Source organism: Hippocampus guttulatus, chromosome 2 (genome assembly GCF_054856545.1).
Source record: "Hippocampus guttulatus isolate MCC_2025c chromosome 2, RoL_Hgut_1.0, whole genome shotgun sequence".
NCBI lineage: Eukaryota > Metazoa > Chordata > Actinopteri > Syngnathiformes > Syngnathidae > Hippocampus > Hippocampus guttulatus.
The window spans coordinates 13,197,835-13,763,339 of NC_141262.1; the positions used below are offsets into that span (position 1 = coordinate 13,197,835).

Here is a 565,505-nt window from a genome sequence, read left to right on the forward strand (position 1 = left end):
ATTTTTTATTCTGCCCAAAGGTGGCCAGGGCATGCACAACAGAAGGAACATCACAGCGCCCACTGAATTGAAGCATAAAGTACAATGTAAGAGTTTTTTTGTTGCTGTCAAATTCTGTTGGTAGGCTGGATCAGATTCCAGATTTTTCCTTCATTTCAACCGAACAATATCATTTAAAATACTAATTACTTGTTTTGAGGTACAAGTGTGGTCACGGAACACATTCAGCTCATATTTCAGCACTCCATCATCACTGTCGTGATCAATGTGGGCATTGGGAGTTGCTGCACATACAGCGAGCACGGTAACACAATCAATAAATCGGAAAGCAGACACCCAGGGTTTGCATCCATGCACAATGTGCATGTAATGTTTGACTTTGAGGAATTTTCATTCGATGCCGCCTGATCAGCCGAGCCGTATCGAGCAAGCATGATCCATTTGGATCATGCTGTTCGTGAAAAAGAAAACAAAAAACAAAACTATCTTCCATCTTCATCACTCTGCAGATGACGTACAAAAGTCTTTCCACAATCTGATTTTTCTTCATCTGGGAGAACACAATGTGCGAAATTGTCAAGTGTTTGGGCTGAAAAAAAATTCTTTGTTGTTGAATGTTAGAGAATATTGTATATATCTCAGTGGACACTTCAATCGGTATGCCTGCACAGTCCAATGAGATCAAATACAAGAGCTGCCTTTGTAAAAAATAATTTCAATCGTGTGATGATTCACACCAGGAGCAGTTTCAGGGCAAATGCAGCCATCTTTTTTTAAATTCTTTTTAGGGCACATTGAAGTTTGGTTGAGTCATCATTGACAGGTCTCTGTAACCCTGGAGAACCCACAGGGTCAAATGTGGCCCCTATAAATTCTGCTACTCAAATGCCACCCTTAAATCCCAAAGGGTCAAATTTGGCCCTAATCCTAAATTAGGATTAAAGCATTGAATTTTTGAAAAAACATATTTTGGTGTTCAGTGAACATATAACAGTCATTTAATATATAATTCATCATTTTCCGAAGAAGAAAAGGGTTCTTGGGTTCTCCGGGGTTGTTTCATAATGGTTATGTCCTGAGGAAGTATACATTCACCATAAACATTAATGGTCAAGGGAAAGACATCTGTCAGTGACCAAGTTGCTAAAATGTGTGTGGTTTTTTTTTTTTTAATGTCTGGTGTTTTCTGACAGCAAATATGATATGATGTAAAAATACATGAACACTAACAAAGCCGAAACATGGGGTAATCTTGTACAAAACATAAGACGGTGTAGTTACAGTTAATTCAGTGCCAGCCATTTTCAGACCTTTCTTCGCCCCACCATATGAAAAAATAATAAAGACGTACCTGGGGTTGAATGCCCGGATTCTTAAAACAAAAGAAAAGAAACTTCCTTGCCATTGAATGAGTTAACGTAACACTCTTAAAACATAATGGCTTGAAGGGAATATTGTTTCATTAAAATAATTAGATTTTGTGAGAATGGAGGGCAGAAATCAAGCATTTCTGCAAGTCCTGATTTGTCGTTCGTGTGTTTGTATTACTGCCACCAAGTGGTTTGGAGTAACTTTTCACTCATTCCCACGAGCGACCAGCCTTATATTGGTGCCGATGATTCAAGTGTCTGCATCGCTTCTCTTTGTTTCGTCTGACTCAAATGAGACTGCACTTTTCCAATATTCATCGCTTGCGGCTGCCAAGTCATTGTAATTACCTTCAGAGCTTGTTTCTGCTGCGCCACTTTGTGTACAGTGAGTGTGTGGGGGGGCCTCAAAGGGGCTTCTACTCATTCTCTTGCAGACCGTTCACAGTGGTCTGTGTTTTTACGTGATATTTACAGGAACAACTCCTGTCATGCAAATGCCACTCATGCAGACCCCCGCCCCCGCAGCCTCCACCTTTCCATCTTTTGATCGCCATGTGTGAAAGGATTATTGACGGAAAGTCCGGGATGGCTGCCGTCCATCTATACTCTGACTCATTGCCTCGGAGGGGCAGCAGCGGGGGCGTCATAGCATTCGCTGACAGTAGTTTACCTTAAACATCAATAGCCAGCGGGCTTAATGAGCCAGCCATTGGATTTCTGTTTTGATATCAGCGGTGTTTGCGATGACGCACTTCATCCACGGTGCCCAATTATGTCCATCATTTCACATTAGAAAAAAATAAATAAAAGATTTGTCATGCACCCACTGCTCACGTCATTAGATTTACCTGCACAGTCCATGAAGTATTAATTTTATTTGATTGGTTGTTATTATTTCTGTTGTGGTATACTGCACTGGATCCTGCGGAATCATAAGATTATTATTTTAGCAATTTTAGTTCGCCATTTGTCATCTTGTGAAATATTGGTGTTTTTATTTGAGTTAATTTATTGATAGGGTTTTGTCATATGGTTTTGCGATGTGGTCCTTGAATGCACCTCAGTCAACGTAAAACTGAAAATATGTTTTGGTTTCATTGACTAATAGCCGCTGTAGTCTATTTTGTCGAATTGTTTGATTGTGCGTAAATGCCAAAGATTCGTTTAATTGTGGCATTGTACTTTGTTTAAAGTGCTCAAGCACATTTTTGTTTGCACGTGTGAAAATGTCATGTCGGTTTGTGCTTGTGTTATTTAGGCCACTCTAATATTACTGATGAGGCTCATTTGAAGGTGGTTTCTTTGTGTTGAATACAGTAATTGAACTACGGAATATGGGTTTGATGTGATGTTTAAGTGGCTTGGAATGATAGTGTGTGGTATATTTAAAGTTAAACTTTTAATGTCGGAAATTCGAACCAATTTTAGGGTGTGCTGCCATTTACTTGAGGCAGGCAGACGTGTCACCAGGGCCCAGTTTTAAGGGGGTGACATGAGACGCATGAGTGGGCCCCTTGCTGACGGTCCGGGCGGAGTGCAGATCCTAACCTAGTGAATAGCGGTAGTTTACTCATATCACGACTCCGTAAGGTTGAGTTTTACGTACTAATCCATGTTACTTTGCTATTGGTGGGCAGTCGAGAGCAACAAATATGCAGCTCCACAACAATCTGATAAATGGGCTTGTAATTGCATGGCAATTTGTTGTGGGATTCCAAAGTATGAAAGCAAGAAAATCGGCCTCACACTTCTTTAGGATGATATATTATTTCTCTCAACTCAAACTTTTAGCCAATCAGAAATATTTGACTTTTATTACAGCTCAAAGTGTACTAATCAAAGAGTACTCAAAGCAATGACCTGCATTTTTTTCCTAAACAACACATAAGCCTAATCAATAATGAAAGGCCACCGTACACACACAGTTTGCATTCATGTATAATTAATTTTACTTACGATTGATCTTTTGTAGTTGGATGTCAACAAAAACATGCTAAATGCTAACCATTTCAAATCGGCTCGTGACAGTGTGGCCATTTGTTATGCGATTTTAACACAGTTAAGGATAAAATATTTGTGTCATTCAGAACAAGGACTTTTCTTATCTTGCTTTCTATTTATTTTATCAACAGAAATACAGTATTAGTCATGTAACAATGTCAACAAAAATATCCCAAGTGCTGCACATATGAGAGTATCATTTGTAGTTCAATTCCTATGCAAACTAAGAGAAAATCATTTCTTTCAGGAGGAAAACTGGCCAATTCAGGGTAGTGTGACATGCTCCAAAAAAAAAGTGAGCTTTTTCAGCAGAGCAAAATCGTGGCCAAACCACTCCATGACATCCACTAACAACCCCAGCTAAAATCATCTCTTCCCATATATAGGAGGTCTAAGATGCACACTTTCATAATACTTCCATGATACTAAACTTCCGAGTAGCAGTGAATTTGGTGCCTTCTTCTGATATTTTAGTGTTTAACAGAAAGAGCACCAAACTATGCCAATTTTTTATTTTCCAAGATGGCGCCCAAATAGGCAGCCTTTGGCAGGTGCTCTTCAAGAGCCTTGCTTTTTTGTTGTTTTTGTCTTTTTGTTTTGTCACATGCTGTTTGTTGCTTCGTCGTGTGGACCTGATGCAGACTGTTTTCAGTGTTTTTTTTGGCCACGACATTCGTCAAAGGAGAAGAATCTATTCTTGGTGGTTGCGCCTTCTCGGCAGCACGCCTGTACCAGCACAGATTTTGATTGGAAAGAATGTCGGTGCCATTGACTGTCGGTGCTGGACAGCCCCCGGGGTGCTTGTGTTTTTTGCGTCTGTAATGGGCAGCATTTTTCACAGCTCCGTTTTGTTCAGTGGAGATGTCGGCACTGTTGGACAGTCGGCGTTGGTGCGGCTGGATTGATGGCTACTGAAGTTGAGGATGAGGAGAGAGGAGCGTCGGCGCGGAGCGCAGATGCGTATTTGGAACTGAGAGTCGCCGCTTGAAATTGAAATGGATTTCCATGGGACAGGAGAAGTGAACCAATCTCTTTTTTCGTCAATGGATGCTACAGCTTCTTGTTGACTTTGAAACTTAGCTTGTGGCCGACATGTGCACATTTTGAGCATGACGTCTCTGATCCACTGGTGAAAAGGACAATGTGATTCTCTTCTCTTTCATCTCAAACTGCTTGAAATAACAACGCGTATGAGGGAAAAGTGATTAGGACTGCACGACTATCCATGTTTTATGTTATGTGTTGTGTTCATTATTTTAACTTATGTTAACTGTTTTGTGAAGCGCTTTGTTCCAGCTGCCGTTGTGAAAGCGCTATATAAATCAGCATGTACTGTATTGTATTGTATTGTAAATAAGCAAGCGCTTCAGCAAATGCCTCAAGGCTCCACAGAAAAAAGAACGGGAATTCACAAGAAGCAACTGTGAGTAGGTGGGGGTTTACTGTATTCATATTTTACATTATACACGTTCACATGGTCACAGTGTTTTTCAGAGCGCCGTTTTAAGAAAGTGAGGACGTAGGGACAGAACCCTGCTGAGAATAGTTCAAATATAATTGATGCGCCACCCAAAAATGGTTAGAAATGATTCAGTTAAGCTTGAATTGTAAATATACTATACCACACACAACACAAAACACTTTGATGTAATTTCAAACTCAGCAAACATATTCCTTATAAAAAAAAAACAACAACAACAACAAAAAGCCGACGGATCGTCTATGATGATGTGCGCATGTAGAATGTCAAGCAATAATGAGACCTCCGTCGTTTGTTTGCAGAGTGGCTATTATCAAGCGCAAGCTGAGTAAAAACATACAATGAAAGACTCTTTGTAACTTTCACTAACTAAACTTCTCCCCCACAATGTGCAAATATTTTATTCTACCAATCGAGATGTATCACGTCAACACGCCGTCGACACCAGTTGATAGGTTCCTGCTAGGCAGACTTTTGGCACCATTTCATGACATTGGACAAAAATAGACCACAAAAATACATTGAGGGCCACGAAAAGAAGAGCTTTTAAGTGACGAGCTGAGGATACGTTCCAGTAAAGAAAGGCATCTGAGTGAAGAGCAAACCACAAATAGTTGATTGTTTACTGTAAACATTTTGAAAGCTAAAAATGGCATGAGCGAGACTTTACAGAGAAAAAAAAAACCCGAAAAAACAACTGCGCCGGGAAGAAAAAAAGTTTTCAACTACGGCGATATCGAAAAGGATGTCAATAAGGGAGACATCTCGGCAGGTCTCAGCAGCCCCAATTAGGGCGCTCTCGTCCTCCTCAGCCTTACTTTGAAATTCAAGCTGATAAGAATGGCTGGCTGTTGCTCAGGACAGTCGCTGTGGCTACGGATTAATGGATTAAAGTGCCGACGCGGCAACGCAGAATGGCTTTTAAAAGTATCATCCAATGTCAAAGAGCAAGCTTACGAAAGGCTTTTAGCCCTGAAAAAAAGCTACAAACATACGTTTCTTTGTCAGAAAGTGTGAACAACAGTAATGTTGTTTTTTTCCACTTCAATTATCATACTCTATACGTGTCACGCAAAGATGCTCTTTTTTAGCTGTGAGTAGCGTAGGGCAGTAGTTCTCAAACTGGGGTCCCTTGACCACCCGTAGGGGTTACAAAACATAGCTCGGATGTCTGCAAAATAACTTGTAATAATTCTTATATCAAGTGGATAGCAGGTACCAGCAAAAGCCATTTTTTGGAAAATATATTTGCTTTGACATGATGTTCAAATATTTGAGATGCGAGCGCTGTATGGTCACGATGAACTCAATTGGCACATCCGGCAGTTTGGCAATTTTTCTTCTTTTTTTTTACCAAAGACTCATGCAAGAGTCCCACAGTTACTGCAATTAATCATTAATTGATCATTTTGATTGTATTGACACATTGCAAGATGTTTAAAGAAACATTGAAAGAAAGGAAAAGGTCATCAACACACGTCATAGTTCAGCACAGTTTACATATTTAGAAGTGCAAAAAATTATCTAGTTCTAACCCTGCTTCACAACAGCGGGAAACCAGCATTCACAGGGCTGGTTTAAATAAATAAATAAAAAGAAAAAACCTTAGTTATTTTCCAAAATTAAAGCTGATGTTTGCAAATTTCTTATTTTGATTAAATACAAAAGAAAACTAGTCTGTTTTCATGGACTACAGACCCCCAGAAAATAATTATTGTTGAGAGGCTGAAATCTGAGATTTTAAGTTAAACAATGGCTCTAAACGATTACTCGATCATTGAAATAGTTGACCATTAACATGATAATCAATTACTTGTTAATTACATTTAAATTGACACCTTTCGTACATTGCTCACATACCTTTGCAAATGGATGACTGAACATGTCGTGGATATTTTTTGACTATATAGCTCATTTCGAATCTTATTTTGTAACCCTAATTTTTATTTTACACGCAGTGGGTGGACAATAACAACTGGACAGAGAACTTTCAGGGGGCAGAGGGGGGGGGGACACTTTGAAGGCAGCGAGGCCTTGATGAAGGTCGAGTGCGTGCTATGTGAAGAGGTTTTGTATTGTTGTTGTTTGCCTTCATCTTAGTTCAAGTGTGAGCATCACCTGTGGCCTCTATCTTCCTCTTTCATACACACACACACAAGGATACTGGCGGCATTCTTGTTTGCTTTCTGTTGCGCATAATACAGTACTGGCCCGGGTCACGGAGAAGTCTCTCAGGTCGTTGTGAGGTTGGGAGGAAACGGGTGCGGGGTGGGGGGTGCGATAGGTGGTTCTTGCTGAACCATCAGGTGTTAATCCGCCCCCGATTGTTCCAAAGCCAAATGGTGCACTCAGTTGAACCGAAGCCAGCGGGGGGGGGGGGGGGGGGGGGTTCTTCTGAAAGTCGACGTTAAATGAATAAGTGGGGGGAGAGAGAAAGCGGCTCGTCCTCATTCGGCGCCTCGCCTCCAAGCCCGTCAGCATGCACGGCTGTCAGAAGACAGCCGACCATCTGCGGGTCGCGTGGTAGTCACTGACCTCCATCTGCCCATTTTGTCTCTTCATCTGTCTGTTTTCCCCATTTCTGCCCTCACTGTCTCTCTGTCGGTGTTCCTGCCGATTTCTATTGGGCAAGGCGGCAGTTGTCATGAATAAATGTTGACAGGAGCTTTCGCAGTTATGTGACCAAGTTAGTGTGTGTGTGTGTGTGTCTGTGTGTATTTTTACCTTATGCTGCGATAGGTGCTCAAGGGCGAGAGTTCATTTTTTTGACTGAAAAGATGGGCCAGTCGATTTTTTAGATATGTTCAACAAGTTGGACAAAATGTGTCCAAAACAGATGTAGAATTCGTTCTTTCAATTTCAATTAAAAAATATTCATATAAAAGTCATCACTTATAATTAATGTAATTAAAAACAATGAACCATTTATTCATTCAAATGTTACTTTTTTTGTTTTGTTTTGGACAATACATTGTCCAATTATTCAGTGAGATATAAAGTCATTACAAAAAGGAATAACTCCATTTAAATGAACCAATTATCGGAAACATCAGCTACATTCATGTCATATGTATTTCAGGATTCGAATGTTTGGTAATATAAATTGTAAATGGGCTATCTTTTGTATAGCGCTTTTCTCCCTTTGGTACTCAAAGCGCTTCACACTGTTACCTCATCCTCCGATTGATGACGCAGCATCAGGAGCAACTGGGGGTTCAGTATCTTGCTCAAGGACACCTCGACAGGGTTGCAAAAGGCCTTGGCTCAAAACCCCAACCTCAGCGTTGGAGGATGACTACGACCACGTAGCATGAGCCATGCCGCCCCATAATAATAATAATGGGCCAGATTAAATACCATACTTTGCCCGTTCATTATATTTTTATTTCTGTTGTCTAAGGTGGTGTTTGTCATAAGTCATGAGAAGAGTTGTTGCACGACTTGAACCATCTAACCAATCTTTTCTTTTTTTTTTAAAACCTTATACAGCAGGTGTGTCCAAACTTTTGGGACTGAAGATCAACTTTTTGATCAAACAACCTCCCGCGATCGACCTGTTACCGCGCACGCACATATGCACGCACACCATGATGAGCAACAGCCTGACGTGGAGGCATGCGACGCACTTTTGCAGCCTGTTAACTATTGTAGCTCTCACATACCGCTTTAAAGTGCTTGCCTCGGCACTCTAGATTCCTATTCTTTGCCCGTGCCCTCGGTGAATTGTACACGAAACAAACTGAATGAGAATAATGATACCGATAAAAGATATTGCGCAACAGCTCGGATCACATGCTGCAATTGCAGACTGCCGAGTGCAAACAATTTTCGGTGACGTAGGTCACACGCCACCATAGGTTAAAGATTTACCTGGTTTATTATTATTTTTTTTTTAATATAGAATAGAATAGAAAATGAGACTGATAGGATGATTAGGGTGCAGTGTACATTAACAGAAAATATATTACTAACATGCACAAAGACACACAAATGCTTGTTTGTTTGTTTTTTTCTCCTCTCCACCCCTCGCGATCGACTTGGGACCAGTCCGCGATCTACCAGTCGATCGCGATCGACGTAATGGGCACCCCTGTTATACATTATAATATTGTATTTATTTTGTTTATTTCTATTGTGCAAGGCAGTGGTTGCCATGACTAATTTGGGAGAGGAGCCACCTACTTAATGACATGACACAGGGCCCGTATGTACCTCAAGGTGCTGGTTACTGTGAATTACAGCCAAGAAATGTTGTCACATTTATTATATGACATTCGACAAACAGGATTTTTTTTTTAAGCCATGGATTATTTGTAGTGGGTCTATTCATTTATATTGTGCTTGCTTATTCATTATGACATACTGATAATGCGTGCATGTGCTAGTCTGTGCCCTTGATGTTTTTCTTTATTTCTAGTCGTACTATTTGTTTATGTCTATTGTGCAAGGAGATAAATGTCATGAATAACTGGTGAGATGAACCTTTTACCACCATATTTTCTACAGTAAACATACATAGCCGACAGAATGCATGTGCTTAACCGAGCATTCCATGGAGGTACTGTATGCATATCATTCCTAGTTATTTTTATTTTGTGTAAGGTGTCAGTTATTGAGAGCAACAGGCAAGAGGTCCATCGCATTGATTATATTTCATCTTGAAGCCACCTTTGTGCAGATACACACCTGAATTGTTTACTGGTTTTTGCTGCCTCATGAGGTTGAGGCATCATAACAAGGAAAACAATGGAAATCATCGGAGGTATTTACCATATCAAGAGATCAAAGAGCTGACACGGACCAGCATTTTCAGTTTCAGGAGGCGCCACTCGCAAGTCCCTTCTTTTCTATTATCTTCCAATAACAGGCCCGACAATACACATTTGCTATCCAACTTTTATCACAGCAGGAGGCGTTACCACGCTTCCTGCGGCAAGATTCCGCTCATGCTGCAGTCCAATGGTCACAAGCCCCTGATAAGCGATCAGGCTGTGAGCGTGGTTGCATTATTTCTGAAAAAAGTCATTCGGCAGCCATAACATGCCTGTGTGAGAGACAGACAGAGAGAGAGAGAGAGAGAGAGAGAGAGAGAGTTGAGTTCCTGCCCTTGCAGTGCAAGTGTACGAGTATGACTTTGGTGGTTTCATCAAGCCTCACAATCAAACACCAGTGAGGAGGCTCACATTTTGCGTGCCAACCATTACGAATTTGCGTGATTGTGCAGACCGACGGCTCCTTTGGGGAAAAATATAAGTGCAAGATTTGAGACCCGCTCTGGTCCCTGCAATATTGTCTTTAAATACAAGAAATGTTACGGAGGACGTTTGTCGTTGCCCTGCGATTGGCTGGCAACTAGTTCAGGGTGTACCCCGTCTACTGCTCAAGACAGCTGAGACCGGCTCCAACACACCTCCGACGCTTGTGAGCATAAAGCGGTTCAGCTAACGGATGGATGTTCGCCGTGTTAAAACTGCCAGCATGGGGCTCATTAGCCTCAGTTCACTAATCTCTCCCTCCCCTCCAGTCTCTGACCAAAGCCAAGCTCTGCTGAGGTCCGCCTTTATCAATGGGCATCCCTGGGCTGAAGAGTCCAAAATCCCGATTTGTTGATTTTCCTGTCACTCACTTTACAGGTGACCAACCCACAGGTTATTCTGTGCAGGGCTGTGACCACAATTATAGCGCCTTAAAAGTATGAATAGCTCCATATTATTTTGCCACTTGTTGAACTTTCTGTCAGTTATTTCGCCATTGCAAAACTTGACGAAGAAGTCCAGAGTGGGAATCACAGTCTCTCAGGACATGAATTGGGAGGCCAACATTAACTCCATCCTGAAAAAGGCCCAGCAGAGGATGTTCTTGCTGCTGAGGAAGCATGTCCTGCCACAGAGACAGTTCTACATCGCGGTCATCGAATCAATCCTGTGTACCTCCATCACAGTTTGGTTTGGGGCCGCCACAAAAAAGGACAAAATCCGACAGAGGGGACAATTAGGCCCTACCCGGACAAAATCCGACAGAGGGGACAGTTACGCCCTACCCGCTCTTTGAGGACTTGCATAAAGCAAGAACAAGACAAGGGCACAGAAAATCCTACTGGACGCCCCACACACTGCCCACCACCTTTTCCAGCTACTCCCCTCAGGTAAGCGCTACCGATCCATGCGCAACAAAACCAGCAGACATTTAAACAGCTTCTTCCCTCTCGCCATGAATTCAAATCTATAGTGGCTCTTGCATTTTTGCACACCCCTGTGGAACAGTAGTACCCCAATGATCATTGTAGCCCCAGCTTCGAACAACAATTGACATTGATCAATATTCCACAGCACCGTCGCTCAAGGACTTTCTGTGTAATTGCACACCTAAAGTTGTTCTACAATTACTGCTACCGGTCACTTAAAAAAATGGCGCAACGGTCTGCATCAAATGCACACCCGCCGTAGTATTGTACTACACCACTGATCACTTTATCTCTGCACACTGTTGCACAGCTGTCATTAAGTAGTGCCACTGCACAATGGTACCCTTACATTACGAAAAGCTTTTCGATACTGATATGTCATGTGATTGTTATTGCTATACAAGTGTAGCCTGTAATACCAGAGACTGTGTGTTCTACATTCCTGGCCAATAAAGATGATTCTGAAGAAGAAAAAAAAAAATTGTTTTTTTCGGGCAAGGGTAGTCGGGCTGGAATGGATTGGAAGCATTTCACTTAATTTAATTGAGTTACGAGTGTTGTCAGAGTACGAACTAAACTTGTAAGTTAAGGTGCCACTGTGTTTTGATTGTATAAATCCACCTAATGCTGTGTATCTCGAGATTTGTATGGGAACATAACCCATAGCCAATTTCGCAGCTCCATGGCAACACTGAGACGCAAATCTCCTTTGGTGTTGTTGTTTGAATGGCGTCCTAATAGAGCAAAACGCCTTATTATACCCCAAAGGACATGCTCTGCTTGTCGCCTGCAAACACACAGAATTATCCTTTCACACCAACAGCGTATGGAAGCGCATAGGAGCAACAGAGTGATAAGTGGAGAGTCTATTTTGGACTATAAAGTCCCCACTGGAGCCGAGACGTGCTGTTATTTGTGTCGAGGGTCTCTCAATGTAAATATGAGTCATTTACACTTCTACTTTTCCCATAGAAATGATACTTTAATGACACGGCACCCACTTTGGTACATATTGTGGGCTTAAGATATTTTTTAAAGCAGGGGTGCCCAAACTTTTTTGAGCTAAGAAGTATTTTTCGATCAACTAACCCCGCGCGATCCACTCGTTACTGTGCACGCGCGTATACGCACGCACTTGCACACGCATGCCATGATGACCAACAGCCATAATGGCCCCTATGATGACCGAAATAGGAAAATAAAGTTGACACAAGAGTTGATGAGTTTGTGAAAAGGATTTCCTGCCGACCTTAGCGGGAGACCTGACACGGACGCATGTGACGCACTTTTGCAGTCTGTTAACCATCGTGGCTCACGCGTACCATTTTAAAATGCTTTTCTTGGCGCTCCAGATTCCCATTCTTTGCCAGTGCCATCAGTGAAATGCAGATGAAACAAACTGCAATAAATCGTGACTAAAATATATATGGGTATCTCTACGTATGCCCACGTCCATCTCTGAAAATATCACAACGGTCACCCTAATACTTTGTATTTTGTGGACGAGCATTTTCCTCATGAAGCGACATAAGATAGTGTGCGCTTCTATGGAGAGGAAAATGACTATTGGCCATGAAATCTGAAATATTGGGGCGATATTTGCAACATTTAGGTCAATATATAAGTAGAGATGCCAACCAAATTTTTTGTGACTATTGATTGCAGTTTTCGGACCTTAAGCGACGTTTAGTTTCCTGCATTATGTGTTTATATGATCCTGGACACATCACAGTACCACAAGTAAGGAGGGACGTATTACATTGAGGTCGGCAATTAAATAGCAATTTGAACCCGTTTTAACAAAGAAGCCAGGGGAGCCACCAACTCTTTGGACATCTAACATAAAGAATCCTTTTCTTGTCCTACTTTTTTTTTTCATTTCTGCTGCGGACACCGCTTTGAGCCGGCCGGGTGGACCATTCGCAGAGGGGGCCCAATGACTTGTAAATGCAAGAGACACACGCCTCGACGGAATTAGCCCAGCTCAGCCTTTTCGTAATCCGGTGCCTGGATTCTTTTACAAATCCTGCATTTAATTAGGTTCCCCCCCATTTAGTCACTCGCAGTAACCAGTCTAATTTCTGTATTATTAGGAGCCCGGCGTGAATTTTGTGTTACTTCGCCTTTGTGTGTAATGGTCCATCGACTTCCATTCTGCCTGGCGTGTGTCCCTTTTGTGCCATGTTGGTTCTCTTCTTGCACCACTGGGCTAATTGGATGTTCTTCTGGAGTGCCTTTATCCACGGAAGAAAACGAAAAGACAAACTATATTGTTCAGTGAATACCAACTTGAACTGTGCATCAATAACCTAGCGCAGTGCTCTGATATAACTGTGCACATGTTTTGACTGTGGATTACTTCTATACTTGTTGGGTTTGTGTCAAGGGAGTGAATTACAGTAGAGAGAAAAATGATATATATATATACAGTATATATATATATATATATATATATATATATGAGAGAGAGAGATTTTTTTTTCTGTTGGGGAAGAACTACGGAAATGTAACCCGGGTTGTTAGTGCATGTTATCGACTGCTGGCCCGTGACATTCTCTGAGGTTGAATACATAAAAAAGAGATTGAAGTGTATGTGAGCACTCAAGACGTGTTACTTCAATCATTTGTTATTTTCCAACTTCTCGGTTTGACTTTGGGAGTCAGTTGGCTTTCATTCGGCAGTGGTGGGCGCGAATCACCTGCTCCTCAAAAGGGCAACTTGACTTTCAGCTAAAAGCGCAGTCACGCCATTTGTGATTCTGAAAAAGGGATAACCTTTAGAGAAACATGCCTGATGAAGAGGTGGGGCGTTTAGAACATTACTTCCACTGGGCTGTAATTGCGCTTGTGCTGCAGGCTTCAAAGCAACTGGATGTTGCAAGTCTTCACGCTGCCATGATGGATAGAATCCATGTGCAGATTTTTGTGCATGTGATTTATTTTCGATTGATCAGAGTTAATACATGGGCAAGAACACATGGATTAATCCAAGCAACAACAACTGGGTTTTTACCCTTTACTGCACTGAAAAAAAAATCCTTTGGATTTACTTCGTTTCAACATGTACAGTACAGGTACTGTAGGTTGCACATTATTAAAATGTGGTAAACTAATAGAATTTTCCCGTCTTTTCCGCTATAATGAATAAATGATATGTGTATAACCCATTTCAAACATATGCAAACAAAAATCAACTCCTGTTTTTTTTTCGGGTTTTATTGTGCGGTGGGGCAGAGGAGGGGGGGGGGGGGACTGTGGGCAATTGTTGAAACATGGAAAGACTTTTTGGGCACTTTGAGACTTCCCTGAAATGTAAACTGCATTACACATTGTTGTGATTATTATCTTTTTTTTTTTTTAATCGGACAAATTCTCTGAAATTAATATGTATTTAAGGAAGCATAGAAAACAATTTTTAAAATATTTTATATGTAGTGTACATTTTGAAAATACTTTTGCAATGTTTATTTCTTATAAGGTGTACAGTATCTTGAGAAATAGTATATTTCAATACTTTAATTGATATTGAATTCTATTATTTAAAACGAGGGGATTTTTTGAAAGTTGAGGATTTTGTGCTTGAACTAAGTTGTCCCTCATATATTTGTGAGCTGCAAAGCATCCTCGTTTTTCCAACGACAGTTTTCTGCTCTTTCCTCTGCCATTGCTCTTCATGTTTTTGCTGGACAATCGTGAGGTTTGTCACCTCTTGATGACATGATGCAGAGGTCAAATGAGCGCGACCTAAGTGGCCATTCTGCTGTCGTATTGGATCCATTTCTGATTTATAGTCACATACCGTCTTTCAGCACTGACCCCGCTAGTGACCTTCACACTGACAAATGAGTACACACTTCTGTAGTAGTCCATCTTCTTTCCGTCTTTTTTTTTTTTTAATAGTCCCATCACTTGTTATTAATCGGCAGCAAAACGCCTGTCCATCAGTGACGGCCCTTCCGTAAATACTGATGGAATGCTCACCTCTGTATCGTGCATATAGCTTTACAAAATACTGTATGTAAATTCTAAAACAAATATATGGTTGACACTCCATGGATTTTCATCTATACTGGAGGGTTCTGGAGCATAAAACCAGTGGGGCTACAGTATGCCTTTAAGAATTGTTATATTATGTGTCTACATGTGTTGCTCTGCTGTTTGTGTGAAAAATTCCACTATTGAAATGGTTAAGACAAAATGGTATTCATGAGCATAAATGGCCTTTTGCATTGTTTGTTCATATGAGCTAAGGAGGCTTGTCTAAGGCAAAGCGTGTGTATTTGTCTTTGTTTTATGTTTAGTTTGACAGTACACCTCAACTGTAATCGGTAATAATCAGCTTGAAGCCTCTGAACTGAGCCCCTGAAAAGCACTCATATCCAGAATATCTGCTTGCAACAAAATAATACTTTGAAAGATGGCTCCAACCTCAAAAAACCTAGAAGTCAGGTCACTCGTATCTCGAGGTCCCACTATAAACTGAACAACTACAAATACCGGTAATCTAGTCAAGTTCACATCGCTCTCAGTCCCCTATGCTCGCATATCCTATGCATTGTATTGAAAATGCAATCACAAACCGTGCCTTTTATTTAAAAAAGAAAAACACCTTGCATGGTAGAAATAAACAACAAAAAAAGTAAATGGTTAATCTCACCAGTTATTCACGATAACCAACCCTCCACATTATAAAATACTGTGAAACAAATGAGTGTGTTTTTGTGTCTTTTTGTTGTCCCAATTCTGAATGGACAGTTCTTACACCTTTTCTCCACACGCCACCTTGTCTCCTCTCCTTAGCTCACCAGGACTGCACAAGGGAAATGAATATCTCATCTGCATTTTTTTATTTTTTTTTACTGGCCAGCAACCAATATTACGAAGTTAGATTAATTGAATATTAAAAGCAGGTATTTTGTAATCTGCTCGCAGGGTGATCTAGTGGCTGTGCGGTTAAACACTACATTAATCCGAATGCGCCGCTTTTGCATTATGGTTGCATCCTCGCCCTATTTATAAACAGTAAGTGGCCCTGATTTCCCTAAAGTGTTACATGTCACGAGGATACATAAAAATGTCGCATAAATATGACTCCTCATTAGTTCATTGCAAGCCATCGCAATAGCATCTGGGGGAGAGATACTACGGAAGCATTGCCGCAGGAAATAATTGAACGTTACGGCTTCAAGATGGGCCGTCAATTCCCGCCAGCGTTTGTCGGAATTATGGCTTGCCAAGGTTCACTGGCTCTTTGGCAACATAGCAAAAGTGTGTTAATACGTATTTGTGAAGCAACCGTTCCATGCCAGTTATTCCTGGCAGCTGTAACCTTGAACAATAGACATAAACAGGTTGACTAGAAATAATCCACAGTCAAAAAGGTTCACATGAAGTTCGATCATGAGGGGGAATATTAACAAGGAATGTTCCATCGTAGAATGAATGAGATTGCTCCTCTCAAAGTTAGAAGGTACGTTGCACAGAAGAAATAAACAGAATCATTTGAATTAATCCATAGAGTTAAAAAAAAAGCAAATATAGTATACCCTCATTTATGATGGTTAATGGGGACCAAAACCACCCGCGATAAACGAAAATCCGCGAAGTAGCGACTAATTAACATATCCAGGTTAATTTTTATTTATTTATATATATTTTTTAAAGTCCGCAAACAGTCCGGGAGAAGCTGCAAAACAACAGCGAGTCACATAGAGTAACATATACAGTACTGTACTCCATGTATATGGAATATATATATATATATATATATAATATATATATATATATATATATATATATATATATATATATATATATATTTTTATGAATGTGTTTGAAAAAATCTGCGATGCACCGAATCCGCGATAAACGAACCGCGAAATAGCAAGGGATCACTGTATCACGTTTAGCCATGCACATGTGTAAGGAATACTATTATAAAATCATTGTAGTAAACCTGAACTGGGATTGCTGGTTATGCATTGTAACAGCCATTTAGAAAGAACTGGATAACTAGAAATTATCCACAGTCAAAAGAACTTAAAACCACATTCAATCAATTACGGGAATGTGAACAAGGATTGTACTATTTTAGAATGAATGCGATCAGTCCCATCGCAGGTTTTTCTAGACAACCACTTTACACGTAAATCAGAAATAAAAATAATCCAGTGTCAAAAAAAAAAAATCACATGAGATGCTGAGCCAATTTGCACAATAAAAATAAACAACACAACAATAAATAATCGGCTGACTTTTCATATAAAACTGGTGATTTTCGTCAACTTTCCTAGATGAATTTTTATACTGATTCTGAATCTGCCTTTGACTTTTCTCTGGTACATCCGATTTTCATAATAATAATCATCATCGTAATTCTACATGCATGTTTGTGGAATGTGAGAGGAAACCAGACTACCCGGAGAAAAGCCACACAGGCCCGGGGAGAAAACGCAAACTCCATATCGGGAGGCCAGAGCCAGGATCAAACCCGCGACCTCTGCACTGGGAGGTCAATGCACTAACCACTGGACCACCGGCCGCCACATAAGGTAACATATTTAGTAATATTTATGAATTAAGGTTTAGGTGTCAAAAATACATTTAGGCACTAATAATCATCTCTGATTGTAATTTTCCGTTGACCAATGTAACACGATGGCTCGTCTCGACAGTATTTTTCAGAATTGCCATTGTTTTGACACACGGTGCACTGCATTGCAAAAGTGCATCAATGTGCATTGGAGATGAGACGATGTTGATGTGCCGGTTCATTTATTTTGTCATTTCTAGACAACCAAAGTGTTGTGGCGGCAGTGCGAAAGCGAAGTAATGCAAATTTTACACTTGAGCCTCATGACAATGCCGGTTGTTGTTGTCATTACTGGAAGTGTTGACGATATGCTAATGAGCCATGACACTAAAAATAAGTTCCTAAATTCAAAGCTACTTGCTTGTGTTGATATTGAATTGCAGAGACATTGAAGGTGACAGCAAAAACACAAAATAATCAAGGTGAATCTGTCATAAGCATTAATCAAAGTGTACATGGATAGAGATAATTAATGAAGGCAAGTGATAACTTTCATTATGGAGCTTTCAGGGGACGCCTGACCAAGGCTTCAAACTCAAATTTGAAGCCTTCATTCTGGCTGTCTTTAAACCCAACTATTTAAACCTGACAGTAGCTTGAAACCGAGATTACAAAGCTTTACACTGTCGTAAAAGTATATTATAAAACCCTTTCACTGACTTGAAACCCCACTTTAAATCCCTAACCCGGACTTGAAAACCTGAACTTATCCTACCTAAAACCCCTGCTTGAAAACCTTAACCCACGTTTTAAATCTAACAAAATAATAACTGAAATAACTGACTGGCAACTTTTAAAAAGGCTTGACTCACCAATTTAAATCGGTCTTGAAACCCAACCCTGCCTTGAAACCCTACTTTGAAACCCCAAACCTTGCCTTGAAACCCTCATTTGAAACCCTGATAATTGTGTTAAACCCACCATCAAAGCGTAAATGTAATTTGAAGCCCCAGCCCTGATTTGGAGCCCTGCTATAAAAACCTAAAACAAACTCGGAGGCCTAATTTCAACCTCTAACTCTGATTTGAAATCTCAACTCTGGTTTGATAACTATCCATCCATTTTCTGAACCGCTTATCATCACGAGGGTTGCGAGCATGCTGGAGCCTATCGCAGCTGTCTTCGGGCAGTAGGCGGGGTACACTCTGAACTGGTCTCAAGCCAATTACAGGGTTATTTGAAACCCTTCTTTTAAAACCCAACCCTGCCTCGAAACCATGACCCAGGCTCCATACCTTGCTTTGAATCCCGACCCACTGCTTGAAACCCTAATTTCCAACCCTAACATGACCTAAAACCCTACGTTGAAAGCTGAACTCTGACATAAACCCCTTCTTTGACACACTAAACCTGGCTTGAAACCCTAACATGAGAAAAAAAAAAGACATGGATATGCTTTAACACGCAATTTGTGATGGAACAAAATTACAACTGAATCACTACTATGTCATGAATATCAAATATGTATTGGAAACACAGGATTCTTGTCATATTGGGGGTCTATAAGAGCGTAGTGAAGTTGATGTCTACGTCTCATCTTTTTACCCACAATGCATGAGGCTTTATCCCAGGCCGTTCCCAATTACAAAGCGGCTGCTAAGACTGCTAGAAACACACGGCCATCATTCTGCCTCAGTGATCTTGACAGCCCAATCCCACGTATTCCCCCCTCGCATGGGAGACGCAGAATGTATGGCGGCCTACAAAAAGCCCTGGTTTCAGCAATAAAAGCCTCGCCGACTTGACACGCCACTCGACGTCCACGGCGATGGGAAAGCGAGTCGCTTGGCTTTTTGTTCATCGCGCGACTCAATCAAAGTCACAGAAGCTGGCAGGGGAGAGTGGGGGGAAGATTGGGAGAGAGGGAGAATCAGCATTGATGATAGCTTGCTTGGTGTCAGCCTTCAGACAAACGCACAGGGTTAAATTACACACCAGGACAGACACTGACTGGGCGAGTGATTTCAAACCACTGCCCATTGGGAATATTGCATTCACTAGGAGCCTGCCTAATACCAGTGGGAGACTGTTTAACCTACAAAAAAAATAATACAGTAAAAGAAGGCGGTGGTGGTGGGAGGATTGACTCACTCAGCCTGACAACAGCCCGTCAGGTCAGCAGATGTCTTCATAAAATGCATCATTTCGTCTGAAGACCAGAAGCGATCATGCACATTACACACACGCAATAATTGACAATGTTCATGAATAACATCTGTCATCCACTCCACAGGAAACAAGTCGATTCGCTTCTAACGTCATTGGCCGCCGCCTAGTTTGTAAACGTTTTTACTGCATTTTGTTCACACTGAGAGCATAACATGACACATCTATTGTTGTACTGAGCCTAAACCAAATTTGAAACCCTAACCCTGACGTGAAACCCTTAACCTGACTTGAAATCCTACTTTGAAACCCTGAACCTGTCTGAAACACAAATTGCAAATTTCAAAGCCTAATCCTATCATGAATATCTCAATTTAATCCCTAAATCTTGCTTGCAGCACATACCCTGACATGAAACCCGAACCCTGGCTTTAAACACTATTTTGATACCTAACCCCACTTTAACAATAAAAAAGCGATTGGTCGTTGTGCATTTTGGTGGGTGGTCCATCTTAATTGTGGCGATAATAAGTGCAAGCGTACGTGCGCGCGTGTGTGTGAGAAGGAGAGAGAGAAAGAGAGAGAGAGAGAAGAACTGACATGTTTGGGTTCCGCATAACAAATCAGTGCTAAATTTATGGCTATGAATTCAAGCAAGGGGGGAAAAAAAAAGAACTTTAATCTCAACAGCCTTACTCGAGGCGTTTGACTTCCCGTTTTGTGCGCGGTTAAATCTTTTAATTCTTTCACAAAGACGTTTTCTGTTCGGCGGAATCTCCTTTGCCACACACACCTACGAGCAAGCTGAATAAATGGAACATTTATAAAAGTGGGATTGGAGATGGCCGCATAGTGTCAAAGCAACAACAGCCAGGCAGCGGATGACATGCGGGAGGATCACGCTCATCGTTTACCTCAGCAAGTCACCGAAAGAACTGCTTTCACACCCCACTTGGAAACGTAATCCAATATAACGTATTTATTAATGATCAATATGGTGTCACCTTTCATAATGTCACAAAGTTCAAATTTAGCTAACGCACACTGAGCAGTTGCAGGAACTCATCCAATCAAAAAGCCAGGCTTTTCTCATCCATCTACTACCACACTCCCTTATGTATTCATTCATGGAGTCATTCATTCAATTTTCATTCACCCATCCATCCAAGCTTAAATCAGTCCTTTCCTCCAAATCCATCACTTCTCATTAATCATTAAGGCTGGAGTCACACTTACAGACAAATGAGCTGTTTTTGTCCTGGGACATCAACCAATCTTGTACCTTGAAATGGTCTTCTGAAACTACACAACTTTTTTGTCGTTCACAATGGTCGCGCTGCAGTCATGTCGACCGACAGAGACATTATGTGCATGTGCGTTGTTTCCATGTTCAGAAAAGGCAAGGAAAAAAAAAAAGAGTGTAGACCCAGTCATGGATCGCATGGAGAGGACAGAATGGACGGTCTATTCACCCGAAAGAACTTGAGGTAAAGGATTTGTTTCATGACACGATGATTGCTAATCAACGACAAGCTTTGCAGTTAGCAAGCCTAGCATGAGTTGAAATGCTACGTATACTTTCCAATATTTCCCCTTTTGTTCAAATCACTTTTTAAATACTGTACACCACATTGTCATTGTTTATGCCACATCGTAGGACATGTCACGCTATGCAGCAAGACAAACAAAAAATCTGACATACCAGGCATTCTGCATCGTGATCGTCAAGCATCCCAAACGCCTCACATTTGTCATGATTCTGTTTGTGACCAACAGGTGGCACTGCAGGACTCTCCCTGCAGCTGCACACCTGTTGATCGTTATCTAATTATTGCTTTAAAAGGACTTAGCACGACCACTCAGTGTCAGGTCGTTGTTTCTTTGTTGGTGTCACGTCTGTTTGTTTGCTGTAGCCGTCATGTTCTCGATCATGTTTTGTTGGCTGTTAGTTTTAGCTAGAGCTTGGGTTTTGTTTAATACTTTGGATTCTTTTTGTTTTTAGGACTTTGTTTGTTTTGGATTCAGTTTTCTCTGTGTTTTATTAAATACAATTCGTCAAGTTCACCCTGCTCCTCCCTCCTGCCTGCTTTTTGGGGTCCACCACCACCTAGCAAACGTGACAACGTTCTTCTTTTTTAATTAACGGTGCAATGCAAGCATATATATCACAAATCTCCATTCGACCAGAAATCCATGCATTAATGTTGTCAATGTCCCTCCATCATTCATCCAACCAAAAATCGACGCACTAATCAATCCACCATCCATTCATGAATCCATGTATTCATTTATTATCCATAGAAAAATCATGAATTTATCCAACGAGCCCTCCCTTTCCATTCGTCCATGAAAATTGCATGCATGAATCCGTCCACCAATCAATTCATTGCCTATCCCCATTGTTCACCCAGAAATCCATGCACAAATCCCTCTACCATTCAGTCATTCATATTAACACAACCCCGTTCATTAATCCATTCATTCCCCCACCCTTCCCTCCATCTATCCATCAGCAAATAACTACACCATACTTTTTTTTTTTAATAAACCAATTCCCATTGCACTCATCCCTTACATCGGGTCAGGATGACACTGTGTCTACTCCTCAATGTAATAAGTAATTTCTCATCCCGGCTATTTTATTTCCACTGCAGCCATCATTTGTCTAAAAGTGACTTTTTGTGCAATTTTTGTGCAATTTCTCAACAAAGCTGATTGCTGCAGCAAACTAAGCACAGGGTTGTTGCCCAGGTTGTAAAATGATGCTGAGGGAAAAACCCCTCAACGCCATTCTTCACGTGTGAGGCCTGTGTACCGACCGACTCCTCAAGCCGAAATTGTCTCCCAGAGTCGGTCTGCGAATGCTGCCGTTAAGCAAATGATTGTGCTCATAGCTGCTGACACGTAGGCAACCTTCCTCCTTTTTTCCACCTGAGAGAGTGAGTGCAGTTAACTAGAAAGCATATTATCACTATAACCCCCCCCCCCCCCCCCTACACACACACACACACACAAAGGTCAGCTTTGAGGATGTGCAACAGTGGGCACAGTCCTTGAACCTCTCATGCACACACACACAACCGTTAGTTGGGAAAAATCAGAGAATCCCGCCAGTGTGAGGAAATGTAAATTCAAAGCACACATCAGTATTCAGGCCGGTGCAACATTAAAAGCAGACACATCCATGTAGATAATTGCTTTGAATTCTACTTACTTTCCTTTAAAAGCAAGGAAAAAAAACAACAAAGAGAGTGGTACTTTTTCATAAATTCCTTATTTCATATCTGAAGGCGGTCAGATCATCAAACACATGCTGAGGGTTCACTGCAGCACTCAAAGAGCCAAATAGAATCGGTGAAATCCCAAGCAAAAGCCACTCAAAAGTATTGGGACACACCTCTGTCACATTGGATTGAGGTGTGTTTCGATAAATCTCATTGTCACACACACACACACACACACACACACACACACACACGCACACACACTTCCCTCCCTCCAGCATGACTCCATTCATGGAATTAAGGTACAAAACCTGTCATCCCTCTTTCCACCATTCATTCAAAAGAAAGAATCCGAGCATCCATCCAGTGTTCCATCACCAAGCTACATTTATTCGCTCTCACCCATGGAATAACCGCTTCCACCATTCATTCATTCACTCATCCATTCATCCAACAATGCATGAATCATCCCACCTGTTCATTAAGTCATTCATCCGTCCATCCTACCAAAATCCACAAATGAATCCATTCATCCATCATCAAACCTCTAATCCATTTTCCATCTATCTGAATGGCACCCCTACCCCCCTAAAAAAAGAATGAATTTATTCACTTCATCCTGTTCATTCATTCATTCGACTGAAATCCAGCTTGTACACTGCCTGTTTACCACAGGAGCTTGCACTCAATCAAAGTATTGACAGTGTTCTCTCAGCATATTTATACTAGACGTGTTTTGGGCGAGCCGAATGGAACATGTGATGTGCTCTCCCATCTGCAAGTAAATGAGAAAGGCTTGGTCTGTTTCTCATTGAGCCTAATGACACTTTGAATTGCCCGTTGTGAAAGACAGAATTGGTCCCAATTCGGAGGAGCCGAGTACGAAAAGCACAAACAAAAACATAATATAGATGGGCAGTACTTGAGCATAATTGCTCCTTCTAAACAGCCATCGCCTCCACATTTTATAACCACACACACAAACACATGTAGAGACAAACCTGGCCATGCAAGAGCACATTTTTTGCATATCATACAGAGCTTCTGTATTGTTATAGTGATGGTTCACAAGGAATTATTTTCATCACTTCTCAGTTAGTTAGGTGGGTCCTCAAGTTAGTTGTTCGTTAGCAGGGTTGCACAATAACGAATGCAAAGGTCAGAGCTATTGTTTTGATTGATATTTGTTTTATGGTTGATTAGTTAGTCAATGAGTTTGTTTGTTCTTTCAGTTGTCAGTTTTTTTCCTAAAAAGATGATACAATTACTACCACTACTGTTAAGGTTTGGTCGTTGTTTTGGTCACCATTAGTGAGTTTTTTTGTTTGTTTGGTTGGTTAAATAGGTGGTTAATTTGGACACAAATTAGGACATGTTGGCCCTTTTGTTAGTCGTTGATCTCATTTTTGCAAATAATCTAACCTGAAAAATATGCGACTTTATCATTTGCTTCCAATCCACTATGTCAACTTGCAGTTGCACCTCTGGAAATATGGTGTGTTGTTTTTTTGAACACCATTAGTTCATTGGCTAGTTACAGCCTGATTTGCATGATACTTCAGCGAAAAGCCAGGATGAACTTAACCCTTGCCTTGTCAGACACGTAAGGAATATTAGCACAGTTCTCGCATGGAGTCCTCGTAAATCATCAGGAAGGAGGTTGGATAACGGATAGTGTGATTAGAAATGTAGCACTTTGCTAACAGTAAGAGGTGGCTCCGGTTGAGCAATAGCGAGAGCAATATTGCTGCAAACCAAGTCAGACTATAATTAATAGCATGTGAGTTCAACTTGTGACACGCCTCTCCTGCTAGCCGCCGCTATCTGATGCAAAGTGAAGAGGGGAAGATCAGGGTAGAGAGCAAGCATTGTGGGTGGGCTCTCGCGGTGGCAGCTTCCCCTGCGCTTTGCCAGGGTTCAGTATTGCTCTGTCTCTTCTTATTAGGAAGCTAATGTGACTGTCTGTTCTCATAGCAGAGAGCAGTTTCTTTCTCTCCCCCCCCCCCCACCCTCTTTCCAATCCTCCACCACCTTTTTTTCCCTATTGCACTAATCTGTGCAGTGGCAGCGCATGATAAGACGCCACACATTCACTTAGTCTGCTCTGTACCGCTAGAGGATGTGAGGGAAACTTTTCCAGGTGTTTCATATATTTATTTATTTTCCGCCTGCAGAGTTCCACTTGTACTTTCTTTGGGTGGAGGTGGATTCTGTCGAAGCCACAGCTGGAGGAAAAAAAGGCAGGATCCGCCTTCATTTGGAAAACATGAAGCAGCCCCACTTTTAAGGCCTTTGAAGGAGCACAAAGTGTCTGAGCTTATGGGGGTATTGTTCGGGTACGAGGGTCTGGAGAGAATGAATTTTCCGCCGAATCCACTGGCTAAAGTTTTATTCACACTTGTATTGTGAAGATCAAACATGTCAAACTGGACCTTGAAAACCAAATGAGAGGCCCCCTGATGGGCCGAATGGAGGAAACAAAGCGGATTCACCACAAACTCTGTTTGTAGATAAGTTGGGTGAAGGCCCTGCTGAATCTTCACTAGCTTCTGAAGACCACCTTAAGGCACCTTAAAGTGTTAAACATTGTTTTCAATACAAGCATTATACTGTTTGAGTTGGTCTCTGAAAAGGGATGGCTCGCTTTTCTAGGATTATTATTAGGGCCTAAAGGCCTTCTTGCAATTGCTGGGTGGATTATTATTTTTCTGACAAATCAATTGCCTTTTGGGGAGCCTCAACATGCCTGAAGTGTGTGTATCATGGTGAAAATGTATGTAATTAAGGGCTTCAGAATTCAACTGCCTAAACCTCATTAGGTAAAAAAATTAAAAATAAAAAAAGGTTGCAGTTTTTTTAACCCCTTTTTTTGAATATACAGTTGTACTCAGAGGTTTACATACCAAAGGTGTATGTGAACTTAAAACTGTATTTGTGTTTATATATTTATTGCATTTTTTTTCTCACAATTGTCCTTATTTTTATGTATTTATTTTTATTATTCGAGGGGCTCGGGGCCGCCAGTTGCCCAGCCTTGATCTGAAGAATTCACCCAAATGAGTCCCAATTGGAAGCTGCCATCCGTGACATATCACCATTGATAAAGTGTGAAGCCATTTTGTCTGTAACATAAATACGGGTGGAACACCAGAGTTTGCTGAACATTTTTTGAACCCCCCCAAAAAAAACCACCCCTGACACCAGTCTTATCTAAAGTTTTATTTTGGTCAGAATTTGGCTAAACATATAAGCAACACAGTCGTGGGCATTGATTGCAGTTATTTCTGACCTGGGCATGTATTTAAAAGGTAAATGCCGCCTGTGTTCACGTTACGGACATGGCATATTGTGTCACACGTCCGCCTCACAGTACAGGGGCCATGAGTTTCATTCTGCGCCCTGGCCTTCCTGTGTGGAGTTTTCTCTGGGTACTGCAGTTTCCTCCCATGTTTCAAAAACATGCATGGTATGTTGATGGAACACTCTTAATTGTCCCTAGGTGTGATTGTGGGCCTGAATAGTTGTTTGTCTTTCAGTGCCCTGTGATTGGCTGGCAAGTAGTTCAACGTGTACCCGCCCACTGCCCAAAGACAGCTGAGATAGGCTCCAGCACGCCCGCGACCCTTGTGAGGAAAAGCGGCTCAGATAACAGATGATTGATGGTTCTGTAAAGTGCTTTGCTGTGGCTGGAGCAGATGTTAACGAGCAATGTAAATAACGATGTATAGCACTGAATTGTACCGTTCGTTTGTCCTGCCGGGTGGGTTTTGCACCCGTGGAATTCTGCGTGAGCCGCCAGGTCGTCTCCCGCCAAGGTGGATTGATTCAACTTTTGGAGGGAGTCATCAGATTTACAGGCACTTTGGGGATTGAGCTGTTCTCAGTGAAATCCTTCCAGCAGACGCAAATCCATCTCTCTCCCCAACCCTCCCCATCGCCGCAGCCATTGTTATTTTGATACCCTGTAGACTCTATGTTTACCCAGGTAAATGTAATAGTCCTGACCTAAACCAGAAAAAAATGGGAATCTGAGTGCCCTGGAGCAAAGAACAGAGTCAACACGAGGTAACTGTGTAACAAAAAAGGTAGGTGTAGTGGATAAGAGAATTGGGTAATAGAACAGGAACTTAAATGCACAACACAAATTCGGCCAAGCGACTGGTGGAAGTATGCCAAACAAAGAACTTAATAAAACGTCTAAGAAAGAGAAAAAGCTAAATTCCCCAATTAAAAACCCCCAAAGGCCCAACCGCAGCAGGTCCCCAATTAACTAAACTATTCTAACCCAAAAAATACAAAAGGTGGCATACCCTCTCTAGCCTGGTGTGAATAATTATTTCCTACATATGAATAGAGGCCTGTGTCTGACCTGTCCCAGGACCTGGGCCTTATCAAATAACGGAACGTAATATTTTTTTATGTGAGGGATGTGGGGCGTGGGGGGGGAGTCAGGCGGAGTCAGGAGGTTGTGGGGTGACATCCACCAATGGCGTGGCAGCAGCAGGGCAGGAAGCTGAAGACTCAGGAGCTTTTCAGGGGAGAACCACGACTCGAGCGTCACAGAAACTGTTTGAAAAAGTCGGAATTATCATGCTATTGCATGATGCCGTTTTAAGTAAGTCTGATGTACTGCCTAAAAGCATGTTGTCAGTCTGAGCTACACTGTTTTTTGTTTAAATATATTTCCTGTTCCTTATTGCGAACCTCCCAGACCGGAAAACATCAATACTTAAATAATTAAACCCCTAATATTTAGTACATTCATTCATTCCTTTATGTATCCATCAACTCTTGGAGTTGAGCCTCGTGTTCCACACTTTTCCATCTTATATTTTTAAACGGATATCCCAAACATCATTAAATATTGCAGCAATTTAACATCCAGGCGAGACCAAAGGGGGGTAAACACTGCGCTTAATGAACCCTCCACTCGACTCAGCTGAAGCTTACAACACTCGACTTATCCGTTTATTTCATGCCAAGAACAAGTTCTTCAGATTTTTCCCCTTTTGCTTGGGGTTTGTTTGGGGAGCCGCAATCTCCATGATCGCTGAACTGGAATTTCAATGTTATTTCTGAGCTGAAGCAATTCAATCCCGAAGCGACTGTCTATCCGACTCGGGGCTCTTATTTCTGATGTGATGGGGAGCGAAAAGCCAGAGATGCTCGCTCGAGCACTCGACACAAACCTGTGGAGCGCTTACAAGTGGCGTGAGGTATTTCACACTGAAATGAGCTTCAATATATTGTGAGGCTGCATTGTCATTAATCGCTCAACCATCCGTTTAGGTAGCCTGAATCCAATTTGTGTCCAGTGAGGAAGGTTTTAAATCAAACGTGGATATACAATGAGACTTGTGCAGTACTTATGCCTGAAGTATGGCTCGGCTAACATTGTCTAACTTACCAGTACTCATTTTGTCATATATTGACTCTTGTTGAAACAGAAATATTCAGCAAAACCTATCCAAACGTGCTGATGTCTAAATCCTTCTTTTCCTGAGACAAACTGTGTTTCTTGAGACAAACCGTTCATGTACTTTCCTAGAAGAAAATCATTTGATGCTGCATGTTTCTAAAAAGTAGAATAGCTGTTTATTTTGCACTTTACTTAAAAAAAAAATCTGCTCTACCCCACACTGTATGTCAATTCAGTAATACCTCGCCACTTTGTGCTTCACATTTTGCGGCTTGTGGGGTTTTCCAAAGTACTGTATTCATTCCAAAAAAACTAAGTAAAAAATAAAAATGAAGACAAATACAACCATATCCCCAGCCAGCTCCAATACAAAGGTTAGTGTAAAGAAGTGTTGTTTCATGTTGATGCGGGAGTGGAAAGGTTGCCTGCATGCCGAACAAAGAGCTGAAATGGCTCAGAGGCTTTGTACATGCCCACTCAAAAAAGGCACGCGATTGGTTCCCGGCGCAAAATCGACCAATGAAAGCACGAGTAGATTTATCACGTGAGCTGATTGGCTGCTCATCCTCCCAGCCTCACCCAGCATTTTCCCTAGTCTCGCACACAGTATCATAGAGTTGTGTTCGCAATAACTTTTTTGTTTAAGCAATTGGGCTAAGTTAAGCTGTGCTCCCTTGCCACCGCCGAAGTGCTATGTCCCAGCTGTGTGCTCGTCCCTCCACGGATATGGCACCATCAACAGGGACACGTTTCTTCAACTGCTGCAGCATAACCATTTTCTCCCACATTCACCCCATCACATAGTAAGAACTAAACCCAAGCTGCCTAAATCAGACAGGCAAATGTTCCACTTCACCATGAGTGATCCGAATTAATTTCAAATAAGACACAAAAAGGACACCAACATACTGGTTTCAGTTTAAAAGCTCGGCCATGTGAGGTTAGCGCCGTGGCAGTGAAGAAGTCGTGTTTCATGTCTATGTTGAAGCACCAAATGTGGCATGGCCTCCAAAATGCAAGGTCGCCCCTTCGACTGTCCCACAGGGGAGTCGCTGACTGGCGGTAAGAGGCCATGGATCAACGTATCCAGACTGGATGAGCAGAATCAAAAAGACAGGTGCACCGCTTCCAACTCTCCAGGTTGTACACTTGTCTCTTGGACTTAGTGTGTGCGTTTGTGTGCTTGTGTGTGTGAATGTGTCACTGTTCTTTCTCTGTTTACGAAAAGAAGCTTCCCCAATGACAAGCTACAGTGCCGTGAAAAAGTATTTGCCCCCTTCCTGATTTCTGTGTTTGTTGCATATTTAGAACAATGGTTTTCAGTTCATCAAACAAATATTAATATCACACACAGACAACCCAAGGAAATACAAAATGCCGTTTCTAAATGCCAATTTCATTTATTTAAACACAGAAAAAATACAAACCGACCTGTCCCTATGTGAAAAAGTATTGCTCCTTGAACCTAATAATGGGTTGTGCCACCCTTGGCAGAAATAACTGAAATCGAGCGTTTGCGATAATTGAAGATTAGTCCTTCACACTGCTATGGAGAAATTTTGGCCCATTCTTCTTCGCAGAATTGCTTCAACTCCGCCGTATTGGAGGGTTTTCTAGCATGAACTGCCGACATAAGGTCATACCACAGCATCTCAATTCGATTCAAATCCGGACTTTGACTTGCCCACTCCAAAACCTTAGTGTTGTTTTTTTTTGCCATTCAGAGGTAGACTTGCTGGTGTGGTTCAGATCGTTGTCCTGCTGCATGATCAAAGAGCGTCACAGTTTGAGGGCGCAAACTGATTGTCGGACGTTCTCCTTCAGGGTTTTCTTGTAGACAGCAGAATTCATTGTCCCATCAATCACAACAAGTTGTCCTGGTTCTGAGGGAGCAAAGCAGCCACAGACCATCATACTGCCACCTCCATGCTTCACTGTTGGCATAATGTTTTTTTTTGGATCAAATGCTGTGCCATTGTTACCCCGACGTAACGGGCCACTCATCATTCATAGAGTTGTGCAGTAGAAGCCTGAAGCGATCATGATCTATTGAATCAGGTGGGTTGGATTAGGAAGAGCTCTAAAACAGGCAAGATATGGCTCTTGAGGAACCACAGTTCCCTCCCCCCTGTCTTAGATCAACGCTTCAGTGCAAACTGGTGCTGTGCACACATTGCCAGGGATTGAAATAGAAAATATGCACTAGCAACCTGCAGATTTACACTAAAGGCGCACAATGGACAAGGAACAGTGTCCCTTTGTACCAACAGCATTTGTCCCATAAACTAGCAGCAACGTAGCCACACATTCTGAATCTGAAAAGTCCCAACAGCTGTGTAAAAGTGCACTCAAACTCCAATGCACAAGTCCAACATAAATTGTAGCATTTGTACACTTTACACCACCAGGAACAACACTTCAGCTGAGCACTTTGTGATGGATTACCTCACAATTCTCTGATCAGTTTCTCGTTGACAAATGAACATGTTTGTCCAATAAATGAAACACGCTTGACAGATTAAACAGTAAGAGAAGGCAACATTTAATTGCTGCCTCGTCTCTGGCTAAGAGCTACAGGAACAACAACAAAACAAATAAAGTGAGAAATAATGTTCACAAGGGCTTGCTTGAATGTACTGAAGCCGAAGTTGTAAGTAAAGGATGGAAGCTACATCGGGGGGACAATGTGTCAGGGAAGACATCAATTCTCCTCGCTTGGTGACAGAAAGACCTCCCCCCCGGTTTCCCCACTCGCCCTCAGCATCGCTGAAAGTGGACTGAACGACTTTTTCCTATTTCCTGTACAGCAAGCAGGAAGCCAAGGACATGATGCAGGGGGTACTTTTATGCACGCACAACCTCTGCCTTTCTGACTGTGTCTATGCAAAGCTTGACAATGTGCAAGGCAAAGGAAATCGCAGCGTGAGAGCTTGCCATGGGCCCGGAAACTTCCGTGCAGCGCTGACCCACAACATGGATTGCTGACAGGGAATGCCATCACACACATTGGAGTTTATTTTTTCAAGAAATTTAAAAAAAGAGTCAATTCGGGTGACCTTTTGTGACATGTTACTGTGGTTGTGTGCTACACAAGTGCTGAGTAGAGGAAGGGAACACATATTCCCAACTAGAATATCCATGTAGGAACATGAAATATTCAGGAAAAACAATCTCAGATCTCACACAAAACTTTGAGCTGAAGTCAGGCACGGTATCATACTGTATCACGCGAGTGATGACTGCAACTGCAGCAAGAGATATGACAAAAGTCTGTTCGGGGAGCCCCCACTCGGTGAGCGCTCATGACCCACTCCTAATTTTGGCAATGGAGACTGCGCTCATGTCTAGTTTTAGAGGGACATGTGGAATTACAATGCTTGGTACTTTCCATATAAAATGCATGTATCTGCCCGGTTGAGTCTCCAACTATCAAGCGATTTCTATCTGAAAAGGCAGAAACGGATGTATGTGTGGCGGGCTGACCATTTGGATCACCCCTACCATGTAACGCAGATGCTTGCGACTATACAAATACAGTACCGCTCCAAAAATGGGTCAAAACAAAATCCTGTGCTGGTGCAACCAATTTGCACCAGTGCTACCAATACAAACGTTCGTGTAAAGTCCTGCTTCAGTACAATATATATGTATGTGGAGTCTCAAAACATTGTTTCCTGATTAAAAACACCAAGTGTCGAACTTTGTCCGTAGTTTGCAGTGACTTGCTAATACTGTATGAGTGAGAGTCAATAGCCAAGTGTGGATGTGTGAGCTGCTGACTATTCTTGGAGTCATAGTCAACCACCAACTTGGTTTGTTGGTGGGTCTTCCTCACGCCATCTCAAATAGTAACATGAGCATTAGTACTGTTCAGTTTAGGTTCATGTTCTTGGCAGACCTGCACTGATTTCTGAGAATTGATCGTAGGTAGTAGGTGCTGCTTAGTCAATCAGAGGTATGTTGCCGATGTTCCTCTTGAAAGAATCTGGAATGATGCCCCTTGCATCAGGCAGGTCCACAGTATCGTGCCAAGGAAGCTCATTAGCGCAGCTTTGTCATGCGGCTGTTTCATGTCCGTCATTCGGCTGACCTTTTCCTTGGAATGCCAGCGGGTCCTCTGCACTCAGAGTGAGTCCAATATTGTGTTCCTGTCGCTCCGATGTGCCACTTGGGCCGCAGATTGATGCTCTTTGACTCTGTCAGGCAGACGCCGCTGCTTTTTTTTGTGTGTGTGGTGGTGGTGGTGGTGTTACCGGAAAAAAAAAAACACCCTTCTTGTCTGTTGGTAATGACTGCTTTCTATTCAGCATTTGGTTGCTTTATTTACAGTCATCGGTTGGTCTCGGCACCCACATCAGTGGTGTGAAACTGAACTCTGAACTGGATTTTTCAGGTATTTAGTTGTCTTAATTTTTTTCAGACAACTTCTTGCCCTACTCTCCTATTGTAGGTTTGAAAACAGTACCTCTACTTTTTACTTTTACCAGAGTATTATGTTAAACAAGTGCAGTATATGTACTTCTACTTGAACATGGAATGTGAGTCTTTTGCCACCCCTGGCTCTCAGACAATGATTCAAGTCTATTTTTAGGACAGTGATAATATATATTTTTTCCTGTTCCCTTGGTCATCAAAGCCAAAGGAGGAGATTGGGGTAACTAACTCGAGCTCCCGCATCGAGATGTGACGCTGACTCGGACATCTTCACCCCAGAGTGACCCGAATGGGAGCCCCCCAGTCTTTCACTATGATGAAAGGAATGTATCTGAGCACACTTTTCTACATTTTTGCTCTCTCTTGTCTTGTACTTTTCCTCTTGTATGGAACATAAACTGATTCCAGGATGCATCTCCATCACTGAGGCCAACGTACTGTGTCTGTTACATAAATAATATGACTGCTCCTCCACCACTATGTGCAATAGAAATAAACAGGAAAACAATAAATAATCAATGGTTAAAATTGTCTGCAAGGGAATTAGGACAGCAAATGCTGGGATGTTTCATGTTGCTCAAAGTAGACCAAAAAAGGTGCCGTGACAGAACAATTACCGGTACTTTCCTATTTGTCTACAGAGCCTACCAGGGGACATCACAAGAATATTTAAGATATAATGCAAAACTATTGCATTATTACACAATACTAGTTGTGTTACAGTATAACACAATCGTATTAAGTTTTGCAAAAATATGGCAAAATAACGCATATTATTTTTGACGGAAAGAGAGATTCCACTTCCAGATCATTAGCAATAGCCTCCTACCGACTTACCTTACCTATAAACTAACCGAGAAAAAACTAATTTAACAATATTCCAAACTTGTGACCCAATGACATACGTACTGTAACCAGAGACCTACCAACGTACCAGCACCTAACTACTGACCTACCACCTTACTCATGTATTGTTGGGGGAAGAGTGGCCTCCTCTTCCCCGCGTGTTCGTTGAATTTCGGAGGAGGAGAATGTTGGTAAACCAAATAAAGTCTGGAGGCGATGAACAGTTCCTTCGAAGGGTTTACTTTATTTTTCTGCAGTTTACGAATCGATTCGGGCTCCTGAGGGGTCCAGATTTGAATCAGGAAGCGTAAAAGAAACACATTCATGAGATTATATAGAGACAATATGATAATGAGAGGCGGGGAGGTACCCCTCTGATGCAAATCCCAGAAACAAAGAAAGTAACATGTCATCTGACCCGGTGTGGCTGGAAGAAGTTGGGAGCGGTGAGGTGAGACCAGACCACCACTACCCACCATTTGGTGTGATGGCAGGAACACAGATACTTGAGATAACAGTTCCTCTTTTGATGTTAAACGTGTCCTGTGGAGGGGGGCCCTAAAAATGGTGGGGGTTGAGGGTCACTAAAGGTGATTGTAAACCCAGTGAGCAGGAAATACCTTCAACAGCATTCTACATTGTTTCTTTCAAGTGTCTGAACAAACACAACTAACAGAGAGGAATAACACCTTAACCATAAAACCTAACTAAGAAGAGAGGAATAATACAAGAGTATTCCAATTCTAGGAGATGATTGTGATGAGGACGCCAAGCTACGCTGTGGGCATGGGAAGGTTATACAGCATGACTAAATATGAGCAGAATACAGACTTCAGTATCTATTTAGCAACGTACTACACTAATGAGCTAAATGAGCTACTCACTTACTTACCTACCAGCTTCGTGATATACTGTATCTAAGTGATGCCCGCCCACTTAACTACCTATTAACCTACAGTACATCAAAACCGATCAACATATACACGTGACCTACCTATTTAATTACCTGCCTACTGAATTACCAACAACTTACCTACCTACATATTGGTATACAGTCAATATTCTCTAGTACAGACTCGTGTTTGCGCTGTCCAATTTGTCCTGATAACAGAAATTCCTCATTTGGGAAATGAGCATGGCACATGTCCTTTATGAACCTGCAAGTATGTTGACCAATACACGTGTAACAACAAAAATATACTGTCCAAAAACTGTTTATATAACAAAAACTGCAATACAAGTGTATCCCAAAAAAAATCACAACAGTAAAATACGTACAGTATTTTAATGTTTATTTTTTTCTGTCTTGGGAAAACAAAGTGTATTTTGGATTGTTTTGTTGGATGCATTCTTTGGTTCATGACAATGAACTGCCTGCGTGTCATACAGTTTTCTTGCTAGATGCAAGTAACTGTCCCGTTGATCACCGATGTCTGGTAATTCTTGTGCATACTGAAGCATTTTTGTTGCCATTTGCATTGCTTCCTTGCTGGATGGTGGCTTGTCATCAGGAGTTGAATCGATACCTTGTTTTTTAAAGTTTCGTAGATTTGCCTCTTTCCGACTCCAAGTGTCTGCTGGATCTTTTTAACTTTGTGTCCAGACTCGCTCAAACGGATGCATTTCACTCGCTCCGCTCCAGTCGTTACAGTTCTTCTACGTTTCGATGCGATGATCTACACGACGTAAGTGAATAAAGTTAAAATCTTTCGCAATTACAGTAAAACGCACGCCAATAAAAAGTCGCTTACACGTCTTCGTTTCGAATCTGATGAATGAAAACGGCGAAGCGAACACGTTTCTTTGGTCATGTCGAGTGGGTGCTGCTTTTAAGCTAGTGCCGCGTTCTCCAGGACGTAAGTGAATAAAGTTAAAATCATTCACAATTACAGTAAAACGCTCGGCAATAAAAACTCACTTACACGTCGTCGTTTAGAATCTGATGATCGAAAAACGCAAAGTGAAAACTTGTTTCAGCGTTGTGTCTTTTCCGTCGCATCGGGTGGGCGTTGCGTGTATTTAAGATCCCGCGGCATTACACCTCCATCTGGGTTACGGGTAGTGGAATTTCCGCTTACGCAAGTTCCGGTAACACGTAATATCGTAGTCAAAATGTTAATGCATAGGTTTTTATTCTGGGTGAAGGATATTCCTTTCCATAGAATTCCGGGGATGGGAATATTTACTGTCCTTAACAAACGACTTATTTACCTACTTACCAATATCGTAATCCACTGACATCTCCTTCCCTGTGAAGTTATCTACCTACCAACTTATCTACAGTATGTACCAGCAACCCACAGACTTGCCTGCCTATTTACCTACCAGCTTGCAGACATACCTAACTACTGATCTACCATTTTACCCCACTACCTAAAGACCAATTTACTGACTTGCTTCCTTACAGTAGCTACTAACCTATTGACCTAATGATTTATTAACCAATTTATGTACCTACCATCTTACAGACGTACCTAACGATCAACCTACCGACATACTTATCTCAGTATTGACTTACCAACCTACCAATATTTGGAGCTATACGAAAAAGTATAATGGCTTTGACATACATGAATGTCAATATTGTTTTTTTTATATAAGGGTACGTTATTATCCACAATGCTCTATGAACAATGCATTCTTATTGTGTTTCAAGTAGAAACAATCATTTTCGTGACATCATCTTGATTTGTGGTTTCATGTGAACCTGTGCGAGCGTGGCCAATAAATGTCTTCCTGCACACAGCTGCTGTGGATTGCACTGAGTGACTGAACAAGCAACAGTGTCTCCATGGGGTTTTTTTTCTTTTTTTGGTCAAATTTTTCTGTTGCTTCTTCTGACTTACATCTGTTAGTAAAGCAAGCCCTTCGAGCGATGTAGCCGCTCGAAGGGCTTGCTTTACTAACAGATGTAAGTCAGAAGAAGCAACAGAATCAACAATAACACCAAAACAATCTGTATTGTCTGAGTGAGGCCACACATCATTGTTGCACAACAGTACACAATGCCATTGTGTCAGAAACACAATAGAGAGAGGTAAGCTGCATGGATGTCGGCCAGAAATCTGGATGCCTGGAAAAAAATACAGCAGTGACAATGATGATGATCATCATGTTATAAAGCCAGTTGTATTCGATTCTATTTGACAACATGATAGAGTATCGACAAACTCAAAGTTATCATGTTTTAAGTTTCATTTTGTTGTATGCTTGAGATGAATGGAGCTGAGGCCTTGTGAACTGATAGTACAAACAGGAAGGTTCAACTTCAGGCAGGCAGCACAATAAGATGTCCTTGAGTTTTTTACAGTGTCTCAACTCATGCGGAATCTACCCATTGAATTAACAAGGTATCCATTGTTTGTACAGAGAGATGTTTTGGCCTCCAGGTGCCCACTGAGGGGCGTATCGGTGGGCTGGGCTAAGAGGCATGACATGTAAATGAAGAAGGGAGTGTTTTTCTGATATATCACTTGTAATTTGCATACACGATCAATAAAAAGCCGGCAGAGGCTGCAGGTCAGGTGTCAGTTGAGAAGCGCACATAGAGTGGCTTCATAGAAAGCTGCGCTTCCTGCCGGCAGTGAAAGTCGATCTGTTCCTGCGTTTGAGCCTTTGTTCAACTGTGCGAGCGAACATCTTTGACACAACATTTTCTGTGTATCGGTCGGTGAAGGCCCTCGTTATCGAGGAATGCGGCCCCCAGGACAAGGCGATGGCTCCTGGTGCTTATGTCTCCGATGACTGTGGAGGCCCAGTCTTCCCCGAAAGCCCCGCCCGCAGGATTGACAGAAGAGGGTTGGGGGGCCGGGCGGTTGCCGGGCCCTCTCCTTCCTCCGCGCTCGCCGGTCCTCCTCCGGGTGAGGATCTCATTATTAGTCACTCTCTCCTCCCAGGAAACGTTGAGGAGAGATCGGAGTCATCCTTGGTGGAACCTCTCGAGCCTCTTGATGCTGCTCCGATAGAGGGTCCAACATTCGGCGCCATAGAGAAGGGTCGGGAGGACGACAGACTTATACACCATGATCTTCGTGTTGGTGGAAATGGCGTGATTCCTGAAGACCCGACGACCGAGGCGTCCAAAGGCTGTGTGGGCTGCCTGGATATGGTAAGTGAGGTCCTCCATGAGGCCGGCGTCCTCCTGGATAATGCTGCCCAGGTAAGGGAACGCCGAGACCTGCTCGATGGGTTCATCGTCTATGGAGATTTGGGGTGGACGATGGTTCAGGTGGAGGGTCTTTGTCTTTTTGGTGTTGACGGAGAGGCCAAAGGTCCTGTACGCCGCGGCGAAGCCGTCCGCGATGAGCTGGAGGCCCCCGGAGGAGTTGCAAACCGCAGCATTGTCATCAGCGTACTGGAGTTCGCTGACGGTCGTGACCATGGTCCCCCGCCTGCTCCTCAATCGGCTAAGGTTGAAGAGCGACCCTTCAGTTTGGTAGCGTAGAGTGATTCCGTGCTCCTGGACAGGGGTGACGTGGTGGATGAGCGCGGCGATGTAGAGGCAGAACAACGTCGGCGCCACCGTGCAGCCCTGTTTGACTCCGGTCCGAACCGGGAATGGGGGAGTCATTTCGCCCTGAGTCAGGACGCAACCCTTCATGCCGTCGTGAAACATCCGGATGAGGGATATGAATTTGGGGGGGCAGCCTTGACGTTCCAGCACTTTCCAGAGTGCTGCTCGGGGCACAGAATCAAACGCTTTGGCCAGATCATAAAAGATGGCGTGGAACTCCCTCCGCTGCTCCCGGCACTTCTCCAGGAGCTGTCTGGCGCAGAACACCATGTCCGCGGTTCCCCTTCCTGGACGGAAGCCCGCCTGGGACTCCGGAAGAACCCGCTCAGCGAGACAGGTGAGTCGGTCGGCCAGTATACGACAGATGAGTTTTCCAGCAGTTGACAGCAGCGAAATTCCACGATAGTTTCCACAGTCGAGTTTGTCGCCCTTCTTGAATATCGTGACGATGACGGAGTCCTTCAGTTCCCCAGGCACCGTCTCCTCGACCCAGCATTGAAGAATGAAGGTGTGGAGGCGGGTGAGGAGATGTGCACCCCCAGCTTGTAAAAGTTCTACGGGGATGTCGTCGACTCCAGTTCTTCTTCATCCTCCTCAGGGCTCCGGAGATCTCCCGGAGAGTCGGCAGCTCCGTCATCCAGTGTTGCACGGGGAGCTGGGGGACAGGATCGAGGAAGCCGTCTATTGCGCATGTCGGACGGTTCAGGAGCTCCATGAAATGCTCCTTCCATCGCTGGTGAGTATCCTCCTTTTCCTGCAGGATGGTGCCGTCCTTTGCCTTCACAGCCATTGGAGGACTGTGAGCCGGACCGATGATCTTCTTCGTTGCTTCGAAGAAGGATCTGGTATCGTGACGGTCAGCGAAACTCTGCATTTGGTGGGCAAAGTTGACCCACCATTGATTTTGGATCCTCCGGATCTCTCTCTGTGCTTCACTCTTGGCCGCCCGGTAGGCTTCTTCAAGTCTCTTGGAGGAAACGCAGTTCTGCCATGCAATGCGAGCCTCTCTCTTTCTTGAAATCAGTGGCTCAATTTCTTCCAGGTGTTCGGCAAACCAGTCGGGATTTCTCCTCTCCTGGACACCGAGGACCTCTTCCGCGGATTTGGTGAGCGCAGTTTTCAAGTGCTCCCAGTCTGAGTGGACAGTGGCAGGAAGGGTCCGAGGTTGAGTGTCCAGTTTGTCCGCGAGGGACGTCTGGTACTGTTCGAGGACTTGGGGATTCCTCAGCAGCCCAACATTGAAACGTATCCTCTTGGGGATCTTCTTCCTTCTTTTCGCAGGCGCGATCTTCAGCCTAAGTCTTGAGGCTACCAGCCTGTGATCGGACCATCCGTCATCCATGGAGCGGATGGCCCTCGTGACCATGACGTCGGATCGGTCGCAGATTCGGGTAATCGATCAGGTGCCAGTGGCCGGATCTTGGATGGTGCCAGGTGGTCTTGTGCTTGTTGGCCATCCGAAACAGTGTGTTGGTTATTACCATCTCCGACTCTGCGCAGAGACCAAGGAACGGCTTCCTTCCCCAGAGTCCCTCCCCAAAGCTGATGGTCCCGGCCCACCCGCGCATTGAAATCCCCCAGAACCAAGAGCTTATCCCGGGGTTTGACGCGGAGGATCAGGCCACGCAGCGCGGCATAGAAGGACTCCTTCGCCTCCTCCGAGGCGTCCAGGGTAGGTGCGTAGGCGCTGATGATGACAAGGGATTGGGATTGACACAGAGGTAGGGTGATGGACATGAGTCTCTCAGAAGTTCTTACGGGGATGATGTTGTGATCCCTAACCAGACGTGACTTAACGCAGAACCCTACACCGTGAATTCTTCTCTCCTCCACAGCTCGTCCGCTCCAGAAGAAGGTGTACCCGTGCCGAGGCTCCTCGATCTGCCCGGCACCAGGGAGACGGGTCTCGGAGAGGGCCACAATGTCCAGGCCGAGCTTCTGAATCTCAAGGGCGATGAGGGCAGTCCTGCGCTCTGGTCTCTTTGCTCTTGCATTGTCCATCAGGGTTCGTACATTCCAAGCGCCGATTTCCAGAAAAGCAGTCCGGTTTTTGTATTTGTATTTGTTTCGCCCGCATAAAGGATGAATCTGCTGGAGGCGGGTCTCCAGCCGATCGATGGCGGTGATGGGCGTGTTTAGGCCGCCTTTTATTGGCCCTTCCTCGGATTGAGGGGAGCAGCGCTGCGACTAGAGAGTCCTGCTCCGCCACCGTGGTCGCTGCCTCTCCCCTGCACCATCACCAGTTCGCAAGGGGAGCGACCATCGTGCCACGGCCGCCGACGTGTGGTTGTGGAGCTAGGGACGTGGGCCCTCATCTGAGCCTGTCCCCGACGCCCCGCGCCATCGCCGCCGGACTTCTTGAGGTTGAAGGGATCGGGAGAGGGGGCAGGAGGGGGGGGGGGGGGGTGGAAGAGGGGGGGGGAGAATCGCCATCCTGGGGGCTATGTAGCGTGAGGGAGGGGGACGGGTCGCAACCCCGCCCCCGCACTTCGACCCCGTGGCCAGGGTCCACGGCAGCGCGGTGGCCGACGTGGTGGTCCAGGGGGTCTGCAGCGCCCGAGGTTGGACCGTGGGTGCGCCGGGCCCGGTGTTTTATTTTGAAGGGTGGGCATTCCTTCATAACCCATGGGGATGGCCGGCTTGGGGATCCGGTCCGCCACCTTGCTAGGCGCTTAACGCCAGGACTGCGGTGGATTTGTATACCGCCGGACGCGGTCCCGCGGGATTTTGCTGACCCGAAGGTCATTACCACTTTGCACCAACTCTCCAGTGATGGAAAGTCCCGTCAATTCGGCGTGGAGGCTCCCTTACGGACTTCACTGCGATCCACTAGGAATTGGCGACGGTTTGATCTGCACCTTTGAGCCTAGGGATCGCAGATCTTTTGTGAATTAATGTATAGACTAGGGTCCTCACTCTGTGTCAGGTTGTACTTTTCACACAAATATTTACAGCAAAAATTACTTTCCTAACATGAAATACGAATATGTTATGCCGGGATTGGGGTTGTTACTTTAAAAATGTATTCCAATACAGTTACTAGGTACCCAATGCAAGTAACACAATTCAAGTAATGTAACTTGAATGCTTTTAATTACTTTTGGAGAACTCCATAACAAACAAAAATCAATATGACATATTTGTCTGGTCTTTTCTGTCCTATGGTTGTTTACTATGCATGGTTTTGGAATGCCAAAGGAAGCCTGAGCACCCACAATTCAAACACACAAGAACCTATTGACAAGCTCATCTGTCGAATAATAAGCTGACCTACGTACAAACCTAAGTGTCTACCGGCTTAAGTAGCCACCTACCAAAGTCCATTTTCCGAGCGCCCTCGGTCATTTAATCAGAAAATAGCAACTGCACAGCAACGACAAATTGAGCCTCTCATCGGAGAGCAATCAGTCAAGCAGGACCATAATTGAGACGGCTTTCAAGGCAAGAGAACACGAGGGGCGTCGCCTTGACACCTTCCGCTCGCTGCTGTTTCTTGTCACGTAGCCAAACCCGCCACCGTGACACAACACTGACCCGTGATGCATGGCCCGCATTAAAGATGCTCTTGTGTCATCCAGCAGTCAGGGACAAAGGGAAGCCTGGCCAAACCGGATTAGCGGCAAACACAGTGGCTAATAAAATTAAGTGGTCTGCAAAGCTGTTAGATGGTCTGCTGTGATTGTATGATTGTATGCACACGTCGCCGCCAAAAGTCACGTTTAAGACAGTAGTGGTGCTGTGCCAGCCTTGTTTCCGTTCAAGCGCATTTTTGTTCTTTTATTTCATCAAAGTGCTGCAAATCTCTTACTCTCTCTCTCACTCTCTCTCCATCCATAGTTATAAAAGTAAAACAATTTTGGTGGACTCCAGCACGGCTTGGCTTATCTCCAAGCAGCTCTGATAAAATGACTGGAAAAGTCTTGTTGTCACCAGGCAGATAAAAATCAATTGAGTTTGTCTGCTTTCGTCTGCACACACTTTGCTTGCTGTGTAATATTAGCTGTGCCTGTCGGCACTTGAGTTCCACGTCTGCAGTCGGAGGTGATTTACCAGTAGTTCATTCTGTTGCCTAACTACTTCCTTTCATACTTACCTATTTAGTACTTACCGACATACCTACCAACTTACTGATGTACCCAAGCAGCCTTTTAGATTCCTACCCACGGGCTTACCAACATACCTAACTACCGATCTACCTACAATATCTCCTGAATTACCAACCTACCTACAAACATCCTGAAGTGCTCAACTACGAATAGTATACGTACAAACTGAACCACCTACAGACTTACCTGCCTACAGCCATACCTACTGATTAAACCAGGTCGGGGTGGACTCTGCCTACTGCCTAAAGACAGCTAGGATAGGCTCCAGCACGCCCGCGACCCTTGTGATGAGAATCGGTTCAGATAATGGATGAATGGATGCACTTACTGATGTACCGACCTACCGACCAATTTCTCTACATATCACCTTACTGAAGTATCTAACAAACAAGCTCCTGACTTACATACAGTACCTACCAACTTACCTACCTTCTGACTAACTACTTACTGATGGACAGAGGGCAAAACTCAGCTGTAACATCCCGCGTTAGGGTTGAGGCTGAAAGACTGTATCTAAGAAAGAGAAACCTGCCAGTGTGTTCACTTTCTTTCAGAGAAAACAACAAAGGAGACAAGCGAGGTTGAGCAGAAGGCTCGTGTGTGTGTGTGTGTGTGTATGTATGTGTGTGTTGGGGGGTTTGGAGGGTGATGGGGGTGCGACAGTGACTGTGCCGGTCTTGTCGCCAAGCTAATTAGCCGAAAGGAAAGTGGGCCGCCGTCCATATCAGTAAGCCCAGGGAAGGCAATCTCGTTGCAGGACCTGCCACGTGACGGACAAGTATCGCATATTAAGTGCGGTTGGGTGCTGCCTCTCAAGGGTGGTTTTTGTACGACCACATGTACTTAGTAGTAGTAGAGCACTTGGCATTAAAGGACACTGCTCATGTTCTGAGGAAAACGCAACACAAGCTGCAAATGAGCTAAGAGCCTGCCTGGGAATAAACACATGGCCACCGGGACTGCTTCTGTAATTATAGATTTCAATTGCATGTTTAAAAAAGAAAAGAAGAAAAAAAGGCAAGTGTCCATTTTGAAAAGTGTTTGAAATATAAAAAAACAAAACATCCTCGACTCTGAAGGTTTCCTTTGGCAAGCGATAAAGCCTGGGGGAGGGGTCAAAGTGGCAAGCGTCTTGATTGCTGAGATGTGTATAAATATTGTGGCCCACTTTTATCTTGTCAAAGAAGAGCTCCATGTCTTGTCTTTAAGCAGCTCCGAGAGCACTTTTTCCCCTTCTGGCAATTCAGCTAAATATGGACTGTGGCTGAGACGTTGCAGAGCAGATGTAACTCAGAGCTTCTTGGCACACAGGCGCCTCAGAAAAATGCTTGTTAAATTCTCTCATTTGAGGCAAAAAAGATGCTCAAATAAGGATTATGTCCCAACCAATAGGGATTATTTTTTAGGATGATAACAATTCCGATATTTGGCAGAAAAAAAAATCTGATTATAAATGAATCGGCAAACTATTTAAAAAAAAATACATACAACACAATAACTTGTTGTTTGGTCCCTAAACCTTAACTTTCCCTTGAGAGAGGAATGTTCCGCAAAGTAGAAAAATAATCACACAAAAAAAAAAAAAACCCAGCAGGAACTAATTCAAATAATGCAGCTTTGAATGTATCTAATACATAAGTAACACAATGAATGAAGTTACTGGGTAAAATATGATTGTGTTAAATCACATTTCTTCTGTTGAATTTTTGTCTTGCCAAGAAATGATGACTTCAAAATAAAAAACCTACATTTTATCTCATATACTGTATATCGGTCTTTTTATGAGAGTCTATATTTGATGGTGATGCATGTCCTTTAGTTTCTGCCCGTATACTCTAAACCAGGGGTTGCCAAACTTGTTGACCGAAGATCAACTTTTGAAGCAACCAACTTCTAATTTTGCATGCCCTACTTTTCAGTTTTGTATTTCTTAAAAAGGTTTAAAATATTTTATGAAAAAACCAAACAAACAAAAAAGAAACCCCCAGCAAAATGTAAAAACGGATTGTTCCTTTTCTGTGTGTTTTAGAATGCATGACTTGACGCGCGGGCTGGGAGGAGAGCATTTGGGAGAGCGGACATAATGCTCCTGAGAGAGAGGTCGGGGTCACTTTTGGCACAACTCCACCGCACGTGGTTTCCAAATTCTAGAAAAACCATTTGCAGGCTGGTTCCCTCCATGCCATCAAAGGCTGCTCCTTATGTAGGACTCCATGGACCGCATAAACGGTGGCAAATTTGGACAGGCTTAATGTGAATTTGGACACCACGTACGGGCAAGTCGCGTCCCAACATCATGCATCCGAAAATGCAGAGGACTCCGCCTGTGAATTTGTACAGTCTTAGTCCATTTGTTTTGCCGTCATCTACGACCCAATGTTGTAGGAGTAGACATGAAAGGGGAGAGGCAGGGTTTTAGTGAGCCAGGCGTCTTACTTTCAGTTTTTAAAAATAGCCACCAAAATATGTCATATTTTATCAGAAATGTACGATATTTTCTGCACCGTAAGGCGCTTCAGAGTGTAAGGTCCACTTTCAATGGATGACCAATTCTATTTCTTCATATATGGGGCGCATCGTATTATAAGGTGCACCGCATTATAAGGCGCTAGGAAGCTAGAATAATGGCTACAGTTGCCTTATGCATCCACTAGATGGAGCAATGCTAAAGGAAATACAAAACAGCTTTATTCATATAGAGCCATCACAACTGCTGCATCTGTAACAAAGCGCTTCACAGAACATTTAAAATGCTGCATCCAAGAAATCAGAATATTGATCCATATATAAGGCGCATCAGATTATTTTGGAAAAATTGAGTGCTTTTCGGTACGCCTTGTAGTGCGGAAAATACGGTAATCACCATTATGCCAAAGGTAATATAAAAATATGCCTATAGTCAACTGTGGAAATCTTAAATTAGCATGACACAGCCCTTTAAGAATCCATTGTAACTCATTACAGTGATTGCTACATGAAAAACATGGAAAATGTCACAAGTCAAATAGGATGAGTGTTCCTTTCTAACATGTCAGAGGGCATTTACAGACCAGAGCACAACTCATGTCAGGTATCAAGGTGTTTACATTTTACTACATTCCCCCCCAAGTGTGCAGAGGTAAAGACACATGGAAGTTCAGCTTGGCCCTTCACAAAGCCATGGCCCAGGAAAATTAATTGAAAGTCAGAGAGGAAACTGAGCTGATCCTTCGCAAAATACAAACGACTTAATTGGATTGTGACAAGCGAGCTGAGGTAATTCCTGCAAATCGCGTGACTCCCAGCTATTCTGAGTGTCACTTTCCCAGGCTCCACAACCCACATCAGCGCAGGCGGCGATTAGTGTCTCACTTCATAAACCAGCAATTAAATGCAAAAAATTAGCTATTCGTGTCATATATGATGCTATTTGGATGTTGCATGTTATGATATTCATGATTCAACAATGCCAAACATACCTTCGAGTGATTGATTAATATTCTCGAGGGGTCTCGAAATGCCCCCAAAAAACACCAATCCAGGTGAAAATGTATGTCCCGAACACGTCTAAAATCAAAATGTGCTCGGTTAAACCCACAGGGTGATTTGGCATGGACCACCCATATTTTACATGGCATAATGTTACAGTATATACTTATATTTGTTATTTTGTGTTGAATATCCTGTTACAGCTGCAGCTGTTGTATAAATTCTGCATAAAAAAAGATGACACAAGGGGACTTCAGTCAACATGTCAGACTGCATGAATGTAGCCTGTTTTGAAGGCGACAGACGTGTCATGGACAAAGGTAGAGTCTCACAGCTGATTTTGATCATTCGTAGCCCACCATACTCAACGACTGGTCATGAGGTGCCTGGGATGCCTCACAAAGACAGACAACAGTCTGGCAGAGTGGGGTGCGGGGGGAAGACATCTTGCCCCAGTCCAAGAGACAAAACAATTTTTGTCTGGTAGTCTGACAGACTACTGTTGTGAACAACAACAAAAATTCATGTAGTTTGAGGTGGCTATTTCATGCTGAAACTGAATCATTTATGGGCACAGGAGGGGTGGGGGTGGGGTGGCATTGGGTTCAGCCGTGATGTCCAGGATCGGCCCAGAAATACACCGGGTGTTGGGCAAAATAGCTGTTTTGTATTTTTGTTTCTTAACGACTACCCCGTCCAATCCCCAAATCAGCAGATCGCGCCTCATCAGCACAGGAAGCTCAAAACCTCTTCTGTCGAGGTGCCCGTGCTAAAACGTCCAAACCAATCAAGTTTCATTGAAGCACAACGTGTTTGGTTTAACTGTCTAACCCACTGGCATAATTCCGTTTACCCTGCATGAACCCTTACAAAACACTTTGAAAAGTGCGGCCAGTATACACCCTGTGCAGCATAACTTAAAGCCACTGGGAATTGTAAAGCTCGCTGGACCGAACCCCCGACTGTGAAAGTTGAAGCCTTCACCACTTTTTTTTTTCCGTCTGCAGACACAAAGAGGCGAAGAAAGGATTCCGCGTCACTGAGCGCGTCGTTTCCTGAGAAATACACCTTTGGTTTCAGTCGAGGAGAGAGACTCTCCCCTCATCGGTCTTCCTTTGTTTCTCCCACCAACACTTGTTTAAAAATTTAAACAAGGCCGACAATGCCTCAAAAGCTCAACCTAGCATGAAAGCAGAAGGAACACACACACACACAGTTTGAAAGAGGAAACCCTGGGAGAAATTGAGGGGAGAAAATTCTCTGTTCCAATGTGAGCACACATCAGCTGAGTGATGTGTGTGTGTGTGTGTGCGCGTGTGTACTGTATCCAGCTGAAGGATTATGTAATTTTCAGGTTCTAAACATGACACCCTGGGGAAAAAAAGACTCAGGAGAGCCCCGTCGAAGGTGAGAGATGAAATTAGCCCCCAACACCAGTTTCACTGATAAAACTTAAATTTGGTGGTAGCATGTATCATGAGAGGATGCATCAAAAGGTTTTAAGGACCCATGCCCAAATTTGAAAGGCAAAGTGTTCTATTTCGGCACAAATTCTAGGGCTCGCACTTTTACAGTCTTCCACTTGTGCATTTGCATAATTTGCAGGTCAAGTAGACAACGTTTTTTGGGGGGTTTGTTTTGGTTTGTTTTTTTGCATTTGATATCTATTGTGGGCTGAGCATCACTTTTAGCTTAAGAAAAAGCAGCAAAAAACCCCCCAACGTTTTTACAAATCAGCCCCCAACACCAGCTGGGTGAAGCTCTTTTGCCTCGGCCATTTCATGATGTAAAACGTATGATATGTATGAATCAAATTTATGAGCATTGGTTAGATATCAGGGAATGACAGAACAAGTTGGAATGCTTTCACCCCAAAAGACTTAAAAGTCATACTGCTCACATGCCAGGCGGCCTTCTCAGCCAGGGTGCTCTGCACCTCACACCTGAGGAGGCTGCCTGTCTGGCCCCTCCCTAACACACACGGCAGTGTTGGTCATTTTGACCACTCTCAAAGATCATGATCCTTCGGGTGTTTTCAACGATTCCGTGCACATTGACCTGCTGATTAATCAGGGGGCTTTTACCTACTCCCAGTGCATTGATTAAAGTCGTGTGCCAGACACATGATGAATTGGGTAATTTAGAAATCTACTTTGTACCTGGTGGCTGGAAATGAGAGCTGTGGCTTTGTGTGCCCCAATTGCTAGACGTGACTTTGGTCTTGGAGCTTTTGTCGGCACATCGAGTCTTATTACGCATGACGCCATGGCTAAGAAGTCAAGTTGAGCTCAAAAGCCAGTCAGCGCTTTCTGTGCAGGTTCAAGCTCTACCGGGGGCAGAGCTATGTGGTTGCTCTTGGTCGCCTCTTGTCAATCTGGCCACGCCGACAGCTAGGGGACAATGTTGATATCTGTATTTTTTCTGACATTTTCACATGGGGCGGAATGGTGCTTGACTGGTTCGTATGTTTTTGGTAGTTGTTTCCTGTTAGTCATATTCCACTTGGAATTGGGAGTAAATGGACGCCCGAATTATATACATGTTTTCTGCAGAATGATGTGAATAGTCAGTTTTGACCCTCTCCTGGATGCAAATTTTCCTCCGAAATGACTAAACTGTGTCACGTCAACTGGCAGCAGAAAGTTTCACAACCACTGAAAAAGTCTTTGGGGATAATAAAAAAAAAAAAACGACAAGCCTATGCACTCAGCCTCAATTAAACATCAGCACAGAGACAATGAATTCTGTGACTTGGCTTCAAGCAAAAGGCATTAAGCCAATGAAAGACTTCATAGCTACCAGCGAAGACCTTTGACGAAACCTCAGCAACTGACTTCAGAACGAGCCCAATCATTTCAAAGTGTGAAATGGGCATGGAGCTTTCCATATCAAGAGAGGCTCTGTTCTGTCCGTAAAACGTGGCGATTATTCGAGACGGCGGCGTAACACACATCTCATTCCTCCCTCTCAAATCACGTCTTTGGGGAATGTGAAATTACAATCATCTCCTGCAGCCAAAAAGACTTTTCTCTCAGCCATTAACCTTGGACACCCGAGCCTCTGCCGCTGTAATTTCACTCCGTTTATTAAGGTTAATTGTTTTGCTGACCACACATGCTCATTATCAGCATCAAGCTATTTCACTAACGTCAATTTAATGCTAACCGTGAGCTTCCGTCACGTGAGCCCTTGGCGATTGGTGCGTGATGAGCAACACCTTGCACTGGGAAGAGGAAAAATCTTTCGAGAGCATATGACTCACCCTAACCTCAACCCTAACCCTCAATCCAAACCCCAATCCTAAAAAGGCAATCATCAATCTATCCTTATCTTAAGCTTAATACTAACGAACCCTAAACCATAGCCCAGCCCCAGCACCAAATTTAATCCTGCACCTTCAAACACTAAAAAGACCTTTGTCAATCTGTTCAGATTCAGGGACGAATCAGGGCTCTGGTCCAAGCGCTGATTGATATAGTCATTGATTAAGCGCTGTGTCCCAGAGTTTAATGTTGCTTATGTGTGAGGCTTAGTACTGCCAATCGCTAATGTTGAGATCAGCACTTTCATCCATCCATCCTCTGTACCGCATCTCCTCACTTGGGTGGCAGGTATGCTTCTAGAGGCCGAACACAACCCGAAATGGTCGGCAAGTGATCCAGCTTGATGCCAGAGAAGGTAATGCAGCAGACATCTCCTGAATCAATTCATGAATGCAAGGAGGAAAAACCGATGTTTGAACAAGGTTTTTCAAAATGTCTGCCACACCGTTGAATGTCATAAATGCCAAAGCATGAACTCTACTGATTTAGTAGAACGAGGTACCTAATAATCCATCTTTTTTGAGTGCAAGGTAATATTTTACACTGCGAAACAGCATTGCTTCATTCGGCATGGGAACATGAAAACAAAGACAAGCCTCATCAAACACATCACCCTAAAAGTGACACGCGAACAAAACAACGAATGACTCCAAGGATTTCCATAATTACTTCTTGGCATTAGTCATTGTTGACTCATTGTATTCAAGAGGAGACTGAGGGCCACTGCAGCAAAGGTGAGAGTGTGGCGTTCTGGTGTGGAGCTGCTACTACAAGTCACGAAGGAGCAGAATTAAGAGGACATTTGGATGTTTGACATTTTGATGCAATGGTGCTTCCACCCACATTTCAAAAACACGCCTCTTTGAATTCAAAGGAACTTTTCCATAGATGGTTGTTTATATTTTAGTTCCATAAGTTATTTTTCATGGCCTCACCGTTCTCCTCCCACAGCCAACTTTTTGCCTCGCCAAACTCTTCCCACGCCCAAATTGTTGACTCGCTCTGCGCCTCTATCCGTGGGCAACTCCAGAGTGAGTGAAAGACAATTCAACACCTCTCAACAGGACTGGTACCAGAGCCCAAACGAGGTCGAAGTGTGCCCGACTAAGTGCAGTGGACACTTCTCAATCTCGAATACCAGCTCGGGCTCATCCTTTGCCAGACAGGTGACATTCCACGTCCCTAAAGCCAGCCAGCTTCTGTAGCCGAGGCCGAGGTCCCTGCTTCCTGCCGCCCCCCAGCTCATATTGCATTTGATCACTCCAGCCCCTCCCACAGGTGGTGAGCCCATGGGAAGGGGGACCCATGTTGTCTTTTTGGACCGGAGCACAGCCGGCCTCCATGGATGCAGGCCCGGCCACCAGGCACTTGCCATCAGGCTCCGCCACCAGGCCTGGCTCCAGAGTGGGGCCCCAGTGACTCATGTCCAGGAAATGTACCGGTAATCCAATATTTGTAGACATCAGATGAGTCTTTTGAGCCATGCTTTGTCTGGTCTCTCACCAATGATCTGTTTGCCATGGTGACCCTGACGCTCCTAAAACGGTGGTGACAAACTATAATTGAGCAAAGACGGAAGCACGGTTATAATAACGATGACGGATTGACCGGCTGACGGACTGGGCTGGCCTAAAATTGTGAGGGGCTGACAGAAATAATGACCAACTAACGACTGATGGCGTGGCGGGCCGGCCTCTGTCGAATGGCAAATCATCTGAACCACCACTGTTCCTATGACACTTGCTTGCTTCCTTTGTTTCCTAAAAAGAAAACAAACAACTGACGTTGAGCTTTCCTGAAAAGGAAATATTTAAGCAGCTTTGTTAATCAAACTGTGCTTTTTGGCATCCCGTTAACTCGAGTTAATTGAAGGTGTGTAACTTCGTTTACATCTAATTTCCGTGCAATAATTATTTCTTCCTCAATTTTTGTTTTATTTCACCCACTGCTGGGAGTTCATCACATCTATACGGCCGTTGCCCGCGGACGCAACAAGCAGCAAAATAAATAAGCAGGACAAAAGCGTGAACACCTTGTGTTCATTTCAGCACAAAGCCAAATGTTTGAAAGCACTAAAACAGTATTTAAATACAATACTTAGCCTGACGGCTAACATGCCCAGAGAATAATCTCCGCCTATCAATCCAAGGTGCTATCAGCCAATTCCAAGACTCATAGCTCCTCATCAGGCCAAGGTGAGAGGTCCATTTTGTGTCATTCCAAAAATGCTTCACATGTGCTGACATTTTTATGTAAAGGACTGAAGTGGGGGACCACAAGCCCCGCAAAACTGACAGGGTAATGTTCAAGCACTGGTGCCAAAAGCGTAATGAATTGAGAATAATTATTGCTTTTGTAGTCTGAATTACATTAGTGGTGAGTGATTTCAGACTCTGGTGGGAGCTTGGTTAAATTTAAATCCTTTTTCAGGCAAAAAATAAATAAAAAACTTGACTGGGAACACTTTAGGGCTGTTCACACAGCACACATTTGCTCCGGCGCTGCACCGATGTATTTTGTTGCGAGATATTTTGCACCGCAGCAAATTGTGTGGAGCGTTCACACGTACAAAGCCGCTGAGCGTGTCTGCATCGGCACAGCGTCGGTGCAGCCCCACCTGCGTTCACACGGCAGTTACTGCAGCGGAGCAAAACGACAGGAATGCGGAAGTAGAACATGCGCATGCCTAAAGTGTACTTCCTTTTCCCCGCCTTCTTCTTTGTGACAAAAATGGCTTCCTCTCCGGAGAAATCAACGATGTGATCGATTATCAGACGCCGCAGGAGAGAGAGAAAAGAAAGATTCCTGAAATACAGAAGAGCACGAAAACAACGTATCCTTCGATTTATTCAGCAACAAGTGGACGACTTCGCGGCGTTCGTGGCTATGTGGACGGTCGCCATGGCGTCACCAAACGCCGAGAAAACCACTTGGATGAAGACACGCAGTTCTGTTTGGTGGGACAGAGTTGTCAACGATTCGTTCACTCATTCAGACTGGATATCTAACTTCAGAATGAGCAAGGAAACATTCGGATATGTGTGCGAGAAGCTTCGCCCATCCCTCTCACGTGTAACGACTGCCATGCGAATGCCGATCAGCGTGGAAAAACGGGTCGCGATCACCCTCTGGAAACTGGCTACCAACGCGTGCTACAGAACAATAGGACATCTTTTCGGTGTTGCTAAAAGCACAGTCTGTGTCATCGTTCATCAGACTTGTTCTGCCATTGTTTCGGAAATGAGCCAAGACCTCATTAAATGGCCTGTTGGTGACCTGATGGTTGAAAATGTCCGAAATTTTGAACAGCGCTGGGGCTTACCTCAAGTTCTGGGTGCAGTCGATGGTACACACATTCCTATTATTCGACCACACGATTGTCATACTGACTACTACAACAGAAAAGGATTTTATTCTGTTATTATGCAAGCTGTTGTCGATAGCAGCTATCGATTTATAGACATTTTTATTGGCTGGCCAGGTAGTGTACATGACGCACGAGTATTTGCAAACTCTCCCTTATATCAAAACAGAACATCTGGCTCATTGTTTTGGGGAGATAAACGGGATATTGGTGGAGTGCCAGTACCATTGGTGCTGTTGGGTGATGCAGCATATCCCTTATCTACGTGGCTCATGAAGCCTTTTTCAGACAATGGTAGACTGACACAACCTCAAAAAGAATTCAACTATAAACATAGCAAGGCAAGAATGGTTGTGGAAAATGCATTTGGCAGGTTGAAAGGTCGATGGAGGATTCTGCTCAAAACACAGGAAACACACCTGGTGAACCTCAATAACATTGTTGCAGCATGTTGTACACTTCACAATTTGTGCAAAAAATGGGGAGAACATTTTGACAATGAATGGATGGTGGCAAGTTGTGAAAATGAAACGAGAGATGACCAAAGACCAACATGTGACAGTGCAGCAGCCATACGGCAGGCCCTACTAGTGCATTTAAATGCCTAAATTGTATTGACGTGATTACTTGTATGTATCCAATAAGCTAGACAAATGTATGTGTCACTGCTTTTACAAAAACAAAAAGTGTTGCTACACTAAATAAAACTTTTTGAAAAATGCACAAGATATTTCAATGTTTCTTTTATGCTTTAAACTTTTAATCTCTGTCTCTCTCTTATATATATATATAAGAATTGTGATTTGGCATTGGAGAACAAACTTTTATTTGGCACAGAAATCTTCAAAACATCTACACATTCTAATATGTAAATTCTAAGATTATCACTCAAATATGAACACGTACTATTGACTTGCAATCAGAAAAAGAATACTGCTATATACACATATATATACACAGAATATATACATACTGTATATATATATACAGTATACACATATACAAAATGGCAACAGGGTCTACAAATCGTGGTTCACAGAATGGTCTGAAATATCCAATGCACTCATTGGAAGATTATTTTGTGACTGTTCGTAGCCACCTGCACTGGTACCAGCATGACTGCCAGGATTTTGGAACTGCAGAAGCATGGACATCAGGCGAATCTGGTGTTCCTGATCTTCTCTCCTCCTCCGGTCATTCGCTTCCGTCTCTTCTCATCTGCCTCTCTCTCTCCGCTTTCCTTTTCTCTTCCTCCCATGCCATTTCTTCCCTCCATCTCTTCATTTCCATCTCTTTTTCCAGAGCCATCTTTTTATTTTCATTCTCAATGAAGAGCTGAAAGAAGATCATAAATGACAAATCATTTTATATCATTTTAAATCATTTATATACACATATATACACACACACACCGCTATTTGTGTGCGTGCGTGTCTGTATCTTCATATTTGTTCTCTGGCTCTCTGCAAACGTCTCGAACGTCTCCTCCATACATTTCTAGAACTGGTCAAACCTTGATTTTCTTTTTTTTCCTGGCTTTGAGGTAGACCTTTTCCCGAAGCTGACATCACTGCTTTCTTGATCCTCATTATTATCGTGAGCGCTGTCTTCACCACTTAAATCGTCTACACTCGTACTGGGAGCGGGGGTGCACGGGGTGCAAGGCCGGGCTTCGTCCGTGTCGCTGGCCCCCTCGTCACAGTCGACCGGGGTCGGATGCTGTGCATCTGGTCGCGTGCTCTGGCCGGGGGACGGAGAGCTGATGGAAGCGCCAATGGCCACGAGGTGGTGCGGCACACTGGATGGTCGATGCCCAAGGATGTCATTCAGTTGATCGTAAAATGTGCACGTTTTTCTTCCTCTACCGGACGTCTTGGTGTTATCAGTTATTTTTTTGTATTCTTGCCTGAGGCCTTTAATTTTCTGGCGGCACTGATCACCAGTGCGGTGAAAACCTTGGGAACGCATATTCTCACCTATATTGTTAAAAACTGCTTTATTCCTCCTGGTTCCTTCTAATTGGGCTTGGATGGTCCCGTCAGCCCAAATTGATATCAGGGCTGAAGTTTCATCGTCGCCCCAGTTTTACCCCCCTGTATTCGTTCTTTTCGCATGTGCTGTTATTGTTGTTATTCGCCATGTTTTCAAGCACAAAATACCCAGGATGCATGTTTGCAAGTACCCGTATGGACTCCTCTGACGCGTAGCGAGGCCACTCCCCCCGCAAGCGAGCATTTGCTCTGGAGCTAATTTAACCCAGTTGCGTTCACACGTGCAAATTTACATCGGTGCTGCTTTGCAAACGAGCATTTGCTCCGGAGCAAATTTTTAAACCACCTCCCTGAGGTGGATCAAATTTGGTCCGGTATAAGCCTTTTTCCGGGGCTACGCCGGAGCTAATTTGCACGTGTGAACGCTCTACTGGGGCAGCCCCGGCGTAGCACCGGACCAAATCTTGCCGTGTGAACAGCCCTTTTGTCACCCGCCTCGTGCCTGAACTCATACACTGACAGCAAAGGGGAGAAAAAACTCTCTCCTGCCTCTTGGCCATATCCTCCGCAAATTTAATATCCACTTTCACTGCTTTGCTGATGACACCCAGCTCTACCTCTCCTGCAAGCCAAACTCCATACTCCCACCCCCCTCCCTCACCTCTTGCCTCTCCGAACTCAAAACATGGTTCACAACAAACTTTCTTAAATTAAATGCTAATAAAACTGAAGTCCTCCTTCTTGGCACCAAATCCACTTTATCCAAAGTAAACAGTTTTTCCTTCAACATTGACAGCTCCCTAGTGTCCCCCTCCCCCCAGGTTAAGAGTCTAGGTGTCATCCTGGATAGCATGCTCACCTTCCACTCACATATCAACACCATCACCCGCACTGCTTATTTCCACCTCTGCAATATTACCAGACTTCGCCCTTCCCTCACCCCCCGCACCACTGCTATTCTTGTCCACAGTCTTGTCACATCCCGCCTTGATTACTGCAACGCTCTCCTCTTCGGCCTACCTCAAAAGTCCCTTCATAAAATCCAGCTGGTTCAAAACGCCTCTGCTCGCATCATCACAAAAACATCTTCCCAGCAGCACATCACCCCCGTTCTCCAACAGCTCCACTGGCTCCCTGTTCAACATCGCATCAATTACAAACTACTTCTATATACATATATGGCCATCCACAACCTGGCCCCTCCTTACCTATCCGACCTTCTCTAGGTGCATATCCCCTCTCGCTCCCTCAGATCCTGGTCCTCCCTCCGCCTGTCAGTGCCCCCTGCCCGACTGAGCACCATGGGAGCCAGAGCCTTCAGTCACGCTGCTCCAAAGCTCTGGAACAACCTACCTCCGGACCTCCAAAACTGCCCACCTCTTTCTACTTTCAAGTCCCGTCTAAAAACACACCTGTTCAGGATTGCCTACAACACATAGCTCTTCCATTTCCTATGTTTTTATGATTTTATGTCCTGTTTTTATATAATATCTCGTTTACTAATTTTTACATTGTATTTTCTTATTGTCTGTACAGTGTCCTTGGGTGGCATGAAAGGCGCTTTTAAATAAAATGCATTATTATTATATTATTATTAAAAGAGGACTTGATTCGTTATTCTGGAAAAACATAAATATGTATTAAACCTTTATTCCTTACTGTGCATTCTCGTTTTAAAGACAGATAAAGCCGATTAAATATTGATGTTGTCTGCATCTCCTGTGTGTATTCATCTATGAAACCTTTTTCATATTTCTGAGGACAACTGCGAGTTCATTTATCCAGGAGATTCACATGAGAGAAAGTCACTTTCCAAAGCCTAATAATTCCGACTGAAAACCGCTCCTTTTGCCCTGTTTTCTATCCTTCATTTTCCAAAGTCAATCTATTGATCAAAAAAGAGCATTTCGCTTAAAAAAAAGAAAAGGAGGCACTATTGATGCGGCACTTCCTTACAAAGAAAAAGGATCATACGGATGTTGCATCCTCCTAGAGAAGATAACTCTTGATGTTAAAAAGATGTGAAACTCTCTCATAATTATTAGCACCCCTGGTTAAGATGTTTTCTTTCGTTTCTAATATTTTTTTTCTTGAATCAATATAGAGACAAAACTAAAAATACAATAATAATTCAAGTGCATTTGTTCAGTGGGGGAAAATGACACATTAGGAAATATTTCTTTTCCTTTACATCATGTGTGCCATAATTATGAGCACCCTTTGATGATAATGCTTTTTACAACCCCCCCCCCCCAAAAAAAAAACAAAAAAGTGACCTGCATCATCTCCTCTCCAATCTGCTCTTTTGCCCCCTCCACAGGTTTTGACTAGGGTTGAGGTCTCAGGACTGAGTTGGACATGCGAGAAGTTTGATTCTGAGAGTACGGTATGCCGCTGCAAAAAAATAAAAAATAAAATTCATAAAAATAACAATAATTTGACATCTCTTTGTATGAGTGTTTACAAATTACTTACTACACAACCAAACAGAAACAAAACAATAACGCAAATATTGACCCGTTGCAGCTATGCCACGTGATCATGTGAGTGCACCATGACGGACGGCGAAAAGTTAATGACTGCCGAATTAAAGTGGATGGAACACGAAGAGATTGAGCCATTTAGAGGCTGTCGAAGTTGGGGGGTTTTGCCCATCTAGCCATGGCATCCACCACTTCAACTACTGCCTGCTAGGTTGACTGTTTTAATCAAATCGCCAACTTTATCGGAGTTCACAGACCTTTATCATGACTGTATTTTCAAAGCCATATCCCCTTGCAACGTGCAAAAGGTGAAGACAGCACCATTGGTGGAAGTAAGACACAGTTCAAGCTGTCTAGCTCTAGAGACTTTTTCAATGGCTCCAGCCCTTTTATGGCGTCACTGTGGACCACAGCTATCTTGACGGTGCATTTGCATTGTGTTGACTCTTTTCCGCTTGTGTATTTCACTCCTTGTGAAGATCGCAATCTTAATTGAGGTCGCGCCGTGTCTTGCCAGCCAGGGAGATGGACAAAATGGGAAAACAACAGTGGGTCAGTCTGCTGTTTTCTGTGTCTGAGTTTTTCGATAACCCCGAAGTCAAGCTGACCTTCATTTTTTTGGGGGCCACCTCTGCATTCCACTCAATGTGTTTTTATCGACAAAAAATAATCTATGAGTGCTGTTTGTCTGAACAATTTCCTGGTTGACACCCAAGGTGGGGGACTGGGAACACCACGAGAGTGGTCACCTGTCAATCACACAAATGACGCTGCTTTTACTTCATCCATAATTGCTTTGAAAATTAAGGTTCATGGTTGGAAAATAATATATATTGACGCTCTACTAGCGTGTGATCTCTTCCTGAAATGAAGACACAAAATTAATGGAAGAGGGAAGCCCGGTGAAGTCGTGCCCCACAATTGACAGGTGACCATCAGTAGTTTGTGACATTTAAGAAAGTGCAACATTTAACTATAGTCCCATTCCAGTTAGTAAACAAAGATGAGATAATCAGGGTTCTTAATGTATTCACAAGATAGGAACCTTTTTAATAAAAAGCATCATTCTTACAATTCAGAGCCCTTATTTCTTCGGTGGAAACAACACTTTGGCAAAGATTTGGAAGGGCATCACACACATTGGCAATTTCATCAAGAAGGTCAGCTTGTGACAGTGGAATCTTTGTTTGCAAAATTCCACAAAGTTCTTCAGTTTCCCTGTAACTCTTTTGACGTGTACTCTGACACGAGCCAGTTGCCTTGATAGGTCAACCTCCTGTGCAAAAAGCTGCCTTTTGCCGTGAGTAAAAGCTGGACTTTGCAGGGTAGCACCATGTGCTTCTGCAGGCTATCTATCTGCCAAAATCTCGTCAATAAATTCCCAAAGATCATAAAAGCCAGACTCCTTTGAAATAATTCTGTCAGAAACTCGTCCACCCTAACACTCAGAGATAAATGCAATAGCTCCAGCAGGAGTGATGCCAATCAAATATGTCATGGTATCATTGTGTTTTTGGAAAGTAACCCAATTTACAGCCAATACAGTTTGTTCCATTTGCATTTCATCCTGGCTGTAACATAAACAAAGCTGATATTATTAGTGTACCTAAAACATGCATGTTTGAGTTGTCGTCAAGAGAAATTTGCCAAGTCTGCAAAGGTGGGACTCATGGCTGTTTGAGTCAATGCAATGGTTACCCACCAAGCCTTAACAGTGGCGAAAGCAGGGCGACTTCTCCAGATGGCTCTCCCCGCTGCATCTCTCAGCACTCCCACGCCATGCAGGAGACTAGCCAGCGGCCCGCATCTCTGCACATTCAGATCAAATACTCTGCCATGGAATCACCTTGCGTACCAAAAGGGAGAACAAAAGGTAGGCTGAAGTGAGGAAGGATGTATCATTAAAACCTCAACTCTTCAAAAATAGTCTCAAAGCAGCAAAGGCTCTTGAATATGTTACTTTCTAAATGCAGGAATGACTTTCCAGTATATTCTTTGCAGAACCAAAAACACTCTACAGCAGGGGTGTCAAACTGATTTCACATTGTGGGCCACATATGGCCTCAGTAGGTGTCAAGTGGGCCGAGCCATTAAAATTATACCATACTCTGCTATAAATAACCAAAATAACATGTCTTTCCTTTGTTTTGGTCTAAAGAAGCACAATAACATTAGGAAAATTTACTGAGCATATCTTTTACAAAAACATTTCATGAAGCACCTTAGATTCCTTCGACAAATGTGCAATTGACTTTTATCATTCACATATATGCATTGCAACTGATCCCACTGATTGTACCAAGGCACAAAACTAGGAAAGTAATTGGTATTGAATAATATAGTAATGCAGTTTAAAATTAAACTAGATTTATAAAGAAAGGAATTTTTAAACCATTTATGTGCATATAAAATCTAAATTTAATCCCTGCCTACACCTTACAAACTACGCAGAGTGCGATTAAATGTCTAAAGAATAAAGTATTCACGTCCTTGATAGCATCTGAAAAATCCCCCCAAAATGGCTTCTTCAACAAAAATGGCTGACTTCCTGTTAATGTAGTTTGTGGGTCTTTGAGACTTTTTATGCATCCTATGACAACAGACACGGTGGCTGCCACAACACTCTCTCTTCTCGGCTTGTCAGTGTGCTTTGATTCAGTTCAGTTTGAATGTGTTTTAGCGTGTTTTTTCTTTCCTTTTTAACTCATTTACACCCTTTGACGTATAAATACGTCAATTTGCGCATAGCCGTTCCCTCCCCATGACGTATTAATACGTCAATCACGTGTTTTCATGGGGGAGGGTGCAAGAGAGTCCGATGCAACTTCTCACCACAGGATTAGGCTTGACGGCAATGTTAAATAGCAAAAAAATGGCCATCGGGTGGCAGTGGTGCAAAAATCAACCAGGATCACGCAGCAGAAGTAGTAGAAAGGGCGTACAGTGAAGGAGGGGCATATGTGGATAGTGGATTGGAACATTAGCAACTAGCAACGATGGAGAAAAGGAAATAACTAACTAAAAATGATTTTTTTTTTCGGTATAAAAGCGTCCTCGAAACAAAACAACAAAGGAGATGGTGTTTGTGTGGAAGAGAAAATGACGCTTCGGTCACTAATCGAAAGCGGCACCCGTCAAACGAACGTCGGCCTGCACAAACATGGCGTGCTACACGCGGCCCGCATAGCTCACGCCGAGTTTCGAGTTCATCTGATGAAGATGAACTTGCTCCACGTCAGCGATCATCGCTTGGCAGAGCATTTTGTGCCTCCCTGATGCCCCACGTCGCCCACAAATCGTCTCCCCGGCGACTTCCAGCGATGCCGGCAAAGAGGCTGCATTGTTTCGCATGGCCGACGCCGGGCACACGTCAGCGATTCGTTGGAATCGTCTCGTAAAGACGACGGCGAAAACAATGAATTCGAGAGCGATTTGGATCCCGATGTCGGACGAATGTGTGCCTTCGGACATAACGGAAAGCAGCTGAGAGTCCTCGCCAGAGCCGCTGGAACGAGGAGGTAACTGCTGACGAGCTTGCAAGTTCCCATTCAAAACTTCATCACTTCTTATGCCTCATCAGTCACTTTTATGTACCGCTACATTCCCCGCTATACTATGAAGTTGCCAGTAACACTAATCATTTATGTACAGTTGATGCGTCTCGTAGATGTGGATGAAAATATGCGCTGACTTGCATGTCGCCATAGGTTTAAAAAAAAAAACAGGACACATTTGGTCCGCTCAGCTCTGCTAAAACCACTAGTGTTAAATTCATATTCCATTTCATTTCAAATTGGATGCTGAGCAACGTGGAATGAATGGTGTAAATAGCAGTGTGCGAGCATGTATGTGTGTGTGTGAGAGATGTTGAAATGTAAGTGGAAAGCAACAATAAAAAAAATAGAAAAATAAAAGTGTGGTAATTGTACATACTTCTATACATTACAGATTGTCCAACCAGAAGCCAAAAGATGACGACTCCTCGCTTTGGTGGTGGAAAGAAAGGTAAATACAATTATTGTACCTCACTCTGCAGCAAGATATATTTGCAACTTTTTATGTTTCTATAATTTATAGGTCGTGCATCTGGACGTGGTGGAATGAATCGATGTGGTGACAAACTGGATGGAAGCCAAAAACCATCTTCTCCACAGCTGCACTTTTTTTCATAGTTCAATAGTTTTGTTGTGTGCAAATAAATTATTTTGCGACAAAAACATTATTTGTAATGTTCTTTTGTAGGAGGAACACATTATTGAGGTATTTGAGCTGCCACAAAAGCAAAAAATAGTGCAAAACTTGAAATGATGCTTGAAATGCATGCTTTTACAAAAAGCTCATTTTCTCTGGATTTCTGCAGAAAATCGGCATTTTCCATCAAACTTAGCAGTTTTCTAATGCTGATTGCCAACGAACGGAGAAAGCTAGAAAGAAACTTTTTTTTCTGCTGAAAGAAGAGAGTCTCACCTTTCTTTTGACAGGTTGCATGTATATATAGCCATAGGACAGAAAATTCTGTGGGCCTTGCAAATCAGTCGAAATTCAGTAAAATGTGAGGGATTGAGGGGGTTGCTCCAGTGAAAAGGGGTGGTATTCAATGAGTTAACAACAAAAAAAAAAAAGTTGACAGTGGAAGGCATACTCTCAAATTCTTCCAAAAAGAGCTTTGCTTTTATGGAGTTTAAATCCTATTGGCTCCCACCTTTTACAGCCTGAACCTACAGTATGTTAGCTTAGCCTGGCATTCCACCGGCTACAGAACTGGAGTCCTCGAGCGCCGTTATCATGCATGTTTTCCATCTCCCTGCTGCAACACACTTGTTTCAAATGATCAAGATCATTATCAGGCTCCTGCAGAGCTTGCTAATGAACTGATCATTTGAATCAGGTGTTTTGCAGCAGGGAGAGATGGAAGACATGCAGGATAATGGCCTGCGAGGACTGGAGTTTGACATGTATGGGCGATAGCCTGGACCTGTGCCAGCCTAGCCTGGCCTTCCATTGACAAGAGTTTGGACCTTTGTTAGCCTCAGCCTGGCCTTCCACCTGATACAGCCTGGATCTCTGTTCGCTTAGCCTGGCCTTTCAACGGTCACAGCGTGACCTCTGTGAGCCTCAGCTTTGCATTTCACCTGCTGCAGCCTGGGTTTCTGTTCGCGTCAGACTGACCTTCCCTCTGCTACAGCCTGGAACTCTGCTCGGCAGATTGTGTCACTATCCCAACATTATTCGACAGGTGAGTCTCAAGTGCAGTTGACAACTCTCCTTTTCTAGCTGTCAAATTTTAGATCAGCATCCAACGTGACACCTAGATGAGAGTGCATGAGGAACCGGGTTCTATTTTGGCATTCCTAGCGGTGCCCCAAAAAATCATCAACTTTGTCTTGTCATCACAACTGAAAAGGTTCAGAACAAGCTATACCTTTACGTCATCATTTAAGACAACTGTGGACAGCAGTGGGGTGAGATAATATCCATTACGCTGTTTTAGAGGCACATGCATTTAGGTAAAACTTCTTTAAATAAGTGTGTTGGGAAAGAATCTTTAGAACCTGAGTGCTTCAAGTGATCAAAGATCTCCTGTAAAGAGGATAGAGTCATCTGCTGAAGTTGGTTAAAAGCAGGAGGGCAGGTGATACGGACCGCAAGGCCAGAGCCTTTGTCGAAGATATCTCATTTAACAGGAAGTTAAGGAATTCTTCAACAAGGGACATACTAAAGTTGATGGCAGAAGCCAAAAAGTGTGCAGCAAGCAGCACACCTTTTCTGACTCAAGCACATGGGAGAATGTGTCACTTACCTTCATGAAATGTACTCTGGGTGGAGTGACCTTGAAATGAAGGTATTCCCTGACAAATCTCGTGGTACGTTTATTCTCTCAGAGACTTAAGCATCTGTTGTCTTCTGCGCTCTGGAAGCTTTACTAAAATCGAGCGCCTCTCGAAGGTGAAACATCATATTGCACCTTTTGAGTCATTTCACAACCATTGACAGCAGGTGATGACTGTCAGCAGCCGATTTGGCTGATTCATGCTGACATGCTGATGATGTGAGGGGGAACACCAAGCCCATATACACTCACCGACTGCTCCTGGTTTGTATCCCTAACACATAACAATGTTAGCCGAAAGTCGACCTTTTGTGATAATAATTGCGAAAAATAAGGATCGCGCCTGCAGACTTTTTTCTTCACATGTGAGGAGCCTTTCTATATGCTGATGGCACTTGGAGTTGAAGTATCAATCACATCCAATACAGTCATCGTCATAATGCGCTGTGTGCTCAAGATTCATTTTGCATTTGATGTGTCACGTGGGTATTGTGTTGCTTGGCAATCCGGTCAACTCTTAATTTGCACCGTCTACGAAGCGTTCAGTTATGAGTATGGTATTTTAATTAAATTGCTTTTATTGGATTCATTAAAAAGTGACTGGAACAATCCACGCTCTTGCAACGTATCCCGTTGATGAGCCGTGCACACGTCATTAGCGAAGACCAGTATGGCTTCCGTATCCATCACGCAAGTTACTTTCACCCTCAGGCTTCCCCAAATCATGCTTCTTTGGTGGTTGCGCACAAATTTCCAGCTTGCGCAAAGTGGATGGGAGAATTGCCACACCTTGAAAGTGAGCAAGACACACGCAAGCACAAAAATTGAGAATATGCCCCAATGAGAGTGCAAAGCCTCCAGACAAACAGACTGCTCGGCATTCAGGACAGAGTTCCATTTTTCAAAAGTTTTGTGGCGTTTTAGAAGGATGATCTAAGACAGATGCTTTGTTTTGGCCTCCTGCACAGTTGTATGATAATAATGTCAGCAACCCCGAAGCATTTGGAAAGACACGTGCAGTTTTTCCGAATTCCATTTTTGCTCAGTGCTGTGACACTTGCGTCTAAACCTGACAACGCCGCGCCACAGTGGCAGGTTTAACTTTCATTGGCAGCAGCAACCCCAGACAATCTCGGCGTCTGGTCAGAGAAAACCATATTATCAGCCATCTCGTTATCTCTGCATCCCGCGTCCTAGACGCGTAATTTTCCCGCGGGACACACAGTTCCAAATAATGTGCATTTTTGTGACGCAAGGAAATTTCTCAGTTAAAACAAACAAACAAACAAAAAATGACGGTACATCTTTTTTTTCCAGCAACGATTGCAGTTTGACAATCGCCACCATCGTTGTTTTGACCTCGCGTTAAGTAATCTCGCGTGACGAGATTTCCGTTCTCGCGAGACGAGATCGGCAGACGATTGCCAAGTTGTGTCACGTGTTGCGAACAAGTGTTGCGAGTTTATTGCGGAGATATCACAGAGGAAGCAGCTAAAGTTGGATATTTTTTTGCGATGATAAGTTGACTTTGAGAAAGCCTTGCAACATTGGAAGCAGAGTAAAGAGAGGAGAATTTATGAACTCAAAGACTGAACCATGGGATGAAATAAGAACCTAATTCTCGGCAAATCTTGTATGCCTGAATTATTTACATTTTTGCAGCATTTGTTGATGAGAAATAAACCTATAATCAATGTATATTTTTGTTGTTATCATATGCAATTGAATAAGTAGACCATTTCAGAATTCGGAATTTGGGACTCTCGAAATGCATAATGGGAATGCTTATTTTTCTGATAAGCGAGTCCCTGGGACTCGCAGGGCTCAAACTGTAAGATTATCACTGTATCATAAATCTCCAAGTTAATAACAGGTAAACTAAAAGATAAAACAAGATCCACATTCTGATGTGGGTCCGGGCAAAGACTGCACAAGATTAAGAGTAATTTGTCATTGATGTGTCAGGACTGGAGGAATCATGGTTATAACTCAACATGATTTAGGCCAGAATTTCAGAAAAGTCAGTGTTGAACATTTGTCGTATTTAGGCGGTAGATAGCCCACGGTGCAGAGTGCTGTGAGAGAGCGACAGAGCTCAAACAGAATTCGTTGAAAACTACTGAATGAAGGTGAGCGCTTCCGCGATATGGAGTGGATTTTAAAAACAGAGGCTATTCTCCATACGCGGCCTGACGCCAAACCAGCCTTCAGTCACATGAGCCATTGGTTTTGTTTACCCCGACGGCGTCACCGAAAAGTCAAAAATCGAGTAAAATTTGGCAATACCAGAAGAGAGTCGACAACTGGAGTGAAGTGACGCACACAGCACAAACTCACTCAGCGTGCCACGTCCACAAATAGCAATGTGAAAAACCATCCACATTACATGGCACAGACCAAAAAATGGCAGCAATATAGCACCGACCTCTCTTTAGGAGAATTGCTTGTCGTGTAAATTGACAAGTTTAAGGATATGAGGGCCTCAAAAAGTTTATTCAGTTGTCAGAAGTATGACGTATGCAACGCTACATTAAGCTTGCCCTTCGGTGCTGAGACCAACGCAGTCTTTCAAGCTGGCTGTGTCGCATGTACAAAAGGCATGTTTTAGGTCTTCAGCTATACTGGGATTGTGCTGCTCAAATATTGGAATTTACAAGTCGAGACAACAAAGCGAAAGATATCCTCCCCATTTGTGACTGATAATTAAGTTGCTTTAGACTTTCTTTGCATCTCCTTTGTGACCTTAGATTGTTTTTGGTGTTTGTTCTTTGCAAACGTTTCATCATCAGGTGCAAAATGCACCACATAAAGTAAAGCACTTTTTGGCCCCATGTGTGCGACTGACTCATTGCATCAAATGGAGTCGCCCCCCCCCCCCTCCCCCGTACACAGCGAATAAAATGCAGTGACTTTAGCTCCCTGTGGAATTGAACACCGTGTTAACATATGAGCTACACTGACTAATAAAGACAGAATCAATTTAGGCTTAACTCGTTTTTGTTCCAGGGGGCCAAGTCAGCATTATGGTTGCTCTCATAGGGCTGCTTGTAAATGTGAAACAATTGAATTGCATCTGCACTTCATCATATAATCACCAAACTGCACTACAAAATTTATATCAGTATAAAATGTATATCAGTATGCATTAGCAACAAGATGTGTCAAAAGGAGACTTTGAAATCATAAATGAATCTTAAATTTTCGGAAAGTTAAAAATGTGTCAAATGTGTTGGCATGTCGTTGTAACCGGCTTTCAGATATTCGCAATACGTATACAGTATTACGAGTCAAGTCAAGTCAAGTCAACTGTATTTATAGAGCACTTTCAAACAGCCATCGCTGCATACAAAGTGCTATACATGGAGCAATTTAACATGCGCAATAAACAGTAAGACAAATCGGTAATAAAGGCGGTAGAAAGCACCAAACAGTAAAACCAAGAACAAATCTAAGTCATGCTGAGTCGAATGCCAAAGAATACAAGTGAGTTTTGAGGAGGGTTTTGAAGATGGGCAGCGAGGAGGCTTGCCGAATGTTCAGTGGGAGGTCATTTCAGAGAGAGGGACCAGCAACAGAAAAGGCTCTATCCCCTCTGAGCCTGAGTTTAGTTCTTGCTACTTCTAATAATGTCTGGTCCACAGACCTGAGGTGCCGGGCAGGTGTGTAGGGGCGGATGAGCTCAGAGAGGTAAGGTGGCGCGAGATTATTCAGAGGTTTGAAAACAAATAGGAGGATCTTGAAAATAACTCTAAAATGTATGGGGAGCCAGTGAAGGGATGCCAGAGTAGGAGTTATGTGCTCCCTCTTACGAGTACCAGTCAAGAGGCGAGCAGCGGCATTCTGGACCAGCTGAAGGCGCTTAATGGAGGACTGGCGGACTCCAAAGTAAAGGGCATTGCAGTAATCGGGCCGGGATGTGACAAAGGCATGAATTACTGTCTCAAAGTGTTCATGTGAGAGGAGAGGTTTTATTTTGGCCAGCTGTCTAAGGTGAAAGAAGCTGGATTTAACAACGGCACCAATTTGCCGATCAAGTTTGAAATCACTGTCCAGTTTAAGTTTGAGACTGTTGACTTAAGATAAGGAGACAGGGGGCCCAAGTCTACAGGATGGGATGTACAAGGGCCACTGGGACCAAACAATATCACCTCTGTCTTCTTATCATTGAATTTCAAGAAATTGTTTGCCATCCACGTTTTGATTTCTTCCAGACAGGATAGGAGTGGCCTTAAGAAGGCGTCTTTCTTGCTCAGTGGGACATCGATCTGGCCGTCATCTGCATAGCAGTGTAAGGGAATACCATGTTTCCTTAAGATGGAACCCAATGGGAGCAGATACAGCGAGAACAGCAGAGGCCCCAGAATTGAGCCCTGTGGAACACCACATGACAGGGGAGCAGTGCGTGACTCAGAGCAGTAAAGGCTGACACAAAAGGTTCTGTCAGCTAAATAGGACCTAAACCACTCAAGAGCACTGCCGCCAATGCCCACCAAGTGCTGCAAACGAGTCAGCAGAATACTGTGATCCACTGTATCAAATGCTGCAGTGAAGTCCAATAAAACTAGACACACGTGGTCTCCAGCGTCATTTGCCAGGAGGATGTCATTCGAAACGCGTAACAGGGCTGACTCCGTGCTATGCATCGTCTTGAAACCTGACTGGAAGACCTCCAAGATGTTACGTTCATCCAAGAAAAATTTCAACTGTATGTGCACCACTTTTTCCAGAATTTTGGAAATGAAAGGCAGTTTGGAAATGGGCCTGAAACTTGACAGCACATCTGGATCAAGACCAGGTTTCTTGATCAAGGGTTGGACCACAGCATGTTTAAACTGTTGGGGAACTATACCAGAAGAGAGGCTGCTGTTGATGATATCCAAGACCGATGTGCCAACACTCGGGAGAACCTCCTGAAAGAAGTGCAGGGGAAGAGAGTCGCAAGGGGAGCCAGATGGCTTCGTCTGGCAAACTACATCCTCCAAAAGTGTCAAGGACACAGTTTCAAAAGAATTTAGCACAGCTGAACATGGACAGAGGGGTCAGATGCGGTATTTGAGACCGGAGTCCTAGCTGTAGAGACCTTATCAATGAAAAACTGAAGGAATCTGTTGCACATCTCGGGTGAAGAATTCGGATTCTTCAAGGGCAGAGGAGGGTTTGAGTACAGAATCTATCGTTTTAAATAGTGCGCCTGGGTTGTGACGGTTAGCTTGATTAAGGTCCGACAGATATTCTCTTTTGGCCTCTTTTACTGTGAGCTGGTAGTTACGCCAGCCGTCTTTCCAAATTTGATAAGAGACATGCATTTTGTCTTTTTTCCACTTGCGTTCGGCTTTGCGACACCCCTGCCTAGCTGCGCGGGTAATGTCGTTAAACCATGGCTCGGGTTTAGGTTTTGGGAGCACAGTTTTTGAAGGAGCCACCAAATCCAGGATGGCACGGCATGTTGAGTTCCTCTGTGTTAGACGAGGGTACGCAAAGGTTATTAAAGGCATCAGAGAAACGACTAGCAGTGCGAGGGTTAAAAATTTGGCGTTTACAACTAGGAGCGGCAGATTTCACAGCACCATGCGATAAGACTACGTCAAATAAAACTGCCATGTGATCAGAAATCCCATTTTCAAGGACTTCCAGATTTGACACCGGTAGACCATAAGCAAGGACAAGGTCTAAAATATGTCCTTGTTCATGTGTCGGGCTGGTCACATACTGCACGAAATTAAAAGAGTCGATAAGTCTTAAGAAGTCCTTTGTAGTGGTTTATCCGGACAGCACACATGGATATTAAAATCCCCCATTAGGAGGATATGATCATATCTCAGCCTTATTTCCGCAAGAAAGGTTGAAAAGTCGCTTAAAAAGTCTTTGTTGTATTTAGGAGGACGGTAAATGACAGCACAGAGCACCGGGAAAACACGACCGACTTCAAAGAAGGTTGCTTCAAAGCTGGTGGCCGATGTGGTGAATGTGCACCGTTTACATTTGAAATTGTTCTTAAAGATACTCACCGTTCCTCCACCGCGGCCTGATGTCCTCGGGGTATCGAGGAAACCACAGTCAGGTGGCAACAATTCAAGCAAAGCGTTGTACTCACCAGTACCTGCCCAAGTCTCCGTCAGACACAGGAAATCCAAGTCATTGGAAAGGAAATACTCCCTCAGAATATGGGTCTTGTTCATCAGCGACCGGGCGTTTAACAACGCGATCCTTGTGGGAGTAGCAACGGGAGGGATTGCCTCTTCCGATCACCGAGCCCGGGGGAATTCCCTCAAAAGCTTTCGCTGGATTCCTCCCAGAGAAAGGCGTGGAGGGTGGAAATGCCGTGGCGCGGTGGGAGAGCCAACGACTGTAAGCAAGCACGAGGCGACGGGGTCGAGGGCACACCACGCCGGAGCGATCGAAGTGTGTCTCAGATCCCGTTTTAGCTTCACGAGCTGACCGCTACGTTTGCCGCGGCGGCGGCGACGGCGGCGGCGCTTCTGTGAAGGGGGCGAGCGAACGCGGAAGAGATTAGCCGGCAGGTTAGCCAAAAACGGAGGTAGCGTCTTTTCACCACCGTCTTGCCAAAACGCGGCCGAATCTCCGACGTGTTGTTGAATCAATAACAACGATCGGCGATCATAAACCAACCGAGACGCTGTTAGGGAGGTAACAAGCATTGCGAAAAGTAAAAAAAACCCCGAAATGGCAGGAGCGTCGCCCAACACACTGGCGCACAGGCTTTTTTTTTTCAATGAAAAGTCATGAGAAGAGGAAACTTGCCATAATATCAATCTAAACCAGTGCTTCTCAATTATTTTCTTTCATGCCCCCCCAAGGAAGAAGAAAACATCTCGCCCCCGCCCCCCGCACAGCTATAAATAGTATCATTTGTCAATACAATTGTTATAAGTACACCTTTGCATAACACTGTATCCTTATTAACGTATAAAAAGAATAAAAAAAAGAAAGAAATATGGACCAACTTTATGGACCAACTTACAACAAAGAATAGCTTTAGTAACTGGAACAGAAAAGATTTAAAGTGCATCTGAAATTAAAAAATAACATTAAATCCTTATTTAACAAATATTTTTTGACTGACTAATCACCAACATTACCTCAGGAGCACAATATTAAAAAAAAACTTTAACCAGCCAAACAAAAATACAGTATATAAAAGAATTGGTGCTTTTTTTTTTTAATCAAAGATGATGTCTGGATTAATCAATGAGCATGTTTTGTAATGCATAGCTTTTCGAAGCGAGGTTTGAAGCAGGACACAGCAACTCTCGGCTCCTGCTCAATGGGACCTGTATTTTAGTTTCCTGAAGTAGCAGTCACAAAGCGGCATAATTGTTGGCAATATTCGGCACGTTTTCGCTGAAAAAAACCCCAAGCAGCTTATCAGCGTGATTGGGGTGTAATGTCTTTAAGTGACGCCTTAATTTATTTGGCTTCATGCTGTCCGCTACCAAAATCTTTAGACAAAGTAAGCACATCAATCTTACCTCGTCTGCCACCGCAGGCACATTGAAGCCAAGCTCTATATACGCCTCATATTTCCTTCCTGAGAATGCTCTGCGCAAACCCTGCCAATGAGAGCGCCAACGCCCCCTCACGTAGTGGAGGTGCAACTGCAAGTTATTTTAGGACAGTAAAAAAAATAAAAAGCATGTTCCTCGAGGTCAAACGCGCCCCCCCTGACGGAGCCTCGCGCCCCCCCCCCCCCGGGGGATGCGCCCCACTATTTGAGAAACACTGATCTAAACAAATACCGGGAGGCATTATATTCGGAGGCAATTGAAAGTGAAACTCGAACCCTGACTTGAAATAAATGAGAAGGCCCACATCTGGCTTGGAATACGACTTTGAAACCCGAAGCCACTGCTGTCAAACTCTGGTCCTCGAGGGCCCCTATCCTGCATTTCACACCTGTGCGCCTAACCTGTGTTTGATACCCTAATTGCATACCCTGGCCTTTTTTTTGGAAACCCTAAAATTGATTTGTAACCCTACTTTGTAACCCCAACCTATGTTTGAAACCCTAATTTAACTGGGAATACCCACTGTATATCTTAGCACACACTTCTGACACCAAATATACTTAGCATCTAATGCCTTAAATGTTTTTATGTGAGAACGCACTTCTAATTCCAATAGTTGTCATATAATGTCTTAACGTGGATAGGAGCAATCCTGAAACAACTGGTGCCTCGTCGTTACAAGCACAGGGTCCGTTTTGAGCCCACACTTCTATACCAATATAATTATTATTTGAATTCCTCAGTGGCCTCGTGAGTTAGCTGAATAACAGGATTAGACTGGGCTTTCATGGAGAAAATGTGATTGAAATAGGAAGCAATTCCCATGAGCGTGCGTCGTCGTCTTGAAGATCGCATTTGTCCAACACCCCCCACTGCCTCCACCATTGATTTTAGAAGATAATTATCTCGACGACAAGGCCAAGGTCATTCTACGAGCATATAGGAAGAAGCCAGGCCTGCTCCATTAGCAATTTTTGAGCTTTAAAATGGGTTTGCGTGTTCAAATCTGTTTAATCAACAAATCATTCAGATTTCATCCGTAGCGGGTACATTTAGCGATGGACGATGAGTAGTTCATAAATATTCACATTCAAAAGCGGCCCATTTTAAAACATCAAGCTATCATTTCCCTGATGACGCCTTCCATAGTCATTTTAGGTAGCATAATATACAACCTTTTCTTTTCGATGAGACATTGCTGGTGAATGAGACACTTTTTTCATAAACTCTGTCATGACCCTGAACCCCCCACCTTTCATAACCAGTTCCCACTTGTAAGGATAGACGGTTTTCAGCGCAGTTTTGATGGAGGCCGAGTCGTACGTCACCTCCAACCTCTTCTTAATTTGTCGAGATGTATCAATCATTTCATTTTCCCAAGGACCTTTGCTTGAAACCCTAATTCAAAACTGTAGCTTGAAACCTTGCTTTAAAAACTCATCTAAAACCGTATCCCTAATTTTAAAGCCAAAGTTTTTGTGATCATTTATAGACCAGATTAATTTCATCTTGCATAGAATTGACAGTAGATCGTGCAATACAGTATACATCACAATAAGTTACAACACCATTGTTTAAAACCGTAATCCTGACTTGAAACCTTAATTTAAAACCCTTCTTTAGAGCCCTTACATTTGCTCAACCAAGTCATGGTTGAAACCTTGGCTTGAAACCCAAATTTGAAACCCCACTTTCACAATGTAGCCCTGACTAGAAGCCCTATTTAAACCCATGAACCCAGAACTAAAAGCCTCAGACTTGTTACCAATCCTAAACTTGGCATAAATTCTCAATTCAAAGTTCGAGCTTGAAACTTTAATGCTGACTGGAAACCCTAATTTAATATATAAACTGTGGGTTGAAGCCCTAAACCCGGCTTGTAACCAAAACTTGTAATCCTATCTTTTGACCAGAACCAATGTTTGAACCCTTGTGTGAAAACGTAACAATGATTGAAACCCTAACCCTTGTTTGGAGCCCTAAGCCTGTTTTTGAAACCTACTTTTAAATCCTTACCCCGGTGTGAAACCATGTTTCCAAACCCCTTTTTTGAATTCCGGAATTTTGTTTGAGTGATACATTTAAATCCCTAATCCTGTTTGGAAACCGCAACTCCAACCACTATTTCGAAGCCATAATCATTGCTTGAAATCCTACTGTCAAACCCTACCTTTGTATGAAAGGTAAATCAGATCACTAACCTTTGTTTGACTCAAACATTGGCTTGAAAACCTTTGAAAACCTAACGTTATCTTGAAAGACAAATATGAACCACACCTACAAACCCTTAGCTTTGAAATTGAAATACGAAACCCTCTTTTGTTTATTTGTCTTGTTAAATCAACCCTGGTGTGAATCCGACTTTGAACTCAACCTTTATTTGAAACCTGAATTTGAAAGCTAACCTGTGGCTGGAACCCTGATGTTAAAACTCTTATCCTTGCTTGAAACATGATCCTGGATTGAAACCCAAATTTGATGCACAATTTCAACCTGCAATAACATGCATGACGCATCTCCAAAAGTGAAGCCACATATGCTGTCATCGGCCAGTGTCTCGGTTTGTTTGTTTGTTAGTTGTAGTTGTACTGAACAGTATTATTAGAGGTCAATATGAAAGAAAACCCCAAATGTCACTTCAAAGCCACCTGAAAATGAACAGCCCTATTGTTGTGGGGGAGGAAAATTGCTTTGTGATGTTCCATTCAACACTTCAAAGCGTTGTGTACGGGTGTGTATGTGTGTGTGTGCACATGTACATGCGTGCATTTGTGTGTGATGATGAATTTTATTGCACGCGAGGATAAACAGTCCCACGAGATGTCTTTGATAGCAAATAGAAAGGCAAATTCAAATCAGATATTTGTGGAAGCAAAACATTTTGAAAGTTTAACTTCAAGCACTGATTTGCAACCCCACATCAGACTTGAAGCCCTAATTTTAAACTGTAATTTAAAATTTGAACTTTCGTGGAAAATCCTACTTTGAAATCTTGACCCTTGTTTGAAACGCTACTTCAAAAGCTGACAAACCAGACTTGAAATCCTAAATTGACCCTATCACCAAGGCTTGAAGCCCTCTATTTTGTCCTGCCAATTTGAAGTCCTAACCTGTCTTAAATTGACACCCCAAGCCCAGCTTGACACTTTCCAATGAAACCATCCATCCATTTTCGAATCCGCTTATTCTCACAGGGGTCGCAGCCGTGCTAGGGCCTATCTGAGCTGTCGTTGGGCAGTAGGCGGGGTGCACCCTGAACTGGTTGCAATCCGCCCGCAGGGCACACATACATGAACAACCATTCCCACTCACAATCACACTTAGGGACAACTGAGAGTGTTCCCTTTGGTACCTTGCATGTTTTTGGAATGTGGGAGGTAACCGGTGGCAACATGCACACTCCAGCCAGGAAGGCCGAAGCCGGAATCAAACCCTGCACCTCGACACTGCAAGATTGATTTCCAAACCAGACCAATGAAACCTTTAAACCACATTTTCTCCATCAGACATGGCGGAAATGCGCATGACTCGAGCCCAGTGGTTTTTAACCTGGGTTCGATCGAACCCCAGAGGTTCGGTGAATCGTCTCAGGGGTTCAACGGAGCCTCTGCCATGGAGGGTAAGACACACGTGACTCAACATTTGCCCATCACTGGCTGCAGATGATCACATGACATTGCTTGTCCAATCAGTGCTGTGGGAAATTTAGTTCGCTCAGTAGTCAACGTGTGACTGAGATTGTACGTCGTACAATTAAAAAAACAAACCAGTGCAGTATACTCATCTCTTGAAATTGTATTTACTTTTTTCTGTTTTTAATAAATGTGTTTTTTTTATATCTTGAATTTATTAAAAACATATTTTTATTTATTTTCACCCATGAAGGGTTCGGTGGATGAGCATATTAACTGGTTGGGTTCGGTACCTCTAAAAAGGTTAAGAACCACTGCTCTAGCCAATCCAAGTCCCCCGTTATTTGTTTTGCAAGTTGAAGTAAACATGATTCGCCAATAAATGAAAGAAGAAGCAGTACGGAGAAAGCAGTAGCAACAAATTGACCGTTTTGCGAAACGTGCAGCTGATGCGCAGCCGTGACTTCTCGAAGATGACGCTAATTTGACAAGAGAAGTTCCTCCCCTCGCAGTTTCTTCAGACAGCAATGAGGAGGAAGCTAAGCAGCTAAATGAATCTTGTCATCTTTTAATCAGTCACATTTGCAAGTAGCAATGATGCTAACGCCATATGTAAGGTCATAACTTAAAAATTATTATGTTTGTATTATAAGGCGTATTTATTATCCCTGATTGGTCCATTTCTTTGTAGTTCATTGTGTTATTTTATATTTGTTGTACAGTAAAATAACGTTTGAAATTAATGGGAAAAATCAATTTTAATGAAATGTTTAATTACTGTATAATTATCTTTGTTGTCAGTCCCAGTGCTTCATAAGTGGCAATTTAAAAGCAATGAAAAAATGTTTGCTGGCCAGCAAACAGCATGTACTTGTCTCAACATGTTTCAACCCCAATCCAGGCTATACACAATGTCAATTTAATAAATATCAACTGTTGACTCTATTTTTAATAAAGATGAATATTGTCATATTTTTTATTGTTTGAACCCTTACTTCAGTTCCTTGAGATCTACTAGCGGGGTAAAGGGGGGGGGGGGGGGGGATGCTCCACAAAGTTAGCAAGTTGCGCCTCAACAAAGTCATTGATTCATTGATTTGCAAAACTGTACCCTGCAAGCCTTTGCACCCTGTTTTAGAACCCTGGTTTAAAACCCAACTTTGATACCATGTCCCTAGTTTGACACCCTACCTCAAAATCCCAATGCAGGCTTGAAATGCTATTTTCAAACCCTGGACTTAAATATCTGAATGCTTATGACCTGCAGATTAAGTATGTTGACACCCTCACCCTGGATCGAAATTCTAATTTGTAACCATTACCATGTTTTAAAACCCTACATTGATACATTATCCATAGTTTGGCACCATACATTGAAACCCTGACCCTAAATCCTAATTTAAAATCATAACACATAGCACCACAATTCTGAAAACAAACCTGATTTTAATATCCCAGCCCTGGCTTGAGACCTTACATTGAAAACCTAACTGGCTTAAAACCCTACTTTGGAGCCCTAACCCCTTATTACTGTTTTAAATTGGCCTATTGGTGATGCTGCCCGATACCTGTGTGAAGATCTACAAAAACAAGAGGAGCATGATACTAAGCCCAAACAAGCGACAACATGACCAAAGAAATTAACCTGCGGCAACAAGTTTTTGGCAGCCCTGGTATTTTGTTTTTTGTTTTTTTTTGGGGGGGGGGGGGCTTTCATCACGCTTTACTGCATCATGTGTTCTTCAAAGTGGGTCACTGAAAAGTCACGAAAAAGTCACAAAAAATGTTAGGAGCAAGGTAATTTTGGTCCAAGTTTCCGCAGCCTACCTGTCAGTTTGACTTTTGGCATTCTGTCTGTTGAATGGGATGCAGTCACATGTGGTTTATTTATTTGTCAGTTGGTGGAATAAAGTGTAATGATGCGATGATGCAAGACTCTCTCGATCCAACAATCATTATGGTTATTTTGTTGTTTTCCATGATAAATCAGAGTTGAGAGCGAACCTTTGACTGTGAACAAACCCAGACTTGATACTTTCGTTGCCTTGCAGCAAAGGCTAAAATGCCTTTGAAATCCTAACCCAGGATGAAAACCTTAATTTGGATTAACACCCTACCTATAACTGTACCTCTTGACTGAAACACTGTCCTTTGTTTGAAAGCCAAAACCAAGATTGAAACCTTAATTTGAGACTGTAATTCAGGTTTCAAATCCTAATTCTAAACCGTTAATGTTTGAAACCTGAACCCATGCCATGAGATCTTCATTCAAAATCCTAACCCTGGCTCAGACCGCTACTGTAAAAAAAAAAAAGAAAAAAAAAAACTAAAGCAGGTTTAAAATCATAATTTGAAACCCTGATGCTTGTTTGAAATCTCATCCCTGTCTTAAAACACCACTCTGACAGCCTAACCTTGGCTTGAAACCTCAATTTTGGACCCTAACCCAGGCTTGAAACCTTCATATAAATCCCCAATCCTGGCTTTAAACTCAACTTCGAAACACTAAACCTTTCAGCGAGAAAAAAATACTGAATTTGTTGTGAGGTGGTATCGTAACTGAGGCTGTCAATTTGCAGTTTCTCTCAAGGTGGAAACTTTAATGACGATGCAATGAATGGATGGACGACCCAAAGTATATCACTGTGTGAGATTCCACAGCATTGAGATCGTTTGGAAAAACAGAATCATCTTTATCTCTGGTAGGTGGAATGCCTCTCATACTATGCTGAAAAAAACCCCCGCTATAAGATACATCTGGGAGACACTATACTTGTATATTGCACATGAATAGTAAGTGTGCAATAGTGCAGTATTACTGATTGAATCCAGTTATGAAACTATTGAATAGTGACTACAACGATGAATCCAATAAAAATGGCACTGCAGAGAAGGTGAAGTATCACCATGAAATTATATCTACCGTAAATTCCGGATTACAAGCCGCTACTTTTTTTCCACACTTTCAACACTGCGGCGTGTAATATGAAGCGGCTTTTAAATTTTTTTTTCCATCGCGGGAAAAACATGGACCAATAAAATGAATGAGTCTTTCACTGAGGTCCAATGAGATTGTATGACTAATCACAACTTCCGCTCTTTTTGCCGTAGCGGGGGGAAAATGTGTTACCCGGCAACAGCCAACCAATAAAATGAATGAGTAGTACACAGGGGTCCAATGAAATTGTATGATTACCGGTAATCACAACTTCCTTATTTCAGTCTTTCTTCTAATCCTAATCAACATGGAGAATACCAGACGAAAAGCATATGATGCAGATTTTAAACTCATAACCATCACTCTGGCTGTTAAAGAAGGAAATCGAGCTGCTGCCCGTAATCTTGACATAGACGAGTCGATGGTGCGAAGGTGGAGGCTCCGGCAAGAAGAACTGAGCCAGTGTAAAAAGACAACCAAAGCTTTTAAAGGTGGGCCGTCGTGGTGTTATAGATTCATGAAACGGAAAAGCCTGTCTATTTGGGCACGCACGACATTGTGTCAGCAGCTCCCTCCCAATTACGAGGACAAACTTGCTTCGTTCCGCACATTATCTATCCCCACATTACATTACATTTAAAATACTGAAATTAAAAAAGGTGACTCCCTGTCATACTGAAAACAAGCGGCCATGAGAAAACACATTTTACCTGTGTTTTGAGCCGCGCAGCATCGGGCCTAAAGCTGCCAACGATGATCATTTTTAGAAATAATTTCATATATATTTTCCCATTTATATGATTTGCATTATTCTATTTAAAGCCTAGTGGGCTGCAGTATTTCTCCTCGTAATTACGCAAATGCACATCAAGCTCTCTCTTTGTCTGGCCTTTTATTATGTGTTTCAGCGTAATTTTGTTGTGCAAATGCATTTATCATGCTCATAAAAATATGGAGATTATTTTAACTTTAAGAAATTTTGCGGGGTTTTTCTGCGGGGGTTCAGCGGGGGACCGCGTCAGCCGCCTCACCCAGAGGCGGCTCCACGGCGGCAGGGACGCAGAAGCAAACCGCCGCCTACTCATTGGCCAGCGGTTTATAGTACTGTGCGGCGCATATAATTACAAAATTGATTTTTCTTCATAAATCTGAGCATGCGGCTCTTAATCAGGTGTGGTCTGTAGCCCGGAATGTATGGTACTTTGGAAATTTATGGCAAAGAGGCTGTTGGAGGTGTCCGCTTGAATTGAACCCTGGAGAACCCAAGAACCTTTTTCTTCTTTGGAAAATGATGAATTATACATTAAATGACTGCTATATGTTCACTGAACACCAAAATATATGTTTTTTTCAAATATTCAATGCTTTAATCCTAATTTAAGATTAGGGCCAAACATGGCCCTTTGGGATTTAAGGGTAGCATTTGAGTAGCAGAATTTATAGGGGCCAAATTTGACCCCGCGGGTTCTCCAGGGTTAAACGAGAATGGATTAAACAGCCGCATGAGGCACGCAACTTCATGTGTACTGTATGTCACCCTCTCATCACTTGACAAAGCAGCCATTTTGCATGATAAGGAGAAGTGGGGATACATCGAGCGTGATTAACATGTGGCGGACAATTTGTTGTGCTTGGCAGCGTCTCTTTTCTCTTGCTTTCTCATTACCATCGCATCCAAGAAAAAAAATGTGCGGGAGCCGCCTGGTAGCTAGTGTTGGAGGATGATCAAACAGGGGGAAGTGTGTTGTTGTCGACACGGCGGGACCCCTTGACCGTTCTCCACTTCCCCAAGTCCTCCGCGTGTTCGTTTGATTCGGGCTGAGTTGATGTGCAAAAGTCAGAGGCTGGAAATGGAGAAGTTCTTGCAAGATGTTTTACTGAACGTTCAGGGCACAACACGAATCGATTCGGGCTCCTGTGAGTCTCAGATTTCATCAGGAAGCCCCGAGCAACTACAGTCACACGTACATATAGGCATAGTATGTTAATTATATTAATTAGGGGCGGGCAGTCCTTCCCCTTATGTAAAAATCTGAAACAAAGAAAGTCAAGCAAAGTTCGATTTTGGCATTTTGACAAAGTACAGACCATATCTGTTGGTCCACAAATCTTGAGATTAGGGTTCCTCTTCGAAGGCACTTGACAGCCTTCAGGGACTTTCCCAAGGTGGGAGACGCAAAATAAAACACTTGGGGGGCTGTTAATCACTCAAGGGGAAATGGGACCCCAGCTTCACACTACATTCTTTGTTTTAAGTAGCGGATGTTCAGGACAGAGACCTAATAGTCAAAGTCGACCTGTCTATGATACAAAGTTTTAAGCTAAACATATAACATATATAGGTGATATCTTCACTAGGCAACCCCCGGAGAGTGGCTCTGGAAGTTTTCTCCCGTCACGCTGCCGGGTGAATAGGAGAAAAACATCAGTTGACGGAATTAATGGAGGTTGCGGGTTTGAAATAAAACATTTTCTGGTGAAGTCACATCAAACCTTGGACACCTGCTGATCAGACTGGGTCTACTCTATTTTTTTTAATGTATTTTTGTTGTTACCAACCACTTACCGAGTACATTTGACTGCTTGCCAATACCAAGTACCAGTCCTCCAAAATATCTTTTTTTCACAATTGTGAGAAACATGTTTATTTCTTTAATCATGTGTCACAAAAATGTAAACTGGCTTACAGCTGGCGGTTCACTCAAATGTCATCTGTGACAAAGCATTTTACTTCTGCTCTGTGTCAATGGTGGTCACCATAGTCGAGTGAGGTCACATTCAAACTCTGTGAACTCAGGGTAGGTCCCAAGTGTCCGGAATGCTCCAGACAGAATTGGATTCCACAAACGTACGCCCAGACAAGAGATTTGACAAAAATATATTTTTATTTCTAAAGAACGCAAGACCGACAAAGTACAAGGAAGGACACTGGTCACAAAGAACCAGGAAAAAGCAAACGCAAACCAAAAACGCTTTCAAAAGGAAATGAATGAGAAAAACGTGAAGTGCTTGTCAAACTCAAAGGATAAGGATATCAAATATCCGAGGATACAAACCGCAATATAAGAAGAACTACTTTGATGCAATGATATTTAGAAAGAAATGGCAATAATCTACGAGGCAAAATGTCAAGATCATCAAGAAAATTAAGCATTTGGAGAGGCGCGTCATGAGCAAGGCAAATAATCCAGTTGTTGACATGGCCTGGCTTTTAAAGCAGACGGGAAACGAGGCCAGATTCGAGAGAGGTGCGACTTGTGAGGGAACGCCCACTCTCCAGCTGGAGACTGAGGAAAACAAAGCAAATAAGACAGGATCATAACAGTAGGTACTTGGACCTCCCAGTTTGAGTGACGTTCCAGTACACTTTTCCTGGCCATAGGTCAGAAATCTCCTACTTCCCACTTTTTTTTTGTGCTGTCGAAGGGAGAGTGTTAAATTGAGGAGATGAAAGATGATCTAAAAATAAAAAGGCAAGACGAAAGACAGTGGCACATAAAATGGAAGTAGAATACAGTGTGAGGTTAAAGTACAGATAGAAATGTGAGGGGGCGTTGGCAGTGTCGGCAGATGGCTATGATGTTTCTCCAGTTGTGAGAGCGGCCGCAATGGAGTATATTTTCCAACATCAGGAGTGCGTTAAGAGGTGCGCTCATGTTGCCTCATCTTTGTCGTCCCTCCAAATGAGCCGTATATGAATGTCTTCTGGTTTTTCTTCTTTTCATTCTGATGCCAATTTCACTGCATTAACAAACACCTCGGAGACAAGCTGGCAAGCCAAGAACACTCTTTCACCGCACAGCTGCACAGAAAATTACATTCTGACACTAAACAATAATATCAAGGCAATGTTTTTTCCCCCCTTCCCATTTTTCACGCACTGAACTCAAAGATACATCACTTTCTACGTTCACAAAAGGCTTCTCTCAAATATTACTCATTAGATCGGTATAAATTTGGTATAAAGTGAGCACTTCTCCTTTGCCGAAATAATCCATTCACCTCTCAGGTGTGGTGCATCAAGTTGCTAGTTAAACAGCAATTTTGTACCTTAGATGAAAAGGCCACAGTACAATGTTCAGTTTTACTGCATTGGGGAAGTCCAGGGTGGTCAGAAAATTGGTCAGTATCTGGTGTTGCTACCAATTGTAGTCCAGATGTGAACTTTTATTTGGTTTGCAGTACCAGCATCAAGCTTCAGGGTATGAGCATCGATATGTGAGAGATGCAAGCAATAGACCTTTGGATTGAGTTTCTCCTGTGGCACAAGCTCGTGGCTGAGCTCAGCTGAACTGAGAAAGGAACAAATGTTAATTAAGTGATTCCATTAGGTGCATTCACTCAAACATATTTATTTGAATGAGTCCTTCACGAATGACAAAATTTGTAAATTGGAAGGCAAATTCAAACATGCAATAAATTGAAAACAAGGGAGTTACTAATGTTTTATCTTAACTTCTAGCTTACCTATTATCTTTTAGTACATCCAGTGCCGGGCGTTGAGTGTCGCACCAGTGCCTTCAGCATGTATTTAGGAACGTAAGTCACCTATTTTCATGCCATCATGTCAGAAAAAAATGTGCCCCCCCCCCCGCCCTTTCGCAATATACCTTTGGCTATGTTCACACTATAGGACGTGTTCCTAACCTGTTACGATCAGCGATCACATACATAACCGACTTGTATCCACAAACGAAAGATCCCAATGTGTGGCATTAGTGAGGAGACAGAGGCATTTTTACATATTTGAGGATGAAAACCATTATTACTAAATTTAAAAAAAAACAAAAAAAACCGGTTATGTTTATCTTCCAATATATCATCACCCAACTTCAACCCCCTACAGTACGATATACTAGTTCAATCAATATTTATCAATAGAAACATTTTAAATAAATCACACCGTGCTCACCAGAGATGTTAATGCAGAGCATCATGCCTGTCTGTGCAAGCCAGGGGTCTTCAATCCTGTTCCTTGAGGGCCTGCTTTCTGGATGTTTTATGTCACCCCTGTTGGAACTCATTTGATTTAAATGGAAAACCGTCAGGACGGCGGCCCTCGAAGAACAAGATTGAAGACTCTAAATGATTAACTTTTGCACAAATAATATAACTACCCTAAAAAATCCCGGATTGAAACAAGCCAGCCAAAAATGCAGTGTTAGTTTACCTCGGCTCATATAGTCCAGTTGTTCTTGAAAACGGTGCCTTGAAAATGAATTTTTAATCTTGGTCTGACATTGTCCTCTATCGTTGACATTAACAAAAGGATGCGCTGTATGCTGTTTGCCCAGTATAGTGAAAAGTGGGATTTATCCCTGAAGAGAGCACCTTCCAATAGTGCCAGACGTCAATGAATGTCAGTGTTTGCCTACTCAAGTCAGTTACGATGACACGTCGACACACTGCAGTCAGGCCACGACCCCAATGAGGATGACAATTATGCAGATGAGCTTTCCTGAGAAGGTTTCTGACAGTCTGTGCAGAAATTCTTTGGAAATGTAAACTAATAGTTGCAGCAGCTGTCCGAGTGATTGGTCTCATGCAAACGTGAGGCGATGATGCTGCAGGTGGAGGTCCTGGGTTGCCCTGGTTACCATGATTGAGGTGATTAGGTTGTTTTGCGTATTACCAAATTTTCTGAAATGCCTCTCCACTGACGCTATTGATCTGAACATTCCGTTTATTGGTGGACAGTCCTGCAGTCAGTGTGTCAGGTGGTTGCATAAAAAAGATGAGACGCCGTACCAACAAGTATTTAAAAACCACAGCAGTTTCTGCTTACACATCCTCGCACTGCAAAACCTCCTTCCTGACTGACACGGTCAACCGAAGTGTCTTCATTATCAGGCCCCGCAGCAGCACAGCTTGTTACTGAGCACCGGTCGGCCATTGATCCGCCTCTTGCGCTACAATGAACTCCGAACGAGTGACCATGATAGATTTCTCACAATAAGCAGGAAGGCGTAAACAACAATAAGGCGGAGGCGGCTGTGCTGGGTGAACAGCTCCTCCACCATTTTGCATCTTTCAAACCATGCAGTAGCGACATTTGGTCAGAAGGTTTTGCGAGTGACTGGGCATATAACTGAGACCATATCCAAGGCAAATAACACACATTTGGAAAAAGTTTACAAGGAACCATATTGATAAGGGGGGTTCAGCTGCTGATATGATACCAATCATCCGTGAGTGTGGTTGGTTGAAAGTGATACCTTTTATGAGGATTCAATGTAGAATTCTCAATATTACAGCTACAACTACCGATTTTTCTGATATAATCTATTAATCTATTGATTTTATTTTAAATTAATTAAATCCGTTTTTTTAAAAAATGTTAAATTGAGGCAATTAATTCAATCCATCCATCCATTTTCTGATCCGCTTTATCCTCACGGGTGGCCAGGGGTGCTAGAGCCTATCCCAGCCGTCTTTGGGTAGGAGGCCCTGAACTGCTTGCCAGCCAATCGCAGGGCACACATACAAGAACAATCATCCGCGTGCACAGTCACACCTAGGGACAATTTAGTGTTCCATCAACCTGCCATGCATGTTTTTGGAATGTGGGAGGAAACCGGAGTACCCAGAGAAAACCCACGCAGACACGGGGAGAACATGCAAAATCCACACAGGAAGGCTGGAGCTGGAATCGAACGCTGACCTCTGCGCTGTGAGGTCGACGCGCTAACCACTCGATCATCTATCCGCCTAATGAATTCAATTATTAACTTAATTAAATATAAGTGTAAAAAGGATGTACAAGGAAAGAAGAAACAATGGCAAAGAGCAGTGAATGGGCCAATCAACAATGCAGTATAATGGCTGACTGGCGACTCTGCATTCTGTAAATAGCGTCACTTGCCAGAGATTTCCGAACAAAAGCATTTTCATTGTTAAGTGCGTTGCTGTGGGTCTACCTATGAACTTGGGTGGGTTGCGTTAAAAAAAAAGCGCTTGAAATAGTTTTAGCCAAAGTATTACCGGTACTCAAAAGCTAGGTTTACGCCACACTTGACCATGAAAATAACAACACTTGCTCCTTTATAAGACTTGGGCAGACACTACGGGCTATTTCAAATCTGTTCACGATGCCGTTTCTTGACTAATGCGCGAATTATTTATGTCTTGTGACCTGTTGTAACTGTCATATGCTTGTGCAGGAGTTTTTTGCCTCACTCAAATTATCCTCAAATGAGGGTAGTTCGAGCGTGGTTTTTTTTTTCTCCCCCTCTGCCTCCCTTGTTTCTTTCTGACTTTCGGGTTGAGTGAACGCTGGCGCGTTTTGGCTGCCGCTGCTCAACCCGTATTGTTTTGTGTTTTTTGTTATTGTAAAGTGTCCTTGGGTGTCTTGAAAGGTGCTTATAAATAAAATCTATTATTATTATTATATCTTGCCTATGTGGAAAACATCAAGGTGAAGTTTTTTTATGTTGCAACACATCAGTACATGCGCAGCGTGGAGTCACCAAATGTAACTGGTTCACAGTTCAGTTCATTTGTGTTGCTTGGTGCATGTTAGCCCTGAGAAAGAACAGGTTGTTCCAGAAAATCACAAAAACAGGCTACGCGCTTGTTGACACCAGGAATTGAATTTGTTTGCAAATAGGCTACAGTGCCTTTATTTAGGGTCTGCAGAAAATATGGATTGGTGAGTTCTTGAGTACTTGAGACTTTCTGCTCATCAAGGCAATGCAGAAAATTCATTTGTAAAGAGGACATAAAATAAAAGCCAATTTGTTCATAAAAATTAATAACCTCGCTTTGGTTGTTTGCATCAAAGCTTGCGGGAGAGCGCTAACGTCTTCACTAATTACTATCCCAATGAGTCACAATGATGCAACAAACTTGCAAGAAGCCCAATTAAAAAGAAGCTAACAGCAATCATTACAAAGAATCTTCCGCATCGGTGTGTGTCAGTGGTATGTCCGCCCCTGCTCAGCGTTTCTCATGGTGGGCAACTCCAAACCCTCTCAAGAGGACTGGTACCAGAGCCCGAGCTGAATATCCGACTCTAGCTCGTTGGAACTTTTAACCTCTCACACCAGCTCAGCCTACTTCACTGCCAGAGCGGAGACACTCCATGTCCTTTGATCCAGCGCCTCCAATGGGTGCTCAACCCATGCAAAGGAGAACCCATGGTGCCTCTTTGGGCTAGCGACCAAGTGCTCGCCATCAAGACCCAAATGTGGGCCCCACTGGGCGAGAGAAATCAAGGTCCTTATACAATATGCTATGGCTCATCGGAGGTCAATGAACCATACTTTGTCTGGTCCCTTACCTCTGGCCTTTTTTGCCATGAGTGACTTTACCAGGGGGAGGGGATAAAGCCTCAGACAACTTGAATCATTGAGACACATGAGACAAACCCCTCCAGCACAATAAGGTGACGGTTCAGGGAGGGATAAAACCCCTTTTTTAAAAATGAATAATTAATCATTTGGATTCATAACCAGGCTTGAAACGTTAAATTGAAACCCCTATTCTTGACTTGAGACCCTATTTTGACACTCCCAACCCATTTTGAAAATCTAATTTAAAACCCTAACCGTGGCCACGAATCTGAAACCCTTGTTTGAAAACCAAAACTGGTTTCTCATCATTGAACAGTAAATAATACAAACAATAGTGATGAGATAAAAAAAAGAAGAAAAAAAAGGAAAGACGGTGAAGCAGTGACACGGTAATTGAAACAGAATCGGGTAGGAGGTGGGAGAGACGATAGAAGCGGGTGGGCGGTGGTGATGTTCATCCAGCTGTGAGAGCTTCAGCAGTGCAGTTGCTGAAGTTGAATATTTCTCCAGCATCAGGAGTCACTTAAGGCAGTGCTTCTCAAGATGGAAGCTCCAGAGACCAGGGGGTGTGCGAGCCATAACTTGGAGGTCCACAAAATAATTTGCCATAATCATACCTGTCAACCTTTTGGAGCGCCAACCTGTATAAACTACCAAAAAAATCCTTATGAAGAGCAAAAAATCCTTAGAACATACCAAAGGATGTTATATGTCAAAATAACGGCAGAAAAAAACCCCACGAAATTTTCAATGATATTTATTGTTGATCTCCATAATACAATGTCTGGTTAATGTCTAATCATCATTCTACTTAGTGGCATTACTGTGTTCAGAGTTGTATTCCTGCGTTACTTTTTTCACCAAATTTTCAGAATCCGTATGATTTGTGCGATACGGCCATATACGTAAGATTCACCACAAAATCCATATGAAGTATGGCTAAACCGTATGAGTTGACAGGTATGCATAATGTATGTCGTATAATTGTTTAAAAAAAGTCTATACTTGTGTATGGGGGTGAGGGGGTTGGAATACTCTTCCCTCTCTTACCTTATGTACTCAGGGCACGTTTGAGGCAAAATTATTGAATCTGAAGGGACAGCATTAAAAAATGTGGGCAATAGTTGGTGTCTTAAGTCCCTTCCTCTATCCAGAGATGGTTTCTCAACCTTGGCATCGATAGCCTGCCAAAGTCGTCGTTTAAAACATCTGTCTTCTCTTTCCAGCATATGTACATGTTTGTCCTGAAAAGAAGGGGACATTTCTCTCCGAGATGCAGGTAAATTTAAGGGGCATCGACCTGAAGAGTTAGCAGATCAGTGTTGTGACATGTACCTGTTCAGGGTCTGCTTGGTTTCCGTAATATATGCTGTACAACTGGTCCTCACTGCACTGGGCAGGTTGCATCAGATTGTTTTCATGGTGTATGTAGAGTGTCTTTGGGGGTGTACCAGCATTCTTGCGAAAATGATTCCGCTCATGTTGTCTGTTCAAAAAAAAAACTGTTGCAAGAGCAGTCTGAAAAGAAAAGTCACTAAACAGTGTGATTTTTGGCTTGGCTCAACAGTTGTTGGCACAGTTATTTGCATAATTTGTTTGGTACAGTTTTTAGGCTCCTGATTGATGCAACCTATCAGTTTTTTTGTGGTTGTTTTTTTAAAAATCTGAACCTGGGTATTGGGACAATGGTCGGTCATCGAACTTGCACTTTTTGCATGAACGGCACCAGTTTTTGTTACTACTGTACTCCACTTCTGTCAGTGCCAGGATAGTCGCTAAATTAAGGACTAAATGACAAAGTTGTGACTTGTAACTCCTTTGTCCATACCCATGTTGTTAGTGGAAGCAGTGCACATCAGTTTGTGATGATTGAATATTGAATTTCATTCAATTGAATTTGGTCATGTACAGTATATTTAGACTGGAAAAATACATTTAAAAAATGAATGATTCCCAACGTATTCCTGTGGTGCACATAGTTGGTATATTTAATTTGTGTGAAGATTATGGAGAAGGTTCTTGGAAAAATAAGGGGTCCAGGAACCCCAAAAGTTTGACAATTTCTGTATTCTGAGATGCACGCGCGTTGCCTCGTCTTCCATCCAAATAAGTGTCTTTGAGTGAGTGGACTCCTGAGGTTGACTGCTACCCGCCCTCTCCCTGTGTTACAAATAAACTCATTGAGCATAAAAGTTAACATCTGACGTTGGCGCTCCTCAGGTGTGACACCCTTATTAATGAAACACCGTTGACGTGTCCACATAGGCAAATAACATCGTGCATCTTAGAAATTATCGCTCGCACCGCCGCCTTGCAGCAAATTACCATCATGTGGGATATTTCAATATGTTTCGAAAAAAATTAAATCACCACACAAGCGTGGCGAATATGTGAGTCATATCTGGCGTGAACTAACCTTACAAACATTAACCAGAGATGGATCGCAATGTTCTCAAAGTTCGTCTGTTTGGATTTGAATTGAAGTCTCCAAATCATCAGAAGTTCAACTGCTCAACAGTCAATATTTTCAGATTCCTAATGTCCTCTATGAAAGCAGACAGATTATTTTATCAAAATAAAACATTTGCAAACATCTGCTTTTACTTTGGGAAACAACAAGCGATATTTTTCATTTTTTTCTTCTGACATGTTATAGACTTAACTCAGTCCGAAACATTTTTCTCAGTTTGAAATAATATTCTGTTTTTGAATAATGGGATGGATTTAATTCTTTTATATATACAGTATATATATCTATATATATATATAGATATATATATATATATAGAGAGAGAGAGAGAGAGAGACAGAGAGAGAGAGAGATTCTTTTTTTTTGGGGGGGGGCAGTATTTCCATTCATTTCGATGGGGAAAGATGAATTGAGACATGAGTGTTTCGAGTTACTAGTGTGGTCACGGGACGAATTGAACTCATATGTCAAGGCACTACTCTGACTTCAAATTGCTCTGATACAAACACTTGACTTTGCACAGCAGGATGTGAAATTGAAAAACAACACAAAGCTGCAGTGTTGCCCAGCTCCAGGTAACCAAAATATTAGGAAGGACTCTCACTGTGATACAGTGCAAACGGCAACCGCAAGAATAAAGTAGCCTCAAGAGGGGAGATTCACCGAATGAATGACCTTGTAAAACCACCTGTCAAACAAAGTGTAAACGTGCTGTCATCCATCCATCCATGATGTGAACCGCTGATCCTCACAAGGGTCACGAGCCATCATATTTGCACACATAATGGGAATAAATGTGCACGTTTAAATGTGTGCACTGAGACACATGGCCACACTTTCATTTATTTGTGATGTCTTTGGGTTCCCATCATTAATTTTCTCACTCAACTATGACCCGTCACTCATTTGTCACATGATCAATGTTAGTTCTCTATTGATGCCTTTAGCTTCTGTCAAACACACACGCACACACACACACACACTCATTATTTCCCTACAGGTGCGCACTCTCCTGCCGTGAGTTCCGCATTCAATTATCTGGAATAATAAGAAAAATTGGCCAGGCTGGTCCGCTCTGGCAGACAAAATAAGCTTGAATATTTATCACCTAGTGTTTGTCCTTATATAAAAATAGAATACTGGTGTATAGTTTCGATTGTGCTTTGTGGAAGTGACAATGGCGGGTGATTTAATCATAAACAATATCTAAATAATAAAAACTAAATATTGAAGTAGTTTCTCAGTTCCAAATTTGTGATGGTGAGAAGTAACCAATATAAAAAGAGCACAGCTTGTGAGGTCTCCAATTTCCAAACGGGCCAATCTGACTCTTCTGCCTTATGGGTTTTTTCCCAGATGAACTGAGCCAACGAGACAAATGGTGCTCCTGGCTCCGCGCCTGTACTATCACCTTGTGCTATCAGGTGACATTGTGAGACGCTTTTAGACCCAAAAGTGCCGGGAAGGCGATGCTGCCGTGGGTGAGTGTTGATGATGGTGACGATGGCGAGGATGATAGCGTCTGTGCCAACGGCAGGGTGTGTGTACTGTTTCCGCATGATGGATATACCCAGCCCAGATGGCGGACTGGCGAGACCAGTCATTCCCAGCCAGTGTGCATGGGCGCATTAGGGAATTTATCAACTTTCACTTAATTGGTGAGGAATTGTTTCATTAATAACAAATAATATATCTTTGTTCATCTATCTATGCCAGCAACTTATAGTGACATAAAGCACAAATGAATGTTTGATGAGAAACTATGAAATCAACATATGTATCCTGTTTTTCTGACAATTTTGTTGTGGTGTGGCATGGTGATTTTTCAAACTTAAAAAAGGTGCCTTGGCTCAATAAAGGTTGGGAATCACTAGGCTCGGCATGTGGTGCAAGCGATCTGGCTTCTGTCTTCTCACCAAGGTCACAGTCAGCGGGACGTCGGCAGAAAGAAGCCCCCACCCCCTGAACGAACAGACTCCACCACTGACAGTTATTTAATTGTTACCTCGCGGAACTGATAAGGCACTTCCACAGGAGAATGAGGTCCGGCTCTATCTTGATGGTTCTTTTGGCCCACCCGGCAATCCGAGCGAAAAGTCATTCTTTAAAAGTGGATGGGCATCTTTTAATTGACTTCTACAGGGACTGAGAAAACTCAAGTCAGTTGAGAGAGACCAAAAAAAAACTGAAGTATCGTCTTGAACCCGATGCATCTTTTTGGTCTAATAATATTTCTTTTTGTGTTCTTTTTCAATCTTTAATACATACTACGGTGGTAACTGGATTTATGCGTGATCAAACTTTGGTTTTCGAGATACAAGCACTCACTGGTTGCGGAAAACTTCACAACAAGGTGCAGATGGCAAACAAAACTTCAAAAAACAGGCCACCTGCTTGCTTCCACCTCCTTACTGTCATTTCCTGGTGAAATTTCAACACAACACAGAATTACACGTTGTGTATTTAACCAAACCATATAATTGACGAAAGTTGTCGAGTAAAAAAAACAATGCAAGAAACATAGACAGGCTTACAAAACTAGCACCGATGTTTGGCTGTTTCAAGCAACGGAAATATTGCAATAAAAACGGTCCAGCAACACATCGTCAGACAACAATTGTCAGAGGCATGTTTTTCCTCCGATGCAAAAATGGTGAATATTACTGCTGAGGTACCTGTGAAACTCTGTGTATTATGTATGTCTGCGTCATAATGTCCCCTAGTGGCCAAGGCGCACACACCAGAGGGAGCACAAGACAAATTGTTGATTTTTTTCCCCCACATTCTATTTAATTACATAATGTCTTGTTTTTAATGAACTACAATACTGTAGAGTGCTGTTTTTCGTATTAAAAACACTGCAAATTTGTGGGACAGAAAAGGAGTTTTGAGTTACAAGTGTGATCACGGAACAAATTAAAGTCAAGGCTCCACTGTATATTTTTTACGATTGAATATGATATCGATTTCATTTCATGAAGGGAAACTGACTCAAACTTTTGTTTTCAGGAAAGGCCAAAAAGTCCCAACAATGGTCATTTCAAACAAAAATGCAAGGGTTAACCTGTGTCTTTTCAGGCAAAGCTTTTAATTTTTCTTTTTTTTTTTGTGGCACCGCTCATAAAGGACATACCCACCAAATTTCATGTTGTGCAGGCAAATGGCATTCAGAGGCTAAAAAATTTCAAACATTTCTGCAAGGCGCATCTGAGATGGGTGCGCCTGCAAGCTCTACCAGACGGACAAATGTACATACTGTACATATATACATTTTCAACAGGATGGGCACACATCCAAATTTGAATACTTGAAAACCCTTAAGAAGATAATGCACTTGGTCACAATTGCAACAAAGAAGCCAAGCAATTTCAAGAGGGCCCTAGCTATACATCCTGCTCGTTGATTTGATTGTGAAGTCCACAAGTGAAAAATCACCCTCCGACCCGCACATCCACCCAGCTCATTTTAACTGAAGCCGATGTGTTCAGAGTGACAGCACCTCGTCACCCGTGAGGTCAAGATAGACATCAGGAACCTTTTATAGAAGAATCATTACCATTTAGCCTTTTGCCATCCATTCCCACACCAGCTGGAGAGAGCTACAGATAGAGAAAATCGCCTTCCATTATTCGTGCGAGACCTTTTGAGTTCTAATTGTGACATAGATCATAAATGGCGTGTCATGCACACCCTTAGGGATTATGGCGGGTGGGGGTTGATCAGAACATCGTGGCTCTACAAATGTGAGATGATTTTATTTGCCCGGGGTTTCACGTGATAAAAATCTGTGACATTTGAAGTTTCCATAGCCAACCCACCCCAACCAACATACAATGCAGTACGCTTACCCAAAGCTACCTACCTACCTACCTACTTCCCGTATTTATGGTACCTACCTTCAGTATCACTATCTATTTACCTAGACTACCTCGTTACCCACAAAACCTACCAGCCTACTAGGTACCAACTGCTACCAAATTGTCAGAATCTAAATCAGAATCACTATATTATGGTGTTACAATCACAGCTCAAAAATATCTTACTTTAAAATGTTTGTGTTAATATATACCATGTTTGTGTTAATATATACAATACCATTTTTTTTTCATTGAACGTGCTGCAAAGATAAATTGGTGCATGTAAAAACAAAATACATCATTTAAAATCTAAATGTGATGCAACAGTCAGATTTCTTATTTCTCATGAGTCGCTATTTCGGTTACCTTCCCCGGGTTGCTAAGTAACATCGGAGTGAAAATGAACTGATGTTGGCCATGCTCGCTAGCTCGTCATCTGCCTCTTTAGCAAGTCTATAGTATTTATTTCACCAACTGTAGACACTGTAACTCTTGTAGCTTGTTGCAAACACCCATTTGAAGACAGTGTTTCAGTCATATTTTGATGCATTTTTATGCTTTAGAAAACATTTATGTATGAATTTGGGGGGGGGGGGTAGAACAGAATACCACTGTAAATAAATACTTCTCTGATTTTTAAACAAGCAAGAGTGAAAGCTGCTTGGCTCTTTGCCCTTTTGCTAATGAGCTATCGAGCGTGCTTTGGCATCCAAATGACTGCTTGCATCGATCAACTGCCCCATTTGAATTGCATGTTGATTAAATAGGGAAAAATATTCCACAAAGGGGAGAAAGTATCATAAATAAATAAGCACTGAGGTTGACACATGGTTAAAAACATCGACTTTGATTCATTATTAAACAATCCGTTTATTATTGTGGTTTTAGTTGCATTCTACCAACCGTCCAAACAATGGGCAACCAACCGTTGAACCTTATTTCCTGCCTATTGCACCTGCTGACTTACCTGCAGACTTATCGATCAAATTTCTACGCTACTGCCCTACCTGTGAAATATTCCAGTGGGGAGGGAGGGAGAAAGTATTTGCAAAATAAAAGTACTGACAGTGCAACACAGTTAAAATTCTCAAGGGACATACTGTACATTATCAACTGTAATCCCTAACTACCTACCAACCTACCTAACTACTTTGCTGCAGAAATAACCTGCCGACAGTACCAACCTGTACTTGGAGGTATTGAAAAACGAAAGGTGGTTGCCTTTTTAAAACTGAGGCCTGTATACATTATTTTTGGCTGTACTCCACAAGGCTGTACCACTTCCAGGCGCAAAGGTCGAGTGCACTCAGCCTCACTGGGACACGTAAATGGAACACAGCCATTACTGATGCTGCACTGCCACCTGTGTCGCTGTGTTGTGCCGTGTTGAAGGTTATCTAGATATAAGCATGTAACTTACTCATGTATTGCCACAAGCTAAGGAGGAAGAGGGTGGTCGCCATGGAAACAAGCAGGCATAAACCACAAGGCCGACTAATTGCCTTGGAAGCCAATCAGAGTAGAGCGAAGTTTTTGCACTACAAAGCCCCAAACGAGTGTTAACATGATACTGTAGTGTCTGTTTTATATTAATACTGTGTTAAACCACATTAATAACTCATAGCTGATAGAAAAAAAACAGGCATACGGTTGTCGAACAGAGAAATTAATAGGTCAAACAAATGTGGAACCCAGAAGCTAATTGTACATTAACGAAGCGTATTAGCTATCAACTTTTGCTTTCTGCTAATAGGTTTCATTCGGACAAAAACACTCAATGCGTTTCTATATCATTTCATCAACGGCTTGACCCACGCAGCAAAGAGAGTACTGAAGTGCGAGTGCATAAGGGTATCTGTTCTATGTCAAATTGCACATTCCACTATAGCGAGCGGGAAATTAGTAATGGTTGCCATAGCTACACAAGGTGGTCGCCCTCAGATGGTCTTTGGTAAGAAAGGCGGAACATAGCAAAGCAAGGTGGCCACCCTTAGATAAGATGTCCGTTACTTGTCCCTCACTGGGGAAATTGACAGCCTCCAACTGCAAAAGACAAACGGAACATGACAAAGCAAGTTAACTGACCGTTGTCTGCTCAGGAAAGATCATTACTAGGTAGCCACGCATACAGATATGGTGAAAGCCACAAGCAATCATACAAAGGCCCAGTAGGGGCCCCTATTATATTTTTATAAACAGAACAACTGTGATACTATTATAATCCACAAACTAAGTTATGAAGTAATTATAGATACCATTAAAATCTAGCTAACAAAGAAAGCCACAGCGAATCAGAATTACACAACGCAGTATGACACCATTAAGTTAACAAACGATCTTAGAAACTGACCAATGAAATGAGAGGGGTTGCCCCTCATATCGCTATAAAACCTGTGTATTCCGGGGAGTTTTTCAGAGTTTCCTGATGTGCACATCTGTACCTCTCCGGGTTTGATTGAATAAACTCGTTTGTGACCAGCTTGCACCTCGGCCTCTGGACTTAGTTTGTTTTTGGACTTTAAACGATCTCGGCTTCAAGCTCTTAGAAACTTCTGGTGTGTCCCCTGATCTGCGGCTCGACTAAGAAACCTTGGATTTTTCCCTTCTTTTGTGTCGGCCCACCGGATCCTTCAGCTGATGCCCGGGAAGAGACGGAACGCCTCGGCGCGCCGCTAGTCCCCGGGAGAAGGCGTGGGGTCTGGCTCCGGGCCGACACATCATTACCTGGCAGCTTCATGGTCACAGAGGTGGATAGCCTCGAAGAAGTGCTTGTCGCCATGGTAACCGAGCAGCACACCTCTACGAAGATGTATATAAACCAACACAGCGAAACACTGTATACTGGCCAATCGTGGGTCTGTGTGGACAGGTCTGAAGGAACCCTGAATTGTGCACATAATGATCGCTTTTTTTAATTTTCACAATTAGAAGGGACAGGTTTGCTGATGCATACAGATCATAAAACAAAGATGGAACCACTGCTTGGCAGCCCATTTATGCCGAAAATACTTGGGTCTTAATTTATAGCATCCAATGTTCATTTCTGTGGGGGAAAAACAAATGAATAGTTGGATGTCGTATAGTTCAAAAGGCTCCAGTACCCTACCGCGCTCTCTCTTCTACAGTACTTCCTTGACAACCCGTATAGGCGGCAATTGCTCTGGTTCAAATTTAATGGAGAATGTAGAAAATGGATGGATGTTTTCAATCTAATGGTTCCCCCATCCTACTTTGCTCTCTTCGTATTTATAAAGTACTTGGCTGCCTGTTGAGGCAGCAAATACACACATCTTAATGTATTGTGCCTTTTGATGGTTGTTTATGGTCGAAGGTAAATGGTCGAATCTAAAGGGTTGTTTAACTCAACATGCTCCCATATGCAACCTCTCCCCTTCTTATGAACTTGGAAGCTTTCTTATTCAGCAAATACTTACAATAGCTCTCTTCATTTCTGGGATAGATAATGGATGTATATTTTACTTTCAGGGGCTGGCTAACTTTGCGATATTCCTCCTTACTTGGCAGTATATTGAAGAAGCAAGTGTTTGCGTCTGAATTCATACCGTCTGTTGATATGGTAGAAATTTGGTGAATTGATGCTTGAGTTCAAAAGCCACTTGCTCCCTACTACCTTGTTATTCTTGTTACTTGGCAGCCCATTTAGGCAACAAACACTCATCAATTACAATGTTTGTGGATGGATGGATCAATGGATGCATGGATAGATGGATGCATGAAGAGATGTGTAAAAGTCTGGATTTAGTCCATTTATTAATGCAGCAGTAGGGGTGGCGGAGCAATGTTGCTGGCACGTGAAAGGCCTATTTACATGAAGGCACGAAAAACGCAGACCACTGATGCACTTCTCAAGGTGATCCATCACGCTTTTTATCAGGCTCGTCAAATCTGCTGAACTCGCTGTTTGTGTTCCCCAATGCATTTTTTTTCTTCTTCCAAATGAGGCTAAAGCCAGAGGCTATTTTTAGTCTGAGGCTGCATTACACGCTGTTAAAACATGGATTTTTTTTCAGCGTAAATCCGGTGAACAATATAATCTTAGCAGAAAATCCGAGAGCTTTTGCCATTACTTTATCTGCAATTTGTTCAGATGAAATGACAAATTGTATGACGTTGGTGAAGGGCTGCAAGGTCACTCCTCAAAGTCTACATCCGCTGCTGCCAGAGCCTCTTTTGTCTGCCATTTCCCCTCGGAGGCATTGTGTTGTACCAAGATTTTGTGCCCTGTGGCCTTCACACCGACAATCACACTGAGGAGTAAACCGCACAAGCTGAACCTCCATGCACACAAGCATGAATCATTAAGTGTGGAGAAATAAAACATTAATTTTGTTTGGGCTAATTTGTACAACGCTGATCAATTAGCAAGAGTGGCTAAGTAGTACAGTAGAAAATAAATGGATGGAAAAATAGATGTTTTTAGTCAAACTGCTCCTGTATCTGACTTTTCTCTCAACCGATTTTCATGGCAGGCTGTCTAGGCAGCAACCTTTTGGGCCAAAGTTGATGTGTCCTCTGTTGCTAATAGAGTAAATATTCCCATCCCTGGAATTCTATGGAAAGGAATATCCTTCACCCGGAATAAAAACCTATGCATTAACATTTTGACTACGATATTACGTGTTACCGGAACTTGCGGAAGCGGAAATTCCACTACCCGTAACCCGGATGGAGGTGTCATGCCGCGGGAGCTTAAATACACGCAACGCCCACCCGATGCGATGGAAAAGACACAACGCTGAAAGAAGTTTTCACTTCGCGTTTTTCGATCATCAGATTCTAAACGACGACGTCTAAGTGAGTTTTTATTGCCGTGCGTTTTACTGTAATTGTGAATGATTTTAACTTTATTCACTTACGTCCTAGGCGGCCCGGTAGTCCAGTGGTTAGCACGTCGGCCTCGCAGTGCAGAGGTACCGGGTTCGTTTCCAGCTCCGGCCTCCCTGTGTGGAGTTTGCATGTTCTCCCCGGGCCTGTGTGGGTTTTCTCTGGGTGCTCCGGTTTCCTCCCACATTCCAAAAACGTGCTTGGCAGGCCGATTGAACACTCTGAATTGTCCCTAGGTGTGAGTGTGGGCGTGGATGGTTGTTCGTCTCTGTGTGCCCTGCGATTGGCTGGCAACTGATTCAGGGTGTCCCCCGCCTACTGCCCGGAGATGGCTGGGATAGGCTCCAGCAACCCCCGCGACCCTAGTGAGGATCAAGCGGTTCGGAAAATGGATGGATGGACTTACGTCCTGTAGAACGCGGCACTAGCTTAAAAGCAGCACCCACTCGACACGACCAAAGAAACGTGTTCGCTTCGCCGTTTTCATTCATCAGATTCGAAACGAAGACGTGTAAGCGACTTTTTATTGGCGTGCGTTTTACTGTAATTGCGAAAGATTTTAACTTTATTCACGTACGTCGTGTAGATCATCGCATCGAAACGTAGAAGAACTGTAACGACTGGAGCGGAGCGAGTGAAATGCATCCGTTTGAGCGAGGCTAGACACAAAGTTAAAAAGATCCAGCAGACACTTCGAGTCGGAAAGACGCAAATCTACGAAACTTTAAAAAACAAGGTATCGATTCAACTCCTGATGACAAGCCACCATCCAACAAGGAAGCAATGCAAATGGCAACAAAAATCCTTCAGTATGCACAAGAATTACCAGACATCGGTGATCAACGGGACAGTTACTTGCAACTAGCAAGAAAACTGTATGACACGCAGGCAAACATTGTCATAAATCAAAGAATGCATCCAACAAAACAATCCAAAATACACATTTTTTTCCCAAGACAGAAAAAAAATAAACATTAAAATACTGTACGTATTTTACTGTTGTGATTTTTTTTTGGGATACACCTGTATTGCAGTTTTTGTTATATAAACAGTTTTTGGACAGTATATTTTTGTATTTTATTGATTGTGTTGTTACACGTGCATTTTGTCAACATACTTGCAGGTTCATAAAGGACATGTACCATGCTCATTTCCCAAATGAGGAATTTCTGTTATCAGGACAAATTGGACAGCGCAAACACGAGTCCGTACTAGAGAATATTTACTGTATACTAATTTATCTTCGTTCATCAGCTACCTTCCCTGCCGTACTCTCTGCTGTCGAGCTGTCAGCCCTCCAGAACAACTTGGTTTGGTTTCTTTGACTGCCGTCGCTTCCCGCCTCCTTGACCTAGCCCTCTGCCCTAACAATAAACCTGTACTGAGTTCATTGTGTCTGCCTGTGGGTCCCGTGCTCGTCTTAAGATAAGCTTAACAGCACAAACTGGCAACGGGTGGCTCTTCAGACAGGCTTTTATGCTGCAGAGGAGAGTGTGGCTGACGAGACTGGCAGGTGTGTAGGTGAGACTGGTGCAATGATGGGAAGACACCCAGCCCACACTGAAGGGCAACAAAAAACAGAACAGAGGGAGGGGCCACACAGTGGAACACTGTGGACAGACACAATGGATTCTAACAGGGTCTAGCGTTATTGCACCCTCTGTCAGTAGTTCCCATAGTGTCCAGTACTGTATCTGACTTTTCTTGCTAAGGTACTTATTTACGTGGCAGACCATTTAGGCAGCTGAAATTATTACACCCTCCCTTTGTTGCTGCAGTAGTAAATAGTAATAGTCAATAGTTGGATGGATGAATGTATCAGTTCAAAATGCTTCCGTTCCAGACTTTGATCTCTTCGTATTCACTTGGCACCCCGTCAGACACACTCACGCTGAAGTCATAAAACAAAAGCAGAAACCATAAAACATTCAGTGTGGATATAAACATTTTGTCTGGCTGGGTTTAAACACCATCTCATGTTCAAAATTAGAACGAAATTATCTATGGTTTGACAAGTACCAGAGTGATTTGGTGTGTCTTATTTTGGGAGGGGTCTATTCAATCTTCTTGGTCTGGAATTTCTGCCTTTTTTTTAAGTGCTACTTAATCTCCATTTACATTCGGCTCCTTAAGAGTCGTGGAATATGGAAACCCAAAGATGAAAATATTCCTCATAAAAGAAGAAGAGTAAGGCTCACGGTCAAAGTATTTACCCTTGTCGACACATCACATCTTTCTTTCCACCACCAAAGCGAGGAGTTGTCATCTTTTGGTTTCTGGTTGGACAATCTGTAATGTGTAGAGGTATGTACATTTACCACATTTATTTTTCTATTTTTTTTTTATTGTTGCTTTCCATTTACATTTCAACATCTCTCTCACACACACATACATGCTCGCACACTGCTATTTACACCATTCATTCCACGTTGCTCAGCATCCAATTTGAAATGAAATGGAATATGAATTTAACACTTGTGGTTTTAGCAGAGCTGAGCGGACCAAATGAGTCCTGTTTTTTTTTTTTTTTAAACCTATGGCTACATGCAAGTCAGCGCATATTTTCATCCACATCTACGAGACGCATCAACCGTACATAAATGATTAGTGTTACTGGCAACTTCATAGTATAGCGGGGAATGTAGCGGTACATAAAAGTGACTGAGGAGGCATAAGAAGTGATGAGGTTTTGAATGGGAACTTGCAAGCTAGTCAGCAGTTACCTCCTCGTTCCAGCGGCTCTGGCGAGGACACTCAGCTGCTTTCCGTAATGTCCGAAGGCACATATTTGTCCGACATATCGGGATCTAAATCGCTCTCCAATTCATCGTTTTCGCCGTCGTCTTTACGAGACGATTCCAACGAATCGCTGACGTGTGCCCGGCGTCGGCCATGCGAAGCCATGCAGCCTCTTTGCCGTCATCGCTGGAAGTCGCCGGGGAGACGATTTGTGGGCGACGTGGGGCATCGGGAGGCACAAAATGCTCTGCCAAGCGATGATCGCTGACGTGGAGCAAGTTCATCTTCATCAGATGAACTTGAAACTCGGGGTGTGCTATGCGGGCCGCTTGTAGCACGTCATGTTTGTGCAGGCCGGCGTTCGTTTGACGGGTGCCGCTTTCGATTAGTGACCGAAGCGTCATTTTCTCTTCCACACAAACACCATCTCCTTGGTTGTTTTGTTTCGAGGACCCTTTTATACCGAAAAAAAATCATTTTTAGTTAGTTATTTCCTTTTCTCCATCGTTGCTAGTTGCTAATGTTCCAATCCACTATCCGCATACGCCCCTCCTTCACTGTACGCCCTTTCTACTACTTCTGCGGCGTGATCCTAGTTGATTTTTGCACCACTGCCACCCGATGGCCATTTTTTTTGCTATTTGACATTGCCGTCAAGCCTAATCCTGTGGTGAGAAGTTGCATCGGACTCTCTTGCACCCTCCCCCATGAAAACATGTGATTGACGTATTAATACGTCATGGGGAGGGAACGGCTATGCGCTAATTGACGTATTTATACGTCAAAGGGTGTAAATGAGTTAAAGGCAATTACTGTATATTGTGCAGTCTACAAGGAAGCAGCAGTGAGTGGGTGGTGCGGGGGGCGGGGGGCTATTGGCGCTTGGGCGGCTTTAGGTCTGACCCTGGCTCACATTTCAGCAGGGTGTTTGTTCAGGCTAAAATGTTTGCACGATGTTCCCGGCGGCCACGGCAGCCTTGTTTCAGGCCACCATGATCAAAACGGGATGACCGTGAGTCAGCGCCGGGGAACAGGATGGGCAAACGTGACAGGCTACGATTGCAGTCACACTGCAGATGAGTGAACAAAAATGAACTTGACAGTATAGGGTGTATCAAAACTTGGAGGTGGGCCACAGTGGGACGAGATGCAAATGTATTATCCAACCCTTCCCACTTACAACTGTTCTAGAGCAAAGCCGTGTATTTTTCTTTTCCTTCAAATGCCGTCCATGACATACAGTACCTGTTCATAAAGCTTCATGGTTGATCGGTGTGTGTGTGTGAGGGAGTGGGGGTTAGCGTATTGTGCAGTGTGTATGTGAACGCAGTGCATATGTGAACAAGGGCTCTTTTGCGTGTTTTGATACAACTACTTAATTGATGCTTGATTAGTTGTTGACAGAAAATGAATATCATCAAACATTTTTTGGTTGGCAGTCTGGCCACAAGCATGGTTCAAAACTGCGGGGTGTCATATTCCATCCATAGATGTCACGTTGCGAGGTGGTGGTGGACCCCAAAAAGCAGGCAGGAGGGAGGAGCAGGGTGTATTTGAAGAATTGTATTTAAAACAAAGAAAACTAAATCCAAAACAAAGTCCAAAGTATCAAACAAAACCCATGACTAAAGCTAAAACATAACAATGAACTAAACATAACAGAAGCCAAGAGCAAACAGCAACACACATGACAGTAGCAACAAGCAAACAATGACCCGACGCCGAGTGTTCGGGCAGGAGTCCTTTTATACAACTAATTACCAAATGACCAACAGGTGTGCAGCTGCCGGGGGAGCCCTACAGTGCCACCTGTTGGTCCCTAAACTGAATCATGACAATAGAAAGCTATGTCAGAACGAGGGAATGTTGGTAGAATATTCTGCGTGCTGACCTGGAATTGCTCTAGAAATCAATGAAATGTATAATTAGTTTTTCAGTTAGAATTTTACAAATTGGTTGAGAAATGTCCCAGAATGACGTGAATTAATCATAACGTCTACATTCTTTTGGGAAATAGGGAATTACATCGAAAAGATTGAATTCTCGGAAGATCACAAATACTGAATGAGCTGATTGCCATCGTGTCGGTTTGAGTACCTTACAAAGTATGGAAGCATGAGATTAACACATTACCACTAATAAATTCTACCTTAAAAGTGAGGAGTTATGTGATGGAAAATGTGGAAGACTGAAAATGAGTGATTTTTCAGGAATGTGGACAGTTCCTGAGATATTGTAAAGGCGCCCAACATTTTGAATTAGGATATGGTTTGAATGGGCTGAAAATGTGGAAAGACAACCTATTTCAAATCATCTTCATCAATTTTGGAATCTTGACATAGAACATTTCAATTTCTGTTGGAATTGAACATTTTTGAAGGGTGGAAAATATTTCCTCAAACATGAATGACCTCAACATTTGCAAAATGTATCAACGAGGTTAGGTTTTCAATTTCCGGCTTTAAGATTTAGGTTTCAAACCAGAATGAAGATTCCAAGGTGAGGTTGGGGATTAAAATTGGGGCAAGGTTAAATTTAGTTTAAAATGTTAAATTTCAAACAGACTAGCAATGTCTTCTCTGATACTTAAAAAAAAAAATTAATCTGTCTCTGGCCTAAACAATGCAGGTTAACCCCAGAAGAATTCAGCATTTATGACAGTGCGACTTTTTATTTGTGATGACAACGACGTTTTGGAAGCAGTTGCCTGTCCATGAGAGTCCACCTGAAACACTTTTGATGGGAAATAATGATTTTTATATCGCCTCTTACTGGCAACCCTCCTTCTTTTTATGTTATGTTGCCCGTAGAAGCGTTTTACAGCTCTGTAAAAAAATGCAATCAAGCGTCCAATCCAATTACTGTCATCATCGTGATGTATTAAAGTCAATTCTGTGGAGCTGGGCTTATTAAAGTAGATTCCGAGGGTCATTTGCTGCTTAATTGACTCACCAGAGAACAGCAAAGCGTACCGCTGAGAGGGTTTTCTCGCAGTCGAGGTGTCCCGCGTGGCCACAGGTGTATATCGCCAAGCTTGCTTTCCAGGCGTTAAGGGCAGCCTCGGGAAAACGGCGCATGGAACAAGCCAGCGAGGGAACGAGTGACTCAATTCAACGCAGAGAGGTCAAGTAGAAAATACTGTAATACTGTAGCTAAGTGACAGTGGGCAAATATCTGAGTGCCAGCAGGAAAATTGTATTGGGGAGTGTGTGTGTGGATTTGACATGCTATTGCAGGTAACGGTGTTAGCGCACATGCAGTATTTTTTAATTCAAAATCATATTTGTTCAAGACAGTCCAGTAGTATTTAACCTCGATGTACATTCACATTCAGTCTTTTAGAACTATTGTTTAGAAATGTAGATTTAAAGTCCAATTTTTGTTTAACTTTACTGTACAGTACATTTTAATGTAACTTTTTTTGTACATTTAGGCACAGAGAAAACATTTCAATTGTGCATCCTGTTATAGTTGCCTACATTAAACAATAAATGGGCTTGTGAATTTTATATTTTTGTTGGTCATTATGTTGGTATTTGGAGCTAGCGTTTTTTGAGGTGTTACTACCACTGAAATAATAACAAATAATAATAAATAATAAAATTAAAAATTTTTTGAACAAAAGCTGACTTGACTTGAAATCGAAGGATAATTCAAAATAGCAGGTGCAGTTTGGAGGAATACATGTGTAGTGGGCACGAGGAATGAAACATGTTAGGGTTGATCAAATTTCAGACATTTTTTTTCTAATTTCTGTTGCGACTGTGTTTCATCTTTCAAAGGGTAGTAATTGTCATCCTGATAAGCAGCGACGGAAAAACAAAAATGTCACGTAATATTCTGCCCTCCAACTTGATGTAATATTGACATGTAGTAATGACTGTATGGCAAGGAGAATTGTGTTTCATGCATTTGTTGGAGTTGGGACTATCAAGTAGGCCTTGTTAATTAAGATCGGTAGACAAGTAATACAGTCATGAGTTTTTAAATCAGTCATTTTGATGAATGCTTTACATGCTGACGAAATAGCTACACGTTTGTCCTCCATCCTTTTTGGTTGCTCATCAGGAACCGCATCTGGCATTTGTTATGTTTATGTCTGAAAAACAAACTCCTACCGCGTTTCTCACTCAACTACATCCTTACATATTTGTTTCACCTTTGTAAAAATATCTATCTTTGTTTTTATGTCTTTGAGACTGTTTTGATTTATAGACAGACAAACAGACTGAGACTATTTTGATTGAGCGGTTGAGACAGATGTTTTTTTCCAAGTCTGTAAATCGTGAGCGATGTACAAAGTGTGGCACTGTTTTGTTAAAGAAGACAAAGTCCAAAGACCAAATGCAGCACAAAGACTGTTTTTCTCTCACATCTTGTGGTTCAATGTGCCCTCAGTTAGCAATGGAAGCCAACAAAGGCTAGATTTTTGACCAAATGTCTGAGGCTAAAATATCCAGAGAGTCACTCAGAGAGGCAGCATAGCAAAGAAGCTCGCTATCTCCAGTGTCGTCCTGTTTGTGACCCAGAAATGGATCCTGGCACACCATCTGGACGGATCTCTCAATTCCCAAAATGTGTTGAGAGAAAGGAGAAGGAGGGTGTCGGGGTGATGGGTTGGGGGTGGAGGTGGAGTGTGGATGAAGCGCAGATGTGCTTTGTGGAAGTCATTTTGGCACCGCGGCATGTATATAACAAGGCCACCGCACAGCTGGAAAATAGACTGCACAGCAGAGCAGCTTGGCTAAAGTTGCTGTTCTGTCCCAAGTTGAGTTGAGGTCGTCGCTATTTCGTGAGGAAAATGAAGAAAACTCCATTGCGATAAACCCCTGTGATGATTAAGAGTGACTCAGCGCAGCAGGTAGCAAAAGGTGGCATTAAATATGCAATGGGAGAAAACTAAACATCAGGCCGAACAGAAACGTAGAAAATCAGACAATCACGCAAAGTGAACAATACACATTGTCATCAATCAGTCCATTATTTCTGCACCAAAAATAGAGGAAAGTAGAAAATTGATGCCAATACAGCAGAGGTGCACAAAAGCACAGAGACTTGTTTTAAGAAAGACTGGTAAAAGTCGACATCTGGCATCTCTGAAATGTACTTGTGTATAAAAAAGTAATGACTACCGGTAGTCATGAGCATCAGTTATATTCAAAAGCAGTAACAATAACTTCGCACAACCCTCCAAAAACTTCAGCCTGTACAAAATAGTTCTCCTCTTTTATCAACTTGTGGCCATCGTACTCAGACTAAAAACAGTCACGTTACCTGTTCCCTGTTGGGGGTGTTTTCAAGCCACAAGACAGCTAGTGTGGCGTGGTTAAAACAGGGTCCAGTGTCCCACTTGGGCCGTGGCATGATATAGAGAGAGGCAAACGATCACAGAGGCTTGAATTTTTGTTTTTAAGCAGTCGGACTTTACAGCCAGCGTGTGAACGGGGTTTTCCAGCTGGCGTAGCGACTCTAAAGGTCCTTGTTGTAGGCAGTGAGTGCACACTTGTCACAGAGAGGTGGAAAGGAGAGGGGAACAAAAAAGTAGTCAGATGTGACAGCCAGTGTGGGCAGCAAGGCTTCGAGCTGGCGTGGTCGCTTTCGAGTGCCTCGTTATCATGGAGTCGAAAAGCGTCGCGACGACCCGGTGAGAAATATTCCAGCCACTGGAGGCTTTAGGCGGCTCAAACTTGTAGTTACAGAATGTGTTTGCATCAGTAAAATGCTAGTCTAAGTATAACCCAGGTTGTAGTGATATTTGATTGACAGGTGAGAGGGGTGGTGTTTCAGCCCACAACATTTCAGAGTGTCCAGAATGGCTTGATTTCGAAGCCTTATTTGATATATTTGGTGATTTTTTTTTTTTATCATTTCTTTTTTACCAGAATTGTTAGAAACACTCTTACCTATAGTTTGTCAAATTTCGAAGACATTGACATATACAGTATGTTCACAAGGACTTTCATAAATGTTAGAAAACAAATGGTGGGCTCGTTAGTCCATCATTCATCATTCCCATTATTTCTGGCTGGTCCAGTGCGTCGTCGTCAGCGACATATAATCGTCGCCTGGAACGTACTTCGTACATTGCACGCACATGCACGCAAAAACAAACAACAACAGACACACATCCACACATCTCAAACGGACGTTTATGAAGCCCTTGGCATCCCTCGAGAGCAACGTCCAGTAATGTTGGGCTACAAACCTGAAGTCGACGAGAGGTACGGCTGCAAATGGGAGCTCCATGAATTATAAAACAACCTGCTACAACTGTTTTCAATTAGCAACTGCTGATTACATTACAGGCTGCATAAAAAGCATCCCGTGACCTGGTGAGCTGTGGCAACACTTACCTTTAATTTGCTCACTCATAGCACGGACATCTTGTCAGGGAAAACAAAACAACCCTGGTAACAACTTGAACATAACTCGGCTGTAAAAAGATTGGGGTGGGTATGGGAGAAAGTTGCTTAAGGGAGACAGGATGGATCGCAGCATAGGTAACATTTGTTTTCAAAATTTGTCTGGGCCTGTTTCACACCAAAATAGAAAAAAAAAATCTTCATGTTTTTTCTCAAGACAAATTGCACTGAAAAAAACCCACTAACACATGCTCTCTGTATAGGCTGCAAGCACAAGAAGATGCAAGCACACAACTGTACTTAATGTATTCTTTTTTTTTTTTGTGGTCAACCTTAATGGGATGTCCGCGTCATTTTAAGAAATGACAAAAATGAACCTACGTGTTTTTCACAGGACAGTGAATGTGATGGTGGTGGGATCTTGAAAAAAGTTATTCGACAAGGCACTCGCATCTCATTGTATTTTGTTGTATCATTAAAAAAAGTACATATTTAGCCAGTAAGGCAAAACTAATGAACCAATTATTGTTTTCTACCGTAGTTTTGGGGCATTTAAATGCTATGATATGATTGTGACGTATCATCAAAAACATGTAATCCCTTCATGAATAAAGGCATTTTTTTTTTGTCTAGAACAAGAGGTGTGTTTATTTATTTATTTAGAGCAACGGTTTATTTGACAGAATAAAAAGTGAACTTTGACTTTTAATATACAATTGTGACTCAAAATATGAGTTCATTTTGTTAAGATGTCAGAGAGGAAAGTCCTCCGGATTTTCCCCGAATTCCGGGTTTTTCAAATTTTTACGAAAATCTCTCTGGAGAATTGAGGAAAATTTGTCTAAAATTAATCCGGATATGAGTTGACAACATTGAAGTTAGAAGACGCGTTTGAGTTCGTTGTTTTGCTTTCACGAGCGTAGCCATGTTGAGACACTAACACTAGTAACAGTAAAGAGATTTTCGTCCCTTTATAAACACACTTGCTAAACCCCAGTGGAACGAATAAAAGGCACCGTGGACAAGACAGTTGTCATAAAAAATATATTTGGACAAAAAGGGAAACACAGATTGGCAGAAAAACGCGTCCGCCCGACTTCGAGTGTCGTCTTGGCTAATTTAGCTTAGCTGTTGTCGTGTGTGACGTCGGGTGTGGGTCGTCGTTACGTCGCCGCTGATTGGTTGAAATCAAAAGACGCGCTTGCGTACATGTTCGCGCTGAAGCACGCACAGCAGGGAGCAGCGGATTATCTACTGCTGAGGCTCGCTGACCTTGAGTGGCCACAACAGTAATACCCTCGCCTCGCATTCTCATGGCATCACCATTTCTCTGAGATTTCGAAATTTCGTCAAGAACGGAAGCCACAAAGGTTGCACGTGTGCACACAAAAGGAAGATTAGTCATTGAATGTCGAGTATTTGAATAGCGTTTTGTGTAAACTGATTCATGTGTGATCGGCCAAGTGTGTGTGCGCGCGCGCGTGCGTGTGTGCGTGTGCGTGTGTATTTATTTATTTATTTTTACGGGATTTTCAGAGGGCGGCCCGGTAGACCAGTGGTTAGCACGTCAGCTTCACAGTGCAGAGGTACCGGGTCCGATTCCAACTCCGGCCTCCCTGTGTGGAGTTTGCGTGTTCTCCCCGGGCCTGCGTGGGTTTTCTCTCTCTTATTTGTCAATAATAGGCAACATTATTATTTTTTTTATTCCCATTGCATTTGGGGTACAACTCAACTCAACTGTATTTATAGAGCACTTTCAAACAGCCATCACTGCATACAAAGTGCTGTACATGGAACAACGAACAACAACTAACATGTACATAACAACTGGCTCTTACTTTTAATGTCTCATCATTAAGGAACAAATTAAATTGGCTTCACTCTTTCTGCTGAAGTGGGTCAAGAAAAAATTCCTTCTACCCAACAACACCCAGGACTAAAATCTGACTGGTTCGAAACTACAGTACTCTAATGTGAAGAAAAAAAAAATGTACAAATGAACCACAAAGGACTCAGTACTGCTTTTTTTTTTCTCCGCTTGCTCTCACATCGCCTTCAGGAAACCGGGTGATGAATCTCAAATTTTAAATCCACCTATTTAATTATATTCAAATATTTCTGCTCTTTGAAAAGTTATAAATAGTGCTGCACGCCTCACTGATGCTTATGCAAAACACAGAAGTGGGGAGAATTCAAAAGAAAACTGCTTAAATAATGAATGTCCACAATGGGGTAGGGGGGGACTTAAAAAAAAGAGAGGACTGCATCAGCAAATCTGGGACAAACAAGTAGGACAAGCTGGGCTTCTTCACATTGCCTGCACATTTTTGACTCGTCACCCTGTTTTCCTAAAGGCAATACAAGAGCAAGTGGGGGGAAACTAAGAACAGCTCAGAGTCCTTTGCAACTCATTTGCGCCTCTTTACATGTTCTGTCGTCTCACTTTCACTTCCCCAAGTTGTGTCCCGCTAGCACGATATCGACTTGCATTAAATTATTCACAGTCGTCCTTATTTGATAATGCTCCCTTTGGTTGCACTGCTTCGTGGTTATGAAATCAGATTTCAACCCCGGGTGTTCCTGCTGTCAACAGTGTAGGTGAAATCATAATTTGATGGACAGCCATTGTAAAAAAATCATTTTGATTTGCTCATGTCAGGGTCAATTAGTAGGTGTGGTTTATTTTTCTTGTTGAAAATTCAGCCACTGAAGCCAGTTTCAATGAGTAACATCAAATTTGATGGGTATGGACAATGACCGGTATGTTAGCAAAACTCAACATAGCACTCCACACAGCCCTAACAAATATGGACAATGCTAACCCCTATGTGAGGATGCAGAATGATGATTTCAGCTCTGAACTTAACACGGCTGTACACCATACAAAGCTGAGCAACCTGGGCAGTGGCAGCTCACTGTGAACCTGGATATTGCACTTCCTCAGTAACAGGCCTTAGAATATCAGGAAGGGAAAACACCATTCTCATCCTGAACATTGGGACACCTCAGGGAAATGTCATCAGTCCTCTCTCCTACTCCGTCTTCACACATGGCATCACCCTTGTAGGACTGATCAGGGACGAGTCAGCCTACAGGGAGGAGGTTGGTGTGAAATCAACCAAATGGATATACACGTAGAGTAAAAATTTAAGATGATGATCATTGTCTTATAGACATCCAAAAGCAAGGAGCTCTTCACACGCTATATCTATGGACATATATCTACAGGAGGTGAATCGTGTGGAAAGCTTCATGTTCCTGAAGGTCCGCATCTTGAAAGACCTCACCTAATAAAGAGAACACTTGGAGTTGCATTGCGCTGTAAGGTGTTCCCTTTATTTATTTATTTTGGAGCAGTTTATTTCCCCAGGAAACTGCGCCAAGCCCGGCTCCCCCCAACACTTGCTGATAAACATCTACAAATCCACCATGAAGAGTCTCCTGGTCTACTTTTGCACAATTCAGTTCAGGAGCTACTTTGAAGGACAAGCGCGGCCTTCAGCGTGTGGTGAAGCAGAGTGAGTGACCAGATGTACACCACCCACTTTCAGAGACACCCACACTGGAAGACGACTGCGGAAAGCCAGTGGAATCATAAGGACACCCTGGACACTCACTTTTGACGGCTTCTGATCATTCAAGGAGCGGAAGCTCCCCATTAAACACAAAATTCTAGTAATTCAAACCACCGAGTTCTGAGCTTGAATAAAGTTTTTGTGTGTGATAAACATGCAATCTTGAAGAGATTCATATCAAAAATGTCACCTCAGACATTTGCAAAATACGAGATGAGTTAAACATCTGCCAAACATCTTCCTTATCAAACGGGAGGATTTTAAAGGTTGAGGCTGCATGACTAAAATCATGACTCACAAGGATTACTTTTCGTTTTTGGCGACATGCCATAATAAAACCACTAAACCTATTCCCATTTGTCCGGAGACCACTCAGCACACGAATGCTTCTTGTCGTGGTATATCACAAGAATGAATCTAGTTCCTTAACATACAAATTCCTTGCCAGTTTAAGAGATTTGCTTGCATTCCGCCTGTGAATAGTGGCTTGAAAAATGTTTTCCTTATTTCTACCTCATACACAAAGGGAGTGATTTACAAATCCCAACAGCTGCTTGCCCAAAACGACAGCAACCAAAAAAAACAATGTTTACAGCGACGCTTCAGAATGTGGTGGAAGATAATTGCCATGACCATATGAAAAGGTTTCAGGGGATGATTTCTCTCGGCTCCACTCCACTTTTACACATGGGATTAGTAACTGTTGAGTACCGGTACTTCTATTTAAGACCGTTTGACTGACATGAGAAGAGCACTCAAACTGATTGGCCTTCCAAAGAGACAACCGTGTCAAGTCATGCTGCTTCAATCAGATTAATCAAGGGACAGAGTTTGACTTTGCACTAAAATAAAGGTTGGAGCATCAACATCTCCCTTAACACATGGCCCAATAAAGAGATTTTGTCCAAGTGGTTTTGTCTGATCGCCACCATTAGAACACACATGGGCAAAGCTAATTTCATTGAAAATGAAATGAATAATTCAACCCCACAAGGTCAGTCAGTTTCACAAAGCAACATGGCGTTTAGAAGGCATGCCTGTCATGAGCGGACCCACAAAAGTCTCAAGGAGGTACTTGCGAACAGACATTGGAAGTCTGCAATTTTAGTTCAAAGCAGCTTTTATTGGGGTTGATTGCACCCATTCAGGTTTTAAAAGTGTGTGATGAAGTGTAACTGCATCATTCTCGAACATACAGTGCGCCTACCAACAACAAAGACAATGCAGCTCGGCCTCTGAGTAGTAGATGTCTTGGCTCGCTTATGCTTTTGGCAGTATACTTCTTAAGGTCCTTGGCAGTGCTATTGCTCTTGAGATCACCTCAACATGCCTGAAAATGACCTCCCAACATTCAGTACTTCTCCTTGGAAAAATATGCTTCAGTCATCAGTTGCAATGATTGGTACAGAATTAGATAGACATGCCTGTCATAAAATAGTCACCCCGCTACAAATTTGTCAAGGACTCATGCCAAAACCTGAACACAAATTTGTTCATTTTATTTTGAAGCATTCAGTCAATTTGGGCAACTTCCATTGTTTGTACTTTGACAAAGTCTTCTGAGAATTTGCCCAAATGAGTCCCAATCGGGATAGAATACCCACGGCAGACACTAATTTGCCAATCTTTTTATGAGTTTATTTGGTGTCACTTATAGTGTAGTGCAGGAGTGCCCATTACGTCGATCCTGATCGACCGGTAGCTCTAGGACTCATCCCAATTAGATCCAAAAGGTGTAGAGGAGAAAAAAAACCCCAAAACATTTGTGTGTCTTTGTGCATGTTAGTAATATATATATATATATATATACAGTATATTTGTGTTAAAATACACTGCACCCTAATCATCCTATCAGTCTCATTTTCACAAAAAGTATTTAAAAAATAAAATAAAGCAGGTAAATCTTTAACCTACATGGCGCGTGACCTACGTCAGCGGAAGTTGTTAGCGCTCAGCAGTCTGCAATTGCAGCTTGTGAGCAGAGCTGCTGCGCTATATCTTTGATCGTCATTATTCTCATTCAGAGTTTGCTTTGTGTACAATTTACCCAGGGCACGGGCAAAGAATAGGAATCTAGAGGGCTGAGGGAAGCACTTTAAAACGGTACGTGTGAGCTACGATACTCAACGGGCTGCAAAAGTGGATCGCTTGGTTCCGTTTTTGGCTTCTCAGCATGGCGCGCGTGTGTGTGTGTGTGTGTGTGTGTGTGCGCGCGCGCGTGGGGAGATCCCGAGAGGTTGGTTGAACGAAAAGTCGATCTTGGGTCCAAAAAGTTTGGGCACCCCTGGTGTAGTGGAACACTCACCGGGCTTGTGATCAGGGAGCGTGGGATCGGTTCCCATTCAGTGACGTTGTGGATGTGGGCGTGAATATTTGTTTGTGTCTATATGTGCCCTGCGACTGACTGGCGAGCAGTTCAGGATGTAATCTGCCCTCCGCCCGAAATTAGCTTGGGATAGTCTCCAGCACCCCTGCGACCTTCTGCAGCAGTGGTTCTTTACCTTTTAGAGGTACCGAACCCAACCAGTTAATATGCACATTCACCAAACCCTTCATGAGTGAAAAAAAAAGTAAATATATATATACTGTATATGAATATGTACACTGTAGATGATCTTTTACATGTAATAATCACACAAAATACACAGCATTTGGGAATGTAAGTAACTATTTTTTAAATTGTGGCTTCCAGGGAAAATGCATTTTACGGGATATAGGCATAGCTAGCTAACTAGCTACAAATGAACACCGTAGTAGTAGAAATTTTATAGTGGGGGAGTGGAGACTCATGGTGGTTGCCCAGCTCCATAGATGGACAGCTCAGGTTCTTTTGTTTTGAAACATGCTCCCTCACCATACCAAATGTGCACAGAACTATGACTTTATAACCAATGTCCATACATAAATAAAATAATACCATCCATTATTTTATTCAAGCTATTTTGATTCTTCAGGGATAATTGTGTTGCTTAGCTGTTCAAGCCAGAAACGAGATTGCTGCTTATCAAAAGCAAAGAAGACCGCTCACTAATGACTCATTTGTCTCAATGATTAATTTTTTTCCCCAAAACATCAAGGACACTTGAGTGTATGACCGGCCTGACGTCACGTCACCGCCATTCTATTATTTTCTTATGGTCACCTTCGATAACTCTATTGTGTGACGAGCAAAACAAGATCCACTTTGTCCACATAATATTTCCCAAAATGAGTGATGGACTGAAATATCTTCATGTGCGGGATTATACACGTCATTATGTACCTTCTGCCTGTGCCACTGACTCATCAAGTGTGGTGATTTTAATTATTATATACTCCATCTCCAAACAACAGCAGGTTTACTGTATATATGCAGGACATTCATACATGCAAAGGGGCTAGAGGTGTGCGGGATATTGCTCGCTGATGTGTGAAAAGTGACATTTTGAGAAAGCCTATTTAAAGAAGCAATCTGCAGCGACAAGATAGTGAGGTCACCTGCTTGTTGCTCATCGCTATAACTGTAATGCTCATCGCGAGTGTTCTGAAGGTCATGCTGTGTATTAAAACACATAAGCATGCAAACAGGACTGTTGAAACTGAAACCCTGAGCGCAACATCAGTGTTTTTTTTTGGGGGGGGGGTCTTCATGATTCAGACAGATCTAACAATAACAGATTGAGTTTCCTTACAATCCCTCTTACTTAGGCGATTCTCCTCATCTTCCCCCTACCTGTCAGTCAGCATTCCAATGGCAGGAGTGGGTTGAGGTACACAGGTGTTGGGCCGCCGGCTGCCAGTCATCTTCAATCTTCTCTACATTAAACGGCGGAACTCCGCCGCCACACCACCTCACTCCCCTGCTGCATGTGTCGCTTTGTTGCGAAGTCTCCGCTTCCTCGCAGCTGTTCTCATTCCAAACTCTCTCTGCTGCTGCGTTTCTAACCTCCAAAACAACAACAAAGAAAGCCTTCAAAACTGCTCAAGAAGACGTCGAGGGCCACTCACCTGTCAATCACAAGAAATTACAGGCGAGTGTTCTTGTCTACAATTAAGAGTCCATTTCACTTTTCTTGCAGCCAAACAAGTATCTCGTGTATTTGTTCATTCAGTTAAAAAAAAACAAAAAACGAATTCTCGGGTTGTTAGAGTGGCAGGGCATGTGGTATCTGGGTTTTCATGAAAAGTGATTAAAAGAAACACACAAACTGGAGTTGCCCTTCACAAATGAGATCACAGTTTGACTCATTAATTCATTTTTTCTTCAAACAGTCTTTGAACAACAGTCAACTGTTGCTGCTACAGTCAAGGCTCATTTCAGGAGAAATTAAAAGTAGGCGGGACAGAATGTGTGATCCCTGAGTTATCGGTGGTAACCTGATGCACAACGTCAATCTTGTCTAACACCAATTCATTTCCAGGCTAGTGATGTGGACTTGTTATTAAATAACGTCACAGAGAAAGAACACGTATCCATATTTGAAACAATGTTGTGTTCCCTCAGCAGCGATGCCCCACTTCCTCCTACTTTGCAGCCAATCAATGGTATTTGAGATAGTATTAATACTCAAAATTGTAAAATTGCGCATCGCCAGAGGCACTAAAGATACTATTGACGTCAATGTCACCCACCACTCACCCCAATTATCTACCAAGTATTTTTTGCTGAGTCAAGCTAACGCTTCTGTTAGCATTCGTGTAGGTAGCTCCCATAGTTAGGCTTACGTCACCGGAGCCACGAGCAAATTGCAGCCACAACAAATTTCAAATCTCACGTTTTAAAATTGTGTTAATCGTCTCACAAGCACAAACAGAAATAAAATGTTGTTTCACGACATCAACTTGATCTTTCGGTTAAGTTTGTTGGAAGCATATTTGCACATGTTGGATAAAAGAGTGCTGGAATGCACTCGAAAGAGATATTAAATGAAACGTGTAATGAATTTTCACTTCAGCCAACACAAATTTGTTTTGTGTCGTGACGAGGAACATGTGCAAAACTGCATCTCAACAAGTGTTAAAGCAAGTCATCGCCCCAAAAACAGCAGTCAGGAAAGTGAATCTGTGTTCCCCTTATAATTCATGAGTTCTTGTTCTCAAGGAACATCCAACTCACTCACTCCCCATTCTACACCTCCTCCCCCTGCTGAGTATTTCATCCATTGTGCACAGCGGCAAATCTCTGCCCCACTTGTCTACAAGTAATTCTGCTTACAAGGACTTTGCAGCTCTGGCTCTGGCGGTGCTGCTCGCTGTGCTGAGTGGGAGTCGAGCTGGTGTAGCCAAAGAGTGTTTCCTCCGAGAGTCATAAGGTAGCTCTGCCACCATATCGCTCGGTTACAAAACACACCATGACTGCTCTTCAGGTGAAATAATTTACCTTTTGGGGGTAGTCTTAGCATGCCCTGGAAATCTCTTTTGTGAAATTTACTGTTTTTTTTTGTTTTTTTTTTAATTATAAATTGATCATTTATTAGGGCAGTGCACACATCGGTAGTGATTTGAATGGGGATTCGAGTGGGCGTTGAAAAGCAAGTATCGAATGTTAATTTTTGCACTCAGATCTCACAATACTGTAGCGCAGGGATCAGGAGCCTATGGCTCGCGAGCCATATATGGCTCTTTTGATGATTGCATCTGGCTCGCAGATAAAACAATCTTTTTGCTTGTTTAATGCATCCATCCATCGATTTTTCACTGCTCATTTCGTGTTCGGGCTGCAATTGGCTGCAGGAGCAATTTTGATTGGATGATACTGGCCTATGTTGCCGTTGCTGTGGAAACAGGTGACCACCCCCTTTTGAATCAGCCCGCTTGGTCACTAGCTCAAAGAAAATTTTTTGACGAATAAGATGGCGAAAAGATCAAAAGATGACGAATATGGTACACTTCAGGACGAATGGACCGAAGGAATCGCCTTTCCGGAGAGAACGGGTTCCACGGTGTGTCTAATTTGCAATGGCAAAATGCCATCGATGAAACGGTTAGAATACAAAGCGGCACTTTGACACGCCCCATGCTACGTTCGCATCAAAATACTCTGCGAGAGATAGCAGAAAGAAGCCTGCAAGCTACTGAGCAGGGTGCAAGCTAGCCAGCAGCAACTTTGCGTGTGGACCCGGCAAGCTGACTTTCATTCCTATAGTTTCGCTTGATTTTTAGCAATTGTAAGGAACAGAAAACCATTCACATTAATGGTGAGTATTATCACAAAATTATTTGAAAGAATACATTTAGAGGCTTATTATACTGACATTTTGTTGAAATCCCTTTTAAAAGACAGTTTATATAATAATATTTATATATACAGTATATATTACACATACAGCACATTTGACAATAAAGTTGTATCAAATCCAATCCAATGTAGCTCTCACTGAAATACATTTCCAAATATTTTCCTTTTATGGCTTTACTGTCCCTTTAAAAGATGAATATGTGTGACGCACCTATGTGAGGAGTCATGTGGAGACAAGCAGGTTTGTCAGATCCTTCACCCAGAAGGAGGTTCCTTCACCCGAAAGTAGAAGTATGTGAATAGTGAGTAAACCAACGAATGAGCTTTAAATCAAATGTTCAGCAGTACGATCAATGAAGCCCTTTTCGACAGAGTATCTCTCTCTCACTCTCTCTCGCTCTCTCTCTCTCTCTCTCACACGTTGGACACAATCCCGCATGACAAAAAAAAAACAAACAAGTTATTTAAACCAGGGGTAGGGTGGCCCGGTGTGCCAGTGGTTAGCGGGTCGACCTCACAGTGCAGAGGTCGTGGGTTTGATCCCAGCTCCAGCCTTGCTGAGTGGAGTTTGTATGTTCTCCCTGGGCCTGCATGGGTTTTCTCTGGGTACTCCGGTTTCCTCCCACATTCCAAAAACATACATGGCAGACTGATTGAACACTCTAAATTGTCCCTGGGTGTGAGCGCGGATGGTTGTTTGTCTCTTTGTGCCCTGCGATTGGCTGGCAACCGGTTCAGGGTGTCCCCCGCCTACTGCCCAAAGACGGCTGGTATAGGCTCCAGCACCCCCACGACCCTTGTGAGGATAAAGCGGATCGGGAAATTGATGGATGGATACACCAGAGGTATTGTCTCCTCAGCTAGTTAGCTTAGCTTGTTTCCGCTGATCCCCGCTGGTGTAGAGGATTTATTTTGTATGACACCAATGAGTGCAACCACCAACCTGGATTCTACCTTTGGCTACAATGTTAAAGACAGTCAAGAAAGCAATTATATGTTGTTTGTATTTTTTAGTTTCTTTCGTCAGCTTTCTGTTAAAGGTGTAAAGGAAAATAGTTGAGGAGTTTTCCAAGTTTTGAGGTGGCCCAGAGCCCTATATCTCACAGAAAAGATCCACTAAATACTTAACAGCAGCCAAATCCCAGCTCGGCGTTTAGAACCAAATAAACAGAAAAACTAGTAAGGCGACTATTTTTCAGTTACTTGCGGATCATTAATGTGATTTCTTCAGAAATTACCCATAGAAGACGAAGTGGAAGAAAGTATTGTTGCCTCTAAAATTGAATTACCTTTATTCACTGGAGTGTTTAGAAGATACATTATGTTATTCTTTTCATCATAAATAGATTATTTGTATCTTTAAATACGGAGAATAATTCTATAGTACACATTTCCTTCTCATTCTGCCGAACTTCACCATGTTGTAGGCAGAGCACGGCGTCAATTTTTGATCATTTCGGGGATTCCTCGTGAATATGAGGGTCCGAGGGCCTGTTGATCTCTTTTAGCAGCTTCAATTGTTATTTTAATTTAGGTCAACCAAACAACAGGTTATCATCACTCTGACTCTTCATTTTCAAATATTCAAATCATTGCTTCCTCAAAGCTCTTAGATCTGTCACGTTGACCGCAGTCATCTCATCCCTTTAGGGTCGGATGTCAATTAAAAATCCATTGGGCTATCGCTGAACAAAAGAACAATAACCCCCACAGAATTTGCAGCTCAGTGGTGATAAGCGCCGAGACGGTGCATAACCTGAGGTTGAACACAATCCTTTCTGGAACACATTTTGACCTTCAATTTGCTTGGATTTGAAAAATCATTCCCGTCAGAATCTATGGGAAGTATCTACTTCAGGTTCAAACTGAAAGGACATACAAAAGTCACATTTGAAATTAAAATATGTTCAGTGTTAGCTAAAATTAAAGTCAACATAAGGTGAATGGGGCAGTTTGGTGGTCGACTGGTTCGTACATCGGCCTCACAGTACTGAGGTCATGAGTTCAATTCAACTCCTACGTTCCAAAAACATGAATGGCAGTTTAATGGAACACTCTCAATTGTCCCAAGGTGTGAGTGTGAGTGTGGGTGGTTGTTGTTTTATGTGTGCCCTGCAATTGGCTGGTAACCAGTTCAGGGTGTACCCCGCTTCCTGCCCGAAGACAGCTGGGATAGGCTTCACCGTGCCCGCAACCCTCGTGAGGATAAGCAGATTAGAAATTTGATGGATAAAGTGAGTTTATTAATGTGTTTCGAGATACATAATATAGTTTCAGTGGTTAATGTGAAACTGAGTCTAAAACAACCCCCAATATATAAGAACTGAGGACTGGTGATAATCCATCGCAAGAGCAATTTGTTAGCTAATTTACAGAGCAGCTCAGATTTGTTATTTAAATTCCCACAAGTTAGGTTTTTTCTGTTCTTCAGGCTATCATATCTTGTAACACAAGGCATTGTGGGTCTACAGTATAACTCTTCGGAAGTATGTACTCAAATTTCTGTCATGTCGTCTGAACCAGAGGCTGAAAGAGTTGGTGTGTTGAGATTTGTTGCCGTGTTTTATTAAATGCAATGTTGGAAAGAGCGGCTTACTTTTTTGAGATCGTGGCAGGTTGGTGAACATTATTCTTTGTGGTATGTCGAAATTACAAATCAGTTTCACTTTCACCTGAACTTTAAACAACATCCAACCAACCAAAGTTAGCTATGAAACTGATTTGACTGTCATAATGTTTTATCGAAAGCAGTTCCAAATGCTGGTTAAAAATTCCTTACTGACTGCCATTAAATTCACATTTCTCAGCCATTTCTCTTTGTCATTTGTCGGTGCGCTTTTCTGAAAGTAAATCTTTTTGCCATCGCAGTTTGTCTGAGCCTTTCAGTTCTGGGATCCTAAAACATGATTACGGTTTCAAACCTAGCATTGCAATTACATTCTATAAGCATGCATTCTGCTGTGTCAGCATTTCCAAAAAATATTTAGATTTGGCATGCTTCAAAATTTCATATGTAGGCAAACCTTGTGCACCCTGCGGGACAGGGATGACTCATTTGAATTACAGCCAACTTTGCAGAGAGGCCTGGAGGTCTGCAGGATATATAGCATGGCGCGCGGGGTGATTTAATTGCCCGTTGTACCTGGTGAATCCTCAGTAAGTATTATTACATTCATAATACTATGTAATGATCGTATTACTGTCAGAGAAATGTGCTATGACGTCTATTTTTTTTTCTTTCTTACTTTTTTTTTTTTTTTACCTCCCCTGGATGACCCACCTCAGTTGAATTAAAGAGGAGAGGCTACAGGCTGCACGTCTCGCACACCATCTGTCAGATTCAAGGTGCAGCACGGTGGCAGGGATGACATGCTAACTGCTATGTGAGCCGAGTCGTGCGATTATCCAGGCCGGTTCACATAATAGTCTTAACACATCATGACTGTTCTTTTTAATTGCTGCCATACTTGGAATGTACTGATTAGTAAACACAAGCAAAACAAAGGACCATATGCAGATCCAGTAGTAGAGGAAAGAGATTACTTATGAATTTGATCATCTTAGTCTTTTAATTCAACCCGAATGAAATGAAACCCGTTTTGACATAGTCATTCACGGCGCTCGTTACATTGTTACACATCTCCTTCACTGTCTGATTCCGCTAGAAGCGAACATAAAATGGAAATTACTGCAGCGTTTTTTAATCTTTGGAGTGCCACTGATCCTCACGGACCAAGCATATATTGGAAAAAAAAAGTGATATGAAACACCAGATACGTTTGTCAAAGACATTATTGCTCTTGACTAAATATTCCATATTCTGTTTTAAGACTTTCTTCTCATTCAACTCATGGCGGCTTGGGTCATGGGTTCATATCCGGCTCTGGCCTCATTGTGTGGACTTGTATGTTCTTCCTGTGCCTACATGGGGGTTTCGCCGTGGACTGAACTCTGCTTTCCTCTCACATTCCTGAAAAATGCATGGCAGGTTCAAGGAACACTCTAAATTGTCCCGAGGTGTGATTGTGAACACGACTGGTTGTTTGTCTATGTGTGCCCTGCGATTGGCTGGCAACCAGTTGAGGGTGTCCCCCTCCTACTGCCCGATGAGTGCAGGGATGGGCTCCAGCACGCCCGCGACCCTCGGGAGGATAAGCGGCTCGGATAGCGGATGAATGGATTATTATCCACAAATGCGTCTCTTGGATATCATCCTGTGATTGCAAGTGTATGCAATGTTTTGATTTGTCACTAAAAGTACTGCATGTCTTGTCCCACGCTACCAAAGACTGGGACATTTTGCTGGGCAGACGTTGGGCGGTCATGGGAGGACACATGAAGATGTACCACACAGAGGCTTGCTTCCTTAAAAAAACAAAAACAAACAACAACAACATTGGAGGAAGCAACATGTCATAGAAGGAGTCATCTGGGGACTGTGTGGGTAGTTACTGTGATAAGACTTATTTTGGCACCATTCCCGACAAAAATTGTAAACACCAAACCGGTGATACATAATGACGGGCAGACTGCAAGCCTGTATGTTTGTGTGCCGTTTCCATGTAATTTAAGCCGACAAGTGACAGTGATGCTTTGCAACTCCCAGAGCCTGCCATGGTGATTGAATAATACATTTTGAAAGGGTTTTACAGGCATTTGCCACGTCTTTAGCACTCATCTCCCGCCCCGTCCCAACCTGCCATCTGGCTCTTTGACTGCTACTTAAAACAAGGGTGTGTGTGTGTTTTGAGGAGGTTTAGTCGGGACTTTAATTCAAGAGTCGTTGATTTCGGAAATGATCGGCTTGGGGGGGCGCTCATGATGTGTCTATCAAGCTCGTCTGCTCGATTGAGTAGAGTGAGAGTGCACTAAATTTCACAGCAAAGCTAGCTATTGAATTAAGTTTGAAATTCTTGATTACACTTCAAAATTCAGGCAGCAGTGTTGTAAAGGATAGCGAATCTGCTTCACAGTCAGAAGACTGCGGGACAAGGATATGGTGGAATGGGATACGTTTCACCCTAAGAAAAATGGATGGATGATTAAAGTGCCCATCCGAGTGAATGTGATTATGTGTGTCGTGCGATTGACTGGCAACCAGTCCAGGGTGCATCCGAATTCTCTTAGGAAAAGTCATCTGGGATGAGCTCAAGCTGGGATGCATGGACATTAAATATGGTAAAATGTGGACAACTTACTAAAATTGAAACAGTCGGGATTAAAACACTTTTTAATGCTGGTCAAAATGGGGCCTTTGTAAGGCTAAATGACAAAATAATGAAGCTATTTCAAAAGAAATATGGTAAAAGCATATTAAAGCCTTATGCCACTTGAAGTTGAGCCAGCTTCATGGATTTTAGCAACGCAAATTGTAGTTTTTGTCCGTAGTTTCTCACTGTGTCTTTAGAGGCAATTTGCGTAGATGAAGATGCCACTGCGTCACCAAGCCAGCGTCGGTGTTGAAGTCTGTCTTCTGCCCATATTTACTTATGCGTGTAGAGCTTTCCCATGCCCGCAACGAAACGTTCTGTCGCTGAAACAATCATCAGTTAATTCTGGTACACTCCTTACTGGAGACGTACAGAGCATAGGAATGCGCCAGTTGATACAACCTAAGAAACTAAAGTCCCCAGCCTGTATTTGGATAGTTAACATCCTCACCATCCGAAATTAACAAACACGCGGAGGAAGAGAAAGGCCATCTCTCCCCCAACAGTGTCAAGCTTAATTGTGAGCTTGACTCGTTTGCTCTTCACTGTGATATTATTAACAGCTCAGGGAAACAAATAGCTTGACAACATCTTGTAAGATATTAACGTGTGTGCAGAGGTCTGCCGCTGACCTTGGCCTCTTTTTGCATGAAATCTATGATCTCTCCTACAGCAACATCACACCGACCTCAGCCGCAGCACGTCTCATTAAAAAAAAGCCACGCTGAAGAGGTCAGATCCAGCGCCCCAATTTCCCTCGGCCATCAGCTTTTGCGTCTAAAACATGTAGTCTCGCCTCGTCAAGGGAGCTCACCACTGAGAAGCTTTCTGATCATGAGTAGTACTTTACACGCTCTGATAAATTTGCAAGGAAGACTATTTCAACACCGTCTTCAATCTCTGGGGTTTAACAATCAAAAGAGTTCTTTCTTCTTACATGTTAGGATGGAATTGAAGTTTGAACCGTTCCCTTGCTGTCAAAGTCCAAAATTACTGCAACAAATGTAAAATGGCACTTCTAAAATCCAGTACAACCTCCAGTTTCACAATATGTTTTCCTATTTCTTTTTTCTTTTTTTTTTGCTATTTTCCTATATTTTTATAAAATAAAATAAATAAAACTATTTCCTATATTTTGTTGTTCTACTTCTTCCTTTCATAACTTTGCTGCTGTGAATTGGGAATTTCTCCATTGTGAGACTAATAAAGGTTTTCTTATCTTATCTTATCTTATTTCCTAGTGGTAAATAATGGAATGAATAACCTTAATTGGAACTCTCTCAGCATCACCCACACATGGCCAATAGCCCACCAATGGAAATTTCACCCCCCCCCCCCCCCCCAGATCTCACTCAACTGAGGCCCCTTCAAGGTAGCCTCCAACACCAGCTTCACCCATCAACATGAATTCAATGAGCACGCGAAAAAGTGTCAATAGCCCATGCCCGATACTAAACAGGAAGTAGGGTATTCTGGGCAAATTCCTGGGCATGTATGAGGGAATTCACCAGAACGAGTTCCCGTGGGATGTCATGTAACCCATAGACCAATGTGAGCAGGAAGTCGGTCATTTAGGGTTAAATCCAAAGACGTGTACTTTGACGACCTAATCAGAGGGAATCAGCGTGAATCGGAACCAGGTATAGCTGCCACTAAATTGTCAACCTTTTCTGTGCTTAAACCGTTGTTAAGGAATCTATTCCTGACTGTGATTTTTTTTAGCCCCTCTCTGTTGTTGGTTCTGTTCAAACACTTGAAACAAAGAATGTAGAATGTTGTTGAAGGTATTTCCTGCTTACTGTGATTACAATCACCTTAAGTGCCCCTTGACTCCCACCTCGGGAGAGTCGCTGAAGGCCGTCAAGTTCCCCCGGGGAGGTACTCTTATCTCAAGATTTACCCACAGCGGGGGAGATCTGGACTTTCCCAACATGCCAAGATCAAATTGCATTGACCTTTCTTTGTTTCCGGAATTTGCATGGCGGCGTAACTCCCCGCCTCTCATTATCATATTGTCTCTATATATTCTCATGACTTTATTTTTTCTGGGCTTCCTGACAAAATCTGAAACTCTCAGGAGCCCGAATCGATTCGTAAACTGCAGAAAAGAAAAATAAAACCTTCGAAGGTACTGTTCATCGTCTCCAGCCTGTATTTGGATAACCAACATCCTCATCATCTGAAATTAATGAACACGCGGAGGAAGAGAAAGGCCGACTCTCCCCCAACAATGCAGAGCATTGTGTTGGTGGATCCAAGGACATTTGGAACCCAGAAATGGGCATTCCGTCAGTACTGATGGAAGGTCCCTCACTCTGTCGAGAACATTAAACCGAAAATATTATTTGGGTGAAGTAATAAAGCCAATGAAATGATTTCAGTTTCAGATCACTTGAAATAATTGGTTTAGAAATTAGTTTCCGCAAAGTTCAAAATTTCAGTTTGCTCTCAATGGATTATGTACCGTACATCAGATAAAGATACATTAATAAATCTGATTGATTACTTCAATGTTTTATAGTGGTGTTCCATTTTTTTTTCTCAGTGGAGGGTTCGCCATCATAAATCAGGAGTACTGTATTGTATTCCGAACTCTGGGAAAGGATCCTATTTGATAATATTTTTATTCAGATGAAGGTGAGGGCAATCAATGAAAAATATTCTCAGTTGGAATTGCCCCACAGATCACAGAATAAAGGCATCATATTTTATGCTCGGGAAAACTATTTGATGCTAGTATTCTTCTCTTTTGCTGTCAAACGTCATTGACGACATCGCCCCTTAGGCTGTCACAGATTTTTCTGTAACATCGGCACTTTCGATTAAATCAATCTGGACAGATCTTTCCAAATGCTACGGTCCTGCCTGGGTTATTCCCAATTTCATACATGCAAAGAAAAACGTGTTGAAAGTCATCGCAAGGTTTGCGCGATCAAAAGTGTAAAACGACAGCTTTCGGAAAACTTTTTCGAGTTAAGCCAGTCTCATCGGAGCTGCGTATGATTGGCTGCTTCCTGTGTTTGTTTGTTCTTCACCACAGAGACATGCTTTGATGTGACGAGCGTCCCCGATTTGAAACGGGAGCTGGACGATGGCAGAGGGTTCCCGGATGAATTCCCAACCCTCTGTTATTGCTGGCTCATCCTATCAAACAGTTGAGAAACAAATCATAATTAATAGCGTCTGTAGCGGGGATAGAAACAACTCTGGAAAGCTGCACCCCACCTCCTCCCTCACCACCTCTGAAGCCCAATGCATGCTCTGCCAACAATGTCACGGAAGACAATATGGCCGCTGTAAGGTCCTCCGTGACAAGAGCGGGCAAACATAATCAGCTTTACGAGTCGTGTCGACACGAGATGAGCGTTAAGGCATATTGCACTTTGATGCCACTCACACAAAGCTGCTTTTTGAAGGATGCAGCATGAAAACACAGGAGGGGGAGCACATTGCGCCTGACTGACATCTCCATTCAGCGACGATTAACCAGGCGGCAGTGGCGTGTGGCACCTGCTCCTTTATAAAAAAAAATATTAATTGTGTGAAGTTTACAAAACACGCAGGTTAAAAATATTGTCTAAATTGTCTTTGATTTTTACGAAAACATCCGTATCGTGTCTCAAGAGTAAGTTTGTTTACAAAAACATGTATCAGAGGTTTCATGTCTTCTCATCAAGATTCACCTACGTCCCAAGTTACTGTGACAAAAAAAGAAAGTCAAGGCAAGTCATTACTTGTGTCACGCAATTTATGAGTCAAGTCAGACATACACTTTTGATCAGTCATGACACACAGTACATGTATACACTATTTACACATTAGCCACTTGATTCCAAAACCAGACTGTGTCTTGTCTGCTGTCTTCTTAATTAAAGACATAAACATGAAGCTTAGTTTAAAGGGAGCGTTGACTGTGCTGATGATTACCACTTTTGTATGGTCTGTATGTAAAAGTTATGTCATCATTAAAATTCACGGCCATGAAAACCTCATTTTTTGGGGGAGGGGGGACTCTGGAGACAATTGGATATTATTAATTTATTAAAATAATTACTCAAGTACTTAACATATTCATCCGTCATCTGAACCACTTAGTCCTTACAAGGGTCGCGGGTGTGCTGGAGCCTATCCCAGCTCTCTTAGGGCAGCAGGCGGGGTACACCCTGAACTGGTTGCCAGCCAATTCCAGGGCACAGATAGACAAACAACCGTCTATGCTCACAATCACTCCTAAGGGACAATTTAGAGCAGTGGTTCTTAACCTTGTTAAAGGTGTCGAACCCAAGCAGTTCATATGCACATTCACTGAACCCTTCTTTCGTGAAAAATTAAAATATGATTTTTTTTTCATTCAAGACAAAATAACACATTTATTAAAAACAGAAAAAAGTAAACACAATTAGTAGAAGTATAAAGCGTAAGTTTTTAAACTGTGCAGAAAATGAACCAGCCAGTGATGGCCAAGTGGTCGTGTCATCACAAATTGACATGTTGAGTCGGGTTTGTCTTAACCTCCATGACAGAGGCTCTGTCGAATCCCCGAGACTGATTCACCGAACCCCTAGGGTTCGATCGAATCCAGCTTAAGAACCACTGATTTAGACGAATCAATTAACCTACCATGCATGTTTTTAGAATGTTGGAGGAAACCAGACTACCCAGAGAAAACACATGGCAGGCACGGGGAGATCATGCAAACTCCATTCATGAAGGCCAGGACGCGGAATCAAACCCATGACCTCTGTACTGTGAGGCGGATGTGCTCGCCAGTCGTCCACTGTGCCGCCCACTAATAACTAAAAAATGGTCAACATGCTTTCACTTGTACACACTTGAACACTGCTCTTCCCTGACATGATCACACTGGTTAAGAATTGTACTCACAGCCTTCAGGTTGGCAAATGACCACTATATCCATCTGAGCCATGTTATCCTTACTCACTCACTTCGGATATATCGCTGGTGTCAGGAGGAATCCTCGTACCTCCAAAAAGCAGCAAAACAACACATTTGTACAACCATTAACTGCTTCGTCAAAAAAAGCACGCCATTTTTACCACTTACGATTGGTCAATAAATTGTCCCAAAAAAATAACAATAATAAGAAAACAGGGGTCAGTTTGAACCAGCCATGGGTTAAGCATTTTTAAGTGCCAATTTTCACCGGTGGTAGAGGCTAAATCCCACGCTGCAGAGGATTTGTTTTGTTTTAATCCACCTTGTCAGGAGCACACGGAGATGTCACAAGAGCCTCAGCTGGAGAATCGTTTTGCTCAAGACAAAAAAAACTCAAGCAAACAAACAAACACAAATGTTGCATTATTTTTTACCCCTTTCCCAGTTAAAAATGACAAAGCCACCTCATATTCATCTATTCTATTCCATCCACATCTTGTATTATACAAGATATATTTGAACTTCTGTCTTCAAAGCAGTGTCACCAAATGAAGAAGAAAAAAAAAATGCCTGAACCACCCTTGACTGCATTGCTTATTCTGGAGCCGTAAAAGAAACCGAGACAACACTGTATTAATATTTTATGTGCACATGGACCCTGCAAACCCAGTGCAAATCGATATCCACACCAGCTTTCTTAATCTGTGCAGTCACTTGACAAACGAGGGGAACTAAGGTTGCCTCAAATATGAATCACAGGAATTGAGGCGAATTTGCAAATGACCTAGGAGTCGCCAACCGGATCGTTAAATTATCTTCCAGCGTAAATAGTGAATGTTGCAAGCAGGCGGACTTGTAAAATGGATTATCATCTTTATCATTTATCTCCGTACCCCGACGCACACCTCAGATGATGAATTAACAAGCGACAAGGGCCACTTTATTCACACACTGATAAATGGACAATCGCGCAAAAACATGGCAGCATCGTGTGTTCTTTACAGGCCCAAGTGGAGCCAAGACAAGAGGTCTCAATCGTTTAAAACTATAATCTTGACCACCAGTAGCAATGTAGGCTAATGTAAGGAAAAGTGTCGCAGAGTAGTCAAAGAAAATAATTAAAAAAAAAAAGAAAATATATATATACAGTATATACAGTATATATATGAGAATATCCTTACATCACTGAGTCAAAAACAAGAAAATTGGTTAATAGGAGTCGTAATTGATGTTTTTAAAGATTGATCGAAGCAGATACATACACACAATTCCTGTAGAAATAATCTGTAACCCATTTAATATGTGTCAGGGTAATGTAAAGTGAGTTTGAACGAACAACTAAGTGTTTGGGGAATAATTATGATTTAAATTATGAATAAAAGCAATTGTTACAATAACAGGGGTGGTGTATTTCACAAATGTTTGCTCTGAATATGAATGGCTAGGGTGCACTGTGACAAAAAACATGTCACAGACATGTTATTCAGACACTTTGGAACTAGTTTTGATTATCATTAAAAGCATAATATGTCACCCATATAGCCATCTTGGGCTCTGTGCACACTCAAGGCAGGGGTTCAATTTGTTCAGCTGGAATTGAGTAATGAGGAGGGAAATGGATCATCTGCATATTCTTGATGGTGGCTCTAATTCTATTAACTGAGGCACTGCTTTTACCACCACAGTTCAACCCCAACTGCTATGACAGCGGCGTATGGGGTGGGAGGACAGGATGTGTTCTTTTTAATGAAGTCCTCTCCAGTGACTCTTGCTGTGTGGTAAAGTACACACACACACACACACGCACACACACAGTCATTATTGCATTGACACTGGCAGTTCATTAGTTAGAGCAACTTCCGTTGTACGGACTATACAGGCCCTCTTCCCCTTTAAGGAGACTTTCTCTTATCTAATTGCCTGTCAGTCTCACCTGGTCTGATCAGCTCACCCCACCCACCGCCCCCTTCATGTCAGCCAATCAGCATTTGAGTCTGCACAGCCAACTAGGTGTGGCTTGGTATTTGATCTCCATCTTGTAAAATGCTCTGTAACACCAGCTGTTTCTCAATTGGTGTTCTTGTCAGTTCTTCCTGTTCTTGTCAGTTGTTCTTGGGATTTCGTGAAATGTCATCAGCCGGGGCCCAATGTCCTGCTCCAGTTAAAAGTACGCATAATACCATCAACCTAGTATGCATTGGTTGGTTATTTGTGAAGCCTTGGCTGGGAGAATATCTTCAGATGCATTTGGTACTGCCCTCATAATGGCTGAGGAGAGGACTCACGTTTGTAAGTAGTTTAAAAAAATGTTTTGCTGTGATCTTTTCCCCTTGCTTGGCCTTCCTTATTTATTCACTCTTGGCACACATTATTTTAATCTAGTTCAGACTGTGGAGTCACACATTGTCACATGGGCTAGGCCAGAGATGGACAAACTATGGCCCGCGGGCCGAATCCGGCCCGTTGGTCTTTTTAATTTGGCCCGCCGAAGGTTGGTCCACAATTAAGGTTCGATGTGAATGATTGCATTCATTTCAATTGGACTTGAATGACAGACATTTCACCGCCAGGTGGCGCATTGACTTGAAGTTGCAGAACACGGGGGGGATCTTTTCGACCACCTAGGACCTCTGTATCGCTCTACTGCTACTGGTCTGATCACAACCCATCTGCAGCAATGCACAGGCTAAAATAGGTCATCAACAACACTGTTGTCATTTTAAAAAGTATATGAATACAGTACTTTCATGCTTTTGTTCTGTGTTTGTTTTGGACTGTCAACAAATGCAGTTTCTATATATATTTTTTAATGTACCATAGCTCGTGCTGACCTGGCCCTTCTGTCAAATTTTAAAAGTCAATGCGGCCCCCGAACCAAAAAGTTTGCCCACCCCTGGGCTAAGCAAAGACTCTCCCTTACATGGGCGCAGCTAAGAAAAGGATCAAAACAACACCATTTTGGATAGAATGGACCTTCTTCCCCAACAATTAAAAGGCAGTCATTTTCATGAATTTATAAAACTCCATCGGACAGGGTATAAAAAAGTTGACATGTCCGGGCAAGAGAGGTCGTTTGGTTACCCTAATACGACAGCCAAGGTTTTGTGCTACAAAAGCTGTCGCTAATCAAGTCAAGTGAGGTACAACTTTATTGTCAAATGTGCTGCAACATACAGCACAGATGACATTTCTTCCCTCTCAAGACAACATAAAACAAGAGGAACCGCTGCGGGTGCCCGTGCCGCCATCAAAAGAGAAGTTAATACAAAATGAGAAAATAATACAAGACACAGACAATCGTGCAATCTTGAACCACTTTCCTGGATACACTTTGTTGTCTGAAGCAGTTATAGATTAAAGAGGAGTGAACCAAGTGTCCTTTTCACCAGTGGAACAAAGATGTCATGCTGAAATGTGCACACGTCTGCTACAAGCTAAGCTTGAAAGCAACAAGAAGCTGTAGCATCCATTAATGGAAAAGAGATTGGCTCTTTTCTCCAGTCCCATGTAAAGCCACTTCAATTCCAAGCCGCGACTCCCAGTTCCACATACGCATCGGCGCTCTGCGCTGACGCTCCTTTCTTCTCATCGTTAGCTCCTCAAGCCATGCAGACTGTCCATCAACACCGACCTTTCCGCTGAACGAATTGGGGGTTTGGGAAAATGCTGCCTATTTCAGGCTGTCCAGCAACAACAGTTAAATGGCGCCGTCATTCCTTCCAATCAAAATCAGTTCTGGTACGCGCATGCCGCCAAGAAGGCGCAACCACTAAGCACAGATTCTTCTTCTTTGACAAATGTCGTGGCCAAAAATGCTGACAACAAACAGTCCACATCAGGTCCACACGACGTAACAACAACACCATGTGACAAAACAAAAGACAAAAACAACAAAAAACGCATGGCTCTTGATGAGCACTTGCCTACGGCTGCCTACTTGGGGCACCATCTTGGGAAAAAAATGCTAATGCTGTTAATACTACAGTAAATTAATTAATACTGATTGCCTTTACTGTGTATCAAGTACTGTGAATGCTAACACAGTGAGTCATCCTATTGTTACTGCTAATGCTACGGTATAAATGTTAGCTAGAGGGAATAACGTCACGTGTTTATCCGTTTGATAAATTCTGACCTAGGCCCGATTTAACATCTCCAACCCTGCAGTCCAAATGAAAGCTGTCCTTTTCTTATCGGCACGCATAAAAGATGGAATCAAGGCTGAAGGTGAATCTGATTCAAATGCAATATCTGTGCTTGGATTCACCAAGCGCAGAGAGAGACGTTTTGTCTTCAAAACGAACACTGACACCTTTATTATCAAGCTCCTCTTCAATTTGATGGGGCAGATTCAAACCTGCCTCTGATTGAAATTGGTTGTGATTAGGGTTAAGTAGGAAAGTAAGAGATTTGCAAATTAATCATTCATTACAACTGTTCTAAATCTGTTTCTAAAACCTTACTTTGAAATTCCTATTTTGAAACCCACACCCTGGGTTGAAACTGATAGCTTTGGCATGAAAACTTAATCTGAACTACCGGTACTTTGAAATCCTTGTGCCTGACTTGAAAACTCATATTGAAACTGGCATCCTTGTTAGAAACCCAAACCCCATCATGAAACCTTACTTTGACATTTTATCTGTGGCTTGAAACATTAATTTGAAATCCGAGTCCTGGTTTGAAACCTGAGTCGAAAACTTTTAACCTGTTTTAAAATTCCAGCCCTGGCTTGAAACCCCACATTGAAACGATAGCCTTGGCTGGGAACCCTACTTTGAATCCCTATCATGACTTGAAATTCCACTTTGAAACCTCCATCCTGCCTTGGACCCCCCCCCCCCCTTTTTTTTTTTAATCCCGTAATCCTCATTTAAACCACTACTTTGAAAAAAAATAACCTTCTCTTGACACCAAATTGTGGTTTGAAACCCTACTTTGAAACAATAACTGTATCTTGACACTAGTTGAGAGAATCTGTTTTCCTTTTGGAAACTTCATTTAATCCTCATTTAAACCACTACTTTGAAAAAAATAACCTTCTCTTGACACCAAATTGTGGTTTGAAACCCTACTTTGAAACAATAACTGTATCTTGACACTAGTTGAGAGAATCTGTTTTCCTTTTGGAAACTTAAAAAAAAATTCTAGATACAAAGTACTTGCTTAAATGTGCATGTGCCGTCAACCAACAGAAAAATTCTTCAGTAGTATCTCTGCTGCATTGTTTTACTAGACAGGTATGTTTGCACTTATGTGATCCTCTGGAAATGCCATTTCTGCATGTTGCCTGCATAACTGATGTGCTTGTGCTCAAATGACAATAGAGTTCGATTTAATTTTAATAAAACTTTTATGATGTCAGATTGTTTTACCTGTGAAAAGGCAAATTCAATTTCCATTATTTCTTTTGAGGAACATAGGTTTGGGGTTCAACCTTTTAGAGGTTCAACAACATTAATATCCGAGTGAGTATATTAATAAAAGCACGCAATCTCACTCGCGCCGTTTGTCACATTTTTCCCACCAATGTGCGGACATAACGGCATATTGTCTGCACCATGAAATTGATCATCTCTGAGCCTATGTGAAAAACAATGACCACCGCTTGCTTGTTTTAGCGGGTGATCCTACGCTTGGATGCACAAACATTGTCCAACTATTCCATTTAGCCACTCGGCAATAATAAAGCCGATGAGTAATAGATGGCTTCTTTTTTTAATGCCACTTTAGCTCCAGTTATTGTGCTCATGACTTATTGCTGAGTGATTGTCATCCCACGCATTGCGAGCTACCTGATGCCGCTTAACTTTCACGCTCGGCTTAATGTGCCTATTGTTTTTGTGTGGTTTAAAATGAAAACCGGTGATATTATTCTCCCGTTCATTTTCACATCTTCACTATCAACATGAACAATGACAAAAAGTCAGGCATGCCTAGTAGTGCCTCTCTGTAATGTTTGCAAAATTTAAATGAGCAAACCCAGAAAAATGTTTCAAGATGCCATAAAATAATACTGACTAGATTGACGAGACAAGAGAAAGAGTATTCTTATTTTTTTGAATTGTGCGTCTTCACAAGATGGTTTGATGTTTGATGAGGTTGGCATTCCGTCAGTACTGATAGATCTATCATAACAGGGGAAAAAGTCTCATTTTGGTTTGAAGCAGCCATTCCAGGCGAATTCGAGGGCTTGAATGGACTATTAGGTAATTTGCTTGAATGGTCCCCAATGAGAGGCAGGCAAATTAGATGGATAGCTGATGCAAAATTTTGCATGTGGGTGGAGCATGCCATCAATGTTTGATCAGTTGCAGGATTTGTCATGAAAAAGGACCCAGCATCACTGCTTTCAGCTTTATCATTAATTAATACACTACCGCTCCTCTGATGTCTTCCGAGTAGTCTTTGTCCTTATTTGCTTTTTGAGATTGCACCATTCTTGCTGTTTGAAATTTTTCCATTCCTGCTGGGGTCACTGGTCAGGCCAGATGTCTCCAACTCGAAAAACCTCAAACACAAAAAGGCGGACGATACGACAAAACGTTTTTGTCGTCAAAGATAAAATCTCAGCCACTGTCAAAGGTATTTGTCCTCATTCAAATTGTTTTTCCCCTCTTTCCGTTTGCTTTTCATTTCCTGTGACGCTCTTCAACACACACACACACACACACACACACACACACACACACACACACACACACACACACACACACACACACACACACACACACACACACACACGCGCGCGCGCGAGTCAGTCTCTTTTATTTCTCCATTAGACCCCCTCCCAACATCAATGTATGCAGTATATTACAACTCAGCCTTCCTATCATGACTCTGATCTTCAGCAGCTTTAAGTCATTGCAATGTAACTGTTCAGACATATTGGTTCATCTGATTGTTTTTTTTTGTTTTTGTTTTTTTTTAGTAAATTACCTCTGACTGAAGTATATTTCCTCCAGGATCAATGAAGTCTCTAAATCTTCTGAAGAAGAATCCTAATGATCCTAATGATTTGTAAGATCACTCTTCACGAATATGATTCAGCTGTTAGCACTCACAGATTTTTTCTGAAGTGACTTCTTTTCATCAGAAAATCACCCGATTGATGTCACGTTGCGAGGTGGTGGTGGACCCCAAAAAGCAGGCAGGAGGGAGGAGCAGGGTGAACTTGACGAATTGTATTTAAAACAAAGAAAACTAAATCCAAAACAAAGTCCAAAGTAATGTCCCAAAGCTGTCCAAAAGGCTTGCCTTGCCGGGGAACAGGAACCAAAAGCGACGTCAACCCTTGCCTCGCCGGAGAACAGGAACAGAAGTGACGGCGACCTTCGCCTCGCCGAAATACAGGAACAAGAAGTGACGGCAACCCTTGCCTCGCCAGAGAACAGGAACAAAAGCGACGGTGACCTTCACCTCGCCAGGGAACAGGAACAAAAGCGACGGCAATCCTTTGGCTGGGCGTGACCTGACGTGGACGGAGCTCGACATAACGGGGGACATGGAACAGCCGGACGCGAACAGGAGCTCGGCCTGACATGGGCGTGGATGTGGCACGGCTCGTCGTCGACGTGAATGTGACTCAGCTCGAACAGACACATGACGAGCCTCGGCTCAACGTGGACGTGGACGGGGCTCGGCCCACCGTAGACGCGGCTTGACGAGACGAAAACAGGACAGCCGCATCACCAGCGCTGCCTGAAAGGGAAAGGGGTGTCGGCCGCAGACGCGCTCCGCCAGACACATGGTGGAATAGGGACCAGTCCTTAGTACCTGCGGGGTCCAGGTGGTCGGGTCATTCTGTCACGTTGCGTGGTGGTGGTGGACCCCAAAAAGCAGGCAGGAGAGAGGAGCAGGGCGTATTTGAAGAAGTGTATTTAAAACAAAGAAAACTAAATCCAAAACAAAGTCCAAAGTAACAAACAAAAACCATGACTTAAACAAAAACTATCAATAACCAAAACACTACTTGAACAAACATGACAGCAGCAAATAGTCATGGGTCCAGCGACACCGATGCGTTGAGGCATGCGCCGAGCTCACAGAGCAAACCACGTGTCGGTGCTTGCGCTGCTTCATTACGTCACGTGATTGACATGTGAACTGTACCGGCGCAGTTTAGACTGCATCGGCTGCGTCTACACAGTCCAGGCTGCTTGGCACAGTCCACAGTGTAGCAGGATTCTTCAGGCGGCATCTTTGCGAGTGAGGGCAGGAGAAGCTCGTTCAAGGTTTGTGAGATAATTATATATTATTACAGAAAAAGCCAGGATGAGGCCGGGTCGTACCAAACACTGTCAGGTGGTTAATTCAGGGGATCGAGGAGAGGTCATGTTGACTGAGCGATGAGGTGGGAGGATGACTTGAATATCGCACAATTTGAATAAGTCACTTTGCTGCACAGTGCACAACTGTACTTCTCTTCCACTCCAGTCCTCTGGGCTGCGTGGAATAGTGGGTGTCAACTGCCACTTTCATCATATTCAAATTTCACCCCAACTCAAAACATGACCCATGGTATAATTTGGGGCGTATTTGTACATGTTTTCTCATCGTCAATTGGTCACTGGTAGGATTCAAAACAACAGTTTGCAGCTTTGCTTATTGGGTTTCATTTGGAAGAAAATGAGGTGAAAATTGGCTCTTTACCGCCCAGAGGAAATATATGCTCCCGAAGCCAGTTTTACTTTGGAACATGAAATCCATTGGGATTGTCTATTATGAAGAGACCCACAAAAAAAATAAATAAATAAAAATCTCAGGAAGCCATGGCTGAGAATATACAAAAACTCTACCATTTTAATTCAAAGGCTCACTTTTACAAAGGTGGGCATTATACAAAATGTTACAAAATTTGTCCGAGGCCTTGGCACGCATCATTATTTCAAGCGGAACCAAACTGTAATTGTCAGTCATTCATATTATTTACTGTGAATCTGTCACCACTTCCATCTGTAAATTTCACCTGTCTGCCTATCATCAATCTGTCCCCCCCCCCCAAAAAAATAAAATAATAAAAACATCCAACAGATGAAAAAGCTAATGTGATTTACATGATGAATGGAGTGCACTATACAGTATATCAATTCTGTGCTCATTTTGGACATTTCCAGTCAGTTTTCCTTAGCCACAGGAAATTAGATAAGCATGACCATCAAGACTAGACCTACAAAAAATTTCCCAAGAATCCATGCCTGAAAAGACACGGGAAGTCTTTTTCTTTTTTTCAAAGCAGCCATTTAGGGTTTATTATGTCCATTTCGAAGGTACCTTAAAAGGCAAACTTTTCCAAGCTAGTTTTCCTTCGCAACATTAAATTTGGTTGGCAACTCAGTTTTGACTAGCCCCACAAAAAGTCCCAAGAAGCCATGCCTGAAAAGCCACATAGGGCCCTATGTTTATGCCCATGTGTAATTCTCGTGCAAAGCATGATGTGACTGTGCACATGGGTGGAGTTTTCTTTCTTTTAGTATTTTCGAAAGTGCACCATTGTGAGAGTGAATATAATTGACAAACTTCCCGGCCAATGGAAGTGGCTCCTCTCATTCAGAAGTGCACAGTGTACATGGCATGGCGGAAGCATCCAGGGATTTAATGGAGTCCATGGAGGAGATCAAAACACAAAAAGTTTGTTTATAAGGAACCGCAAGATGTCTATTTGCAGATGATTTAAAATTAGCCGCTGGAGACCGCTTTCCACAAACACTCCCTGCATTCCAAAAATGTGCTGCTGGGATAATTTCAAAAAATATACTGTATGAAAGGTGATAGTAATAACGTATTCAATGAATTGATTTCTACTATGATTCAGAGGATTGATGAATGCTGTTGTCATACTTCTGAATGAAATATGATTATGTCCACCACACAATCCCACTGCCTGCATGTTCGAGGAATCTACGAACAGAATGATATCAGGTTTAAAGTTTCATTTAATTTGGGCCTATCTAGACGTGTTTGTGTATTTAGCGCCCCCAAATGTCTGTGCGCAAGGGTGTCGGGCCCGAGCGCTCTTTGAAGCCCTACAGCTTGGGAGTAAACAGTTTAGGAAAGAAATGTTTTTGAACATCAAAAGACGGTCTGGAAACTGGTCGCGGCCCAGGCGAACATTTGTCATCTGCGAAGTCTGTGACTTGTTTATTCATTGGGGACCAGACATAAAGGTGTTAGAGTAACTGTGGTTCAAAGCTTGACAAAAGTTAATCACATCTACAACCGAGGGGCGGGACTGGGGGTGTGGTATGCAAATATTGGGGGCAGTGTTTTTCTTGTATTTTGCATATGTAAACGATAAAAGACCAACGAGGAGCACGAGGAACTTTGAGTGTGATCGCGGAGCAACTGCCTGTCGTTCGCCCTAGGAAATCCGCTCCCATCAGCTGCACCAACAACCTTCCCTGAGTTGAGTTCTTTTGTTTAAACTTGTCCCGGTATAACTCTGACACTGCATCTTGATCAAATCCACCAAAATCGCGTTACGCCACCTACGCCTACACTCTAGGTCAGATGTCCAGATTTTGTTGTTCTTCATTGGTTTCTAGTCTTCCTATCATCGTGTGAGCTTCTCTCCCTGCTTCCATTCCACTTGTGTGCTGTATCTTTTGTCAGTGTTGACAATATATCGTTCCGTCTTTTGCATCCAAGAAGCAACACAACAAATGAGCCCAAGAAGAATGACGGGATTGTTTATGAATGCAAGTGCCCCCAAAAGGACTCGTATTTACTTTGCAAATAAGAGACGTCCTCTGCCGGGAGCCAAGGAGGGAGTGGAGGTGGGGGTCACGGATGATGTCCGTGTGTAGTGAAAATGTCCACACAGGGATGCTTGACAGACAGCTCGGTAAGAATGTGGGACCTTGCCACAGGGGCCGGCGCTGTTAGACGCATCCTAAAAGCTCTTCTTTTTGTAATGTCTTTCGAAGGCCCTTACGACGGATCATTCTAATGAGTGTTTGGGGGACTTGTATTAGGGAGACAGAAAATATATGTGGCATTTTGCTCTTGCCAGGGGGCTCCTTGGATGCAAACGCTCCTCTGGGTCAGGGTTTGAATAAGCTACGTTTTTTGGGGGGGGGGTTTTGCATGGCATCTTCACGGCAGTATACCGTGTAGTGTTCCGAAATACGTCGTGAGCCCTCCTCATAGGTGATTCTTGCCAATAAATTGTGCTTACCTTTGTGGACCAGATTGAAAAATATATATACAGTATTTGTCCAACAGATAATTAGAAAAAAATCAAGTGGCTGCTGTCAAAAGTAAAGAGGACAAAGGTAACCACAGTAGGGGAACAACATCTTTTGTATTAGGTTATTAAAAGTGACAATGTGTATAATGTCACAGAGATTTAGTGGCTTTAACTGCCTAAACAAGGTGCTGTGGACATTGAAAGTATAAACATATGAGAATGTAGTACTGTATATCATCCATCCATCCATTTTCCAATCCGTTTTATCCTCCCATGGGGGGGGGGGGTGCTGGTCTTCGGGCAGCAGGCGGGGGACACCCTGAACCAGTTGCCAGCCAATCGCAGGGCACCCCCGCCCAAATAGATAAATAAATCAACTAATTGATGGCATGAATGTTTTGCGGTCTTTTTTTTTTTTTTGCAATTGATCATATCAACATAGCACATTTGGCAGTAATTAAGTACAATGAGCTAATCAAACCCGAGAAGGGGAAGCTAGAAACTCTGCCTGAAGCTCAGATTTATTTGCTTCAACTGCCAAACATGATTGCCACACTCTGACTGTAGACTTAGCGTATTTACATAATTTTTCTTAAGTTACAAATAATAATCCGCCACATTTTTGGTGAAAAACGTGGGCAGGAAATGCCACTCTGGAACTTGAGCTTATCTTAAAGAGAGCCTACTTTTTAAAAAAATTGCCATTGGAATTTGTTAAAGAAACCCAATTTCCTCCTTTAGCCAAATGTGTCCTCGATGCCTCTGGGTTAACATTGAGAATGTGTTGGGTGTCATCCTGATCTTTATTTTAATGAGGCATAATGAGTTGCGTACTTCTAATTAGTTCTTCCTTAACGTGAAAGGATGTCAATTGAGCTGTTGATCGATGGGGGTGGCGATACATCATTTCACTTACCTACAGGGGGCTGGTTGTGTCTTTGGGTTTGATTCAGTTAGTGCTTCAAATTTTGAAGTAAACAATTCAATTGCGTGGCTTTGTATGAGTTTATGGTGTGCAAAAGGGATGTGGCTGTTACTGACAAGAAGAAATAGCATGAATTTTTTGATCGATCGTAGGCTTTTTGTACAATCTCATGCATATAATGTGTGGCCTGTGTTAGCTGCTGAAGCAGGCTGCTATTGGAATTGAAAGTAAACAGGACAAAAAAATAAACAAAAAAAAGAGCAGGACTGAGCTAATTGCAATTGGCAAACAAAATTATCTTTGAGACTTGGAGGAATCGTACTGCTTTTCACTGCTTAAATGAGGTGGTGTAGAAAGTAAAAAACGACAAATCTAACACAGGTTCAACAAAACTATCTTCGATAGCAAGTGACGTGGCATAAGGTATCACAATAATATCGCTGGTTTTAGCTCCCTAAAGTGACTGCTGTAATAACTGATGGTAAACTGGACAAAGCGAACAATAAAATGTGAACAAAACAATCTGATAAAAGATCAGTGAGGAATAGTGTCACGGGAATCTTCTTTTATCCACTTAAAGGGGCTGCTGAAAGTGTTTAGGGCACAGCACACAATTAAAAGTAAACGGGACGAAGGTAACAGTATGAATAAACCGGTCTTTGCTGACAATCAGATGAATAATGACACGTACAGTAACTCAAGAATATCGCTGCTTTCATCCACCTAAAAGGGCTGCTGTAGAGACAGAAAATGAACACAACAATGCTGACGGGACTGAAAAACAAAAACAAAACAGTCTTTGATAACAAGATGAGTGACAGTAGGTGTCATGTCGCAGGAACCAGGTTTTATTATTATTATTATTTTTTTTTTACCAATTTTTAGCTGCAGTACAAACCAATAGTAAACACGATAAAGCTAACAGAGAATCAACATTCTGGACTAGTGATGACATGTTTCATGTCACGAGTACCTTGGCGCTTGTAACTGCTTAAATGGGCTGGTATAGAAATCAACAAGTCAACAGCACAATGTAACAGCAAACAGTAATAAGGTTTTATGCAAAGACAATGAGCCAAAGAGGTTTGATTAATATTCTGTTTATTTGATGATCAGCAGCTATTTAAAAAAAAAACACAGGCACCATGTTGTATTTGGACCCTTTCCAGAACAAACAAGTACAGCAACACTTCCCCGCGGCCGACGAGCTGTGGCGATCAGGTCTGTGTACAGCTAGCTGTGGGTCAGCAGCATCTTACCCCCTCCTTCCCCGCTCCCTGAATATTAATAATAACATGAGGCTGGGATTCCTTCAATCAAGGTATTACCATTGAATAAATGAATGCTTCGCTCATTTACATTTGAATGGAGCACTTTTGCAGTTACATGCTTGTACTTATATAAGGGTTACTGTTACTACTCCTCCTATCAACATAACCACAATGTTTGATTCAATTAAGTGAATGGGGCGGTGGGGGCGGCACTCTTATACATCGGCAACATTTTGCATGGAAGCGGTGTTGGCAATTTCTGCAGCACGTTTAGGCGGTGCAGCGCACTGACATTCCCGAGACACTTCAGACTGATCTTATCTAAGATTCTTTCTGGTTGACTTTCAGTTTCGATGGTACCTTATTTAGGCAGCAAAAAAACAAAACAAAATGGTACTGTGATATGATAGGCGTCATTACTTTTCTCATCAAGACTGCTTTCTTTGTTGACTTTGTCCAGTCAACTTTTAATTTCAACAGCTGTCCATTTAGGCAGCCCCTCCAAAAGAATGCAAGTTTTCCTGTGAGGATATTCGATATGAGTGCTGACTGATATTATCAAAAGCTGTTTTCTTCACCCATTGCTGTTAGAATTTGTCTTGTCCTCTTTCAATTTCACCGCAGCCTCTTTAAGCAACTAAAAGCGTTCGGATCCCTTTGACAATGTGCATGCGGTCACCAACCTTGTTGTCGACTGTTTGGCTCGCCTGCGTTTCTTTAGGTTGACTTTCCATTTTCACAGCATCCCATACTAGCTAGAAGTACTAAGATATGTGTTCAATTATAAACATGAGTACATCTTACCTCCTTGCCAGGATCATTTTGTTTCACCATTATTTGCTTTGTCCCATTCAACTACTATCATCCATTCATTAATACTGTTGTGCTTACCAATTTTAGCACTGTCCATGTTTAATTTTTAAAATGGCCCATTTCAGCAGCACAAAGCAATAAGACTATGCATCCTCTTTTCTTACTCACTGTGTTTAGCTTTGTCCTGTTCACTCTCAACTCCTACCGCCGCCTGTTTTGGCAGCTAAAAGCAATACTACTGCATTTCCTGCAAAGTGTTGTCATTTATTCTGTTTTGTTCAGCCATTGCTGTTCGCTTTGTCCTCTTCACTTTCGAAAGCAGCTCATTTCGGCAGCCCAAAAAACAAAACAAAAATAACATGTAGGCTTTTCTGTAAATCTGTCTATACATGTCCATTTTGGAGAAATTGTAACACTTTTAATGGTGCCTTTTGGTCATGAAAATACGGTAAACAAACGCTTATCTATAAAAAGAAGTACAAGCCCAAGAAGGTTTCCGTGCAAGTTGGACATGCATATTCATCAAACCTCCATTGAAATGTGCACCGTACTGATGATTGCATTGGGTTGGACAAGCTGTGGCACCCGGTGGCACCATGCTGCCGACAACACAGGGCCAGCCGGGCCCGTTGACTTGATGACTGGCAGCTGAATGTTGCTGTGTGATTAACCTCCGCGCTTGAATGCTTCGACGCAGGTGAATCTGGCGGAGGGATTCGACGTCGTTATTGTTGTATGTGTTTTGGGTCGGAAAATACGCGACACACATCAGCTTTGCAGAACCAGCGCAAATGTGCCAATGCCTCAGTTATGATCAGAAGCAGTGATTTTCTCCCGTGTAATTTTTTTCACTGGCATTTTAGCTGTTTTTAGATAGATGAAGCTGAGAATGGCTGGCAGCCACTACAGTACAGACATTATTCTTTTAGAGTTCACCAAGAGGATTGGACTCTTCCTTTGAATCCTTTAACTGCTTGGGAGAATACATGTAACGGTGTGTTTTCCGAAAAAATACAATTATGAGTCAGGACATCCTTGGCACTACAAAGTAATTTGCTGTTGATAAAGAAATTAGTAATGACATAATTAAATAGAGGTTTGTTTGTTTTTTGCCCATTGTTTTGCTTGAATTCAATGAACATTGTTCAGCTCCTTGTCCCGTGCACGCCTTTGCCACTTTGAGGCAGTATCCATCCATGTTCCGAACTGCTTATCTTCACGAGGGTCGTGAATGTGCTTGAGCCTGTCCCAGCTCTTTTCAAGCAGTAGATGGGGTACACCCCAAAGCCAGTCAAAACGTATTTTTAAGCCACAGTGATGTTCATTCTTGACATAGTGTAAACAATATATATTGTTATTACCCATGTTTGTTGGTAGTTTTGGAAAGTTTTTTTTAATGTGTAGTTGTGTATGTATTTCCATGTGTGCTTATGTAGTTGTTTGCATTTATGTAGTCGAGTTGTGTATTTTGATTGTGGTGTCTTTGTGTTGCATTTTTGGAGTGTTTGAATGTGTTTTCATAGTTGTGTGTGTATTTGTGTGATCATTTGTGTGTGGGTGGCTGTGTTTCTTTGTAGTTGATTTTTTTTTTTGTGGTTGTGCCTTATAGTTGTGTGTATGCATGTGCATGTGTTTTTTGTTTTGTTTCTACGTGGTTGGTTTCTATACCGATTGTCACATGTGTTTGGTGCATTTTTGTTTGGTGTGTGTTGTACTGAATTTTTTGTGCTTGTCGCAAATTATTTTGTATTTCTATTTTGTGTGTGTGTGCGTGCGTGCTCGCTCGCACATGTGTGTGTACGAGTGTTGTGTGAGACGTTCAACATTCTAAGTCAGGGGTGCCCAAACTTTTTGGACCGAAGATCTAATTTTCGATCAACTAACCTCCCGGGATCTACCCTTACCGGCACACACGCGCGCGCACACACACACACTATAATGAGAAACAGCCTGAAACTGAGGCATGCGATGCACTTTTGCAGCCTGTTAACTATCGTAGCTCACACTTTCCGTTTTAAAGTGCTGCCCTGGGCCCTCCTAGATTCCTATTCTTTGCCCGTGCCCTCGGTGAATTTTACACAAAGCAAACTCTGAATGAGAATAATGACGATAAAAGACAGAGCGCAACAGCTCTGATCACAAGCTGCAATTGCAGACTGCTGAGCGCTAACAACTTCCGGTGACATCATCACGTGCCATCATAAATTCAAGATTTACCTGCTTTATTTTATTTTTTAAATATTTTTTTGATGAAAATGAGACTGATATGATGATAAGGGTGCAGCGTACATTAACACAAAAAATATATATTACTAACATGTACAAAGACACACAAACGGTTATTTGTTTTTTTCTCCTCGACACTCCTCGGATCTACTTGGGACCTGTCTTAGATCTACCGGTAGATCAGGATCGACGTAATGGGCACCCCTGTTCTAAGTCTTAACTTTTACATTACATTGTAAAGTAATTAAATAATAAAGAGTAAAAATCCAGAAAATTCAACACTGCATTTCATCCAATGTGATTGGTAGCGTGAGGTCTGTGTTTGGTTACATGCAGTAATTGCGTGGCTTTTGCTGTGCTATTTATTTGCAGCAGGTGTGCGAAAATAGTGAGGCTTGCAGTGTGCAGTGTGCAGTCTTAATGGACTCTGTAAAAACAAATGAATGTAGCTTGCATAGCTTCGATGGGATGTCGCGTGGTGGGTGGGAGGCTAATTGAGCTTCACGTCTTTGAGTCACACTTCTGGGCAGGTTATCTGTGAAACAGTGGGGATTTAGGATACACTCAAGATGCTATGTTACTCTGAGATACAATTCAAGAGCTGGTGAAAAGGGAGGTTTGGTACCTCCATTATTTGGCTTGGTGGCAGGCATTCCCGTTTCCCTTCAGCCTTCAGCCCACTGAGTGTTTACGAGTGTTTGCGAAAATAGCGGATTTGGATTTATTTTTTATTTTTTGTCAAAGTCACAGATGTTTACCAGATGTTCAGCACCAATTTTGATGGTCGCAAACGATTTTTTTTTGTCGCCTACAAATTCCTTCTGTCAGCAAAATAAATCTTTTAGTTTTATTCTGTAAATCAACAACAACATAACTCCCAAATTCAAATATAAATATCATTAACTGGTTCCCAAACATTTTATACCAAGTACAGCCTAAAAAATTGCTTGGCTCTCAAAATAGGCCAACCACCATCATAACCAAAACAGGGTTGTCATTTTCGTAGTTATGGTTTTCCCCGGAGGGCCGTTATGACTGTGAATCTATATATTACATTGTATTATCACATACTGTATACACAAAACATTGATGGATAACTGGTTTCAAAATCAGGAATCAGTAAACAATTGTTTGTTCAGATGTATTTGAATCTATTCTAAAAGCAGGGATTGGGAACAAAGAAATACTTGCAATATCTATAATATCACTGTTTTTAGAAATTAAGGCAATTTGCAAGAATCATGTACTCCACACACATTATTTACCATTGTGGGCCACGGGAAATGATGCTGTTGGCCGGATCTGGTCCCCTAGGGCTTGAGTTGGACACCTGTCAACTAAACTGTGCTTTCAGCAGTGATTAATTTGCAAGCACATACGACTAGTACCCCACTTTGAGAATCAGTCTGATTTTAAGTGGGCCGGTACACGGTGGTACAGTGTACCAGAGTTTCTCAAATTTGTAGACGCATTTTATTAACCCTTAAAAATACAGTGTATATATGAGGAGAATTTATTGAAGAATTTTAGTATAGTTGGCAACTTATTTAAATGGCGGCCTTTGAAGCCATTAAGCTTGAGGCATACCTCGTGGTTGAGTGTGAATGTGTGAGAAAGTGCTGAAGTGAGAGGGAACTATGATGAAGATGGGGAGGAGCGAGGGAAGGAAAGGTGCAGGGAGGAGGAGGAGGAGGCATGTGGGAGGACGGAGAGAGAAAGCGAGAGAGAGAGCGAGTCTCCCAATTCCGCTGCTGGCTCAGCATCCATCCTGCATGAGACGATGTTCCGGAGAGCAGGTGGCGCCTAGTGGAGCGCGAGCGGCCAAAATCAATCGACGATGGGAGGACATCCGACCGAGAGGAATAGTCTGCCGTCCCTTCCTCTTGTCTGGGCTTGAGCTGCTTGAAAGTTTCCACTCCTGTGCACCACCACTACCCTGTGCAGTTTTTTTTCTCTTTCTTCTTTTTTTTTTCTCTCAGAGGGGTGCATCGCCCGAGCTGCAAAGAAGGCGACGAGGAGCCCTTGTGGAGATGTTCACCGTCCAGGTGGAGGAATTATAGACGTACACATTCCTCACAATCCTGCCTTTCACACGGATTAGGTGTGTGTCGCGCCAAGTACATTCAAATCGGATTCAGATTGAGTCGGGGTGAGAGAGACTTGAGGGAGGATAATTTTCCCCTGCTGTTGCGAGGTAAGCATTGAGCGCATCATTTGCGCAAAGTTAAAATACGTTGACATCCGAATGTCTGCTTAGCTCCCCACTCATCCATTTTGGGAGGTGACTTATCTGCATACTTGTGCACGTATAATTGGGTGCTAGTTTCCACCAAAGCGCATGGAATTGCCATCCACCACCACCCCCTAATGAGATGCTGCATGCATGTTCAAGCCCACCATCACAGACTACTCATTGTGACTTGCTTTCATGTCTCCACTTTCAGGCTTTTGCTGCCCCTTTTTTGAATGTTGTTTGACCCCCTTAAAAAGTTAAACGCTTCATATCTGTTTCCGTCACCACCAGACAAGCAGATGAAGGGTAAAAAAAAAACCCTCGAAAAAAAAAAAACCCTCTAAAATATTCATGTGAATCCTGTTGAGATGGGTGAACTCTTGTGAAATATTTAAAAAGACAGGATACTAACCTACCCAGTAACTATTGAATGCCCCCTTTTGTGGTAGAACGTGTAGCAAAAAAGGTGTATAAGAAGTATTACCCCTGTGCAGTGAATGCTGAGAAGTTGGTGACAAGCCGATAGGTGGCTCAAGTGACCACTGCAAAGCAGTCTGACTGCATAGATGCACTCAAATGTTCTATTCGCATAGCCCACGTATCAGCCCGTATTCGAGTGGAGGGCGAGTTTGGTGTAACTGGTGTCTGCGTGGGTGAGAGGCTGATCCCCTACCCACTGCTTTTAATGTTTTATTGAGTACCATGGTGCAATTAAATGCATGCACACAAAAAACATATGTGTTATATGTATTTCATTACAGAGATAAGACTGAATTGTGTGTGTGTGTGTGTGTGTGTGTGTGTGTGTGTGTGTGTGTGTTTATCCTCAATACCCACAGACAAAAGGCGGCCATTTTCCTGTATTTTTTTTTTTTGTAGAAGATAATTATGTAGCCACTGACTCACTGGATGGACGGATGGGCGGGGGTCCGTGCATTATTCACCGCTGTTGACGGCATCTTTTCATGCACATTAAATGACAGGATTTATTTTGTGTTTTACTAGTGATGAATCTTGCCATGGCAGCTGGTAAAATGTTGTTTTATAGGTGTCCCTTAGGTTACGGTCTCCAGGGGTGTCCTAAATTGTCGGGTACCCTCAGAGGTGTGTGAGATTTAAAAATGTAATGGTGGTCTATAACCAGTCCCTGTGGGGTTTTGCGATATTGCAGTCACTGGTAAAGAAGAATATACCTACACAGTATTTTGAACACTACGTACCGAGTAATGTTACTCATGAGGTGAGCTTTGTCTGCATCACCACAAGGTATCTTGAATTTGAGGACAGTGACATGACACCTCAAGATGTATCAAGACTTTCTGCGGTAAAATGTGCTCGCTAATGTCAGACAGGCCGATCTTGGTTATGTTGTAGGTCTGTCTGCATGTGGTGCCTTGAATTTGAGTAGGGTAAAATGAAACCGCTAAAATTTTCCATCAGCGGCATTCATTTATTAATATTTTTTAAAGTTAAGTCATCAGTGCAGGCGAAGTGACACAACATGACCCCTCCTAAGACTAATCCAAAATCACGTTAATATATCCAGTGGTATAACGTTTCTTGAAGTGAAAATTTACAACCAGCTGCGAGAGCTAGCATGTCTCGAGGGGTGAACTACCTACTGTTGACTTGCTAGCAAGACAGACATCACGGCGAATTAGCATTGGCAACACCCTCGCTGTTAACAAGTTATTTATCCCAAAACATACTAAATTTTTGCAATGTATTTGCAATCCTGTGATACTGAAACTGTAATATTTCTCCTGAAGGTTATCATACCATCAGAATCTGACACTAAGCCATGCCTAGGGTGTCTTGAATCTGCGCAGGATTTGATGGCACTGAAAAACCAGAAAGGCCATCTGGAGGGAAATGTGTTTCCCAGTGTAAGAAATTCTGGTCTCGGTAATATTGTGGGGCTTTGGCTGGCATGGGGAGTCTAAAATCTATAACAGGGTACAATGAAACCTGAAGACCAAAGCATTGTGGAATGAAATGTTGCTGCTCAGTGTCAGAAAGTTTGCCATTGGTTATGGGCTGGGCCTGCACTCAGCAAAGGACGTCTTGAGTCTGTGCAGGATGTAGTTTATATTCGGGCTGATTTATAATCCCAATTGGAAACTACCCGGAGGTGCTGGTGTCGATTCCCGATGGTGATGTAATTGCTCTGTTAAAATAAATAAATTAAATGTTGAATCTATCTGTGCAACCTGGTACAAATGGCCTGGAGACTGGTACCGGGTCATGGACCAGTGGTTGGGGACCACTGATTTACGTGTCATATCTCAATCACATTGGACTTTTTTGTACTTAGTAAGACACTTTAACTTGGGAACTTTGCTTTGTTGGTGCAGAGGTTCTTATACATAGTTTAGCATATTTTTATGTATTACTATAATTATTATTATTTTTTGTAGTATCTTAATGTATTGCAAATTATTTTGCAGACCCCTGAGAGTCCGGAGCATTTTTTTGAACATACTAGCCATTTGTAACTTTTTTAATTCTAGATTTGTTTGAGTGAACAAAATGTTTTGTTGAAAGGGGGCGGGGGGGTTGTGGGGATGCGCCAACTCTGTTGTGATTTTAATGGGTGAGGGCTAAAATATCGGGAAAGAGTCGTCTACACTAATGTACCCCATAGGACTATGTAACACGGGCTACGTCTGTTTTATAATTGCTAGAGATGATGAAACACTCTGGGGCAGACAACGGGTTTCTACTTGGACCAGTAAGGGGACACTAGGTTCGATTCACTGGAGCCAATGATGTCACCATTGAGGGGGTGGCATGGGCAAAGAAACAAGACAACAGTTGTAAAACAATTACCTTTTATATCAAACATAAACACATGACAACAAAATTATTATCACGACAAACACAGTGACAAAAAGGTAAATAAATCCAATTTAGTCTCAACCTCTTAGTTGACCTTTCCTTCAAGCAAAATAATTGGTGATCACCTTTCTCAACACCGGTGTGAGTTTCTTTTTTTTTCTTTCAATCTGAATGAAATAACTAAGCACAAAATGTTCTTGTCAACTCCTGTCGTACAAAATAAATTCTTCTAAACATCACCAACACAAATAAAATAAAATAAAGTGCATCAAATGTAATATACTGTATGTTCTTTGGTTGGCTCGCCACCACCACTGTACCCCCTTTTCCAGCACTTGGTAGAAGTCAGGGCACCGTAATGGAATCCACTCCACTGAAGGCACGCTAATCCCAGCGCTGTCCTCAATTAGAACTCCACAAAAGACCCGGCCTAATAGGGCCGAGAGCACACGAGCGCCGGCAATAAAATAACTACAGTAATTAATATTAAGTACTTAATTCCAAGTACGGTGAGACGTTAATTTTGACATTCATGTACACTCACCAGAAGAATGTCGAATGAGACTCCGACGACGTTATACGGTCGGCGATATCCCAGCGGTACGGAAAGCTAACGGCTACGTTAGCCAGGCACAGTGCTCGAGGTCTAAGGAAGGTGACTACATTTTAGCAACAAGTGATTTTAAACGAAATGCGCATAACACGTTCAAGCCTCTGAGCACACTCACTGCGTAGAATGACTCTCTCTTTCTTCCGAAACACTTATTTACAACAGTCGAAGAATACGTCCGTTCGCGTTCAGGTCCCGTCAGAAAAAAGAGCGAGATAGGTTGTGCCGCACGTTCGTGACGTCACGAAGGTGAAAAACGGCACCTCTCATTCGCTGACACCCCACTAGTATTCTGTGCCCTGGCAATATTCAGTTCTGTTTAATTAAGCAAATTTTAACGACGCTACTCTTTTAGTCAATATAGATTTTGGTTAAGTCCACTCCCCATTGCCTCATGCCATAATCCGGGTTACACCCTCCCCCCCAGAAGGTGTGCACGTCTCGGAACACCTACACGCATGGTTTTCCTTCAGCATTATATCATGAACAACGCAGCAGTGTGGCTGCAATGTTTCCGCAATAACCACGCTCAATTCATGAAGAAGAGCTTTCGCAGCAGTGAGCAATGGCACTCCTAACTGAGCGTACTGCAATCTCTCAGGCGGTTCTCTGTTTCTCTGTGAGCGTCGGACTTGATGACATTCCTTAGCATCATCAAAAAGTGCAACAGGAACTTCTCCGAGGGGAGGGCCGTTGTTCTGGGATTCTCTATTACTGCCAATTGATTCATCTAGCATAGGTGGGGTTTCGATCAGGGCTCCAGCACTCTCAGACGGGTGGTCGTCCTCTACGTGAATCTGCGGGACTTCTGGCTGAACAATTTCTGGCCCTATCTCAAAACTTGGAAGGTCACTCAGCTCAAGGGGTTCGCCCGTTGATTTCTCCATTGTGGGGGGGTCTGCTTTCATGTGATGATCAACCATATCTTTTGAGCAAGTCTCGACAGTCTCATTCCTCTCTTCGTCCTGCATCATCTCAGCCACATACTCTCTTGCAGCCTCAGCAACCATGGGAGCAATCCGCTCTTTCAACGGAAAATTCTCTGGAACCCTGCCGCTGCTTGGCTGTTGCCACACTCCTGACTGTGTAGGGTTGGTGCTGATAGTTGAAGAACAACCAGGCAATTGAGGCAAATAATAGTGGCAGTACTCCTGATCTTCTGAGGGGGCATCATCATCATCATCATCTGGTACCTCATCATTGTCTGAAGTGTCCCTTTTGGTTTGGCTTCTCGTCAGCGGCCTCCTGACAGTCTGCCTCTCACATCTTTCACCAGTGCTGGCAGGTAAGAATCCACAGGGCAACAGCAAATCCCTATGTAAAGTCCTCTTTGGACCCTCCTTGCCTTCAGGACGCACTATGTAGACAGGAAGGCCAGCCACTCTTTGAACCACCACCCACACATCGGGCTCCCATCTGTCAGCCAGTTTGTGCTTACCCCTAATTTTCACATTCTTCACTAGAACACGATCATTTGACACTAGTGTAGATTCTACAACACGTCTATCGAACCGAAGTTTGTTCCGCTTGGCGGTCTTCGAAGCATTCGCCATGGCCAGTTTATAGCTCTCCTCCAACCGACCTTTCAGGTCCTGCACATACTGGGAGTGTGATTTCCGAGAAGTACAAGCAGGGAGGTTGAAGGCTAAGTCGACTGGCAGTCTCGGCCGTCTGCCGAACATGAGTTCATAAGGGCTGAACCCAGTCACATCATTCCGAGTGCAATTGTAAGCGTGCACTAGGGGTTTGACAAAATCTCTCCAATGAGTTTTGTCCTGGTTCTTGAGAGTGCCCAACATCTGCAGAAGAGTGCGATTGAATCTCTCCACAGGATTGCCCCTCGGATGGTAAGGTGTGGTTCTCACCTTTTTGATGCCTGCTATTTGACACAATTCCTGGATAGTGCGTGATTCAAAATCTGGACCCTGGTCACTCAACAGTTTTTCTGGAAAGCCATAATGCACCAGGAAATCCTCCCATAAATACTTAGCCACAGTTAGAGCTTTCTGGTTTCGAGTGGGGATGGCCACAGAATATTTTGTGAAATGATCAGTCAACACCAAGATGTCTTTGATACCGCTTCTGTCAGGATCGACAGATAGGAAATCCATGCAGACCAGTTCCAAGGGCCTTGTCGTCTCGATGTTGACCAATGGTGCAGCTCTCTCAGGCTGGGCTTTGCGACGCACACAGCGTTCACATGTCTTAATCTTCTGTTCCACATCTACAACCATCCTAGGCCAATAAAAGCGGGATCTTACCAGATCAAGGGTTCGCTCTAGGCCAAGGTGGCCAATGTCATCATGCAGGCTCCGTAACACTACGTGCCTCAACTCAGTTGGCAAGGCTAACTGATGGACAGTCTGTCCCTGCTCCTGTCGGGTTCTGTAGAGCACACCCTCTCTCAGTGCGAGGCGATTCCACTCTCGTAGCCACAACGCCAAAATCGGAAGCTCTTGTCTTAACCTAGGAGAGGGTTGGCTTCCAGACTCCAGATGCTCAATCACTGTTCTCAAAACAGTGTCATCCCTCTGTTTTCCTGCCAATTCACGCATGGTAAAGTGAGGGACAACAGGAAGCCCGTGCGCACACTCCCGTTGGAAACTCTCGGGCATGACATGAGCATCAGTAGTGAGAGACTCCACTAGGGCGGTTGATGGACCAAAACTTCTCTCCTCTCCATGACACCATTGCACTTCATGTCTTTGACATATGGCTCGTATTGCCTCAGGCAAAACTTTGCCGAATCCGTCCTGTTCGCCCATGTGATTCAAAGTGAATTGTTGGATCCTTTCGGCCTCCTTTCTTGACACAGGGTCATCGTCAAGCTCCGCGGAGGGTAGTCTTGAAAGTCCATCTGCATCTTTGTTCTGACTTCCTGCACGATACTGAATTTTAAACGAGAAAGTGGACAAAGATGACAGCCATCGGTAACCTGCAGCATCTAATTTTGCAGAGGTTAGTATGTAGGTCAAGGGGTTACTATCTGTGATCACGACAAACTCGGCTCCATAAAGATAGTCACTGAATTTAGTGGTGACTGCCCATTTCAAAGCCAAGAATTCCAATTTATGTGCTGGATATCTTGACTCACTTCTTGTCAATCCTCGGCTTGCAAAGGCAATTACTCTCATCTGCCCATCTTGCTCCTGGTACAAAGCCGCACCCAGTCCTGTGGTACTTGCGTCAGTGTGGAGGAGGTATGGAAGTTTGGGGTTGGCAAAACCCAAAACAGGGGCACTTGTGAGCTTGCTTATGATGTCGTCAAAAGCTTTTTGACAGGCTGCTGTCCACCTTGTTCCAAAATCATCTTTTAATCGAAAATATGGCATGTCGGCTCTTTGTGGTTTTTCCTTTCCCTGCTTCCTGACTGGTCGGTACCCCGCTGTGAGCTCGTTAAGAGGTTTCACCACCTGTGAATAGTCCTTCACGAACCGCCGATAATAGCCAGCGAATCCCAGGAAGGACTGCAGCTCCTTTAAGTTTTTTGGCACTGGCCAGGTCTTGAGCGCGCTTATCTTGTCGGGATCGGTCTCAACACCATGTTGCGAGACAATATGCCCAAGGTATTTGACAGATGTCTGGAAGAATTTGCACTTCTCGGGGGACAATTTCAAGCCATATTCTCGCACCCTTTCCAGGACTTTTAATAGCCGCGTCTCATGTTCTTCAAGCGTGTCAGAAAATACAATAAGGTCATCAATGAAAACAAGCACCTCTTTCCTGTTCAAGTCAGCCAGGCATCGTTCCATGAGTCGTTGAAAGGTACTGGGGGCATTTGTCACTCCCTGTGGCATTCTGTTAAACTCCCAAAATCCAAGGGGACAAACAAACGCCGTTTTCTCCTTGTCCGCCTCATCCATCTCGATCTGATAATATCCGGATTTCAAGTCCAGAACTGAGAACCATTTTGATCCAGTTAACAAAGAAAAAACCTCTTCCAGATTTGGTAGAGCATAAGCATCTTTGATGGTCTGGGAGTTCAACTTCCTGAAATCAATGCAAAGCCTCACCGCACCATTCTTCTTCCGCACGACGACTATGGGCGACGCAAATGGAGAGACTGACTCACGAATAATGCCCGAGTCCAATAATTCCTGCAGATGTTTCCGGACGGCATCCACATCCTGTGGATGGATGGGCCTTGCGCGATGCTTGAATGGAGTATCATCACTCAGTCGAATACGATGCTTCACTTTATTGGTGCAGCCATAATCTGAGTCATGCAGAGCGAAGACTTCGGGCATAGAACTCAATAATTTCACGACTCTGTCTTTCCAACTGAGCGGCAAAGGGGAATTACCAAAATCGAGGTCAAGCTTCGCACTGGGGCAAGAGGCGTTCCTCACAGCCTTCTCAGGGCCCACAACCTGCTGAACTGAGTGGATCTCAGCCAAAACAGTTCTGGGGGAGAGTCTGATATCGGTCTCGGTTTCATTTTTCACCACAACTGGCACGTGGTATGGTTGCTTGGTTGCTAGCGTGCAAAGGGAATTGGCAACTCGTAACCCCTTTGGGAGGGCGGACTCCTTAGGAGCCTCCACCGTGGCCCATTTCCCATGGTGAACACTGCTTGTGTGGAAAAGACCATTGACAACAACAGTGTGACCAGCCGGTATCACATTGAGATTATTCATGGGGGCCCTAACCTGCCCCAAGGTATCGATGCTTGCTCCCACTCGTCTGACTTCCAGAACTTTGAGCACCACCCCATATCTAGGGACAGAAGACGATGGCTGCTGCCCATGGCATGTGATATAGTCAGTGTAAAGGACGTCCAGAGTATTGGTACCGATGAGGATCTGAGGCGAGGCACTCATCGCGGGAACCACCAATGCTAGGGTTGGGACTTCAATGATATTTCCAACGAATTCTTCAGGAAATGTCAAGTCCAATTCTATATACCCTAAATAGGGCACGGCTTGGCCATTTGCCCCCTCCACTTCTAGTTTGATGTCTACTAACTCGTTCAAAGACCTCAGATGATGGTGGGATAGATCACGCTCATAAATAGACTGGGGAATGGTCGTCACTTGCGACCCAGTATCGAGAAGGCACTGATATTCTTTTTGATGAATGATAACTCTTGCAGTGCATTTAGCACCCACCAATCCAGGGGGTAACCTGGAAAAAGACCTCTGTATGGAGGTGCACTTCTTGTCAACTTTCATGGATTCATTAGGGCTTCTCATCGGAGTTGATTCGGCAGCCTCTGTTCGCCCTGACACAGAGGCCCCCATTAGTTTAAATTTCTTGAGCAGGGTGCACCATTCTGCTGATCCCATTCCTGCTGACTTTTTCTTAAAGCACGTCTCTTCTCTTCAACTAGAGAGGGCTTTGGCTCATCTTCGCAGGTTCTTGCCACATGACCGTCTTCGCCACAGCGAAAGCAATACCAGGGTCGAGGTCGGTCCACAATCTCATTCCGGGATTTCAATGTTACATTTCCTCTTCCATGTCTTAAGGGCTGCTTGGACTGCGTTAGCAGTGCATTAACTTGGGTCTGTAATGTGGCAATCTGTTCTTTTAATACCCTCAACTCAGTTGCTCCCGAGTAGTCACTCTTAGTCGGCAAATACGACGGCTTCACTTTTGTGAAATGAGCTTGAACGTCAGCGAGTTGCGTCTTCACTCGTTTGAGTTCATCCGCTTCAGGCAGTGAGGATCTGACGAGTGGGGGGTTTGCAACATGCAGTGCGGCTATTTGAGCCCGCATGTCCTCCACTTGAGTTCTTAGCGATGCGGTGTCGGACATGTCCTCTTTGGGTACGGCACAGGTAGCCATCTGACTCAATACAGTCTTTGACTTTGCTGAGTGAGAACAAGGTTTTTGCAGTCCCAAATGCACCTTCTTGCGAATTTCTTTTGCCTTTACTTTCTCTTCTTCTGTTCGAATTAGCACCACAAGTTCGGCAAAAGTGGGGGGTGAGTGTTTCCGTCGTTCCAGCTGGAGGTCAGCAATTAACCCATCCTCCCAACACCCCCTGCAGAACTGTTTCAAAAGGTAATGTTTTTTTTTGGTGTCAGGTAATCCACCGCGCCGAATAACTGCACTTAGGACACTCTGCAGTCGGTGAAGGTATTGCGAGGGCGTTTCATCACTATTCTGCAGGGTTCCCATGAATTTAGCCAACAGCTCTTCTCCATCTTCCACTGAACCATAAACAGAATCTAATAACAGGAGGTACTGTGCTGGGGAAGCTTGAGGGCCGACCTGCTGAGCGACTTCAGTGGCAGGAGGCAGTAAACTGTCCAAAATTTTACGGGCTCTATGCAGATCAGATAGGGACGGATCAGTCAACAATAAGTCCACATTCACTCTCCAAGTTTCATAGTCTAGCTCATTGTTGGGACGGGGGGTTCTACCTGAGAAGGGTCGAAATCGAAATGAGGATGATGTGGCATCGCTGGATCGCACAACATGCTCAACCACCATTCGTTGCACAGCATGAGGATACACATCTTCTTCGGAGAGAGGAATGTGAGTCGTCGGCGACTTGCCTCTGTCGCCCCGTTCAAAGGGTGGTTGGAGAGGTGAGGGGGAAGGTGGGAACACAGTTGGCAGGCTCTTGAATAGTTCGGTCGGGACCGAACCCAGCACCGAAAGCGGGGCTTTTGTCAGACTCATAATAGGCTGGCCCTCTTCATGCCGAGAGCAACTTGGATTTTTCTGGCTATTAGGCTGGGGGTTGCGACTACTACCAATCTCTCTGTGAGCTGGAGACGGTACTCCCTCTTCCCTTCCAACCCTATTCAACTCATCCTGCAGCACCTCTCGGAGCGGTTTTCCACTTCGACCCGCAATTGATCTCAATTCTTCAAGATAACTTCGCTCTGTGTCCCCAACTGTGGATGTGCACACAGCATCGAGGGCACGTACCTGCAAGTTGACATCTTCGAGGTGCGGACTTGAATGTTCAAGAGGCAGTAAAGGCCTGATAGATTGCATCGCGGCACGATTTTCAAATTCTACCACGAAGTGTTGATGGAATTCTGAATTTGTATCGTCGATAAAGATCACTCGCTGAATGGGACCATGACTGGCCAACAACTTCTCGAGGTCCGGATCTAATTCAGTTTGGGTTAGCCCACGAATAATGACAGAATTTGAAATGTTTACACCAGCATCAATGATTATGTCCATTTTCTTGTTTCAATGCTTTTACCACCCCTTCAGTCGCTTGGCTCCTGGCTGGCTCGCCAAATTTGTAACACGGGCTACGTCTGTTTTATAATTGCTAGAGATGATGAAACACTCTGGGGCAGACAACGGGTTTCTACTTGGACCAGTAAGGGGACACTAGGTTCGATTCACTGGAGCCAATGATGTCACCATTGAGGGGGTGGCATGGGCAAAGAAACAAGACAACAGTTGTAAAACAATTACCTTTTATATCAAACATAAACACATGACAACAAAATTATTATCACGACAAACACAGTGACAAAAAGGTAAATAAATCCAATTTAGTCTCAACCTCTTAGTTGACCTTTCCTTCAAGCAAAATAATTGGTGATCACCTTTCTCAACACCGGTGTGAGTTTCTTTTTTTTTCTTTCAATCTGAATGAAATAACTAAGCACAAAATGTTCTTGTCAACTCCTGTCGTACAAAATAAATTCTTCTAAACATCACCAACACAAATAAAATAAAATAAAGTGCATCAAATGTAATATACTGTATGTTCTTTGGTTGGCTCGCCACCACCACTGTACCCCCTTTTCCAGCACTTGGTAGAAGTCAGGGCACCGTAATGGAATCCACTCCACTGAAGGCACGCTAATCCCAGCGCTGTCCTCAATTAGAACTCCACAAAAGACCCGGCCTAATAGGGCCGAGAGCACACGAGCGCCGGCAATAAAATAACTACAGTAATTAATATTAAGTACTTAATTCCAAGTACGGTGAGACGTTAATTTTGACATTCATGTACACTCACCAGAAGAATGTCGAATGAGACTCCGACGACGTTATACGGTCGGCGATATCCCAGCGGTACGGAAAGCTAACGGCTACGTTAGCCAGGCACAGTGCTCGAGGTCTAAGGAAGGTGACTACATTTTAGCAACAAGTGATTTTAAACGAAATGCGCATAACACGTTCAAGCCTCTGAGCACACTCACTGCGTAGAATGACTCTCTCTTTCTTCCGAAACACTTATTTACAACAGTCGAAGAATACGTCCGTTCGCGTTCAGGTCCCGTCAGAAAAAAGAGCGAGATAGGTTGCGCCGCACGTTCGTGACGTCACGAAGGTGAAAAACGGCACCTCTCATTCGCTGACACCCCACTAGTATTCTGTGCCCTGATTCGTTCGGGCCACGGCAATATTCAGTTCTGTTTAATTAAGCAAATTTTAACGACGCTACTCTTTTAGTCAATATAGATTTTGGTTAAGTCCACTCCCCATTGCCTCATGCCATAATCCGGGTTACACCTACAATGTACTGGTTGAAACCCTTTCTATGTACCAAAAGGTCAAGGTCAATGCCAAGTGTTGTAGCAGAACCTTTCAAGTTTGTTTTCGTTTTCAAGTGACAATTTACAGTACAGAAATTTCCAACTTTTTTGTTACAATGAAATTCTGGGTACCATTTCAACATTCATAAAAACATGAACATCTCCCACATTAAATCTGTCTTTGTTAAATAGAGAAGCCACAAAAGTATACAGGAAGTACTTTACTGCACAGTTGGAACTCTGCAGCAAAATAGATCAGTTGAATTCACCACCAATGCAATTTAACCTGCCACCTATTTGTCACTTGAATCGCAGGTACTGTATGTGCTATTAATATATTGATGCTATTCAACTTGGAGGGCACTGTCAAAAACAAGTCACTCCACTTCACTCCAAAGGACAACACTATTTTTAACTTGTCCAAGGACATGGGGAGAGGGAAAAAAAATCAGAGACGACAGAAACAAAGACTGGGTTTCAAACTCCTGTTTTTTTTGGAGGGGGGCACGGGGGGGGGTCTCCCTTTGAAGACCTTTAGCTACAGTTAGGACTGATAACGTATCACGTCAAACCTCAACAGGGGTCTTACACATGTGATCTCAGCATATGTAGCATCATTGCTTCCAATCATTCCACCATATTTGAGACAGCGGTGTGTTTAATTGCAATTGACTCTGTTGGGTCGGCTGGAAACGGATGCGGAAAAATTTGCACGCAGTCTCACCACTTTTGAACGGGCCCCCACGAGACCACCACCGCAATATGCTCTAACAGATGTGTCGTTTATGAGACGTGCTCACTCACTCATCACAGGCTGTTCATTAGTATTAGCAATATAGAAACATGCCAATATGGGTTTGCTTGGTGCTGGATTTAGTCAAATTAGCAGGAATGGCCGTTTGCCTGGGTAATGGTAATATCGGACAAAGCACAATGGAAGATCCAGCACCAATGGTGATGCCAATGGACACTCTACAGTGAAACTCCTCTACAACGAAATCATGTTTTCAGCAAGAAATTTTTCACAACAGGAGACTTTTCACTTCAGCAAATTTGATCTCAGACATAAACACGAACACACACAAAAAATGTATATGTGTACTTTTAAATTGTATTCCAATAGTGGCTAAGTATGAACATACACTTATTTGACACTTCATATAGCCAGCGTAGAAAGAAAAAGAGGGAAAGAAATTGTGAAATTTACAATCAGCATTTACTTTCACTTCCATCAATTTCTTGCATAATGTATTTTATTTTGCTTCCTCCATCATTCATTTTTATTACCTTTATCCTGTCTTCAAGAGGTAAAGATTTTATTTTCTTAACTCCTTGGTATGCAAAGTTCCGTTTTGTCGCCATTTTAGCAATGCAACGTTCATGCTGCGTCTCAAACAAATACTTCCTGTACTACTGCGCATGTGTAAGCGAGTGTGGTGGTTGCTGTTGCCGTTTCCGAACGAAAGAGGTCGCTGTGGCTGAGGTTGGATTAGACTTTTGCGGAAGGCTTTTTTCGTTGTAGTGAATCTCGTTGCAAGGCAAGAGCAGAGAAAAAGATTTTGTATAACGGAACAGGGGACTTTTCGTTGTAGGGGGAACAGAAAAGTGGGAATGGCTTTCATGCATGAACATTTTTTCACACTAGGAGGTATTTTCACCCAAGTACGTTTCAACGTAGAGGAGTTTCACTGCATTTGAATGTATTGGTAATATCAAAGCAGCTAACTGTTTAACATACAATACATTTTAATACATTGAAATTGGGTATTCACATCATTCAATCCAAGCTAAAGTAGTAGACAGTACAAGTTTAGGTTCCTTTATTCATGTTCAGGTCCGAGCTAGAGGTATCAAATTTCCCAGCGCTATTGAATGCATATTCTTTTCTTTTTCCACCACATCAACTCTACATTATTTTAAAAATGATAACAATGTACATTTATTTATTTCAGATGATAGTATAAAATCATAAAAATATCAAATCCATGTCTTGAAAAATATAAATGCCATACATTTTTTATCATCCTAAAATGGTGGGATCTCCTGTTTTTCAGCCAAACATATAATGTTCTGACCAAAAAAAACAAACTATTTATTTCTACGTTGACTCACACCAAACATGGCTTTATATGGCATAAGCACTTTGGACTTCCGGCTCTGAGCCCAGCTGCAATGAACTACAGTAGATGGGGCCTGCATTGCTAAGTACCCACCATGCATCCAGTGGAAGTGCGCTCACTGCTCCAAGTAGCAACGTTTTTTTTGTCGGTGGGTGGGCTGGAGGGTCTGCTGTGAGGAATGAAAAGGGGCGCGTGGGCCACCAGGCTGGCTCTGTGAGACATGGGCCTGGTGGCTGGTATTGCGATGAAGCATGACCTTCCCGGGCGGTTCCGCTGAGGGCAACGAGCGCTGCGGCACCTTGGCAAAATGTCTCCTTTGTGCGAATGTGGACATGAAGCATTAGTGGAGGTCAAGGGGGTGATGCCGCTGCAAAAAAAACAAACAAAAAATTAAGGTTCTATTCAAGGTGGTTTTAGGTGTGAAGCAGTGGTTTGGGTTTCAATTTAGAGTTAACATTATAAATTGGAGTTTTGAGCATGGGTTAGGGCAGTGGTCCTCAACTAGAAATGCTGTCGGTCCACTTCTTTTTTTTTTTATAAGACCAAGGTCCGGTCCCATGCACGGCGGTCATGGGGAGCAGGGCTATATGCCAATTTAGTATGGTCAAGCCAAGCTTATACAAATCAACACTCCTCACAACCAACCAATAATGGGGTGCATGAAAATAACAATTATTCACTTTGCCAGTACACAGCAAATAATGAGAGGTATTGTGTTGAGGCACAGGAACTCTTTTATTTTGTTAAGTTGTGCCTGCTTAATAATAGAAATAGCCCTTTTAGGGCAATAAGACATTTTTACTTTAACTTTGTTAAACAGTAGTCGTCTTTTTTTCCCTTAATTTAACAAAAGCAAAACAAAATACTCATTTTACCAAAATAAATACTAAACATGAAAACAAAAATATTATTTTCATTTGTACAATTCCCCTTTTCACATCCCCTCTGAAATCACTGAAAAATATATCAGAAGAGGAGTTAAGAACCATTTTAAATACTGACACAAGGGAGCACAGGAATGTGCGGTGCTGTTCTTCCACTAAAGGTGAATGCAATGTCTGAGGCATGCAAATATTATTTGAGGACGCCATTGGGATGTTCATTTACCATGTTGCGGTGTTCTGCTGTTAAACAGCTGCAAAGATCCCCGGGTAGACGGGAGCAAAACTGCACACGATCGAAACCTCCCGCGATTCGTCCTGTCTAATTGTCTGTGTGCGGCTCTCCTGTGCTGAAGCTGTGAGCACACTGAGGCGTCGCGCATGCGTCTGTTTCCTGACACAATCATCCATTTTGAATGCGTGACGCTTATGTATGGGCACACCTTAAATTCAGAGGAGCCAAACAGCGCATCGTATATGCTGACGCTTATGTATGGGCACACCTTAAGTTCAGAGGAGCCAATCAGCGCATCGTTATCGCCGACATGCCCTGCTCAGCCTGCTCGTCTCCAGTTCGTCAAACATTATACACACACAGTCGCGCTGCTGCGTCCTCTGCAATACATCTGTTTGTGCACGCAAATAATACAACGGATAATTTTAACAAGCGATCGCGGTAATGCGCAGATTATAGCCCAAAAATAGAAAATGTATAACGTAAAAATCACTTTATAATTTATTATTTTATACAATTTGCCGAGGAGGTCCGGACAGAGGAGGTCGGCGGTCCGGTCGTGGATCGCGGTCCGCCAGTTGATGAAGACGGGGTTAGGGTTTCAAACAATGGCTTGGGTCAGCGTTTACAGTTAGGATTTCAAGCCTAGGTGAAGTTTTCCATCATATTAAGCTTTCAAGTTAGGGTTACGATTTGACATTAGGGTTGGAAATTAGGGTTGCTATTTCAAATTAGGGTATCAAGTTTGGGTTTCAGGTAATGCATACCTGTCAACTTTTCGGAGCGCCAACCTGTATAAACTACCAAAAAAATCCTTATAAAGAGCAAAAAATCCTTATAACATACCAAAGCATTTTATATGTCAAAATAACGGCAGAAAAAAAACACGAAATTTTCAATGATATTTATTGTAGATCTTCATAATACAATGTCTGGTTAATGTCTAATCATCATTCTACTTAGTAGCATTACTGTGTTACTGCTGCGTTACTTTTTTCACCAACTCCAAATGCTGACCCATCGGCTGGAAGTTACAGCATCCATTCATATTTACTTTGGAAATGAAAGCATTCGAGTAGACTAGCACCATTCTGGGCAAAAGCAAACAGAACTACCTGTTAGGGGGAAAAAAAACAAAAAACTGAAATATTCAGAATCCGTATGATTTGTACGATACGGCCATATACGTAAGATTCACCACAAAATCCGTATGAACTATGGCTTAACCGTATGAGTTGACAGGTATGGGTAATGGTTAACATTTAAAATTGGAGTTTTGAGCTCGGGTTAGGTTTACAAACAGTTGTGAGGGTCAGCATTTCAAATTAGGATTTCAAGACCGGGTAGGGGTTTCACTCATGGTTAAGAGTTCAAGTTAGACTTACTCAAATTAGGACTTAAAATTGGGGTTGCGACTTTCTTGCTCAGTTGTACCTAATGAATGGACCAGCACATTCACACAGAAGTTATTGTTGCAAGTAGCAGAATGAGAACAAGGACATAGAGCTCCCGTTGGCTGCCTGACTCATTGATCTTGCATCTAATTGACGCTTTGGATCCATGACTCCCCTTCATGAGGCTGACCGATTACTGAAGCCCAACTCCACTCGCTATTGATGAAGACGTGGCGCTGTCCTTGGTAGCAAACATAGTCATCATTGGATTTTGTCTCACTCGCATCTTCTGTCACCTTCGGTACCACTCCAATGCAATGTGACTTACTTTTCTGGCTAAGTAGATGAAGACAATATTTTTTTTCACACGGGGAGTCACTACTTCAACATGCGTTGGAATGCCCAGAGAGGGGCCACTCGGCCAGACATCAGACTAGACTCACGCCAGCACGAAAGTGAAGTTCCGCTTATTTTTTACACCAAGCTAACAGGCATAAGTCTACCACAAGACGGGCCCAGGGTCTGGGTTTCAAATTACGGTTTCGGGCTGGGTTCAGGTTTTAAACCAGAATTAGGGTTTTAATTTATTTTTCAGGCTTGGGTTATTATTTAAAGCTAGTTCAAGGTTGTAAATTCGGGGCTTCAGCGTGAGTTAGAGTTTCAAATTCTGCTTCAGAGCCACATTTATGCTTTCAAAGTAGGGGTTTGAAACTGGAGTAGGCTTTCGAACCAGGGGTTGCTTTTCAAAATGCTTAAAAAGGTTTCAGGCTTGGGTTAGGGTTTCAAAAAGGGATAGGGTTTGCAGTTCAAATTTTGCATGACAGTTCCAAATGATAGTCTTGAGCCAGGGTTACTGTTTCAAATGAGGCTCCTAATGACATCCACATATACAAACATAGTCACAATACACCACACCGCTCATTGACCTTCATCACAAGTAAACACGAGCCTCTGCTCTTGTCAACGCGTGTTGTCGTCACGCCAGCTGAATGCAATATCAATGCGCTTTAATTAGCTTCTGTGTTAGCTCCTCAATTCCTCAGGCACTAGGAGCTATTTTCTAGATGGATGAAAGCGTTTGGGGAAGGTGGGGGGCAGCGGTCTGAGGATCACCTCGGGGGGAGGTCAACTTGTCCAGCTCCATCTTCTGGTCAAAGCCTGCAGGGTGCTTGGTGTATAGCTACTGTCGAGAGATTAAATATAGTTTTGGTGTGTGTGTGTGTGTATAGCTCCAGGGAATATGAATTGTAGTTTGCATAATGTACATCAAGACGAAATTGCATTAGATGCATTCCAGGAAAATAATACATTTCAAACCTCAGACTGGTAAAAATACATTGTAGGGAATTAGACAACATTGGCGCCATCTATTCACACACAGAAATATAAGAACCAATGCTGTTGTGCCTTGAGATATGAGTTTAATTTGTTCCATGACCATACTAGTATCTCAAAACACCTTTCCCCATTTAAATGAATGGAAATATAATTAATCCATTCCATCTTCAGGATCCATATGTTACTTTTGGAAATTAGGGATGAAACAAGGATTATAATTTTTTTGTGAAAATGTAGAAAGTAAAAAAAGGATGCTCCATGCTTTGAAATGGACATAAAAAGTGTACATCTGAAAGCCAATTTAAATCTTAAAGATATTTCAGTCGCGAGTCACCCTTTTGGAAAACAGTGGAACATGTTGTTCACTTACCATAGTATTATAAACTATCTTTATTATGATTATTAATGAATAATTAACTCTGTATAGTATGAAGTGATGTTTCTTTAAAATTGTTGGCATGTTTCAGTGTGACTTGAACCAGTGAAATTGTGAGCAGAGCAGATGAAAGATCATGCATTTGGGTGACGTTGAATCAACCCAGTTTGAGCGTGACTGACTCAAGTGGCACGTCAACATTCGTGACACCAAATTGCCATGTCTGTGTGTGCGTGCTCTTGTTTGTATAGAATGATGGCAATATTTGTTTAACATTAAAAAAAACCCATCAGGAATAGAAGGAGTGAATAAACAGCTTTGTGCAAGTAGAAAATGGAGTTTCCCCTTGAGGGACATTAAAGCCTTGCTGTTGTTCTGAAGTAGTTAGTGTTCACAGTGTTTCCAGACGTAGTGAACACAAGCGTAGGCATACACAGAAACAACACACACATACGCACAACACACATACATATGTACAGAACTCCACAATCTCCTTTTGAATGAAATTTGCCTCGAACATCCCTTGTTCTCAAGTACTGAAAATGAAGTTAAGCTGGTTTCAACAATAAAAACACAAGGCTCATGTTAGGTAGTCCAGCTGTTTGTACCCGAGCTCTGCACACTGTGAATTTGTTCTCCCCATTCTCTGCTTGGCTGCCACGTGCCATTTTCTCAGTGCCCTCAGCCTTCTATCAAATAAAATGTGTCTCCCGGCCATGACAGTTTGAACTTTTTAAGGTTTAACCCATCGCGACTGAACTTAACGTGCCCGCAACAAGAGCGCGTTGTGTTCCGTGAGGTCGAGGACTTCAGATAAAAAGCTGCAGTCCATCATACTTAACCCTCCTCCTCGTGGCCCTAGTGTCTTTTTTTAACCGCGACGACACTCCTCTGATCCCATTACCTTTCAGAGACTCACTACTTTCTGCTGTTGACAGGATAGGGAACAGGAAGAAAAAAAGAAAAGCAGAAGCGCATAAAAAATGTATTCCTCGGGTGTATCCGCCTCCGGATCAATGGCAACACAAAGACCATCTACAAAGGCGCTTGGCTCAAGGCCACATTTGATCACTTCCTCTGTATGCCGCCCCCTCGCCCCACCATGCTCTTCTCCGCCGCCGGCCCGCTGAGACTCAATTATTTCCATGTGTTGGTAAGCTCTTGTTTGAAAGAGTGTAAAGTGAATATTTGAACTCAGCGAGGCGAGGAGTAAGATCTTTGGTGACGCAGAAACAGCAGATGGATTGAGGACCGGCGACGAGGAAACGGCGCATTGGTGAGAATAGCTTGGGACGAGAGCGGGGCAGCAGCGTTCCCACCGAACAGCGTCGGACATAAACGAACGATTCAACAACACTTGAGTGTTTGAGAGCAGCTGACGGAGCAGCTCGTAGCATTTAAGCGAATAGTGGAAGCCCTAACGGCTGCTCCAATTGAGGAACATTAACAGATGTTTCTTCTTGAATCAACTCAGTCCACCATATTGTGTATGATCCCATTCAAAATCAACACGATTCTTTGCTCAGGCAACAGAAATTGGATGGCATTTTTAAAGGTAGTCAAATGAGGTTTGGGTCTCGGAGTCCACTCGCATGGAAGTTGGAAGGTTTCAAATTTGGCAATGAATTCGAACTGGTTTCATATTCCACCTCAACTACCCCGTCCATCTTTTGTCAGATACCTCACAAAATTCACTGACAGTTTGAAAGGTATTGTCATTGTTAGGCTTCTGAAAAGGATGTTGAACCTGTTCCAAGTGAATTTTACTGCTTTCATACGCCAGCTACCTTGTGTCGGATAGCATCAACAGGATTCTTGCACCGGATTTTTACAATTTTCTTGGATAGTTTAAAGCAAATCATCTCAAGACTGAGCCTGGTGCTGAAAAGCATGTTGAACTGCTTTCATATTTGAACTTCCCGAACATCTTGAGTCGTATGCCATTCAAAGTCAACACGGTTCTTGCTCTTGCGATGACAGAGTAAAGGCAATTTTATTGACACTGGAATAGTTCGGGTCCTGAAAAGGAAGTTGCCCCTTGTTTCATATTTGACTCAAATATCATCATGCAGTGGTCCCTCCTTTATTGCTGGGATTACATTCCGAAAATAACCAGCGATAGGTGAAATCCGCAAAGTTGGAAACTTGTTATACTATATGTAGCTGTAAACCTCACGATTGACACTTTCTCACATTTCTCTCTTAGTCTGCTGCCCTGTTTTTTCATATTCAGTTTTCATATAAAAAAAAGCCTAATGAAAAAAAAACTAATTGGCAATATAGCAAGTCTGTGAAAGGCAAACCATAAAACAGCGAAGCGACATTGTACAGTATTACCATTTTATCAAGGAATAAAATATCACTTCAACTTTTAGCCCTGACAAAATGTCCGTGTGCTTTTAAATATTCGTTATTTATTTAAAAAAAGATATAAAATTATATTTGTTCTAAAATAAATGAATGAAAGAATACATTCCTATTGTAACATGTTTTTTTTCTATGGCATTTAGGGGTGCACGTGGTAGATAATTGCATTAAGAGGAGTAATCGAAAAATTGTATCCTTTGTAGGGGGTGCCTGGGTCCAAAAGATTCCAAAACCCGTGGTGTAACCGCACTGTGCGATGAGTTAAAATGTACCTTTATTCGTAGTTGTTGCTGGGACTGTAAATCAACATTACAGTACCTTCAATGCCTGCGGTCCTCACCACCCCTCCCAGCGCAAACTGCCGATTTTCCGCCTTGCTGCTGTGGATGTGCAAGTGTTATCGAGCATTTGAGCCTTGGGTGAGTCGCTCCGCTAAAATTAGATCAAAAGGTCGGCACTCCTCATGCATCAAAACGGGCAGCGTGGAGTGGCGCTCCGATGTGGTCGCTGCGCTCCTGCTGGGCCGACTCAGATGTTGTGGCGCCGGTAATCAATGGAGACAGCGTTTCATGTGCACTTCTAAAACTAGCGTAGCGTTGCAAAAACTGTGCAGTTTAGTTGCAACCCGGTCTTTGCTTTTCAAATTCGAGGCACATAATATTTTTTACTGATATATTATAAATGTGGGGTTTAAATATGCATGTGTATGCAGCTCCATACATTATGCATTAACTTGTACATATTGTACAGAATATGACATCACCCCGTGGCCTTTTTTTAATATTACATTTTTGACTGTACGTCATAGAGCATTAACTTCCAGCTGATGCCTCTGCCACCAAGGCTCGGTGTTATGAAAGCTGAAATGAAAAATAAATATTCCAGTTGCTCATGGGATTTTAGTCCAAACAAAAGTGGCAGCTTTTGTTGTTCCTGCTGGGACGAAACAAATGTTGACTCACCACTGACGTCATTGGTGGGTCCGGTTGGCTTCTGTCTTCTCCGTCATTGTAAATCATTGGCCAATGCCTATTAAACTTATTTAAGGGCTACCCGAAACAATGAAAATAGTGATGACGCATGAAAGTTGTGCTTTATTTGTCCATTTGTCCTTTATTTTGTCCACATCATTTTGAAAGAGTAGTGAAGGGCACTCTTGTTATTACGTTTGTCTCCGGTTCGTCAGTCCACTCATGTGCTGTGTCCACTCAGAGTTGGCGTGGTTTAGTAGGGTGCTGAGAGGTGATGCACAGCCTCACCCATGTCGCATGGCTGACGCATGCAGAACGAGCGTGACTCACCTTCATACCTGCGGGCGGCTTTAACCTGCATGTTTGCAGATTATTTTCCTTCTTTTTTTTTTCGGGAACCATTTAAAAATAAATAAATAACATGACTGGAAGTGCAAAAAGCAAAAAAAAAAAAGTGCTCGCTTCCTCGTCACCACACGCACCGTTTCGCATTCCCGACATCATGTCCTCTGATCTCGCCGAGCTGTGATAAGAAGCATCATTGCTTCTATCTCGTAGGCATTCTCTGCATTATTAAATATAAACATAGAGGAGGTTGTCTCTGCTCTAAATGCACACATACAGATGCAGTGTTCTATTATGCTCGCTTTTGTTGTGATGACATCAAGAGGTCTCACCCTATTTATGTTTTCCAAACAAAGACAATGGAGACTTGATGGCCTCTTTACCAAGACAACTGCCAGTAGATCTGCGAGGCACGTTGTACGTGTTATGATGAATAAGACCTCTTGTCTTGCCAGTTATTAGGCACCTTGCACAGAATACTGAAAAGAATGGCCTGTTGAAGTTACTTGACTTGACTAAATTTGGGGGTTATTTGCACAGGAGATATGTGTTCCTTTACTGATTATTCCTTGTTTGATAAATCAATCCGTCCCAAATGAAGATTAGTCCACCTCCTTTCTGATCTTCTCCATTTTAGAGTAACTAAATGTGTGAGTAAATTAAGAGAAGATTTTGATTATGTCTGCATGTAGCGATACTTTTTGAGACATGTTGTAGTGGAAAAATATGTCCCTTGTTTTACGCAGCACCAGACCTGACGGGGGAAAAATAACATGCCTTTATAGCTAAGGGGCACTCAATTTACTTACCCAGGTGTCCCAGAGAATATTCATGTGAATTATTTCAATCCAACAAATTACAAATTTTTGCCACAAATCAGGTTTTAATTTGTGCACAAAATACTCATTTATGGCCTTCAAATTGGTACACAAAATACCCACAACCAACAAATGAGCAGTTTTTTGCAGAACTTGTGCACCAAAAATGAAGGAGATTGTGCGAAAACAGTATTTTGTGGCCACAACTTTGCATTTCGTGCACATTTTTTCTCTTTTGTGGCCATAGTTTAACCGATCCCCTCCCCCAAACACACACGCAGCCACCTACACTTCCCTCCTGATACCATGTCTGGGATTATGTGCTGCCTCAATATTGGTTGAGAAACACTGCAAGGATGTTAATACACTAAATCCATGGCAGGACCCCAGGGGTTTATTTAATGTCACCAGTCAGCGGGTGATACAACAAGAGCGGACATTTTGGCAGAGACAAGAGAGAAAACGGTGGTTTAAAGCTGTTGAGTAGACTTGAGAGGAAGCTATGTGATGCGTCGTACCCGTCTTGCGGCGGCAGTGGCGGCGGCAGCCATTCTATCTCCTGACGTCTTGTAGCGCGTCACAAGCCATCACTGTTTGTCAGCGTTAGGCTGTCAGTGCTGTTTGGGTACCGCACAGATCTCATGATCCCCTAAAGCTGCAATGGCGGCAAGAACATTCACTTTTTTCCATTTTATACCATCAACATCCAGTGTAGAACTACCCTCTCATACTATCATGCTCCAGGGGTTGTGGTTTAGGATAACGTTTCGGGGGTTAAGAGTTGGTGATGGGTTCAGGGAGTTTCTATGACTGTTGAGGAAGTGTTGTTGGATTTAGCAGATTGAGTTTAAAGCTAGGAGTTGTGGTTAGGTCTTCGTCTTGTTGTTAATTCCTGTGAAATGGAACAACTTGAAAATCACAAAGCATCACTGAAGGGATTTTTAAACTTCAGAGTTTCTACTCCAGTAACAGCACAAACAAGTTGAAAAGTAATATCTGTACCCCCTTCTTGAGGCTGTTGCTTCTGTTGTTAAAAAACAAAAAACAAAAAAAATGTCAATTTCAGTATGCAATGCCCTCTGCAGCTACACTGAGATCATTTCCTTTCTTCTGTGCAAGAAATTCACTGGAAGCGGATAATGTGAATGAAAGGATGATGATACTTGCAGGGTCGTGGTGAGAGTGGCTTTTATTGTTCTGCCTGACAGCTCTTGCGGTCATTTAGCAGTGATCCATCAGCTGTAAAATCAGCCATTTCTGTCTTTGTCACAAATGGCATCAGGAAGCTTTTGAGAGCCCACTGAGTGGAACAACAACTTTGCGGTGGCTTTATTGTTTTGGTCGCCGAGCTGGTGCGGGTGTTACAAAATAAACCTTGGCAGCTTGCCACGAAGAAATAAATGGAACGAAAGAATATGCTGAACTAAAAAACATTACTACATTTAAAAAAGCCGACCGCAAGTTTAGTCACACTCGGGGCCATCATCTTATCAACACCATTGCTCCTCTTGCCAGTTATTATTATGATAACCACCGTCTTGTCCAATAATAATAAACACAACCGGAACATTGTCATTGCTGAAGTGATGAGTGAGTTCGCTGTGCATTCTTTCCAGCACAGTGCTGCTGAGGACATGACTGCGGTGTGAGAGCGTGTCAATAAAAGATGAACACGACATCCGTGAATGAAAACAAAGTCGACACATGAAGAAGAGGAAAGACACCTCAGAATGCAAATGCAAAACCTCATGCAGCTGACGAAAAGCAAAGGCACTTGTGTTTACACGACAAGGCCAGGAGACGATGTTTCCATTTTTTTTTTCTTCATTTCAATATTTTTTGTTGTTTCTGACACACCGGCTTCCTCCCTTTTGGCTTACATAAACTACTCTGAGCCACCATTTTATACCAGCTGAGCTGATAGCGTTCTCATAGATCTCAGAACATTAGGAAAACTTACTTGAAGAAATAAATGCCTTCATTTTCAAATGAGGGGTTCTATCTTTTGTCTTCAAGCAAGAGTTTCAAGTTAGAGTTTCAAATTTGGCTTTATCTATCTATGTCCATCCATTATCTGATCACGAGGGTCGCGGGCATGCTGAAGCCGATGCCAGCTGTCTTTGGGCAGTAGGCGAACTGGTTGCCAGCCAATCACAGGTCTATTTACTCGCATGTTAGTTTTTCAAATTAGAGTCTCAACTCTGCGCTATGTTTTCAAAGTACAGTTTCAAGCCAGAGTATGGTTTCAAAGTAGCCTTTAAGCAACTTTTGAAACCTCAGAAAAGATGTTTCATCAGTACAAAATTGTTTCAAAGATAATATATCAGGATGAAAGCTGTATAGAGAGCCTTTGCTTAAACAACAGTGGAGTGTGTGTGTGTGTGTGTGCGTGTGCATACAGCGGGTATCCATAATTCATGGTACTCAGTGGAAGAAGCTAGGGTCAAATTTGACCTTATACTGCCTGTTTTATTTTTTTTTTCTTGGCAGCATCACAGTTACCTGCTGTTTCTGTTTAGTCTTAATCGACTGTACGTTGCACCATTTCTCATGTCTATTAGGTGGAGCGCCACAAAAAGTATCAAGAAGTCATGCCCAACAAGACACAGATCCTCACATTTCCTTTATAATTTACACACACGTACTGTTTGTGCTGTATTGGATGGATCTGGCACTAGACGCTCAAGTATTGACAGACGAATGTGCGTCATAAAGCTAAGAGGATTTACAGAGCTTCCAATGTGAATGAACTCTAAATAAACAAATAACATTCATGCAGAATGATGTCAACACTGCCATACGGGCGACCCAAATTTACTCCAAATGAGCAGTCTTTTGCTGTCCTTTATTTTGTGTGAAGTGCATTGAAAGCCATGCAGGTGTCCAATCAGTCCTCCTGGTTTTGATTTATTGCACACGTACAGCTGTTCAAGGTTGCTTGAAAATGAACGAATGAGATTGAAACGACATGAACATGCATGTGCAAGGTGGACTAAAAGAAAGCCTCACACAGACTCCCTCACTAAAAATGTATATTATGCAACATCAACAGTGGAACATGTTTCAAGTGATTACAAGGCGAGAGGTTTATTTTTTTTCTCTCAGATCAGCAATATTATCAATGACAGTTCTTTTCTCATCAAAGTTTCATGATTTCAACTTCATTAATTCTAGCTTTAAATAATATTCTTTTTAAAATGACCCTGCACATTTCTCTGTTATTGGAATGGTAACTCTGGAACTGATGTGGGCTTGACCTTTAGCGGACCAACATGGCTCACCACTGATGTTTTGTGTTTAAAGAATTATCGCTATATTGGTGGAGGGGAAAAAGTTGATTAGATACCTAAGTGACTTGGCAAATTTTTGTCATTTTTTTTTAATTTAATGGTGTTTATGTGGGTGTGTATGTATGTATGTGCGTATATATAAGATAAGATATCCTTTATTTGTCCCACACGGGAAATTTACAGTCGACAGCAGCAAGATTGTGGGTAGAAAGAAGAAAGAAGAAAAACAAAGTGTTTGCATTCACAAAATAAATGTTACAGTCTCCATGTACACCGTTCAATTAAGTGCAATATAAATAAATATATATATATATATATATATACACAAACAGATTTCAGCAAGAATCATAATAGTTGATACACATGATTTGCTCCTGCGGGCCACATAAAATGACATGGGCCGGATCTGGCCCCCGGGCCTTGACTTTGACACCTGTGGTTTAGACCATCATATGCATTTTAGGCCATATCAGCCGTTGTGTTTGATTTAGGTTACATGGTTAGAGTTGGGTATTAGATGTCTGTTATAATTTGTTATGTTTTTTTTATGGTTGGGGTTAGATTCAGATGAGTAAGTTTGGATGGGGTTAGTTTTAGCTTAGGGGGTTAGGCTTAGGTGATGAGTTATTGGGTTTTTCAGCAATATACCGGTAGTTTGATGGGTTACTCAGGGGATGAGGTCTTGGTTCGTGGGTTTAGTTCTTGATTTTTCGAACCTCCGGCTGACTTTTTATTGACCTTGCACAGTCATCTTGCTACAGCTGAAGGTACTATTGAACTTCTGCTCAGCACCCTCGGGATGGTCAGGTGAACATCTGAGAAGGTGCCTAGAGCATGCATGCAAAACAAGCTAGAAAAATGTTGAGAGTGCAACAACAACAAGGCTCGTCTAATTAGCCATACAGCCGCTCGATATACATTTGTGGACCTGTGTTCAAACCCCAAGACCCCGTGTTATCTAATGGGCCGTTGCCAGTGAAAGATTGCTCCTCTGAGAGTCTTGTTGGAATGTTTATCGCAGAGTCTTCAGTTTCTTTGCGTCGGATTTTTACCACGGTAGCATAGAATAGCTCGTTTTTAAGCTAGTGCATTGATTTCTGCTGAGGACTGCGTTTTCCATTAATCTCGTCCAGCGTTGCAAAGCTGTGGCTAAAGTTCTGTGTGGTATCCCAGATGACTTCCATTTTCAACCCCAGCACATACCTACAGGCTATGTTTTCTTTCTTTTTTTTTAATGCCATCTTCCTCTGGTTTACACTGGACATCACCAACAACATCGCATCAATTACAAACTGCTTCTATATACATATATGGCCATCCACAACCTGGCCCCTCCTTACCTATCCGACCTTCTCCAGGTGCTTATCCCCTCTCGCTCCCTCAGATCCTCGTCCTCCCTCCAGTGCCTCCTGCCCGACTGAGCACCATGGGAGCCAGAGCCTTCAGTCACGCTGCTCCAAAGCTCTGGAACAACCTACCTCCGGACCTCCAAAACTGCCCACCTCTTTCTACTTTCAAGTCCCGTCTAAAAACACACCTGTTCAGGATTGCCTACAACACATAGCTCTTCCATTTCCTATGTTTTTATGATTTTATGATTTTGTGTCCTGTTTTTATATAACATCTCATTTACTAATTTTTACATTGTATTTTCTTATTGTCTGTACAGTGTCCTTGGGTGGCATGAAAGGCGCTTTTAAATAAAATGCATTATTATTATTATTATTACCACATTTTTCCCTTGCGGTTATTTTGGCCGCTCTTGACTTTGAAGAGAACATCAAGAAATTGACCACTTCAGCACTAATCTGGCACTTGAAGTGAATCAAGGTGTGAAACTGTACTGCCTTTGGCGGTGGAGGGAAACCCTATGTGCTTGTTCCAATAAGTGGATACTCTGCTGGCAGGCTGACACAAGGGAAACGAATACATTTACATTGTCTTATCTCTTGGGGGACATTTTGGGGAGGGGGTGGCTGAGGGTATTACCTAGTAGAGAAATGAGACTGGCCTCTGAATATGCCTTGTGTCCAATGAAACACACCAAGCAAGGGGGGAAACCAACCACTCTTCCATTAAAGTCCAGTCCGTGAGCTACCGGCTATCGCGATCGACGTAATGGGCACCCCAGCTGTCGTATATCGGGTGTCCAGATATCTACCCCCTTGTTTGACATTTCCCCCTCAAACCACCATAAAGTTTGGAGAACATTGGAAAAAAGTAGCATTTGTGTGCTGAAACAATGAATCATGTCTGAAAACTTCACCGGACTCATACTTGGGGCAGCAACATAAGGCTTCATGTCTTGCCAGTGAAACCCTTCCCCGTAATCTCTTGGCTGCGATCGTCTCACTCTGGCTTTTCGGCTCAGTCTACCTCCTGGAGTATTCTGTGCAATTCAATAACAGCGAGTGGGGCCAGATGGAGACAATGAGCAGGAGAGAGGGACAATGTGGTGAGCAAAGCTGCGAGCCTGAATATGAAAAAACAGACAGTTGGTTGTCCTGAAGACAAAAAGAGCCAAATGGTGATATTTTGCCATGAACAGATTGGGGCTGAATAGTAGCGTGACAGTGGGAGAACAAAACGGCGGGAGAACTGCGTCGCGGGGATAAGGCTTTTCGTGTGAAGGTATGAGGATCACGACGAGATGCTGTTTCTTGCACTAAACAGGCTTTTTTTTTCTTGTGCTGGTGAGCGAGATGGGAAAAAATACTGGGAAAATCGCTTCCATTGTTTACCTGTTTGTTTCTTTGGTACACCAACAACGTTGAAGGGTCAATGTGCCCAGCTGCACATTTAACTATCAAAAATGATAAATTATTCCATCTTAAAAATGTTTATTCAGTATGTGTGTCAATACTAAAAAAAAAAAACCATCCATCCTTTTTTTTTTAACACCGCTTGTGCTGTAAGGGTTGCCGGGAGTTGCTGGAGCCTGTCCCAGCTGATTTTGGGCGGAAGGCACACTACACTCTTAACTGGTCGCCAGTCAGTCGCAGAGCACATTCGAGACAACGGACCATTCACACCCACATCCACACTGAGTGGGAACCGGGGCATGGGGAGAAGATGCAAACTCCACACACGAAGGCCAAAGCCTGGATTCAAACCTCTGAACTGTGAGGCGGCCACTGTGCCATCCACATTTATATGCGTAAATATGCTATTCTGCTCCCAAGGGGCCAAGGGGGGAAATACCAGATGAAGCAGCACAATGTCCATTGAATTGATGCAAAAATGTGACAAAAACCGTGCTGGTGCTGTTTGTTTTTATCGAGAACTTTTTTTTTGTTTGTTTTGTAGAGGGGTGTAATTGACTTCCTGTATGTGTTAAACCATTAAATATGAATCAATTTCAAGGATATACCTTGCATATAAAAAATAAACTCTGAATTCTCCATACAAACGCTGCCCTGCCCCACTATGGGGAAAATGTACAGTATGTTTTGCTAAACTGCCCAAAGAGCTGCAGGCCCGTTAACTTCCCGCATCTTAACAGATCTGTTGAAGTTTTAAATTATACATGAATAGTCTTAAAACACACAATAACTGTACAAATAAGCAAGACGGTGTTCCATCCGGGCGGCCCGGTAGTCCAGTGGTTAGCACGTCGGCTTCACAGTGCAGAGGTACCGGGTTCGATTCCAGCTCCGGCCTCCCTGTGTGGAGTTTGCATGTTCTCCCCGGGCCTGCGTGGGTTTTCTCCGGGTGCTCCGGTTTCCTCCCACATTCCAAAAACATGCATGGCAGGCTGATTGGATGCTCTAAATTGTCCCTAGGTGTGAGTGTGGGCGTGGATGGTTGTTCGTCTCTGTGTGCCCTGCGATTGGCTGGCAACTGATTCAGGGTGTCCCCCGCCTACTGCCCGGAGACGGCTGGGATAGGCTCCAGCACCCCCCGCGACCCTAGTGAGGATCAAGCGGTTCGGAAAATGGATGGATGGATGGATGGATGGTGTTCCATCCCAGTGGCCACATTTGCAACGTTGAAACGCTCTCAATTCATGACTATTTAATTTGTTTACTTTTCTCGCACAGATCTTGCATCAATTGGCCTTGGAGTGCTTTAAAAAAACTGTGCTAGGTGTATAAAATAATGGAATGAAGCCTTTTTGCAGAACATTAACAGCCACCTCAGCCATCACCAGCTGTGCTCGGGTCAATGAATGTGTCGGTCTTGGCAGTCGTAACATTTGCGGGCAACAAAGCGTGAATGTGACACTGCTGCCGTCTTGTAAAGACATTTATTTTCGTTGTTACTTTTAAGAAACTGAAGTGGATGCATTTGTAGCTCGGTGGACTGGATTGTCTTGGAGGGATTCATTTTAATGGACAGTTAGGACCTTTCCATAGACATCACATAACTGATTATCCGTTTTATTAGCTGAGAATCTTTGGTCATGCATTTTGAAATAAGTAGGGTTCTTCAGTGGTTAATTTACCGTATTTTCCGCACTATAAGGCGCATCTAAAAGTCTTCCATTTTCTCAAAAGCTCACGGCACGCCTGAAAATCTGGTGCGCTTTGTATATTTTCATTCCGGTAATATGTCGAACCCAAGATGGCTCCTTGCTGGAGACATGCTTACAATGTTACAACTTGCTGTTGGTTCAGTGAACTGTGTCGCTGCTTTATTAAATAAGTTTTTGTTGCAGCTCCGAATAAAGGAGCGCTGTGGTGGTGTTGTTGTTTTTTAAAACGCACACTTTATTAATGGTTTGCACATGCCTTCTCTTCTTCCGTTGGACTCGAGAGGCGTTCACGACCGCCTCGGAAAAAACGTAAATGAACGATTCCTCCAATGTAAAGACGAAAATTGAAAATAATGCATCAAAACAGAAAATCAAGCAAGGAAATAACTAAATGAATTCTATTGCCCCACTACAGAATTTATTTTGTGATTTCCTCCTTTTTGAATACAGTACACAACAAAGAAATGTATAACAAACACTTATGAGACATCCCAGCCCCCCCCCCCACTTTACTGACATCTGCTCGTTCTGTTGCATCTACGCTCAAGGGAATGTCAAAATAAATTCTGTCGGGGGGCTATAGAATTAATTTTACGATTTTCTGTTATGATGCATGACTGTATTTTCAATTTTTGTAGTTTTATTGAAGTAATTGTTAATTTACGTTTTTTGGAGGCGGTCATGAACACCTCTGGAGTCTAACGGAAGAAGAGAAGAACATTGTTGTTTGAAGCAGTTTGAGATGAAAGAGGAGAGAATCAAAGTGTCCTTTAACCAGTGGATCAGAGACGTCATGCTCAAAATGTGCACATGTCGGCTACAAGCTAAGTTTCAAAGTCAACAAGAAGCTGTAGCATCCATTGACGAAAAAAGAGATTGGTTCACTTCTCCTGTCCCATGGAAATCCATTTCAATTCCAAGCGGCGACTCTCGGTTCCAAATACGCATCGGCGCTCTGCGCCAACGCTCCTCTCTCCTCATCCTCAACTTCAGCAGCCATCCATCCAGGCGCACCGACGCCGACTGTCCAACAGCGCCGACATATCCACTGAACAAAACGGGGTTGTGAAAAATGCTGCCCATTACAGGCGCAAAAAACACAAGCGCCCCAGGTCTGTCCAGCACCGACAGTCAACGGCGCCGACATTCCTCCCAATCAAAATCTGTGCTGGTACAGGCGTGCTGCCGAGAAGGCGCAACCACCAAGCACAGATACTTCTCCTTTGACGAATGTCGTGGCCAAAAAACGCTGAAAACAGTCCATATCAAGTCCACACGATGAAACAAAAAACAACATGTGACAAAACAAAAGACAAAAAAGCAAGGCTCTTGAAGAGCACTTGCCGAAGGCTCTCTACTTGGGCGCCATCTTGGAAAAAAAAAAAGACAAAATAGACCATTCATTGAAGGTGCGCCTAATAATCCAGTGTGCCTTTTAGCGCGGAAATATTTTTTTTTTCCAAAAACTGAACAATATTTCAATGAATTATTTGTTTACATTCTTTTTGAACTTACAGTACATCATCTCATTCATGGTAAATTAATAGCCTATATAGGAGGTGGCAGTGTTATAACACTTCAAGCAATGGATGTTTGAAAACAAATAATGCATCAACACATGTAGACTGACATCTCAATGAGTCACAGCAGTTGTGAAACTCTCTGTGTCAAAATCAACGTATTATACTGCCTCACGTGGCAAAGTCACACAATCAGAGTGATTCTTTATGAATGTTATGTTATGTTTATTTATATTGGTACCTTATATGTTTTCAAAAGTAAAATGTTACATAGTATGATATTGCACTGATTAAAAAAAAACACAATTTTTTTTTTGTTGGCTTTTTCTGTGGAACAGATTAATGGCATGTCAATGTCATTTCAATGGCGAAAGCTGATTTGAGATACGGGTGTGCTGAGTTATGAAATTGGTCAAAGAACAAATTTAAATTGTATCCCATGGCATCGCTGGGAAAGCTTTTACTAGATGTGGAGCAAAAATCCAAATGTTGTTGCCAATTTGGTAGTTGAAATGGTACACTCATAAAGGGGGTAAAAACCAAAACTAAATAAAGCCTTATCTTTGACTTTCAGCGCTCTGGCAAAGATATGTTTATATCGGGAATATTAATCTCTAAAATTTTAATCCCAATAAATCCCTTGAAACCTTTATTTTTGGGATGGGTTGGGGGGGCTGTTTTTTTTTTTGGTGTTTGTTTTCTTTTTTTAAGGGCACTCTTGTTGTTTTCAAGGCAGCCTGTTGTCGTCATTGGAGTTCTAATGCAATATTAGAGTGGCTGTGCTGACACATGGTACCTCCAGAAGATTTTCCATTTGCAGATTTACCTCAACGTCTAATTACTTTCGACTCCCTCCTACACTTGCGAATTGCCTTGCAAAAATTTGACCTGCACTTGCTTCTGTCAGGTTGTAGTATCGTTTATTCATGAGTTACGAGTACTTGGAGGTGGTTTGTGATTCTTGCTGCTGATTATGCAAAAATCACCCACACTGGCAGGATGTGGTGGCGTGTATGTTGTCAAGCAGTTACAAAGACACCGCAAAGCCCAATTAAAGGAGACATATTTAGCTTTTTTCATCATTTAAAATGGTTCCCAAGTGTCTTCGAGATCAAGAATCAAATCAGTTTTCACTTTCTCTCTTTTTAGCCTCTTGAAAAGCAACCTGTTTTGAGGAGGTGGTCTCGCTTCCAGTCTCCCTTCCCACCCTCTACTGTAGCATGTGCCATCGCGAGAGACAAAAATATATGCATTCAACAACACCGCAGCTCTACTTAGATTTTGTGTCCTTTGGTTTTCATGTTGTCCTTATATCGCCCTAGTCTATAAGTCATGGATGGTGAAACTTGCTGTTTGTACAGTACATTTGCTAAATTGTGAGCCAATACAGGGGAAAATTTGGAAGAACTTGATCTTAGATGACATGGGTTGAGTGCACATTGTGACACAAATGTGAATGCGTATTAAAAAAAAAGGAAAAGCATGGATTGTATTTTCACTGTTGTGTTGCAGCACGTGATCAGCAAGTCCAATTACAAGTCTCATTGGTGTGGCAGACTGATACAATCAATAACACTGCAGCTCTGCTTCGATTAAATTTTGGACATCACACTGTGCCCGTGTTGTCTGGTCGTCATTTGTAAGTGGCGGAGCTGATCTTACCCTAACTGCAAAGAGAGAGAGAGAGAAAGAAAATGTGGTTTGGAGAGCGAATTGGAACATCACAATCCTGCAACCGTATGACCACCTTATTCGTGGAGGATGTAAAGTGAGTGTAAGTTCAGGATAACAGGAACACCAGCCCCCCATGAAACAGCAAAAAGCACAAATTGTGTTTTCACTGGCAGAGGCAGCACTAGACCATTCGCCTCCAAATTCAACTAGTGTTTGTGGTGCATGCAGCGGTCCCATCACCAAACGTGAGCCCGTGTCATCCAACAGTTGTTTGGAAATTAAGGATCATAGTCCAGCCTAGCCACGTCTGATTCAGAAAATCTTTGGGGGCGGTAATTATGTTAATTAGTCCAACTGTGGCAACACAGAAACATTTTTGGAAATAGGCAACTCCAAAATATTTATTTGGTTGTTTAATCTCACACTTGATGGGTGGTCAGGCACAAGAGCAAATTTGTATACAACTCGGTTTCCTTAATACAGTAAATATTCCCATCCCTGGAATTCTATGGAAAGTAATATCCTTCACCCGGAATAAAAACCTATGCATTAACATTTTGACTACGATATTACGTGCTACCGGAACTTGCGTAAGCGGAAATTCCACTACCCGTAACCCGGATGGAGGTGTCATGCCGCGGGAGCTTAAATACACGCAACGCCCACCCGATGCGACGGAAAAGACACAACGCTGAAACAAGTTTTCACTTCGCGTTTTTCGATCATCAGATTCTAAACGACGACATGTAAGCGAAACTTTAAAAAACAAGGCATCGATTCAACTCCTGATGACAAGCCACCATCCAGCAAGGAAGCAATGCAAATGGCAACAAAAATCCTTCAGTATGCACAAGAATTACCAGACATCGGTGATCAACGGGACAGTTACTTGCAACTAGCAAGGAAACTGTATGACACGCACGCAAACATTGTCATGAACCAAATAATGCATCCAACAAAACAATCCAAAATACACATTTTTTTTCCCAAGACAGAAAAAAATAAACATTAAAATACTGTACGTATTTTACTGTTGTGATTCTTTTTGGGATACACCTGTATTGCAGTTTTTGTTATATAAACAGTTTTTGGACAGTATATTTTTGTATTTTATCGATTGTGTTGTTACACGTGCATTTTGTCAACATACTTGCAGGTTCATAAAGGACATGTACCATGCTCATTTCCCAAATGAGGAATTTCTGTTATCAGGACAAATTGGACAGCGCAAACACGAGTCCGTACTAGAGAATATTTACTGTATACGGTACCACCTTGCTTAATAAACTGATCTGGTGTGCCTATAATATTGGTGTGCCTTGCTGAGTTTCGCAAGGAAATGAAGAAATTGACACAGTGTGAAAACATGACCTAGCATGAAAAATGCCCAGGTCAAATAGTAAGACAGCTGGCTTTGGTCGTTGCTTTTTGTGGGCTAATAAAACACCAGTGCTCCTTTAAGAAGAACAGTCGTTTCTGACGGGAGCGGAGCCATCACCGCCGGAGTTTTGTGAACACATTAATGAATAAAACATGCTTGCTCAGCAACATTAACCAGTGTGGAGGAGGAGGAAGACAACGAGGGGTAACTTTTAAAAGCACATCATTCTCATAATGCATGCTCCATCACTCATTAGTACCCTATTGACTCTCCAACCACATCCTCTGGATTACACACCCATTTGGAAAGAGGATATAACAATAATGGCTGATCATTTTCGCTCGTCACATTCTCGCTCTCGAGCAGGCTTGATCAAGCGACCACACCCTGTGAATTACCACCGAATGTCCTTCCGGTGTGAATTGCTTGACATTCTGTGTGTCCAGTTCACCGCTCAAGCATCCATCTTATTAGCGCGGATACAAAAAAGGATCAGCATTTTCTGTAAAGCTTATCCCCATAAGGGTCGCAGGAGTGCCACAAGATGAACTGGTCGGCAACCGATCAAAAAGCGCATATATACTACCATTCACATTGATGGAAAATGTAGAGTCTTCAGTTGACCTACTTCACTACCCTATGGTTTTGGCAGTGGTAGGCAGTCTGTCAGTACCCAAAGAAGTTCCCTCAATCCATCACTGGCAGATTCCCGTTTCGCTGGCGGACTGATGGATGATGAAAACTTTAAAACACTAATGGAATAAGCGGTAACGGAAGCGATTTTCGGATGTCACCCAAACCGTCTCTAACCCAAAAAAACAAATAAGACCGTGGCCAAATAACCAACCGCAATTTTGTCATCACGGAAGCCCAGTTAAAATAATGATGACAGAGTGACACAGCCTGAAATGGTGACGGACTGATGATGAACTAACGGGCCAACCGCTGGCGAATAATGGATGACGGTGCGATAAAATTTAATGATGTGCCCTCCACTATTTTTTGTAATGTGGGAGGAAACCAGAGTACCCAGGAGAAAACCCTCACAAGTAACAGGAAGAGCACAATGCAAACTCCACGCAGGAAAGTTGGAGACAGAATTATTTTGTTTTGATTTCTATGGACCGATTAGAGTTGCAAACTATTGAGACCGGAATTCATTGCAATTTCTAGTGCCAGGTAATGAAATCCCTCCTGCTTCCTTTGTTTTGGCATGCGAGCAAAGCATGAGAAATGGCACAAACACTAACAAAAACCGAAAAGAGCGCAAGCCCTCACGAAAACCTAAGATTGACACGTAGAAAACAAAAACAAATGCTGACAAAAGCCTATAAATAGCACAGATGCTATCAAAAACTTAATAAGAGACAAACACAAACCAAATGTGGCACAAACGCTAAGAAAAACCTGAAGCGGCAAAAACACTAAAAATGGTGCAAATGCTAACAAAACCTAAAGTAGCACAAATGTAAACTAAAACTTAAAATGGAACAAACAAAACAAAACTGCCAAAATGATAATAAAATAAGAAAATGGCACAGTGCTAAGAAAAACCTAAAAGCCAGACAAAAAATACAAATGATAAAAAAAACGCTAACAATCACCTAAATTGGCACGAATGCTAACAAAAACCTAAAAATGGCACAGGCACAACCAAAACGCCAAAACAGTGAAAAGTTTAACAACAACCTAAAACTTCACAAATGCTAACTAAAATCTAAGATTGCATAAATGTGAAAACTAAAGAGCACAAATAAAACAGCACAAAAATGAACTTGGTCCAAACGCTCACAAAAATGAGAAACCAATTTGGAGCCAAACTGCAAAAAGGCTGGGGAAAAAGGGATCACGTGTCAGATTTCAATTTCGTCTGCTTTTCCCCACATTTTGTGGGTGAGGCAGGATGTCTCTCTGATCATAACCCTTGTGGTCATCAAAGGCTACTATGCGGGGGGCTACGGAAGCCAGGTGACCTATGACCACCAACCCGCCGGCATTCTGTATATGCTTTCTCGATGATGATTGATAATGGCTGTCTAATGGCTGAGATGTTCTTTTCCAGCCCTGATTCCTTGCCTTCTTGTTCTGGTAAACGGAGCTGGATGCTGGCAATGGGGTGGGGTAGGAGGCTTTGACTGTCACTTTCTCATCAACTTCCGAGAGGAGGCATCCATTTTCTCTGTTGTGAGTGTCACGAGGCCTTCTCGAGCCTCCCTCACATTATGAGGATGCGTAAGTTGCTACTTGCAGATGTCATAGGTGGACTCGGTCACACCTCGCTTGCACCTCTCAGAAGCTCAATTATATGTTGTGAAAATGCAATCTTGCAGTATGCGTCCCCCGCCCCCTCACCAATGATATTAAGAGCCCATGATATCGAATCTGCAGGGAGACACGATGACCCGGGCCATTTTTAAAGTATATTTGACATTGCCTATGTTCAGAGGTTGGAAAATAAATATGCAAGTCTGACCTAATCACGGTTTTTGTGCTTTTCTGAAAGGTTCCCAATATGTCACAAGATGGCACCAAAGCCCTGGCTAAAAGGAAAGCTGTAAATGGTGTCCAGGAAGTATGTTGAAGTGATTTATACTTTTTAACAAATTTTCTCCTTTTTAAGTCTCATCCAAAAATAATTTAAAAATCTACATTTGATAGGCATTGGGGATGAAACCACTAAAAACGGTCTCAGAAGTGCCCTCCTGAATTTTCTGAAATTCAGCCCCTAAAGCCCATTCCACGTGCATTTTAGGAGCAATGTCTATTATGAGATGACACACAAACAGTCTTAAGAAGCCATGCCTGAAAATGCACATCAAGTCTGCCGTTTTGGCGCGAAGCTGACATTTTAGAGTTGTTTCACATTATTGTCTGAAGAAGCCAAGACCAAAAAGATATAGAAAGTCTGCCACTTTAGTTTCATGCAGGCAATTTCCAAGCATCCTCCAAAGATGGACCAGTCGAAAGATTTGTCCAATTGCTCCCAAATTTGCACTTCATATAACAGGCAAATGGGTCACAAAATTGTCGAAAAAAGTTGCTTTTTAATTGCATGAGGCAAGAGCTTGAAATGCAAGTTTGATGACTCAGCATAAAATCACAAAACTGTACACATGGTGGCCTCTGTTCCAGTCCATAATCAATGTGTCCTTCAATTCACGTTAGTTCGCTCTATTTTGTTAGTTGGGAGACTAATGCACGGCCCTTAAATAAACCAATTAGTAAGCACGCTTGGCTTTGGTTTTTACGTTTCTTTCCAAAGTAATGTCTCATGAACCTGTCAGCCAATCGTCCAATCCAATCATCAGCCAGTCGTGTGTTTTCCTCTATAATGTGATGAAATTGTCACTTGGGCTAGGCAGCCTTGTGTCGCAGTGAGTCTGACGAAATCTAGTCGGAACGTCTTAATCTAACACACCAGCTCGAGTTCATTCCCTGCCAAAGAGGTGACGTTCCAGGTACCTAGTGAAGTCTGTATTCTGCTCATATTTAGTCATGCTGTATAACCTTCCCATGCCCACAGCATAGCTTCGCGTCCTTGTAACAATCATCTCCTAGAAATGGAATACTCTTGTATTATTCCTCTCTTCTTAGTTAGGTTTGATGGTTAAGGTGTTATTCCTCTCTGTTCAGAATCAGAATCAGAATCAGAATCATCTTTATTGGCCAAGTATGTAGAACACACAAGGAATTTGTCTCCGGTATAACACGCTGCATTAGTATCATCGTAAACAACAGATCATTGAACCATTTTAGAGTAACCAGTAGCAGTATTTGTAGTACAAGAAGAGTGACTACGTCAGTGACTGTTTAAGGAGTTAATGGCTAGAGGGAAGAAGCTGTTTAAGTGTCTACTGGATTTGGTGCGCATGGATCTGTAGCGTCTGCCTGAGGGGAGTAGCTGGAAAAGGTGGTGGGCAGGGTGCGGGGGATCCAGGAGGATTTTCCGTGCCCTTGTCTTGATTCTTGCAGTGTGCAAGTCCTCAAGAGTGGGTAGGGCGGTGCCAACGATTTTTTCCGCCGTCCTAACTGTCCGTTGAAGTCGGATTTTGTCCTTTTTTGTGGCGGCCCCAAACCAAACCGTGATGGAAGAACACAGGATTGATTCGATGACTGCCGTGTAGAACTGTCGTAGCACCTCCTGTGGCAGGCCATGCTTCCTCAGCAGCCTCAGGAAGTACATCCTCTGCCGGGCCCTTTTCAGGATGGAGATGGTGTTGACTTCCCACTTCATCGTTAGTTGTGTTTGTTCAGACACTTGAAAGAAACAATGTAGAATGCTGTTGAAGGTATTTCCTGCTCACTGTTTTTACAATCACCTTTAGTGCCCCTCGACCCCCACCACCTTTAGGGCCCCCCTCCACAGGACATGTTTAACATCAAAAGAGGAACTGTTATCTCAAGTATCTGTGTTCCTGCCATCACACCAAATGGTGGGTAGTGGTGGTCTGGTCTCACCTCACCGCTCCCAACTTCTTCCAGCCACACCGGGTCAGATGACATGATACTTTCTTTGTTTCTGGGATTTGCATGAGAGGCGTACCTCCCCGCCTCTCATTATCATATGGTCTCTATATAATCTCATGAATGTGTTTCTTTTACGCTTCCTGATTCAAATCTGGACCCCTCAGGAGCCCGAATCGATTCGTAAACTGCAGAAAAATAAAGTAAACCCTTCGAAGGAACTGTTCATCGCCTCCAGCCTTTATTTGGTTTACCAACATTCTCCTCGTCCGAAATTCAACGAACACGCGGGGAAGAGGAGGCCACTCTTCCCCCAACACTAGAAACAGTTTCTGTGGCCGAGGATCGGACCGCCAAGGCCTTTGGTTGCCACAGAGCTCTCGTCGTACCGTGTACCATGTTACTTCTGCAGGTTGTGCCAGGCCAGGCCCCATGGGTGCAGGCCCGGCCACCAGGCGCTTGCCACCAAATTTCACCTCCAGCACATTGTGGGAGCATCTATTTTACATTAGCATATGCATATTTTACATTCGGTCTATCTCCTTGCTTATCGAGTAGCTATTTCCATGCTGTGTGACTCATAGGTTTCTTGTGCTTACTGCACATTCCTATTGTCAAAACAGCTGAATTATTTGAGTAACCTCCTTTGCATTTAGCCTTTGAAATTAGCAACAAAAGGACTGAATGCACCAAAGAACCTGTGAGATCAAAGAAGTAATTAAATAGGCGCTGATGTCTTTATTTGCTTTTACAGCGTCGCATTAATTGTGTCGCTTTGAATGTCACTATTGTCTGATTATGCTCTGTGAACTTTTGCCACGATAAACACCCGCATTTCTCGGGGCGTTATGTTTACACTTTATTTGCACTAAAGTTGAACAAATCTCATTAAAGTGAAATATCTTCACCAACGCAATCATTTACAGTGTGTCGGCTGCAGCGCCGGGATTCTGATTAGAGTTATTATTACAAACAACCCATTATTAGCATTTCAATGCGGACTTTATTTTCCTGCAGACATTAACTCGCCGAATGATCTCCCACTGCACGGAGAGGCGCTTTAATGCAAATATTCCAATTTCTTTCATTTCTTGCTTCATTTGCTGGCACCTCAACGAGGATGGGATTGTGACTGGAACTACTGAGACGGAAAGTAAACAGTGATTTTTTTTTTCCTTCCAGCTGTGTTGTGGACAGCGTGGCTGCTTGAGTATCTGAGCTTATGATTCCCGATGAGACATGATTTGGTTTCATTTGTGTCAAAATCTTCATTAAATGTTAACATCTGATTTAAACATCGATGTTTTTGTCATTTGCCAACATACGACAAACATAAAACTAAACAGTGTGTCATCCTTGAATTAGCATAAACTGGCTGTTGCTGAAAAGTCAATTTAATCATGAAGAAAAATGGAAACGCTTCAATTTCTTACAAATTTGACTTTTCTACTCTTGGCCAAGTTCTTGATTTCTTCTTTAAATCGATTGCGTTGCTTCGAGAGAGAAATATCGCCACAGGTATGACAAGATGTGAGCCACTTCTTCATGGTCATTTTCCATAATTTCACAATGCGATACAAACAACAAATGTCAACACTGGACCATCCCTTAACCATCATAAATGAAATGTTTTTTTTTAATTAAAACTTTTAAATATAAACATTAAGAAAAATTGAAATAGCAATACTCTGCTTGCGGATATTGCCGTTCATCCAGGTCAGGTGCTTTCTCGGGGCAGTGAATCGATCGCAACTGCGCTGCTGTTTGTTTTTGAAAAATGTCCCCTTTCATCCGAGAAAGTTTCATCAGTTTATGCAACAAGGCTTGGTTACGACTGACCCACCTAACAAATACTATCCCCTATTCTGGGCCATTTTCTGGATTTGTCATAATGGAAAAAAAAAGAAAGAAATCGCATTAAACGTAAGAAAAAAAAACACTTCTATAAAACTTGTGAGCAGTTTTTCATAGCAAGTCCGAGAACTGATGATCAAACTTTCATCATACCACGCATGGGCAAAAAGTGTCTCAATTTAGTATCACCCATCTGTCAATGTGTTTAATTGTGGTTCATTTGGGCAAATTCCCTAGTGGATGGCAGTTAAGGCTGCGGCCCTGAAATTTGTTCAAGAGCTGCTTCAATATGGAAAAAGTCAACATCCTGTTCAATTTGATGCATGGCTCCTTGAGAATTTTTTTTGTCAGTCCTGTTGTGCTAGATGCAAGGAAAAAAAAAAAGAAAAACATGATTTCAAGAGGGCTGTTTTAAATTGTGCTCTAATTCTTGATCCTTCATTGAAGCATGCATGTAAACATTTGTTCAGACATGTGGGACTTGTTTTAATTTGTGTGGAAATGGCACCTGTCTGCTTTGGGATTTCGGAATTCTATTTGCGGCACAAGTATAGTTTCTTTGTAGTTTCACTTCCACCTCTAAAATAAGTTTCCAGAACACTTTGTGGCCTGTATTGAGAAAAAAAAAATCCTCTTCTCGGCTACACCGGCTTGTTTCTTAAGGCTTTGACGCTCCGAGGGTGCTTGGACCACCCGCTTGGCTGCACTGAATCAGAAATTCCCCCATTGCTATTCCCTTGATACGGGCTGTATGCCGCCTTGTACCACATCTTCCCCAGAAGCATCTCAATCCTTTCTGCCGTGACATTCTTTAAAAAAAAAAAAGTCACACATTAATCATATGTTTTCGTTGTGCGCCAGAAATCCATTTTAGCTTGGCCTACATACGGACTCTTTTCAGCGTCCCCCGAAAAAAGCAAGCTGCAAAGATCCCAGTGGGAAATGTGACACTGTTTACAAGAATGATGTTGTAGTGAAGGACGATTATTCCAATCAGGCTTGTCGACATTTTGGAGCAAAGTCGCTGGAAGGAACTAGCTGTGCTTCCTTTAGAAGGAAAAAAAATCAAAGAGAAAAGAAAACAGTGTTAATGTCCACCATCACAGAAGTAAAATGAGAAATGTGTAATCGTCACGGAGATAAAGGGGGGGGGCAGCCATCTCGTTACCTCTGCGTCCCGCGTCCTAGACGCATAACTATCCCGCGGGACGCACAGTTCCAAATAATATGCGTTTTTGGGACGCAAGGAAATTTCTCAGTCAAAAAAAAACAACTACAGAATCAGAATCAGAATCATCTTTATTGGCCAAGTATGTAGAACACACAAGGAATTTGTCTCCGGTATAACACGCTGCATTAGTATCATATACAGCAGGCCTGAGGATTTCACGGTAACTGTCGTTAGCTGTAGCGTGTCGTTTCCGTGGCGTCATTGTGATGGTACCGAAAAATCGGGGGGGGGCGGCGTAACATAACGTTATGTGCGCATGCGGGTTGCTATTTTAGTCCGCAAACTGAGGAATCGCGCGGATGAAAGTTTGAGATGGTGGCGAAAAAAAGTCACAAAGGTCTACTAATTACGACATTTAAGAAATGGGAATGCCAGTCTGATTTTTCGTATGAATCGTCCGAAGGGTGTATCACTAATCTCACCTGTGATGTATGCACGAGAGCGAGATACGACGCGAGGCACGATTACGAGGCAAGTCGGTCATTAGATCTCTAGGCTAATCGCTATGAAAAATATGATGAAACAGTATTGGGTATTCTATAATTTACTGGCTGTAGCATGGTAACTTTATGAATAAAACATTCGTCACAAGGTGTAGTAATGCTAATGTTAACTGTTGGTAGAACTCATGATGACATGTGGTAGATTCTTTCGTCAAATTGATAGTCGATTACACATGCATCGTTTTGGGAAGAGGATGTCAAGCCACATCAATACTTACCTGTATTAATGATTACCAGTAAATTATTCTTTGCAGTGTGAGACTGGAAAAAATACTCAGATTTTGTGGTATGCTGTATTCATGATGCCATATGAGTACATCCATTGATTTTTTTGAATAAACCTGGAATACACAGCTGCTGATCAATGTTCATTGTTAATGCATAGTTTTCAAACATTTACCCTTGAAACATTATACTTTTGAGTTTCAGAATTCTTGATTATGAATATCAGTCAAAATAGAACAATGGGTTCCCATGATGAATGTTTATGGAACCCAAAATTAGTTACCGTGGTTTCCCATTGGGTAATCCGACGGAACCCAAAAACGGTTACTGTGAATTTCCGAAATCCTCAGGCCTGCTACTGAATTATTTAAAATTTTGCAGCATTTGTTTATAATTGTATGTATATGTTGTTGTTTGGAGGGCGGCCCGGTAGTCCAGTGGTTAGCACGTCGACTTCACAGTGCAGAGGTACCGGGTTCAATTCCAGCTCCGGCCTCCCTGTGTGGAGTTTGCATGTTCTCCCCGGGCCTGCGTGGGTTTTCTCCGGGTACGCCGGTTTCCTCCCACATTCCAAAAACATGCATGGCAGGCTGATTGAACGCTCTAAATTGTCCCTAGGTGTGAATGTGAGCGTGGATGGTTGTTCGTCTCTGTGTGCCCTGCGATTGGCTGGCAACCGATTCAGGGTGTCCCCCGCCTACTGCCCGAAGACAGCTGGGATAGGCTCCAGCACCCCCCGTGACCCTAGTGAGGATCAGGCGGTTCGGAAAATGGATGGAGGGATGGATGTTGTTGTTTGTGTTATTATCATTTGCAAGTAGACCATTTCAGAATTCAAAATTTGGGACTATCAAAATGCATAATAGGACTCATACTTTTCTGTTCAGCGATTCCCTGGGACTCACTGGCGGTAAACTGTAAAATGATCACTGTGGGGGTGGGGGGGGGGACTGTCCATCACAAAAGTAAAATGAAGAAATAAATTCATTTGAAGGTTCATCATCACAAAAGTAAGACATGGAATGAAAAGGAAATGTCGTAACTGTCCATCATCACAGAATTAACATCGAACAATACTGCAGCAGTCCAATATTCACAGCACTAAAATGAGAAATAATCATAACTGTCCACAAAGAAAACAAAAAAAATACAACAACAAAAAAAACCCCACAAAACAATACTGTATGTGGTAAAAGTCCATCACAGAAGTAAAAAGATGTAATTTGTCCCAATTATGAGAAAAAACGTTTTAACTGTCCATCACCCAAGAAATAAAACAGCAATATCTTTTTTAAAATTTTACATCTTAATAAGTAAAATAAAAAAATCTTGACATGAGCAAACCGAGTCGATGTTAGGGTCGATCCAGACACAAATGAAACAAAATAAACAAGAAACTCTCTCTCATCATCGATATTAAAGGAAAAAGGAGAGCTGTCCTTGCTGCCCATTATACAGTGCCGTGAAAAAGTGTTCCACCTCGTCTCAGATTCTTATTTGCTGAGAAAAGTCAGCCATCAGTCCATGACCTCAAGCTGTAGCGCACTTCTGCAGCAGGACAATGATCCAAAACACATGACCAAGTAAACTTTTGAATGACTGAAAAGAAAAAAAGAATTTTGTAGAATGTCAATTGTCACAGAAACGTTACAAGAATGTATAATAATCCATCAAAATGAGAACACACAAAAACAAAGATAGAAAATATTGTAACTCCTAACTGTTTATCATCCCAGAAATAAAACTAAAAGGTGACATGTGTCCGCCTACATTACATTGAAAAAATATCACTCTCATTACAAAAGTGAATTGAGAAGACAAATGTCTGTCAAACAACAAAAGTGAGAAAAACATGTCAGAACAGTTGGTCACAGAAATGAAATTAAGACAATATATATTACTGTCCTTGATCACAGGAATTATACAAAAGAATGTAACTGTCAACCACAGAAAGGTAAAACGGAAAAATAATAAGGCAAGAACATGTTGCACCAGCTCAATAATTTCAGATGTAAAACGAAAGGAGACAATGTCACAACTTATCACCTAAATACAAAAAAAATAAAAACGGTCCCATGTTATATATGGATACGAGCATACCAGAAGTAAAATGCTGCAAATAACACAAACACACACACACAAAAAAGAGAGAAACCATAGCTGTCAAGCAGCCTAGAAATAAAACGAAAAACGAAAATGAAAATGTCCATCACAGAGGTCAAATGAGCAAATATCACGTCTGATTCAACCATGACTGTAAATCAGTTCTCTGATTTCTAAACCAGTTTCCAGAACACTTTGTGGCCTCGACATTGCGTGGACAGTGGATGGAAGAAGCCCGCGCGTTCGTGCGGATCCGGGTACATGTGCACATGCTGGAATTCAGCAATGGAAATGTCCCTATCACGCTCGAAAGAAAATATGATAGAGGAGACGACCGATGGGACGGCAAACAATGTCATTCCGTCACTATTATTTTACCAAATCAATACTGAATGACTTGGGGGTCTAGCGACAAATGATGGATGATGTTTTATTGTAAAAGACACAAAGCTCTCCCCCCCCCCCTCCGCCAGAAGGTTTGCGACATTTCGTTTTTCATGGTCTGTGCCTCGTGTTCGCTCCCAGTCAAACAATCTGTAATTGACATTGAAATAAGAGTGCATGATGCATCTGCATTGCGCCCTCCCGTTTGATGTTTACGCCCGCCGGGCTGCTGCGTTCTCTAATCAAACTGTCGCCCGCTAAATGTTTTGGCGCGCTGAAGACAATAGTCGTTTTCAAGTGAGGTTCGCCCGCCTTTCCGAAGCTGCCGCTTTGAGCGGTCCTGCCAGAGGCTGTGGGCGCTCTTGAGTTTGCTCGCTTGCTTTTCACACAGCCACACGCAGCCTTTCGAGACCATCAATTATTGAGGCTGCCAGTCGCCTTCAGGGACCTCTGGAGAAATCAGCATGATGAATGAAATCAGCAGGCAGTGGTGAAAAAAACAAAACAAATGCAGAAATGGCTACTTCCAAAGCTGGAGTCCCTGAATTAGGTCTGAATGATTAATGGAATATGCAATAATATAGAAAAATAATAAAACATGATTTGTTTAAATCATATTGAAAAAAATCGGAATAGATACAATACACTGGACAGCTGGGATAGGCTCCAGCACCCCCCGCGACCCTAATGAGGATGAAGCGGTTCGGAAGATGATTGATGATTGATGATTTTTCGCTATTGCTGGTGATATGGATACAGAAGTCTGAGTGATAATTACAGGGTCGTAAAATTGATATAAAATGCTGCTGGACCTGCGCTGTACTGATGCAGTATTGATGTCTAATGCTGGGGGTGTCGATACTGTCACCTGAGAGACAATCCACTGTGAGATCGAGGTCTTATTCTGATGGGTCACAATATCATGTCGAGAGAGATACATCCCCGTATCATTACCAGGGCCGATGGTGTCCTTGCTGCATCTAAAAGCCGCTTTTCCATTGTACAGGTTCTACCGCGAAACAACCTGATCCCACCCTGTGTGGTCACTTTTCCATCACGTGGAGTAACAAAGGAACCGCTTTTGAGAACCTTCTCCGAGGTGGTTCAAAAAAAACAAGCCGAACAAGACTGTGGCATCACTTTTATCTGATTGTGAAACAGATGTAGACGTTTCTTTAAGCGATAAGGTTTCATATCATTCTATCACATGATCTCGCAACATTTGATTTGTGCTTGTTTGTAACGGAGATTCAATGAAGGCCAGACCGGGCCAATTGGCCGAAGTTGAGGGGCTGCAAGGCAAGCCATATTCCGGAACCTTGAATGGAAAAGATGTACAACACAATATTGATATTTATTGCTGATGGCTTGTATTTTGGTCTGTTGTATCCTGATAAAACCCTTGCGATATTGATATATAATGCTGTTGTATTGCTATTGCAAGAGATACCATGTTGTGATCTCAAGAGCTAATTGGCAGGTTGTATTGACACTACACCCTGAGAGATAATGACACGTCCAAAAATCCATATCTGAAGCTGGTGTATCAATGCTGGACTCTGCAGATAATGATACGTCACGATTTCTATCTAATGCCAGTGATAATGATACTATACCCAAAAAGATCACGCACGGTACACCACAAAATCTATATAAATTGTTGGTGTATCGATAGTGTACCGTTAATGATGATATGGGGAGAGCTCTGTCTTTTGCTGGTGTATTGATACCGTACCCAAGTCACAAGAATAGATCGCAAAATCTTTATCGTAGGCTGGTGGTATTGATAGCGTGCCTTGAAAGAATGATATGTCACAAGATTGATAACAGTTGCTGCTGTATCAATACTGTACCCTGAAAAATAATCATACAACACATCATTGTTTCCACGCAGACACCGTGTCCTTCTATACTGAAGAAACATCAACAATTTAGCATTGATAACTACTTCAATACACAGACAAGCGTCTGTCTTCTCATTCTTATCATCTTGCTGAAGGACAACATTCAAAACACTACAGTTCAGTTTGTTTAAAACCCCTTTTTGGACATTTCACGGGGAAGTAGTGGCACATTCCTAATTTTTCTTGGCATATTGAAGGATTCACATTAGTTGTGCAAGCTTCCTGTTTTTAAGATGAAAGGACTTCACCAAGGAAGAGAGCAAAGATGTTGCCACAGTGGAGCTGGACACAGTTACTCTGATTGGCCAATTGAGGACCATGTGTCGCATTTTTTCCAAACACTTTCTTTTGACTGAAACAAAAACATCAGTCTGGTGTGATAGGTTAACACCTGACACAAGAACACAAATAAATGATGGCTGGGTGCATTCTTCTAATGGTAAGCTTTGTTACAATACATTGTGCACTTTAAAAATCAAAAAACATTTCTTGTGTGATGCTAACCACAAGTGGGTTAAGGATAGTTGCCTTCCAATGCAAAAGTTTGCAAGAGGTCTAATATAACTTTTCTTTGGGAAAGTGTGAAAATAAATCCATATTTTGATGAAAACAGTGTAAAGGAAGTAGGTATGAAAACAATGTAACCCTTTGTCTTAAATGCTGAAAAAGTGTATTTTTATTGAGCCTAAAATCAAATAGGTGTGTCTGGAGCCCTGCCCTCATGTCTGTTGTGTAATTTAACAACCAGTTAAGTCTTATTTGAGCTGCTTGTTTCCCAAAAGATGTCTGTCAGCAAGTCTTTCTGACTTCTGCCAAATTGTGATGCAACAGTGGGGCTAATTTACCTAATAATGCTCCCGGATTTTCTCTGCACATGACTTAGCAGGTATCGTAGGTATTGTAGCAGGTGTCTGCCAATTTGAAGCGACAACCGAACAAAACTGATCTGACACACTATCATGAGCTAAAAAAGTAAGCCCAGCTGCAGCGATTGACATTAGCTTACGTTTATCAGTGTTTGCTTCTTGCGAGCAGGATTTAATTAGTCAGCGAAGTTGGCGATGTGGCGGGGAGTCGGCTGCATTTGGCGCACACGCGGATCAGACAAGTAACTGGTTGGTGATGAAGTGCTGTCTCTAAGAATGAAAATCAATGCATGCTTTCTGTCTTTCGGGGGTTAACATTTTGGGCTCTCATTAGCTCTGCCCCCTAGATGTCATGGGAACACTGTTCTCTTGTTGAGTAACTGCTCATTTGCATGAGGCAGGACCTCCCCCTAAAAACAGGCTGATTTAATTGACACTTATCATACAAGTTTAATAAAGGAAGTTAACGACTGTTTACAGTAAAAGTTACAAGTCTTATCTTTGTGGATGTGTGTGAATAATCTTTCGAATAAGCCTACATAAATAAACGCTTCCCTCATGGGCTTTGCCGGTAATAGAATGTGACAAAGAGCGAGCCTGTGTGCCTTTTTAATAAGATGCCAGGTGACATCATTAACTCACATTATCCTCCAAACACCACCAACCAACCAAGACATGCAAGTTTAAACACCATGGACACCTTTTCGCAGCGTTAGCGCCTTGTTTGGCTAATCCTAACGGACTGGTGCCTGTTCCCAAATGAGCGAGAGTACATTGGAGCTATAGGCTATGGGTATGGTTTTAAATAAGGACCAGACTGTCATGAACAGTGTAGGTGTGTAAGAACATATAGCCAGTTGCTTCATTTAGCTGCTCGCAGCACCTTGTCTTGAGGCAGCAGCTTGTTTGTACTGTATGTATGTGTGTGTGCAATGTGTGGATTTCCGCCCACCCATCCGTATGTCTGTGTATTTCCTTAACTCTTTATGACTGTCTCCTCAGTTCATGTTCACAGACCTGTAGTGAAAAGACATCATACAGCTACAAAACAGTTAACACGTTTGAGGTACTACATAAAAGCATATCGCTCACCACAACGACCCCGCTCACCAGAGGCTGAACTGGGCTGTGTTTGTTTACGGACTTGATGTGTGGCTAAAGCGCAACGCAGTTACATTCCTGCCCATTAATAAATAGTTTCTGGAGCCTGCTATTCTTATGTACTGTACCACAAAATCTGAATACAGATGTGCCGTATCATCTGTTTCACACCAAAAAACTTGTAAGGCAATAATAGTATGCCTTGAAAAGGCAGGCCCAACCTGTTGAGTGGTGTGGAAGTGAGCATGGGAGCGTTGACAGATGGTCGGCTATTTACTGGCTTTAGAGTGACGGCATCAGTTGAGGCTGTCGGCGGGCCGTGTTGACTCTGTTTTGTTACTGTGTGTTTGATAAAGCTATCAAAAACCACCTGTAGCTGTTTTCATCCTCCCTCTATCCTAACCAGCTGTTACACATGCTGTTTTTGAGGGATTACCAGTACAGTATACACTTCATGAACACTTACTGCTTGTTTCATAGTCAAGGTTTTCTAAAGACAGAGCCTTTAAATTTACCTCAAAGTTGCAGCTTCAAATTAAAATGGCCAACTTTCTGTTCAATTTCATGCAACGGTCCTTGAGACATTTTCACGTGTCCCGTTATGACAAACACGTCGAACAAATGTCATGTTAATTGGTGAAACCGGGGTATTTTTAACTTATTTTCACAGAACAATCCTCAAATTGATCATCAAACGCAACAAATTTGTTGGCTTTGGTAAAAAGAAAAGCGTTTTATGTTTGACCGTTCCGAGCGTCCTTCAAATGATCATTGCATTGTGATGCCAAACTCACACCCCCAACCACCCGACCCCGTCATAGTTTAAGGAAGACATTCTATCGAGGGCACCTGATTGGGCCCATTTCGATGAATTCCTAAGTCGGAGTTTGTCATGACACGAGTCCTCGCAATTTCCAAATAATGACTGCTTCGAGCCAAATCGGCCAACGTCCTTTTCAATTTTGAGTAAGGGTATTTGAGACTCTTTGGTGTGTCAGCTACGAGTGACATATCCACCGAATTTCATGTTAATGGGTTAAACTGGTGTACCTTTTTTTTCCATTCCAGAGAGAAATAAGGAGTTTTTTTTTTTTTGGTGCAGGTGCGGATATGTTCTGAACCCCTAAACACCCAAGATAGATTAAAAAAAAAAACCTCTCTCAGTAGCTCCCTGGGCCTAACATCGTACAAAATACCATTCATACTATAAATTTCTGAGTAGCGTCTCTCCAGTGATGATCATTCATGTTGCTATCCGATGTGACACAGCATACATTGAGAGAATGATGGCACGCATTGCCAGATACTGTGTATGTGCATGGCGTTTGTGTCCCTAAAGCATCGCTATTGCTAACGGATGTGTCTCTGTTTGCCTTTCAGACTTGTTCAGGGCGGCAGCCGTCACGTTGATGTTCCTCTTCCTCTAAGGTAAGTTTATCTCTGGATAAAAATGCTATGCTGCTGTAACACATGAATTTGTGTTTGGTATTTTTCGGTACAGTCCTGAGTTCCCATGTGGAACATCCTGTATTCGGTAAGGAATGGGAAGTGAAATTGTCTTGCACTCGAGATGTACTCTGTAAACAAACAGCCTCTGACAAGCAAATGCAAATATCAAACACCATTCGCGTTATTAGAGCTAAATTGTGACAGTCCAAATTGCATGTGTGAACGCTCTACTGGGGCAGCCCCGGCGTAGCAATGGACCAAATCTTGCCGTGTGAACACCCCTTAATTCATTTGCAGTGCGTTCACTGCGCTGGATAGGGTTTCTTGTGCGCTGAGAGTGTGCGACCAGTGCGCAGTTGCGCAGCTTAGAGGGAACATTGGTTCCGTTGCATCTCCAGTAAAGGTAAATCTAAATGAAAGATACCTTTCATTGTATTGCCTCGCGTCGGAAACTTCGCTTGTCTCGAAGCATAAGCCAATTTCCTAGCTGCTACTGCTCCCAACCGGTATGGAAGAGTACTACATGATTACTCTTTCAGGCGATAGACCGCAAAGGCATGCTATATTGTATAATATCCCACAGCACGCCTGGTGTGCCGCGGCACAGGGTTTGAAAAACACTGAATTACACAATAAAAAAATTAAAAACATTCTTAAATATATTGTGGGGGGGAATCTTAAAATTACTAATATGCCTGGAAGTATATAAAGAGAGTAGAGCAAAAATTAACTTTTTATTTTAACTTTTAACTCATTTACACCCTTTGACGTATAAATACGTCAATTAGCGCAATGCCGCTCCCTCCCCATGACATATTAATACGTCAATCACGTTTTTTCATGGGGGAGGGTGCAAGAGTCTGATGCAACTTCTCACCACAGGATTAGGCTTGACGGCAATGTTAAATAGCAAAAAAATGGCCATCGGGTGGCAGTGATGCAAAAATCAACCAGGATCACACCGCTGAAGTAGTAGAAAGGGCGTACAGTGAAGGAGGGGCGTATGTGGATAGTGGATTGGAACATTAGCAACTAGCAACGATGGAGAAAAGGAAATAACTAACTAAAAATTATTTTTTTTCGATATAAAAGCGTCCTCGAAACAAAACAACAAAGGAGATGGTGTTTGTGTGGAAGAGAAAATGACGCTTCGGTCACGTAATCGAAAGCGCCACCCGTCAAACGAACGTCGGCCTGCACAAACATGGCGTGCTACACGCGGCCGGCATAGCTCACGCCGAGTTTCGAGTTCATCTGATGAAGATGAACATGCTCCACGTCAGCGACCATCGCTTGGCAGAGCATTTTGTGCCTCCCGATGCCCCACATCGCCCACAAATCGTCTCCCCGGCGACTTCCAGCGATGACGGCAAAGAGGCTGCATTGCTTCGCATGGCCGACACCGGGCACACGTCAGCGATTCATTGGAATCGTCTCGTAAAGACGACGGCGAAAACGATGAATTCGAGAGCGATTTGGATCCCGATGTCGGACGAATGTGTGCCTTCGGACATAACGGAAAGCAGCTGAGAGTCCTCGCCAGAGCCGTTGGAACGAGGAGGTAACTGCTGACTAGCTTGCAAGTTCCCATTCAGAACTTCATCACTTCTTATGCCTCCTCAGTCACTTTTATGTACCGCTACATTCCCCGCTATACTATGAAGTTGCCTGTAACACTAATCATTTATGTACGGTTGATTCCTCTCGTAGATGTGGATGAAAATATGCGCTGACTTGCATGTCGCCACAGGTTTAAAAAAAAAAAAACAGGACTCATTTGGTCCGCTCAGCTCTGCTAAAACCACTAGTGTTAAATTCATATTCCATTTCATTTCAAATTGGATGCTGAGCAACGTGGAATGAATGGTGTAAATAGCAGTGTGTGAGCATGTATGTGTGTGTGTGAGAGATGTTGAAATGTACAGTAAGTGGAAAGCAACAATAAAAAAATAGAAAAATAAAAGTGTGGTAATTGTACATAGTTCTATAAATTACAGATTGTCCAACCAGAAGCCAAAAGATGACGACTCCTCGCTTTGGTGGTGGAAAGAAAGGTAAATAAAATTATTGTACCTCACTCTGCAGCAAGATATATTTGCAACTTTTTTTGTTTCTATAATTTATAGCTCATGCATCTGGACGTGGTGGGATGAATCGATGTGGTGACAAACTGGATGGAAGCCAAAAACCATCTTCTCCACAGCTGCACTTTTGTTCATAGTTCAATAGTTTTGTTGTGTGCAAATAAATTATTTTGCTACAAAAACATTATTTGTAATGTTCTTTTGTAGGAGGAACACATTATTGAGGTATTTGAGCTGTCACAAAAGCAAAAAATAGTGTAAAACTTGAAATGATGCTTGAATTGCATGCTTTTACAAAAAGCTCATTTTTTTCTGGATTTCTGCAGAAAATCGGCCTTTTCCATAAAACTTAGCAGTTTTCTAATGCTGATTGCCAACGAACGGAGAAAGATAGAAACAAACTTTTTTTCTGCTGAAAGAAGAGAGTCACCTTTCTTTTGACAGGTTGCATGTATGTATAGCCATAGAACAGAAAATTCTGTGGGCCTTGCAAATCAGTCAAAATTCAGTAAAATGTGAGGGATTGAGGGGGTTGCTCCAGTGAAAAGGGGTGGTATTCAATGAGTTAATTTTCACTTTTCTAATTGCCCATTTGAGCTTGGGCTCTAATTTGGAATCAGTCCATTTCTAGACCGAAAACTCGAAACCCATTTCTCCAGTATGTTTTTGCATTCGTCAATCGCTTAAAATAATTTAAAAATTAAAACGAATTTCCACTCTCTTTGTCAATGTGTTTTTGCAAGTGTAAATTTACGACTTCAATCCTGAACAATCTCATTTTGTAGCACTGCACTCTCCTCTCGCTACAAAGGTTTTATACCAGGGTCCGATAATGGCAGCCTGAGGACACAATTCCAAAAGCCTCTTTTTAAGATATTCTGTTCTTGTCACCCTATGTACCAAACGACATGAAACGTGCAGATTGGTGTTGACCGATAGGCTCAGTGAGCGGTGTTATTTAAAAATGTCTGTGTTAATTACCAACTACCTTTCCTTACATCTTGGAACGTGTACTCAAGGTGTTTGATCCATTTTTTATCACAGAAAGTCGACGCAATCAATCACAGAAACGGCGAATACGCTGCCTGAGGTTTACGAGATGCGAGTAAAAGCTGATGGCTGTGGGGGAGAAAGTGTGTGCGCTCGTTGATGGTGTACCAGCCTGCAGTTACTGGCACCAAGATATATTTCTACAGTAAATTTCCAGATGGCTTGTGAGCCTTCAATGTTGTCTCGAGATGGAAAAATACATCTTTCGCTTTTGGGGGGTGGGCTGAGAAGGTATGCGGAGGAGTAAAAGCAGTTCTGCCGTTGTCAAGATGCTCAGTTGGGAGTTTGAGGTGAAAGCTTGTTCATCACACACATTCCTGCCTTGTTCCATCCCAAAGACAGAAGCACGAAAAAAATGTACCATACTTGTAAACGGCCCAAAGAAAAAAAAACTCACTCAGTAAATGTTGACACCATGCTCTCTACATTATGATGGCTCAGGCAAAAACAATTCACAATTTAGTATCTCTTTTGGGTGCCATTTGTTCTTTGGAGTTTGCCATGATGTAAAAGCCTATCATTTCACAAATAATGGCTTGTATAAACTAAAATATTAATTCCTGTTCAATTTTGGGCATGGCTCATTGAGAGTGTTTTGTGTATAGATGTGCAACCAAAATTATTTTATTTTTACTTTCTGAGAGTTCTCAAAAAAAAAGGAACTTTGTGTCATCCATCTGTCTAGGACACCTGCCCCTGATTGGGGATTAATTGCATGAATTTCTGTGTTTGGGTTTTGTGAAAAAGTACAAGCCCTTTGATTTTGCCCAAATGGTTGCGACAAACCAAAACCGTCCACTCCTTGTTCATTTTCCTGTTATGATAGACACATGTAAACAATTTTGTGTTGATGGTGAGAAAGGTTTTGGGAACCCTTTTTTGGGTTGTTTCCATTTTCCAACAATCCTCAAAATGATCATCAAGTAATGCCACGCTCCATCCACAGTGGATGGAGTATGAAAAAATGCTTTCCAATTTAGTGTCACTTCTCTGTCACAGATAACCATTTCCTATTGGTGCTTATTTGGACAAATTCCCTCGGATGAGTTCAACGATGGCGGGCCAGTGGGCCAGTTGGTAGTGCGTTGACCTCACAGTGCAGAGGTACTGGGTTTAATTCCAGCTCCGGCCTCCCTGAGTGGAGTTTGCATGTTCTCCCTTGCCGGGCCTGCGTGGGTTTTCTCCGGGTACTCCACTTTACTCCTACATTCCAAAAACATGCATGGCAGGCTGATTGAACACTCTAAATTGTCCCTAGGTGTGAGTGTGAGCGCGGATGTGTGCCCTGCGATTGGCTGGCAGCCGGTTCAGGGTGTCCCCCGCCTACTGCCCGAAGACGGCTGGGAGAGGCTCCAGCACACCCCGCGACCCTAGTGAGGATAAAGCGGATCAGAAAATGGATGGATGGATGGAGTTCATTGGTGAATTTCTTGTTCAATTCCAGGTACGGGTTTTAGAGAGTTTTTTCAGGCTTCCTTTTGTGATGGACATGTCCAATCAATGTCAGTATTATCAACATTGCATTTAAGCCATTAATCTCGATTGATAGAATTTGGATACCCTGTTCCTCTTGCTACTGTGTCGACTTTGTTTATTGGTTGTGAGTCTCTCCGTGACGTGACGGTGGTGTTAATGCACGTAGCAGGAAGTATGCTAAGAGCCAGCGTTAGAGTCACTGATGAGAGTTCCCAGCAGTAAGTTAGGAGTGAACATGCACGGGGGAGAAGCGATCGATCTCATTGATCGAACACGCTGGAATTACAGCTCATGTTCTTCTCTTTTTTTCCCGTTTCTCTCTCTTGACTCTTAAACGGTGACTCCCCCTTACCAATGACTCAGATACTGCTGTTGTTGCTTGCAAACTTTGTGCTGCGTGACAAAATGGTACACCCATTGTGTTGGCTTGTAGAAATTTGCAAGAGACAAAAGAGAGTTGCAACAAGAACAAAACCACGACTATGTCATACTTTGCAAATGCAAAGTGTTTTATAAGCATGCAATTGATCACAACAAGTATACTTTCAATTCCAACAATGCTATATGCCTAACACAATGACATATGTGGCCACAAAAATGCCGACACACTCCAAAATCGTGCAGAAAGTCGTCCAACAATGCTACTTACCATAAAAAGATTGATTAACGCACAACAATGCACTTTTTGTGAATAAAATTGAATGATTCAAGAGAAAAACTAGACTTTTTTCAAACAGGAATGTTACATTTTTTCCGATAATTGCCAAATCGTGTGACAAAAATTATACTTGGTACATTTTATTGGGGATGGGGGAGTGTGCAACATTGTACCGTTATGACAATGTAGTTTGCTCACAAAGGACCTGTTATGAAAAAGTAGTTTTGCCCTCAAGACAAAAAGAGGACATATATTATTATCAAAACACTAAAAAGTCTTCCAACAATGCAAATGCCCCACAACAATACATTCAGCACTGCAATGTTTATGCTCAGAATCCAGTAGTTGACTACAATAAGTTGGCAATTAAAAAGCTACGACTATACATTGTCCGAGAAATGCTATCCAACCTTTCCAACCCCTCCTCCCTCAAAAAAACAAAACAAAACAAAATAAAAACATGTTTTTTTATTGATTGAGGAAAATATCACTCGATTATATGTTGTACAATTCTTATAGTAAAAATTAAATAGAATGTAAAAAATGAAAAGTTTGTGCAGCATGATTAAATCATTGCAGGTCCTTCTGATGTAAACAAAATAGCCATGGGGAGGGGGGGGGGCAGCATTGAACGTGCAGACACAAACAAGCGAATTTCACACCTGCTGTATGTGACCGGATAAACTGCAGTAATCTTAGTACATTTTTGCAGAGGATGACTAATATATGTATTCAGTATTCCCATTATTTCTCGCATTTTGTGTTAAAATGTTCTTTGTTTTGTGTTTACTTTGACAGTAAACCCAAACTGGGAGAGGCATTAATCATCTTAAAGCCCAAGAGAACTCAAAGAGTTCTTTGAGTTCTGCCAAACTACTGCTCATGGTGTCATGAATTCACTTGAGCTCACTCCAATTGATTAGTGCTCTTATCTCTTTTTGCCCTTAAGTCAAGGCAAAAAGAAATGATGGCACGTACAGTATCTTTTGAAATTCTGAATTTGTGGTGCTCATATTCGAGGGCACCACTGTATTTGGTTGGGGACGGGCAAAGAATGGGAATCTGGAGGGGCGAGAGAAGCATTTTTAAATGGGACACGTGAGGTACGATCATTAACAGGCTGCCTAAGTACGTCGCAAGCCTCAGTGTCAGGCTGTTGCTCAGCGTGTGTACATGCGTGCGTGGTAACGGGTCGATCGCGGAAGGTTGGTTGATTGAAAAGTAGATCTTCGGTCAAAAAAGTTCGGGCACCCCTGCTATAAAGGGTTGTCGTTAGAAGTCTGTGACTTCCTCTGCGTCTTTTCCCAGCAAAGCCCTCCAATCACTTGACATGTATTCCCACCGTAGAAAAGAGCGGTGTTTGACAGCGAGGACGGGATAGTTTGACAACTGAATGACACGCGAATGAGGTGGGGAGATTATCAAAAGGATTTTAATCCAGATATTTCTGAAGACTCAGTTTTGAGGGGCGCAGGACGGTACTGCTTGGGGGAAATGATTGTCAAGTGATGGGAAGACTGCAAGTTACCCCAATATTTGCAATAATGTAGGCACAGTACAACATCTACGTTGTCTTTGATAAATATAAAAACAAAAGCCAAAGAAAAAGCAGACAGTCCATTGATTGACATACAAAAATTCTCAAACTTGGATCCCACAAAAGTACCAGAATTTCCAGACGACAAAGCACACCTGATTGAAAGCCGTTACAGATAAATTTAGCCCCCCAAAAATATGTCCATATATCAGCCACTTCACTTTATGTGCCGCGGGTCTCCACGTGCTAAAATGAGACATTTGCAAAGAAAGAGAGCAAGATGGATTTTTTAAAAACGATTAATTAGATTAAACGAGGAATACTCTGATCAATCGGTGGCCGACAATTATGAGTCGATATTTGTGAAAAAGTGCGTGATCGATGAATCCGATCAAAGCCTTTGAAGGCCGATTGATCACCCGATGTATATATTTGTTTTGAGAAGGGAGTGACATATTTTGCCCCAAGTGTTGTTCAAATCATCAACTCATCAGCAAGCTCTAAAGGCACCTGACAATGATCCTGATCACTTGAATCAGGTATGTTGCAGCAAGGAGACATGGAAATCATGCAGGACACCGGCCCTCGAGGACCGGACTTTGACACCTGTGCTCTAGGTGATGCTTGAAACGTGAAGCCGCACTCCAGTTAGTATAGTTTGACCAAATTTGAAAGACAAAAACTGGCCAAATTCAAATGTCCGTGACATTTCAGTGTACTGATGATTTTGTCAGTGTTAATTGATCTTCTTTTTGCCAAGCAATTGCCTAAAAATCTAAGGACTTGGAACAAAAACTGTCAAGGTTCGAACAAACCGAATACATTTTTTGGATCCCGGAATAGTAGCCTCCAGACAAAACTCCGCAACAAAAATATTTATTAATACAAAAACGCACCAACAAAATAGGAACGAAAAGCATTGGTCAAATAAGGACCAGGAAAAGACAAACAATACAATAACCAAAAGCGCTTGCAAAAAAGGCAAGGAAGAAATTAACCAGAGACTACAAAACAAAATGCCAAGAATTCGCATAAGCAAGAACAAATAACGAAAACAAAACCTATGTTTACAAATTATAGAACCCAGGGAACAAGAGCAAACACGACGAGAGTGAGAGGTCTAGAAAAATGATCACTTGAGCCACAGCAGTAGCAAGGTCAAACAATACTCCGACAACCAGCAGAAAATTTCTTGGTCCTTAAATACCTGGTTCACGAACGACAGAATTGGCAGCAGGTGTGCACACAGCAAGTTTGCGCAGTCTGCCACCTGCTGGTAAAACCAAGAACAGGAACATGACAAAAACACTGAGTCACGTGTCTTTGTTTGCCAAAACGTACTGATTGGATTGAGTGCAGTGACAATCATTTGATTTTTAAATCAACATTAAGCACTTCCCAGATATCTGGGATCTCGCAAGTCATCACTCTGTGCCTCATTTCCTCTCGTATCGATGTCCTTAAGTGAGCTTCCCCAAGCGCCTGCAGGGGCGGGGTCCTTTCATATGGATCACTGTCAATGTGTCGGCGCACAGCTGATGGGCAGACCTCAGCATTAGCACTAATTGTGCTCCTGGTAGTAAAATACACTGGACAGACAAATAGTCTATACCAGGAGTCACCTACCTTTTTGAGAGTGAGAGCGACTTCATGTATCCTGATTGTGTGAAGGGCTGCCAAATTGATACACGTCTGAAAATAACATTTGTACAAATTACATTTAATAATATTAGAATGTGTTGTTTTTCATACTTAATGATTTTAAATTTCAGGCTCTGATCATCTTAAAGATGTCTCACAATGCTGCCAGTGTTTGCATTTTTTTTCCCCGGGTGCTCCGGTTTCCTCCCACATTCCAAAAACATGCGTGGTTAGGCTGTTTGAACACTCTAAATTGTCCCTAGGTGTGAGTGTGAGCGCGGATGGTTGTTCGTCTCTGTGTGCCCTGTGATTGGCTGGCAACCGATTCAGGGTGTCCCCCGCCTACTGCCCGGAGACAGCTGGGATAGGCTCCAGCACCCCCCGCGACCCTCGTGAGGATCAAGCGGTACGGAAGATGAATGAATGAATGAATTTCTACTAGCAAATCACAATCCTAGCACTGGCGGGCTATTGGTGTGGTTCTCATGGGCTACCTGGTGCCCGCGGGCACCACGTTGGTGACCCATGGTCTATACAGTGGACGCTTTGTAACAGAAATGGTGTTTGTACTTGAGCGTGAAATATTATTTATATATACAAACCAAAAATGTTATGCCGCTTTAAGCACAACCCCCCCCCCCCCAAAAAAAATGCTAGTAATCTACTGTAAAAAATAAAATAAAAAAATTGTATATGGAGAAAGTATTTTGGACATAAAAATGCCATGCTCAATTACCCACCGAAGTGTGCTTGAAAATACAATTGTTCACCACAAAAGGGAGTATTTTGAAGCCACAAAACACAAAGTAAATATTGACAACACGGTAGATTTGGTCAGGACTGTGGTCTCCCATGTGGATGTAATATGTTGCTTTCAAAGAATTGAATTTGAGCAACAAAATGGTTCTATGAGAAAAATGTTTTATTCCCAATATTTGTCACAAAAGTAAAAGATTTGTATGCAAAATGCAAAAGATTTTGGCACAAAAATGGTTTACTTTTTCTCCAAGATGCTATACGTCTGTCACAGTTCCGGAAGAATCCAGAATAGAATCGGATCCCACAAACGCAGACAAGCTCTGCAGAAGCACGATAACGATCCTGATCATTTGAATCGGGTGTGTTGGAGGAGGGAGACATCGAAAACATGCTGGATGGGGGCCCTCCAGTCCCGGTGTTGGTGATTCCTGCTATAAATATGTTGCCCTAAAAATCATATACTTGGCTTGGAAAGTAAAAATGGAGTCTTCTGCCGATAACTATTTACACACTTCCTCCACCAAAGGCTTTGCACTTTTGTTCCAAAAACAGAAATGCAATATTTTGCCAGTAAAAAAAATATATTAGTCACAAAATTACAGGACAGAAGAAAAATGAATGACAGGTTGAAAGTGACACACTGTGATTATTTAACGTCTTATGACAACTTCTCAAAGATGGATCCTCACTCTCAATTGACGAGCTGGATCCCAGTTAAAATATCCTTCATTGATTTTTGGCTCTCGGAAACACCAGTCACCATTAAACACAAATCTTCCCGGCTGGGAGTGTTAAGATTGGTCGCTCTCTGTACAGTTTGATGAGCAGTGGCGGAGCTCCAGCTTCAATGGCATTCAATATTGCCATTCAAAGCACATACTTTAGATTTTGCGCACAATAGACAGGGTGGGGAGGATAGATGACAAGAAGGAAGGATGAGAGAGGAAGGGAGTGAGGGAGGTTTGAAGGAGCGTAGGGAATGAAGGAAGGAGAGAAGACTGAGAGGGAGGATAGTTGGAAGGAAGAAAGGAAAGAATGAAAGGAGGAAGATAGGATGGAACAAAGCAAAAAAACAACAAAGAGAGAGTAGATGAAAATAGGGAAAGCAGGATAGAAAGAATGGAGGGAGAGAGTGAGGGGGGTAGAAGGAAAAAAGAATGATGGAAGTAACCCAAGAAAACCCTATTTTGAAACCCTACTTTGAATTTTTGATTCAGTTATCTTTATGGCATTTAACTGTATGATATGCGGTAAGTGTGCATTTAATGAAATCCAAGATGTGTTCCTACTTTTGGCCCCACCCTGTACAGTATACCAAAATACAATCCACTATATTTAGCCTCAAAATTGTAATGTTTGTACATGAAAATGCATCACAGCAACAAGAAAATGTATAGTAACACTTCTAACAATTGTTTAACACTGTTGAATGGGCATAGATGTTTGTTCCTGTAGTTGTTTAATGGACTGTGCCAGAGTCTTCAATAAATATGCAAAGAGCACCCTGGTTCGCGAAGGCCAAGGGTATCCTGTCCGAGCATTGCAGAAGATGCTCTTACGAGTGTGCTGCAACATGGAGGCAGCTGGACCGCAGTCATTACTCAGAAAAACGACTCAGGGGGGCGTAAAGGGTGGGGTGGTGGGGTAAAACCCATTCGCTGGCGTGCTGCTCTCACTTGTTTATTTATTTTTACAATTACTGGCCGAGAGGCTTTATTTCATCGGACACATAGAACAGACATTCTAATGGAGCACACGTCACGTGTAGTCAGGCAGAATAGAATGCAAGGCCATTTAAGGGACCAAACACTGGGAATTGCTCCAAAAAGAGCACTCATAAGTCCGTTAAAACTGTATACCCCCTTTGTGCGCCATTGTGGGACGGGAATAGTCTTTTTTTCCCGGCCAGTCCTAGTGGCATTCCTCATTTGTATTAAAATCAGGGCAGTCGGAGTGCAGTGCGCATGAGTATGCGGTCATTGTGGAAACATTGGCAATTAAACTACAAGCTGTCCCCCTTGCCGATGATGTAGTTGGCCGTGCATGTGACATGGGCAATTGCACCTCCGATCGTGCGTTTGGGTGGATATTAGCCCCTACTAGTCAGGACTCCCAAATATCGAGATATTTGGGAGATAAGTGATTACTGTATGTGTGTCTCTTTTTGAGAAAATAGTTGCAGGAGGTGTGGGAAATCACTAAATCTAGTGAACACGTCACTAAGTTGGCAGCACCGCAAACACAAATAGAGGTTCTTACATGCAGCACATCAAATAAAAAGCATATCTTTTGAGAAAAAAAAAAGCAAGGCATATTTTATACTGTATTTTCACTTCATGGTCACAGTCAAAAATTGTGGTTGGGCCAATTGTGCCCCCCCCCCCCCTCAGGCCAGACTTTGCCCAGTTCTGCTGAAAACATCTCAATAAGCCATGCCCAAAAAGACACAGGAGGTATGCCATTTTGGTTTGAAGTGGCCATTTTAGGGACATTTAGACCATTTGTAGGTGTCCTTGAGAGACAAACTCATCCTAGTGAGTCTGATGGATATCATATGTAAATCAAGCTCATGTACTAAAAAAAAAAGACACTAAATTTCGAGGCATTTAAGTTTTCATCATTGTGGGCAAAGCCACCAAGTTTGGTGACTTGACATATTTTTTATTACTGTGAAAATTTTACAACTGGCTGTGACTTTGCTTTAAATAGAAAAATCCATATTACGAAAAATAAAATGCTGTACTTGTTTATGTGGATTTAATGTGTGTGACTCATTGCACACACCACACTGTGCATCCATGAAAACAAGAAGTGGGAAAATAAATGTGCGGCCATGAAGTTGAAATAATTAAAAAAGAAAGAACAAGAATAAAAATAAGATACTCCATAGCTCAGGATGAAGTTGCCCCCCCCCCCCCCCCGCCGTGAGGTCAGAGCACCCTTCAGAATTATTTCATTAAGATGAAAGCGCGTCAGAAGTCAATGAATCATCCTAACGATGCGTCGCTGTTGTGCTCTGGGAACACACACACACACAAATGAAATTAATAAATGGGAGATAACAGGGCAGTGGCGAGGAAAAACAATCCACTCAATGTTTTTTTTCACCTAACTTTTCACAGCTGTTATAAATCAAGGACCTTAACTTGCACCAATGTATATTTTACATACTCTTCTACAAAATACATTTCCAATAGCCTTCACCACGGCATACAGCCCCATCGTATTTGGTCTACCCACATCGAATGTACGGTACCATATTTAGATCATACTTGATGTACTGTACAGGTATATGCTCCTCAAATGTACTATACATAATTACATCACAATGTATGGATTGTATGTACTGCTAATTGACCATATTTACATTCTATTGAGAGGTCTATATACACATTATGAACCATGTTTAAAACATATCAAATATACCATATTTGCATGCTATTTAATTGCTGTGTATCATTGTACATTATATTTCATGTCTACAGATTTCATGTTCCATATTTCATCGGGCATGTACCTTTAATGTACCACGTTAATATTTTCAGTGGTCAACTACAAACTGCCATGCTGTGTTTAATGTTCATGGCTCCACAGTGCGCCCAATAGGCTTGCAAATGCGGCCAACTTTTCTATGCTGGTTAAAAATTTCATCCGGTCGCACTAGCTTGAGCGCATGTTTTCATGATCCTACCCATACTTTGGGGGGAAAAAATACAGCGAAGGCCCGCCAACTCTGTGTCTGTCTGTCAGACTGCGCGCACGAGGCGAAGCCCATGTGTGACATGTGTCATGTTCAATCATTCCTGTATTATTAAAATAATAAATATCCAAGTCTGGATGTGTAATTTGCCACGTTGATGGATGCCTGACTTAACTAGCATTGTCAAAAGCAATCTAAGTAGTACCCTTACAGCATTTTGTTGGACTAAGTGACAAGTGAAATACATTTTAAGTACTGTAATGTAATTTAATGTAACACTGCCATGGTGTTTCTAACACCGTCCCCAAATGTTTAACAGTGGTCTGTTTGAATGTATGTAACCCTAACGTAGCATATTGTGTATACACAATACAGATAAGAGATAGACTAATGAGATAGTTATTGGTTTCTACATATTTACGTACGTTGTATTTAACGGTCAATGCCTATCTTCCCGGTAGGCACGTGACACCAATTTTACATCAATTTGATGTTGAAGATTGGATTTGGATGTCACATTGATGTTGAATTGACAATTTAGATGCCCACTGGGTCAACATCATATTTAAGGGAATGTACACAAAAAATGGTACATATCCAAAGTGGGCCACATTGGGAAGTGCATAACTTGAAGCATGAAGTGCCCTCCGAAGATGAAATGAGCAGATCTTTTCAAATGAAATGAGCCCATTAAGAGCATGTTTGTTTGTTTTAACTCTTTCCAAATCACTTAGAAAGAACTGGCCAATACAATCGATGACTCTGATCGCGTAGCAAGAGAGGAATCAATGCCATTCCTATTATAATGAGAAGTGGAGCAAAAGCCCACGTTGGCTTCCAGTCACGTCCCCACTATCGATTGTTGTGTGGGAAGTGTGTGTGTGTGTGTTGGGGTTTGGGGGTAGTTTTGTTCCAAAGCAAGCTTTTCAGCCCATTACGCTCCATTCACCCCCCCCACACACACACTTCTTAGTTTGAAGATGGAGATCAGGTGTTCAGTTCAGTTTAGGTTTGGGCAACTTCATTCTCAAATTTCTCTTCTTATCTCGGACTGATGAGCTTCTATAGTGAAAATAAACAAGACCCATTTTGCACAAAATGGATGAAGTGAGGGACTGTAAATGACCCCATACTGTAAACAAGTGATGCAATTGGACGCCTTTTAAAGTACAGTACAGTGCGTTCTTCTCAAACATGTCTTCACCTAAAGATGGAGTTTGAAAGTTTTTGTGAGTTTGCATGTTTTCCCCATGCCTGCGTGGGTTTTCTCTGGGGACTCCTCCCACAAAAACATGCATGGCAGGCTTATGGAACACACTAAATTGTCCATAGGTGTGATTGTGAGTGCAAATGGTAGTTCGTCTGTGTGTGCCCGGCGAGTGGCTGGCAATATCCTGCCTGTTTTAGATCCCACCCTACTCCAACACACCTGATTTAAATCACCAGCTCATCAGCAAGCCCTGTAGAGGCCTGAAACAATCATGAACAGTTGAATCAGGTGTGTGGAGTAGGGAGTGATCTAAAACAGGCAGGATATGGCTCTTGAGGAACCGGAGTTCCCTACCGCTGACCTCTTAAAATGGTAAATGGCATCAGTCGTGCCCTTTGGTCACAAATCACCTCCAGTATGTTTGACTTCAACTTCTTTCATAAACCGAACGGTGCAGAATAGAATCTTGGTTCACTTACAAAACAAGTGATGGACACCTCATAACAACCTTTTTATGTACAGTGTTTTTCCCAAACATTTCATAAGTTAAGGATGGAGTTAGGTGTTGTTGGGGGAGAGAGTCGTCCTTACTCTTCCTTCGCGTGTTCGTTCATTTCGGACGACGAGGATGTTGGTTATATAAATATAGGTTGGAGCCGATGAACAGTACCTTCAAAGGTTTTATTTGCAGAATATTCTGGGCACCCGCGGTGTACAGACAATGGCTGTGGATCACGAGTGCGCAGGTGTAAGAGATTCACAACACATTTATATCGTCAGAGGGGCAGTTCCGAAACTTATGACATGGCATCTGACTCTGTTTCTCTTAAACTAATGAGCTTGTATTAAGTGGTGTTTTCCGAAGGTCTGTGTGTCTCCACATTGTCTCCACTAAGGGAGTACTGATATCATCAAGTGATTGATGATTCAAGGGTGCAAGGTCTACTTGCAGGCATGATGATGTGTGTGTTCTCATGCTGACCTGGGATCGTTGTAAAACATGGGCAGAATACACACTTCAGTGTTGAGTTTCCTTGTGTTCAGATCTGACGCCTTGTGTGTAGACCGATCTTAAAACAGGATGCAACGAATGGTAGCGTGAGTAGAGTAGCTGTTCACACAGCTGCCTCGTTCCCTATTGCCCTACAAGTGAGTAGCGACCAGTCTGAGGTGAGGTCAGCCTTTCGTCGCAAGTCAACTCGGTTAGCAAGGAGATGATAAACTTTCAAGAGAATGGAGCGATGAAATAAAACACCTACATTCAGCACTCATTTCCTATAAAATAACAAAAAAAGAAATGAATACAAGTTTAAGTTAACGTGTTTATTTTTCGTGTTCTCTTTAATGACCTAAAACACTAAGTGCTTCTTGGAAAAGCAGCATGACACATCAGCAGGGTAACATCAGAATAAATGAGTGCAACCTTAAAAATAAATCCAAGCAACCACATCATACATCTTATTACAACATTTCTATATCATTACACAACTATGAGCCTATTAAATTAAGCAATTTGCCGCCAGCTTTCCCTTTGGCTAAGGGTGGGGTGAGGGGACTCCACTGCAGCTTCTACATTACCGTAAGACTGTCATCATTAATTTAGACCTTTCTTTGTTTGAAGAGAAACTTTTTTCACATCGATAGTCTCCAAGTGGGGATTGTAGTTTTTTTGTTGTCTGTAAAAAATAAATTAATTAATAATGATGCATTCATCTGCCAGGTCATCGGTGGAGAAATTATTCAAATAGGCCTGCAGGCAACTCGCAAAAAAAAGAAAAAAATGAATTTGGTCATGTCATGTGATCTCACACTTGACGTGTAGTCAGGCACTCGTCAAGTCAAGTCCAATTTATTAATATAGCCCTTAGTCACCAAAGATTCCCAAAGGGCTTCACCAGCCCACAGTTGACAAATATTATCAACATCCCCTGATCTTAACCCCACAGGAGGCCAAGGAGAAACTTAAAAAAAGCGACCCAAATATTGAGGTTCAGAGTGCACCATACACGGTTACAGGTACCTGAATTTCAGAGAAAGTCACAAAGCGCTACAGTCTGTCACGAACCTATGCTAATGCAGAAGAAGTCAGAGTACATGTAAACATGCACAAGCATATATACAGTATCGCACTATTGATTGACAAACAAGAAGTACGGCAGTAATTGAGTGTGTCTTCCTGTGCCCTGTGACCTTGCATTATAAAACCCCTGCGCAAACGACAGTATCGCACACAGTTTGAAACCTCAAAATGGTGCCAATACTGGGGCCATCAGAAACACTTGTGGTTCTTGAAGAGAAAACGAATGCAAAACAAAAAGCAGGGGAGTATTCTTGACCAAGTGATTCGGATGATTCATACAGTGAGAGGGTGTACCACTATCCCACAATTTACACTTTATTTCAGTAGTGACGTTATCATTTCAGTTGTGAGACACACAAGAAGAAAACAGTGCAAAGGTGTGTAATTTGGCCACATACTAGGGTAGAGAAGGAAAAAAAGGCTGCATCATCTACTTGACAAACCTCAAAGCCAGTACAGGATATATTCCATTTCCAGTGAACTACTGTTCCTGCTGTCTCCTTTGTCTATGTTGTTGCATCACCATTCTATGGTGTTTCTTACATAGGGCGTCATGAAATTTCTCAAAACCTCACACGTTTGGGTTGTGGTAAACTGAGGATTCCGTGTCCAGTATGTCTAAATAATCAATCAAAAAGTCACTTTCCCATAATATCTCCCCTTTAATTGTAGTCAATGTGACTTTACGGGAGGGGTTGACTAAATGGACCAAATGTAAAAAAAAAAAAAAATTAGTGGCTGATCTATGCAAACAATGAATGGAAATAGTGTACTGGTCTTTGTTGGGGGGCCCTATATTGATTTTCAGGCTGCTAAATCACAGAACCTTGACTGTGCTGTGATCGATTCCTTCCTCGTCTGTAAAGGGTCCCTGCCAAAATGGCAACTGATAGTGCTGAAGAGAAGAACAGCAGACATGTCAGGAAATGAATTAGGGTCCTCTTCCACGCTGACTTTTTTTGCTCCACTATATCATTCTACAGTCGGTTGGAGTCGCTTAAGATTGTCCATGAGGAAAGGTCAAGCTTAAGAGATTGCATTTGTCACAGCTGGGATCCCCCGCTAAACGATGACCGCATCTCGTCGACGTGTGGCCAATTGAATGAAGGAGCTGACATTTTGATGTGTGTTTATCCTCAACTGACAGAAGTTTGGGGATCATGTTAAATATCAAACATCATCACCCTAGCAGCTGGTGCTTGCATACTTGCTTGCATACAACCAGCCAGGTTGCAGGTGAATGGTGAATTCAAACCACTGAACAAATTGGTGGCAGAAGTGGGATTCAGTTAAAACTACAGTGAAACTCATCTAGAAAGAAACCTACATGGGTGAAAATGCCCCCTAATGTGAAAAATTCTTCATGCATTAACACCATTCCCATTCTACTGCCCCCCATACGACGAAAAACCCCCTGTTGCGTTATACGAAATCATTTTCTCTGCTCCAGCCTCGCGACGACATTCACTACAACGAAGTCTAATCCAACAGCGACCTCTAATGCTTTGTTCGGAAACGGCAGCAGCAACCAACACACTGGTTTACATCGTGAACGATGTTTATTTCGGTCACAGCTGCGAGTTTCCTGAATGCAACATACTCATAGCTGCTCTGCCATTGGCTTACCGAGCATCATCCTGGCCTCCGATTGGCCAAGAGGGACCTCACTGTCTATGTGTGTAGATACTGAAGCTAGATCCGGAGAAGATAGAGTGGAATGCATCCGATTAGCTGCTCAGAGTAAATTGCTTATGGCTCGATGGACATTCAAATAAACGAACGTTTCCTCGTATTACAAGTAAAGCATTTTCCCCGAAAATGCTTTACTTGTAATACGAGTAATACACACAAAAGAAATACTTGTAATACGAATAACAAGTAAAGCATTTTCCCCGAAAATGCTTTACTTGTTATCATGCTAAAAACCTTACGCTAACTGGAGCGCGAATGAGAGAGAAGCGCTCCAGTTAGCGTAAGGTTTTTAGCCTTCGAGAGCTAACTATGGCCATTGAGGACTATGAAGCGTCTCGTGGCTGGCTAAAAAGTTCATTGCATGACGTTATCTGAGCAACGCTGTCTTGGGTGGCGATTGAGGGGAGGTCGAGTTAGAGACAGTGAGATGGTAGAAAGAAAAGCCACCGGGTCCAAGAAGTATTTGTTATTGATAGATTCAGACGAGCATGGATGTTGCATTGCTAAAATGGCTACAAAACGGACCTTTGTCAAGCAGCTAAGACAAGAAGAGCGCTGATGCTGGAAGAGAGGGTAAAAGTGATCAAAATGAAAGACGGAGCAAGCAAAATAAAAGACATTATCCAAGAAATAGATGTAAGTGAAAGTGAATGCTGATCGTAAATTTCGCAATTTCTTTCCCTTTTTTTCTTTCTACACTGACAATATGAAGTGTCAAATAAGTGTGTGCTCATACTTATGCACTATTGAAATAAAAATAAAGAGTACACATACGATTGTGTGTGCATGTACACATACGTTTGTGTATGTGTGTGTGTGTGTGTTTACATCTGAGATCAAATTTGCTACAGTGAAAAACCCCCTGTTGTGAAAAATTTCTTGCTGCAAACATGATTTTGTTGTAGAGTTTCACTGTACAACCGGAACGTAGCACCTTAAATAAAGTACATGCGTACTGATCTTCATCACCTTTACCATTTTTTAACTGTGAGCGAATCCACACATGATTGGGAAAAAAAAAAAAGCACTCCTTACACACCCCTGCTCATAATCGTATTTAAGAGACATCCAACACTCAGGCCTTGGCTGGACTTTAATCACAAGGGAGAACATGCTCAAATTTGACCAGGAGCCCGCTTCAGATCACTCGACCGTTCATGCAAGTCATCCATCATATGGGTAAAGTGATTTGTGGTTTTCCTGCTCTTTCAAAAAGCTTAATAATTCTGTAATGACTTGGTATTTGGAATTACAAAAGATGTCCAGTTCTCAAGGGAGGTTACAGTATGTTTTTTTTCCCTTGTATGTGTGATTATAATTGCTTGTTGAAATTGGTAAATTTTTAGCGTTTAGCCGGAGGCATTCCGATAAAAGCATTGTTACCCAGCAAGGACAAAAGGCAATTGAACATATGCGAACACCTCCTGTGTCATAATGATCAAGCCCTTTATCCTAAGTGACAATAAGCGCATCCGACAGAATTGAACAAACCCAATTCACTTATTTTCCCTGTCAACCGACAGTTATAACCTTGAGTCACACCGGCTGTTGTCAATATAAAAGTAGTATTGGGTCAAAGAGGTTTATTAGTGGCTATTCTCTTATTTTCTTCTTTTTTTTATTGTTAATAAATCAGTACAAACCGTCACATTAAATTCCATTGGCAAAGATGTAATCCTCACATCGAATCAAACATTAGACATTCTTTGTCATATTTCATTATTTCCGACAAAGTGCTGCTCAAGCGAAGAAAAAAAAAGAAAAAAACCCTTTTTAATAGATGTCAACTAGTGATGGGTCCATCAGGCCTCATGAGGCGTGTCGGCACAATGACACACTGTGTTGATACTGTACTGATACTGTGTCGCTGACCACTGCCACCTGCTGGACCTTCAAAATCCCTGCAGCCAACCCACTTGACAGACTGAACAAACTGATTTGATGATGACGTGTATACAATGCACTACCTCACTCTACCCACAATAGCCACAAGCGCCATTGTTTATGTTGTTGTTTATGCTGTTTATATTGTCTATACTGTTCAGATTACATGTCTTTTTTATACAGTGTAGCTGCTATCCTTTCTTAGCTGTGTGTGTTTAATGCACAGCATGTTTGCATGCATGTATGCACTGAGGATTGAGAGGAAGAAATTTCATCTATGCTGCATGTCATACATAAAGCATATTTGACAATAAAGATGACATTGACCCTTGACAATATCATTCACATCCATGCATTCATATTGTATCATTCAATGTGTTTCAATAATGTGAAAATCATGTGAATGAGGATGCTTGTGGGCTTTGTCTTCACAAATTTTGATTTAGAAAAATAAGATGCTCCAGTGTTTTAAATTTCAGTCTGTTGCGTTTAATGCATGCTATTTCCCCTGTTGTGGAGAACACACACACACAATGGAATAAGACATGTCAAAAATCCGAGAGGCACTTGGTGAGACAAGGAGATTTTAATAAATACCTTATTCTCCAAAAGGAGATCAAAATGGCTCTACACGGCGGACAATTTGTATTTGTCCGGAAGCTGCTCCATAATATGCACGTACTGTAGCAACGTCACTCGAGTGAAGCGCGTCTCAGCAGTCGATAGTCTGCTGCTCTCTGCTGTGAGCGCGTGAGCGCGAGCACGTACTCGCGGCGCCGACCCAACCCACACCACATATTAAGCTTTGAACTACGACAACAGCTAAACTAGCCTAGCCGATGTAATGATGGTCAGCAGACAAAGTTTATGTTTTATGTGACTTTTAATAGCAACGTGGCAGAGTCATCAAACATGCGGTGTGCTCACTCGCAGTCACTTTCTGGAACTCCCCCTTATAGGCAGGACCTCTCAATCAACTGGAGTATGACGTACACTACAAACGTTCATAAAGCACTTCTCATATAATAATAGCCTATTATATGACAGCCGACATGACGCTCGAAGTCAGACGGACACATTTTTTCTGATAATCAGTGTGTTTTCCGTATTGCCCAAACATATATTTTTATTTGAGTGAGGGTGAGGTCTGGCTTGTTTCGGCAATCGGCATCGTGTCGCCAGACGCACTTCCTTAGGATACACTGTGCGGGCTTTTGCTGCGTCAACGCCCCCTGCACTGAGTCGACGCCCCCTGGACTAAGTGGCGCAGCTTGCACTGTGCCAAGCAGCCGATGCAGTCTAAACTGCACCGGTGCAGTTCACGTGTCAATTAGCAGCCTGGACTGTGTCAACGCAGCCGATGTGTCAATTAGCAGCCTGGACTGTGTCAACGCAGCCGATGCAGTCTAAACTGCGCCGGTGCAGTTCACGTGTCAATCACGTGACGTAATGAAGCACCACATGCACCGACACGTGGTTTGCTCTGTGAGCCCGCTGCATGCGTCAACGCATCGGTGTCGCTGGACCCATCACTAATGTCAACATTCATCAAGTTAAATACCAGAGAAGAAAAATCATGTGTTCATGCGCCACACAAATAAACATTTACAGAGGCGCTAAGCTCAAGAATAATTCATTATGTCATACGGACACATTACACTGTGACACACATGCAACTCATACCATTTTTTTGTTACTTTGGCTATTAAGTACAGGTACCATGCGCTGTATAACACGTTGCGGATTTATCAGACTGATTCTTATTGTCTGGAAACCAGTATCCCATTAGCACCATCGCCAGCACCCATGAAATTGAAGTTTCATTAGACTGACTCTGAAGAGGCGATTAAAAAAAAAGAAAAGAAAATTGTGAGGTGTGAACATGTTTGCACAGTGGTCATTTTGCTCAGTTCTTCAGATGAGGGGCCCTGATAAGTGAGGACAAAGCAAAATTCACGGCCTGTTTGTCAACGTACAGGGTTGTGCATGACCATTTAATGGCAGTCTTCCCCCTCCTTCCGGGAGAGCATGCATATAGTGAAGTGCAGAGGCAGATGACAATGGTTAGATCAAACCTACATCAGACTAAAGACCGAAGTCAAATATCGACTTGTACAACTACTATTACGGCACACAAGTGGTGGGACTCCCCAAGTGAGCCTTGTACATCCATTCCACTTTGCTTTCACATATCTATGATCACCTGGAACAACCATTAAACTTTTTCTTGTTGAATATCCAGTGCAGGTCTCAACTTGTTTTTGTTTTTTTTGTGTTTGTTTTGTTCAATTTGAAGTCAAAGCAAGACAAGCAGCCTGTTCTGGTAAAGGTACTACACACAAATGCAACTTAACTCCAAGGCCATTACGATCAATATTATTTTTATCAAGGGTCGCGGGACGTTTTGGAGCCTACCCAAGCTGTCTTCGGGCAGTAGGGCAAGTACACCCTGAACTGGTTGCCAGCCAATTGTAGATTATGATGATTATGGTTATGATGATGATGATGATTATTATTAATATTATTATATGATATCCTCGCATGGTGGGATGCCTCCGAGTGGTGCGAGGTGGGAAACGCCGGGGCTCTTGGGCCCCAGAGCGGCTGAATGCCCACCGGCCGACGGGGAAGGAGGTGGGGTCTTACCGCAAGGTGAGACGTCCAGCGCTTGCCCTGCCGGAACGGAGGGGAGTGGGAGCAGCCGCCCCACAACCCTCCTTAAACAATAATCAGGCGAGGGCCCTTCCGGGGCTCGCACTGGGTGTGAACCTTGCGAGGCACCAGCGAGAGTCGTACCGGGTGTGGGATCCGGGAGGGGGGGCGAGTCCCTGACGGGGGCCGATTGCCCAGGAGGAGGATTATTATTATTATTATTGTTTTTATTATCACCAATAGTCGTGTTGATGTTGACCGTAGTAATGGTAAGAATGGTAGTGGTTGTTGTGCTGTTGGGTGACTACTAGTAGTAGTAGTAGATTTGGTTGTGGTTTTAGTAGCACTTGTAGCACAATATTCATGGTATTAGGAGTATAAGTGGTTACTCATAGTGGGTATGGTGGTCAAAGTAGTCATAGTAGAATTGATAATAGTTGTATTAGTAGTAATAGAGGTGACAGTCATAATGCTAGTAGTGATAGTGGGGTGCTAGTCGTCGTAGTGGGGGCTCCACAAGAGAGAGCACGAGTGTGCTGCCCTCCTGACCTCTGAGTCACATTGAAAGGGACAAAATGAAATCATGAAAATTAATTATTATCTTAAAAATACCTCAAAATATATCTGTTATTTAGATGACTAGGACGGATATACCAAAAGAGTTATCTCTGAGGTGTCTCAAAAGATCACATGCTTCAGGTTGGGACGCACAGAAAATCGCTGATAGTCTCCTGTTAAAAGTGTGACAATTTTTTTTTTTAATAGAATAACTGAAAATATATCGTGGCATAAATTCATACAGTAGAGTGATATATTACTTTTGTATATTGCCCGGCACTGAGTAGTAGTTGCAAGGGGCGTGCAGAGGCCAACGAGGCGAACGTCCTTGGGGGAAGGGCTTTATCCCTAGTGCAGTAATAGTTGGAGTGGTGGTGGTAGTGGTTAAATCACAGTTTAAAGCAGGGTGCCCATTACGTCGATCGTGATCGACCGGTAGATCGCGGACTGGTCCCAAGAGGATCGCGAAGGGTGTTGAGGAGGAAAAAAAACAAACAAAACAACCATTTGTGTGTATTTGTGCATGTTAGTAATATGTATATATTTTTTGTGTACATGTACACTGCACCCTAATCATCCTATCAGTCTTATTTTCACAAAAAGTATTTTAAAAATAAAATAAAGCCGGTAAATCTTTAACCTATGGTGGCGTGTGACCTGCATGACCGGAAGTCGTTAGCGCTCAGCAGTCTGCAATTGCAGATTGTGATCAGAGCTGTTGCACAATATATTTTATCGTTATCATTATTCTCATTCAAAGCTTGTTTCGTGTACAATTCACCGATGGCATGGACAAAGAATAGGAATCTAGAGGGCCGAGGAAAGCACTTTAAAACGGTACGTGTGAGCTACGATAGTTAACTGGCTGCAAAAATGTGTCGCATGCCTCCGTGTCAGGCTGTTGCTCATCATGGCGTGCGTGTGTATGTGCGTGCGCGGTAACGGGTCGATCGCGAGAGGTTGGTTGATCGAAAAGTCGCTCTTCGGTCCAAAATGTTTGGGCACCCCTGGTTTAATTAAAGAATTTAATCTTTCATAGCTTCTCATTATTTCCTTCTTCATAAGCTTACATAACATTAAGTGGATTCAAAAGTGCTGTAATAGGCATATTTTTAGGAGACTGTTTGTTATTCAATTGATTTTCTATTTTGTTGCATTATTTTTGCTTTTCTGAGTGTCAGTGATCATTACTTTGTTTTTTCGGAGGCGGGACTTGAACACCTCTCGAGTTAGATGGCAGTTGAGAAGGCGCATAGTCCAACATCGACGTGTCTGTATTAGCTTCAGTGTGAAACATATTAATAAAGTGTATGTTTTTAAAATAAAACAACATGACAGCTCTCTTTGTTTCCGAGCTGCAACATACTCTTTTCTTCCAGAGCATTCCAATCGCTGTGAAGTTGTCTCAGGAGCTCGTCATACAACAGTCAGTGTTTCACTTAGCCCTGCAATCACTTGTGAGCTTGGCCAGGCTCTCCAAAGCTACCCCGTGATGCGGCCGCACTATTTCCAGAAAGCTGACTCAACACAATCCCCTTTTTGAGAGCACGCAATCCCTCCTTAGCACCTGGCCACTGACCATCTCCTGCCAACAGCTCATCCTGTTGGTTTGGAGAAGCCACGAGCCGCTCCACATTTCCAAGAGATGGACAAATTGGGCGAAGACGTGGGCTGTTGAGCGCAGAGGGAAAGCTAATCACTTTAGCCCAATGCTGAGGATTATGCAGTCAAAGAAGAAATGTTGTTGTTGTTCCCAAAACACGCGATTGTGCCTTTCATTCTTTCTTTTTCATTTTTTGCATTATTGCAGATATTTTCCCAAGCTTATTTTAGCCCTATTTGCCCGTCTCTTTTTACTGCAGGGGCCCCTTTGCAAAATAAGTGTCCAATTAAATCTAGGTTTGTTGCCATATGCTATCACATTGGGATTGTCAGTATCAATCTTAATCTGTTCCTTGCTTGCGTGGCAGGGTGTTTCAGCTTCGGGGCCAGATTTTTTTTAAATTTTTTAAATCACTTCCCTCAGCTATATATAGTGCATGTGTGCATAGAATAAAAAAAAAAGATATTGACAGAGAACCACGGCCTATGAAAAAAGTGTAGTCACTATGTCTTAATGAAAACTGATAAAATACTGAATAATAATAAATATTATTTATCTTAATGTAGTAATATATACCAAGATAGCAACTTGAGGAGAGAAACTGGCAAGGCAGATCAATGAGGATTTTTATATCTCATTCTGTAGTCTGGGACTATGCCTAAAAAGAATAATAAAATGCTAAGATTTGCTATCCTGGTAACCAGGGTAGCAACATGAGTACAGAGAAGTATGAAGGCAAATTAATAAGGATGTTACATGTTGCCCTGTTGTCTGATACTTTGCCTCTTAGAACTGATACAATGCTAACATGCTAACATTGGGTATGCTAACATGTAAACAGATAGCAACAGGATGTGACAAAGTGGTAAAGCAGTTTAATGAGGATTTTACATCTTGCCATGTAGTTGGGCATTAAGTTCATCAAATAAAATCATGCTAACAATTGGTATGCGGTACAATTTCGCAACAGAGCAACATGCTTAGGTAAAGTGTGGGGCAAATTTTGACCTGTATTTGAGTGCTATCTCAAAAGAGAATTATTGTAATGCTAACATGGTTACAGTGTGTACTGTATAAGAAATCAAAATGGTGGTCTAGGGCGTGTGACTTAGAGCCCATTAATGCAGTCTTAACAGGTCCTTGAGCAAAACATTAGCCATGCTAAATGTTCTGGACAAGATACTTGAGGAGCGTATCTTCATGTCTTTTATTAAAAGCAATCAGATGCGACCCCCAAGGCTAACAATGTGATGGTGTTTAATCAGCCATCTAGCTCACTCTGATATTGCTCTATTGATCGCTGATGTGAGTTATAACATTGAATCTCCTCTCTGCATTTACGAAACATTATTTTCCTGCACATGCTGCAGAGTCACTCCGAAGTCAGTAATCATTGCCTTGGTGGGAGCAAATAAGATACATTTGTGACAAGTATCAGACTTCCAAAGGGATGCTGAGCAAGCCATACTAAATGCTAAGTTAACCTAAAATTGGCACCGTGTATGTCAGCCAAGAGGAGTGGCCTATTAGGTTAAAAGTATTGTAATGCCCTTCAGTGTGGATAAGGATGCACACAGTCGCTGATGCAATCTGTTCGCTTTTTAATAAACAAAATAGGCAGCGGTTAAGACATGTTCACAGGAGCTGCTGACGACCACAACTCACACCCTTGCGCTCCACACTCAGACTGACTGCCGGAGCCGATATTTCCCCAACCTGGCTCGTCCCCTCACTATGACGTCACCCCTGACTCAACTAACCCAGCCCTCAAATAAACAAATAACAAGAAACAGATATTACAGTATGTTAGTACTCTCGTATTGTTTGTTTTTACAATAGATTCCTGAGTTTTTACTTTTATTCCGATTTTTTTAGATCTGAGCAATAAATGTTATATACAATGTGATTTTACGGAACAAAAGCTATCGATTCTATAAAAAAAGAAAACAACCAATTGTTCATTGGTTATATTGTAATATTTGTTATCGTTTCATGAAACCCTTGCTTGACGTCCATGGTATTTACTTTAAAAATTGCTCCACAAAATTAGAAAGTTACTCCTGAATTGAAGTAATTGATTTGCAAAACTGTGCCACAAGGAATTTTGAATTTGAGCCTTGAACTACGACTATTACCAACACGACTCTATCATTACTACTAGTGCCATTTACATATCATCAACACGAGCACTATTACTACTTGTAATACTCTCACCAACACCACCAACACCATCATCACTACTACTACTACTACTACTACTACAAGTGCTCCTACTGTTCCCATCAAAAACACTGTAACTAGCATCGATAGCACAATTACTACTGCCACTACCTCTTCTATAGCATTATCAGAAAAACAAAATCATTACTTCATATTGCTAATTTGCTGAAACAGCTTATTACAGTGATTCAAATGTAACTGTGATATTACATTTTTAGACTGGTTGCAGGCAGGGGGAAAACAACACAATGCTGATTCTGCTGATCTATCTATCTATCTATCTATCTATTGTTGGAGGATGATCAAACAGGGGGAAGTGTGTTGTTGTCGACACGGCGGGATCCCTTGACCGTTCTCCACTTCCCCAGGTCCTCCGCGTGTTCGTTTGATTCGGGCTGAGTTGATGTGCAAAAGTCAGAGGCTGGAAATGGAGAAGTTCTTGCAAGATGTTTTACTGAACGTTCAGGGCACAACACGAATCGATTCGGGCTCCTGTGAGTCTCAGATTTCATCAGGAAGCCCCGAGCAACTACAGTCACACGTACATATAGGCATAGTATGTTAATTATATTAATTTAGGGGCGGGCAGTCCTTCCCCTTATGTAAAAATCGGAAACAAAGAAAGTCAAGCAAAGTTCGATTTTGGCATTTTGACAAAGTACAGACCATATCTGTTGGTCCACAAATCTTGAGATTAGGGTTCCTCTTCGAAGGCACTTGACAGCCTTCAGGGACTTTCCCAAGGTGGGAGACGCAAAAGAAAACACTTGGGGGGCTGTTAATCACTCAAGGGGAAATAGGAGCCCAGCTTCACACTACATTCTTTGTTTTAAGTAGCGGATGTTCAGGACAGAGACCTAATAGTCAAAGTCGACCTGTCTATGATACAAAGTTTTAAGCTAAACATATAACATAGGTGATATCTTCAATATCTATCGATATTACTCTCCATTGTGTTATAAGGAGGAAAAGGTCAGGTCAGAGAGCCCCAGGGGAACTCAGTTAGGGCCACTCCTGGTGCCACAATTACACTCTATGCCTTATTTATTTATTTTCCTTCTCCCTACCCAGCGTTTTTCCTTTCTGAATTCTGATTGTAATTTCCCCATTGCGGGACAAATAAAGGATATCTTATTTATTCTCACAAGAGTTCTTCTACTTCTGGTCTAGACTGGACTCAGAGCAAAAGCTATATTTCTGGAGGACTGGGTCAGAAAGTAGACTTGCTCGTGGATATAGTCTGCGTATCATGTCATTCTACTCTTTATGATCTGTTTTCCCTATTTTTAAGTTCAAATGCTTTTCACTTTATTGTTGTTTCCATTATTGTTGCATTTATTCTCATTGATTTTAATCACTGTAAAGGACATGCGGTTTGCCTTGTGTGTGAAATGTGCTTTATAAATCAAACTGAGTTGATTGGTTGATTGATACTGACAGTATCAATGCAGGTATACCGAATGAAGTGACCAACGTGGCTTTGAGCAATGGCAATAAAGTGCCGGAGTTTGTTGATTTGCTTTGAGCTTCAAAGTCGAGCTAATATTATTCTTACCCTGGTTCTTTCACTTTGTCATTATTTCTGTAGCTCTGATTTAGAAGGGTGAATTTCTTTTCTTGTCTGGCTTCACTTTCTGTGTCGCCTTCTTTAACCTTTTTTCCCCCCTTCCCCTTACTGTTTTATTCAAAGTTTACGCTACCGCCTGCGAGGAAAAGTTTGTCCCGACTCGTGTCTGACATTTATGTGACCTTTTGAACAGACTCTCCTTACCCTGTCTGTTGTCTTCTCTTTTTTCATTCTTCATGTGCATATGAAACACACACGGCCAAGTGTTGAATTAGCTTCTTGTCTCGTCTATTTGAAGAGACACAGATAAAGAAAGGAAATCACTGAGGGCTCTTTAGTTCTTTTTATGAAGCCTCGCTCACATTCGAGGCTTAGTTCCAATCATGCTAAGTTCATGTAGGAGTGCATGTCTGTTGTCCTTGGCAACCATCTGAAACGAATTGCATGTTGCGGTGTAATCACTCTCGTGATGCTGTGGTAATTCCTGCATCCTGAGTTTTACGTGATAAAATCTATGGAGTTATTGCACTGCAGCCATTTTTTTAACCATATCATCTGAAAGCGTTTCCAATTGAATTCAAAGCACACAAGACCTACTCTGGCTGCCTTCCATTGTTAGCTTCCTGTTGCTTGTTTGCGGGGACGACAGTTTTTACTCTGTCAATCTTTTGTGGAGGCTAATGGTACCAGTGGCAGACCTAGATTATTTTCCTTGCAGTGGCCATGGGATCTGTAAACAAAAACTTGGAAACACTTATGCATTTTTTTTAGAAGGTAACCAACATAGAAAAGCTTTGTTGTTTCAAACGAGACCGCAAATTTCATGCTAACATTCATCAGAGGCCAAATTGCGCCATGTTTACGGCATCAGCAGGTGGTTGGCGTGCAAGGCAGTTCCATACCAAAATACAATTCACAATTGCACTGGAGCACGTTATGGACTCTTGGCATAGTAGATACAGAACTGGACCTTATATCACACCACAGCATGCAAATAAATTAACTCATTCACTCCCAAAGACGTTTTTAAACGTCTTTTCAGACTTGGTCCAGAATTGGCTGATACTGAATGAGTTAAATGCAAAAGGCTGAAAGCACCTAAGCCCCCTACCAAAATCCACAGTATTCTCTCAGCGTGACACAAATCAAGCAAACCTCTTTGTAAACCACCACCGCGGTGACACTTGTTTTAAAATAAATAAATTAATTAAACTCAGCATGTTCCCTTTGAAGGACTCGTTGAAGTGACTTGAGGGTTTTTCGACAGCCGTGGTCTTTTGTTTCCCCAGCGAGGAACCTCGCTAGATGGAATTGATCCGACTTCTATGTCTCTGCCATTTATCTCTGCCCACTCCTGTTTGATGTGTGGCTGTCAGATGGAGAAATGGTGGGCTCGCAAACCTTGTGGATGGCCAACTTTTGGCCACCCCAAAAATCAATTTTGGACATACGAGCAGGAGACAAAACTATAAATCACATGAAACACAAGTGCAAACATTACCATTACACATTATTCTGACTTCACAGTGTAATACTTTGACTCTGTTGATGTAACACTGTTAAATCTTGTATGGGATAATGAATATTATTGCGATCACTTTTTCTCTGACCATTTCTGCTTTTTATTAGAAGTTTATCCGAGGTGGTCATTATCGGTCTGGTGAAACTGTCAGTGTGTTGCCATCCGTATTTCAGAGTGACAGACCTTACTTACATCAATGTCTGCCTCTGCGATTTATGTCTACAAAACTGCAAGGTTTTCTTGTTAATATGAGAACATCTACAGTATGATATTCAAACAATCATTGAAACACTGTACATTGGAAGCAAAAACCATGGTATCAGTTTGTCAAGGCAAGGACTGGTTCAATATTCCAATGAATTAAATCTCACTTTACACTTATTGAATGTGTTCAATAAGTGTGTGTAATATTTTAGTAAATCAAATATGAAGAAAAAAACGCTTAAAAACAAATGAAAGATAAATTCATTGATCATTGTAGCTCCAGCTCTGTCGATACTTGAACAATTGTCCTTGATCTATATTCCACAGCACCAGAGACTTTCAAGCGCCCAAGGACTTTTGGTATACTTGCACACCTAAAATTGTACTACAATTACTGCCACTGGTGTGACGGTTATCTGCACCGACTGCACAACCACCATAGTATTGTATCGCACCACCAATCACGTTATCTCTGCTCAAGGATCTGCACATTGTCACACAGCTGTCATTGGGTGGTATTACTGCACAATGGTACCCTAACATTCCATAACGTCTTTCGATACTTATTTGTCATGTCCTTTTTTTATCGTAGTTGCTTGTTATGAATAAAATTAAAAGAAAGCACACCTCCCCCAATATTTAACTTGAACATTTTATGGGCTAAATACGGCATGTCGCAGCTAAGCCCTCTCATGGCAATTTCACAGGCCTTTACCCTGATCCTGTTGACCGTGTCTTTCCCTACCTGAGCCATTTAGGAGGCCTACATTCCAATCCTCTGGGGAGCCTCATTAAGCCTTTTCTTCAATTAAGCGGCCTTGCAAATTGCCGCGTGGCACCACACTCAAATCACTCTTGGAGGCGGATCAGCAGCTGCCCTTGTAAAGAACCACATCGAAGAAGATTCTGTCGATGATGTGGAATTCGTTAATTAATTATGACTTAAAGCAATGGAGGAAGAATGGTGAGCACTCATCAGTCTTAACCAAATATTTAATTACAACCCAAATCTTTTCCTTTTGTGTTCGAGCATTATCAATACTTGGTCTTCTTTTTAGGAAAGAGACCAGATCGTCATAGTATTCAATACTTATCACAACATTGACTTTGACATATTGACCCATGAGCATTTCTGTGGGGCTTTTTTTTCCCCGCTCCTTTTTCCATCTAATCACATTTTCTGACACTTGCCGTAACCCAGTTTTTGACAACTTGTGGCTAAGTCCCCCAGACATAATCAATAAGGGCATTGACAGGTTTGCAGATGATAATCTCTGAGACATCAAATGAACAGCTAAAGCGGCAGGGACGCGTCAAATGTTATTTTCTCTGAGTGTTGACAACCTTCATCAATCGTGTAAATATGTCGCCGTCTTGGACTTTTTGACTCTTTTCTACTCCTTTCTAATCATCCTGTTTGTCAAAGTTCAAAATGGCCTGCTTTAAAAAAATGGATGCTGTATTTATTTCATATTTTTATGGCTAATATATATATATTAGCATTTGCTGCTTCAAATGGCCTTTTTTTTAAAATGTGAAAACATCCAGACAAGAACAATGTTTAAGCATGCAGGGGGTCATTTTGACCCATGAACACTCGGTGTACTGAAGAAACAAATGAACAATTAAGAGCAGTCGTCATTTCAGGAGCTTTTCAAGCTAAACCTCGAATGGTTATGGTGAAAACAAATCAATTTTACCCACACAATAACAGGAGGGTTAAGTGTGTGACGGTCAATTTGACCCATGACCTTTGTTGTACCAAAGAAGCAAATGGGGGGGGGGGGGGGGGAGAAAGCATCAACAGTGGAAAACAAAACAAAACATTACTATCAATTCTATTTGTGAAAAGGACAACATTGTTAAAATATGTAGTGGGTCAATTTGATCTATGACTGACTATTTTTAGGGTACTTGAGAAACAACATTAACAGCTGGAATAAGAGCAAAGTTCAGCAGTTATAGTTTTCAGGAGCTTGCCAAGTTAAACGTTGAAAAGGGGCTCGTCATACAGCCGGTCAATTTATTCATGAACGTTTTTGGGTCTAGCATAGAAAATAAATGTAACAGGCGGGTGAGCAAAGACGGCACTGTTTCGGGGGCTCTCCCAAGTTAAACCAAAAAAAAAAAAAAAAGCATCCCCGCTTGCTTGTCTTTCCACATTGCAACGGCAGCACAACGAGCCGACGCGGTTTTGCCGTTTAGGCGTAAAAATGAACAAGTCGACCATGCGAGGACTGCGCATTTTTCTCCCGCTCTCGCTCGGACTGACATTTCTTCCAGGATTGTTTTATTCCGGATGGCGGCACATTTGCAGCGGCTCAGTTGGTTCAAGTGGGCGAGCTCACTCGCCACGTCGCCTTTCATTTGTTTCTTCTGCTTTTCAGCCCGCGGGCAGGAACCTGCGAGGAGCGTCCCACGCAAGCCCAGGTCTCGGATCGACGTCTTCAGTGGTCAACGAGAATTCCGACGTCGGGTAGCCTCGCAGGTATGAGAAGACGCTGTTGCCATTTTGTGGTTTCTAGTTGTATGACTCATTTATAGGAGGCGAGAGTTCAATTTATTGATATGATGACAATTTAAATATGCACATCCAAGACTAATTTGTCAAATTAGCAAAAGGGTTTCAGGGCTGTGGTAGGGTTTCAGTGTAGTATTAGGGTTTCAAACCACAGCGTGTGTTTCAAATTAGGGTTTCAATACAAGTTTAGGGCTTCAACATGGCATCGTGATTTCAAAGAAATATTTCAAGTTTGTTCAGGGTTTGAAAATTGGGGTTCAAAACGAGGAACGACGGGCAGCCTCATTGTTTCAAATTAGGCTTTCAGGCTTCGGATTATCAAATGAGGTTAGGGTTTTAGAGAAGGGTTTCAGAGTAGGTTTATGATTTCAAAACTGGCTTAGTTTCAAAGTAAATTTTCCAAACAATTGTCATGGTTTAAAATTTGGGTTATCTGTCATGGTTTTTAACTCGGGTTTCAAATGACGTTTTCGAGCTTATGCTAAGGTTTCATCCATCCATCCATTTTACGATCCGCTTATCCTTACAAGGGTCGCTGGGGGTGCTGGAGCCGACCACAGCCGTCTTCGGGCAGTAGGCGGGGGACACCCCGAATCGGTTGCCAGCCATTCACAGGGCAGACACAGACAAACAACCTCACTCTCGCTCACACTCTCATCTAGGGGCATTTTAGAGTGTTTAATCAGCCTGCCATGCATGTTTTTGGAATGTGGGAGGAAACCGGAGTACCTGAAGAAAACCCACACAGGCCCGGGGAGAACATGCAAATTCCACACAGGGAGCCCGGAGTTGGAATTGAACCCAGTACCTCTGCACTGTGAGATCAATGCGCTAACCACTGGGCCACTGTGCCGTGCTAAGGTTTCAAAGGTGTATTTTTACAAATTAGGGTTTCAGGCAAGTGTTAAGGTTTCAAACTAGGGATCGGCTTTCTCGCCTTGTGGAGGATTTCCAATTAGCGTTTCATGCCAGGGTTGAGTTTGGGTTTCAGACAAGGGTTAAGTCAGGTTTCAAACCAAGTTTAAAGTTTGAACGTTGAGTGCAGTGGCAGTTGCAAGTGCTGTGCGATACGGCATAGTTTGGTCTCGAGCCGATACCAAGTAAATATAGGGCCAAGAATTAAGGTTGCTACATCGGCAAATTGCTAAATCGCAATTATGTTTCATGAACTTTAAGTGTTTTTGTGATTTTTTTTTTTAATAAGCAAACAGTTAAAAGTTAATACACAAAGTTTTGTGGTAAATGGAAAATACTGCTTTTTCACCACACGTCAGTGTTCGGATTATTTTTCTTCAACAAACAAGGTACACTGTGTGAGCACTGGAAAATAAAGACTATCTTTAGTTAGCTTTCACTTTCTACCGTAGGAAAAAAATTATAAAACATTTTTTTTCTGGATTATTATTATTATTAATCAGTAATGACTGATGCTCAACTTTAAGACGAGACTCATGCATATCGATGGAAGAATCTTTGAAAACAAATTTCCACTGCTTTATCGTTGCACCAGTAAAACCAGTACAAACAGAGTCCCCATGAGTTGTAACTGGACATTTCAAATCACTTTAATCTTTGCTAATAGCTTTTTTATTCCCCACAAATCCCTCATGAGATTTTTCTTTCTTTTCTTTTCTTTTTTTTCCCCCTCTAATGTCGCCTTTGGCATAAACAGTGCGACTGGAAATAGGACTCAGTGACTCACAGATTAGTTTGATGCTCAGAAAGCTAACTTGGAACGCTCGAACTGGGACAGAAAGGAAGGGAATAACAGCAGCGACATCCACAATCTGCGCTCGACAGACAAAAATGTGAGGTACGTCTGCACAATTGAATGTCATAAAAAAACTTAAATGGTTTTGGATTCCTCCTGGAGTAGAAATTGACTCCCATTCATTCTGGATTTTATCATTTTATAGTGTGCATTTTGGTCAGTTTGTGTGTGCGTAAAAAGATCATTTGGATGAGAATTAGCATTTCGGTTTTAAACATAAGTTAGTGTTTTAAATTTGGGTTTCAAGCCAGGAAAAGGGTTTCATACAAAACTGAGAGTTTCAAGATAGACTTAGGGTTTCAAGTAAATGTTATAAAATTAGGGTTTCAAGAAAAGGTTTTGGATTAAAGTCAAGGTTGGGTTTTCACATGATGGTTTCAAGCAAATTTTAATGGTTTCAAATCTGATAGAGGTTTCAAGTGAAGGTTTCGAGCAAAGCATTTCAAATTTGGGCTTCAAACCAGAGTTAGGCTTTCAAGTCGAGAGTATGGTTTTAGATTAGGGTTTCAAGCAGGGCTGAGGGTTTGTGTTTCTAATTTAGGATTTAAACAAATGTTTTGGGTTCCAGTAAGAATTTCAGGTCGGTAATAGGATTTCCCGCTTGAGCTTAAAGCTGACGTTAGAGTTTGCAGAAAGTTAAGGGCTTGAAACTAGGATTCAGTTGTGGTGCATTAATATGACTCAGAAAGGATCAATAAACACACATTTGTTGAAAGTCATGCAACCACACGCACGTGCACTCGCGCACACGCACACACACACACACACACGCAAGAGGTGCACATAAATTTCATCCAAAGGCCTTCGTCACCCTACTCACCGCCGTGATCGTCACGCCATGGGATGTTCGCTCACCTGGCAAAGCCGGCCCCTTCTGTCAAGGCCACACTTTGAGTCAGACACACAAACCGTGTCCAGGTTGCTCGCGCATGTCTGAAGGCAAACTTTTTCATCAACAACTGTGTTGTTTTTTTTTTTTCACACGGATGACCTCATTTGGATGATCATGACGATCCCATTTTACACAGGCTGAAATATTTGCTTTTCTTCACTGTTTCCAGCATTTTGGGCTGTGACATTTACAGAATCTCGACGCTTGATGGTCGTGTCTTTACGGCCGAGTGTTTGCAACGGCAACGTCTTTGCTGAAGAGAATGTCGGCGCTATTGACTATCGCCACTTGACTGCAATGATGTTGTCGTAGGGTACTTGTCGTTTTACTCCTTAACAGGCAGCCTTTTTGCAACCTCCCAACCTTTATTGAGCCAAGGCACATATTTCACATTGGAAAACATAAAAAAAATAAATGAATGAGCAAAATGACCCCCCCCCCCCCCAAAAAAAAATTGATATACAGGTTGCAGAACCTCAGATGCAATTTAAGCGGTTTTGGTGCTGAGCAAACTTTCTACATATTCATGTACTTTCCACCGGGGATGGTGGGGTGAATGCTTAATGAATGCCCAAGTGAAGCGATCACTTTACAGGGTCTTTAAACTGTCTGTGAAAAAGGCTTTTACTATCTAAATAACTTTGCCTGCAGGTAAAGTAGGCGACATTTGAATCACGCTTTTATCCACGTGCATGTTTGACATGCTGTATTATCTTTCACCACCACAACTCTTTTTGATATTGTGCCTTTCCGGCTGTATTTGTATCGTGGGAGCAAAAAGGCTCTTATCTGGAGCACAGGGAGGAGATTAAGAGCAAGGTGAAGAGAGATTTGTGTCATTTTTCACAAGAAGTGTCCAGGAAAACACCGGACGGACTCACACTGTCAGATGCCTTCTTTGGGCAAGCGGGAGTGGGTGGGTGGGGGGGGGGGGGGGTGCATTTCTGTGGAGACGAACATGAACATGTCTCCCAGCTTGCGGTGAAAGTTTTATTGATAGCTGTGACTCAAAATGGACACGGACTAATGGAGCGCTTATGAAAACAGAGTGCATCTACCTTATGATGCATCGATTCCAGATGATCTGTTGCCGTAAAATACAAGACGGGAAAAAATTCCAAAGGTTTAGATTATTGGATTTAGAGCAATTGTGTGTTTTATTATGTTAAAATACACAATTTAGAAATTAAAACAAGATGCTGTTTCAGCAGTTTTAGCTAGAGACAAAATAAATTGTCGTTTTTTTTTTGCCCAGAATATTTAACTATTTTTTACATTATTGATTGAACGATATGTATTTGGCCTTGTAATTGGCATCCAGTTTAAAGTCATAAAAGTACAAAACTGATCTTTTATTCAATAAATTAATAGAGGTAAGGAAAAGATGCAAGTTAAGCACCTTAAAGTCTACATGATTTGAAATAGATAATAATCCATCCTATCCATTATCCGAAATGCGTGATATTCACAAATTATCCGAAATGCGTGATATTCACAAGTGTCCAGAATACATTTTCTCTATTTTGATACCAAATCATCCACCTGACTACAACACTGAAGTTGATTAAGAACTATTGATTTGATGTTTCAAACAAAATATAATCATTTTTTATTTTATAAAAACACAACAACACAGATTATTTTGTCAATTATGTCTTTTTGGGGGGAAGGGGGGATCAATTGGACTCATTGGCCTACCACATTAATGAATTAAAAACACTGTTTCCTGTTTAATAAATGTTTTTGTTTGCCCTCAGAAAAGCGTATAATTGCTTTGTACTCCCATTCAATCTAAACACTTTAGTGCCAGATGCTCATTTGATGTGCAACAAAAACAACACCACCGATTCATGACACGTGGACTTGAAATGCTAAGATGTCAGTGATCAAAAATCTGCTGCCAATTCACTGCTCTGTGACATCTAAAAACATGATTTCCCAAGAAATAAAGAATTGGATCAGCAGCTCAATGCAGAGACCAGAAAACTATGACAGATTTTAATGGGGGGAGGGGGGTGCTCGAGGCAAAGCTCGACTAATGATGTCTGTAATTAAAAAGGATTGTCATTGAACGCACCACGGCCTGCTCTTCCATCTGTTCATTCCTGAATGAGTAGCTCTTGGAGATATTTTTTACGAATAGATTGTTTTGATGGAATCTTGTGCTACGAGAGCTAGTCTAGCCCACGTGACAAGATTCAAAGTAGCTTATCAATTGGGTCTCAAAAAAGGCTTTCAATAAGGTTTGGGGTATGAGTGTTTAAAAAAAGAAGTTGCAGTGTCAATTGCTTCAAGGCCAACTTTGGGTTTCAAAATTATGTTTCAGCCCTGGCTGACAAAATAAAGTTTATACTTGAAAATGTGGCTTTGAAATTGTGGTTCCAAGTGAGCCTTATTTTTTTTCCAAGGGTTTCAAGTCAGAGTTAGAGTTTCAAAGTTTGGTTTCAAACCAAGGTTAGGGTTGCAAAATAGGGCGAGTGTTTCAAATTACAGGTCAGATGCCCAATTACGGCGGCCCGGTAGTCCAGTGGTTAGCGCGTCAACTTCACAGTGCAGAGGTACTGGATTCGATCCCGGCTCCGGCCTTCCTTTGTGGAGTTTGCATGTTGTCCCCGTGCCTGCGTGGGTTTTCTCCGGGTACTCCGGTTTCCTCCCACATTCCAAAAACATGCATGGCAGTCTTATTGAAGACTCTAAATTGTCCCTAGGTGTGATTGTTAGCGCGGATGGTTGTTCGTCTCTGTGTGCCCCGTGATTGGCTGGCAACCGGTTCAGGCTGTCCCCCGCCTACTGCCCGAAGACGGCTGTGGTCGGCTGGGATCAACTCCAGCACCCCCCCAGCACCCCCCGTGACCCTTGTGAGGATAAGCGGATTCGGAAAATGAATGAATGATTGTCCAATTACAGTTTCAAAGTTGGGTTTCAGGTCAGGTTTAGGGTTTCAAAGTGGGGTTTCAAGCCATATTTGAGATTTTTGATTGGCTATCAAATTAGGGTTTTAACCCAGATTTAGGAATAAGGTTTCAAATGAGGGTTCTCTTACCTGGGTTAATGTTTCATGTTCGGTTTTCATGCCAGGTGAAGTTGAGGTTTTATTGCGAGGTAGTAGTTGCAGTTTAAAACTACGAGGGTTTCCACTAAGAGTGGGGTTCGAGTCAGCCTTGGGGTTTGAAAGCAGGGTTTCAAGACAGATTAGTGAATATTTGGCCAGCAGGCAAAACCTGCTGCTCCGGTGGGAGGACAACAAGGACAGGTTTTCCAGTTAGGCCAAGATGTGAAAACTGTCCCTGGCTGTCCCAGTGAGAGGATTTATTTTCGTAGCTGGAAATACTATCACACCACTGCTCTCCCTACCTTCTTCTGAGATATAATAAATAAATAAATTATACCACTGTACAATATTTAAAAAGCATCAATAACATAATCAGGAACTAGTTGATGTTGGGATTAAAAATAAAAAATAGAAGACGCACACCTCGATTCCTTTCTCCTTTCCTTCTGGAGGCAAATTGAGGTCAGCTGTCTGAAGCTCACCTTCCTGGGCAGGCGTCTTATTTTTATGCATTTCAATAATTGAGCGGGGAAAAAAAGTGCAAGAAGGGTCTTTATGCACCTCAGTTCTGACCTTTGGCACCAATGCAGTTGTTGGCCTACTTGGCCTGTCACATGATGGTGTCACTGTGTCGTCACGTCTCACCTGACTGCACTTTGACGTCTGCCACACTGGAGAGTCAGGTGCATGTCGATATACAAAACAGTCAAAGCCAAATTTTGGGTTTAAAAACAGGGTTACGGTTTCAATGTTTGAAATCTTCATGGGGTTTGGTTTGAAACTCTAGATTGAATCCCTAACCGTGCTTTGAAAGCGATGTTTGAAATCCTAAATCTTGTTTGAAATTGCAAAGTTGTCATGAAACCACACTTTGCAACCCTAATCCCTGCTTGAAACCCCCAACTATTACTTTGAAACCATGAACCTAATTTGAAACCCTATCTTGACACCCGACTTTCAAGCCCCAAACTTTATTTTAAACTATAAACCAGGCATTAAATCATCATTTGAAACCCTGACCCTGGCTAGAAGATTAATTTGAGGCCCTATTTTTGAACCGTAACCCTGGTTTGAAATCGGAATTTAAAACCCTAACACTAGCTTGAAATCTTAACCCATTTTTGAAACCCTCATTAGCTTGTTTTTAAACCCTTTTTTGTATCCCTAACACTGTCTTGAAACCTTTTTTTGACATACTACTTCAGAACCCGAATCATGGTTTGAAATCTTAATTTGAAACCCTAACTGTGTTTTTAAAACCTCAACTAAAATCCTACTTTTAACCCCGGCTTGAAACCTGAACATACCATACCTTGAATCCGTAACTCTGGCTTGAAACCGAAACCTGAAACAGACCCAAGCCCTCGTTTGAAATCCTAATGGGAATCGTTTTGCCTCGACAAACCTGATAGATGTTACACCATCCTAGTCACACGCTATATTTCTTTCCTCGATGTTCCATCATATGTTTCCATGGAAACACAGCGCTAACACAGCACATTGCAAAATGAACACAGCTCCTTAACGCGATGATATACATGACAGGGGGGAGTTGAATGGTCTTTCTTCCGTTATGATGGATGCAATTGAGTGTGAGCATCCTCCTCCGCCATTTAATGGTTTGTAATCAACAGACGGGGCAGGGCCCTCACCTTTTCTACTTTGCTCTCATTACTCTGGCAAATGAAATGCCACACTGGAACCTCCCACTTGATTGGACAGAGCAGCCAGACCTTTATGTACTATCACGGACCTTTATGGCCTCGCTGGTTAGAGAGGTCCTGAAACATTGTATGTGCACAAAATGGTGGATGTTTCGGAGCATCGTGAGTTGCTTCTGTTCCCTCATTTGAAACCCTTCTTTTCAAATCCTAATCCTGGTTTTGCAATTCTAACTAAAAAGGCTTAACCTTGGCTTGAAAACCTAACTGTGGCTTGAAACCTTAACGTGGTACCTGAGCCTCATTTGAAATCATAACCCTGTCACAGAACCTTATTTTCAGAAGTCTAGCCTAAAATTAAGACCTGCTTTGGAATATTAACTTAAAACCCCAATTCCTTCAAACCTTACTTTTAGACCCAAGGCTGTCTCGAAACCCTACTGTGACACCCTAACCCAGGCCTGAAATCCAATATTACTCCGATAACTTAATTTGATGCCTGACCCTTGTTTGAAAGCATAATACAGTTTTGAAACCCAAACTTGAGACCCAATTTGAGAGTCCAATCTCTCGGAATTTAAACCCCAACCATGATTAAAACCCCCACTTTGAAACCCTGAACCTCGCTTGAACCTCAATGTTGAAACACTAACCCTGGCTTCACACCCTAATATTTTTTTTCAAACGTGCCGGCGTTTCAAATTTATTTATTTCTGTTTTTATTTCAAGCTTAAGTTAGAGTTTTAAATGACGGTAGGGATTTCCAGTTAGGCTTAGTTAACATGTTAGGGTTTCAAGCCGTGTACTGATAGTGTTGTTTCAAGTTAGGATTCCAAAGTTGTGTCACAATTTTGGGTTTTCGGCAAGAGTTAAGGTTACCACGTCCGCTTTAAACCCCCAAATAAGGTTTCAATAGGGATTAGGCGTCAAATCAAGGATTCATGACTAGTCGCATTCCGATTCCGAACAAACAATGATCCTAGAAAAATGTCAAAAGAAAAATGACTTGTTTGGGAATCCTTCGTTGGACTACATGGAGGCAAATGGCAGTTCAGTAGCAGAATCCAATGAAATAAACGTTTGATTCAACCATGCGAGAAATTGCTTCGAAATGAGCCCCAAAAGAGGTCAAGTGTACCATAAACACGTGCGCTTGTGAGGCGGGTGGGTTTCCTTAAGTGGAAACATCCATCAAGAGCCAGATGTTGCCTCGCCGCGTTACCCTGACGGCTAACAGTTGCTTTCGCTCGCCGCTAAATGGATCGCGTCGTGCCCATCCAGGCGTTCGTCTTTAACGGCCAATTCCAAGCGACTGTGTCCAGATGTTGCCGCTGTCTTGTAGCAATATGAGAATGAAGTCATGTGTGCAAATATAATAAAAAATATCACCAATATAAATGTGTAGTATTACAAGAATAATGTTGTAACCAAAAAAAAAAAGTGCTGTTCCACAAGTATGAAGTCAAAATAGTGCCGGAAAACATTTCTTTTTGGAAACACTGAAACCAGTTGCAGAAATGTATTTCCTTAGATTTGAAAGATAATTATATATATATTAGAGCTGTCAGTTTAACGCGTTTTTATTGGCATTCATTTAAATGAATTTTAACGGGATTAATTTTTTTCTCGCGAGATTAACGCGGCACACGTCACAGCAGATGTTACGTTGCTCTATAAATAAACCAGAAACAAAACAACAAACGCGCTGCAAAAGTCCACGCACGTTTGTTTTGCCAGCCACGGCAGCACGAGACACCGAAAACGGATACTTAAAGAGTTTATGAATGGAAAGTTTACTTTTAAAAAGTTGCCAGATTGCTCCACTGACAAGACCAAAGTTACCTGTATCATACAGGTATACGATGTATGCCACTGACGCGATTGTGACTTGTTTGGAACTATTTTGTGTGGAAGGTTACAGTGTTCCGTGTCAATATAAATAGAGCGGTGGAGCTTCTCTGTGTTCGTCTGACAGTGACGGTGAAGTTCAGCGGTGCAGTGGTAGCGACCTAGCGACAGTAAAACGTCTCCAGTGTTGTCATCGAACCAAGTGTAGTCATCCGAAATGATGTCTACACAAAACCGTAGAGACTTGCGCGCAAGAAGGACCAAGAGAATCAACATAGCCTGACTGCTGTGTTCAAAGCAAACTTGAGAAAAACGAAGTATGCAACCATGGCTTGAATCCACTAGAGCAGGGGTGGGCAATTATTTTCCCGGGGGGGCAAATGAGAAGCAGAAAATATTGTGGAGGGCCGGGCCAAAAGTTAGAAATCTACTCCTGATTTCGATTTTATTTCTACGTTGAAATAAGTTAATGACATTGTTTACAGAAGCTGATAAGAGTATGTATTATTTCTAGATAATGAAAGTGCAGTTATTTTACAGAAAAATAATTTCTTCTGTGAAATTATGCAAAACAATTCTAATTGTGCAACACTTGTAACTCTTTTTCAGTAAGATGAACACTACAATGCTTTCTGATTTTAAATTTCCCATGAAGATAGCACGGTGTCTTTGTATGCCAGTAATAATGTAACAGAACTCACATTTTTTTGTCCCAACTGCCAAACAATGTAGAAAAAATATAAGCAAGCATGTTTCAGTGTTTTGATTTTTTTTCTTGTTCAGGAGAGATCAATCTAGCCCAGGGGTGGGCAAACCTTTTGGCTCGGGTGACACATTGATTTCTAAATTTGTCAGGTGGACCTCTCAGCACAAGATACGGTACATATAAAAAAATGTATATGTTGACAGTCCATACCAAACATCAACAGAACAAAAGTATTACCATACTTTTTTTTTTTTTAATGAGAACAGTGAAACAACTGTGATGAACGTCCAAGTATGTTAACAACATACACTGTACATATGTGACAACACAAGCAACAAAGTGCAACAATATATTGCCCATAAACTGCAGCATACGGTACAGGTATATGACAATATATAACAAAATTAGGACTATTTTCTCCAAAATGAGACAAGTAAAAGACCTGGTGGCTTCTTTCCACTCACTGTCTCGAACTTGACCTCCCCTCGATCACCACACAAGACAGCGTTGCTCAGCTGATGTCGTGCATCGAACTTTTGAAGCCAGCCACGGGACGCTTCGAAGTCTTGCCCATACCGCTATGGAAATCGATTGCTCTCTTATTAGCGGTCCAGTTTGCGGAAAGTTTTTAGCACGATAACAGTCAAACCATTTCAGGAAACGTTTATTTACTCGACTGTCCGTCGAGCCGCATACAATTCACCCTGAGCATGGAAACACCCAGAATCGGACTGAGCAAGAATCGCTTCCTTGTTTTTCAAAGTCTCGTAGATTTGAGTCTTTCAGACTCCAAGCGTCTCTTCAATGTTTCGTACTTTGTAACCCGCTTCGTTTAATCAGATGCACTTCACTTACTGTTCCTCTTCGTTTGGATGCCATGATCTACAGGACGTAAAAATGTTCGCAATTCCAGTAAAACTCACTGCAATGAAGAGTCACTTGCATGTCGTCGTTTTGGAATCAGTGATTGAAAATAGCGGCGCGGACACACTTATTCCGTCGTATCGAGCGGAGTTACTTGATTTAGCGCTACTACTGCGGGCTTCCGTATCGTCTCCCCCTCCCTCCCTGTGCTCTGCAACTTCAAGTAACTGCACCACCTGGCGTTGAAATGCCTGTCATTACAAGTCCAAATGAAATGAATACAATCATTTACATCGAACCTTAATTGTGTACTGTGCCAACCATCGGCGGGGTGGATTAAAAAGACCAGCGGGCCGTATCGCGGGCCGTAATTTGCCCAGGTTTGCACTAGAGGCTGAGTACTAGTTTACCTTAGATGTGCACTTTATAATGTTATATTGCTCTGTATTGATTCCATATAAAGCAGCTGTTGTGTGACAAAATATTTTTTTCACTGTTGTTGATGGACAGTAATATTGTGTGAGAGATTGTGTGAAGAACTGCTCCAAGTGAAAAATGTCCATGTAAAATTGAAAATCGAAACTGTTATTTCAGTAAATATTTGCATTTTGCACATAGAAAACTGATTCATGATTCCATGTTGATGAGAGCATTAAAATGGGGAAAAATAGGACAAAAAATATGAAGGGAAATTCAGAAACGATCAAAAATGCGTGAGTATTCACAATAATTTTTTTGTGAATTTGAGTTAATTATGACAGTTGCATTTTTTATTCGATTAAATATTTTAATCGTTTGACAGCTCTATATATATATATATAAAAGCTTCCTGGCCTCTGGTAGAGGACCCAAGCTGAATGGGGGACGGACACCATCCGAGGGATGAGACGAGGATTTTATATGTGTGCGTTTGTGTGTGTGCGTGTGTTTCCTGGCTTGATTTAGAGTATATTTTACAAAAATGGTGTTGAAATAATTCCATTAGAATATCTGTAAATTTATGAAACTTAAGTAACATTGTATTCATTCCTTCCTCTGTTTCCAAATCAGTCCTTCTCCGCATTCTAACATCGGGGAAAACGGAATCACCGATGTGTTTGATTGAAAATGACGGTGCCACATTTTTGTAAGAGATGTCTGAAAGATGCCAAGCGGCAGGGAAGGGTATGACTACTTTGCGACCCGTCTGGTGACAGTCCCGTTTAGAGGAAAGGCACAAGTGACTGATGACACAGTGGGACATATGCACGTGCCCTAAGGGGCCTCGAATGGGGAAATAACAACAGGGAGATTGTCACGAGAAGACTCACTTGAAATCATTTATAAAATAAAGTCAAAATATTACCATTGGAAAAGGTGTTAAAATTCAAAAAGATAAATATTATCCATTATTTTTTGTGATGATGATGAATATTATTGTTGTTATGTTGTAGAGGATAGGTAAAAGAATTCAATTTAAAATGTGTACTATTGAAATAAAAATCAGACGAGAAAGAAATGTGTAATTTAATGAAAATACTAAATTCAAATCGAATCAAAAGCCTTTATTGTCATTGTGTTATATGCATACAATGAAATTATGATTTTTTGGGGGGTTCTTTTTTCCTTTAACATATTACCTTGAAAAAATATGAATTTATTACCATAAAATAATCTGAAATAAAACAAGAGTGAAGTTAAACTACCAACAGAAAAAAGGAAGAACAGTCAAAATATTCCTATGGTAAAATGTTTATTATTCTGAGAATAAAGGGAACATATTATCACTTATGTAAAAATATTACCAGATTTATTTATTTTTTCTTCAGAGGAATAATATGTAATATTACAAGACGATTGTCAAACTACAAACTAAAATTTCAAAAAATATATCGGAAATATATGTGACGAACAGTCCTTTGGGATGTATAGACATTCTGTAAATGGGCCTTTAAAGAGTAATTAGCAGCACGGAGAACATTGTTCAAAAGGCTCACTTGAAATCAAATGTAAAACACGTATTCCCACCACCATCTGCCTGAAAGTAGTCATTATATCAAGGTCACTGCGTCAATGCTGTTTCCAATATGAATATCAATGTGCACCGTGTGTCAAGAGCTGGAATGCGGAATTATGCACTTATGCCAACATAGGATACATTGAAATATGCTCCCTAATAAGGTCAGTTATCCGTCAAAGGTGGCGATGTCCAAAGGTCTAAGGTGGGTGACGCTGTTGTGACTCAAGTGTTGATGACACTTTCGTCCTCGATTTGAGATTGTATTTTTCATTCAGATGTCAGTGTTCCAAAAAGGAATCCTACTGGAATCTATTTTGTCTTCCCCAGTGCAAGTCTGGCACTAAGCATGGTGAAAATCTGCGGAGGGGCGGGCTCGACAAAGTTTGGGGATTTTCGCAGACCAGTGCAAATGGGCGCAGCTTGGCAAATTTAAAAACGGACGTTTTGGACTATTGTGACTTGCTTGCCGCCAATCAAAGCTCTTCTCCTTATTCCATTTAAAGGCAGAGCGTGAGAGGCCCGCTAATAGTCCTTGACGTGGTGGAAGAAGTCATTGATTTGTATCAGTCCTGCGGCAGGTTGAGGAGCGCAAGGTGTATTCAGAAGAAACTGCAAGCAGACCTTCATGGGTGGATGATGGAAAGTTGGCAAAAGAGATCACAGATCTGTGAAGTGGGCACTTTGAGACAACCTTCCATCCGGATCCTACGTGTCCAAATTCCCAAACAAACACACCGAGGCTTCCGTCAGCAGTAAAATCAGGATACACCAGTTTTTATGCTTGAGGGCACCTGCGCTGTCTCTGGATACGGAGCACGTTAAGTAGTGTGATGTCCGAACAATTGGTGTCTCACTTTTTAAACTCAAACCAACACTGACATTGAAGCCATGAATTATAATATGTACATTTTAAAGAATACTCTGTACTCAAAATTGTACCAGGGCATAATGTTCGTTATTTTTATATATACTGTATATATATATATATATATATATATATATATTTTAGGGGGAACTCAAAATACTACCACTAAAACAGTAATACGAGAATAAAGTAAGTTTCGAGAAAAAGAAATACTTAAATCAACACTGACATTGAAGTTTGGCTCTTGTGTTATAAAATAAAATAGATGTCTGTAAAAATAATTCACATTAATACTATGAGTGAAATCAAAATATTACAAAAAAATAATAATTTACAGTAGTTATTTCCAATATTTTCATCTCAATATAACAAGAATAAAGTCAACGTATCAGCAGAAAATATGTGACATTCTACATGATTAAAGTCTACAATACTATGAAGAAATAAGGTCCAATTTTACAATAATCCTCATATCACAAGAATAAAAATATTACTGGTAAAATATGTTGTTTTTTTCCCACAAAAGTAAAAAATACTAGTATATATGAAATGAATAAAGTAGAAAAATTACCAGAAAAAACATTTGATAATAATTGCGAAATTACTTGATTAAGATTAAGATATCCTTTATTTGTCCCACACTGGGGAAATTTACAGTCACCATTCACCAAAAAACACCATTCAATTAAGTGCAATATAAATACAAATATGGATAAGGTCGCAGTGCTATTTACAATTGTTTTTCACATCATATAATTAATTTTTTTATTCAGCAGCATGACAGCAGTCGGTAGGAACGAGTGGCGGTATCTCTCCTTCTTGCAGCGCGGGTGTAACAGTCTCTGGCTGAAGGAGCTACCTAGCCAAATTATTTAAAATTATTAAAGCCAAATTATCTCTAAAAAAAACCAAAAACATAGTATTACAGGAATTAAATAAAAAATATGACTCACCCTCACCCCAAAGAGGTACAGTATTCATTAAGATAAGATAAGAAAACCTTTATTAGTCTCGCAATGGAGAAATTCCAGATTCACAGCAGCAAAGTTATGAAAGGAAGAAGTAGAACAACAAAATATAGGAGCTGCTGGAAGGCAGCCACTCACGCGGCGCCATTTTGAAGTCAAAATAACAAAAACAACACAACACATAGGACACAGACAGTCGTGCAATCTTTATCACTTTTCTGCATACACTTTGTTGTCTGAAGCAGCTATAGATGAAAGAGGAGAGGATCAAAGTGTCCTTTCACCAGTGGGCCAGAGACGTCATGCTGAAAATGTGCACACGTCTGCTACAAGCTCAGATTTGAAAGCAAACACGAAGCTGTAGCGTCCATTGACGAAAAGAGATGAGTTCACTTCTCCTGTCCCACGTAATCCGCTTCAAACTCCAAGCCGCGACTCCCAGTTCCAAATCCGCATCGGCGCTCCGCGCTAACGCTCCTTTCTTCTCATCGTCGGCTCCTCAAGCCTTACATCCATCCAGCCGCAGACCGTTCAACAGCACCGATCTCTCCGCTGAACAAAGCGGGGCTGTGAAAAATGCTGCCCATAACCGGCGCAAGACACAAGCGCCCCGGGACTGTCCAGCAACAACAGTCAAATGGCGCCGACATTCCTCCCAGGCAAAAACAGTGCTGGTATACCCATGCTGCCGACAAGGCGCAACCACCAAGCACAGAGTTTCCTCCTTGATGAATGTCGTGGCCAAAAAATGCTGAAAAAACTCCACATCAGGTCCACACGACGTAACAACAAACACAAAGTGACAAAACAAACACAAAAACAACAAAAAAAGCAAGGCTCATGAGAGCACATGCCGACGGCTGCCTACTCGGGCGCCATCATGACTTCCTTAAGTCAAATTAAGCCGTCAATAAAACATCTCTCCTGACCTTTTCTTCGAGCTCAATTCAGAACTTGTGCGTGTTCAAGTAAAAATGTGGCTCATTTTCAAGTCGAAAGTGCGATGTTTTCACAGGAGCGTGATCTCGACCTCTCCTCGTGAAATATTGACGGGCCAGCCGAGTGCAACCCACAAAAGTAGAGCGCCTCCGCCAGTTAACACGTCCGGGTTGAATTATTGACGACCGAAGCATGAGGAGCTCCTTTGGAGGACACTGTTGTCTGCAAACACAAAATGTTGCTTGACCGAAGATGAAGAAGCAGCACAAGACTAACAGAGACTGCTTGGAGGCTTGTGCTGTAAGCTGTGACTGCAAAAAATGTTCCAGAACAGCTTATGACTCCCGTTTAACCTGAGTTTGAAGGTGATTGTTTATTCTGAACACAGCCGCATCCTGAATTTGTACCAAAGTCATTGTAACAGTAACCAAGGATCCATAGCTGCAACTAAATAACCACCACCGTCTTAGCAATGTAGCGAAGTCATTTTGCTTGTTACCAAGTAAGCGTAACTGGATATAAGTAGAAGTAACCAAGCAACATGTTGGCAGCCGTCTGTAAGAGCTCTGCTTCTTTTTTTTTTTTTTTGTCTTTTGTTTGTCATATGCTATTTCTTGTCCTTCGTGCGGACCCGTTGTGGACTTTTTTTTCAGCGTTTTGACCACGACATTCGTGGAAAGGAGACAAATCTGTCAAGACTGGCTGCTCGCACTTTTCTTTGTAAATATTGATAAATACTCCTTCAACGTCCTTGTCCCAATGAATAGCAGTCACCACTGCAAAGGTAAAATGAGTTGAGGCGTTTATCAACTGTAGCACGAAGGAAGTTTTATTCAGTTCTCTTCAATTCCACCTTAATTTCCCAAACTAATGAAAATATCCTTTCTTTCGTTTTTTTTTAAAGGACTGAGCCATCCACGTGTGCCCACGCGCAAGCTCCACTAAAGTGCTCTGCCGATGAAGGAGAGATTAAAAGCATAAAAGATCAACTTTAATAAGCGCAGGAAATTAAAATAGCCTTCCCGGAGTGAGGCAAAAGACGGTGTAGCGGCAACTTAGTATCCTTTTGTCGCTACGTCAGCAGGGCATGTAGGTTTTTGACTCGTGCTTTTCTTCGACGGGCTTTTCCTTTCCACGACGACGACAAGGAATACACGAGGCCGCCATCGTTGATCCAAAAAAAAATGATTCGCTTTATTTTCTTGAACACAAATTAAGGCTTTATCAAAATGAAAAAATAAAACTTCTACAATACACTTAAACGAAATACGAAATCAGTTCATATGAAGTACGAAATAAGCAAACACGAAGTACGGTCAAAAAAAGGTGTTGCTCCATGCCCTACTGTCTTCCTAACCATGCTTACATAAATCTAGCCTCTTAACAGACTAAAAACAGGACAACCAATGGAGCCCAGATACTTCGATATTCTTTATAAATGTGTTCTAAATAAAATATCAAATATAAACCAAACTACTTGCATCTATTAAATTCTAATTATTCAAAAAGCTACATCTATAATTTAACCAAATTTTCCTTATGGCTCTAACAGATGGAATAAAAACAAGTTAAAACACATGACGCCGTACCAAACTAAAGACAAGCGAAAACCCTACTCGAGTGAGATGCGTGAATTTCTATATCAGTCAGAGATTGAAGGGAATGTTTTTCAGTATTTTACAGATTGTCTGTCAAACTAGTGAGTAGCGTTGGGGTTTCAAAGTAGAGGCTCACGCCAGGGTCAGAGTAAATTAGAAAATATTGCACAAAACAAAAAAAAAAACTAACATGGAAAAGAATATGATGTAATCGTTATTTGTTTCTTTTTCTCATCAAATGCAGGTGATACTCTGCCTTACCTGACCACAGGTCCCATGTTTATTGTGTGTGCTTCCTGACAATAATGCCTCCTCTTGACGTCATTTCTGTTGGTGAAACAATCATGTGTATTTTTGTCCACCCCTCTATCCACCCAATTGCATTGTTAAAGCCCCTTGATAGCCAGCGCTCACAACTGATCTCACTTGATTGTTTGCATCATTTGAAAGTGAAAAACGCAGTAATTATGTTTTTTCGATTTTCATGAGTGACACTATTATCTGCTCAACCCGGATTGTGTTTTATTGTTTTTGTTATTGTAAAGTGTCCTTGGGTTTCTTGAAAGTCGCTTATAAATAAAATGCATTATTATTATTATTATTATCACAGCAGCTGTTCAAAATTTCGATTGCGGAGTGTGTGCATCTTTGTGTGTGTGTGTGTGCTATTACTTTCATGAGCCAGGGTGATTTTAGTCCCCACAGATCTGTTCTATATATATACTGTATGAAGGGTGTATGTAAAATAGAGGTGCATTGTCGACATTCTTGCGGGTTAAAGCGAACATGCCCTGTTCACTTACTAGCTGGTTAAAGCTGGCATGTGTGTAAAACAGGTGCATTGTGGTCATATTTGTTGGCTCATATCGCTGAGTATTATTTCGAACCTCATGATCTGATTCAAATTTGATTCCTTATGTTGTGATTCAAACAGCCATCCATTATTGATACCGCTTTATCCTCGCAATAGTCGTGGGCGTGCTTGTCTATCCCATTAGGCAGAAGACACCCTGAACCAGTCACCAGTCAGTCGCAGGGCACATATAGAGACGAACAGCCATTCACATCCACACCATAACAACGTCACTGAGTGGAAACCGATCCCACGCTGCCAGCACACAAGTCAGGCGAGTATACCACCACACCATCAGTAACACAGTTGGACATCTGAATCTTGTGTACTTTCCCAATTTATGATCATCAAAAAATATGACAATTCTAACCATTTAAATAAAAAGAAGGCATCCTTTTGGTTTCTTAAGTCTTAACTAGCAAGCCTATTTAGCCAGACTTTCCATCAACTTCACTAGTGAACTATTACTGGTATTTAAATCCTTTGCCAAAAGACAAAGTGCTTATTAAATCAGCGTTAACCTTACGACATCATTTGCTACCACGTAAAAACAGCCTAGTGCATACAGGACATTTATGGACGCTTTGCTCGGTGGTCTTTAGCGTAAATAAAGAAGGTGTGTGTGTTTTATTACATGTTGACTGACGGCGTAATGCTCTGTCTATTGATTTGATTACTGTGAAATTAATTGCTTTGTCAATTTTCATTTCGATAGCATTGGATTGTTCCAGTCAATTTGATTTGCTGTCGTAAGAATCAGAGGGAGTGTTTCTTTGGAAATTGAACAGGACCGGTGAGGGTTGAGGTAGAGATTCGGGTTGGAGCTAAGAGTACTCAGGTTAAAGGTTAAGAGTTTTTGTTTGAATGGTTATGGGGCTCGTCATAGGTTTTTATAAGCTGGCAAGGGGTGGCAGCTACCACTCTTACGCAGTGCTTTGATACCTGCCTCCGCTAGCTGTTGACAATGAATCTATCAATAAATTAAAAATGTTGTTGTAAATGTCCCTTACAGTATATTGTCCTCATTCTGTGTACAAAAAGTGTGTGTGGAAAGTGCTCCCAATCCGACCCCCTCTTCTTTCAAAAAGAAATGGTTGAGTCCTACGTGCTCCCAATTGAGCTCCTGACATGATGTGATTGATCCCCAGATGCATTGTTTACGCTGGCTTGATAGTCGTGGCGGCAGGCAAAGGATTTACAATAGAGAGGTGGTTTTATGTGTGTGCCTATTTTGTGTTCGTGTATGCTACAGCTCTCAAATCAAACCATTTTTTAAAAAGAAAAACATAGGTCAACTTTGTATGTCAGTAAAACCTCACTTCCGCTTCCTTCAAACAAGGTGCTGAGTTGATGAGCACCATATTTGATGTGTGTCTGTTTCGTAGTCGCCATTCTTCATGGGACCATTGATTGGGACATTCTGTGATTGGTCAACATGTTCAAAAATTATGTCAGCAAAAAAATTCACCCCATTGGAAAACTCAGTAGTTATTTAACATGTTATTAATGCATTAAGGCATTATTTAACGGCAGAGATTGCTTTTTTCACATCAGCATTGTAATATGATATCCTGGCTTGCATGTCACGTTTTGTTATCACCTAGTGTCTGAGAACAGTGACTAATCATTAGCTCTGCTCATGTCCAAATATAAAAGTGACAATATTTTGGATTTTATTGACATTAAATGTGAGCTTCTATGAGGAAAAGCCATTATCACCTCTGCAAAATTGAAATGTTTTTATAGGGTAATGTGAACAACAGTAGGGATCGTTTTAAGAGAATTCAAAACTTTTTTTTTTTTAGAATCCATTTACAGGCAGCCAGCTCTGGCAGCTCAGCCCCCGCAGCTTACTGGCTAACACCACTGCAGCTGTCAGGGCAGCGGTCAGCGTTCGGCAGTTGAGGTTAGCAGAATGAAATTGGCTTCTGACTAGCCAGACATGGACTCCACGTCCTGGACAGCCACCACTTATGCTGACGAAGTTAGCGGGGCGAACCCTGGCTTCTGTCCAGCAAGAAATGGAGCTTTACAACACGGTGTCGCATGTACTGACGAAGTGGCTCCTTCGAGTTTGTCAATGTCGGATTGGCAGCTGCCGGACAATTCTCAGAGGTTGGCTTGGTGAAAGTTGACTTAGAAAAATCCAGCACACCTGTGACCCTTGTGAGGATAAATGAATTTTGGTGTGTGATGGTTCGATGGATAGATGGACTTAAAAAGAATTTGGAGCATCCATGGTTCAGCCACGGGGCCGACCCTGCAGTCAAGTCTGGTAGCCGAGGGTGCCGATCCGGCATGAGAGAAAATACACATAAGCTGTTCATTTCCTCATTCTGAGATGTGGAGAGGCTAGCTGTTGTGGTATTTTCAGAGGTTGGTGATCTTAAATAGAGATGACATCGGTTTTGGTGTTGATTATTCACTATTTTTTGAGATTATTATCAATGTATGTATAATAATTTTGAGTGGCCAAATTGTGTCTGGGAAGAGGGTGGGGTGTGGGGCTATAACGCTGAGCAGAAAGAAGCGTTTTGAGAGTGGTTAATGATTTAGTGATTTTTCCAAAAGACAATAAAATTGAATTGCAAGTGGATATCATTTCTCTGATCAAAATATAAGATATAGGAGAGATTTTGAATGAAAACTGGTCCATCCACATTCCTTTGACTGATCTTCAATCTTCTCGTTTGTTTTTTTTTTAATGTTAGAACAAGACCCTTGTTCAATTTCAATCGTCACATTATACTCCATTGCTCGTCTAGCTATTATTATTGGCACATCTTATTCGCACACTCATGGTTGAAACTGTCAGCCCTTTTTCTATTTTCATTTCTATTTTTGTACTGGTCAAAGAATTGAATTAGCTGTCACTCAGTCTCGATGTGTCAGTGCTATGACTGACAACTGGGTCGATGGCGGGTGTAAATTGACAAGCGGCAGACGTCCCTGCCCGTGTTTGTCTTCATTACTGATAAAGCCAGCCAAGACTGTGTAGTCAAGCAAACGTATCACTTTGTTGCTACGCGGTATTGATCACGTGAGGTGTCTTCTTCAACAATTCAGACAGAACCTTTCATTTTCTGCCCAGACGTGAAGACATTAAAGCAAAATTTCTAAAATGTTTTGAATCAAGGGAAACATTTTTCAAAGGATCCCTCCCCCCTCACAATCCTAACGCAAATTATACGTAAGAATCCGGTGCTACCCGAAATAGCGTTTTTGAAAAACGCAAGTCTTACTGCTACAATGACAAATTCATATGTTGGGTGGAAAAGCCTATAATGTCTTGGGAATTCAGGTGTTTTGAGAAATAAAATTAATCATCTTTAAAAAAAGAAAGACTTATTTTGTCGCGATAAAAAGTCGTAATCTTATGAGAAAAAGATGTTGTAGATTTCTTCTCCCGGATGATCAGTCTTCTCAACTTATTTCTAAGGGTGAGGCCGCACATCCAGTGGAGAAAACTCATTTTGGGCATATGAAGCTGGAAAGCCATAGCTCGTGACTTTAGGTTAGAGTAGGAATGTAGCTTGACTGGTAAATTGAGAGCTTTACCCATTGATTCAGCTCCTTCTTCAATCATGACTGACTGATTCAGATTCCACATCACTCCAGATGCTGTGACGATCTGCCTGTCGATCTGCAGCTCTGTTCTTCCCCCCACTCATGATCAAGACCCCATGATACTTGAACCATGTGGGGAGGATATTATCCCTGACCTGGAGAGGGCACTCCACCCTTTCCTGACTGAGGAGCATGGTCTCAGATTTAGAAATGTGGATTCTCATCACAACTGCTTCACCTTTGACTGTGAACTGCTCCAGTGAGAGTTGAAGATCGCGGCTTGATGAAGTCAACAGAAACACACCGTCAATGCCTTAGCCACACTATAGAAATTGGCGTGGTCTAACAATTACTGGGAATGAATCTGACTTATTGTAGTGCGGACCAAACTCAACAACAGTTTTTCAAACTGTAGATAAAATTGCAATATGATAGTAAAGTCAACATTTCATTTGGGAAGAAAGTCATCATTTAACAGATGAATTGTTCCTAAGGAATAAAGTTTCCTGTAATCTGAAGTAAATTTGAAAAAAAAGATGGTTTTACGGTGATAAAGAAACCTTTATTCTTTAGAAAAGGTCATTCATTCATTCATTATCCGAACCGCTTTATCCTGACTAGGGTCGCGGGGGGTGCTGGAGCCTATCCCAGCTGTCTTTGGGCAGTAGGCAGGGGACACCCTGAATCGGTTGCCAGCCAATCGCAGGGCACACAGAAACAAACAACCATCCGCGCTCCCATTCACACCTAGGGACAATTTAGACTAGAGTGTTCAATCAGCCTGCCATGCATGTTTTTGGAATGTGGGAGGAAACCAGAGTACCCGGAGAAAACCCACGCAGGCCCGGGGAGAATATGCAAACTCCACACAGGGAGGCCGGAGCTGGAATTGAAACCGGTACCTCTGCACTGTGAAGTCGACGTGCTAACCACTGGACTACCGGGCTGCTCAGAAAAGGTAATACACTCTTGAAAAAATGTTCTAAAAAGAAAATTAATGATTGCACTCGTGTCAGATGTAAGTAATGTGACAATCAGTGTCGTTGATGGTGTAGTGGTATATTCGCCTGACTTGTGTGTGGGCAGTGTGGGATCGGTTCCCTCTCAGTAATAGTATGCATGTGGGTGTGAATGGTTGCTTGTCCCTGCGACTGACTGGAGACCACTTCGGAGTGTTGTTGGCCTTATGACAAAAGTCAGCTGGAATAGGCTCCGGCACACCGCTCTGTTCAGGATACGCAGTGTTGAAAATGGATGGATGGATGTCCCAATCATGTCAAAAGTTTTTTTTTTTAAATACCCCAAAGCTGAAGTAGGGAAGAGTAATTGGTATATTAAGTTTATTTTACGGTATTGTGTCACCAATCCACATTAACAGGTATGCACTTTTTTTTTTTTTTTAAAGACATAATAATCTGATTTCTGATCCCCAAGCCGTGGCTTGTGGACCACCCCAGTTTGAAAACGACTGCATTAAGGCACAAAGAGCTGGAACTGTTATGGTATGTTCGCCTGACTTCCCACTAAGACAGGGTTGAATATGAGTGTGAATGATTGCCTGTCACGATACGACGTGTCTTGCGAAAGAAACCAAACCAAACCAGGCTGTAGACCCTCTTTTGCCAAAACTCCAGCTTTCCATGACCCTGAAGAGGATTCGTAGGAAAGAAAATGGATAGACAGATGGAGCTCTGGGAGAGGCTTGTATTTATATCTGAATAGAGAGCATTTTTGGAGCCACACTCTATTCTATCAACCTCCCACCACAGCCATCTCCATACAGTGACCTTTTTAAGCTCCTTGGGGCTTGCTGTGATCCCGCAGAAGTCATTTGAGCATGAGCGAGACATTCAAGAGAGAGTAGCGTAATGTTTGGCTTTGGTTTATGGTTACAGTGCAGTGCGGTAAGACACTCTAAGACACCAGTGTTCCATCAAAGCGAAGCAAGCAAACAGATATGGTGAAACGCATCAAATTGTGTGTGTTCATCCGAGTCAGTATTTCAGGACACTAAACCACAAATATGAATTTGGTTGGACTCCCCTGGAATTTTGTAAAGATTCAGCTTCTTCAGCACATTTGTCTTAGCAACATGAAATTTGGTAGACATGTCTCTCATGAGTTGACCCGCAAAGACGTCTCAAGAATCAGAATCGCCTTTATTGTCATTGTATAGAATACAACGAAGAAATCATGTGCGAAAAGACTTTTGCCATTTTGGTTTGAAGTGGCCATTTTTGGTTCATTCTACGCGTTTCCAGGTTTTCTGTCTTTCGAGATTTTGTCCACTTGCGACTTAATTTGAACCACAAAGAACAGACTCTCAGATCAGAACGAAACTTTGATTACTTGATCCATTCACCCATCCATCCCATCCATTCATCCAGCGTGAATGGTTGTTCGTCTCTGTGTGCCCTGCGATTGGCTGGCAACCATCTCACGGTGTTTCTCGCCTGCTGCCCGAAGATGGCTGGGATCAGCTCCAGCTCGCATGCGACCCTTGTGAGGAAAAGCAGATCAGAAAATGGATGGATGGATGGAAAAATGATCATTATAATGTTTTCAATAAATTGTTTTCTGTAATGATTCAGATGGTTCTATGCACACTGTTGTTATATTTATGAATGATATGCGATGACATCCGCCACACACCTCCGAGTATTTCAGAATCCATCTGCCGCACCTTGATCAAATACACTAAAAATGTGTTGCATACATATGCCATTACTTCGATGTGGTTCGAGCAGATGTAAAGTTTAGTCCTCTGTCAGCCACCAAATTGTCAGGCAGGCGCATGTCAAAGCAAACACCATCAGGAGGCGGAAACATCCAGCATGGCATAGCGAGTTAATCCGAATTCCCAAACAAGTGCATTGAGGCTTACGTCGGCAGGAAAATCATTATATGCCCGTTTTTATACTTTAGCGTAGCTGCGCTTTGTACGAATATGTTGTTCTCGGTTTCAAGCGGGCCCCAGCACAGCACTGATTGCCTCGCGTTGAGTACACCCTTAGTAGTCATTTAAAAAGCAATGTCACAAGGTGTGTGCACAAAGTAAATGGTGCATTGCTTTTATCGACTGTTTCTTCATTGCATGATGCCTTTTGGAATGCGGAAGAGTGGGTAGGTGCAGGCTAACGCTTGTGCGCATGTGCATGCCTGTCACAGCTCATTGCTCAGGGTGGACTCATAAAGAGCTTTACTGGTGCCATTATGCATTTTTGATGGCGAGCAAGGCGACTGATGAAAAGCCATTTTGCATTTAAACAAGAACAGATGCACAATTGCAGGGGTTGACGTCAAAACACATGTTGTTTTACCGCACATATCTGGCACGTGTTTAGCTTCATTTCTTTGGCTAACAAACCAGCAGCAAGCACACGTCTCTCATCCCATGAGACAAGAGTGCTGGCTCTGAGCGTGACATTAATCTTTGGAATGTTTGCTTGATTAAATCAGCTCTTATTGTGCGCCGGCTTCAATTATTTAACATAAAAGGAAAATGGTAACTCAAAATCTCTCTTCAGACTTGAGCCGACAGTATATCGCAATTCTTCATCGCTTTTGTGATATTAGTCGGGGCAGTCAGATGTTTGCATTGTAATCTTAGATTAATAAACCAAAATATTAAAAACGGTTCTCAGTAGGATAAAGTGCAATTCCACACTGATATACATGACTTTGTTGAATATGCAGCCGTGGCCAAAGGTTTACATTCAATTATCTGGAAAACTGCATTTGCTTTTTAATCTTTGGATCTTGGGCACTGGTAAAGAATGATTTTCCCTGAAAAAATCTGAGAATAGAAATAGTACCGGTAATTATAATAAAAACCCAACTGATAAAATTGAAATCCTTTTTTTTTTTTTTTATAATTTGTAGTTTACTTTTAGTTTATTCTTTTGGAAAGAAAAGTACACATGCTAAATTGAACTGGAGCTGGAAAGGAATTCATTTCCGTCGTGGATGCAGATGAATGGCCCATCAGTATTGTTTTGTTTGTTTTGACGACAGAGTCCTAAATTTTGACTTTTTTGCATGATAAATATGCTTAAAATTACATTTCCAGCAAAGTTTTTTCATCAATTTATTTGCTTCTAGACAAGAAAATTAAATTTTCTGCACAATATAAATGTAAGAACTAAAAATGTTGATTCTGTATAAAAAAGGGGGGAAAACCCATTGTTCATTCATTATATCGACATATTTTTATGGTTTAATAAAACCCTTGCTTCAAAAAAAAAAAAATCTCCACAATGTCACAAAGTCGCTCCAAAGATGAATTCATTGAATTGCAAAACTGCTTCACAAAGAAAAACATATTTTGATTAGTGGATCCAAATATCAATTATTGTATTTTTATCCAAATTTCACATCTTGCAATGCAAGCCTGAATTTCATAATCCATGCAATATAACGTGTTCTGACAGCTATTGCTTCCACATTTCATCACATCATGTTACCCTTTGTGGTGTGTGTGTGTGCTTATGGTAAATCATATTACACTTTTGAGTTCCCTTTGCTGCCTTGGTAGAAATTTAGGATCAAACACCGCCTCCTTTAAGTCTTGGTAGAGGTATTGGCACTGTCTGTAGAAGAATTTCAGAATCCTTAGTTGGCTTTTGCCATTATGATTACGCAGGTGTTCCTTTTGTCATTCCAATCTGAATGAAAAATATTTAAAGTTCATGAGAATATATTTTCAAACAACATTCTTAAGTGGACGAGAAAGACTTAGGAGGGAAAAACACACAGTTGATAAACTGTCTCCTGTGAATTTGATAAGAAGAGGTAACTTGAAGGACAGGCGGCATTCCTCCCCCCCCCCCCCCCCACTTTCATTTTCACAAGTGATTCTCAATCCCAGCATGCCTCAACCCGCCCGCCGCCGCCATGACAGATGCTGTAGAATTGAATATAGATTTCAGTCAGCGAGGAAGGCGTTGCCTGATGAATCTCAATTTGTTGCCGTCTATATTTCATAGTCACCTCGATGGGTGGCGGGTATGGGGAGCAGGGGGGGTGGACGAGTGAGCCAGCCTGTCATTTGCCTGGATGATTGGAATGATGATCATTTCACTTATATTTCATTCTTTTTATCACCACAATTGTGTGTGGGTATTTAAAAAAAGAAAGCATGTGTCATGTTATTCCTATTCCACATGATGCGCAAGGAGCGACAGTAGCCCAGTGTAGAAATATAGTAGCTGGAGGGTGGGGGCAACAAATCGAGTGTCTTTCTCCTCGGTAGGGGTGGATACGGTCTATTTATAGCACCATCTGAAGTATGCATAATGGTAAACTGCAGAACAGACGATGTTTCGTTAAAATGGAATGCCATTGGATCCGAGGGAAATTCTTTTTTTTTTTTTTGCATTAAATGGAGTGTGTTGGAAAACCAACGACAAAGTATTTTTGTATGGACAACGGTAAAAAAAACACTCAGGCACGGGCAGAACATGCAAACTCCACACAGGAAGGCCATAGATGGATTCAAACCCACGACCACTGCACTGTGAGGTGGACGTGCTCACCAGTGGTTAACTGTTCCACCATGGAACTTGTTTGAATGGTCAAAATGACCACAAACAGGACACTTTTTCTTCCAACAAAAAATGGCAGACTTGTGTCTTTTTAGGTATGGATTCTTAAGGCTTTTTGTGGGTCTATGAATTGGGGCTTTCAAAATGCTATGTTTTGCGTACCACAGAGGTATTCCACGGTGCAATTGTTTATTCTGTAGAGTACCGGTAATGTAGACTGTCACACATCAAGTCTTCTGTCAGGATGTATGAACAGTAGTTTAATCAGTCTTTTAGGCTGTTTCAAAGTGAAGCACATCATCTCAATAGCAGCATGTGTAGACCATAATAAGAGGCTTAATGTGTTTATTAGACACGGAAAAGGTTAAGAGACAGGAGGCGGTATGCTTCAGTGCTGACACGTGACACTTACTGGATGTGGAGGAGTGATGAATGTGATTTCATTGCACACATTAACTTCCCAAAGACCCTTTTTATTTTTTTTTCCATAATGTGATCTGGCATTTGCCTGTCCTCAGGCCCAATGACTTTATTTACTGTAAAGATGTATTCATGTGGATTTATTCATAATCTTCAAAACAAGACAAAAACATCCAGTGGGGCGCTTGAACTGGTTGTCATCATAATTCATAGATGGTTTGAACTGATTGGACTGTAAATAAATGCATGAGTAAACATCTTTTTTGGGGCTGTATTTGTACGATGATATACTGTACATGTGATATTCCAGTTCAAGTATTTTTCTTTGAACAATAGCACGTTTACCCACTGGTGGGTCGATCTGGTCTGGTTTAGACGCCAGGGCCTCATTGTCAAGAATGTGTACGTGCCATCCATGTTTTTGGTTTTACTGGGAGGCACCAAGTGGGTGCAGGGTTCGATTCCGGCTCCGGCCTCCCAATGTGGAGTTTGCATGTTCTCCCCGGGCCTGCGTGGGTTTTCTCCGGGTACTCCAATTTCCTCGCACATTCCAAAATAGGATAGGCTCCAGCACCCCCCCCCCCCCCCCCGCGACCTTTGTGAGTATAAAGCGTATTGGAAAATGCATGGATGGACTTCAAGGCTGAATTTCTTGATCACTTTCGAGCAGAGGTGTGAAAACTCTGATTTGTCAACGGTCCTCCCCAGAGTTATGACTGTGAACCCTTAAATGTGAGAACACCTCATATATTATTTCATGTGCACAACAAATTGCTGAATAACTAGTTTATAAATCAAAAGCCAAGAAAAAAATATTCAACTAAAATAAAATGTATTTTAACTCATTGAATACCACCCCTTTTCACTGGAGCAACCCCCTCAATCCCTCACATTTTACTGAATTTTGACTGATTTGCAAGGCCCACAGAATTTTCTGTTCTATGGCTATATATACATGCAACCTGTCAAAAGAAAGGTGAGACTCTCTTCTTTCAGCAGAAAAAAAAGTTTGTTTCTGTCTTTCTCCGTTCGTTGGCAATCAGCATTAGAAAACTGCTAAGTTTTATGGAAAAGGCCGATTTTCTGCAGAAATCCAGAAAAAAATGAGCTTTTTGTAAAAGCATGCATTTCAAGCATCATTTCAAGTTTTACACTATTTTTTGCTTTTGTGGCAGCTCAAATACCTCAATAATGTGTTCCTCCTACAAAAGAACATTACAAATAATGTTTTTGTAGCAAAATAATTGATTTGCACACAACAAAACTATTGAACTATGAACAAAAGTGCAGCTGTGGAGAAGATGGTTTTTGGCTTCCATCCAGTTTGTCACCACATCGATTCATCCCACCACGTCCAGATGCACGACCTATAAATTATAGAAACATAAAAAGTTACAAATATATCTTGCTGCAGAGTGAGGTACAATAATTTTATTTACCTTTCTTTCCACCACCAAAGCGACTTTCGGTCATCTTTTGGCTTCTGGTTGGACAATCTGTAATGTATAGAAGTATGTACAATTACCACACTTTTAATTTTCTATTTTTTTATTGTTGCTTTCCACTTACATTTCAACATCTCTCACACACACACACACATACATGCTGGCACACTGCTATTTACACCATTCATTCCACGTTGCTCAGCATCCAATTTGAAATGAAATGGAATATGAATTTAACACTACTGGTTTTAGCAGAGCTGAGCGGACCAAATGTGTCCTGTTTTTTTTTTTTTTAAACCTATGGCGACATGCAAGTCAGCGCATATTTTCATCCACATCTACGAGACGCATCAACTGTACATAAATGATTAGTGTTACTGGCAACTTCATAGTATAGCGGGGAATGTAGCGGTACATAAAAGTGACTGATGAGGCATAAGAAGTGATGAAGTTTTGAATGGGAACTTGCAAGCTAGTCAGCAGTTACCTCCTCATTCCAGCGGCTCTGGCGAGGACTCTCAGCTAGCAGCTGAGAGTCCTCGTTATGTCCGAAGGCACATATTCGTCCGATATATCGGGATCCAAATCGCTCTCCAATTCATCGTTTTCGTGGTCGTCTTTACGAGACGATTCCAACGAATCGCTGACGTGCGCCCGGCGTCGGCCATGCGAAGCAATGTAGCCTCTTTGCCGTCATCCCTGGAAGTCGCCGGGGAGACGATTTGTAGGCGACGTGGGGCATCGGGAGGCACAAAATGCTCTGCCAAGCGATGATCGCTGACGTGGAGCAAGTTCATCTTCATCAGATGAACTCGAAACTCGGCGTGAGCTATGCGGGCTGCGTGTAGCACGCCATGTTTGTGCAGGCCGACGTTCATTTGACGGGTGCCGCTTTCGATTACGTGACCGAAGCATCATTTTCTCTTCCACACAAACACCATCTCATTTGTTGTTTTGTTTCGAGGACGCTTTTATACCGAAAAAAAAATCATTTTTAGTTAGTTAATTCCTTTTCTCCATCGTTGCTAGTTGCTAATGTTCCAATCCACTATCCACATACGCCCCTCCTTCACTATAAACCCTTTCTACTACTTCTGCTGCGTGATCCTGGTTGATTTTTGCACCACTGCCACCCGATGGCCATTTTTTTTGCTATTTAACATTGCCGTCAAGCCTAATCCTGTGGTGAGAAGTTGCATCGGACTCTCTTGCACCCTCCCCCATGAAAACACGTGATTGACGTAATAATACGTCATGGGGAGGGAACGGCTATGCGCTAATTGACGTATTTATACGTCAAAGGGTGTAAATGAGTTAAAATTACTCTTGACATGGCTTGCTATTAGCACACCGTTAAGAGTTCAAGGACAATGGCAGGCCATTTTTTTTTCCCTTCTCATTTGTCGGCCAGAACCCTTCGTTAAAGGCTGGAGCCGACTCCCTACAATGACCGCAGAATATTAATGGGATGCATTTGAAAGAGTCATTTAGCTCATAATTCCCCCTTTTTGTGCGCCTTGGATATTCATGGGCAGCGGAAAGCCATTTGACAATCCAAATTGAAAAATAACCTCTTTCTGTTTCTGCACACACCTTGTTGGATTGTACTCAGAAAGCACTCAGTCTTAAAGGATATGTACTGTACCATTCTTGCCTCCATTTAAAGTGGTTCCCATACCTCTCAATAAAACCTTTCTGACACCTTTTAGTCAAACTACTCTACTAAAAAGCCCAAGTATTACAGAACGCTTAAAAGTGACTTGTCATGCATTGGTTGAAATCACTCACTTTTGGGGGTGCTGTTCTCTGTCACACAAATGCAGTGGATGGCTTAGGTTACCATGATGCAACAGAGCAAGGGATACTGATTGTAGTGACCAAATACCCCGACTGCCCGTTCCCACCTGCTGATAACTTGGCAAAATATGTAATTCGAGGATTCAAGGATTTTTATTTTCATAGCGGCACACATTTGACATGGCACAGAACATGACACCCGATGTCTCAGGACAGCCCAGCAAGTCCTTGTAAAAATAAAAAGAGAACAAGGTCATTTTATACTTGACAATAAGATATAATATGTGGAGAGCTGAAGTGTTCAACATGAAGGGAGCATGCGGGTGCTTGCGAAATGAAGCCCCTTCTCAAATTGAAGTGCTGCTGTCGATGCTCCATAGCCTTCTGCCTGAGGGGAGATGTTGGAAGAGGGTGTGTGCGGGGTGGGTTGGGTCCTTGGTGATGCAGGGAGTCCTCTTTCTGCAAAGTATACTGAAGATGTCTGTGATTGTGGCAAGGCTGTTGATGCTGGTGCTGAGGACGCTCTCCACCACACATATGTAGAAGCTCCTCAAGACACGCCTCGTCCCTATGACACATCACAGCTTCTGGGGGAAGTAGAGACGCTGGTGAGCGTCCTGTAGCAGACAGGAAGGGTTGCGGCGAAGAATGGCACATTTGGTGAAATTCATAAGAGCTGGCTTACAGAAACATTTTTTGAAAATGGATAGCCACAAAAGATTGACTATGACATTTAATTTCACACTCACGCACACTCCAGAGACCAAACGATTTGTATACAAGCTATTATGTAGTCACTTTTCCGTAATATGCCGCCTTTAAATGATGGCCACCATTTAAAAGTGTTCCTAATTCCGCCATTATTGCATATGATTCGACTTCATCAGAGCTCAGCGAGAATCCGCTCCATCCTGTCCTTGTGAAAAATGGCAAATGACTCCCGTGCCAATACCACAAGTCTGGCCTTGATTCCCGAGGATGCATTAGTGCATCAATTGCCACCTGCCATCAAGATGTGACACTTCCGTTACAACAATGCTCTGCGGTCTATAAAATAAAGAAATAAATAAATATCACAATGCACTCAGGCCACCTGGAGGCCCTAACAGATGCCACATCAGCAATAACGGCCAACACACTGGGCGAACAGATTGCGGCTCGGTCTTCTTCAGCGTCACTTCAGCAGTGTTCCAAAGAAAATGACCACCCTGTGAACTGGCAATGTTACTCTCAAATTGGCAGTAGCTCAACCCCACTTAACACGTGAAAGGAGACATTTTACGTCCACCCCACTGAATTTAAAGAGAATTACAATGAGCCCCATCCAGCATGGGTAACTCTCATATGGGCATTTTTTTTTTCCTGGGGCGCCCATCCAAGCTGTTCAAAAATATTGAAAAAGTCACCTTTTTGTGTCTGTGTGTGTGTGTTTTGTGCACTTTCTGTTACAGTCTAAGATGGCACCAAATTCCCTCTGGACCAGCAAAAATTGGGGTGGTCTGTTGCCAGATTTGCTGGCTCCAGGCAACTGCATTTGCCGTATAAATTCAAAGAACGAGTGCTAATTTCTACTCGAGCTTTCAACCAGCACTGGAAGGAACTCAGTCTAAAGCTTGATTCATGACTGGCTTTCTTCACTTAGGACCAGCGAAAGCTCATTTCTCTCTTGAGTTGTGCAGGTGCGTTAGTTTGTGCGCATGCAGCGAATATTGTTTTTTAGGCAGTGTTGGTTCAAAGTCGCAAAAAGTTGCAAGGTCGTTCACCAACAGATTTAACAATTTTTCGACAAAACCTGTTCCTCGACCATTAAAACTGTTGGCGCACGTCTGGTGATCATTTTTGCAACCTTGAACGAACACTGACAAGAAATCAACATTCGGGCCGTGCGCCAACCCTCTCCACCGAGTGAGATACGGGGCTTAAGAGTTTTTGCTCGGCACCATACAATAACATATGGCTCCGTAGATAAAATTTAGAAAATCAGGCCCAAAGAGCCAGTTCATCTTAGCCACATGACATTTGGTAATCTTGTTTTATTTAACAAGTAGAGCAACCCAAAAACAAACAAGCAAACAAACAAAAACATGCTGCAAAATTCTAAGAAAATCTGCCATTTCCGGTTCAAAGCAATTAAAGGTAATTTTGGCCATTTCAAGTTTTACTGTACATCAAAGACAAACTCGTCCTTCAGATATTGTCCTCTTGCTAACAAATTTCTACCTTATATACTCGACAGATGGTCAGCACTAAAATGAATACAAATTGAGTTTTTCGTTATCGTGTGTAGGTGGAGCCTGGTGGGAAAGTTTGATGACTCGTCATAAAACCGATGCAATAACTGCTTCTTGGTTCGGAATATTTGCTATAAAAATGTAGCCATCAGATGTCCAACCAGTGAGCTTCTTTGTAAACACTATTGATTGTCATGATGGCTTAAAAGCCTTGCTTTCATTTTCTCTGTCATCTTGCAGATCAAGACTGACAATCGGAGTGACTGCAGTAAAGGAGGTGAGAAGAGCGGACCATGGCTGAGGGGATGATTGCTTCCCAAAGTGGTAAGCAGAAGTTAGATGCTATAATAATAATAAAATCCACCCTCCTGGTCGTTTAAGGTGATATAATGCTGCCCCCCCCCCCCCCCACACACACACACAACTTGTGGAGCCTTTTAAGCGAACCAGAAAATGACAAAGTACCACAAGTGTTAAACTGAGGTCAGACTGACTTGCTTCTTCTTTATTCACTTGCCACATATTGAACTTCAGCTTACCAAAGATGCTCCCCCCCCCCCCCCCCCTCCCTTTTCATACATTTGCCACACCAGCACTCAGTATAAAATTACTGCTAGTGCCTTTTTTGGACCCGCAGCACTTCGCCATGAAATCATGAGATGATGGGATTTCTTGTAAACAGTCTGACTTCTGATAATGGTGTTTTAGAATGTTACAACTGCAGCATGTGGCACTAACATTTTGTTCCATGATGCAAACCCAATTCCAATGAAGTTGGGATGTTGTGTTACACATAGATAAAAACGGAATGTAACGGTATTCAAGTCATATTCATCCTTATTATATTTATATTTAATTGAATACACTACAAAGATATTTAATGTTAAAACTGATAAACTATTGGTTTTAGCAAATAATGTCAAACTTAGAATTTTATGGCTGCAACATATCCAAAAAAAGCCGGGACAGGTGGCAAAAATGAGAGAATTGACGAATGCTCATCAAACACCTGTTGGCAACGTCCCGCAGGTGAACAGGCTACATAGTTAAAACTCGACTATGCAAAAAAGCAAAAGCCATTTATCACCCACACCTCAAAATGCCATCGGCTTCTCTGTGCCCGAGTTCATCTCAGAAGGACTGATGCAAAGTGGAAATGTGTTATGTGGTCTGACAAGTCCACATTTCAAATTGTTTTTGGAAATTATGGACATTGTGTCCTCTGGGGCAAAGATGAACGTGTTGCAGCCATGAAAGTTGATGATTATTTGATAAAAAAAACAATGATGTTTGTCAGTTTGAATAATAATGATCTTGTCTTTGGAGTGTATTCAATTAAATATAGTTTGAACATGATTTGCCTATCAATGTATTGTGTTTTTATTGATGTTTAACCGAAAGTCCCAACTTCATTGGATTTGGCTTTGTTTGGTGGACCTTGTGGTAGTGTCTCAAAGTCAACGCCCCGAGACACTCTCAACTAGCTTAGTGGGCATGTGAAGCCCATTGAAACCCTTTGTGAATAAGGGGACCTGACCTCAACAGAGTTGTATTGGCACCAAGATCGCACAAATGGCAACAAAGTAATAATTATATTGCTTTGTCCTGAGAACAAAGCAGCAATTATGTGTTTTTCAGTGGAAAATGGAAGATAGATTTGAGAAACAAATGTGCAAAGGTGACTTTGCGAATGCTGAATTATGACTATGTGGTGGTTCTCGACTCGGATCACACTTTTAGGTGAACGCCTTGGCATTGGCTCACTAAACGTTGAGCTGCAACCATGATGTAGACATGTGCATCGAGCATGAAGCAGTTACCCTTTCTGTCCCTGACCTAATATAGTGTATGAACAGAACCACAACAAAATCTCAAAAATGCCTGACTGAATCGATACAGAACATATTCTAATCATTTTAAATGGTCAAGTGAACTAAAATAAATAAAAAAGTAAATCACCCCCCAAAAGTAGCAACATGGCATTAGGTGGTTGCATCTAACACGAGAAGAACCACTCCAACATTCTCAAGAGTTGCTCAGCCATTCTGGTTGTTTGAGTTTTCAGAAAATATCAGCTGTGATATCAACCAGGGTCTTTTTTTCATTTATGAAGTGCATGTTGACGTGTCAGATTTTCCCAGTTATCAGATTTTTCATGGTCATACAAACGACAAATTTGCTGAGAACTGGTGGAACTAATACTCTAATAGACTTGTACAGCATGTTCTCTGCAAAACAGCAGTCAAGGCACGTCTGATCGCAGCTCAGCGGTCCCACGCGAGACTTTTAATTGCACGACGCAGTCGAGTGTGCCCGCTGACATGAGATTTGTTGTTTTCTGTTATTGTTTTTCCTTTTGGCCCACATATCAGTCGAATGTGGTCTGATTATATCTGCTGTCGCATTTTCATGTCTTAAAAGGGAAGAAGAATGTTTGAGAGCAAGCCTGTGGAATCAAGGTTTTTTTTTTGCCACTTTGTAGAGGATGATAGCTCATGTAAATGTTACCTAACTTGAATTTAATGAGCAATACCTGTTTGCTTCTTTTTAAAAGAATTGCAATCTTAAGGAGACATATAATGTAAAAGTGACATTTTGATTGTTCAGACATAATTAATTGGCTTTCAGGAGTGTCTTCCTTCCCATGAAGTGTGAATTTAAACAACCACCTAAATCTTGTTGCCTATTTCTGAAAGTGTATCTCTTGGGCAGATGGGTGTGTACGTCCAATAAGCAGCACATCGTTGATTGGGAGAAATGTGGATTTGGCGGTGTAACCCCTGCATGCGCACTTAAGTTTAATGCGGTGGCATGGTAATGAAGTGCTGCCGCCATGAAAGAAAATGCATTCCATGTTGCTCTTGATTCTTCAGGTGTTTAGATGAAAATCAAGTCACATAACTGATATTAAGACACCTGGAACTGTTTTCAACGGTAAAAAAAGAACCACCCTGATACCTAAGCCATGTTTCTTTATAAAAAAACAAACAAACAAACAAAAACAGTCTGAATCAGAAATATCTAAATACATACTTCATTACTAACCATCTCAATAGTTGAGCATTACAGTTCAGAGTTTGAGTAATTCAATTCTGCATGTTGACTTGTAAGTGGAAGTTCTGACAAGTGTTTTGGGGGGTCAGGGGGAATAAGTTATCTTATTTTATTTAAAAAAAAACATTGAAGTGAGACAAACTTAAAACAGTGTGTATCTTGAATAATTACATAAGTAATGACAGTTAAAATGAAACGAAAAAAAATGCAATTTATTGGGAACAATTTCCCACCACAGTCCGGTGCCTTGAGTACGAAGCAGTCAAATGTCATGTACATTTGCTTCTGTACCATAACGAAAAATTCAATGTATTCTTACACGTCTGATCAATAAATAAACATTTTCAAAAAAGTTAGATCTTTACTAAGCCACAGGTGTTATTTTCAGACACAAGAGCAACGCTGGCAGCTAAATGTGTGTATGTTTGTGTGTGTGTGTGTGTGTGTGTGTGTGTGTGTGTGTGGTGGGGAAGGCGGAGTCGCTCTGTTTTTTTATCTTGCATCACTTTAACTGAGTTGGGCAGAGGAAAAAAAAGTGAATTGGTTATAGTTACCAAAACCTAATAATATCCATCCATTCATCAATTTTCTAATCTGTTTATCCTCTCAAGGGTCACAGGCATGCTGCAGCCAATCCCACCTGACTTCGGGTAGTAGGCGGGGTACACCCTGAACTAACGGTGCACATTCACCACATCGGCCACCAGCTTTGAAGCAACCTTCTTTGAAGTCGGTCGTGTTTTCCCGGTGCTCTGTGCTGTCATTTACCGTCCTCCTAAATACAACAAAGACTTTTTAAGCGACTTTTCAACCTTTCTTGCGGAAATCAGGCTGAGATATGATCATATCCTCCTAATGGGGGATTTTAATATCCATGTGTGCTGTCCGGAAAAAACGCTAGCAAAGGACTTCTTAAGACTTATCGACTCTTTTAATTTCGTGCAGTATGTGACCAGCCCGACACATGAACAAGGTCATATTTTAGACCTTGTCCTTGCTTATGGTCTACCGGTGTCAAATCTGGAAGTCCTTGAAAATGGGATTTCTGATCACATGGCAGTTTTATTTGACGTAGTCTTATCGCGTGCTGCTGTGAAATCTGCCGCTCCTAGTTTTAAACGCCGAATTTTTAACCCTCGCACTGCTGGTCGTTTCTCTGATGCCTTTAATAACCTTTGCGTATCCTCGTCTAACACAGAGGAACTCACCTCTTGGTTCAACTCATCATGCTGTGCCATCCTGGATTTGGTGGCTCCTTCAAAAACTGTGCTCCCAAAACCTAAACCCGAGCCATGGTTTAACGACATTACCCGCGCAGCTAGGCAGGGGTGTCGCAAAGCCGAACGCAAGTGGAAAAATGACAAATTGCATGCCTCTTATCAAATTTGGAAAGACTGCTGGCGTAACTACCAGCTCACAGTAAAAGAGGCCAAAAGAGAATATCTGTCGGACCTTATTCAAGCTAACCGTCACAACCCACGCGCACTATTTAAAACAATAGATTCTGTACTCAAACCCCCTCTGCCTACTTGCTCGGATTCTTCACCCGAGATGTGCAACAGATTCCTTCAGTTTTTCATTGGTAAGGTCTCTACAGCTAGGACTCCGGTCTCAAATACCGCATCTGACCCCTCTGTCCATGTTCCATGTTCAGCTGTGCTAAATTCTTTTGAAACTGTGTCCTTGGCGCTTTTGGAGGATGTAGTTCGCCAGACAAAGCCATCTGGCTCCCCTTGCGACTCTCTTCCCCCGCACTTCTTTCAGGAGGTTCTCCCGAGTGTTGGCGCATCAGTCTTGGATATCATCAACAGCAGCCTCTCTTCTGGTGTAGTTCCCCAACAGTTTAAACATGCTGTGGTCCAACCCTTGATCAAGAAAGCTGGCCTTGATCCAGATGTGCTGTCAAGTTTCAGGCCCATTTCCAAGCTGCCTTTCATTTCCAAAATTCTGGAAAAAGTCGTGCACATGCAGTTGAAAATGTTCTTGGATGAACATAACATCTTGGAGGTCTTCCAGTCAGGTTTCAAGACGATGCATAGCACGGAGTCAGCCCTGTTACGCGTTTCTAATGACATCCTCCTGGCAAATGACTCTGGAGACCACGTGTGTCTAGTTTTATTGGACTTAACTGCAGCATTTGATACAGTGGATCACAGTATTCTGCTGTCTCGTTTGCAGCACTTGGTGGGCATTGGCGGCAGTGCTCTTGAGTGGTTTAGGTCCTATTTAGCTGACAGAACCTTCTGTGTCAGCCTTGGCTGCTCTGAGTCACGCACTGCTCCCCTGTCATGTGGTGTTCCACAGGGCTCAATTCTGGGGCCTCTGCTGTTCTCGCTGTATCTGCTCCCATTGGGTTCCATCTTAAGGAAACATGGTATTCCCTTCCACTGCTATGCAGATGACTGCCAGATCTATGTCCCACTGAGCAAGAAAGACACCTTCTCATTAAGGCCACTCCTATCCTGTCTGGAAGAAATCAAAACCTGGATGGCACAAAATTTCTTGAGATTCAATGAAAAGAAGACAGAGGTGATATTGTTTGGTCCCAGTGGCCCTTGTACATTCCATCCTGTAGACTTGGGCCCCCTGTCTCCTTATCTTAAGTCAACAGTCTCAAACTTGGGCCTTAAACTGGACAGTGATTTCAAACTCGATCGGCAAATTGGTGCCGTTGTTAAATCCAGCTTCTTTCACCTTAGACAGCTGGCCAAAATAAAACCTCTCCTCTCACATGAACACTTTGAGATGGTAATTCATGCCTTTGTCACATCCCGGCTCGATTACTGCAATGCCCTTTACTTTGGAGTCAGCCAGTCCTCCATTAAGCGCCTTCAGCTGGTCCAGAATGCCGCCGCTCGCCTCTTGACTGGTACTCGTAAGAGGGAGCACATAACTCCTACTCTGGCATCCCTTCACTGGCTCCCCATTCATTTTAGAGTTATTTTCAAGATCCTCTTATTTGTTTTCAAATCTCTGAATAATCTCGCGCCACCTTACCTCTCTGAGCTCATCCGCCCCTACACACCTGCCCGGCGCCTCAGGTCTGTGGACCAGACTTTATTAGAAGTACCAAGAACTAAACTGAGGCTCAGAGGGGATCGAGCCTTTTCTGTTGCTGGTCCCTCTCTCTGGAATGACCTCCCACTAAACATTCGGCAAGCCTCCTCGCTGCCCATCTTCAAAACCCTCCTCAAAACTCACTTGTATTCTTTGGCATTCGACTCAGCATGACTTAGATTTGTTCTTGGTTTTACTGTTTGGTGCTTTCTACCGCCTTTATTACCGATTTGTCTTACTGTTTATTGTGCATGTTAAATTGCTCCATGTACAGCACTTTGTATGCAGCGATGGCTGTTTGAAAGTGCTCTATAAATACTGTTGACTTGACTTGACTTGACTTGAACTGGTTGCCAGCAGGGCACACTTAGACGAATAACCATTCACGCTCATAATCACACCGAGGGACAATTTAGAGTGTACCAGAACCCGCCATACATGTTTTTGGAATGTGGGAGGAAACCAAAGTATCCGGAGAAAACCCATGCAGGCACACGGAGAACATGAAAACTCCGCACAGGAAGGCCTGAGCCAGAATTGAACCCTGCACCTCAGCATCGTAAGGCCGACGTGCTAACCCTTAGATCACCCTGCCGCCCACCTCATAATAGAATTAAATATCTATGTATTAGTGTTATTAATTTAAACATGCCTGAGACTTAAATAGTTCCAGTTTGAATGGGCCATAGTTAAATTGCTTTACCAGACAAGGAGCTCTTTTCAAAAGAAGGAAACTAACCTTCAATTTTAAATGTTAAATACCACTAAAATGGCCTATTACCAGTTCTGCTCTTCTTGTGGACCACATTCACTTATTGTTATATACATATCCATCTACAAACCGTGCGTATATTTTCAGAATGAGGATAGACAACATTGAGCAGTTTTTTTTTTTTTAGTTGCTGTCAAGTGTGATGGAGATGAGCTTGATATTTACTGAGAACCTTCGTGACCGTGAGTGTCATCATCTTCTTGGCCAATGCTGCGTTGTGCTATGGCGCTGTCATCCCTGATGGCCTACTTTAGGCCTGATGGACGTCTATCTCGTGTCTCTCAACAAAACAATAGCAAGGTAAACGACAATCCGAAAAAAATTTGAATAAGTGGAAAGTTTACATTTTTTGAGACTTGGATTCAGGGGCATAGCCAGAAATCTTTCAGTGGGGTGGCCTGGGTGACACAACACTTCAGTGAGGAGGAGCCAGGGGTGGCTGTGCATGCGTCCTTCATTGTCAAATCAAGGACAACTTTATTGTCAAATGTGCTGTATGTGCAACATACAGCACAGACGAAATGTCTTCCCTCTCAAGACAACTTGCAACAAGAGGAGCCGCTGCGGGTGCCTGCACCGCCATCAAAAGAAAAGTTAACATAAAATGACAAAATAATACAAGACAACACCTATGACACAGACAACTGTGCAATCTGAACCACTTTCCTGCATCCACTTTGTTGTTTGAAGCAGGTATACATGAAAGAGGAGTTAATCAAAGCAAAGCAAACAAAATATTGTTTCTCATTGCATCCACAGTCAGGGTTTCATTCAATAAAATTCATGTATATGAATAATAATGCATATCACACTCATGATGAAACAGGAACAAATGTAAGCAACAAGCAACATTTGCTGAGTTTAAAAAAGCAGTGATAAAAAAAAACTCTTAAATTCTAAGTGTTGTTTTAATCCATGGAGTCAAAGAAAAGTGCAGTGAGCAGTCGGTCAGACATTGGCAACGTATGTGTCACGACAAATACAATGCATCCTCTTGGCAGTAATGAATGATAATTGACACCATCGAAAAAACAGAGCCACTCCAAATAATCCACAGTCAACAACGTGCTTGGTCATTTTGCGATCAGTGTAGTGTGCTGCATATTATGCAATTCCTGCAATTGCTCTTCTCTCAGTTGTTTGTGTTAATAGTGATTTTGTACAATAGGAATAAACAGGACCGATAGACCTCATCCGTGCCTGAGCGGGATTGAGCATTTGACTGGATTACATCTACTCATTCTGTTCATTTCTATTGTGAAAGGTGGCTATTCAGTCAATATTTCAGTAAATTTACTTTTTGTGCCCTTTTTTCTGGCAGTGTGCAGTGAGATTTTCCTTATGTACAATATACGCCTTGGCTTGAGAAAAAAAAAGTTGAGAGACACTGAATTAGCGTACATAATTGGATGGCCTCTGTATTCAGCTTTGATGTTTTTTTCTTCCTTTCAGTTTGCGTTCGTCGCTCACAGCCTAGCTAAGCAGCTTCTTTCTCCCCCTCCAAGACTTAATTAGGCGCCTGCTATTTTCCTGTGCGGAAAAACAACAGCCAACACAAACAAACACACAACGGGAAGAAAACCCACAGGGAGAACGGCAGTAGTAAGGAGAATACCCACAATGCACTCTGATATTGCAGCTTGCTGTTCAGCACGATGACTGACTACCTGCTATCTGTTCGATTGCACCAAATGGTTGCCAATTGCTTTTACGCGAGTGAGGGCACTTTATGCATTGCAGGGCTTCAATCTGCCTGGCAACGAACTGCTCGGCCAACATGGCGGACCAGCGCTAAACCAACTATGCACACCTGAAAAAAATAAATAAATCGACGTGTGCTTTTCTCAACCTACTTTCCTGTATGCATAAATGAGCATGTGTTGATGTTTTGTTTTTGCATGCAAACATGCAAACACAACATACATGCATTCATGCATGCAAAAGACTTTGTGAGTTCAAGCTCTGATTTGCATTCTACATGTATGCACTAAATGATCACTGTTTACATCCGTGTGTTAGCTCATTCCAACACTGCATTATTGACACCGTTCTGAATTTGCGGTTTCGCTCGAGTCCTCTTGGTGATTTCTCTTGTGCAAGGTTGGGGAAAACTAATAACTGGCAAAAGTAGTGATCATGTGAATTTAATGACGGTCAAGAAATTTAGCATGTCGCTGGCATTGGCTTGAATTTTCCTGTCAGAATTTCGCACAATTTCATTTTTTTAACAACATGACAACCATAAGTCATGCGAATTTAACAAATGACACAGCAGTACAGTTATCTCAAAGAATGTCCAGACTTTAAGATACTTTATTTCTGTTTTCTGTTTCTCAAGCATAAAAGGAGACTTGTCATGTAATTACTGTGATGCAACCATTCCTGGCCAATTATGATAACTAGATCAACAACCTATTTTTTACCGAAATAAGAAGAACAACTAGAAATAATCTAGTGGCAAATAATGTGATCTCACTTTTTCTCCATTTATTGAAATAAACTGGTGTAGTTTATTCATGTGAATCTCACACATAAACAAAGCACAAACGACATCGACTGAGTGGCTGATACCTCATAGAGGGTGACAGGGAGCAATGATGCCTCCATCCGCCACAGAGACCGCCTTTATGATTCTGCTGTTCATCCAGCTGCATCCGCATATGATACGCCATGCATCTTCAATGGCAGCCTAAATCCACTCTTAAAAAATGGAGGAAAAAAAAAACTACTCCACTCAGCAGGTGTCAGGAAATACATCTTTCATGCGACGCTTTCCACCATTGAAAAGCATCAGTGACAGAGATCAATGGTAATAATGTATCTGGCTATGTCAAGATACGGTCGCCGTGAGAGGCTAAGACGATTCCAAATAGCTGCGAATCCTAGTGTGCTGTAACTGCCAGTAGGTATATTTACTGCAGTTGCACTTTCTTGCTTGCATACAATCCTGTTGTGTCTTGTTAATGTATGATGAGCACGCAACCAAACTGCTCTGTACACAAAGTGCACTCGCATCACTTTTACTTACTTGGGCAAACAGTGCGATCTAAGTGCAAATATTTGTATTCCATTTAAATAAAGTCAACCACTTGCTTCAATCCAAGGCTGTTTTGTGGTGTACATTACTAAAGAACGAGTAGAAATAATACACCGTCTAAGACATGTCAACAGCATGCTTGGCCAAATACAGTAATAGTCACGAGAAATGTAGTGTATTTGTCTAATCCTATGAGTCTGTTGGCTGGTTGCTGCTCAATAGACAAGGCGCATGAGCTTGCTCACTGGAAACTGAGTGGACTCAAATTATTAATGACTTGATTTTGATGGACTCAGAGAAACAGTGGACTCATATGAGTCCAGTGAATTGGGAGGCTGGTTGGAGTTTGCGGACACAAAGTGGACTCGGATTATGCAGTTGGATCGGTTGACTGATTTAAGGTAGTGAACTGGTAATATCATTGACACTGATGAATTAGTTGAAATTTGAGACTGAATTAGTCTAATGGACTCACCAGAAAAAAAAAGTGGATGTCATCTGATCCGGTTTATTGACTACATTTGAAGGCATGATTAAAACAGTGGATTCATATAAAGCAGTTGTATTGCGAGATTGACAAGAGTTTGAACTCACTAGAAACATGTGGCTTTAGATAATTCAATTGAAACGGGACACTGATTCATTAATTTGGTTGAATTGGGGAGCTGGCTTAGGTTATAGCAGGTTTCACAGAAATTTAGTGGACTCTGATAAATCAGTTAAATCGGACTCACAGACTAACTTTCACTCAGATTTGTCAATTGAATAGGGGAGACTTGACTAAAGTTCGGATGAAATGTGGCAGACTCAGATCATTCATTTGAATCAGGTGACTGTTATAGCATACTCATGATAAAAATTGATTCATTGACTTAAGGATTCACCAAAATGACAGCAGACTAAGATGATTTTGTTTCAAAGAACCACTGGAAACAGCGCTGACTCATATGAGTCAGTGTGTTTGTGAGACTGTCGTGAGTTAATCGACTCATTGGAAAAAAACAGGGACTCCGAGGACTGGATTCCCAGACTTCACTCGTTATGAGAAACATTGATTCAAATGTCTCTTGTTGAATAACATCACTTTAGTGAGTGACTCAGACCACACAAATTTAGTCATGCATTTATATGATAAGATTCATTGGTGATATGTTCACCTACTGAGAAATAAACCACACACAGTGACATCCTGTGTGGATTCTCGTCACATTTTAGCCACAATCAATGGCTGAGCGGACGACTCCTCTGGGATGGCTGGCGACAAATGTGGCATTTAGAGGCAAGTCACTAAATAAGAAAAGGTGATCCACGCGTACAGACTGGCGTGAAAAAAGAAATTGGCTGTTTGTCACTTTGGATAAGGTCACAGTGTAACGTGGTATAATTGACTGCGGTCGGAACGTTGCACTCACACACACACACACACACACACACACACACACACACACACACACACACACACACACATAAAGCGCAAGATGACATAGCTTGCTTGTTATCTGGCTTCTGAGTAAATGAATGTCGTTATCGGGGCCATCGTTGTAATTAATGTGATAATTTATTCATGCATCTTTTCAAACAGGCCTCTGAAGCAGAGTAAACACAAACGTGTAAACAAGCACTTTCTAGACAAAAGTATTGGGACAAAACAAGAGGAGACTTTATGTTGCCATGCAGTTAATGTTATACATTTTATTCAGGTGACGGTTATCAGACACCAATGCTAATGTACCCCGAGCATCCAACAACAGGCAAGTCTGCTTAGCTTTTAGGTTTTGACATGATTATTGTTACATGGAGCTTGACAAATAAATTGGCAGATCTTTTCCCAGGTAGCTTATAGGTCATGACGTGGCTTATTTAAAGTATCCTGATTGGGGTTGGCATGAGTCTGGCTACTTAAATCAGTGAAACAATACAAGCAAATGGCGTTGATAGCATTTCAGTAAATCAGCGAACGGTGGTCCATGAACTGATCCATCTGAACCACCCGTGTCTGTCTGTGATACAATATACTGTCATTCACTCCCAAATCAATGCATCAGATTCCCCTCCAATTGCAATACAAAATGATTCACTGTAACACCGATCACATACAATGAATGAGGTTCACTCAACTGCAATTGCATAACCTATGACCCACTCCAATTGCGACGCATTACAAAACAATTCACTCCAATGCACAACAAACCGAACCACTAAAATCAAAGAATTTAAATCTGCATTATTCCGAGTGAGTCTGCAAACTTGAGTTTATGAGACGATACAATAAAATGATTGGAGTTTGCGGTGTTTCCGACGAGTCCGCCGACTTTCATCGGTGAACCGATGAATCTGAATCTTTCACGTCCGCGTTGAAGCAACTAGATTGAGTCACTGAATTCAATTAGCAAAACCCCACTCGCTCAGTAACTCAACTCACGAACTCACTCCAATGTGAAATGCCATACAATTAACTCTAAAGCAATATTCTAGAATTTTGTCTAATTACGATATAATCAACTACTATTCACTTGAATAACAATTCGATCCAATTCCGATGCGACACAATACAATTGACTACAATGATGATGAGATACAATTGGAAAAACTATGACCCAAGCAATTGCATCTTAAGTGTTTCCACTGACTCTACTGAATCAAAAATCGGTGAACCTTTTAAACCATGGGTCGAGAACCTTTTTGACTAAGAGAGCTATAAAAGCAAAATATTTGGAAATGTATTTCAGTGAGAGCCATATAAGGGGTGTTCACACGGTACACATTTGCTCCGGCGCTGCACCGATATATTTTACACCGGAGCAAATTTTGTGGAGCGTTCACACGTACAAAGCCCCTGAGCGTATTAGCACCGGCGCAGCGTCAGTGCAGCTCCACTTGCGTTCACACGGCAGTTTCTGCAGCGGAGCAAAACGACAGAAAACAAATGAGCTGTCGTGTTGGTTCTTTTTAAAACGTATACACAACTCAAGCAACTACTGTACAGTTACATCCTTCTCCTTCTCGGTCTCCGTGCCTTCTGCTCGAGAGTGACCACCCCGAGAACGTAAATCAACGATGACTTCAATGACACTCAGAAAAGCAAAAATGTAATGCGCCAAACAGAAAAATCAAGAGAGGAAATCACAAAATAAATTATATGGGGGACGGGGGGATGTGAACACACAACAAAGGAACAAACTACACAAACAACTCCGAGACAGTCCAGTCTCCTACAAAAGGAAAGATGACGTTTGGGGACGATCCCCCCCCCCCTTCTAGTTGAGATGGTATAACCCAAGAGGTGCTTGCTACTGTTACCAGCCTTGTCTTGTGTCGTTATTAAACAAACACATGACGGAAGTCCGACAGAGCACGAAAACAACGCATTCTCGCCGTACGTAATCAACTCTTCTCATCCGTAGCGAGGCTACTCGCCCCTCGCAAACGAGCATTTGCTCCGGAGCAAATTGTAGCTTTCGCACGTACCATTTTACATCGGTGCTGCCACGCAAACGAGCATTTGCTCTGGAGCAAATTTTTAAACCACCTCCCTGAGGTGCATCAAATTTGCTCCGGTGTAAGCTGTTTTCCGGGGCTATGCCAGAGCAAATTTGCACGTGTGAACGCTCTACTGCCGCAGCGCCGGTGTAGCACCGGAGCAAATCTTGCCGTGTGAACACCCCTCTCTCTCTCTCTCTCTCTCTCTCTATATATATATATATATATATATATATATATATATATACATATCTGTATTTTAAAAGTGATTTCAACAAAATGCCAGTTTAATAAGCCTCTGAATGTATGCTTTAAAAGAATTTTGTGATAATACTCACCCTTAATGTGAATGGTTTTCCGTTCCTCACGATTGTTAAAAATCGAGCAAAACTATCGGAATGAAAGTCATCTTGCCGGGTCCATACGCGAAGTTACTGCTGGCTAGCTTGCACCCTGCTCAGTAGGTTGCACGCTTCCTTTCGGCCGTCTCTCGCACAGTATTTTGATGCGAACGTAGCATGGGGTGTGTCAAAGTGCCGCTCTGCATTCGACCGTTTCATTGATGGTGTTTTGTCATTGCAAATCAGACACACCGCAGAACCTGTTCTTTCCACAAAGGCGAATCCTTTGGTCCATTCGTCCCAAAGTCTACCAAACTCGTCATCTTTTTTTCTTTTCGCCATCTTACTCGCTTAGGATTAGCTTTGAGCTAATGGCGGAGCGGGTTGATTCAAAAGGGGGTGTATACCTGTTTCCACAGCAGCGGCCTCCGTTGGCCAGTATCATCCAGTCAAAATGGCTCCTGGAGCCAACTGCAGCCCGAACAAGGAAATGAGCAGTGAAAAATCAATCGATGGATGCATTAATAAACAAGCGAGAATATTTTATATCTGCGAGCCAGATGCAATCATCAAAAGAGCCATATATGGCTCACGAGCCATAGGTTCCTGACCCCTATTTTAAACGGATGCATCTTAGTCTGCTCATTGTGCCGTGAGAGATCATCAAGGGCGTCACAGGAAACTAAACAATTCCACTTAATTGGTCAGAAAGTTATTGAATTACTACAATTCATGTAACCTCCTTCAGCAATCTATACCTGCAACGTATGGTGATAGGTTGATGCAAATAGTGGTGCAAAGTTACCCTGTGTGTCCACTCTCGTCACTCGTGAAGCCCAGTAACTCGAGTCAGCGAAACAATGTCTGAATCATGGGGATGTGCAGATCGATCTAAGTGTTGATAGAATTGATACTTAAGTGAGTCTCTGTATCGTATCAATACCAAAGCACTAGTATCCACCCTTTACATTTACTTCTTTTGTTTTCTCATGGATTTCTCGCACGTTCCCTTTTCAGCAGATGCATCAGTAAAATGGGCACACTGAAGTTAAATGCAATTATATTGTCCGCCAACAGAGAGTGCAACGTTTCCTCTTGCGTGCTCTCTGACCCGCAGTGCGAGGCCAGCGGAAAGGAAACCAAAACAATGGTAAATAAGCTAATCATTGTGAGAATAAAGAATCAAATCAAAACAAGTGAGGAGAAAGTGTCTAGAGCAGTGGAGCAACCTTCTTAGAGGTACCGAACCCAACCAGTTAATATGCACATTCACCGAACCCTTCATCAGTGAAAAATTAATACATATTTTTTTTTCAAATTCAAGATATTAAAAAAATGCATTTATTAAAAAAATTAAATACAATTTAAAGAGATAAGTACTGTTTTTCTTTTTTAATTGTACGACGTACTATCACGACCGTCACACGTTGATTACGAAGCTAACTAACTAAATTTCCCACACCACTGATTGGACAAGCAATGTAATGTGATCTTCTGCAGCCAGTGATGGCCAAGCGGGCGTGTCATAACTAAGTGACATGTGGAGTCGAGTGTGGCTTACCCTCCATGGCAGAGGCACGACCGAACCCCGAGGGTTCGATCGAACCCAAGTTAAGAACCACTGGTCTAGAGGAAATTCAGTGGCCGATGTTTGTGTGAGTGTGGAAAAGAGACAGTGAGTCTGAATATGAAGATTACTACTGCATGTGCGACTCAAAACAAGAGCCCAGGTTTGATTCCATTGAAGATATTATATTATGGCATCATTAGGGACCCAACAAGAAAGGACAATTTGCATAAAACAGTATTTAATAGGATAAATGATATTAAATACCAAAACATTTTATGAACCGAAAAGGACTTGGTATTGGTATCAGTGAATACTGGCTTCAGTATTTACTTGGTACTGATCAATACCATAAGCTCAGATATCGCACAACTTAACCGCATCATCCAAGTCTGCGGTGAATCTGCTAACGCAGTCAACCAATACTTTAGGAATCAACAGAGCGTGCTTTTTTTGTTTGTTGTTTTTTGGGTGAGTCTTTTAATTTGTGTATGTAGCAGTGGCCAGCCAGAGGTTTTCTCACATCTGGAAAACCTCGGACTCCTGATTCTGTAGAAAGATCTGAGTCATTAACGTGACCAGCTCTAATCGTTACATCACAGTAGGAACAAAATCTGCTTTAAGACCCATTTTCAAAGATATCAACAGCTCTGTAGTAATGAACTTGAAGTTCAAACCGGATGGGTCGACAGCCACTCAAGAGACGTGAGTATTTGTATGTAAGCATTCCTGGTTGAGCTTGACGTGTCATGCCTCTTAATTAAATTTGCAGTGCTCGGCCCAATGCGTCGCAGATAGACTTTAATTGCTTTACTGTTTAATTGGAGAAATGCATGGCAGTGCGGCTTGACTGGCATTTGTGATTGAAAACATTACCGAGAGTGACTGCTAAGCTTATTTATCGTGCGTCGTCGTTAATAAGCAAATACATACGAGCGCCTCCCGTCACGAGTGTTTTCACATATACGCCGTAATGAGACGTGTCGGGAAGCGGGAGGGCTCCTTTTCCCCGATTTCCTGTGCAGCTGCGCTGGGCAGATTGAGAATTAGCTGTTAGCGTGCAGAAATTATTACCTGCTGAGCGTGACCCTACTGGCAAAGTACAGCATGAAAGACGCTTTTCAAACGACTCGAGCACCAACCCGGGAAGAATAAAAACAGGGAATCAAGCGGCCACTGGCTCGCGCGGACTTTTATTGGCAGCCACTGTCGTGCTCGCGTCTTTCATTCTGTGTCAGCTCTGCTAATAAAGTCGCTCCCTTGCTGCCATGCTAATAAAATCAATCGGTGAAAAAAATAAATAAATAAAAAAAAAAGCTACAACAGGTGGCAAACAAAGGTTAGCCCAACTACTTCGCACATACTGGAGTAAACAAGGGTCACATTTTGACATGCTGAGACCAAAGACGACACCGAACAATGGATCAACAGTACGTTGCCATTGTGATGCTTCAAACTGGACGTTCTCAGACGGAAGTGACCACTGAGCTTAGAGTGACATCAGCAGGTTGCAGCAGAGATACAGAGAGACTGGAACAGAGTCACAGAAAGATGAAGGAGTGGACCTTTGGCCACATCCCATGCTGATGACCGCTACATTCTGAACAATGCTCTGAGAAACCGGGTGATGATTGTCACTCAACTCCAGGCATGTTTAAGGGAGGTGAGAGGCACCCAAGTGTCACGTCAGACCGTTTCCATCAGCGTGGTCTGCGTGCTAGATGACCTAAGGGCTACCTAACCACATTGATTTATTTTTCATCAATAACGATGTAATGCAATGAAATTAATTACAATAACATTTGATACGTTGATATGCACTCCAATTACAATAAAATAGGTTTTAACTACATCGTGTGCTACATTAAGATTCACTCAAATAATGAGGTCCCCCCAATATGTCCTTTTGACAGGTTGAGGTCTGATAGCAGACCGAATGGAGTGTGGATACCACAAATGCAGAGTCAGATAAATGGCGATGACAAAAAGGTTTATTTAAAGAAAAGCGAGGGACCGACAAAGTATTCAACAAAAGGTGCTGGCAAAACAGGGAGCCAGAGAAATCAAACGAGAACACAAAGCGCTTGCCAATTAGAAGGAGAGAATGATTTTCGAGAACATAAAACAAATAGAGGTTAGTACAAGAAACAAAACCAAGTGCGATACCAAGACTAAACAAATACTCACAAACCCGAACGACTATGACGAGGAGGGCGACGAGAAGCATGAACGAGACATAAAGCACATGGTCAAAGCGGTGAACAAGAGCAATAGTCCGACAAAGGAGACAGGTCTTTAAGTAGGCAGCACAGATTGCCTTGATCCAGCACAGGTGCACCGCTGGAAGGTGACGCCCCACACCCCAGCTGGTGCTGAAACACTCAAGGAACAAAACAAAGACAAAGCAAACCATGACACCTTTTAGGCACGCTGTTGTTTGTCCCAGCATTCACATCTCCGACTCGCCTTGAGGGAAGAAAGTGTGGCGTATGCATGGCTCCCTCCAACCCTGGGTGTTTTTTTATCATATAAAGCACCGCGCTCCCCATTCCAAAACAGTGTCACGGCTTCGATTGTGCTGTCAATCTCGCCAAAATGATGTTCTCATGCCGCTTGAGCCGCTCCTCAAAAGGATCCAGAGCAGCGGTTGCCCTTTTCTTTCAACTCGTCCTGCTTGTTTTGTTTTAATTTCATTAAAAGTTTTCTGCACCCCTGGGAGGCGCTGGAAGCGTGTTCTCTTTTCCCTTATCTTTTTACTGGATGGACAAAGCTTGCCAAGACTTCTCCTGCTTGGCTGCTTAAGTTCTTCACACTGCATTCAGGTCAAATTTGGATGAAAGCGTCGACAGCAGCGGTGCTTTTAGCGGTTCAAATGTCTTGATGACACAGTGGGTTTGCCATTGTTTGTTTTACAAACACACATCTGGTTTATGAAGTATATAGTTCACACTGGGAATCTTTGTCATATCAGCTTGTGGAAGATTGTTGTTGTTTTTTTTTGTTTGTTTGTTTGTTTGTTTTGTAAAATGGGGTTCCCGGCATCCTTGGCGTCCTTGAGTAAATTTGTAATAAATTATTTATTATCAAATATTGTCCAAAAATATACATGTATTTTTTGGCAACATTTAAATTATATAGGGTGTGTCCAGAGTTAGAAATAAGTCATTGAGGCAGATACGACCCATTAAACATTTTTTTTCTAAGCTATTTGACACTGTTTGAAAATAGTTAATACAATTCTATATGCGAACGTTGTTATGAGCAAATTACGAGGTTAGCCATGTTGCGAAGTGTGACTTGAAATTGGCACTTAAAAGTGGCGCAAAGGAGGGAAGTGTCTTCCCTTTCAAGTGACTTCATTCATGGGTGGATGCCACGGCAAGCGACAACGGCAAGGAGGAAGCAACGTATGTCAGGTGTGTGGGCGAAGCGCCAGTTGCCAGGCCGTCCAAACAACTCCTCCCCTAATTCCGTCACGTCAAGAGATTTGACAGTGATTCATTGGGTTCCTGTGACAAGGCGTCTGTGCAGCTGGAAGGTTAGAAATCCAGCTGTGCTGACTTGTTAACAACCACAATTAGTTGTTTATAGAATTTTTGAACTCGTTTTAAATATTCATTTTCTATTTAAAATACTTGCAATTAGATAGTGGTAATTATATTAATTTTAATGTATTTTGGAACACAATCCCCCCCCCCCCCCTTCACAAAAAAAAAACTGCATTCCAGAGAATGGATAGATGGACAAAATGAGTAAAAATCACCCCATTTTAAGCTGTAGTGCATTTTCTTTTAATTCGAAATAAACTCAATTAAATAATGTCAAAAATATAATTGGATTCCTTTTTTATGCATGCAAAAACAAATGCCGCCACCATATATTTTTTTATTAGTTATTTTTGAATTAAAAATAAATTTAAAACGTAGAATGCGGTGCACTTTTGTTGACTACATTTAATTTCGATATTCATTCCAATTCAAATAAATGCATGATTATTCATGGGAATATATATTTTTAATTTAAAAAAGAAATCTCTTACATTTGTTTAATATTTCTATGTACACATTTTTAAATCGCACAATTAAAGAGAGGTATTTTTTCAACTTAAGTATCAATTAGTCAGTTATGTGATTCAATATTCCAGAGATGACAAATAATTAAAACATACTTTGAAACAATTCCGATTTACTGTGTATTCTTTTTTTCTATTTTCCCATGATGTTTGACAGTTTGAGTTATTTGTGTTCCATTGTTTCCGTTACGACTGCGCTTGACCTTCGAGGTTTCACTGTTTCATGAATTATTGCAGTGAGTTATGCTACTTTTTAGCACTTGGACCGAACAAAGCTTGTTAAGTTGATCAGGAGGGAAACTGGAAATTGTTGGCAATGCATTTAATTAAATAGTAGTGTGTGTGTGTGTGTGTACCTGTGTATTGTGGAGGCGGTTTACGAGCAAGTATATGCAGAACAACCAGAAAATGGAGATAAGCGAGTGAAGGCCCGCGTTTGAGACCAAGCTGTGCTTAAATGTGCAGCGTTGAATGATTCATCCGCGCATAACGCTTCCTACTTGGTCCCGACGTGTGCGCAGTTTAATGCGGCCGCTGACGCAGCCATATTTTAGTTTATTTATCTTGCTTCCGCTCAGGTTGGTCGCTGCCATTTGTTTGTGGCGTGACAGCCAGCTCTACATTGATGTATGGGCAAAGCAGTGGGGGATTTCATCTGGCTGGCTGGGGAAGAATGATGGACTCAAACACAAACATGTCTGACTGGATTGTTATAGTCCTCAAATATTTTGAGCCCAGAGAAGAAAAGGCTTCAGCACGTGAAATGATTTGTCCAGACCCAATTACATCATTTCACTAAGCATGTTATGACACCATCTCCTTGCATCATTAAGTGGTTTTCCAAACATGTTGTGTTATTTTCTGTGGTTAATATAAATCACCTATTGTCAGTCCACACCACAAAATACTCTAGAAACTAAAAAAAATCACAACTTAGTAATTGTCTGAAAATTAAAAATTCGAAATTGTCAAATTGTAAAAAGATTCAGCGCGACGCTAAACATTTATCTCACACACGCACACACACACACACACACACACACACACACACACACACACACACACACTTCTTCTCGCGTATGATGGCAGCTTTGCGGTGTTAAATGTCCAGACGTTGCAGCCATTGGACAGTGGATTCATTAGGTGCTGTGAGGTTCAAGTTGCCATCTGGTGGTCGATGAATGGGACAGTAGTAGAGGAGATGTTCTGCAGTTTGGAGTTCTGGTCCACAGTCGCAGAATGGTGATTTGACGAGACCCCATCAGAACATGTTGTCGTTGAAACGGCCTACCCCAGTTCTTAGGCGGTTGAGTCGTACCCAGGCTTTCCTGGGTAGCGTTGAGCCAGGTGGGGGTTCGGTGTTGGGTTGGACCATGAACTGGTTGGGTCTTGCAGTATTATCCCAACTACTTCTCCACGCTTCCAGGATGTTAAAGTTGGAATCATGAAGTTCTGCAGCATGATGAGGAAAAGGGTGGCGAGATTTTAGCCTTTGGCGCTTTCCAGGTTGTACACACAACACACACACACGAGTTGAATGAACCGGCTCATCATCATGAAGGTTAAATCTATTCATCATGACCGTAGTTTGCTACTTGTATACTGTGTACCTAATTAGATTGTGTGCTTTAGCATTGATTCAGTGCAGAAGAATTAGTCGTTATACAACCACAAAAGTGTAGTCGTTAATGTCTCCCTCCTGTTTGCAAGAATGTAAACAAAAAGACTTTACTTTTTACCTTTGTGTGACCACATATGAACACTTTAGAACACGTTTGACCTCTCGCCGCGTGGCTGCGACCACTCGTTGTTTGTCTTTGCACGTTTTGGCAGCACAGTGAGAGAAGTGTTGACAGGATTAACGGTGATCGGCTTTGGAAAACAAACACTGATAATGTTTGCGCCCCGCTCCAAATGGAAGTGTAAAACCCCCAGCAAATTACCAACAGCGACATGCGGCTTGAACTGGCCATATCACTGTGAGGAGCCAAATAAAACTCGGCGAGTGACAAAGCAAATAAAAGCCCACCCACGGCTTAATGGGGCTGTTGAAACCCAACACTCATCATGAAAGATGTTTTTTTTTGCCCCCTTATTTAAATGACGGCCAATGATAAAATCGTGGTCGTGTGTGTGTGTGTGTGTGTTTATATATTTCTTATTTTGTGAGGGGGAGGGGCTGGGACTAACATTCCGAGTCCTGCAGAATAATTAGCATTTTACATTTCTGGTTCCCCGTTACGGTGTCTCTTCCACTCATCCAAAGAAGAGATCAACAGAGAGACAAAAGTAGGCACATGCGCAGGTGTACTGATCGCAAGTGTGGTTTAACTTTGTTCAACTAAATAAAGAGTCAACTCAGTGCAACACTCCCAACTCCCAAAATGGTGATATAGGGCGTAGGAGGTTGCATGATGCGTTAACGGAGCGTTAGCAGTGCCGTATCGTAACGACCTTGGTGCTCCCTTCCATCTAAGCCTCGGCCTACAGTGCACTGAACTTCACTGTCATAATAGGGTGTGTGAAACAATAAAATACGTCTTTCCAACACTGACGCGCCTAACAGCGAAAAAGTGGGTCAACTCAAAAGCAAAACAACGAGCTGACAATCGCATATGTGTACCGTATTTTCTATACCAAGACATTTGCAGAAATAGAAAGAAGGCAATGGCTGCTTTGACATTTGTCATTGAACACTAAGCCAATAGTTTGTGTGCCCTGCAATTGGCTGACAACCCATTCAGGGTCAACTTCCCGAAGACGGCCTGGGATAGGCTCCAGCACGCCTGCGATCTCGTAAGCATCAACTGCTCAGATAATGGATGGATGGTGCTCAGATAATATATATATGTACAGTATATGTGTGGGTGTGTGTGTGTGTATTTATTTGTATATTTCAGAAGATGCAGACTATTTATTTATTTATTGAGTGTCATGCTACACGTAGACAATGACCACAACAACTTCATCATCTGTTTGGCCCCGGGCATAAAGAAACAGGGTCATTGCGACAGTTTGCCAGCGGTGCGCTGAGCGCACGCACATGCTGACGCTCGTTTCCATTTTAATACGCTGTTTCTGTTTTTTTCGGGGTCTTTGCAGGAGAGAACTACATCGCATTCCTAGTTACCATGAGTTGTGAGTTATTACCAGAGTTCTAAATGGCCGTTTTTGAGCACCAGCCAGTGTTAGTTATTTTCTAAAGTTACCAACCAATCAGAATGTTTACTCTGATGTTTTTTTTCTCTTTTTTTTTTTTCACTTAAGCTGCACTGGTTTGATCTACCCACTTCACTCTATATCTGTTTGGGTGTTGCGCTGGTTGCACTCTAGACTGTAGTGTGGAATATTGTAGACATATTTGTGCTGCCATTGGGCATATTAAACATCATTATGTGGCATTTCGGCACAGAATTTATTGGAAATGAAAGAATCACCGTCATGAATACAAATGGCTGAGAACAAAACATAGCATGGCGCAGGGTTGGGTGTCATTTGAATTTCAATTACTCCGGTTCCAAACATTCCTCGATTCCGATTTTTTCTGGGTTGTCCAAACTATGGCCATTCATTGTTGGCGGCTTTCAGCCTTGAGTGCCTCCCGTTTGCCTCCCTTGTGCTGTGCTACTTCTTACAGTGAGTGACGAGACAGGAGAACAGTTTGTTCTCATCCCTCACCTCTTTGTTTTCAACCATTCAGACATCTATTGATAGGACCACGTCTAAATCCTAAAAAAAATGTTGTTTTTTTTTGGTTGGGGTGTGTTTTTTCAACTATGCATCCATCCATCCATTTTTTTAATCCGCTTATCCTCACAAAAGGGTCGTGGAACCTATCCCAGCTGTCTTCGGGATACACCCTGAACTGATTGCCAGCCAATCACAGGGCACAGAGAGACAAACAACCATTCGTGCTCACAAGCACACCTGAGGTCAATTTGTTCCATTAACCTCCAATGCATGTTTTGGGAATGTAAGCACGGAGAGAACAGGCAAGCTCCACGCCGGAGGGCCACAGACCAGATTCGAACACTGTACTGTGAGGTGGATGTGCTCACCATCGATTGAACCCCGTGTGGAGTTAATATTTTAGCATCGTGAAACCGTTTCATGCGACCGGGGGTTGCTCCTGCATGCAATTGCTCGGGAGACTCATTAATATTTCACTGCTCTTTTCTTCTTGTGCTCTTATTTGGATGCGTTTCATGAACTGTCAGGTTTATTCTTATTATTCTTTTATTTACACGGACATGTCTTTACATTTCAGACAGTTTGTTATCAGGCATTCTGATTTGCTCACATCACAATTATCCAGGATATATTCTTCTGAAAAAGGACAGCAGAGGGGTAACTATCTGACCATGTTTAATTCCAATATTTGAACTCCAAGAACCTCTTTTACTTTTTTATGTAATTTAATTTACACTTAATCTTGCATGGTTTTTATTTGAATTGCTCCTTCTGTACTATTTTAATTAATTTATTATGTGCAATCTTTATTTCCTTTTCTTGTTATCGGGCATTCTGATTTGCTCACGTAAAGGTAATCCAGTAAATCCAATTACTGAACATGGTAAATTTCAATATTTGAAATCCAACAACTTTTTTGATTTTTATGTAATTTAATTTAGCCATAATCTTGCATTATATGTCTTTGATTTGCTTTTTCAAAACATTTTTTAACTTTGACCTAATTTTTATGTTTATTTCGTTTTTATTATATTTTATTGCATTTGATTTATTGATTAAAATTTAATTGTAGGTCAATGTTTTAATTGTCCTCCAATTTTCTCACATATTCCAAAAACATGTATGGTACTTTAGGTTAAACAATCACTTTCAATTGTCCCGAGATGTGATTGTGTGAACTTAGCTGGGTGCAGCACACCGTCACCAATGTGATGTTGGATGGAGAACACTGAATGCAGCAGTAAATTTCCTTGTTGTTGTCTTGTTTTGCTGCAAAATAATGAGCCATTCTGATCAAAAAGTCATTTTCTTCGCCAGTGTCGCATTAACGTACAGTACGCCACTTCCCGGTTTGTGTTCCGTGACCAGTCAGGTGCCTGTATTCACAGTATTGGGAATTAAATTAGTACATGTATTCCATTACTCCCCAAGGCACTTATGTATATGTCGCCGCGATGTTCTGTCTGGCGGGAGATGGTGCCTGCTGATGAGACCTTCGCTTTACCTGATTTCCACGCCCTCCCGTATAATAGACAACCCTCCAAATTTAAGCATCTCGGCAAGCTCCAATGTGGAGTTTTCATGATCTCCCTGTGCCTGTGTGGGGGTTCTCCAAGCACTCTGGTTTCCTAATACATCCCAAAAACATGCATGCGTGCTAATGTAACATTCTATGTTGTCCCTTGGTTTGAATGGTTGGTTTTCTTCTTGACCTGTGATTGGCTGGTAACCATATCAGGGTGTACCCCGCCTACTGCCCAAAGGCAGCCGTTGTTGGCTCCAGCATGCCCGCGACTCTCGTGAAGATGAGCGGCTCGAATAATGACTGGTTGAAATCTTTAGCGGCACTTGAGTCCCATCCATTCAAACCTCAATCAAATGGAATTGAACTTGGCAAACACTCACTTCAAGGTCAGGCAGAAAAGTAGTATAAGGATGGTTCTGCTTCTTTATGTACACCGTTTGTCCCAAACTGCAAATGGACCGTTACATTGTTGTCACTGCATCATTTTAAGATGATGTAGTGATGTCATGCGGGGAGTCTGCATTAATAACTGCTGACTTTATGGCCGATCAGCAACGGATTGATTGCAAGCGTGTGGCTTCGGACTCTTATCTGCTGTGATTATAGGCCAAATGACAAGAAGAAACAGAGTCTTGTGTTTGGACAAGTTTATCAGCGGCGGCGTCCCATCACGACGGCAATCAATCATCTAGTCCCCACTGCGCTTTTTGTTGTCATGTCAACGGAATGCTGAATGGCCTCCCGGGATGCGAGAGGGCGGGATGGAGATGACGGAGGAAGTGACAAGTTGGGCTAAATTGCAATCGATTAGCTTCTTTGAGCCTCTTTTCTCAGCGAGGTAAAGAGTCCACCAGGAGTTGTGGCCCAGCACCAAATGAGGGAGATGTCACACGCTCGCTCTTCACATTGCATCCCTCCTCCTCCTCCTGCTCACCCGCCTCGTCCTCACGAGCCAAAAAATCTGCACACTTGCGAATCTTGACTGCACACTTGCTGCAAGGCTCCACTATAAGGACACATTCAAATTTACTCACCTTCAACTGCAAAGCGGCCCAAGAGTGGTCCAACATCCAGTGTATTCTGAATCTGTGACTGAATGTAGTACAAGAAAGGAGATTTCGGTATCTGTTCTACTATGACTGGAGCTCATGTCAGTTTGCATTTTAGCTGAGCATATTTTCCTTGACATTTAAAGAGAGATTCAGATTTGACTGGGTGGCCAAAGCCACTTTTTAAAATTAACCTCTTTAATGGAAGGAAGGGAGTGAGGAAATTAAAAAAGGAAGAAGGGAGCAATGAAGGAAAGAAGGTAGGCAGGGTAGAAGCGAGGGTGGATGAGTTGGTGGGAGGGAAGAAAGATGTTGGAAGGATAGGATGTAAATTGAATGGAAAGAATCAGAAAAGGAAACACGGATGTGTGACAGGAAGAAATCCATGGTGGTCTGAAAGGATGGAAGGAAAGAAGAAACGATGGAGACTTGAAAGTATGAAAGGAAGGAAGGAAGCATGTGAAAGGAACCAAGGAGGGAAGGAAGAGATGAGGGAGGGAATGGGAAGGGGAACATTGAATAAACAATGGAATTAAGGTTGGATGAATGAATGGAAGGAAGGAAAGAAGGAAGGATGTCGGGGAGGAATCTAGGATGGAAGGAAGATGGATATGATGGAAGAACCGACAGTCATTTAAAGGAAAGCAGAAAGGGAGGAAGGAGTTCAGTTGCACTTTAAGTCCGTGCGTAATGGTGACGGCAGAAGTGTCCGGAAAGGCGCAGACAACTGTCGTCATACAGTCTGAGGCCAACTTTGTACTCTTTCATTACCTCCTCTCCCCACCTCTGTCCCTCACTGTCTCACTTGCGCTCTCTCTCTTTTACTTTTGCCGCATCAATAACATTTGAAGAATCACAAATATTTCATGGGCGCACTGCTGCTGCTGCTGCTGCTGCTGCTGGATGAAGTCCATCAACTTGAATGGATTCCATCAACTTGCCGCATGATTTGCATTTCTTAAAGCGGGCGGACGGCATGCATTATGCAGCAGCGGCAATGCATTCTGCATAAATCCACTCGGCGGAGTCCGTATTTCACAATCTAAACTTTCGCAGGTTTGCTTACCCGCACGAGGAATAGGCAGACAATTACGGCGAGGCCTGTTTCATCGAGCGCCGTCATGTGTGCGGTAAAAGGCTTTAATTGACGGACTTGCCTGTGATTTGAGAGCAGAGCTGAGTTCACCTCCTTCTTTTCCTTTTTGGTCAGACATCGTTAAAATCACCATCTTACACAACGGAAATAAATAGGTTGACTCGAAATGATCCAGTGTCAAGAAAGTCAACGGCACATGTGCATATGGCATATCTCCAGGGCTTTATCCCATGTTTATGCAAGAATTTTTGACTTTTTGAATTTTTCATGCACTACCAATAGAAAGACAACATACACAGACTAACAACACTACTAAAATCATATTGTAAGTCAATAAAAGGCATTGTGGAATGACCTAACCCCAGAATTTACTGTATTTTTTGCACTGTATTGCGCACCTAAAAGCATTCAGCTTTTCAACTTTCTCAAAACCCGACAGTGTGCCTTATATATATATATATATATATATCGTGATCATAGATAAAGGGCAGAGGAAAGCCGTTGTAGTGGATGTAGCGGTCCCAAGTGATGGAAACATCAGAAAGAAGGAACACGAGAAACTCGAGAAATACCAAGGGCTCAGAGAGGAGCTGGAGAGAGCCTGGAAGGTAAAGGTGACAGTCGTGCCTGTGGTGGTCGGAGCACTCGGGGCAGTGACCCCCAAACTAGATGAGTGGTTGCAACAGATCCCGGGAACAACATCGGACATCTCAGTCCAGAAATGTGCAGTGCTGGGAACAGCAAGGATACTGCGCAGAACCCTCAAGCTTCCTGGCCTCTGGTAGAGGACCCGAGCTGAATGAGGGACGGACACCACCCGAGGGGGGGTGAGACGAGGAATAAAAAAATATATATATATATATGGATCAATATTCTGACTTCTTGGACGTAGTATTTTAAATGTTCTGCAAAGTGCTTTGTTACAGCTGAGAGCATGAGAGCGCAATCTCACAATCTTTGCTTCTGTCCGTTCTTTTTTAACCTCTCCATTTTTTAAATCATTTTGTATTTTTTTAAATCTCCCTGTTTATATTGATTGAACTAAGTTTTCTGCTTTCTTTTTCGTAAACAAGTCAATGTGTTTTTAAGTCCATGACGAGCACAAACAGATGTGCACACTTGCAGATGAGGCCATGTAATGGGATTTTAAGAGTCTGGAGTCTTAATCTGCAACAGTAACATGAGAGTAATTGGCAGGCGGGTAAAACACAATGATAGATGAAAGAAGGAAAGCTTTCAATGGAAAATTCTAGCATCTGACACATGAATCACTTTCACTCTCATTTTTGCATCCTCTTTAACTTATCTTACAGTAATTACATGTGATTTAATACTTCAACATGCCTGGTAAAGATGTTCGGGTTGAGTCTTATTTCTTGAGCTTCTATTTTAAATTGTTTACATTTATGCAAAAACAAAAAAAATGCAATTTGTGGATTATGTTGTGCTTCCATTCATCAACCATCCATTTCAAGTTGTGGGCAGTTGACCCAAGATGCTGTTTACTAACCGATAAAATTATTTATGAGTGGATAATTTATGTTTTTATCAAATATACTGGATTTACTCACAGATAAATGACTTGATTAAAAAACATATAAATACATAAATTATTTTTTGTTTATTTAAATTAGTTTGTTTGTTGTTTTAAGAATGGAATGCATAATATTGTACTACATAAGTGGAAATAAACTAATATCTTTTCATTCAGTCATTTGTCTGCTACCGTTTGCTAGCGGTTTTAGTTCAGCTTTTCATGACGCATGCGGTAATCACAACAGAGTTACCGCCCTGTGCTTTATTCATGTAACAATTTTCAAGACCTTTTAAACTGGTTCATTGAATGCGTCACGAGTTACATAATTTTGAATCCAGTCCAAACTACGGGCTGGCCCTTCGTAAATATTAGCCGTCGCGTATATGAGTCAACCTAATGCAAAGTACAATATTTCCCTCAGCTCTTCATCAGGAGTCCCCAATATTCATACGCAGTAAAATTTATGCATAGAAACGCCAAGCGATGTGCCTGATGAAGGATTTGAGCGATTCAACTGAGATGGCGCAGAATGAAGATGACACATTGGCTGATTTATCATTCAGATTTGAGCGGATTAAAGAGACCAGGGGGCGTGGGGGAGAAGAAGTTAACTTTATTTTTAATTATACATTCAGACATTATTATTCCATCCGTAATGTCACATCCCTTCCCAGGAGAAGACTCATTCAAATTTAATAACGGGACAGGGAGAGCCCTTTTTTTTTTTTTTTTTTTTAGTAATCATATGACACCGAGACTGCGCGGACACTTGAACGAGCACACCGTGCACCCTGGATTTATTTTTTCCTATTATTATTGTGGATTTTTTTCTAGTCATTGTTTATCCCTTTTGTGCAAGGTGGTTGTCATGAAGAACTGACAAAAGTAATGATCGCCTTCGTCATATGATGTGACGTATATCAGAGCTGCCACAAACTAGTTTGCCAGTTGACGAATCACCAACAGTGGTTGCAATTAGTCAACGAATTGGATCATATGTAAATCGTGACATAACGTGCCAGCAAGTATCTGCTCTGGTAATAACCATCATTTAGCTTACATCTTGAATTCTTTATGGTATGTCCATATTAATAATGAAGACAATTAAGATGAGAGTACATTCAACTTTGATTAAACGTTGTAGCTTGTCCCATCATTTCTGACATGTTTATAAATGATGGTGCAACTTAAATTGAAGTCAATACTGCGGCCTTAAAATTTCTCGCTCTCAATTTTTAGTGCATTAAATTGGAATTGAGAACTATACCGAGGGCAGAGTTGCACTAATACTGTGAAACTATCTATAAATACAAAAAGGGTTGACGAAACTGAAAAATGATTATTCAAGATGGCGAACAGTGCGCCGGCCCTCTTGATACTTCGACTTTAGTTTGTGGTGAGTAGTGCTTTGTTGACGGACTCTGGTGGATTTGGCCATGGTGGTATTGCTCAGTTCTACAAGTGTCGTGTGGAATGGCAAAAGCTCTCTTACTTCACATCAGGCCCATCCAAACACATCATATGTGACTCCCGCTTTAATTGTGGGCAATTAAAGTGCAAATCCTTATTTGTCATCTTGTCAGCTGGAGCAGAGACAATAGTGTGACGCTGAGTCCCTTTCACTCGTCAAGCCTGGCAGAGAGTTCCACGATGCTCTCAAGTCCCGCAAGTCCAAACAGTAAGCAGCCAAGTGTGGAGCACAATCCTTGTTCAAGTTGAACAAGTGCAATGCTTCAGAGAGCAAACTTGTAGAACCTCTCTAATTTCACAAAAGCCCCCCCCCGCAGTTGGTGATGTTCCTGAGAGATCATCTAAAGTGAATTAAGAGATTTGTTTCTAAATACTGTAGCTGTTTGAAGATAATTGCTGAAAACGTGCAATTACTGTTTGGCTTCTGATTGGCTGAATAAAATTTCTGAGTCAATGCACAAAAAAGTAACAAATTTTTAGATGGTGTCGTTTTGCCTCTTTTCTGTTGTTTTGTCAGCAAAAACGTGAATTCCCTTCATTATTGGCTGCTAATAAAGGAGCTCCTTTTCACCGCTAAGCCTTCAAAAGGTCACCTAGGTAAGCCCGTGCAATTATTATTCACTTGATAAGCAGCACGCACATCACACCAGCAAGTTGCTTTCAGATATATGATGTAAAGTGTGTGCACAACTCACTCACTTAATAACCGTGCACACTTACGGCTTGTAAATATAAAACAATGAAACTAAATTGGCAAAAGCTTTCACGCTTTTTACCTCCTCCTCACTGCCAGACTTATAATTGAACTCTTCCAATCGGGTTCTGGCCAAAGCCCTTAACTGTGTGCTTGATAAATAAATAATGGCCACTACTTTGAGATAATGTTTTATTGTTTCCCCCTGATGTGATTATCGGCGAAGCCATAAAACACAATATACTACTCGCCCAGCCCATGCCCAATATTCACTCCCGTCCAAATGTATTGGACCAGTTAGGCCACTGGTTCTCCGAGTACCACCTCCTAAAATACTGGGCTTCCTAAATACCACCATAATAACCAAGATTAAGATTTGGTACCATTGTAGGCCAAACGTACTGTATATTTCTCATTATTCATAGTTTTCACTCCCCGTTCGCCTGGCCGTCAACTGCAAGATCTCCACTTGCAGATGATGTAAAGCTGTCTGCTGTAAAATGGGCGGATGGAGTCTGGCTTCCAATCCCAATCGTACGTCTGTGTGTGACAACCCTTCCCCCATTTATTTCTAAAACAGGTCAGGGGATTTGATGCACACTGTTGTCATATATCTGAATGAAATACAATGACATCCACCACACATGCCTGAGCATCGATCAAATCCATCAAAATCGCGTTACACCCCCTCCGCCACAAGTTAAACCGTCTTTTAGCTGGTTGAAGGTCTACTTTCTATCACCTCGGTCTGCCAAATTCCCCAATACGGTAAAAGAAATTTGACCTGACATGAAAATGAAGTTGTGCCAGACTTTACACCGAGCGCGCACGTGTGTGTCTACAAAAATAGAGCCCTCTAACTCTACAAAGCATACATTTTGTCTGCCAATTTAAAAGACGGAGGAGAGCTTTTATCCTTTAAAATAGTATTCGCCCAAAACAGAAAAGGAGCATGAAATGGAATGTTGTAGACATGCCAATAAATCAATCCTCGCAGTTAAACCCTATAGACCATGCATTTTTAAAGAGCTGAAGATCGCTGAAGGGAATAACTCCTTCCGCAAACAAACTAAATCTTCAGCGTTTTATGTTTTCATCGATAGAAAAACAAAATATCCTGTTCCAATATTTTGGATGGCAGTGTAGCTGCTTACCAACATGGTCAATGAAGAGGTGCTAATCAGACAGCAGAGTGAGGTGAAAGGCGTGTTAATGAACGGTAATGAATGAATGTTAATATGCAGTTCGCTCAGTCCCTTTTCTCCACTGCGACTCCCGTGACTTCTGTGTTATTGCTGATTAGCAGCGCTTGCGCGGCATTAGCCGGTTAAGGAGCCATTATTGCCCGGCCCCTCGATGGTGGATGTCAGGGAGAAGAAGCCGGAAAGTCATAAAGGGAGGATAGGGGGTTAGCAATTAGCTTACTCTGCTGACTCGTTAAGCAGGGTGGTGTCGTTTGATGTTATTCTCTGCTTTGAAGACCACATTTAAATGTCTCTATTTACTGTTACAATCATCCAAAAAGCAAAAAATAAATACTTCTTCGCCAAGACCACATAACAAGCTAGCTTTCTTGCAGCATGATAAAAATTGGGCCTCACGTTAGCATGCCATAGTTTTTCGTCTGTCTAATACAAGCAAAGCATCCGCATAGTCATAGGCCCCCGAGCCTGAAAAGAACAATGGACCAGAAAATATTTTCGCAACTATTAGTTATGTAGCTAGCCTCTTTGGCTTCGCTTGTAACACTGCAGTAGTAACTATGCCTGAAGTTAGCATGATATTGTTTGTTTGTTTTTTGCAACTAGTACATGAGACCAAGATTAAACAGAGTAAATTTGGGATTGTGATTATTTCAGTATACTTTACGTAGCTAGAGTACATTTTGTGACAATTTAGTTTGGCAGTGTGCTGCTTGAATGCCAATATATGCCTTGGCTCCATCAACGTTGGAAAACACTGGAATCGATTAATTTCTTAATTTACAAGTGCCTGATGCTTGTGAGTAGTACAAGCTATCTTATCCTTGCCTTACTCGTCGTAATTTCCAATCGCTTTGCAAATGATCTTGTTGTACGTTCGAGAGGGCATCCTGTTGATTTTGAATGAATTCTGATAGCCGATACTCCAGGGGTGCAAATCAGTCTACACGTTTTGGCCGTGGCTCGACTAGATTCAAACAAATTTTCCGTCTGTCGAGTGTGAATCTCCCGTTGGCATCTCCAAGTGAGCTAATGGAATTTTCCACAAGGGGCCCTTTCTCACATGAACACGCTCAAGCACAAGCCGATAAAGCCGCTGGAGAAGGAAAAACTTGTCAAGTGTGTGAGCACAGCCAAGCGTGGAGGGGCGGGGAATGCAGAAATGTCGTGGATATTCTCTGAGACCTTTCTGAAGACTGAAGACAATTTTTGTGCCCAGCAATCACTTGACACTCTTCTCGTGTGTGTGATGACCGAGTGTCGCTACTTGCACGCTCCCAACACTCAAGTGCATCCAGCGTGCTCTGAGAAATTGATCTTTGCAGGACAGGCGAAGAATAGTGTGTTTTCAGGCACGGTCTCTCGTGAATCATTTGGTAATCTTTGTTGGTGGATTTATTTTTATTTTATCAACAGCGTGAATGTTAATGCCAAATGCTAATTTAATGGCAAATACGGCATTTACTTTTTCTTTTCAGGCATGGTCCCGAGACATTTTTGTTTGTCTACTAATGATAGACATGCCTAATAGGTTTCACGTTGCTCAGTGAACCTGGCTTTGCAGGTAAATGTGTGATATTTCATAAATATCCAAAATGGCCCTATAATGGCTGTTCAAACCATCATGTGAAAACTACTGTCTTTTGACTACTTTTTTGAGATTACTGTGTAATGTCTGACACAAATGACCTTAAAATTGCCACTTCAAACTGAAATGGCTGACTTCCCGTGTCTTTTTCAAGCGTGGATGCAAGAGACGTTTTGATGGGTTCACCAAACTTCATGATGCTGAATTTTCAATTAAGTACAAAATGGCCACAATGCCACTATAATGAAAAAATGGAAGGCTTCCTGTGTCTTTTCCGGATTGATCCCTAGGGACTTTTTTGTGGGTCTACTCATGATAGATTTGTGATGACCCATGAATATTCAAAATTCCATTATAATAGCTGTTTAAACCACAATGGGACACTTCCTGTGTTTTTTTCAAGCATAGCCTATTGAAACTTGTTTTCTCTGCTTTCTCATGGTAAACATACCTACCAAATTTCATGCTAATAAGTGGCACTGGCCTCAGGGGCTGAATTTCCAAATTAACATGCAAACATGTTTTTTTTCTCCCGTGTCAGACCCCGATGCATTACTGTTGACTGAAGTCACTATTACAGAGTGTGAAAAATTCATTAATTTGTTTTGCTTCTCTTTTTTCCTTTTATGCTTCCCTTGATGTAGGTAAGTTTTGTTTCTTTATTATTATTCCGCCCTCTTCGCATTCTCACAAAAATGTTGTAGCTTTAAAATGAGAAAATAAATACTTTCTGCTCTCTTCTTAGCTGTCTTGAACGGGTTAGTGGTGCAGCACGCACTCACACTCACATGCGTACACAAACACACTCTCACACACACACGTGCGCACACACACACTCTCACACACACACACACACACACACACACACACACACACACACACACACACACGCAATAAATATCAATGGCAACCCACTAAAACTCTAATGAAAGAACTCCATCCTTGGTGCTTGTTCTACGCTTGCTTGCTGCAGAAAGAACATTGGGGCCCTCTGTTGCCATGGCGACCGTTGTATCGGTCTGAAATTGCGGACATGATTTTGTTGCCTTAAACGTTGCCCAAAAATGTCTCATGTTTTTATATGCGCTTTGCTTTCAGACTACACACACACACACACACACACACACACACACACACGCACAAAATGTGCATGAATCCACATTCAAACGCTGTGGAATTGTTTTGACTTTTTTTTTTTTTTTTTTAAATGAAAAACTTTTGTGAGAAGTGCTCCCATTAATCATATGATACGTAGTGATGTGCCAGAGTGTGTCATGAACCTCCTTGGACTGCGGATTATTTCTGCTGGCAGCGGAATGACTCGGTGTTAGAGTGGACCGTCTCCCAAGCCAGGGGTTGTGGGTTTCAGTCCCTCCTCCTGTTACTATTGAATGTCCTTAAGATATGATCCCGAACCCCGAGTTTCTCCTGATTATGTGTCATCAGTAGGTCAATGAAGAGTCAGTGTGAAGCACCGGGTAGGTGGAAAAGTGCTGCACAAGTGAAAGCCTATTTACCAATTCACTAGTCATTTTGTCTATTTCTAATGTGCAAGGTGTTCATTGCCATGGGTAATTAGCAACTGGAGCGATTATTTAATCAGGACATATATGTGTGTCTATGCATGTTTGAATGTGCAGTGGATTGTTTAGGACAGCTTATTATTTCTAGGTATTAAGTGTTTTTCTATTGCGTATGTCATGGACTTTTTTCTTTTAATTGTGGATTATTTTGAGTCATTCTATTCATTTATAGTATGCAAGGAGGTACTTAAATATTAAACAACTGGCGAGATGAGCTTTTATCATCAGATATACATTGTATGCAGGCATTTGCCCATGTGTGACCTCAGCGTGCCCCGAGCTGTGCGTGAGTACTTTGCAGGGGGGGGGGGGGGGGGGCGTGAAAATTTCATGATTTGTTTCCAAAGTCAGCTCAAGTCTCAATAAAGCGCAGATGACTGATGAAAAGTCATCTGCTGAGAAATGAGATGGCTGAGAAAAAAAATGTCTTAAGTGTTTGACGACATCAAAGACTGACATTTTCAAATCAAGGAAGCAAAATAAAAATATTTTCATTTCATTATCAACAGGAGAATCAACACGAGTCAGGGGGTACAGTTAGATTAAGCCTCTTTGGGACAAACAATTAAATAGAAGACTTGAGCTAGTGTCGCTGTGACCTTTCCTCGTGGCTCGGCATCTCCCTATCTCTCTCAGCACCCTGACACACATATCTAGCTAGAACCAGTTAAGACCGCTGAGTCGCATGTTGTCACATGGGCTCGGCACAGCTGCCCTTCTGCGAGGGTGTGGCCCAAGGAGTTTAAAGAATGAGAACCATTTTGGACAGATTTCTGATTTTGTGGAATAAGGTGCCATGGCCATGTCTTGAGCTTCCTGATGTTCATTAAATTGTTCAACTGATAATATGAAGTCTTCTGGTCGTTACCGTTCATGTAATATTGCAAGCATTAAAGATAAAAGACCGACTGAAGGGTTCTTGCAGAACTTTACAGTGCACAGTGAACTAAAACAGGTTGAGAACCACTGACCAAGTGTGTTGTTTTTAAATGTCTACTGTGCAACGTGATCCTGAGTATCTGGTTATGACGAGGAGCGACTGTGTTAATCCTGTAACACATCCGTTGCCCAAGCATGTGAGTGATGTGCCGATCTTTTTTGTGGATTATTTCTCGTTGTTTCTCTTACAGTCTAGTCTCAGGAACAACACTGACTCACGAACCGTACCACGAATGCCGTCATGTAGTTCCAGGCTTGGCGTGGTGGTTAGCATTCCGAACACGTTTGAATCCCCGTGTTGCCGAGGGTTGAGCGGAGGTGTAAAAGGTGAGTGTAAAGGGGTGCGTTCGCTTTGTTAAATAAGCCCGAATTGACGTCGATGCTGCCGTCTCAAATCCTGGAGCCATATTTTATCGATAAAAGCCTTGTGTCACAAGGAAAACACAAAGGGGAGATATCATCTACTGTATACTCGGACAGAGAACACAAGTGAAATAGGTGCATAATATACAATTCTAAGGATCTGTGTCATAAATCGGCCAACTTGGTGTACTGAACTTGAGTATGAATCAAATCACTCGTAGACTGACATATTTGACTTGCGGTGCTAGGAGGGCCCGAGCACAGCCCTCAACGTCTTGGATTTGGCTTTGGGAATCATGGATTTGACAAGTGCTTAAGTGGATACAACCACTGAAGCCACAGCTTCTACCTGAGCCAGAAAACTCGCAGAAGGACTTATTTGCTTTACCCGATTTTTCTGTGGCATTTCCCAAAATCTGACCCACAGTGCCCTCGGGCCACACCCCCACATGGGCCTTCACTTATACGTAATAGCCAGCCTCAAGTCCTTTCCATAATCAGAGGCTTTGCCGCGAGCCTTCCTGCATCCTTCAGGGAAAAGCCGCTTCCCACTTTGTGAGGTGGCCATCTCTTTGGACACGACTGTGGCAGCAGGTAGGCGGTCCCTTGTGGTGCCCCACACCCCACTTGGAAGCGACTTCTCAAGCATCAAACATGTGACATGACGTCTCCCGGGGACGTCCAAAAGGAGTTCAGCTTTGAGGTTGCAGGAAGTGCATGGACTTTGTCGATATACGATTTTCTCCACTCTACTGGTCAGATGTTTACACTAGCGTATTTTTTTTCACTTTTAGAAGTATCTTAGTGACAGCACCATGTGCAACCGGTTAGCACGTCTGCCTCACAGTGCTGTGGCCGAGGGTTCGAATCCGGCCCCAGCTCTCCTGTGTGGAAATTGCATATTCTCTCCGTGTCTGCCTGGGTTTTTTTTCCTCCGGGTACTCTGGCTTCCTCCCACATTCCATAAACATGTATGGGAGGTTAATTGAACACTTTAAACTATCCCTAGGTGTGAATGGTTGTTTTTCTATGTGTGCCCTGTGATTGGCCGGCAACCATTTAAGGGTGTACCCCACCTACTGCCCGAAAGGAGCAGCATTTTCTTGCATTGTTTCTTTATGTCAGTGCAAGACCTCTTTTGGTATTATTTCTAAAGTGACTCGACAAGTTCTTCCTTGTCACCTCCCTGATAGTCAAACAAATCATCATAAAGCTCTCTGGTTTAAAACTAAAAGCTCCAGATTGATTTTGGATGCAGCATTTAAAAGGCCAAATCATTTTCAGAAGAAACTACTCACCAACTGTAGCATTTTATGGCTAAATGCTTCAATGCCAACTATAGCTTTTACAATGTCAGATACTCTCAAAATATCAAATTTTAGCCAATAATATTTTGACTTTAAAATACAAGCAGAGTAAATCACTTTCAAGGAAAACTGTTGCAGTCTAATTATAAAAAAATATAATAATCCAGCATTTAACCTTGCCTACAACAAGGTAATTTCAGTGTAAAAACAAGTTAAACAATTTTACAGTAAAAGATGGCATTGTATAAATAATACAAGCAACAATGCAACATCTTATGTCAAAGTATAACATTTTGAGTAAAGAATACAAGCAAAATGTAGCATTTTTATCTTGAAGTGTTGCATTTTAAGGCAACAGAGTATTCTGAAATAAAGTAAAATGTATATTGTCAAGGCCATATTGCCAAATCCGAGCAAAATACTTCCATATTTGAAGGCAACTCACAGAATCTGGAGTGTAAATTACGACAAAATCAAGCAATTTTGAGGCAAAAGCAAATATTTTGATCCTATTTTACAAAATGAATTCAATCCGATGTATGATGTGCGGCGGGATACATGGTGCTTTTGTTATTTTACAGTAAACAAACAGCATTAGACATGAAAGGCAGACATGATATCACATGACATGACTAAATGTGAGCATTATGCGTGTTGACAGGCGATGAAAGCAAACACAAGTTGACTGTGTCATTGTTGTTGTTTGCCTCTAATTAGACATTATGGACCCTCATCTTTTTCTTTGCATTCATGTGTCACGTAAGAATGAATTCTGCATGATGTTGAGCATCGTGTAGTAGAATTTAGTGTCCTTATTTATGAAGAAGCACTTTCTTGTGTGTGTGTGTTTAGACCAGCACGTCTTGTCTTAATTGCATAATTATTTAAATTAAAAGATTCTCAATCATTCTTATTTTTTTAAGACACTCTGGCTGTGTTGAAATAATTAAAGGTTAGGGATTTGCAAGAGCTTACAGTATTTGTTTTAAAATGTGTTTTACAATTGTCATCACTGTTCCTTAAATTAGCCTTAAAATTTAATTAAATAAAATTACAATTATTTTTAATGGATATGTTTGAAAAAATCCGCGATGCACTGAACCCGCGATAAACGAACCGCGAAATAGCGAGGGATCACTGTATTTAGGTATCCTTCTGAAAATTAATCAAAGAATCAGGTATTCAGATACACATAATATTTGTATTTGCCTATATAAAGAACAATTATGAATAAGGAATCAACCTAGGCAGAAAAGATGCCTTGAGCATTTCTTTGAGCCAAGATAATCAAGTTACTCGAGGACTCGTTTCACCCCTAATACCACAAAGGAACACATATCTTTTTATCTGTAAAATACAAGCAAAATATAATATATATGTGTATATACCTGTATAATATATATACAGTTTTATATATATACATACATACATATATATGTAGAGAGAGAGAGAGAGAGTGTATTTTAACCATTCGGCATTCTTATTTGGAAAGGTGAATTTTATTGTAAATGAGGTTGGGTCTTAAAAGAATCTCATAGCTGGAAGCTGCTTCCGTGTGAACGTGAAGCGCCCATTTATTTCAGATTTAATAATTTGGCGTCATGTTCTCTCCAGCGCACGCCTCGTTTGAGAACGTCGCATCCCATCCTGGCTCTGCTGCTGCTCCTTCGGCTTCCTATCGGGCTTTCGACTGAGAGAGTGAAAGTCACAAGTAGTATAGGTGCTGAACATAGAGGGAAATTGAAATGCTGATATAAGGAGTAGCCTGGGAGAAGATAGAGGAGCTATAACAAACCGCTGGAATTGCACCGCTATGATGAGAAGGCGAGACGGATCTGCTCCGACACGAGGGGAGAAGGAGGTTGGTACCTCCAGCGGCCAATCAGGAGGCTCCTTTTATTCTTTGTTGCAATCTTGATTCGGCCTTATGAATGCTTCCTTTCCACATCATCACCTCCGCATTGTGAAGGGAGTGAAATACATGCCTAATCCAGCATTTTCCAGGCGAAATCAAAAAGCGATTCCGCATAAACGAGCATTTTTAGGGCAGAATACATCTTTTATATAAGATAAGTAAAAGCACATTCAAGCCAAAAAGTGTTCAGTGCTGGTAAAAACAAGTATTTTATGACAAAATATATCTCTTGAAAGAACCTTTTATGGGGGGGGGGGGGGGGGTAAAATACATGATGACATAGCATTTTCAAGGCCAAATCTAGCATTTTGAGAGAAACCTATGCGTCAAAATAATGTGTTTCAAAGGCAAAATATTGCATTTGTCACAAAAAAAAAATCGCTTTTTGGCAACCAGTTCAGGGTGTACCCCGCCTACTGCCCGAAGACAGCTGGAATGGGCTTCAGCACACCTACGACCCTTGTGAAGATAAGCGGATTAGAAAATGCATGGATGGATGGATAGACGTAGCTTTTTAGGTCCTGTTTTCATGCCCAGCACAGGTCTTTGCGCAAAGCGCCGTCTAACTGTTCCCATTGGTGGAATTTAGTTTCTTTTGGTATTTTTGTTGACATGTGCAGGTAGTTTGCGCTGTTATGGGAGTAAACATAGCCAGCCTGTTTCCGAAACAATGTAAGCGGCTCCCCTCATTCAAATATTTAAAAGAAACTGCACGAAGACCTCTACTTCCGGATGATGTCAAGTTGGCTACTGTGAAGTTGTTACATCTGTCGAACCTCTGTTTGGGACAACACCTCCCCTGACGGCCCCAAATTGTGCCACAGTGAGAGTGCACTCAATGAATTGATTGGTACAGTGACTCAGAGGGTTTAATACGCTGATGTCACATTTATGAATGAACTACGACACCTACCACATACATCAGCTGAACGTAGAATCTGTCTGCCAGCTCCTGGATCAAATCTACCAAAATCAAGTTATACCACCTGCACCACAACTTTGACCTGTTTTTACTTGGTCTAAAATCTACTCTTCTTTCTGTCACCAAAATTTCAGGTGCGCCTGGGCAGTGTGATAAAAAGTGCAGCGTGGTCTGCCAAATTCCCAAACACGATAAATAGACTTGCCTGGGCATAAAATGAAGATGTAACAGTTAGTACGCTGAATGCACATGTGCCTGTCTATGAAGAAGAATCCCTTTGCGTGTAAAGTGCAAGCACAATTCAGTATTTGGAAGGCAAAAGCTCACTTTTTGTGAATAAAAGGTGGCCAATCAGGAGGCTCATTTATCATGCTTTTAGTCTTCATTGCAATCTTGCTTCAACAGGCAGCCTGAGGAATAATTCCTTCACGGCCACCTCTGCAAGAGCGAGCAGAGGCATGTTGGGATTGAATTCGTTTCACAAATAAAGGACTATCTTACCGCTTGTGTCTTTGTGAGGGATGACCACAGGGGATGGCGAGAATCCGAGCCGGGGGTACCCCTTAGAGAGCAGACATGCATGTTGTTACATTAGTGGCTTGGAGCTGGTCATGTAAAAAACCTTTTTGTCCCTGCCGGGCAAAATCTTACATTTTCAGTGAGTAAGACAATAAACTGGAGTTCCAAGGCAAAATATCGCTTTTTGAATTGAAAGTAGAGTAGAGGAAAAATGTAGCATTTTCAATGCAAACCAAATTACCGGTATTGCATTTGAGATCCTCGCATGGTCTTCAAATCTTAGGGTAAATTAGAGCTTTTTGATTGTAAATTACAGGACAATATGTAGCATTTAAAATAAACAAAAAAACCACATTGCATTTCAAAACAGCAGCCAAATTTATCATTTTGAAGCAAATGCTCACATTTTAAATGGCAAATGTTACCCAAATATAACCTTTTTTATTCTTTGTGCAAGAGAAATACAGTGGTGCCTTGTCTTACGAGTTCAAGTTCCTCTATGACAACACTTATAATGTGGAACACTGTTCTCAAATCATCTTTTCTCATTGAAATGAATGAAAATGACATTGAGCCATTCTGGCCCATGCGGAAATTTGGGATTTACATCAGAAAAATAGCATTCTCTAGTATTGTACTTTTTTTTTTTTTTTTTTGCCGACCACCGTACTTAAATCGTAACTTAAATATTTGCTCGCAAGTCAAAGCAATAAATTGGCCAGGCAACGGTACATCGTTAAAAACTCGGTGATCAGATGACTTGGAAGTCACCATTCATTAGTTTTTAATGCAAAATGAAGCACTTTGCATGTAATATGGCAAAAAAAAAGCATTTTTTGGTGAAACACTGTACATGTTCAAATTAAGCATATAGAGTATGAAATGCAAACTCTGCTCATTTGCATGTAAACTTAAAAAAGTTATGCACTTTGTGTAAAGCAAGCATTGTCTTTCTAAAGCCAACTGTGGCATTTTTCGAATAAAACACAAAAAAAGTTCAGCATAGACAACACTGATGCTCCTTGGCCATTAAGCAGCCCGCAATCAGCTCGACTCGCTTTTGCATAAAAATAAAACTTGAAGTTCTATACCCGTGTGTGGTGGGGACGTGGGAGGTGTGACACAGTGTTGAAGCGCATTTGCCCTCTCAGGTGGACGGCAGAGTGAAGAATGAGGAGCGACAGTGTCACACGGACGAGGTGTTTAGCGTGTGGCAGCTGATCATATCTTCCAAAAACTACAGTGTGAGGGATGAATAATGATAGTGGCTACAAGCAGCGGTGAGGATTGAAGTAGCCGTGCCTCGGTAACAGCTGCGTAGCGATAAAGCAGGGATCAAGCTGTCGGTGTGTGTGTGTGTGTATATATATATATATATATATATATATATATATATGGGGGTCACTGCCCCGAGTGCTCCGACCACCACAGGCACGACTGTCACCTTTACCTTCCAGGCTCTCTCCAGCTCCTCTCTGAGCCCTTGGTATTTCTCGAGTTCCTGTTCCTTCTTTCTGACGTTTCCATCACTTGGGACCGCTACATCCACTACAACGACTTTCCTCTGCCCTTTATCTATGATCACGATATCTGGTTGGTTCGCCATTACCGTCTTGTCAGTCTGGATCTGGAAGTCCCACAGGATCTTCGCTCTGTCATTCTCCACTACCTTCGGAGGTGTTTCCCATTTTGACCTTGGGGTTTCCAGTCCATACTCTGCACAGATGTTTCGGTAGACTATGCCAGCCACCTGGTTATGGCGTTCTATGTAGGCTTTCCCTGCCAGCATCTTACACCCTGCAGTTATGTGTTGGATCGTCTCAGGTGCCTCTTTGCGCAACCTACACCTTGGGTCTTGTCTGGTGTGGTAGATCTGGGCCTCAATGGCTCTGGTGCTCAGGGCCTGCTCCTGAGGTGCCACACACACACACACACATATATATATATATATATATATATATATATATATATATATACACAAATAAAAATCAATACAAATAAATATAAACAAATAAAAATCCAAATTTGAGTATAAAATGCAACACACACACACACACACATATATATATATATATATACTGGATATATATACTGGATATATATATATATATATATATATATATATATATATATATATATAGTGTGTGTGTGTGTTGCATTTTACACTCAAATTTGGATTTTTATTTGTTTGTGCCTTAGTGTGCTATGTTTTTCAATTCAAATGGCCCCAGATGTTGCCATTGAAAAGGATACTTCGTTTATCTTCAAAACCCTGGATTTTGCTTTATTTTACACTCAAAATTAGTTTGGGGGTTAAAATTTTGACTAAGAAATGTGAGTTTTTGCTGGCATTTTGCAGTCAAATGGGGTAGTTTGTCTTGAACATGTCATGTTGGTTTTAGTTGACACTAAAATGAGTGCATTGAATGTTATTTTTAATTAAATGGTATTTATTTATTTTTGTATTTCACGTAACCAGTTCAGGGTGTCCCCCGCCTACTGCCCGAAGACAGTTGGGATAGGCTCCAGCACACCCGCGACCGTTGTGAGGATAAGCGAATTAGGAAATGGATGGGAGTATTTCACATTCAATATTTTGCCTCACTGTCTCTTGTCTGTAGGTATTGGCTTAAAATGATATATCTTGCTTGTGTTTTCCACTCAATATACCATGTTTTGCCTTAAAGTGCTACCTGCTGCCTTGATAATGTTCAGCTTGGTTGGCGTTTGACACTGAAGTTATAAACATCCTGTTATTTTGTCTTCAAAATGCTGCATTTAGCTGAACCAAGATGACACAAGCTTCTCCATAAACAACAAGTAGCAGATTCGTCGTACATCACGCAAGAAAGCGAAAGTATTTCAGGGCCCTGAAACATCAGCCGCTACTGTGATGCAACGCGACTGTAAACAAACTTGGCAAAATGTAGAATTGCCATGCAAAAAAGAAATAAAACACGCCTCCTGTTTATTACAGTTTGCTAATCATGTCGGCTTGTATATCTTTGATGCAGGGGCTATAAAAGTGCATGTCACCCCAAGCCAGGTTATTGAATTGGGACTCCGGCGCAGCCTGGCGTGTCTCCTTCACCTCCTCGTAAACACGTGAAAAAGCTACAAGCTATTTGCCACACAGCCAGAGTGTAAACAGCATTGTCAACAAATCTCAGCATGTCTTCACTCATCAAATGGCTTTTGAGATGCGCTTTCCCCAGAAAGCGCCACCCCATCCAATTTGAGCTGCGGGTGCACTCATCAGCATAAAATTGGAATTATTAATGGAAAACACAAAGCTGAAGCGCCGCTGTAGACGCAGGCCTCACTGGGACTGACATGGCGTGACCAAGCAATGACGAGACGTTGACCATATTAGCAGGAAAATGTGTTTTCATATGCTGAATTATGCCTTGAAAATGCTCCATCGTTGCCTTGGAAAGGCAACATTTCTGCCTGTGTTTTACAAAAACTACACTACCTATTTCTTTCTCTTATATTTCACAAAGAATGCTAGATTTTCCATTGGAAATGTTATCTTTAAAACAAATCACTATGTTCAGACGTCAATCATTTGCTTGCTTTTTTTTTCACTCAAATGTAATTTGGCATGAGAATGCAACATTTTGGACAACCTATCTACGCGCAACACTCCATGTACGGCCCACTTGTAAAATACATCTCGTGATAACACACTGTATTTTGCGTGTGTATGCAACAGGCATGGCTCTGTTTTTTTTTTCTCTCTCTCTCTCTGGTGGCAAAAGGGTGGCTTGACCGATACATGAGGGGGCTTCGAAAATAACTATTTTACAATATCAAATAAAATGCTTGGCGGGGGCTCCACGGTTTTCTGACGGGGTTCGAGCAACCCCTAGCCCCGGTGTCGCGCCATCTCTGGTAAGTAAGCCCATCGCAGACAGAACAATGTAAATGTAGGCAGCAACGGTATGCTCATTACTTCCAGAGCGATTCACGCAAGCTGTAGTTGTTCATGCATGCACATGCGCTCCCGCTGTTATTGCTTACACGACGTGAAGCCTTTATTGGCATACAGGAATGGTCGACATTTTTCCTGGAAATCTAATGTTACTTAATTATTAGGGGGTGGGGGGTAGTGTTGAGCATGGAGAGCAACGAGACACGCCTTAATTTGCCTCTCGGTAACGTGCAATTAATCAAGGCCCTTTGCTAACTGACAGCCCTAATGGACGTACCCAGCTCAGGTGTGTGATTGTCTTTGCGCGGGTCAGACAAGCATATCCTTCATGACACACACACACACAAAAGCGCTCCCATCAAACAAAGTGGCAAATGGTTGCATTTGTCTGCGCCTGTGCCCAAACCCACCTCTCAGGACGTTTAGATCAGCGTCAGAAATATCAAACTTTGATTAAATATGAAGCCAAAAGCCTGATGGGTGGCTCAAACGCGGCTGAGGAAAAACAATTTGAGTGAGCCTTTGTCGGAGAGTGGCGGCGGCGCTTTTTAGTTCCACGTAAGACACTCAAAGTTTGCGCTCACTGTGGCGGAGATGAAGGATGATGCCTCAGGGCAAAGGGCACGACGTAAATCCGATGGCATTTTGCACGCTGCATTGGAAAAAAAAAAAAGGCCTCGACCAAGCGGGCGAGGAATGAAAATGCCGCCCAAAAGTAAATTGTTACTGACTCAAAATGCTATCCTTCTGAGATTTTGCTCGCTGGGCTAGTTTTGTATTTAAAATATTTTAGTTTGTCTTGAAAAGATCTTATTTTGTTGCTATTTTGCTGTGAAAAAGCTAGATCTTGTCTCCACAGTGGTAGATTTTGATTGTAATTTCGTGAAAATGCCTTAGTTTTCCTTGAAAATACCACACGTCCCTCTTATTCTCTGTTCAAAATGCTAGATTTGACCTTGCAGATACTATAGGTGGCTAACCCTTTCCTCAAAATGTATCGGTAAACTGAGATGTGAGTGACCCGACTTTTGGACGGATCGAATTTTTCGAGACGTGGTTTCATTCAGCCACTTTCTTTGCTTTGGCTTGCGAGCAAATTTTAAGAAAAGAAACACATCACTTCACCCAAGGAAAGTTAGTTTAGCTCAGAGGTGTCAAACTCAGGTCCTGGAGGGGCCGCTGTCCTGCATGTTTTCCAAGTCTCCTTGTTGCAACCCACCTGATTCAAATGATCAGATCATCAGCAAGCTCTGCGCAAGCCTGACATTGAACCTGTTCATTTGAGGTGTGTTACAACAGGGAGACTTGGAAAACATGCAGGACAGCGGCCCTCCAGGACCTGAGTTTGACACCTGTGGTTTAGCTTATGCAATGCAAAATGCTATAGACGGACAAATGAACAGCAGTGTTACGGATATTTAAATGCAAACACTGGAGCAACACATGTAAACAAATAAAATAACAATACTCACCAGGCGTACATGCTTTATCCTCTGCAAAGAAAGAATGACTTTTGTATTACTGCAGCTTACTGGGTAGTTTTAAATGTTCATGTGTAGGTCTGCATTATAGAGCCTCAAGTTGGCCAAAGGGCACAAAACAAAAGCAGCAGCACAATGTCCATTCAATTAAAGAGTGAAATGTGTCAAAAATGGTTTCATGCTTTATGTTCTGTAATCATTATTGCATTTTTTATAAAGTACACAATTGTAAAGGGATCTTTTTCTTCTTAAAAAAACACATGACAAAAATATGTTGTTTTGAATTAAACTCGTCTTAATTCCTTCATTCATTCATTCATTCATTCACTGCTTTAGTGTCCTTGAATTTTGCTCAAAATACTTTATTTTGCCTTGAAAATGTCCATCCATCCATCCATTTTCCGAACCGCTTGATCCTCACTAGGGTCGCGGGGGGTGCTGGAGCCCATCCCAGCCATCTCCGGGCAGTAGGCGGGGGACACCCTGAATCAGTTGACAGCCAATCGCAGGGCACACAGAGACGAACAACCATCCACGCCCACACTCACACCTAGGGACAATTTAGAGCGTCCAATCAGCCTGACATGCATGTTTTTGGAATGTGGGAGGAAACCGGAGCACAATGTATTGCATTTTAAATTTCACTCTCAGGTTGGCCTTCAAAATACCACAGTATTTTTCATGTATTCGAAATGAAATTTTAGCTTAGGGGAAATGTAATTCAATGGCATTTTGGACCATATGGTAAGAAAGTCATTTGCATTAGTTTGGTCATTTTTCTCACATATTTGTTGTTTGGTGTTGATTCTGGAAATAATGCATAGGAAATATCAAGTGTGAATGGAATGCAAACACATTTGCTTTGGTTCTGGAAGTCGATTTTGTTATGATTGCATTCAATTCTCCCTGCAATGTTTTGTCGGTGTCGACTGCTTTGTATTATGGATTTGTGGGATGTTTTCTTTGAGGTTTTGTAAGGCGACCTATAAAGCTGCATCTCCTCCTCACAGACCAGCACAAAAACACCGTTTGGTTTGACAGAAAATGGTCATTCTCTCAACCAAGCCGTGGACAACAGAATGGTTGGTTCTACCTTACAAGATCATGTGACGGGTGGACCGGCAACAGCATGTTACAATACAATAGAATCCATCCATATAGATTTATATGTTAGACCAGTGGTTCTTAACCTGGGTTCTATCGAACCCCATTCGACGGAGCCTCTGCCATGGAGGGTAAGACACACGCAACTCAACATGTTAATTGGTTATGACACGCCCGCTTGGCTATCACTGGCTGCAGGTGATCACATGACATTGCGTGTCCAATCAGTGCTGCAGGAAATTTAGTTCACTTAGTAGTCAACGTGTGACTGTCGTGATAGGACGTCGTACAATTAAAAAAAAAAAAGTATACTTATCTCTTGAAATTGTATTTACTTTTTTCTGTTTTAAATAAATGTGTTCTTTTTAATATCTTGAATTTGTAAAACATATACAGTATATATACAGTATATGGATGTATTTTTCATTTTTGTCAGTGAATGTGCATATTAACTGGTTGGGTTCGGTACCTCTAAAAAAGTTAAGAACCACTGTGTTGGATACAAGGTGTCATTTATAATAGAAACACCAAAAAATGCACACAATGCCCAAGTAAAATTAATGTTGCTGTGTTATTTCATCACTCTGACCTCAACCTTAAACTGAAAAAAAAAACTTGATTTTGGGTTGCCCATGATTATCCATCCATCCATCCATCCATTTTCGGATCCGTTTATCACAAGGCTATCTCAGCCATCTTCAGGCAGTAGGCGGGGGACACCCTGAACCAGTTGCAAGCCAATCGCAGGGCACACTTGGATGAAAAACCATTTGCGCTCACACTCACACCTAGGGACAATTTAGAGTGTCCAATCAGCCTGCCATGCATGTTTTTGGAATGTTGGAGGAAACCGGAGTACCCGGAGAACACCCACGCAGGCACGGGGAGAACATGCAAACTCCACACATGAAGGCCGGAGCTGGAATCGAACCCTGCGCATCTGCACTGTGAGGCCGACACGCTAAGCAGTTGACCACTGGGCCGCCCCTTGCACATGATTGAAATGAGTTAAAATGATACATGCCATTTTTTTATTGGGGGGGGGGGGGGGGTGGACACAGGAACACAGGAAAATTACCGGTACATAGGTTTACCACATTTATATAAATTGCAACTGATGTACATGTTCAAATTAAGTAAATCCAAAGGATATTTTTGAAATTATTATTGGCCTAAAAATATGTATCATACCAAATTTAACCAGGGTCTTATTTTGACATTTTTGTCACTTTCTTGCTTTTCTCATCGTGTTTGGTCTCAATTTGTTTTGTGTTCTTACTTTTCATCTCTCACCGCAAAATCGACGGAACATTAAAAAAATGAAATGTGGAGGATGATATATTTGTCTCTCTTTGTGGGATTTTCGGTCTTTTTTACTTATCCGGTTGATGCATTTTGGTTTGTCAACCACTGCTAATTCTTTTGACCAATGTTCAACTACATAAGTAGTATAGACTCGATAAAATGTATATATACTTTTTCTTTTCTCTATTGAGCGGTTTCTCCCAGCAGTGTGTTGCCAATCGGAGATTAGCCTCGTAGTTTTCGTGCTTGACCCATGGAGGAAACTGCTTCGTGTCTACACAATTCTGGGCCATCGCTGGAAGGCTGTCGATGTTTACCGGTGCGACTCACGCACACTCTGTTTGACTCACTTTGCAGTATAAACATACATCTTATTTGAATTCATGTGGAGAGCACTTATAGTATCTTGAAAGCAATTGGGTTTTTATTTTGTTTTGTTTTTTACTTTATTCCCTTTGGATGGATCTGTATGTACAGATATAATGAATTTCGATACAGCCAACAAAATGCATAATTGACCATTCATGATCTATTCATGTTTATGGAGCATCGGCATCTTTTGAGACCTCTCCTCACTCTTGACGATGTGAGTGATGAAAAAGCCCCAAGGTAATGCTGATGTGATTGACCAAATGCTGAACTCTGAACCCTTCCTGAGTGTCTGCTGTGACTGCACTCAGATAGGCATCAGAACAAAGCAATGGAATGACGTGGAACACAAACCGCTTGTAGGGATTTGGAGGGTTGGGGTGGAGGGGTATTTTGAAACAAATTCGGATGGTTCCTGCTTCCTAATGGGATTCATTGTCACATGGCGACAAGCGGTTCGGATAATGGATGAATGGATATTCCCTCGTAGCAATTCCGTAAAATGCGAGCCATCGAATTTGACCCAAAATGGCTCATTCAAACCAAAATGGCCGTCTCGCTCTTCACATTCAGACATGGGTCCTTGAGACATTTTCATGCATTCCCTTATATGAGACGTGTCCACCAAATTTGATCTCGATCAGTTGCTTCTGCCACAGATTTTCTCCCCCCACCCCCTTTACCACAGAGAATCCACAAAATGATCCACATACTTTGATGTCATGGGCCACTCATATATTACACAATGAAAGCAAAAAACTGCAATTTGGCAATTTAGTATTGCCCATCTCGCTTGGTGTACCTGCTTGTGATTGGGGCTGATTTGAGGCAACTTCCTACATGAAAGTACAAGCTGTGGAATTTGCCCAAAATACCGTACTCAAATTGAGGATGGCTTCAAAGTTTTACCATTTTGAAGATTCTCGAAAGGTTTTATGTTGTGAATTGGCCCTAATTGACTTGTCCGGAAATCAATGGAAGTAGATGGGAAGTTTGGAATAATCATGATTGTTAATACATTTATAAGTTCAATATCTGCTGTCATCCATCCATTTTCCATTCCACTTTATCCTCACTAGGCTCGCGGGGGATGCTGGAACCTATCCCAGCCGTCTTCGGGCAGTAGGCGGGGGACACCCTGAACCGGTTGCCAGCCAATCGCAGGGCACACACAGACGAACAACCATCCGTGCTCACACTCACATCTAAGGACAATTTAGTGTTCAATTAGCCTGCCATGCATGTTTTTGGAATGTGGGAGGAAACGGGCGTACCCGGAGAAAACCCACGCAGCCCTGGGGAGAACATGCAAACTCCACACAGGGAGGCCGGACCTTGAATTGAACCCGGTACCTCTGCACTGTGAGGTCGACGCGCTAACCACTGGACCACTGGGCCGCGCTATCTGCTGTCATGTAATATCAAAACTTTAATGAAGTTGTGAATGACGAGTGATGCTTCTCATCACAATATAAGAGTATATAACTGCTTGAAAAGGTAAACAAAATGTTGAATAATGTCATTATTAATTACACGAATTGCCGTGATCCTGCACTTGTTTGATAATAATCCTCAAGAAGAATTTTAAGGAAATACTGTAGGTATTGTCAAATTCATACTTTTTAAATTATGCTAAATATTCAGAATGACTAACTTAAGCTGTCAGTTCAGTGTAACATACAGTGTTTTAAATGTCCTAACTCACTGTAGGTAGGGGGATAGGGCGTGGATCTGATTAGGATTGACTGAGGCAGCCAAAGTGTGCTCATTTGTGTGACGAAGACAGCTAAGGCTGCCAGAACTCATGTGAATTGCACGACAATTGATCATCAACACTTCATACGTGCGTCGCGGTAAGATGCCTCAATGGTGCCGAGACATCCTCACTAAGCATCAAGGCTCCTTCCCCTGGGCGGTTATGACTCTGAGTAGATTCGTGAGGTGACGAGTGGATAAGGCTTGTGCTGGACGATGCCGCGTCTGCTTGTAAGTGAGGCTTCGGTGGAGAGCAAGTCTCAAGGACCCATGCTTAAAAACAAGCAGTAACCCGGCCGTTTCGTTTTCAACAGCCATTTTGGTTGAATTCAACGGCTAATAAGTTTTGACAAACTTGCACTCTGAAATTCTTCAAAATAAGCTCCAATTGGAAGCAAGTAAGTGAAAGAGGTGGTTTGTTAAATTGTTGAAAGATTTATTTGATTCGCATCTAATGTGGGTGCAGCCTGGCATCAAGTTTTGATCATGTTGAGAAAGTTAGAAAACAAATAGCCTGTAACACCGACATGAAATTCAGTGAATATGCACGGTACATAAGGCACTGAATCAGAAATCTCAAGGACCTATGCTCAAACTTGCACAGAACATTGACCATATTTTTATTTGAAACAACCATTCGGATGAAATCCAGTATTCATATTCTTCAACAAACTGCGTCGAGGAAATTAGTTTACATCATCATTAATTTAATAATCAATAGAAGCACGGATATGACACATGCTAACTTCTAACTTGGGAAGCGCTTCACTCATTTTGAGGATTTGCCTCGAAAAATGGATTGCAAGGGCCCATTCATTGCTTTTATGTTTACCCAAGTGTCCCCATTCAATTATGCAACAATATGAAAAATTATTTAATAGGGTCAAACTGATCCAGTGCGGTGGACCAAAGATGGAATCATGTCTTAGTGAGCGACGGATATGTGATCACACGTCATTTCCAAGCGTCATAAAACTTTTTGAAATGTGGATGCCCACAAGCGCGAGCATCCACATATCAAACACCAAATGATTCCGCTGTGAAATTGATATTTTCTGCTGTGCTTTTAGACCATCTATCAGCCATCCCACTTATGCCCGCAGTTGTCCGATTTGATTCCCAGGGCCGAATGGATGTGCCCGATTGGCTTTTATATTCCCGTGCCTTTTCCTCACGCGGCGGGTAAGATAAATAGCGGCGATATGTTTGTGCCAGTACAAGCGGTTTCGCCAGTACTGTGGCACATTTGTCAAGTGCGGCTGACAGTACTGCTGTGGTGCAGCACAAACAGGAGGAAGAGGATCAGGACCAAGAGGAAGCGATAGTTCAGCACATTAAATGGAGAAGCATACTAAAGAACTGCAACATCCTGTAACAATGGGTCATAAATGTATGTCTGTGCGGGTTTGTACATGTGAGAATGTGTAAGAGAAAATGTGTGTGTGACAGAGAGAGGGGGGGGGGGGAGTGAAAGTGTGCAGGATGTCTATTATCGAGAGTATGCGTGAGTGTGTTGTTTGTTCATGTGAGTATGTACTGTACGTGTGTAATTGTGACGATAGTATCATTTTTCATTGCATAAAATACACAGAGTCACACTATTCTCCATTGAGAAATTAGAAAAAAAAATGGGTCCACCTCTGATAAACCAAACCTAAGATGTAACAGTTTTCTCTTTCAAGATATTTAACGGTATAAAAGTATTTTAAAAATGTATTTCATTGTAATATCCAGTATTATTTAATATTGGCTTGTTGAATACAGCGATGCCCCAATATACAAGTATACTGTATTCCGTGACCAGGCGAGTCACTCAAAACCCTCATATTTTTTCTTATCTTATATCTCATATATCTTTTCAATTGAACTGAATAGGAATACCATTTGTCTGTTCCAGCCTCCCCGTCTAAAAAGTATTTTCTTGTTTGTATTTTTAAAACATGGAAAAGTAGGACCCTATAATCTTGTAATTCATAAAAACATACCATAATCACATAATTAAACAGAATGGAAAGAGTTAACCTTTTGGGGCATTGTGATTTAATTCTGCAATCTAATTCATTGTGCTGCTCACATCTTGAAGCCTTTTTTTGGGACAAAAAAAGGCTTTCTGAACTCAACTCAACTGTACTGAAAGAGCTCTTTAAAACACCCACTGCTGTATACACAATGCTGTACATGGAGCTAAAATGAAATATACAACAACAAATGAATAAGAAAGACAGTAGAGAGCAAAAACAGTAAAAAAAAAATAATAAAAAGCAAGTCTCGTGCTGAGTCAAAAAGCCAAAGAATAATGGATTTGTTTCGTGAATCTTCCTTCACCTTTCCTGTATGTTGTGGCCTCGAGGGGATTAATGTATTATTTCAATCTAGTTGCTTTCCAAGTATGCGTACGATCAGTCTCTGACTGTGTGCAGTGTCGTTTCCATGCTCATTTAACACAAATCCCGGAACGCTTAACTGTGATGAAGCGTTCCCTACGGGTGGCTGAAATAACCATTTGCATCTTGATTTTCTGCCATTTAGCTGCAAACATTCATTGACTTAAACACAGATTAACTCTCTTTATGAGTTCATCCCATATTCCATCCCACAACCTTTACAAAGAAGTACAAATAAGTACAGTTATAATTTGACCTTAATGTTGCAGCGTCAGAATCGTCTTATTGCTACTCTGGCTGGTGGCAGGGGGAATAGCGGGTCTGTTGTTTTCAGGGCAACCTTAGCTTCACCTACTTTTGTTTTGTAACCCTCCTGTTATGCAGCCAGGTCAAACTCTATCCATACGTTTTCTCAACTGCTTATCCTCACAAGGGGCATGCTGGAGCCTATCCCAGCTGCCTTTGGGCAATAGGCAGGGGACACCCTGAACCGGTTGCCAGCCAATCGCAGGGCATTAACCTGCCATGCATGTTTTTGGAATGTGTGAGGAAACCGGAGTAACCAGAGAAAACCCACGCAGGCCCGCGGAGAACATGCAAACTCCACACAGGAAGGCTGCAGCAGGAATCGAACCCACAACCTCTGCACTGTGAGGTTGACGCTCTCACCACTCGTCCACCGGGCCACCACATATACAGTATATCCATCCATTTTCCGATCCGCTTATCCTCACATGGGTCGAGGGGGTGCTGGAGCCTATCCCAGCTGTCATTGGGCAGTATGCGAGGGACACCCTGAACCGGTTGCCAGCCAATCGCAGGGCACACACAGAAGAACAACCATCCGTGCTCACACTCACACCTAGGGACAATTCTGAGTGTTCAGACAGCCTGCCATGCATGTTTCTGGAGTGTGGGAGGAGACCAGAGTACCCGGAGAAACCCCACGCAGGCCCGGGAGAACATGCAAACTCCACACAGGGAGGCCGGAGCCAGGATCGAACCCATGATCTCTGCACTGTGAGGTCGACCACTGAGCCAAGTGTGAAACATGTCCCTTTTGTCAAAACATGCATGTATACACGATCGTTAATGGATGAAGATGTAACTTATTCAGCACTTCAGCATCATAAAATGACCCATGAAATTGTATGGCATGGCTGCTCCGTATATCTGCTGCCAGTTCTCTCACTGTGTTTTCTCATGTTGAGTTGCACAGGTGAGATAACTTCAACAAAATATTTTGTGGCCTTGCCGCATAGACATCAGGCCAAATGTTTACAACATAATAAACCATGTACTAAAGGGCGGCACCATTTCAGTGAATTGAATGAGGTTGCTTTCCATTGGGTTCCTCTTGTCAAGACAAAATGATTGCTCTCATGATTCTTGTGCTTTTTGAGTTTTTTTTTTTGTAGTTGGAAATACTGTACTATTAATCCACTCCAGCCTTGTTGAAATTTTTTCCCCTAAATAAGATCCTCTAAAATAAGTACTCCATAAATTTTACTTTATCGAACACATAACACTATAAGATAATTAAATGTAATGTGAAGAGTTACACAGTTTGTGTATCATCAATAATTCGTTGCAACTTAATGTGTGCCACATGGCCACTGGGGCTTACTATAATACAGTTAATAATACAATCTCTTTTTGCAGAGGATAAAGAAAATGTCCCTGTGAGTATTGTTACATTGTCCGCCTGTACACGTTGATGGTCCATTTATGTCCAACTATTCATTGCTTCAAGGATTAAACACTGGTCCTCTGTGGCATTTGCATTGTATGTTAGCATTAAGAAAGCAGAAAGCAACATTCTGTGTTTATGATGAATATAAAATGAACAGTTCTCTTTGTTTTCATGTTTAATTTAACCACACACTGGGAGTGCCATGAAACCCATTGAGTTTTCATTTCTGAAAAATTCTTCACTATCTGCCACACTTTTGCATCTTGTTGTTGAGTCCACGGTTCAAACAGCGCTTCAAAAAAAATCGGCCCGATGATAGATAGAATCTCGAAAAACCTCTAGGTTTACGCCCTTGTCTCTCAAGGCACCACTGCAGCCCATCTTTATTCACTGCCGTGTTGTTAGTTTAAGTAATGCATGACAATGGTGGAAGTCCCTAAAAAAAGTGCTAAAATAAGACGAACCGATTTGAATTAACGGTTAAAATCGATTAATTGAAGCGATCGCGGCAAGACAGATGCAGGTTCCGCTCGACTGACTTTGACGGCGACCCGTTGAGGCCTTCTGCCAAGTGTCTGTTCTCCTTTCACTTGAGCCTGCCAGCCTCGCCTCTTTAAAATGTTACGTTCGAGTGGAGAAGACAGCCGAGCGCAAAAAGGACACAAGTCGGTCGCTAACAACATTTGCTCACCCGCTGACACGCAAACACAACATGAAAGACCGTTATTGGCCAAGGAGCCGTGTTTGGTTACAAGAACTGAATTGCGGCAGTACAAAATGGACCTTTTGATGCGGATAAACCTTGTGAGTCATTCTGCAAAGTCAAGTGAAAAAGATGACTAAAATAATACAACATTTTAAAATGGATGAACAAGCCCTAAAGTCAATGTCAGTTATTATTCACAAGCCAGGAAAGCATTTTATTTGAATATAATTGTACAGTCTCGTCATACTGTTTAAAATTACATAATCATATGAATAATGACAACAAATGTGCTAAGCAGGTCAAAATGGCAGCAAATGTGGAAGGAAGAAAAAAATAACAATAATCTTACTGCTTGCCACATTTGCAATGACTATAAAAATACAATGAAAAATAATTGAAAATTATTTATAGAAAATTGCATTAGCCAAAGAAATTCCTGACTTTTTTCTTTACACAAAGCCGTGTATCTTGGTGCACATGTGTAGTATTTTAAAGCATTTACAACACGCACACACACACACACACTCCCAAAGCTCATCCAGTCGAGCACCTGGAAAGTTGGAGAAAAAAAACGATTCCCAATGCCATTCTTATTGAGCCACTTGTAAACTTGGCTGTACATATCTAGCATGAACAAGACACAGGGAACTGGCCATTTTGATTTTAAGCAGCCATTTCTGGTCAAATTTTGTGTCACGTGAACTCTCACTTGGAAATTTGCTTAAATGAACCCAAATCAGAAGTAGGTATCCGAGACAGATGGGTAACAAATCCCAGTGTTCGACAAATCCCTACTAGCAAATTTACCCCTAAATTCCCGATTAGAAACAGATTTCCCAGACAGATGGGTGTCACTTAATTGGAAAGCTTTTTTTTGTTTTGTTTTCCCAAGCCAGACTGTATGGTTGGGGCATGAGGTCAAAGGTTGATCATTTCTAGAATTCATCATGAAAATTAGGGTGCAAGTGCCCCGTTCATCTCTGTTTTCAGCTTTAATTTGTTGTGAGTGTTTCTTTTTAAATTCCTTTATGGGATGCATAAAGTTTAACGGCCTTCATAGAAGGCTTTTATAATCAAGTCAGCAGATGAGTGCGATGAACTGCAAACCTTTAAAAGATGAATTTGTCTTACATGGCCGGTCGTACGTTTGTTCCCTGCACTTCTGCCCACTGTTTGGCCCAAGAGTCTTGCAGGAGAACGTGGACGCTAAAAAGTTCAATTCTCAGAACTGAGGGCCTCTCTGCTTTGTGCACATTCCCTCCCGCACTGTGCCTTGATTAAGCGTCCCGTGGGTTGTGCGTAGAGGCCATACAATGTGTTTACGCCAACAATTTTCAGCCATATGCGGATTGTTGCCTGTGTGCCCCTTATTGAGCCCGCTAGGCCCATCCCAATCTCGCTTCACAAACCTCCAGGGGTTAATTAGCCCAAGCGGGCTAACCAGCTAGTGCCTCAGCAGACAAACATGCTCATTGAATCTTCGTCAGCTGAGCAGGAACATGCAGACGAGGAGTTGTATCTCAGAAATGCTGGAAAACTGAAAAACAAAACCAAAAAAAAAAACAAAAAAAACTTTTGGGGTTGAGGGGTGTTTTTCAATGGCATGGTTTGTCTCAAGCTGTAATGCTCAGGAGGCATTCAGGTCTGACGGAAAAGAAATGGCGAAGGATTCAAACAGAGGGAGTCTTTTTGCTTTCCACATAAAGTCTCTCTGATTATGGTAAGCTCGACTGCCTTTGTAAATGTTGTTTTACCTCTGCCAAGGAAGTTATTCGTATTTCTTCTTCTCTGTTTGTTTTCCTCAGTATACATTTCCAGACTTTGTTTTTATTTTTGTTACGCGTTCCTGTATTCATGTAAACCTGAAGGAAGTGCCTGTCTCTGAACAATTTGGTGCCGATCCAGTAACTTCCTGTGCGTTTTCCGTTCTGTTCCCAAAGGACTGCTTTAAATCGTCAAAATTACCCGAAAAGGACAACTTCAAATCAAAGTAGCTGTATTCCTGTGCATTTTCAGGCTTGGCTTCTTGAGTCTTTTTTGTGGGGACACTCACAAAAGACATATCTCCCAAAGTCCATGTTGTTGGGTGAAGCTGGCTTAAATTGTAAACATTTGTAGATTTGGCCAAACGTCCTCCAATATCATAAAAATGTTATGTTAATAAGTGATATTGATTTTATGGGCTAAACTGTCAATATTTAGGTGAATGGCAGCAATGCTTCTGAAACTACTGCTTCTTTCCAAATTGACTGACTTGTCTCTTTCTGGGCATGGCGATTTCTTTGTGGGTCTACTCATGATTGACATATCCACCAAATGTCATTTGGCTAAGTGAAACTAGCTTTGGACGATGAATTATTTTATTTGAAAGCTAGGACAAGTCAATCTCAAGGACAAGTTCGTCTTTGAAAGACCAATGGAAATCACCTAAAACAAACAGAAGACATACTGCAAATTTTTAAGCATTGGTTCTTGAGACTATTTTGTAGGTCTTTTCATTATAGGCGTGCCTACCAAATTTTATATTGTTTGGACAAACTGGCTATATGGGCTGAATCCCCCCCAACCCCCCCGAAAAACGAACACAATTCCTAGTTAACGCAACCAAGTGAAATTTGAGGCATCACGTCGACGCCCCCACCAAACAAAATTCTCACCACGATGCATATGCCTGCAAAACCTGGTGACTAAAAGAAATTCCTGAAAAATGTTTGGTGACAGACAGCCATGCACACCAATCGCTGAGGTTTCACCAAACGTGCTGAGACTCAAGAGAAAGAGAGCCACGTGATTCATGGCGTTTGTAAGGCACACCTTCATTAGGGCCACAGCGAGAGAGAGAGAGAGAGAGAGAGAGAGACAACAAGAGGAGAGGGCTTGGCGAGCATCCTCCTCCTCCACCCAGAGGCTCTGTAATTGCTTTTCGGATACACCTTGGGAATGTGATGAGTCAAGTTGAGACATTTTTGTTTGAGGGACCGAGTGCTTCACCGCGTCTCGAACAGCAAGTATGAATTATCGCAGCGTCGCGCCAGAGGCACAGAAAATGAAGGCCGCGGGGTGTAAGTGCGCTCTAATGCACATCACATCAGGACAGCTCACTTTTATGCATTTGCTTGCTTACAAAGGCAGCAATGGAAGAAAATAACGGTGGGGATTGTACTTAATTCTTGTTTTGTGTGTGTGTGTTTTTTTAAGGCCACAATCGAAATGCAAGCACCAACCACTGGGAAAGATTGTACAATTACTTGTTATTACTTTACTGTGCGCAATGCATTGTGAAACATCATTAACTCTCCTTGCAAATGTCCTGTTCGTCTTCAGGCATGGCTTTTGGAGACGTTTTTGTGGTTCTGCTCATGATGGACACTTTCACCTAATTATATGTTGCTCAGGAAAATGGGCACCGGGGGACTGAATTTTCAATCTAAAATGGCATTTTTGTGCCTGTGGCTTCTTGAAACTTTTTTGTTCGTTTCATGGCTGTTTGAAATTCCAATAAAATTCAGGTTGCTTTGTGAAATGGGTATCGGGGGCTGAATTAAAAATAATAATAATTATAATAATAATAAGAAAAAATTATTGTCGGGTTGTTTTAAGGCACCTCATTAAAGTTCACTGACATGTTCTTCCTACACGCAATGACACAAACTCAAATTATTCAGTAAGGCATTCTTGATCCGTCCAGAATACGTGGCTCAAATTCGGTAGCAATTGGACAAAATCTCTTGGAAAAATCTCTCATACGACTGAAGGACACGTGGAAATGTGTTATGTTTAGGTTACATTTGGCTTTGTGCCCTCATGCATGTGCCTTTTTTGTTTCCACCTATTCTCGTCATCCGGGTCCCTTGTGTTTATCCAGTCAGCTCCCTCAACCCTTTGCGTCTTGTCCACGTGTTTCTCGTTGTCTCGTCACCTTGCTTGTATTAAGTTTCCTGGGTTCTGTTAGTCTTTGTTGGATCATTGTTGAGTGTCTGTGTCCCCTTGTCATGTTTTGTTTCTGTCATAGGATTTTCGCTACTTTGGTTTCAAGTGGTTTCTAGGACTTTGTTTGTATACAGTACTTTAGTTACTTTTTCCATTGTACTCCTGCAAGTATTTTTTGTTAATATATTTTGGCTGAGTCCACCCTGCTCCTCCTGCCTCCCTGCTTTTTGGGGTCCTTTACCTACCACCTTGCAAATGTGACAAAATGGCCAAAATGATCTTAAAATTATCTTAAAACGGCCAAAATGACCCTAAAACAGTAGCTTCGAACCAAAATGGAGGACTTCCTATGTATTTCCAGACATGACTTATTGAGACTTTTTTTTCAAAAAAGATTTTGTGAATCGGGCCATGACAGACAGTTTAATCAAAATTGCTGTTTGAAATGGGTACCGGGGCTGAATTATCTAAAAGAAATTGTGGTTGGGTCATGACTTATGTGGCCAGTCGTCCAAGTTCACCACTACACGCAATGACTCAAACCCTTCAGAATTTATTGGTGTAAATCTATTAAGTACATGTGACTCAACTTTTGTCGTAATCACAGACTCTCTGTCATTAGTTCAACTTTGGTAACATGACAAAATAATGTCTATTACAACATAGTTGATGTTGTTACATAAATAAGGAGACTGTAACCTTTGAATTTAGAACTGAAGAAGCCTTTTGGATTGAAGGTGAAACATCAACAAATAAAGAGTCCAGTTGCTTCAGTTCAACCTTTCGATTACCAGACCACCTGGTAAAATCTACGACATGCTGAAACAAAGGAAAGAACAAGGCTAGGAGAAGTTATTTCCAAAACTTCATCGAAAAAAATCTTTTGGAGGGTTTGAAACCTAATGGGTCATTTTGACCCTCAACATAACAGAATGTTATGTTGAGTATCTGACAGTACTCCCCTGAGTATCTGACAGGGTTTGAAATTTTCAACTTTCACAAATGACGTGCGATCAAAAAATGTTTTGAGTGAGCGCGATGAATGGAAACGCTTTATTAACTAAGTTGTTCCTCTCTCAGTTCGGTTGAACCAAGCCACGCGTCTGCCGTCAACTCCCCGGGAAACTATAAGACATGAGATAGCGAGGGTGGCGAAGCGCAATTGGCTTCGTTGTGTCTCGCTGCACAGCAGGTCATCAAAATGTATCTACGTGAAACCAGTCCGTGGTGCACTAGAGCCTGTACCTCTGCATTGTGAAGTCAACGCGCTAACCAGTTGACCATTGGACCGCCAAACTTTCTACATTGAAATTGTATCACACATATTTTTTTAAAACTTTTAACAAACAATCTAACTGGAAGGTTTAAAAACAATAACAACACAATTAAGGGAGGAGAAGCACCAAGACCAGAAGATATTTTCATGTAAAGTTCTCGTCCATTGAACAGTATTGTGTCTAAAGTTGAAAACTTAGCGGGTCAATTTGACCCACACCATAACAGGACAATTTTATAACCACTGACCACAATTATGTGCAACTGTCTGTGGCCGTTTGGGTGCGTTCAAAAGAACTGAGACATTTCAGAAAAATCAAGGGAAAATACAATGGAATACTGACTTCAATCCACTGAAACACAAAATAAAAGATGTTGTATCTATACCACACGTGCTGTCTTAACACACACACACACACACACACACGACTCTGATCAGCACAGTTGTATTTTGCAGCTTCCTGTCACCCTTTCTTGTCGCCTTCATCCTTCACGCTCCCTCAACAAAGCCTCCCAAAATCCTCAAGCAGGTTACCTAACTACTAAAAATACTTCTGTTTCAGAAGCCAAAGGCACCTCCTCATTCACCTCATTAAAAAATGAAGTCTTCACAAGGTGATTTTTGACATCCTGCAATCTCGAAGACTGTACACACTGTGACATACGCATGATGCATTGTGCACAGCAGCACATGACACAATGGGGAAAATAATGAGAAAAAGACGATTACTACTACTACTACTACGACCACTGCTACTACTACCACCACCACCACCTCTACAAATAGCATCTCCTCCGATGTCACTACTATTGCTACCTGTACTACTAGTTTTAGGACGACGATTAATACTACTACCACCACGGCCACAACACCTGTGACGACTAGTACTGTGACTATCACTGCAACTACTACTGCTACAATGTACGTGGTACTAATTTTTATAAGCGACTTTTGTATTCTCTGCTTTGCTTCTGAATATTAAGTATTGTGTTTGTAAACGCTTGCAGGTGTTGTGTCTTCGCTTGTGTGAAGCACATCGAGTTACCTTGTGTATGAATTGTGTTCTAAAAAGAAAGCTGCTTTGCCTTGCTACTACAACTGCCATTATACTACTTACATTATTACTCTTACCGCCAGCACTACTATAAGAACTAGTATCTTTTCTACTGTGACTATTGATGCTACCTCTGTACTACTACATTAACAACTACAGTTGCTCCTATTACTACTACTATCACTACATCCATTACTATTATTGATACTACCAGTTCTATTACTACTGCGACTATTTTCGACATCTATTCCTCCTTCTACGACTACTTCTATCACTGCCATCACTGTGACTACAGTACTATGACTACTATTGCTTCTATTTCTACTACTAATATTATTGCTGCTGATATTATTGATGGGCGGCCCGGTAGTCCAGTGGTTAGCACGTCGGCTTCACAGTGCAGAGGTACCGGGTTCAATTCCAGCTCCGGCCTCCCTGTGTGGAGTTTGCATTTTCTCCCCGGGCCTGCGTGGGTTTTCTCCGGGTGCTCCGGTTTCCTCCCACATTCCAAAAACATGCATGTCAGGCTGATTGGACGCTCTAAATTGTCCCTAGGTGTGAGTGTGGGCGTGAATGGTTGTTCGTCTCTGTGTGCCCTGCGATTGGCTGGCAACTGATTCAGGGTGTCCCCGCCTACTGCCCGAAGACGGCTGGGATAGGCTCCAGCACCCCCCGCGACCCTAGTGAGGATCAAGCGGTTCGGAAAATGGATGGATGGATATTATCGATACCAAGGGTACCCAAGACCAGTCCCCCAGAGCCCCTATCCAGCGATCCAACCTGTTGTAAATGTCTCCCTCCTGCAACACACCAGATTCAAATGATCAGGATCATTGTCAAGCTTCTGCAAAGCTTGATGCTGAGCTAATCATTTGAATCCGGTGTGTTGGAGAGGGAGACATCTAAAACAGGCTGGATAGGACTCTCAAAAACCAGACTACCTCCGGATGGCTACAAACCTCGCTAACTCAACTATGATCAATACTACGACTGCTAGCTGACATCTGTAGTGACATAATACAAATTGAAAAATTTACTGTAAAATAGAATAGAAAAAAGAAAAACAAGATTATCTCATGAAAATGTAAAAAAACAATTAATATAATATTCAACTTAATCACAAGTAAGCATAGTAAATCAATCATAAAAAGGTTCTGGAATGAGATGGCTGCTGTGATGTACGGTATTTACTTGTGCAGCACAAAGCAATTTAGTTCCTTGTAAATCCTCCTTTCTTGGGGATACAAGATGATGAGTGATCATTTTAATTAGCTTTTAAGAGGTTTTAACCCATACGTCGGCCATTCAGTCATTAATGCTCCAGCCTGAAACCTATTCACACCATCTGCACCGTAATTGGGTACCAGAGGACCCTCCGTCTCCAAGTCGTTGTGGCTCCTGCCAGATTTAATTTCAAAGAAGCTTCCTCCTATCACGACCCAGTGATCTCAGCAGCTAAGCTCAGAGCAGGACTGGCGTTGTGCTGCTGTTTTGGCTGCGCCCACCACACGGCGCCTTAATGAGAGCCCTTGGAAAAAAGAAAAGGGGTCGTTATGAAAGACATATTAAAGCGGCATGCGGCCATGATTGGACCCTGGCTTTACAGCGCCGCTGTTGCGTCGCCGTTGATGCTATTTGTGAAGAAATTGGAAGTCATGATCACTCTTGTTCCCCCCCACCAGCACATGTGGACTTACTCCCTTGGCTTTGTGTCAATTGATTTTATGCATAGTGAGCCTCCATGTGAATCAGGGCGACATAATTGAATGTTGGTTCATGTGTTCCAACTCTTTCTATTGTACATACACTTATATGTGCATTGTATACATTTGCATTACTAGACATTAAATGGGAAGTCAAGTCAAAAAATGTCCTTGCGATATGTTCTGTCTCCTCTCTAAACATGACTAGTATTGCATTTTTTTTTTGTTTTGACAATTTATTTCGAACATGCAGAAAAATAAAAGAACGGTACAATACCGTATAAAACAGCAAAATGAAGACAATCAAAAAAAAAAAAGAGGAAAGAAAACAGCCAAACTGAATTACAAATAACCACTACATCATAGGTCATAGCTTCCCTGCTTGCTCATGTTCGAAACAGGAGTAGAAGAAAGGCTACAATTTCTAGTCCATCCCCTGTATATTTCATTATTAGTATACTGTATCAGAAATATACCCTATTTGATCTTGATCAGAATGAAACACAACAATCATGCCATTTTTCACCATCCAAGGTCGCTCAACATGCCGATGGGATGGAACTGTGAATATCTTGACACCCCTGTTTTCTTGCTTGGGTCACGTGGATAAAATGCAAAATTGTGAAAATTAAATATTTAAACAGAGCAAGAACATGTTGATTTCATCCTATTTAATGATGAAACTACTGGCCCAGCTGGGTCAGCATCAGTGAATGTTGGGTGGCCATTCACACTTTAAAATTCTGCTACCTACTTTTTTATCTATACTTCGCAACAACAACCTACCCTACCTCCCAATCTATAGGACCTTTCTTAATTTTTTTTTCCGCCTGACCTCAGCCTTAAGAGGAGCACATGAAATGCATGAGCGGGCTCAAATATTACCCTCGAGACAATACTTGCTTTGCATTGCTCCATATTTTTGATGATCCTATCGTATGCATGCACTCAGTAGCTTTGAAAGGCGCCCTGTACAACACCTGAGAGCAAGTACCGGTAGTAATTTATTGACTGGCTGCAGTGACCCCATCCGCCACTAGGGGAACCAAGTTGTTTGTTCTTTCCTAAATAAAACCTCTGAAATCAGCCATTAGCTATAACGCTGCTGCAGTTAAAGAGTTCTGGGTTCCTTTTTGAAGCTGAGATTTTAATAACTTTTATTTAAGCACACACACCGTATACAATGCAGTTTTATGATGTGAACATTTTTCGCTAAATCTAAATGGCAACTCGTAGGAATACAAAATGAGAAGACTAATTACATACCTATACCTATAAACCTACATGACACCTAAAAATATATTGTTGTACCTTTTCTATACACTGTAATTAATGGGTTTTGCTTGACAGCCGTCAGTTCAGGTGATTAAGCTAAAGATAAATTGAACGGCTTTTAATTACATTGGGGGAAAAAACGACTTTTACCTCCAGGAGACAGTGTCACCTCTGAAAAGATGATATGCTTCACTGAGCTGCAGGAAGCCAAGTCAATAAGTCAAGCAAATAGTTAGTCCTCATTGTCGGGACACATAAATGAACGATTGGCCCAAATTGGCGAGATGCCACCAGAGTGGATTTGTTAATGACTACTCTCTGGCTTTAGCAGCGGGGCAGTGGCTTATCTTGAGCAAACACTCATGGAAAAGACTCAACTCCACAAAGCATCTTCAAGCTTGTGTCATGGGTGTCAGTTCCTACTTCAGAGACAGAATACTGACACTGTCATGGTAAAATGTGCTAACATTCAGACTAAGCGGCCACGTGGTTTAATCTCTTTTCCAATATCTACGGGTCCCTTCCCATATACTGTACCTCCCAACAAGGGACTGTACCTGCCAACAATTTCTACCTATACACATACCTACCGCAACGTACCAATATCCTAGTCACCCTCTCTCCAGTATATATATAAAACCATCCAAACTACCTAAATCTACCCCCCCCCCCCCAGCTGAAACTGTCAGCAAGATAAGACATTTTTCTCTTTACTTGGAAAAAATATATATTTAGCAGGGGGAAAAAACTTTAAACCTATACTGTGATCCTTTTTCATAGCCTCGTCATACTACAACTCCCTTCTGGGTGGTCTCTCCCTCAAGCCACTACAAAAATTACAACTTCTCCAGTTCTCTGCTGCTCGGATGATCACTACGAGCCCCTCCACCCACCACATCAGTATAGTCTTGCATCAATTCCAATGGCTCCCTGCCCAGCACTGTATCCAAACACAAAGTATAAAATACTTATTTTAACATACACTTGTCTACCTATCTACCTACATGCCTATCTCGATCTGTGTTCCTGCCTTATATTTACTGATCTATAACTGCATGCACCTATCTGCATCCCAGCCAACCATGCGTCGGTACAGTGATGTTACTGTGTTTGTACTTGAGGCAATCATAATAAGGATGTTGATTTTCATTTCACTCGGCTACGTTGTTGTTTTTTTTAACCGTTTTCCATCGTCAACATTCTTCCACACTTGCCCACGGGCGACGCCCACGCACATCCTGCCTAGTTGAGTGAATGGAGCCGGAAGCTATCGCATGTGACAAGCGAGCCATTCAAAGTCAACAAGCACCATTCATGTTGCACAGCAAGGCAAAAAAGATACACAGAGACCACCGGCAAGCTGAATTATTCATCAGGATCACGCTCGGATAATTAATCACACAACTAAATTTAGATGAAGGCCATGTTTTGTCGCCCTAGCCTGGACTCTCTCTCAGTGTTAATATATGGAAGTGACACCGACGTTGAGGAGGAATAAAGTGCGTCGTGCGTTAGTTGCCTTCTCCGTGCCTCTCGCTTGTCATCGTGATGAATAACACGATTGGCTATTTTGAATCCCTCCGTTTTAATACCTTACAAATAGTCTCTTGTAATTCATCCGGTGAAGCCTGCAAAGGATGCTCAATTATGTTTTAATCAGTGTCACTTTACGACCTGGCCAGTTGACTACATTGTTCGCTAAAGTAAATACATACATACCAATACTTACCAACAAGCTTCCCTCCCTAAACCAACCTCCTAAGACCTACCTAGCAACATTCACAAGTCACTATGCCGACCTTCCTAAACTAAACAACAACCTGTCCTAACTAGAAATACATACATAGACTGACCTACAGCTACCAAGAACCTAGTCGACCTGCTTACCTACCTACCTATCCTACTCACCTTAGACCAGAACTATTTACCTCTTCCTAGCTACCTGTCCTTATCAACAACTTATCATACTATACCTACACTGGCCTTCCTAGACCCAGAATCTTTGGAAAATATGGCCCACTTAGCAACTTCAGTTTTAGTCGGCATGTCTTTCATTAGTAGACCCCATTAAAACAAATCAAGGAATCATGCCTGAAATCAGCGCTGAAAAACAGTAAAGTGCAATTTTCCTTGAAGCAGCCATCTTATGGTCACTTTGGCCTCCGTTTGTCCGATCACAACCAGATTGGAAACACATATACAAATGGATAATGCTAAATTAAGATTTTGAGGTTTTGTCATTGGGCGCGGAAAGGTTTGACGTCTCGGCACAAAACACAAAAGTCAGCTAATAACATTCAGATGCTGCAGCCAGTCTTACTTAGCAACATGTAGTTCAATGCTCATGTCTACACACAAATGGTCTTCCATTTTAGGGTCATTTTAAAAATTATACAAAATTCTGCAAAGGAGGCGCAACGTGAACACTGAGCCGAGTTGAAGTCATTTGTCTTCATGATTGCAAGACAGGATAAGCATGATAACAAATGTTTGTTTATTTTCTCAAACTCGACAAGCACTCCAAACGAGATCCATCCTGTGGCGTTCCGAGCGGCAGGACACACACCAAACACGTTAATAGGAACAGCAGATGAGAATCAGCATGACGACCGTGCTGGCCATCATTTGCCACGTGCTTGTATCTGTTTTGTCCTGCTTTATGACAACTGTGAATCACATGACTTGATCAATATCCAATAAGGCTTTGTGATCCTTGTGCGGCCCATAATCCTGTGGGAGCCGCCATATTGAGAGACTGATAAGGGCGAGCTCAAGATAGCTGTCAAATCTCTCTGTCATCGTCTGCTTTGATTTGGGGTTTTTTTCTGTGTCATATTCGCCTTGCTGTTCTACTTTTATCATTTACAGGTGCAAATTTGGGTTAGTTGGATGAAAGGCACCATTTGTCATAAATTCAACATCAGTGTTTTATTGTTTTTATCCTGAGGAGGAATGTGAAGGTTAGCCTGTTTGTAAGGTTCAAATTTTGTAGCGTTCTAAGGCATTTTGAGGGCTTTCCCATATACAAAAAAAAGCCAATCATAATTAGACCTGCTAAAAGATCTCAAGTCATGCCTGAAAAGAAACAAAATGAGTTTGAAGGGTGCTATTTCAAGGAGGCTTTTAAAAGTGCTAGCAGGTCAAATTGTCATTTTGAAGACTTTTACATTCACAAGGGTCAAAGACATGTATCAGTGCCCTGAAATGTGGCTAGTGAGCATCCACTAAGCCCACAAAGCAAGTTTCACATCGCACCATGAAATTTGGTAGGAATGTCGTATTTGGACTTACAAATAACTCTCAAGAAGTTATACCTAAAAAGAAACGGGAAGTAAGACATTTTTGTTTGAAGGGATCGTTTTAGGGGTAGTTTGGCCATTCATTAGAAAAATTTAGCCCTAAAAGACTATGTCGCCCAGCAACAACAAATTCAGAGGGTATGGACATAATGATGAGACTCACCAAAAAGTCTCGGGGACCAGAGCTTGGAAATACACATGAAATATGCCATTATGCTTTGAAGATTCAAATTCATTTTTAGCCATTAACACAAACACCCTTGAAGCCAATTTCTCTTAGCAGAAATTAATTGAACATACTGTACATATCTATCCTTGGCAGACCCACAAAACACACACAAAAAAAACTATGACTGAAAACACTCAGGAGGTCTGTATGTCCTTTGCTTTGAAGTGGCCATTTCGTGTGTAATTCAGTCATTCCCACTAATTTAAAAAATCTGCCTCCAAATTCAGTTGACCCGAGCATAGTGCACCCACAAAAAAAGTCTCTACTTGCCATGCCTGAAAAGGCTAAGGAAGTTTGCCATTTCATTTTGAAATTGCCCTTTTAGGGGCCTTTTCCTGTAGCTATTCACCCTAATTTAAAAATTCAGTCAGCTGATCCAGTTTCATCTGGCTACAAAAAAATTTAGTCGAGACATCGATCATGAGCAGAACTGTAAAAAAAGTTGCAAAAAAAAAATCGTACAGATGCTACCAAATTTGAACCCCATATAGCTTCTAGATATTTGTGTGACCCAACATTGCATTGGGTTTCCATCGTTGCATGTGTGCTGTTCATGTTGGTGACATTTGATGACTCATCATGAATCTCTAGTTTGTCAAAGGTCAGGTTTCTATCAAATACTTGATTTTAATGAAGGCCACACCTGAAAGAGATTCATAGTTGCCTTGTAATATTTTCAACCTTCTCATGTTGCTAAATCAGGCTTTCAGCACATAAACAAGACATATTTTCCCCTAGACTACCTGCTGAATTGTTCATCACAAAGTCTAGCCTCAAGATTATATTAGGCCAAACCAAAGTGTTTCGATAAACGAAGGTGATTTGAGAGAAAAATACACACAAGCAGCCTCACACAGAAATGAACGTAAGCTGCTACTGAGGCTAATGAAGTTGGCGTTGGGCTTTGTTGTCTTTGGCTACAAGCCGCGGAGCTGAAAGGAATTTATTGGCTTTGAGCAGTTGGTTGAGAGGTCAGATCTATTGATTCAGTGAGGGGGGAGAGAGAGAGAGGTGGGATGAGAGTTCGTGAGCAAGTGAAGCAAGCAGCTCACGGGCACAAAAAAAAAACATTAATGAGGTGAATGAAAGCGGGAAGGAATTGGAGCAATGTCTCACAGGTGCTGGAGCCACAGCTCCTGCCAAGTGGACACTGGTGGGAGCTCATGGAGATACGTTTGGTTGGTTGCACTTTCCTTTTGAACTGCTGGTAGGATTTATTTTGAAAGGAAAAAAAAATGTTGGATTTATTTGTGGTACTCTGGATGAAACATTAGCTGGGATTTTTGAAAAAATCGAAATTAATTCAACCGTTTCATAAAAATATATATCAACTGTTTTGGCAATGTTTGAAGTAAAATGAACCCACACATATTCGTGAATCAGCATTTACACAGTTGCAGAGGCTCTTCAGAACCTTATCCTATGTTTTTGAGCTGGAAAACTCCCCTAGTCACAGTTTTTGTGTTCAAGCAAGTACTAGACCAAGAACCACTGCAAATAGCAAAAAATTGGAAATAGTAGACGGCCCACTGATTGTTTTTAATGAGTTGCCTATCCATCCATCCATTTTCTGATCCGCTTATCCTCACAAGGGTCGCAGAACGTGCTGGGGCCTATCCCAGCTGTCTTTGGGCAGTAGGCAGGGGACACCCTGAACTGGTTGGCAACCCTGAACTGTTCGCCAGCCAATCGCAGGGCACACGTAGATGGACAACCATCCGCGCTCACACTCACAACTAGGGACAATTTACAGTGTTCCATTAACCTGCCACGCATGTTTTTGGAATGTGGGAGGCAACCGGACGACCCGGAGAAAACCCACGCAGGCACGGGGAGAACATGTAAACTCCACACAGTAAGGCCGGAGCCAGAATCGAACCCTGCCCCTGTGTACTGTGAGGCCGACGTGCAAACCAGTCGACCACCGGTCCGCCTCGATTTAAATACATATATACATTTAAAATAATAATAATAATTAACTGTAGCTTTGATTACGCACAGTAATCCCTCGCGTATTTACCGTTCACCATTCACAACTTCATTCAGTACCAGGCGGGAAAATATTATTTGGTTGCATTACTTTAAAATATGAATAAAATTAAAGTGACAGGGGTCTACAACTCTGTGTCAGAAGTTGGCGGCCCCCAGCATGGGTGAACCTGGGTGAGATACATTGTTAACATGAGTCAGAAGTGGCTGCAAACCCCTCGCATTGTGGCAGATATTTACTCCTCGCGGAAAAATGCGACGCATGCAGTGTCATACGGAAATCTTTTGCCTACATGGCTGACAGCCAAGGCCAGGCATGGCGCTACACAAATGCTCAAAAGTGCTTAAAAATGTTCAAAATGTATTTTTTGGTTTTGTATGCCAATTAATAATATTCTTCTGTTTTTTCATTCATAAAAATACCAAGCAATTTGACATTGTTCTGTCAGCTACTCTTTCGCTTCTTTTAATTGGTGATTTCCATTTTTAAAGTTTCATGACCAATAGCAAGGTACTTTATGCAGGTGTACTATCAAAGTCAGAATATTTGTATCGTGACAACACTACGGCAAACACTGTGGAATTTTGTAAGTCATTGAGCATGAGTCTCTCTGGCCCCATTCGCCACCAGCATTGCCAAGTGAGACCCGATATTATTCTAATCATATGGTGTGTTTATGCAGTGGAATGGAGTTGCACAGCAAGTGGAGCTGCTCGTTGGTGGCCAGGGTACAGATGGTCACTCATGTTTAATCATTTCCCAAAAATTAGTCTGGCTTTCGTGATTAATGAGCACCGCTATGTTCTACTTAGCAATTCAGTAGTTGTACCTGTTTGGAAGGACAAAAATATCAGAGACAATTCAAGGAATTGTAGTGGGTGGGTTTTAATTTTACATTTGACATTCAAGTTGCTGTTGATTCTCAAATTTATTTATTTTTTAAATTTCATTTGATTTTTCATTAACAAATTATTCCTAGATAAACACAAGTGCATGACAGGCTTGGTGACAGCATTATAAGGCTATGTCCATATTTTGAGGTGCAAGGTATTAACTTTTTCCAAGCCAGGCAGCCATGCCAGGCATGGCATTATGAATAGAGGAATAAGTTAAAGGAGATTTAAATTTTCATTTCAGTCATTCAATATTTCAAGTGCACAATGCGCCTGGTAAATGCATGATAAAAAAATATTATATGAGGCCAGGTGTTTAGTTTTCAAATGGATGGTGTCTCTGACTGAGGAGCTGTGTTACCTAAGAAAGTTTATTTGCGGCAAAGCGTTTTTTTGTGTTTTTTTCCCCCCAGTGCACTGAGGCATGGCTTTAATTTTTTTTAAAAATGTATGTAATTATTCAGACAATGCATTTAAATTTTCAATCAGAAAACATACCTAGTGATCTTTTGAGGAATAGTATTGTAAAATTATGTGATTCTTTGAGGCAATACAATTGGGTTTTTTTTCATTTAAATCATGCACAGGCAAAAAAAAGATATAATGATGTTAGTTTGAGGAAATGCATCTTTTCTGTGCATCATGTATTTGTATAACATGAATGAAGATCAATTATGGGATGGCGTTTAAAAAACATTTTCATTGAGACAAGGCATGTATTTTTTCTGAGCGTATGAGGCCTGGCAATTGATTGCTATGAGACATGGCATGATGAACAGCTTTGTTTATTTGCGGCAAGGCATTTATTTTTGCAAACGGGCAAGACACGCTTGGCAATCAATCTATGCAAGGATTTGTATAAAGACATTTTAGATCAGGCTTTTTTAGTATAATGAAGTACATGATGCACCTGGTGATGAAGAGAGAAAGGACATTATAAAAATATGTGATTATATGAGGCAAGGAAGTCATTTTCTCAAGTGAAACATGCACCTGGCTATGAATTGAATTTTGCGAAGAATTATGTTTGCAAAGAACATGTCTATTGGCGGGAAAGCATTTTATTTGCATCGCAAATGATTCACAAATGCATCTGTATCAATGTCATTTTGACCACTTGCCGCCTGTGCCCTATTTAGCGCACCAGAGAGCAGTGTGGCACCCTTAAGTGGGCCGATAAAAAGCAATGGCATCTCCTCAGTGTAAATATAATGGCGCGTTAACATTTATATTGTATGAGTGCAAAGCAGGGCGCACAATCGTTTAAATGACTCCACTAATACGCTGCAAACTGCTCTGTAACCAACCTCCAACTTGAGCACTTCAGCCTGTTTTTCCGAGCAAATTTCATTATCATGTTTTGTTCCCCTGCCATTGGCCGGCAACCAGTTCAGGGTGTACCCCGCCTACTGCCCGACGACAGCTGGGATAGGCTCCAGCACGCCCGCGACCCTCGTGAGGATAAGTGGATTAGAGAATGGATGGATGGATGTTTTGTTCCCACTTCGCCCCAGCACAAGTTCGTAAGCTCTTGACTGGAACATAACCGCATTATTGTTGTTGTTTTTTTATTTTTTTTAAATTTAATAAACGATGAAACGCTGGATTAGCTGGCAGAGCACATGAGTCTGTTATGAGTCTCGCTGCGAACCAAAGGCTATCGGATGCGCACAAAAGAGCAAGCCACTCAATCTAGCGTGTTTATCGCTAATTAACGCAGATTAATTGAGCCTCATTTTTTACCAAGCAGAAGGCCATTTGTGTACTGGGGCGGTGAGGGTGGGCGTTGGTGGTGGTGGTGGGGGGGGAGGTTAGAGCCCCCTGAAGCCGCTGATCAAACGCTCCATCTTGTTCCTGTGAACATGTTACTCATTCCGTTACATGGAGTGCACACATGCAATCGACTCAGATATCTACAAGTGCAAGGTCACACAAAACCACACTGTTTCTTATCTTCTGGATTTCAATACACAAGTGAATGAAATTGAAAAGTTCTGAGGGAACTTTCCTCCAGTTCTTTTATCTTTCGTGCTCATAATATATATTATACGACCAGTAACCACCAGAAGACTGCATATTCTCCGTCGAACTATTTAACGAATCCAAGGAAGATCGAGACACTGTCATGCCGCCGTTTTCTGTGAGGTGCTGAAGAAGGTCTAATCCCTCCAAAAAGGTTCCTATTGTTTATAGTCCCAGAGCTACCCCCAGACAAGAAAGCGGCTCTGCGTAGCGCATGTGACAATGGGTGACTCCACAGTCTTAACTGGTTCCAACTAGATATGTGTGCAAGGAGTCGAGAGATCGGAAAATGCTGTGCCAGGAGGAAAACGTCACAGTGATACAATGGTCTCGTTCAAGTCACCTTTCAACTTATTTGCCAAATAGACCTAATCGACCTCAATGTACCAACCTTTTTACCCACCCCTCCTCAAATTTTCAGCAATGTGTCTAAATTGAAGAAATATTTACATTAACGAAGAATATACATAAAAGATATTCATGATACAATGATATTAAAATCTCACGGTATGATATCTTTAAGATATTAAGGCCACAGTATGGTATAATTGCGATATGGGTTTAAATTATACATATTTTTCCCAGTGCTTTTTTTCGTGATGGCCGTAGTTGACAGTCAAGATACTGTATATTGCTACATATCATTTGTTTCAAACTTGACGATCACTCACCAACCCAAAAAAAAACTCTGACTGTGTAAAGTCTGATTATCAGTGCGTGTTTTACGTTAGGATCCCTGTATGGACCCTGTATACGGAAAATATAATCCATGTAAATTATTGTTAAGTATCTCACCTCGCTCTCTCTCTCGCTCTCTCCCCCCCTTTCTTTCTCAAAATATAGAGAGAGCGATGCATACATATATGGATGGGTGGATGGATGGATAGATAGATATATACCCAAATGTCACGATACAATAATATTATGAAATGAACTTCACATCACGATAACTAGCACGTGGGAAGGTTGGAGGGGAAAAAAACTCTTGTATAAAAACTCTGATATTCATTTTTTTAAAAAAGTTCAGATTGAACCCCCCCTCCCCCACAATATTGTGTGTTTGACAAAGAAAGAGGATGGCCAGTCATTGTATTGCCATGTGCTCCTACTGGCTCAGCGGTGCAAAGTATCATGGCCTATGCCATTCACGGTGCTGTGTTCGGCTCATCCGGGCAAAAAGTAATGTTTTTTGACCGAGAATTGATTCCCCCCCCCCCCCCATTTTAATGCTGATTTATGGGAGTGATAACAGCTGGATGAATCAGACCAGGTTTTCTCTTTGGACTGTTCCATTGGTTTTTGTGGATGGGGTGGTGAATATTGATGTAATATTTGAATATTATTGAAGTGAACAATTGAAAACACACAGTTTACCATACTCGATTGAGTCCAGAGGGTGTGTTTACCGCCCACGGTGAGGTAAACTTCAGCTCTCGCAACTCCGCACAAGTCAGCTCGCTCGTCTAATTGGAGCCGCTAGAGTGGCACAATCATGGGTCAGTTTGCACATCATTGCCTCCCCTCCTGCCAGGCACATGCTCACATGCACCCGTGCGTGCGCGCACACACACACACACACACACACACACACACAGTGGACAGCCAGCACCCGTGTTGGAGTCAAAACTATTTAGCAGCTAATTACCCGCCCCCCTCGCTCACTCCTCAATGAAGTCATTAGGAAAATGAGAAATTAAATCAGTCAGTGGTAGACTGCAGTCTATGCTACGTTTGACACAGGTTGTTTCCAGGATGAAATGGTTGAGTCCTGTTCGTCTATAATATTCCTATGTGAAGTACTGTACCTTGTGAGCTAATAGAAACATGGTGTTTTTTTTTTTAACACATTCATTTGACACGTCCTAAAAGTGGTCCCGTCCCCACCTTAGAATCTAAAATGGTAGAAACCTGAAACCTGTCTGACACCATCCTCCACGAATCAACAAGTATATCGAGAAATAAACAAAAACCTTTTCACGTTTGTTTGGCACGTAGTGTTCCTGCTGCCCAAGAATAGAAACGGTAGAGTTTCTGTGCCTTTGGTCTGATGAACCGGGACATAGCCAGACAATAACAACAACAACAAATGTACAGAGAGAAGAATGCATTCCAACATCACTATGACATAATATCCAATCTTCAACAACATATTGGTGTCACGTACCCACTAGGTTACCATAAAGGCTAACTACCGGTAAATTACTAACAATCCGAACCTACATGGTACCATTTCATCATCTTGCATCATTTTCCTAGAACCGCACCTTGTAAATTGGGTAATTGGCTTGTTTGTTAGTGTTTTAATGGAAACATCGAACGTTACACCAGAGTTTCAACTGGCAGTTTTCGGCGATTGGTTGACATCTGCTGACCCGTCCTCACGAAGCAGTCAGAATTATTGTTTCGACATGAGACAGATATTCTCAAAGGTTGACTGTCAGTTGACTAGCAGTTTGATTTCTGAGCTCCTCTACTAGCTATATGAGTTTTTTCTGTATCAGTACAAGGACAGCTATTCAATTATTTCACATCTATTTTTTTCCATATCTGCATGAGTGTAATGGGATGCGGTATGTGAAAGTTGTGCATCAGTTACTACAGTGAGCAACTATTAAAAAGCTGTTTTCCATTACAGTATATAAAAGAGCCTTGATGCCAAAGTTGCACATTTTTTGAAAACCTATCAGTCTTGGGGCCATATTTTTGGGCCTACGGCGCGGCTCCACTCATACCTTGTAAAGTCAACGCATGAGAGTTCCTGACATTGCAAACGCAGAAATAGAAATAGACTTACTGGAGTCCATGCATATGATCAAACCACCCAAGGTATGTTCATAAGGGGCTGCAAGCAGACTTGGACGGAAGATGTCAAATTGGCCAGGGCAATCACAGTCCATTGTTTTGAAAAGGGCACTTGAAGATCGCCATGATTGTTCCTGTCCGTGTGTGAGTCTGGATGGCAAATGTGCCCATCCGTCACGACTGTGGCAGCACATCAGTCACTAAAGTGGACAGTTATCCAAAAGCACTTTTCTTCTCTTTGCACAAGTATTGATATCAATATTGTGCATCAGTCACAATACTCAAAAGCTGTCTCGAAGATAAAAAAAAGGGCTCTGTACAGCGGTGGTATGTTAGCGGTTGACACTGTGACTGCCGTTTTTATGTTGCCACGCTTTACAAAAAAGAAAGCGGTTGTAAACATTGCCGTGGGTCTTCTTTCTCCTGGCGGCTATGCTCACATATCCCCCAACACCATTCCTTCCCTTAACCAGACAGCCGCGAGGCTTTTCTCGAGCTTGGCCCCCATGTAGTTTGAGGATTTAGATAACAACTTGGCCTCTGTGCAATCAACCAATAAAAAGCCACTTGTGAAATTGGCCTGCGTCTATCTCCTCACGAAAGTTTTTTTTCCTCCCTCTCCGACTGTGTTTGATGTGCTCCCGCGGCGCTGATCATGGCACTTAATGTGTTTCCTCTTTCACATGGAGTTAAAAAAATATATATTGTATCCTGCACTTTAATGGCTGGCTGTGAAGAGACAGGCTTTCTTTACCAGGCAAATTATGGACAATCCCTTTTTTAACGTGGAAAGAGGAGGGGCAATCAAAGGCTCGCATTTGGATGTTTTGAGTCGGGAGCAGAGACTTTCCGGAGGAAGAGCGTGATAGGCGGAGTAAAGTGAACTGTGTTAAATGATAGGCCAGAAAAGGCGTCTGAGCCATGAGACTGAGTGAGGAAAGAAGTGCCTAGTGAAAGCAACGTGATGTTTCATCAGGCAGCAAGAAAATCAAAAGTGGCAGCGCATATTCAAAATTTATGTTGTTTTACACATGTGAGGTGTTGACGTTCAGAGTTGAGTATCCATTACTACAGTCAACGGCAGTGACTTTTGATCGTCATTGTAATTGTTGTATGTGCACGTTGGTTGGTTGACAAAGATGTGCATTGATAATTACAGCAGACAGCTATTGGAAATATAATTTATTGATATGTATCAGTCTCGATGTAAAATTTGTCTGTCCGTCACTGCGGTAACAGAAGATGAATCACAACGACAGATAGCCTTTCAAATACTGATCTCTCCTTGATAAGGAATAGAAAAATCACTGATCAGTCACTACAGTTTAAAAACTGATTTATTCCTAATGCATTCGTTTTGATGGCAACTACAGTGACAGCTCATGAGTCCCGAGAGTGGACAGCTATTTAAAAGATTTTTTTTTCTTCTGTATGCATGCGTCAGGTATCAGTGCTGTCAGTGGGCAACATTTCAAATGCTATTCTTGTCTGTGTGTGTGATGTTCAAATTGTGTATCAGTCACTACAGTAAACAACTACTCCGAAGCTATTGTCTTGATGTCAAAGTTGCACATCCATCACTGCATCAGACAACTATTCAGAAGCATGATTTCTCCGAAACATAGCTGACAAGAGGGTGTCAATGTTGGGGATGACACCCTCGCATCCACTTGAGTCTGATGCAATAATATGCCCTCAAATATGGTCTTATTTCTCATAAAGCCATATCGTCCCGTTCATACATTTGTCTTTTTTTTTGGTCTTTTAACTACATGTACTTTCCCGTCCAGATTTCTGCCATACCCACCATGCTTGACATTATTAGAAGTACCAAGAACTAAACTGAGGCTCGGAGGGGATTGAGCCTTTTCTGTTGCTGGTCCCTCTCTCTGGAATGACCTCTCACTGAACATTCGGCAAGCCTCCTCGCTGCCCATCTTCAAAACCTGCCTCAAAACTCACTTGTATTCTTTGGCATTCGACTCAGCATGACTTAGATTTGTTCTTGGTTTTGCTGTTCGGTGCTTTCTACCGTCTTTATTACCGATTTGTTTTACTGTTTGTTGTATATGTTAAATTGCTCCATGTACAGCACTTTGTATGCAGCGATGGCTGTTTGAAAGTGCTCTATAAATACAGTTGAGTTGAGTTGAGTTGAATTGAGTGAATTTGTGTGCAACCACCAAAGAGTCAAGACCTACTGACGTCTGAGAGTGTCTATAAATCATTGTGCATGGAATTTGTCTGACACTTGTGAATGTCATTCACTTTCATGTGAAAAATATAACATACCGGTACATTCTCATACTTTACCTTCACCAGTGACACATGCACACCACTCCTTCTCACACACTATACTTTTAAGGCTAGCGTGTGTTTGGCGAGGTTTTTTTTTGGGGGGGGGGGGGGGGGGGGGTTCTGTATGAAATAAATTCAATAAATGTAATTGAATCACAAGACTGTGCTGATGTTTGGACATCAATAAAAAAAAAGGGGTAGCTCAGCAGTACCCAATCTTCCGTGCGACACAGTCCAGGCAAGTCACTTTAACGTATTTGACGACTGACATACTGTAGAAGCAGATGAAATATCGAATTCACTATTGCACCATTATGACTGTAATTATTTTAATAGTGGAAGTCCTGCGCTTTCAAAATAATCTCCAAGCCACCAGCAGCATGTTCGAAGGGGAAAAGCTCCTTGCAGGTGAAGAACAACCTGTTGACGGCAATATTTTTTGTTTGCTAATATGATTTAATGTGCCGACATTCGGCCATCGGAGAAATGTTCGAGCAGGGGTAGTGCTATACATGGGCCACCATCACACCTTGAGCAAAATTTATAGATCGCTCTTTTTTATCTGACATTTTATTCATGGGTGCAGCTTTCTTAGACCCCTTGATACTCTGCCACAAGTTATTTATATTAACTGCATATTGAAAGAATAGATATGGAATTTATCTGAATGCAAATTCGACAAGAATCTCTCTTAAGGAAAGAACATCTAATTCTCACAATCAATAGCTGTCAAAATCATTACCTTCCCACCACAGCAAGTCAAGAATATGGTCGGAAAGGCATTGTTTATCACACCATCCACAGTCATAGTTTCATGAAATAAAATGAAAATGCAACCTTTCTGAGGAAAAGCAGTTCGGATGGATGGACATATACTCGTCCTGCACACACACTCTTAATACAAGCAGAAACAAAACAAAGTAAAAAGCAACATTTAGAATTCTGAGGAATGAAGAGATTTTTGTGTTTTGAATTGAATGAACCATAGATCACAGGATACAAAATTGTTGCAATTGATCACTCTGTTTGGCTGTGGGCAAGAGAATCAGTGCATGAGAGAGAAGTAGAGTATGCAATAGTACACAAAAGCAAAGACAATGGCATGATCTTTCACAAGGATCAGCAACCTCAAATTGTCAAAGAGCCATTTTGGCTATCTATTCCAGAAAAAAAAAATCTGGCAGCCACAAAACCCCTTTGACAGCAAAAGTGAAGATAACCATTAAAAAAAAAAAAAAAAAAAACGGTGGGTTGTATTCATGAAATCAATTAACTGCTACCGGGAACGTGAGATTTTATTTCTGCATGGAGCAAAAATATTTAGAAGGTGCTTGGTTGAAACTTACTTTCAAATAAAAAAAGTTGATGTCTATTTCAGTATTAATTTAAAATGAAATATTTATTTTTCAAAGTCACAGACAGCCACAGCCAATCGATGAAACAGCCACATTCGGCTTTGGAGCCACAGGTTGCGGACCCCTGATTGAAATTAAGCTCATCAAAACGTTGCTTTTTACTTAGACTTGTTTCTGCTTGGTATATGTGTGATGGGCATTGTTCTGGATATGTGTGAATTTTATTTTATGAAACCCTGAATGTGGATTTTATGATTGATGAAGCATGATGCACGCAGCCATACACGGGTACCCCTGGCCACCCCTCACTGAGGTGTCACCCTGCCCACCACACTGAAAAATTTCCAGCTATTTGTGCTAGGGATACATTATGGCTGTTGGCAGTGAGTGAGTGTTGGCGATTGTTATGGGCCAGATGTGTCCTGCACCGGCAGCCCAAGTCAGCTGTCACCATACTATCACCTGACAGTTAACTGAATCAAAATTTGCAAAATTATGTTTCACCTTCACCACACTTCAGCCTGTGGAGTGCGAAAGAGGAAATGCGTTCAAGCCCACGGGGGAAATGCGGGCAGTATGGGTGCAGGACCAGTTATGACAGGGAACATCCACATTTTAAGGTTGCTCCACCCAGTTTGCATGCCTGGCATGAGGGTGCGTAAATGACATGCTTGAGTGGACAGAAGAATGCTGCCCACTTTTTCTGACTTAAGCACATGGGAGAATATGGCCGATAGTAAATGAATATGGCCTTGCTTCACAGGCACGAAGAAGACAAAGAAGAAGAAGGGGCGAGTGATGCATTAATTTCCCGGTGTAACGGCAAAATAACGGGCCGTGGCAAGGCGCACTTGTTAAATCCTAATTTCATTTTAATGAGGCTTACATCTGGTAATGATGCTGCCGGGAAGGGAGAGATGTTATTAACTCGCAGGTTAGTCGGCCCGCGTGCAATTAGCCCACCTTCTACGAAAAAAGAGCGTCGGCCGGCTATCAAACAGGTTGCTAATGAGCGGGAAGAGCAACGTGAGCCGTCTTGTCGCCACAGGAAACCCAAATTACCTCAGTGATATCCACAAAAATTTGTTTGGAAACAGCAGAAAATGCAGTACGAAGCTGAAAACGATGCAGTCAACCTTCTATATTCATGGGGGTTGGCGAAGAAGCCTTGACATGAATTGCAAAACTATAATATGGACACCCTTGTGCAAAAAGTTGGTCTAACCCAAGGGACCAAGCCCTACCATGAAAAGCAAATTAGTGACTGAGGAGGGAGTGCGCCAAATAGTTTCCGTTGTGTTCCACAAGATTATTCACGAGTAGGATCAGTGGGTGTTTACGGTACTTTGATCCCTATTCCACTCTGATCACTCCTGTTGTCGAATGAATACCTCCGGGGACTGCGTCAATCAAAAATGAGCGCTCTTGTCTTTGTCAAGGCAAAATGTTTGTTGCAGTTTTAGTCATGGCTGGTGTCTGAGTGCACAAGTGTCCATAAGTACTTGTCCAGTGAGTAAAAAGAGTGCATACAAATGTGCTTTTTTCCACCCTCCATACATCCATTCATCTTCTGATCCGCTTATCCTCACAAGAGTCGTGGGGCGTGCTGGATTCTATGCCAGCCGTCTTCGGGCAGTAGGACACCCAGAACCGGTTGCCAGCCAATCACAGGGCACACATAGACAAACAAACAACCGCACTCACACTCACACGAGGGACAATTTGGAGTGTTCCATTAAACTGCCACACATGTTTTTGGAATGTCGGAGGAAACCGCAGTACCCGGAGAAAACCCACGCAGGCACAGGGAGAACATACACCCTCCACACTGAAAGACTGGGGCTGGAATCAAACCCCCCACCTCAACACTGTGAGGTGGACGTGCTTATCAATCGACCACCGTGCCACCCAATACATTTCAAACGGCCGTCCATTATACCCTGGTCCCCACCCCCCTGTGAATAGTGGGTGTCAACTGTATTATTAAACTAATCCTTAGTATGAAGTGGACTGTGCGGCTCACAACTTCACAAAAGAGATTATTACCTCCTCCAACCACAATTGTAACAGTTGGAGCTATTACTACACAGCAAAGACTTTAATCACCAGCCAAGATCTGTGAAATTGTTCGGAGAGACGGTACTAAGAAACCATTTAAGTCTCCATTCTGCAGTATGCTCCTCGCCTAAGACACCCCACCCCCACCCTTGCCTCAGATTGCAAGTGGTTGAGTCCTGTCTGTCCAAGAATTACATCAGCTTTTATCCATCCATCCATCCATCCATCCATCATCTACCGCTTATCCGGGGCCGGGTCGCGGGGGCAACAGCTTTAGCAGGGAAGCCCAGACTTCCCTCTCCCTAGCTACTTCTTCCAGCTCTCCCCGGGGGATCCCGAGACGTTCCCAGGCCAGCTGGGTGACATAGTCTCTCCAGCGTGTCCTGGGTCTTCCTCGGGGTCTCCTCCCGGTGGGACATGCCCGGAACACCTCACCAGGGAGGCGCTCAGGAGGCATCCGAATCAGATGCCCAAGCCACCTCATCACCGGTAAATTGAGAGCTTCGCCCTTTGGCTCAGCTCCTTCTTCACCACGACAGACCGATACAACGTCCGCATCACAGCAGACGCTGCACCGCCTGTCAATCTCCTGCTCCCTCCTGCCCCCACTCGTGAACAAGACCCCAAGATACTTGAACTCCTCCACTTGGGGCAAGATCTCCTCCCCGACCCGGAGGGGGCACTCCACCCTTTTCCGACTGAGGACCATGGTTTCAGATTTGGAGGTGCTGATCTTCATCCCAACCGCTTCACGCTCGGCTGCGAAACGCTCCAGTGAGAGTTGGAGAGCTCCGTTTGAAGGAGCCAACAGCACCACATCATCTGCAAAAAGCAGGGATGCAATACTGAGGCTCCCAAAACGGACCCCCTCAACGCTTCGGCTGCGCCTAGAAATTCTGTCCATAAAGGTTATGAACAGAATCGGCGACAAAGGGCAGCCTCGGCGGAGTCCTACCCCCACTGGAAACGATTCCGACTTACTGCCGGCAATGCGAACCAAACTCTGGCATCGGTGGTATAGTGACCGAACAGCCCGTACCAGGGGGTTCGGTACCCCATACCCACGAAGCACCCCCCACAGAACTCCCCGAGGGACACGGTCAAACGCCTTCTCCAAGTCCACAAAACACATGTAGACTGGTTGGGCGAATTCCCACATACCCTCGAGGACCCTGCTAAGGGTGTAGAGCTGGTCCACTGTTCCACGGCCGGGACGAAAACCACACTGCTCCTCCTCAATCTGAGGCTCGACTTCCTGACGGACCCTCCTCTCCAGCACCCCTGAATAAACCTTACCAGGGAGGCTGAGGAGTGTGATCCCTCTGTAGTTGGAACACACCCTCCGGTCCCCCTTTTTAAAAAGAGGGACTACCACCCCGGTCTGCCAATCCAGAGGCACTCTCCCTGTTGACCACGCGATGTTGCAGAGGCGTGTCAACCAGGACAGCCCCACAACATCCAGAGCCTTGAGGAACTCCGGGCGGATCTCATCCACCCCCGGGGCCCTGCCACCGAGGAACTTTTTAACCACATCGGTGACTTCAACCACAGAGATAGGAGAGCCCACCTCAGAGTCCCCAGGCTCTGCTTCCTCCAAGGAAGGCGTGTTGGTGGAGTTGAGGAGGTCTTCGAAGTACTCTGCCCACCGGTTCACAACGTCCCGAGTCGAAGTCAGCAGCGCCCCATCCCCACTGTACACAGTGTTAGTGGTGCACTGCTTCCCCCTCCTGAGACGTCGGATGGTGGACCAGAATTTCCTCGAAGCCGTCCGGAAGTCGGCTTCCATGGCCTCACCGAACTCTTCCCACGCTCGGGTTTTTGCCTCGGCGACCACCGAAGCTGCGTTCCGCTTGGCCAGTCGATACCCGTCAGCTGCCTCTGGGGTCCCACAGGCCATAAAGGCTCGATAGGACTCCTTCTTCAACTTGACGGCATCCCTTACTGCTGGTGTCCACCAGCGAGTACGGGGGTTGCCGCCACGACAGGCACCAAACACCTTACGGCCACAACTCAGATTGGCCGCCTCAACAATAGAGGCACGGAACATGGTCCACTCGGGCTCAATGTCCCCCGCCTCCCCCGGAACATGGGAAAAGCTCTGTCGGAGGTGGGAGTTGAAACTCCTTCTGACAGGGGATTCCGCCAGACGCTCCCAACAAACCCTCACAATACGTTTGGGTCTGCCAGGACGGACCGGCATCTTTCCCCACCATCGGAGCCTACTCACCACCAGGTGGTGATCAGTTGACAGCTCCGCCCCTCTCTTCACCCGAGTGTCCAGAACATGCGGCCGCAAATCCGATGATACAACTACAAAGTCGATCATCGAACTGCGGCCTAGGGTGTCCTGGTGCCAAGTGCACATATGGACACCCTTATGTTTGAACAAGGTGTTTGTTATGGACAATCCGTGACGAGCACAGAAGTCCAATAACAAAACGCCACTCAAGTTCTGATCGGGGGGGCCGTTCCTCCCAATCACGCCCCTCCAGGTCTCACTGTCATTGCCCACGTGAGCATTGAAGTCCCCCAGCAGAACAAGGGAGTCCCCAGCAGGAGTACTCTCCAGCACACCCTCCAAGGACTCCAAAAAGAGTGGGTATGCTGAGCTGCTGTTTGGTGCATATGCACAAACAACAGTCAGGACCCGTCCACCCACCCGAAGGGAGGCAACCCTCTCGTCTACCGGTGTGAACCCCAATGTACAGGCACTGAGCCGGGGGGCAATGAGTATGCCCACACCTGCTCTGCGCCTCTCACCGTGAGCAACTCCAGAGTGGAAGAGAGTCCAACCCCTCTCGAGAGAACTGGTACCAGAACCCAGGCTGTGTGTGGAGGCAAGTCCGACTATATCCAGTCGGAAATTCTCTGCCTCACACACCAGCTCAGGCTCCTTCCCTGTCAGAGAGGTGACATTCCATGTCCCAAGAGCTAGCTTCTGCAGCCGAGGATCGGACCGCCAGGGTCCCCGCCTTTGGCTGCCACCCAGCTCACATTGCACCCGACCCCTTTGGCCCCTCTCATGGGTGGTGAGCCCATGGGAAGGGGGACCCACGTTGCCTCTTCGGGCTGTGCCCGGCCGGGCCCCATGGGTGTAGGCCCGGCCACCAGGCGCTTGCCAACGAGCCCCACCTCCAGCCCTGGCTCCAGTGGGGGGCCCCGGTGACCCGCGTCCGGGCAAGGGAAACTTAGATCCATTTATTTGAATCATCATCAGGGGTCTTTGAGCCGTGCTTTGTCTGGCCCCTCACCTAGAACCTGTTTGCCATGGGTGACCCTGCCAGGGGCATAAAGCCCCAGACAACTTGGCTCCTAGGATCATCGGGACACACAAACCCCTCCACCACGGTAAGGTGACGACTCACGGAGTCGTTTTATCTGAGGCAAGAAAAAGCCTGGCATTTTTTTCTTCAATTCACCCCCTAAAGCCACTTTCACTTGGCAAAATGGAATTTCGTAGACAATATCCATCATGAGTAGACCCTCAGAAAAGTCTCAAGAATCCATGCACACAGCAGACGGTGTTTGGAGTCTGCCATTTTTTAATGTAATTTTGAACAGTTATAAGCAGTTATACATTTACTGCTAATAGAATTGATAAATTGTGTCTACTTTTGGAGGAATGTGTAACTCAATATTTCATGTGTCTGTCAGTACGACAAATTGGAATCGTGATTTTGATTTTGGAAATGTTGAAAACGTTATGAACAAATGATTTATGTGCAGAAGAGCGAGGTGCGTATACAATTACGTTGTGAAAGAACACCGAATGCACCATGTTACATGCATAGCCAGCGTCTTGCCTACGCGATTCTGCCGTCCGTTAGTAGCCTTCAAGCTGCTTAATGACACCCCAGTTGGAGCTCACTGTAAAACTCAACACACAACAAAAAGAATTGCACAAATTTGTACTTGAATACAAAACAAGTTTCGATTCTCAAAACATTGCTAGCCGCTCATGCTAAACTATATGTAATATCCCTTTGAAATGGTAACGGGAAATTAGCAACAACTCCAGGAGTGATATTCCATCAAACAATGAATATTCACACACAAACTCTGTTGGGGTTTTTTTTCCTCCTCTATTCTACTTTTTCTTTTCACATCTAAGATATCGGTGCGCTGGACAGCGAAGCACCAGGCTTCCCGTTCTGTCTCCCTCGATTGGTCATTGTTTAGTTTATGTTCTTCTGGACGGGTTGTAACTGGGAAAGTAAATTCCTTGTGTGTTTACATCCTTGGTCAATAAATTGGATTCTGATTCTGATTCAAGCCAAGATAAGGCAATGATTTCAAGTAGGGCTTGGTACCTATGTTAGTGTTAAAAAAAAAAAGATTCAAGACAGGGTTAGGGTTTCAAGCCTATGTTGGGGCATCAAATTCATTTTCACTTTCATTAGCCACAAAGCATTGTACCATCAGTTTTGTTTCAGAGCTCATCAAGTTGCTTTGCTTTATGAAGTGAGAAGTTTTCCATCTTAGATGTCGGAAAAAGAAGTGTCTGAACTTTTAAAGAGCCTCTTGCACATTTGGCTGTACTTTTACAAGTCAGCAGTGACAGCGAGCTGGCCATATGGAGCCCTGCTAACTACTGCAATAAAAAAATACACGGTAAGCCGCTCAGACACGTTGCGGATTTAATTTAAATAATCAGACAGGAATGGCAAAATACTAAAGTTGATCTTCCAGTGACTATGTTAGGCAAGGAAAGAATAGGGGGTTTAAGCCGGGGGTTTTAAATGACGGTTTCAACTTTCAAGCCTTGGTTAGTTTCCCCATTACCATATCAAGCCAAAGTTAGAGCTTCAAATTAGCGTGTCCAAACAGGATTAGGCTTTCAACATTGAGGTTAAAGACTGCATTGGGGTTGCAGTTTAGGATTTCAAGCTATGGTTAGAGTTTCTAGTCAGGGCTCGGGTTTCAAAGTAGGGTTTCAACCCAGGGTTTTGGTTGGAAAGTAGGCTGTAAAGACAGCCATAGTGTTTTCAAGTAGGTTTTCAAGACAGCGGAAAGATTTCAATGTCGGCTTTCGAGCCTGGGTCAGAAATTGAGATTCAAGTTGCGTCTAAAAGTAGGGTTTGAGGCCAAGTTAGGGTTTCAAATTAGTGTTATGCTCGGGTTACAAGTTGCTGTTTCAAGTTTTGGGAAAGGGCTTCAAAATAGGTTTTCAACTCAGCCCAAGCCAGGGTTCATAAGTAGGGTTTCAAGATCGGGTTAGTGTTTTTCATGAATGTTCGAGTTTCAAGTGAGGTCTTCAAGGCAGGATTAGGCTTGTCAAAGTGGTGTTTCTTGACGGTGCTATGATTTGAAATAAGCGATAGGGTGTCAAAGTGGGATTTGAGGCCAGGGTTAGGGTTTCACATTTGCGTTAGAGTTTGAAATGAAGATTTAAAGCCTGCATTTAGGTTTCAAGCTATGGTTGGAGTTTCAATTTCAAAAGTAGGGCTCCACTCCAGGGCTGGGATTCAAAGTCAGGGCTTCAAGATGGGCTAAGTGTTTCCTGTTAGTGTCAGGGTTTTAAGTTAGATTTTCGATCGAATGCTAAGATGTGAAAGTATGGATCACAAGCTAGGGTTAGGGTTTGAAATTAGGGAAAGCTACGGTTAGAATTTGGTCTTCAAGGCAAGGTTAGGATTTCACATCATGGTTAGGGTTGCTTAGTAGGGTCTCAAGCCAGTGTTTGAGTTTTTCTTGTTAGTGAATGTTTGAAATGTCATCTCAACACTTGAGCTGTAAATGACATGTTCCTTTGCACGTATTGTTGTGTTTTCGTTGTATTTGTCTCTAATCCAGTGTTGTGTTCTTCGTTCATGAGCGCGCTTGTCTCGGTGTAGCAGCGGCCCCCTCGGGGAGGAAAAATGGAGATGATTCTCGCTCGCTGTTTAATTTTAGAACTGGCCGTGACACAGCCAATTAAGCAGGGATGCTCGCCGCCATCTTTGCAACCTGTCAGCAGCTCCGCTCCATTTGTGGTGTGCGAAAAGCGTCAAGATGAATATTAAGATTTTTTTTTTTAATGATGTATATTTAAAGCCAGGAAGAAGAAGAATGTTAAATGTGTGAGCCAAGCACTTTCCATCTTGTTTATTTTCATTACATGCAGAGTGGAGTGGGTCAAGCGCTGATTACCAAAAAGGCCTTCTAATCTTTTTTGGCTGCGTAATAGTGTTTAGCAGCCTGCGTGGAAAATCACCATGCAAAAATGCAACATGTTTATACGGGCGTCGACTTGAACTTGTGAGGAGCTGCATAACGTTCGGCTTCCCAGCATCGTTTTAAGTGCTGTCATGTCTCTGGACGAATAAGAACCAGCGTTTCAAGACTGGTTTAGGGTTTGGAAGTAGACCTTCAAGCTGGGGTTAAGCTTTCAAAAAAGACTTTTAAGACACAGTCTGAGTTCCAAGTTAGAGTTTCAAGCAGGGGTGAGGGTATCAAGAAAGGTTTGGCTTTTAAATTAGGGTTTTGAGTCAAGCCTATGGTTTTAAGTTTGGGTCAGCCATTCACATTTCAATGCGGGGTTAAGGTTTTAAATTAGCAAGATTAGAGTTTCTAGCAAGGTTTGGCATTTTAATCAGAGTTTGAAATCAAAGTTAGCGTTTCAAATTAGTATGCCAACTCAGGGTTTGGGCTACAAATTTGGTTAGGGTTTCAAATTTGGATTTTCAGACAGGGTTAGGGTTCCAAATTTGATTTTTGATGCAGAGGTGGAATTTCAAATGAGTAAGGTTCGTCATTTAAATCTGAGTTTGGGTCAGGTTTAGGGGTTGAAAGAAGGCTCTTAAGACATAGTTGGGGTTTCTAAGTAGGGTTTCAAGCCAAGGTTTGGGTATTACGCCTTGGTTCAAGTTTTAAATAGACGTTTCAGGCCAGAGTTAGGGGTTCAAGTAAAGTTTGGCTTTGAAATTCAAGTGTCAAGACTCTGTTAGTTTCAAATAAGATTTGTAAGATGGAGTGGATTTTCAAATTGCGGTTCTAAGACAGGTGTAGTGTTTTAAAATCAAGCCTTAGCCAAAAAAGAAACAAAATGAACAAAAATGGTCAAATGGTTTAATGCGACTGACTCTTGGCTTTTCCTTCCTTTCAGACCATGTGTGCTTTTTTTCCCAATATGTATTACTGCCTTCTCGCCTTTGTGTTTATCTTTTATTTCGTCTTTGACTGTCATCCTAATAAGTGTGTTCTGATATTTTTTTTTGGGGGGGTGGCAGGGGGCGGGGATCCATCCAAAAGTGCTGCTTTTGTTTTTAAGTTTTTGTATGCCTGTCAAGAGACCGTTTGTTTGTGCAATCATCACACGTGTTCTTCTCTGCATGCATTCATTTGACACCACCGCTATCGCTCTGAATTATTAACGCAATGACTAATTATAGGCCCATGCCACCTTAGCAACCGAGCCTGCAGAGAAAAGAAAAACACCCCATCGGCGCAGTGTTGGCCACTGTTTTGTGCCTTGTGTGACACTATGTTTTTCTCCGTTTTCACCTGTCATTAACCATTTTATTATGTGTTGGTCTGTATTCTATACAGAAGTGTAAATACTCCACTAAAGAATTATCTTGTAAACAGAATAAATGGACGAAATGAAAAATGCATATCTGATACGCCACAGTTTACACCTTTTCACGCGCAATATCTGATTTATGCGCCTAAAAGCAACAATCAGCTCGTATCACCTGCAGAGAGGTTTAATCTTTCATGTTTTGACTCGACAAATAACAACCACATTAAATATTTAGCACTCATTTAGTCTCAGAGAGAGTGTGTGCTTGGTGTTGCCTAAACTGGTCAGATTTGAGTCTGTTTGTTTTTTTTTGCAACTAAACATTATCGTCCATGAAAACGAGTCTCTTGTCGTGTGCTTTTTCCAATAAGTCATTCCTCCAGTTGACCATTATGCATAAACGCTCGCCTCATAACGCTGAAGTTTCTCCCCTGCAGCCTGCAAATGTAACTTGCCAGCTTTTTTTTTTTAATTCGTTTTTTTAAACTCTTCCTTCTAAAACCTGACATCATCAGCATCTCTTTATGGTCATTACACTATTATTGAATGAAGACAGTGCAATGTTTAAATGTTTCCAACCCCTGATACCATGCATTGCAATTCCATTCCCTGTCATATATTAGACATTTTCTTTTGGTACAGCCTTGTTTCCAAATTGATTAATGTTGTATCCCTTTAAAATTGTAAACAAAACGGCAGATCATTACCGAGGGGGGGGGGGGGGGGGACAAAGAAAATGAAGCTTGTTGGAAATTGTAGCCATTTTATGAATAAAATAATAATAATTAAAAAAATGAATTCGATTTACCATAATATAGCCATTTATTTCTATGATGACTGCAAAATATGTATTCCTATTGAACGCACATATGATGTCAAAATAGTAGTAAGACGTTGACTTGCACAGCCACGTTGTTCCCTTTGTTTTGCATTCCTTAAAAAAAATCTATATCACACTGAATTCAGACCAGACTTTTTTCTCACATTTTTTTTTTATTTTAATGCTCTGATTCTAAAATGTGTAATATTTCTAATATTTCTTCAACACAAAATATTGCCCCATTGTTCATTTGTGAAACAAATAGTGATGGAAATTTTACCCAATTGAATTAAAAATAGACAAACTTTATTTTGCCGCATCCCAATATGGTGCTGTCTTGTGCTTTTCCCATATATTTTGATGTTATAGCCTTATTCCATCATGAGTGAAAACCAGTTGATGAACATTTTAGCCAAACACTTAATTTAAAGTCAAAACACTGAGTTTATGGTGGCAATATTATGTGTAAAGTCTATATTGTAAAAAATGTGCACGTTACATAGAGATTGCATTGATTGGGGTCAATTAAAATGTGTTACCGTGTTACCCGCCCAGTGATACCTCTCAGTGGTCTCTCAATTTCTCATTCATGTTGTAGGAATTACTTGCAGTCACAACGCGGGCTGAAATTGTGCATTGTAAAGTAAATATCCAACATGAGTCACTCAATGTTTTTGTGTTGCCTTGGTCTTATTTTTCAGAGCCGTGACAGAATGGTGGACTGCTTGAGCAAAGCCATGCTGCACACCGTCATCTCATGCTGGCAGCCAGTCCTGGGACTGGCTCTGCTGGCCATCTTTGTGGGCTCCTCCCTGGGCTGCCCCTCCCGCTGCGAATGCTCGGCACAGACCAAGGCTGTGGTGTGCCACCGCAAGCGCATGCCCACCATCCCCGACGGCATCCCAGGCGAGACCAGGATCCTGGACCTGAGTAAAAACAAGTTGACCATGATCAACCCGGACGATTTCGTCGCCTTCCCAGGCCTGGAGGAACTGGACCTGAGCGGGAATATAATCAGCTACGTAGAACCGGGTGCCTTCAATGCTCTATTTGGCATGCACTCTCTCAGCCTGAAGAGCAACCGGATTAAGCTTATCCCTCTTGGCGTCTTCTCGGGCATGGTCAACCTCACCCGGCTGGACGTGAGCGACAATAAGATCGTCATACTCCTGGACTACATGTTCCAGGACTTGCACAATCTCAAGGTTTTGGAGGTGGGCGACAATGACCTGGTTTACATCTCGCACCGCGCATTCAGTGGACTTCTGAGCCTAGAGACGCTGGCACTGGAGAGGTGCAACCTCACTGTGGTGCCCTCTGAAGCCCTCTCACACCTCCACAACCTGGTCAGCCTGCACCTGCGATACCTCAGCATCAGCACTTTGCATCCATACTCCTTCAAAAAGCTGTTCCGGCTGCGCCACTTGGAGATCGATAACTGGCCCTCACTGGACCACATCCCGGCAAACACCCTGCATGGCCTCAACCTCACCACCCTATCCATCACCAACACTAACCTGTCATCCTTCCCCTACCAGGCCTTGAAGCGCCTGCCCTACCTGACGCACCTCAACCTGTCCTACAACCGCATCCGGCACATTGAAGGCGGAATGTTAATGGACCTGGTTCGCCTTCAGGTATTTCACCTGGTCGGCGCTCAGCTCACCGCCATCGAACCCTACGCCTTCCAGGGCCTTCGGGGGCTGAAGGTGCTCAACGTTTCTCACAACCGGCTGGACACGCTGGAGAAGGGAGTGTTCCATTCCCCAGAAGCTTTGGAGGTCCTCCTCATTGACAACAACCCCCTAGTGTGCGACTGCCGCCTCATGTGGATCTTACAGAAAAGGCACTCCATCTTGTTTGGAGATTCCCAGCCGGAGTGCAACACACCCGAGGGGATCCGAGGCAGGCCTTTCCAGGAGTTTAAGGAAAGCTTGCTCTCCTACTACGTGACCTGCACCAAACCGAAAATCCGTGAGAACAAAACGCAAACCGTGACAGTGGACGAAGGCCAGCATGCTCTGCTGCACTGCAGCGCCGAGGGGACGCCGAGGCCCACCGTGTCCTGGGTTTCCCCGCGGCGGCGAGTCCTGACGGCCAGGAGCCACGGCAGAGTGACGGTGTACAACAACGGCACCCTGGAGATCAAGTCGGCCGAGATTCAAGACGGTGGCGTCTACCTCTGCCTCGCCTCCAACACGGCCGGAAATGACACCCTGATGACATCGCTGGCCGTCAAGAGTCTGGGCTCCCTGTACGCCAACAGGACCCAGTATTACATGGACCCCAGCAACACCACGACCAACGGGACCGCCAACGTCACCCTGGGCTTGGACCTAAAGACCATTTTGGTGTCGACGGCCATGGGTTGCTTCACGTTCCTCGGAATGGTCTTGTTTTGTTTCCTGCTCCTGTTCATCTGGACCAGGGGCAAAGGAAAACATAAAAACAATATCGACGTGGAATATGTGCCTCGATCCAAGTCCAACGGCACCAATGTGGACTCGGCCGATGTCCAGGCCGGTCCTCATCGTTTCAACATGAAAATGATGTGACTTGTTTTGTAGAAAAAAAATCTGGATCGTCTGTGGAAAATAACCCAAAGTACATTCTATTTTTTTCCCCCACACAGAACCACAGCTGACATACAAGTGGTGGCAAAAGACTTTGGGATAGGAGAAAACGAGCGGGACCTTGAATACAATACTTGTAGGATGTCGGAATTGCTTCAGGTCAGACGGGAAGTGAACAGTTTCCAGGGAAATAAGTGTCATTGATCAGCTTTTTGAGATTTCTATGCCCTCTCCTGAAAAAAAACAGAATGCCATTCGACGTGTCTGGGTTGGATCTTCTGGACTTGGCCGAACCGTGTACAGTCTCAATTTGTATCTTATGCTAAAAATAACCTTTGTTGAGTCTTGCGCCACATGCTTTGTCACCCATCCAATCAACCAATGACGGCAACCATCGCTTCCTCTGTTCAATACTTTTGCCCATGTGTACCTAATGCTTTGTTGTTATGTACACCTACTGTATGTACATACTCATTAAAAAATACTCATAGCAATATTCATGGGATGCAAATTGATATAAACCTATACTGTATGTTCAGCAAAAAAATAGTAATAATATTAATGTTAATAACAAAAACAACATGAAAAAAAAACATTTGAGACTTTTGAAGTTTCCATAGATTCAGGAAGGGCTTCTATGGGTGATGATGTGTCCCTGCTCCCTCACGATTGACTCAGAAATAAGACATATGAATAAATAGATATTTATCAAAGGAAATATTTTATTTATTAAAATGTTGGTCAAAGGTCTATCCTGGACTGCTGTCGGTTGTCCAGTATAATTTCTGGACTTTCCCTTGGTGAACCTGAAACACCGTTTTGTCCGACTTGAGTGTCTTTCTATTCCTTTGAAGTGTACCTTTTTGGCTCATGTGTCAACTTTTTGGCCCGTGTGTCAACTTTTTGCTACAGTGATATTTGCATTGTTTCTTTATTCTTTCCCCTGTAGAAAAAAAATGGACTTTGTTGTGGTAGTTCTTCATTTTCTTGTTGAATCATTTAGATTGTGACAATTTCAAAAAACATTAAAAAAATATATATGTATGTGGAATAAATGCAGTTGTATTTGTACCTGTGGCTGAAGTCAGCTTTATTCATGAGACAAAGTGGCTATCCTATCATTGTGAAGTCGCAAATAGCTTGGATCAAAATTCAAATAACTCTTCCAGTGGTGCCTTGAGAATATGACCGAAGTGATGAGCATGCAAATAATCCATTTCAACCCTCCCCAAAACACACCCAAATGTGTTTTTTATTGTCAAGTCTCATTTATTTATACAGCCCTTAGTCAGAAACCGTCTTGAAGGGCTTAACATGCCCACAGTTGACAGAGTGATCAGTGATCCTTCACTGAAAAATAACAATTAGTATCTGTATCTTTTTTCATTTTATTATGAGATAGGACAATATTTTGCAGGTAAAGTTCGCAAGCTAGATATTTATGTGAGTAAAAAAGTGGAGTCCAATTTGAAACAGTGATGTCTTTTCATCTCTCCTTGATCCGATGGCATAATCCAACAAAGGTGAAGGAAAGGTGGCATAACGGTTAGGAGATTAGACATTCCGAAGAGGTCCATTGATCCTCCACTGCAAGGAAACCAACGTGAATTAATTATAGGCAGATCATTTGTCGCCGTCTTCTAGCATTGGGTATCTGAAGCGCATTTGTGTCTTGAATTTTTGCTTGTATCTTAAAAAAGTGGCTCTGTGGTGGCTCAAAGAAAACATGTAAGTCAAATCATACGTTAAAGATCTACTGTATTTGATTATTGAAATTTTCAATTGATTTTTTTAACCTTAAGAGTTGTTTTGCATGAAAATAAAAATAAAATAAAATAGATTGTTTGGATTTAAATTGATTATAAAATCATTCAAGAAAATTGATTTTTTATAAGTGGCATTAAATTGATTTGTACTAATTGTGATGTGTTTGAGTCCTTAAAAAATATGTACATTTTAAATCAATTTAAAGTTTTTCTTGAGAATTCTAATTGACCATGGATATTTAAAAAATGTCAACAGGAATTGATTTGGATCCAAATAATAAATTTAATGGGTAAAGTGGTACATGTGCATAGTGTGGCTGTGAAAAAGTTCACACACAAAAGTTAACACTTTGTTTTATGGACATTGGCATTTTTGTTACTCTGAGTTCCACAAGAGGGTGATAATATATACCTCTGTGACTGATATAGTTCACATCAACAACCAAAATGTATTTTTTTTCTTTCGGACTTTTTACTTAAGAACCAGAGTTGAGCACTGAATACGTCTGTACTTCTGTTTAACTAAGGAGTGTGTGCTGCCGGAGGAATGAAAGTCAAAGTGAACGTTGGAACCATTTTGTGGTCCTGCAGTGTTTCACCACCTGGATTGACTTGGCCTCGAGGGTTTCGCTACCTTTCTCTGCTCTTTTGACTGGGAAATGAAAAACAGGAAAGATAAAGTCGTACCAGCGATCTGCTTTGTTAAATATCGATGGACCCACGTTTGCCGTGGCGAGGACAAGCCAGAAAACTGGACTCAGGTCGTCAAACGCCATCCATCTTCATTCGACGACGCGACGGCGCTTCACTTCACGCCTCGTCCAACTCTCGTTTTTCTTGTATTTCCAAGGTCTCTGTTGACGCTGGGGGCCTTGGGGCATAAAAGTGGTGACGTTTGTTACACGCTGTGACGCATCTCAAGCACTGTCATGTTATTACTCACCTGAAGGTCGGCTTGTTGGAGTGTCGTGGGTGAGTTTGAAGAGCAGAAAAGAAATTGCCAAAACATGAACTGGAGCAGTTTGATTCTCTTGTTCATGCTGCACATATTTCAATTGAAGGAGAAGTGGGGATACAGTGAATACAAAAAAATAATCAAGTTGCTCCAGCACTTTGTCTGCAGCGATGGCTGTCTGAAAGTGATCTATAAATACAGTTGAGTTGAGTTTTTTCAAAGAAAAAAGGAATTATATTTCAAGAAAAAAGTCATAAATGTTTTTGAGAAGGAAGACACAATTTGACCCAAAAAATGAATCAAATAGGTTTACGGGAATCCAGTCGTCATGACATTACGTAAAATTTCTTTGAAATATATTTTTCAAACTTTGGTCTTGTAAGTTTACGGTTTTTATCTTGAAACAATACAATGTTTTTCTTGAGAGGGCGTGACTTTTAATGAAAAAAAATCTCACTTCGCTTAAAAATATGACTTATTGTGTTGAAATAATGTTTTGGTTAATCTCAAATCACTACACATTCATTCCAGAATGAATCCAACCTCCTCATAAAATCAAGACTTAATCTCAAACAATATAATGTTATTCTGTTTATGTTGTCAATTTTTCTTGACAAAATATGACTTTTTACTTTGGAAAGTTGTACTTTATATGTTGAAATGTAGAGTAGTCTTGTTGTCTAACAAGAATAAACTAGGTCGTGATATTACAATAGGTTTTGCCTTTAATCTATTAATATTTGTCATGATCCGTATTCGGCAGCAGGTGGCACGCGTTCACTTCTGCCGCCTGCACACCTGCTGCCTATTTGCCAGAGATTGCACCTGCTATATCTAGGCGCTCCGACAGTCAAATCACTGCCGGAGTATTGCATGCCGTGCCACTGCTATTGCCTATGATTACATATATTGTTCGACACCATTCGCGGTTGGTTATATTATCGTCGTCCCACGGGAAACATTTTCTTAGCGTACGTAAATCAGTACTCGTTTAACATATTTTTCCTTGCCGTTGTTTTGCAAGCGTTTTCTGTTGTCGTATTTCCTTATTTCCTGGTGCTCATTTTTACCAGCGCTTTCTGTTGTCGCGTTCCTTATTTCCTGGCTATCGTTCTGAGACCAGCGTTTTCTGTTGTTTTATTAGGCGGGATTTTTGTTTATAATAAATATTATTGTTTTACAAAGTCCTTGTCGGTGTCTGCTATTTCGGGGATCCGCTTGTTTTCGTTTTCTCCGTTACGTACGAAGCAGTTCCCTTTTCCTGCTTCGTGCGTAACGTGACAATATTGTGGCTTTTTAAAGTAGCGTTCCTGAAATATAATGTTTTTCCTCTTGAGTGAAAATGTCCCTAGATTTTACTCTTGGAAAAAAAAAAATCTGATTTTTAATCTCATACGACTACTATTTTATCCATCCAACTATCCATAAATCCGAATCCCTTTATCCTCATGAGTGTCGCGGGCGTAAAAAATTCGCATACAATTAGGACTTAAACAATACTTTGGCATTATTCTCATAGTTTTATACTTTTTTTCTTAAAAAATAAAACTTTCCATAGGTAATAAGAGCCGTCAGTTTTGTGCACCGCCACATTATTCAACACATTAAATTGTTGCTTCTCGGATTGTGTCAAGACGGCACGGTAGGGGACTGGTTAGAATGTACGCCTCACTGAACAAAGTTCGAATCTGGGCCCGAGCCTTCCTGTGTGGAGTTTGAATGTTCTCCCCGTGCCTGCGTGAGTTTTCTCTGGGTACGCCGGTTTCCTCCCACATTCCAAAATCATGCATGGGACATTAATTTAACACTCTAAATTGCCCCTCAGTGTGAGTGTGGACACAGCTGGTAGTATGCCTATGTGTGCCCTGCGATTGGCTGGCAACCGGTCCAGGGTGTCCCCCGCCTACTGCCCGTAGACGGTTGGGATAGGCTCCAGCATGCGTGCGACCCTCATGAGGATACGCGGATTAGCAAATGGATGGATGTTTGTGTTCATCGAAAATCGAAGCAGGAGTCTGGTGTCACACCACGACGTATTTAGTTATACTGTACAAGATATCACCACATCCCAAAACTCTGGCGAAAGCCATTGAATATGGTGTAACATATGTGTACAAATCTAAACTAGATTTTGTATAATTTTGAGTGTCGTGCTGCAGAGGTGAACAGTGTATATGTTCATTACAAAAAAAAATATCCAGCATGCCAAAAATAATGAGTTCCTCTGGGAAAAGAAACACTGCTCCACATATTCCGCGTCGCCCACCAACTGGATAATTCTGAACCTGGAGACCGGTGAGAATATCATAGTGATAGAATACTCATTTAAAAACACAAAACGACAACACTACATGTTTGCCTCAATTTAGTAACAAAGGCTTTTCAGCATTTCTGTGAATGTCCGCAAAGAAGCGGCAGTCATCATGGGCAAAAAAATGTTGAATACCTTGGTCTACATTTATCATTCCACTGTGCTGTGGCTTGAATTTCTGTTCAACCCTGAGCTTCGTGGCAAAGTACACCAGGAGCACTGACTGGAACTGCCCCCCCCCCTTAAAAAATAAAATAAGATGAAATAAAAATGTATATATACTCTATATATATGTATGTATATGTATAGTATGTATGTATGTATATTTTAGTTGTTTTTTATTAATCAGACCCTGTAGTGAATCTGACAGAACAACATGGAATTTGGTAGGCAAGTCGAGCATGAGCAAACCCACAAAAAAACTGTAAATACTGAAAAGCCATTGGTATTTAAAGCAGTCATTGTTTGACCCTTTACAGGGGCCCTTCTCAGAGAAGGGCTGGGCATAGTATAGGTAAATTCTGATTCTTTTGCCCATTTGCAGCTAATTTTTTTTCATGCAGTGCAAATACGTTTTTTTTGTTGTTGTTTTTTTCAAATCTGACCTGGGCCTCATTTTTATGTGGCTATAAATCGGATATGTTTCCAATGCGCCTGCAGTATGAATTCTCATACATGCTAATCCAACCAATATGTGATCAAAAGCCCAATATGCCCTGTGCGTGGGTGGCGGACCAACAATCGGCCATGAATCGGCAAAGTTGTCGAGAGTAACAGTATTTACTGTGCATGCATGTCACATCGTGGACATGTTTTGTTCGTATTAGAAGTCGCATTTGTTTTGTGTGAATGGGAATGAGTACATCAAGGTTTTAACAAAAACAAAATGTACTCATCTTCACTCAGTGACTTGGTCCGATTCGTCCCAAATTTAAATTGCATATACGAAACAGATGGGCAAAGAGAAATTGAGAAGAGTTTGAGTTTTGGCAGCTAAATTGTATGACTTACATTTTCATTCTAAGATGAAGGTCCTTCGAAAACTAATTAATCCAAGAGATTTTTTTTCTGATTGCTACAAAATGGTTTCATGTCAGCTTTTTTCCCCCCTCCCACACCTAGTATTTTAACAACTTGGAATATTTCAACCTGTTTCCCATCATACTCTGCCTGTTTTTCCAACCGGCAGCTCTTTGTCTTTCCAAACTGTCTTGTTTATCATTTGTTTTACTGTCCCAGCTCGTCATCTCTGGATGGCGGCATTCCGCTACGTGCCAAAGCCTCGGAGTGTAACGACGGCATGGCGTGGCCGGGCATCTTCCATTGTGGTGTGAGCTATGTGCGGCTTCATTCATTTGCCAACTTCATTCAGGGCATTGCCGAGAGACGCCACGCAGGCGTGCCTTGTATGAATTTTTGTCAAGGTGGGATAATGTTTCATTAAAGGAACTGCATGATGAAACCACCACATTACACCTTCCCTCCTCTTACATTTGATTGAAGTGGTTTGACCCAGTTTTCAGGTGGAGGATTCTTGATAGAATAAAAATGTCTGCCAGGATGAATTTAGCCGTCAAGTGATCCCTGACTTCATCTGCACCTGCGATAAACAAGATGAGGCATTTTCAACAGATTGTCTCGAGGTGTTTGATATTTTTTCGATGAATCTGTGGATGCACGGGAAAATAAACAGGAACAAAAATACTTTTTCAGTTTTGCAGTGAGGAACATTAATTAAAAATAAGTAAGATGTTTGCTTGAGAAAAGAACATTTTTAACGTACACAAAAAAAAAGTTCTGTTTGGCGGTTTGAGATTAAAATGACTGTGGATCGTTTCCAGTTATGTCTACTTCTCCTGTGCCCTGAGGTCGGTACGATAAATAACTGGTGAAATACAACACCACATTTAAGGCTGTTTTGCTCTTTCCTTTCTAACCATCTCATAGCCAACAATGAGGTGTTCTAAAGTGGCCATGTCTGCTGGTTATCCAAAGCCTAGGTGCATTTTAGGAGTGCACGGGGATACCAAGCTATCTCACTGCACATTGTAATTGCGCAGGATAACCGCTGACGTGAGCAAACGGTGCTCAAGATGTTATATAGTGGGGCAAGGCGACACCCACCCATGCTGGGTGTCCACGTGTATCACTGGGTGCTGTTTTAGCCACGCCCAAATAAGGAGTGTAAGTCAAATGGTGAAAAACTGTTTCATGTTGTACTGCTACAATGAATGCGACGATTAATTCGATTGAGTTCTGCCAAGTCTTCAATTCTCAACGGAATTACTGCAGTTATCTTCAAACAAAGATCAAAATTCACCTTACAGGGTTTTGAAGGCTTGTGGGGGTTTTTTTTGTTTGTTTTTTGTTTTTTAAATAAATGTCTGCGAATCATTTCTTGTTCTTCCATTGTGTTAATCTCTATTGTGCAAAGTGGTGGTTGTCATGACGAACAGGCAAGGTTCAATGCCACATCTTTGCTTTGCCAGTGCTTTATTAAAAAAAGAGTTGTGTTTTATCAGGAATGTCGGTGGATTCTTTATTTCTATTGTGCAGTGTAGCTGTTGGGCTTCTTTGATACCCTTTATGAACGTTAAAATGTATTATTTGCGGGGTATAAAATGTCAATGGCAAATTTCTCGTTGTAACTGCTTACACTTGCAGGGGTGTCAAACCACTTTGGAGTTACATCTTCCCTCGGAGGGCCGTTACGACATTGACGCCGAATAAATGTTTAATCATCACATCGTATTATTACTTTTACACAAAAAAAGTGATGGCTCAGTAGATTTGAAATCAATCAAGTATTTGTTTAAGTGAGTGTAAACCGGGTCACAAAGTTATTGCAAAAGGTCACCGATATTTATTACATGTGACAAGTTGAGATTTCGATACAGATTTAAGCAAGGGTCATGGAAGTTGACACATATAATTTGCTTTCGCGGGCCACATAAAATAGCATGGCGGGCCAGATGTGGCCCCAGGGCCTTGACTTTGACACCTGTGCCTTACAGGATTTATATTGTGCAACTTGGTGGTTATGAATAACTGGCAAGATACAACATTGTTTATAAGTCTTTGAATTATAAAATGTTACGGTGATTAGGAAAAATATTTGTGTTTTACAGTACAGTAAATTGTTCCTGGTTGTTGTGTTCCTTTCTATTGTACATGGCAGCTGCGCTGTCAAAGAAACACAAAAGCACAAGTTCCCGCCGTGCTTTTCGCTGCGTGTCATTGCGGATAACGTCAAAAACACACAACAGGTTCACTTCCTGCTCTAAATACAAATGACAGCTGTCACTTCCCACCGTGACGGGGAACGTGCGCCCGCGATTGGCGTTTGTGTATTGTCGTGGTTGGGTTTGATCAGTGCGCTGACAGCTCCCGCCATATGTGACAACAACAACGACAAAGAGGCCTCAGTTGGCGCAGAGTATTCGGGGGAGCGTCTGCTTGTTTGTGCTTCTTTAGCACTCATTTGAGGCCATCAAAATGTCTGAAGTGATTCATTTTTCTTCAGAGCCATGCAAGGGGAAATGCAGATTTTGGGGCGGGGTTAGAGTGGGGAGGGTTGACCTTGGGCCTAAAATGAACTTTACTTTAACTCATTTACAACCTTTGACGTATAAATACGTCAATTTGCGCATAGCCGTTCCCTCCCCATGACGTATTAATACGTCAATCACGTGTTTTCATGGGGGAGGGTGCAAGAGAGTCCGATGCAACTTCTCACCACCGGATTAGGCTCGACGGCAATGTTAAATAGCAAAAAAATGGCCATCGGGTGGCAGTGGTGCAAAAATCAACCAGGATCACGCAGCAGAAGTAGTAGAAAGGGCGTACAGTGAAGGAGGGGCGTATGTGGATAGTGGATTGGAACATTAGCAACTAGCAACGATGGAGAAAAGGAAATAACTAACTAAAAATGATTTATTTTTCGGTATAAAAGCGTCCTCGAAACAAAACAACAAAGGAGATGGTGTTTGTGTGGAAGAGAAAATGACGCTTCGGTCACTAATCGAAAGCGGCACCCGTCAAACGAACGTCGGCCTGCACAAACATGGCGTGCTACACGCAGCCCGCATAGCTCACGCCGAGTTTCGAGTTCATCTGATGAAGGTGAACTTGCTCCACATCAGCGATCATCGCTTGGCAGAGCATTTTGTGCCTCCCGATGCCCCACGTCGCCCACAAATCGTCTCCCCGGCGACTTCCAGCGATGACGGCAAAGAGGCTGCATTGCTTCGCATGGCCGACGCCGGGCACACGTCAGCGATTCGTTGGAATCGTCTCGTAAAGACGACGGCGAAAACGATGAATTGGAGAGCGATTTGGATCCCGATGTCGGACGAATATGTGCCTTCGGACAAAACGGAAAGCAGCTGAGAGTCCTCGCCAGAGCCGCTGGAACGAGGAGGTAACTGCTGACTAGCTTGCAAGTTGCCATTCAAAACTTCATAACTTCTTATGCCTCCTCAGTCACTTTTATGCACCGCTACATTCCCCGCTATACTATGAAGTTGCCAGTAACACTAATCATTTATGTACGGTTGATGCGTCTCGTAGATGTGGATGAAAATATGCGCCGTAAATGCGCTGACTTGCATGTCGCCATAGGTTTTAAAAAAACAAAACAAAAAAAACAGGACACATTTGGTCCGCTCAGCTCTGCTAAAACTACTAGTGTTAAATTCATATTCCATTTCATTTTAAATTGGATGCTGAACAACGTGGAATGAATGGTGTAAATAGCAGTGTGCGAGCATGTATGTGAGAGATGTTGAAATGTAAATGGAAAGCAACAATAAAAAAAATAGAAAAATAAAAGTGTGGTAATTGTACATACTTCTACACATTACAGATTGTCCAACCAGAAGCCAAAAGATGACGACTCCTCGCTTTGGTGGTGGAAAGAAAGGTAAATAAAATTATTGTACCTCACTCTGCAGCAAGATATATTTGCAACTTTTTATGTTTCTATAATTTATAGGTCGTGCATCTGGACGTGGTGGGATGAATCGATGTGGTGACAAACTGGATGGAAGCCAAAAACCATCTTCTCCACAGCTGCACTTTTGTTCATAGTTCAATAGTTTTGTTGTGTGCAAATCAATTATTTTGCTACAAAAACATTATTTGTAATGTTCTTTTGTAGGAGGAACACATTATTGAGGTATTTGAGCTGTCACAAAAGCAAAAAATAGTGTAAAACTTGAAATGATGCTTGAAATGCATGCTTTTACAAAAAGCTCATTTTCTCTGGATTTCTGCAGAAAATCGGCATTTTCCATCAAACTTAGCTTTTCTTTGCTGATTTCTTTACTAATGCTGATTGCCAACGAACGGAGAAAGCTAGAAACAAACTTTTTTTTCTGCTGAAAGAAGAGAGTCTCACCTTTCTTTTGACAGGTTGCATGTATATATAGCCATAGAACAGAAAATTCTGTGGGCCTTGCAAATCAGTCAAAATTCAGTAAAATGTGAGGGATTGAGGGGGTTGCTCCAGTGAAAAGGGGTGGTATTCAATGAGTTAATTAAACCAGCAACAAGAGAATTCAATAATTGAGTCAAACCGTAGGTAGCCGATAACCTTTCTTATGATAACCAGTATTTTGCACAATACAATTAAACGGTGTAAAATGATGTGATGAATAGTAATGAGATAACTCTGCCTCCACCGCATAGATTTATAAACGTCAATCAACAAAGCAAACAAAAAATAGTCGGCATACCCGCTCGTATGACTATCATATGATTAATGCAGTTGTTCCCCTCACTCGTTATTCATGATAACCGTAACCTTGCACAGCAGGGAAGAAAATGAACAATTACAAGAAAAATCCACAGTTAAAAAAAAGAAAAAGACAAGCATCTATGTGTCCGTTTGAATTTCAAATGACACGGTCAAACTAAACAGAATGAATAGGAAACATCCACAGAATCCGTCTATTTATAGTAATAAATCTGCATTTTGCTGGTTGCAATAGCGCAGAGTAATGGCGCTAATTATGCCCAAGTTTCCTTGTTTTTACATCTTGTTGCTTACAGTATCGCCGCAGCGCTTGCGTTAGCATTCACTGCATGTCTCCGCATCCCTCTGTGCTGAACAGCACAACAAGCGTTGCTGTGTTTGCCAAAAGCTGCGGAAACAACGTCTTCTTGGTGCAGCTCAACGGTTTGGGTTGCACGCCAGGACAGCTGCACTGCTTTGCAGGTGCAGTGGTGCACTAAGGTGCCAATGGTGATGTCATCCGTAAAAATATTGCAATATTGTATTCAGAGTTTCCAATAGTTAGAGACAAAATATGAACAAAATGTATGGTCTGTACGGGTGAAACAAAAACATTATTGGAATCGAAACATCTGCTTTGATTTAAAGGGATCATCTGGTAGGGATGGTCCATTTTTTGCTAAAAAGCTCCGTTTTGTTTTGTTTTTATCAAGAAAATTATATTTGCTTGCATTTCCAATTTTCTCAATTTGTTTTGGAGAAATCAGTAAGTACTGTCAAAATGGCCAGACGGTGATCATTTGGCACCAAAATGTATGTGGACACGTCTGCTTATGCCCACTTCAACCTCTGAAACTATCACAGAGATTAGCCTCTCAGTGGCTTGAAAGATAATGACAATATGTTATTTTATTGATAAATCCCCAAGATGTGAACACAATGCGTTCTGAGAGGCTTTTAGTCAGATGAATTGTTCATAGGTCATTATATATTGAATTTAAATCTGTAAGGGTGATCTAGGCTTACTTTTTTTTTCCACCTTCCAGGGGGTACTCCCTCCACCGCCTATCCAAAATTGAGACACTCAGACGAGGCCATACTCAGAGGATTGGCCTCATCCCTGGAATTCCTGTGCTCCGAGTTGATCAAAGTCCATCCATCTGTCATGTTTGTGTTTGTGACATACAGGTGGCGCTGTATGGCTCCTCCTGCAGCTGCACACCTGTTTGGTCATTATGTGATTATTGCTATCAAGGGACTCCCGGCACGACCACTCAGTGTCGGGTCGTTGTTTGTTTGCTCCTGTCACGTTTTGGTCATGTTTGTTTCTCGTTCATGTTCCGCTCTTGTTCTCGATCATATACTCGCTCATGCTACGGTCACAGTTAGTTTTTAGCTTTGTTACTTTGGATTTTTGCTTTCTTCATGTCTGCGTTCTGGATTAATTTTTTCTCTTTGTTTAAAATACAATTCGTCAAGTACACCCTGATCCTCCCTCTCGCATGCTTTTTTGTGGTCCACCTCCACGAACGTGACACCATCCATCCATTTTCTGCACCCCTTATCCTCCTCACTAAGGTTTGATGAGGGCGTGCTGGACTTTTCATTGTCCAACTTTGAAATTTCGCCAAACGAAACTCCAGGGCTTATAGCGCAGAACCATATCCGAATTTGACGCTCTAGAAATAGAAATGCGCCGCAGAGCTGCTTCTCTGGCTAGACATCCAGACAGATTAGTGTTTGCCCTGCTACGGCTGCACGAATGGTGGTCAACCGCAACGCGGCTGAGCTCCTCGGCTGTCTGAGAGGCGGGCGTCCACCTTACGAAGGTACAGTCAGAGTGCAACCGCCATGTGGACTTTAGTTACTCCATAGGTCGAATGACTGCTTCAGTGTAACAAAACATGAGCGTCACTAAATGGCTGAAAACTCCGTCCAATCGCCACCAAAATTAATAGGAACATTTCTACCCTTTTCCACTTCAACCTGTGAAAATATAAAAACTATCGGCACAATACTTTCAATTCTGTGAAGGTAAGAAAGGCTTTTTTGAGTGTTCAGGTGCACCCGTAGCCAGCCGAAGGTGTTGGTTGCTAGCTGCACAGAGATTCCATCGATGTCCGACTACGGGCGATGGGGATCAATCTTTTTGGTGGTTCTTTTCTTCTTTCATTTTATTTGTTGTCCAGGCAGTTGACTCTCTGTGCTGCTATTCAGTGTGTTTTGATGATGCACAAAATGCAAATCTTGACTCGCAAACTGCGATGGGAAATTGCTTATTTCAAGCCAAAAGAACATCATTTATTATTCATTATTTACTATGTCAAATAATACGTGCAAGGTCACAGTATATACAAATACTGTACATACGGTTGAGCCTCAACTTCTCTCTGCTGCCACTTGTCAGTGGCCATCATCTTTTTCCTCTCATCTATTTTGAGTGGATTGACACATGCTGTGCAGCTCGGGGGGGGGGGGGGGGGGGGCGTAAACGCTCCGCCGCTCGTTTTATGCGCCGAAAATAGTGAAATGACCTTTGAGACAGCAGTTCGATGAACCGACCGGATACCTCCCATCTTCCTCAAATTCCGTTTGACTCTTTGATTGTGCCCTCTCTGTCAATACAAAACAATTGTCCATCAAACATTACCATGCTGTGGAGCTTACCATGACCTTGAAGTTAAAACAGTTTCCAAAATTTAACTGCCACCTTGCAGAAAAGGAACAAACACAACCACAAGAAATAGTCTACAATGTCAGGAAATTTGTCGAAATAAACCTGCCCAAATTTCATTTGTGTCAAGATTATTAATAAATAAACAAGCGGCTGCAGTGAGCTGATAGGTGCACATAAGAAACATGGTTGACAAAATCTAAGCAAAACCAAGTCAACAAAAACACAAAGCATGATACCTTATACATTGATTGTCAGCCAATTATTGTATTTTCAATATTTTTAATTGGAATTTTTTTCTCCATTTCGGACACTTTAAACACACATTATAGCTGTTCCTGAGAAACAAACATGAGAGGGTGAAATGAAGTGTTTTTGTCATCTGTGTAAAGTCATCCATATGATACGGAGCCTCGCTGCCCAGTGGTGTTACTCTCCAGATAAAATGATCAAGAAGGTGGAGATAAAATAAGCCTGCACTTCACCCTTTATGGCCATGATATCGTGTGTGATAAAACTCAGTAATTCTTCCTCAAACAAACGGCTTTTATTCCATGACAGACGTGGCGCCCCGCAGTACGGACTGGGAGGCATCCATTGATTTTGAGCTCACACCGCCAAGGTCACTGATATCAATGTGAAATGGGAACTATGGAACTTGTTTTAATACCTAAGTCCACATTGAAATATTGTCCAACACACGAGAGGAGAAAGAGGGGTCCCACACCCTATATGGTCCACCGAGGAGGAGATAAATTATAACGTAAGAGGGGATTAAGCATTAACGTGCTAAAATGCTGACGACGTGAGGAACCTTTATGGTGCTTCTTACGCTCGCCTCGTCCTTGACGAGGTCACTGCGGAGAACTTCCAGTGGAGGACTTTGGTCGCCACGTTTCCATTGTAAATTTGTATTGAAAGTGCCCAGTTTTAATTCCCTTTCATATTTTGTGTATAAGACACAGACATAAAGCACGTCTGATTTAGGTGGATGCATGATGAAATTACTGGGAATTTATCACCCTTCAGTCTTCATTGCTCATTGCTTTTTCTTCATCATTGTATCACAATAAATGATCCATCCATCCATCCATTTTCCGAACCGCTTTTATCCTCACTAGGGTTGTGGGGGGTGCTGGAGCCTATCCAGCTGTCTTCGGGCAGTAGGCGGGGGACACCCTGAATCGGTTGCCAGCCAATCGCAGGGCACACAGAGACGAACAACCATCCACGCTCACATTCACACCTAGGGACAATTTAGAGCATTCAATCAGCCTGCCATGCATGTTTTTGGAATGTGGGAGGAAACCGGAGTACCCGGAGAAAACCCACGCAGGCCCGGGGAGAACATGCAAACTCCACACAGGGAGGCCGGAGCTGGAATTGAACCCGGTACCTCTGCACTGTGAAGTCGACGTGCTAACCACTGGACTACCGGGCCGCCCCACACAATAAATGAATCGAACTATATAAACAAAGACAACAGAACAGTCATGGGAATAGAACAGCACATTATATCGCTTGTAAAACAACCATTATTCAAGAGTTAAAAAGTTATTTTAGGTAATGTTTAGAAGCTATTGTACAGAGAATACACCTCCCTGTTCACAGCACTCCTTTTCTGCACTTTGAATAAAAAAATCATTTTAAAAGGTGTACCAAATTATTGTTCAACACAAATGAGGTGAAAAACTGAAATTATCTTGAAGCAATCATGAAATGAATTATTTTGCAATAGAATGTGCGTGGATGTACAGTATATTTCTAGTCGGAAAAACGCATCAATTCATCACAGCCTCCCATTAACAGTATTTCGACATAGAAGCCAATGATGAGATATATTCAGGTAAACACAGATGAAAATAGATTCAGCCAATGGCAAATCATGCTCTACTAAGATCGCGAAGGAGGCGCTGTCTCCTGTTTCTTCTTTGGCTCTTATTCCTGTACACACAGTGCCCCCAAGTGTTCAGACACAGGCACCACATTACTGAAATTTTACGTGCTACCATGAAGGGAACGCACGGCAAGACTGTGAAAAACACGACAACTGCTACTCTCTGAAGGGTTATATTCGAGTTAAACTTATGCCATGTTCATGATTTTTTTGTTGTTGTTTTGTTTTGTTAAACAATAAATAGCGAAACAACCCACAAGCCTCAACTTTAAAGGATACCGATAAAAGCAAAAGCCAAACTCTCATGACATCATTTATAACGGTCAACTTTAGTATCGATATGATTGATACAGTATTTGGATCAATGTGCCCAACACACATTTTCAGGTTCAATGCGTTTGTTTCCCCCCATTTTCAGGCTCCCGCCAAAAAAAGGACACAAACATGAAAACAACATCCCTGGTTTTACTTCCAACGATCTTGTAATTCTCTTTAAAAAAATCGGACAAAACTCCGAAATTACGCCAGATTCTTTTAGGCCGCTAATATTAGCGAGCACACGCCGATCACTTCATTCATTCCTTCTGTCCACTGGCTTCCCTCGCGTACCCTCCCGCTGTCAGACTTTGTGTATTTGTTATCACGTCTCCAGTCCCTTTGCGCCTCCTGTGGAAGCCTAAGTGGCTCCTTGAGTCTCCACAGCGAACCATCCACTCCCTCTCGATATGAAAAGTTGTGCTTAAGTCAAAACTGAGATTTGGGAAATGCATGCAAGAAAATACAGAAAGAAAAACAGCCTGCAACATTTCCTTCCATGCAAAGGGAAGAGTTTGGGAAAACCTCCAAGGTGATGGGAGGCTGTGGTGACTTCATAACTGTCTGAGTGTTTATCATTCACCAAGTGTGCACTCAGTTATTTAATAACCCCCGATTACATTGTGGGTTAAATTGACCAGCACAAATGAAGCAAGTTTCTCTTGGCAACATGACATTTGGTAGGCAGGCAAGGGAAGGTCGATGTTTTGGTTTGGAGTGGCCATTAAGGCTCATTTTGTTGTTGTTGTTCTTGTTGTTTTTTAAATTACAAACATTTTAGGATCATGCCGCTCTTCTCATTTTTGTTCCTTTCCTCTTTTAAAAATTATATACGTATTTCATCATTTGTTCATTCGAAAAATGAACAAAACAATTCTATTCAAATGATCTTTTGAATAGTCCCTCGAATTTGAAAAATAGTTTACAGTGGTGCCTTGAGATACTCGTGACCCGGCTTAAGATTTTATCTTTTTTTTCCAGACACAATCCATTGTTCTGATGATTTTTTTTTCATTGACTTTCGAGCGCAAACGTGAAATATGTGTGCAGTGTAGCGGCAATAAACTCAATTCAGCCATTTGCCCAAGAAGCAGTATTTTGATAAATAGTAAGCATTTCATCAAAACAGAACTGTTTGATGCCATACCTGGCATACATTTCCTGTTAGATCAATCTTAAAACAAATGTCGCAAGTGTAAATGAATCACTGTAAAGCATTTAGCTAAGAACTGTTTTGTCTGGATTCCTGCTGCTGGGTGAAGAATATTTTTACATTATGGTTCATGGTACCCTTGTGAGGATAGAGCGGTTCAGAAAACGGATGGATGGATGGTTAACGGTTACTAGGAACCCTTCTGAGAAAACGGATTTGCTCTGACGTGGACCTGAAGAGCAGAAGATATTTTTCTGTACCCCTCCTTAAATTTGTTCCTTGTGTCAATCCGGTCTGTGTCTGCAATTTATTTGCTTTGTGCTCTGACATGATGATGCCATCAAGTGTGGGACATTGTACAGGCAGGCATATGCATTTCTGACGAGTGGACTCAGGTTAAGATATTGAAAATATCCCAAACATGATCATGTGCAGTGGTGCCATTTTGCTATGCATACATTTTTCAGTTAAAAACATCTCTTGTTTTCATGTTGAAGTACATTTGCATTGTTTCAATGTGTTCAAATAAATTTCTGTGTTTTTACAACATGATGTTTTCAACTAGGAGAAAATGTTTTTCTTTATGTGGATAAGCAGGACAGAGAATGAATGGATGGATGGTCTCGCAATAGTAAGTCGCAATGAATGGGGATCAATACCGTCATGGTTCTTTTTGTTTATGTTTCAGCTCCAGTTGAAGTGAAGGGCGATTCCCTCCGGCAGGCGCACCTGTCAAGCTCCCAATCTTTCTCCAGCCACCTATTTAAACTCTGCCACACTGACAATTGGCTGTCGGATTATTCAGATTTGCTCATGACTCTTGACTTTTTGCCTCATAGCATTCTTGCAACGTTTTTGGCTCTGTATTTTTTCATGTAAGTAGTTTTGGTTATTTCTCAGTTGATACTTCCCGTATATAAGCAATTTACGTTCATCTTGTTCCTTGCCTTTTGCGAGCGTTTTTGGGTTTTTTTCTTATTTCATCCTGGTTCCTTGTTACCAGCGGTGTTTTTGTTGTATGTTGTCAGTTTTGCGTTCTGTTATTCATCATTTGTTATAGACTCTTATCTCTTTCTTATTTCTTTGGCGCACCTTTGTGTATATATATATATATATATATATATATATATATATATATATATATATATAGATAGATATATATGAGCTGTCAAACGATTAAAATATTTAATCTAATTAAAAATGCAACTGTCATAATTAACTCAAATTCACTAAAAATTAATCGTGCTTAGTCACGCATTTTTGATCGTTTCTGAATTTCCTTTTATATTTTTTTGTCCTATTTTCCCCATTTTAATGCTCTCATCAACATGGAATCATGAATCAGTTTTCTATGTGCAAAATCCAAATATTTACTGAAATAACAATTTTGATTTTCAATTTTACATGAACATTTTTCACTTGGAGCAGATATTCACACATAATCTCTCACACAATACGACTGTCCATCAACAACAGTGAAAAAAATATTTTGTCACACAACAGCTGCTTTAACAGCTCTTTTTATGGAATCAAAACAGAGCAATATAACATTATAAAGTGCACATCTAAGGTCAACTAGTACTCAGCCTTTCGTGGATTTAAGCCATGGTTGCATACTTCGTTTTTCTCAAGTTTGCTTGGAACACAGCAGTCAGGCTATGTTGATTCTGTTGGTCCTTCTTGCGCGGAAGTCTCTCTACGGTTTTGTGCAGACATCATTTCGGATGACTACACTTGGTTCGATGACAACACTGGAGACGTTTTATTTTCGCTAGGTCGCTACCACTGCAACGCACCGTCACTGTCAGATGAACACAGAGAAGCTCCACCCCCTCTATTTATGTGGACACAGAACATCGTAACCTTCCACACAAAATAGTTCCAAACAAGTCACAATCGCGTCAGTGGCATACATCGTATACCTGTATGATACAGGTAACTTTGGTCTTGTCAGTGGAGCAATCTGGCAACTTTTTAAAAGTAAACTTTCCATTCATAAACTCTTTAAGTATCTGCTTTCGGTGTCTCGTGCTGCCGTGGCTGGCAAAACAAACGTGCGTGGACTTTTGCAGCGCGTTTGTTGTTTTGTTTCTGGTTTATTTATAGAGCAACGTAACATCCGCTGTGACGTGTGCCGCGTTAATCTCGCGAGAAAAAAATTAATCCCGTTAAAATTTATTTAAATAAAAACGCGCTAAACTGACAGCTCTAATATATACATATATACCTGTATATACAGTATATATATTTTTTCACTTCACAGTTGTGAGTTCAGTGACTGGAATCTGAGCTCTGGTCTTGCTTTGTGGAATTTTCATGTTCTCCCCCTACTTTCGCGGGATTTGCCAGGAACTCTCCTTTCCTCTCATACTGCAAAAACATGCATGTTAATGGAAGATTGTCCTTAGGTGTGAATGACTGTTAGTCGATGTTTGTTTATATCGCTGGCATTAGGGCAGAATCATTGCATATCAAAAACTGGCACTTTTCAGGAAAACCACAACACATGTTTGTAGAGCCATTAACATTACACCATCAAAGGGAACAAGTCATTTTCAACACTCCTGGAAAACTAGCAGACCCACGCGGGGACTGGACAGTAATGAAAAATATGAAATTGACTGAAAATGGACCCACTGTGTTTACGGCACAACAGTGACTTCATGTGAATACCTGATGACCTATCCAGGAAGAACCTTGCCTCTCAGCCAAAATCATCTGTGATAGGATCCAGCCTACCCGCAACCATCAGGAGAATAAGCAGAAAATGGATGGATGGACATTTTGGGTTGAATTTCCAAAAATCTGAAGAAAAAAAATTATGTTGTCATTATGAGGTTTTGTGTGTAGAATTTCTGAGCAAAAAGGAATTAAATCAGTTTTGGAATAAGGCTGTAAAAAAAAGGTGGAACAAGTGAATCCCTCACTACTTTGCAGATGCACCGGAGTGCCTCTTGTAGCCAACAATCTGCTGAAAGAAAAGAGCATCACTACCTGTTAGTAATGTGTTACAACTTCTGTCGGTTGCAAAGCCCAGCGGTGACTCACACTCCAACCTCCATTAGCCTCGCTGCCACCAGCAAGGTGTGGGTGACCCCTGAGCGGCCTCCAGCGAGTGAACTGCTGACTCTGACTTGTAGGGGTTAAAACCAAATGCAGGTGCATCCGTGACGAACTGCTGCATTCAGAGCCTCGTGGAGACTGAAGATGCCGAAGTGCTGAAAGCTTCCTAAGAGAGCGCAGATCAAGCACTTCAATCCCAAGACTTTATTTTCAAGCCAGTGGGGGACTAACTTTTATTTTGGGGGGTTTTTTTGTATCTTTCAAATGATTGTCCAACAAAAATGTAAGTGTGGCATTAATCTCATGAGACATCATGTTCACTTTTTAGATAGAGATATTGGCTATGATTGCACAAAAAAAAAGAAAATTTTCATACAAATACCTTATGCCACATGAAACTGCATGGGACATGGAAAAGCACATGTGACTGACTGTCGGAGACCATTTGATACCACGCGAGACTACAAGCTCAGATCACATGAGACCACCTGAACCCACATAAGACTGCATGTGAGAACCCCTGTGACTGCCTGAGACCACATGAAACCAAATGGGACCATAGGAGACCGTTTGAATCCACCTTAGGAGAAAATCCACATCCTCATTAGATTGCCTGAGATCACCAGATGAGACCACCTGGAATGAGAACACACCTGAGCTCAGACGAGAGCACATGAAAATATCTGAACCCACATGAACACACATGAGACCAGCTGAAATCACTTAAGAAGACCAAAGAGACTACACGATATAGCCTAAGGCCACCTGAGACTACATATGAACACAGGTGACCGGAATGAGACCACACAAAACCAGCTCAGACTGCCCGAGGGCAAATAAGTCCAGATGCCACCACCCGGCTCCACATGAGCAAATGCAAAAGCATACGAGAACATTTGAAACCACGTGACAACACCAACGACTACAAAGGACTGCCTGAGACCACGTGACTCAACTAAAGCCACACTAAACCACCTAACACCACCTGAGACCTCCTAAGAACACCTGAGACCACAGTTGAGCCCACTGAGTCGTTCCGAAAGAATCTTTCTTTTTGTAAGTCAAGGTCATCTTCCTCCATCCAATGCCTGATACCCGGTGTTCTGTTTTCCGCACACACAAACTTGAAGCAACCATAAACAACAAGACCCTAACAACAAGGCTCACAACAAGGCTCAAGGCTCCCGCACACATTCCACTTGGGAAAGTGCAAGTCATGCGGGTGGTGCCTCCAGTTTTTTTTTTTCCTGCTTATCCTTATTGCTCACACAATATTAATATCTGCAGCGGCGTCTGCTCCAGGCCTTGTAAATAATAACCCGTGCCGGGCAGAGGCCTGTGAGCCCATTGCTAATCCTGCTTTTATTCCACTTTTGTTGTTGCTATTTGCTCATTATTTCTGATCTTCTGCAGGCCCAAGGCAGCTTCTTAAATTATTTTCAACTTCCTTGTTTTCAGCATTGAGCGCTGAATAGCTTTATTTCTTTTTGGACTCCAACCCATTTGCAGTCTTGTATAAAGCACCTGGAAGCGATACTTGAGTAAAAGTATAAATATCTTTGCAGAAAATAACTTTGGGAGAGTTAAAGTCACCTTTCTGGAATATTACTTGAGTTAAAGGCTTAGTCTGCCACAGACTGAGTAAATGTTCACACTGTGTGCAAGGTTCAGCTACTAGTTTTCCAAAGTACCCAACCATCGGTTACTGTTTTGCTGTGATTTATTTATTTTAAAATGATCATCATTAGGAGGATGGGGGTCGAAGTCGGACTTGTTTGAATATGGGCTTTTCATTTTTTGAATATGGGCTTTTTATTTTGAAGATCCGGTCAGCTGTCTTTAGATACTTCACACAAGGAAGAGGTAACAGCTCCGACAAAGGCTGGCAGTAACAGCCGAAACGATAAAAGATAATTGTCTGGAAAAAAATTTACTCAAAACCTTGCTCAAAAAAAACATGATTCCATAGCACTGGGATAAGTAGTGTAGAGAATGGATGGAGCAGAGATAAATCCAATTGTGTTTGTACACATGATTCATCGATTGAATAATTATTCAAAACACTAGCTGGACAAGGCAAACATTCATTCATTCATTCATTCATTCATTTTCCGAACCGCTTAATCCTCACTAGGGTCGCGGGGGGTGCTGGAGCCTATCCCAGCCGTCTTCGGGCAGTAGGCGGGGGGCACCCTGAACTGGTTGCCAGCCAATCGCAGGGCACACAGAGACGAACAACCAAGCGCGCTCACACTCACACCCAGGGACAATATAGTGTGTTCAATCAGCCTGCCATGCATGTTTTTGGAACGTGGGAGGAAACTGGAGTACCCGGAGAAAACCCACGCAGGCCTGGGGAGAACATGCAAACTCCACACAGGGAGGCCAGAGCTGGAATTGAACCTCCGCACTGTGAAGCCGACGTGCTAACCACTGGACTAACGGGCCGACACAAAGCAAACAGTGTTCACACAAAAGGCAGCGATTTTTCATCTGATAAGAAACAGTATGGAAAAAAAAATACCGTTAACAAGTACACTGTTTAAATCACAAGCAGGACCTCTCTGATGAAAAGTGAATCAAAATAGATAGCAATAAAACAAAATAGAAACAATTTAAGTACAATCAAACAATAACCTAGCTGGTATTAACTGTCTAAAAATGGTCACTTTATTATCTTTTTGAATTAGAGTTTTTTTTGACGTGATATTTCATTCCACAGTGAACCAGCTCTGTATAGCGCCATTTTTTTTCTTTTTGTCTTTTCAAAAAATTGGTTCCTGTCAGAGCTCGTATAATATTGCCATTGAATGCCTTACGTGTGTTGTAGTTATTTCACAAATTAAAAAATATAACTCCGATTTCTCAGGAACTAAGGTCTTAATGTTTGCAGTGTATTGCTGAAAAAGGAGCACTGCAATGAGGATGGTTCATTTTTCAGCCAAAATCTCTTCATGTATTTTTTGATCAGGAAAATGATATGCATGAACATGAATGCATTGTCAGTTTTACAGTTTTAACTAACTACTCTCAAACCGCCCCCTTCAACTCAGTAATATAGCCGCGTGCCTCACACTCTTCACATGTCTTGGTAGGAGTCAGGAGAGGAATTGGACCCAATTCAGTCATTCAAACCATTGTACATACATCACTCATGATGTGAAATAACAGCAATTAATCGGCACCAATATTTATCTGGACAGCTCTACGTATGGCCACTCCAACCTCAGAAAATATCACCACAATTAGCCTCTCCATGACTCACTTATGAATGAGGAAATGAGAAGTGTACCACTTATGCAAGCTCGGATTTCTTTGATGAGTCCCTAAGATATCAACACAATGTGTTCCGAGATGCTTTTCGTACATGAATTGTTTGTCGGTTGTTATACATGAAATTTTCATCTTTAAGGGTTAGCTTGACTGATTTTTTGGTTTTTGTTTTTTTTGTTTTTTGTTTTTTTTAACCATGTATTCGAAAATCCGTGCTGGATTTTTCAAATTCCAATTTTGGATTTCCGCCAAACGAACAATCAGGAGTTGTCGCGCAGTATCTGAAAGAGACGCACTTGATAGTACGATGCTTGCCACCATCCTTCACTGACATCGTCAGGCTGAGATGTGAGAAAAGCAGTCGCAGGCATTTCAACTTGTGCTGAGAGTCGTCATAAAACCCCTTATATGACTCCTGAGATTTTCAGGGGATGAATTTTAGTGCTGACATCACTTTTCTATATTAAAATAATACTGTACAATTTAATTTGTGGGGGGAAAAAATGGAGGAACATTGTTTCTTTACAACTCATTTTTTGTACTTTGTCATTGTGCAAACTTGAAAGGACAATCCCTTAGGCCGAATACTGTGCATGGTCGTCGGGTGAATCGCTGCGATGACAGCCGTCATTAGTCATTGGGCCGTTCAATTAGGACCAGAAAAAAAAAATATGGAGCACATTTAATGACCACAAGGATTCCCCGGGGTTCGGCTGTGGGAGGAACACCGTGTTCCCAAAAAAACACTGCGACTTTGCCACGTTAAAATGAGCATTTCAAACCCAGAATTTGAGCTTGGCCTCACCACGGTAACTAACAGCTTTTCAGACTAATCAGCTAAGCCAGATTCTTCACTGGTTGCGCGATAAGCATCAGAACCGGAGGGGAATTGACGCTCCCGTTTGCCTTGATTGATTCTCTTGCAGCCTATTAGCACATGTGCCACAAAGTAGAATGACGACTCAGGTATTTGTACTCATTAAAAATGGAAAAGGTGCATCGATGACACACCCGCTTTCTCAAAACGCTCAATTGCTTCCTCCTGAGGAGTTTTAAGGCCTCACTGATTGATGGCATCTTTGAGTAAACTTTGAGTATAATTTCTGCATCGCAAGGCCAGGCCAAGTGTCTTCTTTTTGGAAATTGAAATATGGTCATCCGAATCTAACTGCAAGCTGTCGTGACAAAAATGGGCCAAGTCACATATTAATTTACAATTGTGCCAGATAACCAATTGCAAACAAAAGTGTGTTTGTTTTTGTGTAGGGTTATGTTTTTGTTTAGATGACATTTGGTTTTGTTTTGTCCCCTCGTGCCTTTTTTGTCTCCACCTGTTCTCATCATCCGGGTCCCTTGTGTTGAACCAATCAGCTCTCTGAACCCTTTGCGTCTTGTCCAGGTGTTTCTCATTGTCTCGTCACTTTGCTTGTATTTAGTTCCCTGGGTTCTGTGGGTCTTCTTCGGATCATTCTGTGTTCCTGTCATGTTTTGTTTCTGTCATAGATTTTTTTGGGGGGGGTTGTTTGTTGCTTTGGTTTTATGTGGGTTTCAGGACTTTGTTTGTGTATTTGAGTTAGTTTTTCCAGTGTACTCGTGCTAGTGGTTTCTATTAATATATTTTGTACATTCCACCATGCCTCGCTGTTTTTTGGGTCCTCTACTACCACGCAAAATTGAACGTTAAGTTCCTTAATATTTAGGCAAAGGCGACTCTTGCCAGAGGTCCACGGTGTCACATTTTATCTCGTCCCAAAATCAGGAAGACTGAAATGGTGAAAAACAGTTGAATGTTCTATCTCCACAACTGAGTACTAAATAGTATTCAGTATTTGCATGTTTATAGCACTTATCTTCAAACAATGGAATGTATTTATAAGCACATGTCTTTAAAAAAAAAAGAAAATATATATTTATAATCATTATGCATATTAACGAATATGATACATATTCTGGTCAATGTGTCAGTTTTAAAAATCAAATGTAGCCCTTGAGTCCAAAAATGTGTCCACTCCTGAATGTGTCTGGAGGGTTTTTTTGTGTGTGTGGTTTTTTTTCTTCGTAAACTGATGCTTGAAGACATTGGATGTCATTTAGAATCAAAATCGATACCAAACACCGACACTGCCGTAGAGTCTCCGAGTCGTGATAAGGTTGCTTTCTGGCCCATTAAGTCGATCCACTCGGGTCTTCTTCCCCTTCCCCGGTCCAAGTATTCATCGCCACCATGGCTCACCACTGGCCCACCACACAGTACTTAGTAACTACCCCCCCACACACACACACACACGCAGACATACAGACACAAGCACACACAAATTACACAAAGACACACACAAAGACACAGACTGAATGGAAGAAGCACTGCTTAAATGTGAGCTTTTTCTTGAGTGGAGTCAGTCGAGAGCAGGAATCATGAACCTGCTGTTCCCAAGGGCCACATGAGTAGCCCATGGAACTGTTCTAAAGATAGCGTACCGCTGACGAGACATTGTGATTTCCTAAGAATGCTGTAGAATTGATCATTTGAAAATGAAAATACTTTCAGAGATTTATAGAAGAGTTGCATAATAATTATCTGCTGTCTACCTTGATAATTGAATGTAGATAATTGTTGTGGTGAACATGATCAGCGTCTTAACAGAGTTGAATATCATTCATTATTTATATTAACACATAATTTTCGGTCATTTGAGCCAATTTGTTATTTCAGATGTATATATCTAACCGATGGCCCTGAGCGACGAAAATCAAGGCTCCTCTATTATTTGTGGCATCCATTTGTTTTTTTACGCTTAAATTAGTTCATTAAAATGTAGTTTTATTTTCAATGAAACAACTTGGTCATTAAGTTAATGTAAATATGAATATGAATGTCTGAAGGACCTTTAAACTATTAATTTTGCTGATATGATTATTTGAATTGTTGCCAGTTATCATTCACAAGGTCGTGCAGTGGAAAAAAAAATGGTGTTGAATTTACTCAATTTTGTTTGTTTCGAAAGTGAAATGCTAAAGTAATGTTTTTCACAGTTTCAATGATAAAATGAATTACCGTTATTTCATAATTTGTACAGTGTTTCCTCAATAGGCCAATCATATTATTATTATTATTATTATTATTCATTTATTTATTTTAATTATCGTATTTGTCCATAAATGCTCAATATGGCGTTTCCCTGAAAACGAATACAAATGTCTCTTCAGGCTCTGTCTTTGTGGCCAGTGCAACTATAACGCGAGGCGAGGTCTAAATTTTCGTGAACACAAACAACTTGATTTACCAAAGCTCTTCTCATTCCCTTTCAAATTAGTTCGTGACCTTTATTAATTGAATTGAATAAAAATAACCCAGATATTCGTAAAATATTTGTTTTAGTATTACATTTTGTAAACAAAGTTAAAAAATAATTAAATTAAGTCAATTATAAGTTATCTTAAAGCAGGGGTGCCCATTACATCGATGGCGATCGAGCGGTATATTGGACTGGTCCGAAGTTGATCGCGAGGGGTGAAGAGGAGAAAAAAAACAAACAATCATTTGTGTGTCTTTGTGTATGTTCGTAATATATATACTGTATATATTTTTTTGTGTGTGTGTTAATATACACTGCACCCTAATCATCCTATCAGTCTCATTTTCACAAAAAGTATTTAAAAAATTGGCAGGTAAATCTTTAACCTACGGTGGCGCCAACCTTTTCCAACCTTGTTGGAGTGAACAATATCTCCACACAAAGAATCTCATGATAATGCTTTCTTTCCTACACGTTTCCGAGAATTTCATTATATTTCTACTGCAGTGTGAAAAAAGAGAGCTGATATGTGTCTTCAACTGCACGGAGGCTCTCAACCTTATCACGACTGACACATCCTGACGTGCTTCTGATTGCGTTTTGATGCCTTGGACGATCGCTGTCACAGCCTTCAAAAGCACCCGAGAACGAGAGTATCGGGGAACCGCTCCTCACTGCGGCACATGAGGCACAGAGGACATTTTATGATGGTGGCTCACTTACTGTGGACGTCAAAATAATTGTGGCCCACTAATTAATTTGGTAACTTTACAGGTTTTTCGATTTGCAATCCATCACGTGGTTGATTTTTCTTTTTTCTGCCTTGCGAGCAAAATTTGAATTACAAGCAACCTGCGGAAACACCTCTATACTCAAGTTAAGGGGATAAAATGTGGAGCAATTGAGTTACTGCAATGCCCTTGCATGGAGAGCTAGAGACACACAAACACAAAAGAAGACCACCCACAAGGACTGACTTGGACAATAGCTCCTGATGAGACTCAGGCCATGCCTCCTAAAGGCACAAATCAAACTCCAGCATTTACAGTGATGATGATTATTCTTCTTTATTCAGTATGCATGGCTCAGTGGGAGAGTGGTCCTTTTTCCCAACCCGGAGGCTGGCGGTTCGTTCAACAGCCATTGCAACCATCTCAAAGTGTACTTGAGCAAGACGCTGAACCCCCTGTTGCTCCTGATGGTCATCAGTAGGTGAATAAAGTGACAGTGTGAAGTGCTTTGAGTACTCGAGGTAGAAAAGTGTTATTACAAGTGAAGGAACATTTACCATTCAAATACGAGGACATTTTAAACATTGTGAGCAGTTCAAGCATTTTTATTCCTGCCGCATCTACACTGCATTTGCTCTGTGCACATTCGAAACAATGATAAGCATCTCCCTGATCTTTTTGTCATCTTTTTGTTCTGTTTTTATTTTCACAAGACTTGGCGACTGGGTTAACCCGGGACTTCGAGTATCGTGTTCCTCGAATACTTTATCTAATTATATTCTCTGTTGTTGTATTTGATTTTGTTTTTCATACAATTCAATGCTATTTTTTTCTTGTTAAAAACGTAACAAAACATCTTTGGGGGTGGGAAGCTATAAATGTTATATTTTGAAAATCTATTAATTTTGTAATTTGTCTTCATTCTTCCCTTTCTGCATTTGCCCATTCACGCAATCGAGTCACATGGGGGAAAAAAAAGATGGCTTTGACAGTCACCTGTCCCTGAGTTCCACCACAGAAATCCTGAAATTCACTTCTGAATCAGGATAATTTCCTGATGCCTTCATCTCAGACCCTCTTCTGAGTGGGACCTTTCACACTGTCCAGCAATGCGGGGAAAAAAGTCTGATGCCAATCCTCTGGGCAAAAACATACAAAGCCCGAAGCGGGCCTCCCACAGTGTTTATTTGCCAGTCAAGGTTCTTTTCAGACGCGGTGGGAGAGTGAGTGGAGGTTTCCATGCTGGGCTTCGCCCTGCCTTTTTACAAGAGAGCGAGAGTGAGGTTTGGCTGGAGTGCGTGTGCAGTGTAAACCCTGGCAGGTCTTATTAGACAGGGATAGCGGTGCAGCCAAGCCATCGCACCTTGCCAGCCTTTTCCCATCAGCATGAACGCCAACCTCTCCGCGCCTCAAGGCTGACAGTGAAATGCCAGAAATGCGTGCTGGCCACTGGCGCAATTTTGCTAATGGCTGCCAGTCACTTGAGACAATGAAAGTGTTAATGCCTGTGCCTCTAATACATCATGCTTGCATCACGTCTGTCTTACTTGATGCCTAGGCATCACGTTTAATGAATGCACCACCTGTAATGTACTAAATAGACATTATATTTGCTTGATCTATACATATCTAATGCACCATATTTACATATGCGTTAATAAAGTGCTAATGGACCATATTTACATCATATTTAATGTAAGTACCTCTAGTGTGTGATTTTCCTATCTTATCGTTCTGTACAGCGCTTATGTGCCCATGTACATTATACTTCATGTTTTAAGATAAGATATAAGATAAGATAAGATATCCTTTATTAGTCCCACACTGGGGAAATTTACAGCCTCCAGCAGCAAGAATGTAGGCAGAAAGAAGAAGAAAAAACAAACAAACACCGTCCAATTAAGTGCAATATAAATACAAAATGGATAAATCGCAGTGCTATTTACAGTTGTTTTCCACATCATTCAATTATTAAATATTATTGTTGCTATTTTTTATTCAGCAGCCTGACAGCAGTTGGTAGGAACGAGCGTCTGTATCTCTCCTTCTTGCAGCGCGGGTGTAACAGTCTCTGGCTGAAGGAGCTACCTAGTGCTGTCAGGGCGGGCTGGAGAGAGTGGGAGGGACTGTCCATCATAGCTTTTAGCTTAGTTAGCATCCTTCTGTTGCCCACCTCCTCCAGAGTGCCAAGGGAGCAGCCCAGGACAGAACTGGCCCTCCTGACCAGTCGCTCCAGTCTCTTTCTGTCCCGGGCTGAGATGCTGCCTGACCAGCAGACAATGCCATAATGGATGGCCGAGGCCACCACCGAGTTATAGAAAGTCTTAAGGAGCGACCCCTGAACCCCAAAAGACCTCAGTTTCCTGAGTAGGAAGAGTCGGCTCTGTCCTTTCCTAATCAGGTTGTCCGTGTTTGTAGACCAGTCCAGTTTGTTGTTCAGAAGAACACCTAGGTACTTGTAGGAGGTCACCCTCTCTATGTCCATACCCTGGATGTTCATCGGTGCCGGTGAGAACTGTTTCCTGCAGAAATCCACAACCAACTCCTTAGTTTTCATAGGGTTGATCTGGAGGAGATTCTGCTGGCACCAGTCCACAAAGTCCTTCGTCATTCCCCTGTACTCCCGATCGTCCCCCTCTGTAATGAAGCCAACAATCGCAGAGTCATCGGAGAACTTCTGAAGGTGGCAGGTTGGAGTGGCGTGTCTGAAGTCCGAGGTGTAGAGGATGAACAGGAATGGAGCCAGAACAGTCCCCTGCGGCGCTCCAGTGCTGCAGAGAAGCCTGTCCGACTCACAGCTCTGCAACCTCACGTACTGCGGCCGATTTGTGAGGTAGTCAGTGATCCATGCTGGTTGGTTCTGAGATTTACTTACCGACTGTACCCAAATTTTGCGCTATTTGCTGTACATATGCCGATAATGTATCATATTTTATTTTTATGTATCTAATGTACCATATTAACTTCATATTTAATGTTATACCTCTAACAATGACATCATATTAAATGTTTTATACCCCTCTAATGTACCATATCGACAACATGATACATTTTACCTTATATATTTCGCAACCTGACTTTCACCCTCCAAAAAAGGGGCTTTGGTCTCAATGGGGTTTTTTTTTCAGATTGAATAAAGGTTAGGATTGATTGATTTCATGGTCTGCACATCTAATGTACCTTATGGACATCAGATATGATGTCTCTACCTATTACACCGCTTTATTTGTGTAACACATTTAAAAGACAATAGAAGTTGACAACAAAGTGCTGTACTACTCACAAAAACAACAAATAAAAAGCATAATTTAACATATTAAGAAACATAAAACATATTTCAAAAAGAACATAAAACATGGTGTCGAATCGGAAAGGCCAAAGACTAAACAAAAAAATGTGTCTGCAGAGTGGGGGATTGTCTAACAGACTATTGTGTGCAGACACTTGACATAATAAAATGGAGTCAATTCAACACAGCATTTTTTTTCCCCAGTGCAGCTTTTGGGGCTGCTACTTCATCCTTGATTTGGAAACCGCCAGGAGAAGTTCGTTGAAAGGCCTAAGGGACTTTTGGGGCACCTATGCTTCCAGTAGGTCAGAGAGGTCGGCGGGTGCAAGTCCATTTCGGCACTTTAAAGCAAACAATAAGATTTTTAAAATCAATCCTAAACTGTACGGGAAGCTAATGGATGGAGACCAGTACAAGGGTGACGTGCTCTTGCCTCCGTAGCTCAGCAACAGCATTTAGCACCAATTTAAGTGGAAGATGAACATCATTTTAAATGTATGTACTATCTTGACATCAGATTTACTGTGTGTACCTTTAATGCAGCATCCTGGCATCAGACTCTGTTCCATGTCTGCTGCTGTAAACTCGCGTATCCCTTATGGGAAATTGTTGTAATTGAATATGCTGAAGGATGTGCAGCCCTCGCGCAGACAAGCTGGCTGGCATGAGGAGATACAAGTGTGCTCCCTGGGGAACACGTTTCCTTTTAATTCTCTACCCCGCACCCTCCCCCTCCTCCTCAGGAAATAGCCAGCGTTTGCAGCGAGCACTTCCAGTTTCACGATAGAGGAAGCGCTTGAATGGAAACAAACGGTACGCATTTTGCGTTTGTATGATGATGGCGTGGTGATTAATCTGAATTGCTACACAAATGAATGTTTATGACCAAAAATGATATGGGAACCGAATGTAAATGGAGAAAGTCAGATTAGTTTAGTTTTCATGCCGTGAGACCGTTCTCCCAGGCACAAGCAAAATCCCCATTGGGGTTTCAAATCCGGATTTCAAGCCAGGGTTTATGTTTCAAAGTAGGGTTTCAAGTTTGTGTTGGGGTTACAAATTGGGGGTTCGGGGCAAATGTATGGGTGGAACTGGGGATGTGAAGACGGGGGTTGTATTTTAAAACTGCGTTTCAGAATAAGGTTAAGGTTTGAAAGGAGGAATTTGAAACAGAGTTAGCATTTCAAATTACAGTTACAACTCAGGGTTTAGGGTTTCAAATTAGGAATTCAAGCATGTGTTATGATTTCATGTTCGCATTTCAATCCAGGGTAAAAGTTTTAAATTAGACTTTGAAGTCATTATTAGTGTTGCCATGGAGGGATTGAAATAATCCATCATACCGATAAATCGAAGATTTTTATCTCACAAGGGTCGTGGGTGAAATGAAGTCCATCCCAGCTGACTTTGGTCGAGAGAGGTGGTACACATTCTAGCCAGTCAAAGGACCATAGACAAGCAACCATGCCCACTCATGATCGCACAATTGAGAGTCTGAAGTTAACCTAACATGCATGTTTCTGGTATGTGGGAAGAAGCACGCAAACACGATGGAACATCCACACCACCACACAGTAAGGTCAAAGCCTGGATTGGAACGCTCAACTTCAGAACTGTGCCTTAAAATTATCCTGATGCCCATAACAATTGCAAGCAGTTCATAGTGATGAGATTGAAGACAAGCGTGCCATTGGTTCTCTTTGTCGTTTCCATCTTCTGCCCCTGTGAGCAAGTCAATTAGCTCAGGGAGTTGGCAAGGTTAACGGTCAACACGCTCCCATTGATTAAGCGAGCGGATCGGTCTTCCGTGGCCCCCCGATGCGTCATGACCGATAACGGCGATGGCGCATATAATACGAGGAGACGTTTTCATCCCGGAGCCGAGAGGTCGGTAGGCAAGATTAGCGAACAAGGACGAGGATGACCCCACTCAGGGCAGGGAGTCTACTTCAGTCAGGATACTGAACGAGATAACTTCAACACACCATGGAAGTCAGTGGCAGGGCAACATTTGGTTTCAAGGCAGGGTTCAGGCTTTAAGGCGGGCGGGAGGGTTTAAAAGTAAGACTTCAAGTTTTGGTGTTTCAAGCCAACGTCAGTTTTATGGTTTCAAGCTAGGTTTAGGGTGTTAAAGTCAGATTTTGAGACAGTGTTAGCGTTTCAAATCAGATTTAAGGTTTCAAGTAAGGGTGGGAGTTTGGTATTAAGGTTTTAAATCTGTATTAGGGTTTTAGGTTTGGGGTTTAAGTCTGATATACTCATTCAAAGTAGGGTTTTGAATCCAGTGTCTAAGTAGGATTTCATATGAGTGTTTCATTTGAGTTTGAGAATTTTCTCAAGCCGGTGTTAGGGTTTCAAAGTACAGTTTAATACACAGGGAGGATTTCCATAGTAGGATTTTAAAACAGAGTTGGAGTTTGAAGTTCAGGTTTCAGGTCAGGTCTTTGATTTTAAGCCATGGTTAAGGTTTCAAAGTAAGGTTTAAAAACAGTGTTAGGTTTTCAAGATGGTATTTGCATTTCAAATTATAGCTTTCAGACAGTTATCTTAGAGGTATGGTTTTAAGACACAGAGATCGTTTTAAAAATCAGATTTCAACACAGGGTAAGAGTTTTCAAGTTAGGGTTTGGGTGTACGGGTAGAGTTCATATGTTCAGTGTTCATGTTTCAAAGTTGGGTTTCATGTCAAGGGTTGAAACCGTAATTGTTTCTGCTATTGTCCGCTGCACTTGAAAATGACCAATTGAGCACATGAACATGCCCGACTGCCACCCAGGCTGCTGTTGACATTCACCAGGTGGTCTTCCTTCACCTTGCAGCTCACAGGGTCTCCCATGAATGATTAATAAACTGACTATTGTCCAAAGTATTAATTTAATTTTTTTTTTTCGAAAATGGACTTTTCCCCCTGCAAACATCTCCATGAATAACACTTGCTCATTTACATACAACTTCATGTCGGTAGCTTATTTGCATGAGGGCAGCTGTTGCTTAAACATGCCACTAATGTGTTCAGTAAATAACATTTTTCATTAAAACAGACCATATGTCACGTAGCAAGGTGGTGGTGGACCCCAAAAAGCAGGCAGGAGGGAGGAGCAGGGTGTATTTGAAGAATTGTATTTAAAACAAAGAAAACTAAATCCAAAACAAACAAAACCCATGACTAAAGCTAAAACATAATGAACTAAACATAACAGAAACAAACAGCAACACACATGACAGTAGCAAGAAGCAACATTGACCCGACCCCGAGTGTTTGGGCTGGGAGTCCTTTTAAAGCCCTAATTAGTTATGTTCCAACAGGTGTGCAGCTGCCGGGGGAGCCCTACAGTGCCACCTGTTGGTCCCTAAACTGAATCATGACAGTACCCCTCCCTCAAGGGACGGATCCCAGACGTCCCAAAGTTGTCCAAAAGGGTTGCCTCGCCGGGGAACAGGAACTAAAAGCGACGGCAACCCTTGCCTCGCCGCAGAACAAGAACACACGCGACGGCAACCTTCGCCTCGCCGAAATACATGAACGATAAGCGACGGTGACCTTCACCTCGCCAGGGAACAGGAACAAAAGCAACGGCAATCCTTTTGGCTGGGCGTGGCCTGACGTGGACGGAGCTCGACGTAACGGGGGACATGGGACAGCCGGACGTGAACAGGGGCTCGGCCTGACGTGGGCGTGGACGTGGCACGGCTCGTCGTCGACGTGAATGCGACTCAGCTCCAACAGACACGTGACGAGCCTCGGCTCAACGTAGACGCGGACGGGGCTCGGCCCACCGTAGACGCGGCTTGACGAGACGAAAACAGGACAGCCGCATCCCCAGCGCTGCCTGAAAGGGGAAAGGGGTGTCGGCCGCAGACGCGCTCCGCCAGGCACATGGTGGAACAGGGACCAGTCCTTAGTACCTGCGGGGTCCAGGTGGTCAGGTCATTCTGTCACGTAGCAAGGTGGTGGTGGACCCCAAAAAGCAGGCAGGAGGGAGGAGCAGGGTGTATTTGAAGAATTGTATTTAAAACAAAGAAAACTAAATCCAAAACAAACGAAGTCCAAAGTATCAAACAAAACCCATGACTAAAGCTAAAACATAACAATGAACTAAACATAACAGAAACAAACAGCAACACACATGACAGTAGCAAAAAGCAACAGCAACACACATGACAGTAGCAAGAAGCAACATTGACCCGACTCTGAGTGTTTGGGCTGGGAGTCCTTTTAAAGCCCTAATTAGTTATGACCAACAGGTGTGCAGCTGCCGGGGGAGCCCTACAGTGCCACCTGTTGGTCCCTAAACCGAATCATGACACCATATCCGACTCCGTGAGTCACCAAACTCATTTTCAAGGGCGATTCACGTGGGCTGAAAATAGTAAACAGGTTGATCCCATCAGGGACGAATATAGCGGTGCTTTCTCTTTAAATGCCACACGAAATTTCAGCTTTACAAATGCCAGCTCTGCATGCTGGGGAAACATTGGGGGGGTACCCTCGACAATAAATCCTATGGTCATGCCATTCGTGGTGCATATTGTGTGCATCAATAAATATCTAAGTATGATATACATAACGTTAGTGTTTCCCGTCGTGGTTGAGCTTTTAAACAAAGTCAATGTCGAAATGCCCATGTCAGCACTATATCTTTCAAAGCCATCCTAATTGGCGGCGATACAGCTCTTGTATTAGCAAAAGGACTCCATCAGGAGCAGTGAATTTTCCATGAGAAACAAGAAGAGTGCTTGTGATGACATTTGATGCACGGTAGTGTGTGATTGAGTGGTCGCACCATATTTGCCGCTTCTGGCAATGGCCGACATCAGTTGGCTCTTCCTCATCGATGGCTCCCAGCTGTAGCGTGAGGCTGTTTTCCATCCTGGAGGCGAGATGAGTCTCCAATTAGATTTGGTCAACATCTGCTCCCAGAGAACACTCAATATGTCTCCCAGCTGGGACACACTGTGCTGATATTTAACACCCCACTCGGTGAATCTGTGCAGGGTAGGAACCGAACCAAACATTCAAACTGTACCTTCAAACTCTGACCATGGTTTGAAAACCTAATAGTTCCCGAACCTAATTTAGGATTAAAAACTTAACATTTATCCATTCTCCTAACTTGAAGACCTACTTTAAAGTCAAGATGAAAACTTTCTTTACAAAATGTTCTATGCAGCCCAACTGATCGAAACATGGAATTCTGAATTAATATAGTGTTTGTGGAATATGAATTAGGCAGAAAAATTCAGCTGTTTTTATTCATCTCAGGGGCCTGACATTTTGCCACTCGCTTTGGACTGAAAATTACATCAGAGATCAGATAATCACGTTTAGACTAGTGATGGCACATAGAACATGACAAACCCTGGTTTAAACGGCATATATATGATTGGAACCCCAATTAATAATGATAACTTAGTCTTGAAGCCTGAAACCCTAACACTGTCTTGAACCCTTAACTTGAATCCAAAACCCAAGTTTGGAGCTCACATTTGAAATTCTAACAAAGTCCTGATTTCTAACAAATTCCAAACCCTGATTTAAAAACCTTATTTAAGTTTGACATTTTGACCTAGAATTAGAAGCTAAATTTGAAACTTTAATTTAGGCTTGAAACCCTACATTGAAACCCAAACACTGGCTGGAAACCTTAAGTAAATTCTTCTTTAAACACCTTATCCAGGCTTGACACCTTGACCAAGAATATTAAGGCATTCTGCAGTGAAATGTGATGTCCATTGTGAAGAAGCTTGGTCTTGAACTGGGGCTGCTTTGCTCCATCCAGCACAGAGTGTCTGGATTCTTACTTACTTTTGGCCGTGGCTTTTTGTTTGCCTCGTCAACATTCCACTAAAAGTGAAACTTTTTAGACATACGAATCACTCGTGCCCTGTAAATGCCGACCATCTGCGGACTTTACTACATTTTTAAAATACACTGCTAGGAATTATGCAGATGCACGCTCAAATATGCTTGTTAAAAAGTGATTTGACATTTAATACCTGTGCCGTTTAAATTGCGTTCTAATTTCATTGATTGAAAATGAGAGAGTTTTAACAAATCCAAAAAGATGTCTGCGGGCGCAATAGATGGTCCACATCCTCGAGGTGTTGGAAACTTGCAACTAAGACTCTAACCATCTGCTCCTTCTCTAGTAAAAGTCAGCTTGTGAATAAACGGCTTGCTAATGTATTCAACATCTCGTCCTAATTAAAGTGCATCCAAAAAGTATGCATGGCACTTTTTTACCCCACTGTTTATGTTACAGCCTTTCTAAATGATGGCATTATTTTTTTGACCTGCCACTTGTGCAGCACTAAAGTGCTGAGCAAAGACACAAAAAATGTTAACACTAGAAACCACTAGTGTATTGCACTGCTGTACTGGCTGCCGTCGGATTCACCCAATGACAGACCAAATTTCACTCAGAAGTCGGCCAATGATGCCAACTAAGTGAATGGAATGGCAGGCTGATTTTCAAATAAATGTTTGCAGTTTACAGCTGGCCAAAATTGCACGTGTCTGGAGGAAAGTTCTTTCATTTGAAACCCTCACTCTAAACCAGAGGTGGGCAAACTACGGCCCGCGGGCCAGATCCGGCCCGTTGATCTTTTTAATCCGGCCCGCCGAAGATTGGTGCACAATTAAGGTTTGATTGCATTCATTTCGTTTGGACTTGTAATGACGGGTATTTCAACACCGGGTGGCGCAGTTACTTCAAGTTGCAGAGCACAGGGAGGGAGGGGAAGACGAAGAAAGAGGGAGAGAGTAATGACCATGGAAGGGAAAGTGATATGTATCTGATTAAACGAAGCAGGTAACAAAGTACGAAACATTTAGGAGACGTCTGGAGTCGGAAAGACTCAAATCTACGAGACTTTGAAAAACAAGGAAGCGATTCTTACTCAGTCCGATTCTGGCAATTTCCATGCTCAGAGTGAATTGCTTGTGGCTCGAGTAAATGAACATTTCATAGAATGGTTTAATTGTTATCATGTTAAAAACCTTCCGCAAACTGGACCGCTAATAAGAGAGGAGGCGAGTTCCATAGCGCTAACTATGAGCATCGAAGACTTCGAAGCGTCCCGAGGCTGGCTTCAAAAGTTCGTTGCGCGACATCAGCTGAGCAATGCTGTCATGTGTGGTGATAAAGACAAGGTAAAGTTAGAGACAGTGAGTGGGAGGAAAGAAAAGCCACAAGGTCTCTTACTCGTCTCATTTTGTAGCAAATAGTCCTATTTCTAACTTTTGGCCCGGCCCTCCACAATATTTTCTGCTTCTCATTTGGCCCCCCTGGGAAAATAATTGCCCACCCCTGCTCTAAACCTTCTCTCATAATTTTAAACATGTGAAACCCTAACCTTGGCTTCAACCCCTACTCTGAAACCCTAAACCGAGCTTGGTAAACAATACTTACTACTTTACTTCTAATAATACAACTTAAAAGCACTGGTTTGAAAGCCTTCTTTAAGACTTTAAGACATTTTGAAATCCTAGTTTGAAGCCCTGATCCTAGCTTCACCCCATTTTTCCATCCATCCATCCATTTTCTACACCGCTTATCCTGAACAGAGTCACGAGGAGTTGTTGGAGCCGATTCACACCAAACTTTGAAACACTAATTCTGATTTGAAACCCTCACCAAGATGAGAAACCATGATTCTGGTTTGAACCCCTACTCTTAAACCCTAACTCTGGCTTGAAACCCGAACTCAAGCTTTAAACCACAATTTATATCTCCTACTGAGTATGTCACCCTACACTGGCTACGATGCATCAAGACAACTCTAAATTGGCGACGAGACAACTTCAGTACGTTTATCTGCGACAGGTCTGTCAGCTCAAAACCGGGCTGCATTTGTGTAGTCACACACCGGCATAATTGTCTTCCCTAATCCAGGCTTGAAACCTCAATTTGAAACCATATCTGAAAACTCTGGAGCTGCCTTGAAATTCAAATTAAAAACCCAAATTTACTGCAGCTTGAAAACCCCTTACTTTTGTTTGAAACTTCAATCAAGGGTTGAAACCCTCATTTTAAAACCTAAGTAAGGACTTGAAAGCCTCTTTAGAAACTAACCCTATCTTGAAACCCATAGCTTCAAACTCTATTTTGTGTGTGATTTCTTTTCTTCGTTATCAACCTAAATGCATCACAATGACAATTAAGTATTTTTATGGCAGGTGTCCATCATCTTCAAATCATGGCCTTCAGAAAATCACAACAAAAGCTAAATTTGGCACCTTCAGATGTTCCTTCCTAACAAAGTCAACATGAATTCTACCAAGACAAAAAACACATTTTTGAACTCTCCTGGGAATGACGTCAATACCAGCATGACCCGATGAGCTCTGAATAGAGATAAGTGACTCATATCACTTTGGCTTCAATTTTCTTTTTTTTCTTTTCTTTTTTTGGTTGGGATTGTACGTCATTGCAAGCTTTGGAAAGGCTTGCAGCCTCTCATCCTCTTATTTGCATGCAAATGATATCATCCGTACGTGTTCCATACAGCATTGAATATCATGTCAAAAGTTAGGGTTTCAAATCAAGTTTTCAAGAGATTGTTTGTTTGAAAAGGGCTTCAAGTCAGAACAAGGGTCTAAAGGTGGGTTTTCAAACAAGGGTTAAGGTTTCAAAACAGTGGTTCTGGCTTGCGTTAATGTTTTAATCAACGGTTTGGGTTTCACTGAAGAGTTTAATGCCAGGGTTAAGGTTTCAAGTATGGGCTAAGGGTGTCAAACCCATTTTCGTAGCGGGCCACATTTTAGTTACTGTTTACTTGGAGGGCCGTTATGACTGAAACCATATAAAGAACTCAAGAATAACTGTTGATTCAACTATTGTTTAAGTGACTATCATGAGGGGTTTGGTAACAAGAAAATGCTTAGAATATATCTCGTATTTATTACATATGAGAATTAAAAATTCTGGCAGACATTTTCGAAAGGATCATGGAAGTTGACATGTTTGAGTTGCTTTCGTGGGCCACATAAAATGATGTGGCGGGCCAGATTTGGCCCCCGGGCCTTGAGTTTCACACCTGTGGGATAAGGTGTTAAAAAAAAGCCTTCAGATTTCAAGATGGATGGATGTAGGCAGATAAATGATCGACAGGGAAATGTAAATAACTTTAAAAGCTGAATGTCTGTGCTGTTTTGAAATGTACCGGTACTTTAAATATTGTAACTCATGTAGTTCCCTTGTGTGTGAAATATGTCAAATATGTGAAGCCAACTATCCTTGCCTTCAAAAGAAAGTCAAAAGCCTGATAAAATGTAAGCCTGCAGTGCCCTTACAGGTGTAAACTGTAGTGACATGGTTAAAAAAGTAAAATGGAAGGGGTGTCTTTTTATGAAGCAAGTGTGTGGTCCCATTGCTAGAAATCTTTTCACATTGTTTTTCCTCTTCGCTGCGACTGATCAAAGTGTCTCTTACCTGCAAAGTCCTCTCAGTCCGAGTGAAACCACAGAAGGCTTTTTACCGCTCTGTGTAATGGCCGTCCTTTTATGACTCCATTCGAAGTCTCCCGTAGGCCATATGGCCAGTGAGATTGGTCAGATCTCAACCACAAAAAAAATAAATAAACAACACGCAGAAGCAGAAAATGAGTGGAAAGAAAACCCAGACTACTCAGGCTGCTACTGTAAATCATCTTTCTTAATGCACTTATTTTGTGGTAAACATATTCTCAGCAACACACTCAAAGCCCACAGATGTGAAATAGTTCCATTGTTTAGTCATTTAGTAAGTCAATTACGCGGCTTGTCATTTGTTTAATCACTCAGTTAGGTTGTTGATTTACTTTAGCCAGTCAGTCGATAAAAGTTTTGCCAATAAATTGGTTAGAATAGTCAGTCAGAGTCACTTAGTCAGTTAATCGGTTAGTTAGTGTCAGGTTCTGAACCGAACCGAATAATGTTTTGGATTCCAGAAATCCAAGTAAAATGCGATAACAAATATTTATTACAGAAAAGCGCACCGCCAAAGTAAGAACTGAAATCGCTGGTCACAATGAAATCTTAAAGAGTCATACATGTTCTCTGTCTGTGAATGGCTTCCCGTATTTGACTATTTCCCGAACTGCCACAAAACTTGCATAGGTAGTTCTTTCACTTCTTGAATTGATTTTTCCTCAGATCAGCCTTCCGTGTCTGTTCCGAAACTTTTTTTCTCTCTCTCTCTTCTCCCTCCCGAACAATTTTCCGCAAAGGCTGTATTTTTATTTTGGAAATGTCTTTCTACGTTTGACCTTTTATTGTTGGCCAGTTTTTCACCACAAATTAGGCATACACATAACCCACTCTCATCAGAGATAAATGCAAATGAATCTGCCCAGACATCATTAGATATTCTATTTTCTTCAGATGTAGTTTAATAAGCGAGTCAATTTCTTGGTTTCTCATTGGTTTAGTTACTATTTGTCAGTTTGTTGGTGACGCTAGCGAGTAACAATGTAAACCCATATCTCACTCAGCGAAGAAGGTCAGCGTATGTGTGCGCCGCTCACCCATCACAGCTTTCAAAATTTGATGGCATCAAGAAAAACTGTTCGCGATACGGGCTCTAATGTTTAATCGAAAAAAAACCACCCGTAGACACAGGGATCTTGTCAGTGGTGTAGCATTCTCGGCTATACATTTAATTACATAATTTTTTATTTTAATTTCAAAATCCTCAATCATCCCTATAAATCTGGTTGAACTCAATTTAAATTCAGTTAAACTGAGTTTTAGTGAACTGAGATTAATTTTCAAGCACGTAACTGAGCTTTTATTGATTTTAAACCAGATTAACTCATTTTAACCTTGGTTTTATTAATCTCAGATTAGTGCTAATCTTAGATTAAATTACACATGGTTGGTTCAGTCCGTCCTAAGGGTTTTGAGTTAGAGCCTCAAGCATAATGAGGCTTTCAACCCTCGGTGAGTGTTTCAAATTTCGGTTTTGAGCCAGAGTTAAAGTTCCAGGGTAAGGTTTCCTGCCATGGTTTGGGTTTCAAGGTTATCTTTTCAAGCCTGGACTGGCATTTCAAATTGGAGTTTCAACATTGGAAGTCGCTGTTGGTGCAGAGGTCCACTCACCTGACCTGTGTGCAAGCACTCACTCAGTGACGGTGTGGATGTGGGTGTGAATGGTTATTCGTCTGTATGTGTGCCTTGCGACTGACTGGCAACCAGTCGAGAGTGCAGTCCGCCTTCAGCCCGAAGACAGCTGGAATAGGTACACCCACCCGAATAAGCAGAGTTAAAAATGGAGGGAAGTTTCAAAATTGGGTTAGGGTTTCAAACAAGTTATATGAAGGGCAACGAAAAAGTAATGAGCCTTGTTCAATTTACCCAACTTTTGGTTGATATTTTTATTTCAGAAATGTCAAGTCTGTCGTTAAAATATTCTTCAAACGTTTTGTTTGAATGCATCCACTTCTTGTCAGCCATTTTGGAAATTATGTCATTACTGGATGTGTGTCCGAAGAGTTGAGTTGTGATTGAATTTCTTACTTTGGAAGGAGACCCACTGATAAACAGATTGGAACCCAGATCTCACCTGCTGTCACAATACTAAAACACTAACAGTCTAGTGACTATCCGGTAGAGGAAGGTTTCGGTTTCGTCACTTTTTCTGACATGTAATAACAAGCTTCAAAACGGGCTCGCTTGTGGGCATCCGTAAGTCATCTTCAAATCCACCTGACCTATTCCAACATTTCCAAAATGGCTGACAGGATGTGGATGCATTCAAACACACTGTTGACATTTCTGGAAAAAAAAAATATTTACTCTCAGTCGGGTAAATTGAACAAGGCTCGTTGCTTTTTGACTGCCCTTGTAGGATTCTTGTTTACAAGCAATGGCTAGAGTTTGAACCCTGAAGGGTTTCAAGCAAGTGTTGTAAACTATTTTATTTCTGAATGACTATGAAAAATAATTTCTACCTATTCAGTAGACTTTTATTGTGGAAAGTGTCAGCTGTGATTAATAATCGGTAAAAAAAAATTATAGACAATGATTGTGCAAAATATACATTGTTTGCAAGTGCATGTGCATGCCCAAATATGTTGTGGACATTTGTTTTAAATATTTTAAATAATGTGTTTATTTTGACTGTTCAAGCATTGTCTTACATATGTGAGAAAGAGAAAGAGGCCAACAGACTGCACCATTTACAGAAGAAGCCCTTTTGTTTTGTTTTGTTTTCCCCCCTCATTCACACTTTGGTCTTCAATCGGTTCTGCTGCTTGTTGCCTGGCAACGGCAACCCCCCCCCCCCCCCCTTTGAAAAGAAACTCTTCCTGGCCACAACCATCAGTAAAGATACATTCGCATTCCGCGTCGCACGCTTAATAGTGTTCCTTTGAGTTTCTTTTTCTTTTTTCTTGTTTCGCCGCTGTTTCCCCGCAGAGCCTTTTGTGGGATTCGTGCGTCGGCGAGATAATGGCTGACAAATAGGTAGTTTAGGCCGAGCTTGAATATAATTGTTGCAGTTGCGGAGGTAGTTGATGATTGTTCCCTTGGGATTCCAAGCCACCCCGCTGTCAAGGGCCGGTTCGAAAAGGCACTGAAGGCACGCATAGTGACACAGCAGATAGAATTATGAGCATATGCTCTCCCTATTATCAGAATCAGAATCATCTTTATTGGCCAAGTATGTAGAACACACAAGGAATTTGTCTCCGGTATAACACGCTGCATTAGTATCATCATAAACAAGGACATGACAAATAAGTATGGAAAAATAAGTATGGAAGGACATTTCGTAATGTAAGTGAACCGTAGTGGAGTGGTACCACCCAGTGACAACTGTGAGACAATGTGCAAAGTATCAAGCAGAGCTAAAGTGATCAGTGGTATTACTATTTACGTAGCCTAATTTTGATTTACAAGGTGTACTAATTATCGATCATACAATTATGGCAATCACTTATATGGGACAAACACCACCTTGGACAATAAAAACACACAGAATGACAAGCAAAATAATCCACAGTCAAAAAAATCCATTGTGCACATGGGTGAATGAGTTTATGCAATTTAAGCATGTGATAAAATTATTGGAATGCAATCAGCCCACACACGTTAATAAAGATAAACACCATATTGCACAGCAGAAAAAAATCAACAGAATCATTAGAAATAATCCAGGGTAAAAAACGCAAACTGACCACACTGATAAACACCATCTTGCATAGCAGAAATGAAAAGAATCACTTGAAATAATCCAAAGTAAAAAAAAGTCTCAAAAGGACTTCACATGCCCACAGTTGACAAATATTAACAACATCCCCTGATCTTAACCCCCAGGTGACAAGAAAAAACTCCAAAAACCTAGCTGGGGGGGGTGAGAAACCTTGTCGTTTAAAGGAGTTCCAAAATTGATGATGTCAGTATTCGGCTTGCCGTCTGATCAAGTTGCGTAGTTTTACATATTGGCGTCAGAAGCAGGATCCCATTTGGGTATCACAGTGCGTTGATGCTGGTCATTCCGAAGTCGAAAAGTGACAACGATGTTGGTGTTAAAGTCAAATTGGTGGGGGCGGTTTGAAAAATACCTAAAACATTTTGAATAAAGTAAATTGGTCTAATCCTCCATTTCAGTGTCAGAAGCTGGATCCCAATCGGGCAAGTCAAGTCAAGTCAAGTCAACAGTATTTATAGAGCACTTTCAAACAGCCATCGCTGCATACAAAGTGCTGTACATGGAGCAATTTAACATGCACAATAAACAGTAAGACAAATCGGTAATAAAGGCGGTAGAAAGGCAGGGTCGTGCTTTGATTGCTTGCCATTTAAAAAATTCCCAAAGGAATGATGATACAGTATACTGTATGTTTTTGAGTTTGGTCAAATTGTGCCGCTTAATTTAATTTAAAAAATAATAATAATAATAATAAAATGGTGAGTCCTACATTTTGGCATCAGAAGTTGGATTTCAGTTGGCCGTTGCAGCATTTTGATGATTTTAATTTAAATTGATTTGATTGTTTTCAGTTAGGTCACAATTATTTAGTCTTAAAGTACTTTTGTGTATTCTAAAGATTCTTTTCCAGATTCTCTGATTCTTTTCCAGAGGATGACATTTTAATGATGTCTGAAAAAACACAGTCATTGTGTATTGCTCAACCGCTTAAATTTTGGAAAGTGAAACAAATGATCTCAATGCTGCTGCGCGATGAACAAAGAAGCCCATGGGCTGTTTTAATGCCTCTTATCTGTTTGTGGGAATCAATGTGACTGCTTCAATCGCAACTCAAAAAGAGTGGGAGGCAGTGAGTGTCAGAGGTTTTCTCGGACAAAGTTAAAGAAATGACTCGGCACACAGGAAAATTGTCTTCAATATCGGCAGGAGCAGATCTCTGAGAGCGAACGACGGTAGTTGTTCCGATGATCACACACTCGGCTCCCTCTCCGCCGGTTCGAACTTTTATTGCAAAATACAAGAAAGACATTGCCCCCGAGATTTGCATACCGCGCCCCCCGGTCCTGCCCCTCAGTAGTGATCTGATCTACCCGAATACACAAGTCACAGACTTTGCTGATGACAAATGTCCACCTGGGCGCGACAGCTGTTCCCAAACTGTCTTTTGGTATTCAACAACTCTTTGTTCCCAATTTGTTTATTCCCACTCTGTGATTGAATCTAGCCTTCTTCCATCTGTTCGCCCCCCTTGCTTTGACGTGATTACTCAAGAAAAGGCCCTCCGCCCAAACGGTCGACACCTCTGCGCTGAGTATGTCCAGACATGCCCAAATTAACCGAAACTTTAAACATGATACCATTTTGTTCATAGATTTCTGTATCACAAGGATCACATGCGGGTGACTACCCGCATGTGGCAATGAATCTTCCGCTAACAACCCAGGCTAAACTTAGCTCCTCTCTGACATAGAAAGCTTGTCTCTCTGTCGAGACATAGCTCCTTGATACCAATGAACTACTTTCCTATTAGAGTGAGCTTTTGCGCAATCTTGGGGCATTAAAGAAATAAGTGAATAGGTGACCTTTTTCTCCATGGGTAGGTCTCATTAAAAAAAATAATAATAAAGTGAAATTCATAAATAGTGAACCGAGAAAATGCAATGTTTAACTGTACCACTTCCAAGTAATCATTCGGCTACATCTCTTCTGTTGGGTCTTGTCTCCGGAAGCCACTTTTCTCCGAGCACTGACACTCTTGTCATCGTCATGCGATAATGTGACACCTACATGACCGGATGTCTTGACAGAAACCTTTGTGGCAGCCACCAGTCGGCCGCCGTTTCAGACGGCCAATCAGGAGGTGGAAATTGCCCAACAGACACCACATGGTCCTCTCCCTGGTGAAAATGTTGCAGGGGAGCAAAACTTAATACATCAATCCGAATCAATACGGTTATTTTTGTTCCATGTCTCGTTAAAAGTCACTCGAGGCAATTTGATGCGATCACATGCAAAAAAATAGGCCATGCAATCCCATTTTTCGGAATGGATGATGACATTCGTACCATGGAAAGAGGAAACACTTTCATTTTGAGCGCAATTAATGTGAAACGTGGTTGTGATGCGCTGCTGTTGCAATCTCCACAAAAGCTGCAACATTTCCAAACTGATGATCGTGACACACACACACACACAGACTGTTCATGCTTCTGTTGACTGCTTAGAAACATTCCTACTTGATGCAGGTAACATCTTGACTTTTTCTAAAAAGATTGCAACATATTCAGCACAGCAACCCAAAATAGTATGACTGTTCTTTACACCGGTAATGTAGTTTTGCCCCATGTCTTCACCGCATTATTTTCTAATATTAAAATGTAATAACTTTGATATTAACTTTTTTTGTTATAGTTTGACTTTTCTTGGATTTTGTTATGCCTTTTTCTTGCAATGAACGTTATAAATTCTTACCTACGATACCGGGGGTCGGCAACGCGCGGCTCTCGATCCAGATGCAGCTCTTTCACGCCCCCAGTGGCTCCCTAGAGCTTTTTCAAAAATGTTTGAAAATGGAAAAAGATGGGAGGGAAACACTTGTTTTACCATGACTACTTCCTCTTCTATTCTTCCTCAATTTCTTCTACTTTGTTTGGCATTTGGAAATGGTTTCGGTGTATTTGGCGCGATAGAGACCAGGATTCTACTACTCCCTTGAACATAATAATTGTGTTGAATGATGACTGATTTCTCTTTGCATTTTACTATTTTACTCAGCTTACTTTCTGTCAAATTATTACTGTATATGTTTTATGTTCAATAAACAAATGAAACGAAACAAAAATTCTCACTTTGGACATAATGTGATATGGGATTCTAGTTAAAGGAAAGCAATTTTAAACTAAAAAGAAATGCGGTTCTGATAATGGATGGAGGGAAGAAAACGTTTTCGGTAGTTACAAGCGGAAATTTTGAATCTAACCAGACCATGTTCAATGCCATCAACACAATCAGAGGGCAGGAATTTTGAGTACAAGTCCGTGCTCTAATTTTAAAATAAGTTGCACCCGAGTATAAGACACAGGACTAGCTAAACAGTGATGCGATAAAATGTCTTTACTTGAAGTGCAGCAATTTGTATAATTTTTTTGTACGACCCCATATGTTCTATTGAGCACTTTTGCAGCCCATGGTGCGTGCAGTGCTCAGACAGAGAGACGTGCTGACTTTGGATTTGCAATGACAAGACAAAGCGGGTCAGCAGAGTTTGTCGGACAGTGCCCCCCCATCTGTCAGCGCATTATGATGAACTGACACCTCCCCGTATCGTGACGGTTCTGGCAGGGCTGCCAAGCCCCAAAGACGACTTGGACGTGGACACTCGCTAAAGTGAGATGAGGTCACTCTCAATCCATCACCCTCAAGGGAGAGACATTTAGGGAGGCCTCGGGCCATGGATGATGAATGGCAGCCACTGGGGGTGGAGCAAGTTGCTGTAATATTATTTGCAGAGTCCCTGATGTTGGAGGATGTTCAGTGGACAGGACAAGGAGTCCCTCGTGTTTTCTTATTGTAGTTGGTGTTCAAGAAGACAGTGGAAAACCTATTTGTTCACGGTGGATTTGTTGGATTTGGAGACATTTTGGCCCATCAATGTCTTTAACTCCAATGCTCTACAAATGTTTATGGTGTAATTCCTCCTCAATCCATTACAGATACTGTATGATATTGTAACCTTACAATCTCAGTCACAGAGTAGAGAAAAGTTTGTTTTAAAACTTTTTTTCTTGCAAATATATAAATAAAAGTGCAGGAAAGTGTTTCTGTCACTGCTAAAATACTGTCCGTATATGTTGTTTCAGTTAAATAGAATAAAATAAAAATAAAAAACGGTTTCCAAAGGTAACAGCACACCATTTTATTCATTTAGAACCCCTTTGGACAACCTCCCCCCTCGCCCGTTTTTGTTTTTGTTTTTTTTACTTCCCAAACTGCCCCTTGGAGCAAAGGTGCCCAAACGGGGACATGATGAAGACGATGAAGGACCTAGCCTGCAAATTGTCCTTCTGGAATTAGGAAATTGCAGGTGGTCGAGTTGCACGGGAAGTGACGGCGTGTGGCCAAAAATGCGGCTTCGGAAGACACAACCTGTAATTTTGGACACAGGAACAGTCTTTGCTGACTTGTAAAAGTGACTGAGAATTCTGAGAATAAAGTCAGAATTCTGAGATAAAAGTGAGAATCTTGCCAACCTTGTTTTTTTTTTCTCCATTAGCACTAGTCTCACATTATCACAATATGAACACCACAATACAATAATCATCTCAATATTGTCGGGAGGTACTGACATAAAAAAGCTCATGATGCCATATAAAACGTCAATAGTGTAAAAGAACAAAACCAACAAACATGGTATTGAAAATAAAAAGCAATATTGTGTTTTCTGTGTTGTTGTAACAGCAGCAGTGACGAAGAAATAGGCCTGGCCAGTCATTCAATTGTCATGTGTTCCTATTGGCTCAGTGGCACAAAGTATCTTGGTCTATTTAGTTGGCAATGCTTTATTCATCTGAAGGAGGTGAAAAGTAACATTTTCTTTTTTTACGGAGATGTGCTACTTTTAATATTGTAACATGACATTGATGATATCAGGGCCATTTTAATATCGCAATATCATGGTATCGCCGTTATCGTTACTTGTCTATGTGAGTATAGCATTATAGCATTAAAACCTCTTGTCGCCGTGTGGCATTTATCTCCAAAGCCAAAGTACCTTTGCCCTATTCAGGTGTTAGAGATGATCAGGGTGAAACTCCTTTTGTCACTTATATACTGTCTCACGTGTAAATATAAAGACAGTATAAAATCTGCACTGACTGCCCCCCCCTATCCCACCCCCGCCCAAAAAAACGAAAAGTGACGTATATTACAGGAAAGCAAGGCAGGCAGAAAGATAGGCGGGGCGACTCCCTGCATTTTATTTTTGGAGAGGAGCCGTCTCAAAGGCGAGTGAGATGGAGAAAAATGACCCTTCATCTTTGATGACAGCACGCCCGCCTGAGCTGACAGCCATCAAAAATACTCTCCTTTCTTTTCTCTGTGCACACGCACTCAGGCGTGCGTGAGCATAGTGGAGCGCTGAGCTGGATGAGAGGTCACGTGACTTTCAAGTGACGTCCACACGCAAACACATTTGCAGCCTGTTGATGGATGGATGATAAGATTCAGTCAATGTATCGATCTTTACTGGCTGACAGACTAATTTATTGGCTGGATCAGTGCTTTAATTTGAGAGAAATAAGTGTCAGTACAGTGATCCCTCGCTATTTCGCCGTTCGATTATCGCGGCCTCGGTGCATCGCTTGTTTTTTTCTTCCAAAGTACTGTATTCAGGAAAAAATGCCTAATGACTCAGAGGTTTTATACCTGGCTGTAGCTTGATTGGTTCCCAGCGCGACATCGACCAATGACAGCACGAGTGGATCTATCCCACTGTGTGTGTGTGTGTGGGTGGGTGTGTGGGTGGGTGGGTGGCTCGGGGAGGTGCACGAGAGAGAGAGAGAGAGAGAGAGAGAGAGGGTGGGGGGGTTGGGCTTGTACGAAAAAGCAGTAAGTGTCTCTTCACCTCCTTAATTGTCTAATCATAAACACATCGGCTACCCGCTGCAGGATAGCTGACCAGCAGCTCGCTGGAGGCTAATGGAAGCTACACTGTCACAGCTGCATGAAGACAATGCTGATGAATGGACAGTCCGGGGCGCTTGTGTCTTGCGCCTGTAATGGGCAGCATTTTTCACAGCCCCGCTTTGTTCAGCGGAGAGATCGGTGCTGTTGAACGGTCTGCGGCTGGATGGATGTAAGGCTTAAGGAGCCGACGATGAGAAGAAAGGAGCATTAGCGCAGAGCGCCGATGCGGATTTGGAACTGGGAATCGCGGCTTGGAGTTTGAAGTGGATTACGTGGGACAGGAGAAGTGAACTCATCTCTTTTCGTCAATGGACGCTGCAGCTTTGTGTTTGCTTTCAAAACTTAGCTTGTAGCAGAAGTGTGCACATTTTCAGCATGACGTCTCTGACCCACTGGTGAAAGGACACTTTGATCCTCTCCTCTTTCATCTATAACTGCTTCAGACAACAAAGTGTATGCAGAAAAGTGGTGAAGATTGCACGACTGTCTGTGCCCTATGTGTTGTGTTGTGTTATTTTTGTTATTTTGACTTCAAAATGGCGCCGCAAGAGTGGCTGCCTTTCCAGCAGCTCCTATATTTTGTTGTTCTACTTCTTCCTTTCATAACTTTGCTGCTGTGAATTGGGAATTTCTCCATTGTGAGACTAATAAAGGTTTTCTTATCTTTAATGCCACACAACGAACGGCCTCTTTCGTGTCGATGCGATGAGAGTACTTGGAAATGAGACGATACAGACAATCATCTGTGAATCTGCAAAAAAAGTTTTAGGAATCGTTTAGTGTTGTTCTGCAGTGTGAGCATACCCATTGTTCAATACTGGGGTTTTTTTTGGGGGGGGGGGGGGGGGGGGTGGAGGGTTGAATACATAGTGTGGCGTTATTAAGAGGTGAATTATCTCACTAAATACCCACTGAAGGCCTAGGTCCAAAACTCACCGCCTGCCACTCATATATAGGCTTTAACAACATGAACAACATCCATCCATTCTCAACACTGACATATTTCTTACCCCATACATGAAGCTTTCATCATTTCACTGGCAGGGTGCCCTTGCTTAGAGAAAAAAAGGAGAAAAAAAGTGACTTTTTGCTGCATGATTTGAATGCGCTGAAATGAGTGTCATGCTGTTGACATTGAAAGCAAATATTAATAGTATTTCAGTAGCAGGGCATTTTTGTTTTTTTTTTGTTTTTTTTGTACTGGCTCGCTATTGATTCACAGTAAGATGATGCGCTGGTGGAAAGGATTGGCAGCAAAAGTGTTTTCTTGATGCCAGTTCCTCTGGGAATGCTTCAGTCAAAAGTCAGCCCCCCCCCACAACACCCACCCTCTTGAAACAATAATCATCCCACAAGACCCCCTGCAGCCTCCTGTTTGCCTTAAGTGCCAAAACCTCCAAAACACATTTTTCCTGCAGGCAACGGCATCGTGGGACGAAAAAGAAGGTGTGCTGCCCTTTTCACGCTTCTAACAATATTGTGGCTTTAAAATGGAAACAAATGGGCTGCAAATCTCAAGATGAAATCACGACAGAGGTTAGTTGGATATATATCAATAGGGTTCATGCCAGGGACCGACTGGGCCCCAAATTCAGACCATGTATTTGAGATGGAGAGGCCAACAGAGCGTGTGACAATGGGCCCAAAAATGTGTTGCTTTACATTGCAGTTCACTTATCTTTTGAGCACTAGCCACTAGGTTCATTGGATTTGTGTGGTCAAAGGATACGTCTTTCATTTGGGACGCATTGTTAATGTTGTTTAAGCCGCAGTTTCAAACATATAAGAAACAACACCCTTGAGACGGCTTCTGGAAGAATAGAAAAGATTGTCCATTCATTTTAAAACGTCAGCTGTCGAAACTTTGGAGGAAGCCATGTCGCATCATAAACATTAAGATTGGCTCATTTTGTTCACATGTGATCACAACAAAAGCTACTGCAGTACTGATTGAGGTCTTGGCACATAATCTCCTCCTCTGTCAAAATGCGGCTCAGTCTAATAAAAAATAAAATCTATATCTATATTTATATTGCACTTAATTGAACGGTGTACATTGAAACTGTAACATTTATTTTGTGAATGCAAACACATTGTTTTTCTTCTTTCTTCTTTCTACCCACAATCTTGCTGCTGTAGACTGTAAATTTCCCCAGTGTGGGACAAATAGAATATATCTTATCTTATCTTTTTTGGTTTTGACATCTGAAGTCATTCTACATGCTGTGTTTACAAGACATGACGAAAAGTATCCTTCACAGAAATACATCATCTCTGCAAAACTTCCTCAAGAGCACTGAACAGCAATTTAGAGAAGCTTTCAAGTGTTGGGGGCATGAAAAAAAAAAATCACCCTAAAAGCTTGTTTAAGAAAGAGCACATGTACAAATAATAAGATTTAAATGGTTACTTTGGTAAAAACTCGATGCAAAGGACTCCAATGCAGAAAACTAGAAATATGCATGAATGATGCAAGCCATGTTAGCCCAGTGGCCACGCTGCCTCGTTTGACCAAGTGTGTGCATGACGTCATCAGCCCACGGGTCGTTTTCAGACTCTGAAGATGGCAGTGAACAACTGCCGGTAAGTCGGTTGCTCCATTTTTTGTTGTTCAAGTCGTCTCATAGTACACAAAAGCCAAGAAGACAATGCAGAAAACTCAGGCAAAACATGCATCATAATTCCAGCCATCTTGGAGGCACATTATCACAGAGTCAGCTTGTGTTACACATGAGTGAAGAGGAACATCAATATGTTATAGTTTGATAGTGTCATTGTGCTTGCATGTTTTTGTGGTTTTTATACTACTGTATGCTTTTAGGCAGGGATACTTTTTTTATGAAGTCATGTGTGTTATGAGAGAGACAGACAGACAGTCAGAGGCATTAATGGAGCAGGACGGAAAACAAGGTACTGATGGCGTGCGACTAGAGTCGCAACCTAAGTGAGAGAGTATACACGCAGAGAGTGCGGGAGGCATGGATCCATGGAACCAGCACGATTGGCCCAGTGTTTAAAAATCAATCACAGATGGAGATGGGTGAGGTACAATGTGCTTCATCTGCGGTACAAAGATGCTAAGGCAAGGGGGAGCTAAGACTCAAGATCATTCGAGGAGAGCAGAACAGCTCAACCCAAGAGCGATTGACCTGAGAGAGAAGATCATTAAGTCCTGGGGGAATTCAACTACCTCCTTGCCAAGGCTAAAGAAAGAAGTACCATCAGAATCACGACTGAATGATGTCAACACAGCACTGATAAGTATTCTTACCGAAAACATTACTAAGACCAATCTTCTGATCAGTGCAGCAGGATCAGTTATCCTAAGGATGCTTGGCTATAAGACAAACAACCAGAAGGAGCATGGGCGCCACCTCCATTGAGAAGGAGAGACAGCCAACAGAATGTTTTGCTCGCTTGGATCATCAGTGCCTTGCGATGTCTCTATACTCTCACAAGTATGCGTTGTGTTTGTCTCGGTATCTATACATGTATGTTTACATGTGGGGATGGGAGGGGCTGGTTCCTGTGTATTCCTTTTTTTCTTTCAATTTCTTGTTTGTTTGGGTTTTTTTTCTGACCATCAGCAGGCTCTGCGGAAGCCTGACATTGAACCTGTTCAATTGAATCAGGTGTGTTGCAACAGGGAGACTTGGAAAACATGCAGGACAGTGGCCCTCCAGGACCTGAGATTGACACCGATGCCCTAAATAGTTCATTCAAAAACCATAGTGGCACTTTTTTAGTTATATGCCATGTCTTTGTTTGTTCTAGTTGCTTGTTAGTGCAATACTAGTGGAGCTCATGCTACCGAGGACATATTCCTTGTGTTTTAAAGATGATTCGGATTAAGTCTATTGTTAACATTAAAGGTTTATCCGCCAATAAATATCATGTAAAATATGGTATTATATACCATGGTACAATATGGTAATATGGTATGGTGTCATGTTGTAAGCAAGTCTCAGTGTTGTCAGGCCAGCTGCATGGGCCGCGCCGTGTGTTCTTTCTCAGCCAGGCCTCAGTGTTTAGCACGTTTTTCATACAGAAAAGAGTCGAGACGTCAAGGTCCAGCCCCGCCGGCAGGTTTTCAAGGGCGACAGTGTCCTTCAGCCAGCATTCATGTTTTCCTAGCAGCAGAGTGACAGCACCACCGTGAAATATACATGTGCTCAGTCGGCATAGAAACAGCGATGGAGGAGTGAAGAGTAGTGACAAGTAGCGAGGTTCATGATGGTCCCACTGTGCCGGTCTATTGTGCTCGACTGAAGTGTGTGTCACAATCAAAACTATGAGATGTATAAAAAATGGCAATGAGAGCGCAAACCAATGCTTAAATGGTGCCATAATTGCGGTCGTCTTCTGTGAAAGGCATTGATTGCAGCTGACAAAGGTGATGCCTCGACCTCCGCGGGATGTTCAACAGCAGCGTGTCAGAAGATGGGTGAAGACGCCTCTTCGGGGAAAATCTTTTTGACAATTTACATAATCACAAAAGATGGCAATTAAAGCGGAAGCAGACTTTTTACTGGATGCTGTCAGGAAAGGCTGATGCTACTGCACTTTGTCCTCTGCATCCTTGCAGGGAGTAAATGGGCTGTAACTTTGGTACTCAAAGCGCTTTACACTCTTTCCACATTTATGTTCTGATGACGCTTTGTGTTTGGTCAAAGTGTGTTTGCGTGTTTAAATGTTTCGGTATTATTTTGTGGATGAATCGTAAATAATTATTTTGTACAATATTGTATTTCATAAATTTTGAATCATTTATATTCTTAATATATGTGTTTGAAAGACCCCTCGAAAATGAGATGATGCATCTCAAGGGGATATCCTTTAAAGCACGGGTGCCCATTACGTCGATCGCGATCGACCAGTAGATCAATGACTGGTCCCAAGTCGATCCGAGGGGTGTTGAGGGAAAAAAAAACATTTGTGTCTCTGTGCATGTTAGTAATATATTTTTTGTGTTAATGCACACTGCACCCTAATCATTGTATCAGTCTCACTTTCACAAAAAGTATTTAAAAAAGAAAATAAAATAAAGCAAGTCATCTTTAACCTATGGTGACGTGTGACTGCGTCACCGGAAGTTGTTAGCGCTCAGCAATCTGCAATTGCAGCTTGTGATCAGAGTTGTTGCGCTATTTCTTTTATCGTTATCATTATTCTCATTCGGAGTTTGTTTTGTACAATTCATCGAGGGGACGGGCAAGGAATGGGAATCTGGAGAGCCGAGAGAAGCATTTTAAAACGGTACGCGTGAGCTACGATCGTAAAGTCGTCGCATGCCTCAGCGTCAGGCTATTGCTCATCATGGCATGCGTGTGTCCGTGCGTGCGTATGCGCGCGTGCGCGGTAACGGGTCGATCGCGACGCGAGAGGTTGGTTGATCCAAAAGAAAAGTAGATCTTCAGTCAAAAATGTTTGCGCACCCCTGCTTTAAAGCAACAAACAAACAAACAATGACCACAAACAGCAGTCAGACCCCCAACCAAAGACGGAGGGAGCCCTCCCTCTCATCCACCGGTGTGAACCCCAATGTACAGGCACTGAGACGAGGGGCAATGAGTTTGCTCACACTTGCTCTGCGCCTCTCATCGCCTCGAACTCCAGAGTGGAAGAGAGTCCCACCCAAAAAGAACTGGTACCAGAGCTCAGGCTGTGTGTGGAGGCAAGTCCAATTATGTCAAGTCGGAAATTCTCTGCCTCACACATCAGCATGTATCGAGAGCGAGTTTCAGCTCACTATGCACCCGACCCCTCTGGCCCCTCCCACATTTGGTAGGCCCATGGGAAGGGTGACCTCTTCGAACTGAGCCCGGCCAGGCACCATGGGTGCAGGCCCGTCCGCCAGGTGTTTGCCAATGAGCCCCACCTCCAGGCCCGAAAATGTGAAAAGTATATTGTAGCTAACCTTAATCATCTCGCAACACATAATACGGAGGAACTACGATTTGACTTCGTTCTCTCATTGCATTCAGAAAGTGCACTTTATTGTTATGTTAACTAAATGCACACTGACAGAATGCACAGGCATATCTCATTTTACAAGATAATGGTGGTGTATTTATGATTCTATAGTTCAGTTGAATTACCATAAAAGTGCTGATTAATAAGAGTAATCATTCCAAGAAGTGGGTCGACTTGTATGATTCGTCAAATTAAAATTTAGAAACCAATTCTGGGCCAATTTTAGTGATGTGTTTGGTGACGATCTTTCAAGTTTAATTGCCTTCAAATGAAAAACTATTTTTACTTTTGCTCCTCAAGTACATTTCAGAGCCTGTACTCTTTTACTTGAAGAATTATTTCAATTAGTAATTTTACTTTTACCGAAGTTGTTTCTTACACAAGGAAATGCATTTCTACTCAAGTCCAGAATGTAAGTATTCCCCCCCCCCATCTATGATATTGAGAAACACTATGACAATGGCCGGAGGGAGTATTTGTTATCTCGTCTCATTCTTGGCTGTTTTTGGCATTTCAGTGTTTGTTCGTACCCCAAAACCTTTGACCAAAGTCCTCCTCAGCAAACACTGCCTGGCTGCCTACAACCATGAATAACAGCATATGCACTTTTTCTGTGCGAGCCACTTTTGGGAGAAAAATGCCACCAGTCCACTCTGTAAGTCTCCAGAAGAGGCGCAACACACAGTAGACAAGAGGCACTCGAGGTGAATTGTCGGCAACCCAGGGGCAGTGGAGAAGTGGTTCACAGTTCGTTGTGGGGTTTGCACAATGCACCGGCAGAATTTGTCAAGCATTTCTTAATTGACAGTAAATAATGATTCAATATTGATGACAGAATTCAGATGTGAAGTTGACCTTTTTATTTTAGTGTGTAACCATTATTCATCTAGGTAAAGCAGTAGAGAACAAATTCCCATTTGCAATGCCAGTCTGGTATCTGCAGACAGCAAAATGAAAAGTATGTTAAAGTATCCAAATAAAGATTTGTTTGGCTTTGGTTGAGAACAGGCTGAGCGGCTCTGGTGGTAATGACGTTCATGATTTATTTAGCGGCGGGGGGGAATTATTTACATTTACATGCACTGTCAATAATCTACGCGTTCTTTTCATGTGTGGGTATGTGTGCACACGTGTGCGTGCATGTGTGTGTGGCTGACCAAGTGACAGGGCGGCAAGGAGAAGACATCTGTCTGCTCCAAGCATTGGACTCATCTGCTATTTAGATGTGTCCAGTCGGCAGCACAAGCACATCTCATTCATCTTCAGACGGATTTGAAGCCGGGAGGGAGGCTAAATAATAAATAAATCAGCGGCTTTCATCCCGCATCGTGGGGCCCACAGACAGAAAGTAGATTTGTCACCATTTATCTTGTGTAGTTCTGTCAGCGCACGAGTGAGACATCTTCTTATTTCCCAAGGTGACCCAGACGAATCTTTAAAAACAACAAGATGCTAAAAGAGTAAATTGAAAAGAATGTGGAAAATGAAGGCAGGCAGCCCCCTGTTCGCTTTACTGTTGACTTTATTTAAGTCGCGCTGAATACGAGAAGAGAAAGAAGCTTCTATGCTGTGAATGCATTTTGAACACATTGTATTATTTAATATTGTATTGTTATCTTTGGTCTTGTCTTGTACAGTGATCCCTCGCTATTTCGCGGGTCGTTTGTCGCGGCTTCAGTGCATCACGGATTTTTTCAAACATATTCCTAATTTTTTTTTCATATACATGGAGTACGGTACTGTATATGTTGCTCTATGTGACTCGCTGTTGTTTTGCAGCTTCTCGCGGACCGTTTGCGGACTTTTTGCGGACTTAAAAATATATATATATATTTATATACGTATATATATTTTTTAATTATTTTTTTTTTACCTGTATATGTTAATTGGTCGCTACTTCACGGATTTTCGTTTATCGCGGGTGGTTTTGGTCCCCATTAACCGCGATAAACGAGGGATTACTGTATTGTATTGCAATGTTCTGTGTAGCATATTGGGCTGTTGTATTGTTTGCGATAGTGTTGTATTGTATTTTCTCACTGAGACCTCAGCTCCTGGGATCACCTCCAACCTCTGAACATTCAAGTTGACGTAGCTCATATATGCGCGAGGATGTATGTGACTGTGCACAAAACTAAACCCTGATGTCAAACCCTAATTTTAAAACCTTGTGTGAAATATCCTGCCTGCGTTACATTAGTAGATTTTAATGTCGTGATTCCCTTCCGTGAACCATCACCTTCCCACGATGCATGGGTTTGTGTGTTCCAATGATCCTATGAGCCAAGTTGTATGCCCCTGGCAGGGTCGCCCACGGAAAGCAGGTCCCAGGTGAGAGACTAGATAAAGCACGGCTCACAGTCCGATATGATGAGTGATAATGTTAGATTTCGTTTTTGCTTTTCTGACGCAGGTCGCCTGTGCCCCCCTCTGAAGCCAGGCCTGGAGCTTAGGCTTGATGGCGAGCAACAGGTGCCCAGACCATGGGAAAGTCCCCGTTCCCATCGGCTCACTACTTCGGGGAGGGGCCAGAAGGGTAGGGTGCACTCTGAGCTGGGCGGCAGCCTCGGGTAGGGGAATTCCAGTCCATAGAGAAGCTAACTCCACGGATGTGGAATGGATCTGGCGGGGGAGGTGCCGGAGCTGGTGCGCGAGGAAGAGAAGTGCTGCCTCCAAGCACAGCTCGGGCTCTGTCTGGGCACTCTGAAGTTGGGTTCTTTTATGTTCGAGGTTGACGGCACCGAGGTGGTTATTATTTGGTGGCAAGGCCGCAGGGGTGGATGAGATCCATCCGGGGTTCCTAAAGGCTCTGGATGTTGTGGAGCTGTCCTGGTTAACATGCCTCTCCAACATCCTTGTATGTCCCTGCATGAATGATGTGAGAGTTTGCATTTCATATGGTCCGAGACAGACCATTGTTTTTCTCTTTGAATTGGAATGAGACAAGCTTGCTGCTGTTTCAGGTGCATGTTAATATTACTTTTTTTCTTCTTTTTTTCTGATTGCTTATCATATTAGCTAATTTTAATAAACTCTTTCACGCAAATAAGAAAATCTTTCACCAAATTGGCAAAACTACCATCGGTCTCTTGCAAAACAACTACAAATCTTGCTTAACTCTTCAAACAAAATGATATTTTTGTATCAAACATTTGACAGAAGCCATCATGTTAGTAAAGCACACATTGCGCCAACTACACAGCGATGGTAAGAATCAAAAGCACATCCAGCTTTTGCATTCTCTGTGCACAAGGCAGGCAACGTCAGTTTGAGGTCATACTTTCATCATAGTTTTGTATGAAGTCACTTTCTCCTCATGTGTTTTACATGTTGTGCATTACCTTTCATGTGGGGAAAAAAGGCCAAGGTCCACTTTTGATAGTTTTAGTACTGACACCAGGGGCCTGGTTTACTGAGTTGCTTTCGTAGGGTTATAATATGTGAGTTATAGGAATCCAATTGATCATTCGATTCCATTTTTGGTGTGGCTCAGTACTGGAATATGCTTCATCAGATTGATCTGGTGGCAGACTTTGCCGAAAACTGTGATGCTCCTCTTTCATAAATCTGGGAATTAAATAGCTTTAAAATGTCTAAGATGGTGAAATTTGTCTTAACCGGCCAGGAATTCAGCACCTCCAAACCCCCAGCCCCAGGATTGACCCTGATTGAAACCGTCACCTTTGTTTGAAACCCCAAATCTGGCTTGAGAACTTGAAACCTGTCTTGAAACCCGATTTCAATGGCTAACCCTGGCTTGAAGCCCAAATTGGAAACAGTGCCCCTTTCTTTAAACCCTCAATTTGAAACTCCAACCTTTGCTCGAAAAGGGTTAGCCCTAATCCTAATCACTTTACCCTGGTTTTAAAACCCAGTGCCTGTCTTGGAGCACAAATTCAAAACCCTAACCCTGGCTTGAAAGCTTCCCTGACTGGCCAGTGACATGTTTAGTTACTTTCATTAATAAACCTTCCTCATTCACAGTCACCAGCGTAGCTGATTGTCATTCTGCAAACATCGCGGGTCATAAAATGCTATTAGCCCAACATCCTCATTTGCATAGCCACCATCTCCCGGAGAGATTCCCGAAACAGCATCGGGAGGACTGCGTGGGCGTCTGTCACCTCACGTGCGCATGGATGGAAATCCATTTTTCACCTCCATCTTTCACCGCCATATTAATCAGTCACCTGCATGGAAGGCAGTGGACATAGAAAAACTCATATGAATAATCAGCTACTTAACATAACATCAAAACATTGTTTTTGTTTCCTTTCTGCATCCCTCGCGGAGGCTGTGTGACCTCGGAAGTTGAGCGTCATGAACGAGGTGTCTGTCTGCTTCCCTTTGGAGTATTTGCTCATAACGGATGTGACAGCAAGGAAACAAACAACAGCCCCTCGGGAGAAAGTTGGCATACGTGCAGTCCTGCTGTGCTCATGCACAGACACGCACATGCACTCCTTGGCATGCTGGGTGCACCCCACACACACAACCAATCACCCCCAAACAAACACCGACATCCCTTCTCCTAAATAAGAGCTGTCAGTGGATTTGCTTATCCATAATGCAATTTCTCATCTCAGCATTTGGCATTCATTTGAAAGCTTAACTCTAGTTTGAAACACGGATTTGTAAATCTAACTTTAACTTCAGACACAAAGCTTGGCTTTTTCCTTGATTTGAAAACTAAATTTGAAACTTAAACCCTCACTTGAACATCTTACTGGAAACTCAAATAAATTTTACATCCCAACTTTAGCTACAAACTCTAATTGCAACCCTAACCTTTGTTTGAAAACATCATTTTAAAGTCCTTTTGCTGCTGTTATGTTTGTTCTGGTCATGTCTCGGTTATTGATTGTTTTTGCTTCAGTCACGGTTTTATTTGGTACTTTGGATTCTTTTTGTTTTCGTGACTTTGTTTGTTCTGGATTTAGTTTCTGTGTTTTAATACAATTCTTCAAGTGCACCCTGCTCCCCCCTCTTGCCTGCTTTTTGGGGTCCACCACCACCACCTCGCAAACGTGACAAAATTCTAATCGCGATGTTGAAAACCTAATCTTAAACCAAAATTGAAACCTTAAACCTGATTTGAAACCTAAATCGGAAACCCTAATTCAGGTTTTAAAACTTAATGTGAAACCTAAACTTGACTTTCAAACCCTAACTTGAAAGCCGTAAACCTGGATTGAAAAGCTCGTTATGGAAATGCTAACCCTGTCCAACCATCCATCCAATTTCTAATCCGCTTATTCGGGTCATGGACGTGCCGGTGCCTATCCCAGTTATCAGTGGGCGGGGTACACCCTGAACTGGTTGCCAGCCAATCACATGGCACACATGGACCAACAACCATTTGCACTCAGTCACACGTAGGGACAATTTTAGAGTGTTCCATTAAACTGCCATGCATGTTTTTGAGTAACCGGAGAAAGCCCACACAGGCAGGGAGAACATGTGAACTCCACACAGGAAGGCCGGAGCTGGAATCGAACCCTGCACCTCTGCACTGTCAGGCCGACGTGCTAACCAGATGACAACTGTGCAGCTCGCCAACCATGTCTTCGAACCATAATTCCAAAAACTAACCCCAATCTTACTGACCGCAAACCTTAACTGAAGACCACAGCATACAACACACTGCATGTTGCATTACATATGCCAAGACGTTTCCACGTTTTTCATACACTTAATAAGGTCTTGAGGCAATTCCTCTCTTCATCTTGCTTCCTTGCTCTGAGTCCTTCTCCCACTTGGCACTCAAGTGTCCCCTCACACAGAAAACCTGCCATCTACCAGCAACCCACCACCCTCCCGCCGCCTGCCCCTTGTCTTGTTGCTGTTTGATGTGCCGCTGCTTCGCCTTTCGACACACAGGCCTCGCCGCTCTTTGATCCTACACTACATGTCTTCCTCACCTCCAGTTCCACCTCCAGCTGTCCTGGTCTGCTGCTGTGCCTCACTGATTGATTTGTTTGTCAAAATGGTTTAGAATTAATGTAGTTTACAATCATGGTTAAAATTGCAAGGTGCCATTGATTAGTAGCCATGTGCGAAAAATGGCCTAACCAATGATTGAGCTCATACGTTTTCCCTAACCGTTGACTGAATTTCTAAGATTTATACTATTCATCAAAAAAGAAGCGATTTCTTTTTAATGGGATTCAACTTATCCTATAAGGCATTTTAGAATATCATAATCGTTAAACAAAAGCAATAAAGAAAATAAAGAGATAGTCCCCCATTTAGGGGCATGTTCTCCCATTCGCGCTAAAGCTAATTCTGTATGTGTGTCTTGCGAAATTTCAGGAAGAGGTGCTCAGTGCAAATTGAGAGTAGACCAGATTGCCAAGCAACACAACGCTTGTGATGCATTGAATACCAAAAAATAATAATAATTCCAATTGACACCTCGTTATTATGATGATTGTATTGTTTGTGATCAGCGCTGCAACTGCTCGTCCAAGCAGCATGTGTCGAGAAGATGTAACGTTAACGTTCAGCAGTCATCGGAATGTAGTAGGGACACTTATACAGCTGTTGGGTCAGGGTTCCAAACACACACACACAAACATCCACACCCATGCGTGCACACACACGCGCTGTCCCAGCACGTCAGCGTGCATCAGCCGAGCCGAGTCGTCTGGTGACAGGCATCACTCGCTGTCAGCAGCTGTGAAATGACTCCAAACGTGCAATAAGATGATTTCCCTTCAAGAGGTGCTTGACTTTGGTACAGCCTCCGGAAAACACCATAGACAGGCTAATGAAACAAACATCGGCCCCGCTACAACCCTTTAAGCAACGGATACTTGAACACAAACAGTGCATTAACATATGTAGGAAGACAATTTGACAATAACCAGAAGTGTGTATTCTTTATCTTCTGTGAAAAACATCGAACATTATTGCAGCATACTGAGCAGATGTCTTCTTTGCATCTATCCGTATGTATGAATTTTACTGCCTCCTGGTGGACAAGGTAGGCATGCCAGAGGGAGCACCACCATGAATTAATCATGATGCACAAACTGTTTAATTCTATGCACGCTATTTAAATATTGCTATTAATGTGTATCTTGAAAATCACAATACTGAACAGTGCTATTTTTTAATTAGCATGTTACACAAAAAAATGCTTGTGTTCTGGAACACATTAATGGTATTTCGATTCCTTTAATGGGGGAAGACGATTTGAGATATGAGTGTTTTGAGTTATGAGTGTGATCAGTGAAGGAACGACACTAATAAATCAAGGCACTGCTTTAGTTCTAAAACCCAAAGAAATGAGAGGCCAGCTTCCCAGGACAGATTGTGTGGGGCTGCAGAGAATGTTGCTTTTGTAGGATACAACAGAGAGAAACAGCAAATGGCCAACAATGACCGTTTGCGATAGAGGCAGCAATTAGAGTGGGAGTATAAAGTTTGCGCCGGTTCAGTCGTGCCTAGAGATAAAGAAACTGCCCATCTGGCTGAAGCCAAGTTGAGACGAGGAGAGTCCCTTGATAAGATCTTGCTACTTCTGTGTTTGGACTTACAAAAGCTTGAAGGGATATAATATAATGTCAGGATATTACAAGCTGGCTTCTCTGCAGTCAAAGGTAACAAATGTTAAAGTAAGGATATCATTAGTATGACATTTTTATGTGTGTGTGTGTGTGTGTGTGTGTGTGTGTGTGTGTGTGTGTGCGTGTGTGTGTGTGTGTGTGTGTTTTTAACCCGAACTCTAACATTACGCTCACCCTAACTCTACCATTTACCTTACCATCAAATTAACCCAGTGGTTCTCAATTATTTTCTGTCATGCCCCCCCCCAAGGAAGAGGAAAACATCTCGCACCCCCCCCCTCCGCACGACTATAAATAGTATCATTTGTCCATAAAATTGTTATAAGTACACCTTTGCATAACACTGTATCCTTATTAACGTATAAGAGAATAAAAAAAGAAAGACAGATGGACCAACGTTATGGACCAACTTACAACAAAGAATAGCTTTAGTAACTGGAACAGAAAAGATTTAAAGTGCATCTGAAATTCAAAAATAACAATAAATCCTTAATTTAACAATAAATATTTTTGACTGACCATGTCAAACCATATGATACTGAAAAATAACATTACATAAAATCAATAACTAATAATGCATTCAAACTAATCACCAACATTATTTCAGGAGCACAATATTTTAAAAAAAACTTTAACCAGCAAAACAAAAATATATAGAAGTATTTGTGCTTTTTTTTTTAAAAATCAAAGATGATGTCTGGATTAATGGCTACAATGAGCACGTTTTGCAATGCACAGCTTTTCGAAGCGAGGTTTGAAGCAGGACACAGCAACTCTCGGCTCCTGCTCAATGTGTAGCCGGGACCTGTATTTTACTTTACTGAAGTAGCAGTCACAAAGCGGCATGATTGTTGGCAATATTTAGCATGTTTTTGCTGAAAAAAACTCAAGCAGCTTATCAGCGTGATTGGGGTGTAAAGTCTTTAAGTGACGCCTTAATTTATTTGGCTTCATGCTGTCCGCTACCCAAATTTTTAGACACAGCAAGAACATCAATCTTTCCTCGTCTGCCACCGCAGTCACATTGAAGCCAAGCGCTACATACGTCTCGTCATAATTCCTCCCTGAGAATGCTGCCTGCGCAAACTCTGCCAATGAGAGCGCCACTGCCCCCTAACGTAGTGGAGGTGCAACTGCACATTATTTTAGGACAGTAAAAATATTAAAAAGCATGTTCCCCGAGGTCAAACGCGCCCCCCTTGACGAAGCCTCGCGCCCGGGGGGCGCGCCCCACTATTTGAGAAACACTGAATTAACCCAACATGATCTTGAACCAGTGGCGGGCCATACTTTTCAGATATAGGCCTTCATTCTAAGCAATCCCTACCAACCCCTTAATTCTCCTCCTCAGGGTCACGGATGCTGTAGTTTATACCAACTGACTCCAGACAAAAAGGCAGACTACACCCGGAGCTTGTCGCACTTTGCACACCTTGACAGCACGCGACTGCCTTGAACATAATCCTAACCCAAGCACTAAACTAACATGAGACTACCCTCATACTAAAACCTTATTTTCTCCTAAACTGAGTAGATGTTGGTGTTCACCAGTCACTAGTATTTGCCCATAGCAATGCTCAGAAAAAAACAACAACAACAACAACAAGCTCAAAAACAATTCCACTAAACTTTGGGCCACTTTAACTATGCAAAAACTGAAGTAGTTTCTCTTGTCTGCAAATCATCCAAACAATCAAGTGTGATGAAACAGCTTGCAAACTTTAATACTGTAGCCTGCTTATGTGGTGTATTTATTCCAGTCAATTCCCTGCCTGGTACGCTGAGACAGCCCACGGTTAGTTAGTCGCCAAAGACCTACAATTAGCAGCCTCGCTGGCCGCCACAATGAACAGCGGTCTGCCCCTGTAATTAATCCTCACTTTCAGCACTGCGTGAAAATGCGTAATAGCAGAGGTGTCTCACACTCGACACCTGAAGTCACCGTAAAGTGAAAATTAAGGTCTTTGTTTGAACAACCCTGTGTGTTTTGAACAACCCTGACAAAATTGAAAGATTAAAAAAAAATCAGCAATTACTGTAAATGAGGCTTCAAAATTGGGGGTGGGCGGGTCAAGTTATTTTCTCCACTCTAAAATGTGCCCGCCAAATGTGCTGAAATCATGGCCCACTCAGCTGTCGACTGTCAATCAAATACCAGTCGTACGAACTGGAAAAGGGAAGCATAATTCATCGTGCATATATCTATCTACAAATACTGTCGCTACTATACATGTTTACATGAAAACAGGCATGTGCACTGTTGAGGAATGGGAGCTGTCAATTTGCTCTTAGCCCTCCTTGGACACAGGTTCTTTTATCTCTCTATAATGTGGAAGAAGACCCAACACCACGTCGTCTTTTCTTCAGTTTATCACAACGCAACACGAATCGATTCGGGCTCCTGTGAGTCTCAGATTTCCTCAGGAAGCGTCAAAGAAACACATTCATGAGATTATATAGAGACAATATGATAATGAGAGGCGGGGAGGTACGCCTCTCATGCAAATCCCCGAAACAAAGAAAGTAACATGTCATCTGACCCGGTGTGGCTGGAAGAAGTTGGGAGCGGTGAGGTGAGACCAGACCACCACTACCCACCATTTGGTGTGATGGCAGGAACACAGATACTTGAGATAACAGTTCCTCTTTTGATGTTAAACATGTCCTGTGGAGGGGGGGCCCTAAAGTGATGGGGTTCGAGGGCACTAAAGGTGATTCTAAAAACAGTGAGCAGGAAATACCTTCAACAGCATTTTACATTGTTTCTTTCAAGTGTCTGAACATACACAACTAACAGAGAGGAATAACACCATAATCATTAAACCTAACTACGTAAAAAGTAGAGACAAAGAAGGCCAAGCAAAGTTCGATCTTGATATGATGACAAAGTATAGACCACTGCTGCTGGTCACAGATCTTGAGATTAGGGTTCCTCTTTGAGGGCACTTGACAGCCTTCAGGGACTTGTACGAGGTGGTGGAGGCAGGAAAACCCTCGGGGGGCTGTTAATTAACCAAGTGAAAATAGGACCTAAACTTCACACTACATTCTTTGTTTTAAGTACTTCAGCAGATGTTCAGGACAGAGACTAGTGTCAATAGTTCTCATAGCAAGATGAAATTCCTCAACAATGTTCTACTACTACTTCTAGCGGAATGATTCCTTAACATGCACACATGAATGAATGATTTTACTTATTTTGAGGATGATTCTTATTGTGTTTGCTTGTAAAGTTGTTCGTGAACCAACTGGATTTACGTAATTTTCACCCCAAATCTTGACGCAGTAACTAAAATATGGGAAACTCATGGAAAAGTTACATATCAAAGACTTGCTAAGCATTCCAGAACCTACGCTCCGATTTTTTTCGTACACACAATTGCATAAGGTTCTTGGAATGATACAATTTGATCCGATAAAAGCAATTTTGATCCGATATTTCAGGTTGTGTAACCATTGCCTTTTTTTGTAAATAAACCTTGACTAATTAATGGTAACTTCAAATAAACACAACAGAATGTTGTGTGTAAAATGTAAAACAAATGTAAAAAACAACAACATCATTGCTAAGAGAACAAACAAGTTCTGTTTTTATAAACACTAACTCACCCTATTTGAATAAGACGGTTGTTTTTCTGCATCAAAGCATCAATGTGAAGAAAACCTTTTGATAAAGGGTGTCACACATTCTTAACAATATTGAAGATTCTTTTCTGTGGAACAAAAAAACAATATACACCAGTATTAAACTTATTTTCACATGAAATGAACCTGCTGCTGTGATTGTTGTATTGTATGTAACAGTAAACAATTTTGCTGATTATTTTTCAAAATTAGCGGCTGGTCTACATGATCTGACAGCAAGACACTTCTTTGCGTGCTGCGCAAAAAGCAATTCTTTATGCACGAGATTTATGATTGAGTTTTAGAAGAAATAAGGCAGCAACCTTCGTTGGGTCTGTGCACGGCTGATGATTCATTGCAGGTTTCTTGCTGTTTGTGATGCCAGGATGACAGCAGATACGCGATGACAAATAGTCATGTTCTCGTTACAATTTCACATTTGACAAGACTATACCTGGCAACCGTCTTATCAAGACAATTTCCTTTCTTGCAAAATCCAAAGTGTTTCCAGAGAACAAACGCATTTCTTCACTTTAAAAAAAATCTCCTCCTTCCTCGCCACCATGACCGATGTTGATTTCTTTTTACTGTATCTATGTTAAATGTTTGACGTGAATCTCCGGCGCCGATCAGACATGACATGCACGGGTGAAAGACAAATGCGAGTTGATTATAAATAACATTCCAACCTGAAGGAAAAAAAAATAGAAGGGTATGGGGAATGTGTAGGATGAAAGGATTTTGCTAATTAAATGGATTCAATCAATAAGAATTAAAAACTATTTTTCGATGTGTGGCGTGGGCACAGGGTGTGTTGGGGAGGTCCGGGTCTGTTTGATGAACCATTTACCAGCCCAAATGCGCTTGTGCAGCCATCAGCAGGAGCTCCAATTCCCTTCCAGGTAATGGTTAGCTGTCCTCCTTTGCAAAAGCAGACGTCATTCAGCCGGCTGCTTCTGGAGGGTGGCGGTGGTGCTTGCAATTATATGGGTGGCTAATGGCCACTCTCACCGCCACCGTCATCATTCCTGCCATTCACTCTGTTTATGGCCACATGGCACACAAATCCTCCAAATTCAGAACTCTGACCCACACGCTCATGCAGGCTGAGCCTCCGGCTAATGGCTGCCACCGCGGCCTTCGTGCACCCGCGCGTGGACATGCCGCATTCACAACAGAGGTTTGTTGAAAGATAGCCGTGCACACTCACTCAGTGTGAGGTGCTGCCAGCGGTGTGTCAGATGCTTTCCTGTCCACATTACTTGCAATGCGTGAACGTCGTTTTAAGTATGTGCAGAGAAAACATTGGGGTGGGGAGGCTTTTTACAGATTTTTTTTTCCAGGGATATTCCATATTTCTTGCACTACAATGTCTCGTGAGCTGAATGACAACACAAAGCCTTAGCCTGACCCAATCCTTAACATTATCCTAACCCAAACACAAATCTAATATTACTGTTTACACTATCTCTTACTTATTCTTCTACTAACCTAACATTAACCATATCCCCTTTTCTTGTTTAACTTCTAATAGTATTTTTATTTTATTTTTTATGTTCAAGAAAAAAGGGGGTTTTGTCTTGTCATGTTATTTTCAGCGAGAGGCTTTGAAGGAGGCAGCATGGGGCTCGACTGATTAGCACATCCACCATCACAGTACGGATGTCCAGGATTTGATCCCGGGCTCCAGCTCCGGCCGTCCTCAGTTGTTGCATATTCTCCCCGTGCTTGCGTTAATTTTCTCCAGGTACGCCGGCTTCCTCCCGGATTACAAAAACATACATGCTAGGTTGATGGAACACTAAATCGGGGTGTCAAATTCATTATTACTCGTACACAATACATTAATGGATTACTAGTTTTGAAATCAGTCGCCTATAATACTTTGTCAATTATTGTTCAACATCATTCATTACACATGATAATTTGACATTTCAGTACAGATTTTAGCAAGGATTATGCAAGTTGACACACATGATTTTCTTTCGGCAGGCGCCACATAAAATGACGTGGTGGGCCAGATTTTGCCCAGGGGCCTTGAGTTTGACACCATGCATGTGAAAGGTTGTTTGTCTATGTGTGCCCTGCGACTGGCTGGCAATCAGTTCAGGGCGAAACCCTGCTTACTGCCCAAAGTCAGCTGGGGATGTATTTACAGCAATATGTTCTAAGCATCTTCATTACTCGACAGTTATCACGGTATTTAGATTAATGTTGCATTTGTGGAATATGAATTAGGCAAAAAAAAATAAAAATCCACCCATGTTTATCCATCTCAGGGGGCTGCCATTTTTCCTTGTACTGCCATTTGTTGTCGCCTGAAAACGACATCACAGTGCCCGAGGGCTCAGGTAGCAACGGCCACAACTCACCTATTTTCTGGATTTGGTCATGTGACGTTCATAAACTGAGCCCTTAGGCACTGTGATGTTATTTTCAGTCGACAGCAAGTGGCAAAATGTCACCCCTTTGAGATGGATAAAAACGGAGGGTATCGTCATCTTAATTCATATTCCATAAATGCAAAATTAATTTGGAATACCATGTTTGGATCAGTGTCAGTGCATAGAACGCACAGTATTACTATAAATAAATTTTCAGACTTTCCGTCCCTTTTAAACAGAGGCCAAAATAAAAAATGAGGACCAGTGTCTGTGCCAGCACTCCATGAGACTTGAGACCTTAACACTGGCTTGCAAACCTAAAATTGAACTTAAACTCTGGCTTGAAAGCTTACAGTGAAAGACTAACCCCAGCTTGAACTCCAACACCGTCTTGAAACCTTTTGAACCTCTATACCAGACTTGAAAACTTAACTCTAACCCGGACTTGAAACATGATTTTGAAAGCCTAACCCCGGTTTGAAACAGTTCATTGAAAGTCTTTCCCCGACTTCAAACCCTCACGCTAACTTGAATCACAAATGTTGTAACCATGACTCTGGCTTTAAACTGTACTTCGAAACCTCGAAGCCCTAAATTGAGACTCGAACCCTGATTTGATGTCCTAACTATGGCTTAAAATCAAAAATCTAAAGGACTCCTCTTTAATTTTCTAAAAATATCAACTCTACAGTATATAAGTCTCTCCCAAATGGTTGTTAGAGTAGAGGAAACATTTTCAGTGTTTACCAGAGACTGCATGTAAGGTTCAGTGGCCTAAATGTTGGCAGGCCTCTGATTGGCAGTCCACCCCACTGCTCTTTCTCACTGTCTTTCCCCACCGAATCAGATGGGATTAGACCGCCGCCCGCCGTGAGCCCGTCTGGAATGAAACAGGCGGATGCGGGCGCAGAAAGAGCAGCGAGGACACCGCAACCCTTCAGTCTCGTGTAATTTAAACCAAGAGGAACGGACTGGCGCTGCCGGCGGCATCCAGCATACTAATAATAGTGCCGGTGTCTCGTCGGACGCTGGGCCAGGGGAACGCCGTGATGTCATGTATTATGCATGTATGCAAATAGAAGGAAATGGATTACATGAAAGGGCACCTGTGGTTCCCTCGCTTTAAGGGAAATGAAACCGACGCCGGCGTCATTAAAGCACAACACTTCAACAGATTGTTCTATGAGTCAAAATCTGGGTGACACCACCGAATAGCACAGCAGACTCGGCATAACAATATTTTTCCAAGCTCAAAAACTATTAGCGTTTCATGCCAGGGTGAGGGTTCCGAGTGAGGGTTTCAAACTAAGGTTATGGTTTCAACGCAGGGTTTGAAGCACAGGTGTCAAACTCCGGTCCTCAAGGGTTGCTATCCTTTTAGATCAGGGGTGCCCAGCCCCTATCCAGCCTTTTGTAGATGTCTTCCGACCCTTCTCCAAGATGGCCGATTCAAATGATCAGCTCATCAGCAAGCTCTTCAGGATCCTGATGAAGGTTGAAGGAGGAACATATCTGAAACATGCATGATAGCGGCCTTCGAGGACCGGAGTTGAAAGACATAGTTAGGTTTTCATGTGAGGGTTACTAGACAGGGGTAGGATTCGAAATTAGTGTTGAAAGTCTCTGTTTGGGTTTCTCGCCAGGGTTACAATGTCAAAATTCTGAGCTCATCCGCCCCTACACACCTGCCCGCCGCCTCAGGTCTGCGGACCAGACATTATTAGTACCGAGAGTACTAGAACCAAGAACTAAACTGAGGCTCAGAGGGGATCGAGCCTTTTCTGTTGCTGGACCCTCTCTCTGGAATGGCCTCCCACTGAACATTCAGCAAGCCTCCTCGCTGCCCATCTTGAAAACCCTCCTCAAAACTCACTTGTATTCTTTGGCATTCGACTCAGCATGACTTAGATTTGTTCTTGATTTTACTGTTCGGTGCTTTCTACCGTCTTTGTTACCGATTTGTTTTACTGTTTATTGTATATGTTAAATTGCTCCATGTACAGCACTTTGTATGCAGCGATGGCTGTTCGAAAGTGCTCTATAAATACAATTGAATTGAATTGAATTGAATTGAAAAATGGGGGCTCAAGAAAGAGTTGTTTGAAATTCAGGTTTCAAACCAGGGTTAGGATTTTAAACTAAAATTTTGAAGATAGGGATAGAATTTCAAATTAGGGTTTCAGACTCAGTTTAGGGTTTCAAAATAGGGTTTCAAGATAGCGTTAGGATTTCAACATAGATTTTCTAATTATGTTTTTTAGGCCAGGTTTAGGGTTTCAAAATAGGATTGCCTGCCAAGGTTAGCGTTTCCAGTTACTGTTTCACACCACAGTTCTTGTTTCAAATTACCGTCGGTTTTCAAATGCCCTAACCTGGGTTAGGGTTTCAAATTAAGGCTCGAGAATGTAACAAGTCACATCCAATTCAAAAATCAAAGAAAGCAAAGCAAAACCATCTCGCTTGTGTATGACTTCAAACAAGCGCACTGCAGTTTCTTCTATGGAGGACAAGTCCATCTTTTTAGCTTTGTTCAGGCCTCGGGGAGATGAAGGTGATCTATGTACCTGCCTCCTTTTCATTCTACACATTCCCCTGCTATGCTGCCAGCATCTGCTGCAGGAGTGTGAACAAAAGGTGGCGTCGTTCACTCATTCCTCGCTTCAGGGTGAACTCCAGATTTCCAATGGTGGCCCTCGAGACTGAAAAGGAGGTTTAAATGAGGTTTAAAGAGACAGCTACACATGGAAGGAAGGGAACCCAGTTGCCGACCCCACCGACTTCATGCTCAGACTGCGCGGATCATGATGGATTTGGTGGGCCCAGATGTGGAGATTCACTGCCAACATCACAATTTCTTGTCACAAACATCGCCTTTTCAACACCAAACGTGAACATTTTCTTACCAAACATCAAAAGTTTTGGACCAAACGCTCAACTTAACAAATCAAACGTCACAATTTTTAGACCAAATGTCAGTGACTTGTACCAAATATCATCTTTTTCATACCAGATGTCAAACAGTTATGTTAAAAAAAAATACACATCAGTTTATGTACCAAACATCAAACTTTACAAACCAAATGTCACATCGCCTCAGTTCAGGTCAGTGTTCATGACTCAAGATTAAGGAAGAGACTAAACAAAAATGGCAGATGGCAGCGTTCCAAGTAAAAAAACAAACAAAACATAAAACCATTGCTGACTAAAAACAACATAAAACATATGAATGATTGCCAAGACTTTTGGGAGCATATTATATGAACTGAAAAGATGAAAGTTGAACTTTGGCATAACATTTGTGCTTTTGAACAAAGAACCCTTCACTGATGATTCTCTGTGAAGCCAGTACAAAACACAAGATGGTTGAACGATCTGCTCAACACAGAAGAACTAATTTTTAATATTGAACTGTTCCACGCTCTGGGTCACTCGCTCGTTGCTCAGGGCTAGGCATCCTGGGAAGTCTTTCTTTTTTCCCTACTAGAGCCATTTTGGTTGGTTACGCATGAGCAGGATGCATGCACACACAGCTTTTAAGAAAGATTATCAGCTTGTTTTATTCTGGTATTTTCAAAGTCACTTGACGACTTGCCAGCTGACCTCCAACTGAGATACAGGCCGAAAGTTACTCTTTGTGGATGAATCAACCCATAAACGTTGCCCATTGCTGATTTTTCAGTGGAGAATGCTTGGCCAAGTGTGTCTTATCCCAACATTGTTTACTACCTGGCGTTGAGGACATGCTCTGTGACACACCGCCAGATGAAAGCTTACAAATCACTCGAGGCTTACAACTACTTTGTAAGCGGATGGAGTGTAAAACTTCAAAATCTTATCTGAAGAAGCAATTTCCGTCTTTGAAAGGGTGTTGGGAATGTTGTACAGATGCCAATAATGGTAGGCGCTGTCTCACTTAGAAAATGATGATGTGTTTTTGGCGATTCTCCCTGTGATTTCCCACTCATACTCATACAAATTATCATCATATGACAGTTAATTTAATACTTAGCCAGAGCACAAGTCCACACTAATGTAAAACAAAAAAAATCTACTTAGCAGTGGCATTCGAACAATGGACATTGCACACAAAGTAACCACGCAGTACAGTGTCCACCATAAAGAATGTTGTTGTTTGCACCTAGCGGTTATCTGCGCGTTTTTGGACATAGATCTTAACGTTTTTATTGGGTGTTGTCACCTTGAGTGCTGCATTTGGCTCATTGTCATGGTAACGGTGATGCACCTCTCGGTCGATGACTTGCGACAGTGAAACACAGACGAATGAGCGGGACGTTGGTAATTTTGGCCATTTTGGGTGGATAGCATTCCACTGGACTGTTCATTTGATCACAAAACACGCTTCTCGGCTCCTCTTAAAATGTTGATAAAAATGCCAAAGAGAGAAAACGATCAATGTTTATTCCGGTTTACAAACCGCAAACCTGCATAATTATACACCAGGACCCAGAGACAGAAGAAATATTTAAAACACAGCAAGCGTGTGCAGCTCACTTAGTGAGTGGTAACTTTGTTTACCTTTGAAAGCATAGTGAGAAGAAATTGTTTTATATAGACTACAATTAAAATTGGTTTCATGCGCAAACTAGCTAGCCAGTACATGCGAGCAAGCAGACGAGCGAATAATAGCGCAGTTGACAAAGTAATGTGAAGTCCCTTTCATTTGTCTGTGTTTCACTGTCGCAAGTCATCGACCAAGAGGTGCATTACCGTTATCTGGGGGATACAAAGCGGAAGTGATGTCACATGCAAGTGCCCAACAGTCACTTCCTAACCCTGTCTGTATAAGAATCTTTTCAGGATTTCTTTCCCTTTGCACTGTTTTACAGACCACGAGACTGATCTGTTAATCTGTTTTATTGCCTCGCGTAACAGCGAAAAAAGTTCACAAGTCGGTTCTGTCATCGGTGGAATGCCTGCTGGTCCTTATAAGATAAGATAAGATAAATCATTCATTCATTCATTTTCCGAACCGCTTAATCCTCACTAGGGTCGCGGGGGGTGCTGGAGCCTATCCCAGCTGTCTTCTGGTTGCCAGCCAATCGCAGGGCACACAGAGACGAACAACCAAGCGCGCTCACACTCACACCCAGGGACAATATAGCGTGTTCAATCAGCCTGCCATGCATGTTTTTGGAATGTGGGAGGAAGCCGGAGTACCCGGAGAAAACCCACGCAGGCCCGGGGGAGAACATGCAAACTCCGCACAGGGAGGCCGGAGCTGGAATTGAACCCGGTACCTCTGCACTGTGAAGTCGACGTGCTAACCACAGGACTCCCGGGCCGCCTTAAGATAAGATAAGAAAACCTTTATTAGTCTCGCAATGGAGAAATTCCCAATTCACTGCTTTTAAATAATACCTCACATGAACAGGCATCATCTCAATTTTCCTGCACTTAAATATGTTTGATGTTACTAACTGGAACAAAGTAGATTTTGTTGTGACTAAGCAATATTGTATGATGTTACGAAGACTAACCCCCAGATTTGATCTTGCTTGAAATTTAGTGGTGACTTGACTTGCTTGATTTTTGCTTTCTTTTATAACTTGTGAGAGACTTGCAGGTTCATACAGATATACATTATGTGACTTACTCCCAAATACTGAAAACCTCAAGCACTTGAACCGAAACATATAGCCATTCACACCTGCGGCAGTCCATTTGGTCCCACACCATCTCCTCGCCGTTGTTGGGAATCGGATTCTTTTCTTTTTTTTTTTCAATTGAATGACTTTATCTCGGGGAAAGTCCATCTTTGGCAACAAGGTGCAGCTTCTCCTGAAAGACTTTCATGTAGAGCAGTAATGAAATAGAGATGCAATGTCTACTTTTAAATAATGGTGTCATTGCGGATTTCCCAGCAGCTGCATTACTTCATGTGTAAGTGCAGGTATGTGTGAGCGGGGAGGCCGGGAGGGGGGGTGGTGCGTGCGTGCGCGTGCATGTGAGTAGCGAGAGGGCACAAGCTGAGATTGCTATCGCCATGATGGATTGCTGTAGTGTAGCTGTAGTCTATGCCTGGCAAAAGGATGTCCATTAATGTATTACCTCTCTAGAGACTGACTGTGTGTCTGCTCCACTTTTGCATTGAATGAGGTGGGGGAGAAAATAACTTCAATTTTTGTGTACCACTTGGCCATGCAGACCCAAACGCAACAATCGGTACAATCTCATTTCTGGTACAGAAAAGTGATGTTTGGGTTTGAAAAAGGTGACATTTTGTGTACTGTATATTTTCTTGACGCCACGCATTAAATGAATAGAAAGTGAATCACATTAAATGTACCTATTGGCAGATTTCTAAAAATTATTATTTATTAATTTAATTAATTAATGTGTCAGACTGAAAGATGTGATGTTGAGTATGAAAAATGTGATTTTGGTACAAATAATTTGATGTCTGGTACAAAAATACTTATGTGTATTAAAAGTGTGATTTTTATCCGGAAAGTGTCATGCTTGGTACACAAATTCTGACATTTCATACTAAATGTTTGAAGTTTGGTACAAAACTATGACAACTTTGGTACAAAGAATGTGAAATTTAGTTCAAAGCCTCTCACAGAAAGTAGCAAAAAATGTGACACTTGATTTAAAAATGTTGGCAATTTTTGGTCAGAAAATGTTATCTGATGTTGGCTATAAGACATGACTGATGACTGACATTTGCCATGACAAGTATGGCATTTGTTACAAAACGTTTGGGATTGGGGAAAAAGATGATGTTCGTTATGAGAAGTGTGATATTTGCCTGACAAGTTTGACCTTTGTTACAAATTAAGTTAATGTTGGGTATAAAAAGCATAAATGGAATCAAAAAGAGTATTGACACATACATTCAAAATCGTGTTGAAAATGTGTAGAAAATAATCTATAGGGTTTGTCGTTTCAGATCTTTTTCTCTGCAACTCAATAACAAAAAAATGGCAATTAAACCGCATCGATGCCACATAAAAGATGTCAACTATGAAATCACACCACACGTAATTTGTGTTTTATTATTATTCATAACGGCTGCATTGTGTGCAATCCAAAAGGGACAAAATGGGATTGAGCAAGCGAACGTTGTGATAAAAGGCAGCGGTGCAGCGAGGAGCACTCAGAGTGCCTGAGATAAGGCCGGCATCTTAAAGAAGAGTGCAGATAAGCTTAATGAGCACGAAGCAGACGCGCATTTAAACTCAACGCCTCGCCTCTGACATCAATATGAGATGGTAACGCAATACCGTATTCATCATTCATGTCACAGCTCCGCAATGTTGACCGAAAGACAAGCAAAACGTGGATGAGCACGGCTGCATGGTTTCAACATGACAATTTCATCATATTTTTGACATTTGTTCCAAAATCCAAGCTAAACATTTATTATCTGTGTAAATTACAATTTAATGAGATTTTGTTTTTTCATTAGAATTGGCAACAGCAGGCCAGGGGTCTGTCTGATAAACGTGAAACAATAAAGCGGCCCAAATGGTACGAATGTGGGATTCTAATTCTTTTTTATTTATTTATTTATTTATTTTTATGATGGCGCCCCCTGAGTGGCTGCCTCTCCAGCAGCGCGTATCCCTGTTTGAGTTGAGTTGAGAACGACCAGGTGGGAACTCTTCAGCGAGGTTCACGGGGAGGACATTGATGCACTCACTGACACCATCACGGACTACATAAACTTCTGTGAGGAGAACACCGTACCCACCAGAACTGTGCGGTGTTTTTCCAACAGCAAACCATGGATTAATCCCGACATAAAGGCCCTCCTGAAGGAGAAGAAGAGAGCTTTTATGTCGAGAGACAGAGAGGAGCTGAAGGCCGTGCAGATTCGGCTGAGAAGAAAGATCAGGGAGGGGAAGAAGATATACAGGATGAAATTGGAGGACCAGTTGCAGGCCAACAATGTCGCTGGTGTCTGGAGGGGCCTGAAAACCATCTCAGGCCATGACAGCCCAAAGACATTGACTGAGAAGGACAAGAACTGGGCAGATGGACTGAACCGTTTTTTCAACCGTTTCGACCAGTCGTCTGTCCCTTCCCCCAACCACCAACTGCAACCACTCTCACTGAGGACTTCTCCTCCCCCTCCTCTTTCGACCAGCTCTCATCAACCCAGTCTGTCACCTGGTTCCTGCCTGTCCGTCACAACAGAGCAGGTGAGGAACCAACTGAGGAAGATGAATGTGAGGAAGGCAGCAGGTCCAGACAAGATCAGTTCCCGGCTCCTCAGGACCTGCTCCGACCAGCTGTGTGACATTGTCCAGCACAGCCTGAAGCTGGGCAGAGCTCCACAGCTGTGGAAAACTTCGTACATGGTCCCAGTGCCCAAGACCCCCCACCCTAAGGAGCTGAACAGCTACAGACCGGTGGCGCTGACGTCTCACCTGATGAAGACGCTGGAGAGACTCGTCCTCGCCCACCTTCGACCGCTGGTGAGCCCGGCACTGGACCCGCTGCAGTTTGCCTATCAGCCTGGCATCGGCGTGGAAGACGCCATTATCTACCTCCTCCACTCAGTGCTGTCACACTTGGAGAAGGCTGGGAGCACTGTGAGAATCATGTTCTTTGATTTCTCCAGTGCCTTCAACACCATCCAGCCCAACTTGCTGGGAGGCAAACTGCAGAACGCCGGAGTGGACCACCATCTCACAGCATGGATCACAGACTGCCTCACAAATCGGCCGCAGTATGTGAGGTTGCAGAGCTGTGAGTCGGACAGGCTTCTCTGCAGCACTGGAGCGCCGCAGGGGACTGTTCTGGCTCCATTCCTGTTCATCCTCTACACCTCGGACTTCAGACACGCCACTCCAAACTGCCACCTTCAGAAGTTCTCCGATGACTCTGCGATTGTTGGCCTCATTACAGAGGGGGACGATCGGGAGTACAGGGGAATGACGAAGGACTTTGTGAACTGGTGCCAGCAGAATCTCCTCCAGATCAACCCTAGGAAAACTAAGGAGTTGGTTGTGGATTTCTGCAGGAAACAGTCCTCACCAGCACCGATGAACATCCAGGGTACGGACATAGAGAGGGTGACCTCCTACAAGTACCTAGGTGTTCTTCTGAACAACAAACTGGACTGGTCTACAAACGCGGACACCCTGATTAGGAAAGGACAGAGCTGACTCTTCCTACTCAGGAAACTGAGGTCTTTTGGGGTTCAGGGGTCGCTCCTTAAGACTTTCTATAACTCGGTGGTGGCCTCGGCCATCCATTATGGCATTGTCTGCTGGTCAGGCAGCATCTCAGCCCGGGACAGAAAGAGACTGGAGCGACTGGTCAGGAGGGCCAGTTCTGTCCTGGGCTGCTCCCTTGGCACTCTGGAGGAGGTGGGCAACAGAAGGATGCTAACTAAGCTAAAAGCTATGATGGACAGTCCCTCCCACCCTCTCCAGCCCGCCCTGACAGCACTAGGTAGCTCCTTCAGCCAGAGACTGTTACACCCGCGCTGCAAGAAGGAGAGATACAGACGCTCGTTCCTACCAACTGCTGTCAGGCTGCTGAATATAAAATAGCAACAATAATATTAATAATAATTAAATGATGTGGAAAACAACTGTAAATAGCACTGCGATTTATCCATTTTGTATTTATATTGCACTTAATTGAACGGTGTTTGTTTGTTTTTTCTTCTTCTTTCTGCCTACATTCTTGCTGCTGGAGGCTGTAAATTTCCCCAGTGTGGGACAAATAAAGGATATCTTATCTTATCTTATCTTAAGTATGATGCTTTGATTGAAAACAAATAATAATAATAATAATAATACATTTTATTTATAAGCGCCTTTCAAGACACCCAAGGACACTTTACAATAACAAAATAGTCGGACATGTTTGCTATCGAAAATCTGATGGTGAGTTAAAAAGGTGTTATTTTTCACTTTTGGTTAAGAAACACAACTTAAAAATTGAAAACCTAACCCAGGATGAAAATCGGTGACATTTAGTGGAAGAATTGTGATGTTTGTCATGAAAGGTTTGCCCTTTTTTTGAAAACATAATTTGTTTTCAGACGAAAATATCATTTTTTTTAATTTGAAGTATCAATTTGCAGTTCAAATTGTACCACTTTTGTTGCATTGTCACATGCGCACGCACTACAATACCACACGAGAATCTATCAGTGTTCAACATGGAGCCTCCTTTTTTCTTTGATGTCTCTGGAGAACGTTCTGGCAGGAATATGCGTGGCTTACACATGTTGGAACTTCTCTCTCTTTGTTCCTCTTCTAATCATCCTACAGATAAAGACATGCTTTTGTTGCGCTGGAAAAAAAAGCCGGGAAATACAAAAAAAAAAGATGTAATGAGTTTTTATGACGGAAGACGTTCCCTTAGCAGCCATGTCATTAGGCGGGAATTAAACTGATTTCGTTTGGCGAGTCCAATTGCGAGAGCAATGTGATTTGTGCCAAAATAAGCAACAAATGAACAGAGGTGGTTGATTTTGGCAGTATCCAAACTGGTGCGCCACTTGACAATAAGTGTACCCTCTTAAAGGGTTCACACAGGACACATTAATAGATTATTAATTTTGTTGTTATTAATAAATAAAACTACAATTTTTAACACGATGACACAAAATGTTACTTTTTTTTTTTTTTACCAAATCCATTTTTTTTGTTGTTTTCAATCCAAACATTATCTTTTGAGAACATTTATCAGAATTTTTGTACCACACACCCAATCCTTCAATGTTGTACTCAAGGTCAAACTTTTAGTTTTTGTCACACATTTTGGGACAAAACATCAAACTTGATGTACAATTTACTTGAGTAACCCAGAAAAAAGACATTGCATCTTTATAACCCAATCGCTAAATGCGGTTCTACTGCTGCAAAGCCTTCGTGACTACCCGTGGCACAAACGAGTCACCCACATTTGTGGTCCCTTCTTGCTTCCTTCCCCGAGACCTCAATGACGGTTGACTTGTGAGAAGACGTTTATCGCTACCCTCAGGCCACCCGTGTTAATCCCACAGAAAAAGACGTCATGAAATGGAAGCGCATCGAGGGATTATGGGAAGAGAAGCGGCATCCTGCACTGCGGCTGAGAAGCGAGGAAAAGTTGTTGGTCAGGTGAGAATCTAAAATGGTAGAGGCATGAATTAACCATGACGGGAAACAGCGAAGCGACCGAGATATGCACTTAATATGAACCACATAGCAACATGATCCGTTTTGAGTTTGATTGGGGGGGTTCCCACCACAGTCATGCTCACATCCGGCATCTTAACTCCTCCCGGACAGGGAAGGCATCTGCTGCCTTAATGCCACCCTTGTGAAACACTCGCTTTTCGGGTTCACACCGCATGCTTTTTGTACTGGGAATTTTCCATACACCTTAGTGGGACTACTCTGAGGCTTTCCACATTTATTCATACTCACTTCGTTCGGGGTTAAAATAAAAAAAGAGAATCTCGCATTCTTGCAGAACAAAAGTTGGACACCTTTTCACTATTTATTTTTTTCGGGAGAAATTGGATTTGAACCATTTTTTGGACTGTGTTAGCACATACTTCAACCGCAACCATTTTCTAACGTAAAGAATCTTCCTATCATCCTGTTGCTGTTGTTGATGTTGAGACAATCAACATTTGCTTTCTCTGATGTGATGCAATAATAATAATGATGATAATAATAATAATAATAAGAAATGTTTTTTTTTTTTTTTTACAATTTAAAACTATTAATCGCCAAACGGTTAGCACATCCGGCTCACAGTACAGACGTCCGAGGTTCCTTTCCAGGCTCCAGTCTTCCTGTGTGGAGTTTGCATGTTCTCCCAAACAGCGCCCACTGCTATGCATAACACACAGACACACAACATCTGATTTTTTCACTGACCAATGCTTCTTAACCTTTTTAGAGGTACTGAACCCTAGCAGTTAATATGCACATTCACTGAACCCTTCATGAGTGAAAAATAAATAAATATATTTTTTACTAATTCAAAATGTAAAAAAAAAACGCATTTATTAAAAAGAGGAAAAAAGTAAATACATTTTCAGGAGATAAGTATACTTTTTTTTTGTATGACGTACTAACACGACAGTCACACGTTGACGACCAAGCGAACTAAATTTCCCACGGCACTGATTGGACAAGCAATGTCATGTGATCATCTGCAGCCAGTGATGGCCAAGAGGGCGTGTCATAACTAATTAACATGTTGAGTCGCGTGTGTCTCATCTTGCATGGCGGAGGCTCCGTCGAACCCCGAGACCGACTCACCGAACCCCTGGGCTTCGATCGAACCCAGGTTAAGAAACACTGGTCTGGACAATAAAAACAATGAGGAGATATTCCTTCAAGGAAAGCTCAGTGAGTAGACAACTCCTACTTGAGTAATCAAAATGTCCAAAAGTTAGATGATCATTCTGAAAATTCACCATGGAAATAGAAGCTGCAGGAATATCGTTCACTATGCACCTACCGTTAATTTTTAGCACGACTACTTGAAGCAATTCAGAAGCCCCCTACCACAGAATATTACCTAATGGACGGAAAGCCGGGGCGGCCCGGTAGTCCAGTGGTTAGCGCGTCGGCTTCACAGTGCAGAGGTACCGGGTTCGATTCCAGCTCCGGCCTCCCTGTGTGGAGTTTGCATGTTCTCCCCGGGCCTGCGTGGGTTTTCTCCGGGTGCTCCGGTTTCCTCCCACATTCCAAAAACATGCATGGCAGGCTGATTGGATGCTCTAAATTGTCCCTAGGTGTGAGTGTGGGCGTGGATGGTTGTTCGTCTCTGTGTGCCCTGCGATTGGCTGGCAACTGATTCAGGGTGTCCCCCGCCTACTGCCCGGAGACGGCTGGGATAGGCTCCAGCACCCCCCGCGACCCTAGTGAGGATCAAGCGGTTCGGAAAATGGATGGATGGATGGATGGACGGAAAGCCTTGCGTTGTTAATTATTGCTCTGCTTCCCTTTTTTCCATAATTGCGCATGAACGGTCGGCTTTTGTGCGCGTCTGTAAATAATGAGCCTGGAGGGAGAGGGAGTTCACGGCGGGCCGGCCAAACCATCTCACCTCCAGTCGGGGAGGGTGCGGGAGGGGGAACTGCTGCAACTCAGTTTTCTGCTGGTGACTGTTCGCCGCTCTGATTGTTGGAGTGGGACCGAATGCAGGGAAAATGGAGAAAGAGGCTCCTGTAATCCAGGTGGGGCCATGTTAGTTTTAAAATTGGGCCGGGATGAGTCGTGCTTCCGTCACTGAACTTTATTTCAACCAGTGACATTACAGGTGGCGAGACACTAAATACAGTGATAATATGATCCATTCGAGCAGGGATCTACCGGTAGCTCGCGGACTGGTCCCAAATCGATTGCGAGGAGTGTCAAGTAAAAAATAAATAAACAAACGTTTTTATGCTTCTGTGCATTTTTGTAATATATTTTTTGAGTTCATGCAAACTGCAGCCTAATCATCCTATCAGTCTCACTTTCACAAAAAGGATTTTAAAAATCAAATCAAATCAAATCAAATAAAGCAGGTCACCTTTAACTGCGTCACCGGAAGTTGTTACTGCTCAGCAGTCTGCAATTGCAGCTTGCGATCAGAGCTGTTGCGATGTAGCTTTTCTCATTATTATTATTATCAGCAGTCATAGTTTGTTTCGTGTACAATTCAATTCAAAGAACGACAATCTGGAGGGCCAAGAGAGCATTTTAAAACGTTACGCGTGAGCTATGATTTGAAACTGGCTGCAAAAGTGCGTCGTATGGCTCCGCGTCAGGTCTCCCACGAAGGTAGGCGGTGATTTCCTTTGAATAACTACTACGACTACTCTATTTTAATCTTAGGGGATTCTTTGGCTGTTACTCATCATAGCATGCATGTGTAAGTGCAAGCACCGTGCGCGGTAACGGATCGTTCGCGGGAGGTTGGTTGAATGTTCGGACACCCCTGCATTAGGGGAATGTATATTAAATATAATGTAATTATGGTACACTTGATGCATATTAGTAATTAAATATTGTAAATATGATAAACTAGAGGTATACAGTACATTGAAATATGACATAAAATAATAGAAGATAGAGACATGAACTCATTTACTGCCAGACGATTTCAAAACAGTTCTCCATATTGCCAGCCATTTTGAGTGATCTTTGAAGACCTGCATAAAAGTCTTCTGTGACAATATAAACACTGAACCTACCAAAAGAAGACTCTTCTTTCACCAGAAAGTTTTCTTCTGCCTTTTTCTGCTCTTGATCTTCACCAAAAAGGCTGGTTTCTGACCAAGAAGCAGTGAAACCTAGCTCCAGTTTAAAAAGAAAAAGAAACATGTTAAGAAGATCAATGACTTTGATGCTCTTATGTTTTGCTTTTGTAACACCTCAAACTATAAAATACCAAAAACAACACTGAGAAAGAGCTTTTGCCTAAATTTGTCCAGCACTCTGGTTTGGCTATTCTCTCTCTCTCTCTCTCTCTCTCTCTCTCTCTCTCTCTCTCTCATGATTGACGTGACAAGCCGAGATTCTTTATCTTTATTTTACATGACATGTGCATTTAATTTGCTATATAAGTGGCGCAGAGTCATATTATATACTGTCAATATGAGAAATGTTAAAATTATAGGTGTATAATTATTAAATCTGATGTAAAAAGGCTACATTAGACGCATGACTTTGGTATATAGCCGGTTTCCTTCTTTGTCTCTCAACAAGCGTCTGATGATAAAATAAGCTTTAATCGTCATCCAGCCTTATTACCGCCATTCAGTTGTACTGTCGACTCGTAAATCACAACCTCACTCAAGTGTCAAGGTGACCGGCAGCTCAAGGAGCTGATCTCTTGGATTGGTTCCTGTGACAAGTACTTTGCTGATATGACAATACTGTATGAGTGCCAATGAATATCATCTTTTAACTACATGCCTGTGCTCTAAATTCATCCTTAGGCGTAGAAAAAAAAGTAGTGTGTTTCCGGTAACCTGAACGACTGAGAATTTCTACGTCGAAAAAAAACTTTACGGTCTGCATTTTTTTTTCAAACAACCCTCTACGTTTTTGTTTAGAGGGTTTACATCGGTGCAAACTCTCGCGATATTCAAGTTGAGCATATGCGTCGTTTGCCCTCTCGTCTGTCAACAACATTGACACAATGCGGTGGCTGCGATCTGCGACGACAGTTTAAACCGCTTTTTCTGTGTTACAGTTGCATGCTCGCACCGTAATGTTAAGAAAGTAGCATCCATTGATGTATCGAAAAAAATCAGCGAACTATTTGATGAATTTGATTTTCAGTGCTTGTATCTCAAGTCTGCGCTGGCCAGTCAAAGCAATAAATTACCGTAGTCAAACAAAGGCTCAAATTGCAAAAATGTTGTCCATATCTCTTTGCACCATTGTACATTTTGGATTCCTATTAATACCCTTGCTAGTAGGGCTAAATTCTGCGTGTCCAGTGTGAAGGCAGACCAGCAGGAGGGAGATCCTCAAAATCTCCTTTATGCTGTCTTCCAGGAAATAAGCACATCTGTAAAACAGGTTTCCACCCTAATCATCCACCAGTTTGAAGCGTGAGAGGGCATCCAGGTGGCTCATGTTGTGGTTTATAGAGCAGCACCGCATGGGGCCAGCCCTCTGATGTCAGCGGGGGCCCATGCAGGTGGCGGGCCCACCGCAGTCTCCTCATCAAGCAAGTCGTATCGACACAATGAATGGACTCAAAGTCAGGTCGAGTTGTGACGTCTCTGCCGCTTTCCAGAATTCCGAGCGTTGCTTGCGTGAACTTATCTTCCTCATGCAGACCCCATTCTTTGTGATGGAGGGGAGGTGGCAAGGGGTCCCTGCTGGCCTCCTCTGCTGCTTGTTCGACAATCAGCTGCCAGCTCACCTTACCCGATGTAATCTTCTCCCCAAAATGTCTCCAGAGTGGCAGCTAAGAGGTGATTTCCAGATGAATTACCAGCTTCCATTCCTTTGCCAGTGTTGGTAAGTAAAGCATTATACTAGACAGTTTCTGTTGAACATACCTTTGATGGTCTTGATGTATGAGTAGTACCTTGGTTTTTGCCATTGGCAAGCTTTCTTTGCCTGTTAGGAGGTCCTTTTCAGTCTTAATTTTTTTTCATAACATACGACATCACATACTTTGTTATGATTGCAGGTTTTGGACAGGTGTGATACTGGTTTGGCCACTGTGTACATGTCTGATGTTGCTCACCGTGGTCCAATGAGTGATCAGAGAGTTTGTGTGAATGTTCAGACGGATGGAAAATTAGAGGGAACATGGTTTAGCATACAAATAAATGGAAACTCGATGTTAATTTGCGGATGGGTCAGTAATCGAGTGAGTACAAAGACAGCGGCAACTTTTTCCAGAGACGTTCAAAAGAGGGAATAATGACGCTATTACACGGTGGAGCGCAAAACAGCCAAACAGCTTGAAAGCTTGTATTCGCTTCTGTGTGGCCTCTCGCTGAAAGCTGTTTGCGTTCAAAGGAGTTCCTTATATTGAAGGCGAATAAAGACGCACACATGCACACTATTATTGCTATCCGCATCAAGGCCTGTGAGTGGCCACCTTATAATGGTCGCTTTCCTTCTCCTCTGGGTGTGTGCGACACTTCATTTTAAACATGAGATCTTGTTGCCATTGGTGGTGAGATGGATGATTTTACGGTGGAAAGATAGTCATAAATAAATAAAAACTCAGCCCCCACTACCAGTCACACCAATCGACATTAAATTAGGTGAATGTGACATTCATTACATGATGCACAAAAAAGTCTGAAGAACCGATGCCTGAAAATACACAGAAAGTTGGCCGTTTTGGTTTGAAATGACTTTTCAGGGGTTCAGAGTTGAGAAACATTTGCCCCAAACAGCAGTTTTATCAACAAAAATGAAATTGGGTGAGCGTCTCTCTATATATCTATATGTACAGTATATATATATTAGAGCTGTCAGTTTAGCGCATTTTTATTGGCATTAATTTAAATGAATTTTAACGGTATTAATTTTTTTCTCGCGAGATTAACGCGGCACACATCACAGCGGATGTTATGTTGCTCTATAAATAAACCAGACGCAAAACAACAAGCGCGCTGCATAGGTCCACGCACGTTTGTTTTGCCAGCCACGGCAGCGCGAGACACCGAAAACGGATACTTAAAAAGTTTATGAATGGAAAGTTTACTTTTAAAAAGTTGCCCAATTGCTCCTCTGACAAGACCAAAGTTACCTGTATGTTTTGCAGTCGTAAACTGAGCTATCATCATAGCACGTCGAGTCTGAAATACCACTTAATGGCCAAGCACACAGCCCCCTCGTCTCAGACAGACAGCTATGGATCATTTGAAAGCGAAGAAAATGGATGACACGACAAACAACAAATTTGCTGAAGCCATAGCTAAATGTATGGATACTGCAGTGTAAGCCTGTCAACATTGTCCACAGCTCGCTGACGCAAAAGCCAAACTTGGTTCAAAAGGGAAAGGATTGCATCGAAAACGTTCAATATGTTAAAAAAATAAATATAAATATAAATAAATATATATACTGTACATTGGCCTGTATAGACATTATTAATGGCAGGCTAATTAACACGTGAATATTGCAGTCGACTTTAACGACTCAGACACATTTACTCGAAGTTAGATAATGTGTTAAACATATTCTTCTGCCCGAAGGCACATTCAGATCAGGCATCATTTGCAGAAAAAAAACTGCATAGTTACACCCCCCCCCCCCTACTGCCAAAAAGAAAAAAATCGGAATGCGTGTTTGAGTATCTCCTGAGGCGAGCTCGGGCGGCTAATAAGAATCGCGGCCAGTGTTCCGGATGTCTTTGTTTTCGTTGCAACTATTGATCAATAACAGCTTCAGTTGTGATTTTACTTTATACAGTGTGTGTGTGTGCGCGTGTGTGTGTGTGTGTGTGTGTGTGTGTGTGTATATATGTCGATATAGATATATAGGTGTATATACAGAAAGAGAGAGAGAAGAAAAGAAAAGCTAACCTTTTAAAAACATTTTCAGTTCTGTCAACATATTACATTTTTTAACTCACAGGTGTCAAAGTTTTGTCACGAGTCACATTGTAGTTACCGTTTCCCTTACTATGAAGAGGGGTTTGGTAACAAGAGAATGCTGACAATATCGCTGTCATTTATTACATATGAGGATTTGAAATTTTGGTACAGATTTTGGAGAGCATCAAGGCAGTTGACATGCTTTATTGGCTTTCGCAGGCCACATAAAATGATGTGTCAGACCAGATCTGGGCCCCCGGGCCTTGAATTTGACACCTGTTTTTGAAGTAATTTAATAAAAGAAAAACTACATTCAATTGTAGCCAGATGAATGCATTAAATTGCAAAGATTTCGAGTTTTCACCCCTGCATGTCGGCAGAGCCTGGTGGTGAAGTTTGATGACTCGGCATTTGAAAAAAAAATTGCTGCAATCCCAGGAATGTTTGAAAATTTTCCCAGCCAGTCTCCCTGTGTAGCATGAAATTTGGTAGCCATGTGATTCATGAGCGGAATGGTGGTCGACTGTTTTGCAGGTCTGCTTCACAGTGCAGAGGGCAAGGGCTCGATTCCACCCTTAGCCTTGCTGTGTGCATTTTCTCTGAGTAATCCAGTTTTCTCCCACATTCCAAAGAGCATGCATGGTAGGTTAATTTATCACTCTAAATTGTCCCTAGATGTGACCATGAGTGTAAATGTTTGTTTTTCTGTGTGTGCCCTGCGATTGGCTGGCAGCCAGTTCAGGGTGTACCCCACTTACAGTCTGAAGACAGCAGGGATAGGCTACAGCACACAGGAGAAATGGTTTAGGTAATGGATGATGGATTTGTATCATGAGTAGACCCACAAAAAAGGTTTCGCAAACCAATGGCCAAAAAGAAAGAGGAAAGCTGACATTTTGGTTTAAAGTGGACCATTTACCGTTGTTTTGGCCATTTGAACAAGATTTTTTAAAAAAGATGCGACCGCAGCCAGTTTCCCTGAACATCGTGAGATTTGATAAGGATCTTTATCATGTGTAGACCCACAAAAAAAGTCTCACGAAGCCATGCCCAAAAAGACACAGCAAGCCATTTAATTTTAGGGTTATTTTGACCAATCAATGAAAATTTGGAAATTCTCCCCCCATAGCCAGTTTCCCTTTGGAAACTTGAAACTTGATAAGCATGCCTATCCTGAGTAGTTCCAAGAAATGTTTTAGATCTCAAAAATCCATGCCCAAAATGACACAGAAAGTCTGCCATTTTGATATTTAGCTGCTTAATTCTTAATTCTTCTTCCTTTTTCAGGGTTCCTTCAATGACTAACTCCTCCTAGATATTTGATGCCCCCTACAGACAAAACTGTGTAATTATCAAACCTCTTTTTTGCTGTTTGTTCTGAATGAATCTTAAATTCAGTCCCGAAGACAAAGGTGTTTAAGGTACGATATTGATCACGTGAGGCGACATCTTGCCCGACAATCGTCACGTGTGTGGTCGCGCTCTGAGTTTCCTTGTTACTCCAGCACGAGGAGATGACTCACCGCAGGCAAGATAAAGAGGTCCTTCACTCCGTATGGCACCGCTACTTTGTTTCTGTCACCGAAAAGGGGCCAAATATCATGCCGGCTCAATAAATCAGAGGCCCACCATTTTGGAGTAGGTGCCCCTCCTTTAACAGGTGGCAGGTTACTGGCACAACGGCAGCGTGCCAAAGGTGGCATTAATAAAACTCTAGGTGAGTGCCTCCTTTGGGTGGCAAGGGGGTGCAATTTTAGGGAGTTTTTGACTGAGTTTTACACATTTCAGTTTAATGTTGGTCTTATTGGCCAGGGGAGTCAAGAAATCACCAAGATACTGTGTATAAATCCTGTAGATTGTGTTGCAGCCACAAAACTGTCTGAACTTTTCTGATTACTTTTAAACACTACATTTGAAAACACAACTGAACTTTCTATGCATTTCCTTGTCAATATAGGCTCATTATGTTTTGATTATAATAATAATGATAATACATTTTATTTGTAAGCGCCTTTCAAAACACTCAAGGACACCTTACAATCAAAACAAGAACAATATGAACGAACAAATGTATTTCTCTTGCCACCTACTGTATGCATACAATCGTGTGTGTGTGTGTGTGTGTGTGTGTGTGTGTGTGTGTGTGTGTGTGTGTGTGTGTGTGTGTGTCACTCATTACACTCCAATATCAGCTTAATTAGTTGTCCTGCTTATTGTGATGCAGGGCTGCGTCAATGGCCTGGTGCACTACTGCCATCTATTGTGTGCTGCACTTAGTTGCATTTGAGTGACAAGAATTACAAAATGGAATTTTATTTAATCATACATTTGTGTTGTCATGATTATTGTTCATTACTAGGATAATATTCATGGGTTTAATAAATATAAATATTTTTAAAATTGCATTTGTTTTTAAAAATACGTTTTTCATTGACTTTTTAATAGTTAAACTTTTTAATTTTCAATATTAAAAGTCAGTAGTTTACGGTTAATAATAAGATTACATGTTTTTGTGCAGCATCAACAAACGTACATATTCTTCAGCTCTGACTTTTAATTCTTAAATTTAAAGTGTTAATTCCCACAATAATGAAATAAACAAACCATGTTTAATGTGTTTATTGAAATGCTTTTAAAAGTTTCATTTTGCTTTTGATAGTTAATTTTTTTTCATAGTAAAAAAATAATTCAAATATTTCAACATTTTCACAATATGTCGTTTTAAATTATCGTCTGTGCGGCACAGTAATCGACTGGTTAGAACGTCTGCCTCAGAGGTGCAGGGTTCGATTCCGGCACTGACCTTCCTGTGTGGAGTTTGCATGTTCACCCCGTGCCTGCGTGGGTTTTCTCCAGGTTCTCCATTTTCCTCCAACATTCCAAAAACATGCATGGCAGGCGGTTTGGACACTCTAAATTGTCCCTAGGTGTGAGTGTGGGCGCGGATGGTTGTTTGTCTCTCTTTGCCCTGCGATTGGCTGGCAACCAGTTGGGGTGTACCCCGCCTGCTGCCCAAAGAGAGCTGGGATAGGCTCCAGCACACCCGCGACCCTTGTGTGGATAAAGCGGATCGGAAAATGGATGTATGGATTAATGTATTTGTTTTAAAACTTCAATTTATACCACTGAGTACACACAGAATGCAGTTTTTAAAAAGCAACTACAATTTCTATTGTAATGTAAACGTATTTCATGTTTTTCAAAATGTGATTAATTCTGTTAAATGCATTTTAATGGGGTTTTTCCATTTAAAAATACTTAATTTTTTTATAATGAAATTAAACAAAAAACGAATTGATTGATTTAAAAGTACTGTAATTACAATTATTGATTCAGCCATCTCGTTACCTCTGCGTCCCGCGTCCTAGACGCACAGCGGGATGCACAGTTCCAAATAATGTGCGTTTTTGGGACGCAAGGAAATTTCTCAGTCAAAACAAAACAAAAAAACTACGAGACGCACACTCACACACACACAGGCCAGCGATCGCGCGGCCGTACAGCAGACGTGTTTATGATTCGTCAATTAAGGATGAATAGACAATTAAGGATAGAAGAGACCTGCTTTTGTTCTTATAAGCCTCCTCTCTCTCTCTCTCTCTCTCTCTCTCTCTCTCTCTCTCTCTCTCTCTCTTTCTCTCTCAGCTGCACGCACGCGCGCGCGCACACACACACACACACACACTAGCACGCATGTAAACAACACTTCAAAGAGTAACCCACGCGATAAGACAGAAAGAAGATGCACAGCCAATCAACATGGCTTTGCATCTTCTCAGCCCCCCTCCCCCCACATGTACTGTATATGTTGCTCTTATCTGACTCACTGTTGTTTTGCTGACTTTCGCTGCTCCTCGCAGACCGTTTGCGGACTTCCAAAAAAAAAAAATTAATATATATTATTTTATGAATATGTTTGAAAAAATCCGCGATGCACTGAAGCCGCGATAAATGAACCGCAAAATAGCGAGGGCTCACTGTATAGGCTAATCACTATGAAAAATATTATGAAACAGTCTTGGTTATTCTATAATTTACTGGTTGTAGCATGGTAACTTTAGGAATACAACATTTGTCACAACATGTAGTAATGCTAATGTTGTTGGTAGAACTAATGATGACGTGTGTTAGATTCTTTCGTCAAATTGATAGTCGATTACACATGCATCGTTTTGGGAAGAGGATGTCAAGCCACATCAGTACTTACTATGATGAACGTTTACGGAACCCAAAATTAGTTACCATGGTTTTCCATTGGGTAATCCAACGGAACCCAAAAACGGTTACCGTGAATTTCTAAAAGCCTCAGGCCTGCTACTGAATTATTTAATTTTTTGCAGCATTTATTTATAATTGTATGTATATGTTGTTGTTTGTGTTATTATCATATGCAATTGAATAAGTAGACCATTTCAGAATTCGAAATTTGGGACTCTCGAAATGCATAATGGAACTCGTACTTTTCTGATCAGCGAGTCCCTGGGACTCGCTGGTGGTAAACTGTAAAATTATCAATGTTGATTACATTTTTAAAAATTCATTCAAAAGAAAAAAAATCAAAATGCACACCTCTATGGGTAAAGATACTTAATAATAATAATAATGCCTATAATACAATGTTTTTGAAGTTGAAAAATACATTTGAAAAAGTTAATGTATTGAATAATAATAAAATGAATCAAAATATTCCAGAAAAAAAATCTAATACATTTTTAAAAATGTTAAACTTTTTTAAGATGTATTCCAAAACCAAATGTTTGGGGGGGGGGGGGGGGCATGCAATAAAGTCCACTAATAGACCAAAAAGAATTCACTGAATGTTGTATGTTATCACTTTGACCTCTTCCAACTTTAGCTCGCCTCCATCCATCTTTCAAAATGTTTTTCTTTGCTGCTGTTTTCCCAAGAGTGATGTGGAAAATTGCCTTCATCAGACTTCCTCCCTCGTCTTCAACTCTGCCCTCTCCCCTCCTTTCATACTCCCCACCACAAAACTCTCCTTCAGACAACTCTCTTAGTGTACGTTCCAGATTGCTGGTGCAATTCTTTTCATCCGTCGCGCTTTCATCATGGCTGGATGGTAAATTTGGCCAAGATCTCCCCACTCGGGTGGGGTGGAGAAACTTCTGTCCTCCAAACGCGCATGAGCACATGCACGCACACACAACTTTGCTTTCTGTCTACTCAACATCCACTGTTCAATTTTAACGATTTCAAACCTTTTTTGATGCAAATTCATCACATACAAGTAGATAAAGCGCATTGCCTGTGCAATATTAACAGCGGATTTAAGGAGAGTGTCATTTTGAAGGGTAATTATCCTTAATTACTTTATCCTGGGGAATCATATTTCATCTTTTCTGCTTCTTCTGCTTTGTATGATCAACCTTTTTTATATCTTACCTCATTTTGGTTGGATGCCTTATTTGCCAACTTTAACCGAACCAAACTCGAATTTTCTGTAGATGGGTTGCTGTTACCGGAAACAACATTCTTTAGGCTTTTGATCGGATGAAACAGACACTTAGTGGGGCTGAGCACCCCCACCAAGATGCTTGTGCCCTTTCCACTTGAGGCACGGATCTCTAAAAATAACCATTTATTCTTATTATTATTGTTAAATAGCTATGTGAAATATTCATGTTGAGTTTATGACTAACATATCAAAAATGTAAAGAATGGCATGATTTTGTTGGGCTGATGGCTAGATTGATACACAACAGGCGGTTTCCTGAAAAAAAAGTGTTGGGTGTGTAGGCCTCTATGTGTTGAAAAGTGAATAATTCTTGCCTGTGAATGAGTTTTTGTAGGTTTCAAGTTGTTCCCGAAATATCTCATAGTGAACTGTTAACTTTTCAGTTCAACTCCTTTTTGCACTCCTGCAACTTCTTTTAATTTTTTTCAATTTGTAATTTCTCCACTGTGGTGAAAGTTTTGTTTTTATTGTTTTCGTTAAATCTGGAGGCACAGGATCAACATGCTGCACTAGCACATGAACACCACTTGATGTTGCTGTGTGCATATTTAAGAAGAAAGAAGACTCGAAGCTGAATCGAGAACGCATTTGCAACATTCACTCAGCAGAAGGCGCTACTGCAATACACATAAACATCGAAGCGGGCTAAGACTGACTTTTCAGTCGGGAAGAAAAACATGGTGAGGTTTGCCATGGGAACCAGCAGATGGTACCAAATGACAAGTACACACATGCCAGTTATAATTCTCGCTCAATGACACAAAAGTGGCAAATAGAGTTTTTTGTTTGTTTGTTGTTGGGGTGGGTGGTATTTTTGGGGTGGGGGTGGGGATAGCAACATTAACGGTAGGACCATAAAAAGCAGGCTTTTGTGTCAAAACAGATTTATAAATTAAGAGGAAATCCTCTATTTGCCTGAAAAAACGAATTCGTTTTTTTTTTTGTTCAGAAATTCAAAGGAACTAACTTTACAAAGAGGGTTTTTAAGTTTTACTTGCATTGTACTTGTTTATTCAAATGAACGCACTTCAATGTTAAGGAACAAAAAACCCTCAACCTTCAAGTCGTGAGACAGCACTCTCCCAACTAAGCCACATCATGTTGACAGTGTTCATATATTGCTGGTGTCTCCAAAAGGAGACGCTCGAAGCTTGGCAGTACAGTACGAGTAATCCGCCTGACACCGGTAATGCACAAGTACACAGGACGAGTGGCCTGTCTCAGATGGGGGAGTGACTATGTCCCAATCTGAAAGTTGTGGCTTTATTCTTCAACATGTCAGTGATTTTCTTTTCTTTTTAATAAACTAATACTATGCAAGTATAATTCAAAAACTCTCCTTGTAAAATGTAAAAGGGAAAAAAAACGTAATGGGTTTTTTTCGAGTAGATGTCGCTCTGTATTTTTTCTGAACACACACACACACACACACACGCGCGCGTTCATTCTTTCTCTGCGGCTCAAACTTGGTGCCCGCCATCTGTTCTCACCAGTCAAGCTGTCCTGGCACCCCCTCAGGCCCGACACTCCATCAACACAGACACACACACACACGAATATGCACACCGACACATTAAGACATCATCTTTGGCGCTAAGCGAAAAAAGTTGTGCTACTTAGCTTCTAAAAGTATAAACTTACTTTTAAAACAGAAATTTGAAAACATTGAGACACTGTACTTGGGCAGTTATTCCTTTGTGTTCTAGTATCACACTTTGAGGATCACAGCTCTAGACTCTCGATGATTTTCACAGTTGTCATAGTCACAGTTATAAAAGATGTAGAGGTTCTGCTGTCCAGCAATGTTATACACGGTATAAATAGTTGAAGTTCTTTTCTGCAGACGAGTAAGGCAGGAGGAAGGCAAAAAAAGCCGAATGAAATGAAGGAAGGAAAGATTAACCTTGTCACGATGTCATCTTCAGGATGTTATGGAGGTCAAACAGCCAATAGAGAGTGGGGAATGACTCTGGTTTCATTATCAGTTTAATGCTGTCGATGATGAGACCCATGGTGTGTCTTTGAAGTGTCTGTGGTCTTCACCTGATGATTTATGGTACAAAGAAGACGTGGACGGATCTTATAGGTCGTGACGTCTCAATGTATTTTTTCATGTTCTGCTTCTCAACTTGGATTACATCCCATTCCGTGGAACTAGCGCAGGGGTGGGCAAACCTTTTGGCTCGGGGGCCACATTGATTTCTAAATTTGACAGGTGGGTCGGGTCAGCACAAGATACAGTTCATATAAAAAACTGTATATGTTGACAGTCCATACCAAACATCAACAGAACAAAAGCATTAAAGTATTACCATACTTTTTTTTAAATGAGAACAGTGAAACAACTGTGGTATATGTCCTGTATGAACGTTCAAGTATGTTAACAACATACATGTGTGACAACACAAGCAACAAAGTGCAACAATATATAAGATAAGATAAGATAACCTTTATTAGTCTCGCAATGGAGAAATTCCCAATTCACAGCAGCAAAGTTATGAAAGGAAGAAGTAGAACAACAAAATATAGGAGCTGCTGGAAAGGCAGCCTTTTTTTTTAATTGCCCCAAAACTGCAGCATACAGTACAGGTAGGTGACAAAATATAACAAAGTTAGGACTATTTGCTGCAAAATGACATGAGTAAAAGACCTGGTGGTCGTCTCCCCCTCCCTCCCTGTGCTCTGCAACTTCAAGTAACTGCGCCACCTGGCGTTGAAATGCCTGTCATTACAAATCCAAATTAAATGAATGCAATCATTTACATCGAACCTTAATTGTGTACCAACCTTCGGCAGGCCGGATTAAAAAGACCAACGGGCCGGGGCCGGCCCACGGGCTGTCGTTTGCCCACCCCTGAACTAGCGGGTGTACTCCCCCTGCTACCCGAAGACAGCACGACCACGATCCTTGTGAGGATAAAGCGGTTTGGATAACGAACCGAATCAAATTAGGGTTTCAACCTTGTTGTCGGGTTTTGAAACAATGCATATTGGACTTTGGTGATACAAGTTGTCAAATTAGGGTCGAATTCATGTTTCTATCGACATGCCACACACAGCAAGCAATTTACCACTTGGCCCCGATGTGAGTGAATTGGAACACTTTTAATGTGCACCATTACCTGGATCTCTCCTATGGACCGACCGTATTCCACTGTTAAGGCGCATCATCTCCTGTCAGGACTGGACCGAGCTCCTTAACGACCACCTCAGTGTGCCGTAACCTTGCTCGTCCTTCTCCTTCCTCCGCTTCTTCCTCCTTGTGCACCATGTATGTCTGCAATCCCTTTGCACTCATCTGTCTTACCTCTCTAGCCTCTTTCGCATCCCACTTTTATCTCTCGCTTCACGCGGACACGTGCTGGAGCCTCTCAGGTGACCCTCAGGTCACTCTGTGCCTCTCCGCCTTTAACACACAGGAGTGGGTTGCAAGATTGTGTTGGGGTTTCAAATGAGCAGCCAGGCCCTCTCCTACGTATGTCACAATATGTTACCAATCTGCCTCATTGCTTCTCATCACACTTTCCCATGTCCCCATTGCGTCGTGGTGGCACCCAACGACAACAAAAAGAAAATGCAAAACACATATCCAGGATCTTTACTAATCTCAAGCCTGAGAGTCTGACGTGAAGTCTTGTTCCACTTTTGGAGCGCTGGACCTTGGACGTTTGCACCGTTCTGTTGTTCTGTGAGCAGCTGTTCATGACAGGCATGAAAACACACAAACGCACACTCACACGCATACTTGCATGCACGCACACAAGCATGCACCTGGACCTCATTAGTTTTCCTATTAACGTCTGTCCTCCTGGTTGCCTGCGGCAACCGTCACCCAATTCGCTGCCCGAATTGGTCAGGCCAGACCGCAACAGGTGGACACTTCCTGCTGAGTTTCCCGCTGAAAGTCGATATGACTCCCCTTGTTGTCTGTCATGTTGGGCTTCTGCTTCACTTTTCAACACTTCATCAAATGTATTTTTAAATTTATTTTTATGTTAACCTTTATCTACCCAGGTAAGGCTCATTACGAAATGATCAAAAGATGGAGAGAATGTGAAGTGAAATGACCGCTCTCTCACTCTCTCTCTCTCTCTCTCTCTGTTCCCCCTCACCCACCCAACCCCGCCCCAACCCCCCGCAGGGCGCCGCCATCTGTCCCCTGGATACATGGAATATGTATGATTGCCCTTCTCCACGCCTGCTCCTATTTCAGCAGCAACTCTCTACCCAGCTTTCTAGTTCTGTCACACAAATACAGTATGTCAAAGCAGTAATCTGTCAGTTTGTTGTTTAGTTTAATTAACTGATTAATCATCAGCAGGACATGGTAGCTATCCGGAATTGTCTGCATTGTCCCCAATCTGTCTGTGACCCGCCTCTCCCACCGTCACCGATTAGCTTTCGACGTCCAGCGCAACCCCAAATGTTTCAGACGGATGCCTTCTGCACACCTTAACTGGTTAGTCGGTTAGTGAGACAATTAGTTGGCTGATTAGTTGGACCCTTCTACTTTTCAAGTGAGCTCACCTGTTGGATTGGAAATTGTTCAATTAACTTAAAGTGAATAGCAGTTCATATTTGGTGGCATAACCCTTACTTGCAATGGCTGCATCAAGCCTGCGACCCATTGACTTCACCAGACTGTTGCATTCTTCTTTGGAAATGCTTTTCCATGCCCTTAATGCAGCCTCTTTTAGTTCTTGTTTGTTTACAGGCATTTCTCCCTTCAGGCTCTTCTTCATGAGGTAGAATGCATCTGATGATTGACTTGGCCAGTCTTCCATTTTTCTCCCCCTTGCTGCAGTCCTTTGTTATGTTGGCAGTATGTTTTGGGCCGTTGTCTTGGTGCGCAATGAAGCTTCTCCCGATTAGTTTGGATGCATTTTTGTGCAAATTGCCAGCTAAAATAGTTTTCTAGATTCCAAAATTCATTCTGCTGCTTTTCTCCTCATTAGCATATTTGATGGTGGAGTAATCCAAAAGTAATTGCAATAATATTATGAGACTTGGATTACCAAATGCATTCATTAACAAGTAATCACAAACTGTATCAGAATACATTTTGAAAGCCTCCCTCCCAACCCTGTTTACTATAAACAGCATAATCTGACCATGTATTGAAAGATACTTACACTGATACTATTTCTTTAATTCTGCTTGATTTTTCTCTAAATACGCATCAAATTTAAGCATTTAAATATGAAATGCTTTTTTTCTATTTTCCTCATGAGAAGCACGCCCCCAGCATTTCCCACAAACCTTTTAGAGAAGATGACAATGCCATTATATTTTGTTGTCGATGTGAAGAGTAACATAAAAAAGCAGATCCTTACATGGTGGTGAATGACGAAAAAAATGTTAATTGCTGAAACGAGTTTGCACTCTATTGCTCACCAAAACAGGAGCACCGACCACAGCACGTATAGTCTGGAGTTTTTGGCATATCATGCACCCACTCGTACAGATCTTGACGAAAATGTCTCACTTAAACCGAATGTGATAGCGTTTGCATGCAGTAGCATTAGCATTCAGTCAGTAGGAGGCCACTTTGGCCACACCATCGTTGTCATCAGCAGCAGCAGCTTTGAAGAGACATGCAAACTTACATAACTGGCGCACCACTCTTTTGATTGCATTCGCATCTGTCCTGGTGTTGCTCTCCTGAAGAGATTTCCAACCAAATGATGACACAAATCCTCACGTTTTGTCACGCTGCTTGTGACACTGTTGCAATGTGTTTTTGGCTTCTCGTCTTCTTCACTGTCGCTGTCAAGACACAAATCTAGAGCTCAAAATCCAGTCGGATTTGCAAATGCAAATGTGTGGGAAAACTAACAATTCAGTCGTCATTTAGTTTGCTTACTTTTAGTTTATTTCTCTGTATTTGTTTATTTCTATGTACTTGCACACATGCACACGTGTCTGTCTCTTAAAGCCCTGATTTAATGACATTGACAATGACAATGAAATAATTACATCCTCCTGGCAAATGACACTGGAGACCACGTGTGTCTAGTTTTATTGGACTTAACTGCAGCATTTGATACAGTGGATCACAGTATTCTGTTGACTCGTTTGCAGCACTTGGTGGGCATTGGCGGTAGTGCTCTTGAGTGGTTTAGGTCTTATTTAGCTGACAGAACCGTTTGTGTCAGCCATGGCTGCTCTGAGTCACGCACTGCTCCCCTGTCATGTGGTGTTCCACAGGGCTCAATTCTGGGGCCTCTGCTGTTCTCGCTGTATCTGCTGCCATTGGGTTCCATCTTAAGGAAACATGGTATTCCCTTCCACTGCTATGCAAATGACTGCCAGATCTATGTCCCACTGAGCAAAAAAGACGCCTTCTCATTAAGGCCACTCCTATCCTGCCTGGAAGATATCAAAACCTGGATGGCACAACATTTCTTGAAATTCAATGAAAAGAAGACAGAGGTGATACTGTTTGGTCCCAGTGGCCCTTGTACATCCCATCCTGTAGACTTGGGCCCCCTGTCTCCTTATCTTAAGTCAACAGTCAACAAACTTGGGCCTTAAACTGGACAGTGATTTCAAACTTGATCGGCAAATTGGTGCCGTTGTTAAATCCAGCTTCTTTCACCTTTGACAGCTGGCCAAAATAAAACCTCTCCTCTCTCATGAACACTTTGAGACAGTAATTCATGCTGTTGTCACATCTCGGCTCGATTACTGCAATGCCCTTTACTTTGGAGTTAGCCAGTCCTCCATTAAGCGCTTTCAGCTGGTCCAGAATGCAACTGCTCGCCTCTTGACTGGTACTCGTAAGAGGGAGCACATAACTCCTACTCTGGCATCCCTTCACTGGCTCCCCATACATTTTAGAGTTATTTTCAAGATCCTCTTATTTGTTTTCAAATCTCTAAATAACCTCGCACCACCTTACCTCTCTGAGCTCATCCGCCCCTACACACCTGCCCGGCGCCTCAGGTCTGTGGACCAGACCTTATTAGAAGTACCAAGAACTAAACTGAGGCTCAGAGGGGATCGAGCCTTTTCTGTTGCTGGTCCCTCTCTCTGGAATGACCTCCCACTGAACATTCGGCAAGCCTCCTCGCTGCCCATCTTCAAAACCCTCCTCAAAACTCACTTGTATTCTTTGGCATTTGACTCGGCATGACTCAGACTTGTTCTTGGTTTTACTGTTTGGTGCTTTCTACCGTCTTTGTTACCGATTTGTTTTACTGTTTATTGTATATGTTAAATTGCTCCATGTACAGCACTTTGTATGCAGCGCTGGCTGTTTGAAAGTGCTTTATAAATACAGTTGACTTGACTTGATTTGAAACCCGAGCCTTTGTTTGAAGACTCTAATCTGAAACTCTAACTAGAACCCTAATTTGACTTGAAACCATGTTTTGAAAACCTAACCATGACCTGATACCCTAAGATTTGTTTACAATTCTAACCAGGGCTTGAATATCTAGTTTGAAACCCTAATCCTGTTTTAAAAGCCTATGTCGAACCCCTTACCCTCGTTTAAAACCTCAATGCACCTTGAAACCTGAATTTGAAACACCAATTCTGTCTTGAAAGTCCATGTTGAAACCCTCGTCCTTTTTATTTCAAATTCTAGCCCAGGGTTGAAACTCTAATCTGAAATCCTACCTTCAAAACCTAACACTCACTTGAAGCCTTAATTTCAAACTCCAAAATGTGTTTGAAGCGCTAACATTGCAGGAGCCTAACTTTGGAACCCCTCACCCACATCTGTAAACACCACCATTGTTCTGTGAAAACAAGAACGCAATGATTAGGAATGGGGATCCCATCAGGGTCAAGAGAGCCGATGAGCTCAATGTCTGGGACCATTTATTTGATCATTATTATTAATATGGATGAGCTCTGTCCTTTCCCTCTTTGTCTTTCTGACTAATTATCATCACGTCAGAAGATGATTGGACATGGGAGTAGTGGTACATGCCGTTATTTCATGAGAGCACTTTCCGACGGAGAAGTCTGACATTTTCATATCCAAAGGAATGTCCTGAGAACGAAACATCCCTTTCCTGCTTGTTCTCCCGGCACGGATAAAAGTTGACACTTATTGCTTCTGCGTTCCCTCCACTTGCCATCATGACTCCATCAAGCTGTCAAGTATAGACAGGCGGCAGTTCAAGAAATGCTGGCTCGCTCCCCTGCTGCTTATTTCCCAGTGTGGAAGTGTGACTAAATCCTGCACAGCTGATGACCAGCTGCTCTTCCTCAGTTCTGACCTTCATCTTGAAGATATCTCTCAAATATGTATGGACACTGCACGTCTCTGATTGTTTTTTTTTTGTATTTTTCACAACAATACTAAGCTATGAGTCACCTGAGCTGTTCACCAGGCCGCGCACAACTCGGCAGGTGTGGATGCAGCAGAGCACTCCTATAAATTCACACGTACACGGGATTAAATATGAACTGTAAATCAAGCAGAGTGAAAAGAAAAGTCACGTTTGAATGAACATGCAGTTTGTCACTGCAGCCGCCTACGTTTGCTTCAACCAAAACATGCTGAATACCGTGTTCGTGAACCTGATTGGCAGTGCAGCCCATCACAGGAACTATGATGGGCCAAGTGGTCCATGTGACTGATCAATACTTCATAGTACTGTAAAGATGTAAACATGATCTGGAATCTTAATTAATATGCCAATTATTGTTATTTGTTTTAAACTAGACGAAGCAGAAAACTTATGTGGAAACCAAGTTATGAGGTAAAAAATGTTTTCATCAAATGCCACCATGTGAAACCAAGAGGGCATGGTTTCAATTTCAAAATGACACCAGTCAATGCGGAACACAGATGACACCCCATTTTAACAACATATCAGTGTGACTGCAGAGGCCATTTTATCTCTGAGTGGTGTAAATGCAGCACCGAGATTCTGTTATTAACTCATTCAGTACCAACCAATTCTGGACCAAGTCTGAAAAGACGTTTAAAAACGTCTTTGGGAGTGAATGAGTTAACACTGTCCCAGAACTTTTATTACTGAAAATAAACAAATGATATGTGTTACTTTCATACATTTTAGTTATGCACGACCGAAAATCAAATACTTTTTGTTCAGCTGCACACATTAGACCCCAAGTCCTTTTTGGAACCCGAATTGCTGTCTTGAAACAACATCTTGAAACATTTACCCTAATTTGAACAATTAACTTGAAACCCTAATCTTAGATTGAGACTTAAATAGAAAACCCTATCCCTTGACACCCTCGTTTGAAACCATCACCAAAGCTTGAAACTCAAACATGAAATGCTAACCCAGGTTTGAAATCCTAATTTCAATCCATGATTGGAATCTAAATCGAAATGAGAATTCAGCCTTAAAACCGAAATTTAAAAACGAAACCACAACTCTTTCCTGAAATCCTATTTTGAAACACGAACCTTGGCTTGAAACCCTAACCATTTCCATTGCACAAGGTCCACAAAATCATGGTTCAATCGGCTTGGTATGAACGACCATTGCCTAAATGAATCCAAGTAGGATTGTAGAGAGTATGTTAAAGTTTCCTCACAAAGAAAGAAGATGGAGGAGGTCACGGCAGGCTAAGAAAGGACAGAAGACAACGAGCCAACAGCGCGACGGCATGAAGCCGTGCCAGGGTGCCCTGGGGGCAGTGGGCAAGCAGTGACATGGCAGAGCGTGCGGTGATCTATAAAGTTTGAGTTTACGCCGCGGGAGAAGTGCGAATCCGCGTGAGCCGATTTTTGGACATGTGCTTCAACGTGACTTCATGTGTTAGACACATAAGAGAAAGAGATGAGGGTAGGACTCGATTCGGGGGGTTTTTTTTGTTTTTTGTTTTTTACTTCTTTCTACTTCCTCTTGTACATGTACATTCTGCTAAACAATGAGCATTTATGTTTTCTCTTCTTCTGTTTAGATGTTCAACCAAACAAACAGAACAGACAAAACAAAACTATGAGTGTTTCAATTTATGGTCTAATGTCTTTGTTAGCGTTTCAAAAACGGCTAGTACTTTTCAAGCCACAATTTGGGTTATAGTTGGGTTTCAAGGCCAGGTTAAGGTGTTAATTTGGTGGTCAAACAAGATTACTGAACCGTAATATGGTGAATTGAGCTGTAACATGGTGAACTGAACAAAACAGCATGGTGAAAAAAAACTGACTTTGGAAAATCCACTAAACTGTCAAGTCCCACCCCAACTATTATTTAACCTCTGTTTGTGAGCACGTAACTCTTAACTGCTGCCATTAGATCACTTGTTAAATTTTCCACACGCACACACAAAAATAAATAAATAGATAAAAACATTCCCATGTGTTTGCACATGTCCAGTCCCACCACTAGCTAGCTATTAGCAACATGCGGACGCTTTGATAGCAAGGAAACATCTGGACGTGTTTGCACTCCCTCTGGTTAGGATCGTTGTGAGGCGTGAAAATTTCCACCATGTGTTGGTACACGTTCAGAAACTCAGATTTTTAGTGGCTTGTTGTTTTCAAGTGGTTCTTTAAACAAGTCTAACTGCTGTTGTTTTTGAACCACGCCAGCAACAATGTCATTAAACCTTTGCATGGAATACGCTATAAAATGTTAGGTACATGTAAGAAAAAACAGAAAACTCTTAAGCTTAACTTTGGTAACAACTCAACTCAACTCAACTGTATTTATAGAGCACTTTCAAACAGCCCTCGCTGCATACAAATTGCTGTACATGGAGCAATTAACATGTACAACAAACAGTAAAGCAAATCGGAAACAAAGACGGTGGAAAGCACCGAACAGCAAAACCAAGAAAAAAATCTAAGTCATGCTGAGTCAAATGCCAAAGAATACAAGTAAGTTTTGAGGCGGGTTTTAAAGATGGGCAGCGGGATTTAAGCAATGAGAAGTGCCAGCCTAAATTCACTTTGTAAAAAAAAAAAGTTTTTCTGAAATCGATTCCAAGCGATCAAAAGTTTGTGCTGCGGAACCTCTGCATGTTTTGTTTTCGTTTTTTTGCTCCTCTTGCATATGTCAGCAAATGAAACCCTCGCATCATCTCCACTAAGAGGATTATAGTCGTGAGAAGGCACCGATATCTGCGCATCACATTTTGGAGAACACTCGTAAAATCCTTCCTCATTCTCCCCCGTCGCCAAAGACACACCATGACTTGGAGATGTCACAGATTCAAGGGCAAAATAAGATTTTTCCAAAAAATATATTGAATAAAAAAGATAAGTGTGATGCTTTTTCATGATTCGAAGACATAAAATGCAAATGCAGCAAGGTGTGAATGCAGCAAGAAAAAAAATGTGAGAAGCTTGCTTGAATATTGACCAGGTGTACAAAATTGGACAACAAAAAAAAGACATTAAAGGCTTCAAAAAAAAGGTTTGTGTTTTAAATCAGGATGTCACCCCTGTGCTTCAAATAAGGGTTACGGTTGCAAGCCAAGATTAGGTCTTAGTCTGTGTTATGTTTTCAGGGTTTGAAGACAAGGTTAGGGTTTCAGATTCTGCTTTCAAATCAGAGGCTCCAGCTTTGGTTATGATTTCAAAAAAGGTTTAGGATTTCAAATTACAGGTTCAATCCTGGTTCAGGGTTTTAAAATAAGGTTCCACCTTATCCAACTTGACTCACGGTTTTAAATAATGGTTTTTGTTTCATGCCAAGATTAGTGTTTCAATACAGGGTTATACTTTCAAGTACTGATTTCAAATTCGGATTTGAAGCCGCTATTAAGATTTCAGAAAAAGTCTTAAATTTCAAATTAGGGTTCCAATCTGAACTGAAGCCTGATGCGACAAACTGAAGTGGACCGCTTGTTGGAAACATGACCCTAAGTGTCTGTTTCATCCGATCAAAAGCCTGAAGAATGTTGTTTCCGGTAACAGCAACCCATCTAGAGAAAATTCGAGTTTGACGCCTCGGTTAAAGTTTGCAAATAAGGCTTTCAAGACAGTTTTTTGGGGTTAATAATTACTCCTTCAGTTCAACTTTGAGTTTCCAACGAGGGTTTGGGTTTCTGATGCAAACTGAATTGTAACGTTACGTGGTGGACTGAACTGTGCCCCAAGGTCATGGTGCAAACATGACCTTGGGGCAGATGAAAGAACAGCACTTAGTTTTTGGCGTTAGCATTCCTTGTCCACCTCGGATGGCAAACAGCTTCCTCGATTTGTTTGATGGTTAGCAAGAGATTGAAAGCATGCTACAGACAGACTGACCGCTGTTCTTTAACCCTTTCAGGGACAGCGGTTACTACAGTGTACAGTTGATCATGTTATCAGTTACAGGGTGCATGAAAGGGTTAAGTTCATGTATGTGTCTATTCAAAACTCTTGCATTAAAAAAAAGTGCAGTCATAAGGTAAGCACATGATGCCCAGAAGAAGTTTTCAGTTGTCCACCATGTTCTCAGTGTGGCATCAGTGCAGTGATCAGTCAAGGGGATTGTGTGTAGGACTTGCTTTTCGATACCCACTTCCATCCTTGAATGAACTCTATGATTATCTGCATGCAAATGAGCCGAGTTGGTCATATCACGAAGTGTGTCACCAACGTAGGCGAGGGACTCATCTGATCTGGACGTCAGCGCTAGAAAAGAGCGCTTTGTTTCAACGTCACATTGGATCCTGCATGCTGCCTGCCGGCCTCCTCGCTGACTGATTGTAACATTCCTCTACATCATGACACATGACTCATCACCTCCGTTGTTCCGCTACTCGTTCTGCTCTGTTTGTTCCGTCCCACTTGGTCAGCCTCCCAGGAGGAATGGTGGGCTTGCTGAGTTAATGACTTGATGATGTGAAAGGTGAGAAGACACGCTTATCTGTGGCCTACGGTGACAATAGGAAGTCTCACGTGTCACACTTTTGTTTATTTGTGTTACGCACGTGCCAAATGGCTACTGGGTGACTTTGTTTGGGCTGCGTAGCTCGTAGACCCAAAGAACACGCGGTTAATTAGCACCACAAGTAACTGATAAATATTTAAAAGACTGCAGCTTCGGAAGCAAATGTTAAGGATGCATTATTGGGTGTGAGCTAAGATATGCAGTAAATGGATAGACACTGCCAGTGGGAAATTAAGGGTATATCGGAAACAATTCTCAGTATTGGTGTATGGTTGTACCCCACAGCAAACGATAACCATAGTAATATAAATTTATTGTTTCAACCAGTGGTTCTCAAATGAGGTTATGTGAAGCCATGGGGGTATGCAAAGGTCCTCGAGGGGGGTACTTGAGATGTTAAAATGCATTTTGAAAGTAGCGTCCTTGCAAAGATCCTTAAAAAAAGAATGATTACATTGTGTAAATATTTCAGAAAAATAAAAATTCATAAAATGAATTTTGTATTCAATAGCCTATTCAGTTTGATTATTCTAAAAACCCAGTTTCTCCATGCCAGAATGGTTTGACCCAACCTGTCATAATTGACCTAGCATCACCTTTCCATCACTTGAAAACTTTCTTGAAATGTAAGTTTATGATTTACTTTGTAATTTTGAGAACAAATCTTGACTCTTATCAAAATGGATGACACCTCGTGACAAATTCCCCTAGTGCCAGCAACTCAAAGCCATTTTAAGCCATTTCATAAAAGAAACAACAGGATCCACAAATGCTTTGAACATCTAAAATGCGGGTTGTTTTTCTTCCCCTTTTTGTTTCTGCTGCAGACACCAGTTGAAGCGGGTGGCCCGTTCTCAGCGATATGTCAGCATATCTGCCATATTTGATGCAGCCGTTGTATTTGCCATCAAATCAGTCATGTAAAAGTCAGTTACAATGACATCATCTAATGAAAAACAGTGGTTCTTCAAGAATCAAGTGAACGTGTCACCTTCACAAATAACTTTACTTTGCCAGATCCAATATTCCAGTATTGTAAATGTTGTGACGATAATATGATGATACTTGCCAGCGGTGTGTCGCAAAGACTATTCAAGACTATTGAGGCGAGCGGCAGTGCAAAGTTATTATATCCAAATATGTGGAGCAAACTAAGTGCTATTTGTAGAGCAGGCATGCCAAGCTCCGGTTCTCAAGGGTCGCTGTGCTGCGTGGTTTCATTGTCTCCCCACTCCAACAACCTGATTCAAATGAGCAGCTCTAAAGAAGCCCGATAACAATCCTGATGATGATCCATGCATTTCATGTGCATTTTTTTTTTCTTTTTTGGTCTTCAACTAGAGATTGTGCATATGGACTTAATGTCTTCATAATGAGCTTACAATGCCACTGTTAGTGTCACGTGTTCCCTTCTAAATCTCATAGATTCTAATCTAAATCTAATCTAAAGATTAAATCTCCTATATTTTGTTGTTCTACTTCTTCCTTTCATAACTTTGCTGCTGTGAATTGGGAATTTCTCCATTGCGAGACTAATAAAGGTTTTCTTATCTTATCTTAGTGTTTCCGTTTCTGAGATTGCAGTTTTGTGTGGATAATGCAGGCGTCTGGTCACGTTTTCACGTTTTCCTCCTTCGGGGTGTGTCGCGTGACTTACATGGTGTTCTAAAGCTTTATGTGTGTGTATGGGTAGCTTATGGAGTCCATCCATCCCATAAATCCAAATGCGTTTCCTCTAATCCTCTCATTGCGCATTCAAGATTATCTGCAACATGACATATGATTATTTTTAGAGGGATTCAGGAGGTTGCTCGATATTTTGGGTGTTGTATGGGGAGGAATGCAAATACTATTCAACTGATTTTGTTAATGTGTTGAGCTCAGCATGAGTTTCCATCTTGTGGAACACTTCATTTTTGCCTTCCACAAAAGCACATTTCATCTCTCAACGCCACGTCTTCTCTTTTTGTACTTCTGCGTTTCGGTGTTATGTGTGAAATTGAGCAACAGGGTGCGTGTCAGGACAGCTCCTGTCTTGTTTGAGGCCTTTTTTTCCCGTATTTTCTTGGTCTATGTGCAAAGGGGAAACAAATGGCTCACTTCGCTCCTACATCTGTTCAGACGCCCTCCGTCTGTCTTGGCAGAAGAGGTGAGAAAAAAAATTGTGACTCCACATTCTAAGCATTTGCAGATTGGTGATCTGTTAACAAAAAAGAAGGTTGCAGCTTCAGCACTGTGATACATATATGAACATGAAAATCACCAAAAGATTTTTGATATCCAGGATCTCCATCTCTCCTTTGATCGTGGCACTTACAGTGTCACAATCTTATGTGGCTGAAAAAACATTTAAAACAGAAATGCAACTTACTTTGGAACATGGAAAAAAAAGGCTGTAACTGACATTGTGACATTGTCACGTCAACGTTACAGGCACTGTAATCATACAACATTGTTCCACATGTATTAGGGAGATTTTGTTACGTTCCTGTGAAGCCAGAGTTGAACATTTTTGGCCGTTATTAGATAAAGTATTTCTGGCGTAAACACAATGAGGCTCATCGCCAAAAGTACACCACAACTGCAGTGAAAGCGTGGTGGTGGCAGCATCATGCTTTGGGGCTGCTTTTCTTCAGATGGAACTGCGGCTTTAAATGAGGTCGACGGAATCATGAACTGATCGTAATAGCAGTCAGAGTTATCACAAAACATGTCATGATTCGGTTTAGGGACCAACAGGTGGCACTGTAGGGCTCCCCCGGCAGCTGCACACCTGTTGGTCATTTGGTAATTAGTTGTATAAAAGGACTCCTGCCCGAACACTCGGTGTCGGGTCATTGTTTGCTTCTTGCTACTGTCATGTGTGTTGCTGTTTGCTCTTGGCTTCGGTTATGTTTAGTTCATTGTTATGTTTTAGCTTTAGTCATGGTTAGTGATGGGTCCATGAGGCCTCATGAGGCGTGTCGACACAATGACACACTGTGTTGATACTTTACTGATACTGTGTCGCTGACCACTGCCACTTGCTGGACCTTCAAAATCCCTGCAGCCAACCCACTTGACAGACTGAACAAACTGATTTGATGATGACGTGTATACAATGCACTACCTCACTCTACCCACAATAGCCACAAGCGCCATTGTTTATGTTGTTGTTTATGCTGTTTATATTGTTTATATTGTCTATACTGTTCAGATTACATGTCTTTTTTATACAGGGTAGCTGCTATCCTTTCTTAGCTGTGTGTGTTTAATGCACAGCATGTTTGCATGCATGTATGCACTGAGGATTGAGAGGAAGAAATTTCATCTATGCTGCATGTCATACATAAAGCATATTTGACAATAAAGATGACATTGACCCTTGACAATTTCATTCACATCCATGCATTCATATTGTATCATTCAATGTGTTTCAATAATGTGAAAATCATGTGAATGAGGATGCTTGTGGGCTTTGTCTTCACAAATTTTGATTTAGAAAAATAAGATGCTCCAGTGTTTTAAATTTCAGTCTGTTGCGTTTAATGCATGCTATTTCCCCTGTTGTGGAGAACACACACACACAATGGAATAAGACATGTCAAAAATCCGAGAGGCACTTGGAGAGACAAGGAGATTTTAATAAATACCTTATTCTCCAAAAGGAGATCAAAATGGCTCTACACGGCGGACAATTTGTATTTGTCCGGAAGCTGCTCCATAATATGCACGTACTGTAGCAACGTCACTCGAGTGAAGCGCGTCTCAGCAGTCGATAGTCTGCTGCTCTCTGCTGTGAGTGCGTGAGCGCGAGCACGTACTCGCGGCGCCGACCCAACCCACGCCACATATTAAGCTTTGAACTACGACAACAGCTAAACTAGCCTAGCCGGTGTAATGATGGTCAGCAGACAAAGTTTACGTTTTATGTGACTTTTAATAGCAACGTGGCAGAGTCATCAAACATGCGGTCTGCTCACTCGCAGTCACTTTCTGGAACTCCCCCTTGTAGGCGGGACCTCTCAATCAACTGGAGTATGACGTACAGTACAAACGTTCATAAAGCACTTCTCATATAATAATAGCCTATTATATGACAGCCGACATGACGCTCGAAGTCAGACGGACACATTTTTTCTGATAATCAGTGTGTTTTCCGTATTGCTCAAACATATATTTTTATTCGAGCGAGGGTGAGGTCTGGCTTATTTCGGCAATCGGCATCGTGTCGCCAGACGCACTTCCTTAGGATACACTGTGCGGGCTTTTGCTGCGTCAACGCCCCCTGCACTGAGTCGACGCCCCCTGGACTAAGTGGCGCAGCTTGGACTGTGCCAAGCAGCCGATGCAGTCTAAACTGCACAGGTGCAGTTCACGTGTCAATTAGCAGCCTGGACTGTGTCAATGCAGCCGATGTGTCAATTAGCAGCCCGGACTGTGTCAACGCAGCCGATGCAGTCTAAACTGCGCCGGTGCAGTTCACGTGTCAATCACGTGACGTAATGAAGCAGCACATGCACCGACACGTGGTTTGCTCTGTGAGCCCGGCGCATGCGTCAACGCATCGGTGTCGCTGGACCCATCACTAGTCATGGTTTTTGTTTGATACTTTGGACTTTGTTTGTTTTGGATGTAGTTTTCTTTGTTTTAAATACAATTCTTCAAATACACCCTGCTCCTGCCTGCTTTTTGGGGTCCACCACCACCTTGCTACGTGACAAACATTTAGCATTCTGATAGCAAACAAAACCAAACAGCTTAACATCTGAAATGTGATGTGATTAATCAGAGGGACTTGATGAAGAGCCAGGTGTGTATTGATTCCCATGTAGCCTGAGTTTGAATGTAATGAGTTCATTCTGAGCACTGTCATGACACACATATAAAAGGGTGCACCTGCATATTTTTTTCTAACCCTTGAGAAATAAAAACACTTTTTTTTTTGGTACGGCCTAAAAGTTATAGTAATGATGGAAAAAGTTTGGACTTTTCTCGGTTTCATTTTTTTCATTTTCAGATGAGTTCAGCTGCTTGTATGTGAGCGTGCCAATACAAAGTTGAGGATACTTTGCCATGCACGCACGCAGATTTTGCTTGTGCCTTTAGATGGAATCCATCTTTCAACAGAGCAACCTCCTTCCCTTTTACCTTCCAAACATGTTAGCACATCCTTTATGTGGCGTTTTCTTTGTCATGTTGATCATCCGCTTTGACACGGTAATACTGTACATTCAAGTGTTCCTTTCACTGCTTTCCTTTTCGTTTGCTTTGAGTTTGAAGGTGCATGCTAGCTCTCACGAACGGGCACACAACTTTGACTTGGAGCATAAAGAAATGAAATATGATCATTTTATGATGGTGACAGATCTTAGAGGACTGAAGTTTTGAATTGTAATTAGTGTCCCATAAATGTCAAAACGGTTAGCATGGATCACACTCACTGGCTCTGCAGTAAAGCCAAAATGCTTAGTGGCAAACCTCGTGACACTTAGTTTAAGGGGTAATTACACAGTTGCCCCGGGCTTTTAGAACCGCCCACTTTCTCTCTGAACACCTCAGCCGCTTTCCCACACTCAGCTTTTTGCACATCTCTCTTTTCTTTGCCTTCGGGGCTGCTGATTCATGTCAGTTCCCATGAACATTTGGCAAGCAGGCACCATTTGGTGATGATGAAAAAAAGTAATAATAATGTGAATAACCAAAAGAGTTGCCGTCCAGATACAAGACAATTGCTGGAATAACACGAGACAAGGAAAAACATTCCAGGCCCACCCATAATTGGTGAAAATCCACAATATAGAGACAGCCCACCCAGACATATTTAACACATTGTAAACATACTCAAACACAAAAGCATATTACCTGCTTAGCATATTCGCCAGCCAGCCAATAACATTCCATGTTATTCCAAATTTGTACGCAAGTCGAAACGTGCGACTGTCAATTACTAACCAATGCTAACACTGTAGAAAAGTCATAATTACAGTAAATATTTGTACGAGAATGTGGTCTACATTCCACCGTCACAAGTCAAAAGACAATTTGTGAGCGTTGGAGCTTGTAATCCCTTGTTGAGCTTTGATGTGAGTGTTGTTGAGTCCTTGTTTCTACCTCCGAACACACTCCCACTATTAAAAGAAAAGAAAAAAACCTTCAAACTAAACATTTCAGAATGTGGAACGTGCGGCACTGGAGGTTTGACTCAAGACTGAACCAGTAAAATTCTGCAAACAGAGGACAGCTTCAGCACACTGGGAGCAGTTCTGTAAACAAGCCGTCCAAAAAGCTTTCATAAGTGCACAGAGACGTGGTCGGGATGCCTCATTGTCCGATTTGCATGGGCCGCTAATTCTTTCTTCAAAGGAGCTTTTTGTGTGTGAAATTTCACTCATGCTCCAGGCTCCCGAAAGACTTTGATCAGACAATTACGAACTCTTAGTAACAAGCTTTTGCATCAGCCGCTTCGGTACGCCTTTTGACACACGAGATCATGAGATAAAGACATGTGTTTTCTTCAGTTAGAGGCCTTTCTCTAGGTCTTGGTATTTTTGGAAAGGGAAGGAACTTTTTTTTAAATGTCCTCGTGAAATTGAGCATTAGGCTCAGCTTGAATGATTAAATATATTATTAATATACTTTAATACATTGTCATATACTGTAGGTACAGTATAACTTTGTGTGTTTATTAGGGCCGGCACTGAGAGTCAATTCCTGATATGTTACAGGAATTATGAAAATGGTAGACTCTAAAAAATTTTATTGGTAGTGCCCTCTTGATTTAATTTCAGCGCCCAAAGCCAGATTTACTGTATAGGATGAAACTTGGTCTCGGGATTGCTACCATGAATAGAACCAGAAAGTCTCAGAAATGTTTTGCCTTTTTGATGCTGTAGTGACAAATTTGTCTAACCCTATTTCTCAAGCAACATCAAATTTGGTCGGCGTGTCTATCATGAGTAGACCCACAAAATTTTCTGAAGAACCGATACTTGAAAAGTCACTGTAAGGCTGCTATTTTGGTTTGAAATAGCCATTTGACGGTCCTTTTTGCCATTTCCAGCAATCCTTCAGAGATAATGTTGTCCGAACACATTTCACATAGCATGCCCAAGAAAAGACACAGGAATTTCTGCCAATTTGGTTGACTTATATTGGCCTTTCCCTTAAGAGGAAGGCCCTTTTTTGCTTTTAGTGAACAAAATAAGGTCCATAAAACCAGCAGCTCCTATATTTAGTTGTTCTACTTCTTCCTTTCATAACTTTGCTGCTGTGAATTGGGAATTTCTCCATTGCGAGCCTAATAAAGGGTTTCTTATCTTATCTTATCTTATCTTAAAAGCATGCTTGATGAGTTTGGTGAGGAAGAACGAGCCCATCTGACACCTTCAGCATAAACTTTTGTTCTCAACTCAAGTTCTCAAGTCGCATGTTTTATTTTTATTTTTTAATTAAAAAGGTTGGAGATAGACCCTTCCTCAGCTGCAGTGTCCTCCAGGGGTCAGATGGTCGCACGACAGCTGGCATCGCCACCCCCCCCCCCCCCCCCCCACACACACACACGCTCACACGGGATCACATGCAAGTGTGCACATACACATGAAGGTAATGTGATGGTGACCGCGCAGGCGGACGCTTCATGGTCGCTGGCTTGAGTGATCGCATAATGTGACAATGAACACACACACATATACACACACACACACACACACTCGTTCACACACACTTGATGGATGAATCCAATGAAGGCTGTGGCCCAAAGGTCCCAGGTGGGAGGGTTCAGACCTTCTTCTCAGGGCTCTCTCTAACAGGTCAGTGATGCTCTTGGTACAATTGCTGCACTTGCCATGATGACCACGCATTCTCATCCAGTAATGGATACTATTACACAATTTTGGTGAAGCTAATTGCTTAGATGAAGTCAATATTAATAATAATAGTAATACATTTTATTTTTAAGCGCCTTTCAAGACACCCAAGGACACTTTACAATAACAAAAAACACAAAACAATACGGGTTGAGCAGCGGCAGCCAAAACGCGCCAGCGTTCAATCAACCCGGAAGTCAGAAAGAAACCATAAGGTAGGGAGAGGGGGAGAAAAAACACACGTTCGAACTACCCTCATTTTGAGGATAATTTGAGTGAGGCAAAAAACTCCTGCACAAGCATATGACAGTTACAACAGGTCACAAGACATAGACAATGAAGACGGTGAAACAAGGGAATGTATGAAGGAGGGGGTGATGGTGGGGGACTAGCTTCCGTGCATACTTTCATCAGGGGAAGGTCGAGATAGCAGATGTTGTTTTGGTAGCAGGCTGCCCAAGAATTTAAGACAGCCTTGAGTCAGTGGCTTATGTCTCTTTAGTGGCGTCGATCAGCCAAATCCGTGATTTCAGTCAATATTTGAGCACGGATTCCAGTTTCTCCAAGTTCTTGACCATCTTGCAGAGACGCTCCAAAACCGCAACAGTTTGTGGTTGAGCACAGTCTGAGTCTGAGTGTTGGACATCCGCACTATGCCATCCTTAGACCGGCACCCTCTTCACTTCCAATAGAGCCGCTCCCGTCGGTTGAATTTTGAGAAAGCAAAAGTGTCCGCCTTCGTTGAGAGCCAAGCAAGAAGTTGAAGTTACTAGGGTAGCCATGCATTGTATCAATATTACAAATCTCACACACTTTCACAAGTGCCTGATGAAAATGTATGTGTTAGGGTTCCCAAACACAACCACCTACCAAAAATGACACAGTAGTGGCCCATGGAAAGTTGGAAAATTAGAACCGGTTTCACCTATCAATACTAAATAGGGTGCAGATGTCTATCATAAAAGGACCACAAGACTTAAAATAAGCGGTTTTGCGTCGTAAGTTAGCAAGGGAAAATTCTCATTTTCATCAGAACACATTAAATTGCAAAACTGAGAATTAACCACCAAGCTGGTCCCAAAAAGATTCGCTTGTCTGGACGCACATGCGTTAAAGCTGAGCAATGCGCCAGTTGGAGCTCAATGTTCAAGTAGCTTGGTGCTACTTACACTGCATCAGCTAGCTACAAGTAGCAATGAACTTAGGTTGGCTAAATATGTTGCGGAGTCACTCCTAAGTCATTAATCATCATCTCCGTGGCAGCGAATAAAGCCATCCTAATTGCTAAAATAACCTGAGACTGACACTGCGGGTGTGTTTAACCTCTGGAACCATGTGCTACGGGTGATCGAGTCCCCTTTTCACAGGCGTCTGGCTGGAACTGCATTAAAGCAGAAAACATCCGACTTTGAACAACAAAATAACAGGCATATTAACAGGCAAAGTGTCAAGACTCGGAGAGAAAATCAACATTTACTTAGCTTAATTATGCTGATGCCTTTAAAAATGTGTTCATTTTTCTCATTTATTAAGTGGTTAATTGAAGTCTAAATGATCCCATTTGCATAATAAACAAATTTTCATATACTGTTCATGTAAATAAATTGGTCCCTTAAGGTAAATGTTTAGAGACTGTGCTCATCACTCAAAACACCCATATCTTAAAATGAAATGACTGAAATTATTATTTCATTCCTGGAAAAAAAAAACACTTTTGTTTTAGTTTTTGTTGTTATTCAGAAAAATAGCAGTCTAAAATATTGTACTGAAAAACATACAGTCATGGCTTCATTATTCAAATGTAAATTATCAAACAGTTTTTGCCGCATTTTTTACTTCAATTCAGTGGACATTGTTCTTCCGCTGTGTGTGCCTTGGCCACCTGAGGGCAGTATAAGATTATATATCCTTTATTTGTCCCACACTGGAGAAATTTACAGTCTACAGCAGGAAAATTTGGGGGTGGGGGGTAGCAGCAAAATATAGACTATAGGGGAATAGAATATATAATACGGACACATAGCTGTATATTGAGATGGTCAAAACTCCTCGGTCAGCTGCAGCATTGTTTGTTGTTCTTTGCAGAGGTTAAAGAATATTAGCCTGTGAATTTTGTGTCTGTTTACATGTGTTGCCGCAACATTTGGGTTCATTTCCTGCTTAAGGCGTAATAACCCCGCAATGAGACCTTCTGTAACTTGTTGCATTGTTTTATTTTTAGAATTAAGCGAAACTGGTTTATCTAAAGCAAAGCTATGCGGTTATTTTAAATACTCAAAATGTAATTGTCTTTGCGTTATGTTTATTTGGAATGAAAACTGACTTGTCGAGCTAGAAGCCTCTTTTTTGATCAATTGTTCACTCGCTGCCAAACCACTAATTGTAGTATTTGAGTTCATTGCCACCACACAGTGCTCGCATCACAAATGTTGGCTCACAAGTCAAAGCAAACAATTGACCATTTCAAAAAGCTTGTAAGTCATTCATATCTCAAGGCACCACTGTATAGCTAAATTATTGTCTTAACTATTGGTTCGTATTCTTTATCTACCCGTATCTACAATTAGTCAATAGATTGTGTACTATGAGAATTATGAAATGAGAGTTTTCTTGGGCGTATCCACACTCAGACATTTGATGTTTTCTCATGAAAAGGACTCATGGTCCTCCTCGTCTCCTTCTGCGTGGTGATTGGCCGTCTGGCGGTGCATATTAATGAGCAGAGGGGGACAGCGGGAGGCCTTTAAAAGCAGCAGCTAAGCAGGCGGTAGGGTGAGAGTGTGTGTTTACGTGGACCTCCTCCATCACAGAACCTTCAATACGATCCACGCCGCCTGTGGACTTCCAAAAGTGTGAGACACTTTTGACACTGCCCTCCCCCACCCCACTTTTCTTTTGCTTGCAGCGCTCTGGTTTTGGACTCTTAAGAAGGTTGAAGACAATGCTACGGTGTACAGCGGTGCTACTTGTGCTGGTGGTGGCCTTACATGTCCTGAGTGCCGAAGGTACACTTGTGAATTTATTAAATTCTTTCTTTGTGTAGAAATGTTGCTGTTTTGATGTGTGTGGGGTTTTTGTTTGTTTGTTTGTTTTAATGCTTATATTCCATCGAAAAGCATGGCAAAAGCTTCCTACTCAACTTCTTGTATGTGCATGGCATTTAAACACACAACTGAACTGATTTAATTAAAGGCTTGGCACAGGGCTGCATAGAGAGGGGGACTCCGAGGGCATGAACTTAAATTTAATAGATCTTGAAGTAAATATGCTTTATAGACGTGCGAGAAAGTATACAAACAAAGCTCATGGCGGTGCAGGACGCATGTCACTTGTAGTTTTTCAGGGAGAAAATGCCTTGAATGACCAGATTAGATGTGGGGAAAGTTGTTGTTTGAGTCAGTGGTGAGGCAGCCAACCCCGATTTAGATCAGTGATTCTTTTGAAGAAAATCCTGCTTGCGCAAATTATTTTCATTGTGCTGTGATTGGAATCTTATCTTGAAATCACAACATTTCTAAATAGCCCTTTTCCGATGTTGTTCTTCCCTAGTGTGTCATTTTAAGCAGTCTTGAGGTAGTTTAAAAGGTGGCATTTTATCCGCAGAACTTTTGCCGTTTTTAATTGTTAGTTCAGTGATTAGTTCGTAGTCCATTAGGTGGTGCCATTTTCTAAAAATGAATTGTACTGCACTGCATTTAATACGAAGAATGTGAATCGCAGACCAAAGAAAATCCTCTTGCTCATGGAAAAGTTGCATGTATGAGTTGTTTATTTCATTCAGTGGGAGATGCCCACCGCAATTTTATTCGGATTTGACTTTGCTTTTGTATTGAAGACAGTATTTGTTGGCGTTGTCCAAAAAAAAGCTCCAAAACAGTGTTACTTAAGTGTTGAGGCAGTAGCATAACATTATAAAATGATTATATATACCGGTATTTAAAAAATAAAAATCTTATTTGTGGGTGCTTTTTGTGTATTTTTCTTTTGTTTTAATCTGATGTTTAGTGCTACTTTTATTTCCAATCCATCTGTGGAGCAGTTATGGCTGAGCCCTACAAATTCTGTGAAGGAGAATCATTCTGCTCCAATCGGCTTTAAAGTGGAATAATTGTTGTTTGTGTGATTTCTAACACTGGAAATTTCTGTTGGAAAAGAAGGGTAAGAGCACCATTTTTTTTCTGCGCAAAATCACCCGTCACTATTTAATAAAAAACAAAATACTAACAAGGTTTTGATTGGCCTTTGTTGTCATGTGGTTTAGTGGCTGTGAGGAATGTGACAGCTTTATTTGCCCGCCGGCTGATGGATGTAACCAACCTTGGTACTCAACCACCGCCCCACCATCGCAAGCCAAAATAAATTCATTTTATCAGGCACTCACGACACAGCCATGCAGTGAACAGGGGGCAACGTCCCCTTGAAGCAGATGAATGTTGAAGAGTGGAGAAATGATTGGGTACACCTCCAAACAAATGTGATGTTGGCCTACCTTCATAATATTAAATCAATTAATCATTGCAAAGGCATTTTTCAGGGCTCCAGACTGTCTTGGAAAAAGTGGCCTTTTTCCCCTAAGATTTGAGACAGCGCAACAACATTTTTCATCTACTTGTGTATGTGTGCTAATATATTTGCTGATTAAAAAATTTTTTTTTTAATTCTTGAATATTTTTGTTGGTGAAAAATCTCTGCTCCACACGTCTGCTCATTTATCAGTAAAATGTGAATATTTACTTTGCAAGCCAATCTGTGATTCATGTGTACACCTAAGGGGCAGGGCCACTGTACTCCTCGCAAAAAAAAAAAAAAAAAAATTATCTGGAGCCGCGCAGTTGGGTTTTTTTCATGCAGATCAGGTAAATGTACTTCATAAAAGGGCCAGTGAGAGATCACAACAGTTGAATATGATTAATTGTCACAATTTAGTGTGTGTGTGTGTCTGTGTGTGAGTTTTGTCTGTGTGTGTCTTTGTATGAATTTGCGCATGGGTGTTTTCTAAATACTTGTTTGATTGTTTGGATTTATTTTTACCAGTCCTGGATTAATAATGGTTTTCACTCTGCATTTTACTTTATATTCTAACCATGTAAAGCACTTTGAGTCCTCTCTGGGAGAAGGGCTACGTAACTGAAATCGTCTTACTTTCACCATAACAACATGAATGGATTTTGACATGTTAATTACTCAAAATAATATGACATCAAAGAAAAAAAGAAAAAACAAGTTGACTTGAGTGTGTATTTTCTTCTGGTTGTTGTTTTTTTTTTCTCCAGGCTACAAGTGCCGGTGCACCAGGAAAGGACCAAAGATCCGCTACAAGGATGTGCAAAAGCTGGAGCTCAAACCCAAACATCCCTACTGCCAGGAAAAGATGATATTGTGAGGTTTATTTTATCTCCTTCATCTCTGTTGTACTCTGCTCTCGTGATGTGCAGTGAAGGAGAATCACAACTGGGGGATGTTTTGTCAGCTTCACAGCAGTTGCGTAATATGTCATCTTGGCTTCCATCTGCAGGTCAATTGTGGTATCACATTCCAGAAAAAACAGCCAGATACATTTTAGCATTAAGCTGAATGCCGTTTAAAAAAAGGCAAATCGTCAACTTGTGTGGATGGACATACAGTAGTCCCAAAAGGGCCTGAAAATGACGTTAATATTTACGTTTTATTCATATGGATGTTTTCCACCATTGTATGATGATAAGCATTGTTCTTTCAGTGCTCAGGTAAAGCAGCAAGGTTGTTATGAAGAAGAACAATACCTCAAGTTTACTGTTTCATTTTCATCCAGATCTTCAAGTGTGATGGGTCTTTTCACCCTTTTTATGACACTCGAAAAAAGAAAAAAAGGTTTTATTTATCAATTACTTAAATAAAGCAAAGCAATTGTTATAAAGCGGAAATATTATTATGAACTTTTACATTGGTTGAATATAATTGGAAACGTACATTTTTTTCTATTGAATGGCAATTTACATGATAAAAATGTTTCATTACAAAGTACGTGACATTAAACATATTAAGGCTATCATAGATATGGGAAAAGGCAATTTGCTTCGATCAGAATGACCCAAATATAATTTAGATGTCTTTTGGTGATTCCATTCGGTGTAAACTAGTGACATTTTACATTCATATTTACTTTATAGCAATGTTTTAATTGATCTTTTCCACCATTTCGTGACAATATGGTTGTTTCATTGCTTAAGTACAGCAATACATGTGTTACAAAACAAGAACAATTAAGTGCTTCACTGACAGAATTCCCAGATTTTAAATTGTTAACTTTTGAATGTCTTCAGGCAGAAGACACCATTTGCATTGACTCATTTAAAAAGAAAAAGTCACTTCAAGTTCATGAATGTGTGTGTGTGTGGAAATAATCCAGACATTGAATGTAAACATGCAGACATTAACTCGATTAGCATGTGCCGGGGTGGGGGCGGGGGCACCACCTTACTGGTGCCCGATGAAAAATGAGCCTCTCTTTGGGTTTTAAGGAAAGGCGCTAAAAGACAAAGAGAGAGGGAGCGAGAAGAATAAGTCTTTTTTTGTTGATTTTGCAGTGTTGTTTGGCTTGTTTGCATTCTGGTTGACTGGCAGCCAGAGGGGCCTGAATCGTCTCTCATTCGTCTCTTTTACCTCCATTTTGCTGTACTTTAAATTAGACGTATGATGCAGTTTGGACTATACTTAAAAAGCCATGTGATTTCTTCAAACAGTTTTTTTACCACTTCCAGTTGAGGTTTGTGGTGAAACTAAAAAAACAAAAAAAAACAAAGAGAATGACATATTGTGTGTGTTTTAAAAAAAAAACTTTACCTTACAAAATTCTGCTAACTCAATGCTAATCCATAGGGCACGTGCACCTTATAAAGGTCCATACATCACATGCATAAACACTACACATACAGTATATTCTATTCATTTTATGCTTTCATTTTTGTGGGTTTATAATACAGTATGTTCATGAAGTGTGTTTGAAACGTGTTTAAAGTGCTAGCAGTAAGAGGTAAATCCTTTTTAAAATGTTTATTTATTTTTTATGATTTCTCTGTAAAGTGGTCTTTCACCTTTTCAGTGGGTCTGAAACCTAAACGGGCGGAAGCAAACAGTGAAGAACAAAGGCACTTGTATATACACACACACATACACGTGCACACATTTTGCATATCATGCCGCGATATCCTACTAAAGAACCTGGTTCAGAAAACTGACGCAAAAAGCCTTTAATCTAATCCGATGATCAATTACTTTTTTTCCCCCTCCAAAAGGCCTATTTGTCTCCAAGTCAACTCATTTAACATTCATGGCGGTTGGAATGGAGAGGCCCAAGGCATACTAGGTGTTTTCCCACATTTCTCTCTCCCTTTGCCCTGAATGTGCCACATGCCAGGCAGGAGGTTACCCACAAGCCAGACTCGTTCATGGAGTTCACATACGAAATTCTTTAGCGTATTGTTATATAATGCAATCGGCAAGTTTGCTGTCTGTCAAAAAGCTGCCATTTTTCATTCAAAACAAGGAATGTTCTCAAGCTTTTGTGTGTGTGTGTGTGTGTGTGCGTGTGTTTGCGTGTGCGTGTGTGTGTGAGTGTGAGTATTTGTTCTCTTCAACTAAATGAAACACAATGGCACTTTTCACTAAGCAGCCAATCATCAGCATGTTGTTCTGCTTGTGTCTGATATGTTTTTTACTGCGCATTCAATGACAGTAGATATGACAGGACATCACTGGATATGAATGTCTGTACAATGCATCGGAAAATGTAATACAATCGACTATGAAATCAGACAATACAATAAAGGATATGATACCCTGCGATGCAATCAGGTACAACAGGACAAGATACCATTTTACAGGACATGCTAGGATACAATGCGACTGGTACGATATCAAATGATACCATACAATCCAATTGGTACAAAAGGTGGTACAGTAATCCCTCTTCTATTTCGCGGTTCGTTTATTGCGGCTTCGGGGCATCGCAGATTTTTTCAAACAATCATAAAAATTTTTTTTTTTTTTTTTTAAGTCCGCAAAAATCAGTGTCTAAGTGTTGTTTACTATGCGTGCTAGTGTGTGCGCACTCTGCTCAAGCGCAGAAGGTCCACGTGGGGCACGTGTGTGCTCGTGCACGCATGGGCGTGCAGGTGAGTGTATGTGTGTTGCTGAGAGAAAGAGAGAGAGAGAGAGACAGAGACAGAGAGACTTATAAGAACCAAAGCAGGTATCTTAATTGTCTAAACAACCTTAATTGACTGAATCTGCTGCATGCCCACGGGATCGCTGGCCTGTGTGTGTGTGTGTGTGTTAGTGCGCTCTGCTCAAGCGCAAAGGCCCACGTGGGGCAATTGTTTTTATATACAGTATATATTAATTTTTGTTAATTGGTCGCTACTTCCCGGATTTTCGTTTATCGCGGGTGGTTTTGGTCCCCATTAACCGCGATATACAAGGGATTACTTTATATGTGGTGAAAGATATGATACAACGGGATTATTCAAACAATCAAACTTTGTTTACATTGCACATTAAAAAAAAGTTTTTCATGAATTCGCCCAAAAATAGATAGGATCTGGTATCATGCGATCTAATTCGATTTGTATGCTAAGATATGATGGATACAAAACAAAAAGATATCATATCCTATGATGTACTAATTGGATACAATTCTGTACAAAAGGATACAGTAGAACAAGATTGAATCCAATTAAAAATGATTGATACATTATGACTGGATATGAGCCCATATGATTTAATCACCATGCTCTCCAATCAATATAATAAAAAAGGGCATACAGTAATATTGTATGACATACTATAATATAATTTAAATGACGTCGTATTTAGATGCAGTTTTGTGAATGGTGAGCAGAGAGAATTTAGCTCTTTCTCAACCGATTCAGACCATTCGAACCTCGAACTGTTCATCTCATCTACGGAGCTATTTGTCCCATTCCGCAAATTCCCACATTTTCACAATGAACCACGACATATTTGAATGAATTAAGACATATTATTCATTGTCTCCTCCTCATGCCACATTTCTCAATCTATTTAAATCATTCCAACTTGAAAGCATTCCTTTGTGTTTCCCCTTCAGCGTGACAATGGAGAACGTGGCTCGCTTCAAGGGCCAGGAGTACTGTCTGCATCCGAAACTGCAGAGCACCAAGAATCTGGTCAAGTGGTTCCACATCTGGAAGGACAAGCACAGGTGAAGACTTTTTATATTCAGATCTGACTATTACCATCTATTTGCTGTTTACAACAATTATTGAGATAAACCATTGGTGACATCATATACTGTATAATATGGCACCGACCCTGCATGTTCATAGTATTTCAAATTTAATAAATGTTTCTGCACTATGAATGGGACAGAATCAAGATGAAAAAAGTTTAATCATTTCAATGTTTATTTATTTTTGTATTTATGAACCACAAGTAATAAAAACGTATGTTGAAAACACAAAGTCACATTTAAAAATATGACAAAAGTATACATTTCATTTAATCAGTTACACTTTGTGCATTTTCAATGGGATAATTTTCTCAAATATGAGTACCAGTACTTTTTTCTACATGGAAATCAGAACCAAGATGCTTTTAAAAAAACGTAAATGCAGTTTTAGATTTATTTACAGCAATCCGAAATACAGTGCAGCCTTTATCTCGATCCATCCATTATCTGATTCGCTTGTCGTCACTAGGATCACATTCCAGCCTCCTTCGGGCAGTAGGCGGGAAACCCTGAACTGGTTGCCAACCAATCGCAGAGCACTCTTAGACAAACAATCATTCACACTCACAACCACACATTGGGATGATTTATTTAATTTAATTTTATGTTTTGTGGGGATGGGGGTGAGAGAACTCAGAACAAAAACTACACAGGCACAGGGAGAACATGCAAACTCCACATAGGAAGGGCGGAGCCCGGAACCGAACCCCAGACCTCTACACTGCGAGGCCGACATGCTAATGACGTTGACAATGCCAACCTGAACATCAAAACTTTACTTTGAAAAAAATAATTTTACAATTTAAACGTGACATTAAAATACACATTTAATTCAACTAGATTGTGTATTCTCAATGGGACAATGGAAAGGTTGTGACATTTTCCAAATTAAAAGTAGTCTACCTTTTTCAAACAGTACACAGGACCACAATGCTTTTTCAAAACGCAAAAAATAAATACATTTCAAGTTGGGGTAGGGGGGGGTTCAAAATATTAATTACAAGGCTTGTATCAAAACTTTATTGAAAATAGTCAAAATGACAAAATAATGCTATACACCAGCATTCCCACCAAGAAGCAGAGAAGATACCAAAGCGCTGTGAAGCGACCAAAAACCTTAATTTTTTTTTTTCAATGAATGCAACTTTTTAAAAACCCTACATCAATTGCCTCTCTTTCCTTTTCTCTTCAGGGTTTACGAAGCCTAAAACCTTGACTTCTTTTCATCAGCAAAAGAAGAAAACATCTTAAAAAGAAAAAAAGAAAACAACAACGACCAGGACTGTTTATGATGTCGCAAATACCTGCAGTACATCACCCTCCTCTTCTCTGGAAGCCATCAAGAGATAAACTTAATAATAGTTACACTTACTTCTAAATGTTTTTTTTTTCAGTTTTTGCCACACAAATATACCTGAAAATATTGTATGTACAACATACATTACTCCTATTTTGTATGCAACGTAAAGTGCATTTTGTAAACATTGTTGTCTATTAGCAACTTTATAGTGCTGTGTATGTAAAATGGGAGCATTATACTGTAGTTGTTTTGATATTTAATTTGAATGTTTCGGGGCTTGGGGTGGGTTAGTTGACCAACACACCGTTCAACATTCCATTGAGTGTATACAAAAATAATGAATGCAGCAATAAAATCTCCAGTAAATTCAGATTGTCTGATTTAATTTGTACATTTAAATGTACCTTCTATGAGTTCACCAAAGGACAATAAAAAAGATAGCAAGTAAGAAGATAGTATAACAAAGAGATGTACTGAATTATTTTTAACAGGTTCACATGAGCAATGGCTTTAAAAAAACACGATTAATCATAATATTTATTAATTATTATTATGATCTTTTTTATGGTTAAATATGTAACCCCTCCTTGAGCCATCACCTTATCATGGTCGAGTGTATACCAGTGACCTTAGGGGCTAAGTTGTCTGGGCCTTTAGGCAACCGGCAGGGTCATCCAAAGCTATAAGATCCTCGGACCAGACAAAGTATGGCTCCTGGACTTCCTATGATGATGATGATGATACAGTATATCCGTCATATATGTAGCTCTCTTTGTTTTTTCTCGATCAGTTACTGGGGCAGATGGAGGGTCTCCAGCACACACCTCCTTGTCATCACAATTAGTTAGGTTTGTAAGCGCTGGAGGGAGAGGAGCTTGTCACCGTAATGTTATTTGTCCATGTGTAGGTTTGCTCCTGTCCTGCTGTGCAGTTTATCGTAATTGTTGTATTTTTGTTGTTCATCTTTGTTTTCCGGTGGCTAGCTCCTCTTTTGCTTCAACTTAATTATTCCCTACCTGCATTCAGTTGCTTAGCTCGGTACGTGAAGTCTTTTGTTACTGGTGTCTTTTTCTCCTTCCTCACATCTTACGTGCTCTCTTAGTTAATTAAATTGTGTGGGTGATGCGAGTGACTTTGCGATTTTTTGGGGTCCATATATTTGCATACATCCGCGTAACGGATGAATTAAATATTTGGACCTCAGTTTCCCTCGAAGACATGAGTTACCTGGGCCTAACTAATTGTTAGTCCAGTCATATATTGGTCCATAATCTGTGCACGCAGCAGCTTCGCATTTAGGGTGAAGCGGTTAACTACTACCTTCTGGCTGCACGTCAAACACATAGCAACAGTGACAATATCAAACTCTTCAAAGTACAATCTTTCCCCTGATAATGCTAGATGTGTGACCGTGCATATGGTCCATTCTTGAAATTTCTTGAAGTCGACCTAACTTTTCCATTCGCAAAAGGCTTTAAATACCTTAGAAAACCTACAAATAGTTAATATTAGAAAACCGAAAGAGTATTTCCATTAAAACGTGAGTGAAAACAACGAAAATAATTTTCGCACAATACTTTGAATACATTTTTCCACCATATTTCTGACTTTCGGGTTGAGTGAACGCTGGCGCGTTTTGGCTGCCGCTGCTCAACCCGTATTGTTTTGTGTTATTTGTTATTGTAAAGTGTCCTTGGGTGTCTTGAAAGGCGCTTATAAATAAAATCTATTATTATTATTATTATTATTATATTTAATTCAGTGATGACAACGTTCGTAGAAAGAATGGGTCAACAAAGAAAGTTGTGCATATTTTTATGTAAATGTATAATATATTTTAAGTGTTAAAATCAACAAGAACTAATTTTACGGTAAAGTTGAAACGACAATAAAACTTTACACTTTAGTGCTTGATAATAGGTTACTCCACCAGATGGGGGTGTTGAGCTACTGTATTGTATTCAGAATGTGTCAATAACAATGTTACCACGTGAATCTCGCGGCAATTCGTGAATTTTCTACAATAACACAATTTACCTACACCCAAAAAGCCCCCCAATTTACGTATGTAGTATAATATGGGTGTTTGTTTCGATAGAGTGAAAATATAGTCGCACTTTATAGGCTTCAATAAAAGCAGAAAAACACAATAACGTTTTACACTTTAGTTTGACATTAAGGTGTTTGCGAGTCCGTTCAGTCTATAAAGATATATTGCACCAATGCTTTACGAATCTTAGTATCCATTATTGGATTAGTTTTAACTAGGAAAACAAAGCTGGCTAAAAATTAAAGTAAAAAAGTCGGGAAAACATATTTGACGATTTAACATAGTTCAGTCCTTCCACTAGTAAGTGGAATGGGCCAACATAAAGGTTACCATGTGAAGCTAGCTCAACCTGTACATTTCTCAAAATAAAGTTACCTTTTCACACGAAAAACATGCTTTTACAGAACGTAAAGAAATGGAAAATACACTCAAGTATCTTTTTCCAGAATATGTACGATTATACGAAAACACATCGTGGCAGTAACAGGCATTCGTGTATATAATAAAATGGATCAACTAAGATGTTTCCATGATCAACGACAGAAAAAAAATCACTTCAACTTGTCACACACCAAATGCTATAATTTAAAAATAATATGTTCTTACATAATGTGAATATCTTGTGATTGTCTGTTACATCCGTACAGCCAAAGAAGAGTGGAACAAAGCAAACTGTTTTCAAGTGTGCTTGCCTAAAGCGTGACGTTAGCGACGTGCCTTTGCTCGACTCGCAATTTTGCCAGCAAAATCAAACAGAACATTCAAAGGCGCATAGTAAAGAAGATATTTGTGACCCACAAACGAGTCTAATCTTGCCGCAAATATTGAACTCTAGTCAATGCGGGGTCCGTATTTGGCAGCTGCCCGTGCCCCCGCCCACCTTCTTGGGCTGCTGTTGAGAAGAGGAGGCGGGGTGAGTTTAGCTCTGTCCTCGGAGGGGTGTGTGAGAACAAGGCGACGATCTGCAACAGTAAAGCGGGAATAGAGCAGCCGGCTGATCTAAAGATTTTTGCAGCATCTTGAGTACAGTGAGCCCGACGTGTAGTCTTCAGCACCCGCTGTGATCCTTCCGCGTATTTTTCTTCGACACCCAACCCCCAACCGGATCAGACAGGCAGCGGGCCATCCGGCGAAAGCAAGCCGGAAATCGATGCTCCTCGGCCCGCGTCCGTGCTTGTTTTGACCTGGTAAGACAAGCGTTAGCTCGCCATGCAAATAGCTTAGCCTCTGCGTTCAATATAGACACTAACCTCGCTAAAGCTAAAGATGTCAGACGCCCTATTCCGTTTGGGGAATGGTTGCGCACGATATATGATTTCACGTCTAGCGTTTCTGTATTTATTTTGACATTTTATGCATGGTTATCGTGTTAATGATTGATTTGTGGTTTCAATTGGGTAGTCTATGGCGCGCTAACTGCTAAGTAGCGTTTAGCTGACAGGGGTTAAGGTTCGTTCCATCACATCTAAGCTCGGGAAAGCAGAAACAAATGCTTTCTAAATAAACACGGCAGTGTTGATACAAGTTGTTAAATTTTAGCCTGTTTAACAGTTGAAATATTTCGAAACAGATGTTTTTGACGTTTCCTGTGCGTTTAAACGCCATTTTTTTTGTTACACCTGTCAGGCTCAAGTTTTAAAATGAAGCTCTCGCTTGGCGTTGATATGGCGAGATTTCAAGTTATTATTGTTTTATTCTTATGATCATTTAGGTGTCCCTTCACTTTTCTGTAATGCGTTTGATTATGCAATAGTATTTTAATTCATGCACGCTTTAAAATCAATCATTTGCGATTTAAATCGGGTGTTTCTCTGGGAGCTAACTGCTAGCTTGCGGTTAGCCGACGATGGATTCAGGTCGTTCCGGTAAAAAGAAACCCCTGAACCAGTCAATTATTTTAACGCCTATTCGTAAAAAAATATTTTCTCGCTATTGTTTTGAGACTTTCTGCAGGTTGAGGTGTTCTAAATGAGCTTTTCCTGACCTTTCCTTTGTGTTTAAATTGATTTTTTTCTTACACCTGTCATCATAAGAATTTTTTGAGTATTCTATTTAAAATAAGTACATTTCACTGCGTTTCCGTAACGACCATGTTCAAATATTCTTCCTACTGTGATGATGATTGTTGCTTCCAACAGAACCTTCTCAGTTATTGTATTTGTATGGTCATTTTAGTGGATATGTACCGTTTGATTTAAATCGAGTTTCTCAGGGATCTAACTGGTAACGTGTGGTGAGCGCACTGGGTATAATGTTCGTTTCAGCACAAAATGGTTTTGAAAATTAAACAGACAAATGAATCAATATTAATTACATCTGATCCCCACCTTGAAGTGTTTAACACCACTTTTATGTTACAAGCTTAACTTAAAATGACCTTTTTCAGAATGCATGTCAAATAAAAACAACAGTTGTCGCATATCCTCTCAAACTGAGCCGTAACATATTGAATCATAATCCCACTGAATGGAACCAAATTGAATCATTCCACTTCAAAATTAAACCACTATCGAAACATATTGCATCCCATGTATCTAGCTGTGTATCAATTTGTCTTTGATTGGATTCACATGCCTAGTTATTATCAATTACATATAAAGGTATTTATTTCTTAAAGTGGTATTGATGCTGACTTGCTTTTAAGGTGTTCTGAATCACCCGTTTCATGTCCGTTAAGTTTGTTTAATGACATAATTTGCATCTTTAAGTTGTTTTTCCATGATAATACTTATATAATAATGTTTTCTTCTTACAGTCATCCCTTCCCTTTGCTGGAATGTTCTAGAGTGTTATGATGCATCAGCCAAAGGGGCTCAGAGCCACAAAAACATGACTCAACTTCTGTAATTAGTTGTAATTATGATGAGCATGTTGGGCCACACAGTGAATGAGTGACTGGCACGTCCGACTCACAGTGCAGAGGTGCAGGGTTTGATTCAGGCTCTGGCCTTCCTCTGTGGAGTTTGCATGTTCTCCCAGTGCCTGCGAGGGTTTTCTCCGTGTACTCTGGTTTCCTCCCACATTCCAAAAACATGCATGGCAGGTTAATGGAACACTCTAAATTCTCCCTTGGTCCGATTGTAAGCGTGAATGGTTGTTCGTCTATGTGTGCCCTTCGATTGGCTGGCAAGCAGTTCAGGGTGCCCCCTGCCTACTGCCCGAAGACAGCTGGGATAGGCACCAGCACGCCCGCGACCCTCGTGAGAATAAATGGATTAGAAAATTGATGTGTGGATGGATTAGCATGTCAAGTTGGACTTTAATGTCACGACATAGGGGCCCCCCCCGTCTCCTTTTTTGAAACACATATTACACAACCTATATGTAGACACACTCCCCACACCAGATTGAGACCTCCAGGGGGATTAATGCATATCATCCATTCTGTGGTCAGTTTGTGCCTGATATAAATTGTACAGACAGCATTTTAACAGATTTCTTGCCTAATTCCAAGTGTAAAAAGAAGTTGAGCTTCTTTGAAGTAAAAGTAAAGCTACTCACTTTTTGAATGGTTTTGTGGGGATTTCTTTCCTGAAACATTTATGTGTAGATCGTAAATGTTCTTTAACAAATTTGAAAGATTAATCCCATTTATAAGTAGTTTTAGCTTTAATTGTGAAGGTGATCTGCATCCCAGTCATCTTTAAAGCTTTAAGACACAAAAAGTGAATATACAGTAGTTGTATGTACAAAAATGAATATTGTCAATTTAAATTACAAAGGGACTACTTTCTTTCCTCTCGATGAAATGAGAAGTGATACTACATAGCGGTGAGCCACTGTGCAAATCCAACTGTCACATTTAAGAGGCACTCTCCAAAAGTGCTGTCTTCATCTCAGTGGAGCTTATTACAGCACCAATTTTCCACGACACTGTACGCTCCAAGGACTTTCCTTATGAACACGGCCAGAGACTTTGCTTTCTTCTATGCGCAAATAGAGCTTGTTGGCAGTTTGCTGGAAAATTTACAGGGTAATCCAAAACGACCCTGAACATCACATTTTAAAGCCAAACCATATAGCGGGCATCAAACGTTATTAACTAACCTGTCTAATCTTTTGACACACGAAAATACTCCCCCATTAGCTGTTGATGCTATTGCCGTTGTTGCTGCCTGCAAAAATTCAACGCCTCCAGTGGGAAAAATTGCAAACGTGTATGAATGTGGGGGAGAACAAGGGCATGTTGTTCAGTACAAAGGTCACCTAACTTAGTGCCTGACCGACAATGCACAGTTTTGTGTTTGTGGGTTTTTTAAATGAATTTGTCAAAAAACATGATGTCCAGTTTTCATTTATCGCGTCTTACAATGTTTTGAGTTTCGTGTCTTCCATTGCACAGAGAAAATATCCAATGATGCTGCAGACTGCTGATTTTTGTTCGTCACTTCTGCCTATAGATCTCCATTTTTTTGCTCTTCTGTGGACATGAAAATTCACAATTTAAAGTTTCATTTGGACAGCAACATTACATATGCAGTAATGCTCCCTATTTTTCCATCTTTCCTTTCTGAGACGATGGCATTTATTGATTTCTTCCTCTTCAGCGCTCCCTCTTTCCCTGCCTGACTGTCTGATGGAAATTTCCACACCGAGCAACTCCAGCAAGTTAGTGCCCCAAAAAACAAATCGCACTGTTCTCAGGCCGTCCCGCCGCCTCTCCACTTGTTTCCTAAGGGCCCCTCCTCTCCATACCAGACTCAAATAACACTGGACCTGTCATTTCCATCAGTGCACCAAATTGCAGCTTGAGACTTGTGTGTGTGTGTGTGTGTGTGTGTGTGTGTGTGTGTGTGTGTGTGTGTGTGTGTGTGTGTGTGTGTGTGTGTGTGTGTGTGTGTGTGTGTGTGTGTGTGTGTGTGTGTGTGTGTGTGTGTGTGTGTGTGCGCGCGCGCACCAGATCCCAATGTCTTATCAACTAGAGGTGTTTAGATCAATGTTTTATGTTACCGATACTGATATCAATCACATGGATTAGCTGCACACTCAAAGGCTTGACTTGGCAGCATGTTTGGTTTGCTGCGAGCACTGTGCAGTGTGAATGAAAGGGGGATGAGATGCTTCACTGCTCACAGGCTGGGCTGTAGTTGGTTGCAGCCTGAAAAGCACAAGGTGCCGTTAATCGTTTTTTGGGGGATCAGCAATGAAAGATTCAGATTCAGAAAACTTTATTTATCCCCGTGGGGCAATTAGAGTAAAGGCACTGATCGATATGCCGATCACGTACTTTTTTGCAGAAATCAGCCAGTCACCTTCGGTGGCCGATCAGTCGGAGCGCCATTGTTATAAAAATACTTGGCGAAAAGGCAAGAGAAAAAAATTTAATTTCGCGTGATTTTTCTTGGTGTTCTACATCCGCTCTGAGGTTGTTCAGTGTCACTGTTGTCGAATGTTAATATTCCCTGGAGTCATCAGGATGAAAAGTAATCACGGTGGCCATCGGGAGAGCCCCCCCCAACCCCTCCCATCACATGCTAATCATCTTTTGCCAGGTTTAGCATTGTGGCTTAGATTTTCCAGTCTGAAAATTAAATCCGTTTTTGAACGACCTGTGTCTGTGTTCACTCATTCAGTGACACTTACAGTACGTTGCCTTTATTGCATTCTTTATTATTGTTTGGTTGTGTCATGAGGAAAACGTGCAACAATGAACTGTGACACAGTTAAAAATGACAATAAGGAAGGAAGGTTCTGTTTCATTCCATCAACACCGATAAAGATCACGCTCTCATGTTTTTTGGGTGCATAGCATTTTCTGTTGCACCTGTCATGAGCTCATGTTTTCTCACTTGTGCAAACAAGGAATGTGACATGCTTTTGAAAAGTAAATAGCTAGGAATTCACTTTGCATTCTTCCAGACTAAGTCTTATAAAGCCATGTGTAACAACACAGCTATTTTTAGGGTTGTTTTGTCAATTTGAAAGAGTTTTTCAAAGGCTTCTACATCCTAGAGACAAAGGCCACTTTTTGTTTAATGATGATTAATATTAACCTAAAATGAGCACTTCAACCCAAAATGGCCGACTTTTGATGCACGCCTTGAACACAAACGTTCGTATTAGTGGACTAACAATGCCACTTGGAGTGAACAAGTGGAGCCAGCGGTGGCCATCTTGCATTGCCACTTGCAAAGTGCGGCCCACTTGAATGCATTGCTTTCTCTGAGGTGTTGTCACTTTTTCTTTTTTGCCTCTGCGAAAATGCCAGCGATCCATTCACATTTAACTGGTAAGAATGTGATTTTAAATATCTTTCAAGGTATATCTCATCAAATGCTCCTCAAAAATGTGTCTGCATCAACAGTCAACAATGAAATCCAAAAGCAAAACTCCATCAGGACAACATTTGCTGAAAAATGTAAACGTAACCTCTGTCAGTCACAATTCCCAATACAGATCATTTACTGCGGTTGATGTAAACAGTGTAGTTGGCTCTTTGTGAGGCTCTCATTATTTCTTCCAGGGGTCCCGGTATAAAACATGCACTAATAATTCAGTGGGGGGGGGGGGGTTAATAACAGTGGCTGCCCTCTGGTTTCCGCCACGAAAGGCCAATTGTCCATTCATATGCAAGTCCATGCGCTTCTCAAAACTGTATGCATGTACTCGTGATAGACATGCCTACCAAATGTCATTTTCTCGAGTGAAACTGGCTTCTGCCCTTTCTTGGTTTGGATATGATGCCGTCCTCCTTCCTTTCACTTTTTTCCCTTTTATAGCACTGACTTTCCACCACTGTTGCCTTTTGACAAAGAAACCCTGTTGACGCCATTCTGGGCCATTACATGAACGAACACTTTAAGGACGTCATCGGTGGTATCATTTTTTTTCAGGTTTTGAGTTTCATTTGTCGTCTTTAGGTCAATGCAAGAGTTTTGCTTCCAATAATGGGGTTTTCAACAGCTTTTAAAGTGGTTTGGCTTCATGAGCACGTTAATGAATAGGACTAGAAATAATCCATAGTTCAAAAATACCACGACATGCATAATGAACATCATCCAGTTGTTGTGATTGCGTCTGTGGCCTGGTATCCATGATTTCTGACACCTTGAACAATAGAAATAAACTTGGATGAGAATAAAGCCAAAATGACCCAGTATAAGTACACGTTTAATGGCGTCCACCTGTGTTGTTGTTATAAATATGCTTTCCTTATCGAACACAGCTATGCAACGCGGCATATTTGCCAATGCAGATATCATGTACAGATCTTAACTGGTTTTCATACGTCTCCACCCCTTGCCCGATGTACTGCAATCCTCACTCTCCCCTTTTTTTCTTTTTAGCTTGAAAAAGGAATCCTGCAAGAAGGATTTGCGGTCCGTCAATGAGGAACTACCGGCTCATCTTTTGTCACAACCTGAAGCAGCCATAGATGGTTAAGTGTTTCGCTGTCTAGGGAGGAGAGCATAGAACACACTTTCACTGCTACACGGTGAGTGCACGCGCACACATAGACACACACACACACACACACATACGAATGGTAACAGTCAGATGTCCATTAATTTAATTTGGGCTGTTAATTAATTACAACGGGCAAAAATATTAATACAAACTGCTCTCTACCTGTCATGTTTGGACTATATTTATTGCCCGCAGCCAGGCACGAAGTGCAAAGAAATGCCTCTGACACAAACAAGGAGACCAGGAAATAGTTTCAATTCAAGCACTGCTGAGAGTCAAATTAAAACAGAAAGAAAGGTACAAAAAAAATAAATAAAAACAGCTATTTGAAAAGCTGGTTTCTTCTATGTGTGTGAGTCTTGATGTCAAAGTTCTGCATCATTCACTGCAAGCCGTTTTGTTGTATGTGCGTGGATGAGTATGTCAAACTTGTGCATCAATTGCTCTGGTAGAAGCTTCTTTTTTTTCCTCCTGTTTGGACATCTCTCAGTCTAAGAGTTGCGTATCAGATACTACAGAAGGAGCCGTTTTCTTTAAAGAGTTGGAGTTTTGGCGTCAGTCAGTACAAAACATTAGTTTTCCCAAAGTTGTTTTTCTTCTGATGACCATGTCTTGAAATCATATTTAGGAATCAATTGCTATAGTAGAAAGGTAATCAAAAGTTGTTTCCTTTTATATGCTTCAAAGAAGCGCATCAGTCACGACAGCGGGCAGCTTTTCGATACCTGTTTTCTTTTTGTATCTTTGCCATCTAGACCCATGCATGCAGTAAAGAGCTTTTACCGTACTTTCCGGACTAGAAAATGCACCTGATGAAAAGCAACAACAGCTAAATTTAGCCATAAAAACAAATATGATTCATATCAATAACCGTGGGTCTCAACGTTATATCATGGGATATTTGCAAAGAACAAGGTCACATAGATGGGTTGAAAAAAGTATTTACTTTCAACACCAATAGATGCATTTTTCCCCCAAAAATGCTGAGCACGGCTAGTTATACACTTGTGTCCCAGAACCTCTCAGTCTCTCTCGTCACATGAGGTCAATTTGCAGAAGAACTTCACCACGCAACAATACAGCCTTTGGAAACCAGTTAATTTGTTGGGGAGACGCAGGGAAGTCCTTGATGGGATGTCGTTTCATGGCCAGTTTTGCTATCTTGTCATCCATGGCCAGTGATGGTGGGAGTCAGCTGCCCAAAAAGCAGAGACTGGGGTCGCGCTGCAGGGGTGGCTGTTTTTATGACACTCATTCCCCATGCTCATTAAACTCAACTCACAATTCTTCTTTTTGTTCTCAGTTGCCCCTTAAACAGCTGCTCACCGCGATACAAACTTCCAAATTTCTCTCTTCTGGCAGCCCACTCTGCCCTCATGTGTGCGCACTCCAACTGCAAATGGCTAATTATTCAGTGTGAGGGCAGACTCGGACAGATTCATTGGTCCACTGTGACATGTTCGGTAATTTCATTGGACAGATGTGAGGAGACAATGGGTAAATCTACTGACGGCTTGAAGCTCATCCACAACAAAATCCGAAATAAGTTGCATGACATTAAAAGTCACAGGGTTAAAAGTTTGGGGGGGGGGGTGGGTAGCTGCTTCTAGTCCGGAAATGATGGTAGTTTCGTTTTTTTAGTGAGTTTTTGTCAAAAGTCACTGATGTGCAACTTGGACTTCCAGACTAGCCCATGGAGTACGATACAGCTTTTGAATAGCTGTCTACTGTAGTAATGTACATTTTTACATCAACAATCACGCATAAAGAAGAATCCAAATATCGAAAAACTGTCCATTATAGTCTGTTATTACAATGTAGTTTTTTTTTGTTTGTTTGTTTGGTTTTTTTTGGTCCTCTCCCAAGACGTGAGGTCTGAGTGTGGTTGTGGTGAGGAGGGGGGACCATGAGGAAGAGTGCGTCTTCGTTGCCAGGCAACGAGGGCGGGGGCTCAGCCGGCACCGTCCGTGTGTTTGGCGTGCCCTTGGAGGAGGTGACACGCACGCACACGCTCGGCGGTCTCGAGGTCCCAGCTCTTGTCAAGGACATTGTGGAGTACATTGAGGAGCATGGTGAGACACACACACACACACACACACACACACACACACACACACACACACACACCGGAAATCTTTAAACCTTTTTTCTAAACAAAAAATACATACTGCACAGTAATAACATTTGCTCTCCACATGTCCTGCAAACACAGAAAAAAAGAAAATGTGAGGGTGACAAAATGTGACTGCATAATGTATTGTTCTTCCTTGTCCCACTGTGGGGTCCATTGACAGTTGGCAAACCCAATGGCGCATTACTCTCACCAGATAATATTGTCCTTCCACTGCAATGAAAACAATGTGAATTGATGGTGGCTGGAAATTGTGAAGTGTGATGCCACCTGGAATTTTGCCTGGAGTTCAAGAACAATATTTGGTCAAGTACAGGATAGCCCATTTCTCAAAACTCATGAGTCAAGACACTTGGTAGTTGTAAATGGTTCAGATTCTGCAAATTCAGATAAAGGCTCGGATCAAGGTCATTCCTTTCGATTGTTGGACTTGACTTCTTAGTAGTCAAGTCATTATCGTAGGTGTTGCCTATCATCTTTATGCAAAAAGTTATGCATCGTTTTGGAAACCTTATGGCATCTGGGATGAAAACATTCTGGTCGATTTCCCTTTCTTGTGATCATAAAGAAATATTACAGAAAAATATAAAAAATTGTCACATTGGGGCTTCACCTTATGACCGGATGAGGTTGTGTAACAAGTCTTTAAAGTCCCACTGTCCCTTGCGCGTGTGTGAATTGGGCCACTGCTGTGAGTCAGGAAGTTATTCAGCCTGTGAAAAGACTTTAATCCCTTATTTAGTGTGTGCGTGTCTATGATGTTATTAGCATCAGCTTAACATGAAAACGACCTCATAAAATGTGACAGAAATCGAAAATGGCTACTCTTGAACTGAAAAGTAAAAGTTTAAAAAAAATTGTTTTAATTTAAAAAAATTACATGACTGCACATGCTACACCTTAAGTGGATCACAAAACACACTCCATGCAAGATAAAGAGCACATGGCATTTATATAAGATCAAAGAATGAGGGCAACAACATGTTAGGGGTGATAGCTTTCTGACAAAATAATCTGCAGTTAAAAAAAAAAAAAAACAAGGCCAGAGCGCAACAGACAGGCATCACATTAACATTTGGATTTGGATAGTATAGCTACAGAGTACCTCAATACTGATGTTGAAACGATATGACTGTGAAGACTTACAGTCCCTTTCAAAGGTATTGGAATGACAAGGTCAATTCCTTTGTTTTTGTCCTTTATTGAAAACATTGGGGTTTCAGATCAAAAGCTGAATGAGACATATCATGAGAATTCCGTCTTTTATTTCATGGTGTTTACATTAATATGTCTTCAAGAACTCAGAACAGCATTTTTTGTTTGAAGCTACCACACACATTGATTTGACCAGATTTTTGCAGTCTTGATTGAAATGCTTTTCCATGCCCTTAATGCAGCCTCTTTTAAGATAAGATAAGATATCCTTTATTTGTCCCACACTGGGGATATCTTATATTTAGTTCTTGTTTGTTTCCAGAGGGACGGGGGGGGGGGGGGGGGGCTCCTTTTGTCTCCTCTTCAGGAGCCGAAATGCATGCTCTATTGGGTTATGGTTTGCTGATTGACTTGGCCAATCTAAGACTGTCCACTCCCCCCGATGACTTTTGCTGCCAATAGGCAGTGTGTTTTGCTCATCTTGTTGTATGAGGAAGCTTTTCCCGATTAGTTTGGGTGCAGTTTCTTGTATATTGCCAGACAGATTGGTTTTGTAGACTTCATCCTGCTCCGACCATCATTTACATCATGTCATATCACAAGTTGCAAGCCACTGATCAGCAAAAATAATTTGAATGACAGATTGGATTTTACAAAGCAGTACAGAGATGAGCCATAAAGGTTTTGCACCAGTTTTAATAGACTGATGAGACAAAGATGAAATCTCTAGCAAATTGATGGAAAGCACAAAGTATGGAGAAAGAAAGGATCTGTTCATGACCCAAAACACACAAGCTCATGTGCCGCATGGTGGAGGTAATGTCATCGCTTAGGCTTGCATGGCTGCTTCTAGAACGGGCTCACTAGTCTTTATTGGTGATGTAACACACGATGATAGCAACAGTATGAATTCTGACATCTACAAAATCATTTTGTCTGGCAATTTGTAGAAAAATGCATCCAAAGTAATTCGGAGAAGCTTCATTATGCAACAAGATAATGACCCAAGACACAACGGCAACACAATAATAATAATACATTTATTTTGAAAGTGCTTTTCATCATACTCAGAGACACTTTACAACCTTTTAAAACACGGGATAAATATGTACACTTAAAGCCAAACATACATGATTTAAAACGAACACATTCAGGAGAAGAAAAGAAAAGCAAAAATGGTTAAAAGAGATTAAAAGGTGTTAAAAGCATTGCGGAACAGGTGAGTTTTAAGAAATGATTTGAAGGATTGGAGGTCAGTACTATTGCGGATGTGTTGTGGTAGAGAGTTCCAGAGGTTCGGGGCGGCGACAGAGAAGACTCGGTCTCCCCAGGTTCTGAGCCTGGTCACTGGGATGGTGAGGAGGTTTGTCTTTGAGGAGCGGAGGTTGTGGGAAGGAGTGTATTGGTGGAGAAGGTCGGGGAGGGACCAGGGGGCCTGATTGTGAAGATCTTTATAGGCGAGTAGGAGGAGTTTAAACTGAATACGCTGGGGAAGGGGAACCAGTGGAGGTTTTTAAGGACGGGGGTGATGTGGGTGAGAAGGTGGGCGGCGGCGTTGTGGATGTACTGTAGTTTATTGAGTTTATTGAGGAGTTTGGAGGTTGTACCATTGCAGTAGTCGAAGGTGGGAGGTGATGAAGGCGTGGATGAGGGTTTGAGCGGCGTTGAAAGAAAGTGAAGGGCAGAGACGAGAAATGTTTTTGAGGTGGAAGAAAGCAGTTTTAGTGATTTGGGTGATGTGTTGCTCGAAAGAGAGATTATTATCAAAAAGGACACCAAGGTTGTGACGGTGAGAGGAAGGGAACAGGGTGGAGTTGTCGAGAGATTGGTTCAAATCCACACAACATTTTGTAAAGGCGCTTGCAGCACACACGACACAGACACCTTTGAATGACACTAATTGTCAGACAGAAAAGTTTGTCCAACCCTGAATGTGTGGATTTCATTCTCATGGAATGTAATGGCTGCTGCTATTGTTGGCATTCTGCTTTGTCATCCAGTCCTCTGTTAACTATGCCTGACAGCTTCACCAATCCTGAAGACGTGACTTTAAGATTTTGCACCCCTAATGGGTTTCATGTGTCTTCCTGGTTTGTGCTGCCAGGTCATCTGGATTTGGAGGGTCTCTTCCTAGTCAATGGCAACGCCGAGCGCGTGGGCTGGCTGCGGCATCGTTATGACAGCGGCGAGGAGGTGGCGCTTGACAAGGAGGCAGACCTGGCCTCGGCCGTCAGTCTGCTACGACTTTTCTTGCAGGAGCTCCCCGAGCCCGTCATCCCGACGCCCATTCAGGGACCCATTTTGCAGCTTCACCAAGGTGGGCCTAGATAGATTTAGAGCAAATTTACTCAAGGTGACTGCCACTGTTCACAGTCGAAACAAAAGGACCGACTGTAAATAATCCACACAAGAGAGTCCATAGCACACTCCGATGCGGCGTAGACAAGGGCTCAAAGGTCAGATTCTGAAAGCTGAATAACCTTGAGAGAAAATAGCAGCATATCACTGTATTACAATTCCAGCTCTGAAATATATTCTTTTGAAATGTTTGGGATAGCTAACTTTTTTCCCCATTAATATGCACCTCAAGGACCGGACCTGCACATGCCTGCTTTATAACATAGGCTGCCTTCGGAAATTAATAGGAGGGGAGCGAGCTCTTCCTCTCCAAACACAGAGAGAGTGTGTGTGTGTGTGTGTGAGTGTGTCAGATTGACTTTCCAAACACACACCATGTTGACGGCAGCGACAGAGTTCCGGTTGCATTTGAAACATTTTTTTCTTTTTTCTGTAAAATGGCTTACCTTAACTAAAATCCTGCATTGCATTGTGGTCGAAGGTTGAATTCTGGTCAGGTATTGCGCCTTTTTCTGCTGTAAATAGTGAACATTTGTTGTGGCTGTATACTTGCAGTTGAAGCTAAGTTACGTCACATATTTGTTAGCATAACAACTACTTTGTCTCTTCTTCCATTTCTCGGTTTATCTTTGGTGGCTGGCAAACACCTTTAGTATGCTATAAAGCAGGTGGCCACCAGCAGGAATCCACAATTACTAGTATGTCTACTTTTTTTTTTCTTTTGTATTTTCTTCCATTAATGTTTCATTTTCTTCCATTGCTGCTTGTTTCATTTGTTCTTTGACTTGCTTGGCGGTTGGCAAATACTTTTTGCGTTACCGCCATTGGAAAGAAATGGCAGTAATGTACAGACAGTCAACATGATTCGGGAACGGGGATTTTGGGTGCCAGTCTAGTGTTGGCATCTTTCAGATCTGGAAAATAAGGGACACTCCTCACGGCATCGCAGCAAAACCATGCGGGTGAAAGAAATTTGAGGGCTCCCCAAAACCCTGTAATGCATAGAATCACAAATGGTTTTTATTTAAAAAAAAAACGAAATGCTTTGATTTAATTGACATTATTTAACATGTATCGTTAGCCTCTGTGCCCTGGGGTCACTTTGTGGTCAGTAAGGAAGGAGAAGTCAAGAAAGCATTTAGACATGCTTAACATTTAAAGTGCTTTATTCGCAATGAACCTTGTTTTTATTTTATTTCTTTCCATAGACTGAAGTAGCCTGAACCTGAGCATCGCATGTAGGCTATTAAAAAGTGCTGTAAATTAAACAAAGATGTATACTTTGAACACTTTGCCGCTGCTCAACCCGTATTGTTTTGTGTTTTTTGTTATTGTAAAGTGTCCTTGGGTGTCTTGAAAGGCGCTTATAAATAAAATCTATTATTATTATTATTATTACTTTTAACAATTATGAAACACTTAATAGCCTGAACTTGAGCATATAGACCTGGCATACTGCGTTGTATACATAGAAAGTGCTGTAAATGTAACAACCGGGGACACCTTTAAAAGGAAGGAAAAAAATGAAATACTTGTCAACTTGTGTGTATACATGTTCACGGCTAAATAGACTCAACAAGGCTGAACTTGAGCACACTGTATTACATGCATATACTGCAGAGTGCTGTAACAAAGCCTCTCTGGGGACACTTTTATCATAAAGATAACTGGAATAAAATTAAACACTTGTGTGAACCCAAAGGAAAAGATGAAAAAAATGGTTTTAACCACTGAGGCTGTCAAGCCAAGGCTCTATGGGTATATGCTGCAGTCGGCATTTTTAAAATGCACGGTGCAACCTACTGTTAAGTGTGTAGTGAGCGCATTACTAGGCAACAATCATGACAGGCAGTGGCAGCGCATAGGAGTTGGGCTGCCTGGGTGCAGGCAGACACACAGAGGATTTGGCACAAAGCGGAGGAGAACGAACCAGACGGAACTACGCTCATGGGTCCACACCACGTTGCTGTCTTAAATATTTCCTGTCTTTCATTTTGTTCATTCTTGTTAAATTCACTTTTGACGCTTGTGTGTGACATGGGACAGTTACGAAATTACCGAACAGTGCGGGTTTAATTCCAAATTAAAGGACAATTCCATATTTTACAGGACGGGTGGCAACCTTATGCCAGTTCGAGCTCTAATTTTAATATACCCAAGTCCCACCTGAGTAAGTTACAGGACCAGCTAAACTATGAAAAAAAAGACATTTTAGTCGAAAAATATGGTTTGATAATGCTATCATTCCTTGCCAGGTAGTCATAACAACTGCCACCTTGCACAATAGTGGAAAAAACTCAGAAATAATTCAGTCAGTAAATCAAACACACACACATTTTGTAGTGGTACACATTGACAAAATGTGGCACGTCACAGTTACCTTTGAAGTACGCTAATTACGGCTATAAAATCCAAAAAGATGTGGATGAATTCTACTGGCCTGATAATCACCAGTGGTATTGTTCGCGTTCTGCTTTGTCATCCTGTCCTCTTTTAACTCTGTTATCATCTCACATTATCTGCTCTAATCCCCTTGACGGCCACGGGGGACTTTTTACACTCATTTCAAATGTTGCCTTTTTTGGTCCATTTTTTTCGCATCCCATTTTCACCTTATGTTACCTCTTCCAGGATTATTTTAACTCGGTCTGTGTGTTTTTTTTCTTGGAAATATATTTTCAAAGCACAGAAATACAATGGCATTCTATTATTAAACCTCTTAAGAGTAATTGCTGCTGCTTCCTGTTAAGCAACACCACTAATTAAAATGTGCAGAGTCACTCACTGTCAGTGCTGTTGTGTATTCCCCTCCTCTTCCTTCTGTGTGAAAGACATTCTCAACTCAACTGTTTTTATAGAGCACTTTCAAACAGCCATCGCTGCATACAAAGTGCTGTACATGAAGCAACTAACATATACAACAGTAAAGCAACATATTCATATGTATGTGTCTCTGCAGAATACAGCAGCGAAGACGAGCTGTGCCGTAACCTGAAGTTCCTGCTGCAGCAACTTCCACAGCTCAACTACAGCCTGCTGCGTTTCCTGTGCCGCTTCCTGGCCAGCGTGGCGGCGCTACAGCACAAGAGTTGGAACACCGGAGCTCTCGCCGCCGTCTTCGGGCCTGACATCTTCCAGTAAGACATCCATCCTACAGTCACGCACTGCCTGATTTAGTAGTCTATTTTAGTCTGGTTAATATTTCACTTTCATCAATTAAACTCACAATAATTAAAAATGAACTCGATAGGTTTGCAGTGTCTTTGGTTAAGACACTGGGCATTTGTTGTTCCCAGAGACTGATAGTCCATTTCTTTTTTTTATTTTTGTTTGTTTTGGGTACTTTGATTATTTATTTTGGGATGTTTCTAATGTCTTTTTTCATTCTATAATTCCAATTTAAACATTCTCTAGGAATAACATTTAACGCTAAAAAGGTGTTACGGCATTATTATACTCTTATAACTATATTAGTTGAATACTGGTGTGAAAACTGGTTTACCACAACAATTTTTGCGGCAAGTTATCTTCAAGCAAAATTTATCATGACAGGCCTACTTAAATCAGGTCGCATGTTACCATGATGATGATATTTTTTTCCTATATATTGTGTAACCCGATATAGTGACTTACTCAGGTAAACAGGATGAAAAGGATGCTGTGTGGAAGGTTTCCGCATTAAATTAATGACACTAATTAATGGCACTTTCACAGACATGCAAGTAACTACACATCGTTAACATGTTCTGTCCTATACCATCCCAGATGCTGGCTTTTGAATGTTGTGCTGATAATAATCCTAATGGTCCTTGTTCCACTTTGGCCCAGAGGACATAATGTCCATGATTCCCCCCAAAAAATCTAAATGCGGTCTCAACAGACCACACATTGCTTTTCCACTTTGCACCAACCCATCTCAGATGACCTCAGGCCCAGAAAAAAAAAACGGTGGTATTTCTGGGTGACATATGGGCTCAGCTTTGTAGCGTATTAAATTGGATGTAGGTATATCATTGTTTTCTGTTTTTTACGTTTTACACAACGTTCCAACTGTGAGAATTGGGGTTTGTACCTCTGGACCAAACTGGTATTCTAATGGCTGTCTTCTGCTTTCATCCATGAACAGCCTGTCGTCAGAAGGCGAGGACCTGCGTGAACAGCAGTCTGTTAGCCGAGTCCTGGCCGAGCTGCTGGACAACCAGGAGGGCCTGTTTGACTCTGAGGACGATGATGTCTCGACCACCAACGACTACAGCTCCATCAACGAACAGGTAACAGACTGATTGGTTCACTTGTTACGAAAAAGAGGCAGCAGAAAAGTACTCACATGAAAACGACTAAAAAAGTAATCTGATGGAAAGAAGATAGTGGAACTTGAAGGCAGGAAGAAAATGGTGCCAGTTATGTAACTACATACTTGACACATGCAGTCTCTGCCGCGGCACCAAAGATTTAAACAGACAAAACATGGAGGGCTCTGCGACAAATCATTTTTAGTATTTATCACGATTGTTACATGCTCATTATCAATTATCAATAACTTCCTTTGGGAAGGTGTTGGAATACCGCTACCTGATTGGTTTGTGACGTGTATGAGCAGTTGGCTTGTGCAGATCAAAAGTATTTGGGGATTGAAAAGAAGACGCCTCGTTGATTCGAAAGTTAGAATAGCAAAACTAGTTTCTGGTTATGTTTGTTCCACAGGAGTTTAGTAGACATAATCTGCACATGAGATACAGGTAATATATCACGAGAAGAATTGTGTCATAGATGGGTCAACAACATGGGTCAGATTGCTTAGAAACACATTGAAAATAAGCTAAACTAGTTGGAAGATAATTGTGATGTGTTTGACAACACTGGAATTGGAGACACAGAGTCGTCCAGTGTTCGCACTCTCCACTCGACATCTCACCAATCCCCTCCTAATCGATTGGAGAAAAGTGCCCCAATGCTCAAGTAAAAATATCTTTTCACAATTGAAAAGCACATTACCACAATGATTTATCGGCATGTAGAGAAATACATGAAATCGTTGGTCCGGTGAACTCTCTATGACCCTTTCTTATTGTTATTGACTCGGCAAATAAGTAATCACCTTGAGCTGTCTTCCTCATCTTAACATGGTTGAGTCATCCTGGTGTGTGGCTGCACTTTGGATACGACCGTGCAAGAATCTACCGGCAGCCAATAAGAGTGTCTGAGTGTCTATATTGCCATGGAGCAGATGGGTTTGCTGTCCGGACCAGAGCTGAGGACAAACTGAAGCCATGGGAAAGGAAATGTGAAGTGTAAATGTGGGTACAAGCCATTAAGACGTCAAATCAGCATTGTACTTTTCTCAGATGCCTAACTCCTGCATATGACTAAATGTTGCCATGCATACTGTAAGATGAATTATTCACAAAAAATAAAAATAAAAACGGTTAAATGTTGAAAAGATACGACGTCTCCTAAGTGTGAGAAGGGAATGAAAGTGGACATTTACTTCACAATTGTCTACATTTCTGGACTGCGTGTAATTATAAAAGTTATTTTTGATTGTCTACAAAAATGATCTTTAAGATTGTCTTTCTTATTTGTGCTGGGATGCTTTGGGTGCACGGGGGGAGGAGCATTATTAAGTTCCGGAGTCAACCATGCTTGTCCTAGAAAGTGATGCTGATGTTAGCAGAAAGTATGAAATATTAGAAAATGTAAGGTTTTATTCTTCAAAATATTTTATCTAGTTAGTTGGTTCTATAGCCAGTGAGTCGGTGAATTAATTTGGTGATAGTTCATCGATCAGTTGAACAAATTATGACATGCAAGAGTAGCAACTTGTGTATTGGGCTGTGTAGGACTTTAAAGGGATCATTTCGTGAGGCTAATAACAAATTGCTTAACGTCTTATTTAACTTAATATCACAATATCAATGAAAATACCAACATGCTTGCTAAAAATGTTGTTATTCCTTCATCACTGAGTCGATCGTCAGATATCCAGGTCGTGTTACCCCTAAAAGTTTTCCCCATCCCTCATCCTCCATCTTGTCCACCTGCTGAGTGGTTGTGACTATATTTAGATGTGTTATGAAACCGCCTCCATTGCCTTAAATGTCACCGCCGAGTTAAATCAAATAAAAAGGTTGTTTCGTGTCGTGGGGTGACATAGCACCCTGACGGCTGGAGGAAGGGGGCAATTGTAAAGTTACACAACAGCATCACATTCAGAAGGTTTGCAGAGGTAACCTTGACTAGTTGATACATAGTTTTCTCCAAAGGTAATGAAGCGGCAAGGTCACTCAATTCCCCCCCTCCCGTCCCCTTTTTTTCTTCTTTTTTTTTTTTGTCGTCATATACTAAAGACGTTTGAGTTTCAGATCAAAACAGGGATATCAGACAAAAGTTCAGAATTCCAGCTTTCATTTCATGGACTTTACATCTAGATGTGTGAAACAACTCAGGACAGAGTACAGTTTGTTTAAAGCCACACTTTTGCGTAGAGCCGGGCAACTACCCTGCCAACTGACGTGCACTGCTGACACTAACATGCACATGAACAGAGAGGAACAAGTTTGGGGGGGCGAGTTTCCATTCATGGCAAAAAACAGACATGACCGGAATCATTTTCATGTTTGTATTTTTTGTGGTCAGATCACAGAACTGCTGGATGATGACAAGTGTGAGGCAGAGTGCGAGGAGCTCCCCCAAGATGGCGAAGACTGCCCCACCTCCTCAAACTCACCGCAACGCACCTGCTACGACGACCCGGCCAACAGGTGAGCCTTTCGTGGTGTGGTCACCACTCGCAAAACACCTCATTTGGAACGATAAATCACAAATGTGTGTTGGTCTTGGAGTGTGCTTCAAGCGAGAGCCAAGCTTGTTTCTCACTGCTCGTGTTCAGTCCATCATTAATCTTTTCAGCGGCTCATAAGTTTGTTCCGATGTTCACAAAATGGCTCACTCCATCAGTCTATTTTGATGCATGGCGGACACGCCGACCATGACAACTTAACAGTGTGCGCCACACGAATGCCAAACATCAAAATTAACATGGTTTGATTGAAATACACTCGAGAGAAATTGCAAAGCTACCTGTAAGGATGATGCCTTTGTTGGTTCGTTTTTGAACAAAAAAATGTTTTTTATACATACGGTGTTGGAAAAAAAATGAGGAGACCGCTGCAAAATGATGACCAATTCATACCCTACAGACGGGAAAGCACTTATTTTGCTCTCCATACATTTGCTTAGCACTGCTGATCCCATCTTGAATGGCTCTTTTTGCAACAACCGCAAGCATTATCATAGACATTTACGTTACATATACAAAGACGCCTTCTTGAGGATGTTGACGCCATAGGCATATTGGTTGTGTCAAAGTGAGGCAAATTGTGAATTTGCTTCCTTCTTGGAGATGTATCGTCAAGCAGAATACCGAATTATTGCGAATGGGCTGACATATTTCTCCGACGCGCTTCAAAAATTGTCTGTTACAGAGAGGCAAAAGGAAAAGAATATTTATATTCATTTTAGATTTCCAAAGTGTTTATGGCTCCCATGGAGTCTTTCATTAAATCTTTCAAATGCTTCTTTAGTTGCTCACACAAATGGAATATGTCCTTTGTAAATTGCCGTACAGTGATACAACATGACAGTCTAAAACTGCGATCGATGGTCACCAAAATTTAATTTGACATCTTTAATTAACTCTCGCATACAAACATTGATGTATTCATCACATATATAAGATAAGATAAGATAACCTTTATTTGTCCCACCCCGGGGAAATTTACAGTCTGCCTAAATAAATATGCCTGCCTACCAAACTTTATTTTCAGCAACGCCGTGATTGGCTGTTGCACATGAGACTGGCCATCAATCAAACAAAAATGACATCACTCTTTCTTTATATTTTTAATGTATTTCTGATAAGCAACGCAACATTAGTATTTCACAACACAAAAATAGTTATGAAAATATCCTGTTAAGAAAATACAGTGTTAGGCTACTCTCTGCCTTTATTTTGCCTCACGACACACATATATATTTAAACCAGTTAGTGACAGGCGAAAACCCACTTTCGTTCTTGCTTAATCCATCCTTAAAATAAATAAATAAATAAATAACTTCTCGTCCTCCATCCCAAAAATGGGCGTCCGTCCCTGGTACAGGGCAGAGTGCCCATCTCTGGTGACTCTCACGTACGTAAGATGATTCGAGGCTTGACCAGACGTCGCAACTAGAAGGTCCGCCTCTAGGGATGCCAAGATCTGGTCGCCTCTCCTTTAAGATGATTAGCATTTGCCCCTGCTGCGACTGCTGCACTCAGACTAAAGCGCATTACACACAACATACTTCACACCTCTGATGTTCATTTGCATGAAGACACGTGATAGGCAGTGGTCACAGATACTTGACAAGAACATGTGCAATTTTGTTTCAATGCACACAATTACAGAACTGTTTTTCGAAGTCCACTGTGACTAATTTAGAAAAATTACAAGAACAAAATAAAATGAAGTAAGATGAAGTATCAAAAATGCACAAACTAATTACGGCCACGGAATTATATGGCTCCTGCGAGGCCTTAAAGTTTCAAAAGCATTGAATTTATGAATTCGGAAACCATAACTGAAAAAGTCTCAAAAGTCTTGAAATACATTGAACAATGCCATCATTGAATCGTCATCATTGCTACGCGTGCACACACTTACAAACCTTCACCGCTCAATGAGATACACACTATAAAGTAGGCAGTCGCCCAACACAGCGATGTCGTGGCCACAGGCAATCGGGCTACCATTAATGTTGAACCCTGTTCTCTGTCAAATTGTATTTTTCATGATTAAAAACAAAAAGAGAAAAAAAAGCACATTAAATATTTCAATGCATTTTTTTATCCTTCACAATTTTTCCAAAAGTGTCCATATTTGTACCAAAATGAAAAGATTTCTTCTTAGTAATTTTTGTGTAATCCTGCGAACAAACACACAGAGATTACAATATATTATTCCTTGGCTGAGGTAATAAGGGAGAGAGAATTTGTGTGCGTGTGTCAGTTTCTAATTGTTTTGGATGAACTGTTGTGATAACTTGCAGGGACATTCAAACACAGTGCATATCGTGGGCCACATGGTCTGCGTCTTAATGGCTAATGCCTACTTTGTGGAGCAACATGGAGGATTTATGCAGGTCTTCGTGTGACAGCTGCAGGAGTTTAAAGCCACCCTGGCCAGACTCTTTGGATCTTTGCAGCTCATGTGATTGTTTTAGTTGGCATTCAAGTTTCTGAAACGAGCCAGGGGGGATTAATGATGTAATTTAGGATTTCGGGGGGGCCATGGCAAAGAAAAATTAGATCAGCACTGACCTGCCGGATCAGGATGAAGTGTTCAGTATGTATCATTGCTGTCATCCAAGGTGGGTCATGGACATTCTTATGGCTGTACACATGCACACTCCAAAAAAAAAATCATTGCTAGATCTCATAAAATGACCGCTCACCTTCTGACATTTTTTGCAAATGACAAATGAGGCTGTCAGCAGGATATATGAGCTTTTGGCTAAGTGATGCTGAACCCACGCGATGACATGCAGCAAATGTTAACGCTCGAGCCATGGCCACATCTCAAAAAGAAGGAAAAAAAAGAAAAAAAGAGGCTCTACCTCTAAATTCGAATACAAAAATGTTTAAAGATGAATATCAACATTCCAGCAGCCTCCCGAAGAGCTGCATGCATGTCATTTGATCCGCATTGGCCTACATCGGCTGTTTATATCAGTGTATAGGGTGTGCAGACACACCCCACCTACCTGTTTAAATATTGCACCGTGCATACGATAACAGTAGAATGCCAGGCATGACAACATATCTTCACTGGAGTGACTCGTCAACTCCAACCAAATGGATATGATGATGGATACACAGCTAACCTTTTTACAGCCCTATTTACAAGTGTGTGTTTTGTTTTAGCAGTCCTATTAGCGATTCGAGAAAATCGTTGTGTGTAACTAGTGTTACGCATGCGATTCAGCTGTACAGAAAGATTGTACGTGTCGGAAATAATACATCTTGTATAAAAAAAGGGGGGGGGGGGGGAGTCAGAATTTTCAGACAGGAGCACCAAAGAGGCCGAATGGACGCAGAGTGACCAAGTTCGATAGGAATAGAAATCAACTTGTCAGAGGGACATCCAAGGTTAGATGTTTTAGGGAATAAGTTAGAGAGAGCAGGTAGCTTGGACGCATCCAGAGGCGAGATGGTGAGTATATTGGTAGTATACCTGTCTAGGTGGAAGGATCATGCCTAATGGGGCAATTGAAATGGACAAGAAAATTATGAGCCTGAAAACCCAAATTTTCGAAACTAGGTCGCAGAGTGGATTAATCTCAAAACGCTTACCTCACGTTTCTGTGCAAACAAAGAATATGTTCCCTCAAACGGTGACGTGTTGTCCCAGTGCTCACGTGACCCTGCGGCGAACACAGTCAACATTAAGAAAAACAATGAAGAAATACCGTGCTAAATTCTTGCTGCAGATGCGGCTTTGAAAGCAAACTATCCTCACAAATCCAGGCCATGCAAATGTCTCCTTTCCTCCTTGCTTTACATTCACCCCCCATTCTTGCGGGTTTGTTTCCATGGCACAGTTTCTTATTCTCTGCTTTTGGCGACATCTGTAGCAGCATTACAGTGCCACACAGACATGGCATCTATGTACTACGGTGTTTCAGCGTTTTTCATGTGGAAACACACATTTCTTGAAACGATTCAGTGTTTACGAGTTTATTAGTTCTAAAATCCAACTGTGTTTCCATGTGGACATGGCCTGAGTCGGGTTCTGTCTGCATGGCAACAGAAGAAAACAGACCTTACCGTCAGTCAAGCGGCACACAACCCACTTCACTTTGTAGCCACACACTGGATGCGAGCATTCTATTTGTGAAGTGCAAGAGCAACTGATACTCACATGCAAAGGTGAGAGTCTGTGACTGTTCGGGAGTTGTTCTTCAAAACAGGCCGCAGTTGACCACCGTGGTGGTATGAAAAGGGAGCCTCGCAACCCAAGGCGTTTATCGCCACACCGTCAACTGCTGCCTGGAATGGTAGGCCTCCTGTTTGTGTCGCATGTAATCGACTTGTGGAAAATGTCGTGCGGCGTTTCCCAACCTTTATTCAGCCAAAGCTCATATTTCATGTCAGCAAAATGTGAAGGCACGCCACCAAACGAGATTGTTTACAAACACCTGCCTTGACTTATGAGTTTCATTTGTTCCATGACGAGGCTTGAAACTCAATTTACTCATGTGGTACGGCACTCATAACTTTCACATCTCTGATCATCTTTCACGTGCAGCTGGACGACGAATCAAAATGTAATCGTTACTTTGATTTGGGCTTCTCATGATCGTTAAAATGTTATAATTGAATTAACGTGCGGAACGCCACAGTCCGTTTACAAGTTCATAACCTTGTGTGTGTGGCATTGAGTGGTTCGGTCTGTCGCTATACATCAATGGCATAGATGCAGTAAAGATACATAACAGTTGACACACATACTAAGGGACAGTGTGAGTTGAAGCCAACTGTAAATTCTCAAAAAAAAGTCTCATCCCGACTTTCCCTCCTCGCACCCTGGCTCGTGTGCCATCCTCGCGTCCTCAATTTTCCCAATGGTATGCTGGTTCCTTGCTGCGTGTAAGAAGATCCGCTAACTGACCCAGATAACACCTGCGCCTTCTCGCTTCTGACCCATGCTTCCTGGCAGCGCATTGCTATCCCGGGAAGACTTATTTCTGAAGGATGTTTTGTCCCATCCCGCTCTCCTTGTCCCTGAAGTTTAAGATCTAGATTACTTCAAAAAATGTCCAATGCGGTTCATTATTTATTCCTGACACAGAATCTCTTATGTTCCAGTTGAACAGTATGAAAGGTCATACCATGCATGCATTGTTTCAGTTTGATGACTTTGACTACCCTGCGGTGAATTTTCTACTCACTTTGACTCGTGTTCATTTTGTTCACGTACTGCATTTCAACCTGACACTCATTCCACAGGGGTGCATTCCACTCACCTTTCATTGTACGTGTGTGGATTTTACTCACGTTCACTAAGGTGCAAGTGACAGTGCACTCACTCACTGCACCAATGTGCTTTTTACACCAACCCTGATTTTTCACTGCAGTCGCATAGCATGCATTTAACTGTCATTCCCTGCCTTCGGATACATTTTAGACTCACTCCCTACACTAGCGGGCCTTTTACACTCACCCACTGTCTGTAAATTTGACTTTTCATTTCAGTGAGGTACACTTACTCGGTTTGACTGCCGGACTGAAAATTCTGCCTATGAATCTCTCCTCATGTGGTTTAGGTGGTTAATTGATCTCTGGATGAGGGTTAAACAAGCGACATGTAGGTCAAATGAAGACCACGGCCTACTGTTTAGAAATGCTTTACTTGACTGTAGTTAATTATTTACATTGGGAAAGGAAACGGGACACGAAAAAAGGAGCTGAATCGGCAGAAAGTGGACTAACTAAAGCTTTGACCGACACTCGACTAAATTGACTTTATTGCTTCTCGTTGCAGTTGAGTGAGTTCAGTGCCCTTGCGTTAAGACATCAAAAAATGCATGTGACTCTGTTGCCTCCCACAGAAACTTTGAGTCAAGCCGATAAGATTTCTGCCTTCAGAGGCAGCATCAGATTGATAGATTGCCTGTATTACCCAACCAACCCCTCAGGTGACTTGTTTAAAGTGACTCGCAACAAATTGACTTACTTTTTGGCGTGCTAATGGTGCATTTTCTCTGATGGTAGCAGTACTATTACCAAGCAAACGAATTAGGTTTGGTCAGTTAGTGTAGCAGATCACTGCCATAAATTCTTATTTGTGAGAGACGCTACTCCAAAGCAGTGTCATTGATAGTTTACGCTCACCTTCATTCATTGGTCGTACAATTAGTGATGAAAGTCCTCCGGATTTTCCCAGAATTCCGGATTTTCAAATTTTCATGAAAATTGGGGGGAAATTGCCTAAAATTAATCCGGATATCAGTTGACAACATTGAACAAACACGAGTTTGATTTCATTGTTTTGCTTTCACGAGCGTAGCCATGTTGAGGCACTAACGCTAGGAACAGTAACACCCCTACCCTCGCATTCTCATGGCCTCGCCATATCTTGGAGATTTCTAAATTTCGGCGAGAACGGAAGCCACAAAGGGTGCACGTGTGCACACAAAAGGCAGATTAATCATTGAATGTCGAGTATTTGAATAGCGTTTTTTGTCAACTAATTCATGCGTGATTGGCCAGGTACGGCCTCAGCGCAATGTTCAAACAGGTAGACAGGCAAGCTGACCTACGTTGAATAGACACGAGTGTTAGGAACACATTCAAGTGGTCATGGCTTGAGGAAAAGGACTTGAACGGAGATTTTTTTGTCCGACTACATTAGAAAGGTCGACAAACCTTGTAAGTCAGTTAAAATCATATAAAACGTTTTTTTTACGCCAAACATTTTTGATTTATATATATATATATATATATATCTCAAAATATTAAAGGCAACTCATTATACTATTAGTATTACTAGATCTATATCTATCTCAGATAGTGAGCAATCTGGGGAAAAAAAGTGAAAATTTTACTTTCAATTTTTGTCAGAATTTTGTTCAGATATTGCCAGAATGCACCACAGCCATCCATTTTTTCAAAAATTTTCAGGGGGGCTCATGCCCCCGGCTCCGCCTAGCAGGACTTCGCACCTTCGGTGCTCGCATTTGTATTTTCAGGAAAGTCCACTTTCATCTCTGTACAAAGGAAGTGTAGCAAACTGAGTCGCTCTTAGGAGTTCATGGAATGGAAAAATAGTTGTGGGGTGGTGTTTTGTACATTTGTCCAATTGTCACACCACAATTGGCCAAACCTTAGTAAATTAGATAGTAAATTAGATTTTTTTTTAAGGCCAAAGAAAATGGGCTGCAGAAGTAGCCTGTCGAGCAAAAGCAATTTTATCTACAGTCTTAATTTGACCGGAAACCTTTATTTTATATTTATTACATTTTCATGAGTTATTTTAGTCCCCCCCCCCCCCCACTAACATTTTCTAATGTGATTGTCTCAGTAACCATGGTTTTACATTTTTCAACTATGGATTTGATTTCTTGCAGTCTCACATTAAAACAATACAATGTCAATTTTGGAATGGGCCGCAGGCCAATATGTACAGGGAGTGTTGGACTTGAAGGGCAAAAAAAAAAGTTACGAGTCCTCACGAAAGGGATGGTGTGATTCAGCCTGGGTTCCTTTTGTCCTGTCCTATCAATAATTCACTGCATGTCTGAGGACTGTGCCGTACGGCCAAGTGGTCGAGCAAGAACTCCTCCTCAAACAATGAATCCAAAAACTCCTCCCGCAGTCTCTGACTCTTCCCTCCGTTCTGATTGGCTCGCACAACCGGAGTTCCCTCCCCACCCCCCCCCCCCCCCCAAAAAAAACTGCTGGTGTTGTTGCTCGGTTACGTCAGGACTTTACTTGAGTAGCTCCGCAGCTAGATGTAGGATGCGGCCGGGTGCTGGTCTGAAGACAGCAGCTGGATGTTCACCTTACGACAGGTCTCACTGACCAGCAAATAGGCGCAAGAGTGCACTCTGAATTTTGTGGTTATTTTTGAGAAGCTCCGTTTTAAAAGTGGTACCAGCAACTATGAGGATGTCTTGTGACGTGCTGCTGCAGAGGTAAACACGCCAGTTGCATAACTGAAGAATGAATGATTGCTGTGGCATCGCGCAATTCTGAAATCAAAGTGGATTCCCCCCTCTCCCCCCCTACCCCTGGCTTATTGTTTTTTATGAGTCGTCTCCATACGGCCTGTTCCGTTTTGGACTCCAGACTGTGGAGGAGTCATATCATGAAGTGTCTTGTAATATCCATTGTGTTTGTTGAGTCGTTTTTCACCTCTTTTAAACCTCTACATTCATTTTTAGTATAAAATTTTCATTGATTCATTTATTGTAAAAAGAAAAATACGAGCAATATTATTTGTAGAATACATGATTTTACATACAAATTTAACAAGTTTGATTTATTCAATGATTAATGCACGATAAAGTAAGATCACCAAAAATGGATTGTTGTTTTTCATATTTTTATCCAATTATCATGAAATAATTGGTCATTTGTATTGAAAAAGCAAATTTAAATTAGTAAAATGAACATTGTTATTGTCAATAGGTAAGGAATTGATTATTTAGAATTAAATCATAAGTGTACAATTACTGAAACTTTTTCATTTATTTTATATTATAGTTTTCTTTCAAAAATGCTTTCTGTTAATCAAGTATTTGTGTTCTATCTCAGTAGCTTATTGTAAAATAAAACGGTTTGTGCTTATACATTTAACACTTTCTATTTTATTAAACGGTTTACAACAGTTTAATTATAATCGTAACAACACAAAATAAGGATGAATCATTTTCATTTTGTTGTTGTATTCAATATTGTATTTTGTAGGCCGGTGGCAACCACGAAGGTACGTGAATAGTGAATCGTGATGCAGCCGAATTCAAGTCCACGCCTTTTGCGAGCCTTTTGCCTTTAATCGCTTGTTCCGTCCACTCCACAACCTGCTTAGATGTCCGATCTAAAACAGGTCACCGACTCATTTTGACCTGCTCTGCATAAAGCATTGGGGGGTGGGGGGTGAAATTGAGTATTCACACTGTAGCATGGCATCTTTAAATAATTACAAAATGAGAATTATTTTACATGCACTTTAGTTTCTTTTTTGAGTGTAATAATAAATATGTTTGAGTGCAAAAGCTTGCCCACCCCCGATTCGATAGCGTCGTCGACACCTCTCCCTCCGGCACATGTAAATTCATAGTTGACACCTCAAGCTGATTTTTTAAAAAAAATTATATATTTTTTAATCTGCAACATACACTTGTCACTTGGTGTATATTTGGTGCATGCAGCGGACACCCCCACCGTGTGCCACTTATCTGAGCAGCCGACAAAACTCGATGCAGCTCATCTTACTTTTTGACTTTGACATAATGTTCTGGAAAATTAATTGTTGAATGAATGTGTGTGTGAATTGGGGAATGTGAGGCTTTGTAAAAGCACTTTGGATACGATATGGTGTCGATAAAGTGCTGTATAAGTGCCCTCTATTTGCCATTTACTGAAGTCGCTGTGGGCCTCTGCCCTGCCGAGCTGCCAAGTCAATGTCATTCGGTGTGGGGTTGTCACAATCTTGCAAAATTGAGACGCATTTACAGAAATGGGCAACGATGACAAAACATTTGGTTGCAAGAAAAAAAAAATTCCAAAGTTGTAGAATTGTAGTGCCTCTCGGACATTCGGCCGCGAATGCTAAGTTCTGCTGATTCTCCTGGTACCGACAGGAGCCTTACCTAGATGTGTACAAATTCACTTGAGGTGGGGTTTTTTTTTCTTTAATCAAATCATTACAATGGCTTTATTGATCAGGTAATGTTGCAAGAGGTGCTTGAAATTATGCTATTAAGCTGATTTGGCACCATCATTGTAGAATATGGGCAATTTATTATTGCAATTGCTCGTTTTCTTTCTGTTAGAATTTCTTCTCAGACGTAATCAATTTTGCGTGGAAGGGCCCTATTTCTCGACTCCATGGTGTGCTCATGTCAAGACTTGACATGTTACCCCACAGGTCCACTGAATTGAATTCTTAGCTTGGTCTGTCAAGAGCCCCCCCCAAGGACAACTCGCTGAGTCCTACCAGTGTCGTGATGACACATTATGAATGGTTACGTAATGTTCTAGTCAATGTGGCCCTGAGTAGGACGGAATGAAAATCTCTACCGGGTCGTGATTGAGCTTCGATGGCAAAGAGGTTTGATGTACAGTAAATGAGGGGTAAGAAGTGAATCTTATTTCCATATCAGGTCATCTATCACAAGTCAAATTTACCATGTTATAACATATCACATTTTAGCATGTTAGCATGGTGATTATCACGTTGAAATTTGAGAAGTTAATCACCAGATTTATTAGAATTTTTTTGTATAATTTGTGTATATTTGTTGCAAATATATTGGCAACCTTTGGTCCCTTGAAAGCTGCAAAATATTTTTTTTATTCATCTAAACTTTTGTATTACTGTGTAATTTTTGTTTTTTCAGCCAATATTTTTAGTTTGTTTTCTTATTTTTTATTTCCCTTTTTTGTTTTATTTGTTTCATCTAGGTTTAAGTATGTCAAAGTAGTTATTTTCTATTTTACTCATTCTACAATTGTCTTTATGTGCAGCTATTTTCCTATAGGCACAATAGCACACACCGTGAACTGTTTTCTGCAAGTGTGCCTCATTGCATATGTCGCTATTGTTGTTTTTTAATCTCAATGCACATATCAAAAGAAATGTCTTTCACGTCGAAGCTTTATAAGGTTTTTCCTCTCTCACGCAGACTTGAGTGTGTGCTTGAACTTTTGCGCACCGTTCTATAACATCACTGACATTGTTTTGTTACGTAAACATGCTGCACTGGAATGTAGCCCGGTGTGCGTTTGCGAGCATCCGCAGCCATGTCTCAGCTGTGTGGAGACAACAACTGTGCAAATGTGACCTTGATAGCTAGCACACACACACACACACACGCAGTCTGATATCGTATTAACAATACAGTAGCCTAAATACCAATTTGCTTGCCTCCATTGGCGCCGCTGAGTTTGTCAATATCGCCTCAGTGGCCTTTGTGGGCATCCCTGTAGCCGTCCTTATTCTCTTTCCTGTTTTGACTCCCACACACGCACATACTCGCCAAGGTCATTCCATGTCTGTAATGGCAGTCCAGGAGAACAGGATGTTCTAAGCGCGCCGTGGTATTTTTCTTCTCTCTGCAGCTCCCATCTCTCCCCTGTGCCCATGTTGCCTGCTGACTCTGCAGAGTGAGTATGCACGCACGCACACACACAGTTTAATAAAGGTACACAGATAACTATGTGAGAATGAAACATGGAGGAAGGCAGTACAGGTCACGTAGAGCTTATTTTACCATTGTATTTTTGTCAAATATTTTTGTATTTTACATCACAAGTTTTGCTTTTTTTTTTTAGTATTTCTGAAATAAATCACATTTTTCACGATATTCAAATTTTTGGACGAGCAATTGGAGCCAATGTTTTGACTTGGGCCCCCTCCTAACAGTAAATACACCCACATTTCTTTGAACAACGTAACGATCATTTCTGTGATGAGGAAGCGCATGGTCAAAGTGCGACAGACGCGTGTTAATGAGATGTGAAGACGGCATAAAAGTGTCACAAACCACAAAATAAGGGGGAAAATGTAACTACTCACATGACTGTCAGCCTGCGCATCGCGTGCTCAAGTCCATTTTGATGTCAGTCTTCTTAAACGAAGGCTTTAGCTGGTACAGCTGCGTACACAATATTACAACACTATGTTCCCATCACGGGTACCAAGCCTCTAGTGGGCCTGTGTGCAAAATTAAAAGAGAAGGACAAGAAAGGAGGCGCACCAAAATCTCACTAAATCTTAAGGATCAAGTATCTGAAAAAGGTGCGTGGGATGAGCGTTACCTTTTACAGTCTGGCTTTATTCCTTCTTTAACGTCAAGAAGTCATGTATGGGGAGCCTCAAAAACACAATCCGGCTAGCATATTCACATTGTAGGGAGTCCACACTTCACATCAGGTGAGTAGCCAACTGATTTTTTTCCCCCTCCTTTTAGTCCAAGTCAGAGAGGAATCATTGTGCCCTGTACAGTGGGCCTTAGTAATTAAAGTTACATGATGCGTGAAGCCAAATTCAAGGACAAATGTATGGTCCAGAATGACACACAGTAATTGAATTAACGCACGGACACAAACGCTTGTGTTGCAGCATAAAATTATTTATCACTAATGCACAGTTGCAGTAAAATGTCAAATTATTTTTTTCAATTTATTGTGGACTTTGTAAATGTTTATGGCTGCCAGTAAGTTCTAATAATTTACAAACAAAAACTTGCTAAATCCAAGTCAGTCTTTTTCTCTTTCAGCACCTTTCTTTTTTTTTTCTTTAGGTACGTGTCTCTCAAGGCATTCCACTTTATACACGCACCCACACCCGACCTCACGAACTGCAATGACTGTATATGGAATTACACCCACAAAAACGCTTACCCTGCATTTGGTCTGAACGTAGCATTAGAGTGCTGTTGACATCATCGCTGGCTTAGCCCGGGGCCGTAGCTATTAGGAAAGGCTTAGGGCAAACGCAGCCAACCCCGCTATGGACATGTTCTTCCATAAGCGTCCCTTATATCGATTTCCACTTTATCATACATGCATATAACATTTTTAAAAATAATTTATTCATTTATATTATAATATAATGACAAATATGATGACGTAAACATTATAATATGTATATAGGCCATATTTTATTAACAAAGATTATGTTGTGCAATTGAGTTGAATGCAGAATTATTATTCTCCTCGTACAAAATATGCTGCAATAACTGTCGCACACTAATGTTCTTGACGTAATTTTCAATAAATGGAAATTCAGACAAATCTGAGTGGATTTTTATAGGTTGGCTACTCAGCTATGGGATTTTCCCTTCTTTTTTTTTTTACCTTGTTCATTTATGTTTCTGAACTGCAGTGTGTTTCTTGTACTGTATGAAATGAGCATGGATGCACAATTCTTTTGTGGTTCTAGATTCGAATTATGAAGTTCAAAACACAATTTTTTAAAAAGTATTCAAATTTAGCAGTTTAAGAAAAAAATGGTATCAAAACTATTGAACCGTGACTTTAAAGCAAAGGTGTCAAGCTAAGGCCTGGGAGCCAGATGTGGGCCATGACATCATTTTATGTGGCTTGCGAAGGCAAATCATGTCCGTTGATGTCATGTTTTTTTGCAAATTGTCTCCACTGCACAACACTGACATATTAGATACTCCAAGATTTTTTTTGTTATCAATCCTCCTGTCAAAATAAACTGAAACATAGTTCGATGAGAATTTTTTGTCTTCTGATTTCCAAACTAGTTATCCATCATTTATTTGTGTAAAAGTGAGAGCATCAGGCGATCAAACATTTATATTTGTTTGTAGCCATAATGGCCCTCTGAGGGAAAACAACACAACAATGTGGCCCATGACAAAAATTTGTGTGACAGCCATGCTTTCAAGTATCAAATGAACAGTACCGTGAATTTTGTGTATGGCTGCATCGTGAGTAACAATCGCATATTGCGAAATGTTAGCACACGTAACGCAGCACACCTAATATAACATGGAGCGGCACATATACTAACACTTGCAAAAGTGTAACCGATGGTCACTGTGTAAAATGTGTCACATGCGTAACCTAACTTGTGAAACAATGCGTAGCAGCCCTTATGCCCCACCGTGTTAAACAACAAATGCACCGAAAACCCATCACTCTGGAGTTGTAAAACGCACGTTGCGTGTCATTGACCACATGTTGTGTGTCTTCAGGATCATCGAACGAACCATCAGGGCAGCAGTGAAGCAGCATTTCTTGGATCTTAAGTCCTCCATTGACCAGGACCTTGGCAACTTTGACAGCCACCAAGGGTGACAGACCAACACGATTTGACACGCTAAGCTTTGTGTGACACATTCTCCTTATCCCCTGAACCCTCTTTTACCTTCTTTCAGTGAGACAGCGCAGTCTGCTGTTTGCCTTGGTGAGCACCAGAAAAATACAGACCAGAAAAACACGCAGGTGAGGATGGAAGTCTTGGAGCTTGATTTGCATCCAAGACACAAACTGTTAATGGCTTTTGCTGCCCGTTCCTCCCAGGATGCACTGGGGCGCCTGGAGGAGGGTTCAGGAATGGAGCTGGATGCCGTCCGAGATACCGAGAACAACATCGGCGCTGCCAGGTATAGGTTCATTACTGCCTTTGATTTGGTTTGGAATGCGTCTCTCTCGAATGCTGGGGCCACTCAAGGCTTCCGCTGGCGGATAACATCGCCCACGTTTACAAATCGTTTGGCTGCAGACTATACTGAAATGGCCGAAATGTAACAAATAGTCGCTTGTGCCCTGCATGGTTTAGCAACGCGTCATGGCTGCTGTGATCATTTGATCATGGTAGTTAGTACGTCCACCAAGTAAAACATGTGATTCCGATAAGGCAATTTAGATTCAAATTTCAAAATCATGTGACATGTTCACATGCTTTTGTGTGTGTGTGTGTGTGTGTGTGTGTGTGTGTGTGTGTGTGTGTGTGTGTGTGTGTGTGTGTGTGTGTGTGTGTGTGTGTGTGTGTGTGTGTGTGTGTGTGTGTGTGTGTGTGTGTGTGCGCGCGCACACACACGACTCATCAACTCTTAAATTAATTCTTGACGATTTGATCGTCATTGCGATGAATCGACTAATCTTGGCGGCGTTAATGTGCACATGCCGGGACATGGCCTGGATCTATGTTCAACGATGAGGTTGGTGGGTCGGGTAAAACAACAACAACAAAAAACAACCAACAAAAGCAAGAAGCAAAAATCTGTTTTTTCATCTGAGAACCACACTATTTTTTATGGATACCCCTCATTATGTATGATCTCATAATAATTTGTTCCCATGGACCCAAAAGACATTTTGGGAAAGATTTTGATGTGACCATGTTTGTGTTGTGCTTTCAGTGCAGATCATCAGCCTGGTGATGCCACACATTGCGTAAGTTAACTCACTTATGGCACGCTACATTAGTAAAACATATAATGTAACATGTCGTAGCTTAGTGTACCATATATCTTAGTGCAGGGGGTACCCAACCTTTTTGGACCGAAGATCTACTTTTCGATCAACTAACCTCCCGGGATCTACCCTTCCCGGCACGCACACACACACACACACACACACACACACACACACACACACACACACACGCCATGATGAGAAACAGCCTGAAACTGAGGCATGCGATGCACTTTTGCAGCCTGTTAACTATCGTAGCTCACACTTTCCGTTTTAAAGTGCTGCCCTGGGCCCTCCGAGATTCCCTATTCTTTGCCCGTGCCCTCGGTGAATTGTACACGAAGCAAACTCTGAATGAGAATAATGACAATAAAAAATAGAGCGCAACAGCTCTGATCACAAGCTGCAATTGCAGACTGCTGAGCACTAACAACTTCCGGTGACGTAATCATACGCCACCGTAAATTCAAGATTTACCTGCTTTGTTTTATTTTTAATTTTTTTTTTTGGTGAAAATGAGACTGATTAGGATGATTAGGATGCAGAGTACATTAACACAAAAATATATATATTACTAACATGTACAAAGACACACAAATGGTTGTTTGTTTTTGTTTCTCCTCGACACTCCTCGGATCTACTTGGGACCTGTCTTAGATCTACCGGTAGATCAGGATCGCCGTAATGGGCACCCCTTAGTGTAATACGTGTCATGTCACATGTGACATGATAAATGTGCCACATTGTGTATAACGCGATACGTGCAACCCTAATGCAAGATAAATAATGAAACGTAACGAAAAGCGTGAATCGTAGCACGTTACCTCACCTCACACACCATAACGTTGTGTAATTGATTAAGTAATGCACATAACGCAGCACATTGGCATTGTGTATCACATGTAAGTGTAACGCAAACCACGACTCGTAGGTGATACTAGAAATGTAATCCAGTGTAACACACAGGGCACTGCGTAAGGCAACATTACCATTTTTGAACGTGTAATGCAACACAAGTAACTTTATTTAACAGCGTAAAAAGTAAAGTCATGCACATCTTCTCTCGTTCTCACCTTGCAGGACTCTTCATACGACCAGAATGCCAACACCAGCCAAATGTTAAGCAGTGGCAACGCCCCGCACATCCAGCTGTTCCCCGACCACCAATGGGACGGTGCGTGACAAAACAGACCAAAACATGACTCATCCTCCTTGTGCAGCATGATTTTTTTTAACTGTATACCATTAAAACTATATGACAAAAAAATTAAAAATCACCAATTCGTGCTTATTGTAACACCCATAAGAGGTTGCCCAAATGGTCTGTACTGTTTTAGGGGACATGACATGAGGTCAATTACAGGAGGGGTTTGGGAGGTACGGCCCACCGAATTTCAAATAGGTTCGCCCAAAGGGGTGTGGCTACTTTCTTTTGAACCCTCGTATCAACTACTGAGTCAATCTTCACAAAACAGGTATAATCTTGGATAGGGAATTTCAATGTGAAATCATTTCGAAGATTGGTGCATAATTTAACTTTACCTTTTGGCCCAAAATTTGACCTTGTGGTTCACGCAACCTTAACAAAACTTTTCATGAAATGTTACTTACAATCAAATTGAAATGTAGAAAGTGAGGTAAGCCTCCAAAGCTTTCCTAAAGAAAGATGTTGTTCAGCTCAGTTGGTGCAAATCATATCCATGACGATGGGAGCAGAATCCGTACAGCGGCACCACCTAGCCCCCTCTCCAGATCAGTGGGGAGGGGCAAGGACAGACAGAGGAAACTTCGGCAGTCAAACAGGCAACATGTCGTTCCAACAAAATGCAAGAGTATACAAATGAGTCTTAAGTTGCGTTTTAAACATTTCAACTGAGGTAGCTGCTCTAATTTGCGTGGCGAGGGCATTCCAGAGCACTGGAGCCCGAATAGAAAACACTCTAGAACCTGCGGACTTCTTTTTGGCTCTTGGAATCACTAAAAGACCAGCGTGTTGTGAATGAAGAGTTCGGGGTGGAACATACGGTGTCATTAAGTCAATAAGATAGGAAGGTGCTAAGCCGTGTACTATTTCATAAGTACCAAAACCTTAAAATTGCATTTCATTGCACCTCATATGGCCCGAAAGCCAATGCAAAATGTTCTTTGCGGGAACGGATTAGTGCCATTCCCACTCATGCCTCTGGGAAAAGATGATTTAAGGCTGTGTTTTGAATTAGGGGCATTGTCACGGGACTCGTATCTCAAGGCATCACTGTTAGTAGTTTGCAATCAGCGCAATTGTTCAAAGGTTTGGGGTCATTTCGAAATGTATCATGTCAGGCAGGCCAATTAAATGCTCTTCCACGAGGGCTCACTCTCATGCTTGTGGTGAAAAAGCAGGACGCGCCTTTGCATTGACCGAATGTTGCCGACCGATGGAGCTCACCGCTCGTCTTCTCCTCCCTTCACCCCAAACAGCACCACCTCTTCCTCATCATCATCACCACCTCCACCTCCCTCTCATAGATTTCTCATGTATGCACCTGCAGAAAGAAGGCCAAGGTGAGTGGTTGTACATGTGAGACCGCACCTCTCACCCAACCAACTTCACCCGTCCTCGCTCTCTCCCCGATTCTGCTGTCCACCGGAAACATAGTGAAAGGGCTCTTATGGCTATTCCTGTTTCTTCTTTCAATGGGATGTTTTCCTCTCTGTGTCTGCCCCGAACACATCAAAGCCTCTCATGTTGTCTTGACACCAACGGAACGTGTAAGACTTGTCCTTCACTTGTGTCCTCCGGCAGATCCGGTTCCGGCCTTCAAGTCGTGGCAGGACGACAGCGAGAGCGGCGAGGCTCAGCTGTCCCCCCTGGCGGGACGTATGGTTCCCCTCCCACTGCTGCCCCTGGAGGAGGATGACGGGGATGAGGGCGGTGGCGAGGGCGGGGGGGAGGACGCCTCACCTTCGTCCTCTCGCTCGCACCCGCACCTCCTGGCGCGCCGCTTTCTGGACTTCGGCATGCACGGTGCTCAGCGCTTCTTGCAGCAGGATGCCGACGCCACCTCCCCCACCAAAGCACACAGGTGAAATGCAGGCCCAAGAAAAAGAAGATTGTCAAAGTAAAAAATACAGACTCTGAAATGTACTGACATTTTTACTGTGAATTATGTACTATGCCCATTTTAATAACTTGGCAGAGGTCGGTTGTTACCAGCTACGTTTACTCCGTTACAATTACTTTTACATTACATATTGGATAAATTGCACTTGTCAGAATTTGACTCATGACTCATTACATTGACTTCATCCCTTACTTTGAGCTAAATTTCACCTCGTACTGAACTTGTCTTTCCATCCATTTTCTAATCCGCATCTCCTCGTGAGGGTCGCGGGCAATGCTGGTGCCTGTTTGCAGCCAATCGCAGGGCACACATAGATGAACAACTATCTGCATTATATAATGTGTGTGTGTATATGTGTATGTATGTATATATATATATATATATATATATATATATATATATATATAGAGAGAGAGAGAGAGAGGGCGGCCCGGCAGTCCAGTGGTTAGCACGTCGGCTTCACAGTGCAGAGGTACCGGGTTCGATTCCAGCTCCGGCCTCCCTGTGTGGAGTTTGCATGTTCTCCCCGGGCCTGCGTGGGTTTTCTCCGGGTGCTCCGGTTTCCTCCCACATTCCAAAAACATGCATGGCAGGCTGATTGGACGCTCTAAATTGTCCCTAGGTGTGAGTGTGGGCGTGGATGGTTGTTCGTCTCTGTGTGCCCTGCGATTGGCTGGCAACTGATTCAGGGTGTCCCCCGCCTACTGCCCGGAGACGGCTGGGATAGGCTCCAGCACCCCCCGCGACCCTAGTGAGGATCAAGCGGTTCGGAAAATGGATGGATGGATGGATAGATAGATAGATAAATAAACCCTGATTCTTTAAGACACCATAAATTTTTGAAGGCATCAACACTTAACCCCAAACTCAACCTAAGATACGAACCGAACCGTGGATTTTGTGAACCGTTCCACCCATCTTGAGTATAGTCGCAAATGCTTTGTTCTGACTTCCCGCCCTTGCCCTTGGCACACACTTGACCTGAATTCATCCTCTTCAGGCCGAGGCGAGCGTCGTTCGGCTCCAAGGAGGCGCTGAGAGGAGGCGACTCCGTGACGCACCAGCTCACCAAGAAGCTTCAACACCTCAAGAAGAAGATCAAACAGTTTGAGGAGCAGTTTGAGAAGGAGAAGAACTACAAGGTACGAGAGAAATCGCAATGAGCAAGTCATATACTCTGCGTTTCCAAATTATTGTGCAAATGTTGTTTTTCTCAATTCTTTCTCAATAAATGGCACTCTGCATAATTTTCAATTCATCAGCTGTCACGGAATAGTTGAAATATTTTTCAACAAAGCTCACACTGCAAACAGTGTTATTTTCAAAAATGAAAGCATAGTTTTTGTTCAAATTTACTCTTCGAAATGATGATACCACAGCGGTTTTGTGGGAAACACTGACGGAAAAACATTCTAGATCCGGGGTTCTTAACCTTGTTAGAGGTACCCAACCCATCCGGTTCATATGCACATTCACCAAACCCTTCATTACTGAAAATTAAAAATAGGACTTTTTTACAAATTCTCAAGACATTAAAAAAAAACACATTGTTTAAAACCAGAAAAAAAGTCAATAAAATTACATGCCGTAAGTATAGGTTTTTAAAATTGTATGACGTACTCCCACGACAGTCACACGGTGGCTACTGAGCGAACTAAATTGCCCACAGTACTGATTGGACACGCAATGTCATGTAATCATCTGCAGCCAGTGATGGCCAAGCGGGCGTGTCATAACAATACATTACATACATGCTGATTTATATAGCGCTTTCACAACAGCGACAGCTGTAACAAAGCGCTTCACAAAACAGTTAACATAAAGTAAAATAGTAAACACAACACATAACATAAAACACGGACAGTCGTGCAGTCCTAACCACTTTTCCGTCACACGCTTTGTTGTTTGAAGCGGTTTGAGATGAAAGAGGAGAGAATCAAAGTGTCCTTTAACCAGTGGATCAGTGACGTCATGCTCAAAATGTGCACACGTCGGCTACAAGCTAAGTTTCAAAGTCAACAAGAAGCTGTAGCATCCATTGAGAAAAAGGAGATTGGTTCACTTCTCCTGTCCCATGGAAATCCATTTCAATTCCAAGCGGCGACTCACAGTTCCAAATACGCATCGGCGCTCCGCGCCAACGCTCCTCTCTCCTCATCCTAACGAATCAACATGTTGAGTCGCGTGTGTCTCATCCTGCATGGCGGAGGCTCCGTCGAACCCCTGAGACATATTCACCACCCGCTTATCGAACCCAGGTTAAGAACCACTGCTCTAGATGACTGTACCTCTACTGTACAAGGATGGCAGTACAGTAAATGGTTGAGCAATGTATCATGTTCACAACAGTGAATGAGTTAAATTGGGGTGCACCTGCAGTAAACTCCATTGATTCGCACCCCAAGCCTGCGTGCTCTTGATCATTTCCATTTTTGGGGGTGTGGTGTGTGTGCAGCCGTCTCACGGCGACAAGGCAGCTAACACCAAAGTCCTCAAGTGGATGACTGACCTCACCAAGATCCGACGGCAGATCAAAGGTAGACGCGCCTCGCGCGTGTGCGTGTGTGTGTGTGTGCGCGTGTGTGCGTGTGCGTGCGCGCGTGTGCGTGTCGTATGAGCCGTGAGTGTTTAGCGCCATGGACACCCACGCGCCCAAACACGTGCACACACACACTGCATGAATGCAGCACTAACCAGTGGCTCTCACACATCCACCCTTCAGTGGGACGCCAGTGAAATTGCAAACCCGTGAATTTGTACAATGGCTGTTATAGCACCCGACACGTGGCGCCCAATCCCGTGGTCCCCCTCGGCGAGGCGACCGTCGCCTCCTTTGTGGAGGCCGCCGCATATGTCCTGTGAATAACCCGAGAACTCGCTTTCCTCCCTCTCTCGCAATCCCCCCCCCCCCCACCCACCACCACCACCCGACCGACCCAGGACGCCAGCACCACCTTTTTCCCAGGAGCACGTTGAGGCACCAGACTGTGCTCCACTCACACAGGCGCCATCCTGCGCCGCCCACCCTCACGCCCCCCTCACATTGCACACTCGCCCCCCACTCGGGCCCGTGTCACCTCAGTAAGTAGCAGCCTGCCCGTAAGTAGACGCGTCCACTGTTAGGTGGCCCTGTGAGAGCATCCCTCCCGCTTCCTTCATGTCGACACGTGCTCTTTCTCTGTGTAAATGTGTGTGCTTGTGTGTGTCCATCGTATGTGTGATGTCATTCAAGCTGTTGTGGTTTTTATTGGGGTTGTTTTGAACACAGCTATGATATAGTTCATTAGATCTCACACATACACACACTAACTTATCCATTCATGTTTTCTGGTTTCAAGTCTTTGTTTGTGTTCAGATTCGGGTTTCAACGCCGGGTTCCAATTTTGGGTTTCACAGTGCGATTGGGGTTTTCAATTGTGGGTTTGAATCTGGAGGAGTGTTTTAAATGAGATTTGGAATTGGACGGTTTAAAGCGTAAGGTTAGAGTTTTAAAGGGAGAGTTTGTGAAAAAAAAAAGTTTTTTCAATATTAATTTAGAAACCCACCATTAAGTTTAATAATATGCAAAAAAAAAGGTTCAATCACATCACAGTATTAATGTAATTGTAGGTGAATTCATCACTAATATATTACAGGAGGCCGCCATATTTTGCCGCAATCTGTCTTCTGCAGTTACACGAAAGAGACAAACTTAAGCGCGAACGTAGAGCCTCAACATGATGACAGCATGAGTAACAACTGCGTTGCACTTACTCTGTCACGCGACGGAATACTTGAAGTCGTTTGGGATGCCATTTTGCTTGCACCTCTGCTGGAATGGGTACAAAGCTTGCGAAGTATTCTCTCTCCGAGGCTCTGTCGTGCGCATGCTTAAAAAAAGCGGGCGCAGTGAGCTTCGGTCATTGCATTCTATTACGTCGCCACTAGGTGGCACTAAAGTCTACACACTGTACCTTTTAACCCTTTCAGGGAAAGCAATTACTAGAGTGGACAATTTGTCATGTGATCAGGTTACACAGGGTGTGTGAAAGGGTTAAGTTGAGCTTCAGGTTTTAAGTTGGTGTCAAACAAGGGTCAGGGTTTCCATTTAGGATTTCAAACCAGAATTTTGGCCTTCTAATTCAGCTATTCGGTCAGTGAGAAGTGACAGTTTGTTGCATGGGGTAGGGTTGGAAAATAGGGTTTCAAGCCTGGCTTAGGGTTGAACTCTCATTTTCAGTCAAGGTAGGGATTAAAGTATTGGGAAGGGTTTTAAAGTAGGGCTTCAAGCCATCACAATATCAATTGCTTGGGTCCACCATCTTTCAATGTTATCGAGTCCTGTGTGCGTGTGTGTGTCAATATTGCATGTTGCATCCGTGTCTGACATGTTGACATTGACAAGGTGTTAGTGTGGTGTGTTGCCGTCAACTCAGGCTCAGTCGTCGGTTGCTCTCTAAACATCTCCCACGTGGCGTTGTTCTCCTTCTTGTCGGTTTGCGGCACAGACGCCAAACAGCGCGCCGAGAGCGAGCTGGGCCCTCAGACTCGCCCCCGCAGCAACACGCTGCCCAAGAGCTTCGGCTCCTCACTGGAGCAGACGTCGACGCACCAGGCCTCGGCGCCGCACCCCACCCGCGAGGAGACCATGGAGCTCATCCAGAGACGCGTGAGCGGCAAGCGGCAGGAGGATGGCTGGCCCGATGACATCAAGGTGAGCCGCTCGTTAGCCTTAGTAAGATTAGCGTGGCATCGGATGACGTTGACGCCATTCTTTGGTGCTTGCCGCAGAAGATGACAAAAGAACAACTGTCCTGCGAAAAGACCGTCCTCCAGAAGAACCTGCTGCACTACGAGGGCCTGCACGGGCGACCGGTCAGTTCGCATACACACATGGAGCTTGCTTCCTCTGGGGCCGTACACTAAAAATGGGTCCTCTTCAACGCGCGGTGCCAGGTGACTCGCGAGGAGCGTCTGGTGGTGAAACCTCTCTACGAGCGTTACCGTCTCATCAAGCAGATGCTCACCAGAGTCACCATCACGCCCGTCACTGTGAGTACACGCGCATCATTTGCGAAAGTAGCGGAGATGTTTGGATGATTAGCTTTGGCCTCATTTGCATAGTCAACGTAATTAGCATGACAAAGTTTTAGTATCAGAATATTTGGGTTCTGAGCCAGTGTTCATGTTTCAAAGTAGAGTCTCAAGACAGTGTTGGGATTTCAAAAAAAAAGGTTTTAGGGTTACAAATATTTGCTTTCAAACGAGGGTTCCGGGTTTCAAGCCAATCATTTTGTTCAAAGTTTGGTTTTAACCCTTTCAGGGACAGCGGTTGCTACAGTGGACAACTTATCATATTGTCAGGTTAGAGGGTGCATGAAAGGGTTGAGATGGCACTGTGAAGTTTCAAGCCTGTGTTGTGTTCCACAGTAGGATTTTAGGCCAGGGTTGGTATTTCAAATTTATGTTTCCAATTCGAGGTTAGATTTCAAATTTGGGTTTCAAGCCTGTGTTATGGTTCGAATGAAGGTTTTCAGCCAGGTTCATGCTTCAAATTCGAGCAGGGGTGTCAAACTCATTTTTGTCGCGGGCCACATTGTAGTTACGGTTTCTCTTGGAGGGCCATTATGAATTTTGGGAAACCATATAAATGTTTCATCCCCTCACAAATTATACACGCAGCGCACAACAAATTGATGAATAACTACTTTTAAAATCAGAAGTCAAGAATAATGACTGTTAGTGTGGATTACATATGACAATTTGAAATTTTGGTACAGACGTTTGCGAACATCTTTGAACTTGACATGCTTGATTTGCGTTCGCCGGGCCACATATAATGATGTGGCCGGCCACATCTGGCCCCCGGGCCTTGACTTTGACACCAGTGAATTAGAGTGTCAAGTCGGCCTCGGGGTTTCAAGCTACGGTCATAATTCTTCGCATCTGTGGCATTTGCGTTATTAACATAAGCTATAGTACCATCTTAGCATTTGAGAGACATCATCATTATGTGTTAGCATCATTAGCATTAGCAACAATCTCAGGTTGACATGTTATCCCGCCCAGGTGTCTCCTTCCAGTAAGAGGCGGAGCCAAATCCTCCAACCAATCATAGAGGGAGAGACGGCTCACTTCTGGGAGGAGATCAAAGAGGATGAGGAAGGGGAGGAGCGAGCAGCAGGAGAAAAAGACGATGGCAATGAGGAGGACAAGAAGAAAGAGGAGGAGGACTACAACGAGGAGGATGAAGAAGAAGATGAGGAGGAGGAGGAGGAGGAAGGAGAGAGCAGCGGAGGAGAGATGCAGAGTTCAGAGGTCATCATGGCCATGGAGATGAGCACCACCGCGGGGGGGTCCATGAGGGCCAAGATGGAGGAAGGCTCCGGGAAGATGGCGCTCGACCTGAGACTGTCCAGCTCTAATGCCTCGTCCATGTGAGAACACCCGTGCACAGACGCACATGCACACGGTCCTCATGACTGTGACGTCACGCCCTCTGTTTTGTGCATGTTAGGCCAGAGCTGCTGGAACAGCTGTGGAAAGCCAGAGCAGAGAAGAAGAAACTGAGGAAGACCATCAGAGAATTTGAGGAAGAATTCTATCAACGGAACGGCAGGTACGTGCGCACTGCGTTAGGGATTCAAACCACGGTGAGGGTTTCAAGTTAGAGCGTGAGGCCAATTTTCTAGTGTTCATTGAAGATGAGATTTTAGCGATTCGTTGTTGCAACTCTAATTATAACCCAGTGGAAGGTTTCAAGACAGTTTTAGGGTCTCCACCTTAGGGTTCGAGTTCCAAGACAGGGCGACAGTTTCAATTCAGGATTCTGGTTTCAAATGAGGGTTCGGATTTCAAAGTAAGTTTGTGAGGCATTTCTGGTCGGGATGGGTGAATACCCAGATTAGCAATCGGGCCGCTACTCGACCTCATCTCAAGGCATCGGTTCTCACAACAGTGGTGTGGCCTTTTCATGATCAGGAATTAAAGGCATACAATACATGTCTGACAGATGCCCATTCAGATGGGATTTCCGTCGGTGCTTACAAGATCCGTCCGTCTTCATCTTTTTTTTTAAATCATTATAAATTAACCTGTGGTCTTCATTTCATTTGTGTATGTCATTTTCCCCACCCTCCCAATTAATAGTTTTATCGGAAAATGCGCCGGGCGCCCTTCCCCTCAAACCCCGCTGTCGGGCTACATGCCTTCCTGGTTCCCGCTCTGCTTTTCCTGCCATTTCCGATCAGTTGAGGATCACGTGATCACTTAGCTGATTGCCCCTAAAAATAAAGATGTCCCCTTCCTTTGGCAGTAATGATTTGAACACCAACTCAGATATGTGGCTTTCTGTTCATTACAGTATTTTCACGACTATAAGGCGCCATTAAAAGTCTTAAATTTTCTCCAAAATGGACAGGACGCCTTATGATGCGGAGCGTCTTGTGTATGCGTTGAGTTCCAAAACCTGACTGACAGCCGACACGCTGTTTATATAGAGAAAAGGCGGAAGTGACTGTGGACAGGCATGCGGCAAAGAAGTCGGCCAATCAGTGAAGGGTGCGCGTGTATATATACATATATGGGGAGGGAGGGAGGGAGGGAGGGAGGGGGGGGGAGAGAGAGAGAGAGAGAGAAGGCAGACGTGAGTGAGGACAGGCATGCGGCAAAGAAGTCCGCCAATGAGTGAAGGGTGGGCGTGTAAGTGGACGCTAAAGGGACTCCCCAAGCAGGTACCAACACCTGTATAGAGTGTGGCTATGTGCATTGTTGCAAAACAACTTCGGTTTTGGTTTCTAAGAACCCCGAAAATAAATTCTACAAAGAGACACGCCTACGAAGCTCAGTTCAAACTTCAAGCCATCGGTTATGCTTTTGGCATGCGTGCCCATCTCACAGCAGCGGTGAAAAACCAAGTCAAGCAAATGAACTTTGAGCTTGCCGTTATTCCCGGAGGCTTGACTAAAGAACTCCAACCGCTGGGCATCGGCATCAACCGGGCGTTCAAAGTAAAGTTGCGACCGGGCGTTCAAAGTAAAGTTGCGAGCGGCATGGGAACAATGGATGATCGATGCCAAACACACCTTTACAAAGAGTGAGAGGCAGCGCTGGGCGAGTTACGCCACAATTTGCCAATGGATTATGGCTGCTTGGACGAACGTGTCTGCTTGCACTGTTGTTCGAGTTTTTGTCATTTCTGTGGAGCCACATGGCAATGAGAGTGACTCTGACAACGAGAGGGAACACGGCGTTTTTGATGGATTACCGGTACTTGCACAATTGTTCAGTTCTGATACAGAGGATGAGGACTTTGATGGATTTCTGGGTGATTATTGATCGAAAAACGTGAGTACATTGTACGATGGCTAAATAAAATACAACGGAACTCAGTTTTGCTTCCGTTGCCTTTTTAAAAACGTGTTTTTAGCTTGTATCTGTATGTCTTGGCATGCTACCGTATGCTTCAAGCTAACGTGTTTTTAGCGTGCGCGCATGTATGCCGTATGTTTAAGCTGGCGTATGTTTTACCACTTTAAAACTGCGCCCAATAATACGGTGCGTTTTGTCTATGTGTAAAATACAGAAATAGCACCCATTAATGAGACTGCGCCCAACCATACAGTGCGCCGAATGGTCGTGAAAATACGGTAAATCCAACGTGAATCCCCTGCTGAATGGAGAAAAAGTCCTTAAAAATGGTTAAATTAGCTCTCAAAAGTCCTTAAATAAAAAGCAAGTGGAAGAGTGGCAACCCTGCAATCACCCAAACCCCGATCGCCTTCACCCCAAACAGTCCAACATATAATCAAATGCGACCCAAGTATGACAATGAGTGACACAAGCATATGTATGACAAGGATTAACGTCCTTTGAGCTTCATTAATTACATGTACTGTACCACTCAATGCAATCTGGGAACAGAGTTTCTTTACTGTTGTTATCATTAGCTAGAAACAGGTATGACACTTCATGCTGGTATCTGTCCAAAAAACAAAGTGGTATCGAACATTCCCAGTTGCGTTTTTTGGGAAGCTTCAGGATTTGTTCTCATCGGAAACAATGTCAATCGAAACAATAACACTGATATCGATACGCTGTTCCATCCTCAAAGTGGAAACTACTTTGACGATTGTATTGTATATGTATATTCATCCATCCATCCATCCATTTTCCGAACCGCTTGATCCACACTAGGGTCGCGGGGGGTGCTGGAGCCTATCCCAGCTGTCTTCGGGCAGTAGGCGGGGGACACCCTGAATCAGTTGCCAGCCAATCACAAGGCACACAGAGACGAACAACCATCCACGCTCACATTCACACCTAGGGACAATTTAGAGCGTTCAATCAGCCTGGCATGCATGTTTTTGGAATGTGGGAGGAAACCGGAGTACCCGGAGAAAACCCACGCAGGCCCGGGGAGAACATGCAAACTCCACACAGGGAGGCCGGAGCTGGAATTGAACCCGGTACCTCTGCACTGTGAAGTCGACGTGCTAACCACTGGACTACCGGGCCGCCTCAGTATATGTATATTGTAATATGTATTGTCAAATGAAGTTGGCCAGCATTAAAATGTAAAAAGCATGCAAAAGTATTTGCTTTAATTTGTGATTCCTTCAACCTTTGTTAGAAACGTGCAAAAGGAGGACCGCGAGCCCATGCTGGACGAATACCGAGCCTACAAGAGACTTAAGGCCAAGCTGCGCCTTCTGGAGGTGCTCATCAGCAAACAGGACTCTTCCAAATCCATATAAGCGCACACACACACTTCACAGAGAAAAAAAAACTGAGCAACATTTGATTGACAGCAGCCTCAATCAATCACTGCTCCCCCGCGTCGCATCCATTCAATCCAAGCAGAGCTCATTCATCACCGGGGCCTCAAAGAGTTGTCACTCTTGACGCCTTGCGATTTTTTTATTTTTAGTCGCCCTTTTAACACCAAAAGTTTAAGATCGTTTCATGTTTTGTTTTTTGGTGTCTGTGAATTTAAAAACAAAAAAACCCCCGCTCAAAATGGTTTTTTTTTTCCTCTTTTAATGTGATAAGCTCCTCCATCCCATGTTCTCAGTGGTGGCGGTTTCCTGCAGGCAGGTCTTGAGGAGATTGTGGAAAGCTTGTAAAAGGCAACATTTTGGAGGCAAACGTGTTTGTGATGTCGAGGTGTTCAATATTTGCACAGCATTCATCAGAACGCAGCCCTATTTGTGTGTGCGTGTGTGTGTTGTAAAGATAAAGCAGTACTTCTACAGAACTATATTGTGTGTGTACATACAACCACGCAAAGGATGAATGTCAATTATTTAAATTATTTCATGGTCACCGCCCCTCCCCGTCTTTTTTTTTTTTCATATTTGTGATGACCGAGGTTGTTTTTTTTTATGAATAATTGCTGATATCTCATATCTATGACTGGTTAGTGTGTGATGACTATGATTTGTATTTATCTACCCATTGTACAAATCGGCTATAGAATTTTAGTGCGTGATCCTACCCGTCCTGTGATGTTTCAAAGATTTAAAAGGAAAAAAAAAACTTGCATGCTGCTCCATAGTGACAGGTGGCATCATGTTTTATTGTTTCTATTATTTGTGCCATAAAGAAGCAGCAATAATAAAAGTGTATGGATGATCTCCATTGAACGTGTACTTTTTTTTTCTGTATATGCGCACACAAACGTGGATTCCAGCCAAGGAAATAACATTTGCACCATCACCATCTAATGGCTGTCTTTATCGGTACAAACCAGTTCTCAGAGTTACCATTTGCATTTTTACACCACAGACGTCAGTTAAGTTAACATAACCAATACATAAATACTTAATTTTATATGATTCTAAACTCAACCTTTACCAAAAAAAAAGCCAACATTTAATAATGAGACTAGTGAGTTAGCTCCTGCTGATGAGGTAATTTTTGTTTTTAATCTAAAAATCTTTAGGAACGCAAAGCACCTACTCCGTGTTAACATCCCTCCATCCCTCCTTCTATTATCTGAGCTGCCGTCTTTGGCCAGAAGGTGGGGTACACCCAGAACTGGTTGCCAACCAGTTTCAGGCAGTGTTGTGTCCAAGGACCGGCAACCCGAGGCCAAGGCCAAGGACTTGGAAAATTTTCCGAGGCAAGGCCAAGGCCAAGGACTTGCCTTCAAGCTCAAGGACTGATTTTGAAGCTGAGGCCTAGCCAAGGACATGTATAAAACAATGCTATCATACCACTTGGCAGGTCTTCATGATTTGCAACACCCCTCCATCATAACCCTTTGCACTCCCTAATGCTTGAATGAAGTGTTTTTATTCAAAGAGTAGAACAGTCAGGGTACGTGTTATTTATACTGAGAAAAATAAAAGCATATGATATACATTTATGAATTAATGTTTTAGTGCAGTAGTTTCTTAATATGAATTAAATCAACACTCAACAGGCATGACACGGCACGGAAGACAAGTTGAGAAATGACTTTGCATAGAAGTCAATCACTGAGTGCAGAAAAAGCGGTAATCTCTCAGTGATAATTTTACAGTTTACCGGCAGCGAGTCCCAGGGACTCGCTGATCAGAAAAGTATGAGTCCCATAATGCATTGAGAGAGTCCCAAATTTCGAATTCTGAAATGGTCTACTTATTCAATTGCATATGATTATAACACAAACAACAACATAAACATACAATGATAAACAAATGCTGCAAAAATGTAAATAATTCAGGAGCAGGCCTGAGGATTTCGGAAATTCATGGTAACCGTTTTTCGGTTCCGTCGGATTACCCAATGGGAAACCACGGTAACTAATATTGGGTTCCGTAAACGTTCATCATGGGAACCCATTTTTCTATTTTGACTGATATTCATAATCAAGAATTCTGACACTCATGTGTGTATGTTTCAAGGGTAAATGTTTGAAAACGATGCATTAACAATGAACATTACATCAGCAGCTGTGGACTCCAGGTTTATTCCAAAAAATAAATGGATCAAAAACTGGTGTACTCATGTGGCACCATCAGAGTATTTTTTCCAATCTCACACTGCAAAGATTAATTTACTGGTAATCATTAATACAGCTAAGTATTGATGTGGCTTGACATCCTCTTCCCAAGACGATGCATGTGTAAACTACGATCAATTTGACGAAAGAATTTAACACACGTCATCATGAGTTCTACCAACAGTTAACATTAGCATTACTACACCTTGTGACGAAGGTTTTATTCATAAAGTTACCATGCTACAACCAGTAAATTATAGAATAACCAATACTGTTTCATAATATTTTTCATAACAATTAGCCTACAAATCTAATTACCAACTTGCCTCGTAATCGTGCCTCTCGTCGTATCTTGCTCTCGTGTTCTGTGCATACATTTCAGGTGAGTTTAGTGATACGCCCTTTGGACGATTCATACGAAAAATCAGACTGGCATTCCCATTTCTTAAATGTCGTAATTAGTAGACCTTTGTGAGGTTTTTTTTTTGCCGCCATCTCAAACTTTCATCCGCGCAATTCCTCAGTTTGCGGACTAAAATACCCAGTCAGCAAAATTGGTCTGGCCCAGCTCTGGGGCAGACACGGCACGTACACTCGGCCCACATACCTCAATGAATGACGGTCCTGCAGTGGCCCACGTCTGGCATCCACGATGTGGGGCGCATTCGGCCCAGATCTGAGCCGCATTGTAAAACCACATCTGGCCCTACTCTGACCCGAAACTGGGCCAGAACAGGTTCCTGATATCAGCCTGAATTCAACCTCAACTAAGCCACATCTTTCATGAGCCATATTTGACCCACATTTAAAAAAAAGTCTCGAAAACGACTGTTATAAAAATGTTTATTGTCATAATTTGTGAACCTCACATATAACTCCACATACACTGGAAAAATGCACTTTTCTTTATTTAACAGTGAACACAAAGTCCAAATTGGAATGCAGCTTACTCTTGAACGGTATTTTTCTGTCCATCAAATTGTTGCGCTCTCCATGTCCTCTTTTCTTCTCATGCTCTCCTTTCTGTCACATCCCGATCAGGAGCCAGATGTAGCCGTCTTTTGATTGAAACATCAATTTCCTGGTCTGAGGCCCAAGATGTTAGACTGTTAGGTCTCACAGCGGCTGTAAGAACTGTAAGAAAACAAGAATGGACAGTGTGTTTGGAAAACAAACATTTGTACATGTCATGAACAATGAATGGTCAGTAAAAATAACCCCTGAAATTTCTTATAATAATAATAATAATAATACATTTCATTTACAAGCGTCTTTCAAGACACTCTAGGACACTTTACAACCAAAACTAAACTAGGTGTGACGCTGTGGGGCGGAATATTTGCCGCCAAAAACTAAACGTGAATAACTTAGTTTATACTGTAATATATAATAATAATAAGTTTATACTGAATTTGAATTACGTGAATTGAAGGTCAGTGGCTCAGATAATGGATGGATTTGTATATTTTACTGTGAATCATATTGAATAACTGAATCTGAATTGTACAATCTGAATTTGAAACGATGGACTTTTTTTTCTTTGAAACTGTATTTGATCCTCACTGAAAATTAAATTCTGTTTATTTTCATATTCAGTCTTACAAATACAAAACGACGTTTTTTTTCAATGTCAGATTTTGTCTTTGAATTGAGGTTTTAAATTAACTTTATGGTCAAGTATGAAGTATCCGGTTTGTATTGCAGCAAACGGAATCAAAATTAATTTCATTGTATTTCAGTGCAGAAAAGGTTCTTTTTGGCAGCACCTCTGACTGTTCAATCACCTACATTTTCGCAAGTGATGTGTCGATCGCGAACGAGCCGGTACAAAGAGCCGGCTCTTTGAAGTGAACGATGAGCCGTTTTTAGACGAAAGAAACGACCATGTATAGTAAGCCGTTTTTCGACGAAAAAAACGACCATGAACAGGAAGGCGTTTTAACCAAAAAAAACGACCATGTATATAAAGTAAGGTGTTTTTAGCCCAAAAAAAAAACCGACCATGTATAGTAAGGCGTTTTTAGACGAAAACAACGACCATGTACAATAAGGCGTTTTTAGATAAAAAAAACGACCATGTGTAGTAAGCCGTTTTTCGATGAAAAAAACGACCATGAATCGTAAGGTGTTTTGAGCCGAAAAAAACGACCATGAATAGTAAGGCGTTATTAGCCGAAAAAAAACGACCATGGATAGTAAGGAGTTTTAACCCAAAATAATGACCATGTATTGGAAGGCGTTTTGAGCCAGAAAAAAAGGACCATGTATCGTAAGATGTTTTTAGCCGAAAAAACGACCACGTATAGTAAGGCGCTTTTAGCTGAAAAAAATGACTATGTATACTCAGCCGTTTTTAGCCGAAAAAAAGCGACCATGTATAGTAAGGCGTTTTTCGACGAAAAAAACGACCATGAAGACTAAGGTGTTTTTAGCCGAAAAAAAACGACCATGTATAGTAAGGCGTTTTTAGACGAAAAAAACGACCATGTATGAGGCGTTTTTCGCCGAAAAAAAACGACCATGTAAAGAAATGTGCTTTGAGCCGAAAAAAACTACCATGAATAGTAAGGCTTTTTAACAAAAAAAAACCCGACATGTATAGTAAGGCATTTTTAGCCGAAAAAAAAGACCATGTATAGTAAGGCGTTTTTAGCCGAAAAAAACGACCATGTATAGTAAGGCGTTTTTAGCCGAAAAAACGACCACGTATAGTAAGGTGTTTTAACCCGAAAAAACCCCGACCATGTATAGTAAGGTGTTTTTAGCCGAAAAAAACGACCACGTATGGTAAGGTGTTTTTAGCCAAAAAAAAACGACCATGTATAGTAAGGCGTTTTTAGCCGAAAAAAAAACGACTGTGTATAGTAAGGCGTTTTTCGACGAAAAAACGACCACATATAGTAAGGTGTTTTAACCCGAAAAAAAACAACCATGTATCTAGTAAGGCGTTTTTCGCCGAAAAAAACCCAACCATGTCTAGTAATCCGTTTTTAGACAAAAAAAGTTTTTTTAGTAAGGCGTTTTTAGCCGAAAAAAAACAAGCATGTATATTGTAAGGCGTTTTTAGCCGAAAAAAACTACCATGAATAGTAAGGCGTTTTAACTAAAAAAAACCCGACATGTATAGTAAGGCATTTTTAGCCGAAAAAAAAGACCATGTATAGAAAGGTGTTTTGAGCTGAAAAAAACGACCATGAATCGGAAGGCGTTTTAACTAAAAAAAAAAAAAAAAACGACCATATATAGGAATGGTGTTTTTAGCCGAAAAAAACGACCACGCATAGTCAGGCATTTTTAGCCGAAAAAAAGGCCATGTCTCGTAAGCCGTTTTTAGCCGAAAAAAACGACCATGTATAGTCAGGCGTTTTTAGCCGAAAAAAACGACCATGATATAGTAAGGCGTTTTTCGATGAAAACCCCCCCACCATGTGTAGTAAGGCGTTTTTAGCCGAAAAAAACAACAAAAACCATGTATAGTCAGGCGTTTTTAGCCGAAAAAAACGACCGTTTAGTAAGGCGTTTTTAGCCGAAAAAAAGGACCATGGATAGTAAGGCGTTTTTAGCCGAAAAAAACGACCATGTGTACTTTGGCGTTTTTAGCCGAAAAAAAAAAACCTGGCTGAGAACGCCTTACTATACATGGTGGGGGTTTTTCGGCTAAAAATGCCTTACTACACATGGTCCTGATTTTTGGCTCAAAACACCTTACTATTCATGGTCTTTTTTTTTTCGGCTCAAAACACCTTGCTATTCATGGTCGTTTTTTTTCGGCTAAAAACGCCTTACTCTCCATGGTCGTTTTTTTCGGGTTAAAACGCCTTACTATACATGGTCGGTTTTTTTCGGCTAAAAACACCTTACTCTTCATGGTCGTTTTTTTTTGTCAAAAAACGCCTTGCTATACATGGTCGTTTTTTTTCGGCTAAAAACGCCTTACTCTCCATGGTCGTTTTTTTCGGGTTAAAACGCCTTACTCTTCATGGTCGTTTTTTTTTGTCAAAAAACGCCTTGCTATACATGGTCGTTTTTTCGGCTAAAAACGCCTTACTATACATGGTCGTTTTTTTCCTCTAAAAACGCCTGACTATACATGGTCGGTTTTTTTCGGCTCAAAACACCTTACTCCTCATGGTCGTTTTTTTTCGTCGAAAAACGCCTTGCTATACATGGTCGTTTTTTCCGGCTAAAAACGCCTTACTATACATGGTCGTTTTTTTCCTCTAAAAACGCCTGACTATACAGGGTCGGTTTTTTTCGGCTAAAAACACCTTACTCTTCATGGTCGTTTTTTTCATCGAAAAACGCCTTGCTATACATGGTCGGTGTTTTTCGGCTAAAAACGCCTTACTCTATACAGTACATGGTCGTTTTTTTCGGCTAAAAACGCCTAACTATACATGGTTGGTTTTTTTGGTCTAAAAACGGATTACTACACATGGTTGGGGTTTTTTCGGCGAAAAACGCCTTACTAGATACATGGTCGGTTTTTTTCGGCTAAAAACACCTTACTCTTCATGGTCGTTTTTTTCGTCGAAAAACGCCTTGCTATACATGGTCTTTTTTTTGGGCTAAAACGCCTTACTATACATGGTCATTTTTTTCGGCTAAAAACACTTTACAATACATGGTCTTTTTTTTGGGCTAAAAACGCTTTTCTGTACATGGTTGGTTTTTTCGGCTAAAAACGCCTTACTATACATCACTGGTGTCAAACTCATTTCACATGGTGGGCCACATACGGACTCGGTAGATGTCAAGTGGGCCGGACCATTAAAATGATACCATACTTTGCTATAAACAACCAAAACAATATGTCTTTCCTTTGTTTTGGGATAAAGAAGCACAAGAACATTTGGAAAATGTTGACATTTAATGAACGTATCTTTTACAAAACATTTCATGAAGCACTTTACATTTCCTTCAACAAATGTGCAATTTACTTTTATCATTCACATATATGCATTGCAACTGATCCCATTGATTGTACAAACTTTAACAAGTAATTGGTATTGAAAAATATAGTAATGCACTTTATGATTAAACACGATTTATAAAGAAAGGAAGTTTTAAACCATTTACACGTGCATATAAAATCTAAATGCAATCCCTGCCTACACCTTACAAACTAAGGAGAGTGCTATTAACTGTGTAAATGTGAGAGTGCTATTGATAGCGTCTGCTGTCATGGGTCTGTCTCAGGGACGGACTGAGGCTGCTGTTGTCTTCTTCTCTGGTCAAAACAAAACAGTGTTGTTTGAGTAATTGAGTAAACCTAGTGGATACTCAAGGAATTGCACCTTATAAAAAATATTAATTCTGTCTTTTATGATTTTTTTTCATTTTTAAATTATCCTCGCGCCTGTGCGTGCGTGTGTGTGTGTGTGTGTGATGAATGGAATTCCGCATCGGTGTGCAATTGTAAAACAAGGCTGTGTGTTGAAAAAATAAATCTGAAACTGCATTTAAGGGTGGCTCAATACTGGCTGGCCATATATGGGCCAGAGTTGTAAATTGATTTCTGGCCCAAATACTTCACTCCACAACTGGCCCTCATCTGGTTTGCCAGAGTCAAGCCAGTGCCTCCTTTGCCACTCCTGGGCCGTGTTCGGCCCACATGCATTATGCCAGTGCCGACTCAAGGCCAGCTGTGCCAGCTTCATGCTGAATCCGGGCCAGATGCCTTTGCTGACTGGGTAGCAACCCGCATGCGCACATCACGTTATCTGTTGCACCCCCCCCCCCCCCCCCCCCAAACACTGAAAAGAAAAACAAAACGAAAGTAAATTAGAAGAAAGACACTCACACACCACACCACAAACACACATAAAGGCGCAGTGAAATCGCGTTGATCACACAGTCAACTCGTGTGCGGTGACTTTTATGGTTAAACTATTTTTCGGTACCGTTAAAATGACGCCACGGAAACGACATGCTACCGGTAACGATTGTTACCGTGTAATCCTCAGGCTTGCCGTAGTTTTTTTTTGTTTATTTGTTTTGACTGAGATATTTCCTTGCGTCCCAAAAACGCACATTATTTGGAACTGTGCGTCCCGTGGGAAAATTATGCGTCTAGACGCGTGACGCAGAGGTAACGGGATGGCTGAATCTCTAAACATTCTGAGTACTCTCCTATCATTACCACTCCCACTAATACTACATTAATTAATTTAATACCTTCGACTTCACAATAATAATAAAAAATAGTTAAATCAACCATGATTTTAAACTATGTATTATCAATATTCATCATTCCAAACATGAGAAAGCATTCAGCAAACATAACTGGAATCGAGCAAAAGGACTCCAAATCCCAACGGCCAAACCCGGAAGTGAAGTGCCGACATTATTTACTCCAGCTGTAACGCAAATTACTTGGTTCCAACAAACAATCTAGTGCGACCGCACAAACGTGACGACTGTGCAAAAATAACTAAATAAAAGACACCACTGTTACAGAAAGGCTTTACACGCTATTTAAACTGCCGATCGCGAACGGAACGAACCGTGTTTGAAACTAACTGTGATGCCGCTCTTTACACATTCTACTGACCGTCAGTGACAGCCCAGACAAAATTATCAACGTGGGTTTCCCTGGATGGATGTTTTTTGATTTCTTTGGGGTTTTGCGGTCCTCTGGCCCACTTTATACCTGTGGACGAAGGATTAGGGGCTCTAATCCCTCGTTGTATCCGATGACCGGCAACCCAAGGCCAAGGACTTGACTCCGAGGCCGAACCCTTCGGTCCTTGGCGAGGCCAAGGACGGGCTCGAGGAACACATCACTGGTTTTGGGGCACACATCGACAGACTTATTCACACTCAATCACACTTAGGGACAATTTAGAGAAGGGGTAGGGAACTCAGGCTCCACAAGAGCTATATACCGCCTATTTTAGATCTCTCTCGACTTCAACACACCTGATTCAAATGATCAGCATGCTCTGTTGAGGCCTGAAATAATTACGAACAATTGAATAAGGTGTGGTGGAGTAGGGAGGGATCTAAAACAGGCAGGATATGGCTCACGAGCAACTGGAGTTCCCTAACCCTTATTTAGAGTGTTCCACTAACCTGCCATGCATGTTTTTGGAGTGTGGGAGGAAACCGGCGTACCCGGAAAAAACCCAAGCAGGCAACGGGAGAACATGTAAACTCCACACAGGAAGGCTGGAGCCCGGAATCGAACCCCTGTGACCTCTGCATTGTGAGTCAGACAAAAATGCAATTAATTACAAGCGACCAGTTATTTAATGGGTATGAAATTCTCAGGGCGACCCGGAGTTCAAGTGGTTGGTGCATCAACCTCACAGGGCAGAGGCCGTGGGTTCGATCACAGCTCCGGCCTTCCTGTGTGGAATTTGCATGTTCCACCCCGAAGACGGCTGGGATAGGCTCCAGCACCCCCGCAAAAGAAGATGGATGGATGAAATTCTAATTTGTAATACGGTAGTTCAAAAAAGTAAGCACCCCGCTTCCAAAGTGCGCCTCATGAACCTGGAAGAAGTCGCATTCATACGACTCTGGTCCGTTCGTCCCTTTGTTCAGTGGCCTTATTTTTATTCTTTGATGACATCTTTGTCTGATAAAATGCTATGAATTACAACCAAAAAATAATTACAAATATGAAACAAAAGTGCCCTTTAAATAGTTTTAATCTGTGCAGATTTGCGTCGTGTCATTGAAAATCATCTGAAGCACAATATGAGAGACACGGTACAAAGACCCCACTTGAAACTGTAAATAGAATATAAATGCTTACCATGTAATAAATAAGCATAGCGTTTCTAAATCTACAGTGCATTTTGACACTTATGTACTTCATTTATGTTGCCAGTTGCCTAAAAACAAAAGTACATTTTTTTTTTGGTGGCACATTTGAAAACGCTCAGGACCACCATTTTGTTCATCAGTAGTGGATGACGTCAGCAGTGCTTCTCTTTCACCTGAAATGCTTACAAACTTTTTTTAAAAAACATCTTTTGAATATTCAAAATACATTTTCACGCGTTTTTAAGTGTGTTGTCCACATGAATAGGAGTGTAAGTGTTGTTGCTGGTGGTCCAATGGCACCGTCTGTGTCGTCCATCCTGAGAGCCTGAGAGTAAAAGTGTACTTGACACCAAAGTGCATCTGTTTGTTTTTATCTGGAGCATCCTCCACAATGTAAACAGCAACTCAATCCGGGTCCAACACACTTCCAGGATGAAACCCAACTGGCTCCTTTTAAGCAGCAACGGCTGGACCGGCGCTTTTCACCGGCGTCAAACGTCCGCCATTTTGCCACTCTCAAAAAGGTTTGTCAATGACTGCGACTCCTGGAAAAGGCACAATAAGTAGAGTTGGGGTTGGGGCGGGTGCACACTCGACCTGAAATAAACCCCTGACTGTATTTGTGGGATAAAACAATTGCCAGATGCTTTGCCAGGTTGAATAAATAAATACTGCAATGGCAATTAACACGTTATGAGGTGGAATCAATTCTCAATTCAAATCTACGCCTCATTATTTGTCTGTGTTTTATTTATTTATCGGTCTATGTGAGTAGCTGAGTGAGTGGTGTCGTCCACATTTCCATATGTTTCATGTGACATGAAGGAAGTGATAAAGGCATAGATTTGGTTGCGGTAATCTGTGCTTTAGTCTCATCTAAACTAACAAAGATATCCAGATCATCCTCAACTTTTGAACATAATGGGCTCTGAGAAGCTGTTTGAAAGTCAAATTGTTTGTAAATCAAGACATATTTAAATTCTTTTACAATTTTATTTAAAAAAATTTAATGTAAATTAAATTATACACAGTGTATGCACCGTATACTGCATGCACATACATTTCATTTTTTAAAAAACTAATGACATGCTACTATGATTAGCCTTCGTTTTATCGCGCGCACACACACACACACACACACACACGCTCGACTGGGTTGTGGCAGAAAGGGGAACTACAGTACCGTAATGTATGATGTGGCGGGCAGTTGAAAATATGAACTTGTGAACGCAATACTGTATTGTCATTTTACGACATTTATGGACATTTGTCAACATTTGTTCAATTCTACGAATGTTCGCCAGTGGAACGTTTGTAAGTTGAGAACGACGTGAATTGCTGATAAGAACATGCAGTTTTTCAATGAACAGCTACAGTCTGAAAGAGGAAGTGTGAAGAATGAAAAGTGTGTCTCACCGGCATAGCTGCGACCGTTGCTCATGTTGGTGGGAATGAGGCTCCATTTGTCTACGGCTGGGTCATAGAACTCCACGGAGGAAAGGTTGCATGAGCCGTCGTCGCCTCCAATCACATAGAGCAGACCATTGATTGCGCACACACCTGAAATACCACACACACACACACGCACACACATAGTGCTGCAATGCTCCATGCTAATGTTTATTGTTGTTGTTGTGTGACGACAGTGTGATCTAACCGGCATTGCGACGGCACATGTTCATGTCACACACGGGTCTCCACGTGTTGTTGGACGGGTCATAAACCTCCACGCTCTTCCTCACTAAAGGTCCGTCATGGCCGCCGGCCGCATACAGCTGCCCCCCCAAAACTCCCACACCTGCAAAGGTGCGTGGTTGCGTTAAAATGTTGCATTTTGCATTCAAACAGGACGCCATTTTAAGACACTGCTGATAAACATGCAGTTTGATAGGATTGATTGGATGTATGCGTGTGTGTGTGTGTGTGTGTGTGTGCCCCAGCAAGTGAGTGAGTGATTGATAGGGCTGAAAGATTTTGAAAAACAATCCAATCATGATTTTCTTTAACATTGCCTTTGCGATTAAATGGGTCATTGTTTTTTTTCAAGGTCCTCTTGCCATGTTTTGTTTTTTAAACACAAAGCAATAAATTAATCTGTATTACCATAAACAAAATCAGATTTATTATCCATAAATGAATTGGTGTTATAGGTGAGGCTTCGCTTTTTGAAAACTGCATTCCACTCCACTTGATGATGTCGATTTGAATCTCGTTAACTGTTCGGCCCGAGCGAGTAAGTGTGTCACTGACTTCGTCTTACCTGCTCCACTGCGCCGTGTGCTCATATCAGCAACGTAGCTCCACTGATCAGAGACGGGGTCGTATTCCTCCACTGTGCTGAGACACTGACGAGACGCTCCATCGTAGCCCCCGACCGAGTACAATTTACCTGCGACACACGCTCACACATAGGTCACGTGATCTCTCTCGCTCGCTCTCTCTGAATCACACGCGCGCACACAGAGGTGTTCATACCGTCAATCACACCAACGCCAACGCTGCTACGCCGCGTGTTCATGGACATCACGTATGTCCATTCATTACTTTTTGGATTGAACACTTCCACCGTGGACAAACCTGTACGCAACATACAGAGACAAGGAATTGCGCATCCGTCACTAAACAGGACAGCTATTTAAATGTTGTCTTCGTCTAGTATGCATGAGTCCTGATGTCGATGCTGTGCATCAGTCACGACTGCAGAGAGCCGTTCCAAAGGTGTTTAGCGACCATATGACATGTGGGAGTGTGTGTGTGTGTGTGTGTACCTATGCTGCCGTTAAAGCCTCCCACGGCGTAGAGCAGCCCCCCCAACATGGCCGCCCCGAGCGTGCTGCGTCTCTCCTGCATGCTGGCCACGGGGCTCCACTGATCCCTGGAGCCATCGTACACGTCCACGGTCCTTTCACGCAGAGAACTGTTGAAGCCGCCCACAGCGTACACTCGACCTGCTAGCGATACCACGCCTGCACACACAATTTCCCGACATATAGATAGATAGATAGAGATATCCCCCCCCCCCCACACACACACACAGCATCCGGAAAGTATTCACAGCGCTTCACTTTTTCATCATTTTGTTACGTTGCAGCCAAGTAGTTTTCAAACTTTGTAAAGCAAGTGCCACTTCAAAAATGTGAGCCGCCACAGCAAACGGAGTCAGAACGTGCACAGGAAGATTGCCATGTCCGCATGGAAGCAATAAGTGGAATCTGAACACCAAAAGTTGCACTTTTCAGATCTTTCCGCAGATTCTCAATTGGATTCAGGTCTGGAGTTTGACTTTGCCATTCTAACATCAGTTTTTGTTTCGTTTTGAACCCTTCCATTGCAGATTTGGCTTGATGTTTAGGATCGTTGTCTTGTTGAAAGGGAAACCTCCATCGCAGTCTCAGGTCTTTTGCAGACTCCAACAAATTTTCTTCCAAAATGGCCCTGTATTTAGCTACATGGATCTGCCTATCAACTCTACTCATAATAGGCAGGGGATTACTTATATCGATTTCTTCGTGTCTTATTCTCAATCAGCAAGAATCTCAAAATAACGTTTTACACTTTGTGCTGTGTGTAAAATTTCCATTGAAAAAAATACTCTGACCTATTTTGGAACAAGGCTATCACAAATTGGAGCGAGATTCTTCTTCAGATTCACTGTGGAGTCTATGTTTTGTGTTGCCATGGTGACCACGACACACAAAGACATATACAGGTATATACAATATGTACCTGCTCTGCAGCGTCTTGACGGCAGCTCGGCGACTTGGTACCATCGATCTTCTTGGATGTCGTAACATTCCACACTGCGGATGGCTTTGGGGGCCTGGCCGCCAACCACCATCATAACCTGACCAAACACATATACACATTAACACACACACACACACGCACACACGCACACACACACACACACACACACACACACACACGCATACACACGCACGCACACGCACAGTAAGACACAGAGACCGGCACACGCACAATATTGAAACCCGTGGGAGTACCTTGGGGATGCTGACAGGCGTGCGTGGTCGCGTCCTGTCCGTCTTGATGAGGTGTCTCTGGTCAGCGGGAAGTAGGTGGTACTTCATGGCCTCAATGAGGAAATCCTTACAGGTGTTGTTGTTCTTGATCAGCGCCTCTTCTTCTACTATCTGAAAGAGAAGGTACTGGTCAGTGGAGGATGCACTCACGTGGACACTTGCAAACATGTGGGTCTGGCATAGGAGGCGGTGAAGAGAAAAGGATGGGGGAGTGGGATCAGGGACGGACGGGTCGGCCAAGCAAGGCTCAGTCTCATAGTAGGGAAGGGTTGGGGTTACAAATGGGGGTAATGGTTTCAAACTATGTTTGGAGTTTAAAACTCAGGGTTAGGGGTGCTTCGCACGTTCGTATTTCACCTTAGGTTTACAAGATGGAGTTTGTGTTTCAAGTTTGAAACATTCATTGGAAACCCTAACCAGGGTCAGGTTTTCAAACAAGGGCTTTGATCAGTGCAGAATTACTGGAGTGCACTAGCAGAATGATTTCATTCACCACTCATGTTTTCAGGGGATGGCAAGTCACAAAATGTCATTACAGATTAGTTCTATGCGCACTTATGACTTTCTTATTTAGACAGACATCCGCCCCTACACACCTGCCCGGCGCCTCAGGTCTGCGGACCAGACATTATTGGAGGTACCGAGAACTAGGCTGAGGCTCAGAGGGGAATACAGTTGAGTTGAGTTGAGAGACAGGCTTTGAGGGCATATTGTGGTATTTTTGGGTGTTTCAGAAAGCGCACAAAAAACTCATATCGTTCATTTTCATGAAATAGCTGTGGAACAGCTGAACAAAAACACAAATATGTGAATTCATGAGTGGTGAACCTCAAATGTGCAGGGAATTACCAGACAAAAACTTCATTTAACAGACCTTCATGGCTCCACTTTATAACTGTGTTTGAGCATGTGTGCGCCCCACATTGACTGACCTGAACCAGGTAGTCTCTGGACAGCAGCGGCAAGCGGACGTGCTCCATCAGTTTGGGCATGTGCTCCACACGGGAGCCTTTGTCCTGTTTGATCCACCAGATCATCGCCTCAAACACCTCCGCGAGCCAGCAGGGGAAGCCCAAGAGAAGCACAGTTAAAAGTCAATTCAGATCACAGTACTGTACAATCAGGATGAGGGGTCCTGGCCCATTTTGGGGGGTGCTCAAGCACTGCTACAGAGAATCCCAGCACGCCTAAAACATAAAGATGGGGGTCATTAATTTGACATGTGTGGCTTGATTGGTAATAATTAAATCGTTGAGCTTGGGAAAACGCATAAGAGCTGAAAACTACACCTTCACACAGATAGAGTTCACTTTTATTGCAACATTTTCAACACACGGGTACAAAATATTGACTTTTATATTGCTGCAAGTGGCGCGCGCGCACTGTATGTAAAGTTTGCCTTTAAGAGACAAAGAAAACCCTTTGGAAGCAACTTAAAATCGAGTAAAACAATACAGTAGTTTGTTGAAACTCATATATTGTAATCCCAAATATAAATCACCCCCATCTATTACCTCAGAAATGGTTTGCTCCTCCAAAATCCCTCCCACCTCTAGCTGTTGCAACGACCTGCATGTAGTACATTTCTTAACCCTCCTGTTGTCCTCGGTTCAAAATGACCCGTCACTGTGTTAAAAACGCCCCAAAAAACCCCTAAATGATATTTTTTTAACTTGAAATTTTATGACTTTTCCTAGATTGGCCCCAACTGCAGAAAAATTGAAATGTTGTTTTTATTCACATTTCCATGGAAGCTCTACAAAAAAAAGTGCAAAGGTGGTCTTCGGGTCAAAATGACCCATGAGGCAAATAGGGTTGAAATCAAGGTCACCAAGTTATTTACACACCATAGAATGTTTCAATGTTTTAGTTGTGTCTCAGATCAATTAGTAGAACACGTGAACAAGACAGTAGCAGACATAAACAAGACAAGATAGGTGGCGTTCTCGAAGATGGCAGAACTCTTTTTTGTGGATTTGAAGGGGTTATAAAGGTGCTACAGAGGACAGGACTCCGAATTCTCTCTTTGCTGACGCCATGAGTGTGCGTTATGACATTCAAGAGGCTCTAGAGCTGATTTTTTCTGCTGTCCAGCAAGACAACTGATTCAGAAGAGGAAGTAGAGGATGTATCAGAAGAAGATGGGGAGGAATATAACCCAGAGTATGATGAATCATCTTCAGAACAAGAAGAAATCCCTGAAGCTGAAAGAGAGACTTTCCTTTCAAAAAATGGCAAAATAACATGGTCCTCAGCAGCATACAACCAACAAGGCAGGCATGCTGAACAAAATGTACAGGAGCTCCTGAGAAACCTGATGATCCACCTTCCACGGCCACTTCCCCAGCGAGGGCAAGTAAGAAGAAGAAATGCCAGTTCTGCCCTCAAAAGAAGGACTGTAAAACACATACTGTGTGCTATAGGTGAAAGAAATATATCTGCAAAGGCTGTGCACTTGCATACTGCGCTACATGTGCTAATTAGTTGAATGGGTTATATTATTTTTCATATTTTTGTCTTGTATTGTATTGTCCTAAATAGTTTACTGGAGGAAAAAAAAGAAAGAAACTTTAGTCATTGGAATGAATACAAATGCATCCATAACTCATTTTCGCACATTTTTTCCTTTTCTTAAGCTATAGAAATCCAAGTGAAGAGGGAGAACTATATCACACATAATGTGGTGAAGGACAAGTTGTTTCTTCAAGTAATATGAAATTTGGTGTTTAAAATTCAATTTAGCTGCTTATTTGGGGGGTTTAGTGAAGATGGGTCATTTTGACCCGGAGGACACAGGGTGTGTACAGGAAATGAGGACAACAGGAGGGTTAAGTTCAATCACCCAATCCCCCACACACTATTATCATTACCAGTCCTATGTTTTGCTGCATTTACAAAGAAATAAGAGGTAACTGTTTATGTTTTAGGTGTCTGAGGGGTTTTTTTTCTAGCTTGGAGTCGATTCCGGCCCAGGCCGACTGTCTTTTTGTGTGTGTGTGTGTTCTCACCTTCTCCTCTGTGGACACAGTGAGCTTGTCGCTGGAGAAAAGGCTGCAGACCTGCTGCAGGGACAGGGATGCAAACTCCTCACACTGGACCACCTCTGAGAAATGCTGCTCTGTGAGACAGAAAAACGAACACAATTGATCAGACGTCCAAGAAAATGAAACACATTACACACACACGTTCTCCAAAGTGGACGACAAGCCACTCTATGACACCAAATGAATACATTTAAAAATCAATGAATAAACAATCAATCAAATAAAACGATTCACCCTTTGAAGTGTGGCCTGGACAAGTAAGGATCGTGTAACATTCATGCTTGCAATTTATAATTAATGGATTGAGGCAACACAAAACAGCCAAAGTCAAAGAAAAAGCAAAACTCTCCAGCGTTATTTTGCAATAAGTTCAATTTCTGGTTCCATTTTTCAATTCATGATTTTTAAAGACTTGTGAGGCATATAATCTAGACATTTGCAGGAACGTTTTTGGTGTTCCCCTCCGTGAGTCGTCACTTTACCGTGGTGGAGGGGTTTGTGTGTCCCAATGATCCTAGGAGCTAAGTTGTCTGGGGCTTTATGCCCCTGGCAGGGTCACCCATGGCAAACAGGTTCTAGGTGAGGGGCCAGACAAAGCACGGCTCAAAGACCCTTATGATGAGAAAAATATATGGACCAAGGTTTCCCTTGCCCGGACGCGGGTCACCGGGGCCCCCCTCTGGAGCCAGGCCTGGAGGTGGGGCTCGTTGGCAAGCGCCTGGTGGCCGGGCCTACACCCATGGGGCCCGGCCGGGCACAGCCCAAAGAGGCAACGTGGGTCCCCCTTCCCTTGGGCTCACCACCCATGAGAGGGGCCAAAGGGGTCGGGTGCAATGTGAGCTGGGCGGCAGCCAAAGGCGGGGACCCTGGCGGTCCGATCCTCGGCTGCAGAAGCTAGCTCTTGGGACATGGAATGTCACCTCTCTGGCAGGGAAGGAGCCCGAGCTGGTGTGTGAGGCAGAGAATTTCCGACTGGATATAGTCGGACTTGCCTCCACACACAGCCTGGGTTCTGGTACCAGTTCTCTCGAGAGGGGTTGGACTCTCTTCCACTCTGGAGTTGCTCACGGTGAGAGGCGCAGAGCAGGTGTGGGCATACTCATTGCCCCCCGGTTCAGTGCCTGTACATTGGGGTTCACACCGGTAGACGAGAGGGTTGCCTCCCTCCGCCTTCGGGTGGGTGGACGGGTCCTGACTGTTGTTTGTGCATATGCACCAAACAGCAGCTCAGCATACACACCCTTTTTGGAGTCCTTGGAGGGTGTGCTGGAGAGTACTCCTGCTGCGTGACTCCCTTGTTCTGCTGGGGGACTTCAATGCTCACGTGGGCAATGACAGTGAGACCTGGAGGGGCGTGATTGGGAGGAACGGCCCCCCCGATCAGAACTCGAGTGGTGTGTTGTTATTGGACTTCTGTGCTCCCCACGGATTGTCCATAACTAACACCTTGTTCAAACATAAGGGTGTCCATATGTGCACTTGGCACCAGGACACCCTAGGCCGCAGTTCGATGATTGACTTTGAAGTTGAATCATCGGATTTGCGGCCGCATGTTCTGGACACTCGGGTGAAGAGAGGGGCGGAGCTGTCAACTGATCACCACCTGGTGGTGAGTAGGCTCCGATGGTGGGGGAAGATGCCGGTCCATCCTGGCAGACCCAAACGTATTGTGAGGGTTTGTTGGGAGCGTCTGGCGGAATCCCCTGTCAGAAGGAGTTTCAACTCCCACCTCCGACAGAGCTTTTCCCATGTTCCGGGGGGACATTGAGCCCGAGTGGACCATGTTCCGTGCCTCTATTGTTGAGGCGGCCAATCTGAGTTGTGGCCGTAAGGTGGTTGGTGCCTGTCGTGGCGGCAACCCCCGTACTCGCTGGTGGACACCAGCAGTAATGGATGCCGTCAAGCTGAAGAAGGAGTCCTATCGAGCCTTTATGGCCTGTGGGACCCCAGAGGCAGCTGACGGGTATCGACTGGCCAAGCGGAACGCAGCTTCGGTGGTCGCCGAGGCAAAAACCGGAGCGTGGGAAGAATTCGGTGAGGCCATGGAAGCCGACTTCCGACTTCAAGGAAATTCTGGTCCACCATCCGACGTCTCAGGAGGGAGAAGCAGTGCACCACTAACACTGTGTACAGTGGGGATGGGGCGCTGCTGACTTCGACTCGGGACGTTGTGAACCGGTGGGCAGAGTACTTCGAAGACCTCAACTCCACCAACACGCCTTCCTTGGAGGAAGCAGAGCCTGGGGACTCTGAGGTGGGCTCTCCTATCTCTGTGGTTGAAGTCACCGATGTGGTTAAAAAGCTCCTCGGTGGCAGGGCCCCGGGGGTGGATGAGATCCGCCCGGAGTTCCTCAAGGCTCTGGATGTTGTGGGGCTGTCCTGGTTGACACGCCTCTGCAACATCGCGTGGTCAACAGGGAGAGTGCCTCTGGATTGGCAGACCGGGGTGGTAGTCCCTCTTTTTAAAAAGGGGGACCGGAGGGTGTGTTCCAACTACAGAGGGATCACACTCCTCAGCCTCCCTGGTAAGGTCTATTCAGGGGTGCTGGAGAGGAGGGTCCGTCTGGAAGTCGAGCCTCAGATTGAGGAGGAGCAGTGTGGTTTTCGTCCCGGCCGTGGAACAGTGGACCAGCTATACACCCTTAGCAGGGTCCTCGAGGGTATGTGGGAATTCGCCCAACCAGTCTACATGTGTTTTGTGGACTTGGAGAAGGCGTTTGACCGTGTCCCTCGGGGAGTTCTGTGGGGGGTGCTTCGTGGGTATGGGGTACCGAACCCCCTGATACGGGCGGTTCGGTCACTATACCACCGATGTCAGAGTTTGGTTCGCATTGCCGGCAGTAAGTCGGAATCGTTTCCAGTGGGGGTAGGACTCCACCAAGGCTGCCCTTTGTCACCGATTCTGTTCATAACCTTTATGGACAGAATTTCTAGGCGCAGCCAAAGCGTTGAAGGGTCCGTTTTGGGGGCCTCAGTATTGCATCCCTGCTTTTTGCAGATGATGTGGTGCTGTTGGCTCCTTCAAACAGGGCTCTCCAACTCTCACTGGAGCGTTTCGCAGCCGAGTGTGAAGCGGCTGGGATGAAGATCAGCACCTCGAAATCTGAAACCATGGTCCTCAGTCGGAAAAGGGTGGAGTGCTCCCTCCGGGTCGGGGAGGAGATCTTGCCCCAAGTGGAGGAGTTCAAGTATCTTGGGGTCTTGTTCACGAGTGGGGGCAGGAGGGAGCGAGAGATCGACAGGCGGATCGGTGCAGCGTCTGCTGTGATGCGGACGTTGTATCGGTCTGTCGTGGTGAAGAAGGAGCTGAGCCAAAGGGCGAAGCTCTCAATTTACCGGTCGATCTACGTTCCAACCCTCATCTATGGTCACGAGCTATGGGTCGTGACCGAAAGAACGAGATCCCGGTTACAAGTGGCCGAAATGAGTTTTCTCCGCAGGGTGTCCGGGCTCTCCCTTAGAGATAAGGTGAGAAGCTCGGTCATCCGGGAGGGGCTCAGAGTCGAGCCGCTTCTCCTCCACATTGAGAGGAGCCAGATGAGGTGGCTTGGGCATCTGATTCGGATGCCTCCTGAGCGCCTCCCTGGTGAGGTGTTCCGGGCATGTCCCACCGGGAGGAGACCCCGAGGAAGACCCAGGACACGCTGGAGAGACTATGTCACCCAGCTGGCCTGGGAACGTCTCGGGATCCCCCGGGGAGAGCTGGAAGAAGTAGCTAGGGAGAGGGAAGTCTGGGCTTCCCTGCTAAAGCTGTTGCCCCCGCGACCCGGCCCCGGATAAGCGGTAGATGATGGATGGATGGTTTTTGGTGTTCGACTTCGAAGGTTCCATTGCGACACACGTGTCGATAATACGAGCATCTTACCAGCATATGCATGCGCCTGTCCGACGAGCTGCGTGCACGTGTGCACGTCTGCGAAGGCTCTGATACCCAAGCAGTTAGAAGGATGGAGCTGAGACTGCAGGAAATCACAGCATGCCTGACGCACGTCCATCAGCTGCAGAAGACTGGCAGCTGGAAGCAGAACCTGAATGAAGAAACACGCACGCACGCGCGCGTGCACACACACACACACACACACACACACACACACACACACACACACACACACACACACACACACACACACACACATACACACACACACACACACAAAGCTCTCTTGACAAAAGCATAATATGGAGGGGTTTTGTGGTGCTTCCCCCCCACCCCAGTACTCAATTGTCACTGTGCTTCTTTATCGAGGCTTTGCGTAGTGTAAATTCTGTCACTGTGATTCCTTGCCAGATTTTTGTCCAGTGCAATTCTGTCAAGCTGCACTTCTTTTTCAGTCTTTTGAATAGTGCATTGTTGTCACTCGGTGCTTCATTTTCAGGCCTTTGCATAGCGCACTTCAGTCATCCTGCTTCGTTTCCAGATGTCCGCATAGCACACTGCTGTCAAACTGTACTGTGCAAGCAGTTGGTTCTTCTTTTTTAGCCTTTTGTGAAGGTGGTGTAAAATGGTGAATAGAACCCAAGGAGCAAGAGGGCATCACAAACAACCAGAACACATTAAAAGCATGTTAAACAGGGCCGAGTAAATGGGACGGCAATCCACAAAACGCATTAGTGGTGGTGCTTTCATGAATGACGATCGCAGTTAACAGTGGGAGGATTTCCCGTCTCTCTCCATGTGCACACTTCCTGGACTAATAATGACAGGAAGTGTACAAAATGAAGACATGAATCCAAATGTGTACACAGCTGGAATTAAATGACAAGAGAAGATTGAAATTGTGTTTCTAAGAAGGACCCTGTTTCACAGAAAGCGAGCAAACTTAAAAAAACAAAAACAAAAAAAACAAACAGCGCAACTATTGCAATGAATTAGGCATAGAGCCGATGATGATTAAATATCGTCACAAGCACAGCAACGATCCATCCACTCATCCATGCTGAGATGGTCACAAAACGTGTAGAACTCCACACTTATTTTCAACAAAAATGTTGTGCATAACTTGAAAAGTTAATAAAAAGGGTCATTTGTAACATCCAGTTCCATTGTAACTGAAGTTGTGAATTGCAACCTGAAAATCGGCCAGGGTTCACTGTATTATTTCACCTGTACATTGTCCTCAGTGACTTCTATCTGAGCCGTGTAGATGTAGTCCACCAGCATGGTGAGCGTGGGGCCGTCCACCTCGCCAATCTCCACCTGCTGGGCCTTGCTCTCACTCATGTCACCTACACATGAACATAAACACTGATGCACATGCATTCAATGTTGATGTGTGCGCACATGCACACACGTTAAAAATAGAATGTAGTAACTACCTGTGAACATGGCACAGAAGTAGGGGCTGGAGGCTGCCAGGACCACCCGGTGTGCCGCCACCATCACGCTTCCTGCGACCAGCTGGACATCACACAGCATCTTTTTCCTAATGGGCAATGGGCACCCAAAATGAAAGTTTTTAGGAGTTTCATGTTTTATGGTGATGCGTGGCATTTTTAGAAACTAGAATAGATCTCCATGACAAATTTGTCTACACTTGGAAGGAGTCAAAAGGACCCTCAAATGACCATTTCTGAGCAACTTGGCAGACTTCCTTTGGTGTGGTTATTTGGGACTTTTTTTTTGTTGTGGGACTACTAATGATAAACCTGCCTGCCAATGTTTGCGTTGCTAAGTGAAACAAATGGCTTTGCATACTGATTTTTTTTAACTGATTGAAGCTAGCTGAGCCTACTGAGACAAAAATTGTAATTTTGGACAGCCTTTCCCTGTCTTTTCAGGCATAGCTTCTGCAGACCTTTGTGGGTCTACTTATGATAGAGATGTCTAACAAAATAATTGCCTAATTTTGTGTTGCTAAGTAAAACAGAAACTGACTGTGTGAAACTGACTTCTGAGACTTTTTCGTGTTTCATAATGAGCCATCAAATTCGCCGCCGTGCTGCAACCACAAGCAATGATAAAAACTTGAATATTCCTCAATTGAGCGTCACCCATTTTCATACAACTATCACATTTGAAACCAGTCCAAAAAAAATCTATTGGACAATTTTGATTTTGAACGACCATAAATGGCCGCCACAAACCAAAATGGCAGAATTCTGTGTGTTTTGGGACATTGCTTCTTTTGACTTTTTTGTGGGGCACTTTATGATCAACATGCCTACCACATTTTATCTAGTTGAGTGAATCCAATTTGGTGGGTTGAGGGGTTTTTTTTTTTCTTATCTCCAAATTGAGTGTCCCAAAATGGCGACTTCAAACCCCAATGGCCAACTGTGCGTTTATGAGCATGGTTACTGGAGACTTTTTTTGTGAGTTTACTAAACATAAACAAAATCAGGGGCAACATTTTCCAAATGTGAGTGAATGGCCCAAATCCTCCTAAATGTACACCGACAACCATCATAGTAGACTTTCTGTGTCTTTTGGACTTGGATTCTTGAGACTTTGTGTAGATTTATTTACTCGTGATAGATGTGTCAAACATGTCTATCGAATTTCATGTTTTTATGTGAAATTGGTTTCGGGGGTGGCACGGTGCTCGACTGGTTAGCAAGTCTGCAAGGCCCCCTGGCATGCCCTGCGTACCCGGCCCACGACTGCCCAAAAGAGAGCTGGGATAGGCTTCAGCATGACCGCGACCCTCATGAGCAAATTTTCAGGCCTTTGCATGAGTCCAAAATTATCATTAAATGTCTTGTCAACTTAAACACAAAAGGGCTGCTTCCCCAGGTAGAACTTCCTAACGACAACAACATACCCTCTGAGGTCATTCATGAGCCGGAATGCTTTCCTCATGTGCGTTTGGTTGAAGGTCAGCATTCCGCCATTTCCCGCCATGGACTCCTCCTCTCCTTCCGGCTCGGCGTGGCACATGGGACGCAATGGGACCTCCACATTGGCGACACATGATATGACGGGTCTGGAACAAAGTCCAAGATTTACCGGTACTCTATTTCCACAAATAGTGATCATAGGTGTTAATTTATTCAACAGCTGATGGGGAGAAGACTTTTCAGAATAATGTTAAATAATGGCAGAAAGTGGAGTTGAGAAAAAATATTAAGAAAAATGTGGCAAGAATTACAGTAGAAAGAAAACACGGAGGCAAACAGCATTGTGGAGTGAACAGACTTCCTCTCGTCTTCTTGGGCATGCATTCTTTGGACTTTTTGTGGGTCTATTAATAGACATGCCTACCAAATGTTATGTTGCTAAGTGATACTGGCTTCAGGGGCTAAATTTTCAAATGACAATTAAGGTGAATGGCCAAAATCACCCCCAAAAATTGGATGCTTCAAACCGAAATGGCTGACTTCATGTGCCTTTTCACGTATGGCTTCTTGAGACTTTTGTGCGTCTACTCATGATAGAAATCCCTTCCAGATTTCATGTTAAGTGAAACAGGCTTCTGGTGCAGATTTTTCTTAAATTCTATTATGCCCCTAAAATGGATGCTTCAAATCAAAATGGCTGACTTCATGTGTCTTATCACGAATCACCGCTTGACACTTTTAATGTCTGTCTACTACTTGGCAGCACAGTGTTTGACTGGTTAGCAAGTCCGCCTCACAGTACACAGTTCTGCGTTTCAAATCCTGGCTGTGACCTTCCTGTGTCGAGTTTGCATGTTTTCACCGTGCTTGGGTTTTCTCTGGATACTCCCCCCGCCACCCCCCCTCACACACACACACCTTCCCAAAACATGCGTAGCAGGTTCATTGGACACAACATATTGTCCCCAAGTGTGATTGTGAGTGTGAATGGTGGTTGTTTGCCTATGTGTACCCTGTGACTGACTAGCAACAAGTTCTGGGTGTACCCCGCCTGCTGCCCGAAGACATTGCAGCACACCCATGACCCTCTTGAGGATAAGGAGTTCAAATATTGGATGGATAGATATTCCTAGAAATTTCATGTTGCTAAGTGAAATTGGCTTCTGGGACTGGATATTTTGAATTAGTGTGAATGTACAAAAATTATGATGAAGAGGTGGCCGATATCAAGGCCATTGATCGTGATTGGAGATTTTCGTGGAAAGGTTTGTGACCAGCATCAGTTGATCAATGCCTTGAGTGTCCGATCACAAACACCAATCACCCACAGCTCGTACTTTGCAGCCTGCAGCCAATTTGAAACCAGAACGCGAGCAGCGTAGCGGCCCCTCCCTTTTCCTGAATACGGTACTGCACATTACAGACCAAACCAGGGAGTGAAGCACAAGAAATGTTCGTGCATTTTCTGCACCAAAGATTTTAAATAATGTTCTGTTTTGTATAAGAAATCACTGAAAATTTGAAGATAATGTTTTTTTAAATCTAATTCACCAATGAATTGAAAAAAATTTACAGCCTGATTAATTATTGAAAGGATCGGAGTGAGCAGCTCTAAAAGTGAAAAATGTGCAGCAATCCATGTGATCAGTTTGCGAATCTGTATCAGCCGATGTTAGTTTCAGTTGTCAGTTTGTTTGTTTGTTTGCTTTAATTTAGCTTACCGTATTTTCACGACCATTCGACGCACCGTATGGTTGGGCGCAGTCTCATTAATGGGTGCTATTTCTGTATTTTACACATAGACAAAACGCACTGTATGATTGGGCGCAATTTTAAAGTGGTAAAACATACGCCAGCTTAAACATACGGCATGCATGCGCGCACGCTAAAAACACGTTAGCTTGTAGCATACGGTAGCATGCCAAGACATACAGATACAAGCTAAAAACACGTTTTTAAAAAGGCAACGGAAAACTGAGTTCCGTTGTATTTTATTTAGCCATCGTACAATGTACTCACGTTTTTCGATCAATCATCACCCAGAAATCCATCAAAGTCCTCATCCTCTGTATCAGAATTGAACAATTGTGCAAGTACCGGTAATCCATCAAAAACGCCGTGTTCCCTCTCGTTGTCAGTCACTCTCATTGCCATGTGGCTCCACAGAAATGATGCCGGCTTTGCCAAAAACTCGAACAACAGTGCAAGCAGACACGTTCGTCCAAGCAGCCACAATCCATTCGCAAATTGTGGCGTAACTCGCCCGGCGCTGCCTCTCACTCTTTGTAAAGTTGTGTTTGCCATCGATCATTCATTGTTCCCATGCCGTTCGCAACTTTACTTTGAACGCCCGGTTGATGCCGATGTCCAGCGGTTGGAGTTCTTTAGTCAAGCCTCCGGGAATAACGGCAAGCTCAGAGTTCATTTGCTTGACTTGGTTTTTCACCGCTGCTGTGAGATGGGCACGCATGCCAAAAGCATAACCGATGGCTTGAAGTTTGAACTGAGCTTCGTAGGCGTGTCTCTTTGTAGAATTTATTTTCGGGGGTTCTTAGAAACCAAAACCGAAGTTGTTTTGCAACAATGCACATAGCCACACTCTATACAGGTGTTGGTACCTGCTTGTCGCGTCCCTTTAGCGTCCACTTACACGCCCACCCTTCACTGATTGGCGGACTTCTTCCCTGCATGCCTGTCACTCACGTCTGCCTTTTCTCGCTCTTTCTCTCCATATATGTATATATACACGCCCACCCTTCACTGATTGGCCGACTTCTTTGCCGCATGCCTGTCCACAGTCACTTCCGCCTTTTCTCTATATAAACAGCGTGTCGGCTGTCAGTCAGGTTTTGGAACTCAGCGCATAGACAAGACGCTCCGCATCATAAGGCGTCCTGTCCATTTTGGAGAAAATTTTAGACTTTTAATGGCGCCTTATAGTCGTGAAAATACGGTACTTTATTTCCACAATGTTGCGTCCAGAAACAAAAACACAATATTGCTGAGTTGTACATTGTGAAACCTCAGTAATCCATGTACAAGAGAACTATTTCAACCTAAGAATAGTTAGTTAGTTAGTTCCGCCCGCTCCTATTTGGAACATTGGGCGACGAGCCTCCTCCATTTGTTCCGGTCACTGGCGACCCTTCTTGCTCCATGCCAGCTGACACCCATCTCACTGAGGTCTTCTTTGGCAGTCTGTCTCCACGTCTTCTTTGGCCTACCTCTCTTCCTCTTTCCACCCTCTGGCATCCAGTCCATGGCCACACTTGCCGGTCTCTCTCTTGGCAGCCGGAGTACGTGGCCGATCATTTTCCTTCTCCTTTCAGAGACAATGTCTGACAGTTCAGCCACTCCTGCCCTCTTCATCACCTCCTCGTTGGTGATGTGGTCTCTCCATGAGATCCTCAGGATGGATCTCAGGCAACGCCGATGAAAGACATCTAACTTGTTGGTAATGTTGGCTGTCTTCATCCATGTCTCACAGGCGTAAATCGCTGTTGGGATAACCACTGACATATAGAGGCGTAGCTTGGTGGTCGTAGTGATGGCTTTCGATGACCAGATGTTGCGGAGGCGTTGGAACACTCCCGCAGCTTTACCAAGTCTACTGTTGACGTCTTTCTCCACACCACCTGTATTTGAGATGTTACTCCCAAGATATGTGAAGCTGTCAATGTACTCTATGTCATGTTGGTGTAGAGTGAGTGGTTGAAGGTGTTGGTGCTGTCCGACGGCCATGGCCATGGTCTTTTCCTGGCTAATTCGTAAACCGACCTTAACTCCGTGCTCATGCAGATTGTTGGTCAACTCCTGGAGTGCGGGCTGGGTGTGACTTAACAGAGCCAAATCATCTGCAAATTCCAGGTCAGCTAGTCTGCTCCCTCCCCACTTGATACCAACTTTTCCCCTGTGATGGACTTCCTCATCACAAAGTCAATTATGATGATGAAGAGTAGGGGTGACAGAATGCAACCCTGTCTTACACCAGTGACAATGTCAAAATCATCAGTTGTCCCACTGTTGGTTTTGACACAACAGGTTGAGTTGTGGTACAATGACCTGAAGATGTTGATGTACTTGAGGGGTACACCATACAGCTGGACGATCTGCCACAGTGACTCCCGGTGGATGCTGTCGAAGGCTTTCTTGAAATCGATATAGTTGATCATGAGTGGTGTCTGAAGTTCTTGGCACTGCTCTATGATGTTTCGAAGGGTAAAGATCTGTTCGGCGCAAGACCTTCCCTTCCTGAAACCGGCTTGCTCTTCCCTCAAGATGTTATCCACTTCATCTTTAAGGCGATGTAGCAGGACACTGCAGAATACCTTGCTGGGGATTGACAGCAGTGTAATGCCCCGCCAGTTATTGCAGTCTGCGAGGTTTCCCTTCTTAGGAAGCGTGACAATGACCCCACGTCTCCAGTCGGCAGGAACCTCTTCAGCATGCCAAATCAGGTTGAACAGGTGGGTAAGGCTCTCCACAACAGCGTCTTGGCCGTGTTTCAACATCTCGGCAGCTACCTCATCGAGTCCCGGTGCCTTGTTGTTCTTAAGGCCCTTGATTGCTTTGGCAACCTCAGTCTCGGATATCTCTTTCGATGTAATATTTAGAGCTGGAGCTGGTGTCTCTTGATCGAAATTGAAGAGCACGGGAGGCATTGGTTGGTTGAGAACCTCCCTGAAGTGTTCCAGCCATCTTGCTTCTTGCTCCTCGTCGCTTAGAAGTGTCCTGCCATCCTCTCTCCTGATTGGCACGCTAGAGCTGCTCCTGGAGTTGGTTAGCTCCCGCACGATCTTGTATAGGGTCGTCGTGTTGTTGTTCTCGGCTGCTTCCTGTGCCTCTCTTGCTTTCTCTTCTAGCCACTGTCTTTTATCCTTCCTGCAACTCTTCTTCACTGCCCTGTCCAAGCGCCTGTACTCCTCGTCTTCCATCCTCCAGCTCCGGAGCCTCCTCTTTTGTTCTCTTTTTATCTTGGCCACTTTCCTTTCATCAATCAACTTCCAGGTGTTGTCTGTTATCCATCTCTCTTTGTTGGTACCCCTCTTTCTGCTGATAACTGCTTCTGCAGTTTCAGCAATGGCACAAGAGAACATACTCCACTGCTCCTCAATGTTTGCAAGGTGTTGTGATACCTTGAGCTTCCTACTCAACTCCTCACAGAAGCTTTCTGAGATGTTGTTATCCTTTAGCTTGTCCACTGCGTAAGGTCTCTTGGGCTGCACCTTTTTCACCTTCTTCAGCTTCAGCTTGATTTTACTCACCACAAGGAAGTGGTCTGAACCCACATCTGCACCTCTGTGGGAGCGAACGTCGAGCAATGACGAGCGCCACCTTGTGTTGATGCAGATGTAGTCCAGTTCGTTCTGGGTCCCGCCACCAGGTGAAACCCAGGTTACTTTGTGGATCCGCTTGTGCTCAAAAAAGGTGTTGCCAATGCTGAGGCCGTTGGTACTGGTTAGCATCAACAGTCTCTCCCCGTTGTCGTTCGTGGAGCCTGCAGACCCATGTGGTCCAACTGTGGCATTCAGGCCCCTTCTGTCATTATCCAGTTTTGCGTTGAAGTCTCCAATCAGCATTTTGATGTCATGTCTGGGGATTTCCTCAAGCACGGTCTGGAGCTGGTTGTAGAAGGTGTCTTTATCGTCCGCTGAGGCAGCTTCGGTTGGGGCATAGACTTGTACGATGGTTACTTTGGCATATCTGGTGTAGAGCCTTGCTGTAATAATCCGTTCATTCACCGGCTTCCATCCAATCAATGCTTTTGCTGCACTATTGGAGAGGATGATGCCGACTCCATGGGAATGGTGGTCTTGCTTCCCAGAGTACAGAAAAGTTGCTCCATCAACCACGAGACGCCCTTGCCCCGTCCACCTCATTTCACTAACGCCTAAGATGTCCAGGCGATAGTCCCTCATATTCTTCAGCACCTGGTCCATGCGACCAGACTGGAACATTGTGCGCACATTCCAGGTGCCTACTCTGGTGTTGGTTTTGGTTCCAAAGATCGGGGTCATCAGGGGTCGGGCTTCCTGCTGGATTTCACCCGGCCCCGTCATAGATACATCCAAGGATGTGCCGTCTCTTCTTCGCCGTGGTTTACCGGAATGGCTTCCTCTCGTCGTTTCTGTAACAGGTTTTGTTTTACAGGGTGAGGTTGTTAACCTCACGCCCAACCCCCAACCTGGAGGACCAGTTGGATGCAGTTTAACGTCGTACCCAGGACATAACCTAACCTAAGAATAACTAGTCTGCAAAACGATCAGATGCAACTCTTCAGGAGCGTGCGCTTCAGATTTCTTTTAAAGATAGGAAATGGGATAGATTGTTAGCCCAAAGGAAACCTGATGTCAATTCAACATCAATATTACATGAAAATCCAATATTCAACATCAAATTTACAGTGGCTCTCACACTCACTAGTCCCCGGGCCCCTTCCTTACGGGTTGCGTACAGTCTCAGGGTGCTGGATTTGGGATGGAACCCTCCATGCATGGTGAGGAGCCTTCGGGTCTTAATGTCCGTGGTCTGAATCTCTTCCTTTGGCCACCTTATTATTCCTGCAGGGTATCTGATCACTGGCAGGGCATAGCTGTTTATTGTCCGGGTCTTGTTCTTGCCATTGAGCTGGCTTCTTCGGACTTGCCTCACCCGTTGGAGGTATTTGGCTGTAGCCGCTTTCCTTGTTGCCAGTTCGAGGTTGCCGTTAACCAGGAGCTGATGTTAGGCTCCTCTGGTATCTCTACCAATGCCCTTCTGTGCTTCGCTCATGTATTGATCCCTGTGTCCACTTATCTTAGCCGCAATGATGCCTGACATGATCTTCCATGTTGTGGAGAGACAGGTTATTGGCCGATAGTTGGATGGGACTGCACCCTTTGAGGGATCCTTCATGATCAGGATCGTTCGCCCTTCGGTTAGCCATTCTGGGTGAGTCCCATCCCTCAGCAGCTGGTTCATTTGTGCTGCTAGGCGCTCATGGAGTGCTGTGAGTTTCTTTAGCCAGTATTTGTGGACCATGTCCAGGCCTGGTGCTGTCCAGTTTTTCATATTTGAGACTCTTTCCTGTATGTCTGCCACTGTTATGGTAACTGGGTTCTGTTCAGGGAGGTCGCTGTGCTCCTCTCTCAGTCACCAGCCATTGTGCACTGCTGTTATGTGCGACCTCCTTCTTCCATATGCTTTTCCAGTACCTTTCAGTTTCCAGTCTTGGTGGGCCTGCTCTGCTCTCTCATATCTGCTCTGCTCGCTCACACACACACACACACACACACACACACACACACACACACACATACATACATACATACATATATATATATATATATATATATATATATATATATATACACACACACACACACACACACACACACGAGAGAGCAGAGCAGACCCACCAAGACTGGAAATTGAAAGGTACTGGAAAATCCAGGCTAGCTATATATGTGTGTGCGTGCGTATGTATATCACAGGAAAAAAAGTGTTTGTTCGATACAGCTGTTGCACGTAAGTGATGAGAATGACACCACCACTGCCTCGATTTGAGCCACAAAATACCCCGTTACCTTTGACAAGTTCCAAACCCCTACACATTGGCTTTCATTGAACATTACAACATTTGTCAACACTGAACGATTCACCCAATTGTTCTTTGATATAATCCAATACCACCTGAGACACTTAGTAATATTTTCGTTGGAAAAAACGACGATTTATTTTCAAGTTGAGCAACGTTAGCTTTTAGTATATTTAACTTTACTACTTGCACCACCTGACAGGAATTGTTGATGGGCTTGTTAATGTTGGACGGTGACGAGAAAGCAATGTTATGTTGCGACATGTGTCCCAAAACAAGTGAAGTTAAGGAGCAACTTAGCACGTTAGCTCACATCATCTTCAACAACAACGCTAGCTTATTAGTGGGAGGATGGGGGCACCTTCGCCAAGCAGGAAGCGTGTTTTCTTTGAAACGTTTGGCATTTGATTTGTGGACAAATGATCAAAAGGACGTGACGTAAGTGTTACGTGTTACGATATAAACTTGTATAGAGAGGAATTATTGAAAGAACTCACCCCGGCGACACATCGTCCATCCTGGCGGAGTTACCCAAACGCACCACCACGGTCGCCCACGGACACAGAGATCGTCTATTCCAAAATTATAACCACTCCGGTCACTTTTTTGCCTCATTTTGTTCTATTTCTCATTCTTTCGCTGAATTCCGTTAAACTGATGAAGTAAAATGAGTATATTAATTAGAATTACAAGAGTTACACCACATTTAGCGAAAAATACATTACAACCAAATTCGTAATTGGTAAACATAATGCACGTTAAATTAGAAGTTATTTATTTTAAGGATTTGGGTTGAGACACTAAAGTCACAAATTTTCGATGGCCAATGAAGCACCTGAAAATCATTTCGAGATGGAGAATTTACTCAATTTTAATGATTTGCATGCTGTTTAAATGTTGGCGAAAAGCCTTAATAAGTACCAAAATACTTTTGGAATATCTTCTTGAAGAACGAAAAACTATGTAGGACAGGTTTGTGCCCTAAACAATACATTTCCATGCAACTGTATAACTATAGTTGTATTAGCATGTGAAATAATTACATTGTCTATTTAACTCAATCACTGCCAGCCATTGTCAGAGACCTCCTTTAACCTCCCACGTGATTCGTGTACGTAAATACGCACCTCGAGTTGAATATCTGGATTCTTAAGAGGGAAATAGGAAATGTAGCATTTTGAACCTATAATTACTTATTTCTAGACAAATATAACATTTCGAATAACTGATTACTGTACTATTTGTATTTGAAATTTCGTATTTATTTTGTGAATTTTTTTCAGTGTTTTAATTCTTGAATGACAGTATTTAAAAAAAAAAATAATCTAATGACATTTTTTCATGATTTCTTGTGACACTGTAGCACCATGCTAAGTGCAATTTGCTTCCAGTTCAAATATCCCACTTTTGAGTACCGAAATAATTGGTATTTTGAAAAGACATTTGAAAGATTGATGGTCTTCCATGGTATAGTGAATGTTTCAATTACAGTATTTTGAGACAACAGCCCATTGAAAAGTGCAACTTCTTAAAATGTTGCTCTCAATTCAAACGATGGTTCAAAACACTTGGTGGCATTTCGATTTTACATAACTTTTTTTTGCTATGCAATGGCATTTAACTTTTGTTTTGTACTTATGTTGCGTTTAATTTAATCAAAGTCCAGTAAATTGCAGTGAAACAGAATTGCAACACCTGTCATTTAACCACTGAAAAAAATCTGTTTTGTTAAGGTTGGCCTTCTAGCCTAACACTTGATGTGTCTTGGTCGTAGTTGAAGAAATTTATCGCTACCTCTTACAGTCAAAAATCACCGCAAAAATAAACTGAGTAAAATTGGCCGTGGGGGGGGGGGGGGGGGGGGGGTTATTGAATCAATCTTTATTGGTACCAGCATCTCCATCTCAAAATGGCGACCGGTAAATAGGCAAATGCTACCCCCCTGCGCGGCAATTGTGAAATTGCACCCTTTAAAAATGGTAAAACTAAACATTTAAAAGACAGATGTATTTTCCGAACATTAAAAACTTTAATAAAACCAAACACATGGGTGTGCTAAACATTATTTCAGAACAGTTTTAATCTAAACAAACATGAAAAAAGGTTTGTACGCTTTTTGAGGGGAAAAGTCAGGCGATTCAATTCCCGCGCTGTCAACAAGTAGACTTAAAACCCTGAGAGAACTCAGGAACGAAACAAAAAGAACCAATCATCGACGCGGGAAAAGCAATGACAAACGTGTCCATACGCACACAGAGCGAATGACGTTTTTTCATCAATAATTCACAATTTTGTTGTCGTAGTAGTAGCGTCCGTGAGGAGGAACACGGGGGAGAGATCTTGGCGGGGATTAAAGGGGGTTGAGTCATTCATTCAGAAGAGGGGGATGGTCACTTCTCCCATACTCATGAGAGCAGACCCCCTACCCCCTCCATGGTTGTGTGTATTCAAGTTCTCTGGGGGCCTGGACCCCTCAGCCCCTTCCCGTGGCCGTATCAAAAGTGGAGGGAACTCTAATAGCCGCCTCCATAGCCTCCCCCTCGCCCGTAGCCGCCTCTGCTGTATGGGGCCCCGCTCCGGAATGAGGAGTAGTTGCCCCCCTTCATGGCTCCATAGCTGGAGTGCTGCTGTCCGTAGCCGTCGCCGAAGTCCCCGTTACTATACCCGCCACTCATGCCACTATCGTAATCGTCGTAACCGCCACCGTAGCCTCCAGCACTGTAGCTGCTGCCTCCGTAGCTGCCTCCGCCGAAGCCTCCTCCGCCGTAACTGCCACCACCTCCGTAGCTCCCGCCGTAACCGCCTGCCCCGTAGCCGCCACCTCTTCCTCCGCCGTAACTCGACATGCCTCTACCGCGACCACGGCCGCCGCCTCCGCCACCTCTACCTCCACCGGACATCTCCTGCTTGCTCATTGCCTTCTTCACCTCCACTTTGGTGCCGCTGATTGTGTGGAACTTTGTGAGCGCCGCTTTGGAGGCAGAGTCGTTATCCTCGAAGAAGACAAAGCCGAAGCCGCGCTTCCTGCCGGTCTGCTTGTCGGTGATGATCTCGGCCTTTTCCACCGGGCCGTATTGGGAGAAGTAATCGCTCAAGTTCTCAGCCTCCAGGTGGTCCTTGACGCCACCGACGAAGATCTTCTTCACGTTGGATGACGCGTCCGTGTTGCTGGCCTCCTCCCGGGCCACGGCCCACTTGAGCTCCACGTTGCGTCCGTCAACGACATGTGGCTTGGACGCCATTGCTGCATCGGCCTCCTCCGGCGTCGTGTAGGTTATGAAGCCGAAGCAGCGGGAGCGGCCTAGCATCTGGTTCATGACCACGACGCAGTCGCTGAGCGCGCCGAATTGCTCGAAATGACCGCGGAGGCCATCATCCGTCGTCTCCACGTTCAAACCTCCGACAAAAAGCTTTGTGAGTTTGGACGACATGACTACACTCGAGTTGCGGAAGGTGCGACACACCGTCCCTCTCCTTCTTCAATGAGCGAGGAGTAGGGCGGGCCGTTTGACTCGCTGTCTTTCAGAACGTTGCGGGCGCTGATTGGTCAGTTTGAAAACTGGTGACGCCCCCGCTGTGGGGATGAGCCAATCGCTTACTTGGCTTTACACTGAAGGAGCAAGTCTGTCTGTCTCTTCTGCTCGTTTTGCTGATTACAAAGAGTTTTGACTGTTATGATTTTCGGCAAGTTTGCGCCGTACAAATGTTGCTGTAGACTGGACTCTGCCTATCCACCCATCGCCCAAATCATTTAAGGAGGCACCCGCCCATCTTACATCAATACAGCCTGATTTCTTAACACAAGGGCAGATTCAAGTCTTCGGTCAGGATTTTTTAAAAAGTGTCTTTACTCAGAACAGAAATTTTATAAACAGGCAGTTGTTACAATGGACTTTGTGATTACTGTACATTTCCTTCTTGGATTGGATTAAACTTTGTCAAATGTACTGTATGTGAAACATACAGCACAGATGAAATTTCTTCCCCCTCTGGTATCTTGCCCTCACGTTTCATTTCCGCATTTGGATTGTGTATTAATGTATTCCAAGCTGTAGTGCACCCCATGAATGTCACAATAAGAAATGCAATACAGCTAAGATTATGCATCCATATAGACTTAGTTGTATGGATCTACATATAGCACACACCACTTTTAAAAGCAAACAAATAGCAGCCCCAGCCCCCCCATAAATAACTGACATTAAAGACATTGTATTGGTCATAATTTATTCAAAGAAAAATGTCAAAAAGTGAGTTATGATGTAGCATCTCCTTGAGCACCACAACCTGTAATAAAAACAATGCCAATTTGACATGATAAATGGTTTTAGCCAAACCGTTGTCTTTGATCTGCTTAAGTGCCACTGGTAGACAGAATCCCAAGTGGAAAACTGACTTCACCTGAGGAGAAGGCACCAAGCACCAGCCGGCTCATCCCTGCACCGGCACATTTGGGGTGTCTTCCTCCTTTGCCCAAGTTACTATTGCAACCTGGAGGGGAAAAAAACGAAAGAACTTGGGTGAGATTGTGTACAAATTGACAGTTCAACCAGCACGCCACCACTTGTTGCCATAGTTAATTTAAAATGGTGGAACATCACTTGGATCCCCTTCTCCCAAGTCATTTGGAACCTAATTAAGACCCCCCGATGGCTTTTTACACAAGGATTAGCTAGGATTAAAGATATAATATGGTTCCATACATGGTTGACCAACACAGAGATAAGACAGGTTGATTTTACATACCTAGTTGGCTGGATGTGGATATCCTAAAGAGATATTTCAGACTCCTATCACAACCGACCCCAGGTAATCAACAGGGTCCTGACGTAGCCTACAAACAAACTGCTACGGCTATTTTGGCTGGGATAGCCTACTGGAATACGTGTAAGAACACCTAAATGTAGGGATAATCAACAGGAATGAGCAAAAATGATAAGATGTGTCCACATAAGAGATAATATATTCATAAATGCGAGATAGTTCATAAATCACATAAGAAATACATGGTCAAACCCTACATAGCCTACATGCATTGGCTGTGGGCAGACTTGTGTATTCTTTTATACACCCACCTGACTGTTAAACTGTGAAAAGAGGCCCCATGTGTAACTACAAAGGTGACCTGTGAATAAACTTGATTAATAAGTAAAGTAAAACTAAGCTATGTGGTGTAACCTTTTATTTAAGAATGAACATACAGAGTTATGTGTCTTCAAACAATAATGTTTTTTCTCAAGAACATGAAAGTACAAAGCATACATTTGGATATTCCTCTACAGGCCGAGTGGGGAGTAATTACAAACTGACGCAAATTTGCCAAAACGCCAGTTAAGATGAAAGCGTGGTCTGTTTGGGCACAAGGAGGGGGAAACAAAAGCCAGTACGCCATCTTTACTTGGGGAAAACGTGAGTAGTCACAAAATGGCCTCGTGACAACAGCTACAAAAAAACAGATCAGAATTGACTCACGCCCCGTACACTGGAAAGAAAAATACATCTAAATTATTAAAATAAACATAATAAAACCAAGCCTACATTCAACTTTTAACAATGGATAACGCAAAATGGTCTAATTTGTTCAACGTCTACTACACGCGTGGGCAATGGTACATAAAATGTTTATAATCTGTTTTATTAAGTTGTATTTTAAGTGTCCTAATCTGTTTTAATCAGATTCCTTTTGGGAAGTGACCTTCCTACCTGTTTGGGGGCTTTGAGGTCTTCATTTTGTTTGTGGGGGTCGACCCCCGTTACCGAGTTTTGACTTTTGACGTCCAAATCCGGGGCTGGAGGTATAATCTGGTGGGGTATGGTCCGATGTCTGGTCTAGTAGCCGCCGTAGCCGCCCCTGGGGTAACCGCCACCTCCGCGTGTGTAGGGGGACGGATTCCGCTGGCCGCCGAACGGCCCCTTCATCGGACCGTAGCCAGAGGAGTGTTGGCCGTAGCTGCTGCCGAAGTCGCTGTAACCGTTGCCGCCACTGTAGCCACCGCCCTGGTCGCCGTAGCCACCCCCGTAATGTCCGCTGTAGCCCCCGTACCCTCCGCCGCTGTTGTAGCCTCCACCGCCATTTCCGTAGCTGTAGCTTCCGCCATAGTCTCTGCTGCCGTAGCCATTTTGATTCCCCCCCCTCATGCCTCGGCCTCCCCTTCCTCTCGGGGACATGCCGCTTCTGTTGGCCGACTGCATCTCCTGTTTGGTGAGGGCCTTCTTCACCTCCACTTTGTGTCCGTTGATGTTGTGAAACTTAATCACGACGGCCTTGTCGGCGGCGTCGTGGTCGGTGAAGTACACGAAGCCGAAGCCCCTTTTCTTCCCAGTGTCCTTCTCGGAGATTACCTCCGACTTCTCGATTTGGCCATACTGAGAGAAGTAGTCGTTGAGGTGATCCTCTTCGATGTCATCTTTCAGTCCGCCTACAAAGATTTTCTTCACTTTGGCGAGAGCTTCGGGTTTGTTGGCGTCCTCTCGCGACATGGCCCGCTTCACCTCGACTGTGTTGCCGTCGACGGTGTGCGGCCTTGCACCCATGGCGGCGTCGGCCTCCTCCGGCGTCGAGTAGGTAACGAAACCGAAGCAGCGGGAGCGTTGGAGCTGCTTGTTGACCACCACCACGCAGTCGGTGAGTGAGCCGAACTGCTCGAAGTGTTTGCGCAGGCCATCGTCGTCGGTGTCTACGTTGAGGCCGCCGACAAAGAGTTTACAAAGCTGGTCCGACATGTTTGAGATAGATTACTGATAGCACTAGAGACTTCTTAACCAGTGTGGTAAATTTCAAAATGGTGGTTATGCAAGCGACGCAGTTAGATTTATACTGAAGCACGTCACGTAGGCACCGCCCCTTTTTGGGTTAACCCCATTTTTTGGGGTGTTAAAGACAACGCATATCCTTTCAAAAATTTTGAAAGCTACCTTGATACATTTCCTTTATGACGAATTAAAATAAACCTCAAACATATCACGTTCTCAAAAGTCAATCGAAATTATGATTGATATATTGATAAACAATCAAAATATGAACTTCCCCTTTGTTCATTTTGACATCCAAGTCTGGCTTGATTTATGCTGGAACCCTCATTTGAAATTTTAACCCAGGCTTTAAAACCATAACTTCAGGCTCCAAGGCTTGTTTCAATTCAAACTTGAAACCCTTATTTGAAACCTTAACTGTGGCATGAAAGCCTAATTTGATACACTCTTGCTAGTTTGAAACCATAATTTGACACCCTAACGCTGGTTTTACATCGCAATTTGAAACCATAATTTTGG

General features: G+C 42.2%; 8 protein-coding genes and 4 long non-coding RNA genes across 24 annotated transcripts; 7 read left to right on the forward strand and 5 right to left on the reverse strand.

Annotated features, from left to right (window-relative positions):
- The first annotated feature begins 29,377 nt into the window (after positions 1 to 29,377).
- On the forward strand, positions 29,378 to 38,981 carry LOC147208571 (uncharacterized). The gene is made up of 5 exons (XM_086106149.1): positions 29,378 to 29,493; positions 31,184 to 31,214; positions 38,101 to 38,506; positions 38,576 to 38,689; positions 38,768 to 38,981. The coding sequence occupies exons 1-5, from the start codon at positions 29,378 to 29,380 to the stop codon at positions 38,884 to 38,886; spliced, it is 786 nt and encodes a 261-aa protein (XP_085962275.1). The 3' UTR covers positions 38,887 to 38,981.
- Positions 38,982 to 39,210: 229 nt separating this feature from the next.
- On the forward strand, positions 39,211 to 40,527 carry LOC147208572 (uncharacterized). Of its 2 annotated transcripts, none has more exons than XR_015100286.1 (5): positions 39,211 to 39,275; positions 39,451 to 39,560; positions 39,697 to 39,841; positions 40,005 to 40,174; positions 40,251 to 40,527. XR_015100286.1 is itself a non-coding variant. In XM_086105968.1 (5 exons), the coding sequence occupies exons 2-5, from the start codon at positions 39,510 to 39,512 to the stop codon at positions 40,253 to 40,255; spliced, it is 375 nt and encodes a 124-aa protein (XP_085962094.1). In that variant the 5' UTR covers positions 39,211 to 39,275; positions 39,451 to 39,509; the 3' UTR covers positions 40,256 to 40,527. The 2 variants fall into 2 exon arrangements, 1 of the variants encoding a protein (XP_085962094.1); XM_086105968.1 differs by having other exon boundaries at positions 39,697 to 39,845.
- Positions 40,528 to 60,350: 19,823 nt separating this feature from the next.
- Positions 60,351 to 61,064, forward strand: LOC147208573 (uncharacterized). Its single transcript, XR_015100311.1, has 3 exons — positions 60,351 to 60,422; positions 60,853 to 60,909; positions 60,982 to 61,064. It is a non-coding gene; the product is annotated as an uncharacterized LOC147208573 (long non-coding RNA).
- An 82,413-nt stretch (positions 61,065 to 143,477) lies between these two features.
- Positions 143,478 to 354,420, forward strand: lingo2 (leucine rich repeat and Ig domain containing 2). 2 transcript variants are annotated; one of them, XR_015103832.1, is made up of 5 exons: positions 143,478 to 143,909; positions 195,056 to 195,103; positions 227,609 to 227,709; positions 261,002 to 261,085; positions 294,637 to 295,844. XR_015103832.1 is itself a non-coding variant. In XM_086137502.1 (5 exons), exon 5 carries the CDS (start codon positions 351,490 to 351,492, stop codon positions 353,329 to 353,331), a length of 1,842 nt encoding a protein of 613 aa, XP_085993628.1. In that variant the 5' UTR covers positions 143,478 to 143,909; positions 195,056 to 195,103; positions 227,609 to 227,709; positions 261,002 to 261,085; positions 351,478 to 351,489; the 3' UTR covers positions 353,332 to 354,420. The 2 variants fall into 2 exon arrangements, 1 of the variants encoding a protein (XP_085993628.1); XM_086137502.1 differs by lacking the exon at positions 294,637 to 295,844 and adding an exon at positions 351,478 to 354,420.
- LOC147208575 (uncharacterized) lies at positions 146,763 to 147,618 on the reverse strand. Its single transcript, XR_015100287.1, has 3 exons — positions 147,515 to 147,618; positions 147,331 to 147,432; positions 146,763 to 147,216 (listed from the first exon to the last, which is right to left on the reverse strand). It is a non-coding gene; the product is annotated as an uncharacterized LOC147208575 (long non-coding RNA).
- Positions 195,971 to 197,731, forward strand: LOC147208576 (uncharacterized). The gene is made up of 3 exons (XR_015100292.1): positions 195,971 to 196,685; positions 197,122 to 197,178; positions 197,251 to 197,731. It is a non-coding gene; the product is annotated as an uncharacterized LOC147208576 (long non-coding RNA).
- LOC147208577 (uncharacterized) lies at positions 222,365 to 383,069 on the reverse strand. The gene is made up of 2 exons (XR_015103834.1): positions 383,002 to 383,069; positions 222,365 to 222,860 (listed from the first exon to the last, which is right to left on the reverse strand). It is a non-coding gene; the product is annotated as an uncharacterized LOC147208577 (long non-coding RNA).
- An 86,275-nt stretch (positions 383,070 to 469,344) lies between these two features.
- cxcl14 (chemokine (C-X-C motif) ligand 14) lies at positions 469,345 to 477,505 on the forward strand. Its single transcript, XM_086137527.1, has 4 exons — positions 469,345 to 469,593; positions 471,862 to 471,967; positions 475,695 to 475,808; positions 477,028 to 477,505. Exons 1-4 carry the CDS (start codon positions 469,530 to 469,532, stop codon positions 477,041 to 477,043), a joined length of 300 nt encoding a protein of 99 aa, XP_085993653.1. The 5' UTR covers positions 469,345 to 469,529; the 3' UTR covers positions 477,044 to 477,505.
- Positions 477,506 to 480,098: 2,593 nt separating this feature from the next.
- fam13b (family with sequence similarity 13 member B) lies at positions 480,099 to 526,944 on the forward strand. Of its 5 annotated transcripts, none has more exons than XM_086137538.1 (24): positions 480,099 to 480,372; positions 486,472 to 486,620; positions 488,459 to 488,664; positions 491,983 to 492,195; positions 495,196 to 495,373; positions 496,363 to 496,507; positions 498,873 to 498,997; positions 510,121 to 510,165; positions 512,730 to 512,828; positions 512,913 to 512,979; positions 513,058 to 513,140; positions 513,900 to 513,933; positions 515,035 to 515,128; positions 516,415 to 516,498; positions 516,740 to 517,019; positions 518,059 to 518,200; positions 519,514 to 519,595; positions 519,999 to 520,139; positions 521,546 to 521,751; positions 521,829 to 521,912; positions 521,994 to 522,089; positions 523,107 to 523,474; positions 523,555 to 523,656; positions 526,669 to 526,944. In XM_086137538.1, exons 3-24 carry the CDS (start codon positions 488,499 to 488,501, stop codon positions 526,790 to 526,792), a joined length of 2,958 nt encoding a protein of 985 aa, XP_085993664.1. In that variant the 5' UTR covers positions 480,099 to 480,372; positions 486,472 to 486,620; positions 488,459 to 488,498; the 3' UTR covers positions 526,793 to 526,944. The 5 variants fall into 5 exon arrangements, with proteins under 5 accessions (XP_085993664.1, XP_085993673.1, XP_085993689.1 ...); XM_086137547.1 differs by having other exon boundaries at positions 521,832 to 521,912; XM_086137563.1 differs by lacking the exon at positions 519,999 to 520,139 and having other exon boundaries at positions 480,100 to 480,372.
- A 9,716-nt stretch (positions 526,945 to 536,660) lies between these two features.
- On the reverse strand, positions 536,661 to 558,765 carry klhl3 (kelch-like family member 3). 6 transcript variants are annotated; one of them, XM_086137626.1, is made up of 15 exons: positions 558,731 to 558,765; positions 550,642 to 550,803; positions 549,197 to 549,303; positions 548,985 to 549,106; positions 547,746 to 547,908; positions 543,845 to 543,954; positions 541,769 to 541,885; positions 540,798 to 540,947; positions 540,523 to 540,640; positions 539,565 to 539,762; positions 539,272 to 539,373; positions 539,057 to 539,185; positions 538,454 to 538,594; positions 538,213 to 538,356; positions 536,661 to 537,341 (listed from the first exon to the last, which is right to left on the reverse strand). In XM_086137626.1, exons 1-15 carry the CDS (start codon positions 558,748 to 558,750, stop codon positions 537,313 to 537,315), a joined length of 1,812 nt encoding a protein of 603 aa, XP_085993752.1. In that variant the 5' UTR covers positions 558,751 to 558,765; the 3' UTR covers positions 536,661 to 537,312. The 6 variants fall into 6 exon arrangements, with proteins under 6 accessions (XP_085993752.1, XP_085993736.1, XP_085993711.1 ...); XM_086137610.1 differs by lacking the exon at positions 558,731 to 558,765 and adding an exon at positions 553,882 to 554,029; XM_086137585.1 differs by lacking the exon at positions 558,731 to 558,765 and adding an exon at positions 552,677 to 553,037.
- Positions 558,766 to 560,240: 1,475 nt separating this feature from the next.
- Positions 560,241 to 561,726, reverse strand: LOC147208581 (heterogeneous nuclear ribonucleoprotein A0-like). The gene has a single exon (XM_086137664.1). The coding sequence runs from the start codon at positions 561,662 to 561,664 to the stop codon at positions 560,747 to 560,749; it is 918 nt and encodes a 305-aa protein (XP_085993790.1). The 5' UTR covers positions 561,665 to 561,726; the 3' UTR covers positions 560,241 to 560,746.
- A 713-nt stretch (positions 561,727 to 562,439) lies between these two features.
- LOC147208582 (heterogeneous nuclear ribonucleoprotein A0-like) lies at positions 562,440 to 565,027 on the reverse strand. 2 transcript variants are annotated; one of them, XM_086137675.1, is made up of 3 exons: positions 563,937 to 565,027; positions 562,635 to 562,724; positions 562,440 to 562,520 (listed from the first exon to the last, which is right to left on the reverse strand). In XM_086137675.1, the coding sequence occupies exon 1, from the start codon at positions 564,954 to 564,956 to the stop codon at positions 564,063 to 564,065; it is 894 nt and encodes a 297-aa protein (XP_085993801.1). In that variant the 5' UTR covers positions 564,957 to 565,027; the 3' UTR covers positions 562,440 to 562,520; positions 562,635 to 562,724; positions 563,937 to 564,062. The 2 variants fall into 2 exon arrangements, with proteins under 2 accessions (XP_085993801.1, XP_085993800.1); XM_086137674.1 differs by having other exon boundaries at positions 562,440 to 562,724.
- Between the last annotated feature and the right edge of the window lie 478 nt (positions 565,028 to 565,505).

Excerpts from the sequence above, each read along its gene's own strand:
- LOC147208571 (XM_086106149.1), top strand. The coding sequence starts at position 29,378 with ATGGCCTCCAAAATGCAAGGTCGCCCCTTCGACTGTCCCACAGGGGAG. Across the intron at positions 31,215-38,100 it reads CCAAGGACATGATGCAGGGG|AGTGATTCCGTGCTCCTGGA; the intron begins GTACTTTTATGC and ends TTGGTAGCGTAG. Across the intron at positions 38,507-38,575 it reads GAACCCGCTCAGCGAGACAG|TTTCCACAGTCGAGTTTGTC; the intron begins GTGAGTCGGTCG and ends ATTCCACGATAG.
- LOC147208572 (XM_086105968.1), top strand. The coding sequence starts at position 39,510 with ATGGAGCGGATGGCCCTCGTGACCATGACGTCGGATCGGTCGCAGATT. Across the intron at positions 39,561-39,696 it reads CGGATCGGTCGCAGATTCGG|AGTCCCTCCCCAAAGCTGAT; the intron begins GTAATCGATCAG and ends TTCCTTCCCCAG. Across the intron at positions 39,846-40,004 it reads CTCCGAGGCGTCCAGGGTAG|CTCGTCCGCTCCAGAAGAAG; the intron begins GTGCGTAGGCGC and ends TCTCCTCCACAG.
- lingo2 (XM_086137502.1), top strand. The coding sequence starts at position 351,490 with ATGGTGGACTGCTTGAGCAAAGCCATGCTGCACACCGTCATCTCATGC.
- cxcl14 (XM_086137527.1), top strand. The coding sequence starts at position 469,530 with ATGCTACGGTGTACAGCGGTGCTACTTGTGCTGGTGGTGGCCTTACAT. Across the intron at positions 469,594-471,861 it reads ACATGTCCTGAGTGCCGAAG|GCTACAAGTGCCGGTGCACC; the intron begins GTACACTTGTGA and ends TTTTTTCTCCAG. Across the intron at positions 471,968-475,694 it reads TGCCAGGAAAAGATGATATT|CGTGACAATGGAGAACGTGG; the intron begins GTGAGGTTTATT and ends TTTCCCCTTCAG.
- fam13b (XM_086137538.1), top strand. The coding sequence starts at position 488,499 with ATGAGGAAGAGTGCGTCTTCGTTGCCAGGCAACGAGGGCGGGGGCTCA. Across the intron at positions 512,829-512,912 it reads AACTTTGACAGCCACCAAGG|TGAGACAGCGCAGTCTGCTG; the intron begins GTGACAGACCAA and ends ACCTTCTTTCAG. Across the intron at positions 518,201-519,513 it reads AGAAGGAGAAGAACTACAAG|CCGTCTCACGGCGACAAGGC; the intron begins GTACGAGAGAAA and ends GTGTGTGTGCAG.
- klhl3 (XM_086137585.1), bottom strand. The coding sequence starts at position 552,765 with ATGGATTACCGGTACTTGCACAATTGTTCAATTCTGATACAGAGGATG. Across the intron at positions 543,955-547,745 it reads ACAGGCGCATGCATATGCTG|AGCAGCATTTCTCAGAGGTG; the intron begins GTAAGATGCTCG and ends TCTGTCTCACAG. Across the intron at positions 540,641-540,797 it reads CGCCTGTCAGCATCCCCAAG|GTTATGATGGTGGTTGGCGG; the intron begins GTACTCCCACGG and ends GTGTTTGGTCAG.
- LOC147208581 (XM_086137664.1), bottom strand. The coding sequence starts at position 561,664 with ATGTCGTCCAAACTCACAAAGCTTTTTGTCGGAGGTTTGAACGTGGAG.
- LOC147208582 (XM_086137675.1), bottom strand. The coding sequence starts at position 564,956 with ATGTCGGACCAGCTTTGTAAACTCTTTGTCGGCGGCCTCAACGTAGAC.